The 469,855-nt window shown below is 45.7% G+C and overlaps 2 protein-coding genes across 5 annotated transcripts; one reads left to right on the plus strand and one right to left on the minus strand.

Moving 5' to 3' along the window:
• Positions 1–8,556: 8,556 nt before the first annotated feature.
• Positions 8,557–167,945, minus strand: NTHL1 (nth like DNA glycosylase 1). Its single transcript, XM_085630232.1, has 6 exons — positions 167,771–167,945; positions 149,625–149,884; positions 100,462–100,632; positions 83,363–83,522; positions 11,357–11,462; positions 8,557–9,630 (listed from the first exon to the last, which is right to left on the minus strand). The coding sequence occupies exons 1-6, from the start codon at positions 167,832–167,834 to the stop codon at positions 9,453–9,455; spliced, it is 939 nt and encodes a 312-aa protein (XP_085486358.1). The 5' UTR covers positions 167,835–167,945; the 3' UTR covers positions 8,557–9,452.
• A 469-nt stretch (positions 167,946–168,414) lies between these two features.
• TSC2 (TSC complex subunit 2) lies at positions 168,415–411,514 on the plus strand. Of its 4 annotated transcripts, XM_085629402.1 has the most exons (42): positions 168,415–168,543; positions 194,675–194,875; positions 211,692–211,778; positions 213,132–213,242; positions 224,510–224,654; positions 226,109–226,226; positions 227,751–227,799; positions 243,115–243,240; positions 248,005–248,078; positions 249,553–249,679; positions 270,088–270,231; positions 271,166–271,303; positions 272,825–272,928; positions 273,022–273,103; positions 296,205–296,360; positions 299,641–299,745; positions 301,780–301,902; positions 303,623–303,729; positions 304,366–304,519; positions 305,183–305,305; positions 306,929–307,063; positions 308,044–308,233; positions 310,663–310,756; positions 327,967–328,069; positions 329,894–329,988; positions 332,961–333,089; positions 334,264–334,425; positions 336,020–336,166; positions 336,789–336,892; positions 342,198–342,350; positions 362,197–362,415; positions 378,504–378,572; positions 381,304–381,464; positions 392,207–392,730; positions 393,392–393,470; positions 394,362–394,448; positions 394,783–394,969; positions 395,387–395,526; positions 398,825–398,903; positions 402,504–402,595; positions 408,984–409,082; positions 411,120–411,514. In XM_085629402.1, the coding sequence occupies exons 2-42, from the start codon at positions 194,738–194,740 to the stop codon at positions 411,279–411,281; spliced, it is 5,421 nt and encodes a 1,806-aa protein (XP_085485528.1). In that variant the 5' UTR covers positions 168,415–168,543; positions 194,675–194,737; the 3' UTR covers positions 411,282–411,514. The 4 variants fall into 4 exon arrangements, with proteins under 4 accessions (XP_085485528.1, XP_085485529.1, XP_085485530.1 ...); XM_085629403.1 differs by lacking the exon at positions 378,504–378,572; XM_085629404.1 differs by lacking the exon at positions 332,961–333,089.
• Positions 411,515–469,855: the final 58,341 nt, after the last annotated feature.

Here is a 469,855-nt window from a genome sequence, read left to right on the forward strand (position 1 = left end):
TACAACCTCATGTCCATGTTATACACCGCATGCCTTTGTTTTTTATGCAAGAAGTAGGCCTGTGGAATATTCCCATGCAGATCTCAAGACAGCTGTGAAGGATGGATTCTGATAAAATTGAGATTGGCAGGTGTTGAAGGCATGGATGAAGGTGTTATGTGATTTTACAATTCGTAAGTAACCCAAATAAACTATTTATCACAACCAGCCTGGATCCTACATCACTTCGCTGGCGCCGAGGAATCAAACCCATGAGTGCGAACACAGTGGATGTGCACATTTCAGCGTAACCATAGATGAAAAGGGGCTTAATTTAGTTTACTGATGTCCTAGAGAAGTTTAAGACGAATAATGAAATCATGGGAAGGTCTACTCTGGTGAAAGTATATCTGATCCTGAAGTAAGAGGATGGTTTGGCTAGCCTCATCAAACCAAGTTAAAAATGAAGTTGCATCCCAACATTCGTCCCAAGATTCTTCATTGTGAACTTAGAGACTGCAGGACAGGAAAGAGACCGGAGTCTGGAGATGTTCATTGTTAACTACTGAGTTGAGATGTTTGAGAGGGAGTGTTTCTAGAATCTAAGTGGCATCTGTGCCGGTTTCTTAAGTGGGAACATTTATTTTTTGTAGCTTGTAGAGTAGCAAAAGAGCTAAAGTAACTGTAAAGGAGTTAATAAGCCTCCGGAATGCAGTGTGTGCCCACAATAGTGGTAACAGGAAAACCATCTAGTGCTATCAGACTCTGTTTGGACCGGAGGTCAAAATAGGTGTGAGATCACGGACTGATTTCCAATATTGAATACTAATGAAATGCGTGCACGTCTAGGAAAGAGGCCGGCGTGTTTATAATTCTTGGCACGCTACAAGTCCTGGCTGCCTGTGGGAGCGGTTTAATTTGTGCATTAGGCCGGTTGGCGGCTGCAACAGTGCTCCAGCTCTTAATGACATGTACGGTCCAGTGAAGTTTTTCATTATGTTGATTTTGGAAGATTTATAGGCGCTGGGTTCTAAGACTGAAGGGGTGCATTATACCTATTACTGAAGTACGATCTGGTGCTTCTCAAGTCAAAAAGTAAGTTTAGAAGTGGAATGATTGCCTAGCTTGGAGATGAGATCACTGGTGCAAGAGTTCAACCTAAGCAAAGTCTTTAGACCAATGTCCAGGTGCTGGAAACAGCTAACCAGAAACAACTGTTGTAATGTCTGTGAATAGCACAATTGTACTTCAGGTTTGTAACTTCAGCTTTTTCAGTAAAATTGTGCAATGGGTATTGGTGAATCTCCCATGCAAAGATGTTCTGAGCGAAATCTCTGCAACATCATCACAGACACTATTAGTTATACGGTGCAGTGCAAATGAAAGTGAATGACAACCGAGATTAGGATCTGATTTTTCTCAACAGGTCTAAGGGTTTCAGATGTTATTTGTACAAATTAGTAAACTATGTTGGCAGTTTCTGGGGCAATAAGAACATTCGGAGGTTTTGAGAAAGGGAAGAGGCAAAGTTCAGTGTTGAAGCATACCATGAGCACAGACGGGAGGTTTTAATGAACACAGATTTTATAATCTTTAACCCAACATATGCCATTTAGTTATTAAGTTACACGAATATTCAATTGAGTCGAATGTATGCGTGCAATACAGCATTAATACTTAAGTGGTATTACCACTCCGGTTTATGATGGCTATGGTGGTTATCCCCCGTTGCCCCCCGCCCATCGTTGGTATATTGACCTGACCCCCAGCTAACCAAGCTCCACTTGTGCCAGTCCCTATCATTAAATGGTTCCTCCAGGGTCCCATATTTTAAGGAATTTTTGGAAACACCTCCACCACCACCATTCGGACTCAATACACTGATCCATCCAGGCGTGCCACTTTGCTCTGGTGGGATGGTACGTAACGTATTCCCCATTCTCTCATTATGTAAAGTATTATACGTAAGACACAAAGCCATGCTTGCACCGCTTTAATGTCTTTCACAGTGCAGTCGACACCTGGCTTTCACTTCAAAGCGACTGAGACCCCCCTGTAGGGAGTTGCAGTGAGTGACTGCACCGAGTGTCTTTGGGGCGGGGGAGTCACGTGACCCCCTATATCTGTACTGACTTTAGGCCACCTCTTGGTTGAGCACAGTCAGTGTGCCTCCTGATGGCCTCTTTGTCTCTCCACCAGCATCCATAATAGGACATGGAGATAGTTTTCCTTCATTTGCATGGGGTCATGCGTCCATGTAAATAAGGGAACACCCCTTTAGGACTGTTCAGGGGTTTTCTGTATTCCAGAATGGTCAGCCCAAGTGGCGCAGAAAGCCGGTGCACAAGCCTTTTGCTCCCCCGGGGTACTGCATGTAATACGGCACCACATCTCTTTTCGCAACTATCAAGCCTAGCGAGTTCATGGTGCGTGTATCTGTTTGGTCTCCTATCATTCAGTATTTCAAGTATCACTTGTAGTGTCATGGGAATGGGGTTCCCTAGCTCCCCCACATTTCCTCTCGCAACTTTTTATTTATTTTATATACCTGTAGCACTCCGAGGTCCAAATGGTATCTATAAAGGTTCCCTCTTCAGCACCACAGTTAATATATTCTCCATTGGGTGTGAGTCTCATTTTATGGAGTCTTTACCAGAGACTGTACGCGCTGGAGGGTCTTGAGCTCTATCGGCCTTTAATTGGCTCTTATTGCTACACCCTTTGTGTGCCTGAACGCCTTCCCACTATCCTAGACTTACAATGTCTCAAGGTCTGCAACCCATCTCTCTCGAAGTCTGGGTAAGCATTACGGAGCATTATTAATGGGCTCTATATTCTAGTGGTGACGCCTCAGCGATGCCAATCCCCAGTGTGTAGAGCTCATGCTTGGGTTTGATGCATCTGAAGCACTGCGTCAGCACTCGTTTGTATTTCTCCTTCATTTGGGCATATGTCTTGAGGCGTTAAGGTTCTAGTTAAGGGTTTATGTCCCTATAAAAGCCTATTTTCTGAATCGCTGAAATATTGTGATACCCCCTTCATTTCTTCTGTCCAGAATGGTGTCAGTCTAGCACAACACAGTCCATTGCCTCAGTGGCTGTACATCAGGGCTTCATCACAACAGTTGTTGCTTGTGGGCGATCTTTTAGCGGTCTGCTCCCTATAATTCATTCTGGTGGGTTTTCTCTCAATAAGCAAGTATGGCCAACTTAACAGCTGGGTCACCAGATGCGATGAAGGCCACCAGTTGTTGACCAACTAGTTGCAAGACCCAATATTAATATTGCATGCTGGCGAGAGTGATGACTCTCTAGAAGACTGATATGTTCTACGTGGTATTTCCCCATCCCACAGGACAGTCTAGAACACTCTTTCTGGGCCTCCAGCATATAGAATGTGGTGTTTTATATTGTATAAAGAAGTCATGGCGCTTATTTTAGAGAGGGAGACTGCCCTTTAATGAAAGTTCAAGCCCCCGTCACCACTTCACATCGAGTCTAGCAAATTTGGATGTTAATTCAGGATCAAAGAAATCTGTCCCAGCTATTAGGTCTTTCTCTAGCATCCATCTTCTCTCACTCTTTATACCAGTTGCACCTCACTCACATCCCACTCGTCCATTGTGAGCAGATACGACTTTCCCAGTTTATCTTATAGCCTGATTGAGTCTCCAAGTATGTCGCGGAGTCAGGGTATGCATTGTAAGAGATCTGTAATTTAGAGGAAGACATCATCCACTTAGATCAATATCCTGTCGTCCTCCTCAGCGCTCCATGAAAACCAACTATTCAGGGCTGACCCCTAAACTGGCTTGTAAGAGGCCCCATCACAAAGAACAGAAGGGATAGCAGACCTCCTTCTTTCAGTGCCCTGCCCTAGGGGAAAGTCCTCATCCTTCTGCGACTCTGCTCATGCTGGCAGAGGTCCTATTAGATTTTTCTTGTTTGTGTTAACCAGGACCCTGATATGGGGCACCTGGAGGTGTGATTTATCCCAACCTGGGAGTGCCAGTCTGGCTGGTTTAATCCCAGCTCCTGCTCAGCCTATTTCAAGTCTGGTTACTCCAGAGACTTCTCCAGTCTACCTAGTTTCAGACGTATAGTCCCCTTCAATAGAAAGGTGTCGGATCCACAGGGTAAGGTCAGGTGAGTTTGTGGAGGGTCTTGACTCAGTCAACTAACTGTTTTATTGCATTGCTAAGGGTTTGATGTCCCCGTCTCAGAATGGTTACCCTGCAAGAAGAACATTCTCTTCCATGCACATTCATAGGGTGCCCGACTGCAAACTGCACCAGTGATTAGCATTACGGCAAGTTAACCCATGAAGTGTGCAGGAAGAGAGGGCTGTCCTTGTCTTTCAAACCTCATTGTCAATTGTGGTCAACACTGGAGTGGGGAGGGCCCTAACTTCTCATCTTGGCTGCGGACCCTCCAAGCACAGAGGCTAAATAAAACATCAGAGGAGATTCCAAACTCGCTTTTCAGTGTTCAAATATGCGTTTTTAGTCTCCGATAAAAGGTCAGGTAGTCTCCTGAGAATGACTGACGGAAGGCACTGGTGTAGCAGCTGGCTGCATGTCTTTAACTCCATGGATTGACCTGGGGTAATGGGGAGGTTTAGACTCTCTGAGCTCTTCAGTAGTGGGACAAATAGCAGAAGTTTGGATAGCAATATACATCACAGAAGTTAGCATTAAGATATGTGTGCGCTAAAGCAAATTGACCAGGAAAGTGCCCTGGGACGAAAGAACATTTGTTGTGGGAGCGGGGTGTCGTTGTGATGTGACACAGGAGGTGGGAGGAGGGCAGGGGGTTGATGGGGGTGCTAACAGTTACACTGAGGTACATTAAAGGCTGATTACTAAGTCTTTAACAGAACCCGATTGAGACCAAGTCGATGGACGGGCTGCTGTTTGCATGACATTGTCAGGCAGCTCCCTGCTGCGACCCTAGGAATATTGGTGCCCCTGGCCTTTGCGTGCGAGAAGAACACTGCACATAATCACAAATCAACAGTGTGGTGTGAAATAACTACATCTGCAAAGAAAAAACAAACAAAAAAAAGGTTTCTTAAAAAGACCCCTTAGAGCGAAACACGTTGGTGATGTGATTTGATGCTTTGAATAAAACTCATATTATGAAGGCAGTTTACGGAGTACAGCGTCTTCCTTGGGGTGTGTGTTTATATATATATATTTTATACCAATATATATATTTATTAATTATAAAACCCCTTGATCGTTAAATAGACGTTAGTGGCCGTATGTTGCAGAGGGATATATTCCGTACAGCTACTGGTACTGACTTGGTGGCTGCAGGATGTGCAGATAGTGCATAGTAATACTGCCAGTACTTTATAGTAGAACTGAAACATGCCAGGGTTCTGCTTACAGATGAAAGGTGCACAGTCTGAGCAATATCTCCATGCATGGATCTTGAATATAAGGTTCTGATTACTAAGCACAGCACGTGGAAGCTGTTTAAAAACTGGTTTATGTCTACTTACCGCAGAAACAGACTGCACAACCTGAAACATTTTTTAGGGAGGGAGGGAGGGGATGAGACGAGACTCATAAGGTTAAAGCAAATCTCATACTTTTCTTCATGTGGAAAGTTCCAAATTTGGCATCCCTTCTGGAAAACAAAACCTGTTATTGACGAGCACGGTTTAGCTGGCAGTGCAAAATGATGCAGGATGGCAACAATCTCTTCCAGCAGGGATTAAACCTGGTAATCCCACCTGGCACGATAATTTCTGGCTAGGGTAGTTTGGTTGGTAATAACATAAAATGCAGACAGGAAACAGACCTCTTACAAGAACAGGTTACTTTCAGTAACTGTGTTTCAGGTGGAAACTTTATATAACCACAGATTCCTGAACTTTAGAAAATATTTTATTTTTGTAATAATTAAAATAAAGCCCCCCCCCCTTCAGAATATTTTAATGTATAATTAAAAATGGGGGGGGCACGTTTGTAGGGTGTTTTCCCCCTATAAAAACCTATTTAAGAAATCTATATACACACATTTTATAAATAAACAGTAGGATTTTCTCTTACCTAATAAATACCATTTCGATGTAAAGGCATTGCATGGTAACGGCATGCGTTGTAATGGCGTACAACTCGTGGAATGAGATTCAGTCATTCTGTAGGCTGCTTCTTGGCCAGTGCGTAGCAGATCTTAATGCAGAGGGCTATCCTCCTTGACAAAATCAATTTCTGCATCACTTTGTGTGCTAGAACCCCCCCCCCCCCCCCCCAAAAAAGTTGATGGTCCACACGATGGTCTTATGCTAAAAATATAAAAGCTTGAGACTCTTTTGGAGTCCTGTTTATGGAGTTATGTTAGTATTTTGCAAACTGCTACCCGAAGGTGTCCTGGCGCTGTGTACAAAAACCTCCCAGAGAGACCTACATATGAGGCCACGGATTAAACGCCAAAAAGCCAGGTTTTTAAGGCTTTCCTGAATGCCAGTAGATCAGTACTATTTCTAAAATGGAATGGGAGGGCGTTCCATACCTTGGCTGCCCCTGCCAAAAAACTCCTCTCTCCCCAGCTGGCTTTTTTTTATTTTATTTTAGAGATAGGGACTGTTACCAATTTTGCTCCCAGAGGGCGAAGTGGTCTATTGGGGACATACCACTGAAACTGCTGCTTCAGATGCGCTGGACCGGTCCCATGAAGAGCTTTGTAAACAGTACAAAGTGATTTGAACTGCACCTGTTTCTTAACGGGTAACCAGTGAAGTCTTCTGATCTCACCGGAGACAGAGGCAGATTTAGCCGTCCCTGTGAGCAGTCTGGCGGCCTCTTTCATTGGGGGGAAGGTTGAGCAAAGAACATTGGGAGGAAGGTGTATTGCCCAATATGAGCAGAATTCACAACTTTGGTAAAATGGCACCTGTCTTCAACGCTGGTTTGTATGGGAGGTAAGGATGGTGTAGGGCAGCTGCATCGAAGGAATCTGGAGATTGCTCATGTGACGAGATGAAGTGATCTGAGTGAGGAAGATAGTTTTGAGAGTCAGAAGAAGCACTGTGGTGTCGTGCATTTGTTCGAAGGAAGTGCGTGGCCATGAGGAACGGCCAGACCAAATTAAGATCCCACAGTGTCATCAAAAACAGTTTAGGCGGGAACGTGTGTCAAACCTTCCATAAATGACATCACAACAGGTGACTCAAATAAAGGTGGCCCGGGAAACGCCAAAAGGAACGGAAAATCACTTTTATCAATGACCATTACAAGGCCTTTATGGGCCAAATCACAAACGGTTGTACGACGGTACAACGCTGGTAAATGCATTGCATGCCTTTGCCTCGAACTTTTTTAGCATGCATGTTTTTACTGCGATTATGCATTTACATCGCATGCCAATACCTCGCATTGTTTTTATATTAAAAAGCAATGTATTTGTGGAGGGAAATCCCCCACCGCCCCAACTTACCTTAAATGTGTAGTATTGGCGATGTAAATGCATGATCGCGGTAAAAAAATGCGCTGCAAATGCATGCGATGTATTTACCTCGTTGTAAAGGCTGTTTCCCATCCGAAACAATCAATAAAGCATCTGACAGTTTGGCAAAAAGTGATTTCCAAGTCTCAACAATTCTTACTCTTTCCTTTAAAATATACATAATCACCACTTCCTGCGCGTATTAACTCCTGTAAACATATCTGTTGGGATTATGCAGAAGACACCAAGATTATTCTTGAATTGGAAAACCCATCAAACCTTGAAACAGCTGGTCTGACTGAAGGCCTGTAAGGCAGCAGACAACTTGAAGTTATAAATTCATCGAAACTAAAGCCCTCACAAAACCGAGACCTGAACATGTGAAACATTGAAGGCCCATGAACCAACCGAATCTTGAGGATGTAAGGAGATTGCAATCGCGCGCCCCCTCTCCCCCCGCCCAGGCAGAAGTGATGATCAATTCCAGACTCTCACTCAAAAGTCAGGTCAACCATCACACAAAACAGCTTCCACATCAGGAGAACGCTACAGCGGTGTACCCCCCCCCCCCCCCACCCCACCCCACCTCGGCTACACCTTTATGGCACACACCTCGCCTGCCCCAGGCCTGTCACAAGTAGCCAGAGGGCTCAACATGGACCTTACAAAATGCATAATCCGCAAACTCCAATGAACCCATAATGCTGTCGCCAGACTCGTTCTTAGTCTGAACAGAGGTGAGCATAATAAAGCCCTGGATTGCAAGAGGACTCTCGTTTATGGTCTCAGTTCTTCCTGGGGCAATCCACAGCACTGTCCTACAATCCAGATTCAAACTCTTCGCACACAGGAGGTGTCTTAGATTAAGAATGTGTGCTGCTGCTCACTCCTTTCAGAAGGCTGCATATAGGGGTAGCTCCTTCTCAGCACAAGCCTGCAAGCTATGAAAATTTGGCAATCCCCCAAAATATAATCCCAAATTCAGAAGATATTGTACAATCTGAGGTTCAATAAATATAGAAATAAACTGCTTCTCCAGCAGAGCACATCTCCTACATAGAAACGAAGATTGAATGTCTTTCTTTCTCAAACCCAGTGGGGAATAACACAAAGGCTGAGGTTATCCATAGTAATATTTTAATATGTTTACTATAAATCGACGATTTACATGCAGGGAATGATCCGGCGCAGCTGTTTACTGGAAGACCACCTACATATTGCAGTGGAAATGAGCAAAACAACTTCCCCACACTATAGTCCCAGCATTTGACTTCCTGTGTCACAGAACATGAGGCTAGATACAAACCTGGACACCTTTATTTAACAACCAACCAGGTTGTATAGCGAATAAGCACACAGTCTCAGTGCACACTGTCTCATGTTATTTTGCTGGAAAAGAGGAGTGAGTTTGGCTAAGAATATTTTTCATCATGTTTACCGATGTTTCAATAGCTGGCCAGAAAACATTTTGTGACAAATGCACGCATGGCTCCTATCTACAGGCTGGGGGGGTGTCTCCAAAAACGGAAGGTTTTTTTTTTAACTACACAAACTTGCGCACAAAAAAAATCTGTGGGTCAAAGCCTGAAAATACAGATTTTACAAACAATGCCCACGAAAAACCACTTTCAGCAGGCGAATTTTCATGTACACAGTGACAAGTTTTTTTTTGCCTGTAAAAAAATATTTTGGCAGGAATATGTGGAATATGTGGACACAGGCCAAATTTTGCAGAGGAAACAGTTCATAAATGAATTTTCGAAGTTTGTCACCTTTGCAAAAATGACACGGGCGAAATTCTAATTTTTGCACACCCATAGTATGTACACATTAGACGGTCTGTGTAAAATATCCTGCTTCAGAGCAATGCTATAAAATCCTGGTTCCACTTCTGTAAACCTGTGAGTGCTAGTGCTTCGAGGCAAGGACCTCTTTGCTTACGCACTTCTTGAACCGGATGTCATGTTTTCCTCCAGGAAGGACAGGGCAGTGGTGTTGCTTTGCTCCTGCCACACACCCTCATTTCACCGCTGCAGCCTCTTTGCGTCGGTCTTTTTTCGAGAGGTTGGGGCCTTCCTTCTGTCTGGCGGAAGGACACACACTCCGGTTCAGGCAGGCCTCGCAGCGCGGGTTCACGGGAAGGCAGATCTGCTGTCCAAAGCCCACGAGGAGCCAGTTAATCTCGCTCCAAAGATCCCTGCAGAGAGAGGCGAAGAAACATTTCAAAGATCACAGATGTTGTTCAGCAGAAGAGGACTGGGGGGTAGGGGAGCCGAGGAAGGAACGACCGGATGCTTTCTTAGGAATGCACTATTTTCCCACTTTCACACAGCACTGCCAACATTCTTTCCAAGAACTTTGGAGTTTCCTGTTTATTGCATACAATAACCATGAACCCCTAGTCCTTACTTTGTTATTTTCCTAAACTGTAAGACCTTTTGAATTAAAGGCGAGCACCTTTAATTGTGCCTGCAACCACAGCAGAAACAGGATTTCTTACAATCTGGCAGTGCCTAGTCTCTTCTAGCCCACAAACTCGTGTAAACCCATCCAAATATGACATACACCTCCTATTAATTAACTTACACCTCAAAGTGATGCATGGGATGGGACCTCAGAACGCAAGATGAAACTTAAACTATTCACTGGATTAACCACCTCCAGTGTAGCGTGCTACCCCCCATAGAGCGCCTCAGCGCCTCATCAGGGGTTGTAAGTGCTATAAAAATACAATTACAGCAAAAATACCACTCCGTTGAAAGACAAGAGGCGGTAGAGAAGGCTGGGGGAGCAGGCGCGTAGCTGTCAATGGTGCAGCGGCTCTGGTGCCCAGAGATCTGAGGTACCGCTGAGTCCGGATTGCTGCTACATTTTGCTACCCAACCAACATTTATGGGGGCTTTTCCCTGATTCCACTGAGGGCCCTGGCACCCTTTCTGTCCCACTGGTGCTAATAATACCCGAGTTATTAGTATCTATTTAACGACCTCGGATATATAAGGGGCCCAGTCTGTTCTGCAATTAACCCATGACCCAGCACTTAGCCCGGTGAATTAAGTACTTAAGTACAGAGCTATTTTTTCCCATTACGACATATTTACAAATGTAGGGGCAGATTTACAAGCCCCTTGTGCCACTTTTGCATCACTTTTAACATGGGAAAAGTGACGCAAAAGTGGCGCAAGGGGCTTGTAAATAAGCCCCTTAGTCCCCATGGAAAGCATTTAAGGAGAGTTCTAAAAGGTGCAAAGTTGAACTGAAGACAAACATCCAGCACTGTGCTGGTGTTTTTTAAGGTAATGTGGCTAATCCTAAAAGGACTGCCTGCCTCAGAGAGAGGACGTGGATACCCAGGAGAACCCAGACCCGCTGAGGGAGGAAAGGAGCACCCACCAACCTTGTCACCAATGGTCATCTGGATAGCAGGGGCATTACCGCGTTTACAAAAGTACCTTACTCGGTAGGTAACGGTGGAAAGGTCTTCACGTAAAATACCACACCCATGGGGGAGGGAGACATGGTGTGGTCCATGAGAACTGGAGTATTTACTGGAATAGGGCATTCTTTGCCCCCCCCCCCCCGCCTTTCCGGCAATGCTTTGGCCAATAACACTCACATTGATTGCCACAGAGTTCAAAGTCCTTAATCTACCTTCAAACAATGCCATAGAGATGAATTGGACTAGTTCATACCCACTGTCTTCTAAATTCAGTACTAGCTCCGTCCACACATTGAGTTGGGAGTCTAGAACTGTCTGTTGCTTTGTAATCCGTGCTCTACTTCTAAACTACAACAGCACAGGCGGATCCCGGCGTGTGCTGAAAATCACACATGGGGAAGCAGGACAAACCCAGGACTTGAACCCTTAAAGTCTGTGCCTTAACCACAATGTTACCCTTTGTGGGAGTGCTATGGTTACCAACCTTGGCAACCAGGCCTCTAAGGCGACTCTGGTCTCTTCCGGGGTTTTTGTTTCTTTCTTCACCCAGCGCAGTCTGTTGGAGATCCTGTGCACGTGTGTGTCCACTCCTGCAGGACGAGAGGTGAAAGGCAAGCGAGGGTCACAAAAGTATACAAGTATGTATATCCCATGGTGGATTACCCTCCTACATTCCAGCCCTTTTCCTCTAGAATCACAAGGTGTCTTCCTGCCACCAGAGTACTTGTGCACACCACAGACAGAAAGACTCTTAATGGAAGCCCTACCGCACGCGCATCCCGGTCTGACCACAAGAACATGGCCACACTGTCCCCAGTCCTTTTCACCTGCAGGATGCACAGTTGACGCCTGCCTCTGCTTGCTCTATATTGGCCACCAAAGAAGTTTCACACTGGTGTTTAAACGTGCAGGGCAAATCAGTGTGCACCCAGTCTCGTGCTTGTATCATTCAGACAGTGACAGAGTTTTCTCCAGTTAAAAATCGCACTAATATGGATTTTCAAGACGTTGGTATGGAGCAATTCTCATCCAGCTTGGAATCTTGCATCTAAATGGACCTGACGGGGCTATCTTCTCTTAAGAAAACCGGATTATGTAATTCTGAATAAACTTGCCAGCTGACATCTGACTGGACCGGGCAGTGCTTCCAAGCAACATAATTTCACATCTGGGAGGGCTGACAGGGCTATCTTCTACGCGATGAACCCAACAGCAAAACCCGTCTCTGGATCTCACAGCCAGATCTGCATCTCACATCCAGGTGAGCCTAACTAGGATGCTGCATGTAAAACCCAAGGCATGAGTGATTTTAAGCATCCTCCGAAGAATACTACATGGTAAACCTGACCAGGCAACATTCTTCTGTGTGACTCTAATGGGGGTACATGAGAACAGAGCAATTTTCAGCAATCTCATCGTCTCACATCCAACAGGATCAATAGGACAAATGAAGTCTATTAATCCATTCTCAACTCACTCATCAGCACAGCTCAGGGTGGACGTTGGTGTATATTTTTTTTTACTCTTACACCTGAATGTGAGAAGCATCCTTGACTTTACATCATCTGATAATGAATTGAAAAGCATTTTATTTCTACGTATGCATTCTGTAGGGCACTGAATTGGCATAGGTGGGTCCATGAAACCACACAGTTGTTTTTAAAAATGTAGTTTAATTAATTATATTTTGGAATGGCTTAAACGACATTTCCTGCCTCCTTGTGTTGTCATTGTGATGTCTGATTCAGAAGTTGTACATAAAAGTATATGTTTTACTTTGACAAATGACAGATTTCTTCACAAGAACGCATGCCTCCATTTTCATTAGAGTCTGCAGCAAGTTTGCAATAAAAATACTGTGGGCCCGATTCACAGAACTAACTTAAGACAAAATCCTAAACTTACTACCATTTTGGTATTCACAGAAGACACTTACTCATTTTGGTATTCACAATTTAGTAGTAGTAAAGTTAGGAGTCCTAACTTTAGGACTCCTAAACTGAGAAAAATCCTAATTTTAAGACTTTAGGTATTCACAGAAGGCATTTAGCAGTCCTAAAGTTAGGACTCCTAACTTCTGTGAATACCGAAGTGAGTAAGTGTCTTCTGTGAATACCAAAATGAGTAAGTGCCTTCTGTGAATACGAAAATGGTAGTAAGTTTAGGATTTTGTCTTAAGTTAGTTCTGTGAATCGGGCCCTGTAACTTTGAATGACAATACACCTGCTCCGCACTGCGGACAGCCGGGGAAACCCTATGTCAGAGTCAAGAAGTTGTAGTTACGAAGACGAGCTGATATGAAGTAGATCACTATGGGCACCCTGAAAGGATTCCTCCTAGAAAGACGGGATGAAGCTGTGGAGATTTATGACAAGTTACAGATGATTTATTTCAATACCTGCCTAAGAGAAACACAGAGGGTGAAGGCTTTCTGGCACCAGTACAGAGAAAGAATCAAAGAAAAAGAAGTGCCCCTAACAGATGTCCCTTATAACACATGCATCACACAGACCACTTCCTTTCATGCAGCTCCAAATGAACCTCTGGAACCTGGGAGATACTGGCTGGATGTGTCCCATGAGAAACACAAAGGGAACTTAGCAATTTAAAAGGACAGAAGAAGGGATAAACTGCTTCAGCATTCCTGTGCTTGCTTGGTTTAGCACAGTAAGCTTTGTTAATGCTAGTTGTTATTGTGAGGGTGGTGGGGGGGTCTCTAGATTTTACCATCTCTGCCTCCGGTTTAGCAGAGGGGCACTGCCTTAAAGTCAGGATTTTTAAAGGGGCTGAATAAGTCGTTTGACCAATCCAATTTGAAGGGGTTAGAAAAGTGTTTGTGGTTTTCCTTTACAAAAATCAGGGAAGGCCAGGAGAGAATCCTTACTGTGGGTATAGAAGGTGAAATATTTTTGCCATGTAGCAGGGCTAAAAAGAAAAAACAGTGACAAGACACTATGATGTAGCGGTCGCTCCATTGTGTAGGCGTGTACACCGTGCATGCACCTGCAAAATGATGCAAGCAATTATCAGGATCAGTAAAAAAAAAAAATAATAAGCAGCTAGTAAGGATGAGGAGGAACAAAAATGAGGTCTAGGTGGGGGGAAGCAACAGAGGATGAGGGCAGGGACAGAAGTAACATGGCGGGTGGTGATGAAGATAAAAAGCAACAGGCGAGAGAGAAAAGGAGGGTGTGCGTGGGGCAAAGGCAATAGGTCCCAACGCTGAGACCGATTGGCTTTGCTAGTGCTTATTTAGCTTGGCAACTACAATTTTAACTTCTGGTGGAGAGGTGCGATACTCCTCTTCGGTTCATGGACACATTTGCTAGTTTGTCGTGGGCTAGTTACAGTGACGTCTCACCTAACACCAGGTAAGCTGCATCAAAGTATTTCCATTATACTTACCTATAAGAAGCTTTATGCTGTTATTTTGTACTTACTGTCTTCTGTTTCCTATCTTGAAACCGAGTTGTATTTTGCCTCTCCGATGCTGTGCCAGCCTATATCAAAGAGAGCCCAGTCCTTCTGCCAAGCATACTGCTGGAACAAAGTGTTGTTCTTTCTTTCTAATCCATCACCTCTTTTTGAGAAACTGGTACTTCCTACTTTCCTTAAGTGTGGGCCCACCTATAAGGTGAGAAGGCGGGCTACAAGATCTCCTGACATGACAGACCGAACAAACCAGGAGGACCCGCAGTCATACACAAAGACCCCATCACATGCACCTGCCCCACCTCCATCGACGAGGACACAAAATTCATTGAACAGATGCACTTCCGAATTCAGACCGGCAACCACACCTACATCAAAGGCACCCTAGCGTACTGACCACACGCTACCTTCAGTAACCTCCTCACAGACTTGTTCGCGCACATTGCCATCAGCTCAAACAAATTCATATTACTCGGCAACCTCAACTTCCCTCTTGACGACCAAACAGATCCCAACTTCACTGCCCTACTCGAGAGCCTAGAGATTTTAGGACTGACACAGATTGTCCAGGGCCCCTCCCACAACGCTGGACACACCCATGGCCCCATTTTCACAGCCAGCAACAAGCTCAAGTTCAGCCACCTCACTCTGCTCACCAGGATAGACTACTCCATCGTCCATGTCTTCATCAGTGCACCCCAACCCCCCCTCTGCCAAGATAACCTATAATCTCAGACACAGCTGGAACAAGATAAAGGACACAGACTGGGCCAACACCCTCACCACCAGGGTCAGATTGGAATCCCAATTCGGCCTAGGCACCAACAAAAAAGTGGCCCGCATTCCTAGATGATGCCTGTTCCTGAAACAGCAAATCTCGTTGTGTTCATTTTCAGACAGGATTGATAAATTATGTATTTTAAAGCTCATTGAGCGAGAAACATCGGTGAAAACTAAAAGCACTACATTTTCGCAGGCCACAACTCCTGATCTGGCTATGTTTGCCGTTTTTATACCTGGCATTACCAGTATTCGAATGTCCTTGCCAGTATAAAAATGAAGAAAATCACCTAAAGCTGGTACCTTCTCGTCTGATATGCACTTTAAAGTTTACATAGTAAACATAAGGTGAAAGCAGTTTAAAATGTGGTGTAAAGCTGCTTTAATGACTGATGGATAAAAGTAAACAAAGGAAGAAAAGCCATGTTAAGAAGGAATACAGACTTTTGTATTATTGTATAAATAATCCGCTCTCATTATTATGTTGCAGCCTTTGCAGACTCTGAAAAGATGAGCAAACAGAAGGTTCTTTTTTTATTGTACATTTATTTATGTAGGGTGAACTAGGCCCAAGGGCAGAGATTACATGAGCACTAGTTACATTACAGAAAATCAAATTAGTTTTAATTTTAGGCCTTGGACAATTAAGTCATTTGCCCAGAATCACAGGATGTAAAGCTGAAGCTGGGACTCGAACCTATTTCCATAGTTCATCATTCGGCAGCTCTGACCCAAACATTAAATCCTCTCAATTTTTCTATCTGGGAAAGATGCCTCACAGCAAGCCTATGCAAACATAAACCCCCCACCAAGGCCTGAAAGACACTGGAGCCAAGGTGCTAACAACAGACCCCCTGCTCCATGGGTGCGGAGGTGATGATGGCCCAACGGCCACATCACCTGAACCCAGCTGCACTCTCAAAGCCTCACCTCAGTTTAACTGCACGGCAGGGGTGTGGAACACTGCTTCTGGGTGGAGGGAGGGGGCAAGATAAAGAATTCACTGGCCAGAACAATACTGGCTTAGAGGCACTGCTGAAAGCTTGCATGATGCTGGCACCACATTACATTGACCTGGCAGGCAAGACAGTAAGGCTCTGTGGGCCGGTTTACAAAAAACGGTCACAGGTGACCCTTAGGCACCAGCCCTTCGCCCAATGCCTGACTGCCCGCCTTCCCAATCCGAGGCTGCTCACCACCCACCAACCATACCTCATTGGCAACAACAAAGACTTCAACAACTGGAGCACTACTAGTGCAGGCACCCTAGCCCCCTGAAGAACTTCAGACACTCAAGAACCAATGCACAAGTCAGCTGGTACACCAAAGACCTTAGAAACTCCAAACGACTCTGCAAACAGCTGGAGAAAATGGAGAACCAGTCGGGACACCATCACAAGACACACCTACAAGTCTGCTATCAGAAAATACCACACCCAACTCAGCGAGGCAAGAAAAACAGCCCTCGCTCTTAGACTGGAAAACAGCTTTAAGAACTGCAAAAGGCCTCTGCAACAACCTCTCCAATTTCTACAGCAACTTCGATCCAAAACACAAGCACTCAACCAGCTGCCCACCACCGCCCAATCGGACCATCAGATCACAAAGTGGAAACCACTCGCCTCACAAGACACTGCCAAAATCATGAGAACAATCCACTCCCGGGCCCCCACTGACCTCTGCCCCTCCCCCCACGTATCTTCAACTAGGAGGAACTGTGATCAGCTCCCACTTCACCACCACCATCATCATCAACAACAACTCTACCCAAAGTAGAAGCTTCCCAAACTGGAAACATGCAGAAATCGCAGCTCTCCTGAAAAAACCTACGGCAGTCCGAAAAAAGCTCAGCTTCTACAGGCCCATCTCACTCCTGCTATTTCCATCCAAAGTTGTGGAGGAATCTATCAACAAACTACTTTCCCACCATCTCGAACAACAATACCTATTAGACATCTCGCAGTCCAGATTCCGCAATAATCACAGCACAGAAACTGCTTTAAACGCAGCAGCTGACGACATCCAGACCATCATGGACACAGGACAAACCGTCACACTCCTACTACTCAACCTCTCCACAGTCTTTGACACCGTCTCCCACAGCACCCTCCTCACAAGACTCCACACCTCCAGAATACATGGTCCTGCCCTAAGCTGGCTGGCCTCCTTTCTCTCTAACAGTACTTAGCAAATCAGGCTCCCACCCTACCCCTCCAAACACAAGAACTTCATCTCCGGAATCCGTCAAGGATCATTGCTGAGCCCTGCCCTCTTCAAGGTCTACATGGTGCCTCTCTTCCACGTCATAGGATCCCACGGAATAAACATTGTATCCTACACTGACGACACCCAGCTAATTCTCTCCCTCACAGACAACTACACCACCAGCACCAAATTAAAGACCTGCATGTCTAACATAGCAAACTGGATGAAACAGAACTGCCAAAAGCTCAACACAGATAAAGCTGAAGTCCTGATCTTCAGGAACAAGAGCTCTCCATGGGATCCTCCTGGTGGCCATCAGACCTGGGACCTACGCCAAAAACCTCTGCATCATTGTGTAAAATAGACTTTCGATGGTCATAAAAGTGAACACCATCACCACCTCCAGTTTCTTCATCCTATGCGTGATCCACAAAATATTCCATTGGCTCTCCGCCAACACCAGATGCATGGTCACCCAGGCCCTCATCACCAGCAGACTAGACTACGGCAATGCACTCTTTACCAGCATCACAAATCAACTCATATAAAGACTCCAGATCACCAAGAACGCTGCCACCAGACGACTCCTCAACATCCCCCACAACACGCACATCACGCCCTACCTCAGAGAGCTGGCTACCAATCCAGAAATGCTACCATACTCATACTGCTCAACCATGCATACAAAGCCCGCCACAATGCCGGACCTGCCGACCTGAACTTCCACCAGGCATCTGCTCTCAGCCTCACTTCACCTCGCGCGAATATCCTGCATCCACAGAAGCAAGACAGAAGGTCACTCCTTTCCTAAATTGTGTCAAATCTTGGAACAACCTTCCACTCCACATCCCTCCTTCTCGAATTCTGCAAGAAAATGAAAACCTGGCCATTCAACTAGAGCCCGATCGGCCTACTTATATATGCCAGAGCCTGCATATGCCTCTGTGATAAGAGCGCTCCACAAATTCTCATAACAGATTAGCCTCACTATCCGTTGGGCAGCGTTACAAGTGTCATAACAGACGCTCAGAGCTGAAAACTCACCCTTGGTCTTGGAATGCGGAAATTTCGTTTGAAGTATAAATCAGCATTAAGCTGCAAAATCATATCTAGGTGCAAAATTGCTCTTGCTGCAGCATCAACACAAGTGTGGAAACACTTTTAGGAGCACAATTGCAATGTATGGACCCTTAATTAATGCACAGCAACAAAAGGGCAGGCCTATTAAATACTAGCGGACTCTGAGACTGAAATATTCTTCTGGCCCTCTCCAAAATGTGAATTATACTTTCTTCAAAGGAGGAACGATGTCAACCTAAAAAAGTGAACCAATGGCTGAAGGGGGCCGACCCAGAGCCCTTCTATGCATATGTTCTGGTGTTGTTGACATGAGCTCCGGTAATAGGTTAAACTCTGAAGAACATGCTCTAAAAGGGGACTAAAACAATTTTCTAATGTGCAGTCACAAACGTTTTTTTTTTTTTTTTTTTTTTTTTTTTTTTTGAAACCGTTTATTGCATCCATAAAAAGGTTACAGGTATGGGCCTACAACCGCACGGCCGGCCGCTAAAGCATCACAAATATAGTACATACAGACAGTAAAGGTCTCTCAGCGGTGTACAGTAGAAACACAGGAGTAATCAACGGTGCAGGCCTCACGGCGTCCTGCCACAGAGTACGGTTTCATTTTAAGGACTAACAACATCAACAAAAAACCACAACCGCAAGGCAACCCGAGATTCAAGATGACAACACTTGCTCCATAGTGGGGGATCCAGACTGGCAGGAAAGATCTGAAGAGGGGGATGGGAGGAGATCAAGGACTGGGGGGCCGCGTGCCCGCGGCCGAGCAAGAGGGTCCAGCTAGGGAGACGGAGCAGGCGAGGCAGCCGGCAGCTGTGGTGGCTCACAAATGCCCCCACGGTAGGCGTTCCAGGGGCCCCAGATTTTCACCCACGCCCCAGGCTTGCCCCTCGCCACATACACCACCCTTTCACGGAACATACACCAATCCATGTGCTCTTTCCAGGCCGACACCGCAGGGGGCCTCTGGGATCCCCACAATTGAGCAATATCACGTTTCGCTATCATGTATCCCAGAGTCACCCACCGCGTCTGCGGAACCGAGTAGTCATTCGGTTCCCATACATTCAACAAGCACCTCCTCGCTTCGGGCAGCAGCGCTACACGCGTGACCACATGCAGGACCTCATGCACACCACGCCAGAATCGCTCCACCTTCGGGCACTCCCACAGTATATGCATAAAAGTCGCCAACGCACCACAGCCACGCTTACACAGTCCGTCCATGGCAAAACCCATACGTAGAAGCCTCGGCCCCGTCACGTAGACCCGGTGAAGAATCTTGAGCTGGACGAAACGAAGGCGAGCCGGGATGGCCACCTCTTTCGGAGAGGCCACCGCGGACATCCAATCCTCGTCGTCCAGCTCCAGCCCGTCGGCCACCCAAGCCTCGCGTAGACTAGTTAACAGGCACGATCTATCATTAATCAGCTTCTTGTATATGAGGGAGATCGTGCTGTCCGGGACATGGCCATCCAGCACTCTGTCCTCCAGGGGGGAAGACTCCGGAATGGATGCAACATCCGGGAAGACGGAGCCCAGCGCATGGCGGACCTGCAGGTACCGAAAGTACTCACTGCCCTGCAGCTGGAACTCCGCCTGCAGCGTCTCAAAAGTTTTGAATCCCCCCCTCGTCCAGAGATCCCCCACTGTGCTGATTCCGATCGTGTCCCACTTCTCGAAGCCCTTCGATGTCCACAGGGAGCCCAGTCTCTCAGAGGCATACAGTGGAGACGCCCGGGTCAAACGGTCCTTCCACCCCATAGCTGCATTAGCCGCGTGCCAAACCCGCACCATTACACGCGTCGGTCCCGTCAGACGGGAGTCAGGCGCGCCAGAGTACAGCGCTCGATTGTAATCGCCACCGGGCAGGAGCATCTTGTCCATCTCGAATGCCGGGTTCAGGGCGGGCCCGTAAAGGCCATGATTAATTGCAGCTAGCTGGGAGGCCCAGTAATACCGTTTAATGTCCGGGAGGGCGACCCCTCCATCGTACCACGGGAGCGTCAGTTTAGCCAGAGCAATACGCGGCCTCCCGTCCCAGAACAGGCGCCGCTGAAGGCCCTCCACCTCACGAAAGTAGCGTGCCGGGACCATATCCATAGTGTTCTGGAGGGCGTAGAGGAAGCGCGGCAGGGACATCATTTTAAACAAGGCCGCTCGACCGAGCGGCGAGAGCGGGAGACGCCGCCAGCGCACCACATCCTCCTTCAAACGCTGGAGAGGGGGCAGCAGATTCCGCTCATAGCGGGCCTCCGGGTCAAGAGTGATATATATACCCAAGTACCGGAAACCCTGGGAGGCAATCTGGATCGGGCAGTCCCGCGGCAGGACCGGAGCCTCCCCGGAAAGCACGTAGACGCAGGATTTCGCCCAGTTAATGACTAGGCCTGAGTTGCGACCGAAGGAGCGCAAAACATCAACTAGGACGATCAGGGACTTGCGCGGGGAGGCGAGATACAAAAGGATATCGTCCGCGTAGAGGGACACGCGGTCCTCGTGCTCGGGGGTCCAGCGGAGACCACGGATGGAAGGGTGCCACCGCAGCCACTCCGCCAGGGGCTCCAGGGCCAGGGCGAACAGAAGAGGCGACAGGGGACAACCCTGTCGCGTGCCCCGCCCCAGCGCGAACGGGGTCGACACACGCCCGTTCACCACCACCTGCGCCATCGGGCCCGAATATAGTAATTTGACCCAGCTGATGAAACCCGGGCCAAACCCAAACTTCGCGAGCATCGCCCAGAGATATGGCCATTCGAGCGTATCAAACGCCATGGTGGCGTCCAAGGACGCCAAGATGGCTGGCTCCCGCACAAATGGGACACGCGCGAGCACGCCGTGCAAGCGCCGTAGATTAAGAGCCGTATTGCGGTGTGGGATAAAGCCCGATTGGTCTTGATGGACCAAATCGCCCACCACGCCAACCAACCGGTTAGCCAACACCTTGGCGAGGATTTTGGGCTCCGCGTTCAAAAGCGAAATCGGCCGATAGGATGTGACCCGTTCACGGGGCTTCCCCTCCTTGTGGATTACCACAATTGTGGCCAGACGCTGGTCCGGCGGGAGGGAGCCCTGCGAGTGGGCCGCGAGGAACATCGCTCGCAGGTGGGGTGCCAGCACATCCGGGCGTAACTTATATAGCTCAATGGGAATGCCATTCGGGCCCATGGCCTTGCCGGATGAAATCGAGCGAATAGCCGAGGCAATTTCGTCCGAGGTGGGAGGGACGTCCAGCGAATCTCTGTCTTCCGCCGTAAGGGAGGGGAGTGCAATATCCCGAAGCAGGGCACGGGAGTCCGCCTCCGAACAGGGAGAAGCAGGGGAGTAGACTCCGCAGAAATAATCCGCGAAACAGGAGACAATGGCTTCCGGCTCCGTGGCACACGCACCATCCACACTCTCAATCAAAGGCACCACTCGGCTCGCTCTCTCTCTCTTATCCAACCACGCAATCAATTTACCGGCCTTATCACCCACATCATACAAGCGCCCCTGCTGCTCTCTACCAAGGCCCCTGGCCGCCTCCGTGACGAGGGCCCGGTAGGCCGCCTGCTTTAACTGCAGAACATGTAACCTGGCGTCTGTTACCCCGTTCCCCAGGTCACCCTCTAATTCCGCAATCTCGGCCTCCACCCGGGTCACCTCCTCCCGCTCACGCCGCCGGGCACTGGCAATAAAGGAGAGGGCCTCCCCTCTAAGAACCACTTTGAAAGCCTCCCATAGGGAGATGGCAGATGGGACCGACCCCACATTCTCCTCAAAATAGCGCTGCAAGGATGTGATCAAGTCGGCACGAATGGTGGGGTCGCGCAGATACCAGGCGTTAATCGGGGCCACCCTGCCATCCCCCCTCGGGAAGACATCGAAATGCAACAACAATGGGGAGTGGTCTGAAATACCCCGTGCCAGATGGCGCACCTCTCCCACCCTCCCCGCATGGGCCGCTGGGACAAGGATGTAATCAAGCCGCGAAAGACTACCATGGGCCCCCGAGTGGAAGGTGTATTGTTGCAATACGGGATGCTTTAAGCGCCAACAATCCACCAGGCCCAGTGTGTCTAAAAGGCCAGGCAGCCACGCCTGTGCCCGGGGGAGGTCCCTAGGGGGATGGCGATCCATAGATCCAGAAACAACCGCATTAAAGTCCCCTCCAACCACCAATAGGCCACTCGGAAGTTCCAGAAGGAGGCGCCCCAGGTCCGCAAATGTAGTGGCCTGTAGCCCAGGCGGGACGTACACCGACACAAAACTGAACACTCTACCCTCCATACGTCCCGCCAGAGCAGTGTAACGTCCCCTCTCATCGTGGTGCACCTCATCAATCTCCAACGGGAGCGAGTTCCTAACCATAATACCCACCCCCCGCGAGCCTGAGGTGAAGCCAGAGTGGGCCGCCAAACGGTATCCCCTCCGATTCATTGCATGAAAGGTGTTACCTATAAGGTGCGTCTCTTGCAGAAAGACAACATCTGGGGAAATACGTTTTAAATACTGCAGGACCACACCACGCTTAATCCTATCCCCCAGGCCGTTAACATTCCATGACAACACAGTCAAGTCCCTACCCCCCATCATACGTCGAAACAATCGGTCGTCCCCCACCGAGCAGTCTAAAGACAACAAAACAGTTGCAGGATTGCCTTGCGGTACGAACAAACAACACACCCCCCCCACCCCCCGGTCCCAACAAAACTCCCCCCTCCCTGCACCCCTGCATGAGCCCAGACAGCCCCCCCAAAGTGCAGTGTGCCTGTCGCCCCATAGCTAAATACTAACTAGTCCCCCAGAGGAGGAGGGAAGCCCCCAGCAGACCCCACATGACCTCCATGGGAGGGGAACCTACAGAAGCAGTATGTGGTGAAGGAACAATGTCCCGAGTAAGGCAATACAGTCACCCCTCAATCCTGATCCAGCGGGCCCTCCTCGCCAGCTGCGCTCCCCCCACCCCCCCGGCCCCGATCCCCAGGCAAGGTGTCCAACCAGTCCCCAGCCGCCTCGGGCCGGTCGAAGAAGTGCGTGCGACCATCCACCTCCACCCGCAGCTTAGCCGGGAAGAGCATTGAGTACTTAAGATTTAGGTCCCTTAAACGACGTTTGATGCCAATAAAGCTCTGCCGCTGCTTCTGGACTGCCGGGGTAAAGTCTGGGTAGAAGTTTACGTCCATGTTGTCCAACCTGACCGGTCCCTGTTGCCTGGAGGTCTGGAGGATGGCATCTCGGTCCCGAAAATTAAAGATTCGGGCAATAAGGGGCCGCGGCGGGGCACCGGTCTTAGGGCGGCCCCCAGGGACCCGGTGGGCACGTTCCACCGCAAAAAACTTACTCAGCCCCCGGGGCTGGAGATGGGTCAGGATCAAGTCTTCCACGAAGAGATCCGCCGCCTCCGCCTCACGTCCCTCCGGCACACCAATAATGCGGATATTATTCCTCCGGGCGCGTCCCTCGGAATCCTCCAGTCGCCGGTCCATCAGGGCGCTCGCCTGGCCAAGCCGGCGCACCTCCTTCTGGAGGGCCACCACGTCAGTCGTGAGGCTCGTTGTGGTGTGGGTCAGGGAATCGACTCGGTCGTTCGTCTTTGACAAGTCCGCCCTCACAAGGCCCACATCCACCAGGACCGAGTCAATTTTTTGCGACAAGGTATCAAAACGCTGGTCCACTGAGGCCTTCAGTTCAGCGATGGCGCCCATGACGTCCCGGAGGGTTAGATCCACTGGATGGGCAGGTGTCTCCGTCGGTCCCACCGGGGATGACCGCGTTGTCTCCGGAGAACCCTTTTGGAGCGTGTAGCGGTCCATACTATTGGCCTGGTGCGCCGTGCCACGGCGGGTCGTCTTCACCTTCGCCCGGTCGCCATCTTGTTTGGTGGCCATGCTGGCCCTTCCACCGTCGCGCCAAGATCTCCAAACGGGCCGTCACACCAGATCACGGGTGTCAAGGGGGCGACCACAGAGCCGCGGGTCGACCCACCGCCGGCGGGCCAGCTGGGTACCTGGACAAGGCCACACCACCGCACCCCGCTCCGCAGCCCGACCTCGCCAGAGAGCAAGGAGGGCGCAAAAGCGAAAGTGAAAGTGCGGGGTGCGCGAGTCGCCCAGCCCCGCTCGCCGCTGTTATTCACCTTGTCCCCGGATCGCGCCACTACTCCAATCCGGGGGGCCGGCGAGGAGAAGGCCGCAACCTTCAGTCGATGTTCCCACCGGTGTTCGGGGTCCGATTCGAGCCCAAAAAACGGGTAGTGCCTCAGCTCGGGTTCCCCGACACAGTCCCCTTAACAAGGACAGGATATTTCCAGGATTTATTCAGGAGGTCGCGGAGGTCCTCGGGAGCCTCGCACCTACGCGGCCATCTTGGTTGCGCGCTAGTTCTCCATGACAAACGTTTTTTTTAAAAACAAATTTTTGACACACGTCAGTTTAATTCATGGCTCTGCGCTTCTGGCGTGGAAAAAGTGAAAAGTAACTGACGTCCTCACGCTTGGGTGGCGCCTATATAGGTGACCGCGACGTCACAACAGACACCGCTGACGGCACGCGAAGCCGAACGTAGCCACCTACTGGCACACAGGGGTACTGCTCACGCAAATGTTTCTGGATCCAGTCTGATGCCTGGGAAGTTCAAAGGAGAGGAATCTGCAGCTAGATATGGTCTCTACCAGATGATGCGTAACTGAAGGTAAGTAACTTGTTCCTTATCATTGTTGTGCTGCTTGTTCACACATTACTCACACAGCCATCTCCCATTTCACACTCCTCCTCTCTTCTTTCCCATCTCAGTCACATTCTCCTCATTTACCTCCATATTATCTCACACTTTCTTCTCCTTCACTATTCTCTATCTCGTCTCTCTCCACAGTCTTTCATCAATCCCTTCTCTCTCACTCTCTTCCTCCTTTCGGAGACAGGCCATGTTGGAGACTAACCTGGGAGGCCTGAGCTACCTCCACTGACTATGAGCTGGTGCCAGGTATATCAATCCCTAGAGATCTGCGTTTAGATTTATTGAAATAGCTCTACTCGGCCTGTGCCCTGATCACCGCGGTCTATAAAGGAATGTGATTCTGTCTGAGCAAGGGTTCCGCTCTGCATACAGGGAATTGGCTCTGGTTCAGTGCAAGAAATCAACTGTCTGTATATGAGCTCAACAATATATCTGTGTGAGCTCAGTTCTATCTGTACTTGGACTCCACAGGGGCTCAGCACTCTGTATGGAAGAACTCAGCCGTATCTGTGTTGCAGCTCAGCTCTGCAAGAGGATGGGGTCTGTTTGTGACAGTCTCTATTTCATGTGCAGCAACTCATTTTAACAATGCAGGGACTCCTTTATATCTACTAGATGTTCAACCCTATATCCAGACAAGTAACCAACTTCAGTTTTGGGCCCCCCCACCCTTAATAAAACAGGCACTGAAATGTGCTTCTCAACCCCAAACAGTCCTAACCCTACGATTGGTATGTTGTGCAGCAACACACTAGACATGTGATGCTTTGCGTTGCAGTTGAACCTCTCCTCTCTATGTACCATGTCTTCCAGTCTACTCCACACTCTCTTCTTTCCCTGTCTTCCTCACCACCATCTACACTTTGTTGTGAATGTCGTCTTGACAGCCATTGGTTTTTAGGTCATTTTATTATTATTTTTGGTCTACATTTATCGTGGGGAAATTTAGAAAGAGCAGGGAAGCAAAGGGAAGGAGACAACAGCAAATAACAAATACAAAGTCAAATGTAAGGAGTGGGAAGCGGCAGATGGAGAAAAGTGACAAGGGAGGATGACTGGGTGCAGGAGAGGAGGCAACAACAGCATGTGGAGAGCAGGGACAGAGGGCATGATGAACAGTGCAGAGGGGGCTGCCTATGGACAATGCAATAGTAGTAGAAATGCACTGCAGCACATGGGAAGAAAAGAGTAGGCTCAGGCAAAAAACTAAAACAAAAGGCAAAGAATAAACATGTTACTTTTGAAGTTGTGTCCCTGGCACAAAGCTTGAGCTTTAAAATCCAGTCTTCCTGTGGGCATTAAAAAAGGCAAGGTACCTGGACTGCATCACCGCAGCAGGTGTGTTAAACCACAGGGCGACACTTGCTGGTTGGAAATTGGCATAGAGTAGGAGGAGGTGGGGCAGGCAGCAGCTGACTGCAAAAATGGATCAGCTTGAGGACAGCAAGGCCCAACATCTGCCCCGCAAGTCTGCTTTTTAACGGAGCCATTGAAATGTATGGGTCTCAGATCTAGACTACGGCGCCCTTTATCTACCTTCATCTTGAAGTTTTGCAGGCACCAACTGCCTCTTGCAGAGATAAATGTTAAAGAGGAACAAGAGGTAGACCCCACCCTGCGGGGGGGGGGGGGGTCTACCTCTTGTTGGTGCAGCGATGGGCGCAGTATCAGGTGCTGCCCCCATGCATAATGCTAATCTGCCTCTTTAGTACAGAACGTGTCCATCCACAGAGGGGCAGGCACACAAGGGCCTTCTGTGAGGTGGACTGTGAGAGGTGTGCACCCAGTAGCCCTCGACAAGGCATAGTGAAATATTGCACGCAATGTGTGCCCCTTCTGTGGTATGCATGTCCTGCCTTAGCCTAAATGAGTCTCAGAGCAAGCATGAGGCAGAGGAGCCCAGTGGCGGGCTGCTCTGCACTGCTGCCTGTGCATCAACAGTTAGAGAACCTGTGTGGCATGACATTACTGTCAAGCCATCACCCTGAAGCCAATACTGCCAGAAAGACTCATAAGCAACATCAATGTGTGGGTCTTAGCTGACCTTCCTTCTGGGATAGAACAGGAAGCCAGGGATATTTTACTGAGAGGTTGTGGAATGCTGCCCGCGGGACCATTTTCTTTTAAAGACACTGTCCCCACTATAGGTAGGGCCATTGGAATAACGTATTCCTGAGTCCCCAGCCTTTTTGGGGGCAGGGCTGAAGCCCTTTTAGCCCAATGGGCCTTGCATACCTTACTCCTACTATTATATGTACTCTGCTAAGGCCCACTAGAACTCATGTAAATAATCTGCTAGCGTGACTTATGGTACTGTAAAATTTGATCCTGTTGCCAGGGCTTACATTTGAGCTGTTGGGGGCCACCGCAACTCATATTTGGGGACCAGCACTTATATTTCAGCATCAGACATTTATCGAGAGGAAGAGAGAGGAAACCAAACATTGCAGAAAAATGAGGAAGAGAAAGACGGAAAATCGTCACAAAAGGAGAAAGCAGAAACATGCATCAGCAAGTCAGAAGGGCAGGGAGTGTCTGGTAGTGGATTAAAGATTCATGAGGTGGATTCAAGACTACGCAGCCTTGGTATTTGGGACTCCAACATTTAATTGCACCGGCCGCGCGCTTCTGAGCAGAGCTTTGAGCACCAGCACTCATTCCTTTAAAAATTAGGCACTCTATACTGCACCATTCTTATTAGCCTATTGTACTAAACCCACTAGAGCTGAAAGGTAATTAACCTGCCCTTTATTTCCTGAACTGCCCAAATGATATACTAAATAAATGTGAACCAATAGTACAAAATTGTAATACCAAATGGTAGGTCATTTGAATGTTCGCTTATATGACGGCGTCTTTGTCCATAAGCTTCGTATCCCTCACTTCGCTTCAAACTTAGGCCTAGGTGCGGAAACAAAAAGATAATAAGTGCACAACTCTGGTCCTCACGCACAATACCGAAACTACCCCTGGAGGTAACAGACCAGACACAATATCCCATCCATGACACCACCACCACGGTGTAGCGTAGTACCCAAGTGGTATGACACACAACATCGACATGACTCATGTAGGTAACACAGCAGACACAATATCCCATCCATGACACCACCACGTTGTAGCGTAGTACCCAAGTGATATGACACACAACATCCACACTACTCCTGTAGGTAACATAGCAGACACATTGTCCCATCCATGACACGCCCGCCTGGTACAAGGGTACCCAAGTGCTACATAAACGCAATTACAAAACCTGTAGAGAAGGGGGCTCTACGATGCCCACCATGAAGGAGCGACAGTAGGATGTCCTGCATTCTCTTGAGCCCTGTGCAGTGCCTGCTAGAGGGGTTCCCCGTCGTACTGGGGTGCCAGAAAGGATCACTGCGGCACAGAGCACCCCTTCCAGTTGCCTCTGTAGAAACCCTTGTCAGCACTCCTGCTTACAAGGGGCGACCAGATCCACATGCGTCCTACAGTCTCCGCCTACACAGCATTTCCTGCACTTTCCAAAGCGCAGAAATTAATTACATTCATTTTTTCGCCAGATGTTCGAAAGACAACCTCGGTTTAGAATAAAGTTGACAGATGTGTTTGTTTTAATTGTAGGCAACAGAGCAGCCTTGTTATTAAGCATTAGAGGAGTCCACGCTTCCTGGCTCCGTTAGGCCATCTGTTTTACTTCCAGTGTTTTTGTGTATTTTAATTTCAAAAGCCAAACAGGACAAACGGAGTGAAATGACCCATACATCCGCGAAAGGTATCCGTAAAAGCTAATTTCCATCATTAAAGGAGCTAAAAAGGTTAGCCTGAAGGCATTATCGCGAACCGCTAGGTCAAACCACTATGACGTGTACCACATACACATCATGTTTACTTACGCTCAGGCTAAACGGTGCCTAAGGGCTTTGCCTTACTGAACATACCCTGGCCCAGCAGCTTGTAGGAATTTCTTGATATATTATCTGATATTTTTATGGCACAGACCTATGCCAGGATGCAAAAGGACCTGTACTTAGCCCTCTAGTGTTTTGTTCTGGTTTGCAAAGCTGAGGCTCTTCGAGTGTTGTGCACGAAGTTAATAATACATAAGGCATTTTTCTTGCAAATCTGGCTTATTGCTTGCTGGGAAATCCTGGGCAAAACTATCCGAACTATCTCCCCTGTGTCCCCAATAAAAACTCAGACCCCCAGCAGGGTAAACACATATCAAGGGGCAGCCAGCAAAGCAATCTACAGTGTGGTCTGCAGTGCTGAGAGCCCAGTCCTGACTCAGGCCTTCAAAAAGCTGTGGAAGGCTCCTCGGCCTTGAGCCCGGAGACCAGGTCATTTCCTAGGAAAACGAGTAGCGTTCTTCCTCTTCAGACGCAGGTAATTGTACCAATTAGGTAAAGGCGGCAAGAGAAGTTGCACTGTAGACATTATAAAAGTGATGGTGTGGGAGGAGGATGGTTCTCCTGCCTACCTGGGACTCTGTTGCTTGCTGTAGTGTCTGTCACACAGTGTATCCTGATTAAACACACTGACATGCCTAACACCCCCCAACCACTACACCTCCTCCCACGCCTGACCTTTCCTACCACACTCAACAATATTTCAGGGTAGACCAATCCATCCAGTAAGCTTCTTTTGTCTCCTTTTTACCAGTCATCGCTCCTCGCTTCCGCCTCTCCTGTCCTCTCTCAGTGCTACAAAGCGACCTAGGAGCGGGGTAAAGTGCTATTGAAATGACCAACCTAGCACAACAGTCCTCAAGGCACATGGGGAGGCTGGACCACAATCATCTCAGGGTAACGAGAACAGTCCTCACGCTGTCCGGACAGAAGTGCCTTCCTGCTGCTTTCTTCAACTTGGGGCCTACACCGTGTGTTCTCCCACAATGGACTCAATGTCTGCCAGACCACCGCAGGAGCTTCACCATCTTTGTTATTGCTTCACCAGTAGAATGCTGGATTAAGTGGCACCTCAAAGTGAACCCACCACCCATGCTGGAGTATGGCTACTGCCTCGTCACCAGACAAAGAAACTGAAGGCTTGTGGTCTCTAAGATTCTAGTGAAATGTGCAGGCTTTTTTTTGTTCACCTGCTACCTAGGACAGGAACCTACTCACCCTGTCTGTGTGAATTCAGCAGAGTTTTTCAAAATGGGTGTGCTTCACTATCCCCTGCATGTATGTGGTGAGCGGTAACATGTGGCAGGCATGTTAAAAATGTTGTGTTCATGTGCAGCGTGGATGGTGGTCTCCGTGAGCATCTGGTGAATAAAGTCATCTGGTACTTTCACAGCCTCGTGCCCCGAAGCTCATCTCTGAGATTTCAGTTGTTCGACATTCAGTCCCGCCTAAGCCCTTCTGGAGAGCTAATGGCTGACTGAGTCTGAATATTTATGATTTTGGTAACTCTGCCTGCAGATCAGCCTAGACATAAGCTACTTGTGTGGAGTGTCCAGCATGAAACTTCTCAAATCCGCAGCCCGTGGGCATCTGTGTTCGAACTCTTTTGTCCTAGGTTGCTGGTAAATCAGATACTCTTAACTCAAGAGGTTAAAAATGCCATGAGGAAGGCCAATGGACTGCAGAGACATCAGTCGAATTTTTCTATATGTAAATTAGATAACTTAGCAAAGGAAGCAGACCCTGTTCTGAGCTGTGAATAAGGAACCAAATAATACCTTGATGACGGCATCGATCCAGCCTCAGCCGAGGCGCTCATGGAGGATCTAAAGGGACTAACATGAGTCCCTTGGTGGCTGAAGGGATGTTCTGGCCGTGAGCTGGGAGGACAGTAGCCTCTTTCTTCGATTGTTAATTTTAGATTTATCCTAACTCTTTAGAGGTCACAGACAAGGACATGCATACCTGGGGGGATTAATTCAAAAGTTTAATTTGCTGTTGAGACTGGAGTCTTTGATAACTTTAATTCCCTTGACTCTAATCCTTCCTCATAATGCAAATTCTGATTTGGAGTTAGAATCTGTTTCTAAATATTCAATTAAATAGAACATTTGAACTAAGCAAGATTATCTTATACCGGTTAAAGATAACCTACTTGGATTCAGAGCTGTAACATTTGTTAATTTGCTACTTAGCATTTAAATATAGATAGAAGTTAAGATATGTTTTGTTGTTATTTTTTGACGGATTGTCAGAAACTCTGTGTAAATCCCTGCGAGTTATTCCCAACTAGAGTCAGGGCAGCTGAAATACTAGGACAAAAGTTAAAAGAAACATTTCAAGCGTTAACAGCCCTTACAACGTGGTTTGAAGCAAGAATGCGTCTTTACAACACATTCCTTTACCACGCAAGTTGTTACAATTACTTATCTTAGAGAAAGCGTTCTTGAACGGATGATGGACTTTAAATCCAACACATTCCCTACTGTTGCGCAGACTGGCGTTGGGCTAGTAAATTATACTATTCCAGCGTCCAACGCTTTTCCTAAGGCAAGTTGTTGTAATGACTTGTGTGGTAAAGGAATTTATTTACTTTTAGAGTTTTCTATAGCGCGAACAAGACCCTGAGTGTGGTTTGAACATTCAACCATTACAAGCTGCCAAGAACTATATCTGCAGGAAACAATGGCGCAGTCTACACTCTGGTCACAAGGTCAGACTTAAGAAACCCACGTTTACAAAAAATACAAGACAAAATATTATTTCAAAGCCTAAAAATATCCATAAACAAAAAGGCGGAGAGTGAGAAGCCTCAAGGGTCCTGCGGAACAGTGGACACATTGTAATATTCTTCCTGGCTCTCTTCTCCCCTTGTGTTCTGTAAACAAAGTCCAGGTGAAGGAACTGAAACTCGGCTTTTTAGGTCTCGCCTGAGCCAGCGCTTTAGCGCTGCTCTCGCGAGAGCTTTTGTAAAAGGGGGATCCGGAAGTGCAAACCAGTGCTTTCAGGCCGCCAACTACAGTGCATGTACGCCGGGCGCGCGCACCATTTGGCAGCCTGCGTGATCATTTCGCGGCCGCTTTGATGTTCTCAGTGAGCCTGCGGCCACTGAGCACATCAAAGCGGCCGCAAAATGATTACTTTCACTTTGCGTGCGTTCTTTCGTTGTTCTGCCGTGGCTGTCTGGTGAGCACTTGCGTTTTGTTTCTTCTCATTCCTGCCACCCTTTTAAATTCAACTGCTTTCAATCCAACAGAAAGCTTTTACCACGGCCGCAACGTAATCGCGTTCAGAGGCCTTACATGTCATCACGTGCTGAGGCATCATATTAAGCCGGAGTTAAACACTGCCTACTCCCCGTAATCACATTCTTTAAAACAGTTTGGTGCCTATTTTGCAATGTACTGTGTAAAACTGTTCTGTTTTACTTACATTAAGGACGTAATATTAACACGTGCAACAAGCTTAAATTTCGTCAGGATCTGCCAGGACGCTTAACACTCGCTTGAAAAAAAGATTCTGCAAACATTGTAAACACGTTTGTTTTGCTTCCTTTTCTATTTTAAACATTATAAATAAACAATTTGGAATATAAATATACTAAGTATCGTGCCTTTGAAATAGCCTTCTGAGAGCCCACTTGTTTACAGTTCCTGCAGGCATACGCAGCACACTTCCCCCACTTGAAATAAACTTCAGTTCACCTAACGCCAAACTTTAGCACAAAAGTGATCACGGCCTCCGGCGCTCCTACTAACATAAATTAACAAGTTGTTGTCACGAAGCTTCAGAGGAACCAGACCACCGACGCCCTGTGAACAGCAGGCAGCCACAACACATCTCCCCCACTAATCTTTTCCTCCAGGCCATGATTTGTTCCTCATACGGCTCCTTCCAATATCTCATATGTTTCCAAACAACTTAAAGCACTTTCCATACCATCCTTCTGTCTCCTGTACCTTTTCTCTTCCCTCAAACCCCTATTTCTCCTTAAACTCTCCATTTTTTTTTAAACTTAACACTCTCCAGTTCTCCTTTCTTGTTTCTTTGTTCTTATTCCCGCCACCCCCTCATGTTACAGCTGCTTTAAATACAACACAAAGCATCCACCAAAGCCACAATTATCGCCTGCAGGGAATTTTTGGATTAGACTACATACAGGGCTGTAATGTTATCGCCTGCAAGGAGGGACGGTGTTGTCAAAATTCATGTTGGGATACACGCAGTCGCCTTCACTTTGAGTAACAGCGGTGGACAGTACAAGCAGTGACTGCAGTGTGCACTCCTCCGGCTCTAGGGCTATAAAGTGTTTTTAATTTAGCTACAACCACAGTTATAAACACCAGAACGCTAATCTTCAAACGCAACTGACGTTAAAGGAATAAAATGCAATGGGACACTTGCACTTACATCCTTCTCTGCCCACTGCCGCGGCGCACATACAGAAAATTCCATTAAACAAGACACAAGGCACATTCCCGCCACCCTTTTACATTTAACTGCTTTCAATCTCACAGAAATCTTCTATCAGGGCCGTAATGTTATCGCGTTGAGGGGCATTACATGTAATCACGTGCTGGGGCATTATATTAAGTTAGTGTTAAATAATACCTAGTCCTCTGTAATCCTATTTTGTTACAAATATTGCCAAAGACAATAGCTCTAGCTAAACACTTATAAGGTTCCAAAGGCGAGACCTATTGGCTATGCCAATGCTTGTTCCCAGTAGTGGCTCGAACACCACTGCCTCTAGATGCCCGTGTCAGAGGAATTGTAGCGCCTTCCTGTCTAGGCGCACTTTAAACTGTCTGGAGTCGTTTTTACCTGTTCCACAACCCTATATGTAAATGAAGACCTAATGCCCTATAGAGGCCATAAGTACTACCGTCTCCTGGACCATGCCTCGACTTATGAAAATAACAAGCATTGGTACCCAAGAAGGTTACTGTAGCGGACAGTAACCACTGACAGAACCAGACATAAGGCCTCATAGTCAGGGACGTGAGAAGTTTTTGTCTCTGAAAGTTTGTGAAGCTCGATTAAACTCCACAACGTGGCAAACCTTTATCTTCTCCACAGCTGCATGAAATTGTGACTTTTGCTACCATGTTGGTGTCTGTCGAAGTTCACACAAAACTTCGTCTTTTTTGGCTTGTAGAGTGGAAGCGAGGTTAAAGCGATTAAGTGTGGAAAAACCGTGACGAAAAAATGCATCGCGATGCTGAAAACACAAAAACAAAAGTTCGAATTAAATACAACCTTTCGGTCCAGCAACACGCCTCTCCGTTTCCCCGGCCCGGTGCCGCCACCTAGTGGTTACTGCTGGTATTTAGCGGAATCAACAGGCCAGAAAGAAGCTTCTCTTATGTACATGATGGATTTGCGGAGTAATTTCAACAACCTTCACCTAATGCGCTACAACTATGGGAGCGTTGACAAGGCAAAGGGCCTGCTTTGCACACAGTGGCGGCTGGGCATTTTTGTAAGTGGTGGGGTGTAAAAGTTAGGTATAACTTCTATCGTGTAAGCGAGCGAGCTCCAGGGACCAAAAAAAAATTGAAAAAAGATTGGCAAATGGTGCACCTTATAGCAAAATCTATAAGAGTTTAGTGAGAAAGCAAGATGGTTTATAAAGCAATTGTGAACATGCAGCCTCGAAATATTTAAACACATTATAAACTGCTCTATATCTTACTTCATGAATATGTTCAATAGTTACTGTAGTGAGCAAATTAAAGGGCCTGAAGTTGTTGTACTGTACAAAGTGTGTGCTTGTTCAGTATCTTTGCACTGCATGCAGCATCAGCATTGTAAGAAAATGCTCTAACCAGGCTTGGGGAAGCACCCGCAGTGGCTGCCGCAATGAGCCCTATGGAAATATGCGCAGCCGAGGCATTAGGTGGGATTTAAAGCGTGTGAGTCTCTTCAAAGGGGCGTGGCTTGAACATATAAACTAAATTTCTGCCACCGATGGGTATTTTGTTTTCTCTGAGCTTTCTGTTACTGTATCCAGAGAAATAACACAACAAATGACATACAAACTTGACAGGGCCATTGTCTTGGTCAATGGTTGTTAGTGGTTTAAGATACATGGGTAACAATGATTTTATTGTAAATAATTAAAATTGAAAAAAGTTTCAATTCTGAAAATTGAGAGACTGAATTTAAATATTGAGGCCTGTGGAAGGAGTACTGGTCTTCAGTTATGTGCACTTTATGTTAGACATGTATGCCATTTTTCTCTCCTTATCTCGCCCACCTGCATATTTTAAACCTCATCTCTTTCCTCTTCAGCGCCCTCTTTTCACTCCCTCATGAATGCACTTCCTCCCATCTCCTTAACTTCACCTTCCCCAACCAACCACACACTGCACTCAGTCATATGTAAGCACTTTACTTTCTTTTACTTTCACCTTGTCAATATTTTGACAACTGTGTACCCACTTCCCACATATTTACACTGAATTTTAACTGCAACTGGCATATGTGACCATTGCTCTGTGTCGTCTTAAGCGAGGTCAACCCACTGACGTGCCCTGTGAGAAACTCGCACTGCCGTCTGCCTCAGTGTCAGAGCGCCCAATCGTGTCCATCATAAACACTTGGCGCAACTCAGTTCAAAGTATGCACTACACAAAGGGAATCAGATGCACAAAAAACACAAACACAACATGATGGAAATCGCTAATGTAAAACACGTGAAATAGAAACAGGAACTAAATCATGGACATACATTACCGTAACAATTATAGCGACATTCGTTGCTCTGAAGTGTTTTTGGTGTTAATGTTAAAGGCATGAATATAGGGCCCGACAGAGAACATTTGAATGTGTGTTTTAAGGCCATATGAAAGAGCCAGATCACCAGAATTACGCACCCACAAACATCAAGCATGCTATAGCGTCGGTCTTTAAAATCAAAACATGTCCAAAGCAGAGATAAAAGATTGTAGAACCACTACACCCATCAATCTAAATAAACAACATAAAATCAGAACCTTAATAAGCATCAAGCATGCGTGCCATATTCTAGGCATCCCTACTCATAGCATTTCATGTTTTTTTTTTTTTTTTTTTTGAAAACCTTTATTGACACATCGATTATTCACAGTCATGGGCCTACAACCGCATGGGCCGGCCGCTAATGTAAGACAATAATACAGTAGTCACAAGAGTCGGAGCAAGCTGCACGCATAACGGCTACAGCCGCCCACAACTGAACATAGTACTACAGAAAGGTTTCTTATTAACTATTTTATAAAGAAACAACAAAAAGAAACTTATACCAGGCAAAAGAACTCCATGAATAGGGACTTGCTCTCTCATGGGCGGGGGACAACAGCGACAGCTCAGCCAATTACACAGATGTTCGTGTGATAAAGGGGGCAGGGGGGGGGCCAGGAGAGGAGCGGGCATCAATCCCGCAAAGCGACCAGGAACCTCAAAGTCAAGGGGACATCGTCACGTCTGGTGCGACCACCAAGGGGGGGGCGCAGATATTCCCCCGATAGGAATTCCAGGGACCCCACACCTTACTCCACGCCCTAGGCTTGCCCCTGGCCACGTACACCGTCTTCTCACGGAACATGCACCAATCCATGTTTTCTTTCCATTTCACAACTGTGGGGGGCCGGCCGGACCCCCAGAGCTGCGCAATGTCCCTTTTGGCGATCATGTTGCCCAAAGTCACCCAACGTTCTTGTGCCACATCGCAGTCAGTCGGTTCCCATACATTCAACACACATCGCCGAGCCTCAGGGAGCAGCGCCACACCCGTAACCTCCTCCATCACTGCATGTACACCAGTCCAGAAGCGCATCACCTTCGGGCACTCCCACAGAATATGAAGAAAAGTACCAAGCAAGCCACAACCACGCCGACATAGACCATCATCTGTGTAACCCATGTGAAGCAAGCGGGGACCAGAGACATAGACCCTATGTAGTATCTTCAACTGCACAAATCGAAGGCGAGCCGGTATAGCCACCTCCCTCGGTGAGGCTATGGCCGCGACCCAATCCTCATCATCCAACTCTAGGCCATCAGCGACCCAGACCCCTCGCAAATGCGTGAGGAGGTCCGCTCGAGTGTTAATCAGTTTTTTATAGATCAGGGAGATAGTACTATCTGGCAAGTAACCATCAAGCAAACGATCTACCAACGGGGAGGCTTCGGGGACAGCTGCAGGATCCGGGAAAGCGGAAAGTAGCGCATGGCGCATCTGCGCATAACAAAAGAATTCCCTGTCGCTCAGCTTATATTCCGTCTGAAGAGCTTCAAACGATTTAAAAGTGCCCTTCGTCCAAAGATCCCCCACACGGCTAATTCCGATCAAATCCCACCTCTCAAAGCCTTTCGAACGCCATAGACCTCCCAATGCATCCGACGCATACAGTGGAGTCGCACGAGACAGACGGCCCGTCCATCCCGTAGCAGCGGTGGCGCAATGCCAGGCGCGCACCGCGATTTTCGTAGGACCGGTCAATTTAGCACTTCCCTTCGTAGAGTAAAGCGCCCTATTGAAGTCTCTGCCCGGCAACAGTAGCTTATCCATCTCGTACGCAGGGTTCACCGCCGGGCCGTATGTCCCATGATTCACCGCCACCAACTGGGACGCCCAATAATATCGTCTAATATCAGGGAGGGCTATGCCACCATCATACCACGGTAGGGTCAGTTTAGCGAGAGCAATGCGCGGCCTCCCATCCCAAACTAGCTGCCTCTGTAAGCTCTCTACCTCACTAAAGTATCGGGCGGGCACCACGTCCAGCGTATTCTGCAATGCATACAAAAAGCGTGGAAGAGACATCATTTTGAATAAGGCTGCCCGGCCAAGCGGCGATAGCGGGAGCCTACGCCAGCGAGCTACATCGGCCCGCAGTCGCTGGAGCGGGGGCAACAGATTCAGAGCATAACGGACCGCCGGATCGAGGGACACGTGGATACCCAGATATTTAAATCCAGAGCGTGAAATCTGAATCGGACAGCCACGCGGGAGAAGAGGGGGGTCGCCAACCAGCACATAAACACAGGATTTCACCCAATTAATGACAAGCCCTGAATTGCGACCGAAGGAGTTCAGTACATCAAATAGCACTATCAACGATTTCCGCGGGGATGTGAGATAGAGCAAAATATCATCTGCGTAGAGTGATATGCGATCCTCAAACGTCGGTGTCCACCGAATACCCGTGATGGAGGGCTCCCACCGGAGCCACGACGCCAGGGGCTCCAGCGCAAGAGCAAAGAGAAGCGGGGACAGGGGGCAACCCTGCCGCGTGCCCCTGCCAAGCAAAAAGGGGGCAGAGACTCTGCCATTCACCACCACCTGCGCCAGTGGTTCCACGTATAACTTCACCCACCCAATGAACCCAGGTCCAAAACCAAACCTAGCCAGTGCCGCCCAGAGATACGGCCATTCCAGCGTATCAAACGCCATCGTGGCGTCCAGTGACGCCAAAATGGCAGGCTCCCGAATAGAGTCAACTCTCGCGAGGACTCCATGGAGGCGCCGCAGGTTCAGCGCGGTGTTGCGATGCGGAATAAAACCAGACTGGTCCGGATGTACCAGGTCACCGATGACTTTAATCAGACGATTGGCGAGCACTTTAGCGAGAATCTTAGGTTCAGCGTTTAGGAGTGAGATGGGCCTATAAGATGCACAGCAATCACGCGGTTTGCCCTCTTTATGGAGCACCACAATGGTCGCTAGACGCTGATCACGCGGTAGGGCGCCGGCCTCTCGGGATGCAAGAAACATCTCGCGGAGATGGGGCGCCAACTTATCTGGACGAAGCTTGTAAAGCTCGATCGGAAGGCCGTTAGGGCCGAGAGCCTTTCCTGAACGGACCGAGCGAATCGCCGACGCTATCTCATCGTTTGTAAGCGCCGCGTCTAGCAGTTTTTTATCATTGACCGAAAGGCACGGCAAAGCAATATCTCGCAACAATTGGCAAGAGTCCTCTTCTGGCCTCTCCGATACCGGAGAGTAGACGTCCCGCAAATGGTCCGCAAAGCAGCCCACAATCTCCCTCGGATCCGTAACACTCACACCATCAGCACGCACAATCACTGGGACCACGCGACTCGCTCGTTCTTTCCTCTCCAACCATGCAATCAACCTTCCAGCCTTATCACCAACATCATACAAGCGCCCCTGTTGCTCCCTACTAGCGAGCTTAGCGGCATCCGTAACCAACGCCTTGTAATCCGCTTGCTTCAGGCCAAGGGCATGGAGTTTGTCCCGCGTGACCCCCCGCCCGAGATCCTCTTCCAAGTCAGTTATGTCCGATTCGAGGCGTACCACCTCCTCAGTTTTACGCCTCTTAGCATGGGAGATCAAAGATAGGGCCTGCCCACGGATGACCACCTTGTAAGCCTCCCACAACGTTACGGCCGATGAGACCGAACCCTGATTTTCCTCGAAATAGCTGTCCAGAGACTTAACCAAAAGGGCACGAGTCGTGGGGTCATGCAAATACCAGGGATTAATCGGGGCCACCCTCCCCTCTGCCCCCATGGCCACATCTAAGTGGAGCAGGACCGGAGAATGGTCAGAGATGCCCCGGGCCAGATGTCTGACCTCCCCGATCATTTGGGCTTGGGCGGCCGGCATCAGCACATAGTCCAATCTAGATAAGGAGCCGTGGACGCCAGAGTGAAATGTAAATTGGGCGAGCCCCGGATGCATTGATCTCCAACAATCCACAAGCCCCATCGTGTCGATAAAGCCACCCAGCCAAGAGTGCGCCCCGGGGAGGTCTCTGGGAGGGTGCCGATCCTCTCTACCCGACACCACAGAATTGAAGTCACCACCCGCCAGCAAGAGGCCCTCCGGGAGCCCAAGCAGCAACCCTCCCAAGTCCGCAAAGGTAGTGGTTTGCAACCCCGGGGGAACATAAACTGAAACCAAACACCAAGTCTGTCCTTCCCACCGGCCCACCAACACCACGTAGCGCCCCAGGTCATCATGTATTACCTCATCAATTTCCAGCGGGAGAGAGGATCGAACCAGAATGCCCACCCCTCTGGAGCCGGTTGTAAAACCAGAGTGGGCCACCAAACGGTAGCCCTTTCTATTCATAGCATGGCATGAGTGTCCCACCAAATGCGTCTCCTGCAACAGAACCACATCAGGAGAGTGACGTTTCAAATATTGTAGCACCACCCCTCGCTTCAATCGGTCCCCCAAACCATTTACATTCCATGTTAAAATGCGCAATCCCCTACCCCCCATCCCCACCGCAACGGACACCCCACCCACGATGAGAGCTAAAATCAGCACATTGATTGCCCGGTACAAAACGAACACCACACAAAAACAACACCCCTACCACCACCCCCCCAACACCCGCTACAAACCCCCCCACCCTGCACAAGACCATTAAGCCACCCCAACTCGCAGTGTGCCTGTCGCCCCCCCATGAACCTACTCTACAGTAAGAAAGAAGAAAACCCCTCCCGAGGAGGAAGAGTCTCACCAGATACCCCGCAGCCTCCCAATGATGAAGGAAGGGTAATGCAGTCCTAGAAAGGAAAAACCAGTACATCAAACCCAAGTCGGGGGTGAGCCCAAAATTGTCAAGGAACCACAAGTCATTCGTTCACCCGTGGTCTGCTGATCCACCATCCACATCCGCGGCTCGTTCCTCCCCGCCGTGCCGACGGTGCAAGGTGTCAAGCCAGTCCTCAACCGCCTCGGGCCGGTCGAAAAAATGAGTCCGTTCTTCCAATTCAACGCGTAACTTGGCCGGGAAAAGCATAGAGTACTTCAAGCCCATGTCCCTCAGCCGCCGCTTGACAGTCATGAAGCCCATTCGCTGTTTTTGCACCGATTGTGTAAAGTCAGGATAGAAACTGATATCCGCATTGTCATATTTCGTCGGGCCATGCACACGGGAGGCCTGCAGGATTGCGTCACGGTCCCTGAAGTTGAATATCCTGGCAATGATAGGTCGCAGTGGGGCCCCAGGCCTCGGCCGGCCCCCCGGGACTCTGTGTGCCCGCTCCACCGTGAAGAATTTGCCGAGGCCTTTCGGCGCTAATTTGGTCAGGATCAGATCTTCCACAAAGAGATCGACCGGCCCATCCTCCGACCGCTCCGGCACACCGATAATGCGTACGTTATTCCGCCGGGCCCTGCTTTCAAAATCCTCCAGTCTCTTGGCAGAGAGGTCGCTGAGGGCCCGCAAACTACGGATCTCCGTCTGCAGATCCGAGACATCCGTCTTGAGGCCAGATGACGCAAGATCGAGTGACTTGACCTTCTCACTAGTTTTCGACAGATCAGCCTTAAGTAAGTTGATATCGATCAACACGGTGTCCAGCTTGTGGGCCAGCGAGTCGAATTGCTGGCCGACCAAGGCCTTCATGGCGTCGATGGCACCCATGACGTCTTGTAGTGTCAATTCCGTCGAGGGTGACGGGCCCTCCTTGGCTGTATCTGAAGGTCCACTCGATCCGGGAGATCCCTTCTGCTGGGCATAGCGGTCCATGTTGTTCGCTTGCACGTAGCTACCCCTCCGGGGAGCTCTAGACTTGTGCTTGTCGCCGTCCAGCCGGGTCGTCATCACTCAGCAGGGAGGGCAGATCCAGTACACTTGGTAGACGCAGCACCCACCCTGGGGAGTCCACCTGACTGGTGGGCAGCCCCCGTGTCAATGCCACTCGAACGCTACAGTTCGGTCCAAACTCCGGGCGACTGTGAGCGCCTGCCACCAGACTCGTAGAGGAAAGTCGAAAACGAAAGTGAAACCAGGGGAGGGATGCCAGCCCAAGACCCCAGTGCCGTTGTTGTTCAATTGGAGCTCGGGGACAGTGCCAACCCAAGTCCGGGGTGGCGCCACAGAGTAGGCCTCTTTCTGGAGCAGAGGATAAGTCGAGTTCCCAAAGTCCGATTTAAGTCCCGCAAACGGGAATCACCTCCGCTTCGGTTCACCAGTAATATTCCTTCAGAATAACAGGATTATAGCCAGGATAGACGTGGGAGGCCGCGAGGGTCCCGGGAGCCCTGTGCCTACGCGTCCATCTTGGTTGCGCGCTAGGCTCCTCCTCGCATTTCATGTTTTTGACATTTCCTGGAATTCCACAAATCGGGACAGAATATGCACAAATTTCCACCTTGCACTTGAGTCCCTGAGGATATCGGGATCAACTTCACCAGGGAGCAAAAGCCCTGCACGCCGGGTATTTGCCAGTTAATATGCTCGTCAAATCACATTTCAAGCATGAATCACCGTCTCCGCATAGCGCCATAAGGTATATTTACTGGCATGCTTGGCGCTATGCCACTCGTGCCAATGAAAGCACATCAGGTGGCTTGCTCTGTGTTCGCCAATGAACAGGCTAGATCTGATAGTTTGCTCTGTCACTGGTTACTAAGCGCTCTCTTGGATCTAGCTCGCCGGGGAACAAGTAGGGGCCAGTGACCCACAGCCACGGCTTTGGGTGTCACAGTGGGGGAGGTGAGCGTCACCAGGCGTCTCAGCACTATATACCCACTACAAGCTTAGCATGAACACTTCTCATCAAGGTGACAAACCTCACATCTGCCCTCCCGTCCAGTCCTACCCTGTGACGAATGGGAAAGGGTAGGACCCATGTCTGTGAATGACAGACGTCTGGGCTCGTTCAGGGATGCAGCCGTGACACCAGCAGCGTCACTGGCCTACAGAGGGTATCACCAAAGACTCCCATGGTACCATAGGGCTTTAGAAAGGTAAGCCCTGTGTTATGTGTCACATTGCAGAAAGTTGATTTACTGCCTGGCTTCCGGCCCCTTGCTCAGTGCGAGGCGGGGCAGGCAATCTGGAACAGACATCCCAGACTTCAATTGATCAATTTATTTAGAGATCCGATCAGGTTGCATCTCTAGAGATTGCATCTCTAAATAAATCGCTGAGTTCATATTTGTTTTCCAGAAAAGTTGTAGGAATTTCGGGTGCAGCCCAAACACCCTAACGCAGAAATCGCCCCTGTGCATGTTTCTTCTGGGGAGGACTGGCTGTCTCAGCCTAGAGTTAGAGGCATGCAAAGGGCCTGACGTTCACCCATCGCAAGGTCGCCAAGTGTCTCCAATTTTTACTTTTTCACACTATAAATGTTTGCAGAACTTCTGTTGATCAAGTGGCAATGCCAGGCACATTCGCAACATTTGTTAAGATTGTGCTAGAACAATGAATGACGCAACAAACGTCGCAACTTCACAAACTCTTAACAAGAATGCATTTGGTACCACATGGTAACAATCACTGCCAGGCACTAGAAAAATTCTTTGTAGGGTCTAAGGGAAATTTTAGTGACCTGCCACAGTTCTAATCCCCTAAATCTATATTGTAAACAACAAAACATTGAACTGGGGGTCTAGTCAGATCCTGCTTACTAAGCAGAAAAGTAAAGAAAAACGGGCTAAAAAAAGTCCCAAAGAACAAAAAAAGTGAAAAGAGTAAGAGAAGCAGAAAGAAGAGACAACCAGATGCAATCGGGAGTGAACCTTGGAGTGGAATGATCGGATACCCATCAATTATCGATGTGATCAGTCTTATCATCAGGTTGTCCAATCCAAATTGAGATGCTTCTCTTGATCATAGAGAACATCTGAATGAAAAGATTACACTCATTGGTAGGCCAAGGTTGTCAAGGGATTGGAATGGAAAAACAAACCATAGTTAGATGATAGGATAATTGACAGGAGTGCAGTGCTAACAAGATACAGTGAAGTGGTGTGTTAAAATAGAATTGCGAGAAAACACTACCAATTTATTACGTGTCTCGCATCCTAATTAAAACAACAGTGCAGAAAGGCAGAATTAAACAAATGACTGCCGTATAGAGGTCGACATGTTTCAGCCAATTGAGATACAATCACCTCTGAGGCTTTCTTCAGGACCTGTGTTGTTATTTATCTAGCTACTGCAGTAAAGTGAAGAACACGTATAGTGATAAACATATAGATAAAGACAGACAAGTACGTTTATCTCACTATCATGTAGAGATGGCACATTGTACCATACTGAATGTATCCTCCGTCTCAAAAGGATGCTGCGTGCATCTGCCAAGAAAGCAAAAGGAATTGTCTCAAAATAGGAAAAATAAGAAATAGAAGCACTTGTTTTTGTTCTAAACAGAAAAACAAACATTATATTAGATGTTTAGAGGGCTTACCCGTAATGATCGGGGAGCAGACCTCACCTCGCCCGGATCCTGATTCCCGACTAAGAGGCCCCGCTCTATATGAAAAGAAAAATGAACTACCAATAGCTGGAAAGCAAATTCTGCAAAATCCAAGGAAAAAGTATATGCCAGTGTAATATACTACTAGCTACAAAAAATGGTAGTCTACAACTAGGAATAAACCCACACAATGTGTCATGCCAAACAAAAGGTAACTCCCCGTCAGGAAGTGATAGGTTATAATGTTGAATGGGAAAGGGGATACCTGATATGCACCTAAGCATGAAATATTCATGCGTAACGAAACATCTACACCTCTCAGGCATGGGCATAGTTGCATGGGTTCGCATGATGATGTTAAAGAACTGGTGTGCAGTTTACATATTGAAAGCTTTATCAAGGGGGAATTTCGCCAGGGAAAAAGACATGTAGAGAGGTCTAATAACTTCGTAAAACGAAGATACTCTACTAGAGAACGCCCGATATTCTTCTAAAAATAAGAAGACTTAAGCAGTGGCCCCTGTGCTTACCTCTCCGTCGTTGCCTCGTTGCGGCACCAGAATCAGGAGGGAGGTAACCGGGACTGCAAAGACGGCGTTTTAATGGAGCCTCCAAATCACGTTGGGACAACGCGAGATTGCGTAAGGATAGGCGCGTTACCCTGTATCCGGAAACATCAACCGGACTACAGGGTGACGTCACAATGGCCGTTTATGTAGTTCCTCAAGGTTACGAGGATATCGACTTAGTTGTATCCAGTTTAGTTACGTGGCAAGAAACAACAGCAGAACAGTGTCTATTATTATTTGTTAACAAAGTCGCCTATGCCTGTCAGCTTTCAAACACATAGTTATGCTGGCTGTGGCGACAACTCAGTGAAACGAACTAAACAAGACTACAGAATGACGTCATAATGGCCGCTGGTGTAGTTCGTTTTGGTTTGCTAATAAAGTATGTGCGTGATTGATATCGATACTCCAAAAGAAAAAACCCATATTGGCTGTTGAGGTGTAAATGTGTGTGCCTGCAACTAACAAATAAGTACCTCTCTGTGACCACAGGATCTCTCATTTGTAATCCAGAAACAAGTAATTTCAGATATAGAGACATGTCAGTGATGGGAGTGTAAGGAACTACAAAATGACATCATAGAGTGTGCTGGAATAGTTCAATGGCTATATCTGGACAAGGACTCGAACTATAAATAAGTAGTGAGTATATCAAAAATGAGAGAGTCATAATGTTAGATGTTGAGAACGTGTTGGTAATGATCAGAAGATAATGCAAAGCGCCAAAAGCAATTTAAATGCAAATGGAGAAGCAAGCAGGTACCCAAATATTAAAATATGCTCTAAGAGGGCACCAAGATGTGTTCATAGGGTAGTCCAAGGTATTTCATCATTCAAACCCCTCGCATCGCTCTGTAATTTGAACACCCATTTCTGTTCTTTCACAAACAGGTATTTGGTGATGTCAACAATGTGTGATGGTATTCCAGCACACTCTATGATGTCATTTTGTAGTTCCTTACACTCCCATCACTGACATGTCTCTATATCTGAAATTACTTGTTTCTGGATTACAAATGAGAGATCCTGTGGTCACAGAGAGGTACTTATTTGTTAGTTGCAGGCACACACATTTACACCTCAACAGCCAATATGGGTTTTTTCTTTTGGAGTATCGATATCAATCACGCACATACTTTATTAGCAAACCAAAACGAACTACACCAGCGGCCATTATGACGTCATTCTGTAGTCTTGTTTAGTTCGTTTCACTGAGTTGTCGCCACAGCCAGCATAACTATGTGTTTGAAAGCTGACAGGCATAGGCGACTTTGTTAACAAATAATAATAGACACTGTTCTGCTGTTGTTTCTTGCCACGTAACTAAACTGGATACAACTAAGTCGATATCCTCGTAACCTTGAGGAACTACATAAACGGCCATTGTGACGTCACCCTGTAGTCCGGTTGATGTTTCCGGATACAGGGTAACGCGCCTATCCTTACGCAATCTCGCGTTGTCCCAACGTGATTTGGAGGCTCCATTAAAACGCCGTCTTTGCAGTCCCGGTTACCTCCCTCCTGATTCTGGTGCCGCAACGAGGCAACGACGGAGAGGTAAGCACAGGGGCCACTGCTTAAGTCTTCTTATTTTTAGAAGAATATCGGGCGTTCTCTAGTAGAGTATCTTCGTTTTACGAAGTTATTAGACCTCTCTACATGTCTTTTTCCCTGGCGAAATTCCCCCTTGATAAAGCTTTCAATATGTAAACTGCACACCAGTTCTTTAACATCATCATGCGAACCCATGCAACTATGCCCATGCCTGAGAGGTGTAGATGTTTCGTTACGCATGAATATTTCATGCTTAGGTGCATATCAGGTATCCCCTTTCCCATTCAACATTATAACCTATCACTTCCTGACGGGGAGTTACCTTTTGTTTGGCATGACACATTGTGTGGGTTTATTCCTAGTTGTAGACTACCATTTTTTGTAGCTAGTAGTATATTACACTGGCATATACTTTTTCCTTGGATTTTGCAGAATTTGCTTTCCAGCTATTGGTAGTTCATTTTTCTTTTCATATAGAGCGGGGCCTCTTAGTCGGGAATCAGGATCCGGGCGAGGTGAGGTCTGCTCCCCGATCATTACGGGTAAGCCCTCTAAACATCTAATATAATGTTTGTTTTTCTGTTTAGAACAAAAACAAGTGCTTCTATTTCTTATTTTTCCTATTTTGAGACAATTCCTTTTGCTTTCTTGGCAGATGCACGCAGCATCCTTTTGAGACGGAGGATACATTCAGTATGGTACAATGTGCCATCTCTACATGATAGTGAGATAAACGTACTTGTCTGTCTTTATCTATATGTTTATCACTATACGTGTTCTTCACTTTACTGCAGTAGCTAGATAAATAACAACACAGGTCCTGAAGAAAGCCTCAGAGGTGATTGTATCTCAATTGGCTGAAACATGTCGACCTCTATACGGCAGTCATTTGTTTAATTCTGCCTTTCTGCACTGTTGTTTTAATTAGGATGCGAGACACGTAATAAATTGGTAGTGTTTTCTCGCAATTCTATTTTAACACACCACTTCACTGTATCTTGTTAGCACTGCACTCCTGTCAATTATCCTATCATCTAACTATGGTTTGTTTTTCCATTCCAATCCCTTGACAACCTTGGCCTACCAATGAGTGTAATCTTTTCATTCAGATGTTCTCTATGATCAAGAGAAGCATCTCAATTTGGATTGGACAACCTGATGATAAGACTGATCACATCGATAATTGATGGGTATCCGATCATTCCACTCCAAGGTTCACTCCCGATTGCATCTGGTTGTCTCTTCTTTCTGCTTCTCTTACTCTTTTCACTTTTTTTGTTCTTTGGGACTTTTTTTAGCCCGTTTTTCTTTACTTTTCTGCTTAGTAAGCAGGATCTGACTAGACCCCCAGTTCAATGTTTTGTTGTTTACAATATAGATTTAGGGGATTAGAACTGTGGCAGGTCACTAAAATTTCCCTTAGACCCTACAAAGAATTTTTCTAGTGCCTAGTTATTGAGCAGCTTACCAGCTGCGGGTCCGTGCGTACATACATTTTTCTATACCTTTAGGATAGAACACATTGAACTTACAACTAGTGAGTTCTCTCTTTCTTCGATTTTCCCACTTTATGTGTCTGTCATCCAATTGTCCCCTGCTGTTTCCCTGATCTATGCCAAAATGGCCGAATGTGGCGGCTTAGCATATGATGATGCTACTCTGCAATCCATTCTTGACAATACTCCCAGTATTTTAGATTTACCCACCACCTCCTCTGCAAGTGCTGTTGATGAATGGGGTAAGATCCTGATTCTGAAGAAATCACACTCCCGTTCCTCGGTCCATGGTGCCATTATGGCAGAATATCTAAGGGCCAACTGTGCACCCCCAGGCTTAATAGTCACCAATGCTCCACGTCTGTTCCTTACAGACAAGGGATTTCTAAAAGATTGGTCCCTGATAGCCTGGCGCTGCACGCGTGACTGGCTCATACTGATTATCAGCACTGCCAAAAAGGTCGCTGATTCTATTTTGATTGAAATACAGCTCTTAGAATCTCAAATAAAAACAACCATCACTGCCAGTCTCTTTCGTAAAAATCAGGAAGAATCCAATAAAAACAACAAAGAGTTTAAAGATTCCATCTTACTCTCAAAAATTGAGAAATTTAAGAAAGACCTGGCCAAATTTAAACATGAGACAGTCTACCCATACACCAGTGAGAATTACTCTCCTCCTGAATTCCGGAATAGTGGCAAGAGATTTGGGTCTACATATTCGGGATCCAGCACGGAGGATAGTGACTCAGAGGGCCAAGGCTCATTCAAACAACCACCAAGAGGGAGGGGCAGATTCAATCGGTTCAATAGTTATAGGGGACAGTCCATGCCCCAATTCCAGCAGTGGTGGCCACCAACACCGTGGAATTATCCCCCACATCCTTTTCAACCACCAATGGCACCCTTTCAAGGCTTTCCATCTGACCCGAACTCGCATCCTTTTTTAGGATTAGGCCCCCCCAGGTCCAGAGGCAGAAGAAGAAACCAACGGTCCCAGGTTCACTGGGACCCCCAAACAGGCCCACACATGGGGACCCGCAGTCAGACACAGAGGAACATTCCTCCGACAGACAGCCCCCATCAGACCTGATTGTCAATCTTAGCTCCAAGATACTCACCAAAGATGAAGAATCAGTTTTGAATAGAGGTCTCGGGTTTGTCACCACCTTTGACGGCGATCCTTTTCAGACACAGTGTGAATTGGCACGTTTCTTTCGGAAATTGAGACTGCATTACTTTTTCAAAGATAAAGAACTGACCGAAGATGAAGACACCGATATGAACACTGGCCTCAAGAAACGCTCAGTGTTTAATCCCCCCAGTCATACGGTTCCGCCGGCTGTTCTAACCTTTGAAGAAGCAGTGAAAAGAGATGTCACCTTACTCTCTACGAGTCATAAATCCTCATACACTAACTTACCTTTGGGTGAACAAAGGGCCCTTCGAGATTTGTCCGCAGACACTTTGATCACCATAAAACCAGCGGACAAGGGCGGTGCCATAGTGATTCTAGACACATCCGATTACAGAACTGAATGCTTGAGACAATTGGAAGACCGCCGCTTCTACCTACCACTGGCGGAAGATCCCACTAATAGACTACAGCGCACTATTAGTGATATGGCGGAGGAAGCACTCTGCGAAGGTTGGATTACAGCTAAAGAATCCCAGTTTTTACAAACCAAATTTCCCATCATGCCGTACTTCTATATCTTACCGAAGATACACAAGGCACAAAGACCACCACCTGGCAGACCCATTATTTCGGGCCAAGGAGCTATACTGGAACCTCTTTCCACCTTTGTGGACCATTTCTTGAGACCCATTGTCAGCAAGATGCCCACGTATCTCAAGGACACGAAAGACGTACTACGTCTGTTACCTACCATCGATTTTGATACCAGTACGGATCTCTTAGTCTCTTTTGATGTTGAGGCGCTTTACACCTCCATCCCCCAGGACGAGACTTTGGACACAATATCCACTATCCTATTAGAGACCGATTTGGATTCCATCACCCCTGTACACTTTATTATGGCACTTGCCAAACTTGCCATGAAAGACAACTTCTTTAAATTTGAAGACCAGATCTACCTCCAAGTTTCCGGGACCAGTATGGGCAGTATTTTTGCGCCGAGCCTGGCCAATCTTTATGTCCACTCCTATGAACAGCAACACATCTTTAATTCCACCAATCCGTTTCTTGATTCCATCCGACTATGGAAACGATATATTGATGATGTGCTAGTGGTTTGGAGAGGAGATCGTGCGTCTATTCTTCTCTTTCATCAATGGCTGAACACGAGAAATCAGTTCTTAAAGTTCACAGTTGAGATCAATGAGAGTAGGCTAGCCTTTTTAGACCTGTCCATCTTTGTTACACCCACAGGTCTTGAAAGTGAGCTCTATCGGAAACCAATGTCTCGTAATTCTTTACTAAGGTATGACAGTCAACACCCGAAATCGTTGAGGGACAATTTACCATTTGGACAGTTCCTGCGGGTCCGCAGGAACTGCTCAACTGTGAATACTTTCAAAAAACACGCTGAAGTCCTCACTGAACAATTGATCTCGAGACACTATCCTCCCAGGCTAGTGAAACGCTCTTTCAAGCGGGCCACTAATAATCATCGTGAAGCACTTTTGGAACCTGCAATTGAGAAACCTCCTCTTGAACGCATGACCTTTGTCACTACATTCAGTACATTGGCGAACAAAATACAAAAAAGCGTAAGGAAACACTGGCGGATTCTGTCTTCTTGTGACAGGTCCTTGGCAACCCCTCTGTTCTCTTTTAAGAGGTCTAGTAACATACGGGACCGGTTAGTACACACCCGCCCCAAAACTTTGCCCCAGAGATCAGTAGGTACACTCTGGGAACTCCCGGCAGTGGCTGGCCATTTCCCCTGTGGCAACTGTTCTGTTTGTCCACAAACGAAACATACTACCTCTATCGATATAGGTACGAACAGACCCTGGCTGCTGAAGAGGTTCACCAACTGCAACAGTGACAATTTGATCTACCTCATTACTTGTCCCTGTCAATACAAGTATGTAGGTATGACAACCCGGAAAGTACGGACTCGCATGGTAGAACATAAGAGTTCCTTCAGGTGCAGAAGATCAACGACTAAACTTACTAGACATTTCGTTGATCAAAATCATACAGCAGATGATTTTTCCTGGACAGTGCTCGAAAAACCGTTGATACCATCACACATTGTTGACATCACCAAATACCTGTTTGTGAAAGAACAGAAATGGGTGTTCAAATTACAGAGCGATGCGAGGGGTTTGAATGATGAAATTCCTTGGACTACCCTATGAACACATCTTGGTGCCCTCTTAGAGCATATTTTAATATTTGGGTACCTGCTTGCTTCTCCATTTGCATTTAAATTGCTTTTTGCGCTTTGCATTATCTTCTGATCATTACCAACACGTTCTCAACATCTAACATTATGACTCTCTCATTTTTGATATACTCACTACTTATTTATAGTTCGAGTCCTTGTCCAGATATAGCCATTGAACTATTCCAGCACACTCTATGATGTCATTTTGTAGTTCCTTACACTCCCATCACTGACATGTCTCTATATCTGAAATTACTTGTTTCTGGATTACAAATGAGAGATCCTGTGGTCACAGAGAGGTACTTATTTGTTAGTTGCAGGCACACACATTTACACCTCAACAGCCAATATGGGTTTTTTCTTTTGGAGTATCGATATCAATCACGCACATACTTTATTAGCAAACCAAAACGAACTACACCAGCGGCCATTATGACGTCATTCTGTAGTCTTGTTTAGTTCGTTTCACTGAGTTGTCGCCACAGCCAGCATAACTATGTGTTTGAAAGCTGACAGGCATAGGCGACTTTGTTAACAAATAATAATAGACACTGTTCTGCTGTTGTTTCTTGCCACGTAACTAAACTGGATACAACTAAGTCGATATCCTCGTAACCTTGAGGAACTACATAAACGGCCATTGTGACGTCACCCTGTAGTCCGGTTGATGTTTCCGGATACAGGGTAACGCGCCTATCCTTACGCAATCTCGCGTTGTCCCAACGTGATTTGGAGGCTCCATTAAAACGCCGTCTTTGCAGTCCCGGTTACCTCCCTCCTGATTCTGGTGCCGCAACGAGGCAACGACGGAGAGGTAAGCACAGGGGCCACTGCTTAAGTCTTCTTATTTTTAGAAGAATATCGGGCGTTCTCTAGTAGAGTATCTTCGTTTTACGAAGTTATTAGACCTCTCTACATGTCTTTTTCCCTGGCGAAATTCCCCCTTGATAAAGCTTTCAATATGTAAACTGCACACCAGTTCTTTAACATCATCATGCGAACCCATGCAACTATGCCCATGCCTGAGAGGTGTAGATGTTTCGTTACGCATGAATATTTCATGCTTAGGTGCATATCAGGTATCCCCTTTCCCATTCAACATTATAACCTATCACTTCCTGACGGGGAGTTACCTTTTGTTTGGCATGACACATTGTGTGGGTTTATTCCTAGTTGTAGACTACCATTTTTTGTAGCTAGTAGTATATTACACTGGCATATACTTTTTCCTTGGATTTTGCAGAATTTGCTTTCCAGCTATTGGTAGTTCATTTTTCTTTTCATATAGAGCGGGGCCTCTTAGTCGGGAATCAGGATCCGGGCGAGGTGAGGTCTGCTCCCCGATCATTACGGGTAAGCCCTCTAAACATCTAATATAATGTTTGTTTTTCTGTTTAGAACAAAAACAAGTGCTTCTATTTCTTATTTTTCCTATTTTGAGACAATTCCTTTTGCTTTCTTGGCAGATGCACGCAGCATCCTTTTGAGACGGAGGATACATTCAGTATGGTACAATGTGCCATCTCTACATGATAGTGAGATAAACGTACTTGTCTGTCTTTATCTATATGTTTATCACTATACGTGTTCTTCACTTTACTGCAGTAGCTAGATAAATAACAACACAGGTCCTGAAGAAAGCCTCAGAGGTGATTGTATCTCAATTGGCTGAAACATGTCGACCTCTATACGGCAGTCATTTGTTTAATTCTGCCTTTCTGCACTGTTGTTTTAATTAGGATGCGAGACACGTAATAAATTGGTAGTGTTTTCTCGCAATTCTATTTTAACACACCACTTCACTGTATCTTGTTAGCACTGCACTCCTGTCAATTATCCTATCATCTAACTATGGTTTGTTTTTCCATTCCAATCCCTTGACAACCTTGGCCTACCAATGAGTGTAATCTTTTCATTCAGATGTTCTCTATGATCAAGAGAAGCATCTCAATTTGGATTGGACAACCTGATGATAAGACTGATCACATCGATAATTGATGGGTATCCGATCATTCCACTCCAAGGTTCACTCCCGATTGCATCTGGTTGTCTCTTCTTTCTGCTTCTCTTACTCTTTTCACTTTTTTTGTTCTTTGGGACTTTTTTTAGCCCGTTTTTCTTTACTTTTCTGCTTAGTAAGCAGGATCTGACTAGACCCCCAGTTCAATGTTTTGTTGTTAACAATCACTGCCATACAGGCATGAGGGCATCTTACTTGATGACACCAAGTGCAGCCTGTATGATGCCTGGGTTTGGGACAACCAGGCAGGATGAACACCCAAGGCAATTTCAGGCTGGCGTCTAAGTTAGAGCGGATACCCACATATAATTCAGAACAGAATAACTACCCTGCACATGAAGCTGACCCTGTGCAGTATACGCAGTGCCTGCGCGCAAGTCAGTCCAGCCCACAGGCATGGAAGAAAGACATTCTTTCGTGATTCGATGGGGCTATCTAACCAGCTGACTGGCTGTCATATTGCGTGGTATTTTTATAGTACAGCATTCGTGATTTATCTGGTGAGCAGACTGTTGTCTGTGTTTGTGGATCCCTAAAGAGGCTGCGTAAGATGTTAGTTCAAGCATCCAGGGAATCCGAATACGACAGAACATGTCGCGTGTTTCAGCTGTGGTGTGTGGCAATGTCCCCATGTCCTAGTATGAAGGTCAGGGAGTCTCTCCCAGTGCAGGCTTCAGGCCCTCCTGGTTTTACCTTGGATGCCTCCTTTCGTTATCCTGGTGCTAATGTCGCTCTCTCTCGGTGCTTCTTTCCAAGTGCCTGCAACAGTCTCTCCCCGTCCTGATGTGCATGCAATGTTCTCAATTCTAGATCCAGATTCAGCCTTTCTTCCCTAAGTACGTTCCCAAGAAATTTGGAAGCCAGGAGCAAGTCACACCTACTCGAAGGAAAAATTCTGGTGTAGCTCATGTAGTGTGATCAAATTCTCTTTCTCAATGCACTTAATTGGAAAAGATGAAAAATAGTATTCATTTGGAGTGCAGTGATGATACAGTAATAATTAATAACATTATTATTAATAATAATGCAGAAAGAACCAGCCACAACATAAAAAAACAATTTAAGACCAGAACAGCTTCAAGGCAGCCACACAGCGGCTGCAAGCTCTTCTGTTTGCACCATCACTGCTACGGATTGCATATACAAGTATCCATCCAACAAACCGGGGATGGTCCCTTAACTGTTGATGTTCCATACAGTTACAGTCTGATATACAACATTTATCACAGAAAGAAAAGTATTGAGTGGTTAACACAGCCATGACTCCTACCCAGACACTAGAGTGTTGCACACTCAGTGCAATGCTAGGTTGTGCTGCACATATTTTCAGTGCAAGACTGTGAAATTTAACACTGCACTAGTAACCTGCCTTAGTACCCATGTTTTTGGTTTTTTAATTGCCTCCCTAAAATCATCATCTTGAACCCTTGATTTCCAGTGTTTGTCTTTTTTTGTTGAGGTCTCGCCTGACCCAGCGCATGCGCTGGTCTGGCGAGACTTATTGAGAGGGCTCCAAAAAGTGCTACCAGGCCAGCCAATAGCTACAGTGCATGTGCGCTGGTGCGCGCGCCGCGATTACTTTCACTTTCACGGCCGCACGGCCGCTTGGCATAGCCAATAGGTCTCGCTTTTGGGATCTTATAAGTATTTAGTTATGCAACTGTTGCATGGCTAAACACTTATAAGGTCCCAAAGGCGAGACCTATTGGCTATGCCAATGCTTGTTTTTAAGAAGTCTCCAAGATTAAGTTACAACTAGAAGTGGGCGAGCCGCTGAAAGCTTGAGCCAGGTGCCTGGCTCTGGCTCAGGACAAGGTTGTTTTGGAACCTCGAGCCCAAAACGAGCTGTGCTTTCACAGGGGGCCATGTGGCTTAGTGGCTACAGATGTAAACCATGTAACATGGGGAACTAGGTTTGAATCCCGGTCTCGGCTCAGCATCCTGCGAATCCCAGCAAATCTACCTGTACCCAAAACAAGCGTAACAAAGTCAGCATCTCCTGAGAAGTGCTTGTATGTTCTTGGGTAAGGTTTGAGGTATGAGAAGCTGCCAAAAATAAAATGTAGAATCTGCCTGTCACCTACGTTATAATCTCATCCTTCATGAATTAAGCAAAAAGCATTAATCTTTGATGTCAAAAAGTGATACCAGTCAAGTGGCTGAATTGCACAGAGTGAAACTGTAAAATCTGGTATCAATAATGCCTTCCCTGCCTGACCAAATTGTGTGATTCTAGGCAAATACTGTATTTCAATACGCCTCCTTATTGTTCATTATCACATACCAGACATTCTTCAAATACATGAGTTAAGGAAGTGCACTGTACAAAAACCTTGTGTCTGATTAAATAAACTATAATGCTGCTCTGTGTATAATACAAATCTGGCCACATACAAGGTACACATGACAACTGAGTTGCCTTTTAGATCACTAATAGCTTTGTTATCATGGCGGACACAGGAATATTTATCAGTTTAAGTTTAAAAACTATAACTTTTAATAAATACTTCTCAATGCAGAGATACAATCTGAAGTACTAAGGTGAAATGCGTCATGTATTAAAGAAACACCTTTTTAAATTCTGAAGACAGCACATCACTTTCTAACATGATGTTTTTTTACATAATTTGCATGTGAAATATTTTCAAGGCTCGGCTTATGCATGGGCTCTTAGAGGCAGAGTCGACTCTTAGCACAGGGTCAGCTTTCCCCCTTAATATGTTGACTCGCCTACCTCTAGTTAGGAAGGTGCTTAATGGCTATATAAATACTCTTATTGTAATTTGATCTTCTCAAATACTTTACTAAGATGGCCTCCTATGGAACCTGGTTTTGCATCGTTATATTTGTTTGAAGCAAACTCTCTGCCCCCATGGCCACCCATCCAATATGGCTGTGTAGGAGCCTCAAGCAGTCAAGCTGCTGCAACCCAGACCTACCGTAACCTCTGGTTTTCAAACCAAGACTGCGGGATGTCATGCACTCAGCTGGGTGTCCAAGGGGTGCATGACATCTCTGGGGTTTGCGACCCCTGAGATGTGGGCTTAAAACATCACCCTTACTTGAGAAACAGTCCCCTACATCTCACACAGTGGCTAGGAGGCTAACGAGAGAAGCAGAGAGGAAACTGTTCTGCTTTCTTAAGTTCTCAGAAAAACTATTTCCATAGGCATTTAAGAAAATTCCAGCAGATATGCTTCAATTCTCTCTTCAGGCTAGGAGTGTCTTTAAGTTGATATGTAGAATTGTACTAATTAAGACTGCATGTAGCACAAAGCAAAAAGTGTTGCTTTTAGGGTGGGAAATTATTAACGGTGTTAATTACTTCTGAACTTAGTGGTATTCACTTTATCAACCTATGAAGAAATTCACGTCTGTAGTGATTTAATTGTATGCCCTTTACAAGCAGATCTCTACAGCAGGAGCGTAACCACCTGAACTATCATAGCAGGTGTCAAATCTCTAGTGCACAGGTTAAACACTGAAGCACAGAGCTGTTCTAAACCCAGGGTCTGCAAACACCTACTTCAGGGGTCTGCAAATGTTTAGAAAATGAAATAAAATGGGTATGTCAATAAAGTGTATATACATACAAGAGGGAACTTCAAACCTGGTATTTTATAAACACTGTAAATAGGAAGGCATTGAGATTGGAGGATAAAAATGAAGTTGATAGCCTTAGCTTAAGAGTAGTGCAAGTACGGCTAAGAGAAACGAATGTAGAAGTCTGGGGTCAGAATGGCAGCACTGTTGGGCACTGACAAAAGAAAGCATGCAGTTGGAGGATAAAAAGACAATGTGATATGCTGGAGTCTAGCAAACCTCTGTCTTTTAAACAATACAGCCAATTTTTGAAAAGCTCCAATCGACTCTTTAAAATGTATATTTTTTGTTAGTGTATGAAAAAAACATCCCATCATTTGTGAATGTATTTGATTTATACCTACTTCCGTATTACTATGCGTTATTTTGAGGTACCAAACGTAGAAGTTGCTAAAGTTAGTATCCACGGCTTCTGTATGTAAGCCCTGGGGGAGGGGCGGGGGGTTCTTACGATAATTAGACCCTTGACCTGCAGATTATAAACACACAAATCTTTGCCCCGAGAGCCTTAAGCCAATTAAACATCTTAGCAGCAGACACTTGTACCAGTAAATACAGCCTCAAGATAGTGCAGTCGGGGAGTGTTCCTGTTGCAGCAACGTCACTGCAGGCAACAGCGCATTTCAACGCTATGCAGAGAATGAATGAGTGGGTTAACAGGGCCAGCCATCATTTACAGCGCCATGAAAATGGAAGACTGTAGTAATATACAGCAGTACACCTTTGTGTGGGTATGTGCAAACCTGCAGATGTATGCACTGTGCGAAAAGAGCACTGTTTTAAGGGCGGGTCAATTATAGGGTCTCGCCCACACAGCGTATGCGCTGTGCTTTGAGATGCATTGCTTACCGTTCAGTGGCCTTACAACCCGCCCTCAGCATACCATTGGATGTTTTATTTGTCACTCTCGTTTGCACTCTTTCAATTGCTGAACTCCCTAGGGCTTCCCTTCATTTCTTGTGTACGCTCATCTCTGGAGCACGGATCAAGTACATGTGTTCTTCCTAGTCTTTTTGCAACACACTTTTTTTTATTTAAAAAATGTTTCCGTATTATTCCTAGACGTGCAATGTGCTTTCCTACTTTTAGAACAGGCATACAGCTTCTTATTTATGTTGTTTTCACCCTATCTGACATCCCCCTGTTGACAATTTAGTTACTTAGATCCACAACTGTACTACACTACGCCACCCTCCTCTGCACTACTCCACTCCACGCCCCTCTAAGGCACTCTATTCCATTCCACTCCACGCCATGCTACTCCACACAACTCCACCCTAAGGAACTCTGCTCCGCTCTACTCCACTCCACTCCACTCAGTGCCCCTCTAAGGCACTCTATTCCATTCCACTCCACGCCACGCTACTCCACACAACTCCACCCTAAGGAACTCTGCTCCGCTCTACTCCACTCCACTCCACTCAGTGCCCCTCTAAGGCACTCTATTCCATTCCACTCCACGCCACGCTCCTCCACACAACTCCACCCTAAGGAACTCTGCTCCGCTCTACTCCACTCCACTCCACTCAGTGCCCCTCTAAGGCACTCTATTCCATTCCACTCCACGCCACGCTACTCCACACAACTCCACCCTAAGGAACTCTGCTTTCTACCAATCCGCTCTACTCCACCCCACGCCACTCCATCCTACTCCTTTCTACTGTATACCACTTCACTCTGTCTCTCCTCTCTGTTCTACTCACTGCACCCTACACCATTCCTCTCTATAACAATCTAATGTACATCACTCCAGTTCACTCTACTCTGCTATACCACACCACTCACCCTCACTAACTTTTAGCCATGCTAAAGCAATAGCTCTCACATAGGCGAGACCTATTGGCTTTGCCAATGCTTGTTCATATGGGCGGCGGTTCAGGTCCAGCCAATGATCTGCTGAGGCATGTCAGGGTTCTTCCTTCTGAAGCACAGAGCTGTTCTAAACCTAGGGTCTGCAAACACCTACTTCAGGGGTCTGTAAATGTTTAGAAAATGAAATAAAATGAGTATGTCAATAAAGTGTATATACATACAAGAGGAAACTTTAAACCTGGCATTTTATAAACACTGTAAATAGGAAGGCATTGAGATTGGAGGATAAAAATGAAGTTGATATCCTTAGCTTAAGCGTAGTGCAAGTACTGCTAAGAGACTTGAGGTGCCTCCTCCAGGAGGAAGCCCAAGCAACCTTCACCCTCCATGAGATCTACGCAGAATTGGGCAGCCCCTACTCTGCACAGGAGGATGTCCATACAACATGAATGTGCGGTTTTGTCAGGGGAAGGCCTGCCAGAGAGGTCCCGACTCTCAATGCGGAACAACGTTGAGGAGCTCATAGGCTCAAAGTAGAGGCAAGCCTAAGCTATGGGACGGCTGTTCGACAGTGGCGGTGGCAACCGGGTACATCGGCAAAAGCTACGCCAAGAAGAAGGAAAGTGCGCGATGATATACTCGCATAGAAGGAAGCTCAAAGATCACAAGCGAGGCATGAATTCATACAGACTTGTTGCAAGACCTGGTTGCCTCCTATCTTCTGAGAGCTCATCATTCACAGGAGTGTGATGAATTGCTGATGCCCCTGAAATTTTATTAATTTGTTTTAGATATTTAATAAAGAGCACACCTAGATCTAAGTAGTAACATACATTTTTTTCCCCACCAGGAGCAGCTCAAAGATGAGGTCCTCTGGAGAGCACAGTTACGTTTGGAGTTTGGTTGGAACCCGATTACAGAAAACAAGATGGTGGGCTGCAGGGTGAGAACATCTCCTAGGTCACAGTGCATCCCACGGTTTATTTTACATAACAGATTTACAATCTGAGGCAGGGATTGTCCCAAAACTGCTGCAGACACTGGGCTGCCAGGCAGGGAACGGAGTCCCAGGGCCCCATCTCCTACTGTTGCAGCAGGGGGGAGCCTGCAGTTTTTAAAACACTCCCATCAGCTGCCTTCTCGGGTCACACTTTCTCCTACAATTTGTACTTAATTACACTCGGCTTTGGCTGCGGTTCAAGGGCCTGCGGGGTTCAAGCACGATGCACTGTGGCACAGAGGGCGGGAGAGAGCAGCGCACCCACCGCAGCCCGACCGCAGGAATCTAATCTCCACAGCCGCATACTTTCCACGGGGGAACCAGGAAACCGCTGTCAAACCCCATCCATTCACAATGTCATCGCTCTCTGGAGGAAAGGGCTTTTTCGAATCACGTGCTTCACAACACATCTCTTTCAAACCAACTGATTCGAAAAATAAGCGAATAAAAAGCAAACAGAATAGTAAACAGAAAACATTAAGGTAAAAAGGAAAGTTGGTCAAAAGAGGATAAGGATGGGAGGAACAGAGGACGGATGAGGAAGGTACTGGAGTATTTGGATGAGGGCCCAGTAAGTAAACAAGGGTGGCCAAAGCCAATAGGTCGGTGTTTAAAATGCTAACATGGAAATAAAGCATTCCACATAAAAGCCAGACATATGTAACAAACAAAAGGTAGTCTATACGGAAGGCTCCCTTGCCTTCATTAACGTCTGCTTTAGGTGGTGTCCATGTGAAAGGAAGATTAGGTGGCAAAGCAGCCTTCGCTATATTCACATAGAATCAAATAAATAGCTACAATGGATGGCTCTATTTCACATAGGATTAACAGGATTATAATGAAGGTAAGGCAGCCTTCACTACAGACTGCCTTTCGTTTCAATGAAAAAGGAAGAGGGGGTGGTAAGAGAACAGAGGCTTACAGCCCGCCCCCTCCCGTCCTCGTGACCCCAAACAGAAGCCACCAGGAAGGAAAGATGGGAGGTGGTAACAAGAGTGTGGCAGACAGAACTGAAGAGCGATACACCCCAGAAAGTGAGAGGTAGGAGGGAGGAACGAGGGGGAGGTGGCAGGGAGGGATGGAACAGTTGCTGACACAGGAAAGGAAAGTGGAAGGGGCGTTGAGGGGCAGACTCGGGGGCTATAGATTCACATTAGTCTCTCATGCACTTCAATGCAGGCACCTCTTTGGGAGCAAAAAGATACACCCAACAGCACAGGTGAGAGAGAATGAATCCTCTGAGCTGTGATTAACAAAGTCTCCAGCCAATGGCTGAAAGAGGCTGGTCAGAATAAGGAAGTGACTGAAACAGACAGAAGCAAATGGCACTTTTGGAACCTCAACGATTCACCTGGATTTCGCGGCTGGGCCTGTGTCAGGGTGACTGGTCCACTGAGAATGACATAGCCTACAGAAACACTGCAGGCCTGGTATGTTTCTTTCGAGATTTAGACAGCTAAAGGCAGTTCAAATCCCCAGGGAACACTGCAGGGGATAATTAATAATTCCAACTCATATTCCCTCAGCAAATCCATATTATACAGAGCTCAAACCCTAACGCTTGTTAATCCCTCACTCCTGAAGTCAGCTGGATCCCCAGTTTTGATGACTCCATGAGTGCTGAATGAACACAACCCAGGAGAGGCCCTCGGTATATTAGACACCATAGGTCTGATTGACAACTGGCAGTTAAAACCCATCCCTGCAAACCTGAAATAGGACAATTTCAAACCCTGCATCTTACAGCAAATTGATTCGGAAAATAAAATCAGCTGCTTTACAATGTAAATGCAATTTTCAAATCAACTGAATTGAAAAAAATCTAATTTGAAAAGTTGGGTTTACACCAAATTGAGGAATTAACACATTCAAGCCAGAGTAATGCATCAGCACTAATGGAGCATGCAAAGCGAGGCGGAAAGAGTGGTACAACGGAAGAGAACTAGAATGTAAAACAAAAGAAAGAAAGCTCTACAACATGGGTACTCACAAACATTTTCCCGGGGGCCGCAAAGTTTGGTCTTTGGTGTGACCGAGGGCCCGCACTGATGCCAGCGGGGAAGGGGGCTGAAAGTGGGTGTAGGGGAAGGGAAGCATATATATCTACTGGCTGAACTCTATTGCGCAATGTGAAACCAGAAAACCTGGGATGAATCCCGGCTTCCCTATTAGACCAGATTGTGTGACCCTGGGCAATTGTTTTATTTCAATTTCTCTCCTTTTTCTCCATTGTTGTCAAGGTGAGGGGTGGATAGGGGAGGTGGGAAGCATGAACGTTTAAATTCATGTTTGAAAACCATCACTTTAAAAAAATACTTCTGAATGCACTGCTATAGTTTGATTTACTAAGGTGAAATGCTTTAACAGGTCAATGAAAAACACTTTTTGAATTTTGAGAAGACTATTGTATTTTTACATGTTTGCTGTCTTTAAAAATGAAGGTGTTCCTAAAGTGAAGGGTCTAGTTACTTCCTTTTGTTTAACTGCAATTAACCTTTAAATAAGTGCTTGCTGTATATATATATATTTTTAATGTTAGTGATGAGTCGAGTAAACAGCAGCCCAGTGCTGCTGCTCCTCAGGGGGCCGAATGCGGCGCCTGGGCCGTACTTTGAGTATCTCTGCTCTACAACGTGGTCAAGGCTGGCCACTTCAAAATAAAGAACACTGTACATGAATCACAGCGCGAGCAGTGGATGGACAGCGGAAGGACGGTGACCAAACTAAATCAACCAGTAGTTGGGTCATGCTCCACACAAAAAGAAGAGGGAGTCAAGCAAACAAACGGTGGCTAGTTAGGAGGCAGCAAAGAAGAGTGACAATGAAGCTAATGAATGATAAGCAATGGGCGGGCTCCAAGCCCCTTTAAGTACACAATATCTCTTGCAAGTGAGAGAGCATGCACCTGCGCATGCACTCTCACAGGTGGGACCTAAAAAGAACGAGTTCATGGTGTACGAGATTGCATAGGGTAATAGTGATCTCAGTCCTTGAAAACAACAGCAGAAGAGTAAGCAGAGGGCGCCCTGGTAAAGGTTTCCCTGCGCATCAGAACGTTTTCAGCATTTCAGCTTTTTTTAAATTGACTATTTTTATTTGTTTTAAACTCTGTTTACTTGCACAATATTTCGCTTACCTGCACATTGCACTTTGCCCCCACTGCATGGAACGCCTGGTAAAGGGTTCCATGTGCATCAGAACGTTTTCAGCATCTCTGCTTTTTTTAAATTGACTATTTTTATTAGTTTTAAACTCTATTGCACTTTGCCCCCACTGCGTCTTCCCTGGTCCACCATGGATTGTTCCTTTTGTGTGGAGGGAATTGGATGAAAACCGCAAGTGTCCTACTCCCGGCAGGAAGCACCACTTCGGTTAGCAGTCTAGGTGCCCAACCGGCATCATAAAAACAGATGCCTGTCTCGACGCGCAGCGGAACGCACGCAGCGGACGCGCCTAAGGCAAGCCCGTCTGCACCCGTCCGGGCCCAGGGGCCAGAAACACTGCCCCCCACACCTCAGAAAGATCACCCCCTCTTACATACTCACGGGATAAGCTTCTGAAACTGGCGGACAAACAAAAACTAAATATCTGCCGCATAAAGACTTCCCAAGCGAAGGTTGAAGGACCTTTTACTTGCCTCGACTGTAAATGGGGTAGTCAGGAGGTCCACACCCTGCCCATAGAGGTAGCTATTAACCGCAATATAGCAATTCGACCCTAAACTGTATCTATTTTAACTCTAGATCACTCCCCAAACATGTCACAGAGGTTTGGGATACACTAAACGACTTGAGCCCAGATCTGGCTTTTGTTACCGAAACCTGGCTCGACGATAATAATTTCATTACAAGACCGGAGGCTATCATTATGCAAATACTTTTATTTGCTGCCCAACATGCAGCCCTTTAAAGAATGTTATTACATCATAAACAAAGGAACATTAACAACATAACAAGTAGGTAGTCCCGGTAACGCTCATCCTCTTTTGTCTGCTGCCCTGACACAGCTAAGTACCTTTTTTACTCTAGTCCTTATTATCCATGATTTATTGGCAAAATACCTTAATATTTCACTGTTTTTCAGCTTATATATTTTACAATAGAGCAAGACTTCATATATTTAGGATCTGTTTGATGTTAGATCGTCTAGATTAGGATACTGTTTGATGTTATCATTTATTATCTTTGTTTGATGTTATCTGCCAATTTACGGCGGTTAACCCCCCTTTTCTGACTCCCTTTCACCTTCTGACATACACCCGCATGTGTTCCGTGTATTTTAACTTTAGCACACAGTTAACTTTGCTAATTAGCGCTGTACCCTTGGGAAATACGATTTATTCGTCTTTTACGCTTCCAAGGTCATGGATTATTAGATTTCTAAACCTCTCACCATTTTGAGGGTTGCCGAATTGTCAAACGCGCTCTCCTGTGTCTCGTTGAATCTTAGATCTCGAGACACGGGAGCGCATCCTCGCTCCGTTGCCTAGCGTCCTCCTCGCGCTCACGATCTAGCCAACGCGTCTCCTCACGCGTCTTCCCCGAGCACGGAGTACGTCTCCTCGTCCTACCCCTTCCGGTTTCGCAATTGAAAATAACGAACCCGTTTTGACAGCTTCTGGTGCCATATCTCTATTTCGGAGCCGATCTTCGACGCAAGGTTTGCTTCTGGTGCCATATCTCTATTTCGGAGCCGATCTTCGACGCGAGGTTTGCTTGTGCAATACTGCCATCTAGGGGCCTTTTTTAAAATCAAACATTTTTAATTCCAACTGAACAATCACCTTATTTATCGAATCCCTTTAACCTTGAGGTTTTTTTCCATTTAATTATTTAACTACACTAACGATGGATTCCGATGGAAATCCTTCGCATATTCCTACACAAGAAGGTCTGGATGATAACCTTAAGAGGTTTATAGATAAAGAATTTAAATTATCAATCAAGGAAGCAGTGGATGCTGCTCTCCTTAAAAGGAAAAGGCCTCCCCCTCATGACGAGATCTACTTCTCACTATCAGATGATGAATCGCCCTCCACCTCTGGGTCTCAATATAAGGGAAAAGCTTCCCAGAAAAGAAAGCATATTTCGCAGGCACCTATCAATGCCAACAGAGGCGGTAGCTCTCACGCTACAAGAGATTTTGGTGCCCATAGCGACACAATAGATAGACCTCAATTTCTTGAGGCAGAGAGAATGGGTGCCCATGGCGGCATGATAGAAAGCGGTACCCTCTACGGGACAAAAGATTATTTCAAAGATTATTATGACGAAACAACAGAATATGAGGATTTTGATGAGTTTGTATTTGACCCAAGGGATACCCCTGAAAACCTGGATGAGGACTTAGATAAAGCCTCAACTTCCTCCCTCAGCGTTAAAGACCCACGCGGAGAGGAAATGTTTAATCCTACTACCATTCGCCACCCTCGAAGCACCGAATGGTGGCCTATGGACCACGTAGGTAAATATATTTCGAAATGGGTAAGAAAACCTCTTGACATTAATACACGAAATTTGTTGAGAAATGAATGTCCCAGACCCTCAACAGAGGATAAAATTTGTACCACACCTAATCTCGACCCAGACCTAATCTCCTTCCTTTTTAAATCGGGAAGAGACCCTAGAAAGGGAATTGAGAGATGCTTGAAACAAGCTCAAGATAAGCTTCTGGACACCATGGGTCCAATATCCAAAATCTTGGATATGACCGAACAAGCAAGAGCTAATAATACTCCTATCAATTCTGATCTTTTAAGAGGGTGGGCGCAACGCGCAATATGCCTTATCGGCAATGCCAATGCCAACTTAATTACGGAAAGAAGAAAAGCGGTTCTCCTGAGAATGAACCCTAAATTGGCCGACCTCTCCTATAAAGAAGATTTGGGCGACACCAAAGGTTATTTATTTGGTGACAACTTCGTTAAATCACTGGGTAAATACGTGGCCACATTCAACGCTTTTAGCAGAGCCCAATCTAATATCCGTAGAGTCTTTGGTGGACGTCCACTTTTTGGAAGGGCTGGCAGAAGGGGACTACCTGCCAGCCGCGGATACTACAAGTCCCCTTTCTTTCCCCATGAATCAAGAGACAATCGCCCCTACAGAGGATCACGCTCCAATTTCTATCCCCAAAGAGGAAGGGGTCCAAGAGCCCGCGGAGGAAGATCGAACTTCTCAAACCAGTCCTTCCAAGGTAAGTCAAACCTACTTCATTCCTTGTCAAGTAGCAGGAAGACTGAAATATTTTGTCCAAAATTGGTCCAGAATCACCAAAGACCCATGGGTTCTAGAAACTGTGACGGGGTTCAAAATAGACTTCTTTCTAGATCCTTTCCAACAAAGGTTTCCCAAAGAGATTATACTGGACAAAGAAAACTCGAATTTAATAGAGTCAGAGATCCAACAAATGTTACAAAAAGGAGCAATTTTAAAGATCCCACTTTCAGAAATGTCAAAAAGCTTCCTAAGCACTATTTTCCTTGTGAAAAAGAAGGACAAGGGCTGGCGTCCCGTAATAAACTTAAAATCATTAAACCAGTTCCTAACTTACAGACATTTCAAAATGGAAGGTATCCACCTTCTGAGAGATATCTTACAAGAAAAGGATTGGTTAGTAAAGCTGGATCTGAAGGATGCTTATTTTACCATCCCTATGCACGAGGACTTTCGCAAATTCCTCAGATTCACCTGGAAAGGAAATCTCTTCGAATTCCAATGTCTCCCCTTCGGTCTTTCTTCAGCCCCTTGGTGTTTCACCAAGGTGCTTCGTCCTGTAGTCAGCCACCTCAGAGAGAGAGGAATTCGTCTAATAATCTATCTGGACGATATCCTCATTATGTCTCAAGACAAAATAGAGATTCTGAAACATTTGAAAATGACCATGACTCTCCTCCAAGATCTGGGATTCATTGTAAATTCGGAGAAATCTATTCTGATCCCATCTCAAGAATTAGAATTCCTAGGTTTCAATGTGAATACCATCAAGTCAAACCTGATTCTACCTCACAAGAAAGTGACCAAAATAAAAAAACAAGTCGCTCTAACCCTCTCCAAGGATCATATCTGTTTAAAAGATTTAGCCAGAATATTAGGACTCCTCTCATCTTCTATCCAAGCAATCTCTCCCGGTCCTCTTCACTACAGGGGTCTTCAAAGACTAAAAGCTTTGGGTCTGAGGAAAGGCCTTTGGTACGAGGACTCTCTTCCTCTTTCGGAAGATGCGAAGGAGGACCTTCATTGGTGGCTAAAAAATCTCCAATCTTGGAACGGGAAAGCTATTTTCGGCAATGTTCCAGATTTTACTGTAGAATCGGATGCGAGCAATCACGGTTGGGGTGCTCGCCTAAACAACCTAGAGACTGGAGGGAGATGGTCCATGGAAGAACAATCCCTCCACATAAACTCATTAGAATTGCTTGCGGCTCTGAATGCCCTGATGAGCTTCAAGGAGAAGCTAAAAAATTCAAATACTCTTATCCGCTTAGACAACTTCTCAGCTGTCTCCTATATAAATCGCCTTGGTGGGGCAAGATCCAAGAATCTCTCAGACATTGCCAAACAAATTTGGTATTTCTGTTGGAATCAGAAAATAACTTTGAGAGCGGAATTCATTCCCGGTTCGGAAAATCTGAGGGCAGATTGGAACTCTCGATTCCTTTACGACTCGAGCGATTGGAAATTAAACCCCGAGATTTTCTCTTTGATCCAGAAGCTTTGGGGTCCAATTCATTTAGATCTGTTTGCCAGCAGGCTAACCCACCAAGTACAGAGGTACTTCAGTTGGAGGCCAGACCCTCATGCCTCGGGTATAGATGCCTTCGTCCAAGTTTGGAGTGGGATCAGAGCTTATGCTTTTCCTCCCTTTTCAATGATACAGAGACTCCTGTGGAAGGTCAGACTCGAACCGTGCTCTATCATCCTGATAACTCCCTTTTGGAGGTCTCAGGTTTGGTTTCCAGGTGTAATGGAACTGGCAGTAGATTTCCCTCGTCTAATTCCTTCATCCCCGAACCTTCTTCTAGGCCCAGACGGAGAAGAACATCCTTTAGTTCTCGAAGGGAAGATGAACCTTCTTGTTTGGAGGATATCAGGAATTCAGAAAGATATCCTGACCTTTCGGGAGAAGCTAAAAGTTTACTGGAAGACTCTTGGGCTCCAGGTACCAGGAAAAGATACAAAGGCATCTGGGGAAAATGGTCTAGTTGGTGCCTGGAAAGGGATCTGGATCCCGTTCACTGCCCTCTCCAACATATAGCTAATTACCTTGCTTATCTCTTTGACCTAGGTCTCTCCTTTAGAACCATCAATTGCTATAGATCTGCAATTTCTTCTGGTCATTCTCTTGTTAACAATCTTGCAATTGGTAGTAACTCTCTTATTAAAAGGGTTATGAAGGGCATCCGTTTAAGAAGACCTCCCAAGGCCCGTTATCAATCCCTTTGGGACGTTAACCTTATTTTTAATCTTTTCATCTCATTGCCTTGTAATAGTTCTCTATCCCTTAAAAGATTATCTATGAAACTAGCTACTCTCTTATGCCTGATTTCCTTCAGAAGGGTTTCCGATATTAGAGCACTGGAGGTTTCAAATAGGTTTTATTCCTGTGAGGGCGTTCATTTTGATATCTGGAAAAGAACCAAAACTATGTCAGAATCCATCTTCTACCCTACCTTTCAGGAATGTGAAAAACTATGTGTTGTTAATTGTATGAAATGTTATGATAACAAAATTTCTCCCTTCAGACCTGCTGGTTCCGACCAACTTCTTTTATCATATGTTAAACCTTTTAAACCTGTCTCGTCAGCTACCCTATCAAGGTGGATTCGCTCTATCATGCAGGAGGCTGGAGTGGATCTGTCTAGGTTTGGAGCTCACTCTTCTAGAGGCGCTATGGCTAGCAAAGTATTTTGGGGGGGAGGTTCCCTACCCGAAATACTTAAAGCAGCAGATTGGTCTAACGCAAGTACTTTCTCTAAGTTTTACTTGAGACCAATTGAGCATGTTAGCAGTGTAGCTCTACATGGCTTTGAACATGCATAATGATAGCCTCCGGTCTTGTAATGAAATGACGATTCTCCAATTATTATGCAGAGAGAATCTTGATTTCATTAAAGACATTCGGAGGCTAGCATTATCCCACCCTCCTCTCCCTGAGAGGTTTGGGTTGTTTAATACTTATGCATTTGGTATTTTATATGTTACGTACTTAAAATGTTACGCTTTTTTGGTTTAAATCTATCTAGGGATTTATTCCCTTGTTACTACTCAATTTTGTTTGTTTTCTCTCAGATACCAAGGACTAACCGTTTTTTCTGGAGTCTCAAGTTCACGTCGCTGTGTCATTGCAGTCCAAGAGGATGAGCGTTACCGGGACTACCTACTTGTTATGTTGTTAATGTTCCTTTGTTTATGATGTAATAACATTCTTTAAAGGGCTGCATGTTGGGCAGCAAATAAAAGTATTTGCATAATGCTAGCCTCCGAATGTCTTTAATGAAATCAAGATTCTCTCTGCATAATAATTGGAGAATCGTCATTCTCCGGACATTGTCTCCGCCCTACCACCCGGATATAAAATACTAAAACAGGATAGGAAAGGCAAGAGGGGTGGCGGTATAGCCATTCTTTTTAAAGAACATCTCTCCTGCACTCCTAACATAGTTACCCAAGTAGGTTCCCATGAGATCCTAGCCTTTTCAGTCTCGAAGGGGGACCATATATTACTAGGAGGGGCAGTCACTTACAATACTACCGGTCATCATCCAGGATTAAGCACTAACCTACCCACTCAACTCAACTGTCCCCCTCTGCCTAAAACAGAATCAGTTCCTAGTTATAGTCGATTTTAACCTCCATTATGAAAAAGCCCCTAACCCAGGTGTGAAACACCTGGAAAAACGATATGGGCATAATGTAACTAACTCAAAGGATCTCAGAACCAACCCACGTGGCTGGACACACCTTGGATTTAATGTTCTCCAATAATAACGACTATTAACATTCATGAGATAAACCACTTTCCTGGACAGATCATTTTCTAATCTCCTTCTCCCTAGCCTTACCAAACAAACCATCTAAAGTTGAAACTACATTTCAACCAAGGAAAAGAGCTTGGAATTTAATCACTCGGGAAACATTTACTACGCATTTCACCCATCCCGACCTAGACACACCCCATTCTTCTTCATTTAGCACATCAGCTGGCCACTTACAGCATAAGATCGAGAAGTCGCTTGAAAAATGTGCCCCTGAACTTAATAGCAAACCGGCACCTAAATCCCGATCCAAAAGATGGTACACTCCTGAACTAAAACTAAAAAAAAAGGACATGTCGAACCTTGGAGCACAAATGGAGACTGTCAAAGGACAGCACAGATGGACAAAATTACTTGGTCGAATTGAAAAACTACCACCATGCCATAAAAAATGCTAAAACAAAATACTATACTAGAAGGATCGAGGATAATGGTAGCTCATCTAAGGAACTGTACAAAGTTATTCGCAAACTTTGTAAACCCACCAGCTTATCACCAACCATGGCTCCCACAATAGAGAACTGTGAGCTAATCAACAATTTCTTCACCGAAAAAGTGTCAAAAATCGACACTTCTTTCGATAATCCACAGGATGACGCTCAAACTGACTGGAAAAACCTGGAACCTCACCCCGCTGCACAATTCACCTTGACACCCTGGCCTCTTTTTCAGACGAAGAGGTGGCCAGAGCCATGGCTGAGGTCAAGGCAGGCTCTCCACTTGATCCCTGCCCGCATTTCGTTTTTACTAGATTAGTGTCAGTCTTAATCCCCCACGTCACCAAACTCCTCAACCAATCTCTGGAGCAAGCCTCTTTCCCAGACATATGGGCATGCCCGACTATCTTTTTTCTAGACTACAGGTGGTCCAGAACGCCGCCGCTAAATTAATATGTAGTAAAAAAAATGCAGCTCGGCTTCACACTGCTTGAAGGAACTACATTGGCTACCAGTCCGCCAGAGAGCCAGTGTTAAGCTCCTTTGTTTTGCACCTAAACATTGCATAAAAAAGGGCCACACATCTTGCAAGATAAGTTACAATTCCATGTCCCTTCGCGCAATCTGAGATCGTGTCATCTGGCTCTCGCCTCAGTCGAACACACTTCCAGAGTCAGGATGGGCGATCGGTCCTTTTCCAAATCAGCTGCGGTCCTTTGGAATAACCTACCCCTTGATGTTCGCCTGACAGATGATTACTTTCTGTTCAGGAAAACATTAAAAACCACCCTGTTTCCTAGATGCTGATCCTATTCAACTGACCAACTTGCACTGCACTAAAACCCGCCCCAAGCGCCGTGATGTCCCTCAGGATGATTGGTGCGCTCTATAAATACCAATAAATACAAAATAGACCCGGATGCCATCTATCTTTTCAGACTGACTTGGACCAATAAGCATTGCTTCCCACTAAGGACAGGCAGTGAGCCTACCTTGGCTTTCCCCAAAGTTTCAAAGTTTGTTAAATCACAGTTTTCACCCAATTAAAACTTCCACACCGCATAAGATCATAGCAGCTTGAAAACAGTTACTTGTGGTACCATTACACGCGTCTCAACTTTTAAAACTTTTTAATAAAGCTTCTCAGACCTTAACATTTGAGTCAGACTTCAGCTTTCTAGTTGAATGTATAAGACAAAAAACATTCTTCGAAGTCCCCAGCAGGAAAATCATATTTTTCAGCAGAGTAGCCCTGACAATGATAAGCTCTGCAGAGTGATTTGAGGACTGTCATTATTATGATGAAATTCGTATTGCACGGGGAACTGACATTGTTTCTATATTTCACAGATCCCTGTGAAATATGAGTTTCTATACTACTGCATTTTGTTCAATAAAGGCACACAAGCATGATATATAGATATATAGAACGTCCTCACCCATTTCCATACATAAGGAAGAGCCGCACTCAGGAATTGTGGAACGAATAATAGTTTAATGACTGATGCGTTTCAACCCAACGGACTTTGACAAAGACCGTTGGGTTGAAACCCGTCAGTCATTTAACTATTATTCTTTCCACAATTCCTGAGTGCGGCTCTTCCTTATGTATGGAAATGCGTGAGGATGTTCTATGATGATAGCGGGTCCAGCGCCCGCCTGCACCAACCCCGCTTGGTGGACGAAGTCGGAAGGAAGCCTGGAAATATAGATAGATAGATATAGAGAGCGAGCGAGGGCGAGAATTTTTTTTTAATTGTGACTTACCATGTAACTGCCTGTTTCTAGTGCTTTAGGTTCACATGCTCAGCATACTCCTACCATCTAGTGTTGGGCCAGGTGTTTGCAACTTGTTTGTCTTAGAAAAAGTTTGAGTCACAAGACCTGTTGTGACTCCACCCTTGGCCCACAATGAACCTGCACAGTAATTCCGATTGATTTCCACTGACTGGTATGAAAAGTCTAAGTAAAAGGCCGTGTCAAAGACACGAAGACATAGTGTGCTACGCAAAGCCTCGAGTGACCCTCTTGGAGACACCAATAGTTTCATCACATTTCGAACAGTAATGGGATGTTGTGTCTGAAAAAGAGGGAGCAGCTGTCGGAATGCCCTTACCCTCTGCTCATTGGGGTGTCAACCCTATCCTTTGAAGTACAGGCATCGTTGAATGAGCCTGCAGGCATTTTTTCTGCGCATATGAGCTACTACCTCTAGGCACTTCGTTAACACCCTCAGAGCCATACTGAGTCCATACTGCATAACTTTGAACTGGCATTGTTGGCGACCTATCAGGACACACAGGTACTGGTGATGAGCTGGGTGGATTGCAATGTGGAACTACGGGGTTTTAGGTCCAGCGCTGACATGAAGTTGCCTTGGCAGAGCGGTGGGATGACGTTTTGCAGGCAGACCATATGAAAATGTTTGGAGAGGATGATCCTGTTCAATGGCGGGGATCTTGGATCGGCTGGAGGTGGACCATTGTTTGGAAGGATGAGGAGAGAGGGAGCGCTGTAACCTCCTCCTCCAGGAGCTGGTCTGAGTTTATGACGTGGCAGTGGGAGGGCATGTTGGGTGTGAAAATATGAAATTAGAGGCAGTATCTTTCTTGCATAATGGAGAGAACACTGATCTGAAGAGATGTCTTTACTGACAAAAGAAGTACATCAGATGGGGGGGGGGGGGGGGAAGGGGGCATGTGGGTGAATCCCCAATTGCTGGCAGAGGTACTTCTAGCTGAGCCACCACTGCATGTGACATGGCCATTACCTCTGCAGGCCCCTGTTGGATGGTCTTGGTTTGCTGGTTGTCCTAAAAGGGCTGCTTGTGTTGGCGGTATGATGGTCTTTGGCCTAGGAAAGTCTATTTAACACCACCCCTCCTATATGGTCTGTGAAAGGCAGATCTAGGACTGGGGAACTGCAGGGCGCCCATGAACATTACAATGTCTGTGCCTTTTTTTTTTCTTCAAGCATCTGGTCTACCTGGAGGCGAAACACCTGCACGCCATAAAAAGGAACATTCACGAGTTGATGGAGCACCTCAGGTTGGAACCATAATATTCTGAGCCTGGCATGTCCACAGAGGAGGATGATGGTGTTAATCTCTCCAGCAGCAGTATCTGTCATGTCATGGGTACATCTGATATTAGCATTGCTGATGGTTTTGCACTCTGCGACTAACTCCTGTTGCGGTTCCCTGTGTGGCTCAGGGAGGTGCTTGACCAGCTACTCCATTTCTTCCCAGTGGTACCAGACCTCCTGGGATAGGAGCTAGGAAACCCACAGAAATGGCCATACATCAATGTGTGGCTGCTCCAAGTGCTAGAAACTTTCCTGCTGTGTCTATATACCTGGACTCCTTATCAGGTGGCAAACCATCCCCTGTTGCTTGTGTGGACGCCCTCTTATGACTGGTGTGCACAACTAACGAGTCATGGGCAACCTGCCTATGATATACATATGGGCTCATCAGAGGCCAGTTTAAATGCTTTTCTCGACCCTTGGTGTGACCACCTTTGCCTTTATGGCTCTTTAAAGTTGTTGGTCGACCTAAGCATTCTGTTTAAGCGGACAGTGCACTACCTGCCAATGCTAGTTTTGGAGAGGGTCGAGACTACAAATTCCTCCTGCACGTGTTTATTTTTACTTGATGGTATTTGGTGGTATGCTGCATTTGCACATGGTGGACCGTAGTATCGTCGTGTGGTGAGGCCTTGATTGGGTACAGTCAGGGATTAGTATCCTCTGTGGGGATGGCAGGGGCGGGGGGTCTGGAGATTTATTAGTTAGTCCTCTCATAGGTCTTCTTCCTCCCAGAGCCTGAAGGGCTCAACAGAGGGGTCCTTCGGGGAATAGGGGCTCCTAGAATCAGTGTTCAATGGGTCGAGTGAGGGGAGAATGGGCGTAGTGGTGGTGGTGGAGGTATTGTAGGTAAGGGTGAAAATGCTGATGGACAAGGGGCTCAGTCACTAACCTTTTGAGGGTGGGTGGCCTCAAGGGGGTCGAGGCCTGGTTCATCTTCACAGGCCAAACTTTGTTTTTTGGGATCTACATAAGTCCTGGAGCTGAAGGCTTGGCAATCATTTTGACTGTGTCTGGATGAATACGCAGTTTTTTCTGTTTTCCAACAAGGACCTTGGATAGTTTTTCACATTATCGACCCCTCGGTGGTCTCCGATCTCCAAATCGAGCGGGGTTAGACATTGTTTCGTAGCTTGTAGCAGAGGTGGAGGAGCATTTGGTGACTATTTGTTCTCAGAGTGTGTCGGGTTCTGGAGGTCAAAGCAGTGTGAAAGCATGGCATAACACGATACCCTTTTATGGGGCTTTGGCAGGCAGATACCCAGTCTCCTGACTCAATATTGTCCCAGTCGGAAGAGCTAAATTGGAAGGTTTCTGCTCTTTACGGCTCGGGGCAAAACTGGACTCTGTGGGAGTAGTGCTTGCCTCCATCTTAGGGCTTTTCTGGGGTTTGAGACTGGTCTGGTTGCACATGTGGTACTGTTGAGGTGCTGGAAGTTGACCTAGTCTTGTGGCCAGGACTGGCTTTATTTCATTGCATGCTCTCGGAATTCCTCCTCCTTGGTGTTGGAAGCCTCAGAGAAGATGGTCTCTGGCCTACCTTCCCACAATGACACCCTTCCTTCACTATCACCCTTCCAACAGTGCTGCTCATCCCTCCATATACCCTCTCACATGTATTACATTTGTTTTATAGCCCTACTCATACCAGTGTATGTAGGGTGTCAGAGCACTTACCATCACACACATTATACAGAAACAATAAATCATACATGTGTAAATCAGTATATAGGAAATGCTACATAGGACATTGAGGATTACAATGTGTCGTAGTCACATGTCAGCCATACTTGTAGACAGTATATTTTAAGAGAGTTGGGTCTGGAGAAGCACAAACTCTGGATTTAAATCATAGTGGTTGGGGTTGGCTTTCCTAATAAAAATGTGTTTCTACCCCCAAACAACCCCTTTTTAGCAACATTAGGATAACGAAAGACAGAAAAAAAAAATTCTAACCTATATCATGCAACTCTCTGATGATGTTATTATGGTCACTGTGCTACAAAAGGACTGTTATTTATGAACTGCAAGTAACAAAAGGATCTCTGTGGCAAAGGCAGTAACTCACTGAGATATCCACATAAAATTCAGTCTGCGCTCTGCATGGTACAGGTTGCTTGCAGCAGGCATATTAACCCTCTGCGCTACTTTATGATTAATCAAAACTGACAGTTAACTCTGATCCCTCTGCGGGGGGCTTGGCTTGGCTGCGGAGCGGAATGGCTGCCTGAACGCGCAGCTCCGCCGATCGAGTGAATTAATCCTTCATTTATCGGCATTGCAGGTGCTGGAGCTCGGCCCTTTCGACCCCGATCAAGAGCGTTTGGTAGCTGCCTTCTCCGACGGAGTGCCTGGGCCCGAGACTGGAGCGACGGCGCAGATCTGCCGTGGTGCTGGTCGGCGGTGGTGCGGCCTGCTACGCACGCGGACGCCGGGCACTTGCGTAGGGCCGGATCCGGGGTGACGGCGCGCTGCGGTGTGCGGGCCGCTGCTGGGGGCGCTGTTCCCTTGCCCGCAACCCCCCCGCTGGCGGAGTGGTGATACGGCCCAGGCACAAGTATAGTGTTGGGACTTTGCCTGCTGTGACGTGGGGAAGAGTACCGGCGACTCCAGAACGCTGCGGACACGTGGACTTCCAGAGGACGGAGTGGCTGGACCCCGGATCGGTGCCCTGAGCGGGTTGTTGCCGTGCCTGGCCTGGAGCGACGTGGTCTTGCCACGTGCCTGCGAGGTGCCCGCTCTCCAAGATCCAACGACACGGCGTTTTGCCCGCGACGAGCGGGAGCCCTGCGACGGGGGCCCGGAGGAGGCGGTGGACCGCGGGGCCTACCTGCCCCCCTCCGAGGGGTCTGGTTGGGACACGGGCTGCTTCTGAGGACCCGATCGCTGCGGTGACCCCGCTGGATGGGCAAAGGCTAGATGGAGCTGGCGCGGACTGGCTATCGATTGGACCGATGGTTGCCCGCGCTGGAGCGCTGCTATGAGCGGGTGAGCGAACCGCGTGGGTCTGCCTGCTGAGACTGCGTGGTCTGGACGAGAGGCGACTTGGGCTTGCGGGTGCGCCCCGTAGCTAGACAATCCTGTCTGACCTGGTCCCCTAACTTGCGGAGGCGGTGGCTCTCTGGCCTGCTGTAGGGGCTTGCCCGACGTATACTCTGCTGCGGGTGCGTGGAGCGGGGTGCCTGGTACGGGGCAGAAGCCTGGGGCCTACTGGTGTTTATTCACTGGCCGAGCGGGGAGGCGATCATGGGCAAACCCGATACACGCCAACCGAAAATCACATTCGACAAGACGAAGCAAAAAGCCTCGGACCAAGACTCTAGAGACTCTGAAGCGGCGCATCCGGAGAGGAGTGGCCCACCTGAGGCTGACATCAAATCTATGTTCCAAGAACTGAAGGAGGGCCTGCGGGGCATCGATTGCAAAATGGACGCGCTGGCGGCACGAATGGACGGCATCACAGCACGTATGGACAAGCATGAAAGTAGAGTGGAAGCGCTTGAGACACGTGTGGCCGACACGGAGGAGGGTCAAACCGACATGGTTAAACAAATGCGCGGTATGGACAAAGTTCTGGAGCTAATACAAAGGAAGAATGAGGACTTAGAGGCGCGGTCGAGGCGCAACAACGTTCGCATCACAGGTGTGGCGGAAACAACAGACATTAACAATATGGAGCAGTATATAGAACAGATGCTGAAGGACTTGTTCGGATCTGGCCTGTCCGGGATGTTCCTTGTGGAGAGAGCGCATAGGACACTGGGGCCCAGGCCTAAGCCAGGAGCGCCGGCCAGGCCAGTTATTGCGCGCGTCCTGAATTACAGGGACCGTGACACGGTGTTGCGTATGGCTAGAGACATACCGGACCTGCAGTACAAGGGCAATCACATCGCCATCTACCCGGATTATACTATGCAGGTGCAGGCGGCTCGCAGAGAATTCATGCCTGCAAAAAAACTTTTTCAACAAACAGGAACAAAATACTCCCTGATTTACCCTGCGAAGCTCCGGGTGCAGGGCCCTGGCAAACCGTCTTTTTTCCTAGATGCGAAGGCGGCGCTACAATACGCTAAACAACTTGCAAAGGAGCAGCGTAATCAACCGCCTGCTGAGGGCCAAGATCGTCAGGACAGGCTAAGTGACGTTGAGTAAATGCATACGTTATCTGTTGCTGCTCTGTTGTTGGCTTATGGGATGCACCGATTTGGGGCGCATAACTTGTCCGTTGTAGGCTGTATTCCGCTTCCTGGGCAGTGAGGGTCATATAACTCACTACGTTTCCGGGGGGGAGGGGGTCTTTGAGCCGGTACCCTGAGCCTGCACTCGATCACCCTGGCATAAGTACAGGGTTAGTAGACGGCCAACCTGCGTACCTCAGGGGATGATTCCCATTCACTTGCTATTGTTGTTGGGTTTAGTCGTGGGTTTTATGCCATGGCGGGTAGTTTGGGGGGTTAATGCACAACCTGATTGGGGGGTTGGAGCGGGCGGGGGGTGGGATCACCGGAGTTTGGGGGGTGGTCATGGGGTAGGTTTTATTTGTAGAATAGAGTCAGAGGAAGGGAATGTGATTACTATACCGCATGCTAAATATGCTGTGCTGCACTGTCGAAATCCACGCTGCTTATTGTACTATGATTGCCCACGTACCGTGTGGCCTGCTGTCCTGTTGTGTACTGCTGTGCGCCTCGTCTGTAGGGGGTTGGAGGGTATGTCGTATGCCTTGGATACACTGTCTGATTGTAGCTGTCTCAGGTCCCTGTCAATATGGCGAACATAAACTGCCTTACCTGGAATGTGAGAGGAATGAATGATAGACGCAAGGCTAGGTTGGTGCAGACATACCTGCATAGAAAAGAAATAGATATCTGTCTTTTGCAGGAGACTCATTTAGTGGACAATGCGGCCCAAATGCTGAGACATCACAGATGGGGGGAGATAGTGCATGCCTCTTACTCCACCTACTCAAGAGGAGTCGCGGTGTTGATAAGGAGGGGTCTCCAGTGGACGACACATGAGGTGCTCAGGGATGAGGGAGGCCGGTATGTGTTGCTTGTGGGCACGCTGTGTGGCATGCGGCTGATATTGGTGAATGTGTATGGTCCTAACGACGATAACCCAGATTTCTTCGGGGAGTTATGGCATGTAGTGCGGGCGCGGGGCCCGGCGGCGATCCTGTGGGGGGGGGACTTCAATGTGGTGCTTTCAGGGAATATGGATAGGCAGGGCGCTGCGAGAGAACACCACCCTCGGGCGTCAGAAATGCTGGGCTGTATTATGCAGGAAACGGGAGTAGTGGATACTTGGCGACTATTGCACCCCGCGGATCGAGCGGGCACCTGTATCACGGCTCACAGAGCCGCCTGGTCCAGGCTGGATTACTGGCTGCTCTCCAGAGACCTGCACTCGTCAGTGCGATCGGTGTCGCATATGCCGAGATCATTGTCCGACCATGCCCCGGTGCTCCTCGCAATAGTCACACCATCTCAATATGTCAAACCATTTAGCTGGAGGTTTCCCTCTCGGGCGCTGCGAGACCAGGTCTTCCAGCAGGGACTGCGCGACAAACTAGAGGAATTCTTTGAGCTTAATGAGGGCACCGTAGATTCGCCGGGTACGCTTTGGGAGGCTTGTAAGGTGGTGACGAGGGGGCACTGCATGTCGCTGAAGACGGGCGTTCTGCGCTCGATCCGCGATACCTTGAGCAAACTAGAAACTGACCTGGCTCGTCTAGAGTCTGAACTGTCCCATGCGCCCACGGATAGGGTACGTGCCGAACTGCGTTCACAGCTCACTAAATACCAGGAGGAGGCGGACAGGGAAGTCGCGTACCTGTCCAAGGACAGTCGGGCTAGGCGATATGGCGAGGGAGATCGTGCCGGACGCACACTGGCCTATATGCTTCGTGGGCCGCGTGGGTCGGAGCACATACTGGAACTACGACGTGCGGAGGGGGACGTGGTCCGTGAGCCGCAAGACATACTGGACACAATGTCCGACCATTATAGAGAGCTATACACCACAAAGGTGTCGCCTGACGATAAAGTGCTAGACGACTACCTGGATACCATAGCCTTAGCGTGGTTCAGTAATAGCGCCAGACAATATATGGACTTGCCGTTCACGCAAGACGACATAAGATCGACGATTGCTGGTCTTCCGCTCTGTAAGGCGCCGGGCCCAGACGGGCTGACGGCAGCCTTCTACAAGGAATATGCGGACATACTGGTCCCGAGGCTGCATGGGGTGTTTGAAGAGGCTGTGGACAAGGGAGTCCTCCCTCCGTCACTGCGGGAAGCATTGATCATTACACTGCTTAAACCTGGCAAAGACCCCAGTCACCCGGACTCCTATCGCCCACTATCGCTCATAAACCTGGACGCCAAAATATATGCCAAACTGCTCTCTGACCGCTTAAAATACATGCTGCCACAAATAGCGCTGTCAGATCAATCGGGTTTTGTGATGGGACGTTCCACTTCCCATAACCTTAGAGTGCTATTTGGACTCCTGCATTACCTGGATCCTAGAGTCCCGGCCGCTGCGGCACTGTTAGATGCGACAAAGGCGTTTGACTCGCTGGAGTGGAAGTTTTTACGGACGTTATTCACCCGGATGGGATTTAGTCCGCTCTTTGCCAGGAGGATAGGCGTATTGTATAATGACCCAACGGCTAGGGTGCGGGTGAATGGCCTGACGTCTGCCCCGATCTCTATAACCAGGGGGACCCGGCAGGGATGCCCACTGTCGCCGTTACTGTTTGCGATTGCGACGGAACCGCTGGCGGCCCGCGTGAGACAGCACCATGCTGGGCGCAGCATTGGGTTCACGTCGCGAGGCCTACTAGTTTCTATGTATGCCGACGATATCACAATATATATGATGAACCCGTCGGACAATTTTGATCCATTAATGCGAGAGGTGACACGGTATAGTGGACTTACTGGGATAGACATCAACTGGTCAAAGTCGGCAATGCTCCCCCTAACGGACGGCACGCAGAAGTGTCACACGGAATTCCCGATCGCTTGGGTTACGGACGAGGTTAAATACTTGGGTATACAGATGAGCCGCTCCACTCATGAAATATTATTGGCTAACTTCGGTGTGGCTATGGAATGGTTGGAGAGCAAAGTGCAGAGGTGGAGGACGCTGCCGCTGTCTCTGACGGGCCGCATAGCCATCGCAAAAATGGTCGTGGCGCCTAAATTCCTCTACCTGTTCGCTAATGTCCCCGTACCGTTAACGAAGGCTTTTTTTCGGCGACTCCGCTCGGCGTTGCTTGATCTGGTTTGGGCAGGTAAACAGCCCAGGGTGGCCTGGAACCTTCTTACACTCCCCTTCCAGCAGGGAGGTCTCGCTGCCCCAGACCTAGAATTGTATGCATACAGTGCACAGGCCCAATACCTACACTACTGGCATCATCCGATACCGTACCAGCCCCATGTGGCAATAGAAACAGATGTGGCGGCTCCCTGTCCCCTGCGGACAGCGGTATACCAAAAATATAAGCGGCAGAGGGAAGACATTGACACCGTGGAAATGGTGCGTTGGGCCTGGTCAAACATCGCGAAGCGAGCGGGCGTAGTGGACCTGTATGCTCCAAGTATGCCCCTGGAGGCCAACCCCCTGCTGGGCCCACTTACGGACACGGCGGTTGCACGCCGTGCGCACGCCTGTGGCCTGAAGGTGGCGGGGGACTTATATCCGGATGACACCTTTATCACGCTGCCGGCCTTGACGGCAGCGCCTGAGCCGACGGCCTCGGAGCTCCTCTTGTATTATCAGTTGCGGTCGGCCTGCAAACACAGATACCCCATGTTCCCTGGGGCTCCGCCAACGCTGGCAGCTCTGGAAAATATTCTCTCGAACTCTTCCCCGTGCAAATTGATTACACGCATATACAGGGCCACGCAGCTCACGGCGCCTGTCGCACACATTGATTCCAGAGCCTTATGGGAGGAAGACGCTGGCATAAGTATCACAGAAAAACAGTGGGAATTCTGCTGCACCCAACTAGAACACTTGTCGCCTAATTACCGACTGCGACTAATACACTTCAATTACCTGCACAGGACCTACCGCACACCCATGCAAATGTTTAAGATGGGTCTCCAGGCCGACACGACGTGCTGGAGATGTGGCGAGAGCGAGGCCACGTTCTTCCACATTGTCTGGTTGTGCGGCCCGTTACGCACATACTGGGACAAAGTTTTTAACATTATTGGGCGGATAGTTGGAGCGGCGTTGGTACCAGACCCGCTTGTTGCCCTCCTGGGATTCGTGCTGGGGGTGCCTAGGACCTCGCGTAAGCTTGTTGCCCTCTTGTTATTGCTTGCCAAGCGCCAAATAGCGATCCACTGGAAGAAGAGGGCCCCCCCGAAGGTGTCTGGCTGGATGGGCTCTGCGACATACTGTAGAGAGCAACTGACAGCGTATTGGGACCAACTGCCGCAGAGATCCAGACCAGTAGATGTGTGGCAGCCGCTGGTGGATTGGTTGGCTGGGACGGCAGTTGAGGAGGAGGACTGAGTCACTTGGGTGAATGGCTGCCGAATGGTTCATGATTGCATGGGTCGGATTGGGTAACGCGCGGGTGTTGTTGGCGCCGGCCTGGTCCGAACGCCACTTCTGGCTGCTGATGGGTATGGTGTGGATGAGAGATGTATCGTTTGGAAGACTCGGATGGTGCGGGACCACACGATGGAGGGCAGCTGCGAACTTTCCCCCTCTTGTTGGAGGGTTCCTTCCTGACTCTGATTTCCAGTTGGTATTGTTTTTCTGTTTATGTAAAAAGATGTTATTATACCTCCTACGACTGTACACCGTGGATACGATTGTGCGATTTATTGCACTGAACCCATGCTGCCTGCCCCCGGGTTGTTGGCTGATTAGCAGTGTACGTTTTATTGTGAAAATAAAGGTTTTTGAAACATCAAAAAAAAAAAAAAAAAAAAAAAAACTCTGATCCCTCTGCAGGAGGAACATTATTCACCAGTTATATTGCCATTTCTATTGTTCTCTGAAAACTGCTGGACATACAAGGAACTCTGCAGCAGGTGCTTTTAAACCCATAAGATATTTATAAACACACCCCCCACCCTGCCATGTGTGGCTGCACTGGCCTACACTGCCTTAATGCCGGACGTGGACTGAGGGCCCAGTTTCTTCTTCCTCGGCACCAGGCAGGTCTTTGGGCCTGAAGACATTGGGTATTTCCGACGAGGCAAGACTATCCACCACATTTTGTGGTCCCACTTCCTTTCTTACTGTTGTTGGAAGATCTTGCAGCAAAAAGTAAGCCAGGCATCACAGCAGGTCTCCTCATGGTCTGGTGTGAGACACAAATTGCACACACTGTGCTGGCCGTTCCAGGGCACAACTAGTGCAAAATTTGTAGGATATGTATTGCATACCCTCGCCTTAGGAGCAATCCCCAAAAGTCGGCCGTGACAATAAGACTTGAACACCGCTATAGCCAGGAATCATGGTGCATTGAAGACTAACGTTCGGTTACGGTCGGCTTCGAAGTCTTAGCATTGCGATGAGAAGCTCTTGGCAGCACAGGAATAGTGATTTCATTGCGAATTCGAGGAGTGAGTAGTCGGAATCAAGATACCCATGTGGAAAACATAATTCTTGGAGCAGCGTTCCCAAACATCTGAGCCCGATGGCGGAAGAAAACAATCGGTGTTGGAACCAGTGTGCTGGTACATTGTGGATCAAGAATGGAGACAAAACTGGTCTTGTCACTCAAACGTCTTCGAAGAAAAACAAGCTACAAACATCTGGACCCAATAGTAGATGGCAGGAATATTCAGAGAATTTGATCTACAGCCACGCACACTATGAACACACAGATACATAAATTGTGCCCTACGTACAACTGTTCATGTAGAAAATCATTTGCATGCATGCAATTAAAAAAGGTTTCCAAGTGGGATTCTGGGAACCAGCAACTGTTGCAGGTTCCCAGTGGCGCTCTTTGAACTCTTTGGAAATTACAGGAGTTTTCCCCACATAAGAGAATGGTGGTTATCATACACTTTAGTATCAAGTTGCAAGTTCCCTTGGCAAACTACGCTCACTGAAAGAGTGGCGCTACCCAGATGATCAACCTCCATTTTTGTCTATTTCAGTAATTTTGTCCTTTGTCTTACAAAAGTGGGGTAGGACATGTAATCAGCGGAGAGAGGCTCTATCTCCTGATGAGACCCCCCCCCCCATCTATCAACGTACCAATCCCTGAGACACGGTTCCAGGCGATGTCCATGATGAGATGCGCCATCTTCGGTCCAACTCCTGGCAGCTTCACCAGCTCCTCTACACTGTCGGGGATATCGCAATGGTACTGGTGCTTCAAGATCTCCGTTGTCTGCTTGATATACTTCACTTTGCTCTGCGACATCACAATAGGCAATGGAAAGGTTAGTTACAGCAAAGTCAAGCATCCGAACTTAGCAAAACAGGCACAAAACCACCCAAGGCTCTGTTGATCGAACGCATGGTCAAAGAAGATAATGCAGAACAGTGAACCCAGTCAAGGGATGGCCAACAAGAGCTTTCCATCAGAAGAAACATAGGATGCATCTATTGCCTATTACTAGGTAGAGAGCCTGTAGGTACAGCTGTGTGGGCTGAGCTCTTGTTGTCACTTTGATAATCTATTTCCTTCCCATTATCCATATTGCTGTTGTACGACCCCTACCAGCAGGCTCGGGAGCAGATAGGGGCCTGTAAGGCAGGTTCAACAGGCCCAGGGGCAGCCAGAGGTTATAGAACACGATCTCTGGTTGGTGAATCTACGACGTTATTCTGCCGCCTTTTTCCTAGCTTGGAATCACAACGACCGCGTTGTGATTCCTCATACCATTACTCCGCAAGTCGGAACAAAGACTTGCGGAGGGGGGGGGGGGGACGTCGCTGGATGTTGGAATAGTATAATTTACTATTTCAACTCCAGTCTGTGCGGACACTAGGGAAGGTGTTGGATTTTAAATCCAACACCCCTCCCCCCTGCAAGTCATTCTTCCGACTTGTGGAGTAATGGTATGCAGAATCACGACCGCATTGTGATTCCAAGCGGGGAAAATTTTTCGGGGTAAACGATGTTTACCCTGGTTGGTATGGTCATTTTCCACTGGTGTCCAGCAGCCTTGGATACTACTGTAGTCTAGTTGGTTATTCCATTTGTACATTTTGCCTCTTCAAGGGTAGCTACGCTCAGCACTCAGCTTCAAACTTCTTGGTTTAAGCATTGAGATACAGAATAACAGAGTAATCACACACAATAAACTTACTGCCCAGTCATGAAGACCTTCACTTGCATACAGGAATATAAGGCAGAGACAATGGTCAACAACAAACCAGAAAGAAAGACAAAGGAAGAAAGAGAAAACTATGTGGCACTCCGATTGCAGCTGCTGGCCCTGAAGCCGCGTCCCGGGAAATGTCTGTGCTATTCGCCCATGGGGAAGAAAGTATTTTCTCTCAATGAAGCGAGTTTGCAATTTCCAGCAAATGGTGACCAATGTTGAGAAAGCAGGTATATTAGATGTCGTCTCCTGGATCAATGGAATCGAGGAGGTAGGGGTCTAAACCCTGCCAAGATGGACACACCAGATGTGACTACCAGCCTTGGGTGCATCCAGCTGGGTTACTACCCCCATGTCTCATGATGCACAGGTTTGGTAGAGGGGAAAAACAGAAAATATAACCTTGCCCAGGTCCATCAGACTGAAAGCTTAACTAACAGCAAGGGGGAAGGGCCAAACCCACTGGAAGAATCATGCAGGCAAAACTCAACAATCGAAAGGTCTTAATTAGAATGCCCATTGAAATGTCCTAAAAAAATACCGAAAAGAAAACTAAAAAGGCAACAGCCAGAGGCATTGCAGGAAGATCCAGGCATGCGGCACTAAAACACTTGCTGATGAGGTGATCACAGGCATGTTTTTATGATTGACTTTTTTTTTTACCAACATTTATTCAGCTACATATACACCCACCTACAACCACAGGCCGGTCAGGACGTTTAATAATTGTAGAAGAGCATTGTATAATAAACCAAAAAATCCCAACTTGCAACACCACTCTGCCTCCATCTTACTCTGGGGTGTGAAAAAGAAAGTTCTAAGTGTCATGGAATGTCAGAAGTCAATGATGGGTTTCATCTCGAGGTACTCTCGCCCCCTTTGTAAAGTCAAGGAAATGGAGTATCCTTCTGTTCCATACTATAGGACTGTGTGAGGCAGAGCACTCGGAAGTATTTAGGACATGTGAGCTCTCTAAATTCTTGAGATGGGGCTATGCATGGGCCCCAGACCTTCTGAAAATGGTTTTCCCTTCCCTAGAAGCTATCTGAGAGTTTCTCCATTCTCAATAGCTCCCAGTCTGGTGAACCATGCGCTGTAATTCGGGGCCACATCCCTCCCCCATAATGCAGGCATTGTTTGCTTAGCTGCACACAGTGCTGATGTGAGTACTTTGTTTCGAGCTGAACTAACAGACATGCGCACTTTGTTTTCTCCAACACAGCGGTGCTGACAGCGGGTTGGAGAAAAGCCGCAGGCTCCCTGTGCCAGAGCGAGCGTCAGGCCAGTTCGCTCAGACCAATCCCCATGCTGCGCTCATGCTCGCACAAGAGCAGGTCTGGATTGGGTGGGAAGCACAGCGGACTGGGAACCGAAATCAGGCCTGGCAATTTTGTCGGACCAGCCCCCGGGGGTATTTTGTAAGGAGTGTGCACGTGTAGAGTACTACTACTTTTGTTACTGGGGGGCTAATATGGCAGCACAGCTGCAAAACTGGCCCCCAGGAACAAAATTGGCCTCCACCCTTCCGGTCTCTCAGGGAAACGCCCGATGCTCACTACAGCCAGACATTTGTGCCCCAATAACTGCCAGGAGGGGAGAAGCACTGAGGCGGCGGCAGAGTCAGTCAGCGGCAGGACAGGTAAGGTAAAAAAAAAAAAATTTTTTAAAAACCCACAAATATATATATATGTTATTATTCCCCTAATCCCGCCGTGTAACCCAAATATTAAGTAGTCTTAGTCTGCAGCTTCTTGCCTGCGCTGCTCGCCGCAGAGGTGCGTATCCTGTAAACTATTTCTCCCACTCGCAATCTGAGAGCGTTCCTTCTAGCTCCGCCTCCCGCCTTCCCCGAGCGGAGGATTTTACCTGAAAGACGAGCACGTTTTATAAGGCACTTAGAGGAAAGAGTTGCAGCCGATGCTTCTCCTCCAGTGAATGACTAGCAGTGTTTTTTGGCTCAGTGAGTGTAGATTACCCCTCACTTTCTTCCTGTAGTGAGAGAAGCACAGGTCTCCTCCATGCAGACCGGACTACTTTGCATGTCAGCAAACACACCAAACCTGCAACACGGCCAAGGTTGGAATGCACCATTTGATGTGTTCTCTGTATGGGTGGCGTCTAATAATTTGCTGTATTCCTGCACTGTGCTCATCCCTGGAGTAAAAACTCCTCTTATGCACGTGTTCGCTACCACATCTGTTCATGGTCTGGCTCAGATCTGCAAGCCTTATGCACTATTCAGCAACAGCCACATGACGCCTGCCAAGGTTTCTGCCTCCGAAAGCAAGACCTCGTGCTCTCCGCTTTGGAACACACAAGATCTTCCCAGTGGAAACTAACAAAGGTCATCATTTCCCGCCAAAATCTGCCACAGTCCTTGTTACAGGTTAATGCGCATCTGCACAATCCCACTGTGAGAACTGATTAAACCCACAACGAGTAGTTAAGTATTGGCTTTGTCTTGTGCAACGGAAGCTCCTCTTTTAGCATCAATAATGTTCTTTTCATGTGTTTTTGCAAGCTTCCTAGGGATTGTGGTTCCATTTAAGGGTCGTCATTGTTCATCAGGAGACTAGAATGCGGAGCCGATGCATGTCGCGAGACGTTTTGCTTTGAATGCCCCTCCTCCCGTAGTCTATGAGTTCACACCACTTTCGAATTTGTGCATGTATAGACAACATCAAGGAGTTTTAAAAATGGAAAAACAGCTTTTAAATTAGCTTATTTGTTTATTTGTGTTTGTCGCATGGAGTCAAAACGTAGATGTCATCTACTCATACAGAGGACCCCTTAGTGTTTGAAAAATGTGATTTTGAGACGCTTCCAAATGGTGTTTTTACAACTGACCACAAACATGTTGAAGCCACTTGGAGCATCTTTTGTAGCTCTTTGTATTCTGTTCTCATTCTCTGTCTCTGCCACATCATCTTCTCTGCTCCTTTTTTTAAACTTTAACTACACAGTGCCAATTTCTCACTACCTTTTAGTGTCCTTTGCTTATCATGTGAATGCTTCTCCCACCCTACTTCAATTCAGTCCCTCACTTTCCATGATGAAGTCTATTCAACCAGGCTTTCTCCTTCTGCCCATTCCGCCCTCTCTTATCACCTTTGCTTCAAGTCCAGTGCCCCCTCTCGAGCCTTCCTTTTTATAGTTCTGTAACCCCAATTCCTCCTTCTCATCTTGGCTTCCTTCTCTCCCAATTTCCTTTTCTTTTCTCCCACCGGTATGTAGATTCTGCACTCTCCATCTCCTCTCCAAACTCATGCTTTGCTTCCTCTGGTCACGCTCCAATCTTACGGTCCAACGTTGCGCCTCCCGATCCCACTCCCTAACATAATGACTGAGGTAGAAGGCTCCACTCTTCCCAACATGATGACTAAGGGAGGAGGCTCCGCTCTTCCTAATGTGATGACTAAGGGAGGAGGCTTCATTCTTCCCGATATGATGACTAAGGTAGGAGGCTCCGCTCTCCCTAACATGATGACTAAGGGAGGAGGCTTCATTCTTCCCGACATGATGACTAAGGTAGGAGGCTCCGCTCTCCCTAATGTGATGACTAAGGGAGGAGGCTTCATTCTTCCCGACATGATGACTAAGGTAGGAGGCTCTGCTCTTCCTAACATGACGACTAAGGGAGGAGGCTCCGCTCTTCCTAATGTGATGACTAAGGGAGGAGGCTACGCACCTTCCTAACATGATGACTGAGGTAGGAGGCTCTGCTCTTCCTAACAGGATGACTAAGGGAGGAGGCTCCGCTCTTCCTAACATGATGACTCAGGTAGGCGTCTCCACTCTTCCTAAAATGATGACTGAGGTAGGAGACTCTGCTCTTCCTAACAGGATGACTGAGGTAGGAGGCTCTGCTCTTCCTAACAGGATGACTAAGGTAGGAGTCTCCACTCTTCCTAACATGATGACTGAGGTAGGAGGCCCCATTCTTCCCAACATAATGATGACTAAGGGAGGAGGCTCCATTCTTCCCAACATAAGGACTAAGGGAGGAGGCTCCACTCTTCCTAACAGGATGAGTAAGGGAGGAGGCTCTGCTCTTCCGAAAAGGATGACTAAGGTAGGAGGCTCCATTCTTCACAACATGATGACTAAGGTAGGAGGCTCCGCTCTTCCTAACAGGAGGACTAAGGGAGGAGGCTGTTCTTCCTAACATGATGACTAAGGGAGGAGGCTCCGCTCTTCCTGACATGAGGACTAAGGTAGGAGGCCCCATTCTTCCCAACATAATGACTAAGGGAGGAGGCTCCACTCTTCCTAACAGGATGACTAAGGGAGGAGGCTTCATTCTTTCCGACCTGATGACTAAGGGAGGAGGCTCCGCTCTTCCTAATGTGATGACTAAGGGAGGAGGCTCTGCTCTTCCTAACAGGATGACTAAGGGAGGAGGTTCCACTCTTCCTAACATGATGACTAAGGTAGGAGGCTCTGCTCTTCCTAACAGGATGACTAAGGTAGGAGTCTCCGCTCTTCCTAACATGATGACTGAGGTAGGAGGCTCTGCTCTTCCTAACAGGATGACTAAGGGAGGAGGCTCCACTCTTCCTAACAGGATGACTGAGGTAGGAGGCTCTGCTCTTCCTAACAGGATGACTAAGGTAGGAGTCTCCGCTCTTCCTAACATGATGACTGAGGTAGGAGGCTCTGCTCTTCCTAACATAATGATGACTAAGGGAGGAGGCTCCATTCTTCCCAACATAATGACTAAGGGAGGAGGCTCCACTCTTACTAACATGATGACTAAGGTAGGAGGCTCCACTCTTCCCAACATGATGACTAAGGTAGGAGGCTCCATTCTTCCTAACAGGATGAGTAAGGGAGGAGGCTCCACTCTTCCTAACATGACGACTAAGGTAGGAGGCTCCGCTCTTCACAACATGATGACTAAGGGAGGAGGCTCCACTCTTTCGAACAGGATGACTAAGGGAGGAGGCTCCGCTCTTCCTAACAGGAGGACTAAGGGAAGAGGCTCTGTTCTTCCCAACATAAGGACTAAGGGAGGAGGCTCCACTCTTCCTAACAGGATGAGTAAGGGAGGAGGCTCTGCTCTTCCGAAAAGGATGACTAAGGTAGGAGGCTCCATTCTTCACAACATGATGACTAAGGTAGGAGGCTCCGCTCTTTCTAACAGGAGGACTAAGGGAGGAGGCTGTTCTTCCTAACATGATGACTAAGGGAGGAGGCTCCGCTCTTCCTGACATGAGGACTAAGGTAGGAGGCCCCATTCTTCCTAACATAATGACTAAGGGAGGAGGCTCCACTCTTCCTAACAGGATGACTAAGGGAGGAGGCTTCATTCTTTCCGACCTGATGACTAAGGGAGGAGGCTCCGCTCTTCCTAATGTGATGACTAAGGGAGGAGGCTCTGCTCTTCCTAACAGGATGACTAAGGGAGGAGGTTCCACTCTTCCTAACATGATGACTAAGGTAGGAGGCTCTGCTCTTCCTAACAGGATGACTAAGGTAGGAGTCTCCACTCTTCCTAACAGGATGACTGAGGTAGGAGGCTCTGCTCTTCCTAACAGGATGACTAAGGTAGGAGTCTCCGCTCTTCCTAACATGATGACTGAGGTAGGAGGCTCTGCTCTTCCTAACATAATGATGACTAAGGGAGGAGGCTCCATTCTTCCCAACATAATGACTAAGGGAGGAGGCTCCACTCTTACTAACATGATGACTAAGGGAGGAGGCTCCACTCTTCCCAACATGATGACTAAGGTAGGAGGCTCCATTCTTCCTAACAGGATGAGTAAGGGAGGAGGCTCCACTCTTCCTAACATGACGACTAAGGTAGGAGGCTCCGCTCTTCACAACATGATGACTAAGGGAGGAGGCTCCACTCTTTCGAACAGGATGACTAAGGGAGGAGGCTCCGCTCTTCCTAACAGGAGGACTAAGGGAAGAGGCTCTGTTCTTCCTAACATGATGACTAAGGGAGGAGGCTCCGCTCTTCCTGACATGATGACTGAGGGAGGAGGCCCCATTCTTCCCAACATAATGACTAAGGGAGGAGGCTCCATTCTTCCCAACATGATGACTAAGGGAGGAGGCTCCGCTCTTCCTACCATGATGACTAAGGGAGGAGGCGCCGCTCTTCCTAACAGGAGGACTAAGGTAGGAGGCGTCACTCTTCCTGTCCTGGTCAGCTGCTGAGTACTTTACAGGCAGCTTAAGTAGTCAAACATCAGCAAAGTGACCTTCCCGCTAAGTAACACTTGCATCTCTTTATATCAGCTGCTCAGTCTAAACACGCGACCCGATTAAAGTTCTGTAAGTTTTCATCCACGCACTGAAACTGATGTAATTACAGTGGGTATACAGGGCTTTTTGTTTTTATTTTTTATTGATATTTGGTTTATGTAAAGGGCCAGATTAGGTGCTTTGTGGGTAACATATCCCTTCAGATTGGCTCATACCAGTTTTGCCTAACTACTGCCGCAATTTCCATCATAATGCAGCGGTATATTTGAGTAAGGTGGGGCCAAGATGGATTTGCACATAGTCAAGGCTTCTCCGCCTTGATCCCACCTCCCCGTCAAACAACGTACTGACTTAAGGGTTCTGCTTGGGGCGCAGGAAACCCATTGGGTAACACCAGTTACGTTCTTGGACTGTTGCATCCACCTGAGCCTACCAAACACTCGTGGTCTGCCCGCCAGAAGAACTTATCCACATGAACACTTTGGAAATGAATTCCTTCATACACTTAGAGGTTCAGATTGTCCTCTTACGACAATGGATTTCTGTGAAAACACAAAAAAAACCTGGAAACCTGCATGCTCTGTGTACGACTGTGAAATCTTAATCCCTAAAGCCATCACTCTTTCCTCTCAATCCACAAACCTTTCTCTTTCTCCCCAAACAGGCTCTGAGCCATGAAATAGTAGAAAAACTGCAGAATCGATCTTGGACAAATTCATTGCAAGCCAAGGTCTGGTGTGAGGTTTTCAGACCTTAACTTTTAACATCCGGGTTATTTGTTGGCATGAAGCCCTTCTGTCCCGTGACTTCCGGAACTACCCTGCATGCGATGAACATGTACTGATATTTAATCTCACCATATAAATCCTGGGCTGGAAATTAAAGTGAGGGTTTTTGGGTAAATGGATATGGATTTGCTCCTTCTGTCATTTTCTTTTAATTAGCAAGTGACACTTGTCGCTATCAGTGTAATTGGAAAGCGTCCTCTCTCATCTGGTTTGTTTTGTAAACAGTCTGAAGAGACACCGGGAGGGAAGCTCTGCCAAATTAGCCCAGGCCTGCATCACATTCTAGCCGTAAACTGCAGCAAACGACATTCTCATAAACACAAGATTCCTTTGATAAATGTTGGTTTAGGAAGCTGGTTAAACCAGTGTTCTTCCTCCTCTTCCAGTCTACAAATGTTCTCTCAAAGGCACTATATTGATTTAATTTATTTTGCAATTTCTACTATTATTCATTGAGAATCGTGCTCATTTTTCTAGATTTAAAAATAATTTAATTGCTTTTTTTCCATTAATTTCCGGTGTGAATGGTACCTTCTTGGACTGACTTACACAAAGGTAAACCCGCATTTGCAATGCATTAGGTCTCACATTTGTCAGAGTTAGAGCTATTGGCGTAGTAAATGACAATGTCTTTTATCCATGTGTTTTAGTTTGGAGTGTAGTGGATGTATGAACAGAGACACAGCTGCAGCACTGTCTAGAGGACTGAGAATGAGAAATTACCACTGGGAACAGAGACGCAGCTGCAGCACCGGCTAGAGGACTAAGAAAGGGGATTTACCACCTGGAAGACACACAGCTGCCACATTTGTGACCTTATAAAGAACAAGATGTACAGCCCTATTCACAAAAACGTAGCAACTGAGCTCTGAGTGAGTGAAACGTAATTAATGCTAAAAACGAAAGATTGGGTGAAAGGGAGCTAGCGAGTAAAGTCAAATTTCTAACCTTCTAATTTTGCGACTGCTCAACTCGATCGTCAGTGACGCAGACTCTGTAGATCATAAGTGAAAGCTAAGGTGCGAAGGGGAGAACACGTGGAGAAATGGTCGGTGGGAGGGGAAAGTAGTAACACTGGTCAGCTGCTCGTGTTTGCATCATTTCCAGAACACGAGGCAGGCAATCGGAAAAAATAGTGCACGAAACAAACTGAAATGGACAGAAGTGAAATGAGGCCTGTGGCAGGGCCAGTCACTATGGGAGGGAACAGGCCAAAAGGAGGGACAAATGGGCACAATTTACCATTCAAAAGTAAGGAATTTAGAAAGGAACTCGGAACAACCAATAACAAGCGATGGGCCGGCTTGAAGCCCATGTGCTGACTACACCATGCCTCAGACAGCAGCGCATGCTCGACCAGAAAAAAATGACCGCTGCCCTATTCCCTAACATTTGACAAATATTTTGTTGCTGACTTTGATGTTTTTCTTAGATTATTATTTTCATTGGGCTCTCCCACACCCCTGAGACCCTGGTTACAAGTCAGTCAGAGTGAAATTACTATATTAGTTTTTTGTGCCAATTTTGAATTTTGCTCTGTCGGATTACATGAATCTCTCGTATTTCCGCATACGATTTATTGATATGCAATCTATAAAATTGCATAAAACGTATGTAAAAATGCATGCAATATTTTTGTATGCAGAAACACACCCAGAATTACTCTGCGGTAAAACTGAATGTGGTAAAAAAATTAAAAAAAACTCACATGAGCTATGTGGTTACCATTACAACATGAGGGATTAGTACCAATTTAAACTTCTGCCCAAAACAGGTGCAATTCATAACCAAATTAAAAAACATTTTGAAACGCATATATATACAATCAACCAAAAGTGAAGCTCTGCCGAAATACACTTCGTAAAATATTAAAACTGTATTTACAACCACACGCATTAGGAAACAAAAACACACTGGTTAGTCAAATCAGCCACGGGCTGAACAAAGCAGCCAACACAGACAGCAGACCAAAGACCAAGCACGTATTGCAGACTTCTGCATGAGATACAACTCCTCAATCAGCAAGCCCTGATCCCTCATCCAGGGGCAGCAGGAAAAAGGTTTACAGCGCCAAAGGGGCAGAGAAAACAGAAGGCGCTGGAGGTGGTTGATTCTTTAAAATATGAAAGCTGAACGTGGGCACCAGCAACTAACTCCTCCTTATTGTAGAGGAGCCACGGGAACTCTACAGCAGTGCCTCCCCACAGAAACAGACTATATACCAGTAGGCCATCAACATGGCTTATAATAGCCAACCTTTTGTATGGTTCTCAGGCAGTACCATATAAAAAACTAAAATAAGTGCCAGGGCCCTCCGGAAGCCACTGCAGCTTGCACCACCCATTACACTCCTTCAAGTGTGACAATTCAGACTAAAAGGGCCTCAGAGCTATAAGAATGGCTTGGGTGGCAGTTGATTGTCATTTTTAAAATAATTAATAGACAACAGCTGTGCTCATCTCCAACTAAAAGAAACAGCGCCACCATGTGGAAGACTGTCATAAGAGCTGGTGCTGGCAATTAAGTGCCGGTGCTCAGCACCAGAACCCACTGGCTCAAATTAAGCTCTGTTCTTAGGCAAGTAATGGGTGCACTTCTCATCTTAGTGCCCCAACACATCATTTCCCCACAGATTCTCAGTCGATTATATTAAGGGAAAGTTCTAAGTAATAAGGAGGAGTTCTAATATTTTGGGTGCCACTGACTGCACCCATGGAGGCCTCGTTTCATCAAATATACCCCAATGGGAAACTGCAAAACACTATCTGATGGTGATCTTGCCTTCATCTACAGGTGAACACGATTTTCAGAACTAGCTCTTGAATTCACGATCCCTCGTAATAGCAGGATTAAATATACCAGAGAGACATATCACCCTAGAAGGACATGGCTAACGGGGGCGTATATACATCAACCACTCAACCTCACTGCTGAAGACAATCCCAGTAAACCCAACATCAATTTACAAATTAAGTATGGTCTTTGTTAGCCTAAACAATTTTATACCTGACACACACAGTTTTGAAAAGTGCAATAGCAATGAATTATGGTCCTTGTAGTACAATTTCAACACTCACATCGTGTTTAAAAACAAAAGACATTGGCTATAGTAAAATGTCCTTTGGAAATGTTCGTAGAGGCTATAAAAGAGATGACTGGATATTTACTATGCCCATGGCTCATGACACCGGTTAATAACCTAAGAACACCATCTGAAGGGGCATATTACAAAGTGCACGGCCACACTCGAAGTTCAAGTGAGCATGCTTCCGCACTACTCAAGGCACCTTTAGGAGCCTACAATGATCAGGAGATGTTATTTTATGTGAATTTTTAGAGCGCGGCTATTCACCCGTGAGGGCATTTAGGCGCTGGTCTGTGGACTACGCACTGTAGAAAGTATGTAACATCCAATGCCGCGTGCGCTTTACCATTTATGTACGATGCCGCTTGTCCATGCGTACAGAAGATGAGGATACAGATGAAGAGACAGAAGATAATGAGGACTTACACACACAGGAAGAGGGAGTAAAGCAGCAGCTGGATGCCAAATTCCTTTGTATCAGAGGCAAGCTCCTATTCAATCATTTGTATAAAAGTAAAAAAAAGAAAAAGCTTGCACATCTTTATTTTGTACAATAAAATTCCACATTCACAAAAGATTAGTCAACGCAACACTGACTTTTACGGTAGCGCAGGTGTTCCGTCAACACAAAATCCTTTAGTGCTTTCCACATCCAATACCCTGACAAACAAAAGTAATTGCTATGTTATCAAACAGGAGCTGCTGGGCTCACTTGAATATAAATGTATATAGCAGGTGCTGGGGTGCAACAAAGGAGTGTTGGGGATGTGGGGGGATCAAAAAACGACCAGGAGGAATTAAAAATACATAAAAAAAATAAAGGAGGGGGAAGCGATGGGCAGGGTGGGAGAAGAGGGAGCAATAAATAAATACCAGCATTTGTAAAGCGCACAGCTACCTGCGAAGTGGTGTCCCGGCGCTGGGGGCCCTAGGAAGATTAAGCGAGCTATTGCCCAGAGTCACATGGTGCTGGGCTAACCTGCCGCCGGGGATCGAACCATGAACCCCATGGTCCAAAGTCAGGCACCCTTGCCGCTGCGCCACACCTCTTCCACAGTCATAGAGAGAGTGCGGGCGGGTATGTAAGGAAAACTAGCACACGTGGGAGACAGCAAGTGGGGGCAGGAAGGAGCAACAAACAGAGCTCAAGGGGTGGATATTGGTGGAGAACATCACATGAGAGAAGGAAGGAAAACACATTCACACACAAGGAATGCCTGAAGAAAAAGACAAATGTATTTACGGAATGGGAGCAGTGGAAGGAGATAAGTCACCCAATCAAGAGACTGGTAAAGAGGTTATGGTCCAGGACACAGACAGACACAACAAGAGGAAGGCAAGCCATTGAGTAAGTAGTAGGCAAGTGACAGAGAAAGCGAACCAATGGCAAGCGACAGGGGGGGACTCCAAGCTCACAGTAAGTTTTTGATATGGTCCGAAACCTAAAGCGAACTTTTGCAAAAAAGAAGCTAAAAGCTATCCGTAGATGAGACCTAAAAGGTTATGTTCAGCTGTGCCCACCAGTGCACCCAAGCAAGAGCTGTAAGTGGTGTTACAGGAAACTGCAGAAATACATCAGAGCGCGCTCAAGTGATCCGTAACTTGTTCGGAAAACATTAAAATGTAAAACAGTGATTATTTTGCATGTCCGCTGCATATTTCGTCATTCATCTTTATATAATCAGGAATAAAAGGCGGGCTCTCATTAGGTGGAAAAGGGGAGCAGGAGCCTCTATTCCTCACCCCCAATATGGCGACCAGGTTTCCAATACTCTACCCTTGTGGAGAAAGAGTGGATATAGATCGCTGTTGGATTGCGTAGGGTTATCGGTCCCATGTATGGCGATCATGTTCCCTATAGCCTACACTTGTAGAGAAAGAGTTGATATAGACCGCTGTTGGATTGAGTAGCGTTATCGGTCTCATTTATGGAGACCATGTTTGCTATACCCTAGACTTGTAGAAAAAGAGTGGATATAGATCGCTGTCGGATTGAGTAGGGTTATCGGTCCCATGTATGGCGATCATGTTCCCTATACCCTACACTTGTAGAGAAAGAGTGTATATAGATCGCTGTTGGATTGAGTAGGGTTATCGGTCCCATGTATGGCGATCATGTTTCCTATACCCTACACTTGTCGAGAAAGAGTGGATATAGATCGCTGTTGCATTGAGTAGGGTAATAGTAAATAGTAAATGTATGGCGACCATGTTTCCTATACCCTAGACTTGTAGAGAAAGAGTGGATATAGATCGCTGTTGGACTGAGTAGGGTAATAGGTCCCATGTATGGCGATCATGTTTCCTATACCCTACACTTGTAGAGAAAGAGTGGATATAGATCGCTGTTGGATTGAGTAGGGTTATCGGTCCCATGTATGGCGATCATGTTTCCTATACCCTACACTTGTCGAGAAAGAGTGGATATAGATCGCTGTTGGACTGAGTAGGGTAATAGGTCCCATGTATGGCGACCATACTCCCTATACCCTAGACTTGTAGAGAAAGAGTGGATATAAATCTCTGTTTGATTGAGTAGGGTAATAAGTCCCATGTATGGTGACCATATTTCCTATACCGAACACTGGTACAGAAAGAGGGGCTAGAGATTGATTTTGGATTGGAGTAAGGTTATTGGTCCCATGTATGGCGACCATGTTTCCTATACCCTACACCTGTAGAGAAAGAGTGGCTATAGATCGCTGTTTGATTGGCGTAGGGTTATCGGTCCCAGGTGAAACGGCTCTCATTAAAAGGTACCACAAGGTGGTTAGCATTTGTAAGTTCATCCCCAGTTAGGATTTTACAAACAACTTGGAGACAGGGCTTGGGGTTAGATTGCAAGGATATGCAAGACCCGCGTATGCCTTTCCCCACAAGCCTTAAAACTGTGTTGCGTTTGAGAATATTATTAAGGTTACGGCGTCACCTACATGGTTGTCAACCAACACAAAGTGTGATAATGAGAAAATATATTAGATCCAAATTATATTGAATTAGTGCTTAGAACACTCTCGATTGTGAATGTAATTTTCAATAAGAGCATGTACACGGTAAGCAAGAGGGGAAGGCACGGAAGAGGGGGTGTTGGGTGCTGATAAAATAATTCCATGACAATTTCAAGCTTTATTGAGCTTATATTGTTCGAATTCCTCGATACAAATGCATAAACTAAATTAGATCAAAGGCACTGTCCATTTGCAAAGCCAATAGGTCTGGCTTTGGCAAGTGTGTATTATTATTTCATTATTGTTCTTTTTAAAAAAAAAACAACATATGGAATAAACCTGCCGAAATATCAAAATAAAGAAGTGTCCTAGGAGCCTACCCTGACCAGCCCCAAACACTGAAGAGCACTCCTTTTCTGGTGGCTCTGCCCATGTGAGGAGAGAAAGTGCCATCACTCACAGTGCCAGAAAGCCAGTGACTGAAGGGTACTCACCTACTGCCCCATTTGTAGCATGGAGAAGCTAAATATGAACGTCACTTCAACATACCACTGGATTAGAGGGCTGGCAGAAAGTCCCTGGAGAGATGCACGCATACTTTATTATGGATTTCTATGAAAACAGGAGACTGGTGTTGAAGTTGAAATGAAAACGCTGCAGTGAAGAAGGTGAAGAGATCTGTGAAAGGCAAGTACCACCAACATCTGAGGAGAAGCCCAAACACCAATCAACGAAGACATCCGAAGACTTAAGACTCAAAAACGAAACTCCCACAGTTGAAAAACACAGGACGTCGAAAAACAAGTTGGACGTGTTTTTTTTATTACATATTCTTCGGTTGTAATAGGAGCAGACACTGTTTTTCAAAACCGATTACAGCTTGTTTCCAGCACTACACCTCGTTAACAATAAGTATGAATTTAGCCACAGTTAGTCTTATGATGACGTCAGGAGAGTAGAAGGCAAGTAGCAGAAGGGACATTAGGACCCTGAGGCACCAGACCAGCTAAACAGCTCTGCTTCAGGTTTCAACCTTTCCTTGAACTCCTCCAAACTGGTCTGAGGTGAAGTACGCTGATTTAGTTTAACCCTTCCTTTGCGGAAGCAGCTTTTTAAAATTAGAAATGACAGCGACGCTACTATCATGAGCAGAGTTTAAGTTTCCCATTAGTAGCTGATCAACAGCAGGGATTCTCTTAGCATTGTGGGACATGCAGTCCTGAATTTATAATGGAATACGCAGGCTCCCAAATATCAGAAAGCAGATGAATTGACATGGACTGGATGAGTTACACAGGCATGAAACTTGGAAAGTTGAAAGCTCAACACATGGCAAACACTGCTTTTTTAGGTCGAGCCAGGGCCGCGCATGCGCGGCTCTGCGAGGCATGCGGTACTCTAGACTGTGGCTTGAAGCACCTTCCATCTTTTGCATTTGTTTCTGTTCATGTCCTTCATAAATGCATGCTTTTGGTTGGTCAGTATGCTTAATTAGTCCTGCCTTTTTGTATTTCAAGCCCTCCTAAGAGACTGCCCCTATTACATGTGGTCTTATGCTTTTTTTTATATAGGTTCCGTTGGGCGCACTATTTTTTTTCTTGTTTGCCTCAGCTTGTGTATCAGCACAGCACCCGCTTCAGGGATGCTGTCATTCATGTTTCGGTCGGCATTTCCATCGCGGGTTTAACTATTGTTTTACTTTGGAGGCCATGCACCTTTTAATGTCTTGTTTCCTGCTCTTGACAGCCTTCTCACCCTGTGCCATCTCTCCCTTCACCGCACCCTAGCTGCTTTTATTTTAAGTGATTTTCCCAAAATCACAGGATGTTGAGCAAATGCCGAGACTTGAACTCCCGAGTTGGCAGCTCCGACCGCACGCCTTTTACAGCATGTTTGATTCCGTTTCATTTCTGTTTTTTAAATGTTGCCAAATGGAGTCATTTATAAGATCAAATGCTGTTCCAGTCACATTGTGTGCAGTCTCTCCCCCTCCCCATACTCCTTTCATTTTCACCATTGCGTTGTTTCCTGCTCGCCCTGTGCAGTCTCTTCCGACCCCGCCCCAACCACCCCGTCCGAGATTGCTGCTTGTATTTTAAGTGATTTGCCCCAAATCACAGGACACAGTTTGCTCATCAGCGACTCGGCACCCTGAAAGCTCCAGGGCTGCACAATATGCTGCATTACTAAACCCTTTAAGGTCCCAAAGGCGAGACCTATTGCATTGCAAATGTTTGCTTCACACACTGTTACAAAATGATTAATGCTGGAAGGAAAGAGAGGGAATACCCTGAGTGGCTAATACTGTGGCTCATAGAGAATAAACTGGCTGTCAAGGTGCTAGACCAGGGAAGGAAGTAGCAATGTATGTTTATGTAGGGCGGCATGCGGCGGTTATTGCCATCTCTAAGCACTGCAACTGTCCAGTGTTGCTTAATTAACTAACCCTGCAAGGATGAAAGTTGACCGGGCCGTGATTTGAACTAGTGACCTGCAGACGACAGCAGATATCAGCGAAGAGCGTTCAATGGACTATTCGCTCGTCCTCGAAGCAAAGTGTATGGGCCTCATAGTGCTTTTCTGCCATCACTTTGTATTATTCAGGGAACCTCGGGGAAAAGTATGTGCACACATCACAAGACCCCATTCCCCATCCAGACACCCCCGACACCGTAGCCTTTGCTTTTACCCCTGATGCACAAAGATCACCCTGTTTCTCCAACTCCTGGTGTTTTTTGCACTTCTCCGTGTAGCTCAATACCTCAAACCCTGCCAGTGACGTCAGATGGCTTGCTGACGTTGTACAAAGCTCAAACAGAAATGCCACATCACATTTAAGGGCAAGTATTCTCCAGTGACTGCCTGCAAGAAGCCAGTGTCTTAACTTACACCTGTACCGCCCTCTTTTAGTGCAGGGAGTGCAAGCGCATGCTTAACCCACCTTTTATCAGTGAAATGCGGAGCAGTCTTCCAGGACTGCTGAGCTTACCTTCCAGAATCCAACGGGGTAAATGAGGCGCCCCAGTGTGGCATCATCTGTGCCCAGGATCCTGTCCACAGTCAGGCCGTGTTCCCTCAGCTTGGACATGGCTGCTGCGGTCACCTGGTCCTTGGTCTGGCTGGATAACATCAAGGAGAGGAGGACCTGGTAACGCATCACCTGGGGAGGAAAGAAAGGAGAGCAGTCAGGCAACTCAGCATGTCTACCATGTCCCCCATGCTCCCTGTCACAACAGAGGCTGCCACCCTGCTTCCCGCAGCCTTGGATCTAATATTTCCAATCGGCTAGCAGACCCTTCTTTTGGTAACCACAAACTACACAGATTACAAACCCATATGAGCACCAGGCCGGCAGGGCTGGGTAGAGTCACCCCTCTTATTTGAATTCCCATTCTGCTCTGAAGCAACAGGACACTCTTGAGAAGGGGACCTCTAGGTCCAGCACAATAATCATATCAATGCTGCTGTGATTGCCACCTCTAGGTCCAGCACAATAATCATATCAATGCTGCTGTGACTGCCACCTCCAGGTCCAGCACAATAATCATATCAATGCTGCTGTGACTGCCACCTCCAGGTCCAGCACAATAATCATATCAATGCTGCTGTGATTGCCACCTCCAGGGCCAGCACAATAATCATATCAATGCTGCTGTGATTGCCACCTCCAGGTCCAGCACAATAATCATATCAATGCTGCTGTGGTTGTCTCCTCTTCTAGGACAATAATCATATCAATGCTGCTGTGACTGCCGCCTCTAGGTCCAGCACAATAATCATATCAATGCTGCTGTGACTGCCACCTCCAGGTCCTGCACAATAATCATATCAATGAAGCTGTGATTGCCACCTCCAGGTCCAGCACAATAATCATATCAATGCTGCTGTGATTGCCACCTCTAGGTCCAGCACAATAATCATATCAATGCTGCTGTGATTGCCACCTCCAGGTCCAGCACAATAATCATATCAATGCTGCTGTGATTGTCACCTCCAGGTCCAGCACAATAATCATATCAATGAAGCTGTGATTGCCACCTCCAGGTCCAGCACAATAATCATATCAATGCTGCTGTGATTGCCACCTCCAGGTCCAGCACAATAATCATATCAATGCTGCTGTGATTGCCACCCCCAGGTCCAGCACAATAATCATATCAATGCTGCTGTGGTTGTCTCCTCTTCTAGGACAATAATCATATCAATGCTGCTGTGGTTGACTCCTCTAGGTGTCGGACAGTAATCATATCAATGCTGAAGTGGTTGTCTCCTCTAAGCCCTGGACAATAATATCAATGCTGAAGTAGCTGCCTCCTCTTTTAGGACAATAATCATATGAATGCTGAAGTCGTTGTCTTCTCCAGGTCTAGGACAATAATAATCAATGCTGAAGTCATATGAATGCTGCTGTGGTTGTCTCCTCTTGGTCTAGGCCAATAATCATATGAATGCTGCTATGGTTGCCTCCTCTAGGTCTGGGACAATTATCATATGCATGCTGCTGTGGTTGTCTCCTCTTGGTTTAGGCCAATAATCATAGGAATGCTGCTATGGTTGCCTCCTCTAGGTCTGGGACAATAATCATATGCATGCTGCTGTGGTTGTCTCCTTTTGGTCTAGGCCAATAATCATATCAATGCTGCTGTGGTTGTCTCCTCTTGGTCTAGGCCAATAATCATATCAATGCTGCTGTGGTTGTCTCCTCTTGGTCTATGCCAATAATCATATCAATGCTGCTGTGGTGGTCTCCTTTTGGTCTAGGCCAATAATCATATCAATGCTGCTGTGGTGGTCTCCTTTTGGTCTAGGCCAATAATCATATCAATGCTGCTGTGGTTGTCTCCTCTTGGTCTAGGCCAATAATCATATCAATGCTGCTGAGGTTGTCTCCTCTTGGTCTAGGCCAATAATCATATCAATGCTGCTGTGGTTGTCTCCTCTTGGTCTAGGCCAATAATCATATGAATGCTGCTGTGGTGGTCTCCTCTTGGTCTAGGCCAATAATCATATGAATGCTGCTGTGGTTGTCTCCTTTTGGTCTAGGCCAATAATCATATGAATGCTGCTGTGGTTGTCTCCTCTTGGTCTAGGCCAATAATCATATGAATGCTGCTGTGGTTGTCTCCTCTAGGTCTGGGACAGAAATCATATGAATGCTGCTGTGGTTGTCTCCTCTTGGTCTAGGCCAATAATCATATCAATGCTGCTGTGGTTGTCTCCTCTTGGTCTAGGCCAATAATCATATCAATGCTGCTGTGGTTGTCGCCTCTGAGTCTAGGAGTATTCTACTACAGGCATGGACTTCAGTAGTTGTTGTCAGAGTGCTGAGTTATGTAACAGTGGAAGGATGCAGAAAATGTTTTCTATAGAGATGGCCTTTTATTAAAGGGCAGCTGCAGTGGTCCCGTCCCCTGAGCAATAGGTAATTCTACAGGGGAGATGATCTCATCCGTATGCATTTAATGGGCCACCTTCCATGTGACAGATGGACAAAGCCCTCTGATAGAGGGCACTCTAATGGGACACTGTATGCGGTGTGTGTCTGTTGTCCATGTCAGAGATGGCCAAAGTCCTCTGAAAAGAAACTAAACAATGGGACACTGCATGCGAATGGCCCATATGAGAGACTGCCAATCCCTCTCATAGAAAACACAGCAATAAATCATTACATGCAGTTTATATACTTCATTCCTATACCAACACATTCAAAGATTTTCTTTTAGGATTGTTTATAAAAATCTATGTATTCTGAAGACAAGTATACAGGAAACAAAGGATTCTTTCAGAGGGCAAGTGTGGCTTCCAACAACGGATAAACATGCTTTGCTTATACTTGTGCATCTAGATAAATAAAAATAAATACTGAAGGCTTAGCATTGGTTATCGGTTAGATCGCTTTCAGAAGGGTTCATGCAGAGGGATGCAAGATTTTCGCTAGACTACTTTTTAATTTAAGATGCAGCATTTATCTATTTGAGCCAATTTTATTTCTAGGCCAAAAGAAACATGATTTTCCTCTTCAAAAGAAGGGTTGGTGCCCTAAAAATCTGAAAATGCGGATTGCCTAAGATCCTGCTCCATGCATCATGGCCCCTTTACTCTTGCACCGGTGTCTTCTTACTTCTAGACCAGGATCACTTGCAAAGATAGGCATGCTGGGAACATCACAAACAACGGATTTTTCAAAGGATAAACTTAAAAAAAGATGTCCCATTTAATGCAAACTCCTGTCAATCTTAATAGAAAAATGGGATCTTATTTCGTTAAACATGCTACTAACCTGCACACTGATGCAAAGGAACGTCGTGGCATGTTACCGGTTTAAGTTTGCCCTTTTCACTCAAATTAACTGCAGACGGTATCTTTATTTCAATAAAATTCTGATTCAGGCTAATCTTGCATTTGTTTCATAGCAATCACCCCCACTGCCTTTGTCTGAAGTTTCAAAACCTTTATTATCGAATTAATTAAATTTGCATCATGCAGATCTGCATGTCAATATTATGGAATTTCCAAACTCTATCTATTGGAACCTTGGAACGATGCTGGGGCCTACAATATTAAGGAGGAAACCTGTTCCAGATTCAAATGTTGTTCTTTATCCTGCCAACTAGCGTCTGGAATAGCAACAGTTTTACCAAAGTATGTTGGAAATAGGCAGGGCAATTGGAATTATGTGCAAAAAAGGCTGCAGCCGCACAATCGCGCAATTCTGGAGTCGCTGCATTTGCCACATAATCCATCATCTCCTGCATAATTTGCAGATTTTAACAACAAAAAATAGTTTCTAGCCCAAATGGTTAAAAAGTTACTAATCAAGATGTCGTCACGTAGCGTCACGCCCTTTGCAAAAAGTTGACTGGTCACTTTTCTAATTACGATATTTGGGTGTTGAACCAGTACTAATCAGGCGCAATTTATGCCCAGACAGTTTTAACAAGTGTAAAAATGAGAAAATAGTGAAGCAGTACTATCACACAAAATATGCCGTATTACGCCGCATAATTTGGCCCTACCCAACTGCATAATTCCAGTGGCTCTGGGTATTGGCCCTGTAATCTTTGCCATAGTAAGAGTAAACTGCAATTTCTCACTGCAGTAAGGCTTTAGAGAGCACTCGGTTTCATTCCACTTTGCTACGGAGAGGTTGGTGACACGGTAAGTGAGGTGGAGAATCTTTTTAGGGGTTACAGAAGTAAGTGAGAAAGGTGAAGTGAGGATGTAATATACCCAGGGCCACTGGAATGTACGATTTCCATAAAAAGATAAACATATAAGAAGTATAAAACCTCCAGAACAAACAGCCAAATCTCTTATGGAGTTGCCATATATCCATGTACTCCGAGGATTATGGACACTCACCTTCCTAGTGTGGCATGCGTCATCAGTGGGAAGCACCCGCGAGTGCTACTGTTCGCTGGTTAGAGTCTCCAGGTTATGGGTGCCCTAGTTTGGGTGTGGTTATATCACTTATGCCAACATTTATGTTTTCCCTTTGATAAACTATCAGACCTATGTTAAAATTGTGTGCAGGCGAGCTAAAAATGTATTTACTGCGGCAAGGCAGAGCAATAGACCCTATCGCTCTTTACCATTGAGAAAACTGGTGCTCAGATAATGCCTTATGTTTTCAAGCACTTCCCCAGTACTACAGGGATCTCACATGAACTATTGTGAAACAATTCCTGGTTCATAGCGCATGATCATTGGTGTCAGGAGGGGGGGGTAGACAGGACAAATTTACCCAGGCCCTACTCCTTGAGGCCTATGATGTGCTATTGGCGACGCTGCCTACTCGTGTGGCATGTTTCACAGAGTTTGTCACAGTAATTGTAGTCTGCCCATGCTGCCAAGACACCCCTGCAGCTGACTGGGTGTGGGCAGCAGTCATGCATATGCTGGGAGAACGTGAGTCACAACCAACACCCGAGCATCTCCTGCCTCACCACCAATAGGGCAGTCATAGTGAGGCAGTGACAAACGTGTCCCATAATTTTACTTGACCCTGTCTGTGGTGCATCCTGTCTGAAAAAGCAGCACCTTGGATGCTTAGGAGGACAGCTCTTGGCTCAGCCTGGGCCTGCCACCCTTCTGCTAGTGTTGGTGACTGGCACTTTATTTATTGTTGAGGTACAAATGTTTAAATACAAAATTTAAATTTTGGATTGTTTCACTTTAATATATTAGTTTATAGCACTTCGTGGACTTTATTAGAATTTGAGAACCATACCCTTTCTGCGGTGACAATTTTATTAAGAGGCCAGTCAGTTGTCTTGGTTCTCCTATATAAGGCGTTATTTTTTTATAGATTGCGCAATATTGTCTAAACCAGACATGTGAGATTTTTGCACAGTGTGACTCCTGAACTGAATTAATTCACGGTGCTCTCAAACGTGGAGATTAATCCACTCCACTCTACGACATTCCATGCTCCTCAGTCTATGCCTCTCTACTCCGCTCTATTCCACTCAACTTCCCTCAGTCTATGTCTCTCTACTCCACTCCATTCCACTCAACTTCCCTCAGTCTCTGCATCTCTACTCCGCTCTATTCCATTCCACATCCCTCAGTCTATGCCTCTCTACTCCGCTCTATTCCATTCAACATCCCTCAGTCTATGCCTCTCTACTCCGCTCTATTCCATTCCACATCCCTCAGTCTATGCCTCTCTACTCCGCTCTATTCCATTCCACATCCCTCAGTCTATGCCTCTCTACTCCGCTCTATTCCATTCCACATCCCTCAGTCTATGCCTCTCTGCTTCGCTCTATTCCACTCCACATCCCTCAGTCTATGCCTCTCTGCTTCGCTCTATTCCACTCCACATCCCTCAGTCTATGCCTCTCTGCTTCGCTCTATTCCACTCCACATCCCTCAGTCTATGCCTCTCTGCTTCGCTCTATTCCACTCCACATCCCTCAGTCTATGCCTCTCTGCTTCACTCTATTCCACTCCACATCCCTCAGTCTATGCCTCTCTGCTTCGCTCTATTCCACTCCACATCCCTCAGTCTATGCCTCTCTACTCCGCTCTATTCCACTCCACAATACTAAGACACTCTATGCTACTTAACTCTAGGCCACTCTACAACACTCTACCTTACTCCATGCCTCCCTTCTCTACTCCATGACACTCCACTCCACACTCCTTCACTCCACAACACTCTACTCCACTCTAGTCCAATACTACATTCCATTCTATGCCCGGCACTTCACGACCCTCCACACCATGCATGCATCTCCATGACACACTACTTTACAACACACTACTCCACTCTATTCCACTCCACACCCCTCCACAACACTCTACGACACTATTCCACTCTTTGTTACTCCACTCCATGCCACTTTCCTCTATGCCACTATATTTTATCCATGCTCCACAGCAGACATGCTGTGTACAACATGGCGCAAGAAACTATCCTCCTGACACTCACAAGGAGCCAACCTATGAACATGTTTTGAATGCGCGTGCACCAGGCTCTGTGCAATCCCAGCTGCTGTGCTGCACCTGTTTAAACTGTTGAGGGCGCCAGTGCTTCTTACTGTCCTTTGTTGCACCATTGTTTTGTTCAGACATTTCTGTCCTGGTAACTACTGCCTGAGCTGTTGCCTCACCAGATGACGAACAGCAGCGTCCCAACCTCGTCGCCAGCGCGTCAGGGTGACACCTGCTGACTGCTCCTGGCCCTGTTTCTCCCACCTGCTGACATTTGGCACCAGCATTTAGAACAGAAACATGGTTCTGTAATGAGAGTGTAATGAGAATCAAATAAATATGATTTAGAGATTTAATAACTGGAAATTTAATTTTGTTATGAGCAGCACAGCTTGATGAACAAACATAGTCTCTGTGTGAAATTCCCTCCATCTCGCTGCAGATCTGAGATCCTGTTTCGTAGTTGGATGTGAAACTTGCACTACCCGAGTACCTGAGTGCGGCCTTGTGTTACGTGTAAAAATTAGGCACCAGTGGGTATATTTCCACAGGAATTTAATTTAAAAATGTATACTCGCATCTGAATGCCCTATGGATATGAGCCATTTACAGTATGAAATAGTCCTTTGAAAACATTTGCACAGTAGAACATCTTTAAAAACGAAACATCTGCAGTTATTTAAGCTTCCTTTATATATTATTTTCCTTTTTCGTAACTCCCCTCCCTACACAGCTTGTGACTTGGTATTCATGATTGACCGTAGTGAGAATCACCCAAAAGAAGGCCTCTATTCCATATTTTTCCATGTGTAAAAACATACAGACAGGAAAATAGATGGGTTTCTATCTATATTTTTCTGTAAAAATCAGTTAAAACGGAAAACCGTGAGCCTTGGTTGTAAGTATGTGACCTACACAACTTCCACTGCCCTACTCGTTAGTACATTTTGGGAGATTTTGCTCATTCCTACTTTTGAACACTTATGGACAGCGGAAGTTTGCAGAGATGTTTTTGTAATGTATTGTAAATATTCACCCTCATTGCTATTTGAAACCCGCAGGGATGCCCACGCGGATGGCACACAAACTTATAAGTCCAATCACACTATCTAATAATTGCCTGTGGTCACTACGTCGAATAGTGTGACATGGGAAGAAATTGTAGATGTGTCAAAGTAGGAAAAGGCCTCCATTTAAGGGCCTAGGCATACCGCCATCAGACCAGGGTCCAGACTCCAGACACCTCCGAGGTTAAACCTACTTCATTCACACTGCCAAGGCACAACAGATGGTTCACGCTGGTCTCTGTTCTAAGATGATTGGAGGGGACAACACAGTGACATCATGTGACGCCACTGGGCAGGACGACACAAGGAGATCTGCACACTGGATGCAGGAGGCTTCATTTTATCTGTCGGTTCACCAATGAACCAATGTCCCGCCCCACTGCCCCGGGGAAGAAACAGGAAGTTCAGCCCCTCACATTCGAAATCAACATGTCCAGCTACCTGAATGCCCCTTCAGTGACTGGTCTGTGCAACGGCCTTGATCATCTGCTGAAATAAAAGACATTTTTTTAGGTTGACACAGTTTTTTTTAAATCTGTATCATGAAGATCTTCAGTAGAACAATGATGGAAAGTGATTCACAGATGTGAGGTCTATTGAATGCTGGCAGAAGGGATACTGCCATACTGCATTGACACTACGTGGATCTATTGCCTTATGAGACAAGACAGGCGCTTGAACACTCGTCCGAAGTCCGGATCCGAAGGATAGGATGTGCTTTAGCAAAGTAATGAAAGCTGCTGTCAGCCTGTCTGGTTCTGCTTAGCAATTTGGACGTGAAGCTGAAGGTGTAGTGATATGGAATTCAAGAGAGTTGGTGATTTCCGAATGTTGTAGCAGGGTGGGGCGTAATGTCACATGGCGTGTTGCTGGGAGGCATTTTTTAACTTGAGCTTGTCTGGTGCCTTTGGTGATCTTGAGAAACTAAGGTTTCCGGGGCTTCAGATTGAGGTAGCCCTTTAGCAGTCAGGCTAGAACAATCATGAGGTAGTTCTGCAGGTGATCAGTGCTGATAGCAATTGAAATGCAATTAAAAACAAGCATTGTCATAGCCAATAGGTCTCGCCTTTGGGACCTTATAAGTGTTTAGCCATGCCACGGTTGCATAACTAAATACTTATAAGGTCCCAAAAGCGAGACCTATTGGTTATGCCAAGCGGCCGCTAAAGTGATCGCGATCAAACATCAAAGCGGCCGCAAAATTGAAAGTAATCGCGGTCAAGCTGGGCGCGCGAGCCCGTGCACATGCACTGTAGCTCTAGGCTGGCCTGGTAGCACTTTTTGGAGCCCTCTCAATAAGTCTCGCCAGACCAGCGCATGCGCTGGGTCAGGCGAGACCTAAACACGTAGTCTTTGGCTGCAGAGCAGACCAGACCAGACGCCAGCAAGCCTATAAACTCTTCATGCAGTCAAGGGTTACTTCCTGCCGTGATTCGACCTCACAACAGATTGCTTTCTATACACTGATGCAGGAAGTTCAAAGCCCACACAAAGAAACCAATACTGGCTGTAAACAAAGCAAGGCCACTTGAAGAGAAGGTCAGGTTCACACAATGGAAAGAAAACAAGTGGCAGGCACTTTGTGGCCGCCAGGCGTACAAAGTAACTCTCTCTGGCACTGGCTGCTCCAAAAATAAATACAACTGTACATATTAACGAAATACAATTACACTGACCAAGTCAACACCCTCAAGGCGATTTAACATTTCCAGGGTGACACGACAGCAGCATTCTGTCATCAGTCTGCCATGTTTGGAAAGCACTGGGTAAATGAGTTACTTTCTGTTTTCCCCAAATGCAACGGTAGCAGGCGTTCTAACTACTCACACCCCCATTGTTTGCACAAGGTCCTTGAGCGGTGGTTCCTCCCTTAGGGCGGAGGAGCGCTGCCCCACCCTGCTGCCAGCGCAGCAAACATGAAAAATAAAATGGTTATAAAATTACTTCCGTATAATTTTATTGTTCAGTGCCGCCATCCCGAGCCAGGAATCAGGGCAGAGCCATTGCTGCTGACTGGCTGCAGGGGAGGAGTGGTGCGCACACCAGTTTAAAGTGTGTATGTCACTTTGGCTTGTTTCCTTCCCAGTATAAGAATTGGCTTGGTAGTTTGGTTTGCCCTGTTCCCATCATGCACTGGGACAGGTACAGACTAATTTGCATGTAGCCAGGTTCTGAGCTGGGATGGGGCAGTGAGCTAAAAAACGGTGATGGATTAAAACCATGATCTCTTGACTTGGTAAGAGTATTCTGCATCATTCAGAAACTCTGTCCATCACCACCCCCTTTTTCCCAAATCGATTTTATCCACACTCAGTGTGGGAGGGTATGCTCAGACGTGAGTCCCTTGCTCATTTGCACCATCAGGATTCAGGCAAGCCGGGCCGACGAAGGCTGTGATGCCAGAAACCGGTCCCCAGAAGCTTGTTTCCTTCCCAGTATAAGAATTGGCTTGGTAGTTTGGTTTGCCCTGTTCCCATCATGCACTGGGACAGATACAGACTAATTTGCATGTAGCCAGGTTCTGAGCTGGGATGGTGCAGTGAGCTAAAAAACGGTGATGGATTAAAATCATGATCTCTTGACTTGGTAAGAGTATTCTGCATCATTCAGAAACTCTGTCCATCACCACCCCCTTTTTCCCAAATCGATTTTATCCACACTCAGTGTGGGAGGGTATGCTCAGACGTGAGTCCCTTGCTCATTGCACCATCAGGATTCAGGCAAGCCGGGCCGACGAAGGCTGTGATGCCAGAAACCGGTCCCCGGAAGCTTGTTTCCTTCCCAGTATAAGAATTGGCTTGGTAGTTTGGTTTGCCCTGTTCCCATCATGCACTGGGACAGGTACAGACTAATTTGCATGTAGCCAGGTTCTGAGCTGGGATGGTGCAGTGAGCTAAAAAACGGTGATGGATTAAAACCATGATCTCTTGACTTGGTAAGAGTATTCTGCATCATTCAGAAACTCTGTCCATCACCACCCCCTTTTTCCCAAATCGATTTTATCCACACTCAGTGTGGGAGGGTATGCTCAGACGTGAGTCCCTTGCTCATTGCACCATCAGGATTCAGGCAAGCCGGGCCGACGAAGGCTGTGATGCCAGAAACCGGTCCCCGGAAGCTTGTTTCCTTCCCAGTATAAGAATTGGCTTGGTAGTTTGGTTTGCCCTGTTCCCATCATGCACTGGGACAGGTACAGACTAATTTGCATGTAGCCAGGTTCTGAGCTGGGATGGTGCAGTGAGCTAAAAAACGGTGATGGATTAAAACCATGATCTCTTGACTTGGTAAGAGTATTCTGCATCATTCAGAAACTCTGTCCATCACCACCCCCTTTTTCCCAAATCGATTTTATCCACACTCAGTGTGGGAGGGTATGCTCAGACGTGAGTCCCTTGCTCATTGCACCATCAGGATTCAGGCAAGCCGGGCCGACGAAGGCTGTGATGCCAGAAACCGGTCCCCGGAAGCTTGTTTCCTTCCCAGTATAAGAATTGGCTTGGTAGTTTGGTTTGCCCTGTTCCCATCATGCACTGGGACAGGTACAGACTAATTTGCATGTAGCCAGGTTCTGAGCTGGGATGGTGCAGTGAGCTAAAAAACGGTGATGGATTAAAACCATGATCTCTTGACTTGGTAAGAGTATTCTGCATCATTCAGAAACTCTGTCCATCACCACCCCCTTTTTCCCAAATCGATTTTATCCACACTCAGTGTGGGAGGGTATGCTCAGACGTGAGTCCCTTGCTCATTGCACCATCAGGATTCAGGCAAGCCGGGCCGACGAAGGCTGTGATGCCAGAAACCGGTCCCCGGAAGCTTGTTTCCTTCCCAGTATAAGAATTGGCTTGGTAGTTTGGTTTGCCCTGTTCCCATCATGCACTGGGACAGGTACAGACTAATTTGCATGTAGCCAGGTTCTGAGCTGGGATGGTGCAGTGAGCTAAAAAACGGTGATGGATTAAAACCATGATCTCTTGACTTGGTAAGAGTATTCTGCATCCTTCAGAAACTCTGTCCATCACCACCCCCTTTTTCCCAAATTGACTGTCTTGCCACAGCCAGCCTGACATGCGCACTTTAAACCTCTCCAACCCGGGGCAGTCTTAGGCAGCTGGATGGAGAGCAGGCTAAGGCAGCCAGTGCCTCAGGAGCGCTGAGCCAGCCCGCTCCAACCAATACTGGTGCTTCTCTCATGGTGGCTTACAGCAGGAGAGCACTGTCTGGATTGATTAGGGGAGTTGGCTCTGAGACCCCCCCCCACCCCCCCGCTCGCTGCCTTGGAACCACAGACTGCAGGACCGGAGAGGAATAGTTAAGTACTTTTATTTTGAATTGTTGTTTTTTTTTGGGCCACTGTCGGGCAATGCCTGGAGCATCAACTCCAAAGCTCTTAATCATGGCCCACTATAAACATTGTTTATAATGGGCCACGATTGAGAGCTTTGGTGTTGCGCCTAGAAGCATTCCTGATTTTTAACACTGCCTGAAAGTGGGTTGAAATATTCACCCAATTGTCTCACCACTTTTAAAAATACAACTAGCCGCCACTGAGGTCCTTCAAAGTTCAGAATGCACATTTTCAGTTTAGTTTAATAAAAATCATCACAACTGCAGTGCGCAGTTTACTACAATAACCACAATCCTTTGTGATTTCAGTATGTGCTCTCTCTCTTTAAACTAAATTTTTGTTTCTCAAGATGTTATTGCACTCGTCAGGAACAAATCAATTTAAACATTGCTTTCATGCTTCCAGGGATTCAATTCTATTTTATGCAATTCATTGCCAATTTTGCACTGTAGTTGTGACGAGTTTTTTTAAAATTAAAAATACTGCCCCAGTAATTATAGATATAACTTTGAACTGAGTACTATTCAAAAACAGTGATTTCATCAACTCCTCATATTGACACTGGCGTTACGAGAATGGCAATGAATGTTAGAACTGTGACTTTAAAACTGAGTGGCGTGTGTAGTTGTCCTTCTTTCATGTTTGATGAACATTTACATTCGAAAGGAAATTAACCACTGCTATAATCATGTGAGCAAGGCCTGGGAGAAGTTGAAACACATCATGAATTATAATGGATTTATAATCTGGAAATGTAATTCTTTCCCCAAAGTCGGATGGTGTGGCTCGTGTATTCTCCCTCAGACTGAAGGGTGCGGCTTCTTGTGTATGTTATATGTAGTGGCGCCCGCATTGCGGGACCCGACCCATTGGAAGAGCCTTGCTTTTGCATCAAATTTTGCATGCCCATTCCCAGTATGGGGTTGGCTGCCTTTGCAGGATTTGGTCACACGGCCTAGCAGGAGGCTAGGCCTTGTGGCCAACCCCCCCACTGCGCATGGCCAGCCCTGCAGCTAACTCTCCGCCGTGCCCGGCCGAAGGGCGCTTGCAGCGGAAGGTTGGATTCACGTATCATACTTAAACATTACTTTATGTTAAAACAATCCTAGAAATTCAATGAAAAAATATAGAGGTTCAAAAAATGTCATAGTTAGGTGTGCTAAAAAGATTTTTTTTTTAAACTTTAGAAATTCATGGATAAAAACCAAAGGATAAAGTAATGTTATATAGTTAGGTGAATTTGTCAAGTACAATAACATTTTGAACTAAAAAAACACAGAAATTCAACATTTATAGTTAGCAGCGCTAACTAGAACTTGCACCCCCACCATGGACTGCATCACCCATGACGTTCTATGACATCACTGATGACATCTTCCAACAAGTGTGTTAGTTTGTTTTATAGTTTATATAGCGGCGCGTAACTACCATAGAACTTCTTCATTTAATTTTGTACACCCTGCATCCACTAATGGGTGTAAATGTTTACAAAGTGCATGTGCTACTAAAACATCATTGCTGTGTACAGGTATTGAACACGTTATAAATGTTAGCATTGAAGAGTAACCCTGTGCGCAAGTGGCAGTTGACAACTTGTGTTCAGCATGCTCCACACAAGTTTTTAGGCTCTGTGGAAAACGTTTCTAATTGAGCCAAAGATTCTACATGCAATATACTAAGTATTGTACGCGCCTTGAATTTTTAGATAGAATTGTCTCAGCATAACAATTTCTCCGTAAGATACAAGATTCTGTGCACCAAGTATTAAGCTATGTATATGTGCTTTTTTTGCTTCAAAAGATGGGCTATCTGTAAGGTTTTCACCACAGTATGAAGGGTGCAAGTAGTAGGATACTTAGTACCTTCAGATCTTGTTTGTTTTATTTTAAAGGAAATAGTGCTTTCTTTTACAACTGTTGCCAAGAGCGAACACTGATCTTAGTAGATACTTCTGTAATACTCGGCTATATTTCTCATGAGAGTTTCACTATTTGCAAACAGTGTGGTATAGACTAAACTCTCCATAGACATGGTTTATAGTACCCACTTCTCTACTCATATTAACTTCTCATTGTAGGTTCAGTGAGTCTCAGGTGTTTGATACAGATAAAAATTGTCCACAGTAGGGTATGAGTTTTGGAACACATGTTCGGTATTTTTAGGAACTTGGCTTTCTGTGAACAGCTGTATATAGATTGAACACCATACTCAATTAGGGCTTCCTGTATATTTGTGGTTGATTGTTAATGTGAACTATGCCAGCGGGAAAGTGTATGGTATAGGGGCAATGTTGCACATAATGCATGCTTTCTACCCCTTAGGGAGTTGTATCTGTGATGGCACTAATGATGCCTCATTCACCTGAACGATTTTCTACTTACTTTCAGGCCTCTAATTCCATGGTAATTTATGGAGCAATATGCGGAAAAATTAAGCTTGGATGAGGTTATCAGTGATGTCATCAATGATGTCAGAACATGTCATGAGTGATGTAATATGTGACGTTATAAGCAGTATATGTTGGGGGGGGGGGGGGGGGCGCAAGTTATAGTTAGCACTGGTAACTAACTGGTGAATTTCTGTGGTTTTTTTTTAGCTCAAAACCATAATGTTGTCATTGACAAATTCACCTAACTTTAAAGTTACTTTAATCTTTGTCTTTAATTTTTTATATAAATCAGAATATATTGAAAAAAACAAAAGGTTAAAGTAACTATATATATATATATATATATATATATATATATATATATATAAATATATCCCAAAGTTCAAGTTTCCTTGCATAGAGACGCCAACTCAGGTGGAAATGTAGCCTTCATTTATTGCAGGAAACCAGCACAGCGCGTTTGAACCCCATCAGCAAAGCGCCAAACATGTTTCGGGCTCCATGCCCTTGTTCACTGGCTGCATGCGCTAAGTCCCAGCAGCTGTGTGGACTCGTTGCCTTAATCCTTTCAGCACAGTGGCATTATGGGGCAGGTAGTCCGTGTCTAAATCAAATGATTGCTGCCAGGGCTCATTACATAACAAAAATAAAATCCCAAGTGGGTGCTGCGAGGAAAAACTGCCACAGTGCTAGTCAATGTCAATCCTGGCAATACCGGCATTTCCAGCTCCACACGGTGCACACAATCGTAAAGCACCGAAGGTGCCGCTTACTGCGCGGCGGGGCATCTCTGCGACGAGGCACGCCGCTGTTAAACATCCCAAAGTTCAAGTTTCCTTGCATAGAGACGCCAACTCAGGTGGAAATGTAGCCTTCATTTATTGCAGGTAACCAGCACAGCGCGTTTGAACCCCATCAGCAAAGCGCCAAACATGTTTCGGGCTCCATGCCCTTGTTCACTGGCTGCATGCGCTAAGTCCCAGCAGCTGTGTGGACTCGTTGCCTTAATCCTTTCAGCACAGTGGCATTATGGGGCAGGTAGTCCGTGTCTAAATCAAATGATTGCTGCCAGGGCTCATTACATAACAAAAGTAAAATCCCAAGTGGGTGCTGCGAGGAAAAACTGCCACAGTGCTAGTCAATGTCAATCCTGGCAATACCGGCATTTCCAGCTCCACACGGTGCACACAATCGTAAAGCACCGAAGGTACCGCTTACTGCGCGGCGGGGCATCTCTGCGACGAGGCACGCCGCTGTTAAACATCCCAAAGTTCAAGTTTCCTTGCATAGAGACGCCAACTCAGGTGGAAATGTAGCCTTCATTTATTGCAGGTAACCAGCACAGCGCGTTTGAACCCCATCAGCAAAGCGCCAAACATGTTTCGGGCTCCATGCCCTTGTTCACTGGCTGCATGCGCTAAGTCCCAGCAGCTGTGTGGACTCGTTGCCTTAATCCTTTCAGCACAGTGGCATTATGGGGCAGGTAGTCCGTGTCTAAATCAAATGATTGCTGCCAGGGCTCATTACATAACAAAAATAAAATCCCAAGTGGGTGCTGCGAGGAAAAACTGCCACAGTGCTAGTCAATGTCAATCCTGGCAATACCGGCATTTCCAGCTCCACACGGTGCACACAATCGTAAAGCACCGAAGGTACCGCTTACTGCGCGGCGGGGCATCTCTGCGACGAGGCACGCCGCTGTTAAACATCCCAAAGTTCAAGTTTCCTTGCATAGAGACGCCAACTCAGGTGGAAATGTAGCCTTCATTTATTGCAGGTAACCAGCACAGCGCGTTTGAACCCCATCAGCAAAGCGCCAAACATGTTTCGGGCCCCATGCCCTTGTTCACTGGCTGCATGCGCTAAGTCCCAGCAGCTGTGTGGACTCGTTGCCTTAATCCTTTCAGCACAGTGGCATTATGGGGCAGGTAGTCCCTCAGACGTGATGATGTCCTTTGCAGAACCCAAGAGGAACTGTGCTCATCAATCCCTCGCCATGGTAGTTAGGAAACCACATTAACAGAAAATGCTGGCAATAAAGGGACTGCATGGAACCGAGTTCTTCTATAGAAATTACATAAAGATTTTCCTGAAGGAGTCGGTCACTACCCACATGGTGATATCCCCACAAGGACATTGAGAAATGAGTCACTGGGTAGTGTGCCATAGTCCAGGAGCAACAGGGAACTGGTGTGGAAACCTAGACTGAGCTTTGTATTTAGGTTTTGTTTTTGTATAATGCCCCAAGTTGGCAGGGTATGCCCAGACGTGGGTCCCTTGCTCACTTTGCCGCTGGATTCAAGCTAGCCTGGCTGATGACGGCTGATTAGACAGAAAACGGTCCCAGGATGCTTGTTTCCGGTCCAGGGAAGACATGGCTTGGCAGTTCGGGCTGGACTGTTCCCATGAGGCACAGGGTCAGACTGATTTGAATATGGCCATGTCTGAACTGGGGTGGCAGAGTGAGCTAAAGAATGATGATGGATTAAACCCAGATCAGTTGACTGGGGGTGAGTGCTTGCAATGTTCAACACTCCGTCCATCATCCCCTTTGGCTTTGCTTTGTTTTTGCATAGACAAGGCATCCCTTTAAGGTCATGCTTAATATCTGGCTTTAAGGCACTTCACCAAAGAACACAAACAATAAATTTTCTGACTTTTCTCATATCAATACCCCAGCCATACAATGTGGCATTAGTTCCTAGCGTTATAACGAAAGTTGTTGCCTTCTAAACAGCACACATTTTTGTAAGCCTTTCTCCTCTGGGCAATATACATCTTTATCTGCATCCAATTGAAACCCATATGTTCGGGGTCCGTATATGTTTCAATGGGATGAATGGCTATCCAGAGATGGCTTCTTCTTAGTAAATTCCTGAAGGTTGATGTTTGTGGTTTGCACCCAGGAACTTTATCTACGGGTTGGTGAGGGGGCTTCATCCAATGAGCATTTGAGATGATCTTTTAGTACCCAGAGCAGCGTCTATTAATATGTCTGACCCTGAGACTATCATCTGTGACTATCTACAGACTCTAGATGACCATGGAGAATAGAACTGCCAAATTCTGAACACCACTGAAGTTCAGGGTCACCATGGAGTGGTGAATTTGTTGTGCAGACTCTTTACCTGGGGATTGCAAGCGATACTATGTGGGGTTGACCATGCTCCCAACAATTTATTTTTAAAGGGTCAAAGGCAGTGACATACAGGGTTGAACGTACGTTTGGGAGCCTACCTGATCAAGAGTACATGTTATCCCAACATTAGTTGTTAAGGGTGAAGAACTTAAAACACAAATAAACATAATATGCAGAACAAGTAAAGGTCTGATAAGTTCATCACAATGCTAGTACCATCTAATCCAAAACAGAAAATATATTATTTAATTAATGATTGGCTTCACGTGTTGCAAAACGAATAATGAATTTAAAGTTCCCAAAGATCACTGAGTGAGACTGGTAGAAAAATGAGGTCATGAGAGTCAGAACAATTAGTTAAGTGTGGATGATAGGGGTCAACTGGAGTGTGAGAGCTGTGCTGACCACCTTACCCAAAAATATTATCAAATACAAATGTCCAGCATAGACTGGAAAACAGCATACATCATGTCAAAGACCTTAGATGTAGCTTTATGTGCTTCAGAAGAGTTTAATATTTCATTCCACCTCTCTGAAAATCCATCAATAAATACGCAGAAAGCTTAGAAGAGCTCTGATGAGGTGTCAAAAAAGCTACTGCCTTTGATGTTATAAATAGATTTAGGCCAAAACAACAAAAATACAATCAGCGGAACCTGAGATATGCAATGTTAAAGGTTTAAGTAAGAATAGGGCCAAGAAGCAGAAGACACTAACTGCGGGTACCTGGTAGCATTAGACAGGGACAAAGTCGCAAGTTCAGGCCAACTGCGATGAAGTGCGGGCAGGATATAATGACCAGGTTAGCCCCGCTGAAAAACGTACATTCTCAAAGTCCGATGTGCAGAGTTTAAAACTTCAGGATTTCACAGGAGGAGCTCAAATGCCAAGGGTCTAGGACCTGTGGAGGCACCTCTTGGGAATCAGGTACTCACTCCAGCAGAGCTCAGGCCAATCCAGTTGCAGATCAGCTGGGCAGTTGCAGGAAGGACTCTGGAGCGTGTTGTGACCCTTTGGCTCAGAACAAGTCAGCGAACTGACCCTTGGAGTCACTCGGGCAAGTCTTGTGTTCACAGAGATGGTCCTCTCTACTTCGAGAAGGAAGGCAGTCCTCAGAAGAACAAGGCATGCCTCAAGCAGCATGGCAGTCCTCTGAAGTACAAAGCAGTCCTTCTGAAGTTCCACAGGTTCGAAAGTGTAGTGATGAGTGCCTCGTTAGGTCCAATATTTACACGTAGTTGTATCCTTTAAAGTGGGAAAAACTTCTACTACACTCCCATATCTGGTTCTAAAAACATCCTTCATTCCCCTTTCTTCCCTTGCCCAGGGTCCAAGTGGTCTACGGTGACCAATGGCTTGTAAATGTTGGCTTCTGTCAATATGAAGTGAGGGGAGGTGGGGCAGCGCGAGGTAAGACAATAAAAAAAAAATTATTACCCTCCTTCTGTCGGCTGTTGCCTCTATGATCCTCTTCTTCCATGCCACGCCTTGGTGCTCTCCTGCTATAGGAAATGCATTTCCCATGAGCCCAGACTCCCAGATTCCTCTACGCTCAATCCCAGCGTTTCTCAAGAAGCGCTGGGACTGGCCTGAGCGGGCTTGTTTTCCGCTCCAAAGGGGACTGGAAGCCTGAGCCTGCTGTTCTCTCCACCCTCAAAAAGAACTATTGATGGACAGAATGCAGAACAATGTCATACATTCACCCCAGTACAGAGATCAGGGCCTAAATCCATCGTCCTAGGATGCTTGTTTCCGGTCCAGGGAGGACCTGGCTTGGCAGTTCGGGGTAGACTGTTCCCATGAGGCACACGGTCAAGACTGATTTGCAAATGGCCAGGTCTAAACTGGGGTGGCATGGTGAGCAAAAGAATGATGGATTTAACCCAGATCTCTTGACTGGGGGTGAATATTTTGATTTGTTCTGCATTCCGTCCATCAATTGTGTGTCTTTTGCGTTCTCTCCACCCAGTATTGCAGCTCAAGTAGGGGAGATGTCAGTGCGCCTGTCGGTTTGGCCGTCCTGAGACGGCTGGCCAAACCGACATGCGCACTGAAAGCAGTGCCCAGTGCCCTACTACTCCTGCTGCTGGTGGCCCCGCCCCCAAACTTGGCTGACCGCTCGGACTACTACAGGTAAAACAAAATGATAACAAAGCAGTTTTAATAATTGCTTTATCATCATTTTACGTTTTGATCTGTTTCATCAGTGGGGCAACGGAGGAGCTGCCCCTGAAGGCTGGTGTCAAGTTAATTTGTGAGTGCTGGAGGAAGCCCTTTGAAATGTAGGCGGGGCAGAGAACAGCTCTGCCCCTCCCAGCCTGGCAGGATAGTCCTCTCCCCGGTAAACCCAGGTCCTAATGTTCACCGTCTGGGCCCAATATGCATTTTTGATGGGGGTGCAATTAACAGGCTCTGGAAGATGATACTTGTAGGAGGCCTCAAAAAGATTAGGGCAGGAAAAGTACAACTTTCCAACAGTGGCATTTTCAAATTTGTAATTTAAACTCAAACTTTACCCTTAAAGAGGATTTTAAATAACAATCAAAAGTTAACACTTATTCAATGTAATAAGGCAACCCAATGTCAGCCTATTGGAGAGGTAGGTCGTGTAGTGAAAAACAAATTTAGGAGTTTTTCACTACCAGGACATGTAAAACTGAAAAACACATGTCCTACTTTTTTAGGTCGAGCCTAGCGCAGCGCTACTCTAGGAGATGACCTTTAGAAATTGGTCTGCTCTTTCCATCCACCTTGCGGGAGCAAACAATGGCGTGCAGGGTCCATCTGTTTTTAAATAGCCTGGCCGCACGCGCTTGTCCTTCCACTGCCTGTCTCACCTTCGCTCACTGTTTCTTTATCTTTCCAAATATCATTTAAGTGAGTCGCTCACCAGTTCGAATAAACTTTAAAATAAGTGACAAAATAAAAGATAGGCGCTTATTACGGTTTACGCCACCGTCTTATTTGTTTTGCTTTATCCACTCACTTAACGAGGTTGGCGTGAATGTGTATATTTTTTCTTTCTAAGCTCCATTGTTTTTATGCACAATCAGATTGTGCCAAGGTTGTAAAACGTCAATTTCTTATTGCTGCCCCACGTTTGCCTTTTTAGTTGGCTGCAGCATCATATTACATTGTGCGTGCCAGTAATTCAAACCTGCCTCTTGCGCAGCAAAATCCTCAATTTGTTTTTTTTAGACTTAAGCCTTTTTAAATGTATTTTTAATACTATATTTGGGCGCGACTTGGCAAAAAAATACTGCTCACGTGTGTAGCTCCTGTCCTGGGAATTTAGCCGTCCTATCTGCCTTTCTGCATAACGGACTGGCGCCATGACTTTCTATTTTTCTTGCATATAGTTAGAAAACATGAATCATTTGCCTTAAGTGACTGTCCTTCTGTGTTTTTGCTGCTGGGAGTTTTCATGCCATCATAAGTGTTTTGCATAACATTAAATCAGTTATCGATCTGTTATCGTGCAGGGTGAATTTTGAAGAAAAGTACATTAGATGGCAAACCTAATCCTGCAAGTCGAAGAGACAAGTTTTAGTCTACCCACTTAATCACGTTTCTTATCCTTAAGCCTGCTTCATTTTAGGCCTTGTAAGAGAACTTTATTTCCAAGGATGCGTCATTGTCATAGGGTACAAAACCTGTTGGTAAAGTTTATTACAGGCATTAAATCCCACAAAGAATGTTAGTGGTGGGGGAGGAGCCAAGATGGCGACCGGGACGGCAGCGTAGACTCCCGGCTCCGTGAACCTCCGCATCCCGCATGGATATCCTGCACGAGATCCTCAACCTGTGCTACGCGGTCGTGTTTCTGAAGGAGAGTGGCACCCGACTGTGTGACTCTGAGGTTTCTGGCTGCGGTACCGCCGGAGAAATGTGCATTTGAACTTTGCGGCCTGTGCGGCCCCGGAGCCGGGACCTCGAGTGGACGCCGTGGCCGGGTGGCAGTTCAACAACAGCGGTCTGTTGTGACTGGGTGGAGTCGGTCCACCGGAGCGGTGCCAAACTCGGCCTACATTTCGTCGTGGTCGTTTCTATTGTCAAGCGTAGCGGACCGGGTGCATGCCCGGGGGTGCAATTCTCAGATCCTCCGGTGGCTGCCCCTGCCTTTGATGGTGAGCTGCCCGGCCGCCGCCCGTATCCTGCCCGGATCATTGCGGGCCGCCCCTGGATTTTTACGGGAGCTGATCCGTAGTGGGGACGACTGTTGCCCGTGACCACGCAACGGATAACTTTTTGCCTGCCCCCGGAACCCGGTCACCAGCGACGTGGACATCGAGACGCTTGTCCCAGGGTCCCGGCCCCGGTGAGGGTCGGGCATACTTGGCGGCCATCTTGTTGCGATGAAGCCTACCATCCTGTCCGCTGGGTCGCAGCGGGCTTGTGAGAGTGCGACTTTTGGGAGTGTGGCGGCGCGATCCCAGAGAGCTGTCCTGGGGTACGGCGACCTCCTCGAGGCCCTTGGTGCTCTTCACTCCTCCTTGATTCATGGTGTCGGGGTCTTGGGGAGTAAGCTCAACGGTGTGGCGTCGGCGTTGGGGCAATGGCGACCCGCCTGTCCGCACGTACACAGGGACTACTCACAATGCGCACAGGAGGACACTTTGGCGGCCACCCCTGAGGTTAGTGCACAGCTGGACACTCCGGCCAGTATGCTACAGTGTGTTCGTCCAGTTGAGGGCCTGATCTGTCCCGGAGGCATTGGCCCTGAGTGGGATGTGGTAGCCTCGTCCCGTACGTGCCCTCCTGCGACCCACGGACAACTCCAGCAACTATTGTCTGCTTTGGCTGCTTCTGCCTTCCTGGACCTTGAGTGCAGTGCATATCCTGGGGCAGCACTGGGAAGCCTGTTTCTCCACGCTGCGGACTGTGTTGATGCTCAGAGACTTCCATCCCACCTGTGTGCGTCGCTTCTCGGACGTTTTTGGACAATCCTCTACCTTGGAACATCGGATATGGTGCTGGGTCGAGGGGTAGGCATGGGCAGAATTCCAAAGAGTGGTCAGGGATAAGGCTGATCCTTCAGGGGTGGTCATCTAGTGGACGGGCGGGCTCAGGGGTTGCGTGCTCTCCTGGCATAGCTAACAGCATAATAGGTGCATAATGCTCCCCATCTTTCTTTGAGAAGATCGATTTTGTGCTGTTTATTGTTCACTTTGGGGGAAACTTACCGTGCGGGAGGGAGAAGCCGGGGGTATGTTTTGAAGGCCCTCCTCCAGTTTATTAATACGTTCTCTACCCCCCCGTCTGGTGGGGTTCTTTTCCTACTTCTTTTTCCCTATTCTCCTATATTTCGGGTCTGGTTCCAGGGCGACAGGCACACTGCTGGGGGGGGGGCCGTACTCATCTGCAGAGGTGCAGGGTGGGGGGTTGGGGGAGGGGATTCTTTAGTCTTTTCTCTCTTTTCCATGGCCTCCTTTTTCTTCTCTGATTCTTTTTGTTTTTCTTTTTCTGGGATCAGCGTGATACACTTCCTTTGCTATGACTCGTTGCCGCTCCATGTGTACCACAATTTCCGGGGTGCTCCCCGGGAGTTCTGGCGGGGGACTGCAGGCGCCACTGCTTACGATATTCTTCCCCATCCTGATGTTCTTGTGTTTGCGCCATTGACCTAACAGATTGCTGTAAATCGTTTATGTCTATTACTCTGCATACCTGTAATTGCTGTTTGAAAATTGTCTGGCACCTGATCCTTCTGCCTTGTTTCATTATAAAATGAAAACCTTTTTCTCCTGGTGCCCTACCTACGCTGTTCACAGTATTAGCATTACGATTCTCCTCCCCGAAGTGCTGCCTGTGTTTACATTTGCCTGTTTTTGCTCTGATTGCTTAGCGGCCGGCCCCGGGGGGTTGTAGGCCCATACCTGTTCTTGATTGAACTGTCAATAAAGGTTTTCAAAAAAAAAAAAAAAAAAAAAAAAAAAGAATGTTAGTGGTACAAGGCATTCATTAGCTTCACCTCTCTACTGGTACACAATGCTTGGCTCTTTCATAGTAGCCCCCTGCCTAGCCCACTCTGGTCCTCCTACTGGGCCAGCTGGTATGCTCTCCCTTATTAAAATGAGCAATTCCCCATTCCCAGGCTCGTCACATGGTGGGATGGGTGGTACCTTCATCTTCTTAAGACTTGTTACTTTGCTTTGTGCCTGCGATTTGGCCTACACTTTTTATCTAGAGTGCAGTTGATTTTTATTTTTTTAATGGATGCAATTTGGGCTTGATATACCCTAAAACATATTCTGGAATTATGCTATGATTGAACCACCCAGAATAATGCGCTGCATGACTAAACACTTTTAAGGTCCTAAAAGCGAGACTTATTGGCTATGCCAATGCTTGTTAATACAATGCACTCTGCCCCAGAGCTGTTCAGGGCCTAATTTAGGAGTGGTTTACATGTATTAAGAAGGAAGGTTTAGGCCTGGCTAAAGGTTTATTTTGCCAAGTCGAATTGGCTGTTTAAAACTGCATTACGGGCTGCAATGGCAGGTCACAGACATGTTTTAAAAGCCTACTTTTAGTGGGTGGAACAATGAGTGATTCTGCCCAATAGAAGCAGTTAATTTACAGGCCTGAGTACCTGTGGTACCATATACAAGGGACTTTCAATTAATTTAAATATACCAATCAGGTGTAAGCCAATTTGCGGCTATTAACAGAGCAGACTCAATGATGAATGATCCCACCCTTCCCTCGCTTCCCAAACCCAAAGTGGGAGACACCCATCAAAAATACACAAAGATACTACAGGATGAAAACGTTAACCTCGTTGCAATATTGTGTCAGTCCATTCCACATTTCTACAATGCCGCTGCTATCATCCCATGGGAACTTGGGGGTCGCAGTATGTCAATGCCCGGATTAAGAGGAAACATGCATAGGAGTTTGCAGACGATAGTGTGTGGTTTCCAAGCTGTGCAACATGTACCCCTTTCATTTCTCAAGGCAAACGTGAAGACTTTCATTTCATTGATCAGCTTTATCCTACTAGGACAGTTAGGAAGGGATGGGGGAAGTTGGACTTATCCACTTCGCTGCAATCTCCTTCTTTGATCACTACCGTGTAATGAGCATTGGAGTCAAATCACATTTAGATAACCTATCCATACCCTCAGGCCACAAGTCCAGAACAACCAGCCAGGGACTCAAGGCAGGAAGGAGACCGACACTTAATATGGAGTTGGCCTAACGGCTAGGGCGCTCGACCTCGGACCTAGGGAACTGGGTTCGAGTCTCGGTAATGACGCTGAACTTCCTGTGATTCTGGGCAAATCACTTAATCGCCTCGTGCCTAACAAAAAAAAGAATTCATGTGTGTCCTCATGTAACGTGACTGGTGCTATGTAAAGCGCTCTGATACCTGATTGGATTCGGGTCAAGTTCGCGCTATATAAAACTCTGCAAAAAAAACATTAAAAAAAACAATGGCCGAATATTTCTTTCCAAAAAGACTGTATTACAGATGAGTCCTTCCCAATGTGCAAATTAACCCCCACCATGTCTGTCTGGGAACATCCTACCTAGTCTGCTAGAAGCTTTGTAACAATAAAAATGTATTTTGTACATAGTTTCCCCAATTCTCTATGCAGCTGACAATCGTAGGCATGTTGCGCCATAACATAAGCCTTTGAGGCAGAGTGATGGGTTTCCCTAGTCCTCTCAACCACGTTTTCATACATGTCCACTGTTCATTGGAGACCGTTTGTCGAATTATATTCTGTAAAAAGCTTTTCAAAGGCTGTCAAATCTCTGCTGGTAGCCTCCTTAAGGAGGGGAGAAGTAACCCAGTGTTTGAGCTGCAGGTAATTAAGACTTTTTGTTAGAACTGCGGGTCTCTAGTTGGCTGAGGTAGGTACCTTAGTCCAAATAGGGACCCTTGCTTCTAAGTCAGGGAAAGGAAGGACACCTTCTCAGATAGCCCCTGCTCACCCCCTCGGTAGCTTGGCACGAGCAGCCAGGCTTATCTCCAAGGCAAATGTGTAAAGTATTTGCAACCACGCTCTCAGTAACCCTGTGATAACACCACAAATGGACTCCACACGAGTTTGATAAAAACAATTATATATATTTTTTTTTTTAAAAAGATATACGATGAGACCACAGGATAAAATTCCAACATATGCGTATTTGTAATATTTCACCTTGCCGGTTATTAGGCCAGCCAGCCCTGGTAGGTTCTTGCAGTATTAATGAGCAATTCTCGATGATCCAATGCAGTCCTATTGCAATGCTATGCAGTTCGTAATGCAAGAATCAGGCAGTCCGTAATGCAAAAATAATGCAATTCGTAATGCAACAATCAGGCAGTTCGTAATGCAAAAATAATGCAATTCGTAATGCAACAATCAGGCAATTTGCAATGCCAAAATAATGCACTTCGTAATGCAACAATCAGGCAGTTCGTAATGCAAAAATAATGTACTTCGGCACCAATCATGGTGCTCTGGACGGTCTCTATGCCACTCTTACTGACTCGCAGTCAGCTACTGCCAAAATATGCCCCCAACACTGTTATGATGGAAAACAAAGTGCAGCTCCCCACTCCGGCCCCGGTACTGCCACTCCTCAGCAATTACGGGCCGCGATATGGACTTTAGCGGAAGCTCGCGCTGCAACGATGGGAAAGGCCAAGAGCGTTTCTCTCGTAGCCCGCATCCCGCCCCAGGCGGCGACACACGCACACTCGCTGAGCGTTACCTGGGGGGTGCGATCTCACTCTCCTCTCCTTGTGGCTTGGGCATCCGGTGCGACTTTGTTGATCTTGGGCAGTGGAACTCGGACACCCGACGGTGATGGTTCGAGGACTCTCCTTGGCAAAGGCAGGCTCGGGTCGGCGGCGGTGAGTTCTCACAGCTCCGCTGGGGATGCCGGTCCGGGACGATGGCAATGACGATCGCAGCACTTCTGGTCACGCGGTCGATCGAAGCAAAGAACAAGACTGCTCCGGGACACACAGTCAGGGGGCAATTTCTCACGAAGGTCTCAGGCTGCAACAGGGCACTCGCACACAGCATCGCTGAGACTCACTTGAGCTCCGGGTGCACACGATCACAGGGCAATCCTAATGAAGGTCTCAGGCTGCACGAAGCACACGCACACAGCGTCGCTGAGACTCACTTGGACTCCGGGTGCACACGATCACGGGGCAATCCTCATGAAAGTCTCAGGCTGCACAAAGCACACGCACACAGTGCAGCTGAGACTCACTTGGAAAGTTTTATGTTCCTGAGTTTCCACAACAGGGAGCCAGCGCTCCTCGGGCCCTTGGAGACATGTTACTTTGGGAGACAGCACACAGCAAAGTCCCTTAGCCTCTCCTTAGTTAAATCAGCAAACTGCAGGCCAGCCCCAGAACACACAGCAAGGGTCAGTCCTTCTCTTCAGTCTCTTCAGCTGTTTTTCCTTGCAGAGGTTCCTCTTGACCGCAAAGTAGTTTCAATCCTTTTCAGTCCTTCACTGTGTGGCGGTCTCCCTCTTTCCAATTTGTGAATCTGTCTCTAGACATGGCTGGCTAAACCTGGATTACCACGAAACTAGAATATTGTGATGCCCATGCGCTGTGACACTCCATCTTACACCTCCAACAGGTGTTGTACGATACATAGGCTACTGCTGGTCTGCGCTTTCCTGTAAGCCACAGAAGGTACCACATTGTTCATCCCATCAAGGACTGCTTTTTGAGACTCTCAGTGACCATTCAAACACTAGTTGAAATCATGATGCTTTGTAGAAGTTCTCTACTTGAGGGAGCCAAGTCCAACCTCTCTTTTTTCCAGATTATAACACCATTGTCTAGAGGTTGGAATTTTTACCTCCACATAGGCAGGAGTCACATACAGCTAAACTCAGTATATTAGCTAGCAACCAGGGGAGCACGTTAATTTTAACCGCAGGTACCCTTTCTAACCAGAAGATAAATAGCAGTCACTATTTCAAGAGATTACATTTAATGGGAGGTAGGTTGCTTAATACATTTCCTGTAAACTTGGGGTTATAAAGACACCCAGGCACTGACCCATCTGAAGTGTGATATTCTATACAGTTTATCGTGATAGCACCACACCTAGCATTTCTAATTTACTACGGTTCACTTTGAGCCCTGAGTTCATCACATAACAATGAGATATTCAAGTCCCTTGGTACTGACCTCCCTGGGTTACACAAAGTAAGCAGCATGTCATCCACAAAAAGGTGGATCTGGTGCCTTGGGTCACCAAAGACCTTTCCCATCACTCCCTCCCCCTTTCCAATCACCTGTGCCAGTGGTCCAATGACAAAGCAAGGAGGAGTTTGGATAGAGGGCAACCCTACTTTGTTTCCCTATACAGACTAAATGTTGATGAGTAATTCTCATTTACCGCTACACTTGCGGTCTATTTAGCTAGCTCCTATATATTTCCATACTAGTGGACCTGTCTCTACCCTCTGCAGAATCCTGCCCAGGAAGATCCAATCAACTTGTTCAAAAGCCTTCTCGGTATCTAGCGTCAGCAGGCGCATCAGGACCTTAAGTCTGTTAGACTTTTCCACCATGTGAAAACACGCTATATATTCTCAAAGGTCTGTCTGTGAGTTATGAAGAATGTCGGATCAGGCTCCACCCAGAAGAGGATTGAGTGCTCCAATTTGTTCTCAAGAATCCAAGAATATTGGTGTAGAATGGAGTCCGTGCACAACACTTCCTGACCATGCACTATTCGTACAGTAAGCAAATGTTAGCTTCCCTGAAGGCGTCAATCAATCATTCGTAGCATTTGTAGAGCGCGCTACTTACCCGTAAGGGTCTCAAGGCGCTGGGGGGTGGAGAATGCTGCTACTGCTTGAAAAGCCAGGTCTTGAGGAGTCTCTTGAAGGTCAGCAGGTCTTGGGTCTGCCGTAGGTGGATGGGGAGGGTGTTCCAGGTCTTGGCGGCAAGGTGGGAGAACGATCTGCCGCCGGAGGTCGCTCTTCGGATGCGGGGGACTGTGGCGAGGTCGGCGGAGCAGAGCTCGTGGTGGGGGTGTAGAAGCTGAGTCGTCTGTTGAGGTACGCTGGTCCGGTGTTGTGGAGTGCCTTGTGTGCGTGGGTGAGGAGCTTGAAGGCTATCCTCTTGCTGACAGGGAGCCAGTGCAGGTCTCTCAGGTGGGGTGTGATGTGGCTGCGGCGAGGGATGTCGAGACTCAGGCGTGCAGAGGCATTCTGGATGCGTTGAAGCCGTTTCAGGAGTTTGGCCGAGGCTCCTGCGTAGAGGGCGTTTCCGTAGTCCAACCTGCTGATGACGAGGGCCTGGGTGACCGTTCTTCTCGTTTCGGTGGGGATCCACTTGTAGATCTTGCGGAGCATGCGGAGGGTGTTGAAGCAGGAGGAAGACATGGCATTGACCTGCTTAGTCATGGAGAGGGTGGAGTCGAGGATGACCCCTAGGTTGCATGCGTGGTCCGTGGGTGTTGGAGCTGTTCCCAGTGCGGTCGGCCACCAGGAGTTGTCCCAGGCCGAAGGGGTGGATCCGAGGATGAGGACCTCCATCTTGCCCGAGTTCAGCTTCAGTCGGCTGTTCCTCATCCATTCGGCGATTGCCTTCATTCCTTTGTGGAGGTTGGTTTTGGCGGAGTGGGGGTCCTTGGTGAGGGAGAGGATCAGCTCGGTGTTATCGGCGTAGGAGATGATGTTGAGGTCGTGCAGTCGGGCGACGTGGGCGAGCGATGCCATGTAGATGTTAAACAGCATTGGGCTGAGGGATGAGCCCTGGGGTACGCCGCAGATGATCTCGGTGGCTTCGGAGCGGAAGGGGGGGAGGCGGACACTCTGTGTTCTGGCGGAGAGGAAGGAGGTGGTCCAGTCCAGGGCCTTCTCTTGGATCCCGGCGTCATGGAGGCGTGTTCGTAGTGTGCGGTGGCAGACCGTGTCGAAGGCGGCTGACAGGTCCAGGAGGATGAGGGCCGCGGTTTCTCCGTTGTCTAGCAGGGTCCTGATGTCATCGGTGGCGGCGATGAGGGCAGTTTCAGTGCTGTGGTTGCTGCGGAACCCGGACTGGGATGGGTCCAGGATGCTGTTCTCCTCAAGGTAGCGGGTCAGTTTGTTGACGGTTTTCTCGATGACCTTCGCCGGAAACGGGAGCAGGGAGATGGGCCGGAGGTTCTTGAGGTCCTTGGGGTCCGCTACGGGACGGACGGGAGTCTGACATCCTGTTCGGTTGCACTCCTATTCTTTACAGTGGGAGGATGCATTCCGAACGGAATGCATGCTCTCATTGCAAAGAGCATAGGTGCAGTTCATCCCTGCACTCCGTGGTAGGCACCTCAAGGTGCTTGCCACCGGGTGCAGGGATCAACAGGGGGCCTAGCCATTTGGTGGCATTGCACCCATGGGGGCCCTGCTGTGGGCCCCCAAAGACAGACCAATGCCTTTGTGTCAGAAAGTCTGGCACATAAAGGCAGCGGGAATCAGCCATCGTAATCCCTCAGCCAGAAAGAGCTGCCTGAGGGATTACTGACAGCTTTCCGAATGGCAGACGGGCTATCCGAGCCCGTTGCAAGCCATTAGGAAATCCGATTCGGATTCCCTTCTGACCGACCCCATCAAAATGAGTCGGTCGGGATGGAATTTGACCAGCGAATTACGATGTGGGATGGAGGGCACCGACCGACGGTCAGAGCCATTCCAGCCCTCATCATAATCGGTGCCCTTAGTGTGAGACCAAATATCTACTTTCTTCTTGACACTGTCGCCTGAAAGCTACAGTTTTCACTTCTTTCACCACATTTACTTCATTTTGAGTCTTTTTATCCTCGCGGTCATTTAATATCACTTCTCAGGAGCAATGTTAGATTTCCAGTGATTATGATTTGGCATGGAGACACTGTATACACCTGCTACCACTCAAACAGGTCTAATGACATAGGTTTCTGGAGTTCCTGCATTCCTACGCTGCTACATCTTATTTAATTTATTGAGTTTTCAAGGAAATTATGTTGTCTAAAGTCAAAATAATAAAATACTCTATTAGCGTCTTACATTCTTGCTCACTTAATTTTAATCTGTGCAGGGTCCAACAAGTCAAGTCCAAATCCAAAACACAGCAAATTCTAAATTCATTGATGCATTTCAGATATTTTTAAAGTCACACTGGTTCATTGGTTTTCATTTCTCAGCATGTAACACAGCTTCTGCATGCTCTTATATGGCTTTCCTCCAATGTTTGCCCCATGGGGCTCACGTGAATTGATGCGACGCGATATGAGCTTTTCAATTCCTACACCTGAGCCTCTTTTCCTAGGTGTGTAAATGGAATTTTCGATCTGTTGATAGCTGGTAACTTAAACTACATTACTGTCCCTCAATGTTACTATCATTTCAATAAGTACACTGGAGTACTTCTAAGTATCTCCAGCCGTTAAACTTTAATAACTACCCCTGTGGTTGACCTCTGGCACAGCTTCTGCTCCAGTACTGAAAAAAGGATCGTCCTTTAAGTGTTCTGTCACCAGTAAGTGTCAAAACTCCTGTATCATATACCACATACAATGAATGTCTTATCAGAGCCTACATAAAATGGCTTGTGAAAAAGTTTTTTTTGTAGTGACAGCTGATACACTAGCTTTATATGTCAGTAAAGAGCACCTCAGGTTTAAATACACTTCGATATTATCCCCATAGCAGACATACAAACACAGAGGAAGGGCTATCTTAAGCGACTATGTTTTGTCAAGGGAACAGTGTGTTTTTGTTTAACAGTCAGGAGTACAAGTAAGAATCGGGTACCGCAATGGGCACTATCTTCGTGTCCTCATTTACGAACTTGATGTTGGGGTGGTGGGAGAGTCGAATATTGTGGGCTCACGTAGGTCAAGCCTACAGACCATATTATGAATTAAATATACTGATGATCTGCTTCTCATCTGGAGCAGAGAAGAGTCTTTGCATGGTAACTATTTGAGACATTTAAATAGCAATAGGAAAGTTACTTATGAATAGAGTTGGCATCAACAAACATTTAGATATTCACAATAAGGTACTATATTTCCCTAAAGGAAACCAATGACTACTAAACAGATTGCATGAAAGTAATATCAATTCCCCACACATCAAATGGACTTCCCTCTGAAGAGTTTTTAAGAGAAGGAAGAAACATTTCAGAATTAACTTTGTCGAGGCCAACAAGATATGGTGGAAATGCAAAGAATGCGGACTTTGAGAGGCAACATGCTAACAACAACAAAAAGATGAGTCAGTAGATGCAGAAACAATCTAATATGAGTAAAGGAAGGACAACAAGGTATGTAGCATCATCACTGAGGCAGATTATGAGGTTTAGGCCACAAGCTATAAAGAAGCATGTCCTATAAAAACACTGGAATGTATTTAAACAATAAGCGGACACAGGGAAAGAAATACTGAATCACCAACAAATATCATATAGAAAAATTCCCAGTCTACAGAATAAAGAGGTTACTAGCTTTTTCAAGGTAAGGACAACATACACCGTGGTAAATGAAATGTCCTTAATTGAATCCATTGTTGGACTAATTGTAAAGCCGGTCTTCACGTGACGAATGAAGCAACTTGATTATACAATCTATTACAGGAACATTAAAGGGCATACTAATCACTACATTAACACCAACACAAAGATGGTAGCATACATCTTGGGGTGATTTTATGGATTAAAATGTGTGCTCTATTATGAGGAAAATTATAGACCCCAGTACCATCTATGTGCTACAAACTATAAAGATAAAAGTAATGTGTTAGCAGTACACTTTGATAGTGTACACATAAGTAGTATTTGTGCGTTCACTGACATAGAAAAAAAAATCATATGGAACAATTGGCAAATCGATCGCAAAACAATTGACTAAAATGCTTAAACTCAATTAGTGGAACTGGATTGTTTCCTCTGAGGATAGCCGACATGTTATTAGTAAGATCTTAGTTTGTGTTAGATAATCCCATATCTGATCGGGGTATTGCAAAATTAAATCAAAATAAGGTAGAGATTTGACATTACCACGATTAAAACAGTTTTTAGGAAGTGCAGCCTGTTAAGAAGACATTTCTGTGGCTCAATGTAAAGGGCACGGAGTATTTAGAGCAACAAACAGTTATCCATAAGTGTTAAAATGCATTGGGTTTTATTCACGTTGATTTATTGGGCAACGTCGAGTAAATAATAATTACTAAAAACAAAATAGACCGCTTGGCGCTGAAATTGCATTTTTTTGCTGTTTACTGATACATCAATGCTATCAATAAAACTCTGTCAGATAGCTGTTATTGCTACTAAACGCATAGGACAAAATATTCAGACAAGAAAAAAAGCCGCATCGGTATTTGGTTGTGTACTTTACTGAAATAGAAACAACCGAAATATGCCATGGAGCCCCAGTAGATGGCAGCATAGGCACACAGATTTGTGATAAAGCTGAAGATAGGCTCTTTGGCTGAAGGCATGCTAAATTTATAGGACTGATTTTGACTAAGTTGTCTTCAGCTGGTTGGCGGGAGCGTGATTTTTTTTGTTGAGCAACGCCCATTGAGTTGAAAGGGCTTCAGCCCAAGGCAGGGCAGCGCAGTCTTATTTCCCTCACGACCGAGTTTTTCACAGGTCTTTAAAGACTATTTGCATATTTACATGCCTTTGTCAGCTGGTTACCAAGGCTTAATTTTTTTCTGGTTTCAGTACCCCCTGGGACCCCACTCTGCCTATTCCTTTGCCATAGTGTGAGAACGCATTTCATTAAAAGGAATATAAAGTAGGGTTGCCAAAAGAAAAATGCCAGCCATGTGTTTTTTAAAGAGCCTGCAAAGACCTCTTCTTGACACTAAGTGGGGTTATAAATATAAAAGTATGTATTCATTTGTAATGTGACTTTTCTATCTCTGTTTCCTTTAATTATTGGTCATGGATCATTCAGGCAGCCGTAGAACACCACTAAAAGTGCTTTCTATTTATATTTGCTTTTCGAAGTATACACAGATAAGTGCTGAAAATACGGCTTTAGGTGACTGCTTATTTTTGTGCCGTTGGGGACATCAAAATAATGAGCTGACAACCCTAATCATAAGACTGGAAGTTCGTTGCAGGATCAGCACATTATATATTTCCTCCACCCTTGATCCCTGATTAATGCCATAAAAGCTATAGTTTAACTTATATATTACCCCATGCCGCAGTCAATACATGCCAAGTTACTTCAAGTGTCTGGGAATGCACCCTGCATTCAGACAACACACTCCTCATTCTCACCCTTCACTTTCAAGCTCACCTTGCACTCACAGCGATCACAATGCACTCACACTATTCACCCGCTCATCCGGCACTCAATGTGATCACGCTGCATTCACAATGCACTTGTGCTGCGCACCCTATACCTCACCCTGCAGTCACACCAGCACACTACTCACCCTGCATTCATGTGACATTTCACTCACCTGTCCCCCTCACTGCTCAATCTGCATGCAGTCCCACTCAAACAAGCCCATCAATAACCATGCATTAATTTGTCCCACTCTGCACTTACATCCGCACCCAAATTCATATGGTCACCTCACTCACGTGCAGTCACTCTTCTTACCCTACTCTCACACGGTCGCATCGCTCACCGTGCACTCACATGGGCACTCCTGCCACCCACACAGCACAGAGGGTTTATGTGCCTGCTACAGAGAATGTGTACCATGCAAATCACAAACCTGAGTGTAAGTAAACTATGAGTAGCGCTATAAAAAAATGAAATGTTTGTCAGAAAGGTGCTATAGAGAGATGAGGTGCATTGTTGGTGAATGGTAGTGAGGGAATTCACGGAGAAAGAGGAAATCGGGGAGAGGGTGCCAAAAACGACTGTTGCACCGTGTGGCCTAGCGCTGGCTAGGATTTTTAGCCCCCTGTGGCGGCTCCTCCGCTATGTCGGAGGAGTGCCGCCTTACTGCTTTCGAGCAGTGGAAAGGAAATATAAAATGATACTACTCGGGTGGGCAGGGCTGCTCTGCTCTCGGAGCAGGGCAGGGGAGGAGTGGTTTGCCCACTCCTAAGTGCACAATGACTGTTTAGTCTGCCCTCTCGGGCCGCCCAAACCAGTCATGCACACTCTCCCCTTCTCCATGCTGGCTGCATTAGAGCCTGCATAGAGAAAATGCCCACGACTACAGACCCTGGCTGAGCACCACGCCACGGTGCTCAGACCAATCACAATGCTATGTGATTGGCTTAGGGGAGGGAGCCTGGCAGCCTGAAGTCAGAAGCAGAAGAGCAGGAGCAGGACCAGAGATGCCGGAGGAAAGGTAAGTTTACACCCTCCACCTCACATGACCCTCCCCCGCATGACACCCTGCCTCCATGAGCCAAGCTGGCCACCCGGTTAGCTGCTCCCCGCTGCCTTGGGCCAGGACCACTGCCTTGCTAGAACCAGGCAAGGCCTCGGCCCAGGACCACCGCCTATTCAACCCCCCTTCCTCAACCTTACCACCCACCTCCCACACTTGTTTATGTGACTTAAATGCCTTCCTTCCACAGCATCACTGATTGACACCCTGCCTTGGGTCCTTAGTGGCTCACCCACACGCCTCGATGGGTTGTGCTATCACTGCTTCTGGGTGGTCCATGGAGACCCAGTGTGTGTTGTGTCAGTTCATTCCATGGGTTGCTCCTGTGCCACTCTTGGGCTCAAGTCAGTATGTAGCACAGCTGCAGTATAATCCCTATGTACTATACTCCAGTGCAAAGTACAGAGAATTTAACATGATGCACTGCTCCTAACTCTCCTCCACCAGGAACTTATTAGCTCCAAACTCAAAACGGCTTACTCAAATCAAAAGTGCGCAGACAACCACATTTGCTCTCACACTACTAATACACTACGGCATTGGCGCAGCGGCACCGTTTCAGCAGTCTCTACCCTACACTTATTTATGTTTGTTTGCAGTTTTACATAGCGCACACCTGACCAGAAAGTATTGGAGCGTTTACATGAGCATCAGTGACGTTACACAAGTAATCATAATCATTTTTAGGTCTCGCTGGCGTTGCAGCGCGAAGCGCTGCCGCCAACGAGAACTATTGTTGCCTAGATGCCTCTCAAGGGAGACAGACCGGGGCACGCGCAGCGATCAGGGTCTGTGAACGCGCTTGCGCAGACGCGCACACAGACACACGCGCGCGCGCACACACCCCGACGCTGCCGACCCCCCTCAGCCACGCCACTCCCACCATGACAGTCTCTGTCTCTCCTCACCTGCTGTCACCCTGCAGCGGCGGCTCCTGCAGACGGCCACTGCACACCTCCATCGCCGCAGCCGGTCACTGCTGCACCAGCCGCTCCCCTTCACTCCCAATCCATAGCAGCTGCCTGGCTGGCCCAGCCTCGTAGATGTCCCGCCCCCACTTCCGGGAACGAACGAACTACAGCTCCCGGCGTACCTTCGGTCTACAGCTTCCGGCGCACACTGCGAGAGCTGCCTGTTCTTACTATGTGCTTGTTGGGAGCAGTGGACGTTCGCATTGCACATTTTTTTAAGCCGGAGAGAAAATGCTGTGTCACGTGTTCCGTATTATCGTGTTTGCTGCGAGCCTGTTACCAGCGCCCATAAATATCAAGCTGCTCTAACTAGTTTACAATGCCAGAGGTGACCCTCGTGCTTAACATATGATGCTGTGTCTGTGCTTGGAATGGGGGTGGGTGAGACGCTAGTAAAACCTAGCCACGCCTATAATACACATAAAACATGGTGGCTTCTCTGAACGGAATGTTTGCAGCTCAGGGTACCGATGTACCACCGGGAGGTCTGCCTTCAGCTGAGCTATTGTCCACACCGCCTGGCCCCAGAAGCGCTGGAAATAGTCTACGAGACGAACTGGAAGCGTCTTTCGAGGTAAGGAAAACTATGTTGTCACGTGTGTTTTTTATTAAGCTATACCAGTGTTGCACTACGTTTATGCTTGCCTCCTGAAACTTGACATGGCACAGGCAGGTGCCCAGTCTATGCGACGTATTACGTATAGCAAGCCACCAATGGTATTCAGGGCCACTTAAGTTCTATTTACTTGTTTCTCTCTAATGCCAAAGGTAATGTTGAATCATGCTGTGTTTTCATCTACGATGTTTGCTCGCGCTGTATCACGTCATTTTTGGTCATGCTCTGTCATTTCAAGCTTACAGTGCTGATGATGTATGCTCACACACTGTCGTCATATGTGATATTTGCCTATGGCCTCTCCATTTGGGACGTTAACTCGTGTTGTGTTTTCATATAGAAAGTTTGCTGGCGCTCTCTTGTCATATGTAATTTTTGGTCCTGCTCTGTCGTCATATGTAATGTTTGTTCTCAGGCATGTTTGCGCACTCTCTTTTGTCTTATATAATATTCTCTTGCCCTCTGTCTTTATTGCTCTGTCGTTATTTGTAATGTTTACTCGTGCTGTGTTTTCGTATATAATGTTTGCTCGTGCTCTGTCATATGTAGTCTCGCTCATGCTCTATCGTGATATGTTTACTTATTGTGTTGTCATGTTTGTCTTCACTCTGTTGAGAGAAGTTTGCTCGCACTCTGTCGTCAATTGTTTCTATATCTTAGTTGTCAGCTCACATATTAATCACAATCTTAAATCGGTAACATTTTGAAGCAGACCTTCTCTGAAACCTTCAACTCTTACAACCAGGTGTTAGCACTAAATCGTCGCCTTTCACCCCTAAGTCCAGACAGCCTAGGCCCAGCCCCAGACCACCCCACACATCTGCAGCTTAATGATCCACCTTTGTACATCGATACACAGAATAGAAATAGGAAATGGTTCCTCCCTCCTATCATAGTGGTGCATTTGTTTAAATTCAGTTAATCCCTGGCAATCAGGGTCAAGTTCATCCATTTAGAACTTTCAGGACAGACAAACCTGGTTGCCTTATATGGTAAAGGGGCCATCCAGTTAATGTAACACTAGGTCTGAAACCCAGGTAGACATATCCAAACAAATGAACTTTATGGAATGCGAATTGTTAGCGATGTAGAAATGGATTGGATAAAGATAATTTTAATTTTCTCTACACTGAATGGCTCCTAGATGGCACACAGCCACTAAATGGGCTTTTTGAAATTCAGCACATAATTGTTTTTAGCACGCAAAGGTGGCGTCATGCCCATGAAAGCCATGACATAAGTCCCTAGAAGTGAACAGGTCTTTTATACGTTCTGATCTCTCTGTAGATACATCAGGCACACTTTAACCCCTAGCATGTCTTTCTCATGGGGAGAGGGGTCCGACTGCCAGAGGGCCTCATGGATGTTAGTCAGGTGGGGGTGATACACCTCATGCCAGGAAACAGCAGGCTATGCTGTACTCCAGACCTTGTGAACTGCTGGGCAACCTCCATGCAGTCAGCTGGGCGAGGACATACACTAGAGAAAGGAGGCCCTTTGATTGCCTCCATCAGGTATAAGGTTATGGCCTCTGTGGAGCACATCAGGAACTGCTACCTTATCTGGTGCCTGCAGGGCAATACGTTGAATATGAGTGAGTCTGGTTGGAAAAATATAAATGTTGGTACGGTCTGACATGCTTTGAGCTCAGGACCTTTGGTCGGTCTCATACTTTGCTCCTTGACCCCTGCCTCTGGCTGCTACAACCTCCTCTTAATTACTGCAATATCCTCCTCTTAGCGCCCCTCCCAATTTCGTTGCTGCTTCCAACGCCAGGAAAAGGTGCTCCAGTTTGTCACAGGCATTCTGCACAACATTTCATGGTTATCTTATAGAGAGCAAGCAGGCTGACCCGATCGAATTTCCTCATCCTTTAATGGCCTCACCCCTCCATACCATGTATTGAAAATTTCCTAGTAACATCAGATGACTTTGACTGTCTCCACCACCCGTAGATCATCTCACAGGTTATCGAAATGTCAGTGAAAGATGTTGGAGCGCTGTGTAATATACAACACTTACACATCTTCTTCACGGCACTATTTATCACTACTTTGAAGACGTCACAGGCCGGTCTCTTCCTCTGATATTTACAATCTAACAAGCGGTCAAAAAGACCATTTATTGCAATGCAATAGGTCTCGCATTTGCGAGAGTTTAAGCTATTAGTATTGTAAATGACAATGCCTTTTATTTATGTTTTAAAACCCAAAACATAAATAAAAGGCATTGTCATTTACAATGGGAATAGCTCAAACTCGCGCGAATGCGAGACCTATTGCATTGCAAATGCTTGTTTAGGCATGTAGTGATTTGCCAAGCATCACAGGATACTGAGCTTTCGCCTTCGCCGAGACTTGAACCTGGTTCCCCACTCAAACCTGGTTCCCCAGCTCCAAAGTTGGCAGCTCGGGCAGTAAGGCCACATCCTCATCCCACTTATGACACCAAAACATTTGCCACATCGGCCCCATCTCCCTCACACACTTTGCATTCATCCATACATCACTGTCTAATGCTTATGCATTCTACTTCTCTTCTAGCGCCTTTTCCAATATAAATTCACATCTCAGCGCAGCAAACAAACACAATTAGAACACAAACATTGTAGTAGTGCAAAACATGGAAACACTACCCAAATGGATCCCAGGACAAACGCACACTATTATTCGTGAGAGTTAGTTAGATGCTACACATCCACAAATGCACTTCACTGCCTCCTCCAGGGTGTGAAGCATTATATAAACGAAAAACAAAAATCAATATAAAAGCAAAGTGCAGCACTGTGAGAAAACAGGTTCATTCAAACCAGGAGCACAATGCGTGGGGTCTTGCAAGGGAGGCTTGTTTACTTTAACACAGTGATCGAAGTGGGTAAAAAAAAGTAGGGGAACTGTGGGCAGAGAATCAGAGGGTAGGAATAACCCGGGCATTGGGTCAGTGGGCGGAGTCAGAGGTGTGGCCTGAAAGAGGAATACTTCCAAATTGTTAGTATTTGTTTGGCATTTCACTGACCAGTTAAAGCTTATTACATTATTTAATTCAACCAATGGATACACGTTTATTTAAGGTTTAATATGAGTTATTGACATTAAAATATATTCACAAAGTGGGATTCGTTTCCAATCACAGAATTTCCCAAATACGCTTAAAAGTGGAATCACAAGCCATTTGTATCTGAGCCATGGAGTGTCTGTCATCAGCACTTCTTTTCTCTTTTTCCACAAAAGCAGTTCAAACTGGAATGGCAAAAATATCCTAGTTTGCAAATGTTTTCCACATAATTATGGCTCTGCCATATTTGCCACATAATACATAATCTGCTGCATATTCTGACAATTTTAACCAATATAAACTGTTCGCAGCTCAAACGGATCAAAAGTTACAAAACATGTGACTTGTATTGCTGCAAAGTGGACGGCCCTTTGCAAAGCTTGACTGGACACCTTTCTCACTGCTGCATTTGTATATTAAACTGGTACTAATGAGGCAAAATCTTTGCAGAAACTTAGTATGTGTAAAAATGTCCAAATAATAAAGTATCAGAAAATATACTGCATTACGCTGCACCTTTTTTTGCTGCATAATTTAGTCAACACTGCAGCATAATGTTGTCCTCAATTGCTGCATAACTCTAGTGGCCTCAAAGCAGGCAGCACATGTAAAAGCGCTTGTGCATAAAGCAGAGAGCCTGTGAAGTTTTCAAACTTAGTTTGGAGTGCGTGCACATCCGGCTTTGACGATCATGGTGAGTTACACTACTACTGCTGAAACAAGGCCAATGGAGGTACCAAAGGGTGAGGTGGACTGGCCTCAATGGTCCTGTGATCTCAGTCACATATTCACTGCCGCTCTACGGTGCGCTGCTTCATAGGCCTGTCCGCAAGACTGGAGGTGAACTTCAGTATGGATTGTGGTGGACAGGCCTTCAAGGTTCCCCCACACTTGCCGCCACCGCTAGGGGCTTGGATCCACCTGCTGGTGCTAAGACACCAGAGCTTCTAAGGTACAGCAAGGCCTTCTCAGGTCTAGCATGGGAATGTTCTCTCTTAGGAGAGAGGTCTGGTGGACTGGTTATTAAGGCTGAACCTGGTTCCCAAGTTCCAAATTCGGCAGCTCTGGCCATAGTGCCACCTCTCCCACACTGAACACGTTACTGCCCCACTGAGAGAAACTCGCACTGCCTTCAGTTCAGCTACAACCCAATTGTGCCCCACTATAAAAACCTGGATGAGACTCAATTCAAATTATGCACTAGACAAGAGTAATATGCTGCCTGGAAAAAAAAGTATCATCCTGGAATAAGCAAACACTCATAGGGAATGCAAAATTCTGTAAAGTATGTGAAATGTAAGCAGGTACAACAAACAACATGGTTACCTTAAAGCGTTTCCTTTACACTCACTCAGAAATCAGTGAGTGCTTTTGCCTGAAAAGTTAAGGACTGGTCTACAGGGCCCAGAAGGGACCAGTTTCCATGTCCATTGCTTATCTCCTTACAAAACGTAAGCAGTATGGTTTAAAAAGACCACTTCCGTAAACACAGAGGCGCGGTACACATTTTATTTTCCAATCCACCCATCAACCAGGTATTGCAGTACCTCCAGGAATGGTGCACTTCCCCACCCGGGGAAAACAATGTTGTTCAAAGAGAGACGAGGAAACAAAAGTAGCGCTTCACCGGCAAACTCTGTAAAGTGGCGTTTGGGTGTGAAAAAAATCAATCTGGCCACTTTGCAACAACTGTCTTGCTTTATTTAGTTATTTTTCATATATTGAACCTTTTATTTCTTCCCTCTACCCGAGGCAAATAGTTTAACCAAGGGAAAAACTCCACTGAAAGACACTCAACTAGACAGTATGGGATAAACCAACAATTCTAAGTCATATTATGTTATGTTAATAAAATTTGTAGAGCGCAGCGGTTACCCTGGGGTGTCCTGGCGCTATGTACTGCCTAACCGGAAGAGGTCATTGGGTAAACAACCAGGTCTGCAAACCCTTCCTAAAAAGAAGAAGACTGGAGGCATTTCTCAGGTGGAATGGCAGATCATTCCAAGCTTTAGATGCACATGCAATAAAGCTCCTGCCACCCCAGCTGGCCTTTTTAACAGAGGGCATCAGGACCTTTTTCGCTCCAGTGGACCGAAGGATCCTACTGGGAACGTACCACTTGAACTTGTTCTTCAAGTGTTGTGGGCCTATCCCATTAAGGGCCTTAAAACTGTACATAGGGCCTTAAAACATACCCTATGCTTCACCGGAAGCCAATGTAGCCTGGTTAATTCTTTTTTTAACCGAGACAAATTTGGGAATACCTGACAGCAGCCTAGCAGCCGCATTTTGAGCAATCTGCAACCTGTTGATAAGATGTTTTTGGGCATTCAAAAGGATGCCATTGCAATAATCCAATCTTGACATAACAAGTACCGTGACCACTGTCCTGAAATTTCCTTCTGAAAGGTAGGGTTTAATTTTCCTTAAAATTCGTAGCAACAGGAAACGGGCAGATACCACGGTACTAATATGATCACCAAATGTCAATCTACTGTCAACAGTTACTCCCAAGTTCTTAGCTTTCAGCGATGGGGAGGGGCATTTGCCCAAGTCTGCTGGCCAACAGTCAGGTGTCCAAACATGGGGATTGTTTCCAAAGACAATAATCTCGGTTTTGGAGGAATTTAATTTTAAGCAATTTGAAGCCATCCATCCAGCTATCTCTTTCATACAGTCATGAAAGCGCACTTCCGTTTCTTTTTCCTCACCGTCCTTAAATGATAACACTATTTGAGTGTCATCCGCATATGAGGTTGGCTGAAAACCATAAGATTTTATAAGGGCCGCCAGCGATATCATATAAATATTGAAAAGCGTGGGGCTCAGTGAGGACCCCTGAGGGACCCCACAAGGAAGGCAGAAGGGGTGGGATTTATAATTGTCCACATCGACGGTCTGAGATCTATCGGAGAGAAAGGAATGCAACCTCCGACAAACGGTCCATCAAAACCATGTGGTGGACCGTGTCGAAGGCCGCCGATAGGTCTAACAGGATCAATACAGCCTTCCCTCCACCATCCAATGCCTCCCTTACGTCATCTATGGACTTAATTAAAGCCAACTCTGTATTATGTTCTGCTCTAAAACCATATTGTGTTGGATCGAGTATTTGATTAGTTCGAAGATAAGAGCTAAGCTGAATGTTCATAGCCTTCTCAATAATTTTTGCTGGCATTGGAAGCCGCGAGATAGGCCTATAACTACTAGGGTCTGTAGGGTCCATAGTGGGCTTTTTCAATAGGGGGAGAATAGATGCTCTTTTCCACCCCTTAGGAAAACACCCAGAGACCAAGATGTTATTGATCAAAGGGTGTAAAACAGATCCTATAACCTCCGGAACAGTTTTCAGAATGGAGACCGGGCAAGGGTCTGTAGGAGAGCCTGAGCTAATGGAGTTCAAGAGCTTAATGATTTCTGAACTTTCTAATGGGAGAAACTGATCGAATACAGGCCCAATGTTGGGTTCTGACTGACTCTTACTTTGGAAAAAAGTTCCAACTCCCTTCTGACCAGGGGAAAAAGTGGAAAATATACCCTCCACCTTATGTTGGAAACAAGTAGACAATTTATTGCACAATTCTGGGCTACTTGCAATATTGGGAGTGTGTGGTACAGCAAGTTTTTTGACCATTTTAAATAATTCTTTAGCATTGGATTTTGCTTGAAGGATTTCGTGAGAATAGAAATTCTTTTTTGTTTCCTGCACCAATTCTTTATAAGATTTGAGGCTATGTTTATAAGTTTCTTTATCCGAGTTTTTATAATCCTTCCTCTAAGCCCGCTCAAATTTTTTACAGACCAGCTTCTGGGTTTTAGGTTTGTCGGAGTACCAAGGAGCTGAGGGTTTGGCCCGCTTGGGCGTCCACCTTTTTACAGGGACCAGTTTTTTGCAGGCTTTATCTATCCAGTCTGAATACCCCAACACGGCTTTATATACATCCGACGGGAGTGGAAGGATGGATCTCTTTAGTTCCTCTTCAAGCAAGGCCTCGTCCAAGTCCTTCCATAATCTTTTTTCCAGTATCTTTGTGGGCATAGATATGGATTGAAGGGCTTTTGAGTCCTGCAACTCAAAGATAACAGCACTGTGGTCTGACCAGGTCAAGGGTAAAACCTCGTGCCTAGACAAAATCGGGATTGTTAGAATATATCCCAACCAGGATATGCCCTTTATGATGCGTAGGACCTTCCACCAATTGTTTCAATTCCCCCGCTTCCATTATTTTATCAAGGTTGGAAGTGTCCAGGTCCCTAGAGTCCTTGAGTAAAAAATTAAAGTCCCCTAATACCACAAATGTTTCTGAACACATACTTTCTTCAAGTAGGGTGCCTATTGTTTCCAGAAACCCAGCTCTGGGACCCGGAGGACGATAAAGAAGTAGCCCTTTAAAATTCTTAAAATGATTCATATTAAAATTAAAAGAGAGCGCCTCACAAGAGGTATTGGATGCTGGATAAAAAGTGGGCTTCATAGAGTCCCGATATATGACTGCTAGGCCCCAACCCCTCCTCATGGGTCTATTCAAGGTGTGACAAAGAAATCCTGGGGGAGTAGCTTTTGCCAAATCAGACCGGAGGCTGAATCAGCCCATGATTCTGTAATAAAAGCAATTTTAATGTTATGCGCTTCTAAAAATAACGCGCATTCTATGGCGTGTTTAATCAAAGACCTGGCATTTATAAGTATACACTTGATTGTGGTTTGCTTAACTTTAGAAGTTACTTCACCAAACTTGTTATGATGCCCACTAGCCGACTGATCTCGAATATTAGGTATCTGAAAGCCACAATGTAAACATGCCCCTGCAGGGAGTCTATAACCTGACTCACATACATACCTTGGGCATCTTGAAGGACCTCCTCCAGGTCTGAGCTTCAGAAGTTAATTTTTTGTGTAACTCAGGCAGGCTGTGATCTGACGACCAGGGGTTCCGGGCCCGGACCGAGCGTGTCTGCGCCAGCATGCCTCCTAAATAGGCTCCGTAGAATGACTAGTCCGCTAACCCGATGACCACCAAGATGGCCGCCCGCTCCCCTACAAGACTGTTCAAATCCCGCAAATGACCCTGAGAACAAAGTTAGCAGCAATGTGGTTTGTAGCAGCCACGGTAACAAGCAAACCAGCAGCAATGTAAATTTAAAATAGGTTAAAAAGTATCGCAACCAAGATTAAAATCACGGTAAGAATTCTAACTCGGCAACGACCGGTCGGGCATTAAACACCGCTCCGACTCCAGCCAGGCAATACAAGCGCGTCCGCACCAGCGTGCCTCCTAAATAGGCTCATTGGACGACTAGTCCGCTAACCCGATGACCCCCAAGATGGCCGCCCGCTCCCCTACAAGACTGTGCAAATCCCGCAAATGACCCTGAAAACAAAGATAGCAGCAATGTGGTTTGTAGCAGCCACGGTATCAAGCAAATCAGCAGCAATGTAAATTTAAAATAGGTTAAAACAAAAGTATTGCAACCAAGAATAAAATCACAGTAAGAGTTCTAACTCAGCAACGACCGGTCGGGCAATACCATGACAGCTAACATACGAAACATAAATAAATGCTAACTTAGCTTGACAGGGGGACTTTGCATCTAGATCAGTGTTACCTATAGATTAGGAAATATTGAGAAAGAAACATTACTGACATAATTAATTGTTTATATAAAGCCTCCTGCGCAGGTGAGGGCATTTCTGATATGAATAATAAACTGTTGATTAGATATGTCTTAACCCCTTCCATGCGGCGCAAATTCCGCCGCGGTGCTGACCGTTTCTTGCGCGGGCGGGCTCATGACGGAACGGTTCCGTCATGAGCACAGCTCAACCGACGCTCATGACGGAACCGTTCCGTCATGAGCATGGAAGGGGTTAAATCATGACTCTAATCATAATGTAGAATTCATGTACATATTTGTATTGTTTGCAGTTAAAATGCTGAACAAAGTGACTTAACAAGATAATACGATTAACCTTGAATTATGACGTGCCAAGACAAGAAACATGCTGCGGCCAATCATTTCTGCACGTAAAAATATTGTTTGGCCTTGCCCTTCCTATAGGTTGCAAGTACACTGAATAGCTCAATTTTGCCAGTGGGCGCTATAGTATTTGAGCAGTCCTGCTGGCCACATCTACTGCAGAGTGTGAGCCTGTGAATAAAAGAGTTAAATGTTTGGAGCAGCTTGTGTGGGAGGAGTCAGACAATGAGGCAGATGGGTGGAGCTGGGCACCAGAGGAGGATTAGTCTGGTCAGTTACTTGCCTGCCATGCTTCTGCTGAGCAAGGGTCACCCTAGGTCAAGGGGAAGCATTAATCAGGCCTAGATTGAGAATGAGGGCGATGCCTGCATGCTGCAAGCATCCTGAATTTCACCAGAGGACAAAGCACTATGACCCAAAAACAAGCTGAGAGACACGGAGTAGTGTGAGGTCTTGAAAGCAAATCCTTTGCTGTCCTCGTGAGCACTTGTTTTGGTCCATTGAAAAAGAGCCTAAAGAAGTCCATGTCCCAGACCGAGGCATGCAAAGAGAAACAGTTTTAACATATCACTGTCCCCCAAGCAAGGGTTGGGGTGAAAAACAGCTCCATGTCTACAGAACAAGGAGTGTGAGGAGCAACCTCAGGAGACACCACCATTGCAACTGCTCTCATGGAAAGCGACGGCTTCTAGCTCAGCGGAACAAAAGAAAACAAGCATTGGCATAGCCAATAAGTCTCTTCTTTGGGACCTTAGAAGTATTTAGGAAATGCAGCACATTATATTGAGTACTGTACTATCCAATGTTCTTTTGCGCGCAAAACAACCGGTTGCATAAAGCCGAATCAATCACTGTTCTATTGAAAAGCGTCGGCCGAGTCACATGTGAGTGATCACGATAAAGATTGCAGAATGTGCCACGGTTCAGTTGTTAATTATTAGCCGTGCTAAGTGTGGGGGATCCCATGAAAATGTTACGCAATTCCCGCATTGTGAATTTTCTTTTTAAATAAAGCACCTAAAAAACAAATAGATGAATGCGGGAATTCCTTTCAGGGGATAATGAGCGCCCCCAGTAGCGTAAACAAAAGATGAACTACACCACGCTGGGTCAAGTTTGCGTGATGTAATTTTTAAAATTTTTTTACAAGTAAAGCACATAAATCGCGCTAATAATCAGCACTCTTTGTCCCGTTAGAATGGGAGTTGAAAAAGAGCTCCAATACCTCGGGGCGAGGTTCATGCGCTGTAAAAAAAAAAAAATCTAAATCAAGCACATAAATAACAAATAAATAAATGCAGGAAAGCCTTGCAGGGGATTGAGCATCTGGGGTAGCCTGAACAAACAAATGACACACAATTGATGGACGGAATGCAGAACAAATCAAAACATTCACCCCCAGTCAAGAGTTCTGGGTTAAATCCATCATTCTTTTGCTCACCATGCCACCCCAGTTTAGGCCTGGCCGTATGCAAATCAGTCTTGACCCTGTGCCTCATGGGAACAGTCCGTCCCGAACTGCCAAGCCAGGTCCTCCCTGGACCGGAAACAAGCATCCTAGGACCGGTTTCGGGGTTTCACCCCTCTTCAGCCAGGATAGCTTGATTCCAGTGGCAAGCAGAGCCCAGGACCCACGTCTGGGCATTCCTGGCGCACTTAAGGCGAGAAAGCAAAAGACACACAATTGATGGACGGAATGCAGAACAAATCAAAACATTCACCCCCAATCAAGAGATCTGGGTTAAATCCATCATTCTTTTGCTCACCATGCCACCCCAGTTTAGACCTGGCCATAAGCAAATCAGTCTTGACTCTGTACCTCATGGAAACATTCCAGCCCGATCTGCCATGCCAGGTCCTCCCTGGACCGGAAACAAGCATCCTAGGACAGGTTTCTGGGTTTCACTCCTCTTCAGCCTGGATAGCTTGATTCCAGTGGCACAGTGAGCCCAGGACCCAAGTAAGCACATCAACTACACCACACAAATTGAAAGCCTTTATGGGGGATTATGGGCCGTGGTAGCCCCCAGACTGCAAGCAAAAGCACAAGATGGGGCGTTGTTTACATAGTAACCTGATCCACGAGCACTGCAGCTGAAGGCCTGCGTGCCACTGCTCGCTTCCGAAGGCAAAACGTCATGGGAGTGAACATTTCAAGAGAAGTGGGACATGCCTCCACCTTTAGCCATTTGCGTGCTTTGATTCTTGAAAGACAAACGCAAAAGCCAATCCAATGTGTGGGAGGAGTCAGACCCACACAGAGTAGTAACATGAAGCCTCGCAGAGCAGCGCATGCGCGCTGCTAGGCTCAATCTAAAAAGGATCCTTGTGCTAACCAAGGCAAAATGACTAAGCTAGAAGAATTGAAACATGAGCAATACTACCAGTCTGCCATTAGAATCAATAAAAGAGAACAAGGACAAAACATTCATTTTTCATGTAATTGAAACCCTGGATCCCCTTATAAGCAGGGTTTGTCACCATTAAGTGGCACAATCTATTGTTGAAAATAAAGATAAAGCCGGTTGTTAGTCGGGAAGCTTGTTTTAACTTTATATCTACAAACAGACTGGGGGAATACCCACAAAAGGGGGCTTTCTTCACTAAACACCATGAAGCTGGAGAGTTTGTGCAGCTCCGCTCCATGGAAACGACAAGGACGCCAAAAGGAGGTCACCCTGTTAAGCTCCCATGATTTGGGAATCGTGGCTGAAAGAAATTCACCAAAATCCATATTGTCAAGATATCAATGCAATAGGATAAAATATAAAGGTATATATTTCACTAATTAAAGAGAATTTTAATTTGTGTGGCCTTAGAGATTTTCTTAACTACAATGCTTCAGAATCTTGACATTGTGTTTACTTTGTGCCTTGTTCTTACTCGCTCTTTAGCGAGTTAAGGCTCAGGTTGCCTGACTGGGACCTATTGGTCCCTAGCACTTCCTTACTTTCTAAGAGTGCGTCTACACTAGGTTAATGCCCCCTCCCAACTCTACACTCAAATCCATTATATTACCATGAGGGAAGAAGGTAGTGAGTATATTAAACACATTGTTATAATGAAATACTTCTGTATTCGTCATTACTTATCACGCATCAATGGTATACAAGGTAAAAAAAAAAATTATACAATTGTATTGGTCAAAAAGCATCAGTTAACATTAACAATTCTGTGGCTTCAGCGGTTATTGTATATGAAAAAGTTTACATGATGTGAACTTTAAAGCACAGCGGACAGGAGGCGAGCATATGGTAGGCATAAAAAAAAAATGCATGTAGAACAAGAGGGAATGTTGGCATATTAAATAAAACAGAGTAGCCTCGTCCATGCTTAATAAGGCAGAAAAAGAAAATCCCTCTAAGTGTCTGAGACCTTGAAGCACTCGTCCTGTGTACGTGTGCGCTCCCTCCTGGCTTTACCGATGTGTGAACGCTACATACAAGTGGTCATGGTGTCATGAAGGCTTGAATAAGACCACCCCCCTGTTTTCTTCCAGATATGGGACAGTTTGTAGGTCACTAGGGTGGAACTAGATGGTTGGCAAAAACACTCTGTAATTCCGCCCAGGTTATTTAGAAGACACGGTAAGCTGCAGGGACCAGAAAAATTTGCGTTTGTCTCTATATACTCTGCCATTTATCAACTTTAGAAATAATTCACCTTGTACGATTGATCTATAGATGGCTCAACTTTAAGACTCAAATTCTAGGCACCAGACAGTTTTTAATTATATTCAAAGAAAAGAACATTTTTAGGATTCCATCCATGAATTGGGTTCTCCAATGTATTTTTGCAAAATAACTAATATTTAAACAATCAACAATCTCAGCATTACCTCTGGAGCTGCAGTGCGATCAAAGCACTTCTCCGCACCCATCTCATCCACAGGCGCGTCCTTCCCCTTGCGCATCTCCCGGATGTTTTCCAACTGCTCTCTCCAGTCTTTCGGCTCCCATTTCGGCTTCTTAGGGTCACCAGCGGGTTGGTCCTTGCTGATTTCCTCATTCGGTTGTGACTCATAAGCAACTGTTAGAGATTTCTTCTTCGACCTGCGCTTTGGACAGCATGCCCCTCCGCTCGGCTCCTCCTGGGCACCTACGGTAAAAAGGTGAGGGACTGAGGAACAATAATTTTTAATTGCTCGACAATGCTAGACATGACGATTCTCCGAAAAATCTTAAGACTGTGAGTCAGAGATTTACACCTAGGATTTCTATAGAACTACTCATTTTCGAATTCACAAAAAACACAAGTATGCTCGGAAATCTATGAAAAAAGTGTCAACTTCCAGGTGCAGGGTAACTTTACCTAGCTGTACACCTGCCTATGACCCAAAAGGCTTACAACCTAAAATCTTAGGGGATATTTGAATTTGCATAATTACTGCCCCTGTTTTTTTTTTCTTTCAAATGTATTTAGTTTTATTAATTTTTTTTAAAACATTTTAATCACCTCATTTCACTTATGTGTAAATAAAGGCATGTTCCTCTTCTAAATATTAGCCTTCACTGGACACAGTTTCCTGTGTTTTATTTACTGTATGATTCTTGCTGACCCCTACTGCCTTCTAGAGTAAGCTTTGACCCATATGGCTTTGCTACCCATGGACAGTCAGTTGCTTAAGGGGAGTACCCTGGATATTCACCTGTTGTCCAACAGTTTGAGGCCTGGAACACCAGAGACACACAGAAGCAAACACCATGAGCACTTCTTAGTGACCAAAGATTTCTCCAAGACCCAGAAAATCAACCATTGGTAAAGTCAATAGGCCTCACCTTTGGGACGTATAAGCTTTGCCAAGGGTTCTAACCATACTGTACAGCATCCTCAATTGATTCCAGCATAGTTTTATTTTTTATTTTAAAGCCATACGAAGCCACCTACAGCATTTTGTAGGCACGCACACCAAGCATGCATGCATCTACAAAATAATAGAAGTGTTTTATTTTTTCTGTATGCCGCTCTGAGTTGGATTGATAAACAAAAAGAAATAGGGTGGGGTGAAGCAACACAGTGGAGGTGGAATCAACAAGGGGGCAACAAGGAAGGAGTGGCGCAGGGGTAGCAAGAGGCAATGTGAAGTGGCAATATCAAGAGGGTGCAAGTAAAATGGAGGGCACAGGTAAGAACCACGGAGGAGAGGAGAATGTGGGGGAGCAAATAAACATGAAAGAACACAACACAGAGGTGGGTGGAGAAACAGTCGAAAAACCAACACAAGGGTGGGGTAAGCACACAAGAGCAATGGGGAAACCAAGGGTAGCGAAAATGACTGAGGGAGAGACATACACAAGAGAGATAGCAAGAAAACACATGAACTCTCAGAAACTAAACTAAAAGAAAAAAAATGGAGCAGTGGAAGGTCAAGTAATGGATCCATACTTCAGGGGACGGAAAAACCAAGAGGAAGTGAATCCTATATGCACTAACAAATTAAAAGAAAGCAAATGAGAGTGGCAATGAAACCAACCAATGGTAAGTATTGGGCGGGCTTTAAGCGCACCGTAAGGTAACAAAATGTCTCACACATCGCATATTAGGAAAACTGCTTTATTAATAAGGCACACAGTACTGCCAATCTAAAAAGAATTTACAAAAGTATGGATAGAGCTGCTATTTTTCAAAACACAATATGTTATGTTTAAAGGCAGACAAAGCATTCTGAATGGGAAAGTGTACACATTTTCCATGCTCCTCTTTAAAGGATGAGAAATGGAGGAACACATGTGCACAGACACAAAGGGAAAATAAATGGGAAGGTTTGCAGGTAACAAAAAAGTACATGTTTTATTGAAAAATATAATCTGTTGGCAATGTAGCTCACTAGCTCAATGACCTTGGAGTGCCTTCCGTAGCGCTTACGACTAAAAACTACCAGTACAACAATACAAATAATACACTTCTTCATTTGGTGTCCTTCAGCTTCTGTGAGCCCAGAACAGCTGAGAGAGCAAGGCCAGAGCAAAGTTGGTAAGAGCAGGAGGCTTTTGCTGTGCACTTTCACATCTGAATATGCAGTTTGTGAATGCACCTGCTTAAGATTTTCCTTTCTAAAAGCTGTACTAAAGTGACAAAATACGACCCCGCCCTCTCACCCCCCAAAAAAAGGTAGTTAAAAATGTAGGTATTTAGAGGCAGCTTTATCGGTTTTGTTTGAATTCAATTTGTGCTTGGGAGTCAACTTATAAATAGCTTTTGGGATAGTAAGAGAAGGATTTAAAGTGTATGTTAGCTTTTTCAAGAGTTTAAATCGGGCCTAACCTGCAGTGTTGAACAAGAACTGAAAAGTGTGTATTGGGTCAGTCTGCATCAGACTGTTAGTGGAGAAGCGGCTCCTTTCCCCCTCAGCACACCAGTTGCAGGTTAAGTAATTGGACTGGTCCACAGTCACCTGAACAGGCCTTCCTCATCACCTCCCACCTTGTGCAGCCCTTTAAGAATAAGGTCACCTGATCTACAGATATAGGGTTTAGATTGGTTGTAGGGCTTAGAATGTGGGTTCCTATTGGTTCCCAGGGCTTGGGTGTCTGTTGGCATTAGGGCTTAGGTTCTAATTGGTTCCCATGGCTAGGGTTTCTATTCTCTCTGGGGCCTAGAGCCTAGGCTCCTAGAGTTTCCGCCCCCATGTTCCATTACTAGAATTTCTATTGGTTAGGGTTTAGGACTTGCTCTCCTATTGGTGCCAAAGGATTAGATTACCATTGGCACAGGTCACCTGGTCAATAAGGTTATTCAAACAGAGGGTTTGGGCTTTGAGTTAAAGGGTGTCAGGATAAGGTTGCTGTCTTTTGGGGCTTGGAAAGGGTGTAGGGCCTGGAACCCAGTCCCCTTCTTCAAAACTACAGGTAAGCAGTCAAACATTTACACCATCTATATGTAGCATAAAGACGAACTATCCTAAATACACACCCCTTTTACTGAACCACTTATATTATCCAAATAACCTCTTTAACAACATAAACAACCACCATATGTACACCAAACAACCCATCAAAAACATACTAACTGTAAAACAGCATCCTAAACAACTGACAAACACAATGTCACTTGTCTGGAGTAAACTAAGGGAAGACACAAATGTGTGTTCACAGGGTTCACTGATTGTACCTCCCCCTCAAAAACCAATCACACCATAGACAACACAGCAGCTTCAACACCACTACCTTTCAAAAAAAGCTCACAAACCTCGAAATTTCCCAACCCAACAACCTTCATTCCAGCTCTACCCCCAAACTGCAACCAGACTACCCTCCCAACACACCAAAACCATAACCTTGTTACTATAAAAACCCTGTGGAGAATCTTTCCCCAGCTGGGATTTCTACACAAGGTCCAGGATACCATCTCTCGTTCTGTCCAAACTCTATGATGCCAATAGCCTTAACCACGGATCACCTTTAACGACTATAAAAAGACTACTACGGATTCAGAACGCAGGCTGGCAGACTACTCTTACATATAAAGCCGCAAGACCACATCTCCCCTGCCTTGAAAGCCCTGCATTGGTTACCGTGTGCCAGGAGATCCATGTTCAAGTTTCTTTGTATCACCGACAAAGCGATACATGGAACAGGACCGCTCTTCATCAGGAATACAATCACCAAACACATTCAACAAAGGAACCTCTGCTCTAGAGTGGCACCTCGCCTCAAAATCCTTCTCTGTTCAAGCAGCCAAACTATTGAACTCTTGACTCCCAACATAAGATCCACAGATAACCACCTTATCTTCAGAAAATTACTCAAGAATTTTCTCTTCCCCACATAACCACCATGCGCAAACTGAAATATACAACATATTCCTATGTATATAAGCATGACCAACCAACATAGAAAGAAGCAAAAGCAATCTTCCGCCTCTACATACTTTCAGTGCCCTCAGTGACAAGGTTTTTCTCGACATTATTACTTCAAGAAGATTACCAAGTTAACCTTCTGTCCCAGTACTTCCACAAATCTTTAAATATATTCCTAAGAAGCCTGTGCATGGGGATAGCTAGATGCTTACTTACTAACATGTCCCTGGAACAAGGTTCATTCCAACGAGATTTGAAAACTTCCTACAGGAGACCACGCCTCAAAAAAAAAAATCTTGCCCCATCTGACCAGCAAACTACAGGCTTATATCAAATGGACCATTCTTGAGAAAAATATTTTAAAAAGCAGTATTTGCCCAACTTTCAAAATGTTCTGAAGAAAATGACTTGATGTCAGACTAGCAGTCGGTTTGTGATCAGGCAGAGGCACAGAGTCAGCGGTTATCTCAATTTGAGATGACCTCAAACTCACAGCGGACAAGAACGGAGTTGCCAACTTACTGCTGTTTTTGACACTGTCTACAACCATACTCTACTACAAAGACTCGATCATCTCGGAGTACATTAAAATGCTCTAAAATGGATTGCTTCGTATCTCAGGAGTAGACAAGGGCAGTTTACCCAAAACCTTCCACATGAGCTCCACCAACCCAACACAGTGACATTTCTAAATGTAAATGTGCAGATATTTATATAGCGCAAATCACCAACCGGTCTCTAAGCGCTTGCTTAGGGAACCCGTCCTGGTATTCCCCTGTGAGATAACCCAGCAGGGCATCCACAAGGTGAAAGCCAGGCATCCCGCCGCGAGGGGCCATTGTGGAGATTAAGCAAGCTATTGCCCAGAGTCGCAGAGTGTGAACCCATGAATCGAGTATGCACTGGAGCGAGAATTATCGAGTCCATGGACAATTTATGGACTCAAGACCCAGCCGAGCCGGGAATTGAACCCTGGTCCCGGGCTGATCTCTACTTCCAGGTCTGCAACTCTAACCAGTGAGCCACACTTCTCCACAAGGCCCATCATATCCCCTTCTATTATTCAACATCTACCTAAACAACCCCCCTCCCTTGGCAAACCTGATAAAATCATTTAGCTGCACCAGGTACAACAAGGCAGAAAACACCCAAGTCATTTTAAAATGAATGGCATGCAAGTCCTCTAAAACCCCAAACTTGAGAACTATTTTGGCCCATGAACACATGAAAGATAAGTAACCACCTACAGCTCAACACCGCAAAGACAGATCATGACCTGTGAACAATAGTAAAAACACCAACCTAAGCCCATATGGGCCATGGAACTTGAGAACGCTCTAAGGAACATCAAGAAATTAAGAAATCTTGGGGTAACCATGGATTCAGACCTACACTTGAAACCACATGCCAATGTCGCAAAGAGAGCCTTATACTTAATGATAATGCTGCATTGTACCTTCCCATAACTTGCACAGTAACAAAACTACAAGCTATCCTCACACTTGTAAATGCTAAGCTTGAATATGCCAGGACTATATCCTGGCACACCCAAATTCATCACACACAAAATACAACGAATCCAAAATCCTGCCGCCAGACTGCTTCACCACTTTCACCCAAAAGATCACATGAATCTAGTCTTGTAATCAATACACTGGCTACATTTAGCCAGATGGCAATTGTTCAAGATACTCTTCAGTGTCTAGAGAGCCTCCCAAAAAAAAGGACCACTATACCTCCAAGTTAAATTCAGGCAGTACCATCAAAACAGGATACTGCGCTAAAGACTTGCACCACCAATCATCATACCACCTTACAATAAAAAAAATCCACACTGATGGAGCAAGGTCTTGTAAGGAAGAGACTTGCTCGGAAGCAATCCACTCGTTTAACTCACTAACAAGTTATTAATAAGGTTTAGTGAAAACTAATACGCACCACATGAACACGCGGGTTAGTGAAGCTTGCCTATGTGTGTACTAATGCGGATAACAATGAAGACGGACTAATACCGCTTTTAATGGGAAACTGTTGTGCGCATGCGTCAACTGCATCTATGTAGTATGACTAATTAACGCTTGGAGGGAAATTCTGGCGCATGAGCAGAAGACACTAAAATGGAGTCTTGAAGACTCGGGTGCATGGCAGCTGATTAGCTGAAACAAAAACAAGCTATATTACTAACGCTAATGCGGGAAATTATTATTAATTAGAACATTGGAACGTTGGCAGCTCCATTGAAGACAATGGAGCGCTCCGGGCTAATACTGGCCGGTATAAGCCCGGAGCACCAACATTCCAATGTGTCTTTGTTCACAGCTCTGGCTGTGAACAAAGACTTCAGGGAGCCTGAGGGGATTTCAATCCCCTCACGCTCCCTGAAGGGCTTTGTTTTGGTAGAACATTCTGCCCTCTAGTGGCAGAATGTTCTAATAGCCTTATAGCCCTTCGTAGCAGGGCTATACCGCTGTTAATGGCCCGCTGCTGTTGTTAAAGTCCCTCGCCTTCGGCTCGGGCCTTTAACGCTGCAGCGGGCCATTAACAGCTGGTATAGCCCGCTACGGCGGGCTATAAGGCTATAGTAATGGGGAATAGAGTAGAGGTGGGTGGTATACAGTGCGACCACTTTATTTGTGACATTAATATTCGTCTTTCTGACTTTATTACTAGTGCGCATTTGGGCCTCTCACGCATAACTGAATTAAGCTTAGTAATGTGAAGTCTGCGCATGTCCACTGAAAGTTAACCCTGAATGATCACTGAGATATTGAACGGGAGCCAAGGACATGAGTGTTACACCCTGGGAACGGATGGTGAAGAGTTCAACGATGGGAACTCGTATTCAAAATGTTATTAAATTGTTTCAAAATGAAATGTGAAACCGTATGAGAACTAAATTTATGAATAAAAATTAAGGGGATGGGTTTGTGAACAATAGTTAAACTGATTTTAATGACATGTAAGCATGTATGATGGAGCTTCCCCCCTTGCCTGACCAATCATATTTCGTATTTTTACGATATTGTAACTTTAGTGGGTGGAACATGAAGAAACGAAAGCTATAATTAAGATAGCCTTAGTTAGTTAGTGAAGCAGAGCAGGAGAGACACAGATGTTGTGAGTCGTTGATGCTGAATTGCTGCGAGGGAAGTATGCTGGATGCTGATGCTGGGGAAGATGCTGTGAGATACTGATGAGGAGCCGAATGCAGAACCTGAAGCAGAACTTTCTATCCTAATTTAATCGGGTTCGATCAGAAGATCGCGGAAGAATCTCGAGGAGGAAGAGAGTGTCAGAGAAGGATACGGCGCAATTGTCGGTATTCTAGAGAGGTCAACTATCCTGTCCTGAATCCTGTCCTGAAGTCTTTGTCTCCTGACCTATCCCGGGGGACCCTTACCAGCCCTTTGGCCAGAGGGTTGGTCTTTCACACCATTCTTGGTAAATATAATTTCTCGTTATTTGCAGATGTTCTTTTCTCTCTGTCCTCTCCCTTTCTGAGCATTAATTATTGTACGAGTCTGAGGTAAATGCTTCCTTTGGATTTAATGAATTGAATTTTCTCTACTATAAATGATGGTGACTGCATTGTATTTTGAAATGGTTCACATGCATTTAATTTAGATAAAGATTTAGACCTTCCTGAGTTTGTGATTATTTACTTCATAACTAAATGAATAGTTAGAATTTTGTTAATTATCACCATCAACTAGTTCAACCAAATGCCCATTGACCAGAGGAAAGAACTTCGTGATCAGTGAAGGGGTAGTTTGAGATGAATAGAGGTACCAAATAACTAATCCTGAATATTGTGAATATATTATATATATATTACCTACTGGCGGTCGCCAGTAGGTAGTTATAGTTAGGACCACGTTTCCATAGGAAATCCGCAACATTCTATTTTGAATAACTTTGGCGCCGGTCGACGAATCCTCGCGAATTTTTCAAAATAGGTGGGGCGCTACGCTCCGCTCCTACCCTGAAAGTCTCGGGGGGATTCGTCAAGCGGGGGCTGAGATAAAAGGGGGGTCCCAAAACGCGTTTTTCCCATGCATTTTTCCATAGGACCTTTAGACACAGCTACAGCCCGAACGGCTGAACAGAATTACTTGAAATTTGGCAGAGAGGTAGTCCTCAGGTCAAGGAAGTGCCTTTTGTAGGTTTGGTGTAAATCTGTTCAGTAGATTCTGAGAAAATAGCCTTTAAATCAATATATATATCTGTGGCAGCTTACGGTGCGCTTACGGTGCGCTTACCGTAAGCTTACCGTACGCGTACGGTGGCGTGCGCGAGCGCAATTTTGATTGGCTCTTAGATCTTAGTAAACATTCGAATCGGTCGAAACCAGGAAGCGGCGGCCGCCATTTTATCTCTCGCTCTCTGAGTTGGGCAGCAAAAACGAAGCCAAAAAATGTCTAAAGAGGCAGTTTCTTGAGATCCTAACCACCCAGCATTGATATAGGGGTCCCCAAACAACCCCCAAGCCCCAAAAAAAAAAAAAAAAATTTCGGAAAATCGCCGATTACGCTTACCGTACGCGTACGGTAAAAATTTTTATTAAAAAAAAATTATCCACACTCTCCCCCCCCCGTGTGCAAATGGCGCCCGAAGAGCACCATTTGTGCATGGCTTATTAGATATAAGAAATTAACAAAGAATAAATTTCACAAAGATGCGCATAATATGTCCCCCATGTGCGCACGGTGCGCGAAGCGCATCGTGCGTACATGGCCCATCCCGCATAACGTGGGCACGCGGTGCGCGCAGCGCACCGCGTGACCACCGTGCGTGCACGGCACTAACTGCGTAAAGTGGGCGCGCGAAGCGCACCGCGTGCTCACAGTGCGCGCACGGAACGAACTGCGTTAACTGGGCGCGCACGCCACGAATGGCGTAAAGTAACTTAGCATTTAAAAAAACGTACAAATTCACTGAAAAAACCATAGGTTTCACACACGTTATAGTTCGGAATTAGCATTTAAAAAACCTTGAAAATTCACTGAAAAAACCATAGGTTTCACACATGTTATAGTTAGCTGTACATTTCACTCGTAAAAAACCAATGAAATTCCCCCGTTATAGTTAGTGCAGGCAACTATAACTCACGCGACCGCAATCTTCTGCTGATGACATATGTGTCTTTATGAAAAAAAAATATTTGTAATATATGTATAGCTAAAATTTAATGGAAGAAGACATGGGCAAATAAGTGTCTAAATACAGTATTAGCATCAGCAGAGGATTGCGGTCGCGTGAGTTATAGTTGCCTGCACTAACTATAACGGGGGAATTTCATTGGTTTTTTACGAGTGAAATGTACAGCTAACTATAACATGTGTGAAACCTATGGTTTTTTCAGTGAATATATATATATATACATACAAACATTGACAACCAGCGGTTTACTCAAAGTGAGTCTATGGGCCCAGCTGAGTATATGATAGTAGAGTATCTGCTGTTGGTACACCGCTGAATCAATACTACCTTACAATAAAAAAATCCACAGACGCCCGTGCTCTCCAAGTACAAGAATAAAAGCTTTGGAGTGAGCCAAGATTAGAAGCATCTAGAAGCACACTTCAGCAATTGAAAATAAAATAAATTAAAGTTTCATCTACAGTTTGCAGTCACAGATATGGAACAACCCACCCAGCACACTACTTTCTATACCCAGCTAAGCTACGAAGGGCTGACGTATGGGTATTGTATAGTAATGCTTATTCATATATAACCCTTTGGCCCACACTAATACTAATACCAAAACAAGCAGAGTTTGGCAGACAACTATAGCTTTATCTTCCTACACTCATTTAAGACATATTTGTCACAGATCTTGACAATCGCCCTGTGTTGTACCAGCCAATAAACATTTCATCACCAGCTGAACAGGCATGGAATAGTGCAGAGATCTGTCACACAGTGCTGGCCAATCAAAGGACTCTAATCTAGTCCACCACTGCAGGTTTCTAATAGCTACACACTATGACCACTTCTTTACACCTCACAATGACAGTATCACAGTCTGACCCAGCAGATCTCCCCACCATTTCTCTATCCAAACCGCACTTGATAAGAACCAAAAACTTCAAACAAAATATAAGGTTTGACAATCCAGTGCAATATCCAACTAAGTAGACTGTCACCTGAGAAATACCATAAAGGGACCGGCAGAGCTGTTCAAAGCTGACAAACAATAAACTGCACATCTACCTCTACACTTACACACAATACGAAAACACTTCCCATACAAGATCAACAATTAAGGTAACACCATTCCAACCACACACTCTACATGGTGTAGCTTAATGCCCATGTACGCAAGCGCTTTAGTGTCCCAAATGTTGTGCCTTGGGGATGCAACCTACTCCTTACTGATAATGCTAGGTGCAATGCCCATAAAATATTAATATGATGACCAGAAAGCAGTTCAGTATTTTAACAGATTAAACTACTTGAGTTTGGAAAGGAATTCTACATTTGGATATTAAGCTACTGTTAAACATGCGACCAAAGGCACCAAAAGAAGGGTGGATATACAAAAAGAATAAAGATGTTTCCACCTCAAGAGAGTGGTATCAACCAGGTATGCAGTTCCATATAGATAAAAAGACACAGTTTAAGGTAGGTCGTTTATGTATCCTAAGGAAAGAACAAGAGTCTGCTCGTTTTGGAACTAGGGCCCTCACACACCCCAACGTGTGTCATGCTTCATCATTGGGCTTGCTCCGCGTCGGGCTGGTGTTGCAATGCCCGACAGGCACCCTTCAATTAGTTATGTTTGCACTGCAGCCATTTTAAAGAGAATCACCACAAACCTGTCCCAGGACCTTAGGCAGCAGATCCAAGTCCCTTGCCTGGAAAATGAGTCTAAAAGTGTGACCTAAACAACCCTATTTTGTTCCAGTTGGAGTTATTCTTGACCAAGAAAGGTATTACTCCACATTGTAATCGAAAGGCTGCTGTGATACCATGGATGGCGTCTCCAGGACTGCCAGTCTCCCAGATGTGAGGGGACATTACCTTAAGTTGCTAGAGAGGTTAAGGGTCTGCCAAGCACCGAGAAGCTTGTCTGCCTGCCTGCTAGGACAGAGAAGGACTGTGCATGGCCCTGAAGGAGGAGAATGTCCAGTAGTAGGAGCCCAGGTCTGCCACCAACCATGAGAAGTGAACAATTCAGTTGGAGCGACATCAAGAGCGAGCTGTGTTGCAAGAGGTCATCCAGTATCCCCAAACACTAAAAATGAACTGCATGAAGAAGCGCAATTGTATAACCTCATGCCAACCAGCACTTCTACATTCAAAGTACTGGTGCCTCCCATGTGTGGTGGAACAAGGAGTGACTGATCATCACTAAATCAGGAAGTCTCTCCTGGCCTGGAGTCTGCACCTCTCAAGGATGCCCAACCTGGAGACTGCACCTACCATAGAAGCTCGTTCACAGACCAAAACCCCTCAGAGTGCAGCTCCCACCGATCCCGCCTGCAAGCCAGTGTCTGCAGTTGTTTGCAAGACAGAGGAAGAAGCAGAATAGCTACAGTGGATGAAAAGATGGCAACTGGTGTACAGCAGCGAGCACACCAACATGTGTATGTGTGAGCGAATGCAGTATCTGCAAAAACTCCTCTGATTAAACAATTCCAGTCTGTATACTTTTTTATTACCAAACAAAACAACTAAGTTGACCAGTACATATTTTATTTCTAATTAAATACAAAACGTGACACAAAAGACTAAAGAACCCACCAGAAACCAGCATTGTTAAAGGCAAGAGGTCTTGTCTTTGGGACCTCTTGGCTTTGCAACTGGTTATTAATAATGCTGTACACCAAGGGTACCCACAAACATTTTCCCAGTGGTCAAAAACTATGGTTTCTGGTGCGGCCAAAGGCTGCATTGAAGCCAGCAGGTTAAGGTCAGGGCACAGGTGGTTGTGAGGTGAGTTGAAGGGTGTACATGATTGGAAGGGGAGTCGTGGCGTTATTTTGAATATTTCATTCCATAATGCCCTCTAAATGATGCCCCTAGTCTCTAGAATTGACATGATGTGCTATGCTGTATCTGAGTCGCAGTCCCTCTACTACGCCCTGGGGTAAGCCATCTGCTTGCTATAGCCACATTTAGCAAGTCAAGAGTGCAAATGAAGTAACTTGGGTAAAGAATTTGAATGAAATGTAATCTTATGCCAGACACTCGCCTTATTCCGATGGTCTCATTGGTAAACATTAGGAAATCAGGAATGCTTAGAATAAGGCCACACTAAGGTAGCAAGCGCTATAACTCTATGACAAAGATGCCCCCACCCCCCATCTGACGCAACTTGCACTAGAAGTGTTGCTGATAAAATGAGCACATGGGGGGGGGGGGGAGAAGAGCAGGGGTTCTTCTGATAGTTGTTTGTAATGTGTGTGCACATACTTCCTTTACTGCTCTTGATTATATCATTGTGTAGTTTTAGATACTTGCGAAATGTCCTCTGAATGTGTACCTGTCCTGTTTTCAGCTGATTCTACTAAAATATGTTATAATAATCACATTATAGATGCTATATTGAAGAGGACTAGTCTTTTTCAGCACTTGTATGTTAACACTCAGCACTGATGTAAAAGCGGAGAAGTGCTCGCCAGATATTTGAGCAAATGCTACTTAAATTACAGTAAGGTCCTTCCTTCAGGACCTGAGTAGATGTGTACCAGCAAGGGCACATGCATGAATTGTCATTTCTCAATTGGCATGCAAAATTGTGCCGAAATCATTTTTAGAGTGGGGCGCTGCCATTAATGTTACATTACTGAAGTCATACGGATTGTGAAAATCCATATTTCTCACAAAAACCAATGAGAATGATAACAATTTAGTATGTAGGTAGTGATACATTTCTGAGCCCTGTCATGCAACTACATTACTAAAGAATGGTATGGTAGCACACTGCCAATACAGGCAACACATTTTCCATTAAAATGACTGTTACATTTGAAGAGGTATACAGCTTTACTGATAAAAGTATATAGAGCACAAACGACAATATGTGGAAAGCTGTATCAACAAGTGTATTGATTTGTCTTGATCATATTAAAACCTTTGTTTCCATCATAGTTCAGAATTAATTTTAAAACACGCTCATGTGTGCTTTGCTAATTCTGATATGGTCGGAAATATTTGTACAGTTTATTTATAAGCATTTCAATGTTGTTGTGAGCTAGGGAAAAAAATCCTACAGCCTTTACACACCCCCAGTGAGTATCACATAAATCTTCTCACCTTGTAGTCAGAGAAAGAAAAGTAAACACCAAGATCCATTTAAAAGGAATAAACAGCAATTTGATGGAAGACAGAGCATGACATTGGACCTCTGGCTGTAAACGGCCAGCAAATGTGATAAAATAAAGACAAAATGGAAAGGCCTCTTTATTACTTATACGATGTTTGAACTCCAGCATGTTTATTTTGGGGGTGCTTCAGCGGCACCTACTCCCCTATTTCCAGTGCATGTGACATGGGCATGAAAATGAAGAAGAGGATTATTTAACTTACGCTATTGGTAAAGAGTATGGGCAAAAATAAACAAGCTCGTAGACAGAACATTGTTCATCACAGATTGATGAACTCGTAGTGGCAGAGATAAGTAGAATCAGTCAAGCAGAAAGATAGGAGGCAGGAAACCTTTTCAAAGAAATACAGCACGTTTACTGCTGTGAACTAGCATGCAAGGGAGAGAACTGAAAAAACATGCTCTTGTGGAGTACCTCATAAAAAGGGGGGGGGGGAGTAGAAGTTCCCAGAAAGCGAGTACTCGTGAAACAATACGAGTCAGTCAGAGACTTGGTAAACAGGCTATGCTCCATGGGAGGGACAAAGACATGCCGAGCAGCCTAAAACAAATAAAACCAGAAAATAGAATGCAAACAAATGTGAGTTACAAAACACAATGCCAATGGATAGCAATGCACAGAATGCATTCCTAGGGAAGCCATTAGCATGTCCCCATATGTCTTTGCAACCAGACAGCTGTGATGCCTTGCAGGCTGCGACTTAAAAATTAATCCAAAACAATGAACACTTTTAGAAAAATGAAAATAAGGATAACCAATGATGAGACTCATCAAGTGAGACAGCATGCATCTAAGCAGGGCAAATGTTCTGCACAGCTGTTAGAAATTGGATTTTTGGTAGGCTAGGGCATGTGCCAAATCCAGGCAGAAACCACCACTCTAGTCAGGATAAGGGAGTTACACTCCTAAAATAACCCCTGCTCACCCCCTTGGTAGCTTGGCACGAGCTGTCAGGCTTATCTTACAGACAGTTCTGGCTAACTGCGGCGTCGCAAGCCAGCTACGGTGTCGGGAAGACCCGCAAACAGTACCCTTTAGAAATGCAGGGCGTCTGCGACCTCTCGTTGAGCTTCCGAAAGCACGGCGTCTGCAGGCGTCAGTTCCGGAGGTTGGTGCAGGAGTTGTCGGGGCCCTCGAAGTCACACGCATTGCAGATTGAACTCCTCTCTGTTGAAATCAGGAGCGCTGGCGTCAGCCAGCATCGGGTGCAGCGGTGGGAAGTGCAGTGGTGCGGTGCCCTCAGGTCACGATGCGAGCAGCGGTTCAGTGGCGGCGTCAGATGGCGTCATAGGTGAGACCAGGGTCGCAGTGCGAGGGGAATGCGGTGCTCGTCACGGTCCTGGCAGGTCACGGTGCAAGCAGGTCACGGTGCAAGCAGCGTCGTCGTTGTTGCTGAAGCGCTGTCGTCGGCTGACGGAGTGGAGTCGATGGCGCCGGCATCGGTTGGTCAAGGCTGCGGTGAGGGATGAGGGCGGTGCGTCGTGTAACTTTACGAGTGGTGCACTCGAACCACGGTGCAATCAGCGACATAGATTTTGGCGTGGAGCGTCGTCGTCAGGGATACCAAGGCGTCGTCGTGAAGCGAGGCGGTGCGGAGTGTGGTGCCCAGAGGTCACGGTGCGAGCAGCGGCTCGGTGGCGGCTTCAGCAGGCGTCGTAGGAGAGACCAGGGTCACGTTGCGGCAGTGCCCTCTGCGGTGCCTTCAGGACACAGACCCGGCAGCGGCGTTGGGTTGCTTTTTCTTCTGTTGCAGCACAAAACACACAGTCCCCAGTGCTGAGGGCAGAAGAGCTTGAAGTCTTTACTGTTCCTGAGCCTTCTTGAACAGGGGGCAAGCTCTACCTCAAGCCCTTGGAGAAACTCACAAAAGTAGATTGCAGAAATTTCAGTCCAGTCCTTTCACTGCCCAAGACAGAAGCAGCCACTGCAGGCCAACACAGCAAAGCACAGAGCAATGTGGTAGTTCCTCCTCACAGCTTCTCCAGCTCTTCTTCTTGGCAGTCTTCTTGGTCCAAAAGAGTTCTAAAGTTCAGGAGCCTGGACCCCCAATATTTATATCCCAAAATCCTTTGATCTCTTAAGCAGAGCGTGTCTGTGCCCAACCGGAACCAGTTCTGCCTTCTCTGGTGTGACTTCCTGGCAGGAGGTGGAGACGGCATGGTCAGAGGCAGAACGCCCTTTGAGGTGCAAGGAAATCTCCTCCCCCTTCCCCAATTGCAGCCCAGGTCTATTCAGCCCTTTCCTGACCCACCTAGACTATCTGGAACCACTCCTGCTCCCCAGCCTTCTGTCATCCAAAACACAGACAGGCAATCCACATTCCAGCAGAGGCACACAGGATGACTAAGGAAGAAAATACCTACTTTCTAAAAGTGGTATTTTCAAACACAGAATGTAAAAATCACCTTCACTAAAAAATGCATCTTTAAAGTCTGAGTTCAGGCATATTAAACGTTAGTTTCCTACCTAATTCCCTGGGGCCAGTTATGTTTAGAAGATGTTATAAACAAACTCCCCAGTCTGTCCTATGGGAACAGGTAGCCTTACAATAGCAAAAAACAAAATTGGCCATAATTCGCTATCAAGACATGCCACACACACCAGGGCATGTCCTACCTTTCACACACAGTGCACCCAGCCCACAGGGGTAACTTGGGCCTACCTTAGGGGTGGCTGCATGTAACAAAAGGGAAGGTGAGGGACTGGCAAGTGTGTGCACGGGCCAAGTCGACAGGGCAGTTACAAACTGCACGCAGACTCCGCAATGGCGGATCTGAGTTACCTACTCACGTGGATGGCACAATCAGTGCTGCAGGCCCACTAATAGCATTTGATTCACAGGCCCTGGCACACTAAGTGCACTTTACTAGGGACTAACAAGTAAATCAAATATCCAATCATGGAAACACCAATCCATAACACAATTTACCACAGGAGCACTTGCACTTTACCACTGATCAGCAGTGAGAAAAGTGCGCAGAAACACTACGCCAGCAAAAACAGAGTCAAAACCGGGAGGTCAGAAAGCAAAAACTCTGGGGAAACACGTCAAAAGATGCCAAGTCTAACAACAGCTGAAACTGCAAGGGAAACAAATTCTCTTAAAGGTAGTGTTTGCAAATGTACAGGAAAACATCACTGTTATACGTTCAGTCAAGTCTACCTCATACTGAAGTTACAGGAGATCAAGTCAAGAGTAGACATTGAATTGATATGTTTCAAACGCAGAGCTTCAAAACAAGAAGTGTTTATGGTTGATAGCCTTCATACATGCTTGCCATGCCTCATCGAAGATAAATTCCAGCCATTGCATATATTACGATCCACTAAAACATGGTGGCTCAAGTACAGTCTGCTGCATGTTAGCTCTTTAAAAAGACTGTAACTCTTTTATCTTTGAAAAACCGAGCACTGAGCACTCACACATGCTCCTCAATGTTTTTATGTGTGACATCTCTTGTTGATGGCATCCCTTTTACATATAGGGAGAGTAAAAAGAATAAACATGGAAAACAGATAATAATAAGAAAAACCTTCGGCTAGCCCATCAGCTGTCTAAGAAAGTAACCCTGTCCATAAAAAAGGATACTTTACACAAGCCAACACCAGCTGCACTTCTTTTTCAAATTAGCTAGAATATTTAATGCAGCTCACTGGAGACGTCAGAAGTCCATGGAAGATACAAGGCAAAGAAGTAGATGTGAGCGGGGGCACCACATGGAGGAAGAAACAACAAGATTCTAACAGGGGAGAGGTAAGTAGTTACTCTTGGATTACAATAAAAGACTTAAGAATTGTGGTTATTTTTTAACTGATAATGGTTTTCAATGTATAATAGCACAATGTTAGGTATTAGTTGCTTATCCGATACAGTTTGGTCATTTGTATTGCAGTATTAGTTATACCGGTGAAAAAAGAAAAATACAAGGAAAAAGCAAGGTGAACCACTCGTGTAACAACTGGCCCAGTTAAAACTCTCTTTTTAAGGTTGTTCCTCTTCCATAACCAGCCAAAAGACATACAACTATTGTCGTAGATGTACTTCGCAGAGCATAAGTGAAACCTGCAATGGCTAGTCAGCAAAACAGCATTGGGCCTACAACTGGCTTAGACTAGTACACAACGTATGTGCGGTTAGCACTCTAGCTCTTTATTCATACTCTGTGAGCTATATTCAGGGCTACTGGAATTATGCAATTCTGCAGCCACAGCTGTTTCGCATACTTATGTATTCGTCACATAATCCATCATCCACGGCATTATCTGTAGATTTTAACAAAAACTTTTCTAGCCCAAACGCATCAACAGGTACTAAAAAAAAAGTTGTGACATGTTGTAACCTATTGTAGTTAGCTTGCTGTCTCTAACTGCAAGGTGTCATCAGTTAAAGTCCTGAACATCAGAGATTCCTCATGCAGTAGTTGAAGAAGAGATTTTTGACCTGGAGGCTCTGTACAGCGTTGGCTTGAGGTGAATGCACTAAATGAGTTAAACCAGTTAAGTGTTGAATCACTTCTTGACAAGTGGCACCGAGCTGCAGCATTCACCACGATTGTAACAATGTGTTTAAACACGATAGAAGTCCTTGGGAAATGTCATTTTCAGTTGCTTATTTCTGTATTTCGTCATTAAATTGGGAATTGGGACTAATGAAGTGAAATCTTTGCCGGTATTACCATGTGACAAACTGATTTAAGTTCTACTATCAAAAAATGCACCGCGTTATACCGCATGCTTTACTTTTTCTTGCCGCATAATCTAGCAAACCATGCCGCGTAATTTGGTGCCTTCGTGCCACATAACTTCAGTAGCCCAACCTACATTTAATCCATTTTTATTTACACAGGAGCACACCTTTGCACTTGCTCCGTGTCTCAATGCCGCTCCGCTGGACGAGACGCAGGGTCCCGCCGCTCATGGTTTAAAATCCCTGCACACAGGTACGCGCCAAACCACGTTCACCCCTGCATGTTTATTTTCCGGGTCACCGGAAACGTGCTTCCCCCGTTACTCTCCCCGCCCCTCTCCCAGTGGCGGCTTGAAGTATTGCAAGCTTACATTGTACAACAGGCGAGCAGCCGGGGGGCGTGGCCCAGGGGAGGGCGTGGTCGAAGCGGCAGTAAACACTGAGCACCTGATAGTCACAAGACCTAGCTAACATTCCCTGCCGGCCATATATTATTGGGTAGGCGCCAAAACCTATAACAGCATCTTAGAAAGGAATCTATCCCGGACTCAGCGACTCACACCACAAAGTTGTTTAGCTAAAACAAATTATGTTCGGACTATCTTAAAAATGAATCAAATGCTTTCTGTAGTGTATATATTTTTCTTTAATCTCATCTGCATTTGCATTTTCAATTTTCGGTCTCATTATATGAGTTTTATTGGCTACGTTTCTGCAGTATCTTATTTTCGCCTCATGCTACTGGTTATGTGTTGTCATTTCTACCGCCCGTCGGGTTAAACGTCTCCTTTCCAAGATGGCTGATGTTCTCCTGACGATGATTGGCTACTAGTGTCCGCTTACAACAGTCTCTCTTCTATGTCATTGACAGCAGAGGTTTATGGCAGGCCCCAGTGCAGCGAAGACGAGCTGGTTGCAAATGGACTGGAGAGGTTCTGCGGTAAGCGACGAGAGGGCACGGAACTTGTCGGGATGGGAACTTTGGGGGTTCCCACCACAAGTTGCACATAGCGTCTAACAAAGGGCCTATTTGGATTTCCCACACAATTGCTGTGGATAACTCATTCTAAGTATCCCTCGCGTAGCTGTCCTGGAGGCACGCTGAATCCTGTGTTTCTTGGGTTACTTAAACACATTGCGAGTGCTGCTATTCTGCAAGTTTCACGGATTGTACTTCAGAGCGCAGGTGTAGAGAAGTGAAGTGTAGGTGGGACGCATGTTCCCCAGGCTGAGAAGTATTTGTTTGTTGGATCTGTTTGCCAAGCAGTAGTTTGAATGAATAGCAACTCTCTTAATCAAACTAGTGGGCAGGGGTACATCAATTTAACACATCACGTCATCAGTCCTCTGATGTTCCTGCACAATCGGATGAAAAGTGTGCTGACTCTCACAATGCTGTGTAGAGACTTGCATGAGTTCCCCACACATTACCCTGGAGAGATTCTTCTGAGTCCCCAACATATTGGCCTGTATTTTAACTCACTTAGAGGGTTCCATGCAGTCAAAATTTTTGTCCGGAAAGGAAGAAAACCATTCGCCTAAGCTCATTATGATGTGAGGTCAGCAAATGTTTAAATTTCTTCTGCAGATGTTGAATCACAATGAGCAAAGAATAGCTGATATATATGTTAAAGGGTACTTGTAGAGCGCACAGCTACTCGGGAAGAGTGTCCCGCTGCTAAAGAACTTCAGGGCTGGACTGTTGCTATTGCCGAAAAGGAAGAAAAAAAGCCTTAAGGTTGTTGTTGAAACAGCCAGGTTTTCAGCTGCTTCCTGAAGGTGAATAAGTCAGGCCCATGTCTGAGTGGCACTGGCAGAAGGTTCCAAACACGGGCAGCTTGGACTTGGAAGGAGCGGCCACCAGTGCAAGCGCAGAAGAACTTAGGAACAGCCACCTGCTGTTGAGAAGATGACCTCTGGGTTCTGCCGTGTGTGTGTGTGTGTGTATATATATATATATTGAGTTCCTGCCGACCTCATCCACCTCACGGAGTCGGTGTGAGCTTAGTGGGAACAGGACCCACTTAACATAAATCAAGTATCCTGTGTCCTTCGTATGGCACAGGAAAAAAGATTCTCCCTCCCAGGGATTAATGCCACTGCCTTTTTAGTTACACGGCTGATGCGTTTCGAACTCCATGGTCTTTGTCACAAGTCATAAGCGTTCCTATGCCATCCCAAGGACGCAGGATACTTGGATTAATATATAAATCTAGAAGGAGGCAAAATTGAGATTGGAATTTAGGTTTGTAAAGCAGAAAAGTGGTAATGTTTAGATAAACATTTTATACTCCTCCACGAAAACTAGGAGTCAATTGACAAATTTGTGGCAAGGTTGCAAAAATTAAGAATGAAATGTCATTTTGGTAATGTGGCATAAGAATTGATACGTGGTCAATTAATTGTTCAATGTGGGAATAGAAAGATTCAGGAACCGCTAAGAGCTGCACAAAATTCTACATTGAAGGATGCCATTGGTATTGCTAGAGTGGTGGAGGATTCAGAGTTATGTGTGAAGGAGAGGGTCAAGAGAGGTGGGGTGGGTGATACCGTAAGACAAGGAAGAAATGACATCTGTGGAAAATGAATAAAAGTCAAGCAACACTGTGAAACTTGTGTACAAAGGTTTTGTCTAGCAACAGAGGTGTGAGCAATAAACACATTTCCAAAGTTTGTCACAGGTGTGGGAGTAATTAACATAGTGGCATTCAAAGACCTGCCATGCCATTGGTAAAGATGATAGAAAGTGTGTTCCCGAAGGACATTTTGCGTATATGTGCAAAGAATTTCCCAAGAGTGGCTGTTACTGAGGAAACTCACAGTGAAAGGATATGTGATCATGTCTTAAGTTTGGTTGATGATGAGGGGAGTGCAAGAAGGGGAAAAAAGACCCAAAGCATTGTTTAATGTAATGGAAAAGGGCGCTGAATTGATGGTTGGCAGAGGGTCTATGTATACCATGATACCCAAAGACATGTTTGTGAGAAAGTGGTGTACAGAAAAGATTCTTCTTAAAGACATTTTTCCAGGAGGTTATCAGGGGGAAGAGATTGACATCGTAGGCTATTTCGACCCCACAAATCAGTTTTTAGAAAGGTACACTGAAGGAAAGGTTTATGTTGCGGAGAGTGGACCATCACTCTTGGGCTGGATGCCTCAGTATCATTTGCATATTATGGGGAACCCTAGGTCTCCAAAATAAGTGATTGTGTGAGAAAGGAGTGTTTAAAGAGAATCTAGAAGCATTGAAGGGTTACATGCACAAGATTGTGGTCAAGCCAGGTGCCGTACCTGTTAAACATAAGTTGAGAAAGGTTCAGCTCGTACTTGGGGGATTAGGTCAGGAAGATGTTTGATGAAATAATAAAGGATGGAGGTATTGAACTTGTGGAAGCTTCCAATTGAGTATCAGAAGTGCCAGAGCTCCGCAGGCAGACGCCGGGAGACACGTTCTTTTTAAAAGCTTGTTAAATCTGTTTTTAACTGTGTTTATTCAACTTTAAGCTTGTTGCTTCACCTACCTGAACTTAATCTTAAACAGCGTCCTTCGTGACGGCTGCAACGACCCCTAGCTCGCCTCCCCGGCGACGCACAGGCCACGCCCACTTTCAAGGCCACGCCCTCCCCCGCCCATATCATGTGTTGCCACCGGAAGCGCAGCGGACGAGCGCAGCGGGAGCGCCGTTTGCGCGCCGAAGGCGGCAGACCGGGGCACGGGGCCAGACCCCCTAGTCCTCACCTCCCAGATAACCGATACGATAAAGAGGAGCTCCTCAACCTTCGCAACAAATACTTTAAGGTATGTGAGCACAGTATTGATCTCAGTATACGCAGTCCTACAAATCCCTGTGAACACTGTGGCTTCATCCTCAATAAGCATCCTAAAGCAAGCACGCCCAACGACAACGCCCGACCAGAGCACACTAGGAAAATCAGTGGCGCTCTGCTTAACTGTCGTTCTCTCAAAAAACATAAACTAGAAGTATTCGACCTTATAATAGACAACAAATGGGACATACTATGCCTCACTGAAACTTGGCTGGACGAGGACTCAGACCCTGAAGTCAGGGAGGCCCTTCCCCCTGGCTATGCAATTTGCAGGCAGGATAGACCTAAGGGAAGGGGAGGTGGCATTGCCATAATCTATAGAGTGAATATGACATGCTCCCTCGAACCAGCTAATATAAAAGATAGCGAAACTGGAGCTTTCTCCATCGGTATCGACAAAAATACGGTCATCAAAGGCCTATTAATCTATAGACCCCCGGGAGGTAGCAGAAACTTCGCGGAAAGTCTCATCCAGAACGCTACCCCATTGGCTATGAGATACAGGAAGTTCCTTGTATTAGGGGATCTTAATCTCCACTTCGAAGACCTCAACAATTCAGCTGCTCAAGAATTGCGTCAAGAGCTGCAAACCATACAATTAGAAACAGCCTCCCTCCTCCCGACCCATCGACAGGGGCACCAACTTGACCCCATCTTTAGTAATTTGGAGGATCTGAAACAGGACCCTCCCATTCCTTTGCTGTGGACCGACCACTTCCTAGTCCCCTTTCACTTCCTAGTCAAGACTCACCATAAACAAACCCACCATAGCGCCAATAAACAACAAAGGAAATGGGCCCGTTTCTCCATGGACTCTTTTGAATATCACTTCCTACTGAATGGTTCCCCCACAGACTTAGGAGTAGATGTTGACAAGGCTTGCATGGCCCTGGACGGACACATCACTAAAGCCCTAAACATCACTGCCCCTTGGGCCAATAAGGGCCCGGAGCGGCAAACTAAAACTGCACCTTGGTTCAGCACAGCTCTTAGAGAAACCAAGGCAGCCTGCAAGAGGCTCGAACGTGCCTGGAGAAAGAACTATTCACCAGAGGCAAGAGATGTGTACAAAGCTAGCATAAAAAAATACCACTTCCAAATTAGGAAAACCAAAGCGACCTTCTACGCTGACCGTATAGATAGTGCTAACTGCTCATCCAAGGAGCTCTTTAGGATCTATAAAGAGATCACTACACCTCCCCCCTCTTTAGAGCAGGCCGATACCTCAGTACAATCTTGTAACGTCATTGCGGAATTTTTTCACAAAAAAGTACGCGACATTTACACCAGTTTCCCTGATGATGCCAGAACTGGCTCCAACCTTCTACCTCCTCAGGAAGAAGTGACTTGGGAGGCAAAGATCGAAAACTGCCTTACAGTATACCAGGTTCCGACGGAGGACCTTTTGATAGCCACTGCTAAAGGAATCAAATCAGGCTCCCCTCACGATCCTGCCCCTGCCAAATTCCTGGCCAGTGCCATGAGTCTTCTGGCACCGTATGTAGGCCATATATTGTCTACCTCTTTTAACACTGGCAAGGTCCCACACGGGTGGAAACAAGCAGTCGTACTGCCTCTTAAGAAAAAACCCCATATCAGTGCGTCCCAGCTTAGCAACCTGCGCCCCATTTCGCTCCTACCCTTCTTCTCAAAACTGGCGGAAAAGCTGGTCAACAAACAACTCTCAGCACACATAGAGTCCAGAGGCCTCCTGCATACCAACCAATCGGGCTTCCGGGCCCGCCACTCCACAGAATCAGCCCTCCTTTTTTCGACTGAGGCACTGAGGAAGCACGTGGACGCCGGGCATGTGGCGGCACTAGTGCTCCTGGACCTCAGCGCAGCCTTCGACACTGTAGCACATCATACGCTGCTACAGTGTCTGAAGAAAGGAGGGGTGACAGGCATGGCCTGGTTATGGCTGGAATCTTTTCTTACTAACCGTAGCTTCTCGGTGGAGCAAGGAGGAGCACGCTCCGACACCTTTGACCTCGGTCAAGGAGTGCCTCAGGGATCAAGCCTCAGTCCAACCCTTTTCAATTTATATGTCACCCCCGTGGCTACTACTGCGGAACGCTATGGGGTGGAAGTAGTGACATACGCAGACGACACTCAGCTGGTGGTCGCTCTGACCCAACCTGCTGAACAAGCCGCCGCGAACTTCTCATCATGCCTCCAAGAGCTGGCTGGATGGATGGCGAAGAACTGCCTCCGTCTGAACGGAGACAAGACTGAGGTGCTGATTGTAGGAAAACCCCCCTCAGTCTGGTCATCTGCCTGGTGGCCACAGACCCTGGGGCCTCTCCCTACCCCCAGTGATCAGGTCAAGAACCTTGGAGTATGGGTGGACTCAAAGCTTAATTACGACTACCACACCAGACGGGTCGCTGGTACGTGCTTTTCGATTCTACGGAAACTCCGTAAGACCCTGGACCTGCTCCCAGAATCCTCAAGGAAGACCCTGGTCCACGCTCTTGTCACGTCGAGACTGGACTACGGCAATGCCTTGTATCTAGGCGCCAACGCCACTAGTCGGCGTCGACTGCAGACAATCCAGAATGCTGCCGCTCGCCTGGTCCTCCGGCTGTCCAGAAGAGCCGCCTCTAAAAAATCTCTACAAATACTACATTGGCTTCCGATCAATGAAAGGATCGACTTCAAGGTCCTATGCATTGGTCACAGGATCGTACATGGCAAGGGCCCGGCCTTCCTTCGGAACCTTCTCTGCCCCTATACGCCTACCCGACAACTCCGCTCATTAGGAGCAGGCCTCCTCGCTGTCCCCAGACACAAGAGAGCCAGAATGGGGGGTAGATCCTTTCGTACTTTGGCGGCACATAAATGGAACTCCCTCCCCCTGAGCTTAAGAGTGGAAACATCGGAGCTCATCTTCCGCAGGAAACTTAAAACATTCCTCTTTCCTAAAGAATAGCCCCGTCTTGTCTGACTGACGGAGCAACTAGCTCTTCTGACAGCGCGGGGACACACTGACAGTGTAACCAGGCGCTATACAAAATCAGAAATAATAATAATAATGTTACATAAAAGGCTGATGGTCGAGTGAGATTTTGTGTCGATCTTAGAAGTGTCAACCAAAACATTCACTGACCACTTTCCCTTACCTAATATCAATGACCTGTTATTGCTGAAGGGTGGTAAGTTCTTTTCAAAATTAGATTTGAAGACTGTTTTTCATCAAATTCATTTGCATACAATTTCCAATAATCTTAGAGAATTTGTTGCCATTGAGGTCACTTTCCAGTTCACAAGAATGCTGTTTTGGTTGTCTTCGGCAGCTAGTGTGTTCTAGTGGATGGTGTCTTTGGTGTTTATGGGCTTATTGAATGTCATTTACATCCAAGATGATATACTTGTCTGTGGAGCGACTGTGAAGCTACACAGTCAATTATTGAAACAAGCCTTGGAGAGATTGGTGAAGGTAGGTCTTACTTTACATAAAGAGAAATGTGTTTTTTTGACATAGGAGAGTGACTATTTGGGGCACATGATAACAGGTGAAGGAGTGAAACCTAAAAAAGATCTACTTGATGCAATTAAGTCATCTTCACCACAAGGCAAAGATCAATTATGATCATTCCTGGGGCAGATTACTCCAAACATTTGTAATAAATGTTGCTGTAAAGACATAAAAATTGGAAATACTATTAAGAAACGGATGTACATTTCAGTTCAGTTCAGTTCAAGACAAAGTTTATTTGGAATCCACAGTCCTTAAACATATAAATCAGCATAAATGCAATTCCTACAATCATAATTTTTTTTTACATAGACTCATCTTAAAATTCATGGTTTAAAATCCTGTACCATATTTCAGACCTAGTAATTCACTTCACATACCATGAGTCAAGCCTTTCATTACTAACTCTGGTCGGGTTTCTATATATTTTATATATACTCTTTCTCCCCCCCTTCCCCCCCCCCCCCCCCCCCCCCCCCCGGCACAGGCAATTAATAGATCAGTTTACAATACTGGATTAGCATCCTTAAACCTTCCTTTGAGTCATATGTCTTCTCTCAACTGTGAACAGGAGGGCATAATGATACTAGACACCTTTCAAGTTTTTTTATTTTGCTCCTTGCATAAACCTCCCCAGGGCACAGACTGTATCAAAATTCTTCATTTCAGTTAAACGTTCTGCTGCCTGTATCCTATTAGTTATACTATTCTTTTTTTTAAATTGGACATAAAATCTCCTTCTGTAACTCTAAAACCATATAACAATCCAATAAAATATGTTAAATATCACGTTGTCCCCAGGATACAGTTGCACTTCCCATTATTACCAATCATTACTCTTTTTGTCTCATTATTCTGATAGCAAGAGTTGACACCGATTCTCAGCCTTAATACTTCTCTTCTCAAGTGTCGACAGGGCGACCTATCAATATAGGGGAAATGAGCAGCATTTTGCCACGACAAGGCCATAAAGCGTACTGTTTTTTTGTGTGAGGTACACCTGGTCCTGGGCACGAGATAATTCTTTTTCCAGGCACCTAAGTTCCCTCCTCTCATCTTCAATTTGTAATGTCGAGGGGCTAATTTTGAGACTCAACACTCTACCTGCTTTAATAATACAGTCTCTAACCCCTTTGGCCCATGAATAATACAGTCTCTAACCCCTTTGGCCCATGATAAATCACTCTTCAAGATCTCATTTCTGCACCATTTTGAGACTTTATTATCATCTTCTGATCCCTAACACTGCCAAAATCTTACTAGGTCCGTACAGACTGTTATGCTCCATGAAATAATGCCTGTTTCGAGCCTCACTTCCTGCACCATTGAGGTCTTAGGCAGCGAAAATAGGTTTTTCAGGGCTTTTCCTTCCTCGACATACCAGCCACATCAACCACTCAGATATAATAATTCAGCCCCATAAAGGAATTGAGGTGGGACCATGGCTATATAAGCCTTTAACACTGGTCTATCTGACTTTTCCCCATAAACTCCATTGAATTTCTTTAGGCCACTGACCGAAGCTGATGTACGTACTTTTAATGCTTCGAGGTGGGTGGCCAAATTCAGATGTTTCTGAAACCACATGCCCAGATACCTGTATTCTTCCACTATTTCTAATTTTGTGGAGCTCAAAAACCAGTTAAGCCTTGATTTCCTTCTTTCCATCTTTAGTATCTTTGTTTTATCCATGTTCACTACTAGTTTTTTAAGCACACAGTATTCATTAAATCTATTAAACTTTCTTTGTAACCCAATTTCAGTTTGGTCTATTATTACCAAATCGTCCGCTTATAAAAGGCATGCAATGTGTCTCCCATCGACCTTTGGGCTGGGCCCCCCCTTTCTTTACTTAGAACCAAGGGTAGGTCCGCAATAAATAGTGAAAAAAAGGAGAGGGGCCAATACACACCCCAGACGCAATCCATTGCCAATTTCGATCTTCTGAGATGGACATCCCTCTGTGTCCAAGATTGTCTGTGCCCAATTGGGAGTATGTAATACTTGTAATAAACTAAGTAAATCTCTAGGGATGTCGAAGCCATTCAGCGTCTCCCACAGTCCACCAAATCAAATGTTGCTCGGAAGTCCACAAAGTAGCAAAACAAACTTCCTCTCTGCTCAATAGACTTCAGCGCGATGGACCATTTAAGTGGGGTGATGAACAGAATTGTTTTGAATTGGTTGAGAAAGAAATGTTCTGCTGGGATTTGAGTCCCATTTGACATTAAATTGCAATCTATTTTGTCTGTTGTTGCCAGTGCAGTGGAAGTTGGGGGAAGTATTGTCCCAATTAAGCCATACTGTTGAGAAGACTATAGCATTTACTTTGCATACTTTAACCGAAACAGAGTATAACTATCTGGTTATAGAGCATGAAGCATTGTCTGCAGCTTGGAGCGCTGAATATTTCAGAACTTAGTAGTGTGGTGTGGGTTTTAAATTGCGTGATGAACAATAACCCTTGGTAAAGGTTCTTACAACGGGTGCAGCGGGTAAAGGCTCAGCCACATTAGCGAGGTTGGCAGCACATTTGCAAGAGTTTTAATATGTTGAATATATTTCTGGCTGGCACAATGTCCAGGTGGATGGTCTCTCTCGCTTGCCATTGGATTGGTGTGTTGTGGATAAGAAGGCTGTAGTGGCCAGAGAGAATGAAGGAGCTGTAGCTTGGTTAGAGGAGGTTGTTAAGGGTCGCCTTGAGGTTTTCACCAAGGATGAGTGGGTATAGGAAATTGAAACTGAAGGTCTATTGAAAGAGGTGTTGCAAATGGTGGTTGAAGGTGGACGCAGGGAGAGTGCAATGGCTCCTTCTATCAAGTCTTTTGTCAAGGTCTTGGATGAACTATCTTTAAGTGGAACGCATGTATTAATGAGGGGTGATGGGTATGTTTCCCATGAAAATTTGAGGAAGAGGATTATACAATTTGTCCATGAGGGGTATTTGGGTCAATCTATTACGAGAAGGAGAGATAAAGAAAAATGTGGTGGTCAGGTATTGATGCACAGACTGCTCAATGGGGAGACAGGTGTTCCTGGTGCAAATAGAGTGAGAAGAGACTCAAAGTTGGTCTGCAGTCTGGTGTGAGTCATATTCAAGACCGAGGAGAAGTGTAGCATTGCGTCTGTATGGACTTTATGGTTCATTGGTGGTAATGAGTAAAAAGATAAGGTTTGCCATGATTTTGGTGGATGTTTTTTCGAAGTGGGTAGATGTCAAATGTATGTGTGTGATTTCTACAGAAAGAACTATTTCTTGTGCTTGCGGTAATCTTTAGGGTGGAGAGTTGAAAGGGACTAGTGCCACTAATCCAAGGGAGTCTGAGGGTGCTTCTGGCTCTCACTGGGGTCCCTCTGTCTGCAGGAACCACCGTTTAACCTAGGACGAGCTTCATTCATGCAGTTCCAGTAGTGTTGCCACAATTGCAGAGCTCCTCTCTTGGTTTGTTTAAGTCCTGTTGTCACAGACTCGGGTCTTTTCTTTGTCCTCTTTGATGCAAGTTGGATCAGAACTGAGATTCTTGTGTCAAGGGTAGCCCTAAAATCCTAGATTTTATGGCATTAGGGGTGTGGGTGCAAGTGGCCAGTCGGCTACTAGCCCCAGCGGTTAATCAGCCCCTTAGTGACCACATCTGAGGGTATAGGTCACCTTTTCTACCCAGAACCTACTAGTCTACCACTTTTAAAACAAGCATTTGCAATGCAATGGGTCTTGCATTAAGGTTTGAGATATTGTCATTGCTAATAATAATGCAACACCAATAAAAAAGCCAATAGCGTGCCACAAAAGGAAAAGCACACGCACGAGCGTGTGCGATTCCTAGGTACCTTTTCAAACCCCCCCCCCCTCAAGAGGTCTGTCGCTGCGGATACAGGAGTAACAGAGGAGAAAGACATTTTAAGTAAATGAAAAAGTATATAGCGCAAACTCGACCCAAAGGTATCTGAGTGCTACAGAGCGGTCCGGCAGTAAAAGGCAGCCACCAGTTAAACCTAATAAATTGTAAAACAACCCCCTTTTTAGTAATACATGGTTAAAAAAAACGAAAATGGAAGAAGGAAGCAACGGATGAAAGGGTGGGGGAGCAAACACTGTGGGAGAGAGGAAAAATGGGGAGTGGGCACAGGAGTAACAGAAAAGAAACTTTTTACAAAAAAAAATGGGTTTTTTTGCAAAATATTTCAAAACTCCTACCGTCCGCCGCCTGGCTCAGTATCCCTTGTACCTACCTAGCATCAACATCAGACGAGCGGTCTTCCTCCGGCAACCCCCGAGGTTCCCTGCATTCCAAGCCTTGTTAACTGCCCTCTGCACTGCACAGTCCAGCTTGGAAGGAAGAAGGGAGCAACGGACGAAGTGTGGGGGAGTGAGGAGCAATCGGGGGTGGCCAGTGGAGAAGGGAATTTTAATCACATAAAAAGTATAGCACAAACTTGACCCAAAGATATCAGAGTGCAACGGTGCAGACGAGCAGTAACCAGCAGCCACAGTTGTGCCATCTCGGGACCTGCTATAACAACGAGGCAATTACATGATTTCATGTAATCCTCTTGCAGCAAAATGGCAGCCATGGCCGATGCTGATGACACTTAAGGTAAACCGTCAGTATCTGAGCTTCACAGGCAGATCACGGCTCGCTGTAAAATCCACAGGACAGCTGCATTCTGCCCTACCTGGAGGGGCGCACAGACCCTGTCATGGAACCAAACCCTCACTGCGAGGGCGACATCCTTTGCGGTACAGTATGTTTGCTGTATTGTCTTGTGATTGTATTTATATAGCGCATACTACCCCTGACGAGGTGTTGTGCCCTCCAGGGATGGCCTTCTCTAAAAACATTAAAGAAATGTTCAGAGAGGCAGCACGGCCAGGGGCGCTAAGGCACTTGTCAATCCCTTTAGGAGCAAGCTGCCGTACTGCCCAAAAAAAAAAATGGAAGGGGCGCGGCCGCTATAGTTATGCCCGCTAAAGTTAAAGTTACGCCGTGTTTCAAAGTGAAAGCAGTCATGGCGAGTAAAACACGTCTGCCCGCAGTAGGAGAAACCCCTTAAAGAAAATTGTGGGTGTTTATGCGCTTGATGCAAAAGGCACCCTCTTCTAGGCGCTAACAAGGTGCAGCCACTCTGCACTAACCATCATGATACGGGGGGAGTGATTCTGATCTCCGGGCTGGAGGGAGGGCCTGAGCGGGGAGACGCAGAGTGCTGGTATCACTACCCGCCGCTTCCACGGACACTCGGCTTGAGGCAAAAACATGATTTCATGAAATCCTTTTGCAGCAAAATGGCAGCCGTGGCCGAGACCTATTGCATTGCAAATGCTTGTTTTAGACTACCAGTTCCCTTCCCGTCTAGTCCCACTGCCGACCACTATGCCCCGTGTGAATGGACAAGTTATTCACATCCATTTTGAGGTGGTACCTCAAGAACTGGATTCTCCCCTTTGCACCTGATGTAGAGGGGAAGGAAAATGTGCAACTGATCAGTCTTTTATTTCTCTGACTGCACAGTAAGAGGACTTTATTAAAGAGATTTATGTGACAATCCTGCGGGGGTACAGAAAACGAGTGGAAAAGCTGTTGTCTAACACACAACATTTAGATTTTGGAAAATGTACTATACCTATACTTCAAATTATATCTGCAATTATGAAGCAGAAATGAAGCTATTTTTTGTAATCCTGAAGTGTGATGGAAACAAAGATTCTAATAGGATCAATCTGAATCAAAACACTTTACTTGGTGATGCACGAATTATAAATAGACACAAAAAACAGATTTTCATACATTACCATTTTTGCACTATATCTTTTTACCATTAAAACTGCACGTCTATGCAAATTTATTTGCCATTTTAAAGGAAAATGTAAACAGTGCGCTACTTCACCAGTTCTCCCCAGCCATTTGTACACTTGTTCTTTGTTATGGCCTAGGATTTTTCGCAATCCCTCTGACTTCATTGAAATAACATTAATGGCACCACCACCCTGAAAATTGCTCCAGCACTACTGCCTCGTGTGAAGGCTCCTCAAGCCCCGCCCATTTTAGGCCCCCCCCCCCCCCCACCTTTTTGAAAGCACTCGTCTTTTACATTAAGTATATAGAAATTCAGGCGATATTGGGAAATTTTGGGTGAAATGCAATATTCTTATAAGATATGAGAAATATTTTACTCAAAATATTTAAGGCGCAACCAATTTACACGTATCCAAAAGTAATCTAGGGGACGGCATTTGGAGGGGGCAACGTTCTTGACCGGAGTGAGTGGGACACATGGAGAATGCACTGTCGGCACAGCTGATGAGGTCACCGGAGTTTGCTCGCATTGCAATTTCTTTTTTTCTCCAAAATGCTTACTCCGCGTGCTTCATTGCTGTCTGACCCCTGCACACAGCACAAGCTGACCTTACCTATCTGATGGTGACCCGGCATGGACTCACGCTGGCTGTGTGTGTTAGTCTTTCGAGCTTGGTTAACCTTCAAAGCGGCCAATCCTCAGGGGGGAAACGGTGCTGAACAGGAGGCCTGAGGTGAAAAACTACACGTCTCACTTAGTGGAGCTTAAAAGCAGATGGAGGAACCGACATGGAAATAAAAAAACTCTGTTCTTGGAACCCTTCCCTTCCGTAAGTGGATGCAATAATTCTCAGCCCTGTGTGTCTGCGCCCCGGTCTCACAGACGGCCATGAAGAGGCGGCGCACAAAGTCTTAAAATAGTGGTGGTTGGTTTCGGCCTCAGCCTCACTGGGGTGAACAGCTCTGCTGTCCCCTCCACTACCCCTGTGACATCCGCTCCTCGTGCATTTCACACGTTGCTGGGTAAGGCAACCTACATCACTTTCTGTTTGCACCTTCGCAACCCAGAACCGGACGAGCTCAGACCCCACCACCACCCAGCCACGGAATACTCACTGTGTCGTCCTGACTGTTTTCACCCATGTAACCTAAATTGTGTTTAAAAAAAATAAATAATACAAATCGAATGTTTTATGAGATCAATTTGTTTTGACGATGTTTCGCTCCACTCCATTATGCATTCCACAAAAATATGGGCTCATACGATTTCTCATCCTGCATTAGATTCATATTTTACATATAGTCCTTTTCCCCAATCTACATACGGTGCTATCAGACTCCACTAAAAGAAGTGGCAGGGAAAGCATTCGCTTTCACTTTCGCTTGAAAAACAAGCCCGCGAGTGGTGCGCGCGCACGCCACTGCGAGCCATGTGGTTTCAATTATCGTGCCCGTGTCTGGGCACGATAATTGAAACCACATGACGTCCGGTGCGCGTAATAGACACCAATAGGCCATGGGCGGAGCAACGCGACCGCCTTTGGCCTATTGCGTGCCGTCTTAGTGAAAAACACACACGCAAAGCCCAATCGCGTGGCACAAAAGGAAAAGCACATACGTATGCGATTCTTAGGCCCATCTCTGAAACCCCGTTTTTCACCTACTAAATGTCTCTCGCTGCGCGAGCAGGGCTGCGCACTGCAACGCTAGGCGCAAGACCTAAAAAGGCGGAAGTGTTCCTCAACTGAACAGAACAGTTAGCCCACCCTAGAGGTGTGGCTAGCCTTTTTTAGGTGTGTACACCTCTTGACTACCTAATTTTCCCACTTGCCCAGGTGTAAATGTGCCTGGGGGAAGGGCTGTTTCCTCCTTTGGAATGCAGCCTGGTTGCATTTCACTGGTGGTGTAGTCTTTGAAGCTGATCACCTTAATGTGCCACTTCACTTGCCACCCTCTCAGGAAAGGAGGTGTGACCTTCCTGTCCAGGCCATTATTTCTGACTCCTGGGTTAGTTTACACATCCTGGTTGGGGGTCAGATTGCTGGTTTGTTGACAGCAAGCCAGGCTGGCAGCCAGAGCACAGGGAAAGCTGGAGAAACCAGGTGGGCAACCTCTAAGGTTCCCACCTAGATGCATGAAACATCGTCCTCGACACGAGATTCATGTCAAGGGTGAGAAGGCATGTTGTTTCATACCAAACATTACATATTTAGGCCATACTGTAATGGAGCTGCCAACCTTGGGTTTGCCCGGGTGCCAGCCCGTGTTACCCTATGAACCGGGTATCACTTATAGTGTCCTTTAATAGTAAAGTCCACTATATGGACTTAAAAGCTTGCACTTACACTTCCACAACTTTAATATAATGCACCCTGCCTCCTTGAATAGTGCATTGACTTACCCTCACATGGTGAGGGCAAAGTCGAGCTCATGCAAGTTTCCAATTCCTTCTGCAGTGGCAGGCCTGCTGTCGGTAGTTTACTTGGGTCACTGATGGTGGCACAGACAGTGATTCAGGCCCTGGTAACCCCTTTAACACCTATGCACTGGTACCATATAATAAGGACTTATAAGGGAGTTAAAGTCCTTGCTAGTGGGGTTACCAATTCACATACATCAGTTCTGGGGAAAGACCACTGGCAATGGGGCCTGTTGGCAGGCTTCAGTGCACTGTCTGAGTCAAAAACCAGCATCTAGTAGTCCAAATGGGGCAAAAAGTGGGGAGCATCTGCTGATAGACCTGTTTTCGTACACGCAGCCTTGTTCAACCCTCAAGCAAATGGTATTGTAGAAAGGGCAAATCGTATGGTGAAAGGGACTATTCAGATGGCAATTCAGATTGGCAGTAGTGTGCATAAAGAGGTCAATGACATAGTACTTACACCCACCGGACAGAGGACCAACTTAGCAATGGGCACCAAACTCAGAAGTTCATACCAACAAATTATCTCTCACAAAATCCAAAAATACTCATGTGTGCAAGACCATAATGGCACCTTCTGTCCAGAGGAACCACCCCGTTGCACAGGGTCAATAAAGCAGAAAAAACTTGTATCATGGTTGCACCACTTCAACTTAGTAAAATAGTCCACATTGAATCCGTCGATTGATTCTTCTTCTTTATTATTTATTTGTAATCTTATTTTAGAAAACACAGCTAACGCGTTTCGTTCTCACTAGAGAACTTCTTCAGGGCGATTTCGATATCCACGATAGAGCAGAATTAATGTTTATAGTAAAGCAATCCTGATCCAATAATATATGCGCGTCCAGTGCTTCTATCCCCACTTATAATTTGAGAGAGTGTTGTGATAATTCAAAAAGTCACTACTAGTGTCTTCCATGCGAAAGCGATATGATAGTCACTATGGATTAATTCGTCCTTAACTACATCAGGAACGTAACAATGGTACCTATGATAGCGTCATTCTGCCTGCCGGTATCCCATCGTAATAGCACCCGCTAGTATTAAGTTTCTTATCTCTCAAATAGATCTGATGAGACTCTATCACCCTATCGTAAACCTCGTAATTTTTCTTTATCACCTCCTTAACCACATCGATGCGAGTGACGGAGCGGTTCCGTCATGCGCGTCGGTTGCGCTGTGCGTATGACTGAACCGCTCTGTCATGGCCCCGCCCGCGCAATAGAACCTTCAGCACAGCGCGGTAATCCGCGCCGCGCTGAAGTGGTTCGAACATTCAATTTCTCTCTCTAAATCAATTATATCCTGTTTTAAACTGGCAACTTTTTTTATTTGAATGTCAGATCAAAATGCGCATCATGGTATTCGATGCTTGTTGTAAATTATCTTCCCAATCCTTGAGTCCCTCCTCATCGAGGTCCTCAAAAGTTAGGAAGATAAGTATTCTCAAACCACGAGGGATCTTCTGATTGTCAAGGTATTTTTGCGTAAAGTGATACCGTCCCACCAGTGAGACATTTCTTGTTTTTTCAGCCTCTCAAGTTTTTGAAATTTAGCACGTAAGCCCTCCCCTGATTGCTCCTTAGTTACATTAAGGCCACTCAGTTGTGTATTGGAGAAGAGACCCATAGCCATCTCCTCCCTATTGTCATTAAATTTCGACATCTTGAATCTAATATGGTCATACAAATATGTAAATTCCTAGTAATACAAAACTATAACTTGGTCCGAGTTGTGCCACCAGGATCCCAAAATAATCGTACTTTCACCCACCGGACAGAGGACCAACTTAGCAATGGGCACCAAACTCAGAAGTTCATACCAACAAATCATCTCTCACCAAATCCAAAAATACTCATGTGTGCAAGACCATAATGGCACCTTCTGTCCAGAGGAACCACCCTGTTGCACAGGGTCAATAAAGCAGAAAAAACTTATATCATGGTTGCACAACTTCAACTTAGTAAAATAGTCCACATTGAATCAGTCGATTGATTGAATATTCTTCTTTATTATTTATTTGTAATCTTATTTTAGAAAACAAGCTTACGTGCTAAATTTAAAAAACTTGAGAGGCTGAAAAAACAAGAAATGTCTCGCTGGTGGGACGGCATCACTTTGCAAAAATACCTTGACAATCAGAAGATCCCTCGTGGTTTGAGAATACTTATCTTCCCAACTTTTGAGGACCTCGATGAGGAGGGACTCAAGGATTGGGAAGATAATTTACAACAAGCATCGAATACCGTGATGCGCATTTTGATCAGACATTCAAATAAAAAAGTTGCCAGTTTAAAACAGGATATAATTGATTTAGAGAGAGAAATTGAATGTTCGAACCTTCAGGAGGTGATAAAGAAAAATTACGAGGTTTACGATAGGGTGATAGAGTCCCATCAGATCTATTTGAGAGATAAGAAACGTAATACTAGCGGGTGCTATTACGATGGGATACCAGCAGGCAGAATGATGCTATGATAGGTACCATTGTTACGTTCCTGATGTAGTTAAGGACAAATGAATCCATAGTGACTATCATTTCGCTTTCGCATGGAAGACACTAGTAGTGACTTTTTGAATGATCACAACACTTTCTCAAATTATAAGTGGGGATAGAAGCACTGGACGCGCATATATTATTGGATCAGGATTGCTTTACTATAAACATTAATTCTGCTCTATCGTGGATATCGAAATCGCCCTGAAGAAGTTCTCTTGTGAGAACGAAACGCGTTGGCTGTGTTTTCTAAAATAAGATTACAAATAAATAATAAAGAAGAATATTCAATCGACGGATTCAATGTGGACTATTTTACTAAGTTGAAGTGGTGCAACCATGATATAAGTTTTTAGGTCAATTACATAATATGGGCACATTGTACCACCGTAAATAGTGTGACACAAATTTCTCTGTTTGAGGTAATGAGAGGTCGGAAACCTACAACTGAATTGGTAACAATTTGGTTGAAGGAGTGTAACATGGAGTGTAATTCTCTGGGTCGCCAGGATGCTGTGCCGCGCACAATTGAATGTGGAGTATGCATGATACAAGAGTAATGTATACTGCTAAAAAAAAACCTACAGAAAAAAGAAAGCATCATTAAATAATGCAAGATTAGGTAAAACCTGTGAAATGTAAACCAAGACTAAATTGTTTAAATGAATTACCTTAACTGTTTGGACACTGTTCAGAAATCAACGTTTTTGCCTGTAAAGTTAAAGTAACAATAACTTTACAGGCAAAATGTAAAGTAATATAGAGCGGAATAGGGACCAATTTCAATATAAGTTTTGAATTACTGTAGGGTCAGTACCACAGAGACTCTACCCACCTAAAGCCCTACGTTTGGTGGAATTCAGTCCAAATATAAATTATGCCATACGGGAAGGTATCGGAGATGGTAGACACTGCTGACCAGCCAACGAGGATTCTGTGATCAAATAGCCACCACCACAGTTATTTTAATTACGATAGTGACAAAATAGTTAATGGGATATTCTGTGTAAACAGGATTGTAATAAACATTTTTCCTCTTTTACATCTACTGATGGCCACTATGTTTTCAGTGACATTTTACATAATGGGAGTTACTTCTCCTGGGACAGGGTTTATTTTTCGCAGCTCTATTCAGGTCAAATTGTTAGATTTATACCATTACCTCAATGACACTCAATGGTATGCCCAATTAATTATCTCTAATGGACACATCGGTTTCTGATAGACAAGTATCTCAAGCTACAGAACAATAATGCCTTCGAATATCAGGGGTCGTGTTAAAGTAATATGTGAATTAACGTGTCCCTAATTAGTACTGCTTCTAAATACTATTAATATGACTATATAATATAAAAATAATCTTTAAAATGCATGATTTTGAACTAGGTTAGGCAAACCTTCCACTGTTCCATAGTAAAAACCACGATCACTCGTTCTAAACTCATTGCTCCAAGCTACCTCAAGTTGAACCCCTTTCGACCTTTAAAATGGTAGTAGGTTTGAAATCTCTCCATATTATAAAAAAAAAAAAATTACAATTATCTTGCAATACTTTTTGTATAGTGTTTATCAAATCATCGGGTACTCAAAAGTGAGGTTTCCGAACCCGTTGAAAGTCATTATCAAGCGTTTTCTGCTCTTTCACTCAAGTGGAGATTTCATTTGAGCTACCAGTGTCTCCTTTTCTTTTTGTGTGTTACTCTTCCTATAAAGTAAATCGCATATTAATTGACTTAATTTTGAACTCGTTTGTTTAATATATGAAACCGAAATTCAGTAGACTGCTCAATTATTTAGTTTAAATATAGTTACTGACTGCTGCTTTGTTGCTACGGTCTGTTCTGCCAGCATCAGCTTCCTTGACTCAGCCTGGGCACAGCTGCTTCTTTTGTTGTTGAAGCTTAGTTATGACTTTCGAGTCAGATGACCGCCTGCAGCGTCAGTCAGCAAAAACCAGAAGAATCTCGTGACTGAGTCTCTTATGAAGTAATGTCATAATGTGAAAGTGAGCGGCATTTGATTAAATTAAATCGTAGTATGTATGTAAACAAGCATTTGCAATGCAATAGGTCTTGCATTTACGCGAGACCTATTGCATTGCAAATGGTAGGCATCACGGACAAAGAGAGAGGGCGTGGGGGAAAGAAGGCACGGACAACGGGGGGAGGGCAGGGGAGAAGGCACAGACAACGGGAGGGCGGGGGGAGAAGGCACGGGCAACGGGAGGGCGGGGGGAGGAGGCACGGGCAACGGGAGGGCGGGGGGAGAAGGCACGGGCAACGGGAGGGTGGGGGGGAGAAGGCACGGGCAACGGGAGGGCGGGGGGGAGAAGGCACTGACAACGGCAGGGCGGGGGGAGAAGGCACGGACCACGGGAGGGCGGGGGAAAAGGCACGGACCACGGGAGGGCGGGGGAAAAGGCACGGACCACGGGAGGGCGGGGGAAAAGGCACGGACAACGGGAGGGCGGGGGAAGCGGGCACGGACAACGGGAGGGCAGGGGGAGAAGGCACGGACAGCGGGAGGGCGGGGAGAGAAGGCAAGGACAGCGGGAGGGCGGGGAGAGAAGGCACGGACAACGGGAGGGCGGGGGAGAAGACACAGACAACGGGAGGGCGGGGGAAGAGAAGGCACGGACAACGGGAGGGAGGGCAGGAGGTGGAAAAGAAGACACGACATCAGGAGGGAGGGGGGCGGGGGAGTAAAGAGGGCACGAAAGCGGGTCATGCCTGCAGTGGGAGAACCTCATTAAAGAAAATAGTGCTCACAGTCTAAATAACACATACCATGTAACAACCAAAGTAAAGGGGCCAGTCGCATGGGAGGTGACAAATGAAGAAGAGGCGGTACTAAGGAGGGACTAACAAGCCTATTAACAAATCAGAAGCCAGCATTTAGGACAGACTACAGCCAATGGCAAATATGTGCAGAGAGTGGGCGGAGCTTCTATTCACCTACTCCTCTACAATAAGTCTTGCAGGGCAGCGCATGCGCGTTGGCTCTAGCCTCGACCTAAAAAGTGAGTTTTTCAACATGAACTTGGAAATAATACTGTTTCTGCTCTGATGACAATGCTATTAGTGAACTATATGTACCTAAATGTGGGCTCGATTCTTATTATACATGGGGCAAATATTTAGTCTAGTAAATAAAGAGGTCTTTTTACAGCAGAAATAGTGAACTTGCATATTTGAAGGTGCTCTCTTATGTGATAATAAAGAAAAAGGTGGCTCCATAAGACAAAATATTTGCATAGGATCACACAACTTGAGACCAGTTCACGGGTCCAGTACATTTGTTAGGTCGAGTAGATTATTCAAGTTACTAGACCTGCAGGTCTAGTAACAGTTGTATGATTTTTCTAGCCCTGCTGTTTGTTATTATTTTACCACTATTTAATACAACAGTTTGTTACTGTAAACACAGTACACTAGCACTGTCCCTTTATATTTATTTGTGCCCACTTGATGACTTTGATTTTAACTTTATATTATATACATATATGTGTAATTGAAAAGGTTTTTATTAACATGCAATAAACAATTTATTATTATTACTACAGTGTCGATAACAGTTAGTATGTGCTTCTGTGTAGATACATAAAATTGTCACTGGCTGCAATGCCAGAGTTGTCGGATATCTTCCAGGTGTTGTATCCATTCATTATTATTTTTGGTGTTCAGTAATGAAGAGTCTGCTTTGTTTCTGCACAATAGCTTACTCCAAACCTTCACCTGGGTCCTTTTGTCGTATATCATGCAAACCAAAACAGTTCCCTGAACATTTAAATATTATATTCCACAGTAGTACAGACTAGATGGGTCTCTCTCACTCTGCTTGATGTCCTTTTGAACTTTCTACTCTGGAGTAAACAATTAGTAGTCAATCTTCACTGACAACACATCGCACCAATAATTGCTGACACTACATTTTTAGGTCTCGCCTGACGTAAGACTGCGCAGACATGCGCAGTCTCGCTGGCGAGATTTAATGATTTGAAGAGACTTCTCTAGTGGGCTTTAAGCCGGGCCCTTCTTTTCCATTGGCTGGCGTCACCGTTTATGCTAAACGGTGGACAGCCATTGGAAAAGAGCGTCTCGTGACGTGCACTTTTCTCTTTTAGAGCCGTCCCAGTTGGACTGGCTCGCTTGCTTTACGTTTGTAGTAAAGCCTTTTCTTATGTTTTTGGGGCCATGTGTTTCAAACATATGGCCCCATAAAGACAGGAGATCACCTCCTGTAGCTTCATAAAGCTCCGACGTCGCCGCGCTGGGATTGGCCCAGCCTCGCAGGTTGCCTAGCAGGCAGCGGAGGGGGGGGGGGGCCTCGTCTCTTGTCTCCTTTGTGGAACGGGGCCCCTTTGAAGCGCTCCGAGGCACGCCCTGTAGTACAGAGAACTTCACAGGAATCGGAAACATGATGGCGCATGTCTGAAGCCGGGCTACTGTACAATGGCGAGAAGAAAGCCTGGGAGACCCCAGCACCGCAGGCCCACGCTCGTATCAAAGCCCAGCAGACACCGGCTGTAAAGGCAGCGCGGCATGGGGAGCGGCAGTATCCCGGACACTGCTCGTCATCCTGGTCAGCTGTGTCTCCAGGAGGCGGGGAGGTGCACATTCCTGTGTAATCTCACCCCTGAGCTCGTATACTTTTCACGTTCCTCATGTCTGTCCCACCTATCAACCGTGGCCCTTGGCCTCACTTCCCACATGATCTCCCACACTGAATCTTACTTGGCCTCTCCTAATGCCCTTTGACAGCTTTCCACTCTGCCTCTCTGATGTTGCCCACGGCACACTTAAAACCTGGCCGAGCTCTACCCTCCCCGCCCGTGGTCTCAAACACTGTAGAATCATACCCAACCAGCTAAGGTCTCTTCGGTTAGTATCCCTAACTTCAAGGGTGTCGCGTGCCCCTTCTTTCAGGAATTACTACTCCGCTCTCTGGTATCTCTGCTAGTCTCACCCAAACCTCTAATCCCAGAGTCCCCTCTCGCTACACCCCTCTTCATACATCTCATGTCCCCTCTATAGACTCACATTTTTGAAAGGGTATTTTGCTTCATGGGTTTACAGTCTTCCTCTCCCGCTTCTCCTCGCACTCCTCCATGCCTACAAGTGTCTCTTTGTCCCCCTGACCCTCGCTTTGGTCCCAGGTAACCTATCAACACTCGCCCATCTGAGCCGGTGTTCTTTCCTTTCCCCGGTCGGTTCCCTACGTCCTACGGACAATATGTCGGAAAGAGACGGCAACCCAGAGGAACCATACGAAGCCAATGCGCGAACTTATCCGAAGCAAGCCGAGCGTTTCCGATATATTTGGCACCCCATTCAGTTCAGGATGTCAGTCATTTTTAGTGTGTTTCACGAAAGACATCCGATTTAAAGTTTAACGCATTTGCCTGCAAGAAACAACATAAAATAAATATTGTATATATTTTTAATAAACGTCTCGTTGAGGTAAGATGGACTGGGCAGCCCGGGCAAACGTTAGGCTCTCCCCTGTTCAACATGAAAAGTCTTGTCTTTGAAACTCCCCCATTGTATGTATGTCATGCAGCGTGCAGGCTAAAGAGGAGCCTCTCCCAGTCCCTGTTGGCTGTGCCCCTGCCCTGTCTGTACATCCGCTCTGAAGCGCCATCTTATCATGCAGCGTGCAGCTTTAGGGTGGGTCCATCCACACTGAGGAGGCCCCGCCCAGCCCCTTGAGTGCTGGCGCTGTGCTAAGTGTGCTTAAAAAAGATTGCCATATACTTTCAGAAACCACGCGAAACTGTTTGAGGGGTGTTGGCGAGCGCGCTGCACGCAGCCTTTCTTACCACGGAATGAAACGCAGGCACCGAACCGCATTTTTACCGTGGCGGATGCAGAGGCCACACACAAGCTTTGTTAAGGTTAGAAAGCGGACAGATAATTTTCTGCAGGTCAGTGACTTGTGAGTTGCAAAGATTCGTCAGTGATTCGGTGCAGAAAATTACAGCAGATTTTCTGTTCCTTGTCACAGGGAGGAAGGTTATCGCATGACTCTTTTCTTCTATAATTATTCTTTTCAGCTGTGGTAGTTCAATGGAAACGACTGGTGGTAAACCAGGACTGCAACTCCCAGGATGCATTTGGTTGTTAAATGAAAGCCAGTATCTGCAGAACAGCGTCCTTCGTGACTTGAAGCCAACTGGTTGCACTACTAGTGAGGAATGCAAATCTTTCTTATCAGCCACAGAAAGAATGGTGCTGATGCTATCTGGTAACTGTTAAAAACTAATAATTAGAAAACAAGTATTCCAAGCGCACCTTTTATAGCCGAAGCAGCATTGCACCAATAGAATGCTCAACAAGTGTCGACAAACGGAATGGAAACATGCCTTCGTGCATGGCTTGTGAAAAGCCAGGAACCGCGTCGATGTAAATAATGCATCCATTTCAGAGGCTTCCATGTAACCGGCACCGTGATAAAAATATTTAAATGAGTTTGAGCAGCCATAAATCCCAAAACGCCCTGCTATTCCTATACCAAGATGCCACTATATGGTTTGAAATAGTCCATTATAAATGCAGAACGTTATGAATTAAATCTCCATTTTGGTACAATATTGGACTCTGTAACATGAGCCGATGCCTCTCTCTACAGTTGTCTGGCAGTGAAGGGGACAGGAGGAGAAAAAGGCACAGAATCACGGGGGCAATGAAGGGGACAGGAGAAAACAAATGGCACAGAATCACGGGGGCAGCGAAGGGGACAGAAGGAGAAAACATGCATTGAAAATGCAATAGGTTTCGCCTTTGATTAAGTTAAAGCCATTTGCTTTGCTAATGGTATTGTATAGCAAAGCAAATGGCTTTAACTTAATAAAAGGCGAGGCCTATTGCATTTTCAATGCTTGTTGAATAAGTCGCCAGCCCATGAAGAACCCACAATTGATGAAAAATTAGGGAATCCGCAGGGAAGAGAAGTTACACCAGGTAGATCACTGGTGCAGCAGCTTAGTTGACAGAGAAAATAGAAGACTTCAGTGACAAAATTGAGAGTAATTATATGCTCATTTGATTGTTTGAGGCAGTGTTTTCCTATTGGTCTGGGCGGCATTCACTAAACGTTGCAAAAACTGCTTAAAAAACCTAGTTACTGCTTTACGCTATGAGAGCTAGCAGTTAAATTTTTCTTTTGAGAACCTGGTGGGAATACAAATGAAGAGACAGAAGCCTCTTCCCCTCTATGTATTTATGATCATACAAGACAAAAAGCTTCCTAAGATATAATGGACATTGTTTGCATGTTTGACTTCGTTCCTAAGGGTATCATTAAAGAACGATCTGTCAAGATGTTGCTTGATTCAGTAATGTAGTGACTAACAAAGTCTGTACTAGAAAAAGAAATGTGATGTTGTGCCTAACCACTAATATAACACAGCTAGTTACTTGCAAGTTTGAGTGGTCAGTCCTGGTTCCAAATTGAAAGCAAACTCTCATAAAGCGGGATCTTCACTGCAAAGAAACAGACTTCATTGCAAGACTTTCCTGTTCTCTTCTTGAATACTTCCTTTCACAGCCAGAAAGAGCATTGGAAGGTACAAGTGAATGGTTCGGATAAAGGTCATAACCCTGTATTTATGAAAGAATGGTGACAACCGCTCTACCTTAATCTACAGTCTACAATCTACAGTCTTAATCTACAGTCTGAATAATTAACTTCTATGTGGAACAGATCTGAGGAGAGTTCACTTTAATTTATCGAGTCATCTGTTAATCTTTTCTATCAAAAATCATTTGAACGTTTCTCTTTGACAAGAGGAGTAATCCCAATTGTCTATGGAACAATACTATTATTTAATGATTGTTGATGCCCAGTTAGTAACAACAGTTTACTTGCAGTAATCCATAGGCCACTCACCCAAAGATTAAAATATTCCAAGGACTCCTTTTCAGATTCATGCTCGTCAAGTTTTAACTTCATGTTTTGGCGTCCAAATGATGAAGAGAAGACTAGCATGCTGTTGAGATAGTTTGACTGTCAGTCACACAAGGCACGTTGCAGCCATCCACGTCCCCCATACCCTGTCATGCTTTAAGGGGCATCCTCTGGCTTTTTAAACCACCCTCTCAAGGGTGCAGCAGTGGTAAATACCAATTCGCCAATTCTTGTAACCTGGGAGGTCTTGAAGGGTGGGGGGGGGATTACATGCCAACCCTTTTTTTTTTTTTTGTAGAAGTGTCTCCTTTGAACATTAAGTATCCTAGACTAATAAATGTATGTTGAGCCAATATACCTCCATTTCTTTCATGAGGGTGGGTTTGAGTGATAACTCAACAGGACAGCATAACACTGAGGTCTGACTTGTTTTAGCCTTCTAGGTTGGGCAGTCCTCCTGTGGCACCTAACAAAGTTAAATGCTTAGGATTTATTCTGGTCAAAATCCACCTCAGATCAACTCAGTAGTCATTACTTGTTTTTTAAATTAAGGAAAAGTTTTGCTCTTTGCCCAACAGTCTTTAAGGAAAGGCTATCCGCAAACTTAAAATTGTAAAAATAAAAATGCAGCGGTAAGAACAATTTTTAGTTAAAGCAAACAGGATTCAATTTCTGAATGTTGGACATGTCTCCACTGGCTTCCGATGAGTAAGAGAATAAAATTCAAAGTCTTAAGTTAATGCCATAAGGCATTCTATGGAAAGGACCAAGCCTTTCTTCAGGGCTTTTTCCCAAAGAAAGAGGAGGGAGAAGATTAAGATTTTGCAATCTCCTTCGGCTACATGTTCCCAGGGTAAAATACACAAGAACTGGAGGTAGGGCTTTTTCTGTGGCTGTTCCTTGATTGAACAGTTCATTACCTCTCACTAATCAAACTCAAAGTAATCTGATGTCTTTCAGGAAGAACTTGATTATTTGTATTTAGCTAGTGTTTACACCTTTAGCCACTACTCGATTTCCCTATACATGTTCTGTTAGTGCCAAGAAACCATAGGATGTTAGTTGCACTTTAGAGATACTATACTGTCTTTCTCCCAGAAATGCGTTTATATGAACTTGCTTTGATCTTATTTGCATTTGTAGGAGCTTCTTTCACATGCTGATCCCTGACCTGTCTTTGTGAAAGCACGCCATCGTATCTCAATCATGGCAAAGATGCCGGGCAAGGACACAGGCCTGCGGGAAAAGTTCAAACACTTTTTAGGTCTAGGACCATCAAGTTCAAAATGCAGGATATCAGAAGGCAAGCGGGCAGAGTTCATAATCACGGCAGAAATACTGAAGGTAAGGTCCTGATCATTAGTGGTTCAAAAATGTCATTGAATGTTTAAGTATGCTGTGGGTAGCATTGGGTGCTATTACGATGGAAACTAAAGTTGTATGTATTAGAGCTTGTGAGTTTCCTTATTCTTTAAGCATAGGCTTTGGGAGCTAGACACTCCTTATCTAGTGAGACTTGAGCCAGTCGTCCTTGTTTGCTGGTCTGGCTGGACCATTGATGCTTCAATGATTTAAAGAAAGCATCTGTGACCTTTATCTGGTTAGGATTGAGAAGGAAGTCCAAGGCTGCTGGCCTTTCTGGATTAGGATTATTTGAGGGGTTGGAGAAGTGGTCTGGAACCTTTTATTTGTTGAAGAGTGAGCTAGTCTATGTTGGAAGCAATCCTGGTTGGAATTTTTGAGGGGTATAAGATGAAATTTGTACCCCCTTTAAAATATTAAGCTAGACTTTCTTGACAGATGACCTGTTTGGGATTGGAATACTTATTTGGGAAAGCCATTGGATCGTAAACATTTATCTGGTGAACATGGAGTTAGACCTCCTCTGTTAGACCTTTGCTCTAGTCATGGTTCTGACATAGAAGGGTGGATCTCAAAACTTTTATGGTTAAAGGTGAGCTAAATTCCTACATTTCCTTACCTTGGGATATTTTAGGGAAAAGGGACCTGAAACGTTAAGCCATTAAAGAAAGAGCAAGACCCCATTTACTGTGAAACCTCCGGGCCGAGGTATGCTTTGGAGATAGAAGCTGGATAATCAGCCCTTAGACCTGTGAAGGAGGTAGACCTAGATCAAATCGTCTTTTATTTAATAATTCTTTTTATTTCAATCAACTCTGTTACACCTTCCATGTGAAGGATGCTTCAGGGCAGGTGAAGCGACCTCAACCCCTTAGTTGCTGATAATTTAGCTGGACTCCGTTGCCCTTGGGGAATGGCAGGACTGTGTTTGCTTCAGGGCCAGATGATGGATTTTTGCCAATTCTGAGAAGCTTACATGATGACCACTTCTCTTTATTACCACTGAAAGCAATGATGGAATCATGACCTCACAAACCTAGTGAGGTCACAAAGTAAATGCATTAAGACTGAGCCAGTGTAACTCAGGCAGATTCCATGCTTCATGTTTCCGAGTGCAAGTAGAAGCCTTTACTCCTTTCTGCACTAGCATACACGTTATGGTATGTTTCACCTTTACATTTTACTGATAAGTCTTTCCCGATGTTACGTTGTTTATCTGTACATTGAAAATGCTACTGTGTCTTTCACCTTTCTGAAAATGTTTATCTTTATCGAAGTTTCATTTCTGGTTTTAGCATTGCGTTTTCATTGTTTTTTTATGTGTTTTCATAAAGACTTGTATGTTTGTTTATACTGTCTTGGGTTTTGTTTACCTTTTGATTGTGTCTCCAGTTTCTTCCTGTGCCGTTTCATGTCGCCGCAGACTGAAGCTGGGCTTTTCTCCATGTGCTGTACATTCTTATAATATTTTGTTTCTCTATCCTTGCACATTGAGTGTGCTGCAGTTTACCGCCTCAGTTTGTTGCTACACTTAAGCTACTTTCCCAGTTTAGTGTATATTAATGGTTCAATTTGTAACCTCTACATATGACTTGCGTTAATAAACTTTCTCCTGCTTTCAGATTTCCAAACAGTTCTCTAAATTACTCACTACCAGACCACTGTATCCTTTACGCTTATTGTGTATGCTTTTGTGTTTTGATAAATGTCAATTATCAAACTATTTAACCCTTTAAGTCGTTTACTCACCCCTTTGAAGTTACTAGTGATTGTTCCCAATGGGCCCCTCCATGCACCCTTTATGAAAAAGTGATGATCTTAATATTGACATTGAGTGAAATTGAGGCAGTGTTGTGTATGGCTCTTGAGAAAGCCTTACTACCCTTCTCTGTGAAGTTTTACCGGATGGAGAGCATACTTCCAAGGAAAAGAATGGCTTGCTGAAGCATGGCAGTGTCCTCAAAGAAATATCATTTGTGTTTTAAAGAGATTCTCTCCCTTAGGGCTGATTTCTCTGCTTTAGGGCACAGCGTCTCTTTTTGCTGGATACTTTAATGGTCCTATAGATAAAAAACAAAATAGTCAGGCTAACTCGTCATTCAAATCTAACGTACAGTAGGTCTTCGCGTAAAAAGGATGTAGGCCTTCCTCTGATCTCCAGACTTCTCCAACAGTGGGTCACAACCCTGCCAGACGGAAAAACCTGGGAAAAAGTCCATCTGCATTCCTGTGATTCATTCCATCCTTAAGCTTTACTAATATTGCCTTTCAATCCAGTAGACCAGCTCACCAAATTCGGGCCTGATTAAGAATATTGGTGCTATTTATCACACCTGATAAATTGTAATCCCATGGGGCACGTTATTTATTGGGTGAGCTAAATACCACTAATTACGAGTTTCTGGGGAGTAGCATGCGTATTTTGGTGTGTAACTCTTCAAAATCCGCAGTGTATAGTAAATACTGTGTATACATTTCACCTATTTAATTTAGACCGGTTTGACCATCCATTTAACGAAGGTTGAGATACTTAACGCAGCCAATAAATATTGGATATGTTAAATATCGTCCAACTCGTAATTCTGATCTGTTCTTAAACAGTTTACTCACGGGTTGTAATACACCAACCTTCATTGCCATCAATCGCTTGAGTGGTTTATGATCTGCTTGCACCACAGACTTAGTACCAAACGGATACACTCGCAACCTTCTGAAGCACTACGGCAAATCAGTTCTCCATTTCCACCTAGTTTTTTTTTTTCTGGATAGTAACTTATGTTTAATAAAGGCTATTGGATGTTCTCCCCCTTGTCGTCAAGCTGAGCCAGTATCGCTCCAACTCAGCCAGAAGCTTCCATCTTGGCAATGAAAGAGTGACTGTAGTCAGAGGACTTGAGTACAGTGTGTTGCGTAGGGCTGCCTAAATATTCTAAAAGGCCTGAACCTCTGCAGTTCATGTAACTTTTTTTACGCCTCTTTGATGTCAGGGCTGTCAAGGATGCAACTATAGACCCATAGTTATCTTTAGTTACTCAAAAGTTTGCTGACACTTCCCAGTCCAGATCATCTTCCATCTTGGGCTGCTTTTTGGATGTCGAATTGGTTACTATGGTCCTATAAACGGCCACAAATTTCATATAGTAGTCAGTGGGTCATGAAAAGTCTCTTACTTCTGTCTGGCTAGTGGGTACTTTCTACTCTAGCATAGACTGGATTTTCACATCCAATGGGTAAGTATTTCTCTACTCTATCTGATCCTCAAAGTAGACTACAGTGGATGTCCCGCCTGACACTTGGTTGCCTTGATGCACCTTTTGCGCCCTGTATCCTGACCAAAATCTAGGTGCCCAGGATGGGCCTTCTATGAATTGCTTAACACTGCTATGCTCTATTGGAAGCACAAGGCTCTTGCTAGTATCCAGCTCCAAATTCACTGACTCACTGTATAATTTGCCATCATTTCTTCGAGCATAGTCTTTCCACCACTCTTTTTTTTAATTATTATTATTATTATTTTTTTTTTTTTTACTGACCTGCTCCTAGGCTTCCTTCCAAAGTCCCGCAGGCATATTACAATCAACTTGTGCTGTGCGGAATTACTCCAGGGTAGGTACGTCCTCCAGCAGCTCACCCCTCCAGCTGTGGCAATAACCCAAACTAGTTTGCTTCATGTTTCTCACTCTCTTCTCCGTCTGCTGCAAGGGGTGTGGATGCCATGACCAGCGCCTTCTCAGACTCTACCTGGATCTGCTGACAACCTGTCCTGGTCTGTGCAAATTGGTTACTGGTCTGAGTCTTATTCTGAGACTGATATGTAACCTGTGCTCTGGTCAACACAGCTCATGTGGTCCAAGCGAAATAGGCTTCTGATCCTGGTTCTAAGCCAGGGCAGTTAAAGCATTACCCAGGAGACATCTAGCAAAATTCTTCTCTCACCCCTTCATCAACCATGGGCAACTAGCCATTGATTTAAACTTCAGTGTGGGCAATCGGATACTCCATTCCACTTCAATGGTTACTATGCTACTACGCCTGTACCTTTTGACACTTCTCTCACCTATAGTTCTATGAGCTCCTATATCTCTGAGCAGGAACTTTCCTCCCATTGATATTCGCCTCCTGCACAAACCCCATCATGTTTGAGTGAATGTGCTTCAGAGCAACTGACGGCCTCTACCAAATGTCCATACCAACTAGATTAAGTGCAGCATGGCCGTTTTAGGTCCCTTCACCCATAATCAATACACTAGCTATGTTGAGTGCAGTTGGAGCAAGGTATTTTGCCTGGCGGTGTCTCTTGTAATGCATTTCCTTGTGATGCAGATTATCACTTTTGGTTTGAAGAACCTTACTGCTTTCCCTTTATTACTTCTCTGGAACCTAATTTGTAGGAAAGGAGCTCTTTTTGTATGGTCACCCTCCAGTTTTTGGACTGATGCTGCTGACTTTTCTAAAGTGGACTGGGCCTTGCTATCCAGTCCCCCCCGCAGGCATGTGCTCCGACCCACAAAATATGTGTACAATTAGCAAATAATTTATTGGCTTTGTTCACTTCAATCAATCAATAAAAACTTTATTTCTGTTTTGTTAAAACAAACCATAAAAGTACACACAAGTACGACACAATAAGACTAAATATTGGGAATAAGTTCATCATTAGGATACATCAGTGCTGAGTTAGCAGGAATTTTAGGCGGTGCATACTTATAAATCCAGGCATTTTCTATATTTAACAGCCGACTTTAAAAACTCGAATACAAAAAGAATACTATCACTACATAGTAGTTGTAAATACATCATAGCAGGTCTGATCTGATAAAATTCAAGTTTCTTTAAAAGCGGGACCAGATAGCGTTTGCGGGGAAATTCGTAAAATTTACATAAAAACATAAAATGCAGCATCTCCTGCGAAGACTTTCCGTCGCAGCCGCAGGATGCTGCTTCTTTATTAAAAAACGAAATGTATGGTCTGACAAGCAAATGATGAAATAAATTCATCCGAAATCTAGTTAATAAAAATTTCTCATGAGAAGACAGAGATCCCAATAGGTAAGGCTCTGTGTGTGGAGTTGTTTTTAACATAAGAAAAATCCTGACGCTTGATTTCTGTGCCTCCTTAGCTTCCCTCATCATTTTCCTGTCCATCATGAAGGCAGTTTTTATTGCCTCCACATCCCCCTTAATAATACATTTGGTAGTTTCGAATAGCTCACCCCGCCCTGAGCTTAAACCTTTCCTGATATATTTCAGCCAGGGTACAGCAGATGAGTTATCCATAGACGAGCAATCTTTTAAGATCATGTGCGTTAGGGGGATATCTGGGTTTAACCATAGTTTTAACCAGCAAATCAGTGGTCGCAGGGAAAATATCATTGATATACTGTACCCCCAACTCCTCATGAACAGCTAAATTAGATGTACCTTGTGGGAGACACAGTAAGCGTTTCAGGAAAGTATTCTCCACAATCTGTAACCGCTCACCCGAGCTATACCCCCAAATTTCACTTCCAAAAGATGCCATAGCCACTGATTTGGCATTATACAATTGCAACATTGCACCATTAGGCTTTTTCCCCAGTTTCGAGGCAAAATTGGAGATAGCTGCATTCACCCTAGTAAAGTCTCCTTTCTTTTTCAGAATGTACGGCCCCCAATTCAGTTTGTTGTCAAAAAGGACACCGAGATAGGAGAACGTGCTAGAAATGGGAATCTTTTCATTGCCCACATTAAATTGAAAATTCTTTTTTGGGGTTTGGCCTACCTGCATAATGAATGATTTGGAATTATTTATTGTGAGATCCCTGTCTGACATAAAAGATTTAAAAGCAGAGTGCTTGGAGACCTCTTTCAGTCCTAGATATAAAGACCGCATCGTCCGCATATAGTAGGACCGGGATATCCCGGCGCCCCACTCTGGGACAATCGGCCCCTACTTCCTGCAAAAAACTATCTAAGTGATTAATATAAAAATTAAACAAAAAGGGGGCCAGTATACATCCTTGTCGGACTCCCCTTTTGATTTTAAAGTCCTTCGTCACGCTCAGATCCTGAGAAAATCTAACATTTGCTCTGGTGGATCTATGTAGATCTTCTAAATAATCCACAATGCCTCCATCAACCCCCTTTGCCCTCATGGACTGCCAGAGCTTCTTCCTGTTCACACAGTCAAAAGCTGAGGACAAGTCCATGAAGGCTAGTTGGACAGTCCCCTTATAAACCACTGTATATTTACTTAAAATCAAATATAAGTTCAGACATTGAGTGGTCGTGGACCGGCCTCTACAAAACCCATACTGGGAGTCGGACATGATATTATTGTCCTCTACCCAAGAGGTGAGCCTTTGCAGGAGGACCCTACCCATTACTTTCACCATGGAGTCTAGGAGTGAAATAGGTCTGTAGCAGTGTGGACTGCTTTTATCCCCTTTTTTAAAGACCGGTATTATAGTTGAAGTCCCCCAAGACTGAGGGCAACCTAGTTGAACTGCGGCGTTAAAAAAACGATTCCAAAATTTGTGCCCAGAAAGAGGGGTCAGTCTTGAATAGATCGGGAGGGATCCCATCAGGACCAGGAGCTTTACCAGCTGTTAAGCCTACAATACCTTCCATTATTTCACCCCTCCCAAACCTGAGCTTCTTAATATTAAAACCAAATACAAATCTATCACCCTCTTCATAGGGGCAGGCATACATCTGCTCAAAATGGGCCTCCCATTCCTCCTTCGTTATATAACATTCAAGACCTGCTCCTGTCTCCTGGGCAAGAATTCTTTTTTTTTTAATATACCCCAGAACTTTGAGCTGTCCTTGAGTGTTTCAGGGTCCAATAGCTCATTCCAGGCCTCATCCCTTAAAACTTCCTTACGTGTAGCTAATGCTATTTTATAATCCCTACGACAAGTTGTTACGTCAGCTTGCACTCTGGGTCTAGAAGCAAGAGCAACCCTCAAACTTCTTGCTGTTTTTGAACACTGCTGATCAAAACATTTTGGGCCCACTTTTATCTGTTTCTTGGCTGGTACTGTCAACAAGTCAGTAACCTTATCTATAACCGTCTAGAAAGCCACTAGAACCTTCGTATGTTGATGCCCCCCCTGTGTGCAGATTTGTTCACTTACCCATAATTCCCTAGTATATAGTACAAGAGCTACTCGGGCCTATGAGTTAACTGTTAATAGTGGATTTCAGCACTTCATTGTGCCACCGCTACAGTGACATTGGGTGAAAACATGACTTTAGGCCTACCACTGCATCCTAGTCGGGCAGTGTTAAAACTGCCAGTTCAACATGGCAAAATAAACCCCTTTGCCAGGTGAAAACCTTCCTTTTTAATATTAATTAGCCACCACTAGGGAAGGCCTTGGTAGCCTAGCAGGCAGGGTGCTAGATATTAAGAGGCATGTTCCTTTTGTGTTTAACATGCCCTGAAAGTGAAAACACAAGATTGCCATTTTCAATGTAGCACGGCTGGTAGTCTCATTGACAAACATGGAGTTTCAATAGCCACCTTGCTAAGCGCCAACTCCCATTTGGAACCACCAAAGATATGACTCCAAGTTAGCAAATTAATTATTATATGAGACCCAACTCATTGATGAGGTCATATTTAAGGTAAGGTTTAATAGAAAATTGGCCTAGAACGACACCACTTTGTTGCCCAAACCTCCTGTAGTCCTTCCTGTCTATCTGCAGCAGTTGTCACCTGAGACAACAGGCTCCACCTCTGCTAAGAAGTGTGAATCGCTGCCAAGAACAGTACAGAATTGCTGGTGGAATGAGGTCCGACCTCCCACAGCAAGTAAACCGCTGGTTGGTCGCCACAGATTTTCCAGCTTCAAAGAGGCTACTGCCTCAGTGAAGCAAATGGCGATCACATCTTCACCTGCTCGCTGGTTGTTGTAGTCAGGCAGCTTGGCATCTCCTCCAGAGGGGGAAAACCTGTTACAGAGCTAGTCTTCCAGGAGGAGTGGCTCGTTGTGCTGCATACACTTTAAGGGTGTGCCCAGAGCTCTACGTAAGGGAAGCAGGTTGGAGCCATCTATGATTCAGACAAAGAAGGGTACTATGGGATTGTTTGTGGCTAAACCCCCAGGAAGTGATGTAAAGTGGGGTGGGTTGCCTTGTAGATACTATTGCCCCATTGGCAAGTGGTTGCCTCATTCTAGTCAATTTGGAGTACCATGCGCCATCCCAGGTAGTACAGAGGTAGTTTGGCCTGGTGAAGACCTTTGAAAGAACTGTGAAAGGTGTTTAACTCTCACTTCATGATGCTCTTAAACATTGCCTGTCCAGTTTATAACCTGAGTTAACCGTAGACTTGCTGGTGTTAACCTGATGCCAGCTGCAGGTATAAATGTGGTGACTGTGGGCGGTGCTAGAGAGCCTGGCAGCAAGATGTCTGCCACATATCGAGGCTCTGCCGGCCGACAGACTATTCAGCAGCAATCTGCAGTGTCTAGGCACCCATAGACTTCACAAATGCTTGATGTTGCGCCCACACACGGTAGGACACGGCTGAGGCCATTCTTTTCCTTTTTTGAGCCCCTGGAACACCAGACTGCCTCCCGATGTGCCAAGGCCAGTGCGGCGCATGGAAGCTGCTTTGAGGCCTGTCATCACCAGCTGCTGTGGCTCATTGAACACTGTGCAGGGCGGTGCTCCCGGTCCCTCTGAGCGACCGAAGGGATGAATAGGGGCCTCGAAGGTCTGCTGCAGCTCCAAATTTAGCTGCGGATCGACCTGCACCTAGCCACCATGACACAGATTGGCGGTGGAGGAGGAGAATTGCCTGGCAGTGCGGCCTATGCCGGCTGCGCCTGACTGAGCAGACACCAGAGGCTGTTCCCCAACCGGAGTGCTGAAGCTGCCAAACAACTCCTGGGGAGGCGTCCTATTACTGCTTGCCGCCTTGGGCCCTGACATAAATTGGAGGCAGGCGGCACCTCCCCCCCCCCCCCCCCCCCCCCCCCTCCTGGTACTAGGCCGGCATGTCACCCCCCCCCTCCTCCCCCCCCCCCCCCCTGTTTTGTCAGGGGCGAGGTGGGGCCTTGGGGACATCGACCTTCCGCTTCCTCCCTACTGTTGACTAACTGACTTATGCGCTATATTTGCCCATACAGGATCTGTACTAAGCCCCATAGGACCTTGCTGCTGCCTTCCTCTCAAGGTTGCCCTTGCGTCTGTGTCTGCTCGTGCCCCCCTCTCCCCCAGATCCCAAGTGCGTGGGACGTTTGGGTGAGGCAGGACCCAGTACACCCTCTTATAGCATAATCACACAACATGAGGAAATTGGAGGCCCAATGAAGGAAAGTGTCAAACATGCCATGCAGATCACCACACTGGCACTGAACCTCCCTCCGCGCCCATCCCGAAAATCAACATGCAAGATTTGGACATAAAGGAGATGTCAAGAACAACTGTTGACACCAAAATTGACCTCATGTAAGAAAAGGTTTTCCCCAAATAACTTTTTAGGCCCAAGAGGGGGGAAGAAAAACAAATCTAAAGGGAAGCTACCTCTTTACCGACCTATATTGCTTTTATTTTATGGTGAACACTCTCAAAAAATCTTAATAAGCACACAAACAGTGATAACCCATAAGTACAATGTCTACACACAGTTATTTCTTTTTTTCATCTTTGTTTATTTTATTTGATGGGCAAAGAATTTTTTGTATCAAAAGTGATTATAAGTATTTCATTTCAGTGTTGTCATTTGTAATGATTCACATATATGATGAAGACAAATATGTACAATTGTCAAAGATATAAAACATATCAAAAAACATTAATACAAATCACAATGCTAAGACAAATAATTTAGCCCCTCGATAGGCCAATTAAATCTCTACATTCATATCTTGCATACTAATCTTGCATACTAGCAGTCATACCACAAACAAATCAATATAGAGAAAGAAACCAATAAGAGTGCACAACTGGAAGAGTCAATTATCTTAGAGTGTTCAGATATTCTCTCAGAGTTTGACTGTAAAGTTTATAGTAACAGACTTGATTTCTTCTAATTATTTGATCTGAGTTGGTCCAGATATACTTTGTTGTCCAGTTGTGGAGAAGCTGGTCTATGTACGTTTCGGTGAGAGATAATTTAAAGTCACCTTCATCAGGACCACTGAAGAAACATTTTCTGTGCACAAACGAGGGGACAGTGTTTAAAAATAAATCATGTTATCAAGCTGTTACGCTCCTATCAGTTTCCTCAAAGGATAGTATTGGAATGGAATTGGGTCTCCTGTTGGACATATCCTAGAAAGTTTTTGAATTGTCAAGGTCAAACGGCGTTCACTAGCCTTTATGAGGTATCTCCAAGTCGGGTTACTCCATCATGGAGGTATACCTTCATGAAAAATTAGAAGAGAGGAAAATAATTTGTAGGTCACTTGGGGGGTAATGGCGTGTACCACAGTCAAATCCAAAGTTTTTTTTAATTTTAAGTGAATCTTAAATTTGCAAAGCAACGCCGTCTTCCCCCTTAGTCGTCCGACTCGAAGCTGGTCCAAGTGACCTGGAGATTAAGACTACAAATTATTTTCCTCTCTTCTAATTTTTCATGAAGGTATACCTCCATGATGGAGTAACCCGACTTGGAGATACCTCATAAAGGCTAGTGAACGCCGTTTGACCTTGACAATTCAAAAACTTTCTAGGATATGTCCAACAGGAGACCCAATTCCATTCCAATACTATCCTTTGAGGAAACTGATAGGAGCGTAACAGCTTGATAACATGATTTATTTTTAAACACTGTCCCCTCGTTTGTGCACAGAAAATTTTGTTTCTTCAGTGGTCCTGATGAAGGTGACTTTAAATTATCTCTCACCGAAACGTACGTAGACCAGCTTCTCCACAACTGGACAACCAAGTATATCTGGACCAACTCAGATCAAATAATAAGAAGAAATCAAGTCTGTTACTATAAACTTTACAGTCAAACTCTGAGAGAATATCTGAACACTCTAAGATAATTGACTCTTCCAGTTGTGCACTCTTATTGGTTTCTTTTTCTATATTGATTTGTTTGTGGTATGACTGCTAGTATGCAAGATTAGTATGCAAGATATGAATGTAGAGATTTAATTGGCCTATCGAGGGGCTAAATTATTTGTCTTAGCATTGTGATGTGTATTAATGTTTTTTGATATGTTTTATATCTTTGTCCAATTGTACATATTTGTCTTCATCATATATGTGAATCATTACAAATGACAACACTGAAATGAAATACTTATAATCACTTTTGATACAAAAAATTCTTTGCCTATCAAATAAAATAAACAAAGATGAAAAAAAGAAATAACTGTGTGTAGACATTGTACTTATGGGTTATCACTGTTTGTTTGTGTGCTTATTAAGATTTTTTGAGAGTGTTCACCATAAAATAAAGAAATATAGGTCGGTAAAGAGGTAGCTTCCCTTTAGACACCAAAATTGACCTCCTGACTAGCCACATCAACCGCATCAAAGAGTGGATAAACACGAGGGTTGCCTAGATCACCTATAAAGTCGCACGTCTGACATGGAGGACATGCCACACACTTGGCATGACACTCTGCTTCCTTTCTGCGACCTGCTCACTAATAGCGCAACCCATACCTTTCCTCTGGACACGGGATGACCACCGTATCCTGCTTGACCTGGAACGTTCGCAGGCTCAGTGATTGACGGAAAGCTCGCCTAGTACATGCCTAAATTAGTAGACTCCATATTGACATTTGCTCCCTACAGGAACTCCATTTAACTCAGGCGAGCGCCTCACGCTTGGGTTGATCGCAGAGACTCACACGTCCTGGTGTTTCAATTAAGCTCATTGCACCACCATGCTCCTCCTTAAGGGACTGCTTTGGCATATGCGACACACCCTGTGCCATAGAGATGTGAGATGTGCAATTGTCACCGGCTCACTGCACACACATCCGGTCATTATGGTCTCAGTCTACGGCCCCAACACGGACAGTCCGGAGTTTTTTGCAGAAATTTGGTGCTTACTCACCAACATGGGCCCTGGTGCCTTTTTTTGGGGAAGGACTTCAGTGTCATCCTTGACCAGCAGATTGCTCCAGCATCTCCAGGTGACCCCACCCCAGCGCAGCTGCTCATCTCCAGACGCTCATGCACAAAATTTACCTCCTAGATGTCTGGCACCTCAAACATGCTAACCGCCCTGAGGGCACTTTTATCACCTCTACTCATGGCACTTGGTTCCGAATAGACTACTGGCTGCTCACATGCAATGCTCTTACCTGGACCATGAACGTTGCTCACCTACCCCGTACCCTTCCTGATGGCGCCCCCAATGTTGTTGGTGATTCTTTCACCGCTGACCTCTTCCCTGGCTTTCCCTTGGAGATTCGCTCCTTTCGCCCTCTGCGATTCTGTTTTTCAAGATGAAATCCGGGCAGCGATCCTTGATTTTTATGCCCGTAATGATGGCTTGGCCATCTCCCGGCCCTACTATGGGAGGCCTTTATGGTGGTAATTTGCAGTGCCTGTATAGTGAAACAATCGGGGATACGCATACAACCGTCCACACTTGAAAGGGAGATCCGTGCTCTTGAACTTGAGTTTTTCACTACGCTTAATATGCAGACCTTTGCTGCCCTCAGGAAGTAACTATCGGCATATGATGTGGAACCTGATTGGGAGCCCCGTTACCTCCACAGGGAAGCAGTCACAAGGCGTTACGGCGCGGATGACAGCTCTGCCAGGACGTTGGCTAATTTACTCAGTAAGCAATGTGTTAATGCCTATGTCGTATCGCTTGTTGACGATCAGCAAGTCATACACAACCTGATGACGAGAAACCACCTTTACAAAGCGGTCATTAGACCACGGTCGTTACAACAACTGCGTTGTTAGAACGCAATGCCATTACTACGCAAGTCATTGCATCGACTTGCAGTAGATTGCGCTCTAACATAAGGAATAGTATAATTTACTATTCCAACACCTTCCCTACTGTTGCATAGGCTGGAGTTGGATTAGTGAATTATACTATTCCTAATGTTAGAGCGCCATGTCCTGCAAGTCGATGTAACAACCGCGTTGCTAAGGAACGCGATGTGATTGCATGCGTTGTAGCATGCTACATTCCCTGATGGACTAGTCCATACCATGACTTTGTTCTACTTCCAGCTCTACTGGGACTTGTTCGCCCCAGATGCATCTTCTCTCGCTGCCTAGGTTGACACGATCCAGTTGCTAGGGCTCAACCATGCACACAGTCTGAATCTTGAAGCCCCCTTTATGGTAGACAAAATAATTCAGGTGATACAAAGCCTCCCTAGAGACAAGGTGTCGGGATTAGATGTGCTCACCACATCCTTCTATAAGAAATATGCTTCCCTTCTTGCCCCCATCTTCTGTTAACGTAAGAGGACTCTATCCTCAGACCAGTTACCGCAGTCTGTAAGGGAAGCGGTCATTGTTGCGATATTGAAACCCGGGTAGCACGCCAATCGATGTGATTCATACCGACCTCTGTCTATGAAAAACGTAGGCAAAAAGATATTTGCTAAACTAATTGCCAATTGTCTCCTCCCTTTATTACCTGACATTGTCCAACCAGACCCGTCTGGATTTGTGCCGGGCCGTTCGATTTCCCACAACCTCCGAAAGCTGTTTGCCCTCATGCACAGCATAGACCCCCAATTGACCGCTACTAGACGTCACTAAGGCGTTTGATTCCCTGGAATGGCTATATCTGTTTTGCCTACTCTAGCGACTTGGTGTCAGTCCTCGATTTCTGCACCAGAGTAGTCCACTTTTATGCTTCCCCCCCACCCCAATAGCGCGCCTCCTCGTTGTCGGCATGACCTCTGCCCTTTTTCATTTACTAGAGGAACCAGACAGGGATGCCCTTTTTCCCTGGTCCTATTTGCAATTGCAATGGAGCCCCTAGCTTCCTGGCTATGCCAGCATCATGCCCACCGGGGTCTCAACTTTACAGCTTGAGGTTTTTTAATATCCATGTCATGGACAGCACGCTCTACATATGAAAACCACAAATAAACGTCCCTATTATATGTGAGGTTGTTTTTGCAGATATTCTGGCATTACTATCAATTGGTCAAAATCCACCCTATTTCCCCTTTCCTGAAACGCTCCTCTATTTGAGTCCGAGTACCCACTGCAGCGGGCCACTGAGCCAATCCGGTATCTTGGAATATGGTTCAGCAGAGATATTGAGGAGCTATGGGAGGCGAATTACGGCAGGGCTATTGCCTGGCTGGAGGAGCACATTCCCTCTCCATATGAGAGAAGATCACCATTGCGAAAATGTTTGTCCTACCCAAGTTATTTTCCTTATTTATTAAAATATCATTCCCTCTCACTGCGCCCTTCCTGAAATGACTCCACTCTAATTTAATCTCTGTGAGCGGGCAGGTTAACAGCCGAGGTTTGCATGGGAGATGCTTACACTACCTCTTCAACAGGGTGGTCTGAACGCACCTGACGTGCACCTACATAGGTCCTGCGCACAAGCCCACTACATGCACTTTTGGCTGTAATCCCACATTGTAATAGCCTCACACGGCAGAGGAATGGGGCCTGGTGGCCCCATGCCCCCTAACCACTTCATTATACCAGCCTTATGAGCCCCTGCATGCGGAGATCGACACGGTCGCCTGTGTTTGGTGGGCACGGGATGGCTTCAGTCGGCACGCCCTGCTTTCCTGCCTTTATGCTCCTACTATACCACTCACTAGAAGCCCCATGCTTACCCCGCTGATTGATGAGGTGACTAGATAGTGGGCCCACTGACAAACCTTCTCACTTTTGGAGAGGTGTACCCAGATGGTCAGTTTTTGAGCCCCTCCTGGCGCTGAAGCATCTTCTTTACCATCATCTCTGCGCCACAGGCCGAACCCTACATGATGCGTTCCCTGTGACACCACCCACACTGCATTCTTTGGACCACCTGTTAAAAAACCTGCTTATACACTATAATGTTACAGATGGCGCCGGTGTGCGTCTCTTCAGCCTGGGCAGTCTGGGGACTCGACACAGCTTCCCCATCTCCGAGGTTCAATGGACTTATTGTTGTGGTCAATCCGCTGCCTTGTCCCCCAATGACAGACTTCAAATGATCGATTTTAAAATCCTACGTAGACTATATCACACAGCTGTTCAATTGCACCGCATGGACCTGGTTGAGAACGCGCGCTGCTTGCGGTGGGCTGCCCCGGTGGCTACGTTCCTCCACCTTGAATGGGACTGCTCAAATGTAACTAGCTACTAGACTAATGTTTACAGAAAACTGGCCTAGATTACTGGCCGTTTACCACTGCGGGACCCACTTGTATCCCTCCTGGGCTACCTAAAAGATGTCCCTCTCAGAATTCGATGCCTCACTGCACTACTACTGCCTTTGGCTAAAGGGCGAGTGGTTATTCACTGGGGCAGAAGGCCAGCTCCCAAAGACAGGCTGGCTATAGGATGCTGCATACTGCCAGGAGCAGCTCTCCAACTACTGGGAGCTTCTGCCGATATGATCCTGCCTGAAAGACATCTGGGGACTTTGACGCGTTATCTGTGTCTGAGAGAAGCAAATTTAACTTTTTCCACTGCAGTGACCTCACCAGCCACAGAGACTACTCCTCTGCCTAGCAAAGGGCCCTGTACGGACGATTGATTGACCTCACCGTCTTCACTCTTGGGTCTGCGTGCCGTACAATCTTTGCTCTCTGAAGTACTGTTCATTGCGTTTTCTCGCCCATATCTCCAATACAAGATAATGTGATTTGATGTGTAAAGCATGGAACTGTCTTCCCCTTCTCCCCATCCTTGTTCTATCCCTGTGAGCTTTACACTGTTGTTTTTTTGTGAGCAGGAAGTGATCCAGTGTGTTTTGCTGTCTTAGGGTTGTCTATCCTAATCCTAGCATAGATGATCTTTCCATCCTCTCCAGGAGCATGCTGTGTGCGCTAGATGGGACATTGTCATGAAATTGATGGCCAGGGTGCGCCATGCAGGGACGAACCAAATAAAAAAGCATGCAGTAAAGAATGGGGGAAGCTTTGTAGGGGCTCCATTCCAGATGGTTTCGACATGACACATCTTGCATGAAAGGTATGCAGTTGTGCCCCCACTATAGAAAGAAACACTTTTGTTATATGTTCCTGCTCATGTTGCCTGCAGCAGTCTGTCACTTCTTATCCTAGCACACTTTTTCTCACCATACCAGGCGATCCACCTTCTAAAATCTTGGCACAAGCTTTACAGGTGCTAAATTGCAGCTTTTATTGAAGAAAGCACCTTATTTTGTTTGAATCCTAGAAACTGCAGCCGTACACCCAGAAGGCAAATCAGTGACCTCTGTCAATGCATTTGAGCCATTCTTGAACAAGTGAGGTTTTCTCATTTGTATCTTTCTAAGGCTCTGTGCTAGGTGGTCTGGTCAGTTACGTGAACTTTTATTGACTGTCCTGCTATAGGTGCTGCTGGGAAGACTGGAGCGAATTGTTTTCTCTTTGGGCTCCCTCTTTTACCAGGTATCTTGGTTTCAAATCTTCTCGATTATGGTATAGGTGGGTTTATTTTTTAGAAACTTTGTGATTTTCTTTTGCGCTTTATTTGCAGTGAGATTTACACTACTTATGTTTTTAGTGTGTGCCAGTGAAAGAAAAATACAGCTTAATGTTCCATCAACCAAACTGATTTGTATCATTCATTGTTGGTGGGGGAGGGGGGGGGGGGTGGAGGAATTCCCATGAATTCATGCCTCAAACAAATCCTGTTGTGGAACCTCTAAAAAAAATTCTGTTTTATTTTCACGCAGGAGCTGAGTATGGACTCTGTGTTGCATAACCGAATCCGAACAATAAACTACGTCTGTGAACTGGCAAAAACAAAAAAATTTGAAGAGGTTTGCTGTTTGAATTAATTGGATCCGTGCATGTTCAAAAAAGGTTTTTGATAAGTCCTTTAACATCAGTTGCACTGATAACATTCAAAATATTTGGCAGTTTTCACAGGTTCTATAACTATTTTTTCTTGTTTGTTCTGACTCTTACCTCACATGGGAGTTCAGGGTATATTTGTCTAATTTAAAAAATATATAAAACTAGCTGTCATGATTTATTTCACTTGTTATTATTTCAAGATACATTAAAAAAAACAATATAATTCGTAGAATTCTTGTGAGGGAACTTCAGAGTTATTAGAAGAACAAATCCATAGATACTTCTGTTTTAAATTCTTGCAATGTGTGGATGAGCCAAACCATCTCACCTGAGATGAAGCAATTCATCAGACATGCTTGTTGTATGCTTGTGACTGTGAAGGGAAGTATTTAACACCCCGTCTATGCCGGAGTGAATCTTAAAGGAGACGTTCCACCCAACAGAGTAACATGTGCCTCAGTTAAACTTGAATATGCCAAAGAATTGCAAGGAGGGATAAAGGTGGTGGCTACCAAATGTTGACTTACAACAATGAAAATTGAAAAAAAACGAGGCAAATAATTGGGAAAAAAATTTCTGGATGACGCTGGGTTTGGTACTGTCCAATGCCCAAAGCCATGTTTTTGGAACATCTCCAATAAGGAATCTGTTGCTTCAAATCGGTTCTCAGCCTGTGGTTACTTGTGGTTGACAGAACTTTCTCTCATTGTTCCTTTGATTTGGAAATTAGTACATTTCGAAGGGTCGGTATCTTCACGCCCCCTGAGGCGGGTCTAGTTGGCTATGAAAATTCCAGAAATTAATGTTAAAGCCATCTCTCAAAATTCAGAAGCATCTGTATCATAAACCAAAGGTTCACAGAACTACAGACAACCCTGTTGACTCTCATGCAGAGGTTTTCATATGCATGTGTATGGTCCTTTCAGCACATGTAGATTTTCTTGTTCATCTGCAACACTTCTGGTGTATTGATAGTTGAGTGAATGAACTAATGTGTGCTGAAGAAAGGTAATGCATGGGTCATGCTGCCTGCATTGAGCTCGTTCACATGACGTTGTGATTGTAGACCTTTCAAAATCTGATTATGCGCTTGAAATCTCTCTGCAAGTAGCAATGGATATTAATACCAGAAAAAGTGAACTTATGGTGCTGTGAAATTAAATTCTGTAAGTCCTGGATTATAAAGAACTTGCCGTTGGGAGTGCCCGTTCCCTTTGTGAGGGGTCAATCAATTTTAAAAATGCTTTTCTGCTTGATGGTTGTCGCTACTCATGGTGTTGTCTTGCTTTGTGTTCACTTTTGGGACCTCTTTTCAGCATGCCGTGGAGTCCATCTGGCAAGCGATCTCTGATCTTTTGCTGCCAGAGCACCCGGCGGAGGCCAGACATGCAGTGCTGCACCTCCTGAAGGCAATCGTTCAGGGCCAGGTAAGCAGTTACTTTGAGTAATAATTGTTGTTGCAGTGGTGGAGACCTGCTGTTGGATCCAGCTGCGGGTAGCTAAAAACCCAAGGTGCCTACATGCTAATGAATCAGTAAGAATACTACGATACCCTGAATTTTTATTTTATTTAAATGGCAAATTTTATGGCTAGATGAAAATTCTGACTATTCAGTTGCAGATTACTGAACTTCAACATAAATTGTAAAGCTTACTTTCAGAATATGTACACACCACGTTTGTAAACGACTGTTTGGGACTAGAATTAAAGCTGTTTTCTAAAGGGTGCGATTCATATTCATAAAAATCCAATTTCAAAAAGCTGCAACTACAGCTGAGAGTATTCTGCTTTTTTGAAGGAGTTGTTGTTTTGACACCCCGGAGTGGATCAAGTGGCTGGGGTTTGGGGTTTTTGGGTCTCTTTACAGTGATGCTTGGCAGACACTTTCTACCCTTTGAGTTTGGTTTTCAGAGCTCACTTTACCACTTGTGAAACACCGCTGTGCTTCCTCGAGGACAAACAAGAAGCATACCTGCAGAATTTGACACCCTTCATCTTATGTGGCGCACACTGTGAATGAAAGTAGCTTCTAAGCCAGAGGACTTCTAACTCTTTGATGCAGGACCCCTGTGTCAAAAGTTTTTAGGCTTAAGGACCCCCTCCTGACAAACATTTCTAGAACTTGGTACTCCTCTTCATTGACAACTATCGACCACCATAAACGCCCCCAATTCATACTGCAAATCATTTTTACAGTGGGTAAATAATATTAAACCGTGTTTAGCAAACCAAAGGTCCGTGAGCGTGGGGGCGTAGTCAAAGGTGTGGCTAAAAACAAAGGGCCTCATTTATGAGGAATTGGCGTAGGACAGCGCCGCAAGTCTTCTTGCTGCTCTGCCCTTTGCCAATGTGAAAGGGCAGGAATGCACCATATTTATGAAATATCGTGCTTTCCTGTCCTTTCCCCCTGCGTTGGTGCACAGATTGCTGTCTAACGCCAATGCAGGCAGGATTGTTTTTGTGCCGGAAGGGGCACCTTCCTGCACAAAAAGCAATCCAGGGAGGGGGTTTCCTCTTTCTGTGTGTGCTGCACAATGCAGCACACATGGAAAGAGGAAATAACGTGGGGAAATGAAAATATTTCTCCTCATTTCCCCTACTATGGGGAGGAGTAGTTTTTGCAGCTGCCCCAGGTTTACATGGTTTTGTAAATCTGTTGCAGTGTCAAAATCCATAGGTGCAGCGTGTGAACACCCATCGCAATGCCCATGAAGCGCCTACTTCACATAGAGTAAGGCAACGCAGCGGCTTGCACTGCTTTGTCTTGCACCATATCTATGAGGCTATGCAAAGCCACGCAGCGTGACTTTGCGCTGCCTCATAGATCTGATTGAGACGCTTGTGCCGCCGGAGCTTCAAAAAAAGTGACGCTGCGCAAGCCTCTCATAAATCAGCCCCAAAGTATTTTGTTAGTTCTGTAGGTCTTTCACCATCAGATAGCTACATGTAGAAAAATGGGTAGCTTAAATGATTATTTTTTTTAAGTTGTTACTCAGAGGGAAATGCACTGTAGTACATTATGAAACCTCTATTAGTTAATGCACTTTAGAGGTCTACGTATAACCACAGAGCCACAGAATAAAAAAAAAAATGTTTTGCATAAATATCCCTTCAACACCTCCTCAGGGGTACTAAGCGCGGTGTAAATAATACAATTATGATTACAAGCATGCAGTTCACAGCCCAGTTGTAAAACTCTTAGTACTATCACTCAAAAAATTAACTGAAGCTGAAGCATTTTAAAGATCCGAATGAAACGTCCCAGGCCGTGAGCACATGTTCTGGATTCCAGGCAGAAACAAGGCTTGGAAATGCTCGACCCCCTTCCCAAGACTCCACGGCCCCCTTGGGGGTCGCGACCCACAGTTTTAATACCTCTGTTCTAAGCACACATTCTCCTTCATGTGAGAGTCTGGTTCTTTTGTAAGTACCAGCTTGAGAATGCTGCAATCGATGGCCTCTATAGCTGTTCACTGTTCCCAACTCTGCCTTCTACTGTGCACCAAACCTTCTGTAGAGGCTTGAAGGTTATCGGACTCGAGGCTTTTTTCCATCTAGTTGCCACTGGCTGAGATGGGCAGCAAAGATGTCAATCTGACCTATTGTCTGTAAAATAGACTCCTGCATTTTTAGATTTGGACTGGACACACCAGCTCTCTTCACTCCAACCCAACCATCAGACATTACCAGAAGCAAATGTTTTTAGCCACCAGAGATGTGTGTGATAAAGAGGCAGCCGAGTGATGTATTGTTACCATGTGCTTCTTGTGAATCCCATTGCTCAGTGACCTACAGGGATACCTAGGTAGCCTTACATTCATCCTCCTTTTTTCTGAGGAGATGGTCCTACAAAGTGTTCCAAAATGTTATGTACTGTCCTCCCATTTTCACTCGATCTGTGTCCCATGCACAGCCTATCGTAGGTTCTGTTTCGACCTGCCTCTCGATTTTCTTGATCTCTCATTTCTTTGTTCGGAGTGTCTAGTGCTTTTTAGTTTTAAGGTGTTTGGCATTTGTTTCACTTAACCAGCAACACAGCTTGTTGATCTTTTAGCTATAAGACCGGTCCTTCCTGGTGCTTGGGTTTTGTTAAAGTTAGGAATGTTTTGTTCCCACCATTCTATTGATACACACAGGCAAATGACCTTTGAATATAGGAATTGAACCAGAGCACCTTTGGGGGCACTGTCCATCTAGTTACAATCAAGAATATGGAGGCGGACAGCTTGGAGATCTTTTATGTCTGAACATGACCTATTTTGTTGTAGCTTGTTGGAGTGTTTGAAAAACTTTGCGCCAAAGACAGTGATAGTTGTATTGTATTAGCACATGTAGCAGGTGTCCTCAATGCAGAGTTTGGATTTGTTATGTTATAGATATTTTTAGAGTGCAGCGGTTACCCGAGGGTGTCCTGGCGCTAGTCACTTCTCCTTTAAGTAAAAACCGAAGAAAGGAGTTTTACTTATCAAACATTTTGGTATATTATACCATCAAAATAAAAACAATTTATCACACGAGTAAAAGCTTTTACTACAGCCACAAATTTGTTTGTACACACACTGTCCTAGATGTCTATGATGTCCAAAGCACGAGGATTTGTGTAGTAAAAATTGAATACCGATTGTGGCAACTGATGACAAAAATTACTGTCTATTCATTTATACTCTTGTGTGATAATTTTTGGAATGTATTTGGACGAATTGTTTTTATTTTGAGTGTATTGCAAATTTTCTTGTTCCTTTGTTTGATAACATTGTTTTTAATGTGTAATATCCTGAGAAACAAATTGTTTTAATACATTTCAACTAATATCTCATTAATTTCAAGTGTTAGTGCCAATACGTAGCAAATTCAAAGTTGGGGCAGTTGTGATTATTGGATCGGAATGAATGTGTTCTGGAGTGTGAGTGAGAGCTAAGGTGTGGACAATAAATATTCCCAGAGGACGCCTCTGTACCAAAATTTGTGTCTGAACACTAGTCCTTCTGGGTAACCAAGGGTTCCTCTCTTTCTTTTTTATATATTACTTATCAAAAGCCAGGTTTTTAGCTCCTTCTTGAATGCCAAAAGATCAGTGGCATTTCTCAGATGAAACGGAAGGTCATTCCAGGCTTTTGCCGCACAGAAAGCAAAACTCCTACCACCCCACATATATATTTTTTTGTGGATGGCACTGTGACCACCTTGGCTCCCAGCGAGGAAAGAGTTCTTTTTGGTGTATACCATTGAAACTGGCGTTTTAAATGGTCGGTTCCTATGCCTTGAAGAGCTTTAAAAACTGCAGAGGGATTTGAAAGGCACTTGATTCCTCACCGGGAGCCAGTGCATTTTTTTAAATTTCTTTAGAGGTTGAGGAGAACTTGGATGTACCAGTGAGTAATCTAGCGGCTGCATTTTGCAGCAGCTGGAGTTTATTCATGAATCTTTCTTGAATGTTTAAATGGAGACTGTTACAATAATCCAGCCTTGACATGACCGGTGCTGTGACTACTGTTTGCCAGCTAACGGGTGGTAAAAACAGCAATATTTTCTTTACTGTTCTAAGAACATACACTGTCGATGCCACTGTATTTACTTGGTCACCAAAGGTAAGTCTCTCATTCACTATTACTCCTAAGTTTTTAACTTTTTTTGAAGACGTAGGGAGAGTGCCCATAGAATCCACCCACCAATTTGGGGTCCAAAAGTTGGTATCATTCCCAAACAGCATGACTTCAGTTTTACCTGAATTAAGTTTTAGGCAATTTTCAGACATCCATCTCCCGTCTGATTCCATACAGTCTTGGAAGCGTTTGTCGAATCCCACCTCCTGACCTGGTAGCAGAGACACCACGATTTGAGTGTCATCTGCGTATGAGGTGAGACCAAAAGCACTTATAAGAGGTGCCAATGATGAGACATACACATTAAAAAGTGTAGGGCTCAGTGAGGACCCTTGCGGGACGCCACAGGGCAGTGCAAAAGGTTTGTACTGGTATTAACCTCGAGATACAATTTGTACTCTGTCTGTTAAGAAGGGTTTTACAAGACCCCATGCTTTAGCCTGGATCCCACATGCCTTTAGACGATCCATCAGGATGTCATGATGGACCGTATCAAAGGCCGCGGACAAATCCAGCAGGATCAGAGCTGCCTTGCCACCGCGATCCACGGCTCCCCTAATCTCTGTGGCCTTGATGAGAGCTGACTCAGTACTATGTCTCTCTCTAAAGCCAAATTGGGTGGAATCCAAGGCATTAAGCTGTCGATTCATGTTTTTTTTTTTTTCCCAATCCGTTTTCCTGGAAGTGGAAGACGTGAAATTGGGCGAAAGTTATTTGGATCCTTAGGGTCCAGGCTAGGCTTCTTTAGAAGGGGCAGAATTGAGGCAACCTTCCAGAGTTTAGGGAACTGCTCGGTTTCAAACTTGACATTTCTGCTTGTGCACAACTGCAGAGACAGATAATTCAGTTCAAGCATTGGATACTCGTGAAGGCTGCTACGCACTTCTGCTTTACATGTGATACTGAATACTTCTCATGAAGCCCTAAATGGTTAAAAGCATTTTACGCTCTAGAGCCGGACTAATTTCACAAACATATGCTCGGAAGACTTGGTTTCGCCGCCCTCAGCTAACTACCTCACCTCAGGAGGCCAGCCTAGTGGGGGCACTCCAAGGCATCATTATGCTCTGATTCTGAGCTTGTACTACATACTCCATTTCCTTTTTAGGTCTCGGCTAGAAAGCGCTTGTGCTGTCTCTTCGAGACATGTTGTGTATACTTTGTGGGCTTCGGCCTGCCCATCAGCTTCCCATTTTGTGGCTGCATCATTCCTGTCATATTTTGTCTCCCCATTTGTCCATTGCATGCATTTGTCATGACTCTTCCTATGTTTAGCCCTCCCTAAGAGCAGGGACTTATTACACTATCCCTCCACTGCTTTCGTTTTAGAATCTGCTTAAGGACCTACTTTATTCTTTGTTAAAGATCAACTAATATGAGCGCGCATGTTTTCACTTGCTCCAAGCTCCTCTGTAAACATGCCTGTAAATCTTATGTCATAACCTATGCTGTGCATTCAAAGACAGAGGTCAAATGTCCCCAACCCCCTCCTGCCTCACTGCTTGAATATGGCATAGGTGATTGCTTTTTTTAATTTACATTTTGCTTACTAGGACTACTTGCATCAGGTTACGGGAGCTGCTGCTGTCGCTGCCACGCTTCATGCAAAGACGAAATCAAATGTCAGACACTGTGTTCACAGGACGCCTGTTCCGTGGTTCAAGCCCATTCCGCTTCGCTGCTCGTTTTCTTTTCTTCTCCTTCCACCTCCCCATGTACATGTTGCTACTTCCCATCCCACAACACTCCCTCCCTGTTGCTTCTAATCCCGATCCTGTGCCCTTCGTCCCTTTTACTTGTTCTATATTGCTACAAAAGCTAGTTCTTTCTCTCCGTAGCTGACACTCGTTCACTGAGTTGCCCTCTTTGGCATCCATTTTGTGTTTTTCTCAGCATCTGTTATAGACTAGTCGGAGTGTACATTTTCATTTGCTGCTGTCCTGTGCATACACTCTGGGAGTTGGGGAGTGGTCGGAGATGGAGCATGATGCTTCTGAGTGAGAAGGAAGCGCCAGCCTTCTCCTCCCGGTGACAATTTATTGAGCATCTCCACCTTGAGGCTGGCTCATTTATCATTTTGCTTCTTGTGACCCTGGTCAGCAGGCGTGTTATTTGTGTAAGACCGATGGCGTCCAGGTGGGTTTTCCTGTGCTGTTTTTATAATAAAGCCAAGGAATGCATTTTCCAAGCTCTGCGCTCAGCCAAACACATGAGTGGATCAGCTTTAGCTGTTTTTCTCTGCTAATTTAGGTAACCCGTATAATCATGCCCTGCAAACACAGAAAATTGGGACTGGTCACTATGTTCTTTTCCTGGACAGTTCTGTGCCATAAGATTTGGAGATGATTATATTTTTTCAACGTTCCCTTTTTCCCCAGTCACCACACACTTTTTATTGCAATATTGGATTTGCCTTTAATAAAAGAATGCGGGTCATGACTTGAACTACGCTGTCCTTTCTGAGGCCAGGGTGTGATGACTTAGAAGAGCACTACAGGCTACTTGTAGAGATTTTTATCAGAGTTTACGGGAATATAGCCATTTGCTTAATTGACTGTGATGCGTTGCTTTATTGGTTACAATCTTCCATTTCTCGCAGAATAGCCGTGCAGAGTAGTGAGCGATGCACGTAATCAATACATGCAAAAACATAGAATGGAGTTAAAATGACCTCATGCGTAGCACACCCACGTTATTGCTATGTTGACAGCAGTATATTTATAACACATTTAATATATAAATATAACATGCATTTGTAAGAAAGTGCCCTCTTTTTTGCATGGTTACCCCCACTTTTTGCCAAACTGTTGATGTACTTCGACTTAGTGTGCCCTGGGTTCCTGCCAACCTATGTTCTTTCCCTAAACTGCATTGATACAAAAACCCAATTGGCACTCTTTGGCCCTGTAAGTCCCTTGTGGATGGTTCCATAGGTAGCAGGGGCACTGTGGCAAGGGAAGCCTCTAAAGGCTGCAGCACTTATTGTGCCACCCTTAGAGGTCCTGTACCTTTACACACACAGACTGCCATTGCAGGCTGCCTGTTTTGGTGCAAAACAAAGTGAAGAGTCAACATGCCACACATCCCTGTGTGCCGTGCCTACAACCCACTGTCCTGACATAGGTAAGCCACCCCTCTAGCTGGGTGCACTGTACCAGTGGTGAGGATACAGGTGCATGAGCCCTGTACCCCTACAGTGTCTAAACCAATTCTTAGACATTGTAAGTGCAGTAATGCCATTAAGAGTATATGATACTGGAAGTTTGTCATTACGAACTCCCCAGCACCATAATGTCTTTATTGAAAACTGGGAAGTGTGGTATCAAACTTCTCAGCACATTAAACCCACACTGATGCCAGTGTGGGATTCAATGAAAAATTTACTTGGAAAGCATCTTAGAGATGCCCCCTGAAAAACGACCCAAGTCTAGTGTCCTGGCTGAGTGGCTGCTCACCAGCTGCACCACCAGACAGTTTTCTGGACCACTGCTCTCGGAGTCTGAAACAATGCACAACCTGGGATGAGGTGCCAAGCCTCCTCCACCAGGATGGGCATGGTCCACGAAAGGGAAGTTTCAAAGGCTTGCCGTCGTTGTGAGCTACCCTAACCATTTGCTGCTTCCAGCAACTGGCCTCCACTGGTTCTGACCCCCACTTGGAGCGGAAGAATCAGCGGTAAAACCAAGTGAGGAAGGGAGGTGTGCCCACCTTTGCCAACCCCACACCTCAGGTGGGGGAGGCGAAGTGAAGCATGACTCTGTCCCCGCCAACTAGCAGAATGGGGGACCCAGCCAACCAGAGAGCAGCATATGCCCCCCTTCTACTGTAGGGTGGCAAAGGGGGTGTACCTACCTCGAGGAAGGAACCTATGGGTCCCGACCTGTACATACCTGTAATGCCCCTCAATTTAGTATTTACAGGTAACCCTGAACCTTGCCTCCTCATACAAGAACCGGCCAGAAGAAGAGAAGGACCGAAGAAGACGTGCTGAACTAAGAGGAGGAGGACTCCCACTGACTTGGCCCCAGCCCTACCGACCTGTCCCCACCTCGAACCTGCTCCAGTGTAATCCTGATTTGTCCTGCTGCCAGCAGCCCCCAAAAACCCAAAGGACCTGCCCTGCCTTCACAAACCAAGACTTTGCCCCAATGAGCACCGGGTTTTCTCACCCACAAACTCTGGCTCCGGCCAAATCCACGAGTCTGCTCCACTCTGCACCCGATGCCCACGGCCCTAGTTTGAGTGGCCCAATACCACGAGGAGGTCTCTCTGGCGATCCTGACCTGAGATCTGGTGATCACTGACCTGCCTCGAATCTCATATCAACACCTGCAGCCCCTATCTGGAGGATCCCCTGGACTGCGACCGGAGCTGGTAAGAAAACCCAACGCCTAAAGAGACCCCTGCACCCGACGTCCCACAGCCTTGTGTGGCCCAACCAACAGTGTCCCTGCATCCCCAGACATCCCAACTTACCTCTCCAACATGTGGTCACCTCCAGCAGATCTTTGTCCCCGAGTCTGCAGTTTTTGTTGCAACCGTAGAATCCCTATTGAAATAATAAACAGGGCACCAGACGCCAAAACAGCACCCTGCACCCCGCCGCCCCTGTGCCGTTGCGGATGCACTTTATGTGCTAAACCGGATCCCCCTTTGCCCTGAGCCTAACCCCAGTAGCTTTGCTCCCACAACCTTGTGGCCTGCTCATGAGCAGCCACCAACTGGAGGGCCCCTATCCCCCCCTTTGGGTAACGTTGGGCCTCAGCACTCTGCACCCGGCCGCCCTAGTGCCGCTGAGGGTGCGTGAAGTGCATTCTTGACACTGGGGGAACCTTGGTGCTAACCCCAGAATACCAAATCCAACAACACAGTACTTACCTGTAAACCGATGACTTCATTTCCTCCCATAGGATTGCACTGACCGCTTTTTCTTTGAAAAATCTCACATGTGGAGTTGGTGTGTATGAAAACCTCTTTCATCACACTGATTAGCAAAAGTAACTTAAAAAGTAATCTAAGAAGTAAAGTGCACAGGAATCTGTAAAAGAAATGAAAAGTAATTTTGAACTGTTGACTTACCTGTAATTCAACCAACTGCATTTGAACCTGCATTCAACTGCAATTCACTGCATAAAAACTTGTAAAGTATTATTTCACTTACCTATTTCACTCTTTATATTTCACTATACTAATTCACCACTAATCCTTATGGGTTCCGGAGTAGCGTGCTACTCGCCAAGAAAGTGCTTCGACGCCTCATTAGGGGTGACAAGCGCTATATAAATTCAAACCTTTTTCCCTCTTCTATCCCTCCGCTATCCTTCTGAATCCAAATAACTGACTAACCTATCCACCACGCAAATTACTTTCATATTTCACGATACTAACTCAACACTAATCCTTTATGGGTTCCGGAGTAGTGTACTAATCGCCAAAAAAGTGCTTTGACGCCTCGTCAGAGGTAGTAAGCTCTATATAAATGCAATTACAATATCTGAACCAGGCTTGTCTTGGTTCTAGAAATAAAATAACTAAGTAATATTTTTTTATACAAAGAAACTGGGTCTGAGTTCAGTCTTTGAGTGTGTGGCATCATTTTTTGCCTGACTGTGTACAACAAATGCTTAACACTACCCTCTGATAAAGCCTTACAGCTCGCCCACACTACCACAACTCGAGAGTAAGGTGCTATCTACTTTTACCTTTGCCTACTTTTAGGGTTCCACTGGACTCTGTGCACACTGTCCCTTACTTTGGTATAGTATATACAGAGTGAGCTTCCTACAACATTGAGAGAGGAATAGAACCTTATCAGATATAGTAAGTCCTGCAATTGTTAACTTGACTGACTCCGTTTGAGGCTGACAGATGCCCTAAACAGATGCAGAAAGGGAGCAGTTTTAACTTACCACCTTAGACGGTGGTAAATGGTTGTCACAGGACCTTTAGAGGAATGTGCTGCTTTTGGGTGGAAATGTAGCGGCATTGTTTGCCATCAACTTTTTGAGATCAAAAAAACAGGTCCATTTTTCATCACTGATGACATTATTTAGATTGTTTTAATGAACTGAATGGCGAATCTAGATATTCATTTTATATGTAATATAGGTAAAATCTATTTTCTTAATGGTGAAACTCTTCCGTATTATTAGCTGAATGTTTCTATAATAGATACATAGGTGTAGGTTGCACATAATTACACTCCATGACCGTCCCACTCCACATAAATCAAGTTCACTCGGTACCACATAATTACTAGTCACATAATTCCACTCCACACCATTTCACAACAATTCCAATTCAAACCACGTAATTATACTCCACACCACATATATCTACTCCACACCATGACTAAAAGACATTGTCTTTGACAACGTCAATATCTCTGATTGCTGGGACCAATTGGCTTTTCCAGTGCTTGTTTCCTTAAGCCAACAAGGACCTCCTTTTCCATTGCTTTCCTCACATTGTGTACCAGTCGTTAATGGTATTATGTTTGTATAAAGCCTTTATGCTCATTACTTGGAACTTGAAACGTTAATTTTTGGTATGGCAAGAATGGAAATCTCTATTGTAGTGTACAGAGTCTTCTTTTTATACTATTAAGCATCTGAGTTTGGGGTTTGGGGGGGTTTATTTGTTTTGCTCTGGTGCTTTTGGGTGCTCCTATAACTGCTAGCTCTATTGCCAGTGTTAATTAAAAAGCTTGTACAAGGCACTTTTAGGCAGTCTATCTGCAACATACAAATCAGTAATATCATCTTTGAAAAACAGATAATACTCTGTGATTTATTTGGTTTCTTAGCTTCATATGGATACTTGCAATATGTGTTCATAAACAGACAAAGATTTAGAAAACATCCATTTGTTTTGCTTTGTTGGATATTACTGCTTTTTCAGGCCAAACGTGTAAGCGTTCAGGTGCACAGAGCGAAAGGGAAATAGTTTTCCGTTTGCTTCGTCTTCGTAGCCTCTACAGTGATGGTGTGCGTAACCTCTGCTTCCAATGAGCTTTGTGCATGTGCAAGATGTTATGACCTGACTCAGCAGGTGTTGATTATCTCTCTCTTCCTCCCTATCGCCTCCCCAGGGCGAGAGGTTGGGCTTCCTCAGGGCACATTTCTTCAAGGTCATTAAGAACTATCCTTCGAATGAAGATCTTCAGGAGCGGCTGGAGGTTTTTAAAGCTCTGACGTTTGACGGGAAGGACATTACTTACATGGAGGAGGAGCTGGGTGCGTATCTTGTCTCGATGGAGCCTGCACTGTAGTTTGGTTTTAACAGATTTGACAGTTGACCATTATCTTCAAAATATGTTGACTAGAAGTTCAATGGCCTTAAGAACAGGATACATAAAAAAATATACAATTTGTACAGTCAAAGTATACACAAAACCTATCACAGTATAAAATATCACATTCAGAAAAATAAGGAAATATTTGTAGCGTACAACCTCCTATTATTCATTATGCCGGTCTTTGATACAGTCAAGAATATAGATGTTAAAAAATAAAAAAAAGTAGCAAATTTCAGGCAATTCTCACATTTTCCTCTTGATAATAAGATGCTTTGGCATAGCAACAGCCAGGAGCCCCCAAAGAGTGTTTACAGTTCAAAATGGCTACCTTGAAGTTCCTGACTCCTACTGAAGGCAGTAAATGTGGTCAGGCAAAATCAGAAGAAATGCAATTAATTTGCAAGTTACTTAGGAAGAGGGATACTTATCACTGTTCGGTTTAACCATAATGCTTTGAGCTTCAGCATGTTGCTGGCCAGATCTTGTAAAGTCACGGCATTCAGTCTGCTAACATGGGCTCACATCTAAGGAGCTTAATGTCCTATAAGCACAGCTAAAACCACTGTCCTGCATTCAGAATGCGAAATGTTTTAGGCTAGCTGTAGTTTGCTGGGTGGATGCTTGTAGATTGGGAGCAGCTTGGGAGAACAATTGAGAGATGTACAATAGTGAAACTTGTGAAGTGCACACTAGCTGTGCAGTTACATTTTTGTGGTGTGAACAAGCAGAGTATTAAATATTCTTCTTAAATTACCACTGACGTGATCTATGGTTTTAATAAAAAGTCACCAAGAACTCTTCATTGAGTAAATTGCTGAAACTCAACAGTAGAAATATTCAGTGCTTTGATATAAGAGAAAGTACTGCTTTGAATGCAGATGCTTTTTATGTTTTAAAGAAAAAAGAGCATGGATCTCAAAATAATGTGTGTTATCAGGGTCAACCATTCTGCCTAAACTTTGAGGTGAATTATAGGTTAGACTCATAGAAGCACTGTGCCATATGGTGTTGCAAAGCTCCTAGAATTGGAAAAGCCAGTAGCTTTCTAACAAGTGTAGTGATTTCGAAAGCACTTGAATGACCTTGCTTTACTTCTTTAGTAGTTTCTAATTTGTGACATTGCTGCTAATATATTTGTGAACTGTTTTTAGAGTTTGTAGCATCCTCTCCCACCAGGCTAGAGTGTGATGCCCAGACTCTGATCAGAGTACTGATGCTGTGGCCAACACTGGCTTTTTAGAAGTTGTTGGTTGGTAGTCTTCACTACCGAGAACATTGTGGCAGAATTCCTTTGCTTACGATTATGATGTTTGTCCGCTCTATATTTGATGAGAGTACAGTCATTGTAAACTCTGCTAAAGTAGCCTTGTCTTTTGTTTCATTTTCCTACAGCGGAGTTTGTTATCCAGTGGATGGAAGTTGGTTTATCTGCAGAGTTCCTTCGTGTTTTAGTGAATCTGGTCAAGTTCAACAGTTGTTACTTGGATGAGTACATTGCTCCGATGGTTCAGTAAGTACAATTGTAACTTTTTTTGTGCTTCATTGGTTTTGAGTTTGGGAAAACCATTAATTGTGATCGCTACAGGCCTGTGGGCAGTTGTAGATCACTTTCTCTGCAGCAACATCAAATATGAAAAGCGTGCTGTATAAATGCCCATATTTGACAGTAAAGCTTGCCTGAGTTGAGTTGTTGCTGTATAGTTTCCCCTATTTTGTCCTAATCTGGTCTTCTGTTACTATTGTCCTGTCTATTTCAGTTTAAGAATACCTTGGTTTTAAGTTATTGTCCGTTAATTTCATTGAAATGATTCAAGTATCAATGAGAAGTTGCAGCAGTGGAAAGAGGGAAGGGTATCTGCCCCTCAATGTATTGTCAATGAACAACTTTATATTCCGTTTTGTTTGCAGGTTCCACCTCACTTTCATCTTGATTGGAATTTATGGCTGCACACACCTGTACATTTCCATATTTCACCCATATCCTAATTGTATACTAGTCCCTTGTATACTAGTCTGCAGGGCAGTCGGCAAAAACATGACACTAGTTTGTTGCAAGTTGTATTTGCGTACAACTGAATAAGCGTGTTGGAATTCCAAGAATTTCCTCATTAGATGTTACTCTCGCGAGTAAGTGAAGGACAAACAGTCCAGGCTTACTCCTGGAGGGTAATAAAGGTTTAGAGACTCGGATACATGCAACATGTCAATTGCATGAATTCACTTGAAATTCTAGGCAGTGTTATGACTTAAGACTTTTATTCAACTTAATGTTCAAGGACATAGTGAAATAAGTATAGAATTGCAGTGTTACTTTTCAACATAGTTGAATATGCAAGGGCAATCTGTCTTAAAATTTGCAGCTACTCAATTGTGCACTGTAGGGGTGCACAAGTAGCACCAAAGTTATTGGTAGCCTAAGTGGGACTGAGGTAGGATGTCTAGTCTGCATGACATCATCCAGTAATAAATGATCCACATTCAGTGCTCAGTCTGACCTGAAAATGGGTGCAATGCAACAAGTTAATGAATTTCTGACTTGGGTTTGTGACAGTCATATCAGGAGAGACAGTCACTTTGTTGGGCAGCACACAGCCAGGTGAGGTCTGTGTAGAGCCCTCAGTCGCAAGCATTTCTGGTTCAGTAGTGATATAAAAATCAGGTGGCAGTAGCAACTAAAAGGGGGGGCAATGTCTTGAGTGGAACGGGGCAATCTTTGCAGTCATGTGGGCTGTACAAAGTGCTTGCCAATTAATACGCTGGTTTGTTGTTCTTGGACAAGTTCCTGGAAGCACCCCATTCCATTAAAGTGTTTCAGTAATTAATCTTTCTACATCAGATAACCATGCGTTTTCAGTGTCGTATTACGGTATTGAACATGTGGCTGTAGTTGACACAATTTGAATTTACATAAAAGGATACTACTGCAAAACTAATTTAAGATTCCCATCCTAAAGAACTGCATCCCATGCAGTTCTAGCTGTTGTGTGTGTGGTCATCCATATAAACAATTGCCTCTATTCTTCCTCTTTTTCAGAATGATCTGTCTTTTGTGCAACCGCACCACCCGTGCCGTGGACATAGAGGTCAGTCATGTTTTATTTCTGGAGCTGGGTTAATTTATTGATGTTCTACACACATTTGAGTCATGTAGCGAGAGTGGGTGTGTAGGTTGTTTTGTTATCAACGTTTTAAGACTTCCAGCATAAATTGTTAAAAGTTACTTGTATACCTATTTTAGACTGGCAGACTCCATGTGTGCTATAGATTTTCCTGTACAATGTTGTGGTTTGCCATGTGACTTGGGGTCATTGCGATATTTGGAAAGCTTTATACAGTTCAGCCTTTTGTTTTGCAGCCTTTTCCTGTTCTTTAACTTCTGGGCTTCTAACCTGAGGTTCCCCCTTCCTCACTTAGTAGTCTCCATTTCAGACATCCTGGTCCCAGGTGATTTTGATATTTGAGCCATCTGCTCTTCACATTCTGACTCTGCTTGCCTTTATACAGTTGATCGGTATTGGTTACTTTTCAGTTTGTTACTGGCCAACCAGGGTAAAGGGCGCACTCTAGATCTGATTTCCGTTCATGGAGTCAATGTTGAAAATCTGGACCGTGATCCACTGCCTTGGACTCTTCATCAGCTAACTCAATGTTTTAGTAACGTAGGTATGCCAAATAAAAAAGCAGTGCCTAAATCGGGGATTTAATCACTCACACGGTATAAAATCACCCTACGGCTCTGGTAAGAGTACTTGATGCTACTGCAAATGACTTCCTTGCTGATCTTTTGGATATCCGTACTCTTAGCAAAAGAGTGGATAGATTGCTCAATAAAGCTTTTTATGAGATCGCTCCTTTTAAAGACACTTATTGTTTAACCTTCTACGCCATCCAAACATTGCTTTTCAGGTGAACTAAAGTTTTTACAAAGGTTGTGGAAGAAGCTTGAATGTACATTGAGTCTGGACTATAGTTCAAATTCAAAGTTATTATTTATCTGCTATGTATTTCTATAAAAATATGGTTAAACTGGCAAAATAGAAATATCTAACAGAGAAAGTCCAATCTACCGCAAACTGAACCAGTGAAATATTTAATATGGTTAACTATTCCCTTAAACCTAGCAGCACGTATTATGAAATTTCTAACCCTCATGAGATACGTGATGAAATAGCTAATCACTGTTTTGGAGGGGAAAAAAATGACAATTTTTTGTCTTTTAGAGCTGACATCCAGTCATTTAATCTAAGCAGTCAATTAAATATGGCCCATACACTTACTAAATCTGCCTTACAATTGCTGGGCAGCTTGATTTGTTAAACCCAGCTTGTTTCAAAGAACAATCTGGGCGTAAACCTGGATTCCCACTTAAACCATGCTTGGCTCGGATTCTACAGTTTGATTTGACAAGGTTGCCACGGTTCTTAGTAAGCACTGCAATGCATCTTACTATGGCAGAAGTCATCATGGAAGCCTGCGGTTATTTCCCCTATTCAGAAGAAACTATCTACTGATTGGTCCATCCCAGGAACTACATGAGAAGCATGTAAATGGCATTCTCTTTTTTTTTTGTCTGGAGTCAAACTCCATTTTTGATCCAGGTCAATCATATTTCAAATCTGCCTACAGCATATTCAGTCCTTATAGCGGAGGTCTTTGAGCTGTGCTGGAACCTACACCAGGATATGCACTGCCCCAGTCCCTTTGGATCAGTGTGTGGCCTTTGACACCATCTTACATAAGAATGTAACGTCAAGACTTCCTGAGATTGGTGTCTGAGGACTGGCCTTAAATTAGCTCTCTTCTTATCCATTTCACAGGATGCAGGTGATTAAAATTGCCACTTTCTGAGGGCAAAGCAGTTTCTTTTTTGAGCCCGCATTGTTTAACATTCATGTTGCTCCCCTTATTTGTTCCTTTGCCCACTTGTTATGATGTGTATCAATGCTAAACAGATTATGAGGTTTGACAGCCCTGCAGACCGTAAACCAGCATTTAATAATGTTTATCAGCGGTGGCCAGATAGATGAATTGTAATGCCGTAAAGTTCATTACAAACAAGACTGCAGTGCTAATACTGGGCCACTCAAACCATCAGGTCTGAGAATTAGTTGGCTTTGGACCAGAGTACCTTCAGTAGGAGACCTCAGTTTCTGCCTTGACATGGCATACCTTGACCACCCAAGTTAATAAGACATGCTGAAGATGGCTGCTCACCTTATGTGCTCCTGAAGATCACCTCCTTTTGTTTGCCTGGCATATTGAACAAGTTTGCCGGACCTAAGTAGAGTGCGGGAACGATTGAGACCCTGCAGTGTCCAAATTGTGGATTTGTCTTCTACATGACCAGCATTGGCAGACCCTTCTTTATTCTCTGGCGCGCAACCAATGAGTCATGCAGTGCATATGCTGAGCGCACAGTAGCGTGCCAACTCTGCGGCACTCCTCAATTTTCAGTGTCGTACCGCATCACCTCTTAGGCAGAGCCATTCTGTAAGGTTTCAAATCATTGATCCCAGAGACTTTTATCAGACGTAAAGTACTCTACCAGGCACATGATGGAATGAAAGTAACGACTTTCAACCAGTAAGGGTAGTCTTTGGGGGGAGATAGCAGTGCGGATCAGAAGGAGGTGGCAAAAAGCCCCTGCCTGACCACAGGGAAGGTGTTTCTGCATTTCCTCTGTTGATATAGATCCAATCTGGCCAAATAGGCTTAGTCCGTAATGACCGTGAATGCTATGGAAGAAAAACTGGAGGACATATCTGGAAGGATCATAGCCTTGAGCAGAGGCAGAGCAAAACAGAGGCTTAAGGAGCTAGAGCACAGCTCAAAAACCTTTCTATTGGAGATTAAAGGCCTGACTTCTTTTGGAGCAAAATCATCAGAAAGCTTTTTCCTGTTGGATACAAGGCTGGAGCATCTGGGTAACCTACACAAGAGCTCTCTCCTGATTTTTTTTTGTTTTTTTTGTTTTTTTTTGTTTTTTGTTTTTTAATTTTTTAAATTTTATTTGATTTTTAAATTAATCTTTTTAATAGGCGTCCCTGCGAGTATAACTGAGAATAACCTATTAGGAGTAGTACGTGTGATGCTGCAGGGGATCCTAGCCAGAGATGCAGACTCAATACAGGCTGACATCGCTGATGGCACAGTGATGGTAGTCTTGCATACATTGGAGTGGAGGAAGAGATATTTAAGGGAGTAATTACAATAAGAAAAAATTGTATCTGGGGGGGGGATCCGTGTCCTGTGTTTTTTTTTTTTTTTTTTTTTTCCCCCCCCGACCTACCTCCAGACACTTAGCAAGGAATAAGGCCCTTGTGGACATCAAGGAGCTGTATGCAAAAGGGCTGGCTGCATCAGTGACTCTCCAGTGCATTTGCTAAAGAAAGGCAATGCATGTCTTTTCAAGTGGACTCTGCAAAGTCTTTCTTGGATAGTCTCACTGCAAACTCTGGGCTTTGGTTCTTTTGATCGTCTGATGAATGAGTCCATGATGGCTGGATGCAAGCCATATACAAATGCACGGGGTGCTCCTGCAAGCGAGGTTGGTATGTTTGTGGTTTTCTTTAAGTATAGGAGGCTATGTCACAGTGCATTCTTCTTTTCCCTATAAACTTTCCTTCCAGACCTGCAGTACTTTAATTGTTGTGTTATTCTAGCACATAGTTAATGGACTAGGAGGTGGTTTATTATTATACATTCTTTTTAGACCAGTGATGATGGATGCTATTATGCAGTCATTTGTTTTGTATACATGGTCGCATGTTGTGAGATTTCAATAAAAATGATGTAAACATAAAAATTATGAAGAAAATCTCTTTCCTCTTGTGGGAGTGCCACAAACCGGCATTCCAAGCACTCATTAACTTTCATTTTTACTACTACACCAGCCTTTATTTGAGAATCCCCCAAAACTGCTTTCTAAGCTTCAGCTGGTGCAATACTTAGCCATATGTACTATCTTCTGTATAGTCTGTTCCTATGCACAAGCGTCGCCCTTAAAAATGTCAGTTGCATTAGCTACCAGTAGAAAGTCTTATTTAGCTCCCTCTGCCTTCATGCTGTAACCAACTCCTAACCTGTGTATTCACAGAATAAATTCCAGAGATCTAGCCTTACAAACTTCTTCGCTAAGCTTCTAATTTCAATGCCGTTGTTCCCTTTTGCAAAAGAGCTCACTTTAGGGACATTCCTTTGGTCTGTTGACTACGATACTTTGGAATTCTCTACCCATTTCCCTTAAAGGGGTAGAAAACCACTTTCAATTTAGGAAACTACTCAATCTTGCTGTTTGAGTAAGGCCCTTTTTATTTCATTATATAGACATGTTCTCAAATTCATTCATTGTCCACTGCATTTGTAGCACCAGGATACCCTTTTAGGATGGCATCCACAGGGTTTATAAACATACAACATAACGCCTGCCTGCTTCTGAGCCCTATTTAGAAAGTCAGCAAAACATCTCTCCATCACAGGTTTGTCTTTAAAGTCCTACTACTTATGTTGAAATCCTGGAACATATTTCAAGTGGATACAGTTTCCTTTTTGTTATTGTCTTAATCAAAAACATTTTGAACCAAGCCAGTTACGTTTTATTCGTCTGAAAAATGTAAATCCTGCCTAAAGAAAATCTAAAGCGGGGAATGATGCCAGTGGGAACTTTGATACTACTACTACTACTTTAAGTATTGTAAATCACTACTATCAACGAATATACCGCTGCCAGGTAAGTAGTTCCTTTTTGCTTTGTGAGCAGCTATCTTTAAATACAGCCAACCCTGTAATGGGCTTATTTTTCACAGAAGACTTAGGATTTGGGGAATTTCACATCGTCACTTATTATGCGTCTGCCATCAAATTCCATCTTCTTTCCTGGGGTCAGAGTCATGTCTTTTTGCTTTTTTAACAAAGCAAACCTCTCATGTTACTTTATTGCCATTGTACCAGCTTTTTAATAAGTGGTGGAAAACTGAAGCAAGTGTATACAGTTTGTGTGCTCAATATTCTAGATTTTCTGCACTGCATATTGATGTCCGATAGAAAGAAAGACATAAAAATATGGTGTGAGCTGAGCATGGCCTTCTAGACAAGAAAATAAGTCTAGATTTATTTGACTCCCATTCTGACAAAATGTACATTGGAGATGGGTTCCACCGCAGGAGTAAATGGGAACCCCCAGACACTCTGCAGGGTCCCTCAGAAAAACACCAGTATCACCTTTCCCCATCTGACAACAAGTTCATATTCAAAAGTCTTGGTAGTGACCTGTTCGATGTAGAGGCGTCGTTTGCCATTGAGAGCTTTGCCATTGAGCCATCACACAACGCTGCAAACTCCACAGCATGCAGAACAATATAGAGCATAGAGAAAGAAGAACAAGTTTTCCACTGAGAACGTCCAGCCCTTAGCAGCTGATGATTTTATTCCTGCACTGCAGCAGCCATGGCCTCTGTTATCTCCAGCAGCGCGACCACCTGTAGTGAAACCTCTTCCTAAAGTAAGTTCAAGGGGGTAGTATGATTAAATAAGTTTAGATCTTGCTTTAGCGACTCATTCTCTCAGTACTGACATCCCACCAGATTGGAGTGGAAAGGAAGGCCCAGTCAGACCATGTTCGTCTCAATCGTCGGTGCGGTTAATACTCTGGCAGTTATCAAAGTAGCTTTCACATCTAGGGACCTGAACATATCTACAGTAAAAGACCTTATTCCTGAAATCTCTTGCAAGACCTCTCAGGCTCTAGTCCTGATTTTCTGGAGTACACAGTAAAGCAATTTGTACACTATATTCCATAAATACTAAAAAGAAAAGGCACTGCAAACTTATTAAAATTACTATGTTGGGATTCTTTGTGTTTTTTAGTTTTTATAATTATATGAAAGGTTTTAGCATAGACACTGTTTGCGATTAACACAAATTTGGTGCATGTCTAGTTGATCCCCTATATATTTACAAGAGCCATCATTGTGGAATCATCAAGCACCGCCTTGAACCTAAAATATTAAAAGTAACTCCTTAAAAAGGAAAAGAAGGACAGGATATCAAGGGCAAGGGAGAAGAAAGAGGACTTAGAACCAAGATGGTTGCAGGCTAAAGATGCAGAAGTAGAGGGGGAAAAATCCTAGATTGACCACCTTTTGCTAAAAAAACAGTTCCCTACATAACATTTCCTTTGCAGTGTCATGTTAGTGTCACCCTGGGAGAGGGATTCAAGGGCGGCAGCCCTTGAACTTCAGCTGTCTGCATGACTGCAGATTAACAATTCACAGAAGGGATAAGAGTCTGATTCAAGTCCATCGAGTCCTTCATTCGTGTGAAAAGATGGCTCTTCTAGTTATGCCAGACTTTCAGTTTAGCAGGAGACCACACTGTTGCTGCAGTGCCCATATCCAGTTTTTGTCTATCCCCTCCAGTAGTTGCCATCTTTGTGTTGAGGCGCCAAAGTCTGAGGGATAGTTTTACCCTTCCTATGCAGTGAGTCTTTCATTACTGCTGCTTTTCGACGTATAGGTCCGAGTCACAAAGAATGACCAAAATGTTCCCATCATCTGAAGACACGGCACCCTTGAAGAGCTAGACTTAGTCTGTGCGCTTTGCAAATAGTTCATGCTTCAGATCTGCTTAATAGGTAAAAACGTTCCTTAAAATAGGAGCACAGCACTTCAAGTAACACCACATCTTTGCCAACTGGGGGAAAGTCCAGGACACGTATTGCAGCTGCGTGCTGTTGATTTTTCCCAAACCTTTGTTATCTTGTCAAGGATGAGAATTGCATCTGTCACCATATCTGTCAACTCATTGCTTTCCTGCATCTGATCCTCCCTCTCTTTGATTTATTCACCATGTCGGTCATCCTGGTAGCATCTTCCTCGTTGCTTTGGTGGTTCTTTTTTGTCTCCAGCTCAGCCGCGGCCCACCCCTGTGAGCGAAGGTGCCGCGCCCCCTCACTTTTTTCTGGAGAGAAAGTCTTTCAGGCTGAGCAAATGCCAGTCTGATAGACACTCTTCTTGTTCAGGTCAGGCACAAAGAAGCTAGACATGTGCATGCTCCTGGCTGCCTGAGCTGAACTTTGCCAGGCTGAGATTTCCCAGCCCTGTGGGTATGACGTCAGCCTGGCAAAAGTGCCTCGAGGCCCTTCCTCTCTTGACGAGGGGGAGCATCACCAATTGCCTCAGACCGGGCTGCTTCGGTTTTAACCCCTTAAGTGCCCAGGCCCAAGTGTCAGTCACCTCGTCACAGAGTGGAAGTCAGCAACTCTCATTGAACCCATCCCACTCAGTGACGAATGAAGGACTGCTGCCTTTACCCATTGGCTGACCTAAGGTCAGCCAGTGAGGTCCGCCAATAAGGGAAGGCAGCAGTTCCAATCCTCCTGGGACCTCCAATACTTTACTTACCCAGAGCTGCTGGACAGGTAAGTTTGTTTTTGAATGTTTGGTTCATGTATGAATTTGTTGTTGGTAAGTGTATGAGTGTATATATTTGCGTGTGTGGCCAGTCTGCCTCCTCCCTGTCAAAATTAACCGGCCACTACTGTTCCAACTTTTTAAATATGGAGTTCTGCGTCCCCCATCATCTTTCTGCACTCTGGCTAAATCATTTACTCCTGAAGTCTCATTTATCACAGTGTGCTTTTGGTCTTTGCTCTATGGGTCAAAAGAAGTTCTGTTGTGTCTTCCTGTGAACCTTCCTGCCGTTATAACCTGTATGCATGCACTTTATCATGAATCTGGTCGGCCTCTGAGCATACACTTTGTAAAATGTCACGCATCTGAATGTCTCCCCTAAGCTGCACCCTCTCCCCCTGCAGGTTGCTTGAGGGGCCACCGTTCACGCCTGCTGTGGTATACATGGTGCACTTGTTAATCTGTGAGGACCAAGCACCAGATTGTGTGCACATCAGGCCTTGGAGCCCTGCCTTTCACCTCAGGTGCTGGGCAGTCTGACTGCCCCCCCCCCCCCCCCCCCAGTCTTGATGTTGCATAATGTGCAGGAGCATCTCTCACGTCCCTTTCACTGCTGCCCAGTGCAAACTTCACTGTCCTGCGCACCCAAATCCAGTATCGCCCTCCTTCACAGTCACTCCCCCACAGCCTCCCCAGCATTTCTGACCGTAGTCACAGGGGATACTTGACTTTGCCAACTGAGCCCAAGTGGAAAATGACCACCATGCTCTCAGCCAAGCCCTGATCATGCTAACAACCAGTTGCTATAATGGAAGCTCTCCCAGCCGACTCAATTCGCAGAAGATTCCACAATGCCTGATGTACATATTTTACTCTACCTGAGCACCCGAACAGATGCCTGGATTCTTTGAGCACTAAAGTGTACCAAACAGTGGCAACGTCTGGCAGTTATCAAATTGAACAGTTCTGTTCTGTGCATTAGACCATGCTCACTGGGATGCTATTAAGTTCTTTGTAGACCTTCCCATACCAGAAATTGCAGAGAATACACCATATATATCCTCTAGGTAATAACAGAGTCTTCTCGTGAAAAGTGTGGCCTGTGATGCAGTTGAAGATCTGCATTTATTTAGATATTTATTCTCTAGTTCTATGCAGACAAATTTAGAAAATTAAGACTGAGGATGAAACACAAGTCATTTGGCATCAGGGACAGTGCTCTGTAATGTAACTCTAATTGTAATGAAGGATAGTTGTGATGGGTAGTAATCGCAGCCAGATGTGCATTCGAGGCTAGAGTTCGCAAACTATTAAAGGCAGGGTAGAACTGTTTCTGCCAGGCAAGTTCTCATTCAACCAGTTTTTCCAAATACAAATTATTTTCCACCTGAAGGGACCGAGTTGAACCCCCTTTTGTTAGATGCAGCAACACAACTATTATCAGCTGCAGCAAAAACCCTCATAAGGGCTAAAAGAAACTAGCTAATGTCACCAGTAGTTGGTAATGGCCCATTTGATATGCAACATTGATTCCATGTTGCTCTGCACCCCAGTGTGAGAAATCTTTCTAACCACCTTCTAGGAAAGCAGAGTATACCAAAATAAAAATGAGTACTAGGCATTGTACAGTGTATGGTACAGACTCTGTGTTCCACACCTAACATTCCACTTAGGAAAGCCAGAGTGTTCTCTTTGACCAGTAGGTCCGGGGATGCGCACCTTGATACAGAAGTAGGTGGTTGAGAAAGTTCCAGTCATCAGATAAGAGGATTTACTCCTGTAATTATTTAGTAGGAAAGACAGACACAAAGAAGGAAAGTCTTCCCATTCCCATACCAGGCAGTAATGAAATGATTCAAAAAACGAAAGTTAGCAACTCTTGGGTTGCATTGGTTTCCCCCTGTTACGTTGGGGGCGTTGTTTGTCCACCATAGTGTTCACCAGACATTTACTTTCAAATACCGGTCATCTAAAATAGGTGCTATGCTGCAAGATCTGCAGTTGCCATCACCAGTACAAATTCCTCCCTTTTGACTTGAAATTCAACACACTTGTGTTTTTCTAGAGGGCAGCAGTAGCAGCCTTTCTAAGACCTGAGTGGACATTCATCTAGCTGTGCTCAAGTGGCTGGTTGGTCAAATACCACTCATGTAGGTAGATAGTGCAAGATTTGGAAATAACTTTCCATGTTAACCTAATCTTTAATTGTTTGCCATTAGAAGAAGTTCAATTTCTTCTATAGTCCATGAGCCCAAATCTAAAGAGAATTTGGGATGTTTGTGCTCCAATTCCTTTTCTCCCCAAGGGGATCATCAAGCTGAAACAAAACAGATCAAGAATTCTCCTCGTTGCTCTCCACTGGGCAACACAGATGGTTTAATCACCCTTTTTTTCTACTGTCTTAAGATCTATGCAAAATACTTGCATGCATGCTGGATCACTTCTGTAGGATCCTGCTTGACAGTGTGTGATTATTGTATTTAACAGTTTGATCTGAGCACCTGCAATATGGGCACTTGATTGATTGAACATCTGGGGAAGAGGAACCACATTCTTCACAAGAGCATTCAATCAATCCAGCATTTATATAGCGCACTACTCACCCGGAGGGTCTCAAGGCGCTTGGGGAGGGGGGGGTCCGCTATTGCTCGAACAGCCAGGTCTTGAGCTGCTTCCTGAAGGCGAGGTGGTCTTGGGTCAGGCGGAGGTGGGTCGGGAGGGAGTTACAGGTCTTGGTGGCCAGGTAGGAGGAGGACCTTCCTCCAGTGGTGGGTCTTCGGATGCGGGGGACGGTGGCGAGGGCGTGGTTGGTCGATCGAAGCTGGCGTGTGGGAGTGTAGAAGTTGAGGCGGCTGTTGAGGTATCTTGGGCCTTGGTTGTGTAGGGCTTTGTGTGCGTGGGTGAGGAGACGGAAGGTGATTCTTTTGTTGACCGGGAGCCAGTGCAGGTCTCTCAGGTGTCCGGAGATGTGGCTGTGTCGGGGGATGTCGAGGATGAGTCTTGCTGAGGCGTTCTGGATCCGCTGGAGTCTCCTCTGGAGTCTGGCGGTGGTTCCGGCGTAGAGGGAGTTGCCGTAGTCCAATCGGCTGGTGACGAGGGCCTGGGTAACTGTCTTTCTGGTCTTGGTGGGGATCCACCGGAAGATCTTGCGTAGCATGCGCAGGATGTTGAAGCATGACGAGGAGACGGCGTTGACCTGTCTGGTCATGGATAGGGAAGAGTCCAGGATGAAGCCCAGGTTGCGTGCGTGGTCTGTGGGTTTGGGTGCGCTGCCCAGGGCGGTGGGCCACCAGGAGTCGTCCCAGGCGGAGGGTGAAGAGCCCAGGATGAGGACTTCCGTCTTGTCTGAGTTCAGTTTCAGGCGGCTGTTCATCATCCACTCGGCTACGTCTGTCATCCCTTCGTGTAGGTTGGCTCTGGCGGTGGCGGGGTCGTTGGTGAGGGAGAGGATCAGCTGGGTGTCGTCGGCGTAGGAGGTGATGTTGAGGTTGTGTTGGCGTGCGATGGCCACGAGGGGGCTCATGTAGACGTTGAAGAGGGTGGGGCTGAGCGAGGAGCCTTGGGGAACGCCGCAGATGACTTCTGTGGCTTCTGATCTGAACGGGGGGAGGCGGACTCTCTGTGTCCTTCCGGCGAGGAAGGAGATGATCCATTCTAGTGCCTTTCCTTGGATTCCCGCGTTGCTGAGGCGCTGCACTAGGGCGCGGTGGCAGACGGTGTCGAATGCCGCGGAGAGGTCCAGGAGGATGAGGGCCGCAGTTTCCCCGTTGTCGAGCAGGGTTCGGATGTCATCGGTGGCTGCGATGAGGGCGGTCTCTGTGCTGTGGTTGGCCCGGAAGCCGGACTGCGAGAGGTCGAGGGATCCGTTCGTCTCGAGGAAGGCGGCCAGCTGCTTGTTGACGGTCTTCTCGATGACTTTGGCCGGGAACGGGAGGAGCGAGATGGGGCGGTAGTTTTTGAGTTCGGTGGGGTCCGCTGATGGTTTCTTCAGTAGAGCGCTGAGTTCGGCGTGCTTCCAGCTCTCTGGGAAGGTAGCGGTGTCGAAGGAGGTGTTGATGAAGTCCCGCAGGTGGGGTGCGATGACAGCGTCGGCCTTGTTGAAGACGTGGTGAGGGCAGGGGTCGGTTGGGGATCCGGAGTGGATGGAGTTCATCGTGCGGATAGTGTCTTCGGAGGTGATCGGAGTCCAGGCGCGGAGGGTGGTGGTGGGGGTCGTTGGTGTGGTCATGGGGTGCGTCGGTTGTGTGCTGAAGCTGTTGTGTATGTCTGCGATCTTGTTGTGGAAGTAGGTGGTGAGGGAGTTGCAGAGGTCTTGTGATGGGGTGATGTCGTTGTTTCCGGCGTTGGGATTGGAGAGCTCTTTGACGATGTTGAAGAGTTCCTTGCTGTTGTGTGCGTTGTTGTCCAGTCGTACCTTGAATGCGGTTTTCTTGGTGGTATGGATCAGTTGGTGGTGTTTACGGGTGGCGAGCTTGAGGGTGGTCATGTTGTCTGGTGTGGGGTCTCTGCGCCAGGCTCGCTCGAGGGCACGGCAGTTCTTCTTGGAGCTCTTGAGTTCGTTGGTGAACCAAGGTGCTTTCTTGCTGCCTGGTCTGCTGGGCGGGGTCCTCAGTGGGGCGAGGTAGTCTGCGCAGTTGCTGATCCATTTCGCGAGGTTGTTGGCGGCCTGGCTGGGGTTCGCAGAGCTGGCGGGGGGGTCTTGGCTCAGGGTTGCGGCGAGCTGGTCGGCTGTGATCTTGTTCCAGTTTCTACGTGCAACCTGTTGCTGGTGGTGGTGGATCGTGTTCTTTTTGAAGCTGAAGTGGACGCAGCTGTGGTCCGTCCAGTGGAGTCCGGTGGCGTGGCTGAAGGTGATGTGCTTGCTGGATGAGAAGATGGGGTCAAGTGTGTGTCCGGCGTAGTGGGTGGGGGAGGTCACCAGCTGCTTGAGGTCGAGGTTGTCCAGCAGGGTGATGGTGTTGCGGTCGTTGTTCTCCAGGTGAAAGTTGAGGTCCCCGAGAAGGATGTAGTCAGCGGAGGGGAGGGCGTGCGGGCTGATGAAGTCGGCGATGTCTTCGCTGAATTGTGTGCGCGGTCCCGGGGGTCTGTAGATGAGGGTGCCTCTAAGGGTGGTCTTGGGGTCGGTGTGGATCTGGAAGTGCAGGTGTTCGGCGGCAGTGAGGGTGTCGTCGGTGTTGGTCGTGATGCGGATGGTGTTCCTGTGGACGATGGCGATGCCTCCTCCAGTCTGGTTGACGCGGTCCCTCCGGGTGATCTTGTATCCGTCCGGGATGGCGATGGCGATGTCTGGCGCTGATGAGGCGTTCATCCAGGTTTCCGTGAGGAAGGCGACGTCTGGTGATGCTGTGTCGATCAGGTTCCAGAGTTGGACGGCGTGTCTGTGGATGGAGCGGGTGTTGAGCAGGATGCACTTCAGGTGGTTGCGGCTGGTGCTTGGTTTGGCGGGTGCGGGTGCAGTGCAGGACCGGATGCAGGAGAACTTGCAGGAGTGGCAGCTGAAGGGTCCGTGAGTGCCTCTCGGCGTGTCTTGGTGGCATCCGGGGATCCGGCCGGCGTTGAGTGCGTTGAGGTCGGATGCGTCGTAGGTCCGGCGCGCCGGGTGGGCTCTGCGGGTGCCAGGGGGTCTGGCGCTGGGCGCGGTCGGGCACAGACGGGCTTACCTTTGGCGCGCCCGCTGCGCGAGCGCCCGGTCGCCATTTATGGCCAAGTGGGAGGGAGGGAGGAGCAGCTGGGAGGCGGGAGCGGGGAGGGTACAGAAGAAAAGGGGGCGTGGCCGCGAGCACGGCGGCGGGAAGCGGGGAGCGGGGCGGGGGGCATCGGGCACAAGGTAGACCAATACAACACGGATGGGACAAGGACAAAATAGCAGATGGCACAAGGGGAGAAAAAGAATGGTTAACTACAGGGTGGAGACAAAAAGGAAAAGTGAGAGAAAGCACGAGGGGAGAGACAAGCAATACAGCAATACAAGCAATACAGTCAATGCACGAGGGGAGAGACAAGCAATACGGCAATACAAGCAATGCAGTCAATGCACGCGTGCCCGCTAGAGCAGCGGGGGGCGGGGTCGTGGCGGCAGGCTCAGCGAGGCTGAGTGCAGCAGCGGGATGGAGGGGCACACGCTACAGCTGGTGGCCGTGCGGTGCGGGGGTGTCCTGAGCGCAGGTCACACTCACCTGCGCCGCACGGTCGCCATTTATGGCCAAGTGGGAGGGAGGGAGGAGCAGCTGGGAGGCGGGAGCGGGGAGGGTACAGAAGAAAAGGGGGCGTGGCCGCGAGCACGGCGGCGGGAAGCGTGGAGCGGGGCGGGGCGGGGGGCACCGGGCACAAGGTAGACCAATACAACACGGATGGGACAAGGACAAAATAGCAGATGGCACAAGGGGAGAAAAAGAACGGTTAACTACAGGGTGGAGACAAAAAGGAAAAGTGAGAGAAAGCACGAGGGGAGAGACAAGCAATACAGCAATACAGTCAATGCACGAGGGGAGAGACAAGCAATACAAGCAATGCAGTCAATCCACGCGGGCCCGCTAGAGCAGCGGGGGGCGGGGTCGTGGCGGCAGGCTCAGCGAGGCTGAGTGCAGCAGCGGGATGGAGTGGCACACGCTACAGCTGGTGGCCGTGCGGTGCGGGGGTGTCCTGAGAGCAGAGAACATGACTTCAAGTGAAAGAGAATTTGTTTTTTGTGTTTGGAAAAGCTTGTTAACTGAGAACTTGCCAGGAGCAAACAGTGCTACTCTACCAGGTTTTGTTGTTTGCTAATTCCAACCTCTGGCTCTGATTAGTGTCATTTAACATGCAAAAGGTGATTGGGGGAATTTGTCTAACCACTGGCAATCGCTCGGGGTAGCATTCCAACCCATCGTTCTGTGCCCACCATGCGACCTCAGTTTGGACGTAGCCATATGCAAATCAGTCTTGACCCTGCTCCAGTAGGAACGGTTCACCCCGAACTGCCAGGCCAGACCTTCCCTGAACCGGACTACAAGGAAACCAAGATTGGATGTATGGAATTCAACAACCATTATACGATGTATCTGCACTAGGGAAGGGATAGTATCTGATTTTATTCATCGTGCTTTCAAAGCCAAAAGACCTCCTCTTGTAGGCCCAATGTTCATTCCACCAGAGTAAAGGCAATCAATCAAGTCCTTGTGAGAAATCTCCCTATCAGCAGACAGCCCGACTAGATACCAGACCAAACTTTTGCCAATCTTTACTGCATTCATTTTGCCTTCTGAAGTAACACCTTTGTGGTTCAACCTTCTCTGCGACAAGTAGAATTCCTTTTGCCTCTTTCCCTGTTCTTTTGATATTCTTGCTTCTGGATTTAGGTGCAGAGGGTTAATTGCTCTTCTTTTCTAAATACATGAATATCTAAGAAAACGCCATTCGGGAGAAGGAAAAATTGCAAACGAAAATCCTCATTCTCTATTATGGGTATTCTTGTTAAATTGATGAGCAAGACACTATAATCCTCATTTAAACAGCAGTATAGTCAGGCTGTTTTTTGGACCTTACTTCTATAGTGCATTATTGGACATTGGAGCTTCTAGCATCCTTATGATGGTGGCCTCAAATTTTCATATGGGTTTATTATGCCAGTTTTTCCCCTTGTTTTATTTCCTTGCAGTTTTAAAGTTTGCTTTCAACCAATGTACTTTTTGGTTGTCCATATTTTCTTATAATATACTTCCTTTAAATAAATGACAGAAAATGTTGCCAAAGAAGTTTTCTTTGAGATTTACAAAGCAAAGTTTCCTCCTTTTCAGATGTTTCTAGATCTAGCACATGCAAGATGCCTGGTCATTTTAATCTTTCTAAGCGGTTTAGTTGCAGCACAGGCTTTCTAGGGCTAGTTGCAGTTCATTTATCATTTATTCTTTTGAGCTGAAAAGTTAGCTAAGATAAAGTTGTCCCGTTCGCTGTGGGTATGCTGTCCATTCAAATGTCTACATAGTTGACTGTGCTGTCCTTCTGTTCCAGGTTTCATTGCAGGTTCTGGATGCTGTCGTTTGCTACAACTGCCTACCAGCAGAGAGTGTGCTTACGTTCATCATTACACTGTGCCGCACCATTAATGTGAAGGAGCTCTGTGAGCCATGCTGGAAGGTGAGATGGCGTCTTCAAAAGTTAGAGAATGCTTAAAAAGAATTGCATAGCTATTCGTCTTGTCTCATCTTGTCTTGTTTATTGAGCATTTTGGTAAAGTGATCTCTACCAGCGGGGAGCCACCTTTGAGTATGTGGAAAGTATGATGTTCTGGTCATAGGCAGAGTATGGTGACAGAAGATAGAGGGCAGTTTTTTCCAGGGTTGTTGGGGACTTCCCGAAAGCATGTTAATCCAGTTAGGTCTTTTGTTAAACAGAATTTCATCATTAACTGATTTTATTGATGTCTGGTGGGAGATGGCAGGGTGACTTGGATTATTTTAGCCGGGCGATCAGCCCGGTTTATAGGAAGAGACCAGCAATTGGCCCACATTCCTAGTCACAATGTGCATCTGACAAAGCACTTCAAAAGAGATCATAAGAAGATCAATTAAATTCACCTAGGAGTGGGGAGGCTCGCCATATGTTGGTGAATATTAGTGTGCATCTGAACTAACTGGAGTGGTTTGAAAAGTTTCTTCGATTGGTTGTGATATAGAGTTAGCATTTTCTCTGGTTTGTTTGGTTCCTGTTGCATTTGTTGGCCTAGCCACCCAAATGGGGTACTGTTTTTATCGGGAGGGTTGTGGGAAAATTGTGGGATAGGAAATTTGCCTCTCCTATTCCGGAACTTTACCTCACAGAACATAAGGAAAATAAATGGTTGTAGCCAAAGTTTGTATGGCATTCTGGGTAAGAACTCCCCTGGTTATCTAGTTTTCAGAAATGTCTGAGTTTAGTAGGTTACCCTGGGTAGTGGCCGAGCCTGGGCCCAAATACTGCAACTATTCACATTTCCAGAGTGGGCCAATTTTGATGGTGAAAATTTGATGTCTCCATGTTGCATTTTGGGGCCTTTCCTTTCGCAGGCTTCATGCCCACTTACAAAAGTGGGGTACCGTTTTGGGGGGAAAAGTGAGGAAACACAAAATAGTCAAACATTTGTAATTAGCAATTGAACTAGTTTCCTTTTTTAACTTCCAGGTGTAAGACAGTGTGGAAGAAAGTACACATTTTATAAAAATGTCCTGTCCCAAATTTACAGTTGTACTAATAATGACTTTTTCAAACCCTTGATCTCTGGCACATTTAAATTTTTTTTAAGGTTTCCTTCATATCCTTTTTTGATTCATTAAATATTGCTATATTAATTGCGGAGTGGTTTGTACACAGTGAAAAATCATTATAAGGTACATGTCAGTTGCTCGTCCAAGGTATCACTTTTTTTGGACAACCAACAAATCCTATATATTCCTGCGACCAGGAGAGTCTGATGGACGTATTGGTATAAAGTTTTTGTAAATCGGTCACTGGGGCTAAAACGTAAAAAGAAAATATTTCTCAGCTACTTATATTTTCTCCTATTTTTGTTTTGTATTTGTTTTTTTTGGGTTTTACACTATTTTTGAATTAGACAATTTATTTTCGAAAACTGAGTGATTTACACACTAATGACCCTTTTCTGTATTTGGTGTAGTTTTTAGAAACGTATAGCTTTTAGCACAGCAAACCTTTCATTAATGCGATTTGTCTCTTTAGCAGCATTTTGTCTCTTTAGTCGCGGATATATTTTTTTAGAGCATATTTTAACATCCTGCTTTCTTTGCTTCTTTATTGAAGCAGCAGCAGTTCCATTTTGCTCATTTGATGCCTATCTTAAATGTGTAATTTCTCACTAAACTAAGGAGAGGATTTATTCTTTACTGTTTCTCCTGCAGGGACAAAGTGGAATAGATGTTCTCACACTTCGATTCACATTTTGCAGAAGGATGTATGTCATTCTGTATATTAATGCTGGCTTTAACAGTTGGCCCTAATACCTCTGGTAAAAGATGTTCTCCTGTTTCGAGCAGCAATCTTTCTGCTGAGCTGTTTTAGATCCTTACTTAATCAGTATATTCTATTCTGTGAAATAGTATTCTGTCCATTCGGAAAGAAAGAGTCCGGCAAGAATGAACTGCTTCGTGTGTGATGATTAGGTCTATGTGTCCTGCAAAATCTTCATTTGAATCACTCATGATATCTGAGAGGCCTTCAGATAGATGCTGAACAAATTTCAGGAGCCACTCATGCTTCACCCCCATCCTGGTACTGATTTCAGTGGAAGATGACCTTAGCGACCAAGTTATACTTGCATTAGTGAGTTTCTGTTCAGTTTTTTTAGTGTAAATTAAAGGTAAGGCTTTAAGATCTTGGCCAGTTTATTCCGGTTTAAGCAGAAGGAATAGGTACAAATGCAATAATGCAGCAAGATGTTCCTCGATCAGTTGTGGATTAGGCCTTGTTTGAAACCCCCTTGAAGAGTGTGATAATGTGTGGTTCAAATAATTTAGAGAACAGTGGTCCTTGATAGAGGATATGGTAAGAGAGCAATGAATATGGACTAGAATCAATACTATATTGCTACTGTCTAGCCGGACAGTCCGATTTAATAATTATAAATTTTTAGGATCAAGGAAGACAAAAATAAAGTGGGACACAGTCCTGCATCCAAAACATCAACGTGAACACAAACAAAAGTGAACAAAAATAATAACGAAAACCAAAAACAATCGGGCAAGAGAACAGGCTTGTTTGCAACTGTGAAGGTTTAAACAAGCGCGATAAAGAACAGCCGTTACACATTACATGGAAATAAATTTGTGTGCATGGTGTCAAGCGAGTCGATGACGTTTCGATCCCTTTTAAAAGAATAATGAGATCATCATCCGGACAGAATAGAATAGATATCTTCACCCGTCAGTAGAACAATTGTTACACTCCATGTTAATAAATGTTTCCTTTTAATTTTTCCATGCTTTAATTCATCTTCTTACTCTGTCAGTAACATTCAATTGTAGCTACAGAATAATCGGTGGTTAGATATTAGGTATCGACCCTGATTGTGCGCACCCACACCCAATATGGCTGCTATAATTGTCTGCTCTATTCCTGACCGTCTTGTCCCTCCTCTTGCGCTATTTAAACCATCAGGCGCGTACATCTTCCCCGTCTGCCCATTGAGCACCGCGCAGACTGCACCCTATTGATTCCGAATCCCCTGCCTCTGAGCACCGCTCGCGTTTCCAGATTGAAGGAGAGCCGCCCTCCGCGACCCCTTGTCCGGTACACATGTACCTACACCACACGTGGTAGTAATCCATTGATCTTTTCCACTTTTAGAAATCCGAGCAGTTTCTAATTAATGCCCTTGAAGCCACCGCGCACATTCGCCTGCTTCATTAGAGGGAAGATCTTGTCCATCAGTGCCCTCTCTGGCCCCAACCCTACCCCATACTTACACGCATTACTTTTCCCGCAGGCTCCCCCATCCCGATTCACCAGAGGCTTGCCACGGTCCCCGCGCCGTCCTTGCCAAATGACCCAGGAGCATCTTCTGCCTTCCTTGGAAATCTACCATCGCAACATACTTCTTGGCCACACACGAAGGTAAACAGCTACCCCACCCAGCGCTTTTGCACAGTACTGGAGCCCCGGCTAGTACCACCAGACCGGCTCATCTCCCTTTCTCATTTTTCACCTTCCAGGCCACTGCGCTCTCAGTCTCCTTATTCACCCCGCGCAAGTATTATAATCCTACCATGACCCCATTGTGAAGTGTCTTACTCTTTCTGCTCCCTGGCTACACTTTCCAGTATTTTTACCGCGTCAGGGCGCACCAGCCACCTAGGCTATTTTCACGTGCTTTTCAGTAATCCATTGCCACCTACCTAGTTCACCTCCCGGACTTGTTATGCTTAATTGACTAGCACTTGACACTGCGCCGTCTGCACTTTGCAATTGAGGGAAGCTTCCCAATTTAGTACTGCACTGACAATTCTTCTCTTTTTGTCTCCTTTCTTCCCCATTTCTCCTCGATTTCATGTATTGTAAAGGTTGTATGTCTTTCAGGCATCTATTCTATTCTGTCCTGATGATGATCCCATTATTCTTTTAAAATGGATCGAAACATCGTCTACTCGCTTGACACGTGCACACTAATTTATTTCTATGTAATGTGTAACAGCCGTGTTCTTTATCGCACACTTTATTTTTGTCTTGCTTGATCCTAAAAATTGAGAATTATTCAATCTGGCTGGCTGGACAGTAGCAATATAGTATTGATTCTAGTCTATATTCATTGCTCTCTTACCATATCCTCTATCAAGGAACACTGTTCTCTAAATTGTTGCTACCCAAGGTCCTTGTATACCATATTGGGTTGCCTTGTTTTGTTTAAATATAAATGTGTGGTTGAAGGCATTCTTGAATATAACTTTTTAATTCCCAGTTGTACGCTTGATTTTTTTTCATTCTCTGAAAAGCCAATGGTAAGGTCTTGGACAACTCCACTCCTGTTTTTAAAAGGGTCTACAACAGCATCTGTCTGCCCCCATGTCCGGTCTGCAGCATAACTTTGTGTGTGCTCGCAACATGCATATGTTTGTTCATAGTTCAGTAGAAATCACTGTTTTCAATAATTATCTTCTGTAATTGATATTTATTTAGTGGTAATTCTAATAATTGATAAGTTTAACACATTTTCTGTGAAAAGTAATATGAACACTTTGTATTCTATCAGTAGTAGTTTGACCCCTTAAAGGAGTATTTCCGTATTTTACCATTTGTCACATGCAGTATCGGAATGTTATGATCCTTTATGCTTTTAGAACTCTGGAACATGTTTTTCAATAGATGTTTTCATTGCTAAACCAGTGAAATCCAATTTGTATTTTATCTTTGCAGCTGATGCGCAATCTCCTAGGCACACACCTCGGGCACACTGCCATATACACCATGTGTCACATCATGGAGGACAGGTAAGGACAGGCCACTTTCCACACCATGTCATATGGAGGATAAGAAGTGGCACACTACGATGCAAATGTATAAAGGGTACTGCTAATGTGTGCCGCATAAAAGATTGGCATTCCGCTGTACATTTATAGGCCTCATGTAAGGGCAACTAGAGGCACACAGAAGTTCACATCCCACAGCATGGACCTGAAGAAGTATTTCACTATATTCATTAAATAGCATAGACTACTTGTGGCACACAACTATGCACACCATTCAGCATTCAATCTTCTACACATGTGTGACGTGCAGAACTGCTGCACCCATGCCATCATAAAGCCCATGCACTGTTTGGGGTTCTGAATATGCTCACCACACTGTGAACACCACATACCCGAGGACAGTGGGACAAAGCAAGAGATGCAAATGTGCCACATGTTGGACAAGCAATACTTGTATGAATGCTGTACATGGAGGAGAGTTTGAGGCAAATCACCACCTCAAGTTGTGGGCAGAATTAATCATTTACCTTTACTTCACTTGCTGAAGTGCTCCCTCAGCAGTTTTGGGAGTGTCGCACTGAACAGCAAGGCAAAATAGTGAACTCAACTAAGTTTCATCTCAATGATCTCCACAATTTTTTTAAGAATGCATGTGCCTTTGAATCATGCTGAATTATTTGTTTACACTTTACATTGAAGTGTAGCATGTTTTACTTGTATTTGGGCAGTGTGTAGTGAGCCCCCTTGTTTGTCTCCGAATGTCTTGTCGCTTTGTTTTAACTTCTGCGTGACCAGGAGACTGTTCAAGAGTCTTTGCACTGGCTGTAGCCCAGGGTCTAGTTAGGATGCTGCTTGACGTCTGAGATTTAAATCCAGTTAGTGGGATTATTTAGAATGAAGGTTATGTGTAAAGTGACAGTGAGCGCAAGACTTGACCAACATTCCCTGGTAAGTGGTTTGAGTTTTCCACCACCTGACCATGCAAGTCCGTCTCAAGCTCTTGCTAGGCTTCTATATCCATGTGCCTAGAAAACACATGGAGAGAAGTAGTTATTGAAGGTGTGATAATCTTTTACTTTAGAAATCAGATTCCATCCTGCCGTATGTAACCCTTCTCTGATGCGCAGTATCACCTGTTTTATCTATAGACTGATAAAGAACAACCATGGAAGGGAGAGTAATGATGCGAGGCATTGGCCCTTGGGTGGTTTGATATCCCTTCTTGTAACGTTACTTAGATGAAAAGCCATATGGGGGGGTCGCACTGCCAGGCGTAGTCGCACAAGTGTTATGATATACCGTCTGTTTTGTCGTGTTTTTAATCCAATGAACACTTTCGGGGAGAGACATGCTGTGAGGCGTAGTCTATTGACTGATGTGTTACATCTTCTATTGTATCTTTAGGCTAATGAAGTACAGCTTGGGGATTAGCTGTGGTGCAGGGCGTATTCCCTTGGTTGTTGTGGTGATCTTGTCTTTTATTTGCTTTTTCTAGAATGTACATGAAGGACGCAGCTTTGCTCCGGGGAGCAGTGTTCTTTGTTGGAATGGCTCTTTGGGGTGCTCATAGGCTGTTTTCCCTGAAAAACTCTCCAACTTCTGTTCTTCCATCATTTTACAAGGTAGGGCTGAGACAATGAAATGTGTGTACATTTGTGTAAACCAGTGCTGGCAATCTAGAGGATGTGAACATTTATTCAAAGTTATGCACTAGTTGTGTGGATATTGGCATGTGGCTAATATAGGTCTGATACTGTTGTAGGACTGCCAGATTTATCAGCCACATTTCCTGATGTTGGACATGGTGATATGTGCACCACAAAAGCATACACAAAGATGGCTTAAGCTTTGTTTTACTCACAGCTTTGTTTAGTTGCAAATGTATTCTTTTGCCGTTTTAGCATAATGTTTTAAACATTTGGTCAGCCTACTGTGGGTCCTTGAAACCCAACACTGTAGTTTCTTTCCAATCTGTATTGAATTTGGATTAGGCTTTCCATAGTAGGTAGCAAATGACAAATGTGGATACGATTTTATTGATGGCTTTATGTGTTATTCTTGTGTAATGCATGTACTCATTCTTCTCTTTGTGTCTGCCGAAATAAAGGTTTTTGTAAGGGAACGTGATAGGATAAGATTATATAACAGAGAATCTGTATTGCATGAAAATGGCATAATGCTGTAGTTCTTTTATTCTGCCTGGTGTTTCAGTTTGAATTTACCTAGAGTAAAAAACCTTGCCTTACCGTAACTTGTAATTTTATGTTAATAACTCCATTTCTGCTTGTAGGAAATCTTTTCTGCATGGTCTCCCCACATTCTTTGCCTTTTCCAGGACGATATATTTTTGCTGGCTTTAGAACTTTGTGCACTTTGCCTCTGCTAACCAGTAGCAAAATGAATGTGCACTGCCTTTGTACATGGTCGAATTGGTGTACCCCCAATTGGTATATTTAATTATCCTATAAGGGGGCGTGGCCAAGCCGAGCTACAGATGGCTGCTTAATCTGTCGGCTCTGCCGACTGAGCACAAAATCCGTCATTTATCCGGTTCAAATTGCCTACTTTAGTACTCTCATACCAATGTTGGTGATCGGCACGGGCTGAGGAGCTGATAGATACCTCCTGTGGCCAGAAAGGAGGTGCGGAACACCCACGGCGAGCCCTGCGCCATCGAGCCTGGTTGAGGAGGCGGTGCACGGCCTGAGCGCCGGGCGTATTACTGGCAGACTGCACTCGCCAGGGCTGCTGCCGCTGGTGACTGGATGGTGGTGTCAGTGAGTTGTGTTGCGCGGGAAGCCCTGGGCCGCGGCCTCTTCATCTGCGGGCAGCGTTGGATGGTGGGCGCGCCGCTGACGCCCCAGAGCCCAGATGGGCCAAAAGACTGTGCGTGTACCCTACTGGCCGGTGGGAGCGGAGCTGCGGATTGGGATCCGCGCTGGCCCCCGCGGATTGATTGAGGTGAGGAATGAGCCCCGTGTCACCGATGCCCCGGAGCCCTAGGCGGCAAGTAACCTGTGTGTGAACCTGAGTGGCTGATGGCTGCCGAGGTGCGGCTTCAGCATCGGTATCAGTCTGTACTGTGGAGTCATTGCGGTGAGGAGGGAGCCTTGCACCGGCCGTGAGGGAGGTGTGTTTCAGGCTGCATATCGCCTTGTTGGGGAGACGTCCCAAGGCTCTGTTCATTAAGACAGCACGGGGCCAGACCTGCCTGCAGCACAAAGGAGCTGTGGAGGCCGCCAAACAGCTGCGCAATTGCCATAAAAGGTGATGACTGAGGGCAGTTGAAGTTTGAGTCTGCTCCTGGACCTACACCATACTTACTAAGGGGCTCTCTAGCTAGGTCACTGTCATCAACCCCTGCGGATGCCTGTAAATGCCACAAGTGAGCGCTGAATCCCGCTGAGAAGCTCCTGTGGGATGGAACCCCCCTCCTTTTTCCTTTACCATCGACCTTGATACACAACTGAGGCGTATTATTGGAGAACTCCTGGCACGCACTTGAATACCCTAGTGCTGGAGAGTCCGGGTCAGGTGCTACCAGTGATCTGCACTCCTGCTGTTCAGGGGCTGTGTTGCGCAGTGAAGCTGAGGTTGGTGCTTCCACGGCTACTTCCACACAATAACCATTGCCAACTGTGAAGACGCTCCACAGTGGGATTTGCCTGCATTATGGCGGGGGGTCGCAGGTCGAATACAGCCCTCCAGGCCAAATAACTAAATATGCATGGTAGGGAGGCCCCGGCGGGAGCCCCGAGTCAAACCAAAATACATCCGATAAATCTGAGTCCAGTGGGAAGCACAGAGCCTACGTTGCAGGACATTCTTGAAGCCATCACCAATGTTCGTAGGTCCTTGGAGTTGCGTATCGACACGGTATCCACAGAAGTGTCCCTAATCATAGAAGAAATGTGTTCAATAAACTCGCGCTTAAAAGATGTTGAAATCAAGGCGACCTCCCTGGTGGAAGACAAGTCAACGCTACAGAGGACGGTGGAGGATCTGCAAATGCACGCTGCGAAATTAGAAGCGCGCTTGGATGACTATGAAGGGTGCTCGAGGCGCAACAACGTCCGCATAATTGGGGTGCCTGAACACGCAGAGGGGCCATCGGCGGATCTCTTCGTGGAGGACTTGATCACTACTTACCTCAAGCCACGGGGACTTTCCAACTTCTTCTCCGTGGAGCGAGCGCACCGGGTGCCGGGCAGCCGACCGAGGCCCGGGGCCCCGCCGTGACCACTTCTTGCCAGGATTTTCAATTTCCGTGATTGGGATGCTATCCTGCAGTGTGCCCGCTCCGCCAGTGGAATTCCAGAACAGCCGCATCACTTTCTTCCCGGACTTCACCCTCAAGGTGCAGCGACAACGACGAAGCTTCATGGAAGTGAAAAAAGCGCTCCGCGACAAGGACTTGAAGTATGCTATGATGTTCCCGGCCAGATTGAGGGTGGAATCGGAGGGGAAATCCTGGTTCTTCACCACCCCGGAGGAGGCCTGGGATTGGCTGTAGGGCTGGCGTACAGCGGGCCGCCGCAACAATCCCGCCCGGGGCGGGAGAATGGACGGAGACGCCCAAGCTTCTGGTGGTGGCTCGCCCATACAGGACTTGAACGAGGCGGCGGGTGGTGCCGACTAACTGGTCTGTGTGCCTTTCCTTTTGGAGATGAAATGGTTCACACGAATGGCGGGCGGTGGAAATAGTGATGTCTTAGCCACCTGCATCAGCTGTTGCTGTCTCAAGTTAGACTGTCATTGGCGACTTGGTTGAACTGCTCTCCCCAAAGCTGGCCCGCTTTTCTGTTAATTGAATGGGTGTCTTTGGGTGTGTGTTAGGCCCTGGTTGATGCTCTTAGCACGCATAATGCTTGATTATTCATGTTGATGTTGGTAAAACAAAATGTGTTTATAATTTGTGCTCGGGATGGCAGCACGAACCCATAAGTTTTTGGAAGGGTGTGCAATAGACACTGCTAGTTTGGGGGGCGGGAGGTTTTGTTTCCGACGAGCAGGGAGGGGGGTGGGGGTTTGGGAGATGTACGTTGGGTTTGTATGGTGGGATTGGGTGGGGATTGTAAGGGTTGTGATTTTGGTATTGTTTTTGTTCAGGCATGTTATGTTCGTTTGGGCACTGATGCATATTGCTGCTGTTGCGATGTTTGTATTGCTTTGACTACAGTGTTTGGGATTGTAATGGAATCCTTTTTCACCTGCCCTTTGATTGGCCCCTCTCCGGATCGATTCACACACTTAACTGAGTAATGGGTACTATGAGTAGGCAGAAACTTACCCTGCTCTCCTGGAACGTGAATGGGCTGGGGGACAGAATTAAGAGAGGCGTGGTTTATCCAATTTCTCAAAAGACACCCGCCAGATATTGTGTTCCTGTTAGAGACCCGCTTGTTGGGCAACGGCTGTAAGGCCCTGTCTTGTGGGGCTTTCAGTTGATAGTTCACTCCGCCTTTGGTTCTGGTTCCCGGGGGTGGGCATCCTGGTCCGTAAATCCTTCCCCATGACTATTAATACAGTCCGAACGGACCCACTGGGTAGATTTGCGGCCCTGTCTGGGATCTGCGAACGAGCCACCCTTAACCTGATCTCAGTATACATTCCACCTTGGCTCCACACGCAGGCCTGTGTTGATCTTGGAGACATCCTCCTGGGCATGCCGGACGGGCGTTTATTGGTCAGAGGAGACTTCTACTCCATTGTCTCAGATTCTCTAGACTGCTGGCCCCAGAAAGACCTGCCACTATCCTGCAAACGCATCCATAGTTTTTTGGGTGCTATGGGATTTGTGGTCGTCTGGAGATGCTTACATCCGGTAGAGCTTCAATACACTCCTCTTTCGGGTCCCAATGACACCATGTCACCCATAGATTATGTACTCACACACCATCTTCACACTGTCAAAGATATTCGACACTTGGCCAGGAAAATCTCAGATCACTCTCGTTCTGTGTAAACTAGAAGTGGGGGAGCCCTTGGTTGGCCTTGTAGCACCGCTAAACTCATGGTATCTTATGATCCCCACCATCAGGGATAAGGTTCTGACTGAATACGAATCGTACTTCCAGGAAAACCTGGGATCGGTCAGCTCATCGGTTTCACTCTGGGAAGCCTACAAGACTGTCGTACGGGGGGTGATTCTGGGACAAATCGCTGGGCACCGTAAAGAGAAGGCTGCAGGGATATCTCGTTTAGAGGAGGAAATCCTGGAACTAGAACGCGCGGCCAGCGCACGGGACTCGGAGGTTGTGCGACGACGGCTCCGAATTAAAACCAAGGAGCTTCGTGACCTGGCCACCGATGCAGCTAATGCACAATATCGGGCTACCCTTAGCCGGATTTATGATGTGGGCGACAAAGCAGGCAAACTGTTGGCCTGGCTAGACCACAGAGAAGGGGCTCGGCGCGTTGTGGCTGAAATAACCACTGATACACACTTCCGTCTAACGTCTCCACAAGACCTTGCTGACACTTTCGGTAGCTATTACTGATCCCTCTACACCTCCTGCACGTGCTACTCTGAGGAGGAGGCCTTTTCCCTCCTTAGAGATATTCAGATGCCAGTTCTTACCCGGGAGGAGACTTCAGACCTCGACCGGGATATTACAGTCACGGAAGTTGAGAAGGCCATTCATGATCTACGAGGGGGAAAGGCGTCGGGCCCTAATGGGATCCCTATAGAATTATTTAAGCTAATGGCGGGCACGACCGCCCCTTTTATCACTGCCATGTTCCGGGAAAGCAAGGAGTTAGGAATTCTTCCCGAGGATCACAGATTAGCTTGCATCATTGTTATCCATAAAGCGGGCAAGCCTGCCGAATTGTGCTACTCATACAGGCCCATTTCGCTCCTTAACTGCGAGGCCAAGATCCTTGCGAAAGTCCTTGCTGCTCGTCTGCTGCAGGTCCTTCCCAACCTGATTCACTCGGATCAGTCTGGGTTCATGCCGGCGAGAAATACATCTCTTAATCTCTGCCAATTGCAGGACGGATACGATCAGAGAGGATGCCGTGGTGGTGTCTTTGGACGCCGCCTCGGCCTTTGACACCATTGAATGGCCCTATATGTTTGCTGTGCTTCGCAAGCTGGGGTTTGGCCTGGAATTTATTAACTGGGTGCGCCTCTTATATCGTCAACCGTTGGCGCAAGTAGTGGTTAACAACTGGAAATCCCCTGTCATTACTCTCATTCGGGGCACCAGGCAAGGTTGCCCCCTGTCCCCGCTCCTCTTCGCCTTGGCCTCGGAACCTCTGGCGACATGGATCCGTCAGGACCCAGCCATCAGAGGCCTTAAATGGACACATGGGTGGGAGGACCGCATTTCACTGTATGCTGATGATATGCTGCTTTATCTTGCCTCTTCGACGGCATCTCTGAACGTGGTGATGGATATCTTTAATATTTTTGGCAGGTTCGCCGGCTACGTGATCAACTGGTCCACATCGCTGTTCTATGTTCTTAGTGGGCGGCAACCTCGTCTTCCCAGGGGCTGCCAACTGACAGAGGCTGTGAATGGCTTTAAATATTTGAGAATTTGGGTGTCTGAGGACCTGTCGCGCTTTCATGATACCAACCTCTGGCCACCACTCGCACGTCTTAAATCCGACGTCTTGCACTGGAAATCGCTCCCCCGACCCTCCTGGGATGTGCAGCCCTATTCAAGATGATGTCCCTCCCTCGTCTATTGTACGCACTACAAAACACGCCTCTCCCGGTCGAGGCGTCTTACTTCAAAGAACTAGAGAGCATGGTGCGGAATCTATTGTGGGAGGGTAACCCCCCCCCCCCCCTCCCTCAACCCCCCGCATTGCCACACACAAACTCACATTGGGATGGTTTGAGGGGGCATCGGACTCCAGACATAAAACGATACGATTGGCCTTCACAGCTAGGAGCTGTTAATCGATGCACGTATCGATGGCATGATGACCCGGCGTTTCGGATAGATCGCTGGCTTCTCCTTGGGAGTGGGTTTGAGGGCGCATTGTGCACAAAATCTACGAAAATCCCCTTGTCTGGCCCGACCAAACATGCTGTGCAAGTCTGGAAAGGCACCACTAAAAGCCTGGGCTGGGAGGGCAGGCTCACTCAAGCTTTGGCACTGTGACCAGTTGGGTCGCCTGTCGCGCTCCTTGGACTTTGACAAATGGGATATTATTGGTATATCCAGAATTGGGGATCTCTGGAAATCCGGGACGGTTATACCCTTTTCCCAATTATGTCGGGATTTCGAAATGGCCAACTCTGAACAGTTCCATTATTTTCAAATTGGGCACGCTCTGCATGCAGTTCTCCCTAAAGGTACGCTCCTCCCCGTCTCCTCCCCTCTGGAGGATAGGATCTTAGATGGTGATTTGCCAGAAAAAGCCATATCTCATATATAAGAAGCTTCTTAATAATATGGCTGATCCTTTAACCCGTGTGAGAGGTAAATGGGACCATGATGTTGCTGGCTTGGAGGATGAAGAATGGCGGGCAAGTTGCCATCTCCTCTAGACTCCGACTGGTCCAGCTAAGAATCCTCCATAGGTCATATCTGTCCGGTTTCTCGATGGTCCGTATGGGCTATGCCCAAGACAGTGGCTGTGCGAGAAACTGTGGGCAAGAGGGCACCTTCATCCATACACTCTGGGAATGTGTGACTATTTCAAAATTCTGGAAAGGGGTGGTACTCATGAAGTCGGAAGTGTTGGGGCAGCAGGTACAGTGCAGCATCAAACTGATTTTGTTGAATATATGGGACCCCACCGACCTCACGGCCAAGGAGAGGATCTGGGTCACTTTGGGTTATATGGTGGCCAAACGAAATATTGGCAGATTGTGGAATGCTTCGAACCCACCGTTTGTTGCTGACTGGGCCAAAGACATGGACTGGTGTATGGTGACAGAAATTCCTATCTATGTCTCCAGGGGATGCCCTCAAAAGTGGTCACAGATATGGGGGCCATGGAACACCTTCGGGGGGAGATATGTGAGCCGTGATGATGTTGGGGACATTGTGGGTTAACGTGGCACTCCTGAAGACTAACTTATTGTACGGGGTAACAGAGATTTTTGTCTTTTCCTGCATTGTGAGTCATTGATTATCTATGCAATGCATGTATACATGCCATGGTTTTTTCAATAAAAAGTTTATATATAAAAAAAAAAAGATTATCCTATAAATCCCTAATATGTGGTACAGGGTGTTTCCAGGGCCTGGAAGGCAAATGTCACTTGTGGCCTGCAGCACCTATTGTGCCACCTGTTTTAGTGGTAGTGCAAACATAGCTTCGGGCCTACCCTGTGTAACCTGGGTGTAGCAGTGTAAAAACTGCATTTTTACCTATCAAAATAAACCTTATTGACCGGTCAAGCCTCCTTTTTACATACTAAGTAACCCCTATCTAGGCCTTGTAACCAACAGATCTGAAAGAGACACGTTAGTGATAGATTCCTTACCTTAGAATATCCCCAGGCGTCAGACTGGATCTGGAAAGTTTTCGTCAGCAGTACCCCTGCACAGTCGGAAGGTGGCGTCGTCCGGCTCTGCATCCGTCGCTGGCGTCGTATGCGCCGAGATGTCACGGAGACTACTTAGGTGCCACCCATGCGCGCTGACGTCAGTTCTTTCTTTTTCCGCGCAGCAGCGCAGGTCCGAGAGAGAGCGGTACCCATAGTTAAAAGTTTTAACTTGGTTTCTGACAACTTGTTTTGTCGTGTACTTGACATGCCCGGGTTTAAGTCCTGTAGGGCCTGCCGTCGAAACATGTCTGTATCGGACCCTCACGACGTGTGTCTCTTCTGCTCGGGGCACGCCCATGACCCCGAGGCGTTTCCCATTTGTCAGGCCATGGTGCCGAAAGCTTTGCGCGAGCGTTCCCGAAAGAAGTTGTTGGAGGTCCGGCAATCGGTTCCTTGCCGATCAAGGTCCCGATCCCGTGGGAGGTCGAGGGACCGGTCGCGAAGCCATCGGCATCGCTCGTCTGAATCTGGGACAGGTAAGTCTCGGCGCCATAAAAAGTCGAAAAAGCAACGTCGCTCTTACTCTACCCCTCACCGGTCACGGGATGCGATGGAGGGGGCGGGCGGTAACTCCCCCCCGTTGCTGTCGTTGCCTGGGGCCTACCCTCCCTTTCCGGGGCCGCACGAGCCTTCGGACGAGGTGCAGGCCTTTATGTCGGCCTTGTGCAATTTGTTTGCCCTGCCGGAGTGCCTTCGGGCCCCGTGGATCTGTGGGAAGGGTTTGCTCCTGTGCCGCCGCCTCTGTCCTCGGCTATGCCGGAGCCATACCATGTGGCGCCGCCGGCTCGGCCCTGGTTCCAGCCTCCGCGCCGACCCGGGACTGGTATCTTACCCTCCTATTCCATTTCTTGGAGGGGAGTTTATCCAGTTTCCCATGGCACCTCGTCCTTACCGGCCCCTTCAGCAACTGGTGGACGAAGGGGAATACTGGGAGGGGTCTGAGGACCCTCTTGTAGCTCAATGTGAGGATGAGCCTGAGTGGGAAGGCGATGTGGAGGGTCCAGTGGATCTGGATTTCTCTCCACACCCTGGTACTCTGTCCCCTTCTTCCGTGGCCACGGAGGAGGTTGTGACTTTTTCGGTGGTTTTGCGTCGAGCAGCTGAGGCTCTTAACCTCAAGCTCCCTTCTGTACCTATCGGGACCAATCTCCTGACTGAGGTCCTTCAGCCACAGTCCTCCTCTGCGGAGCTGATACTGCCCTTCAATGAAGCGCTTACTGATATCCTGTTGAGCACCTGGATTAAACCTAACACAGGAGTCCCTGTAGACAAGGGTGTGGCGCGCCGTCATCGCCCGGCGATCCCAGCTTTCTCATACAACACCCGACGCCTGAGAGTCTGGTTGTGCAGGCTTCTGCCTCGCCGAGTGAGTTCCCTTCTGCTTCTCCGGACAAGGAATCTAGGAAACTGGAGCAATTTGGGAAAAATATTTTCACATCTCTGGGTTGCGGGCGGTGAATACTGCGTGCCTGCTAGGCCGCTATTCCCATTCTTTGTGGGACACTGTGGCACAGGCGGTTCTCTCCCAAGCCATTACAGAAGGGAGAGATGCTGCAAAATGTACTATTTGTTGTGGACTTGACACAGCCGATTCTCTCGGTAGGGCACTTTCCACAACTGTGGCGCTCCGTCGTTATGCTTGGCTCCGAACTACTGGCTTTTCTGGAGATGTCCAGAACACCCTGTTGGACATGCCCTTTGATGGTACACGCCTCTTTGGTGAGAAGGCGGATAGCACCCTAGAACGCTTTAAGGACTCTCGGGCTACGGCCCAGTTCTTGGGTCTCGCCACCACGCGTACTCGCTCGGGGGTCTTCTTTTCGGTCCTTTCGAGGTCAAGGCGCCCAGGCGCGTTCTTTTCAAACCCGCAAGGTTGCGCAGCCACAGTCTCAGCGCAGCCGTGGGACCTGCCATCGTGGGTCCAGAGGACAGCGGACGGGTCAGCCCACCACCTCCGCTGCCGCCGCCTCTAAACCTTCCTAGTCCTGTGTTTCAGGCCTACCTGATGCCATTGGGTGGCAGGATTCGCCATCACCTTCCCCACTGGCGCTCTGTGAGAAGTTGGCCTGATGTATGATGTCACTAGTTATAGTGTACACCTTATATCAGTCCAAATACCCTTATGGTGATTGGTTGTAAAGTCAACCTTATAGACCAGCTATCCTAGTGGTAGCATGGACAAGAGCAGTCTTAGGCTAAACTCTGAATGGCATGTGAAGCCAGCTGTGATACCATATATAATCCCTTGAATACCAAATGAAAGGACACCACAACAGATATATATATATAAAATAAAGTGTATTTATTCTAAGCAAACCCTCAGCACTCTTATGAGTTTAGAGGTAAGTACAACACAGTCTTATTAATGCATACAGTAAGTCACACAGGTAAGTAATACAGTTAGGCCCTAGGGGCCACGCAAACCATATACTAAATAAGTGGTATAAGAACCACTGTCACGGAAATAGAATAGGCCTAGGCCTAGGGAATCGCTGGGGCTACACTACACTAGCGTTAGTTAGGAAGTGGGAGGCCCACGGGATTCGTGTGCAGAGTGGAAACACTCACGCGTAATGCGTAAAAGTCAATAGCAATGTTACAGTTTAGAAATAGATAGATTTAGGACACTTCCGGAGTAGCTAGGAAGTTGAGACTTGAAAACTAGACACTAGGATAGTCACTATCCTGATGAGCACCGGAGTACCCAAGTTACCTAGCCCACAGGCTGCGGGTGCATAGGGGTGAAGATGCGTCGTTTTCGTCGTCGACTCCTATGGATGCCTGAAGAAAGATGCTGACAGGCAGTCAGGGGAGAGTGTCCGGTGGATCCCAAGGCTGGGATCAAGAAGAGAAGAAACCTGCAAGCAGAGGGGACAGAGTCAAGGTCACTAGCCAGTGACCACGTGGAACCAGGAAGGAACCAGGCGATGTCGTGAAGAGTTGCAGGTGAAGGTGAAGCTTGTCGCTGCAGCCAGGAGGACCAGGAAGCGTCGAGGACGACCAGGACCAGGAGGCGAGCTGTCCCACGAAGGCTCTTGCTGTCGGCGGCGTCGAAGTTGGACTAGGACTCACCAAGCCTTGGCAAGCGGAACCCACGAAGAACAAAGGACTTGCTTCTGGTGCAGACCAGGAAGGTCTGGGGTGCTTCTTCTTTGCAGAGAAGCGGGAGCCAGTCTGGAGGAGCCAAACCAGCACAGAAGATTTCAGGGAGCGTCGTCACAAAGGCCACTAGCCAGCGGGCAAGCAACCGGACAGACGCGGCAAGCAGGAAAATGCTGAAGGGCCCCACGCAGGACTCGTGGAGTGTGGGGGGCTGGTCTTCGGTGCAGATGGTGCTTGGGGTTGGGGCTTCTCAATCCCCGGTGCACAACTTCGAGGGTACCTCAGAAGCTGCGCTGTAAGTTACTAGCCACTTTTCCCAGGTAGCCGGTCCCACGTCGCTCGTCGCCTCCACGGATCTCAGCTCTGCTGCAGATGTGGATGAGGGTCGGAGAAGTCTGGAAATCAAGGCTCTGGTCGGGCTCTGCAGTCGGTTCCTCGTCGAACGTTTCACAAAGCAAAGGGTAGTCTCTTGATGGTGCCTGTTTGCACAGGGTAGCCACTCCTTGGCTACAAGGGAGATTCTTCAGTCTTCTTCTTTCGTCGAATGTCCAGAGTTTCTGTTCAGTTTTGCAGGTTCAGGATAATCTAAAGTCTTGAGGCCCAACTCCCACTCTTATACTAATCTGGGGGGCTGGGATACCTGCTAGGTCACGCCTTATGGGTGGGACCTGGGAGGGGGTGGTTACACCCACTTCCCTTTGTCCAGTTTCGCGCCAGAGCTGGGGCTGGAGTGCCCCAGCGCCGGTTTGAACTGGACTATGCAAGGAACACCTTGTGTGCCCCAGGCATGTCTCATTCCTTTCAGCCCACCCTGCCCCAATACACTAAAGGCTGTCTGGGGAGGTGCTAGCACCTCCCCAAGCAGGAAACCTATTGTCCAGGCCTCCCTGGCTGGGATCACTCCCAGCAGCAGGAGGTCAGACTTGTGTCTGTGGCAGCAGCATCCATTTTGTGATGCTGAGGCTTTGGTTAGAGTTAAACAGCAAAGTAGGATTTTAACATGTCTCTCCCTCTAGAAGGGAGGAATAATATCCTCATCACCAGAAATGGTATGGGGGTATTATTCCAAAGTGTTAGACACCTTACACGACATGTTTTGATAAAGCCAAACCATAGTTACCATAACCGTTTAAGATTATAAGGCACTTTAAGAGTATATGGTAGGCTATATCATAGAACAGCTATAAGGACATGGTTCCGAAAGCTGCAGACAGGCTCAGCTCATGCTAGAGCACCATCTCACATGTTACCAAGCACTCTGCCTCCAGGATTGTTAAGGCCTGCCATAGGAGTGACTGATAGGTACACATGTGTCTATATATAAGGGTAGATATAGGCATACTATATCTAAGCAAGGGGTGATTACACGACCTTGCCCCAGCTGAGTGATCAGCCAGTTGTGTCTGATTGGAAGGCCAGACCAGGGGTGGCATAATACATGCTGCAGCCCCTGGGAGGCCTAGGGTACACCTATGCCCTGGGTACCTAGGGTACACTGTACAGGGTCCAATAAGGTGATCCTTACCAATTGGTTATGTACCTAGGGTACATGGAGTCCATTTTAAAGAGAGAGCAGACAGCCTGAGACCCTGAATGGCAGGATCTCAGGCCAACTAAGTCAAAAAACCAGCTAGACACTAGGCAAAAAGTTGGGGGTAACCATAGTCAGATATCCACCTTCCTACACGCTCCATAACCTCGGACATGTGGGTTCTGCAAATAGTCCGCAGGGGCTATTCCCTCCCCTTCGAATCTACCGCTCCGGCCATGACCAGCTCTGTACCACCGCATGTCGGGGGAACACTTGGCACTTCTCCAGCAGGAAGTTACGGCCCTCTTGGCCAAGGGGGCCATCGAGCGCGTTCTGACACCAGAAGTAGGTCGTGGTTGTTACTCCCATTACTTCTTAGTTCCGAAGAAGGACAAAGGTCTACGCCCTATCTTAGACCTCCGGAAGGTCAATCGCTTCCTCTGGAAGGAGAAGTTCAAGATGCTCACCCTAGCTCAGGTCTTGTCTGCTCTAGACCCGCAAGACTGGCTGGTAGCGTTGGACTTGCAGGATGCTAATTTTCATATTCCCATCCTGCCAGTCCACCGGCGTTACCTACGGTTCACCGTGGGCCACAAGCACTTTCAGTTCACCGTGCTCCCTTTCGGCCTTACTAGCGCCCCTCAGGTGTTCACAAAAAGTGATGGCGGTGGTCGCAGCTCATCTGCGCAGATCAGGGGTTTCAGTCTTCCCCTATCTCGACGACTGGCTGTTGAAAACGGGCTCGCCCCAGGCAGTCGTCTCCCATCTCCAGACTACGGCCGACCTCCTGCACTTGCTGGGGTTCTCCATCAACGTGCCGAAGTCTCACCTGATTCCCTCTCAGAAGCTCTTCTTCATCGGAGAAGTTCTGGATACGGCGCAGCTTCGGGTTTATCCTCCCGAACAGCGAGTCTGGGACATTCGGGCTATGATTCAGATCTTTTGGCCCTGGTCCTGGGTTTTGATCAGGAAGACACTGAGGCTGCTGGGCCTCATGGCCTCCTGCATCCTGCTTATCGATCATGCCAGATGGCATATGCGGGCTCTGCAGTGGGACCTGAAGTTCCAGTGGACGCAGCAATGTCCAGATCTCAGAGGGCACTGCACAGGACTTGCAGTGGTGGGTCACAAACCAGCATTGGGTCAGCGGCAGATCCCTCTCCCTTCCCCCAACCAGAGCACACAGTAGTGAGGGACGCATCCCTCCTGGAATGGGGCGGCCATATGGGAGAGGTGGAGATCAGAGGCCTCTAGTCTCCGGCGGAGTCCAAGCTCCATATCCACCTTTTGAAGTTCAGGGCAATCCTACTTGCACTCAAAGCGTTCCTTCCCTCTGTCATGGGGAGAGTAGTGCAGGTGTTCACAGACAACACCACCGCGATGTGGTACTGCAACAAACCGGGCGGGGTGGGGTCTTGGACCCTATGTCCGGAGGCTCGACGTGGCTGGAACCTCAAGGTATTTCCTTGGTGGTTCAACACCTGGCAGGTTCACTGAACGCCAGGGCGGACAAACTCAGCCGACGGTGCATGTTGGATCACGAATGGTGTCTTCACTCGGAGGTGGTGCAAGGTCTCTTTCAGCAGTGGGGAGAACCTTGGGTAGATCTATTCGCCACCAAAGAGAACGCGCAATGTCAGCAGTTCTGCGTGTTGGAGTTTCCAAGGCGGCACTCGCTAGGAAACGCTTTTTGTTGCGAGTGGAGTTGAGGTCTGTTGTACGCCTTTCCACCTATACCACTTCTGCCCAGAGTGCTGAAGATCAGGCGCGACCGGGCCCAAGTCATTCTTGAGGCACCGGACTGGGCTCGAAGAGTTTGGTATCCTGAGCTACTAAGTATGAGTGTGGATCCCCCAATCTGACTGCTACTTCAGTAGGATCTCCTGTCGCAGCAACAGGGGACGGTCCTCCACCCGAACCTGTCCAGCCTCCACCTCCTTGCGTGGAAATTGAGCGGCGACAGCTGATTCCATTTGACTTGCCTCCCGAAGTCTGTAATGTGATTCTGGCAGCCAGGCGTCCCTCCACTAAAACGGTATACGCCTGTCGGCGGAAAATATTTGTGGCAAGGTGCACAGCAAAATCTGTTGATCCTCTTGCTTCCCCTCTTTCTGAGGTCCTATTGTTCCTCCTTTCTTTGACCCAGCAGGGCTCTGCTTTGGGCACTATCAAGGGCTACCTCTCTGCTCTTTCAGCCTTTCTTAGGTTCCCTGATCAGCCCTCTCTTTTCAAGTCCACGGTTGTCAATAGATTTCTCAAAGACAATACCTTTTCCCTCCTATTCCTGTTGTGATGCCTCAATAGGACTTGAACCTGGTTCTCACATATCTGATGTGCGCTCCATTTGAGCTTCTTCATAACTGTCCTTTGAGGTTTTTGACTTTGAAAACGGTCTTCCTGGTGGCCATCACCTCAACTCCGCGAGTGAGTGAGCTCCTGGCTCTTTCCTGCAAACCTCCTTTCCTGGCGATTCATCTGGAAAGGTTGTGCTTCGACCGCGACCTTCCTTTCTACCAAAAGTAGTCTCTGCCTTTCATCTCGGGCAAACTGTAACTCCTCTCACTTTCTTTCCTCCTCCGCACCCTTGAAGAGAAGAGGAGAGGCTACACCGTCTGGACCCAAAACATGCGCTCTCATTCTATCTTAACCGCACACAGCAGTACCGGGTGGATGACCAGCTCTTTGTTGGCTACGTGGGTGCCAAGAAAGGCCGGGCTGTGCACAAGCGAACTATCTCCCGATGGGTTGTCTTGTGCATTAAGGCCTGTTACTCTCTGGCTTAAAAGGAACCTCTGGTTGGGCTGCGCGCCCGTTCTACCCGGGTGACAGCAGCTACCACAGCATTGAGATGTGGGGTCCCCCTGTAAGACATCTGTCAGGCGGCCACTTGGGCCTCGTTGCATACTTTCCCTAAGCACTATTGTCTTGACAGTCAAGTCTGGAGAGACGGCTTCTTTGGCCGTTCAGTTCTCCGTGACTTTTTAGTGTAACATCACTTCGCAGACCCACCACCGGGGTTGGTATTGCTTGGTATGTATTCTAAGGTAAGGAATCTCACTAACGTGTCTCTTTCAGATGCACAAGTTACTTACTTGTGTAACGATATATCTCTAAAAGACATTAGTCAGTGATAGGTTCATTACCGCCCGCCCATCCTCCCCGTTCTGCGAACTGTTCTCTTGGGTTCAGGACATCCCTTTCAGGGCCCTAGTTCTATTGCACCAGTAGTCTGTCTCTGGCATAGCCCTGCGCTTCTGGCGCAGAAAAGTTGTGTACAGAACGAACGTCCGCGCGCATGGGTGGCGCCTAAGTAGTCTCCGTGACGTCATCTTGGCGCATACGATGCCAGCGACGGATGCGGAGCCGCACGACGCCACCTTCCGACGCGCGGGGGGTACTGCTGACAAACTTTCCGGATCCAGTCTGATGCCTGGGAATATTCTAAAGTAAGGAATCTATCACTAACTGATGTCTCTTACAGATATATCGTTACACAAGTAAGTAACTTGTGAGTCGGGGTGCTTGGCATTTAAAAGCCGTTCATGTAGAAATGTAATGTTAACATGACCCTACAGCACCATGGACGTCAATTGGCAAAAAAGCCAAGAGTAGCAGAGGTGACATCATGTGACCTTTTGACCCCATGACAGCACATGAAATGACATAATTTATGATTCTGACAAACTGGTCCTAATAGTCGCCTCACCCCCAATCAACAACCAAGCTGATCTGTTTTAACTACAGTATATTTTGCGGTTTGGTTCCAGCCATTTCACTCCTTGATTGATTGGTAGCAACGTAATTGGACATTACTGGATCAGGTACCACTCTTTGCTATGCTCTGCTTTCAACACACAAGTTCTGATTTCACTACCTCATAAATAGGTTGTGATCCAGCTCTCGCCTGAGATATTGATTGCTGGCTTCTTTTCTTCTCCACCATTTCCCCATCCTCTTATCTTCTTCACTTGCCCGTCTTGTGCACTCCTATACCTTCAACCAGATTTTGGGCGACTGTAGGTCCTACAGGCACTGGTTCTCTGCCTCAGAGTACACAGCTACCACCTCTACCTTTGGGAAGCGCAGACTCCTCCACCATTGTGAACTGGGGTTTCCTATCGAACGGATGCCCGGAGTTCTGACTCTTCCTGTGTTGGGGGCTTCTTCCGGGAACAGGTCCTCAATGAGGGCCCCAGAAAGAATATGATAGGTTGACCCTAAGAGGTGAAAAGTAGAGCTTTATTCCGGGTTACCTTTTATCTTAGACCCATATTATGTAATCCGTTTTGAGGATACTATACAATTCTCTAACCATCTTTTCCAAGCTTCAATTCAGTGCAGCCTTTCATTGAATTCTGACCTAGTCCTAAAGGACTCCTGAGGTGAAAATATGGGTCTCCTCCTGGCTTACGGTTTGTACTCACTGCAGATGTGTTTGCTCAGCTTTATTATAGGGTTTGATATAAAGTCCTACTGTCTTATCTTGGTCTCCAACCTATTTTCTGTTTGCTGACTTGAGGCTGTTGAGCGTCTATGCCTGAGAATACATTAAAACTGCTAACCATTTACTAATGTCTCAGCACTGTGAAACAGCCCTGCATTGTGTGGTGCTGTCCAGAATGCTTCATTTGAGGCCTTTCTCGTGGGGCAGTCACTAGTTTCTTGCAGTAGTCTATTAAGGCATTGGCATTTGCCACTGTTTGGGGGGGCACAAAGCTAGCACATTCTAAATTGGGATTTACTTGAATTTACTAAATTTAGTTTGTGGACTGGATTAGAAACACAAACCCAGTGCCACAGTAAATAACATTCTGTGATACTAGGTGTAATAAAAGGCGCCACTCTCAAATTTAGGTGAACGTTATAAAAGTTGTAACCTTCAGATGTAGGGCCCAAAATTCCTTCACCAAACAACCAGCATCACACAAAATATCTATGCTGTTCCTCTTTAACAACCCTGTGCATGGTCACCAGTGTCTAGTTAGAGGGCATCACCCAAAGTTAACTAGGGTTCATAGACCAGTTGAGAAACCAATTGGTGCCGATACTTTTCAAGGGGGCTTGTGGAAATAGGCCAGCCCTAAATATTGTGGCCAAAGGGTGCCTGTATCTCAATCTACTGGTCTCAAACATTTATCAGTGCTGGTGGCACCCAGTGACACCAGCCCCAATTTGGGACTAGTCCTTTAGGGCCTGATAGTGACTGCAATTTTTTTAAATTTTTTGTATAGATTATCATTGGATAACATCAAATCCACAGTTGAAGCATGTACAAACATTACAATTACCAGTAAAAACAATTACTTTGTTTAAATAAGAAGGGCCTGCTGAGCCTGCAGCACAACTTTAACAAACTCTGGCAAAATCTGGGATTGTAAGGACAGGAAAGATAGTTTAAATGATTCTGGAAATGGACAACATCTTTCACATCTTCCACCCCATGAAGACAGACTGCCGCCTGCCCTCTGGGGGGCTAACGAAAGAGGCATGGAGGCACCTTATTGGCACATGTTGGGCCAGAGATGGTCCAGGTTCACCCTTTTTGATTTCTGATTGAACAGCTTCCCTGTGGCCCAAAGCCACACCCACCACAGGGCTCAAGAAGGATACCTCTGAATTGACACCAATCTAATAATATCTTAGTGTTTGTGTGGACATCCTTTGACAGGCATATATGGCCTTTGCAGGCTCATGCAGCGGCCCGCCCCCTCATCCTCCCCTTCCTTTGAGGAAGGCTCGGATCTTTCCATGCTTTTGGAATGTCTTACTTAGCTGCCACACGAACCAGTCCCAGCAGGGCTGGTTTGTATCTGTTATCTGCTATATCAGTTGTGACATATGATAGTTAGATTGGCGTCCCTGGGGAGTCTCCAACACAGCACCTCTCCCGAACAACCCCTACCACAAGATAACAAATCATCCACTTATCCAAATAGTGTGCATAAGGTCGTCCTCCTAGGCAGAACATTTGTAATAACTCTGAAGACACCACTCCCATCTTCCGAAGACTTTCACGTGTAAAGTAGACTCTGTTGGCCCTTCAGCGTTGTAGCCCGTGTTGTATGATGCAAACACGGCCTCCCAAGGGGATGCTTGTGCCTCCCTCCAGTCACCTTCTGTCAGGGGGACCAGATCTTACTCCATTCCTCCAACAGTTGATAGAATTAGTTGATTGAGTTAACCACTAGAGACAAATAGATTTTCGATATTTTATGATCCCTGTTACTTCTTCTTTCGAGACTTCTTGTTGCTAATAGGTTTGAACTGATGCGCATGATTTCCCTTCCTCTGCAGGTTTACTGCTTACTTGTAAAACCCACAAGCTCTAATTATGAAAATAAATCATTGTCTCAATCAAATCAACTTTATTCGCATTTGCAAGGAAATGCATAAAAGTACAGATGTTTAAAACACAGCAGATAAAATGTATACAACAATAGTATAACCATATTAAAACCAGCATTACAATGTGATAAAACGGGCCTCTGATTTAAACTGTTTTTTAAAAAACAATGCACCTGCTCATAACATTAAAGCATAGTACCTACAGTAAATTAAGATCAGTATCAAAGGATACAAGGTCAGCTAAAACATCCCCTCTTGCAGATGTCTTCTTTGTGGTGTTTAAAACGGAATGCAAAAAACACGCTGTTGTGAAGCATATACATGGGGTTTCTACTGAGTTAATTACAGAAAGAGGAACGATACATTTTTTTCCTTTCTATCTTATAAAAGGAACAAAAGAATAAAATATGAGAAATTGATTGAGTAGACCTCTCATCGCAAGGACAGTGTTATATAGTATTAAATGAATAGATCTGAGATGGGTAGCCAACCAGTAAGGGAAAAATATTCATTCTCATCCTAATCAATAAAAAGCAATGTAGATTATTAGTAACAAAAAGCGATAGGAGGCATGACCCATTGCTGCGATAAAAAGATCTTTTAATCTTGCTTTGGGGAACACAGAGCAATGAGATGAAGATTCAAATATGAATGGTAGGCCCAGATCTTTAAAGCTCCCTTTTACATAGGCTAACCAAGGGATACTGGCCACTCGATCAAGCATAAGTAAATCCTCAAGTACCTGTTGATTACATTTAAATGAATCCCATTTCCAAATAGTTAGCCATAGTAAAAGCGGAGCCAGTTTAATAAGGTCAGATCTAAATGGAAGGCCTAACTTTTTATCTACAATGATGTTCAGGCAGGAGGGTGGGAGTGACAACAATCTTTTTAGGAATTTATCCTCAACAGCCTGGATGACATTCATTTGAGCTGTACCCTAAATTACAGCACCATATGAAGCTAATAGATACTGATTTTGCTCGATAGATGTCCAACATTACTTGCGTGGTTTCTTTCCTGAATTGGATGCAAATCTCCACAGAGCAGCTAAACTTTTTTTTCATGATGGTCATCCTGTTTAAAACTATTGTCGACCAATTCAATTCAGCATCAAAATCATTGACTCTTCTAAAGCCACATGAAACGTTGTCATATAAAATCAATAATGCATTATTTCCAGTACTTTCATTTGTAAAATAACAGTCTGCTTCTGCCTTGCTTATGCCATGGGCAGCAGGCCTCTTTCTGCAATTTCGCATATTAGGTCGTTAGGTTGGGCGACAGTTATGCCTCCGGCTTTGCCAGCAAAAAAAAGTTTCCTACCGGGTACCCTCTGGAGCAGATAATGCAAGTAAATCCCGAGTCCTGGCAAGCCGAGGAGAATTTTAGTAAAGTCTTTCCTCTTATGCTGTGTTCTAATCCACAGGTGCCTCTATGCGTTGGAAAATATTTAACACCTAGTTGGCGAAGCTGGTAGTTTTCTAAGCAGGATAATCGGTGTGAATTCATAATTGAGACAATACTTTTTTTTACAGGCAATGACCTGCCCAAACGCTGTGGTATCCTATGAAATCGTGCTGTCTGTGACGCGTCTCATCAAAAAGTATGGCAAGGAGCTGCAGGCAGTGACCTGGGACGTTCTTTTGGACATCATGGAGAGCTTGCTGCAGCAGATCCAGGTGCACAGACTGATCGTTTATTAAAAGGCAATGGTGCGGTTTAAAAGGTTCAGATCCACTAGACCCTAATGGAGATTCAGGAATCGGTGGCTTACAGTTTGTCTGAAGGGGCACGCAAGGGCTTCACTTGAAATCCAAACCCTTTACCAGCCAAGGAAGCTGAAAGAGAGCTTCATTCTGCCTTTGTTATTGTCCTTTTCAAGATTCAAATCTGCAAATAGTTTCTGAAAAATACCTTTAGACATGCAATAATTGGGGGTTTTACATTCCTAATTGTATTGGTCTTTCCTGCGTTATGTACATTCACAAAGTCCCAAGACCTGGAGATGAATATGACCATGACGATGCAAATATGAAATCCTCCCCCCAAATGAGAACGAGATGGAAGCCACAGTTGTGTAGTTGTTTTCCAAGTAACTAACCTCTCGCTAATACGTTCCTGAGTAGTTCTGCATTTCTTACTGCAGTGCATTTTGGCCATTTCAATGTGAACGTTGCTGCTTCCTATGTGTTGTGATAGAGACATGTAGTACATACATGTATTTAGAGCCTGAGAGCGAAAAGGGCTTTCTGGCATCGTTTGCTGTTGAGCATTTATTGTTCTGGCGCTGGGCAGCTTGATCCAACTGCTTAGTCCAGATCTGTCATGGTGAAAGTTGTTGACGTGCTGCATTTATGATATTGGATGACTTTCGGAAAGTATGCAGATCATTCGACTCTAAAACTTACTTTTTAGCAACAGATTTCCAAATCCGAATGCAATTCTAAAGTAGTTATTTGGAGTATGAGGGGCTGTTGGGAAATTGTCTAGTGTTAAACATCCGCCTGGTTTTTGAGTGACTCCCAACAGAGTAATGGTCAAGAGTGAGACATGTTTATGCGCTGTCAATGTGGGTCATTTACAGCCTTTCTACTTGCTTTCTGCTGCATTTAGGTACTGAGTAGCCAGGAGCTGAAGTACATCGTCCACGACCTGCTGAGCGCCGTTGAAGAGTTATGCGAACAGAAAGACTTCCATGGCTCCAAAGACAGATACTTCGAACTGCTGGAGAAATGTGCAGATCAGAGACCAGTAAGCAACTGGAGTTTTCCAAGTCTCTAAAGGCAGGATGGTTGTGAGAAAACCGATGCAAAGATTAAAACTGAGTTAAATGGCTCAACAGTCTCAGAGAAACCTGCTGCGCAACTGTCGGACTGTGGCATATGGCATGCAGCCTCTCAGGTGGTCAATGATGTGCCAAGCACTCTCCTGCTTTGTGCGGTGCGCTTCCCTTCTGAAGGCATCCTTGGCGTTATCAAGCCTAGTTCTTTAAATTTGCGGTTTTCCCTAAAAAACAGTTGTGCTCAGCTTAGCGCTATCATAAATGGAAACTAGCTTGCCCTCATTAAATACTTGACATATTATGAAATAGTTACCAATGCTGCGCTAGTTGCATCGGTGCGTATAATGTTCATTTATCGATTTGGGACTAAGCCAATTCATTTATGTTGGAATTCAAAAAATATAGTTGCCTCTGAACACCTTTTAGTGGTTTGCTGATCCATGGTGACTGCAATACTTGTCACCCTTAATGCGTTACAAGAGTTCTTCACTAGACCTTAGTTTATCTCTTCTCAGAACAGATCTTGTGGTTTTAGACTCAATCCTTAGCTTACCCTCTTTAATGAATCTGTAGGAAAATTAAGAATGCTGTAATTAAGACCGATATTGATGAATATAAAATAAAGAAGTCCATATGACAGATTTATTTCAAAATTAGGTTAAGGGCAATATTGAATGTTGTAATGATAAAATCTCATCACCCTCCCTCCAACTCTAAACCTAAACCTAATCCCATTATTAGCCAGTACCCTAATTTCGAACTTTTACCATATTTTTTCATTATTTTGCATTGTTATTTAAAAATATCTATAAAGTACATTGTTCCAAGGCTATTTTATCATTATTACTTAAAAGAAATTCTCCATTATCACATGTATTTCGGGTTCCTCCTTATGGTATTTCTTTCATAGGTTTCTTTAATTTCAGTAATCCTATCCTTTCCAGCATTTGATTTACTGCTTCTTTCTCTGAGACGTGCTCTGATGCAGCTAGGTTCTAGCTACATTAATCAAATAAAAGCTCTGCATTTCCCTATATCTGTTTCGTAATGAAATAGTGCATTTTAAATTGATTTTGTATGTGTGAAGGTGTATTTTGATATATATGTTTTTTAATTCCAAGTCTGCAGGTAACTTTTAGAATCACAGTGAGCCTTTGTTCAAGCTCTTAAGTCTCATAACTTTCTCTCACTCTTTACCGAAGTACAGAAATTGCAGTCATAGACACAGGATTGTGGTAATTTTTTGTCAGGCTGGCATTTTAGCCTCTTTTCCTAGTTATAAAAGGCCACTGTAGTTGTCCCTGTTGCTGATTTGAGGAGTTTGACCTTCTACCTTGGCTGGTCTCAGCTCAAATCTTCTTACCCTATTTTCCTGCTGAAACCCTCCCGCACATCCAACACTATAGGACCACTGATGGTGTTTGTATTTTAAAGGTAGAATTAAAATCCTAAGTTTTGATTCATCTTGTTACTTTTTCTCTGATTTGAAGGAATCTTCTGTTGTTAACCTCATCACATACAGAGCTCAGTCCATTCACCCTGCAAAAGACAACTGGATTCAGAACTTACAGAAGCTGATGGAGCGGTTTTTCAGGTGGGGGGCAGGATTCAATAGCGCTTTTTCTCGTACTTGGATTTTCTTTCTCAATGTTTCATCCTTTCTGATGGAGCTCTTTTTACCTTTCAGAAATGAGACTCGAAGTGCCATCCGGACTAAAGTGTTAGATGTGTTGTCCTTTGTGCTGAGCATCAACCGGCAGTTTTATGAGGTTAGTTTTGTGAATTATAAAAGATCCTAATTAGAAGATTCATTGAAGATCTTTGCGCTGTGGCCATTGACGCCTTGCAATATTTCACTGCCCCAAACCCACCCTTAGTTCTTTAGTGATAGTACTTGTAATTGTACATTACTCACACAGTTCACTGGATTTCTAAGCTGGGTTTGCTTATGCTGTGTTTTTATCAAAAAACATTTTTTTTTCTGTCAATAAGTGGTCAGAATACATTTAGCCATCAAAACTCAAAACACATTAGAATCTTCAAATGTACATGCTGTGAAACGAAAGATTGCAATTATATGTACCCCACCTCTCGTCTTTAAAGGGCTTGGGTTGGGAGGGAGGTTAGGGAAGGGAGTTTTAAGCTCACTTTCCATCAGGCCCTTCTCTTCAGTAAGTCCCTTAATACTTGGTACCTATGCGGCCCACTTTTGGCATTTTATTTCCTGGAAATATAAGTTATCTAAGATGCAAGTCTAACACTGAGCCTTCTTTCTGAGTTTTATCACACGATTGCCCTACCATGAAGACAATAGTTGTATTCCACACATGTTTATTCCCACTTTTCCACTACACATGAAGCCGTAGGAGTCCGATCCCATTTAAAGGTTTGTTCCAGGGATAGATGGGTGCAAAAATAATGGGTTTCAGCTCCTCCACTTCACTTGGTCACTGACTGACTGAATCAAATAGCATGAGGCATTTAAAATAAAAGGAGTGAAAGAAATATTGAAATTTGAAAAGCCAGACCTAGTCTTCGGTGAGACCTTCAAATAAAGGCTCCATTTAAGTCCGCTCTAATCTTTGACACAATCCACAGGAAAAATATGATACTTGATTCATTTTAAATATGTAGCCAATGTAGGAAGCTGGCGAATTATGTGGTGCACCTAAGGGGTACGCTAGTCAAATAGTCCAGACGACCCTTAATAGTTTACAGGGACTTAAAAAAATAAATCCAAAATGCTCTTTGTGGTTGTGTGGTCGAGCAGTTTAGGGCTATCAAAGTGGAGTGTTAAGCATTTGTTGCACACAGTCCATAAATGAGGCACAGACTCCATAAGGAAACACCAGACCAATTTAGAAAAATAACATACATTTTTATATTACACACCTAGATCTTCAAGATCAGGTAAGTACTTTTCAAGTTAGCATTTTTCATAAACTCAGAAAATACAGCTGTCCGATTTGAGGCACGAGTCTTAAACACGGTAATGTTATCCTATGGGAGAAACATACACTGCATAGGGATACTTTCAATCGAGTTACAGGGTTGTTCTTCTGGACTTAAGGTAAGCAGGGACAAATGGTCCTTGGGAACACCAGCAGTTTGGCTTTACCTGCCCTGGAGTGTCCAGGTGCAGAGTTGCTGGTCGAAAGGGTAGCCTTGAACGCTACTTCTGAAGTCCATGGGAATACCTGTAGCAAGAAAAGGGCTGCAAATGGGGACTGGGGAACCAGTCTGGCAGAACCCAAAGGGGGGCCTCGACTCTTGAAGATCCCTGAAGCAAAGCTGCACAGTCAGTAGACTCTGACTATGGGGCTCGAGTGCAGAAGGGTTTTGTCCGGCGGATCATTTGTGTTTGAGGCTCTCACTTCTTAGGTCGACCAGGAGATGCGGACAAAATAGGACAACTGGGCCACTCTCGATGATGGCCTCTCGGTAGGTCTGTCTTGGCGGCGTTTGTGTCCGGGCTGGACGCTGTACAAGCCTTGGCTGCTGCAAGGGCGCCGGTACCCTGGGTATTGGTGCTGGAGGGTCTGGCATCTCGAAACTCGCTAGAGACCGAGATGACCTCAGGGAGTTTTAGGTACCTTCTTCTGGACTGCTGCTGTTTCACTGGATCCGGTGGGCAGCAGATTGGTGAACTGAACTTTGCGGTTGGTGGCTGCGGGGAAGTGGCTCCTTCACTTCAAGGGAGATGCTGGCTGGTTGGCAAAGTGCTCTCAGCCCTCCAAGTCTCTGGAAGGAAGCACAGCTGCAGAATGAGTCGAATGTTTACAGTTGTCTGGACAGGAGCAGGCAGTCAGGTTATGGCACCGGGTCCACAGTTCTCACGTCTTCCTTGTATTTCTTCTTCTTTCAGACAGACAAATCTGAGTTCCTGGAAATCATCTAAAGACTACATTTTGGGACGTTAAGGGTAGTGTAGGCTAGTAGCCAATGGGCTGCTTACCTCTGGGATCACTACACCTCCTATATGACCACTTCATGTGGAGAGTGGGCATAAGCCTGTCCCAGAGTTCCTAATTCTACCACTAACAAGAGGGTGGAACCCTTCTTTCGTGAAGCACATCAGATAGCCCACCTTAGGGGTGTGACTATCCTGGTGGTGCAACAAGACTACTGCATGGCTTATTTCCTGCCTGTCCTGGTGCCAAATGGGCCTCGGGGCAGGGAATGGCATCTCCCAGGTCTGGGGGAAGCCGGGGTTGCATCCGTGGAAGGTTGAAGACCACTTGCCTCATGTAATTCCTCAAACAAATTATCATCATGGTAGGATTAAGTGAACTAATCTCACAATCCATAGTCATTGCCAGAGTCCGTTCCAAAAAGGGAATGCAGAGTGTGTTGCCTCCCTTGTGGAGGTGGTAACTTCAGTGGGGGAAGTGGCGCCCTGGATGGAAAAGGGCACAGCGTCGGTTGAGGTCGCGAGGGAGCAGAATCCCTCTTCGATTTCTTATGCTTCTTTTTTGATTTACCTGAGGATTTAGACTGTGATGAAGAACAGCCTCTCGAGCAGCTCTGGCGACTCCTTGAATGGCACCTAATTTTTGAGGTTGACTGTGACTTGGAGCAGCCCCGACTAGGAGTTTTTGAGCTTGGCGACTAAGCTTTGCCTCGTTTCCTTTATGGCCTTTGGATTAATCGACGCACTGTAGGTCTTGGGGTAGTTGCCCAACCGCACACTTATACTTTGTTTGCAACCGTCCCATAATGATTTGAAACTTGTTGTTTCAAGACTTGTGCCCTTGCACAGTGAAGAATTTGAGGTAAATGTCACTGAGAGACATTTGGTGGCACAGAAAGAAAGGAACTGACGTCCGCACGCAAGATTGGTACCTATATGGGCCCTGCATGTCATTTCTGGAGCAGAAAGGCTTCATTGCTGAGCCGCCGAGATACTGCTGAAAAGTTTCAGAATTCAGTCCAATGCCTGGGGGATATTCAAAAGGTGAGGAACCTGGGGCTAGAAGTCTCTATCAGAATAGTCTTTGTTTAAGGGGGGGAGACCCATTCTGTCACAAGGTGGCCCAAATTGAACAAATTCAATCACTTCAGCCTCTCCTGTTTCTCTTTAGAGCTGAGATTACACGTAAAGCAGGTGCACTGTATTGTAGTGATGTGTTTTTGCGCTATGTTTAAAAGGGATAGGAAGTGAGGCGATTAGATGAGGTTGCTGTTGTGTACAAGACTGCAGTTCCTTTCTTTTTTTGTAATTTTTGTTTGGGTTTTTTCCAAGGTTAAAGCCAGCTCAAACAATCTGTTTCCACTCACTGTACCAGTGGAATCATGAAGACAAAGGTTGGTTCAATCTCAACAGCAGTGCATCGTTACAAATTGTGGGCAAGCAGCAGGCAGCTGCTGGCCCCCCAGTCAATCAGCAAATTGCTAGACACCATCGACCCTTCTTCAGGCGACCCTAACTTCCTCTCTCATCACTCTTCACCCATGAGCTTAGGGGTGCAAGCCTCGACGAGTTGATCTAATCCCAAAACGTTTTCGACCACTCCCCCCTGACTTCCCCTGGGGGGAAACGTTTCACAAATGTGTATGTTCTTCCACCAGCATGGCCCTCCACTCTGTTTTTCTCCAGCTGTTTGCTTGGATGCTACTTCCACGACCTTTAGGATGAATTGGCCCAAGTCATCCCTGATGTTCCTGATGACCTTCGCTCTGTTCTCACTTAGGTGATGCAGGATGGTTGTGATTTGGCCAATTTCACACTTTGCTGTGGGTTGGACACCACCGTTAGCATGTTTTGGGCCATATGCACCAGTGTTGCCATTCTCTGCCATGTATGGCTGCGATCGCCTGGGTTCTTCGGTGATGTCCAGTCCTCCCTGATGGACATGCTCTTCAACAGGGCTCGCCTGTTCAGGAGCAAGACTGATTCCACTCTAGAGCGTTTTAAGGATAGCAGGGCTATAGCATGTTCTCTCGCCCTTTACACCTCACACTGCCAAACGCAACACTTCCACCAGTCCTATTTGTGCCTTTGGGTGAGGTGCCAATGTTCCGCCAGCCTGTCCAACCTCTGCAAGGAGCTCTGCAATGACTGACAGAGGACCATCTCCCCATTTTGCACAGGAAGCGCAAACCCTTATGGCTAAAGGGGTTGGTTATTGAGAGGGTACCTGCGCCAGAAGTAGGTTGTGGTGGTTGTTCCACTACTTTCTGGTGCCCAAGAAAGATGAAGGCCTATCTTAGACCTTCGTCCCCTCAATGCCTTGCTCCAGAAAGAAATTCAAAAGGCTCACCTTAGCCCAGGTCTTGTCTGCCCTCGAATGGATAGTGGCTTTGGACCTGCAGGACATCTATTTCCATATACCTGTCCTACTGGCCACCTGCCGCTACCTGTGGTTTGTGGTGGGGCAGGAGCATTTTCAGTTTGAGTTGCTCCTCTTTGGTCTCAACAATGCCTCTCAGGTCTTTACAAACGTGGTGGTGGTGGTGGTAGCGGTAGCTCAACTTTGGATGTTGTGGGTGCCAGTCTTCCCCCTACCTCAGCGACTGGTTGTTGAAGGCAGGTTTGCCCCAAGCAGCCGTTGCCTCTTCCAGACCATGGTGAACCTCCTGTCAGCTTCTGGGGTCACTGTCAATGTGCCGAAGCCACAACTGACTATTCAAGCGCCCCCATTCATCTGAGCCATTCTTTTGGACGCAGTCTGCTTTTGTGTCTTTCTCCCGGGAAAGAGTCCAAGACATTAAGGCTATGACCCCAGTCATTCGCTCACTGTCATGGATTTCCATGAAGTTGACTCTGAGGCTACTGGGGCTGATGGTCTCCTATATCTTGCAGGTTAAACTTGCCAGGTGGCATATTTGGGCTCTGCAGTGGGATTAGAAGTCCCTGTGGGCCAAACATCGAGGGGACCTCTCCGACCACATTTCGAAGTAGGCTGAAAAAGATCTGCAGTACTGATTGCTGTACCACAAACGGCAGAGCCCTCTATCATCCCCATCCGGAGCTGACAGTAGTGACTGAATTATCACTTCCGGAGACGGTTGACCACTTGGGAGAGAAGAACTTAAGAGGCCTCTGGTCTCTGGCACAGTCCTGGCTCCATATCAACCTCCTGAAGCTCAGGGCCATCCACTTGGCATTGAAAGCCTTCCTGTACTCCATTAAAAGGAGGCTGGTGCAGCTGGTCATGGATAATCCACTGCCATGTGTACTGCAGCAGAGAGGGGTATGGTCACAGACCCTGTGCGTGCGTGGAGGCCTTGCGCCTCTGCAAATGGCTGGACCACCAGGGAATTTTTCTGATGGAGAACCATCTGACAGTGTCTTTGAATGCTAGGGCGGAGTAGCGGCTACACCCAGAGGTGGCACAGTGTCTCTTCTGCGAATGGGGAGAACCTCTGCTAGATCTGTTCTCCACTGTCGAATGCACAATGTCCGCACTTCTGCGCATTGGCGTTTCCAAGGCATCTCTCGCTCAGAGACTCATTCCTTCTTGAGTGGAACTCAGGACTCCTGTATGCCTTTCCACCAATACCTCTCCTGCCTCATGTTCTTCATTAGATCAGGACCAAATGAGCCCAAGTCATGCTAGTGACTCTGGATTGGGCACAGAGTATGGTATCAGAAATCCTGGACTTGAGCCTCTGTCTTCTGATCAGGCTTCCCCTCAATAGGAGGAAAGCTGTCATAGCAAAAGGGCAGGGTTCTTCACCCAGGCCTTCGCAATCTCAACCTTCATGCTAGGCGCTTGAGCAGCGGTAGCTGACAACCTTCGACCTTCCTCCGGAGGTGGTTGATGTCATTTTGGCAGCCAGGCGTTCCTTGATAAAAACTGTATATGCCAGTCATTGGGACAAATTTGTGATTTGGTGTGGCACACACCAGATTGACCTCACTAGGCCAAGTTATCTGATGCTCTATTTGTTTACTTGTCTCTTTTCGCAAAATGCTAATATTACAGATAACCGACCCCTTCTCCAATATGATTAGACCACCTTCTGATCTTCCCAAGGAAGATGTGGCTGGAACCATAAAAAGATACGTACACATCTAGATGGTACTCAACAGTCACCCATGCTGCCCAAAGTAGAATGAGGGAATATTATCAAAGATCAATTTAATCATTTCCTCCTTATTCATTTTAGAGCTAAATTCAGCAATTTTCCAGGTCCTGCTAGGCCCTGCTACAGTTCTGCAAGAGCAGATAAGTTAATGTCGCAACCTTTTTGTAGAATAGAAGATTTGCCACAGTCCATAGTCAAGCCCTGTGAAGACATTATCACGGGAGAAAGAAGCCAAACGTTCTTTCATGACAGATGCCTCCTGTCCAGGTGAGGTACATGTGTTTTGGTTGACTCTCGCATCAAGCATTCTGCCTACCTTCTTGGATCAAAATTTCAAACGCAGACAGTCTACAGCCAATCCTTTTTAATAATGAAGGATACAGATGCTCAGTTGTACCCATCATTTCCTCCAAAAAATGGTCAAGACTGTCTTCTGTTAAGGGCGATTGTGCTTTGGACACTTTACCCTTCTTTGGTCAGCAATGTTTATCACTCTGGGCAGGTGACTGTACAGCAATCATGCGCTGTAAATTGTTGTGGTGGACATTATGCACATCAAAGATTGAACTATCCGGGCCCACAACATTATGTGCGTTGGTGAGTTCGTTTGGAGAATGCCTTTGTACCAATTTGTTGTCCTTATTACTAACCATTTGAGCAACATTTATTTGTAATTAAGTCTGTGCAGTGGCATCATTTGTAGCACTGAGAGATCTTTCCAAGAAACTTTGAATTGTTTTAGAATGTTGTTGCGTCTTACCAGTTGGTCCTGGCTGAGGCCTTCTGTTTACCCATAGTGTTGAAAGACACTGGTTTAAAACACCTAAGAGTTTGAGAACCAAGAGATGGGGCCCAGCCCGGCATCTGAAGGGCCTCAGAGGCCTGTCCTTGGCCTGGGCTTTGCCTGGACAATTCCTGAGCATGTCCCACCTAAGGGAGATGCAGCAAACTTTTGGCAGAGCGGTGATGTATGGGGCAGTAGGTATGCTAGGGATTCTGTTTCGCAGAGTCCCCCGCCAGCCTGTGACTTTCACCATGCCCCCATTCATCCCCCATGTTCATCCCCTGAGTAATCTCGAAAATTAACCTGAACTACACTAAAATCTCCAGTCCATTTCTATTTTCACTTCCTTCACACCGTTTAGAAGCATTATGATGGCAAGAGGTTGGGTGCATGTATGCTTCCAAATATAGTTTGTATATTCTCCATTACAGCCATTGCTTTGACATGTATCAATCCTGGTGTCTTGCGAGACGTTGGATTCCCTGTATGGAACGTGCCTAAAACTTGAATCCATCAGGTTGGTGAGGAGTGAGTTCAAATGTTGCAAAGGTCCCACTGGACTGTATCAGTGCCTTACAAAAGGTAGCGCAGTAGACCCAGCTTCCCAAATGATGACAAACTACATTAAAAGTTCAAAGTATCCAGATTAGGTTTAATGTGAGCGTCGCTAGCTGTAGAATGCAAAAACCTGAAGGTACCTTCCACCGCCATGCCCAGCGCATCCCCCTACCCCCGGGCACAAATCTTTATGTACATGTGAAGGACAACCCCTTTTCATACTCCCCAACCTCCTGATAGATCTATTTCTAGACTATGTAGAGCATAAACTGCATCCTTATTAGGAATTTTAATGAACTTACAAAACATGCAGGAGTTTATTCTAAGAGTTCCAGAATTGTATCAGTGTTGTCCTTCAGTGTCTGAGACAGTTTTGCTGTTGTCTTTCAGCCATGGTTGTTTTCCAGCCGACTGTGTTCTTGTCAGATTTATGGCTTCAGGCCATGAAGGATAAGAGTATATAGAATCTGACTGGTTTCTGACCAGGCGCACCTGACAATTGACCTGCTAACCAGTGCAGTATCTGGAAAATGAAGATTACATTTAGTTAAGCTGGTGTTCAGATAAAGGTACATCACATGAATTTGATGATACAGCAGTTAACACTCCGAACAGACATACAACCTACGGTGAACACAGGAAATGACATTCAACCTTGAGATGCCAGTGGGCTTGTCTGTAGGGCACATTTATGTGTTGCCTTCACATGCAGCAGTCCATTTTAAATCTACATCCACAACATATCGCCCCTCTTCATCTATAATGACCTTGTCTATCGAGTACAGAACACTGTGTTAAGTCCCACCCTCACTCCAAACCAAACCTTGGCATTTCAATTTCATGTTTGTGTTTTTTACTTGCTAAATTGGTCAAAATGCCCTTTTGCTTCATGGCTAGCTTGAACATTATACCTTCCAAGGAACCACAGCTCTTGGTGCTTAACAATATATGTTGGAACACTGGAATGTTGAGAGATCCTTTTAAGAAAATGAAGTGGCTCATAGCATGTAATTGTTGGTAACATTCTTCTGCTCCAAGTTTCCAATGCTTGCCTTTGTTTCTCCTCCTTTCTGGTAAAATATTCTACCATCCTTTGGTGAAATGTTCGAATAGCACCATAGCTCTTCTTCCTCGGCCCGGTTATTGGCTCTAACGGTTAAAGGCCTTTCTTCTTTGTTCTAGACCTTTTGTCTGTAGCTTTTCACTTCCATTATAGCCCTCTGTATTAGGCTATAATGGTATTACCCACTGCTCTTCAATGTAGAAGTTCCAGCCGTGGAACATTGGATTTTATGCTTCTGTGGTGCCATCAATTGTAACCCTCTTGTAGCCAATGGCTACATTCACTGATTTCAGCTGCAAGTAGTCCTATAATGCAGAACACATACTTGCAATGCACAAGTGCACATAAATAACCAGAGCACATTCCCACCTGCGAATACAACATATAGGCTGATTTAGTACTCATTAAAATCAACCAAAACGTGCTAGAAGTATACAAATGCTGCATTTAACTACACTGCTCAACTAGCCCAAGGAGACCCACTTCCCATTCTGTGTAAATTCGTACATGACCGTGCTAGCAGTGTAAACACTTCCCAAAAAGATTTTTATCTTTCTGTACTGTTTCATGAAATACTGTTGATACTTATAGACACGCCACTGACAAAACATGAATACTGTAAAAAAACAAAAAAGCTTCAAATCAGTTATTAGATGCAATTCACTATTTCTTGGGAGCAAAAAAGTGAATCCAAAATCCGTAATCCAGCATTATGCTGTGTATCAAGAACACTGAAAGAGTTATCCCAATCAATTACTTTCAGGTTTGGATCCAAGCTGCAATTTTAAACATTATGCACCAGTCCAGTATTGAAAAAGCAGGTTACAAAATCATGTACTGCATGACCACAAAAGATAACCAGTGAAAATGGACTCTAACATCCATGTCACAGGCTTCTAGGAATGACAGGACGGGATAGTTAAACAGTTAAAGTTAATCTGTTGTAGCAGACATGCAATTTTCTGCAGACCTTCTATTGTCTCAAAAATCATACCAGTGACTGGTGTATGTTGGAATACACTAGGTGGTGTGCTTTTACGCAGCATGTACGTTTTTGTGGTGCACATGTCTTCCAGTGTGCAGTAACTTGCAGCTAGTGGATCCATGTGACCACTAAGAAGCTTGTGGAGGCACACGCCCGTCCCGAGATTTGCTATTGGGGACATAGTCATGGAGTGGCAGCCTTCGGTGTTCCGATAAGTTGGTATCCGTATATAACCTAATGATCAGGATCCCTTGGACGATAACCTCACCAGAGCGGTCACAGCTTTGTATGCACAGATGGCCTTCTGGAAAAAGCTGGCCATCTCAGTAGCTGGTAGGGTCTCCTTGGTTAAGATGGTGGTGCTTCCCCGACTTTTATATTTTGAAAATCTGCTGATATATCTGCAGCACTCCTTCTTTAAGCCTTTAGAACGTATGATACGGGACTTATATGGAACACCTCTCTGTGCAGAGTGGCACTTACCTAGCTGTATCTCCCGACTGGGCAGGGAGGGATGTCGGTGCAGAACCTGGAACATTATTACCTTACGTCCCAGTTGCAGTGGGTGGCCCGGTGACCAGAATGTAGGCATCTATCGGACACTGGAGCGGGGGGGAATCGGGGGGGGTCCCATGACAATACACACTGTTCTAGCTGTCTTTCATCCCTGCCACAGGCACAATAAATCCTTTCCACTGCTACCACAGGTAGCTTACAGATGTTACCGCAGGGCATGATTTCTTACCAGACTTGTGAAGCCGTATTGGCAGGTGCTGCCTCTGGTGGGGCTGCCCAGGTTTACAGGTTATACCACCCTACTGACTTGGTGGAATGGCATGCGGCGGGAATACACACACTTGGGTATTTATATAATGATGATGGACTGATACCTTTCAACACTCTGGCGCAAGAGGAAGGTATACATCCGGGACACTTTCTTCTACACACTTCCTGCATCAGGGTATTACACGGCCAATGGGGCGTCATTTCTCAGGAACCTCAAACAAACATGATAATTCAATACATTCACCTAATGGGGAACGGTAGTCACCTAATGCAATGGTTTGCGGATGCCCTGCGGCAGCATACCGCAATAGGCCTGGCCCCACTGCAGGAGAAATGGTAACGAGATATTGATCATTCATTCACAGAGGAAGAATGGAATAGGGTATTGGCGTCCTACACAAGTTCTGCGGAATGCGAGGTTCCAATTGATACAATATTATATAGTGCATCGCGTATATCTCACCCTGGAAAAAATGAATCGATATTTCCATAGACTAGGCTCTCACTGTCCTCGGTGCACTCTTGAATGCGGACATTTTACATATGCTCTGGTCCTGCTATAAGCTTCAACAATTTTGTGATACGGTGATTGAGCATCTGGAGGGGTGCACTGATAGGCAACTTCCGCGCTTCTGGGAGTCATGTTTATTGGGATTGTTTCCCCGGAGGAAAACACATAGGCCCCTGAAGAGGTTTATTGATCTTGGCTATGCAGTGGCTAAAAAACTCATCACATGGCGTTGGAAGGCAGGAGAGCCTCCTGCCTTTTTAGGTCTCGCCTGAGCCAGCGCATGCGCTGCTCTGGCGAGACATTTAGTAACTGGGCTTTAAAAAGTCCGACCACACGCTTTTGTTGTGGCCTCAAGCTTGCGGTTACGCGCGCGCTTACGTGCACAGCCGCCATCTGGCTTTTCGTCATGGCTCATTAAGCCTTACAGCGCTCAAATCACTTTCATATTCATGCTCCTCCACCCCCTGCTCTCTGCTCTCACTACCTCCTCCTTTCTCCCCCTCCCCCCTCAGTCAGTCACCGGGCGCCATCCAGCTTTCCTCTCTCGTCATGTGCACGCACGCACGTACACCGCACTATCTGTCCGACTTGAACTGTGAGTAATTATATCTGCTTTGATTTTAGCTTGAATAAGATCTTTGAACTTGGTTTTGCATCCGTTCTTATTTCCTGTTGTTCTTTAATATGAGCAAAGGGCAGCATTACACTATCTCTAACGGGAGTGCTGGGTCTCTGCAAAAATTCTTAACTGAGCCATGGGGGCGTTCTATAAAGAGATTTGCAACATAGAGGCAACTATCCAATCTTTCTCCTCGCTGGTCGACCCCCATAGTGAGCCCCCATCTCTTTGAACCCTGGTGATAACAATCAAGGTCCTCTTAGTGACTCTTGGTGTGCAAATGTAAACCGCTGCTACGTAGTTATTACTGAGTCCATCACTCCAATATCTCCCCCCCCCCCCCCTCCACTAGCAGGTTCCTGGTCCTCCTCCTAAAAAGTAATCAAAAGCAGGGGCGGCACAACCTCTAATTACTCAACAGCCAACATTTTCTGGTAGTCTCAGCCATAAGTATCTGCCTAAGCCGGAACTCTAGATTCTTCAGGGTGTAGTTATCATTCAGTGCTAGGGCAAAATTTAAACTCTCGAGCAGCGCATTGCATCTCATTTAACTACCATTTCCACAAGACTAAAATCGGTAGAAATCCGCTTAGAGGCATGTGTGGGCTCCCTGTGATCTTCGACAAAGGCGCAGTCTCCTAAACCCTGCAAGTTACCCACGTTTTTACTGACTGAACTGAAGAGTTTGATAGCAAAGTGGTTAGATATGCTTACTTGTGAAAACCTCCATGTCGTGATGCCGTCTTCCTGTCCACTGAATACAGCTCTGGCAGCGGCGGAAGTCTCCCGGAGCTTTCGTAATACTGCTCCGTCCAACACTTCTGTTTATTTATCTGCGGTGTAATTGAGCAAACCATGGTTGGCTTTCATGACCAGTCCAGTGCTGTCCCTCCCTGGGATGCTTCCTCCCAGCATCACACTGTTCATCTGTTCTTTGTCTTCTGCATTAAATGTGGCCAACGTTGTGGATTGCTGTACAAACTGCGAGCTTAATCGAGGCCTTAAAATAACGGTTTCAAAAGTAACGAGTATTGGCGAAGCCGATAGGTCGCGCCATCAAGAACAATTGGGATAGTTTGTGCTTTTTGACGATGCTGAGCAGCAAAAAAACATAAGCATTGGCAAAGCTTTGGGTTAAATATTTTAGCAATGACATTTGTGTTCCATATACTGAGCTTGTTCACTAAGACGTCTTTGGTGAACCCAAAAACATTCAGCAAAACGATACTAAATCATTGTTACTGGTCCTGTGCATTTTCAAACCTAGTGAATTTTCTGTTTTTGTTTTTCTGCGTTTGAGCTCCTAACAGGCAAATACCATTGTCTGCAAACACTATTTGATTTGATCATTGTTAATACCACGGTGTGCATGATCATGTCCGACCTTCCATTAGAAAGAACCGTCACACCCATATTTACATAGTCTTTAAATCTTGTTAATTTTTTACCATGGCTGCTGGCTTTGAGATGCACAATTTTACAAGAAATTATTAGTTGGATAGCCTCACTGTCCCCAGTAAACTTACTGTGAAATAAAATGCAGTGTTGACCATTGTCGTGAAAAAAGTGAAGAGATTTCGAATGAATCCTTTGCCACAAGTTTCTAAAAAAAAAATCGTGCCCTTTAAAGCCCATCTAAACAGAATGTTGTAATTCATCATCATTTGACTTTATTTGGGTTCTAAAACCCCCCATAAAAGTACACGTAGCAGCATAAGTTTAAAGACAACAATTAAATTCAACAAACAACATTAAAAGTATACCCCATTTAATGAATTGTGTGAATGATGCTCCCAAAATTAACTAGCAAAGACACTGGGTCATGGCAGCATCACTCAGCACCACCACAGCATCTCTCAGCGGCACCGCAGCATCTCTCAGCGGCACCGCAGCATCACTCAGCGCCGCCACCGCAGCATCACTCAGCGCCATCACTCAGCGCCGCCACCGCAGCATCACTCAGCGCCGCCACCGCAGCATCACTCAGCGCCGCCACCGCAGCGTCACTCGGCGCCGCCACCGCAGCGTCACTCGGCGCCGCCACCGCAGCGTCACTCGGCGCCGCCACCGCAGCGTCACTCGGCGCCGCCACCGCAGCGTCACTCGACGCCGCCACGGCAGCGTCACTCGGGGCCGCCACGGCAGCGTCACTCGGGGCCGCCACGGCAGCGTCACTCGGGGCCGCCACGGCAGCGTCACTCGGGGCCGCCACGGCAGCGTCACTCGGGGCCGCCACGGCAGCGTCACTCGGGGCCGCCACGGCAGCGTCACTCGGGGCCGCCACGGCAGCGTCACTCGGGGCCGCCACGGCAGCGTCACTCGGGGCCGCCACGGCAGCGTCACTCGGGGCCGCCACGGCAGCGTCACTCGGGGCCGCCACGGCAGCGTCACTCGGGGCCGCCACGGCAGCGTCACTCGGGGCCGCCACGGCAGCGTCACTCGGGGCCGCCACGGCAGCGTCACTCGGGGCCGCCACGGCAGCGTCACTCGGGGCCGCCACGGCAGCGTCACTCGGGGCCGCCACGGCAGCGTCACTCGGGGCCGCCACGGCAGCGTCACTCGGGGCCGCCACGGCAGCGTCACTCGGGGCCGCCACGGCAGCGTCACTCGGGGCCGCCACAGCAGCGTCACTCAGGGCCACCACAGCAGCGTCACTCAGCATCGCCTTTGCACTAGTACACCACTACATCATCATCATCATCAATCAAAGCCAACATAGAAATTCGCAAAACTCTCAGCACACGTCTGTAGAGTAATGTTAAATACCAATGCAAGTATACACAAATTATAAACACAGTTCCAGAAATCTTCTTTCTTTTATTCTTTTCTTTCTTTTATTCTTTTCTTTCTGATCAGCCAACACGTGTTTCGTCGCACACACTGGGAAATCGTCCCGCGACTTTCTCAAGGCTTCAATGTCATTGGTAGTAATTTTCCATGTGGTGATGATTCCATCCCACACGCTTTAGACTGCAAGTAAGTCTAGTATCCTTGCTTCGAAATGAGCAAATCCATAACTTTCAGTATGAGCGCCGCGCTCCGTGTCGTAGTACAGCCACGACTAAATCAGTCCGATCCTCGAGTACGAAACTGTGTTTATAATTTGTGTATACTTGCATTTGTATTCAACAATACTCTACAGACGTGTGCTGAGTTTTTTGCGAACCTCCTGCCTTTTTAGCATGGGCACACTCTATGTTGAATTGGGCAGCAGTTGAATGTGCGTCCCTCAGGAGAGAGTACACTCTGGGACTGCGGAAGTTTCAGGTGTCGGAAAGCTGGGGCACAATCCTCCCGACACTGCGCCCGCTGTTGGAAAGCTGGGGCACAATCCTCACGACACTGCGGCTTAAGATACAACTTGATCCTGATAGCTCATCCACGCGGCAAGATAGGCCAGGGGTGGGTCAGGGCTGGACAATAGATTAGGTCAGGATGGGAAGGCTAATGCAAAACTTGTGACATTTCATTGAAATTGGATAACATCTTGTCCAGGGATAAATAATGTACATGACACTTTACATATGCCCACTGTATGTATATGTGGGATGCCTTTGAACACTGATGTAACCTGTGGAAGTTTAAGTTGTTGGTTAAATAAATAAATAAAAAATATATATATATAAAATATATATATACAAATTGCACTCTGGATAATGCAATGGCAGAGTGGCAAAGGGTGCAAAGAACAGAGGGTACTATAGAGGTATATGCAAGAGGGGAAGACTAAGGCGATTGTTTATTCTCACTTTATGCGTTAACATTTCTATGTTTTTGGATGTACTAATCTATGGACCGTGCTGCTTTACTTGACTATAGTTGATTGCAGAATCATTAAACGGGCGATGTGCATGGCAAAAAGTATAAAGCTGTATTACATATTACTGTTCTGGATAATATAAAATGTCAATAAAAAGACCAAACTAAAAAAAAAAGCTTATTGAGGCACCAGGATGGTGATCCTGAGCATACTTCTGACTTGATGGTCACTGGTTTATCAAAGGGTGAAAGACGAATGAAGGACAAGTTGACAGGTCTGCAAGGGTTAGCCTAGTGAATTAAAATGAAGATGGCTTCCATTGAAGAGCTGATGTATGGCATTGAGCAATGAGTGACAAGAAAATAGCTTTAGATCTGCCTCCCGGATTAATAGGTTTCCATGGTGAAGTTGCCGTTGCATTAGATGGCACAGATTCAAGAGTATGCACATTTTAATAACTGTTACTCATCAAAATGGTGGGGGACTTAGGTGGAGGTTCTAGAAAATGTGGCAAGGGCCTCAAGTCAGGGACTTGCGGACACTGCCTTCAGCTAGGGAGAGATTTGTCTCGCAATGCAGAAATTCTTTCTTTTCTCTAAGACATGTCTTGGCGTCTAATGCAGAATTATAGATAATCACACTGACAGCCATCCTGGAAAGTAATTTAAAAAAGCTGGACCTCTAATATATGAATCTTTTCCACCGGTATCCCTCCACTTTCTTTTTTTTTAAAGTTAGTTTTCTGATTCCCCGTCATTAAGGATAACAGGTCAGACGATCTCTGCTCAAGTTCCAGTTCCCTACATGACCAATCCTGCAATCGAGTTACACAGACTCTAAAGGGCCATGTGTTTTTACAAAGCTGTTCACAAGACTTCTTCATGTGATGCAATCCTTGCTTCAAGGTTAAATCGATTTCTTCCTCTGATTCTAATTCTGCCGCCAGGTTAAAACTATTTTAAAGGCTCTCACATTTGAGAGGGTTTCCATCAAGAGGCAGATGATAATGGTGCTCCTTAAAATAGATGTTCGAGGCATATGAGCTGCAGATTACCCACTTTTGCATAGATCGCCATCTGGTGTTGGGTCCGGATGTTTGCACTTGTTTTTGTCCTGGAAAGTCTTTGGAAGTCACAAGGTATGTGACTCCTCCTTAGGATCATAGTGCGCATGGGCATCGGCTCCATCCTCAGATAGTTTTTTTCCGCCATCAGGTTCGGATGTGTTTCTCGCGCTCCAGTTCGGAACCGTTACCGATTCCAGTTTCGACGCACAATCCTTCACCTTTTCGACAGTATTGTCTCGAACGCGACCCCTAATCGGTGCGCATCTCTACCAATCTTCCATTCCGGTCGTCGAAGCAGGCCTTCGGGCCGACCCGAGCTGAGACATCTGACTCATGGAAAGGACGCCATTTAAAAAGTGTCCTCGATGTGGGTCGAAGTTTCTCCACACCGACCTGCATGAGGTGTGTAACCTCTGCCTCTCTCCCGAGCACCAGGCCAGAGACTGCCCCGCTTGTGCCTCCTTCCGCGCGAAGAATACCATCCGGGATCGACTAGCTCGAAGGACCATGGCTCGATCGTCCAGCTCGATCCCCGACGACATCTTCCACGAGGGTGTCGATGTGCCAGAGGAGCAGGTTGAAGAAGAGCTCATCAGTGCCTCCGAAGCTGATGACTCCGACGTCGAAGTGACTCCAGCTCAACGGGTCGTAAGTACAGACGTCGACCCCCGACCCACTCCCTACAACAACAAAGGCTTCGGTCACACCTTCGCCTTCGGGCTTGGGGGCACACCGACCCACTGCTTCCCATGCCCCACCCTCGGGCCCGGCAAAGAAGTCTACTAAGCCTTCTGGTGACTCGGGCTCGAGTCTGCCTGCTACCGGTGCCCAGACCCAATCATCGGCACCGCAAAAGAAGCCACACCCATCCTCGGGGCCGATTGCTCCTTCCAGCCGACGAAAAAGCCGCACCCCAAAATTTCGGACTCCCGCTCTTCGGAGCCGAAAATGGCATCGACACCGAAAAAATATACAGAGACTGACAAATCGCATGGCTCCTAGCCCAAAACAGCTCCGCAGCCAGCGCAGAAAAAGCCCTCGATGACGACATCGACACCGAACACCCAAACTTCTTTGGAGGAGCTTTTTCAACCAGACCCTCAACAAAAAGCTTTAACTAAAGACCCTAAAACCGGTCAATTAACTCTCAGTTCCAGAAAGAGACCACTGGACATGCCTGCACCAGCTCCACAACCTAAAAAGAGGGATATAGCCAAACCACCTCTTAGGGTACCTTCTCCACTTCCACCAACACCTCCTCCACCACCACCACCACCACCCCGACCTAGGTCTCCTACGCCATCCCCTACACCAGTAGATGACGACGAGACATATCATGACACCGGGGACGGTGACAACAACATGCCACTAGATGACCCCAGTCCTCCAGGCTCCTCTGACCCCTGGAATGACTATAATACGCCTGATGTCCCTAATGCCCCACAAGAGGACATCTACCCCTCTAGGCCTTCCCCACCAAAAGATACCATGGGGTTTAATCAGCTAATACACCGGGCTGCCCAGTACCACGGGGTCGACCTCCATACAGATCCAGTCGAAGATGATTTTTTTTAATGGACACTTTCGACACCACTCAAAGGGCCACATCCACTTTGGCCATGCTCAAAGGGGTGATTAAACACGCTACAAAAGTATTTAAAGACCCTGTCAGGACTAGAATCATCAATCCTAGAATTGAGAAGAAATACAAAGCTGCCCCTACAGACCCAGCGTACATTAGGGGCCCTGTTCCATTAGACTCCATGGTAGTCTCAAATGCGAGGAAACTGGCTAATTCGCAGTCAACAGGTGATGCAGCTCCACCCGACAAAGAGTCTAAACTCCTGGACACCTCTGGCAAAAGAACAGTGTCCCAGGCAGCTAATATTTGGCGCATCGCAAATACTCAAGCCCTGTTAGCCAGATTCAATAGGGCTCACTACGATGAGTTAGAGTCCCTGCTCCAACACCTCCCGGACAAATATAAACCTAAGGCCAACGACCTAATACAAGAGGGTAAAGTTATCACCAACACCTCTATCCGGTGTGCTCTGGATGTAGCAGGTACCGCGTCCAGAGCAGTGAACACAAGCGTCCTTGTTCGCAGGCACGCGTGGCTACGCATTTCCGGGTTTAAACCTGTGGTGCAAAGCGCTATACTCAATCAACCATTTGACCAACAACACCTCTTTGGCCCTAATGTTGATGCGTCCCTTGAGGATGAAAAAGGACACAGATACAGCCAAATCAATGGGAGCGGTGCAATCGCAAGCTCCCAGACGTTCTTTTCATCGCTCATAATACAGGGGAAACTCCAGGGGATACTAGTCTGATACCCCATCCACCTCATACAAGTCTCCCACCCAATCCACCTTCACTAGAGGTTACCACAGAGGAGGATACCGAGGTAACAATAACAAAGGCAGAGGCAAGACTAACAACACCCGCTCTGCCTCCACCCCTGCCCAATGACTTCCCTCCGCTTCCCCCAGACCATTCCACTCCTGTCAGGGGAAGATTACAGCAGTTCCTTCCTGTCTGGACCAACATCACCACAGACAGGTGGGTGCGACAAATAGTGCAATCAGGTTACTGTCTCGAACTTACCTCTACCCCCCCCAAACATTCCACCCAAACAGCGCCCAATGTCAGCAGACCATTTGTCACTCCTCAAACAGGAGGTGATTTCCTTATTACAAAAAAACGCAATAGAACTAGTACCTCTGCATCAACAAAACAAGGGAGTTTACTCCCTGTATTTTCTCATACCAAAGAAGGATGGCTCTCTCAGACCTATTCTAGACCTCTGGCTACTAAACAGCTACATACAATCAGACCACTTCCACATGGTCACACTTCAGCAAATCCTCCCTCTACTTTCGCAGGGCGACTTCCTCGCCATTTTAGATCTCAAACACGCCTATTTCCATATTCCCATACACGCTGCTCACAGAAAATCTCAGATTTGTAGTGGACGGGCAGCACTATCAATTCAAAGTACTCCCTTTCGGAGTCACAACAGCACCAAGGGTATTCACCAAGTGCCTAGCAGTAGTCGCAGCCCATCTAAGAAGACAACACATTCATGTCTTCCCATACCTCGACGAGTGGCTTATAAAAACCAGCTCGAACAACCAGTGTGTTCGTCACTCACTCGACTATCCAATTACTCCATGACCTGGGGTTCACAGTAAACCACACCAAGTCTCATCTGCAACCCTCTCACATACAACAATACCTCGGCGCCACAATAAACGCCTCAAAAGCGTTAGCCTAGCCCAGTCCAGCAAGGATAGCAAGCATTCTCGCTCTCCTACCCAAATTTCAGCCGCATCACTCTCTCCCAGCTCGAGTGTTCATGCCGCTCATAGGGATGATGGCCTCTTGCATTTTCATAGTGCCTCACGCAAGACTCCAGATGCGTCCCATACAAGAGTGCTTAGCACGACAATGGAACCAGGCTCGAGGTCAGCTAACAGATCTGGTGTTGGTAGACGGTCGCACTCACCGCTCTCTGCAGTGGTGGAACACCAAAAACCTTTCCAAGGGGCGACCGTTCCTAGAGCCAGTTCCTCAGATTGTCATGACAACGGACGCATCGCTCTCCGGCTGGGAAGCTCACCTATTACATCACACCATGCATGGCAAGTGGACTCCTCAACAAAAGTTATTCCACATCAATTACCTGGAATTACTGGCCATATTCCTATCCTTAAAAGCATTCCAAAAACCAATCTCGGGCAAGGCTGTCTTAGTCCGCACGGACAACATGACGGTCATGTACTACATCCAAAAACAAGGCGGGACACACTCCCTGCAGCTCTCCCAGCTAGCACAAAACATATGGAGGTGGGCTATACCTCAGAATATATTTTCCTAGCCCAACACGTCCCTGGAGTCCAAACACCATAGCAGAACTGTTAAGTTGTCAAACACAACAGATTCATGAGTGGGAATTCCATCCACAAGTTCTCCAACCAGACTTTCAGATATGGGGGCAACCACAGATAGAGCTTTTCGCCACCCACAAACGCCAAATGCCCAAGCTTCGCCGCCAGATACCCACACCCATTATCCAAAGGCAATGTGATATGGATGAACTGGTCAGGCAAATTTGCCTACGCCTTTCTGCCTCTCCCACTCATACCACTGGGGATGTGCAAACTACAGCAACACTCACGGACTCTAATTCTAGTTGCTCCAACTTGGGTCAGACAACCGTGGTACACCACATTGTTGGAACTCTCAGTAGTCCCGCACCAAAGATTACACCTCTCTCCACACCTCTTAACCCAGAACCGTGGAGAGATCAGACACCCAGACCCAGCTCAGCTGAACCTTGCAATTTGGCTCCTGAAATCTTAGAATTATGTTACCTTAACCTTCCCCCTGACTGTATGAACGTCATTAAGGAGGCTAGACGCCCTACCACTAGAGCCTGCTATGCAGTCAAGTGGAAACGATTTGTGATATATTGCCATAACAATGCCATCATACCCCTAGATTTGTCTATCCAACACATCATAAGCTATCTACTACACCTACAAAGGTGCAACTTAGCCTACACGTCTATTCGGCTACACCTTGCGGCTATAGCAGCATACCTACAAAATAGACAACATTTATCGCTATTTAGAGTGCCCGCCATCAAAGCCTTTATGGAAGGCCTCAAAAGGATCATTCCTCCCAGAGTTCCACCCTCACCTGTGTGGAATTTAAATATCGTGCTCACACGACTGATGGGGCCTCCGTTTGAACCTCTACATCAATGTGAGCTACAATTCTTAACATGGAAAATTGCTTTTCTAGTGGCCAGTTCTTCTCTAAGAAGAGTTAGCGAAATACAAGCTCTAACTATTCAGGAACCATTCTTACAAATGCATCATAATAAGGTGGTTCTCCGCACTAATCCTAAATTCCTCCCTAAAGTCATTTCCCCCTTCCACCTTAATCAATCTGTGGAGTTGCCCGTTTTCTTCTCGCAACCACACACAGTCGCAGAAAGAGCTCTTCATACTTTAGACGTTAAAAGAGCATTGCTCTATTACATTGAAAGAACACAACCTTTTCGGAAAACCAAGCAACTTTTCGTTTCTTTCTCACCACCACACAAAGGCAATCCCATATCTAAGTCCGGGATAGCCAGATGGATTGTTAAATGCATACAAATTTGCTACCACAAAGCAAATCACACTTTAACTGTTCCTCCTAGAGCCCACTCTACAAGAAAGATAAGGGCTTCTATGGCATTTTTAGGCAACATTCCATTAGATGATATCTGCAAAGCAGCTACATGGTCTACACCACATACGTTCACTAAACACTACTATGTAGATGTGCAAACAAAACAACAAGCCAGTGTGGGCCAAGCTGTACTCAAAACCCTATTTCAGACTACTGCAATAGATAATGGTGGCCGCCGCTAAACGTGGAACTGCTATACAATCTATGCAAAAGTGTGTAATCTGCAGCTCAGATGCCTTGAACGGAATATGCTACTTAACAGTATGCATCTGTTCTTGGCATGTAGAGCTGCAGATCTACACAAGGCCCACCCGCCTCCCCGGCTTCCTTTATCTTTTCCAGTATTATCTTATTTAGATACACTATACAAGGGCATCTTCCTGTTTCTTACAAAGCTCCATCATTTCCCTGCTGCCGAAAAACAATCTGAGGATGGAGCAGATACCCATCCGCACTATGATCCTAAGGAGGAGTCACAAACCTTGTGACTTCCAAAGACTTTCCAGGACAAAAACAAGTGCAAACATCCAGACCCAACACCAGAAGGCGATCTATGCAAAAGTGTGTAGATCTGCAGCTCTACATGCCAAGAACAGATGCATACTGGTAAGTAGAATATTCCATCCACCATATTGTATAGATGTTGCTGAATCATATTCTGCGGAAATAGAACACATTATTTGATTAATAATCTCTACCAAAGAAAGTGCCCTACAAGCATTTAACTTTAATTGCTGTAACTTAATGGCTTGAATAATGTATTGTGAAGAAAACACACATTTCCTAAGGAGCTACACAGAGACTACATGTGGAGTCCAACATCGGACTCTATTCCAGAGATACTGGAAGGATAATATGTTGGTTTCTATAGACATACAGGGCTAGTCATGTTGACTAAATAATTCTTTACAATTGCGATGTGAGTTTTCAGGTTTTTTGTTTGTGTTTGATCAAGTGTTCATTGGCATCCAAATTCTGACTGAATTGTTTGACATTTCCTTTTGTACTGTGGTACTTGTTTTAAATGGTATTCAAATGCATTTTTCAGTCCCTCTGAGCTGTCAAGTGGGTTTTACAGACTAGACTCGTATCCTGCGACATAGCTGTCTCCAAGTTGTTTTGACTACAAAAGCTATGCATGGGGGCAGAGTAGTCTCGATCAGTTTGACCAGTTTCCAAGCTCGTACTTTTAACCTACTAAGGTCCTTACCATGTTGTGCTTATTAGACACCTACACTTTGACTATGGGAGACTGCCCGCTAGTTGTAGCAACTTCATCCTCTCGTCCTTGGATAGCACAATATTTCCATGGGCTTGAACAGATTTCAGCCTCTAACCTCCTTACATCAATACTCCGCCAGTCGTGAAGTTGCTTGTTGAGCTTGGACACAATTCATAGGGTTTAATTGAAACCCTGGTTCTGTTCTTCACTTCATAGTTGATTTCTTTCTCTTTTGTTTTAGGACGAGCTCATTGAACTGGTCGTCATACCACAGATGGCGCATATTCCAGAAGATAAAGATCACCAGGTCCGAAAGCTGGCGACGCAACTCATAGTGGACCTCGCAGAGGGTTGCAACACGCATCACTTTGACAGCCTGATGGATATCTTGGAGAAAGTAAGATTGGCGTCAAAAGCCTTCATAACTCAGCTCTTCTTGTACTACTGTGTTTTAACGCCATTGATCCTGTACCCATCAACTACCAGAGTTAGACAATTGATGCTGAAAGTTTGTTTTGTGGTTTTCTTGTATTAAAGTAAATTCAGGAATAAAACCCAGCAGCTTTTTCTTACTTAACGAGGTTTCTTGGAGTGAGCTCCTTATCAAAAACGAAACGCTGGCAAAGATATCCACTGCCAGAGTGGTACAGTTTATGTCGATCGAGTATTGGAGTTGTGAATCACCAATCTATTGGTAGATTAAGCTGATGGCTGTACCTTCAGATCACAATGAATGCCTTGCCCATAAACAAATCAAAATATTGAAAGTCCTTCATAATTTCTTCACGTTTTGTGGCAGCAGCACAAGTTGTTTCAATTGTCCTATGTATTTATGTGGCTCACTGATTGGGATTCTGTCTAACAGAAAAGTGTATATATTATCTTGGTGAGGCAACTCTCCATTAATATTTGTATTTAAATATTATATTTGTGATTGTAGGAGGCCGACTCGTTATATAGTGGCCCAAAAAGAGGTGCAATGAGTAAAGAGTCCAGGCAAACCACAAAGGAATTACAGAGGCACAAATGACACCCCGAATGCTCTATTTTGCAGTAGTGTGGACGGCCAGTTGGGCGTATCGGAGGGTAGTGCTAAGCATTTATTACATACACAAAGGCAGTAAATTAGACACACCCTCGGAGCAATCCGCCACCAATTCATAAAAATATCACCTACTTTTATATAAATTTAGATACCAAGATCATCGGATAAGTACTTTCCGAGTTATGAATTTTTACAGTTTTCAGAAATGGACAGTGCATTTTCTGGACCGGTACTGTTATCCTATGGCGGAAAGCCACGGATTGCATTCCGATTTATTATTATTGGGTTTTATATAGCGCGAACGTGACCCTTGCGGGTATCCTAGCGCTTTACAAGGGCAGATATTTGAACAAAAAAACATTGAAAGTCATAATTATGTCCTATACAAACCAACAGTCTTTTTACGAGTTACATACATTGTTCATGTGAATTTAGACATGAGAAGAGATTTTACTTCTTTTTTGTAAGGGGCAGTAAAGGGATTCAGTCTGGTTTCTGGCGGCAATGCATTCCAAATCCTAGGAGCGATTCCAGAGAAGGCACGGTTGCATGTTTTCTTCTCGGCAAATCGTTGTGGGGTACTTGACAACGACTTTAAGGACTGTTCTTCAGGGCTTAAGAGGAGTATGTGGCACATTAACAGGTCACCTCGGGAGGCTCTGGGGTGTCTGGGTGCTGAGGTGTCATGGCATCGGATGTTCTATTTACTTCAATGGGAAAACGATCTGGTTGCAAAGAGGATGAAAGCAGGGACTTGAGGGACCAGTCTGGGGGAACCCAGAGGGGGGGCTCGGCCCTTGAGATCCTCTGGAGTACAAGGGCACCTTTGGTCCACATCTCCTCTGGCTGTGGGGCTCGGGTGCAGTGGTATCTTTTGGGGTCAGATTCTGGTGCAGGAGTTTCTCCCGGTTGGCGGGGGCCTGCAGAAACAGACTGCAGACGGAGACTGGATGTCAAGTCTGGACAAACCCAAGTCTGGCCTTAGCTCTTTTGGTACTGGGGACCCCGCTGTCACCGTCACCGCCCTTGTTTTAGGGAAAGAGCACTGGCACTTGGTTAGCAGGGACGCAGTGCACATCAGTCTAAAAACATCAGTACCAGTAGCCAAAAGTGAGGGTGACCATGACAAAATGGGGCACTTTCCTACATTGCAAACCTCCTGTCAATTTCAAAAGTAATCTCTGGTGTGTCCAGCAATAGCAGAAGTAACTGTCAAATGCCATGCCAGTTGTTCCCCAAAAGTCTGGAACAAGTTTAAAAATATATGAGAAATTAACTTCCAGTATTGTCAATAGTAGCCCAGTCATTTCCCAAGGGTTTTCCAACATGTTGTACGTGGGGGGCCTTTGTAGAATGTCCTGAGTACTCCGTTTATATTTAAGATATGAGGGGATTTGAGAGTTTCCAGTAATGTAGCTGTCTATGCTATCTTGCATATCACATTAGTTATGATCAGGTTTTTACATTTATACAGGCTTGCTTTTAAAGTCCCTCATATGTTGTCAGAAGAGGACGCTCTTGAGTTCCCATCTAAATTCCCACATAATTGGGCAAGTCAGACTGAGGCGGGGGAAGGAGATCCAGTGACTGGGGCCTTGAGCAAAAAGGCTTGCCTGGGTACCTCTAGTTTGTACATCATGGGTTGTCTATAGTTATGAGGTCTTGCCTCTTTAATAAGCATTTTATGCAGGAAGTCAAGAGGTTGTGAGTTAGTGATGTTTTTCGTAAGGCCAAACTAGCTGCAAGCTTGAAGAATTAAGTAAAGAAGGCCAGTCTGTGTTTGGGTGGTGTGGTTATAATTTCTCTGAGGCATGCTGCAGCAGGGAATGGTGCTTTTAGGGGTTCTGTTAAGGTTTTAAGGAAGGTGTCTCCACCCATCTAGATCTGAGGCGCAGAGTATTGCTTGAAACATCAATCCTGACAGTCTTTCTCTGAAGCTGTGTGGGTTTCTGAAGTAAATTTGGAATTGTCAAAGCCAAGGAATTTGATTCACTGAGCGAGTTTCTAATGACGAGCCATATAGATCTATATATTTATCCAGATTTTACCTTAAGAGCTTATTTGGGAGAGGAGAATTCAATTTTAATTGCTCTAAACTTTGTGGCTACTCCAGTGTATATGGGACAGATGCTTCAGTGATGGTTGACATTATGGTAGTGACTTGCAAGTATGATTCAGCACCCTACACAAATTAGTCTGTGGAACTCATTGGCATTTCAGTAGGGTCTCCTTTGAATCCCTGTTAAGTCAAGTACCATTGTTCGAAGGTCAGATCTGAATATACTTAATGTGACTGTCTGTGTTGCTGAATGAAGAAGTCTTGCTTAGACATTTCTGTCCAGCTTGTCAACTCCTGGTCTGTTTGAGATCAGAGTTCCCGTGCTTTGTGCTTTTCTTTGATTCCTGTGCTGATTCATGGCTTTCTTGATGGCTAATGGAGAATGTTTGTATAGTTTGTTGTCTCTAAATAATTTGACACACCTCCTGAATTAGGAGGAGATGGCAGAAGCCCTTTGTTAAATGTGATTCATTATCGCCTCTTAGCATTGTTCATTCACCTGTACACTTTGAGTAAGTTAACTATACCCTTTAGTTTATTTGAAACATTTGCATTCTTCTGCCTCTTGTAAAGGTGGTCGCACGTTCCCTTACACTGCCTGCTGATGCTGGCGAAAATCAGCTTGCCTCCTTGGAGGATGTGAAGACTGGAGTTTTGGGTCTCATAGTGATACTGCAGGTATGTGGGAACAAACTGAATTCACGCAAGACAAATGTTTACTGTAAACACTGTTGGCCATTAATATGCACGTATACGCGTGAGAGCAATCCATAAACTCCCTGGCCATGGAAGAAAACTAGCAGCGGTCCCTCCAGATGAACTAGATGTGGATGCTCATTGTAAAATATATGCAATAGAAACAATTGATGGACGGAATGCTGAACGATGCAAACATTCACCCCCAGTCACGAGGATCTGGGTTAAATCGATCATTCTTTTGCTCACCACACCACCCCAGTTTGTACCCAGCCATATGCAAATCAGTCTTGACCCTTTTCCTTGTGGGAACAGTCCTGCCCGAACTGCCAAGCCAGGTCCTCCCTGGACCAGAAACAAGCATCCTGGGACCGGTTTCAGGGCATCGCCCTTCTTCAGCCGGGCTAGCTTGAATCCAGTGGTGTAGTGAGCACGGGACCCATGTCTGGGCAAAATAACCTGGCTAGAGTTCAGAGGGTGATTGAGCATTAAAGGTTATTTAAAATGTTGGTTTTATCGTGTCACGTTTGCTGTGCATACAAAGACAGACGTCGGATAACAGTCTAGTCTTCTGATAAATTGCTGCTTATTCTTTTAGCACGGAGACTGTTCACTCTTCTTTCTCTAACTGCAAATTGTGCGGATTCTGTGAAGTAAACTGTAACAATCTTGCTAGTGTGTAAGAAAGGCTGTAGGATGTTGTTTTCCTCTAACGTAAACAAATGTAAATACCTATCAATGAACTGGGCAGATGTTTCAAAATAAACAGTTAGGAAAGCACAAATGAAGCACTTTTTTCAAATTCTAAAGTGTGATGGAAAGAAAGATTTTAATAGTATCAAAATAAATCGATGCCCTTCGCTTGGTGATGCGCAAATGACAAATAATCCCGACAGCCAATTTCCAGTCATAATAGTATGGGTGCTATATAATTTTGTCAATAACAGTAAGCTACCCCACCACGCTTTAGTAATACATTTCTGATGGTGTGCTCCAACACCTGCTACATCCTACACCACTTGCCACTGTCCTTTTGAAAGGGCGTAGCTCATTTGCGACACTTGTGCTTTGTGTGATGCCTGGAATTTACTGAATACCAATGAATTCAGTGATGTAACATTGATGGCAGCACCCCCACTCTGAAAACTGTTTTAGCGCTACTGAATATAGCTGTATCAGTTCCATTTGTAGTCGTGTTAGTTATAGATCACTGCTAATATGCGCACATTCCTGTCATTTGGCGGTACGGTGCAGTGCTGGTGCCGATGAGTGGGTCGTGCAGTTTCTATGCTACTAGACCTGTTCAGTCTCAAGTCCTAATTACAAAAACATATTCACTGATGTGCACCTGGTACGTCCATGTCCTAGTGCTTTCCAAACTAATCAGTATTTTAATGTGAGATTTCCCTAACCCCATCATTCACTCCTTCAAAAATTGTGGCAGGTTGCTCTATTTATTATTTAAAAGTCAAAGACTGTGAAATGGGTGAGCGAGCAAACACTATTGCACAGATGCCATAGTGCGTTCTTCAGTGAAAGCCAGTTGGTGTTCTGCTTCCTATGCAGACTCCTGTGTAACAAAAAAACAAAAAAAAAAAGACCAAACCGAGCCAAACTCTGCTGTTCTTCATGGATGTTTAGATGACGTGTAATGCATTTTCTCTGAATGTGTGCCTTGAGAGGAGGTGTGCAGGGTCTGAGGTCAATCTTTGCTTCCTTTGTTTTGTCCACCTCCCCTTACCAGTCAGGGTGAAGATTCAAGAGGTGCAGTTCTTTGGTTTCCTGGCTAGGACGTTTCTTCTTAATGTTTACCATATGATGTATTGTCCTCAGTCATCTGAAACTGCAGCACCCAGTGTGTGCGTCTTGTACAGACGAGTGAACACTAGACATTGTTTTATCAGAGTCTGTTTGAGTGACTAGGTATTATTTCAAGTTTAGATTCCTCAGACATAGTGTGATTGACTCTCATTTTTATCTGGTCATACATGCTTTCTACCCGTGACCTGTCTGCAGACGAAGCTGTACTGTTTACCTTCCAGTCATGCATCCCGGGTGTATGAGATGCTGATCAACCACATCAAGCGGCATTACAACCTCCTGTACTGCTCGAACATAGCTGGCAGCATCAGACTGCAGGTAAGAAAGTATGGAATTACGAAGTCAGCAGAAACTGACCGTACCGAACAGGTAACATTGGGTGTTGTAGTAAGGATAGTCTCCTGACAGCATGTAGGGCCTATGAAGTGGTGACCGGAAAGTATAATAATAATTTAACATTATCAATAGGGGTGAAAAATTAGACCGTAATTGACTGAGTTAAATAGCCAGCGCTACATATACGAATGAGGATGGAACATCACGTTTTCAGATTCCCTGTAACTCTGTTCCCATTGTTGTCCTTGATGGTTTCCAATGTGGTGGTGGTCTGTTCCCCCATGTATTTGGGATATTTGATTTTGGCATTGTTGTGCCTGTGGCCTGATGTGCATTTCACTGCTGGATATTATGAAGAGGAAGATGTTTGCCAAGATGAACCTGTAAGCGACATACAGAAACGTTTTCAGTTGGACACTATGAATCCACCAACAAACTTTATTTGGGTAGCACATAATTTGACTAGACCAGTTTTGTTTTGTGGATGAATGTATATGGTCTTATGTTGTGTGATAGGAAAGGGTGGCCCAATTCCACCCTATTGATGTTTTGTGTATTATGACTCCGATATACCAGAGTGCTGAACCACAGTTGTTGCCTGGTCCTTGGAGATATCTATCCAGGTGGAGGACCCGTGTCTTTAGTTCTTGACATGTGCTCTTGCATTTTAGCGTAGAGCTTTAGCCACATTTGACCTACTTTAAAGTTTGCGGAGGACTTGCTTATGGAGTTGCCCAGGAATCGTGGGCATGTGGCTGAGAAATTGTTGATGAGCAGAGATGTTGAGCAATTTTGAGATTAGTTGGTAGGCTGTAATATCCTCACCTTTTAACCGCAAAGTCCAGCTTTGGGAACTTAGGAAAGCTATTGATGGACGTGTTGCAGTTAAAACATAAATGTTTGACATTACGGACATATAAATGAGCATCCCACATATGTGGTCAACGTAATGAAAGCAGATTGATCAATTCAGAGGTATTGCTAGGAGCGTTATAATTTGGTATAGAACAATTTGAGTGGTATGAGAAACCTGAGATTTATGAAACGGAAGATGAAGTTATCAATGGATGTGTTCTTTCTTACCAGAATGTCATAATACCCATGAATCTCCTTTACGTTTAGTTTCTCAACTTGTCTACTTCCGTCATTGTGCATGAATTATGCAGTTAATGTTTTGAAAATCTCCTTCTCCCACCCAGTTTCCTTCCAATTGTCCAGATATGAAAAAGTTTTGTCCTTCTAGGTCACCCCCATTATCTTCCTTTGATTTTACCTACTTTAATTGTTTTTATTGTTGCTTCAAGCAGTAATCTCTTAAGTTGTGAAACGTATTGTACCCACATATTTACACACCGCTTGGCGATCCTTGAGACTATGCCCAAGTTTTTGCTGAATTCTTAAAAACTATAGTAAACTGATGATTGTAACCCTTAACTGTAAATAGACATGCACAGGGCAGGATGAAATTGACTATGGAAAAGAAGTAAAAGCTGGATATTTTTTAGTTTTATGAAGTTTGTAATGGGACAAGTTTCTTATTTGGAGAGACTGTCAATGGGAGCTTACATTAAAGTGTAACCTCTTATCTATATCTGAGTTCCATACCGGCAGTACAAGTTTAGTCCTCATCTGTTTTCTGTTTCACTGAGTTTTTCTCCCATATGATGGCTTGTAATCACATGCTTGGTGGTTCCCCTGGCAGGTTTTTGAATTTCTGCTACTTCTGAGAGCTGATTCGCTCCAACGCCTTGGCCTCCCCAACAAGGAAGGAGCCGTGCGTTTCAGCCCTTATTGCCTCTGTGATTATGTGTAAGTTACTGACTGTGTTCTAATCACTAATTTTTGTTAATTGATAAAAGTAGGTGGCATCTGAAGAGCTTCTAAAATCTGAGAGACAAATCATCATATTAAATACAGAAGGAGAAAGAAGGTGGTGTTAGTTTATCGATTATCAGGGCATTTGTATCCACTGGCTGTGCGGACAGTAGTAAAGAAGGGATATGTTCTTAGCAAAGAAGTCCACGTCTGTTTACAAAAGCTTCTTCCTGGCCCCAGCTTGGAAATTGGCAAATTTAAAAATGTTCTGATCAGGAACTTGGGAGCGGAAAGTTTCATTCATTGAGCACCTCAGCATTGTCTGGCTTAATTGGGACTGCTAGGCGCTTGCTGCTACCGTTGTATAGTCTTCTACTGTTGTGGTCCCAGTATACTGGCTCCTGAATGCCAAATGAGCTGTTGCATTAGTAGGCTCCACAACTCCCTCCTTCTGCTGCACTTGGTGAGGGCTAGTTGCCGGAGTCGATTGAAAGTGCTCTTGTAATATTCCTCTTTTGAATGCCTTTTCTTTTGGCATGTAGGGTGGACATCTCTGCTGTGTTCGGACAGATCTGTATGCTTACATTTGAAGGTTTTAAAGATACAATTCTGTTTCCTCTGAATTTGCAGTGATTCTGAGACCAAAGCTTCAGAGCGGAAAGCTGCAGTGTCCTTGTCACCCCCTGCTGGCAGCCCCAGCAACTCCCCACCCCAGAGCGCCTTCAGGATGGCATACCTGCCCTACTCCATAGTGTTCGGTGTTCTACTTCAGTGTCTCAGACAGGTCGGTATTGGTTATTACCCTGTAGCTAAAGAATTGATGCTCCGTAACATATAATAGGTGTTTGACACATGCTGCCCCTAGCTTCTCCAGTCATTGCTCGGCTTTGTCAGTTGTCACTCACAGGTTGTATGAGTTCCTGCTCATCTCTTCATCGAGCAGTGTGCTGGAAATGGTTCAGAACCATCTGAAACATCCCTAACAAACACAGCCAGACCAACTCACTGTAAAAGTGGAACCTTTAACTGAGAAGGGGAAGCAAGTGAAAAAGTGTCAAAGCAGAAAGTGTCACCTTTTAGAGAAAGTAAAGATAGTCCACAATGTTTTTAGGGCTTTTACTTTTGTTTGGGGACTCAAACACCCGCTTGTATGTGTTTGGGTTAGGGCACATTTGGCTAAAGAACTCATATCTCCAACCAGAAAGTTCTTGTTCTCAAGTCTTCAAATTGGTCTTATTGACATTACACTGTTAACCTGCAACCAATGCAAGCAAGTTTATCTCTTTTCATTTGTTTATTTAACAATTTCTCTAGTGTTGATGCCCCGAAGTAGAAGTATGTCTGGGCAAGGTGTAATAGCCTTGTTCTTGAACGTTTGAGCTTATTTGTGAATATAACAGTCTTCTTTCATTTTCTTCTCTGTGCCCATCTCTCTGCGCTGGTGTAGGAAACTGATTGGAAAGTACTAAGGCTGGTGCTGACCAAGTTACCGGAGTCTCTTCGGTATAAAGTACTCATTCTGACATCTCCTTGTGACCTCGACCATCTTTGCATAGCCCTCTGTGCCATGGTAAGTGCACCTCTTTCTTGATGACATATCAAATTACAACGTTGAAAGTGAAAAGTGCAAACTTCCTGCAGCCCTTTATCTAGACGACCGTGATGCTCCACATACCTGCCCAGCAATGCATCGCCATCTTCACATTGGCTGAGAATGTCACCGGATGCCTTCTACCTGTACATCACTGGTATCGCTTCAACAGGCTAAGATGCCCACACATTCTGTGCTGATGCATCTTGCTACCACTCCCAGGGAAGGTGACCTGCTCTGCATTTCTGTCCTCTGACAATCCTGCCCTCTGGCATTATGCTGTGTATCACAACACAGGAAGACATGCTCACTTTTATTATCAGGACCTTTGTAAGGAACCTAGGCGTTATTTCTGCCCAGTGCATCACATATCAAACTCTTTAGGGCATTCGATCGTGTCCTCTCTGGTACAAACAGTCACTCCCTTGGCTAGAATCTCAGTCTGCAGTAGTGTGTGCCAGATATCACCTCCTTTGACAGGTACTCCTGTACCCTCTGTGCCCATGCCTAGCTGATGAATAGCTTGCAGCAAGGATGCTCAAGCATTCTCTGCTAGTCCCAATGCTCTTGCTCAGCAGCAAAGACTATGTCCATGTACCTGTATAATATCCCCCTAGCAGGCAGGCATTGTATTGGCTTCTCAAGTGATCTCCTGTTTATCTCTCTGGTTAAAATACCCTTATTGATACACCTACTTCTGCATCACAGATCTCCCCTACAGAGGAAACTCCTGATACACCTGTGCTGGTGTCGTTGCTTGATAGTAAATGTAACTTTTGCTGTGATATTGGAATGGCTGTATTTAGGCTTCCATCTAGCTTGTCTAGTTTATATTACATGTATGTTTAATTCACTTAAACATGATTTGCTGGGCTTTGCCAATTTTATTATTAAAATATTTGTTATGTGGTAGAAGTTGATAAATATATGCTGGTGGGATTTCTGGCACAGTGCATTGAATGCAAGCACCAAATAGTTCCCTCCAAAGATAGAAGCCTGATGCCGTCCTTCACTTGTAGCTTTTGACACAAGGACTCTTAAGACCCAAATAGCATTGTGTAAGATATCTGGCATGGAATGTTTTCTGAAGTCTGCCAATATGTATTTAGGATGTGAAATGGGTATTTCTTTTATTTATGTTTTACCCTTTATCTTGGAAGACTGGAATGTAGTTGCAGGAGCTTTACATATATGATCCTGACATCGCCTTTGCACCTATATTTGTAATATGGCAAAGCGGTCCCTCATTTCCATCGTGCCTTGGCCCCTAGTAAATGAGGGAATGGCTTCTTGAGATCACGCTTGCTCTGTGTGTGTGCTGTTGTGATCTGTGTTACAGAGGTGGGCGGTGGGGCACAAACATCTGCAGCCCCTTCTGTAATACCAAAATGCCTTGGTGGGTGTGAAAAGCGGGTGCACACAGTTGCATCCCTGGGTCACTTTTGAAAATATGCCCCATATCTCAGTTCTTAAGATGGCTACTTGAAGACATGAGTATGTAAATCGAAGGACTTTGAAGTGGTGCAAGTCATCTATGGAAACCTTACAGACTGCTACATTAACAGTTCTTTTTTTTTTTATTTTTATTTTATTTTTTTTTAGCTGACGGACAGGAAGTTCCAGGATCGTCTTTTTAATCCCCCGGAGGGAGTGAGTCGCACAGATCTCCAGCTGGCGGTGGTTCCTGTACTGACTGCTTTATCGTCTTACCACAGCTACCTGGATATCGCAAGACAGGTAATCTGATAAACAAGAATAGAGCAACAGTTGAGTGAAAGGCTCTTGAAAGTAAACGCTGACTTGTGCTTACCAGAGTGCTGTTTGAAAATTTACATTTTGCTATTTGCTGTTGGCAAGCAGTTTTTCAAGCTTAATTGGAAACATCCACCTGATAATCTTTATTAAGGTGGGCAGGTCATCTATCAATGGCTAAAAAAGTAATATATTTAATTCCTTTCTCAATTAGTTATTTTGTTTACGTTTGTTATCTTGACCAGACATCTCCCCTATCTGTGCATTGTATGCATTTTTCCTTCTGGTGTACAGTGTCTCCTGACTCATTAAATGCCCGATACCAACAGCACAAAGGACTAAAACACATGTTAACCCACCACAAAACAGTAAATGCTCTTGTACCACCCCATCATCTGGTTTCGCTCTTCCGTTTGTCTTCTTCATGCCGTCAATGTTGGATATTCTGAAGCCTAGATAACATTTATATTCTGGAGTTGTCTTCTGTACTAACACCCCATGAGTACTTGTGTGTTTTTTTCACTTTAATTGTGTGCACTCAAGAATCTCGGTCATTGGATCTCGTTCACCAGCGTCCAAATCATCTTCGGTCACTAATCCCTCAGCGGGGAGACTGGTAATTCACTTTTGACTTTTCAGCCAATGTTACAATGCATATAAGGGGTTCACTTCTCTCTACCTTACTTCAGATGATTTCTGAAGTTGGACTGAAAATCGAATGCCATAGAGTCGACTGTTTTGTGAGTAGATAAATGTAGCGTATCTTACACAGGCTTTTGCAGATTAGAGTATTTGTCTGTTGTAATCTTAGGGTTCGTTAACAGGTGGCACATCGTATCGTAGATTTTAGAATACGGAATTTCTGTTGAGGGGAAAAAAGAATCTGCTGTTTCAAGGCAAAATGTGGATGCCTTTATTGTTGGTGGTTCTTACCCCACTAACAATTGTGTTGTGTCTTTCTTCAGCGGGAGATGGTATACTGCCTGGAATGCTCTCTCCTTTCCCGTTGTGCGAAGCAGTGCGTGGTTGCGCTCTCCATGTGCATCGTCGAGATGCCGGACATTCTGATCAAGAGTATACACGTCCTGATTGTGAAGGTGACGCACATCTCTGCTACAGTCACCATGGCCATCCCTATGCTAGAGTTTCTCTCCAGTAAGAATAATTGTTGCTCTCTCGAACTTTTTTTCAATGCCATTATTTTACTTGTAGGTCAGCATTTATGACAGGGAAGGATCTTATAAAACAAGAATGCAAAGTTTAAAAAAGAGTCTAAGCTGCTTGGTACCACAGTATGAGGTCTAGAGTATAGTAGTGTGGGTTCCTGGCAGAACTTAATTTGTAAAAATAAATAAGTTCAGGGTTCCAGAATTTTTATTAGGAGGGTGGCAACACATCCCACTGTGGGGGTGGCAAATTTCCACAGCTCACACCACCCACTACACTTCGATCATCACAAACTGGTTTTGATGCTAGATCAATCTGCAAGAATTGATGGTTGGTGAACTTTTCATGATACTTGTTGGTCTGAAACTCAATTATTCTTTCCCATTATTTGTGTACAGTCAAGCTGGTTGATAAATGAAGAATTGAATTACACCAATGACAACCATTGTAATTGTGGAAACTGTTGAAAAAACACAATTTTCACATAATAAATGGACTAAAAATCCATACGTTCTGAAGGGGTAATAATGAACTAGTCTCATGCGTCTGTGGTGTGCCAGGCAATCCTTACTCTCCATGGGGGTTATTACAGTTTCCATGTACATGTCTTGTGCTCCATTGTCGAACCAGCACAAACACAGTCTGGGAGTTTCTAAACTTGCTAAGCCGTAGCAAAGATTCCATGCATGCTCCTCCGGTTGCAGTCCCACATAGGATGTCGCTCAAGCACATCATTGCCTTTTGGAGTGGCATTGTTTCTCTTCTGCATCACAAGGCCCAGAGCGTTTGATTGAGTGCCTCTGTTTGACTGATAGCAGGTTTACCGTGTCTAATTAACACAACAGTGGACCTCCGAGTATCTTGCTGCCTCTTAAACTGGTGATTCCTCAGCGTGCATGTCTTTTAGGGTCCCAAATCCATCTGATCTCCCCGTCTCTTCAGTGGAAGTCAGAGTGTGCCCTTTTTTTCTGCCACTGAGGATCTGCTCGACTCAACAGCAGTTGTCCTTTTTAAAACAGTGGTATCCTACACAGATTGCCTGCTTGTTCTGCAGAGTGTTGCTAGGTCATGACATCTCCCTTGTGGCATGCTAAGACCTCATCTGGTAAGTGGCCCATCATTAACCCACACCTCTACTATACAATGCTCTAGCAAGAGATTTAGATTTCGTACATCCCATTCTGCAGGACTTTTCCTAGTTAAAATTGGTGATCCTCTTCGGAGTAAAGAAGGCCTAAGTGGCACAGTATGTGACAAGCTGACCAGAGCCCCAGCAAAAGGGAGTCAGAACAAAGCAAAATCACTAGTTTAATTATCGGACATCAAGACTTCCTCCCGCGGGAGGACAGCAAGAGTCTTGGCAGTCACCATCCCAAATTAAGAACTGTTTTTTGGGGTGTTGCTGCACTTAGATCCTGATCACTCAGTTCACAGAGGGGTCTGTAGATTGACCCTGTGCCAGGCTGTAATAGTAGAACCAGATTTTCTTCAAAGTGCAGATCATACCCACCTTCTTTAGCATTGGCTCTTTCATAGATTCACGTGCTAGAAAAATTTGCCGTCAGACTGGGAATCTCCAGTTTTTTGCAGCAGCAGTACATACTCGACCAATAACACACCATAATAAACAGGCATCTTTTGCTACCCATTCACATCTATTTATGATCCAGTTTCCACCCAATCAAAATGCTCTGCCTCCAGCTGATCTCCCACTGAACCTTCTAACTGTCAAATTTTCTACCGCACGTTCAGAGTGCAGGAACTCTACCTGACAGCTCATCACAGAAATGATTATTTAATTATGGCTGTGGCTATATTGAAGAAATCTCTATTAAAGAAATGCTCTTCACATGGTAAAAAGATGGTGTGGAAGATCCACATGAGGTGTCTTTGCTGCTTACACCCTGAGCATAAGTCAGCTGACGGTGAGATATGTCAAACTTTCACAGTTAAAACATTGAAAGGCAGAGAAAGGCGACTAGATGGATAAAAAGATAAGTAAGGAAAAGGCAGTTTGCAGCTATGCAAATGTACAAGGTGCAAAAGAAGGACTGAGAGGTGAGCTTGTCGGCTAAAGAATGGGAAGGTGTCTTCGTGTCTTGTAAGTTTGAAAGATAACCACAGCTTTGAATGTGTAGATACATGAAAAATTGTGACACTCTGGGGAAAAATTGTGTTAACAAAATCCACATTTATTATTTTTTTTTTTAAGTGTTTTGTGTTAATGTACAGTACCAGAGGTTTATGAATAATACAGCAAAGCTTCAGGCAAGTCCTGGCCCAAGTTAGAAGGGCCCCTTGTCAATGGAAAGGCCATGCCCCTTGTAAAGTCTGATGGCCTCAGCAATTGTTAATTTAAGGCTCTTGTTTTAGCAATGCAATCTAGGTTTGCTAGTACTGTCCATTTCCTGTTTCAGCTCTCGTCAGGCTGCCTCACCTGTATGCAAACTTTGCGGCAGAGCAGTATGCCAGCGTGTTTGCCATATGTCTACCATACACAAACCCGTCAAAGTAAGTTAATTTACAATATAAATTGTGTGGTGTCTTTTCTCACTCAGCTTTCTGCAGTGCCTAATACGTTTCATGTTCAACTTTTTCTACAAATAACTTTCTTTGAATGCAACCTATTTAAAAGGTGTACTTGTACTCTTTCAATCTGAACAGGGTAGTAATATTTCATCCATAGTAAACACAACCATTAAGTGTACATTTCCAGAACAACGTTTCAGAAATGTTGACAGCGTGACTGTTAAGGAAATAGAAAATGGAGTCTTTAAGAAGTATTTTGCCTACACATCTTCAACGCTGATCTTGTGCAGTGCAAGTCTTGTGCGAGCGGCCATTCATCTGGTGTATCGAATACTGGTAAACGGCTCCCATAGGTACACAATAGCCTAATGTATGCCGAATCTTTATTTTGCGCACATAGTATAAATGTACATGCAACAAATCTAAATAAAAGTGAGCCGCATGGCCATGTATGCAGCCTTCATACACCTAAGGAGTGGAAACCCTTGCTTTTAAGGTATGTCAACTCATTTGTACTTTCTCCTTTTTGTTTAGGGTCTTGGTAAATTATTTAGAGGGATTCTTTGTTTTTTTGTCTATAATGTGACACCCACTGGTGTCTGGATTAAATATTGATGTTTCACTTTTTTCCCCTTCTTCATTCGGTTCTGTTTTTTTGGATGTGGCTTTTGGTTTGTTTGCTTTTATTCTGAATGCTACACTTTACTCTGCTGTGTTGTCAAGTAAGTTGCTTAAGGCAGCTAGTTCAAACGATTTCTTTCTAGACTCCAGCCATGTTTCCCAAGGTCTTGGGAGCTTTTCTCTAGATTAGCTGTGCCCAGTTTTTTCCACATGTGATCCACCCATAGCAGATTTTCAGGCTACCCGTTGTCGAAGTTTGAATTGCCAAAGCATAGGGCCTATGAGGCAAAATATGCCTCCCCAGGCGCTTCCTGCCTGTGTGTTTTATCAGAATTGCTTAACCCTAGTTTGCCCTATTAATAAAGAAAAGTGATCCCTTCATGCAAGCAGTAAGCAGCCCCTGGTGAGTCTTTCCTCTGGGGTTTGTTGGAAATCTACTTGATAAATAGATGTCCTGAGAAGCATCCCTGTGAGGACAGCTGTTCGCAGACCTTTCGCACCAGCCAGCATACACTCAAAAACGTATGTCTTGACCAAAAGATGACAGACCCCCACAAACTTCTGCCTCAAGTCTGCAGCTCCTTTCTTTCTTCCTCTTCTTTAGTGTGTCACATGTCAAGAAAATCCTTGCACGGGCTCATTTCTTGATTTGTTAAAAAAGAGAAAAATAGCAAGTACCCAAACAGTTTCTTAGGAACCCGCCACCAGTGCTGCCGAATGGGTTAAGTCTTTCTTCATCACTTTAGACTTCTGTCTCTAGCTCATTCGTGCAGATTTTTTTCATCGAAGCGTACTCCCTTTGTCACTGTTTTCCTATCTTTCTCCACCTCATTTATTCTCCCTTTCCCTTTCTCATTCTTGTTCTGGTCAGTCATTTAAAGTCTCCAAGAATGACTGCCGGTGCCCACCACATGAATTCAGAAGCACAAATCTAGCACTACACACACTTAAGAAGATCAGTTGCACTAGGTTTAAAACAAAAGTGAACTTTGTTATGGCAAAACTTTTAGTTTGGAAGAGATACCAAACAGTGACATAGATTTGATTTAGACTGCTGTGTTTTTATATTTGATATTAATACTGTCAAACTCTGTGCCACTCACTTCAAATAGCATTTTAAGAGTGAAGCCCTGCAAAGATGCAATCTTGTGTCGCGCTGGTAGCATGCAGATGGTTGCAGCAGACCCACAATTGTTAATTAGGATTGGAAATGGTGACCTGCCGGTTACCCAGTAAACTCTGCAATAGCTGCATGATTCAACTTGGCTATCTCAGCAGGATCTGAACTTGTGGCCTGGAGGCATTGTGGTGCAAGAGGCATACTAACATTGCTAAGAAGCTCTGCGACTGTGGTAAAAAGTTGCATGTAAGATCACAAGGACACCTGCAGTCACCGAAGAGTGAATGCAGCTGCCAAGAGGCTCAGTGAGCGGGGGATGCTGTTGACAGTGTAGCGTGGGACTGTGAGGGCCAGAAAAGATAGAGCATAAAACTGGCACAACTAGATCTCACAAAGCACCTCTTCTCAGAAATGCTTCTAAATGAAACTTTGATCATTCGCTGGTGAATAGGGCTGCAAAATGCACCTTTAGCTCCATTATTGTATATATTTTTTTTCTCTGGGTAGAAACATCCACACCCGCCTTGAGAGGGTCAGACTCTCTTGCTTCACTCATGTGGCCCAGTGGCTAACAAAAAGAAATAGTACCCTGTATCTCACTTAAGTTTGACACCCTTAGTCTAAGTGGTTCCCATTTAGAATAATTGTGTACATTAATAAGTTTATCAAGTAGATGTCTTAAAACTGACATGGCACAGTGCTGGCGGCTAATGGCAGCCAGTGACTATCTTTACATGGTATCCAAGCTGTCTGGATGCAAGTGGTCCAGATGTCCACAGTCTTGAGCCATCACAGAGTAGTTCCAATACTTCCTAAGGGGGGTTGCTGAGTGGAATGCTTACTGGATCATCCTTCCACTAGGTACACTGTAGGGAACTGTTCAGTTCTGTTGGTCAGGATGCTGAACTTGATTCGGAGCTATGTAGTGGCGTGTCATAGCAGAGATTGTGCAAGGCGGAGTATCAAAATTGCTTTCATGTACAATACCTTTTTACAACTTCCTTCAGCTCTTTAGAGTGGAATAATGATCAGTGTCGATCAAGTAGTGTGAGCGGGGCCCCAGGTAAGGTGTTAAGGTCTTTTTCTCTCCACTTTCAAACCAGCATTTGCAAAGCCAATAGGTCTTGCCTATGTGAGATTTATTGGCTTTGCTAATGTTTTTTTTAGCAATGTTGCAAATGGCTGAAAGTAATGTAAGAAAAAGAAGCTGTATGACACAGCGTGGTCTGCATTATAGCACTATTGAAAACGAAATTGTTATGCGGCACTGAAGCTAGCGCTGCTGTATAATATGGCTAGAAAAACATTAACAAAGCCAATAGATCTCGCGGCGGCTCCTCTATTATGGCAGAGGAGCGTCGCCCTACTGCCTCAGCCAGCAGATAAAAACATGTAAAATAAAATGCTAGTAAAGCATGAATGGAGGAGGAGTGGTGGGCACTGCAAGTGCGCATGATGGTTTGGCTGGCTGTCGTAGGACGGCCAAACCGTAATGCTCACTTGGATATCTCCAGGCTTTTGCATACAGAACAGAAGGCACAGGCTCCCAGTCCCTCTAGGAGCATAAATCCAGCCCACTCCACCCAATCCCAGCGCTGCTCTCATGCTGGATAATGGACATCACCTGATGGTGATTGTGGACGAATACTCACTATTTCCATTAATTGAGGCTCTCTCACCTACCGCTCAAGAACAAGTCATTGAGAGACTGGATAGCATCTTTGTGACATTGGGTGTTCCAGTCATACTAAAATCTGACAATGGCCCGCCTTTTAATAGTTGGGAGTTCAAAGACTTTAAAAAACATTTTAGTATAAAGCATCAATAGAGCTCTCCTCTGCACAAAGCAGCAAATGGAAAGGCAGAAAATGTGAGTTACAAACCACAAAGCCAATAACAAGCCACGGGTGGAATGCATTCCCAGGTCAACTTTCTGAAAGTCCCAAAGATGTTTTTCGCATAGCCACATAGCTCGGCTCTCTAGTAGGCAGCGACCTAGAAATGGAAGTAAAGTGATTTCGTAGAGGTAGCAAAAGAACAAATCTTCATTCCTGTTGAGAGTATTAAATGTGGCAAACAAATAGTTACATTTTAAGCAATTATTATTTGCTCTAATTACTCTAATCTTTGGCAATAATAAAAATATAAAGATGCTATGGTAAGATCAGGCAGGAACAAAAGATTGTCCCTTAACTTCTGACTATTACTGATCAGAATATATCACAAGTACACTGCAGGTGGATGTTTAGGCCGACGCCTCCATATCTCCTAGCACCCCTCCCACCCCTCAATCATTTCCGTTGTGGGTAATCATAATGAGAGAGCAGGCCAGCAAGTTGCTTACGCCATGGTGTGAGTGGGTGTCTCAGAAGACCTCACCTCTTAATGTGATGCCAGAGAATGATGTTGAAAGGCTCTGCAAGGCAAAAAAATAATTTAAGGGACAATATTTTGCGCATGGTAAATCCTAGGGAAAGGAGAACGAGATTGTACAATAACTTTTTTTAAATTTAATTTTGTACTTTTTATTGTAAATATAGGCTGGCACAAGTGAGTCAGACAGTACATATAAACACTATATCCAGACATCTGTGGTTTTGTAGCAATTGGCATAGTGATATCGTATATACCGTAACAGTAGACCACTTCCCATCCATTAAGTTCCCACCTCCCCGTCATTTTCATCTTCAGACTCCCCCCTCCGCCCGCATCTCAGGAGGTTCGCAGATGTATCCCCTGAATCTATTCCAGGCCCCCAGACTCTGCTCCACTTCTTAGGACATCCTCGATTGACGAAACCTGCTTTTTCGGCCACCATAGCAGTATCTAGATCCCCACACCATGCAATGAGTGTTGACGATTCTCCCGCAGCCCACTTTTGTGCGATGTTGCGCTTCGCTATCATTATCCCCAGTGTGGCCCACTCCTGTGCTGGGCGCGTTGGATCGTTTGGCTCCCACACGTTTAGAAAGCCTCTCCTGGGTTCCAGCGTTGACACCTCCGCCGCCTGCGATATGGTCCTCATTACCTTTACCCAGTATTCCCTGATCTTTGCACACTCCCTCACCGTATGAAAGAATGTGCCCTCCTCCCCACATCGTCTCAGGCAGTGCCGGTGCGGTGCTGACCCTATTTTGTGGAAGAGTGTGTCTCGTATAATAGGTTCTATGTAGGATTTTAAGCTGTACTAAATTTAAGTCTTGAGGGTATTCCCACCTCCCGCGGGGAGGCCAGTGCCTCCCGCCAATCGGAATCCTCGAAGTCGCCCGTTTCCGGGGACCACTTTTCCCTGAGCGCCACGTGTGGGCCGGGTAAATTGTTTACTAATTTTAGGTAAGGTAAAGGAAGTCGCCCGCTTCGGCATGTAGTCTGTCAGCAGCCTATCCTCCAGGGGGGTGGCCTCCGGAAACTCAGTGCCGGACGGGAAGACCACCTGCAACGCATGTTTTATTTACAGGTACCGAAAGAGTTCTGCGGGTGCTAATTCATACTGCGTTTGAAGGCGGATACAATAACTTTTAACAATTTTCTAGGGATGCCAAAGGAGACAAAATTGGAGATCCATAGAGCCCATTGTCTCGAACAAGGAATTTTAATGCATCATCTTAAATATGCATTAATTTAATATTTAATCTTTCAAGTAGCCATAATCGCCTGCAATGGAGGCCATTGTATCTGGGTGGGACAGAAAACATACATATCACAATCTTGAAAGAGGAAAGCACAATTCTTGTGCCTTATAGCCACACTGGGATCAGTGGACAGAAGGTATGGGAAGATGCACTCATGCAAGTCCAAAATTGCTTGCAATGAAAACAAACATTGGCCAGAGCGATTCAGTCTCCACTTTTGGCCGTGCAAGCACAGACCTGTTGCTTTGCAAGCGTACAATGATGCAAAGGGACATGCGTCATGTTTAGCTACCTCATTGTCACTGTGCATTTATGCTTCGCTACGCATGCACGTAAGGACGAGACTGCCCTTTTTGTCTTTTATTTACTGCTACACTAGGATGCACAACGATAACTAAAAGACACTAAATTAGCTGAAGCAAATGTGTTTGTAGAAAGGAGTGCCCTGACAGCAAATAACAGCAGCCCTCCTCCTCCCCAAATATATATGAAATATATGTAATAGCTGAGAAACTCTAGAGGGGGGTGTAAAGTGAGCAACATGGATAGCGAGGGAATGAGGAGCATGAAGAGCAACAGCAGAGCTATTGGGAGCTGTGAGAAAGTGGCTCTGTATATACTGTTCCCAAATAGGTACAGTGTGCACAGAGTCCACAGTCCCAGAGGTTTGGCAGAGGCTAAAGTTAGATATAACCTTACTCTCTAAAGCGGTAGCTTGGTCGAGCAGTAAGGCAGTATCAGAGGACAGTGTAAAGCATTTGTTGTACACACCTAGTCAGCAAATGGTCTCACACACTCAAGAACTGAACTCTAGGCCAATGGTTTGTATATAAAAATATATGGTTGTTTTATTTTAGAACCAACAAGAGGTATCAAAATATACTTTCTCAGAATGAGATGCTTTAGTTAAATACTTTGCAAGAGGCAATTGACTTGAAATGCAATAGTTAGTTTGTTGCAGTAGGCAACACAATTTCAAACACAACAATACATTGAGCTCAATGGGAATTCTAAGTTATATGCAATTGATTACTTTCAGGATTACTTTTCTAACTCCAGGACTGGATCCTAGATTCAGTCCTGGAACAGTTCTTGGAAACAAGTGAGTAAATACGTTTTAGTTACTGTTGTGATTTTTAAGCAATATTTTGCTATTTTAAAAGTTGACACTTAGAAACTTTTGCTAATCAAATTACCAATGTTATCCTATGGAAGGAAATTCACTTAGCAGGTAAGTGGGGTTATGGTTACTTTTTCTAGGTCAGTGTTGGATCCTAGATCCAGCACTAGTGTACCACCTGTAAGAAGTTGAGAAACTGCATTTAAGTTATACAGGCGATTTTTAAGGAATATTTCTAAGTTTGCAAAATCGACACTTAGAAGAAATTTCATAGAAAAACAGTCAATGGTTCCCTATGGAAGAAAATTCAAGTTACATGTAAAGCATATTCTCGTTACTTCTGTAATCTAGTGCTGGGCTCCTAGGCTCAGTACTGGAACATCTATCTAAAACAGGTAAGTAATTACGTTTTCACAGTTGGTACAATTTTTAAAGAATATTTGTAGTTTGCAAAACTCGACACTTAGAAGAAATTTTACAGAAAAACAGTCAATGATGTCCTATGGGAGAAAATGGAGTTAGAGGTAAGTACGGTTGTGAGTACTTTTCAGGGTCAGTGCTGGGCACCAAGATCCAGCACTGGGATCTCTCCTAATAGCAGGTGAGTTTTTTCGTTTTCGTTACTCGGTTGATTTTAGGTGAATATTTTAAAGTTTAGAAACTACACACTTAAGAAATTTCAGAGCAAACCAGTCAATGTTACCCTATGGAAGAAAAGTGAGTTATCTGCTTTTGGGTAAGTACTCAACTGGCAGAGTTAAGGTTCTGGGCACAGACTCCGGTGTCTCCCAGGGTCAGGTAAGTACAGTTGTTACACCCTCAGCGGCACAGGGGCAGCCAGGTGCAGAGTGAGTTAGGCCCAATGTTATCCTATGGGAGGCAGGGGGGCCTTGGTTGGAGGCTGCTGACTAGCAGGCCACGCGGCTGTGGGAGCTGGGCTCCTGGTCACTTGCTCAGGGCAAATGGGGAAGTCGGTAGGAGTAGAAGTTACACTGCCAGGGCCACTCGGGCGGCTGGGTGCAGGGTGCTTTTGAGCCTTCCGGCGCTCAATGGATTTCAATGGGAAAGCTCCAGGTTGAACAAAGGCTGCAAGCTCGGGGACGAAGATTCTTCAGGTGCCACCACCACTTCGAGAGGTAAGTTGGGTAGTTGGAGGATAGGTAGGTACCCAGGAGTTGGGCACAGGGGGCCGCAGGGCGCAGGGCGCCGGGTGCAGGGGTGCCTTTTGATGTCGGGAAATCTTACCCTCTGTTGATCGCGGTTGGGGGGGTAACTGGTTCTGAGGCTGAAGGCGTCGTCAGGAGCGTCTTGGTGAGTTCTTGGGTGCCGGAGTCGGGGTCACAGTCACCGGGGGGACGTCCTCGGGGTCTTTGTTCACTCCAGCACAGGCCAGGCTTGGCAGGTGCAGAGTGTGCAGGGTTCGTGGTTCCGGGGTTAGCAATTTGCTTTGAGCAGAGCCACTGCTCGTGGGAGTCCCAGTCTTGGTAGAGTCTCAAGGTGGTCAGGTCCTCCGGGGTTTTTGAGGTTGCTGACCACTGAAGGCGCCGGAGTTCCACAGGAGCAGGTTCAAGGATCAACAGGCCGGTAGGGCTGGGGCCAAGTCAGTTGATGTTGTCCTTGTCCTTTTGTTAGCAGCTGCGCGGCGGGTCTTCTGCTTTCGTGATCTTCTTGCTTGTTGTTGAATCGGGATCTGAGGAAGGAAGGTTCAGGGTGGCCCTAAATACTAAATTTAGGGGCGTTACAGGTAGGTAAGGGGCAGGGACCACTGTGTCCCTGCCCTGGGGTGGGTACACCCCCTATCTTGCGACTCACCTGTGGGAGGGGGGCAGTGGCCTAGTCCTGATTGAGCAGGGCTCCCCATCTTCAAGATGGCGAGAGCCCGGGGACGTTCTTCACCTCGCCTCCCCGACCTGAGGGGTGGGGTTGGCAGAGGCTGGCACACCCCCTGTCCTTCCTTGGGGTTTTCAGCCAGTCTTCCCGTCAGAGAGGGGATTGAGAACCGGTAGGGGCCAGTTGCTGGGTACAGCAAGTGGCCTGGAGAAGGTCACAAAGGCGGAATGCCTTTGAAGCTTCCCCTGCCCATCCTGAGGGAGAAGACTTCGCACCTCACCCAGGATGTGCATTGTTGCAGGCCCAGGAGAGCAGATGGCTCTCTACCCAGGGGTCCAGCAACTTGTCTGCTGTGTGGCAGCCTAGGCAGCCCCTCAGACAAGAATTGGATTGTAGGTTAGGTTCAGGGGGCATCTCTAAGATGCCCTCTGTCGTGCATCTTGCAGTAAATTCCACACTGGCATTAGTGTGGGTTTACTGTGCTGAGCAGTTTGATACCAAACTTCTCAGTCTTCAGTGTAGCCATCGTGTTGACTACCTCCCAGCACCATATACTCTTAATGGCAGCACTGCACTTGCAGTTCCCAGGAATGGACCTGGGTACTGTAGGGGCACAGGGCTCATGCACCTGTGCCCACACCTCTGGCATAGGGCACCCAGCTAGAGGGGTGACTGAGGTATGCCAGGGCAGTGTGTGTTGTGGGCATGGCACACAGGGATGTGTGCCATGTCGACTTTGTTTTGTTCTGCACCCAGACACTCAGCCTGCAAAGGCAGTGTGTGTGTGTGTGTCAGGGTACAGGGCCTCTAAGGGTGGCACAATAAGTGGTGCTGCCCTTAGTGGCCTTCTCTGGTCACAAGGCCCTGGGCACCTAGGGTACCATTTACCAGGGGCTGACAGGTGACCAGAGATACCAATTGGGTTTTGGCTGTTAGGCAGTTTTTAGGGAAGGAACACAGGCCCTGGGCACCTGATTGGCTGGAGCCCAGGGCACAACAAGGAAAAGTGCATCAGTTATCAGGCAAAAAAAGGGGGGGGGGGGTTACTGCAACAGAAATCCACTTTCTTACAGGAGCAACACGGAAAGCAGTGAAGAGGGGGAATTTCAGTGTGGAAGCAGCACACGATGGAGAGAGCAAGAATCACACATTCATACTGAGTGCTGAAAGATTTGTTCCCAGAATATAAACATTGGGAGATAATAGAAGACCAATCAAAAGAATGCTTCGTTTGAAGGAAAAACAAGAATGGAAGTAAAGCAATCCTATTAGAAGCAAGCAAATGAGATTAGCAATAAAGTAAACCAGTGGTAAGTAAACGGATCACCCAAAGTCTTTCAGCTACTGATATTGTAGGTCTTCAAGAGCAAACACCTAAAAATGAAGAGCCGACTGGCCTAAAAACGTTTACTTAACAAATCGGAAAGAAAAATGTCCACGGCTGCTGCTCTCCACAGAGTGCATGCAAGGTTAGAATGTTTTTTTAGAATTGTATTTAGAAACCTGTAAGTGTTATCCACTGCAAGAACCTAGGCCTTAATGTCTTTTTAAAAAAAAGCTGGAAATGCTTCAGAAATCAAAAATGTAATTGTCTTGTGACTTCACAGAAATATTACTTCCTCCATTAGTTATGATAATCTAGAGTGTGGGTTGTTGTAATACAGCAGTCTCCTAAAAATAGAGATACCAAAGCATACCACCCACTTCAAGTATATAGATTTATCCCTAAACCAAGGCTGCCGTTTCTATAAAATTATTTTATCCACTCATATCTTTCCTCTCATTTCCCCCTGCACTGTTTTCTAGCAATCCCAGAATCATTCTTGCTTTTTATATGAATGTGTCTTTTTTGGGGGTTGTAGGTTGTTTCTAACGTTGCCTGGACCAACAATACTGTTGCAATTCATTTGAAATGATCAAGCACTTGACTCTCGGAGCAGCAAGATTTAGCAGTCAAAGCTTACTACAGGAGTTGGAGGCTGTAGAAACTCTGAATGTAGGGTGACAGCAAATAATAGTTAAGAATGGTAATGTTCAGTCACTTATTACCTTTAGAAGAAAACGACTTTACCAACAGGTGAACAAACAAATGCATTTCTGTGATTTGCAATGAAAACCAGAAATGCCTACCACCCTCTGTCAGAGAAGCTCCCTCAAACCTCTTAACTCATGGGGGTTGTTGAGGTCAGCTCTGTACTTCTCAGAAGGATTCAGGTTACAAGCTTAATCAATGGAGCAGAAATGTCAGACTAACATACAATGTATCAGATTTGTTAACTGATAGGTCTGGTCTTCCAAATTAGTGGCAGAGACGTTTTCTGAGGAATGTAAACATACCTTACTTTCCCAAGATCCATTACCCAAACCAAGCAGGATCCCAAATTTAAGGTAAAGGCTTGTTCGAGGCATATGAGCTGCCGATCATATGCTTTAGCATAGATTGCCATCTGGTGTTGGGCCCGGATGTTTGCACTTTGTTTTTCTTCGAAGAAGTCTTTGTAGTCACGAGGTAGGGGACTTCTCATTTCGGTGATCGTGTGCATGGGCATCGACTCCATCCTTAGATAGTTTTTTTCCACCATCGGGTTCAGATGGATATTGCTGCGGTTCGGTATCGTTTTCGAACCCCTTCGACGCGCAATCCTCTACCCCCGACGGGATTGCCTTTCAATCGCAGTTTCCCATTCGACATGCATCGTGTAAATTGTGAAAACCCTTGATTGGAAACTTCGAGGCGGGCCGTCTGGCCTACCCGTGCCGACCACGGCAGCAGTCCATGGAACTGACTTCATTCAAGCTATGTCCCAGGTGTCGTGCTAAGTTTCCATGCACAGACCATCACGAGGTTTGCAACTTCTGCTTATCCCCGGAACACAACGAGAAGGACTGTGGAGAGTTTCGATCATTCTGATCGAAGACCATTCGTGATCGTGTGGCTCGACGCCACGAGATGCAACGCTGCAGCGGCTCCGTACCGGACATCTTCGGAGAAGATCTAGACCAAAGTCCAGCCGCAGATGCCAAGGAAGAACAGGTCTATGTGTTCGAAGCTGACTCCAACATGGAGGAAGACCTGAACGTCACTCCGGGTCAACGTACTGTGAGTACAAATCCCCATGTGCCCACGCAAACAAAGTCTAAGGCTCCGGTATCACCCTCGCCCTTGGGCTCGGGTCGACACCAAGAAAAAGTTTCAGATGCCCCACCCTCCAGCCCTGCTATGAAACATAAAGACGAGCCTTCCGGCTCCGGCTCGAACTGGCCCAATTCCGGTGCCAAACCATCACCTTCGGCACTGAAACATAAAACAAAATATGTGCCAGACCTTACGCCTTCGGCACCAAAGACACCTTTGGCACTGAAATCCTCCAAGCCAAAAGCTTCGGATCCGAAATCGTCCAAAAAATCCTCGGACCCGAAATCCTCGACACCTTAAAAACTCGGAGCCGACACACTCCGCGCTGAAAAGTTCAGAGACGAAACATGCCACTCCGAAACCTTTACACCCTAAACAGGCTAAAACTAAGCACTCTGATTCAAAATATTTGACGTACAAAGACTCAGCCCAATTCTTCCACGCCTAAATCTACTCCTAAAGAGAAAGATACTCCTTCCAAGGAACCTCCATCTGAAGACGCAGTTTTGGATCCAAAACAAAAGAGACTTAGTATTGACCCTCAAACTGGACACCATCTCCTATTCCTCTGAAGAAAAAGGACATGGGTACTAACCCTTCTCCCCCTTATATACCTCCCTCTCCTACTCCTAATCCCAATTTACTGATTACATCATCAAATTCACCACCACCTCCACTTTCACCTGACCCACAGGATGAAGGGGATGGGGATGAGGATGAGGATGAAGATCAGGCTATACCACAAGACATACCACAGGACACTGATCCCTGGGAAGATTATAATAAGGATCCAGATCAAAATAACAACCCTGACCTGTATTCCTCTAGACGCTCCCCACCTGATGACAACTTTGGTTTTGCTCAACTTATCAACAGGACTGCTCAATATCACGGGGTGGAGCTGCCTACAGACCCTCTAGAAGAGGATTTCCTAGTGGAGACATTTACACATTCACAAAAGACTACCAATACTTTGCCAATGCTCAAGGGCTTGTTGAAACACACAGACTAGGTATTCAAAGAGTCAGTTAGAGCCAGAATACTCACACCTAGAGTGGGTAACCAATACAAACCCGTTCCTACAGACCCCGCATATACAAAAGGCCAGTTGCCCTTAGACTCTCTTGTTGTATCTAACGCCCGCTAGAGAGCTAACTCAAACTACAGGCGATGCCCCCCCCCCCTCCTGATAAGGAGTCGAAACTCATTGATGCCTCAGGCAAACGAGTGGCTTCACAGGCTGCTAACCATTGGCGTATTACAAATGCTCAGGCCCTATTGGCACGCTACGATAGGGCTCACTATGATGAGTTGGAAAAACTCATGCAACACTTGCCTAATGAGTAGAAGACCAAAGGTAACCATCTCATTCAGGAAGGTAAGCTTTTCACCAACACTTCCATAAAATGTACACTAGATGCAGCAGACACAGCATCTCGTGCCCTCAACACCAGCGTACTAATGCGCAGACGCGCTTGACTTCTAATCTGTGGATTCAAGCAGGAGGTCCAATCCTCCATACTTAATCAGCCCTTTGATAAGGAACATCTTTTTGGGCCAACAGTCGATACTTCACTAGAAAAAATTAAGAAAGACACAAACTGCCAAGGCCAGGGGGGCCTTACAATTGCCTTCTAACAGGGTTTCCTTTTGCCGCTCCTTTTACAGGCGTGCCTCAAAAACAGTGTCTTCAGAGAATCCCTCCTCCTCTTATAAAAATAACAACCAGTCTACCTCCTCCAGAGGTTATTTTCGAGGAGGCTACAGAGGAAATAATAAGGCAAGAGACCGAGTTAATTCCACCTACACTTCCCCTGCCAATAAGCAGTGACTTCCCTCCTCTACCCCCCAATCATCCCACACCTGTCGGGGGATGACTCACAGTTCCTACCTGTCTGTAATTCAATCACTTCAGAGAAGTGGGTAATACAAATTATCCAGTATGGTTATTGCCTGACCCTTCTAAGAGAACGTGCAATGTCACCAGAACATCTCAACCTATTAAAACAAGAGGTCCTCTCTCTGTTACAAAAACATGCGATCGAACCAGTCCACTTATATCAACAAGGGACAGGAGTGTACTCCCTATACTTTTTGATCGCAAAAAAGGACGGCTCTCTCAGGCCCATACTGGAACTCAGACAGCTAAACCTCTATATTCAATCAGACCACTTCCACATGGTCACCCTAAAACAGGTGCTCCCATTACTTCAGCAGGGTGACTTTCTTTCCACTCTGGATTTAAAGGACGCCTACTTCCATATTCCCATTCACCCGGCGCACAGGAAATATCTCCGATTCGTGGTGGACGGACAACGTTACCAGTTCAAAGTTCTTCCGTTCGAGATAACTACAGCACCCAGAGTCTTCACCAAGTGTCTGGCAGTAGTCGCAGCTCATTTAAGAAGACAACACATTCACGTCTTCCCTTACTTGGACGACTGACTAATAAAAGCCAAGTCACAACACCGTTGCATACACCACACTCACAAAATAGTTCAGTTGCTTCATGACTTAGTATTCACTGTGAACCTCACCAAGTCTCGTCTCCAACACGCAAATGTATCTAGGAGCCACAATAGACACTTGCAAGGCTCTAGCATTCCCCAACCCAGTCAGGATACGCAACATGCAAATCCTGATATCACAGTTTCAGCCTCAACACTCCTTACCAGCTCGAATGTTCACGCAGTTGATCGGAATGATGGCTTCTAATCGTTCCTTACGCAAGACTTCAAATGCGTCCCCTACAGGAATGCTTAGCACATCAGTGGAACCAGGCTCAAGGTCCGTTAACGGATCTGGTGTTGGTAGACGGCCGCACCCTTCGCTCTCTGCAGTGGTGGAATACACAAAACCTTTCCAAAGGGCCGCCATTCGTCGACCCGGTTCCACAGATAGTGCTAACAGCAGACGCATGGCTCACTGGTTGGGGAGCTCATCTTCAAAAACATACCATTCAGGGCATGTGGACTCTACAAAAAAACTCCACATAAACCATCTGGAGCTGCTAGCAATTTTTCTGGCATTGAAAGCTTTTCAATTACATCTTGTAGGCAAAGCTGTCCTAACCGTACACACCATATGACAGCAATGAACTACATACAAAAGCATGGGGGACACACTCTCTACAGCTTTCACACCTAGCTCAAAGCCTATTGAGATGGGCCATACCTCAAAAGATGTATCTCCTTGCAGAACATCTCCCAGGAGTAAACCATCAGATTGCCGATCTGCTCAGTCGTCAAAGACAACAGATCCACGAATGGGAACTACATTCTCAAGTACTCCTCCCATTCTTCCACATGTAGGGCTACCCAGAAATAGATCTGTTTGCCACACACCTCAACGCAAAATGCCCAAACTTCGCGTCCAGGTACCCACACCCATTGTCCAAATGCAATGCGCTATGGATGAATTGGTCAGGGAAATTTGCTTACACTTTTCCACCTCTCCCGCTAATTCCATTAGTGGTTCGGGAGCTCAAGCAGCATTCCCTCATGATGATCAAGTTGCTCCCACATGGGCTCAACAACCATGGTGCACAGCCCTGTTGGAACTATCAGTTGTTCCTCATCAAAAGTTACCCCTCTCCCCCAAGCTTATCACTCAGAACCATGGAGAGATAAGAAATCCAGTTCCCAGTCAACTCAACCTTGCGATCTGGCACGTGAAATCTTAGAGTTTGGCTACCTTAATCTCCTGCCAGACTGCATGAACGTCATTAAAGAGGCTAGACACCCTACCACAAGTGCATGCTTTACAGCAAAATGGAAACTATTTGCAATTTACTGTACTAAAAATCAAATCAATCCGCTAGATGCTTCAACTCAAAACATCATTTGCTATCTGTTACACCTACAACGTGCTAACTTAGCATATACATCTATATGATTACATCTTGCCGCAATTGCGGCTTACCTGCAAAACAGACAACGCTTTGTCTTTGTTTTGTGTACCTGCTATCAAAGCCTTTATGGAAGGACTCAAAAGAATCATACCTCCTAGACTTCCACCTTCTCCTGTGTGACGTCTTAATATAGTCCTTACAAGACTCATGGGCTCACCATTTGAGGCTTTGCACAAATACGAACTACAGTTTCTGACTTCCTTATAGTCATCACATCTCTTAGAGTTGGTGAGTTCAAGGCACTAACCATACAAGAACTATTTTTACAAATTCACCAAAATAAAGTGGTTCTTAGGACTAACCCAATTTTTTTTCCCCAAAGTCGTTTCTGCTTTTCATCTCAACCAGTCTGTATAGTTACCCGTGTTTGTTCCTCAACCAGACTCAGTAGCAGAACGTGCTCTTCACAAACTGGATGTAAAAAGAGCCATACTATATTCCACTGAAAGAACTAAAATCTTTTAGGAAAACCAAACAACTCTTTGTTGCTTTTTCACCACCACACAAAGGCAATCCCATATCAAAAGCAGGTATTGCACGGTGGATAGTTAAGTGCATCCAAATATGCTAGATCAAAGCTAAACGCACCTTAACAATTCCCCCTAGAGCACATTCTACACGTAAACTACGGGCTTCTATGGCATTCTTAGGGAACATACCCTTGGATGACATCTGTAAAGCTGCAACATGGTCTCACCACACACATTCACCAAGAACTATTGTGTAGATGTGTTGGCAAAACAACAAGCTTGTGTGGGCCAGGCAGTTTTAAGAACACTATTTCAGACCACAGCAACAGATACAGGTTAGCCACCGCTTTGGAGATAACTACTGTATAGTCTATGCTAAAGCATATGATCTACAGCTCGCATGCCTGGAACGGAAAATGCTACTTACCCAGTATGCATCTGTTCTTGGCATGTAGAGCTGTAGATTCATATGCACCCACCCGCCTCCCCGGGTACCTTTACCTGTTGCAGTATTATCTTACTCAGATACACTATACATGGACATCACTTTCTACTCTTACTAACCATCATCACCCTTACGGCAAAACAATCTAAGGATGGAGTCGATGCCCATGCGCACTATCACCGAAAGGAGGAGTCACCTACCTTGTGACCACAAAGACTTCTTCGAAGAAAAACAAAGTGCAAACATCCGGGCCCAACACCAGATGGCGATCTATGCTAAAGCATATGAATCTACAGCTCTACATGCCAAGAACAGATGCATACTGAGTAAGTAGTATTCTCCTTCTTGTAGCTGCTTCCTGAGAATCTTGTGGTGGCCAGGAAATCTAAAACTAGGCTGTCAAACAACAAAGCTATAATATATGTACAGTTATACGCAGCAATGTAAAGGTGTCTTATGTTCCTGCATCTGGCAGATATTCCTATGTGACCGTCCTCTGTATCCGTAGCACTGGACTACACACAGTCGAATGAGAAGCTTCAGAAGCTCCTTCGGCCCAATCTCTGCTTCAGAGGTGTTGGTCTTCATGTAACTGAACCGCTGCAATATCTAACCTGAAAGTAGGTTGGGCTAATGGTTGAGCACATGATTGGGGTCAAGCAGTGATGTCCTATGCCTTTTTGTTTGTTTTCATCCCAAGTTAGCTCGCTAACAAAGTACTAGAGTTAAAATGAGCACCCCTTTTCTTTCAAAGGACTCAGTTTAAATTATGAAACACATGGTGAGACGTGTTCAATATGAGATGGTACAGATGTCAAACTGATTGGAAATCAAGGTATCCAATCCTAATCACTTAAGTGGCTACTGTTTTTTTAGCATGATGATAATTTACTGTTTGTCTTCTCTAGGTTTAACCAGTACATTGTTTGCCTGGCACACCACGTGATAGCCATGTGGTTTATCCGATGCCGCCTATGTTTCCGGAAAGACTTTGTGCCATATATTACCAAGGTATACTTTATTGTAATCAATCAATTATAGTAAATCCTTCCGTGAAGTACTATGTTCCAATACCCATACCTTAAAATACTTAGTCTTTGATTCTGGTCTTTATGGTTGGTGCTAGTTGTTTTTTCAAGGTTTTTCAGATTTCCTCTTGTAATGTATTAAAGCAGTGGCAGAGTTTTAATTGTCACTCTTGATTTGCTGTTTCCTCTTAACTCCAAAATTGACCCGTAGCTGGTAGTTAAAATGAATCTTGAATGACTTTCTCTCTTTTTCCACTACCTTGCTGTGGCTTTGAATGTTTGTCCATGTTGATGTTTGGTTTCCTGGCAGCTTGATGGAATTTCAGATAATTGTGTATTTAACTAGGACTCATTTGTGTCACCCTATTTCTTGAATTTTCTTCAAAAGTGGTGTGTCATAGACGTTACACCTTCTTGCAAACTCCCCCCTTTATGACAAGAGCCTTATGAATAAACATGTTGATGCCTGAAAGACAGTGGATACTATTGCCACTGTGAGACAAAGCTAGGTGGAGAAGCCAAGTTCCCATGGCAACTGATCTCCTTGTGTGCATTGCAGAAGAATAGCTCTGCCTCTTCACTACATCTGTGGAATGCCCCCATCTTCTACTGAAGTGGCGAGGTTCTATCTTAAGTCTCTTCTTCTGCAGATCTGGTCTGGCAGTTTTAATACAACTTCACTGCTGAGAAAAGTGAAAAACTGCATTTCCTATTTCTCTCTTGTGCTATGCTGCTGAAGCCATTCGTCAAAGCAGATGTTTTTGGATACCTTTAGCATCTAGTCCAACAGAGACTTCACTGTCTCCCATTAGCACTTTTTACAAATGTATGTTCCAGGATAGTTCACGCTGAAACCTTGCAATACATTTGGCACCGTTTGTCCACTTAAAATTGGTGCTCAAGCACTGTGGATCAGTCCGAATCTGCTAAAGATTTCAGGAATCCAGTTTCCAGGAAAGAGCAGCTCATTCTGCAGGTGAGGGCATACCAAGGCTTCATCCCAAAGATTTGGACAGGTCGACCCAACCATCTTGAATCTTCACTGATAGAGGGGAGCAAGCACACACAGCAGGCCATGTTTGTCAAATTTAGATTTTTTTTTTTTTTTTGAGTAACTTTGAAATTGCACCCATGGTTCTCTCTGCAGACACTGGAGCATCAAATTTTACCTCACCGAATAATAGATTTCTTTTAATTACATTTTGTCAATTGGAATTCAAATATAACAAAGTTTAAATGTATTGATAAAGTCTGTTAGATTTTAATGAGTATAATTAATATCCCTATTTAAATACAGACTTTCAGACTGACCGTATAGCTAGGTGAAAAAAAGTGGGTAAGTGTTAAAATAGGAAAGACTAATAGAACAGAGTAGTGGAAATGCATGTTCAACCTTTACTCCAACTATATTTATTTTGTTGTGGATATTTAACATGTACCACAGTTGGTTATGAATGAGCCGATAGTTTTCCCTTTACTTGACAAGGGACTTATTGAATATTTGGTAGAGCAGGAAGAGATTGTTCCACTGCTAATTTGCTTGTGATCCAGCGACTACGTCTTTTATACATATGCAATTGGATGACATCAGAATATCTGAAATGAATTTTTGTCTGACACATCAACACTTTTCCCAATTTCGAGTGTTGAATATTAGTGGTCACAGAAGGCAGAATAGGCTAGATAAGCTGTCCTTTGGGGTCATAGACCATAATGCAAGCATGACTGCTGGTGGTGTTTGAAACTCACGATTTCTTCTAGTGAGTTGAGCTGTATATTTCATGTGCTTCACAATTTTTTTTTTTAGGGTTTGCGTTCAAATATGCTCCTCTCGTTTGACGACACTCCGGAGAAGGGAAGTTTCAGGGCACGCAGCACAAGCCTGAATGAGAGACCAAAAAGGTAACATTTCTCCCGGTGTCAGTGATTTGATTGCTAGAAGAAATACATCAATGTGCATTTTGCAGATCATAGTCCATGCTGAAGCCAACCAAGCTCTACTGGCTAGTTGTTTAAAGGGCTGTTTTCATAACCTTTATATTTTGAGTGTAAAAAGATGTCATTGTTTCTCATACTGGGAGAATAACTTTATACCAGGCTTCAGGGGGTAGCACACTGGCAACCTACAGAATATGAGATCCGCGGAACAGGAGATCAGGAATCTAAGAAATTGAAAGCAAGCCTTCTAGCGGGTTAGCTCTGAATGTGTTCTCCACAAGCGTCTGTGTGGAGGCGATTATCCTGTCACTTAGCAGCATGGTTGTCTTGACTCTTTGAAAATACTGAAAAGTGATCTACTACGAGTAAGAAAATTGATTCTTGCCAAATCATTTAATCGTTATCATACCATACTGCTATAAGAGCACCTTCCTATATTTGTATCCAAGAAGCGTGCATATAAACTACTTAATGGACAGCATCACCATTCCAGACCAGGGGTCTAATCTGACTTTTTTTAGATGATGTAAAAAGTACTCCAGAAAAGGGCACAACAGCTTGATTACCAATTGATAACGTAGTAATTCCATGTTTTTAGATTTGGGTTTACAGAGTTGTTGGTGCGGTTTTGTTCTCAGATTGCAATCTAGAAATTGTGAGGGACCAGGTAAGTCGATTATACCAGTGTACCCTGGGAGTCAGGCGGAGGAAACCTCAATCGATGGACGCAAGTGGAAAGAGGTTTGCAGCACAGCACTTGTCACTGCTAGGAATCTGAACCTTAAAGGCAGTCCAGCCCAGTGTTTAAAGTACATTTCATAGTGGCTCTTTAGATCTATCCAAAGGATTTTCTAAAGCGAAACTATTAAAGTGACTTTTCCCTTTGACTTGAAATTCCGCAAAGAGAATTTATTTATCGACAGGAACAGCTGATCAGGATCTCATTCGCCCTCCGAATGCAGACTAGGACGCACTTCCTACCAGCGCTTATGTGTAGTTCTGTAGTGAATCACTGCTTTCATCTCATTTATGAACTTTGCATTTTATGTTCTGCTTCTACCATACTTGGCGTCTTTCTATGGATTTTTAAGTTTGCATTTTTTCATATGGCTGGAATACTGCACAATGCTTAGAAATAACTACTTTATTTAAATGGCGGAGAAATGTAAAGTGCGGTTGTGTTTTCTGCTGGTCTGCTGGAGTTGTCCTTCCAGTTGTGGTAGCATTACTATATAAAGCTGAAAGTTAAACTAAATATTCCTTCTTTCTTGAAGTACATTTGTAGAAGAAAAATACACAGCCCAGGGAGACTTTTTTGGGTGAATATTGTTTCACTCTTATTTACATTATGTAGTGCTTTCAACCTCACCCGCTGTTGAGAAGTGAGACTGTCTGACTCCTTTACTTAAACTCAACTAACATGTTCTTGTGAGTAGACAGATAAAAGGGGCACAACATAAATGTAAAATGCGAAGTGGGTCGCACACCGCTCGTCATACTAGCAAATAGCCCCATAGGATTCTGGAGAATGTAGTGACAGCGGCGGGTACACCTATGCCACGAGTAAAAAGTTTAAAATGCCATCCCTGGACACGTGTTTCGAGGTAATTGCCTCTCGTCAGCAGGGAGCAGGTACGTATGCGGGGTGCTGTAGACTGCCAAAAATTATCAGGTATAGTACCTCTCACGGCGCGCGGGTGCGGGATCCGGGCTCGTCAACCCATAGCTCAGGGAGCTTTAAATACAAAATGCGAAGTGGGTCGCACACCGCTCGTCATACTAGCAAATAGCCCCATAGGATTATGGAGAATGTAGTGACAGCGGCGGGTACACCTATGCCACGAGTAAAACGTTACGCACCTGCGCGCTAAGAGAGGTACTAGACCTGATTATGTTTTTAGCAGCTTACACAGCAACCCCACTCTCATTTTCCTACTCCCTGCTGACGAGAGGCAACTACCTCGAAACACGTGTCCAGGGATGGCACACGCCACGCATACTTGCACGCACTCTTGAGCATAGGGGGAACACGACTGGTAGGTGTAGCAGTGTGCGACCAATCTGATGTAACACAACATAAATGTACTCAATTGCTGTTCCTCTCGGTGTCCCTTCTTCACCTTTGACATTAGTCTTTACATGCGATGAATACTGTAGTATTTGGCTTTTACCTAATTATGAATTAGTTCACAATATTCCATTTAAGAATATCATATAAAATAAATTTAAAATGACCAAACTCTTGGATAGGACGTTGAAAGCTGTGCTTTCTGTTAAGGTTTGGGTGTGATTGTGGCCTCTCCTCAGTGTACACTCTTAAGCACAATGCATGTATGATCTCTACTGGCTACTTATAACTCAACTCCCCTGGCCAGTGGCATTTGTCAAAACGTCAACCGGAGACGTTGAGGAAGATATTCTCCATCTGTCTCTTCTCCCCCCCCCCCCCCCCCCCCACACACACACACACACACCCCCCACCTCTGCCCACAGGCCTGATGATATGGGTGTCCAACTGAGAAGACACCAGTAGTAATGTAGCCCAACTTTAACTGTGGACAACTGCTGCTTTAGCAGAAACTGCTTGCGAGTCTTGGTGGTATTCCAGGCATGCCATTCTCATTTATACATTACATCATTTTGTTGCAAATTGTACTAATGTACGTCCTATAAAATGTTTAGTTCTTGTATTTGGTTTGCTCATGTTATGAGAAATACTTTGCTTTCAAGTTTATTTCTTCTCTTTTTTTTCTCCCTCCTGGCATTTGTACTTTTGTTTCCCTCCTCTCTGGAACCCCCCTCAACACTGACCCGATGATCTTGCAACGTCTACCCTTACACTGCTTGACTCTCTGTGCTCCTTGCCGTCTCCCCTCCTCCCCTCCCATGGCTTGTGTGTTGCTCTGGGGAGAGTGGCTCTAACACTTCTTTGATAGTTTGCGAATATCCAAAACTGTAAAACAGGGCGTGACTAACACGTCCCCAGTTAAGGAAATGAAGGAACTCTCCTCTGCCGATGCCTTCCGGTGCCGCAGCATCAGTGTGTCCGAACATGCTTTCCGCAGGTAGTGACACTTAAATCAGGACGGGAGGGTGGCAGGGTATGGAGTGTATATTCACATGCTTTCACCTGTACCATATGGCCGGGGAGAAATGAGGGCAGCCAATGAGCTGGTAGATGGTGTAACTGGGTGGGATGATACTGCATGCTGCCTGTGCTTGCATGCGATCAGTAGATCTAGTGTGATGTCAGTAACAATACTATTTTCATAATACTGGTTGAAAATGCGTGGACAGATTCCCTTTGAAATACTCATTTGGATGTTGACTCCTAAATCTATATAGTTCATTAATAGCCTTTCATTGTGATTTTTTATGAATTGGTAAATTTATTTTTCATTACTGTTACTAAAAACAAACAGGCCAAAATCTGAATCAAAGGTTGCATTCTTCTATAGTTTGTTTCATTTTAAAAGTTGGGCTGTTTGCGCGAAGTTAGCCACAACTTCCTGCTCCCTTTTCTAGATCCATTTGAGAATGGATGGATACGGTCTCCTTGGAGCCGCGAGCTCCATTTTAAAAGGAATGTCCACTCAGATCCGAGTTTCTTGGGTTCTCGTACACTGGTCCTGATAGTTTTCTGTCTTATTCAGTAATGTAAAATGCACTTTGATAGTTTGTGGCTTTCTTGGGTATTGCACTTTGTGCAGGAGCCCTCCTGACTCTTGCTTATCAACTGTGTTGATGTAGCCCGCAGAGGAGATCACATTGCACCTTTAGAATGCAACCTTTCTTTCACTACATTAAATGATTCAGGTTGCCAGGTGCATGATGGGCCTGTTTCCTCGGTGTATGAAGAAACATCTGTTGCGACTTGATAATCTGCCATCTGTCTTCACCACAACAATCTAGAGAGGAAAATACAAGTGCCACAAGTTCACTTGACGGAAACTGTCCGCACTGAATGGCTTGTCTCAGACAGGCATCGCGTTCAAAGAGCTTATATGTGATCTGCAATCACAGTTAAAGTTTGGAACCCCTGGTCTGCTCCTGTAGTGTAATGGCAGGCGTTGACCCTATCTCTTGCCTAAATTCCAGAAGCAAATGAAGATGTATACTCTTCTTTGAGCTATGTGGTTTACCATCAGTGACATTCAGATGGCAGATTTTCAAGTCACTTTTACAAGTTGTTTCATGTATTAAGTTGTTCTTGCCCTGCACTGTCCTTTATTTCATTAGGATGCAGACCTCCATCACCAGTTCTAGTTTGGGCTCTGCAGATGAAAGCTCCATGTCCCAGGCCGACGATAGCTTGAAGAACCTGCACCTGGAGCTCACAGAGACTTGCCTGGACATGATGGCCAGATATGTGTTCTCCAACTTCACTGCTGTTCCAAAGAGGTACCGAATGCTTAGCATGCAGTGTGAATTGAACTTTGTTCCATCTAGTTGACTTGTTGGGAGCAGTACCATATTGTGTTTGCTCCAAAATCTGTGAAGCCCACTGTGCTGATGAAGTTCTTGATTTTTGGAAATTCTGGTCCTATAACACCACAAAGTAACTTTGCATAAGATACTTCTCATTACCAATTTGAAGGAAGGAGTGGATCAAGTTCATGTTATTCTGGTACCATAGATTGATGTCAGCTGCATTAGAATCCGTTTAAAGTATGTCAACTGAAAGTGCTGAAGAGGGGTGAAACCCCAAAACCGATCCTAGGATGCTTGTTTCCGGTCCAGGGAGTACCTGGCTTGGCAGTTTGGGCTGGACTGTTCCTATGAGGCACAGGGTCAAGACTGATTTGCATATGGCCAGGTCTAATCTGGGGTGGCATGGTGGGCAAAAGAATGATGGATTTAACCCAGAGCTCTTGACTGGGGGTGAATTTTTGATTTGTTCTGCATTCCGTCCATCAATTGTGTGTCTTCTGCTTTCTCGCCCTAAGTGCGCCAGGTATGCCCAGACATGGGTCCTGGGCTCACTGTGCCACTAGAATCAAACTATCCTGGCTGAAGAGGGGTGAAACCCCGAAACCGGTCCTAGGATGCTTGTTTCCGGTCCAGGGAGGACCTGGCTTGGCAGTTCAGGCTGGACTGTTCCCATGAGGCTCAGGGTCAAGACTGATTTGCATATGGCCAGGTCTAAACTGGGATGGCATGGTGAGCAAAAGAATGATGGATTTAACCCAGATCTCTTGACTTGGGGTGAATGTTTTTGATTTGTTCTGCATTCCGTCCATCAATTGTGTGTCTTTTACGTTCTCGCCATGAGGAAGGATGGCAGGTGGTCATGCCTTACTCTGGCCAAACAGACTGTTGCGCTAACCTCAGATTTCCAAACAAAACTGTAAGGTTGTTGGTCGGTTAAGGGTAGACTGACACATAGAGGGTAATTGAAATTTTTTGTATACATGTTAAATATTCTCATGGAAGGGGGTGTTTTTTGCCCGTTGCTCACATTTTCAGTGAGACACGTGGAATAAATTGGAACCATATAAACGGTGTTTTACTTGGATATTTCCTAAACCTGAAACTTGCATCTGGCTGTGTAGGCGAAACCTAATATTCATCTTTTGATCTTATGTACTTTATTCTGGTTGTTTATTTTATGAATCCTTGCAATAGAGCAACCTGCTTAGTAAAGGACTATGCAGCTTTATGTGATCCTTCTCCGGTCCTTGCACGTATTACCTGCATGTTCAAAGCAGATCTAGAACATCAGTCTGTCTATAATGAGATAGTCAGATTGTGGAGAGCACCTTGTATCTGTTGAAAGGTGTAACCCAGGATATCCGATGCTTGCGCGGCATATGTTTCATGCTCTAGAAGGAATGCATGGCTCGTCAAAGGTCTTGGAGCACATGCTTTCCAATAGCCGTTGCGTTCTTGCCACCTTGTCTGGTAGGGTTACCTGGTAACTGGCAGTGTTATGCCCAAAGTGTTTTATTCTGTTCACTTCTCATGTTACTTATTAAATATTTTGTGTTCTGCTCAGGTCACCAGTTGGAGAGTTTCTGTTGGATGGAGGAAGGACGAAGACCTGGCTTGTTGGTAACAAGCTTGTTACCGTCACTACCAGCGTTGGCAGAGGCACAAGGACACTTTTAGGCTTGGATACAAAAGAACTCCCCACCCACGATTGGTAAAAATCGCTTTCTCCTGTTTGTCCTATTGTATCAGTTATGCAGGACAAGCCCAATACACCTCACCTCTGGCTAAGCAATTTAGTAGTGCTTGACTGTCATTGTTCCCCACCCATGCAACAAAATCATCTTGTATCCTAGACCATTCTAGCTAGCCCACTTCGACCATAAACTAAATCAGTGCACCCACCGTAACATAACTGACTGCACATCTCCTGTAAATCTGACTAGGAGTTGCCACATAGTCTTGTGAACCTATTACCTCCTGCTCACCTCATCCTATGCTGGATACTCTTTGGTGTATGGTGAACATTGTTAACTTGGCACTTGTCTAATGTACTAGGGAACTGCACATCCTGCAAGTTCCTGTGTAAAGTAAAACTTATTTATTTTAAATGTAATTACAGTATCAAATTACTAACATTTAAAATGTTAACCATTCCTTTGAAAACATTCTTTGCCACATGTGCATGTATTTTTCTTTTGGTTGCCATGAACTGCTTAACCTGGTACAGGGGTCCATTATGGTGACCTTTGGTTTTAGAAGTTATCCATTTTCATCCCTAGAAGTAAACGTAATTGTTAGTCCCAAATCATCGCTTTTCTTTCTCTCGTTTTAAGGCTTGATGGTCCATTTCAAGTGCGTGAGGCTCCAGCAAAACTCCAATCTGGAGCAGCAAAACCGGATTCAAAAGGAACCCGTCACAGGGTCAGATCCATGTCAGGTGAGCATTAGAGGCCACGTACTGCTAACTCACTATTGTAACCTATTTTTGTGGCAGGGCATGGTGCATTTTAGGTGCTTGGTCGAAAGACAGAATCGATAATGGTGTTGAGAGGCAGCACTTTAAAGATTGACCTGAGATTTTCTCCACAGCTCAGTATTTCAAAGATGTACACAGTTTGAGTGTTCCCAGTCATCAAACTGCGAAGCCTTGGTATTACACAGTGGTGATAGTCACTGAGTAGTTATGGTTTAAGCGGTGTTTCCATTAAATAGACATTTTTTTAATTGCCTATAACTTGACTATGACTGAGAGTGGATGGATTTGCACAAAACATAGCAATCTACTTTGCTAAGTTCCGGCATGCCAAGTTTTGTGAAAATCCATCCTCTGGTAACATAACTTAAGGATATTAATGTGATTTCACTTAGTGATTTCACATTTTAGTGCCCATACAAATTTATTTTCACATCTACAGCCCAAACGACAATGCATTTGCACCAAACGTGACGGGAGAGCAGAACTTTACTCAGAAGGCTATTCTGATTTGTTTTGGTGTTAATCCATTCAATAGTTTATTAGATAGAAATGTTCTAAAAATAAAGTTCCAGGGAGGGCTTTAAGAGTTATCATTTTTGTATCTCTGCCCTTTGGGATGCACGAAGAATGTGAGTTTGGCAATTTAACAAAAGGAGGGATATGATTGAACGAGGGAGCCATTCGAATCAATGCGTCTCAGAGGTTTGGCTGCTGCAAGATAACCTTTCCGCTTGTGACCTCCATTTCAGCGCAGGGGGCATGGTCTCTGTCCTGAAAAAGTTCATTTAAGGAGGCAGAGTATGGTCACCCTGAGCCCCCTGCACAGTGGGGAGACCCCCCAAGGAGCAGCCAGTTTTGCTTAAATTAAAAAAAAAATTATAATACTCTTAGTCATTGGATTCTAGAGTCATTGCTGACTTGTGTGTCCCGTAAAAAGAAATTAAAGACCTGGTCTACGGCCAAGCACTAAGGGCTCAACTCTTGGGCATTGGCCCTGCGCCCCCTGTTTTCCTAGGAATTTTTCCTCTATTTGAGGAATGTGCATGAAAATGTAAAATTAGTCTGTAGTCTATTCTTAGTCAGTCCTGGAGAGATTGGTCGGAGGCAGATAAGCGGTCGATAGTTAAATGGATAGGGTCCCAAAACACATTTTTCTCATTTAGTATTTAGCCACGGCTAAATAATTAAAAGAAAAGACAGATCAACAGCAAACATGGCAAGAACCTAAATGACTCTGTAATCCATGTGCTATTTATGATTTGGTCTAAATCTGTTCAGTGTTTTTGAAGAAATGCACCAGAGAGCAAGGTTAAAAATCTCGAAATTGGACTTTGAAACCTACGGAGGTTCAGAAATCTGAAACTATCAACTAAATTTGAAAGCGGATTTCCTGTTCGGAGTAAATCTTATTGCTTTGGCTGCCATTTTGTAACTTAAGCAAATGTGATGTGTAATGAGGTGCCCCTTTTTGTCATGGTCATCCCCACTTTTTGCCACTGATACAGATGTTTTTCCACCGAGGGGTACTGGGGTCCCTTCTAACCAGACCTCCGTGCCAATGCTCTTTCCCAGAAACAAGGTAAAATGGTCCAATTGGCACCCTTGTAAGTCCCTAGTAAGTGGTATCCCTGGTACCTAGGGCATGGGTAAAGATGAGGGTCCCCAAGGGCTGCAGCATGTATTATGCCACCCTAAAGGACCCCCATGCAAATCACCAGCAGCCTGCCATTGCAGACTTCGTGTCATGGTGAAAACCATGAGTGAAAACACGACTTGGCACACTCGGTTTGCCTTGCCGAAGTCACTGCATATAATGCATTTAAGTCACCCCTACAGCAGGCCTTGTAGCCCTAAGGTAGAGTGCATTATATTATAAGTAAGGGCATATCTGCATGAGCAGATATGCACCTGTGCGGTCTAGTTCAATTTCTAGATGGTACAAGTGAACCGGGAAGCCATCTTAAATATATGTACTAGGCACTGGCTATTACGAGTTCCCAACCTACATGATGGCTTTACTAAAACCTATGGTGTTTAGTATCAAACACCTTGTCTTAATAAGCCTATACTGTTGGCAGTACAAGATTTATTATGACATGCACCCAGAGGGCACCTTAGAGGTGCCCTCTAAAAACCCTACATTGTCTAGTGTGCTGGCTGATTGGTGTCGTGCAGTGTGCCACCACAGTAAAGTTTCTGACCCCCTGCAGGTGAGAGCCCAAAGTCTGAGCCCAGAAACAATGCCTGCTCCAGAGGAAGGTTTTCACACCTCCTCCAACTGGACGACTAGTGATTTAGCAGATCAAGGCCATTTGGCACCAGATCAGGCGGAAACTTAGCTATGCTAGTAGGCGTGTTGCGCCAGGCGAGTCACACCGCTGAGGCGTGCTACATTATGTGCTCTTCGAAAGAAGGGTTCCACCATTTTGCTTTTGGTGAAATTAGGAACTTTGGTACAGGGTTATGCCCACTCCCCACAGGAAGTGCAGTGACCTCAAGGTTAAGAAGGCCGTTGGCTACTACCCTTCACTCACCTCAACGCCCCTAAATTCAGTCTTTACATGGCCCACCTGACACCAGGAACTCTGATTCACTGGACAAAAGACTAAGAAGGACAGAGATAAAGAACACAAGAACTGTGGACTAGCTGTGGACTTGGCGCCAAACCCTGCCTGCTCTGGTCTCCGCAATCTCAAAGACCCGGCTCCTCATGCAGTTGTACATCCTCCAAAAGCCCTGGAGGGCTGGCGGTACTTTGCAAACCAGCCAGCATCTCCTTAGGAGTAGAAAAGCCACTTGCCTGCAGGCACCAACTGCATCGGCCCTTGGACACCTTTCTGCTGACCCTCCAGTCCACTGAGACAACAGCATCCGAGGAGGAGGTCTCTGTGCTCCAGAAGGTCAGAGCAGTCTCCCTACCCTCTCTTAACATGCCTCGTTAAGAGACACCTGCTAAGGTCTAGCGCCGAGACGCCTACGGGTATTCGTTCGCGCTTAACAAATGTCAAAAATAAATAAATAAATAAATAAATAAGTTAGGAGACCCCAGGATCCACAGGAGTCACCCTGCACCAATACCCGTGGTACTGTAGCCCTTGCAGCAGCCGGGGCTTGTTTAGTGTCCAGCCTGGACACCAACACAACCCTACCAACGGGGGACATTGGCACCAGAGAAGCCATTGTCGAGAATGGCTCTGCTGTCCTGTTTCATCCCCAACTCCGGTCAACCTTAAAAGTGAGAGCCTCCAATGCAAGCACCCCGCTGTACAGAACACCTCTTCACCCGAGCCCCACAGCCCGAGTCCTAAACTACCAACGGTACACCTTTGCGCCAGAGAACCGAGCCTTCCTTTGCGTTCTGCCAGACTGGCCCCCCAGCCCCCAATTGCAGCCATTTTTTGTTACAGGGTTTCCCATTGACTACAGCGGTAGCCTTCGAGGCTACCCTTGCGATCAGCACCTCTGCACCGGGACACACCAGGGCAGGTAAACCAAAACTACTGTTTTTTCTAGGGACCTTGGCCCCTACTTAATTTAAGTCCAGAAGAACAACCCTTTGACTCGATTGCAAGTACTTGTATCCAGTGTATGTTTCTCCCATAGGATAACACTACCGCTACCTCAAATCTGACAGCTGTATGTTCTGTGTTTCTAGAAATTGCTAACTCAAAGCTCTTACCCAATGTCGTAGAACTTGGTGTTTAAATTAATATAAAAATCTGTTATTCTTCTAAATTTGTGTTGGATTTCCTTATTGAGTTTGTGTCTCATTTATTGACTATGTGTGCAACAAATGCGTAACACTCCCCTCTGATAAGCCTAAGGCTGCTCGACCACAGTACCACCAATAGAGCACCTTGGGATTGTTAAAGTATGCCCCTGTACACTAGTAAGGAAAACTTAGTCTCTGCGCACCTTATTTGGTACACAATTTAGAGGGCCAACTTCCTACATAATGTGATCTGCAGACTCTAATAAGATGAAAAAATTATTTGCTGACTTGGGAACATGACGTGAACACCCGAAACATGGAGTATCATCGCTCGTCTTTGATGTGCGCAAAATCTTCCCTCCCACTACTGAAACTATTCTAATTTTTAGCACAGTGACCATAGTCTCAAACGTGGAGTTATACAAAACATTATGCCTATTTTTCATTGGAATAAGCGTCTGTGAGAATAGGTATTCAGCATAGTTAAATGCCATATACTGTGTCTGTAGTGTACTGGATGTGACCGATAAGTCTTCCAGTGGACTCTGTTGTTTCTGTGAAGTAGGCACTTGATTCAGCCTACGTCAGCATTCCACCTTATTAGTTTTATAAAATTTAAACGTAAAGCATATATACATAGAGATATAGATACATTTGGCCAAATTGATTACTTTGGTGTACCAGAAACGTATTTTTTGTTGTGACAAAATATTGCTGTTCAGTGTTGTCTAGTTATTAGTTTTGGTTTTCTTAGGGCCTTGAAGTCAATCTTATGGTATTTTATTGGTTTTTAGTTAATAATAATCTGTGAAAATGTCCTGCTGAGCAGGGCAAACAACTGTGCCCTGTACATTCGGGGGTAAAGGTGTGGTTTAGTCAAAGGACATTGCTGAAAGCCATGCCCAACCAGCTCCTGGATATCTGTAATTGACTTAGGAAGAGTAGCTCTTGGTGTGACTAAAATCTTATCTCTTAATGATTGTCTATTGATCACTGCGAACAACCGGCCTTTGTGAGCATGGAGAGTTGTGTTTAAATGCCTCGCCCTTTGATCAGAGGCTGCTGGGCTCTGCTGAATGTGTAGCAATTACTGAGCAGGAGTACTGTAAATTGAAAGGAACTTGGTGCAGCATATTACAAAACCCAACTAACACACACCATTGTACTGACGAAGTCTAAAAATCACTGAGTAGTTTTGGTGAGCAAGGCAAACAAAAATCAACCCCATTCCTCATGCACTAGGATGATTTTCCCAGATCACATCACTAATTATGTCAGTAGCGACATCATATAGAGTGTCTTAATATTACATTTCTGATCTTGGTGATTATCCATAAAGTCCCTTAAAAAAAAATGTTTTTCCCAGGGAATAAAATATCCGTATGAAGTACATGAATTGAAGGGCTAGATCAGCTGAGTGTTTTAGGATTGGGGTGATTTATTTATTTTTTTACCCTTTTTTTCTACCTTAATTTGTGAAGTGCTGTAGAGAAGTGAACGTCTACTATAGTACTCCTAAAGACCAATTGCCACAATAATATGTCTGTCTTGCAGGTGGCCATGCACTGCGTTCCACTACGTCAAAAGCTACTGATGCCAGTTCTGCTCCTAGAAAGAGGAGGCCCCGGAAGGAAAAGACCTACCTTGCCGATTTTGTGCCTCTGCTCACTCAAGGATGGGCTGAAGTCCTGGTGCGAAGGCCTACAGGTAAACCCTTCTCCAGTAGTTGCTTCTGTTCTTGGTCTGGTAGGTTTAGACTACCTACATTTTATTTCAGTGATTTATGTAGCAACTTTAAATGTTCCACTGCCTATATTTATAAGCAGACTATTGTAGTTTCAACATTGTGTTACTGGTGTTCTTTGCAAGCTTTCTGCCTTAACTGATTTTGTTTCTAAATTGATTTAATTGAATAACATTTCTGTACAGTATTGTTTGAAAATTGCCCTCTCTGAAGGGTCACCCCACACTTTGTGACTTCCTCTTTTTCTGACATTTTTGTTGGCTTTAGGACTTGCTGTACTTTTACCACTGCCTACAAGTACTAAAGTGCATGCACTCTCACCTTTAAACATAAACGTGGTATAATTGGTTTATACCTGTTTGGCATATTTGAATTACTAGTAGGTCCCTTGTAAAGTGGTACACCATATACCCATGGCCTGTAAATTAAATGCTACCAGAGGGCCTGCAGCACAGATTCTGCCACCCATTGAAGTATCCTTTCAAGCCTGTCTCCGGCGTGCCACTGCACGACCTATGTGTGCTGTTTACTGCCACTTCGACTTGCCATTTAAAACTACTTGCCAAGCTACAGACTCCTTTTATTACATATAAGTCACCCCTAAGGTAGGCCTTAGGGAACCCTAAGAGCAGGGTGCTGTGTAAATGAAAGTTAGAACATTTACTGTGATGCTTTGCATGTCCTTGTAGTGACAAACAGTCTGTTTCTTTTTTCAATACTGTGAGGCCTACTCCTCTCACAGGTTAGCATTGGGAATTCCTTAATACACCTTTAAGCTGTAGTTCTTGATCAGAGAAGAGTGGCTTTTTCATGTTTCATATTTTTAGAATGATAATGACAAATCCTCCTTACTGATGAAGTTGTGTTAAATATTACTGGTTTAGAAATGCCACTTTTAGAAACCGGTCCCATGAGGCTTGTTTCTGGTCCAGGGAGAACCTGGCCTGGTAGTTCGGCTGGACTGTTCCCATTGGGAACCGGGTCAAGACTGATTTGCATATGGCTGGATCTGAATTGAATTGGAATGGCGTGGCATGCAAAAAAATGATGGATTTAACCCAGATCTGTTACTGGGGGTGAATGTTTGATTAATGCAGTATTCAGTTCATCATATGTTCTTTTTACTTTTAGAAAGTGAACATTTCTCAGTGTGCTCTGCAGCCTGTTTCTAGTACACAGCTGGGTTGGGTGACAGCTACAGGGAGGAATGGGACGGGCTGACTTCAATAGGTAGTGTCCTGTCCCCACACAAAGCAGTGATTTACCATCCACAGATTGCCTGGCAGACAGGACTGGGTTGAAAGGGATCCTTGTGCACTTCAGAGAGCTGCTTTGAAGTCACCCCTACATCAAAGGCACTTTTGGGTAGAAGTACTGGGTCTCTGATCCCCTTAAATTGGGCACTTCTGGATCTTGTACTGACCCTCTATCAGTAGGACCCGTATGCTGCTTAAAGGACTCAACTAGACTGCTTATCTGGAAAGACTGCTTTTATGCTTGCGGGCTTGCCTCCTGCGTTCTGAAGTCTCCAGGACACAACAGACTTCTTACACTTCTGCTGGTTCTGCTGGACTCTGACTTCTGTGAATCTTACCTTTGCATGAGGTGCCCTCTCCAAGTTCTGGGCCTCAAAAGTGGGTTCTGCAGTTGCTATGCTGCAAAACCAACTCATCGTCACTTTGTGCCGATCAGAACTGATGGATTGCCGTTCGACGCAGAGGCTGTTCGACAGTGGTTCCACAGCCTGTGTGGCCCGGCGACAATGCTCTGTGCAGCTAGACAATGACACATTGTCTTCACCTCAGCGAAGCTTGTCAATGAAGCGATCCGACTAAGTGGAAAAGATTGATGCATCATGCCCCTCAGCGTCTACAGTTTGCTCCCCTCAAAGTACTTTCTCGGTAGGCCCTGTGTGAGTCCTGTAGCCGGCCTTTCCTCCATTGTAGTCGGCATGAACTTTGGATTTGCACCGGTCCCTCGTGACTTCGTAACCTTTTGACTGTGGCCTCTAAGCACTGTTTTCACATTAAATCTTTAAAATTATTATCTCAACTTCTACTGATGAGATTTATGTTTTGGTCTTATTTTGCTCAGATAAATATTCTCTATTTTGCTAAACGTATTTGGAGTCTTTTTGTTGTGTATTTATTGTTTTAGGGGGTGTGTGTGTGTGTGTGTTGCACAAATACTTTAAACATTGTCTCTTGAGACTAGCCTGACTGCTCTGTGCCAAGCTACCATAGGGTGAGCACAGGTTATCTTTTAGTGTGTCTCTTGTTTACCCTGACTAGAATTGTGGTTCCTGCCTGGCCTGGGTGCCTACCTCTGTCAACCAGGAATGCCATTTATAACTAGTATATTTTTTCATTTTATTAACTTTGATGCAATACAGTAAATCAGTCAAAATAGTATGTAAACCCATATTGGAACCTGTAAGAATTAAGTATAATCTCTGATAGATATGTAAATGTATGTTCGAGGCATATGAGCTGCAGATCATACACTTAGCATTAGATCGCCATCTGGTGTTGGGCTCGGATGCTTGCACCTTGTTGTCTTTGAAGAAGTCTTTGTAGTCACGAGATAGGTGACTCCTCCCTTGGACGATAGTGTGCATGGGCATCGACTCATCCTCAGATTCTTTTTTTCCGCCATTGGGTTCGGATGCAATTTTGCGCACTGGTTCGAAACTTTGTTTTCAAACTTTTTTTTCGACGCGCAAACTTTCTTTAACTCTTCGAATTGACTTCGAGCATCGAAATCTTCGACGCGCCTTTCATCGGTTTGATTCCAGTCGTCGACGCAGGCCGCTGGGCCTATCAATGCCGTTAAGGCCTACGGCTCATGGAATGGACGCCGTTCAAAAAATGCCCCCAGTGTGGAGCGAAGTTCCCACACAGTGACCATCATAAGGTCTGTTACCTGTGCCCTTCGCCTGAACACAACGAGTCCCGCTGCCAAGTCTGCGCCTCTTTTCGATCGAAAAAGATCATTCGAGATCGTCGGGCTCGACGTCACATCATGGCGCAGAGATCAACTCCGGAACCAGTGGACATCTTCGACGAAGGCCCAGATATCCCAGAAGAAGATTCTGAAGACCTACAAATCGTGTCAGAGGCAGAAGACTCAGACGACCCCATCACTCCTGGTCAACGAGTGAGTACTACTGCCCCTACCCCAACCCCACCAAAACAGAAGGCACTGGTCAAGACTTCGCCTGTTGGCCCCACTCGAGACTGAAAACACACTTCAGAATCCCCGCCTCCGGGCCCAGCTACGAAGAAAAAAGACAAGCCTTCCGGTAGCTCTGGACCGAGCAAACCGCATGTAATAGTCCCACCGGCGCCTTCGATACCGAAGCCAAAAGAACATTAGGCTCCAAAATCCACGCCGAAAGACAAACCGGCCCCGAACACCTCGAGGCCGATAGATAAACCAGCTTCGAATACTTCTAAATCTAAAGATCATACTTCAGCTCCAAAACCCAAGCCTTCGGAACCGAAAAATAAGCCAAAGGATTCTACCACGCCTCCTAAGGCCAAGGATCACAAAACCCAGCCCCGCTCGGAAGCGAAAAAACCGGCTCCGAATGCGGTTATCGAGGAAGAGGAACTGTTTCATCCGATCCTGTCGATCCCAAACAGAAAAAGATCTACATTAATCCCAAAACAGGACATGGTACAGCTGTGTCATGCAAAAAGAGGAAGTCAGACACAGCACATACCCCTCCAGTGCTTGTCAAGAAGGACTGTGCCACTTCACCTATGCCTCCTTCTCCTGTCCTTCCTTTACACCACCTCTATCTGAAACTTCTCCACCACGTACGCCACCACAAGATGCTGATAATGATGAGGGGGAGACCCTAATGATCCTTTCACGGATCCTGACGACACACCACAAGACGATTGGGATTACAATGACCCAATAGATCCACCAGACAGCCCAAGCCCCCAACCATACGCAACAAAACAATCTCCCCCAGACGATAATATTGGTTTTGGACAACTCATTAATAGGGCTGCTGTTTTTCACGGTGTGCACATGCACTCAGACATGACAGAAGAGAACTTCCTTTTAGATACATTTGAACAGTCCCAAAAAACTGTACAAATACTACCAATGATTAAAGGGGTAATTAAACATGCCCCAGAAATATTCAAAGATTCTGTACAAGCTCGGATTCTTAATCCTAAAATCAATAAAAAATATAGACCTGCCCCTGACGACCCTGCGTACATTAAACGACAGCTGCCTTTTGGATTCACTAGTGGTTTCCACAGCTAGGAAGCGTGCCAATTCACAAACTTCCGGGGATTCACCACCCCCGGATAAAGAATCCAAGTTACTAGATGCATCTGGCAAAAGGGTGGCTGTGCAGGCGGCCAATCACTGGCGCATAGCCAACACTCGAGCACTGCTGGCTAGGGCCCATTGTGACCAGCTGGAAACCCTATTACAGCATTTGCCTGACCAATATAAAACTCAAGCAAATGACCTAATTCAAGAGGGCAAATTAATAACTAATACCTCCATTAAAATGCGTCCTTGATGCAGCAGACACTGCCTCCAGGTCTATTAATACTAGTGTTCTGCTCAGACGGCATGCCTGGTTACTCATTTCAGGCTTCAAGCAAGAGATCCAGACAGCCATTCTAAATCAGCCGTTCAATCAAGAACAACTTTTTGGACCGGCTGTGGACACTAGCCTTGAAAAAATGAAGAAAGACATAGAGACTGCAAAGTCCATGGGAGCACTGCAGTCTCCACACACACACACACGTGGCTCCTTTTTGCACTCCTTTTATAGAGGAGCCTCCAAAAACGTTGGTGCAGATACCTCATCTTCCTTCAAAAACACCTCTCAAACATCCCCCAACAGAGGATATTTTAGAGGAGGATACCGGGGGAATAATAACAGAGAGAGGCCGAGGTAACAACAGCACTCGCACCTCCCCTGCTAATAAAAACTGACTCCACTCCCCCCAGACCATTCCAATTCGGTCGGGGGAAGATTATCACAGTTTCTACCTGTCTGGAACTCCATCACAACAGACAAGTGGGTAAGACAGATTATCCAGTATGGTTACTGCTTGGACTTACAGATACCACCCCCCCCCCCAAACATACCACCCAAGCAGCGTTCAAATGTCCACAGAACTTCTTGCACTTTTAAAACAAGAAGTTCTCTCACTGCTTCAAAAGCAAGCCATAGAACCAGTCCTCTTACCACATCAGGGAACAGGGGTTTACTCGCTGTATTTCCTAATCCCCAAACAGGACGGGACTCTAAGGCCAATACTCGACCTCAGACCCCTCAATCTGTATATACACTCGGATCATTTTCACATGATCACTCTACAACAAGTTCTTCCACTGCTGCAACAAAGAGACTTCCTTGCCACACTAGATCTCAAGGATGCCTACTTCCACATTCCCATACATCCTGTTCACAGAAAGTATCTACGGTTCGTAGTGGTCGGACAATACTATCAGATCAAAGTCCTTCCATTCGGAGTCACCACGGCACCCAGAGTATTCACCAAATGCCTTGCAGTGGTAGCAGCACACCTAAGGAGACAACAAATCCATGTCTTCCCATATCTGGACGACTGGCTAATAAAAGCCAAGTCATTCAACCAGTGTGTTAACCACACTCATTAAACCATCCAAACATTGCACAACTTAGGGTTCACAGTTAACTACACCAAGTCCCATCTCCAGCCCTCTCATGTACACCAATATCTAGGGGCCACGATAAATACTGCCACAGCTCTAGCATATCCCAGTCCAGCCAGGATAGCCAGTATACAAGCTCTCCTCACCAAATTTCAAGTCCAACACTCTCTCCCAGCGGGAGTGTTCATGATGGCATCCTGCATATTTATTGTACCTTATGCAAGACTTCAAATGCGTCCCTTACAAGAATGTCTAGCACATCCGTGGAATCAGGCTCAAGGAGAACTTACAGATCTGGTGTTGGTGGACAGCCACACACATCGCTCTCTGCAGTGGTGGAACACAACAAACTTATCCAAAGGGCGGCCGTTCCTCAAACCTGTTCCACAGATAGTACTGACGCATCACTCACAGGATGGGGAGCCCATCTCCTCAATCACACAACCCAAGGCAAATGGACCACTCAACAAAAAGTGCTCCATATCAGTCATCTGGAACTACTAGCAATATTCCTAGCACTAAAATCATTCCAACTACATGTACAGAACAAGGCTGTCCTCATCCGGACGGACAACATGACAGCCATGTATTACATACAGAAACAAGGAGGCACACATTCTCTGCAGCTGTCCCAGCTCGCACAGAACATTTGGAGTTGGGCCATCCCACATAACATATACCTGCTTGCAGAACACCTTCCAGGAGTTCACAATCGGATTGCAGATCTGTTGAGTCGACAGACCCAACAGATTCACGAATGGGAGCTACATCCACAAGTTCTTCTAACATTCTTCCAAAAGTGGGGCCAACCAGACATAGATCTATTTGCCACACACGAAAACGCAAAATGCCCAACCTTCGCCGCCAGGTTTCCACACCCGCTGTCCAAGGGCAATGCGATATGGATGAACTGGTCAGGCAGATTTGCGTACGCTTTTCCACCACACCCGCTCATTCCACTAGTGGTACGCAAGCTCCGACAACAGTCTCTCAAAATGATCCTAATAGCTCCCACATCGGCACGTCAACCGTGGTTCACAACACTATTGGAACTCTCACTAGTCCGACACCAAAAACGACGCCTCTCCCCATCACTACTAATGCAGAACCATGGAGAGATGAGGCACCCCGATCCAACTCAGCTGAATCTGGCAATCTGGCTCCTGAAGTCCCAGCATTCGGTTACCTTAACCTTCCACCGGACTGCATGAACATCATTAAAGAAGCCAGGCGCCCTACCACTAGAGCTTGCTATGCGGCAATATGGAAAAGATTTGACATTTACTGTACTAACAATAGTATTCATCCACTGGATGCCTCCATCCAGAACATCATTTGCTACTAACTACATTTGCAAAGATGTAATTTAGCATACTCATCCATACGTCAACATCTAGCAGCACTTGCTGCTTACTTACAAAACAGACAACACTTAACACTTTTTTGGGTCCCAGCAAATAAAGCCTTCATGGAGGGCCTTAAAAGAATCATTCCTCCCAGATTACCACCCTCTCCAGTGTGGAATCTCAACATTGTACTTACTAGACTCATGGGACCCCCATTTGAACCTCTGCTTAAATGTGAACTTCAGATCCTCACATGGAAAGTAGCTTTCCTTATTGCAATCACCTCTCTCAGAAGAGTAAGTGAGATCCAGGCTTTAATCATACAGGAACCTTTCTTACAAATACATCGTAACCAAAATTCCTTCCTAAAGTCATCTCTGCATTCCATCTTAACCAATCAGTGGAGTTACCCGTATTTTTTCAAAATCCAGACTCCGTAGCAGAGAGAGCTCTTCACATGCTAGAAGACAAAAGAGCTATACTTCATTACATTGACAGGACTAAATCCTTTCGGAAGACGAAACAATTGTTTGTAGCTTTCTCCCCACCTCATAAAGGTAATCCCATCTCCAAAGCTGGGATTGCAAGGTGGATTGTTAAATGTATCCAAATATGCTACCAAAAGGCTCCACGCACATTAACATATCCCCCCTAGAGCTCATTCAACACGCAAACTAAGGGCTTCCATGGCATTCTTAGGGAACATTCCCCTAGAAGACATTTGTAAGGCAGCCACATGGTCTGCAACACACACCTTCTTTAAACCCTAATGTGTTGACGTGCAGGCCAAACAACAAGCTTCTGTAGGCCAAGCTGTTCTTAAAACACCCTTTCAAACTACTGCAACTGATACAGGTGACCACCGCTAGGGGAGACACTGCTGTACAGTCTGCTAAGTGTGTGATCTGCAGCTCAAATGCCTCGAACGGAAAATGCTATTTACCAGTATGCATCTGTTCTTGGCATGTAGAGCTGCAAATCCACACACACCCACCCACCTCCCCGGGACCTGTATCTGTTCCAGTACTGTCCTATTTAGATATATACACATGGACGTCCTTTTTCTTTTCTACTAACTCCATCATTTCCCAAAATGGCGAAAAACAATCTGAGGATGGAGTAGATGCCCATGTGCACTATCGTCCAAGGGAGGAGTGTCTTATCTCGTGACTACAAAGACTTCTTCCAAGACAACAACAAGATGGCTATCTAATGCTAAGTGTGTGGATCTGCAGCTCTACATGCCAAGAACAGATGCATACTGGTAAGTAGCATTTTCCTTTTCACTCATTAACCACTCTTATCTAAGTATCAGTATTGGGTGGTATCCAGAGGCTTCAGACCGCCATCGGGTGACCTAGATTTTCTCACCGAGAACCATACCACAGAGTCTTATTGTACAGGCCATCGAGCAGTTAGGTGGAGCCAGACTAATAGCCAGACTATTTTCAGAACACTCCTCATGGGGAATCCAACAGAATTTATGCTATTGGCAAGTTTTCTTCAACAAGTCTAGCACTGTGATAAGTAAATGCTGTTTGTCTGTTGGGCCGTTACAAACTGCTTTTCCACTCCTCCCTGCTCAATATTCCCCCTCACCAGAGTGAATTTCAGACGAGCACCTCTCCATTCTACTGGAGTGGCTGTTTTTAGGTCTCTCCTAGCGTTGGAGTGCGCATGCGCTCCTCGCTCTGCGAGGCATATAGTAATTGATAACATTTTCAGAAGGGGACTTGAAGCCATGCCCATCATTTTGATTGGCTGGCATCACCGTTTATGCTAAACGCTGGGTCGTGATTGTGAATGAGGCTTCTTTGTTACTGCCCTGTCTCCTTCTCGGACGGCCCATCCGGACTTGATAGTTTACTTGCGGCGTTACACGGTCTCCTTTTTTTAGCCAATAGGCAAAAGGTTTTATTTTCTCTTTTCTGCTTTGGCAACGGCGACAGCTTGTTTTATAAAGCGCGGACGCGTAACTTTATTATTGCACGCACCGCCAAAATGCAGCGCTTTATATAAGCACTAGTTCTCTAGCTATATATTTTGCTGAGCGAGCAGCTTTCACTTTAGCGGCCGCGCTTGTTTTCTAGAGTATGTAAACAAACTTAGTGGTCGGAGGGAGGTTACTTTTCTAGAAAGGACAGACCACCGTTACTATATAATACGCATTAATTCAGAATGTACCGCTGTGTGCATACACATCAGTCTGAAGCAGACTCCTAGCGCGGTGGGAGGGCCTGCTCTTAAACACACAAGGCCTTCAGCCACAGCCCTGAGCGCACAACAAAGCCCCTGCCTCCTTTAATCCAGTGTCGAGGACTGGGGCAGGATGTGAGGTGGTTTTTTGAACGCCTCGAGCAGACGATGCTTGACAATTTCTGCTCCTTAAAAAATGTCATAAAACATACTATGCGTGAGAAAGATAATACTGTTCTTAATCAAGCAACTATGGGAGCATCCATTAAGAATGTCACAACTATCCCTTCTGTTGACCCTTTGGTAACTATTAGTGATAGGTCAGGGACTGACCCACCCATCGCCCCGGGTAACACTTGCCATTCCAAGGTTCGGACAAGTTCTACTAGAAGCAAACATGGGGATATTGACAATATGGAGAAATCTACCAGGGTAAGCAGGGGTGAGAAGGCAGTATCTGGTAGCTCGACTCATACTGATCCAGTGAAACCCCCAAATGTTCACATCCACCTTCCCCCAGCTTCTCTTCCCCATGTAGCAGTTTTAACTGGTGTCCCGGAATTAAGAGAAGGCAAGTTTGAATCTTACCCTGAACTTAAAAATAAAGTGACCTTCTGGCTCAATAAAAACAGACCAATTAATTCTGATCTGGATGGGAAGATTTTATTTGCCAGAAGGGTCTGTTGGGTCGGAACAAGACCAAAGGATATTGAGGGTGATTGTATTCTCGTAAACTTTCGGGACAGACGTTTAGTGCGTCTTATATGTGATGATTCATTTTCTGGGGGCTATCCGGGGATAGGGGTACGCAATTTGGGTTATTTTTATAACTCGACTATTAATAACGCCGAAAGACCTCCCTATCATCGGGGTGAGCCGAGGTTACAGTTTGAGTCTACTACTCCCTACAATGACTATCACAATCCCAATTATAACCCAGGTTATTTTGATTGACCGGAACTCCAGTTCCCAAGGGAAGTTATGACAGAAGTAATTGTTCCTAAGGATAAAAGGGTAGAAGTCGAGTTCCCTTTACTTGGGACGCCGAATTTAGTCAGGCACTCCCCTCTGCAAATGTCTTTAGAACAATTAAATCATCATGCCGATAGCACCAATTCAATCTACCAAGTCAACCCGCGAGGTATAGGGGTGGGATCAATGCTTTCGTGGAATATTGCTGGGCTTAAGTCAAAGATGGATTCACCAGAGTGGGTTCAATTTGTTGGTAATTTTGATGTCTGCCTCCTCCAGGAGACCTGGTCCTGTGAGCCCCAGTTTCTCCCGGGTTTTCTGAATTTCCACGTTCCTGCATCCAAGGGACCCAAAGGGCGACCTATGGGTGGTTTAACAACATGGGCACGCCAAGAATTATTCTTGGCGGCCAAGGAAATCCATACCGGGTCCCCTGACATTCAACTGGTCAGGTTATCCTTGGGTTTAGTGGGTGACGTGGACATTTATAATTTGTACCTGAGAGGGACCAATGGGACAAAGTCCCGGACCTTGGTTGCATTGGATTCTCTTATTGCTCAGCATTCATGTCAGAGGGGAGTGCTTGTTGTGGGGGATCTGAATGTAACCTTTGAACCGCTTTTGAATTCAGACTCTTGTTGGGGACTTGACCCTGAGGAAGAACAGCTATGGGGAATCCCGGGCCTTGACTTGGACCCAATAAAACGCTGGTCTGAAACTGCAGTGCAGGTCAACGCTCTGTGCTATGAACGAGGTTTGAGGGCTTTGAATGGAAGAACTCCAGGGGACATGAAAGGGGCCAACACTTTCGATAATGGCCGTCACAGGAGCAGAATTGATTATGTTCTTTGCAGTATGAGGTTATGGCAGCATGTAAAAGATATGGTAGTTGAACCTAGACTTGAAAGTGATCATAACCCCCTATGTGTAACGCATTGCTGGTGGAATATTGGCAACGCTGGAGTAGAGGAGATGATTCTTAAGCCACCTGAAATATTCCCCTCCAATGACATGCGTAGGCTTAAGTGGAATATGCTAAAGACTAACGAAATAGTTGTCAATAAAATTGACAACTTGTTGTCCAAATTTGTAGTGGAGTTTCAAAACTGTGGGATTATTGACTCAGGTATTTCATCGATCACCGGTCTTCATGAAGTATTTTTTGAGGAACTACGCCAGTTTTTCCTTAAACCTGTTAGGAAAAGTAATCGACTCCCCCCTAAACGCCTACGGTGGTATGATAAGGACTGTAAGAGTGCCAGAACTAATCTTACTACAGCTCTTTCTAGTGGTGATATTGATTGTGTGAGGGAAGCCCGACAATTGTATAAAAGATGTATAGCTCAGGCTAAAAAGAATTGGGACGAGGTTTATTGGTCTGATTTAAAGGATGCTAGCGATGCGAGGGACACACGGCTATTTTGGAATTTCATCAAGTGGGGCAGGGGAGGGTTACCTGACCGACCCCCAAACCATGTCTCTCAAGAAGACTGGGTAAATTATTTTAGACCCCAATATGCATGTGAGTCCCAGATAAACCCTGCAGGGGAGATACCTCCTGTTTTCTTCGCTAGTGGTCCTTTCAATACCAAAGATACCCTATTGGCCCTGGGATCTACAGCAGTTGGGCGTGCTCCTGGATTGGATGGGATTCCTTCTGATCTTTTCCTCCACAATAAAAAGATCTGGAGTGAATACATCACCTTATTGGCAAATGCTATTGCTGTAGGTGCCCCTGTTCCTAAATCCTGGGGGGGGGGGCTGTTATAATTCCTGTGTTCAAGAAGGGCGACAGAACCCTCCCTGGGAACTATCGACCAATTAGCCTGATCGATACTATGCAGAAGGTCATTGGGAGAATGATACTAAATCAGTTGTTAACATGGGTTGAAGATAACCAGATTCTTTCTCCCTTTCAAGCTGGCTTTCGCAAGTCAACCAGTACACTGGATCAGGTCTTTCGATTTGTGCAACTCCACTGGAAAGTAGTTACCCTGGGGAAAGGCAGTCTCTATGTAGCCTTTGTGGATCTAAGAGCTGCCTTTGACCTTGTCCCTCGCCATCGGTTGTGGGTAGTGCTTGCAAAACTAGGACTTTCAGTGGAAATTCTGACCCTGATAAAGAGACTTCACGAGTCGAATTATGCTAAAATCCAGTGGGGAAGAGCAGGCGAAGTTACCCCAGAATTCCCGGTTGAACGAGGTGTGCGGCAAGGCTGCACCATGGCCCCTACTCTTTTCTCCCTGTATATTAATGGGATAGCTCAATCTATGCTCAGTACTACTACTGATGCTCCAAAGCTTGCCGGAGTTACTACTCCGATACTAATGTTTGCGGATGATACGCTTATCGTATCTAAAACTCCAAGTGGCTTGCAGAAAGCTCTACTAGTTTTTGAGGATTTCTGCCTTGGCCACGGACTGGAGGTAAACGTGGCCAAGACAAAATTTATGGCCTTTAATCCGCATCCAAGCTTTAGAGGGAGAAAGTTCCTTTTGGACGGGCAACCAATAGAAATGGTCACCAATTTTGTGTACCTGGGCATACATATAACAAGCAACAATAAATGGGACAAGCACATTGAGGTAGCTGCCCTGAAACTTAGGCAAATTTCGGGAACTATAATCAGAGAACATAAAAAATCTTTCACTAAGCCCGTAAAACCTGTACTTCAAGTTTACGAGGCGAAGGGCTTGGGTTCAGCTTTGTATGGGGCAGAATTATGGGGGTTCAATCGACTGGTCCCTTTAACCTTAGCCGAAAATTCATTTTTTCGTGGCATAACAAACCTCCCCCAGAGCTCCCCTATGGTTCCTCTAAGGTATGAGTTGGGTAGGAGGGCAATTGTGGATATTGCTAGACTTCGCCCGGTTTTATATTGGCGAAGGCTCTGGACCACTCCTGAGCTCTCCCTGTATGCCCAGGGGCTCATGGATGTTGTTGTGTCAGATGTTTTTCATAAGATCGACTGGCTAAGTCAGCTCCGCCAGACCTTGATACTTATGGGCATGGAGGGGTTATGGAGCGATCCAGCAACTGCTCCATTCCCAACAAAGAAAACCTTAAAAGTTATTTATTGGGAATGTGTCGACCGTCTGGTGTGGAGTCGAGCTAACCCTAATGAGATGGCTGGCCGTTATCTAGAGGTCAAGTCTACGCCTGCTCTCGAACCATACTGGGACTTGATTACGAATCCAAGAGATAGGAAACTCTATTTCCAGCTCAGAGTAGGATCTCTACCGCTTAAGTCCCTCACAGGCAGGTGGTCAAGCCCCCGTGAGGAAACCTGCCCTGCCTGTGGGTTACAGGCAGAGTCTACTGCCCATTTTCTGTTTGTTTGCCCTGTGTTAGCTTCTCCTAGACGTGTGTGGTTGTCACCACTTTGTAGAAATTTGGGCACCAGGAGTAGTGTTGTAGCTTTAAGAATCTTATGTAGCAACACTTCCCCAGCTATCTCTATACCGATAGCCAAATTCCTGGGTTGGGCATGGTCCTTAAGGATGAAAGTTTAAGCCAAACCCCTGAATTATATTATCCAACCTGCTGTTACCTAGTGTAATTTTTAATTAATTGTTTTTTTAAACTATCACAGTAGTAGGGGGCTTTTTATTTGTGTATTGTTATACTTGTTGCCATTTTGCCTAGTTTAATGTCTTTTTTAAAAAAAAGAATTTGTATCCTATTTATTCAAAATATTTTAATGTATTTTATATGTAATGTTTGGATTTATGTTGTCTTTTATGATTTTTTATCAAATCGAATAAAGACTGATGATGATGATGATGGTTTTTGTTAACTCCTTCAAACAATCCGGGAAGCAATTGTAGTCACGTTTTCCCGCTTAACTCCCCTGTAAGCCCCGGACAACGATTCACAGAGCAAAAAAACAAAAGGAAAGAAAAATAAAAAACAAACAACCAACTGTAAGGCACTGCTGCCCCTCCCTGAAGCCTGTTTGTAGAACTTGTTGACGCAGTATCGTATCAGAGGAGCGCCCCCCTCACCCCCGTAAACTAGTGTAAACACCCTCAAGACACCCACACAATGCAGTCGGGGGCGCAGCTGCTGCCGGCAGGCACCTTTGTCTGTCTGTGCGGGTGTCTGATTCTCATGGGGTGCTGTGCCTCTGAGCTCCCCCGACGGTGAGTCGAGGCAGGGGGTGGCTGGTGTCCTTGGCCAGCGCTGGGGGCCAGTCCAAAGGGGGCTGGTGTAAGAGGCCAGTGCTGGGGTCCTGAAGGGGCTGGTGTAAGAGGCCAGTGCTGGGGTCCGGAAGGGGCTGGTGTAAGAGGTCAGTGCTGGGGTCCAGGTACCGAAAGTCATGGCTCCCTTTAATGTCGGGCAATCCATCATTTTATTGCTTCCGTGCCTTCCTAGTAAGAGGAGGTGAGGCTCCATTGGTTGGACACCAAAAGGGCTTTAAACTTGTACATTGAGTGTAAGACCATTGAGTGAATTATCAGCTTTTTATGGGGTTCTCTAGAGCGAAGTAAGGAAAGACTGTGCAGAAGAGGACCCTGTTGAGGTAGATAGTCCTCTGTATTACGATCTGCTAAGCACTGGCCAAGAAGCAGTACTTGGAAGGTCTGAGAGCCCATTCCACCAGAGTTACGGCTGCTATCACTGTGTAGGCAGACCAAGTGCCTGTCCTTGACATTTGCCAGGCTGCGACATGGGCCTCTGTGTATACATTATACTAAGTACTACTGCTTTGACAGCCAGGTCTGGCAGGGAAGAGCATTTTACCTCCTCTGTCCTGCAACATGTGTTGTTCTAAGTTTGATAAACAGACCCTCCACCTGTACTGCTTTGGTATACATTCTAAGGTGAGGAACCATGGTTAGGAGTACCCATCAGACCAACGCTTTACTTACCTTACCAAGAGTATCCAGCAGAAAGAGCAATACAAAAGATAAGTAACTTGTTCTTGTGGCTTCCCTGAGTGGCACATCCATCCCTGCCAAAGCATTATCTGTACTAGATTTAGGCTCAGAGTGGTTCAGTCTCGCCCTAATGTCTTTAAAGATGCAATTCTCTATTAATCCTACCTGTTAAATACATCTGTGCAATCTTTGAGCTTCGCTTCATATGAACAGCACATCCTGCTTGTATGTTGTCTTGCTGTTTTTGCAGTATCTAGTCTTGGTTTTATACATTTCTTGCTTGAAAGGTCCAACCTTTTTTGGGTCGACAAATGGTTCATCAACTAGACCAGTTGTTTTTTTTGGTTTATTTTGTATCATCATTGATGGTCGCCCCGGGTCTAATCGTTATTATCTATTTAGCTCATGCGATCCCACACTTCCACATCTGTACGGTCCAACTCACTTTGCTCTACCACATCAAGCATTGTTCCAAGTATCTTCCAAAGGTGAAAACCCCTACCAAGGCTCTGAAACAGCTGCCTCTCGCCCGCAGCTTTTCAGCTTCATAGCCTCACCACTCTAGTTTTCAACTGCTGCTCAAGGGGCAGGCTGAGCATTCACCTGGCTAAAACAAATGGGTGCTGTCTTGGGAATCCTCAATGGTGTCTAGCGTATTTCTTATCCCCTTCCACCCCATGACCATTCACCTCTTTTCTTCATGCCTTGAGTAGGAAATATAGTTAGAGCTCATAGTGGATGCAGCACAGTAGCATGAATTTAAAAAAATGTTGCATGTAGCAATGCTTAGAAAATGGTAGACTTGTGTATAAGTCGGTAATGGGCTGAGAGTGTGATAATGCTGTGAGTGTGGGATAATGTTGGTGAAGGAGATGATTCTCTGGGAAGGATTAATGCAGGAATGAGTGAGAACTGTGCACTTGTTTAGTGTTAACTTTCCATGTACACTCACTTTATTGGATATTCAGGTTCTCACTCGCTGATTATATGCCACCTCTCGAGATGACAATTGTGCTCAACAAACTACTTAACATAACAAGTAATGTTTAAGTCACCTTCACAATAGAGCAGTTTAGTGGATGCATTATATAAGACAGCAGTTAAAGGTATGCTGTTAAAGATAGGGAGACACAGAGTCGCGGCCGGCATAACTCACGGGTGGGGAAGGTCGCGCGGGGAGAGGGGCGAGTTTTAATGTCATTTTTAAAAATGTTTTATTAACTTGGCTTAGCCAGCCCTGTCCGGTCCCGCGTCTTATGCGTCTCACTGCTTCTCTGCTCCTGCCAGGAACCAGGGAGCCTCCCACCCATCCCCTCAGCCAATCACAACACTACAATGGCAGTGTTGCTATTGGCTGGGACGCCGATCACAAAGGCATCTATGTGGAGGCCATTTTCTCCATGTAGGCTGCATGCAGCCTACATGGAGAAAATCCAGAGTGCGTATGACTGGTTTGGTCGGCCCTGGGGCCGACCAAACAGTCAGCGCACTCAGGGTGGGTAAGCCACTCCTCCACTGCCCTACAGGAGGACGGCCCGCTCACCCACCCACCCGCCCGCACCCACCAAACCCTTCTGCTTTCTCGCAGTGCAAGAAGCAGAACCATAAAATAGTATTTAAAATACAATTTTATGTTTCTGCTTTTAGCACTGCTAGAAAGCAGTGGGGCAACGCTCCTCTGCCCACATGGACACTGGAAGAGCATCCTGCAGATTTTTAAAACTCAAAGCCGGGATATCAGAGTATACTACAGCCTTCTTCCTGACCTTATCAAACCCTTTAACAGTACCTGCGGCATCTGCTGACTCACATCTTCTTAAAGCTGTAAACACCTTGATCTGGACTCCCAAGGCCAATGTTCCTAAGCTGTGGACCACTGAATGCTTCTCGACCATCTCAAACTCATGTCATCAAAAGTTCTTTGGCATGCAGAGTCTGTCTTTGACATCTTCCCGGCTGCAAAGTGGGTGTCTGTGCAAATGTTTGGAAAGCACTACTGCCTTGACAGCCAATTCGGACTAGTAGGTCAATTCACCCAGTTTTGGTCTGAGTCCATTCCATGGTCTATTCACCTTTGGAAGGTACCGCTTTGTGTTCTAAAGGTGAAGAATCTGCAGTTAGAAGTATCCATCAGAAGAACACGTTACTTACCTTCAGTAACGTTCTTTCTGGTTGACACTTGAACTGTAGAATCCTCCCACCTGATATTTAGTTGAGTGGCCTGTTTTTAAATCCTCTAAAGGTCCTAAGTAAGAGATCTGCACACTAGTACCAATAATTGATAAATGCTCTGCGTTTGAGGGCCTAGAAAGAGTGAAGCAGCACAGGGGGTGGATTCATAATATTCTTCTTCGCTCTGTCATTTCTGAGGTGGTGCGGACCGGGTGGGGAGCTGCACGGTACCACCTCGCTGTGTACAGGACCATTGCTTAAAGCTTTCTGGATCTGGTCTGGCGCCTGGACTATATTCTAAAGATGAGGATCTAAAGTTAGAGTATCCACCAGAAAGAGTGTTACCAGTGGTAAGTAACTTGTTCAACACTCCTATTAAACCTGCATAAGTGTAATGCTTTAGCACACATTCAGGGTGCTTCAGCTCTTTAGGAGCCACATAGACCGTCTGGATCCACGGAGTGACTCAACTTGTATTATCTGGCTTTGTTTCTCCTTCCACTCTCTCGACATCCACTACCACTCCTCTCCATCCTTTCGTGGTGAAGGGTGGTGGGCTTGATCTGAAGAAATTTCTGTCTCTCTGAAATCTTCTGTTCGGCTGCATATATACTTTCTTCTCCCTCATGGGCCGTACAGAGTGCAACAACTTTTCTATTAGTCAGTTCTTCAATCATTCTCGCTATGTCTTGGTACGTGGTGCAGTGATAGCACAGCATTTGAAAGCTGAAGGGACTACCCCAGCTATATTTAATGTTCTTCTACCTCAGCCACTGTGAGGCTTATACGTTCCTCTTTTGGAGTGCATGTGTATTGAAAGATCTTGAAGTAATGTCACCGTAATCCCCCTTGGAGCCTATGGTATCTCTGCCATGCAGCTTCGATATGATCTTTGGTTTCTCTGTATTGTAGATGGAAACGAGTGTGTTGTTGGCGTCTGTGTGTGCTTTGTCAAGGTGTCTAGCCCTCCCTTTTCTGCAAAGGAGGAGTTGATTATATCCTTGACTAGAGTTCCTCCTCCCTCCTGAGGTCACCTCTCATTCCTCAGACACTGAAAAAGCACTAGTTACACTGTTCCCTATTCTCAAGGTCTTCCAATTTATGGGTAGGTTCCTGCTATGCCTGCTCCAGTTCTGAAACTCATTCATCCATATGGAAATCACCGGTTTCTCCCACTTGCCGAGCTTTTTACTTGGACTTTGAGGTTCAGGTTGCCGACGGATTCAGGGAAGGTTAACTTTCCAGTGCACGTGCCCACTGCCTCTTAAGAGGACCATGGTTGTCTGGTGTTCTGTTAATTGTCCCCATGTTACTTCTCTTCCTCCTAGTATGTTATTTATCTGCATTGTGGTTGCAGAAGAATGATGGTTGGTCCAATGACTGAAAAGGATTCTCTAATTCCACCTCAAGGAAGTTCAGCTCATTCCCCTCAAGGACGTTTAGCCCATGAGGACTCCTTCTGGAGATCTTATCCGCCTCCCTGGGTAACCGCATAAAGTTCAAAACCATGTCCTGATTTCAGATTTCACTGATTGTTTCTCTGCATTTCTCCCCCAATCAAGCAATCCAACTATTTAGATTTGGTAGCCCCCCCCCCTCCACCCACCCCTCCCTCCCCCCTCCACCCACCCCTCCCTCCCCCCTCCCCTCTGGTGTCCAGCCTGCAGGCTCTTCTCCTTGTGAGGTCTTCTGGCAACTCTAGGCTCCTGCTTTGCAACCTAACTGAAAACTGGGCCTTTCGCTGCAGCTGTGCCTACTTCTTCCTTTCTCTTAGTGGGGCCAGACCTTCTCTCCACCATGCCCGACTTGTTTTCTCCCCATTAATGATCTTTGTAGGGAGGGTGACATAGTAGAGACAGATGTCTTCTGAAGTCTCAGATTCTACCCGCTCTGTCACGCACCTCTTCCTCTCTTTGATGGTCCCCTGCGCCATATTCCACTCTAGTGCCTCATTTGGAGACCCTCGCTGACTGTGGGGTGGCTGATCACTCACCCCAGTCAAATCCTGGATCTCCTGGTGCTGACCTCCCTGTGTTGTTCCCTTGTTGTAAAAAGGTAGTCCATCTAGGTTGAGTGTGCACAAAACTGCTCCAGCACTTGCCGTCGTTGAGTGCCAACTGCTGTGCAGATAAGTGAGGAAATAGGACTTGTGGAGTGGTGCACTGCTCGTTATCGTGACAAGTGGTAGGCAATTAGTCAATGAGTCTTGTGATGTTAAAAAGTCTTGAGTAATTCTTTTTTTTCGAAAAAGAGGTTGCCAGCCGACGCGTTTTGTTCATAAAATGAACTTCTTCAGGGCATGAGATCACATTCCTTGTGGAGGAGAGCAGTAAAATGAGGTAGTAGTCCACGCTTTAGGGGCCGCTTTGGTACGGGCCTGTGTGCGCTTTATCCGGAAGTAGGGCTGGATGTCGTTGTGTCCCTGTCCCATAATAGCCTTTTAGTTTGTACTTTTATCTGGACCTCCCTTTGTTCAAGACTTTTGCTTATAGTTTATATTGTTCTTTAAACATTTCATTTGAATTCGGAGAAGTAACTAATAAGATCTTTATGCTTTCACTTTTCAGGCAATACCAGTTGGCTGATGAGCTTGGAGAACCCATTGAGCCCCTTTTCCTCTGATATTGACAATATGCCTCTCCAAGAGCTATCCAATGCGCTTATGGCTGCTGAGCGATTCAAAGAGCATCGCGAGACTGCACTGTACAAGTCACTCTCTGTGCCGTTATCAAGCAGTTTGGCCGGTGGACTGTCTAAGCACACTTTGCTGCAGCGATCCAACACAGGTAAGGTGTGACGTATGCATCCTGATCAGAAGTGCTACTGGTGTTATTAACATGATGGTGTTATTCATGCAGCGGTGGGTACCACTTGTTTTCTAGCAGGCATGAGCTACGGTTCTGGAAATTAAAGGATGTGTTTAGCCTTGTATCAAGTCCATCTCAATCTCAAGCAACCCCCCCCCCTTTGCTTTTCAAAAACTGAAAGTCCTTCTTGAGACGCAGCACATTTTTTGTATTCTTAGAGCAGCCGGAAATTCCTGTTCTAGAAAATATCGTGTATCTTGGATTGTTCCTTTTTTGTCGCCAGCATGTAGTAGTTCAACTTCTTCAAAACGGAGACACAAGTGTAGCTTATTTCATTAGCTCTTCACAAATGGAGAAGATGCAATTCTGGACAAAATATTTCCACAAACACGTGAGTTTAAATGGAAAGGTCAGGGAAAGGGAAACCAAGTAAGCAAAGATTACATTTCTCATTATTGCTGCTTGAGTAGCTGTGCTGTTCATTTTGGGTGTCATTTGCATATAATGGTTCTCTTTTGTCTAAAAATCTCAACCCAGGGTTGATTAATTCAAGCTTAATTCCCCCATCTTTCTATCTTCTCTGCAGTTTTATTTCTTCAAATTATAATGATGGATGGCAACATTTCTGACCCCCACCTTTATCATCTGTGAGGGTCTGCCAGGCTCCATTCTGGCCCCAGCTCTTTCATCTCTGCTTGGAACCCATGTGGAAATTTGTGAAGGAACAGATATCTGTTCATCAACATGCCAATAACACTCAGATTTATTTGAAATCTGCATCCTCACTGTCTGAATGATCTTCCTGAACTTTCAGACTTAGGATGTTTGAAAATGTCCAAACTCTGTCCCAAAGAGACAGGGTTCATCTTGTTCTAACATACATGTATAAAGATCTTCAATCCTAATCTGTTGAAGCAACTAAACATTCCAGGATGCTCTCCCCCTTTTACCCCCTATTTCGTCTCTTGTGATCGCTAATGCAAACAAAATCGCCGAAGTATCTATCTTTTACCGACATACCCTGAAGAAAATGCTTCTACCACCTGCCCATCTAAAAACAGTGCCTAATGTTCTAAATCTATACTGTCTGGACTTAGACAACGCTGTTCTTGCAGGCACTTCAGTCTGTCCTTTTTTACCTCTAAAATTTTACAAGCCACTGCCAGACTTACAAGGGTTTTTATGGAGCGCATATCAGCTTCTCTCTTCATCAAGGTAATTCAGCCATCACTTCAATCCTAGTCGAGCTAAACTGACTTTCCACCTTACCTGGCTATTCTCCTTAAGCTATCCAGTGTAATGAGAGAACTTGGGAGCAAATGTACCCTTCTGAAAAATTACCCAGTACAGAACCTCTCATACATTGCATCAGTGTTTGTGTGGACCTGCCTCTCTCATCTGTAACTCTCATCCTTCTGACAAATGGCCAGTCATGTAAAGACTCATCTCATCAGACTGTATTTGTCTCAGTTAACTACCTCAAATGGGTCAATTGTGTACACTTTCTCTCTCCTTTGTTGTTCACCAATGTGGCTCCTCACCTGCCCACACCCACTAACATCTGCTTCCGCCTGTCCCCTCTTCTCTCCTGTACTCTGTTCACTCCCCATTCCATCTTCTTGTTCGATGTAAGACGTTTGTCGCTGTTGCTGTTACTATGTAAAGCTCTTCACCTATCTGAGCTAATGTGCCATATTAAACTGCTCAGTTAAGAACTTATGTCTCCCTCCATCTTCATTTGTGCTCCAGTGCCCTCTCTGTGGATTGGAGTAAGAATACATATCTATAAAGCGTACTGTAAAATATGTTAACATTAGGCAGAAGGGGCTGGTACTAGAGAAAATAGGAAAACAAAGATGTGGGAATGAATGTTGTATATGTCACCAAAGCACACACTCTGTTCATGAGTTTTTCTAGCTCTCCAGTGCACGTTTTTGGCCACGAAGTCTTGGGTGCTTTTCTTCAGAAGAGATGACCACTGCACGCTCAATTGAAGACCTTCAATTGGTGTAGTCCTGTTGCTCTTGAGAACATCAGATTGTAGTGCCCAGACCACTGCAGGCAAACCCAGATCTATTCAGATCATGAGCCAAAACCATCTAATACCTTTAACATACACCCGGGCCATTGTTTGCTGAATTCACACCCTCACTGAAATCCAGCACAAATTGGAGTGTGCACGGTTAAACACATAGATATTAAGGCAGTTGTTGTCTGTGCCTAGTTTTCAACAGCTCTTCAGGTTTAATTAGTAGCACAGAGATAATTATTTTTGAAACAACATGAAACTCTACATTAGTAATCAAGTCACTGTTTTAGAAGACCCAAACTTTCAGCCAATGAGGTGAGGGTCCACCCACCTCCCCCTCTCCATGGAATCAGATTTACACTGCGCTTACTGTGGAAGGGAGTCCCTCCTGAGTTCTGCTCAGAGATCTTAATTTCTTGGTTTTCCATATTTTTTTCTGGTTTACCTCTCCTTAGAGATTTTCTTCCAACTCTGCCTCAGAATATTCCCCCCCCCCCCTCCTCCCCAAGAAAGAGGAAAAAGTAGGAGCGTCTGTGGAATATATTGGTTGAATCACCTAAAAAAGCTACTTTTAGTGCTTGTAGTTCATGTAGGAAGAAAGAGGCTGTTTCGCGTTGAACCCTTTCCTGATTCTTTCTACTGCCTCTACCCTCTGCACAAACCAGTGGCGTGCAAGATGTGCAGAAAATGTCCAGCAAAAACACAATTACAGAGAAGGAAGCTACTCATTTGACTTCAAAGAAAAGAGCGATGTGACCAGCTATCTTCTGATTGAGAACTCAGCACACAGCTCTCGCATGAAGATAAGAAAACTTCAAAGTACCTCATTGAGGGCGAGAGAGAACCTAAAAGAAAAATCTGAGAAGAAAACGTCTACTTCAGAAGAACATCCTGTTAAGGCGTCTAAGAAACCTGCCAGAAAACATTTGGACCACAAGGTTATCTTCCGGCAAAGAAAGCAATCACATCAACACTATCAACCTATCGACGAGGGCACCATAGACCACGCCTGAGAAGATTCCTATATTGCTCTGCTTTGTCAACCACAGGCCAACATCTACCTTTGATAGTACCCTCAGTGAGCAAGCCAAGGACAGCACCATTGTAGACTACACCATCGTCTGTGGCATCACTGTCTACAGTAAAGTATACAAACGGATCTATGGAATGCTTGAATCCATTTCAGGCACAGCAAATGACTGCACTGCATCGCAGTCCATTGTTATTTTGCACACCATGCCAGCTCAGTTTGGCCCAGCCATATGCAAATCAGTTTTGACCCTGCTCCAGTGATTGCGGCCCAGAGAGAACTGCCTGGCCCGTTCCTCTCTGAACCTGAATGCAAGCAACCTAGGACCGGTTCTGCCCTGGTTAGGGCTCATCAGCCAGGTATAGCTTGATTCCAGAGACAGTGTTCACATGACCCACGTTTGGGCATCACCGTCCCACTTAGGGCTATCCAGTGTAATGAGAGGATGGAATGCTTGAAATAATCTCAGCCCCTGGTAAATTACTTTGGACCGCATCCCAGTCCATAGTTATTTTTCACACTATGACACCTCAATTTGGACCCCGCCATATGCAATTCAGTAGCACTGATTACAGTACCTCCATCTAAGACCTCACTGTAGACTGCACCAAAGAGGAAAATTGTTCCTTTGCCTCCATTGCCCGAAAGAGAGCTTTCCATCCTGCGGACACTTCCCCAAACCAGATTCCATCACCATTCTAAGCAAGTTCCCTAGATACTGAATGGCAGTCGCAGAATGAGCAGCCGAAGGAATAGCCACAAGTTCATCCCTAAATAATGAGAAGTGTAAGGATGATGATGAAGGTGACTGGTATGATCATGACTATCATGAAGGACAAAGATACTTCCAGGATGATGGTGGGGGATCTCCGTGGTGTTTCTGCCATCTGCCTTATGATAGATAGGCATTGATGAATTCTATGAGGGCCCTGAATACCAACAATGGTTAGAACCTGTGACTTGATTGTCAACTTGAATTGAATGATGCAAGACAATTTTAATAGATTCCCGCCAGTGCCACCTTCTATAGAGGTGCGCACCTCGGCCTCCACCTCCTCAGATTCACCCTCAACCACCTCCACAGTCTGTGATGCATCCTCTGCTACGTCTGCCACTAACTCACATACCAAGTTGGGGTATAGACTCATCCAAGTCTACAGATCTCAAAGGAGAGTTTCAAGAACATCTGAGAACTGAGACAGATGAATAGAATTATTGTGACCTTCGGCACCCCCCACCGACCCTCCACAGGCTGATTCAGCTTATGATGACATCGACCGGTTCCGTTCTCCATTGGGGATTGTGATAAAATAGTTTCACCTATCAGTTTCAGTCATCGAGACCGTCTAGTTCTTTAAGACTTTAAAAGAAGCTACACAAAAATCAGTAAACTTGATCCTCATCATTGATGCAAAGGCACAGCTGTATGATCTTAAAGCAGATGCCTGTAACACACCACTGTGAGGGTAGCCCGAACAGCTTACATCGGTAAGCAGTGTAACCGATCACCAGGGTTGTGTCTCTGAAACAAAGATAGTATTGAGATTTATTTTGATTGAAATCATTGAAGAGAATAGAAGCCTGTTTGTGACATTAGGCTTGTCTGGGTTAGTTTTCAGGTACTCATTCTATCCCTCACAATAGAAGCTTGTTCTGCTTGCAGATGGTTACAGATGTCTCCGTATGTAAGGTGCAAAGTTGATTAACTTTAGCATGTCCATTTCAGAGAAATTCGAAGCTGTAACTCTGCAACCCATTTTTTGGGATGAAGTGTTACACATTGTTGGCAGCAGCACAGAACTAACAGATTCTGTAAGACTCCAACAGGAGATGCATTGTAACACATTTAGGCTTGTATGAGACTGGGCCTTTGAAGCAGGATCTCACTTTTGATCAGTGCAGTGATCACCCTGTCACGGTAACTCAGACTGTGCATTGCCCGTACATGATGGTATCAAAGAAGGTGGACAAATTCACCAGCCTTTGTCTGTAACCTGAAGAAAATCTGGTGCACTTGGCAGTGCAACCTGCCTAAATGTAAACCCTTAGTCAAGATGAGGCAATATTAAAGCAATTGTTGGACTCAAGGTAACATTCCAGCTGGAGTGCACAAACCCCTTCAAAGAACAAATCAACTCTAGAGGCCTAACTGGTCAAAATCCAACCCCGATTTTTTTTCAGATGTCTCAGAAGTGCCTTGCAGTCAAGGGAATCTTACTATTGGTATGCAAGTTGTTGAACTGTCCAGTCACTTTCAAATTTGAAAATCTATGTCAGCCTTTTAGTTAAGTTGTATTCTGCCTTGATTCGTTCTACTGCCAGGATACCCGAGGCCAGGACATGTTTGTTGTGGATGAGTTGGCACAATCCGTCCCAACTCTTTGTGGACTGTTGTCCCTGAGGTCATTTGACCAATCTGTTATTTTCACATTCCACCATTTATTCCTTTCTAAATTTAATGCCACATGGTCTTTGTGCTTCTGCTAACTATAGGTCACCCAGGTAGTTTAAAACTGGTAGGCATCTGACAATGTAAGGGAGTTGCGTCACAGACTGACACCGCATCTGGCAGAAACTCCAGCTTTGCACACAAGTTGTCCATCGCACAGGAGGTGCTACCCTGTGAACAGGTTGACAAACCTCTATGTATTTTCACAGCCCTTATTTCAGCTTCTTTTACATCCCAGAATATGATCTCGATTAGTGGAAGCTAATGAGTCCCTCAAATCTTTTGTTCTGATACTACACATGTGGAGAAGTGTGGCTCAATGGTTAGAGCGGCAGACCCTGATGCAGAGGTCTGGCCCGGGACCAGGGTTCAATTCCCTGCCTCGGCGGGTCTTTGCCTCAAAAAAATTCCACAGACCTGACGATTCTCGCCTTGGTGCCTATTCCTATCATGGAGTCCCACTCTGCAACTCTGGGCAATAGCTTGCTTAATCTCCACAACGGCCCCCACAACGCTAAGGATGCCTGGCCTCCACCTTGGGGGTGCCCAGGAGTGGACACCTCACAGGGAAAGCCAGGATGTGTTCCACAGCGGTATTCGTACAAGCGCCTTGAGACCCTTGCGGGTGAGAAGTGCGCTATACAAGTATCAATTTACAATTTACATTTACTTGCACACTGCTGCTTGACTGGTACTAAATCGCTTTATTAAATTACGGCTTGTCCTGTTTCGCGTGGGAATTGTACCCGTTGGCCCACTTTTTAGTAACTGTCAACTTTCTTGAAGTTTACTCGCTGTACAAAGTTTACTCGCTGTACTAAAAGAACATGCTCACAACGATTTTCGATCTGTACTCTTCAGAAAGCAGTGAAGGCCTAACTAGGGATTGGAAATGGCAGGAATCACACTGACCGAAGTAGACGTGCCTTACCTCTGTTGCTGACACTGTTTATTTGAAATGCATTGGATCCATTGAGTAAATAGGTGTTGTCTGTGGCCAGGGCTAATGGGGGTTGATCTGCTTATTTCACATTTTTATTTATGAAATCTGTATGTTCAAGGCATACGAGCTGTAGATCGTATACTTGTGCATAGATCGCCATCTGGTGTTGGGCTCGGATGTTTGCACTTTGTTTTTGTCTTGGAAGACGTCTTTTGTAGTCACAAGGTAGGTGACTCCTCCTTAGGACGATAGTGCGCATGGTCATCGACTCCATCTCCAGATATGTTTTTTCCGCCATCGGGTTCGGATGTGACTTGCTGTGCCCGGGGTCGATATCGGTTTCGAATCTGTTTGACGCGCAATCCCTCTCCACTCGACTGTATTGTCTCGATCGCATTTCCTTTTCGACGCAATCGTTAAAAACGAAATCCTCGACGCAGGCTGTTGGGCCTATCCGCGCCCACCACGCCTGCAGTCAATAGAAAGGACTCCTTTCAAAAAATGCCCTGGGTGTGGTGCTAAGTTCCCATACACAGACTTGCACAAGGTCTGTAACCTCTGCCTCTCCCCGGAGCACGAAGACGAGAACTGCGAGGCCTGTTCATCTTTCAGGTCGAAGAAAACCATCCGTGATCGTCACGAAATGTCTTGCGGAAGCAGCTCGATCCCGGACATCTTCGGAGCAGATCCCAATGTCCCGTCAGAGCAACAAGGTGATGAAGACATCTCCGTCTCCGAAGCAGACGATCTGACTTCGAAGACGAAACAGTCATCCCGGCTCAGTGGTCCGCGAGTACCAAAACCCCTCTCCCCATCAAAACCAAACCTAAGGCTACGGTAACAACCTCGCCCTCTGGCTTGGATCAACACCGGCAACATGTCTCAGATGCCCCACCCTCGGACCCGGCTATGAGACCTAAACATAAGCCTTCCGACTCTGGCTCGAGCCAACCCCATTTCGGTACCGAAAAGTCTCCTTTGGCGCTGAAGCACAAAACCACAGATGTACTGAAGACAGCCTCGACACCCAAGCCCTCGGCATCTAAACATAACAAAGACAAATATTTGGAACCGAAAATCTTCGGAGCCGATAACTGCTTCGGACCCGAAAAAATCGTCGGAGCTGAAAAAGTCTGAGTCACAAACTTCTAGAACAAAACCTTAGGATGCCAAGACCCCACAGAAAGCCTCAGACTCGGTCCAAAGAACATTTTGACCCCAAATCTTCGGCACCGATAAGAGACATTTTACCCATGCAACTTGTACCTGATTTTTTTGGATCCCAAACAAAAAACTCTTTCTATTGATCCAGAGACTGGCAAAGTTGTCGCCAAGCCTCCAAAAAAGATGAAAATGGACACTTGAGAGGAACCTGCAATACCCTTAAAGAAAGGTGATGAGTACTAACACCTCTTTCTCCTCCAGCTGATCCAAATCTTCTCATTTCTCCACCACACTTCCCACATATTTTCACCTTCAACATCAGATACTGAGGATGATCATACCGATGGGGGTGTGAATATAGATCCACATGAGGATGATGATGCATATACCATCCCACACAATGTAGACCCTTGGGATGACTACAACACAGATCCCGACTCACATAATGACCCGGACCTCTATCCATCTAGGCCATCACCACCAGATGACAATATTGGGTTTGCCCAACTTATTAATAGGGCTGCCCAATACCCCGGGGTACAGTTGCATTCTGATCCCTTGGAGGATGATTTTTTACTCAAAACTTTTGCACCCTTGCAAAAGTCCACTCACACCTTGCCAATGTTAAAAGGCATGCTCAGACATGGCCCCGAAGTTTTTAAGGACCCGGTCAGAGCCAGGATTCTAAACACCAGGATAGATAAAGTATAAGGCAGCTCCCAATGACCCAATTTACTTTAAAGGTCAGGTCCCTTTGGATTCTCTTGTGGTGTCTAACGCACGAAAGAGGGCAAACTCGCAGAGTACAGGCGACACACCCCTGATTTTTTTGTTTAAATATCTTTATTGGTATTTTACTTATTTATCATGACTGACCATTTGAATCTATACAAAGGAAAAGAAGCTATTGGTTACATTCTGCTGTGAACATTATAAATACAAATCCCGGCTACCAGACAATAGTAGCAGACACAACAATTTAGATGTAGCACATTTGTGATAGTCCTGAGCATTGACATGCAGATCATATTGGAGCATACGCAGGAGTGCCTCTGTGTGCTATCGCCCATTATCAAGCTACATTACAGAACATCGGGTAATGCTATCGTTTTCTGCTGCATTTTCCAGAAACACATCATAGTGATACAGTGTTAACAGGAGCTTACGTGCGTGCGCCAGGTTCATCCAGTGCGGAACCGGCTGGATCTCACCGGCAAGTCACTTTTTATTAGGAGACAGACCTTAAATGATTGTAAATAAAACACACATATTGGTCACTGATGATTTCCAACAAAGCATATTTTTCCCAAAAGTGCCAAATCGTAACTGAAACTTAAAACATTTAAAGGAACAGTTGCCGCCCACTAACCTTGGTTAACACTAACCACACAGGACCGTAAATTAATACGCATTGTCAATGCACTTCCACGCATCCGTACACTCAGTCAATAGTAAACCCCATGTTCATAGCAGGGCCGAGCCATCACTGACAAGTTGTGTCCATATGCCTGGGGACTGAGGGGGGGCATATGGGGAGTTATCCGTGGCAGAGTAGGGGATACAACATAAATCAATATCATATGCTCAGAGGCGTGCAGCTCCCAATTGCTGAGTAGTGGGGGGTTTAGGTTAGGCAATCAGGGAATGGCCAACAGAGAGACACCTGGCTCTGTCGGATCAACAGCTTGGAAGGCAACTAGCAGCTCATCCCAGTCTTGTGCCATAGGGAATTTACGAAGCCCAGCTATCTCCTCTGTGCAATGCTGCTATCCGCCTGAGCCCACACTGTGAGTGAACGCCTCCAGCTAATTACCTCCGGAGGAAGTGCATCCTTCCACCTTTTGGTTATGAGACGCTTTGCAGTAATGAGACCAAGGTCTCGAAATTTCGAACTAACTCTATTTTTCTTAGATCTGACATACAGTCCCAAGAGGCACACCTCCCATGATAGTGGCACATCTGTGCCTGTGCATGAGGCCAGGGTTGTCACCACCATATTTCAATAATGCTGAAGTGATGCACAGGTCCATAGCATATCTTCCCCCCCCCCCCTCTCCCCCCCTGATAAGGAGTCCAAGCTAATAGACGCATCTGGTAACTGGTAAACTTATTGCATCACAGGCTGCAAATCCTTGGCGAATTGCCAGTGCCCAAGCTTTATTTGCCAGGGACGACAGGGCTCACTATGATGAGCTTGAAAAGCTCATGGAACACCTTCCTGACCAGTACAAACAAAAGGTCACCAACCTTATACAAGAGGGGAAATTGATCACAAACACCTCAATTTAATGTGCGCTTAACGCGGCTGATGCAGCATCTCGCGCCATTAACACTAGCGTTTTGTTGCGCAGGCACACTTGGCTCCGAGTCTCCGGATTCAAACAAAAGGTACAATCTGCTATTCTAAATCAGCCCTTTGATAAACCGCATCTTTTCTGGCCCTCAGTGGACACATCTTTAGAAAAGAAGAAAAAAGGTACGGAAACTAAGTCCATGGGGGTCTTACAATTCCCTTCCCCTAGGCTCTTTTCGACGCTCCTTCTACAGAGTTGACTCCAAAACCATTGGCTCAGAACACCCCTCTTCGTCCTATAAGAGCGCCACTCAGACGTCCTCCAAAGGATAATTTTGCAGAGGCTACAGAGGCAACAATGGTAAGGGACGAGGTCGTGGCAACAATAACAGCACCTCCCCTATAACCAAACAGTAACTTCCCTGCACTTCCCCCCGATAATCCCACTCCTGTCGGGGGACGTCTCACAGTTCATACCTGTCTGGAATTCAATCACAACAGACAAGTGGGTAAGACAAATTATCCAGTATGGTTACTGCCCGGAACTCGCCTCTACCCCCCCAAAACATTCCTCCCAAACAACATCCAATGTCCTCGGAACATCTAACACTTCTCAAACAAGAGGTTCTCTCCCTATTACAAAAACATGCAGTAGAACCAGTCCCCTTGCCTCACCAAGGCACAGGGGTTTACTCCCTCTATTTCCTAATTCCAAAGAAGGATGGATCTCTCAGGCCCAAATTGGAAGTCAGACCGCTAAATCTCTACATTCAGTCGGATCACTTCCACATGGTCACTCTCCAACAGGTACTCCCACTACTTCAACTGGGCGACTTTCTCTCCACTCTCGATTTAAAGGACACCTACTTTCATATTCCCATTCACCCCACTCGCAGGGAATACCTCCGGTTCATGGTAGTTGGTCAACAACACCAATTCAAGGTAGTTGAGGCCCACTTTAGAAGACAGCACATTCATGTCTTCCCTTATCTGGACGACTGGCTCATAAAAGCCAACTCACACAGCAGCTGTGTGCAACATACACACAGAACAAGTACTGACAGAGCTTCTGTCCGGAATGAATTGCACCCAACATGTGCATGAGGCCACCCATATAAAGGGGGACACATTAGATCAAGTCTGGACAGCCAATTTGACGATCTATACCGACCCCCCCCCCCCCCCCCTGATTTCCCCGTGTACTTCATTGGATCATCACTCCAAGTCCAGAAACTGGGGAAGCCCTAATATTGATCACCTTTGCTCTCGTTTAACTGCTACGGTCCCGTCTGTATCGGAATCGGTTCAAACACAGGCAGCGAACTTCCAGTTATGGCTTGAGTCCACATGCGGCTGCGTTGCCCCTCTTAAGTCCACTAAGATTCTTAGACCCCACGATGCACAGCGGTGGTTCTCTGATGATCTCAAGACTAAGAAGTTGGCGTTGAGACAAGCAGAACGTAGATGGAGACTTCACTATCACGCAGAAGACAAGATTACTTACACTAACTTAAATGAAAGAATACAAAAACTCTATTCTTCAAACCAAAACAGATTATTCTTCTACAAAAGGTTCTAAATTCAGCTAACAAGTCTAAAGATATTTTTTCAATAGTAAATGAGCTCTCTAAACCAGATAGAATCATGTTGAAACAGATTCCTTCACAATTCCTCTGAGATTCTCTCAACTCATATTTTATGGAGAAAATCACTGCCATTAAGGCTAGTATTTTGACCTCTGCTACCGCCACAGACGTTCCCAATATTTGTAGATCGTGGTCTCAGCTGACTTTGATTCCCACTATTTCTCAAGAGGCCTTCCTAGGTTTACTTAAAAAAAAGTTGGCTCTGGTTCTCCAACTGACTGTTGTCCTCCTCACGTCCTTCAGGAAGTTTTTTTCTAAATGCCCAGATCCCCCACTCTCTTCTTAACAAGTCACTTATGTCAGGCATTGTTCCTGACCTTTTTAAAAGTGCGGAAATTATCCCTATCTTAAAAAAAGCTAGGCGCGGATCCATCTACTCTTGGTAACTATTGTCCGATCTCCTTATTACCTTACCTAGGTAAGGTTCTAGAGGCACATGTCTCAACTCAACTAAGTACTTTTGTCGAACAGTCCCATGTCTTGGACTTCCACCAGGCTGGGTTTCGACCCTCCCATTCTACAGAGTCAGTCATCTTGACAGTTATGGATGATCTTAGAGGGGAGGCGGATAAAGGCCTTACCCAGGCCCTGGTTCTCCTGGATTTGTCAGCCGCTTTTGACACGGTCGATCATAACCTCTTGATTGACCGTGTCTGTAATGCCTGGATCCAGGGCTTGGCTTTGAAATGGCTCTCCTCCTACCTTAGCAACTGGTTCCAATCGGTAAGCCTTGCCAACTTCTCTTCTAAGAAACTGGAATTGACCTGTGGGGTTCCCCAGGGCTCCTCCCTCTCCCCGCTTCTTTTTAACCTGTACCTCCTTCCTCTAATCTCTTCCTTGCGGGAAAGGAAAGTTGGGACATATAATTACGTGGATGATCTTCAACTGGTCTTTGACATTAATCTCTCTCCATCTTCTGTGTCTCATTTTCAAGACACTGACCTTCATAGGTGAGTGGATGAACGAAAATCAACTGAAGCTCAACCCTGATAAAACCGAGCTGATCCTCACTGGAGGTCTTGCTAATCCATGGAACTCCAACTTTTGGCCCTCTACCCTGGACAACCCTCCCCTTCCTGTTAGCTCAGCCAAAAGTTTGAGTATAGTGGTAAGCAATGACCTATCGTTGAAGGCTCAGATCAGCTCGGTGGTTTCTGCTGGGGTCTTTCAACTACGTAGAATTAAGAAGATCAGCAGATTTCTGTCTCGGGAAGCTCTGACCTTAGTGATCTTGGCCTTGGTCATCTCCCGACTGGACTATGCGAATTCACTCTATGTAGGCATCCCGGCTTACCAACTCAGATGCCTCCAGCTAGTCCAGAATCAGGCTGCTAGACTGATCTTTCACCAACCTAAATGGCATTGCGTGAGACCATTGCTGAAAAGCCTCCATTGGCTCCCTGTGGCTATGCGTAGCTTATCTAAGTTGGGATGCACGATTTTCAAAGCTCTTTACGTCAATAGTCCAGCTTTCATCTCGTCCAAGATTCTGCGCTATGCCCCCACTCGTAATCTACGATCTTCCTATCTGAATCTGCTAGTCACTCCCATTTTTAAACGCAAGAAACGCGGTGGCTCCCGATTTGCAGTCTTGGCTCCCCAGTTTTGGAACTCGCTGCCCGTGGAGCTGAGGTCGGCAACCTCTTATGCACCTTTCAGAAAACAGCTGAAGATCTGGTTGTTTTCCCAGGCTTATGACAAATAGGCTTACCCCTCTGTTGCTGCCTTACTTCCACTCAAGCGCCAAGAAACCGTTTGGTGAACGTGCGCTTGATAAGTACTTTATAACATAACCTAACAATCCAACGGCTTCACGACTTGGGATTCATGGTAAACCTTACCAAATCCCATCTCCAACCATCCAACAGGCAACAGTATCTAGGGGCTACAATACACTTCAAAAGCTCTAGCATAACGCACCATACAAGCTCTAATAGCAAAATTTCAGCCTCAACACTCGCTACCAGCGCAAGTGTTCAAGCAGCTATTCGGGATGATGGCCTCTTGCATTCTCATCGTTCTGTATGCACGACTCCATATGCGTCTCTTACAGGAGTGTTTGGCACGTCAGTGGAATCAGGCTCAAGGTCTACTAACAGATTTGGTGTTGGTAGACAACCGCATCCATCGCTCTCTGCAGTGGTGGAACACACAAAACCTTTCCAAAGGGCAGCCGTTCCTCGACCCGGTTCCACAGGTAGTGCTAACAGCGGATGCATCGCTCACCGGCTGGGGAGCTCATCTTCAAACCCATACCATTCAGGGCATATGGACCCCTCAACAAAAACCGTTCCACATAAATTACCTGGAATTGTTGGCGATCTTCCTAGCGTTGAAATCTTTTCAACTCCACCTCGTAAACAAAGCTGTCCTGGTCCATACAGACAACATGACAGCAATGTATTAAATACAAAAACAGGGGACACACACACTCTACAGCTTTCACACCTAGCTCAAAGCATATGGAGATGGTCCATCCCCCAAAATACATAACTCCTTGCAGAACACCTTCCTGGAGTACACAATCCAATTGCAGATCTGCTCAGTCGCAAAACATAGCAGATCCACGAATGGAAACTTCATCCTCAAGTTCTGCTTCCATTCTTTCAAATGTGGGGCCACCCAGAAATAGACCTGTTCGCCACACACTAAAACGCAAAATGCCCAAGCTTCCCCTCCAGGTATCCACACCCATTGTCCAAAGGCAAAGCGCTATGGATGAACTGGTCAGGCAAATTTGTTTATGCTTTCCCACCTCTCCCACTCCTTCCGCTAGTGGTTCGGAAAGTCAAACCGCATTTCCTCACAATGATCCTGATTGCTCCAAAATGGGCCCAACAGCCATGGTTCACAACCCTCTTGGAACTAACACCTGAAGTCTTAGACTTTGGCTACCTTAATCTCCCGCCAGACTGCATGAACATCATTAAAGAGGCTAGACGTCCTACCACTAGGACTTGCGATGCTGCAAAGTGGAAAATATTTGTAATTTACTGTACAAATAACAATCAACCCACTAGATGCTTCTACTCAAGACATCATCTGTTACCTTTTGTATCTACAACAATGTAACCTAGCGTATACATCCATTAGACTACATCTCGCGGCAATAGTAGCCTACCTCCAAAACAGACAACACTTGTCTTTGTTTGAGTACCAGCTATCAAGGCATTTATGGAAGGACTTAAAAGAATAATTCCATCTAGAGTTCCACCCTCTCCAGTATTGAACCTAAATGTGGTACTTACCAGGCTCATGGGTCCCCCATTTGAACCTATGCATAAATGCGAATTACAATTTCTCACCTGGAAAGTGGCTTTCCTGGTTGCGATCACATCTCTCAGAAGAGTCAGTGAACTCAAAGCATTAACCATAGAAAAACCATTTCTCCAAATCGATCATAACAAAGTGGTTCTTAGGACTAACCCAAAAAGTCTACCTAAAGTCGTCCCTGCTTTCCACCTTAACCAGTCTGTAGAACTCTGTGTTTTCCCTCTTCCAGACTCAGTAGCCGAACGGGCTTCTCACACGCTAGACGTAAAATGAGCAATACTTTACTACATTGAAAGAACAACATCCTTTAGAAAGACTAAATAACTTTTTGTGGCTTCCTCCCCACCTCATAAAGGCAATCCTATCTCAAAAACAGGGATTGCAAGCTGGGTTGTTAAATGCATCCAAATATGCTATGCTAATGCCAAACGCACCTTAACCATTCCCCATAGGGCTCACTCCACACATAAACTAGTGGCATCTATGGCATTCTTAGGGAACGTTCCCCTAGATGACATCTGCAAAGCAGCAACTTGGTCTACACCACACACGTTCACAAAACACTATTGTGTAGACGTGCAAGCCAAACAACAAGCTAGTGTGGGCCAGGCTGTATTACGAACACTTTTTTAAACCACTGCAACACATACAGGTTGCCACCACTAAGGAGGTAACTTCTGTATAGTCTATGCACAAGTATACGATCTACAGCTCATATGCCCCGAACGGAAAATGCTACTTACCAGTATGCATCTGTTCTTGGCATGTAGAGCTGTAGATTCGTATACGCCCACCCACCTCCCCGGATACCTCCATCTGTTCCAGTAGTATCTTACTCAGAAACATTACACATGAACATCCTTTTCTATTTCTTACTAACTCCATCATAACCCTCCATGGCAAAACAATCTGGAGATTCAGTCGATACCCATGCGCACTATCGTCTTAAGGAGGAGTGATCTACCTCGTGACTACAAAAGACTTCCAAGACAAAAACAAAGTGCAAACATCCAAGCCCAACACCAGATGGCGATCTATGCACAAGTATACGAATCTACAGCTCTACATGCCAAGAACTGATGCATACTGGTAAGTAGCATTTTCCTTTATAGACTTGTGGAAGAAAGGTGAGCAGAGGCGACACCACAGCTTGCAGCTCGCCATTTTATTCTTTTGTTTTGCTGATGATACCTGTGTCTCTTTGGTTTGATGAGCAGCTCCCATTGGTTTCCTTTTGCAGTGGCCTCTTTTTCTTCCATCCACCCGTCCAGTGGTCAAGGGAAGTTGCGCAGGAGTGTTTCCTGGGCAGGTACCTATGGCATTTGAAGGGAAACTAAAGCAAAAAAATCTTCACTTGTTGGGGAGTTCGAAAGCACACCTGTGATTCATAATATACCAACTCCCCCGACCATGTTGTGCTTTGTTTCTCGTTTGTAGTGCCTCCGCTTACCATCAAGGTGCCCCTGACCAGCATGATAATTTCTGAGCCAGAACGCGCACTTGCACTGCCAGTTCATGTCCCTGCACTCCTTACCCTTTGTCTGTGCTTGGGCATTAAGTTTCAGAGAAAAATTGATGAACAACCTTAAATAATTATTTGTTTAGTCTGACTTAATTTACGATTAATAACTGTTCAGTGTGGTGGATTGAGCAAGATCACAATTGCATCGTTTTAGTTTTGGCACTTACCTTACTGGGTGATTTCACTACAAGTTCATGATTTGTTCTTCTCAGGATAAATAAGATGCAACATGGTTGGATGGCTTCCTTCCAGCATGGACACGTTTTTACTGCTGGTTATTGTAGGTTGATCGTATTTTGTAACCTGTTTCTTGGCCCTTGAGTTGTCTGTTTGTGCTGTACAATAAGATTCAAACACCACAATCCTCTTCTGATTAAGCAAACTGAAAGCTGTTCACAAAGTAAGGACACTGTTCTCCACTTTGCTAACTTCTTTAGCAATGTGTGAAAGATTTGGATATAGATTTCCAAGGCTGGGGAGTTGTGTTCTTTTTGAGGAACAAGCAAGATTTAGCTCAGTGAGGGCATTTAAGTGTTCTGTGAAGCCTACATTTATGCAGACCACGAAGTATGGTCTTGTGTTGTCATGCAGAAAGTGATTATTTATGGTTACGGTTAGTTTACTTTGAAGTTTAATGAGATTCTTGATGGAAATTTGTGGTTACTTGGTTAATCAGAGTTATATCTCTGAGATGACATCAGAATCCATAACTGAGCTTTATTTCAGATGTATCAGGTAAACTGGTGTCTGGTCTGTAGTTCCCATCAAGCAAAGCTCAAGATCCGTTCTGGATATTGTCTGCCGTGACTAAGGATGGGATTGGCCTGAGGTCCTGGTGGCTTGTATATAATGGGACAGTGTTTGGGAGCCTTAAACTGTCACCGAGAGATTCTGCTAGACACATTGATTGTAGCTGTTTGTCCATCACACATATAATGTGTCCATGTGCTAAAGGAAGCAGTCACACTGTGATAAACCTAAGTATGGATTATAATGGGTGGATTGTAATTTTCATCTTTGGTACTAGAACCGTTTGAGTGAAGTATGCTTCCAGTTGCATACTTTAGTGTAGAAAGTAGCGTTAACTAGTTTCTTTTGATTGATCTACACATTGTTGAAGGATGGTTCTGCAAATTCCTGTTCAGCTCAAGAAAGAAACATAGCTCCATGATCCAGTTAGACCTGGCCAAAGATAAGGGACCTCCTTGAATAAGATGAGAATATCTCTGCAGATGGCACCTCACTCTTCCCTTCTCTGGCAGTTGTTCAAGGGCGTTCTGGCTCAGACTCCGAGCTAATCAAACCAGCACGTTTACTGAGATTTGTGTGCAACGCTTAACTTTTAATTGCTTCATTGAGTGACTCTGGCCCTGCATTCTGAAATCAGTCCAGAAAACTGCTTTTTATGATTTTCTGTTATGTTTCTGCGGCTGTTTTCAATTGGTTTGTGCTTACGGTTTGTCTTTAACATGTCTTATGTCCTCTACAGAGAGATGGAGCTCTGCTGCAGCCTTTTCCTTCAGAGTGATATGGGGAGAGTTTGGTATCTTGCCAAAGTTCACAGTCTGTAGTCAGATTGAAAGGGGTGAACTTAAGAAGTGATTTTCTGTTAACTTTACCTTCTTCCCTTTCTGCTTTTCTTTTCTTGTGTTCTTTAGATTAAGATGACCCCCCTTGAATAACCTCCCACACCCTTGCAGCCATTGCAGTGTGATTTTCTTTTATATGTAGCTGGGAGTGGGGTACAGGGTACTGTTCTGCATCTGTACTTATTCTAGTATTTCATGTCCTTTTCTTGTGCACCTGCGGTCTGCCCATTGGGGCCTTTGCAATTTCTCCTAAGCTTTGTAAGACATGTACCATGTCCAGTATTTGTCTTTGTGTATTTGACGCACTCTGGAAGAAGGTATGACAAATTGTCTCTGTAGCGACTGTCTTTTCCCAGTAACTAATATTTAAAAGGGCTTGGCAATCTTGTGTGGAAAACATGTCTCCCCTTTCTTTCTTGTTCATTAGCTAGCACTATGTTAACAAAGGTGTTAACATTGTGTTAATTATAGATTTCGTAAAAGTAAGTCGCACTCTCCTAACATTTACTTTTCCGTAAACCACTGAAAAGTCGTTCCCCTTCGATAGCTGGATTTAGTTTATGTCGACAGGTGCGCGTGTCTAATTTATAGCGGAGTTATTCCTCTCTGCCTTACCCTGGTCTTCAGCTAGAAAATATCCCTGTTCTCTGGTTTTAGGGTCCAAAGGTAAATGAGGTTGGACTTGCTGCATGAGTGCCCGGAGTGACAATGATCTCAAAAGTAGTCGACGCCTATAAGCAGTTCACCCTTGCATCTGATCCACTCTCTGAAGATGTGACTCTGGCAAATTCCATTGAAACTGGTCTGTTTGCCTGTTGCAGTTGTGTTCACTCTTGTAGGGAACAGGCTGACACTGTATTTCATGGGGCCATCCAGCCGGCGGTTTAAAACGCACTGTTCTGCAGCACTGTTTTCCTTTGTCTTGTTAGAATCTGATGTGGTCCTGGAAGAGGGATACCAGGCTGATTCGGATCTGAAAGAAGATACTTTGCCAGCAGAGCCCAGGGAATTATGTGATTTTGAGCCAGCCGTTCCTGCACTGTCTGTGAACAAAGCGAAGCCTCTTCTGCACTCTGAACTTTTCAGTCGGGTAAGGTACCCTGATTCAGGTTCCTCGATTAGCTCTGTTAATGACTGTGATGTAGATGCTTCAAGCAGATTACTTGTATAGAAATGTATCCAGGTGCACTGCTGGACCTGGAATTGTTTTTAGCACTGCTGAGCGGGCGGGTGCTAGGTATCCCCTGAGGTCCATGAGAATGCTTACTGGACTGCAGTACCAATTATTTATTATGTGAACATGAGAATAACGAGTGAACTGAAAAGAAGCAAAGCAAACCTATATAATTTAAAGGTAATAAACAATACAAAAATAATAGTTTCAAAAATTTAAAAAGGAGAAGAAAGGTGAAAAGTTCATAAAAGGCAAAATTAAAAGACAAGAAGGAAATAAGGTGGAAGGGCTAAGAGTATAAAGGTGGGGGGGAACATGAGACATTAAGAATAGAAAGAAATTAAACAACAGAGAAAAATAGAAACAAAAAACATAAAATGGTACAAAAGACAAAGTGTAAGTGGTTCAAGTGGTAAAAGGAGTGGAGAAACGAAGCAAGAAAAGTATAAAAACTCAGGGAACTCTAACCCACCTCATCAAAGTAGTCCTTGTTGGAAGAACAGATTCTGAAGTTAGAGAAGTTGAAGGCATCTTTTCTCCTTTCTCTGTAAGTCTTGCCTGTTCAGACAGTCCGTGCTAGACAAAGTACCAGCCTTGAACTTGCCTCTGCCTCTCCTTCAGTGCGTAACAGTTAGTGGTGTTAACTGAAGGAGCCTCTGATGTGCCACACATATCCTTTGATTCATTGCTGCTTTCCATTCTGTTTCTTTTGGAGCAGATGCCTTAAGCTCTGTTTCGATGCGAGCAGAGCAGGCAGTGACGTTCGCAACAGGAGCCCCCCATGTGCCACAGTCTGATTCTTCATTGCTGCTTTCTACATTGTCATACATGGAGCTGATATCCTAAGCTCTGTTTTGAATCAATTATACATTGGTCAGGGCACCTGTCATAGCTTTGCAGGAGCTGTTGAATATGTTCTTGTCTGAAGAGATCACAGGAACACAACCTCTCCTGCATAGACTCCTATTTTTGATCTATGGTACAGACTCAAATACATTTCTTTTAGTCTATCTGAGAAACAGATACCTCCAACATTATGAGAATGCAAGTGAGCCTGATACTTCTCCAGTGGTATTGTCTACATTTCAATCTTTCTTAAGATGTATGAATTTGTATGGTACGCATGTCACCTGGCAGGGAATTCTGGAGTATGGGTGCTTCCCGGACTGGGGCCTAGTGGAATAGCCAGGTTTTCACTTTTTTGCAGAATTCTAAGACTGAGCTAGCAGCTGTGATGTGCAGGCAGGCGGGGGGGGGGGGGGGGGGGGGGGGGATTAGCCACGTATGAGAAGACTCCGCAGCAGGCTTTGACTCTATGGCTGCAGGGAACGTGGGCAAGAAGGAGTTTGGAGAGTGGTCTGGCAGGTGTGTTGAAGCTGATGCCGCTGTTCAGGTACGCGGGCCTGTGCAGTGCTTTGTATGTGTGTTTTGAGGAGTTTCAAAAGGGCATATCTATAAATGAGGAGCCAGTGGGGGTCCATGAGGTGGGTGGAAATCTGAGTGCAGTGTAGGAGTTTGAGCATGTTCTGGATAATCTGGTGTCTCCTGGTGAGCTGTGTGGGGATGCCAACATATATAGTGCGTTTCTGTAGTCCAACTTGGTGGTGATCAGTGTTTGGATAATGGTCCAGCGGGTTCGGTTTTGAGCACATGCCATTTGAAGACTTTTCAGAGGATTTTGAGAGTGCGATAGCAGGAAGAGGTGACTAAAATGATCTTACTGGTCATAGAGATTTGACTGTCGCTAATGATTCCTAGGGAACAGATTTGTTTCCCTGGAATGGAAGTGGGTCCTCATTCTTAGGGCACATCAGGCGGAGGGTCCGAGGTCTTTTCAATAGAGAACCACTTCTCTATTGGGAAAGTTGAGCTTAAGCAATTGTCCTCCTCCGTTCTGTGACTTTGAACATGCAGTTGATGATTTTGTTCTGTGTGTTGGTGGTATCATCTGAGAGGGAGAGTATGAGCTGGGTGTCATTGGAGTAAAATGTCCGTGAGCTTGGATGGTGTTAGCGAGTGGGACCATGTAGACCTTGAATAGCGTGGGGCTGTGCGAGGAGCCGTGAGGGATCCCTTAGTTCAGGTTGGAGGTGTAGTGGGCCAGGCTGACTGATTGCATGCGGCCTGTAAGGAAGGAGTAATCCGGAGGAGTGCAGGTTGGTGAATTTCAGTATCACGGAGGCATTGGATAAGGACTGGGTTGGAGATGGAGTTGTATGTGGTGGAGTGGTCAAGAAGGATGTGTGCTGCAGTGCCGCCTTTTTCATAACGCAGATGTTGGCAGGTATGAGGGCGGGCTCAGTGCTGTGATTAGGCCTGAAGCAGATTAGAAAGGTGTCCAGGAACGTGGAGTTAGTGACAGTTGTTGAGAATCGTGGTGAAACTAGAGCAGATAGGGTTGAATCCTTTAAATATTAAAGTGTGGGCAGGGGTCGTACTGTGGTCCAGAGTGCATGGTAGTGATTTACAGTTGTTGCTGAAGTAGTGGGAGATCTGGGACAGAGTTCCTGTGCGGAGATGTCTGTTGTGGACCTGACTGTGGTGGAGGTGAATCCCTTCACTATGGAGAAGTTCGCTTTGGAATTATTGGAGCTCTTTTCAATTCGTTCAGTCAAGGTGAGTGTTTGTAGACCTAAGTCGCTGGTGGTAGAATCGAAGGGCATACTTGTAGGTGTCTTGGGTGTTTTGACAGTTAAGTGCCTACTGTTTGCCGTGGTGTTTGGTGAGTCTTATCTACTTACCAACTTGCTTGTCTGGTCCGTGCAGTTGGAGAGGTTTTGAGCGGGCTATGGTGTCTGCACAGAAGGTGATCTAGGGGTTTAAGTTGGTGATAGCTTGTGAGAAAGGGCCTTGTTGTGGCGGGGTTTGGAGTTCAGAGGTCCAGGTGTCTTCGAGGATTTCTTCCAATTGCATTGGGTGGTTTTGGTGGGAGCGGTTCTATGTTGATGAGGTAGGTGTAGGTTGAAGCGGATGAGGAAGTGGTCATCATTTTGTCCTCTGTGATGTAAGAGAAGTTGGTGAAGACGGGGTCATGAAGATGTCTGGCGACACGAGTGGGGCCTTTCAATCATTGGGGGAGTCAGTCTTCCAGTAGATTGTTGGTGTTCGGGTTGCTGTGGTCATCTAGGTGGAAGTTGAGGTTGTCAAGGAAGATGAAGAAGCTGGAGTTAAGCACCAGTGGCTCAATGTAGTCTGCAATGGTGTTTACCGAAGTTTTATCTAGGGCCAGGTGCTCAGTAGAGCAGGCCTGTTCCCAGGGTGTTGTGCTAGATAAGTTGAGCTTGAAATCCAGGACTTTGAGGTGGTCATGGGAGCTTGCAGATATAATGGATCATTGGAAGTTTTCTTTGTAGATAATGGCTACTCCGCCGCCAGGTTTGCAGGTTCAGTCCTGTCTTGTGATCTTGTAGCGGGTAGGGATAGTCATTGCAATGTTGGGGGCACATGTCTGGCTGAGCTATGTCTTGGTCAAGAAGAGATGGCCCAGGAAGAGGTTGTGTAGCAGGTCCCAGGATTCGATGGCGTGTCTGATGAGGAAGCAGGTGTTGAGGAGGTTAGTTAAGGTGCCATGAGTGGAGATTTTGCGCAGAGAGTGATGAAGGGCTGTGTATGTAGTGGGGTGCTGGGATTGTGCAAGAGAAGTAGTAGGTGGTGTAAAGGAACGCACCTTCGGTGCAGATGGCTGTGGTCAGGAACAGCAGCTGGACTGGCATATGCTGTTTGGGGCAAGAATGTCCGTGGCAGAGTAGCAGCTGGGCTGAAGTGGGTGGGAGGCAGAGCAGGGATCCTGGCGCTGGGGGCAGACTGGTTTGCTGAGTTTCTGCTCTGCGGCTGCCACTAAAGAGATTGAGGGGGTGGGGGGGAGATGAGCAGGGAGAGGCCGGAGTGTGTAGCTGGGAAACCCATGAGAAAAAGTTAGGAAAGCTGCAGATGGGGGCTACAGAGAGCGGAGAAAGAGGGGGAAAAAAGGAGGAAAGATGAAAAATGAGAAGGAAATGATAAAGGAGCTGAAAGTCCAAACACCTCTTAAAAGAGGTAGGCGGGAGCAATGGGTGCAAGGATGATAAAGCGAGTTACAAGAGGCAAAGTGGAGAAAAGGCCAGCAAAGCAAGAGTGAGGGATGAGAGAGGAAGCAATCAAGGAAAGTAGAAGTGATGGTGCGAGAGAATAGAAGAGAAGAGCAAGGAGAAAGTGGAGAGCTTAGCCAAGAGTGTGAGGCCTCAGATCTGTGGTGCAGCAGCAGGGTCAGCAAGGGTCAGGTCTCTTCTGATGACCTGGCACATGTATGGTTGACAGGAAGGGCCTGACAGTGCCTACTTAGTCTTTGGGATCTTTTAAATGCTCTGTATTTCTCTTTGCTCAGAGAACCATAGATAGAGTGGATACACAGGTGTGCAGACCACAAGTGGAAACAAAGACGGTCATTGATAGTTTGGAGCGATCAGCAAAGAACTGAGGTTATGATGCCATTGTCTTAAGAGCCTGTGAAAGTAACGTCCCCTCCATGCTGGCTCAGCATCACAGCCCTGCACGAGATGGCTCATCTGACCTAGAAAAGGTTCATGCTACAGACCTTAGACCACAGCTGAGCCAGTGGCGTACTCCCTTTGCCCCTGATGGGGAGGAAGTTTACTTAATTAAGGCAGTTTACCGCGCAGAGCTTTCAACGCATCTTACCATTAGGTAGCATACAGTAATGCCTCATGGTGGATAGCAGGGATAGTAGGCAAAGTTCTTTGTGACAACAGACATTGTAAATTTGACGATTTGAGAGTCTCAAAACATCTTCTTAGAACAGCCATGGACACAGCAGATGCCATGGCCAGTTGTCTGGTGTCCTGGGTAATGCTCTGTAAGCATCGTTCTAGACTCATGACATTTCCTTTTTGGGGAAGTTGTTTGTGAGGAAGACCTATGAATCTTAGCTTATCTATTTAAAGAGTTTTATAAAGCGATGGCAAGACCCAGGGGTATTAGACCACTTAACCTACATGGCAGTGTTAGCAGAAATAGATTATAAAATGAAAGTTTGTAGAGTCGGATCAGATCATTTCTTAGAGAGAAACTACAAATAATATACAATTCGAGGAAGAGACTCTTTCAGTACTTTGTGTTGAAACCCAAAGGATTAAGGAGCCAATTGATAAGATCTTGTAATTGTCTTTTGAAGCTCATGAAGGAGGGGTTTGTTTGGATATGTAATGAGAGGGGATTCCGGATTTTGGGAGCATTGCCCGAGAATGAGTATGCTAAGGCTTTTTGTTTGTTTTTTTGGGTTGGATGAGAAGTAGGGTGTTGGTGCTTCTTAGATTTTTGACTGGCCTGCCTTTGTGAGTTTGGGTGCAAGGTAGGTTGATTTACCGGCGTGGAGAACTTTGTGGGTGAGATGGGCAGTTTTGAAGCAGGGACGGGCTTCGATCGGGAGCCACTCAAGATAATTCAGGGAGGGGGAGATGTGTTTTTGTCTTTTGTCTCCAGTAATCGACCTTGTTACTGCATTTAGACTGGCTTTTAAGGGAGCAAAGTGTGACTTTGCGGTGCCGGTGAGGGTGGCGTTTCTGTAGTCCAGTCTTGAGAGAACCACATTGGTTAAAGGAAAAACAGTAGATGTTATCTGTGGTCCCACAGCAACAGTATTCGAGGTCTGTCAGGTTAAAGACAGCGGTAGCCACCCATCTTCCACAGTTCACCGCTGCCTCTAAAACACTTTAATGCTTGTCTGTCTATTGGTCCGGCATCCCATATCGGACTGTCTAGGTTACTAGATAATTGGAGATTAGCTTGGACCATTGGTGCCAGAAGATCCAGCACTTATGGGACTCCCTGCAGTTCTCCAAAAATCTCTTCCCATCTGCTGCTTCCTTGCAGGGTTGCACTAAGACAGGAAAATGGCCCAGGTACCAAAAATAAAGGTGGCCCCATTAGCGAATCAGGTAGCTATAAATTGGCCCATGTTTGCAAATTGGGGCAGTTTTGAACTTGTAAAGACACCCTGCATAGGTGTTTTGCAAGGTATGGAAGGCTGCATGCACTTGTCCTTGCCGAAGGCTATCTCTGTAATAACGTTAATGAAATCAACAGTAAAAACTGGACCCCTTACCATAAAACAGGCCCCCCAACGGCTTAGAAGCTGCCCACACGTTGACCTATCAGACCACCCCTAATGGTGCTCCCAGATTGCTCTACAGGCTAGTCTAATTCTGCCCCTTGCCACTCTACCACCAGTCTTGCGTCTGCAACAGGAAGTAGCCTTTTTATTGGTGGAGGTAGTGAATTCAATGCTCGGACTGGTGGAATTGAGGAAGAATAGAAAATATTAGCAATGGGAATTTTCTATTCCCCAAGAGGTGTAGTCTGCACACCAAAATAGATCCTAGATTCCTGAATACGTATCAGCAAAAAGTAACATTCAAGATGAGGACCTTCACACACATCTCCTGGGTTTTAGGGCCAGTGGAGCAAGTGGTGTTCATTCATATTCTAGATACCTGCTTCAGTATTCCTCATAGGTGATGGCATGGAGAATCCTATTTTCCATTCTGTTATGGAACATTTCAAGCTTCCTGCTCTACCTTGGGACTGACATTCGCACCAATGGGGTTTTAACCTAGTCCTGGCCATGCTCGCTGCACACCTGATGGGGCAGTGGCTGTGTATTTTTTCTTTACCCTGACTGGCTGAAGGCAAAGAATTCCTCAGAAAAAGGATATTTTCAGCAAAACGTGCAGATTATTCTACAAGCAGGTCCAATTTTCCTTGTATAAAAGTCTTCTTTAATTCAGCATAGCATCTACAGTTCAGAAAGACTGTATCCGTTCTACAGCAGATGGCGAACACCCTTAAGGAAGATACTAATCGCTGTCATTGTTCAGCAGTTTTACTGGATGACCTCTTATCCTCCTGCTAGGTCTCATGGCACTCTGCCTGTTCTTTGAACTTCAGGCCTGGGTGGGAAAGAGATCACTTCAACAGAATGGACTTGAGGGCAAACTTTAGTATACAGTGACGAAGTAGAAGCAGTTAAGCAAAGGACCTGGAGAAGTGTTTTTTGCAAAATAGATCTTCCAAAAGGAATATCATTTTGATCTATATGGCTTCAAAAGCTCCTGCTCAGACACCTCATTATGCAAATGGAGTGCTCTACTGGTGGAGCTATATACCCACAATACCTGGTCTTTAGATCAGCTTTCTGGAACCCATTTAACTAGCTCCCATGGCCACACTTCCATCATGAATTTGAATCTTTCAATTGTGTCGGACTCTACAACTTCCTTGTGTTACATTAACAAGCATAGGTTTGACCAAAATCAGCCCTCTTTTTGGGACTCAGTGACACTGCATTTATATTCAAATATTTTTACAGCATGAAATCTCTTCTGGATTTATGTGCTGTGCATAATTCCACATCTAGTGGCTGGGTCAGCATTTGTACTTGTCAATCCCACTGCCCCTCCACATAACCCTCCATGGTTGTTTACCTCGGTGAAGTTCTAAGACTACATTGTCCGTCTAAAGCCGCAGTGGCCCCATGCAGGATTTACATTTTGGATTCTTTTTTTCGCCTTTAGATTTTGAGGTGTATCCATAGAGCACCTGAAGAACACAAGAATATTAGGCCAAAAGTCAGCGGCGACTTCGAGAGCATGTTTTGGATGTTGGCTGTTGAGCATCACTGAAATGGGTGGTGTTTTTTTGTGGTTTTTATTTGTTTTGTTTTTTGTCGAAGTGCTTTGACTGGGTCGAATGTGTACATTGAAGGGTGTTACATTTAAGACCTCTCAATGCCATTTCATATTATAAACACATTATTTAAGCAGTGCCCTAAACTTAACTGATAGTTCACCGTAAATGATGAACACCCGGCATATGTGCTATGACTCCAGAGAGCCATAAGAGGATTGAGTAATGGACCTCAGGTTTTACATTTTCCACCGAGGAAGATATTGTAAGCAGCAGATGTGAAGGTCATTGGAACGTCGCTTGTAGGTTTCTGCTGACAATGACTAGTTGCCCCATTTTCAGTCTGACTTAAAATGTCTACCCCAACGTCAGTCGTCAAACACAATGCTCCAACTGTTTGGCACAAAGGCCGCATGGCCTAGCTTCCCTTTAGAATCTTCGCTTGAGAAAGCCCACTTAGTGGCATTCAGCAGTTTTTAGGAGATGAATCACTGGAGCCAAGTCACTTTCTTTGTGAAGCCAAACACCAAGGAATTAGGTGGCAACTCTTTGATATGAACACATAAAACCAAACCTTCAAGTAGGGTAAGGACCACGCTCACATCAGTTTTGGTGGAAGGTTGTCACGGCTAACCCATAAGGACTGAAACCGTGTTAGGAAGCCATATAAATGGCATACACTATGGTGAGCAAAAACCTCCTAGCATAACGTCATAACTAGCTCACCATGCGCTTCCTGACTTGGATGCTAAAAGGCCCTAATTACTCCATGCATGTTCTCCTATGAGAGCTGCTTAATATGGCAGGTGCAAGATTCAAAATCTTAGCGTTGACCTCCTTAAAGCAAAAGATTCTACAATTTGCAGCCTCTTGGTATGGATTAGGTTATGCATTTGTCTTAAGGATGATTTCTTTAAAAATCTCTTTATTGTGCGGTGGAGTGAATTTCAGCGGAGTGGACATGGGAGCGGGTGGCGGTTTTTTGAGCTAAACATAACCTCTGACCCCCTTCACGGATACACACCTCAACGAAGCCCTGATATGCAGTCAGTAGTGCTGATACAATGTCTGCAACTCTTCTTGCACCATGAGATATTTCTGGATGTGTAAACTGCAAGGAGATTGGCACATCTTACCATAGTATAAGTAACTAGTTAACTTACTCGTTAATCAAGTGCTGCAGCTGACCGCAGTTTTTGAACTGTACTTTTGTACCAACTATGGGTAATGTATGTATAAGGGAACTGGTGTATGTGCCAGTATTTCAGAACTCCAAACCAGTGAGGCGTATTCGTATCTTATAGGCATGCGTTGGGCAAACTTTCTTTTTATAAGGGAGAGAGTGGAGAAAATTGCATCTTGGATGACAAAGGGGCACATTTGATTGCATCCTACAGAATAAACTCTTTCAAAACTATAATGTAAGATTTTACAAGGCGGTGAGGGTGTACCGGCTATCCAGTATATTTTTGACATAATTTTATAGTCTTTAGAGATGGTGTTTATAGATCTGATTGCGAATTTTGCAGAATCCAGCACTTTCAACAAAGAAAGTTTCTTTATCAAAACACATTTACTTATGAAAGTAACAGATGAGAAATAAAATATTAAAGTCTGCAGCAATGCTAAAATGTACTTCTTGTTCACATGCACTTCATCACACTTTGAACTAACTCTCAGCCGTCTTGGTCACGCTGTTTCACCCAGGAGTCGAGGCTTCGTATGTGATATGGAGTGATACAAATTGTCTGCCTTTTTGAATGTACACTATTAAGATTATACAGTCACTTTTAGGAAATTGTGAGCCAAAATCAATGTTTGAATGACACATTTGCAAATGCTGTGGAACAAATCTAAAGGGTAAGACTGGATTATCCAAGTTTAATGAACAAAACAACTATACATTTACAGTTTCAGATATGCAAAACAGTAAAAGCATTCATCCTAAATAATTGAATCCTTAATATTGTCCAGAATAGTCAATGCGACTTTGTTATCGTGGGGGATGTATAGAAAGGGATCGATGTGATTGTGATCCTTCTCTTGTCATTTATTAAATTTCATTTAGGGCTCCTCACAAGCAGCTTTCTTAGTCAATTGCAGTAGCCAGAACTCTCCTGTAAGCATGAGATGACCTCAGTCGCTTGATTCCTGCCATGGGAATGCTAGACTCCTGCCAGTATTCACAGCAAGGCAGTAGGGGTGCTCAGCCGCAGTCCTATCTGATGACCTCACCTCACCTTACCTTACATAGTCACTGTTAAGCAGCCCTGAAAGGCCACCGACTGCCATTCTGATCAATGTCTTGAATCCGTATGGCCTACTAAAGAAAACAGGCATTGACAAGCCAAAGGGTTTGAGTTACATCTTGACTCCCAAATACATTGAAAACTGCTGCAGTAAAATAAGATTGCTTTCTTTTTGCAGTATGTTTGAGGAACAGTTTACTGAATGATTATTCAGTGTACTTTTGATTTATAAAATGTCTGTCATGCCTTGTAATGCAAGCTCTCCATAGGAGGCGGAATGGTGCATCAAATAACATGAGTCAAAAGAGAGATTCTCTTCCAGGCGGAGCCAAAGACCATTCTATGTGTATTTTAAAGGCTTTGTGACTGTTAACCTTGCAGACAGCTGTACTGTCAAGTAATACTTAAAAGAGGTCTGTGTTTTGCAAACCGAAATGCAGAGCATTACCAGAATAGTACCTCAGTTCAAGAGCATATTAGGTACAACTCGCGGCATAGACTTAGTATAGTAGCCAAACTTAAAAGATGTGTGAAATAGACATAGAAAGCAGAGATTCAATAGACCTTTGCCGATAGCAACGGATTAGAAACCGTGAAGGTCCCAGCTCCTCTTGTGAAATGTTTACCTGCTGATTGTGTTTATTTAAACATATTTTTAAGTAGGTGTGGCTTGTGCTTATTTGCTGCAAACACCCCCATCTCATTTTTGCTCATGGTGTTTTTGTTTAGTCTTCTTCTGTCTCAAGCCAGGAAGACAAGTCCCTTCAGCCTGAGGCAGTGGCCGCTGTTGGCATTCCCATTGAAAGAGCCATTGCTGCATCATCTGAAACTGCTCTGGGAGAGCTCTGTTTCCAACCTTCTCAGACTCTAAGTAAATCCAGTTCCTCCCCTGAACTTCAGACTTTGCATGAGCTCGTCAAAGATGCAACGGACAGGCTCCAGCAAGGAATGACTGACCAATCTGCGGCTGAAAGCCTCAGCACAGATGCTCAGTCTGCCCCTCCGGTTCTTCATTTGGAAGAAGGGATCGCTAGCTCTCCTGCCTCATTGGAAACTGACAACATGGCTGTCCACGGCGACAGTGGGAATGCCGCGTTGCATCCCCAGTCTGTGCAGTCTCCAAATGGCTACCGTCCCAGAGGTCACACCATCTCAGATTCTGAGCCTTCCCGCAGGGGTAAGAAAATCGAAAAAGATGCATTCAAGAGCAGAAGTAAAAGTAAAGCTGAAAAGGTGCCTGGAATAGACCCAAGGTAAGCACAGGATTTGTGACTCCAACATTAGAATGTAGTTTGTATTTTCTCTGGGGGCTCAGTGATTGACATATCCTTATTAGTTATATCCATATATTTATTTTCTTATTTCATGCATATAGATTCTGTTAATCTCTTGAGTCCTGATAGTCTGATGCCCATTAATAAACTATGCACTGGTGGCATTTTTGTGTGTGCTAAAGGAACCCCCCTCCCCCGTCGTTTTTGTTTCTACAAAGCAAAACTAAAGTGGCAACCGCCATGCATCGTAGTCCGCTGGCATTTTAGTTTTGCCATAAGCACTTCATTCGTACTGGCATATTACCGGCAACCTCGTGCAGGGAAGGAAGAGGACATTGCTTTTGCTGACCTGGTGCATCATGTACCACAGTCTATATTACTCCATTAATGTTTAAAGAATATTTTTCTTGATGCATAATGTGTAATAGATATACCTGTGTCCTCTGCATTGCAAGATGAGCAATGGGTTTGTTTCGGCTAGAAGGTGTGGGGCGGGGTGTGCTTGGGGATGTGTACTTGTGGGAAGACAGTTATCTAGTGCACAGTTGATTACTTCTCTTTATAGTAATTATAAACCATAGAGGTTTACTTACTTGCCTCACAAGGAGCAGCAAATTAGACATTTTAATGTTTTTTGCAGCTTTGTGTTTTTGCAGCTCTTCCACTCGCCTTTGTTCGGAGATGAATCAAACCGGCCTTTGTTGGTGCCGAACAACCAGGTAGGGCAGGATGCATCCTGGCTCTTACTTGCTTTTAAATAAAGCTGCTTTACTGTAGGGTCTGAATTTTCTTGCTGCAGTTAATGTGTTGGTTGTATGACTTTGGAATAAACTCACTGACACTTTGCCAGTATATATAACATTCAACCTATTATCACTTCCCTCCCACTTCACAAGCATTGAACAGGAATGAAACAAGAGCATAAACTGAAAGAGGTGGGCCTGTACAGCATCTGCAATGTATTTTATAGCAGTGCATGTGCAACTCCACCACTGCAGTGCTTATTACAGGATTGCGTTTGCTCTGCATCACCATATTGCAGTGTACGACACTGAGAAGAGGTACAGCAATGCCACTTCAATCACAGTACAACATAGAGTGCACAAGTCTCAAGCTTTCCAACATCTGTCTGGTGAGTAGGGGTAGGCCGCAAGACAGCTCGAAGAGTTCTACAAAACTTCTAAAATATGTTAACATCTGCACATGTTTCTATGACAATGGAGACCTGGGATTCTCTATTACCTTTTCTACCCACTTCATTGGGTTGCCAATAAGCATGGACCAGCATAACACTCATGCAAACTAGTCCTTGACGGTGTGGAGGAAGTACTGATGGTATACCCGGCCTCTCCTGCCGGTCAGCAAACAACTGATACATTCAGCAACTGTTTGTGTTGAAAGTGGTCCTTTTGTATAATCTTGCATGTCTAGAATCTGTTGAAAGGCTTATCTACAGCTGCCATAACTTCATTAGCAGAATTCACCATTCAACCATTAGTCTTGTGTCTGCTTCCTATACATAATTCGGAAAGCTTCCTTTTTAGTTCTTTATTCCTGAAAGCAAATATTTCTTCTTTCTCCCGTTAAGCTCAGTGTTTCTTGCTTTACAGACATTTGAAAGGTCTGTGAAATTGTTGGACCAGATTCCATCGTACGACACCCACAAGATCGGAGTCTTGTATGTTGGGGAAGGACAGGTAAGAACTGGGCAAGAGCAGGTTGAACATTGTCATACACCGAAAGATTCTATATAGCATGTTGGGTACGAAGACTTTTACCTATAGATGTCACTGTTGAAATTTAAACCTTCCTGCCCAGTAAATTGAATTTTCAATGACTTGTATGTCATTATGGAGACCGTCCATTTGCTTCTCCAGCCTTGAAAAGTAGTATGGCCAGAGCAGTACTTGCTGAATGTTTGCCACTTGACGGCAATTTTAAATTAACCACTGATTAACCTTTTGTTTAAATTACTGATCAAAGATGTCATTTCTAATATATAATCTGACGTCTTCCTCCTTGATGTTGAAGGCCACCAATGAAAGGGCTATCCTCTCGAATGAACATGGCTCCTACAGGTACACTGAGTTCCTCACCGGCCTTGGGAAGCTCATCGAGCTCCGTGACACACAACCGGATAAGATTTTCCTTGGTGGGCTAGATGAGTTTGGTGACGACGGGCAGTTCACCTACTGCTGGCATGATGACATTATGCAAGGTAGGCTCTTGGGCTTTTGATACCAAAAACATTTCCATGACCTGCTCACTGCACTGGAACATAATAAATCGTATATGTATTTCATCCATTTGTATTCATGATTGCCAGAGAGTCAAAATAGCAAATAGTGGGTGTGAGCTTCACTGTATGTTCCAGAGCTAGTCATTGACAAATCATCAAGTACTATATAAAAAAAATATTCTCTTTCTGGTTACTTTGCCATTAGTTATTTGTAATGTGGAGGACCTATGCTAAATAATGCATTACTGCTTACTGCTGTGACTCCAGACTGAACAGAGAACTGTGGGAATTTGTCTTGAAGAGTAGCAGTTACAGTGTATAGAGAAGGGGCTGTTGGTTGTCACATTCACCCATTGGCTGCCTTAATGATTTGTTTTCCTTTTGCTATTTTTGCAGTTATTTTTCACATTGCCACCTTGATGCCAAATAAGGAAGTGGATCCGCACCGCAGCAACAAGAAGAGGCACATAGGAAACAACTTTGTAAACATGATCTACAATGACTCTGGAGAATTTTTCAAACTTGGAACTATCAAGGTATGATTAACTGTATTTCAGCAAACAAACATTCAAGGGTGTTAGTCCACATTACCAATGTGTACTCCATCTTCTGAAACATTAGGGTACTAAACTCTAAGGCCACAGGAAGGTGAAAGTCCCAATAACTTACAATGATCATCTCAAGGCAGGAAGCTATGAACCTTTAAGACATGGACCTGTGAACAAAGCGGATAAAGTAACCTGACTTCACTCACAGAAGGGCATCTCCAAAAGATGTAATAATACAAGCGTGAAGAACTGCCTAAGACCTCTATCTGTAATGTCTGGGGATTCTATGCATCTTCACTGGAAGGCTGCCATATGGACCTGAGGGGGTGTAAATAAAGGGACCTCACTTGCATACGTAGAAAGCCGCCTGGTTTATGGTTCAGTGCACAAAGGGAAACGCATGACCTTTTAGTTTTACAGAAACATTTCAGGACAATATTGATGTTAAGAAATCATTATCTTAACACGAAAAGATATTCATTCTCGTGAAGAAAATGGCAAGATTGCTAAGTGGAAGACATGGTTATTTGTGGTTAGGAAATTTAGTATAGAGACATAAAAGAGCACAACACAGGAGCAAAAGATAAACCATTTTGAAATCAACTGTGTGGATGATGCAGGACTGGGAAGTGTAATCTCCATCAGTGCTGCAACAGACCGCAAACCCAAGGGAAAATGTGAATCCTGGAATCATTCATCAACTAAATAACATTTGCAGTAAAACGGCTCAAAGTCGAACAGACATCTGGATCAAATTTACATTTCGAAAGAGCAGTTAACTTATTTACTGCTTTGTGAGTGCCTTTGCTATTTCATCCTTGCCTTAGGCAGGTAACTGACCTATATTGATAAAAGAACAACCTCATTCTTCTGCTTTAAATAAAAATAAAAAAAGTACAGCTAAAGATCCCATGTCAGTGATTCAATCTTCTCGACACAAAAACAAAAGATGTTTTTAACAAAGTCTTGTTACAATCTGCAGGACTGGCTCGAAGAAACGCCTCTCAAGTCCCATCGCGGGCATGATTTGCAAGGCTTCTCTTGATAACTGAATGCATTTATTTGTTACAGAGCCAAAAAAAAGACACTCCACCCTGGGACGAAGAATATTTTTCAGATCCCTCTGTAAGCACCCTGCGTTTGCCATAATTGGCTAAAAAAACAACTCTGAAGGAATCTTGTTTGAACAGCCATTCACTCATGCCTGGGAAGATTTTGTTTGAGCTGAAATCCCAAGAGAATTCTGAACAACTTCAGGTGTACAGACAGTATGCTTTTGGCACTGCTATTCTTCTTTTACAACAGTCAGTCAAGATGTACCATGAGCAGGTGTCAGGCCAACACCAGTTTGAATAGCTGCAGGCTATTAGATTTCATGCAACACAAATCCACTTATACAGTTAGTGAGAGATGCACAAAAAAGACATCCAAATTAAGAAAGCAAAGACCAGAATGATGATTTGAGATCTGCAAAATGGTAATCATAATGACTAGGAAACCTACAAAAAATGAGAAAATGTTAAGACGTTTGATAACACCCTGGTAGGATGGAAGCCACAAATGTCTGTTTGCAAAAGGACAGGGAACGCTGCACTGGTCCCTACAAGTTTCATTGACCTTTATGAAGCAGAGTTGTCTCTTTACCTCAAAATAATGTGAGGTAAAGCTGCTAGTAGACTACTGGTTGGTTCACAATGTACTAGCACTAAACGAGTATCGCGCGTAGTCGTTTCTGAAGCATAGCATTTACAAATGCCATAATCTGCCAGAAAGAGACCAGCGGGCATTCTGTGCAGAAAACCATGCTCTGTGTAACCAAGCTCCTGCCCACAGGAAGATTCCACCATGTACGTGAAGGGTGGACCAAATTCATCACGAAGAAAGAACTTCCCAACTTACGAGTCAAGTTAAAGAAAAAAGATTTGGTGGGGGTTTGCCAGAAGTACTCTTCTTGGAATGAAGAATAGCACAATTCTGTAAATGAGTCTGTCATAAGAGAAACAAGAGAGAAGAAACCTGTAGAGACCTACATCTTGCACATTAATTAATTGTCTCTTAATCCTGCTTCTCGTCTCACCTCAATATTTATTCCCTGGTATTCAGTTTCATTTCCCATATTTGACTTACACTATAAACCTTGTAAACATTTTCTAGAAGGAATGGTTGGCTGAATGGATAAATGAAACGTGTTCTTTACACATGAACAATGTATATAATAGCGGTTTATAACGTACTTTTAATGTTAAAGAGTATTCATTTTGATTGGAATACTGTGTAAACAAACCCATTGGTTCTTCTACATCAGATCACAGTATTTATTCATACCAGTACAACATTCTATTGTGTATAAACAAGTGTAAATCTTTTTTTATTTTTTGCTGCACCATTTTTACACAATTCCAATGAGTGCTCATTTGTTATGGTTTTTAAAATTCTTCACATTTTTTGTCGAACCTTATTCTTGTAGTCCTGATGCTAATCTTAAACCTGATGTTAGACGTTTGGAACACTCATCAGGCTAACCTACAGGCCAGAGACCGCCCATACCTTAATTTCCATATTATTTGGTGTAGAAATGTTTGCAGTCTACCTGCCCAGTAGCCTCTTGATCGTCACTTATATAAACACACCACTTCACTTTTTTCTCACTTTTTCACTGTGTGATCACCAATGAACACTGCACATTTTTTGATGTATCAAAATGTTTCTTAATATTGTTTATCGATAGTGCAATGCTGTGCTGGTATGAATACATTCCTCAGTATTATGTAGAAGCACTAGTGGATTTGTTTATATTAAGTGTTCCTTTAACTACCCGCTATTCCCATAAAAATGATTACGGTTTAACAAGGCAAATGAGTCCCTTGTGAACCTCTGGTATTATATATGTAGATTACCCGAGGATAATTCTAGGCATGAAGGGCCCTCTTGTTTCTTTAAATACTCCTACATGAATCCGACCGTCCCTTCTCTCTACTGAAGGTATGGCCCAAAGGGGCTTCTAAGCCAGTACATAATGAGGATTGCCCTTCTTCCGCCAGATCTGCTTGTACTGGATGGTGAGGTCTCCTTCACTTTGGGAAGTTGTAGTGCTTCCTTCACGCTGCCGGAGATGTTTGAGTTCACTTTCTTTCTGTAGGACTCCAGGTCTTTGAATTTCAGCAAAAAAACCAATCTAGAGGGAAAAGTGTTTTTTTCTGCATTTGTTTGACTTACTAGGATGTAAGCAGTCAACTTCTATGTCTGTATGTTTGAATTGCCTCTAAGCCTGTTTTCTCCCTTTCAGGGCCAGTTCAACTTTGTAGATGTGGTCATCCAGCCACTGGACTTTGAGACTAATCTGGTACAACTGCAGTGCCGTAAAGGTGAGTAACTCTTGGTGTCACTCGCATTGTTTGATATGGCCTTGACCTCATGCACTGTACCTGTGTATTGTGACTTTAAACAAAAAGGCGAGTAATATATGCCTTTTTGGAATACATCCCCATCACAGAAGCAGTGTAGTGTCTGCAAGTAGCAGCTCCTTGTTGTAGTCTGTACACATAGTTCTGGTTGCAACCAGTCAAAGCTTCTGTGTTCAGAATGACTCTAGTACCTCTACGGCCAAGCCTCAGTGTTATGCGAGCATCTACTACCTCCTTGTCCTAGTGTGTGATCATAGGTATTATAGCTGCCAGTCAAAGCTGCAATGTTCAACACATCCCTAACACCTTTCTGCCCAGGCATCAGTGTTGTGTGTGTATCCTGCACCTCTTTGCTCCAGTGTGTGTTTGCACCTAGCACCTCCTTGTCCTGGAGCCTGTCGTTCAAAGCTGCTGTGTGCAGCTTCAGTTGGGATCGTGCCTATACAATGCGTTTCTTTAAAGGCTGTACGCTGCATACCTGTTGACATGTAAAAAAAAAAACTGTGAAATTGTAATGAACATCACACTAGCACAAGAGTGTGACACCTAAAAAGATACAAGACCCCCTTCTCCCCCCAACTTCCCACTAGCTGCAATCCTCAGGTTCTGTGGATTGTCCAACATAAACAAGCACTGATCAATGTAGGCAAGACAAGTGAACAGGGAAGCCATCTTAAGTATATGTACTGGGCACTGGTCATTACGAGTTTCCCAGCTACATGAATAGTTTCATTAAAACCTATGGTGTTTGGTATCAAACATCGTGTCTTAATAACCCTGTACTGTTGCCAGTACAAGATTTATTATGACATGCACCCAGAGGGCACTTTAGAGGTGCCCCCTGAGAAACCTACCAGAGCCTAGTGTGCTGGCTGACTGGTATCGTCCAGCCTGTCGCCCTAGACCAGTTTCTCACCCCCTGCGGGTGAGAGCCCACACTCTGAGGCCAGAAACAATGCTTGCTCCAGCGGAAGGTGTTTTAGCATATCAAGGCTCGAACGCCCCTGCCGCCTTTGATATGCGACCCCGGCTTCCGTTAGACCTCGGAGATGCCACTCTTGAGGCCCATATACCACCAGGGCCTGTGGGAAATTAGCCATGCAAGCAGGTGTGTTGCACCACTAGGCTATGTACACCCCTAAGGTGGGCTACCTGATGTGCCCCACGAAAGGGGCTGGGGGGGTTACACCATCTTGGTTTTGGTGGAATTAGGACCTCTGGAACGGGGTTATGCCCACTCTCCACAGGAAGTGTTCACATAGGGGGGTGTTGTGACCCCAGGGGTAAGTAGCCCATTAGCTACTACCCTTCACTCCCCTTAACACCCCTAAAGTTAGTATTTAGGAGGCCTCCTGTCACCAGGAACTAAGATTTGTTGCCTGAAAGGACGACACAGAAGAGCCGAAGACACGAGAACTGTAGACCTAGCTGTGGACTTTGGCGCCAAACACTGCTGCCTGCTTCTGTCCTGACTTCCACAGAACCTGACTCATCCTGCAGCTGTGCCTCCTCCAGTGCCTTGGAGGGCTGTCAGTACTTCGCCAACCAGCCAGCATCTCCCTGGAAGTGTGGGAACCACTTGCCTGCAGGCACCGACCTTAGTGTTCGGTTTAACGTTCTGCTGACCACCGGGTACACAGAGGCAGCAGCAGCCCTGGAGAAGGTTCTTAAAGCTCCCTGAGGTCAGCCCAGTCTCTCCAGCATGTTTCAATTCACTAGACCCTCCAGGAGCCCTCCAGCATCAATGCTGGTGTACCAGAGCTCTTGCAGCAGCCCAGGCTTGTTAAGTGTTCAGCCCAGACACCAACAACGCCAAGGCAGACCTACCGATGTCTGCATCAGAGAGGCAATCGTTGAGAGTGGCCCTGTTGACCTGTTTTGTCCCCTTCTCCAGGTCGACATAAATAGTGGGAGACTCAAACACAAGCGACCTGCCGGACAAAACACCTCTGCACCCGAGTCCAACAGCCCGAGTCCGAGCCTACCAATGGGGCACCCTTGCTCCAGAGACCCTCAACAGCTGAGCCTCATTTTGGGTTCTGCCGGACTGGCCCCACAGTCCCTACTTGCAGCCTTTTTCTGGTTACATGTTTCTCCATAGACTTAAGCCATAGCATTCAAGGCTACCCTTGAGACCAGCACCTCTGCACCCATACACACCAGGGCAGGTAAAACGGAACTGCTGGTGGTTCTAAAGGCCTTGACCCCAACTTACCTTAAGTCCAGAATAACAACCCTGTAACTTGATCGTAAGTATACCTATGCAATGTTTGTTTCTCCCATAGGATAACATTACCGTGTTTGAGGCTCATGCCTCAAATCGGACAGCTGTGTTTTCTGCTTCTGAAAATCACTGACTCAAACTACTTACCTTTTAAAGACTGATTAAGACAGGAGAGTAAAATCTTTCCTGTGACATTTTATTGTTCATCTTTTGGTTTTACAAAATTCACTGTAGATCTTTTCTGTGATTAGAGCATTCTGTGTTCACAATAGATAGGATTAATTGTAATGCTGTGCCACATATTTATTCAGGGAGCTTTCACAGAACACAATGTGCTCGAACAAATATGTTTTTGTCGTAGAAGTCCCCTATTTTAATTTCCAGTGAGACCACGAAAAGGGCACTGGTCACTGCTATGGTCTTTATTCTAAATTTTGCCCAATAGCAAATATGTCAGGTCAGCATCTAACCTGTTTTAATAAAAGCGATCTACAATTCTCTTGTTGTGTGCCTTGCGAAGGTATAACATAAAAAAAATACTTTATATGGTCGACCCCAATACTGATGTGGTCTTTGGTCATATGTTTTAGACTCGCGACTCGCGACTTCAGCGCGGGGACACACTGACAGTGTAACCAGGCGCTATACAAAATCAGAAATAAGGGCTTCTAGATGCACACACAGTCTGGCATAAACAGCATAACGGATTAATTGAATGCGTACCTGTCACAGGCTATAACTGGCATAGAAATGGTCAAGTCCGTGTTATTAAAGTACCAAGTTGTAGGCGAGGAAACTAAGTGGATTGTGTAATTTTGTCCTGATAAACATGAAGTCTTAGTTGCCGACATGTGAAATGTAGGCTAAGCGGTCATGAGGGGGCAGGTGATAGACTTACTATTTATTTTTGAGATGTTTTTAGAAGAAGCAGCGACTTTGGAAAGGGAACATGAGGGTGAATTCTTAGAAAATATTAGAAAGTGACAGCAGCTGGAGGGTTGCTAAACAACGCTTCTTATCACGAAGACATAATAATCCATGCAAACACAAAGATAATGGGTTATAAACATATAAACTCAAAGCTAGGCAGTCCCTTTCATGGCAAGAAAAAAATATTTCAAGGGAGATGAGCTTCTCTAGAGAGGATAGTAATTCATATAAAATCATGAATGATCCGTCCAGGCTTCATATTCAACTTTGAGCAACCAGAGATTGATAATGGGGTCGAAACACTTTATTTTGCTGTGCTTCCCTTCAGCCTCACATCAGCCCCTCAAGCGCTTTCGAAGATTGATGGTGGTGGTCGCAGTTCATATGTTTTATTTCTTTTTGCCCAGATATGGAAGGACTTGTAGACACCAGCATTGCTCGAATCGTGTCGGACAAAAATCTGCCTTTTCTGGCGCGACAGATGGCACTGCATTCAAATGTAAGGATGAGTTCTCGCTGTTACATTGTGTTTGTGAGACTGTGTTCTGGCCAAAGGGCTATTCTTCTACGAATTGATCAGCTCAAATCACTGTTATTTGGCATATTACTTTCATGTCTGTGCAGATGTTAACTTTGGTAATGGTTCTTCCTTTCTTTTAAAATGGGCAGCTGTTGACTGACTTTCTCTTCAGTGCTTAACTGATGTAAGCTTCCAAAAATAAAATATGCATCTGAAAGAGACATGTTAGTGATCCATTCCTTACCTTAGAATATCCCCAGGCGTCAGACTGGTTCCGGAAAGTTTTGCTAGCAGTACCCCTGCGCGTCAGTAGGTGGCGTCCTGCGGCTCCGCGTCCGTCGCTGGCATTGTAAGCGCCGAGATGACCTCACGGAGACTACTTAGGCGCCACCCATGCGCGCTGACGTCAGTTCTTTCTTTTTCCACGCCAGCAAGCGCAGATCCGGTTAGAGCACGTACCTTACTCACTTTTTGACTACACTTTAGAGACTTTTGTCTCCCTTTTTCTCCTTGGTGCACGTAGGGATGCCTGAATTTTAGTCTTGTGGGGCCTGCCGTCGCAATATGTCGGTGGCGGACCCACCACGATGTTTGCCTCTACTGCCTGGAGACCGGCCACAACTCCCGGTCCTGCCGGGACTGTCTGGCCATGGCCCGAAGACCTTGAGGGAGCGGTGCCGGAAGCTGTTGAAGGTCCGGCACTCGTCCCAATGCCGTTCCAGGGACCGTTCCCGGGAACGCTCGCAGTCGTCGCTCCAAGTCTTCGCCCCCGGATTATGGTAAGCGACGACATAAAAAGAAGTCTAAGAAGTGTGTTCGCTCTCCGACGTCCCCCCCGTCGGTCCTCGGATGCGGACGAGGGGGACAGGGCTTCTCGGCCCTGCGGCTCCTTTGGAGCCTGGGAGTCCCGCGGCCTACCCGCCTTACCCGGGTCCGTTGGCAACTCCCGAACAGGTGCAAACATTTCTTGCCACCATGGACTGCCTTTTTAGGCATCTGGCTCCCGCCGGCGTGCCTTCGGGCCTCGTGGTCCCGTGTCCAGATCCTGTTGGCCCGTCTGCGCCGCCGGCAGATCCAGCTTCGGCGCCACAGGAACCAGCGCCGTTGGCTCTGGCCCCGGCGCCACGAGGTCTGCCCTCTGCTCCGCCTCAGGCACCGCAGTGGGTACCGTTTGTCCCACCCTTGCCCCGGTTCCAGGACCATTTCGTTCCTACCTGGGATCTGCATTGGGCTCTGCCGCCGCAGTCTGTTCCCCATGCAACAGAGGTGGAGGATGACTGGGAGGGGTCCGAAAAACCTCTTGCTCGTAAGTGTAACTCCGAGCAAGACTGGGTGGACGACTTGGAGGACGCCGGCGACCTCGATGTCTCTTCTGACCCGGGGTTTGCCTCTCCCCCTGCCTACCATGGAGGAGGGCGCCTCCTACACGATGGTGCTCCGTCGGGCAGCTTAGGTCCTCAAACTCTATCTTCCTACGGTGGCCCTCAAGACTAATCTCCTCACTGAGGTGCTCCAGACGGCGTCCATTTTGTCGGAGCCCCTGATTCTCTTTAACGACGGCCTCACTGACGTCTTGTTGGGCACTTGGTCGAGGCCGGCCACAGGGGCCCCTGTGGATAAGAATGTCGCCAGGCGTCACCGCCCGGTGCCTGGTGACCCCGCGTTTCTGACCCCTCATCCTACGCCTAAGAGCCTGGTCATCCAAGCCTCGACGTCGCAGAGTGCCTTTCCCACGGCTCCGCCGGATAAGGACTTTAAGAAGCTGGAAAAGTTCGGAAAGCGGATGTTCTCTTCAGCAAGCTTGGGTCTGCGGTCGGTGAACACCGCCTGCTTATTGGGCCGCTATTCCCACGCGGTGTGGGATACGGTTGCTCAGGTGTTGCCTCAGTGTCCTGAGGAGGTCCAAGCTGTGCTGTCCCCAGCAGTTGCTGAGTGTAAGGATGCGGCTAAGTTCGCCATTGGGTGTGGTTTGGACACCGCTGACTCACTGGGCAGGGCGATTTCTAGGACTGTGGCGCTGCGTCGCCACGCCTGGCTGAGATCCACTGGGTTCTTGCCTGATGTCCAGAGCTCGCTCATAGACATGCCCTTTGATGGCACTCGCCTGTTCGGCGATAAGGCCGACAGTGCACTGAAGCGTTTTAAAGACTCACGGGCCACGGCCAAGTCCTTGGGTCTTTCCGCAAAAAGCCCGGCCACTCCTGGGTTTTGTTCCTTTCGTGGCCACGGCAGAGGCGCCCAGGCACGTTCCTTCAGCAAGCCTGTGCAGTACTAGCCTCAGCACGGCCGTGGACGCGGCTTCCGCAGGGGTGGGTCTGGGAATCAACGTGGGGGGGTCAGTCCACCTCCGCCCCTACTGCTTCTGCCTCCAAACCTTCCTAATCCGAGCTTTGTGGAGCACCCCACGCCGGCGGGTGGCAGGATCAGCCACCACCTCCCCCACTGGCACGATATCACATCGGACAAATGGGTGTTGCAGATCATCCGCAGAGGTTACTCTCTCTTCCCTTTCAGTCCTCCCCTCCAGCCATGCCACCTCGGTGCCACTGCATGTCGGGGGATCACTTGGTTCTTCTCCAGCAGGAAGTCCCAGCCCTCTTGGCCAAGGGGGCCATCGAGTGCGTTCCTGGGCCGGAAGTAGGGAGTGGTTGTTATTCCCACTACTTTCTGCTCCCCAGGAAGGACAAAGGGGGCCTGCGTCCCATCTTGGACCTCTGGAACGTCCATCGCTTCTTCCGGAAGGTGAAGTTCAAAATGCTGACTCTGGCTCAGTTCCTGGCTGCCCTCGACCCTGGAGACTGGATGGTAGCGTTGGATTTGCAGGACGCATATTTTCACATCCCCGTCCTGCCGGCCCACCGGCGTTACCTGCGGTTCACGGTAGGCCGGGAGCATTTTCAGTTTACCGTGCTCTCCTTCGGCCTTACCAGTGCCCCTCGGGTGTTCGCGAAGGTGATGGCGGTGGTCGCAGCTCATCTGCGCAGGTCGGGGGTGTCAGTCTTCCCTTACCTCGATGACTGGTTGTTGAAGGCGGGCTCGCCCCAGGCAGTTGTCAACCACCTTCAGACTATGGCCGATCTCCTGCATTTGCTGGGGTTCTCCATCAACGTGCCGAAGTCGCACCTGAGTCCCTCTCAGAAGCTCCCCTTCATTGGAGTGGTTCTGGATTCGACGCTGTTTCGGGTTTTTCCTCCCGAGCAGCGAGTCCGGGATATTCAGGCTATGATTCCGATCTTTCAGCCTCTGTCCCGGGTTTCAGTCAGGATGACCCTCCGGCTCCTGGGCCTGATGGCCTCGTGCATCCTGCTAGTGCAACATGCCAGTTGGCATATGCGGGCTCTGCAGTGGGACCTGAAGTTCCAGTGGGCGCAGCATCAGGGCAACCGGTCTGATCATGTCCAGATCTCAGAGGGCACTGCACGACAATTGCAGTGGTGGGGTCACGAATCGCGATTGGGTCAGTGGCAGATCCCTTTCCCTTCCCCAACCGGAGCACACAGTGGTGACTGATGCGTTCCTCCTGGGATGGGGAGGCCATTTGGGAGAGGCGGAGATCAGAGGACTCTGGTCTTGTCAGATTCCCAGCTCCATATCAACCTGTTGGAGCTTCAGGCGATCCGGCTTGCACTGAAAGCATTCCTTCCCTCTGTCCGGGGAAGTGTGGTGCAGGTGTTCACGGACAACACCACCGCCATGTGGTATTGCAACAAGCAGGGCCGGGTGGGGTTCTGGACCCTATGTCAGGAGGCTCTCTGCGCCTCTGGACATGGCTGGAACATCAAGGCATTACCTTGGTTCTCTGAACGCCAGGGCGGACGAACTCAGCCGCCGGTGCTTGATGGATCACGAATAGCGTCTGAACTCTGACGTGGCGCAAGGTCTCTTTCTGCAGTGGGGAGATCCTTGGTTAGATCTATTCGCCACCGAAGAGAACGCGTACTGTCATCAGTTCTGCGCGTTGGAATTTTCCTGGCTTTACTTCAAGAGTGGAGTTGCGGTCTGTTGTACGCCTTTCCGCCTATACCACTTCTGCCCAGAGTGCTGAAGATTCCGTGCGACCGGGCCCAAGTCATCCTTGTGGCTCCGGATTGAGCACGAAGATACTGGTATCCCGATCTACTCAGCATGGCGATCGATCCCCCGATCCAACTGCCTCTTCGGGAGGATCTTCTGTCGCAGCAGCAGGGGACGGTCCTCCACCCGAACCTGTCCAGCCTCCACCTCCATGCGTGGAGATTGAGCGGTGACAGTCGACAGCTTTCGATCTTCCTCCCGAAGTCTGTGATGTCATTCTGGCAGCCAGGCATTCCTCCACTAAAACTGTATACGCCTGCAGGTGGAACAAGTTTGTGGCATGGTGCACAGCAAAGGCTGTGGATCCCCTTTCTGCCCCTCTTTCCAAAGTCCTTCTGTTCCTTCTTTCTTTGGCCCAGCAGGGCTCTGCTCTGGGCACTATCAAAGGTTATCTTTTGGCCATATCCGCCTTTCTTCGGCTTCCAGATCAGCCTTCTCTTTTTAAGTCCCCGATTGTTAACCGTTTCCTCAAAGGCATTACGCACACGTTTCCTCCCATGCCGTTCATAATGCCTCAGTGGGACTGTCTTGTCTTGACATATCTGATGTGTGCTCCCTTCGAGCCCCTTCATATCTGTCCTTTGCGTCTTCTCACTCTCAAGACGGCTTTCCTGGTTGCTATCACCTCTGCCAGAAGAGTGAGTGAGCTCCAGGCTCTTTCTTCCTAACCTCCTTTCCTTTCTGTTCATCCGGACAAGGTGGTTTTGAGGACCTGTCCTTCTTTCTTGCCAAAGGTTGTTACGCCATTCCACATCGGGCAGACCATCACTTTGCCCACCTTCTTTCTGCCACCGCATCCTTCAAGGGAGGAGGAGAGGCTCCGCCGTCTGCACCCAAAACGTGCGCTTGCATTCGATCTGAAGCGCACACAGCAGTTCCGGGTGGATGACCAGCTCTTTGTTGGCTACGTGGGCGCCAAAAAAGGTCGGGCTGTGCACAAACGGACCATCTCTCAGTGGGTTGTTCTCTGCATCAAGGCCTGTTACTCGTTGGCTAAGAAGGAGCCTCCTGTGGGGCTGCGTGCCCATTCTACCAGGGCGACAGCAGCCACTACTGCCTTGGGACGCGGCGTCCCCTTGCACGACATTTATCAGGCAGCTACGTGGGCCTCGCTGCACACGTTTACCAAGCATTATTGCCTTGACAGTCCGGTCCGGAGAGACTGCTTCTTTGGCCGTTCTGTTATCCGTGACTTTCTGGTGTAATCTATTCGAAGACCCACCACCGGGGTTGGTATTGCTGGGGTATCCATTCTAAGATAAGGAATCTATCACTAACGTGTCTCTTTCAGATGCACAAGTTACTACTTATGTAGCGATATATCTGTAAGACATTAGTTAGTGATAGATTCCTTACCGCCCCACCCATCCTGCCCGTTCTGCAAACTGATTTCTAGGGTTAAGGTCATCCCTTTCAGGGCCCTAGTTTCTTGGCACCAGTGGTCAGTTTCTTGAATGGCTCTGCGTTCCTGGCGCTGAAAGTCGTGCACAGAACTGACGTAGGCGCGCATGGGTGGCGCCTAAGTAGTCTCCGTGATGTCATCTCGGGGCTTACGACGCCAGCGATGGACGCGGAGCCACAGGACGCCACCAACTGACGCGCAGGGGTACTGCTAGCAAAACTTTCCGGATCCAGTCTGACGCCTGAGGATATTGTAAGGTAAGGAATCTATCACTAACTAATGTCTCGTAACTTGTGCATTACATTTCTTTTCTCTTCTCTGTTCCCATTCTGTACCTAAAATGTATTTAAAAGTGTTTGATACCCTGTTTTCTATCCCTGTCACTTCTGGACAATATTAAAATACCACTGGGGATAGGGAAATTCAGACAAGTCATTTAGTTGGGTTAAAGGGTTTTGTATTGCAAAGCCATTTATTCTGCCATAGTTAACCATTGCTGTAGAGACATTGCCTTCTGAAGTTATTTCCTTAGCTCAATGCTCCCTTCCCAAAGTGGTATTTCGCGCTCTCTGCTGATGGATCTGTCCTAGGTTGTACTTGCAGACTGTCTGTAGTATTGTCAGCGGAGATCTTTATGGAGAACGTACTCTCATTGCAAATTATTTTACATAAGCACAATGTACTCTCGATGCCCACAGCATCAACCTAAAGCACCTGTGTTGTCTCCACATTTTATGAGTTACAGATCATAGTGTGGATTTGATTCTCCCATCTAGTTACAAGGACAGAATTTTACTGTTTTGTAGTTCAATATTATGATTCCATATTCTATCTTGAGCTAATTTTTTCTTGCACGTCTCTGCTTTACTCCTCTCTCCTTGACTTTATTAGATGGCATCCCAAGTTCACCACAGCAGATCTAACCCTTCTGAAATCTACCCATCAAAATGGATCGCCAGGCTACGACATATCAAGAAGTTACGACCCCGGGTAAGTTGTTGGGCTCACACTGTGTTTTTTCACCTCAACAGTCCTAGCTCGGTGATCAAGTGTTCATGTGCACAAACAGTGACCAGATTTCAATATTTGCTGATGAGGATGGAAGGGAGAATAAAATGGTGGGGTGATTTGGAGTGAAGTATGTTCGAATAGGTGGTGTTAAAATTATTAGGTGCCTGCCTCTCACCTCACTGGGAACGTTGAGAAGTCTTTCAATAAAACTTGCATTTTACAGTGACTTCACTTTAACAACGGTCTGTTATGTTCGACCATCTGCTTTTGTGTTTTTTGGGCTCATGATATGTCACAGCAGTTGCACATGTGAATCACTGAAGTTTACAGTTTGTAGGAAGCTACCATCTATATATCTTAATCCCTACTGGGGTGAGAGTTCCTCTTCCTACCCATCACCACCTTCTGTACCATGAGTGTTAGTGGATTCTCACTGGTTGACAGTGACAAGTGCCTTTCACAACCACTGGACTCTGGATGGGGCATTTTTCTTCATTCACAAGAGCCTGGTCATATTCATGAAAATCATGATCAGGGAGTGAAGGAAAAAGACACGGCCTCCCAAGTATTATACCAGCAGAGCACGAACAAAGAAGACTTCTTGTGATGGGAGTATAATGCCTGCGAAACAAGGTCTGGGTATGAAACCATGCACCACCAAATGTAACTCCTCAGTGCATAGCACCCCTCGTGTGAAGGCTGACATTGAGCCCCAAACAGGGTAGAAAGAAGCAACCACGTACTGGTCCAGCAGAACCAAGCCCTTCTGCAAAACTAACAAACTTAGTAGCTTTCATTAAATTCTACAAAGGTCACTCCATTTCCAAGTTGGGTATTACTAGATGAAGTGTATTCAAACTATGCAGGAGCTAAACAGGAGTTCACTTGTACACACTAGGGTACACTCTTCACACAAAGGGGCAGACTTGGCTCTCCTTGGAAATATCCCATTCACAGAGATCTGCAAACCAACTACGTGGTTGGCACCATACACCCTTACAAAGCACTACTATGTGGACATTCTAAGCCTTCTACAGGCTGATTGGTCTTAAAAGCATTGTTCCAAACATCTGCATCATCTTTTAACCACCACGGGGGGTTCTTTTACAGCCGATGCACAGTGAGAATGTTACACTGTTAGGATCTGTAGAGTGTAGCGCTGCAGATTCACATAAGCCCACCCTCCTCCCTGTAAGCTAGCAATGATGGCACATGTTCTAGTGCCACACACTTCTTTCACAACTTACAATGCACATAGCATTCTGAAGTGCTCTTACTCTACACTCCACTTTCACAAATCTAGAGCTGAATGGAAAACAGTTTAGGGTGGATCAGTGCCCATACATGTTGTAGACTAAGGGGAGGTGTCAGAGCACATCCTGGGGCTTGAAACCTATTCAAAGAAGTTGCAATGTCCAAACCCAATACTCGATGGCAGGAATATACAGAGCATTTCAATCTGCGGCACTACATACTACAATCCGTTGCTGATGGGGTAACATTTTCCGGTCTGTGGTATTTATCAATGATAGAGGTGCAGAATATAGCCCTTAATAAAAGCAATTATCATTCTAAATATATTGGTTTTATTATGTTTAATATTACTATGCCTTTTCAGACACAGCTTTGCTAGCAGGAGATGTTTTATCAGACTAGCCTTTTTCCTTCAATTTGTGACTTTTTACAATGAGGTAATGGAGGTTATTTAAGTAGAACAAACGATTTACCTTGGAATATGATTTTTCAGAGCTGCTGCTTGAAGCGATTGAAGGAGAATAGTCTTTGTAACTCTGTAAACCTTTGCACATGTTACTTATCTTTTTTCATTTGATTGTTTTGTCTCTCTGCATCCTCATTTTGTTTGTAGTTTTTGCATTTCAGTATCAGATAAATTAAGACTACTCACCAAATGTCACGTTGTACTACATTGACTTGACAAGTCCATTTATTGCAAATTACTATATCTAGACCTGGGTGCTGTACTTCAAACTGACTCTATTCTATTGTTTTCCATAGATTCGTGAAGAGATGCTAGAGCAAGAGCAGAACTCTACCTTCCCATATGTGCCAATCAACAGACCACCTCCGCCCCCTCAGCAAGGCTCCCCGGCCAACTACGAAACTGGGCAGAGGACACGCCTGATCTCTGCTGTGGATGACTTCACGGAGTATTCCTAAAGCCAGCCATCACCATGCCACCTGAGCCCAACCATCCAAGAAGCAGGGATGGCAAGGGTGACATTTTGGTCTTAGATAGGACTCAAACTCCTCATGATCATGAAGTGAGATAGTGACCGCCCTGAAAGCTGCTTCATCAATGAATTTTTAGGAGTGACTAAAATACCCTCATACCTGAAGTTTGCACTTTTTGTATAAATGTAAATTAACTTAATAAAGCTTTTCCCTTTGCAGTTTGTTTAGTATCTATACATTCGAAGAGTTAGCATGTCTGCAAAAAAAGACTTGGTGTTAAAAAAAAGTTGCCATTATCCCCAACGCCACTTCCATGTTTACTGTTCCACAATCCAAACAAGCTTCACTGATCAGTAGTTCAGTATGCTGCAGACCAGTGATGTCCGGATCTGAGCACCAAGCATCTCTTGGTTATCTTCTTAAACCTGGATTTAATAGATGTTAGTTTGCCACAGTCAAACGATTAAGAGGACAGTCAGTGTGTATAGAAATAGACCATGCATTCATTAAGCAAACAATGCTGACTCCCTAAAGAAATAACTTGTTTATGAGATTTGCACTGGTCTTGCAGCTGGTGCATTTATGTATTACGTCCCACCAAGTATGTCACCACACTCTACAGGTTGGAAATCGCTTCGGCCTTAGGGACTGCAATTGTTGCTGGATTGTACATGCTACTGGCTAGCATCAGAGGAAATGTGAGCTGTCCTGTTCAAGGTATCCCAAGCCTCTGTGATCAAAAAGGTGATATACCCGAATGCCGGTAAGCCGAGAAAGATGCCCAAAGAGTAGTTTGAATGACTATACTCTTTTGAATATTTTATTTATTACCATCAATTGAAAGTGTGACAGCGCAGTCGGGTAATAATGAGAAATGTGTACAAAACAGCTACATCACCTCAAATGTAGTCTGTAATCGTACACATTCTGACCCCAGATTCCTCACCTTTTCTATATTCCCAGGCACCAGACTGGATCCAGAAGATCTTTGTACGTCTCTGTCGCTTGCTCTGATCAAGAAGTGACAACAGGAACCACATAGAGGAGCCATCCAGGAATGCTGACCTTACTTCCTTTCTTTCTTCACCTTTCTACATGGATACGGAGCAAGCGCCTACTTTTTCTTGTCAGTTGACAAGTGTTTCCCTTCAACTTTCTTTCTTGCAAGGAACAGAACATGACCCCCCTCCTAAAACTACTTGCAGGGACTGTTGCAAAACAAATGTCTGACACATTCCCATGAGATGTCTTTGGTGTTGTGTCGAGCGAGGGGTGTGTCCTGATACACCCGATGGAAAAACCTGATACAAAGTTGTACGGCGCAGAGCACCACAGGAAGTCACGTAAAATCCACTCAGTCAAGGGCAGGGACTCGTTCCTATTCTATGGGCTGGTCCTGCAAAGTCATCAGCATTTCATGTTTTATTTCTCCTGGTGCCATACCAAGGAGATAATTCCTCACCGTATTCTGATGCACCTGGAATTCCTGGGTCTGTGGGTGACCCCACAACATATTGAGCCATTTAAGGAGGCCATGCACTGCATCTTCGGCACCCTGCCCACTGCTTCTGGTGCACCTTTGGACCCCATGGATCCTCACGACACCAGTAAGGTTACAGCCAGTAGATCTTCCCTCTTCACCTTCTGTGCCCCCTGAACCTGCTTCAGGTTCAGCTCCGACTCCAGAGCAGTCTCCACACCCATCACTACAATCCATGCCAGTTCCTTCTATGCCCGCACCAGCACCGGAGGAAGACATATTGCATTGTTCTGTCTCGCCCAGAAGCGAATCAGTTTGCCCTTGGCTAAAACAACATTCAGGCTCAGTCACTACTCGCACAGCTCACATACACTCGGACTCTGATAATACAGTGCCTTTGCCGAAGAGCCGCCCCTTATTGCTCCAATCGGATCCAGATCGGACTGTGACCTGAGCCAACCAGCTTTTAGTGATGGTGGGGACAAAATCTCCCCACAATATGATAGTGGCAGTTTTTACCTGCATTTACAAGAGGCCAGTGTGTTGGCCACTTCCTCTGACATAGAGTGGGTTCCCACCCCAGCCCTTCCTTGGAGGAGTCTGCTTTATTTGCCATGGTTATTAGACGTAGTATTAAAAAAGTGGGAAACCCAATATACCCTTGGAGGCTTGGGTGATCAGTAAATAGAGGGTGAGAGTGCCTACAAGGGATTTTCTAAAGCACACATAGTTTAAGCATTTAATATACAAATAATGATGACAAGCTTTATGCAGTTGCTTGCATAAAATTATTTTACAAAATCAATTAAACTCATTTATACTTGAACTAATCTGTTAGAAAGAGATCTTACACGGGTGTAAATGTTTTTAAAGAATTGAGTTTATCAAGAAAAATCTTTCAAAGGGTACAAAAAAACTAATACAAATTTATAAATGAAACTACACACAGCAACTGAGGTTTCCAGATATTTCAATGTAACAAACACCTCTTAGTCACTTGTGTGGACACCTCTTTACAAATATATAACAGGAAAATGTGACTGGTTTCACAGACAACAGATCCTTGAAAACAACAGTTCAACGTAAAAGTCGGTGCAATAGTCGACGTTTCGGTCTATATTGCAGACATCCGCTAGACCATCTTCAGGACATAAAATTCAAGTGTTGGATGACCCCTATATAAATGGAACAATCCACAAATTACAAAGATAATCTCAAAGAGAAAAAAATACACCCGTGCAGAGTGGAAAAAGTGACTAATCAAGTTCCAGATTCATCCAAGTGAACACAAAGAAAGAGAAAAGTATGTGCTCAACAGAATTACTAGTCGTTTTACTGAAGTAACCCAAAAGTGAGAGTTCCAAACAGGAGGAATATCTAAATGTAACTTACTTAACAGTTTGTAAGGACTGATTCAAGTCGTAGTCCAGTACATCGGAGCCAACTCAAAGTAATCGTCAAGCTCACATTAAATCCGAATTGGCTGGTAAGCAGACTCTTGCAATAATTTAAACACTTCGTGAGTATCTGTAAACCTGCAAATGCTCTTAAATATTCTGATTTTTGACCCTCCAAGCTGTGCGTTTTAAATGGGGCCGAATGTGGCTTTCATGTTCAGGCAAGACCATGTTCATTCAAATACCCAGTGCTATTTGGAGTAACCTCAATGATCTGAGGTACTGTAATTAATCGTTTTTGCAACCCTCGAGTGCATACAATTTGGAAAGGAATTTTTGGTCCATTTTGTGGTGAGCACTATCTCAATTGGTCATTTTTTTTAAATTAATTATTTTTTTCCTTAACCTCATGTACCTCATCTGACACCTCGCACCTAATACAGTCAGTTACTTTACAGACTTGTTTTTTGAAAGTTGGCTTGGTAATGTGGTTTTAACGGCAACTAGACTTGTACTAAGCTAAGTAATTCTAGAAATGTGACGTCACTGACATGAGATCCCATCTTCTCTTTTAGGGGATTTCCGTGTATAGTCCTAATCATGTGAATAGTCCCGCCCATGTGCGTGTACCCCAGAGCACTTCATTAGATATATCTTCTTAAGTTGTCATCTTCTGCATTTCTTCAGGAAGGCCTGCATAGACACTTAAGAGATAATAAAAGACAATAAGGCAGCCTAACCAACTAGGCTACACTGGCCATTACTTCATCTTGAAGTGAAAAAAGATAGCCAGTTTAACTTTCAAATTTAGCAATTTTACTGAGTTTCACACATAGAAAACTCCACTTCACAAAACTCCTTTTTTCATGATAGAGATGAAAAGGATTGGACGGAGAAGCCTCCATAGGCTGCCATTATGTGTCTGCAAATGGATACCATGCCTTTAAGAGTCTCCAGAGACCCCCGGTATCCCATGATACACAGCCAGAGGCAGTTACTTTCAGTTCTTTTTTCCGGCTCCTGCTAGCTGGACCCTGGAACATTGAGCTCTACCTTTTTTGGTATTTCATTCAAAATGTAATTCTGTATTTGGATTTTTGCAGCTTCACTCTACGTCTTTGACCTTTATCTACCTTCTGCTGTACTTTTTGGCAGAATTTCTACAGTTTTCTTGTCAAAATGCCTTCCCTGTTTGACAAGTGTCCTGACTGTGGTAGGAAGAAGGCCAAGTCGGATGCACACAGAGCCTGTATTCTGTGTTTGCCTGTCTCTCATGTCCCTGACACCTGCTCTATTTGCAAGACCTTTTCTAGGCGCACCCTGCGTGACAGGGAGACGGTTCGGCTCCAAGGGCTGGAGCAGAGAAGACAGAAGGCAGCATCTACAGCCTTTGGGCAAGGAGAGGATATGTCCTCTACCAAAACCCATGCTTTGACCTCTGGGGGGCTCCCCAGTCGAAAAATAGCAGAAAAACAACGCCGGTCCCGATCGTCATCGAAGACTACGTCGAAAAGGTATGATTACTATATGCTCTCCATCGACTCAGGGCTCTGGGTCGAAGCGATGTCGACTATCAACGTCGAGGAAAAGAACAGCGAGGTCTCGGACGAGATCACAGTCACGGGGGTCCCCACATTCAACGTCGACTCAACGAAGATCACTGTCGAGACATCAGTGCTGTCGAGACAGCATCATTGTCGTCGTCGATCGGAGTCACACAGTCAAGAGCAGTCGCCGTTGATGCGTCACCGCCGATCGCTGTCTACGAGAAGGTTGACGTCGAGGAGAAGGTTGACGTCGAGGAGAAGGTTGACGTCGAGGAGAAGGTTGAAGTCAAAGAGAAGGTCGACTTCGAGGGTTCAACACCGACATTCGACATCGAGGTACCGTTCTGGGACTCGCTCCGTAGTAAGCCTGTCGACGTCGACAGGGAGTTCTCGTTCCAGACTACGTCAACGCTCGCCGTCGAGCAGTAGATCGATGTTGAGGGGGAGGTCTGACGTTGAGTCCAGGGCGCCTTCTTCGCAGCCAGCTCTAAAACTGAGGAGGTTGGTCTCTTCTTCAGGTTCGGACTACTCGCGTACCTATTCACCATCAAGGACGCCTCCTGCTCCTCGTCAACCGGTGGCCCTGCCAGTGACACTGCCAAGTCCTCCTCCTCCTCCTCCCCCTCCACCACCGCTTCCTCCTCTGTGTCAGCCTGGGCACACGGCTCCTCCGCCCACGCGTCCTGCAGAGCCTTGAAGACCAAGATCACGGTCTCGTTCCATAGACGCAACAGATTTTCCTCACGATTTCGCCATCGGTACGAGAGATCTCGCTTGCGGCATACCAGGAATATGTCTTCCACAAGTACGGGGAGGTACTCGCCTACTCTTAACTGATTCACCTCTTCAGAGAGTGTCTCCTGCTGATATCTCCACCTTTCAGGAGGTTCTGGTCAGAGGAGCGTCAAGGCTTAACATTCCCCTGTCTACTCCTGTGCCGCCGACATCAGTGATATTTGAAACTCTTCAGCAGAGACAAACATCTCGTCCATTGCTTCCGTTGGTGCCTGGTCTGGTGGAACCGGCTATGGAGCTGTTCTTGACACCGTCTTCCTTAAAATCTGCGCCTTCCAGGTTATAGAAGAAATATCTCCCACCTGATTCGCATCCTGCCTTCCTCCATAGTGGTGGCGGCAAGGAAACCGCATGCTACGGCTCCGACTTCCACTGTACCACCGGATAAGGAAAGCCGTAAGCTGGATTCGGTGGGGAGAAAAGTTTGCGGCTACATCCATGAAGGCAGCCAGCTCTACTGCCTTGCTGTGCCAGTATGACAGATCCCTGTGGGAGTCACTTCAACAATTTGTGGACATCCTACCAGGGACAAGCGGGAAGATTTTCAGGAGATAGTGAACGAGGTCCTGATGGTTTCGAATCAAGTCATCAGCGCTGCAGTGGATACTTCACTCCTGTCAGCCCACAAGTATTGCCACGGAATTGCCCTACGGAGACATGCTTGGCTTCGTCTTACTACGCTAAAGCCGGAGACGCAACAGCGCATTTCAAATCTATCGCTCTCTGGCACGACTCTCTTTAGCTCCCATGCGGATGACGAGATGGCCTGCATGGAAACTGAAAAGGAGACTTTGAAGGCTCTAGGTCTAGAGAAACCTAAAGAACCGTGAAACTTTCCAACGGCGTTATTCCTCCCAGAGGTTCCAACGATCTCAGGGTCGTCAGTCCAACCAACAGCAGTTTCAGGGGTCTTTTCAGACGTTTCAGAAATGCCAGTCACGAGGACGGTCCAACCATCAGTCTGGACAAGGGAACAAGGCTCCTGCTGGTTCCAAGCCTTGAAGGGTTTCTTCCCCCTTGTCCGTTACCCACTCCGGTGGGTGGAAGCATTCAAAATTATCTAGCAGAGTGGCAGAAAATAACTCAATACAATTGGGTGCTGAATATTGTTCACAGTGGATACGTGCTACGTTTTACAATCCCTCCTCCGTCGATTCCTCCAACTCGCTCATGCTACGCGAGTTGCAGAGAGAGGCCAACACCCTCTTACAGAAAAGGGCGATAGAACGGGATCCTCTGGCACAGAGAGGGACAGGACTGTATTCACGGTTCTTTCTAGTCCGCAAGAAAGACAAGAACGCACTGATTGGCACATTCTTCCACATCCTATGGGAATGCCCCCGCATACAAGAATACTGGGTCAATGTCACCAGGAAAATGGCCAGGGCTTGCGATAAGACAATACACCCGACACCCACGCTGTGCCTGCTGAACATCTGGGTAGCGATAGACCTCACGCAAATTGAGCAAGATTGGGCCTCAGGGGGTTGGGGTGTAGCCAAGAGGAACATTGCACAGCGATGGGGGGGTAGGCACATCACCAAAAATGGTGGATTGGGCCAAGGATATGGATCATGACATGCTAGCGGAGAAAACGGTGTTCAAAGAGAGGGGGTGCCCATGGAAATGGGATCACAAATGGGAAAAATGGAATAAGTATAGAGGTAACATCTGTATCTCTCCGACGATTGAACTTGGGAATGAGAGACAACGGATACTGGGCGGGGCAGCACAGGATCAGCATAACACTGAGTAAAGGGTCCTGAGAGGCCTCTAGATAGGAGGACTCCTGGTTAAATGGATGGTACAACAAACAGGCGCCACAGGGGGCGATCGTAATACATGGAATCGCAGTGGTGTTGGCCTGCTGTGTGGTGAAGGGGGCGGAGGAATGGAGGTAATAGTAAAGGTAGACGTCTTCGTATTGTCATTGTATTTGTTATTCTCGCTGTCTTGGTTATCAATAAAAAGTGTTTAAAAAAAAAAAAAAAGAAAGACAAGAACGAGTTCAGACCCATCCTCTACTTGCGACAGGCCAACAAATGGGTTAGCAGAGAAAAGTTTTGGATGTTGTCCTTGCATCAAATCTACCCTCAACTTCATCAGGGAGACTGGCTATGCGCAATAGATCTGCAAGACTCATATTTTCATGTGCCCATAGCGAGGAAACATCGCAAGTTCCTTCGATTCACCGTGGGCAACAACCACTATCAATACTCCGTGCTTCCTTTCGGCCTGAAGTCAGTACCCCGGACATTTTCCAAATGCATGGCCGTGGTCGCTGCACATCTAAGGAAGAACCAGGTGTTTGTCTACCCGTATCTGGACGACTGGCTGATCAAGGCAGCTATGTCTCAGGAAGCACAACTGCATTTCAATCGGACTTCCAATCTCCTACTTCATTTGGGCCTCCACATCAACCTCACGAAGTCCGTCTCGACTCCTGTCCAATGTCTACAGTACTTGGGAGCCTCCATCGATACACGCACAGCAAACGTGTGACACTTAATGATCCTTCGGAAGGCTCAGGCTCTCATGACCATGCCCTCACCGATGGTAAGGATGGTGTCTTCTCTCCTGGGCTCCATGGCCTCCTGTATCTTCCTCACTCCGAACGCACGCCTCCATATGAGACCCCTGCAAGAATGTCTGGAGGATCAGTGGGACCAGAAACTGGGGGATTGGAAGGACAGGTTCAGCTGATGTACTTTAACTGAGTGTGCCCTGGGCTCCTGCCAATCAGGTACCCAGGGCTATGTTCCTTCCCTAAAACTGTGTTGAAGCTTAAACCCAATTGGCATCTCTGGCCACATGTCAGCCCCTGGTAAATGGTACACTAGGTACCCAGCACCATGATGGCTACACTGAAGACTGAGAAGTTTGATATCAAACTTCTCAGCACATTAAACCCGCACTGATGCCAGTGTGGGATTTTATATACAATGCCCGACAGAGGGCATCTTAGAGATGCCCCCCTGAACCTAACCTACAATCCACGTCTTGTCTGAGGGGCTGCCTAGGCTGCCACACAGCAGATATGTTGCTGGACCCCTGGGTAGAGAGCCATCCGCTCTCCTGGGCCTGCAACAATGCACATCCTGGGCGAGGTGCTATGTCTCTTCCCCCCGGATGGGCAGGGGAAGCTTCAAAGGCATACCGCCTTTGTGAGCTTCTCCAGGCCACTTGCTGTACTCAACCGGTTCTGACCCCCACTTTGGTGGGAAGACTGGCCGGAAACCCCAAGGAAGGAAAGGGTGTGTGCCAGCCTCTGCCAACCCCACCCCTCAGGTGGGGGAGGCGAGGTAAAGCACATCTCCGGGCTCTCGCCATCTTGAAGATGGGAAGCCCTTCCCAATCAGGACTAGGCTACTGCCCCACCCCCCCCACAGGATAGTGGCAGGATAGGGGGTGTACCCACCCCAGGGAGGGGACCCATTGGTCCCTGCCCTTAACCTACCTGTAACGCCCCTGTCGACCCTCAAACCTGCTCCTGCTAAACCCCGGCATCTCCAGTGGTCAGCAACCTCAAAAACCCCGGAGGACCTGACTGCCTTGTGACTCCAACTACCTGGGACTCCCACGAGCAGTGGTACTGCTCAAAGCAAGTAACTGACCCCTGGCATCAGCCAGGAACTGCGAACCCTGGACACTCTGCACCCGCCAAGCCTGGCCTGTGCTGGAGTGAACAAAGACCACAAGGACGTCCCCCTGGCGACTGTGACCCCGAATCCAGCACCCACGGACCCACCTCGACGCTCCTGACGACACCTGCAGCCTCAGACCAGGGACCCCTCCAACCGTGACCAGCAGAGGGTAAGATTTCCCAACACCAAAAGGCACCCCTGCACCCGGCGCCCTGCGGCCCCCTGTGCCCAACTCCTGGGTGCCTACCTATCCTCCAACTATCCAACTTACCTCTCGAAGTGGTGGTCGCACCTGAAGAATCTTTGTCCCCGAGCTTGCAGCCTTTGTTCTTTCTTGAGCTTCTCCATTGAAATCCATTGAGCGCCCGACGGCTCAAAAGCACCCTGCACCCAGCCGCCCGAGTGCCCCTGGCAGTGCAACCTCTACTCTAATATACTTCCCCATTTGCCCTGAGTAAGTGACCAGGAGCCCAGCTCCCACAGCCGCGTGGCCTGCTAGCCAGCAGCCACCAACCAAAGGCCCCCTACCTCCCATAGGATAACATTGGGCCTAACTCACTCTGCACCCGGCTGCCCCTGTGCCGCTGAAGGTGTAACCACTGTACCTACCTGACCCTGGGAGACCCCTGAGTCTATGCCCAGAACCTTAACTCTGCCAGTCGAGTACTTACCCAAAAGCCGATAACTCACTTTTCTTCCATAGGGTAACATTGACTGGTTTCACTTGGAAATTCTTCTAAGTGTCTAGTTTTGAAACTTTAAAATCCTCTAAAATCAGCCGAATTACGAAAACGAATTTACTCACCTGCTATCAGGAGAGATCCCAGTGCTGGATCTTGGTGCCCAGCACTGACCCTGAAAAGTAATTACAACCGTACTTACTTATAACTTGATTTTCCTTCCATAGGATAACATTGCCTGGTTTTGACCAGAAATTCTTCCAAGTGTCGATTTTGCAAACTTACAAATATTCGTTAAAAATCGCCTGTATAACAAAAACGCATTCTTTCAACTGTTTACAGGAGATGCCCTGGTGCTGGATCCAGGATCCAACACTGAGTTAGAAAAAGTAACAATAACCCCACTTACCTGCGAAGTGAATTTCCTCCCATAGGATAACATTGGTGATTCTATGCGAATAAGTTTCAACGTGTCAACTTTTAAAATACAATAATATTCCTTCAAAATCACAACTGTAACAAATGTTTTTACTCAACTGTTTACAGGAGATGTCCCAGGACTGAATCTAGGATCCAGTCCTGTAGTAAGAAAAGTAATCCAGAAAGTAATCCATTGCATTTAACTAGAAATTCCCATTGAGCTCAATGTTATATTGTGTTTGAAATTGTGTTGCCTATTGCAACAACTGTAACTATTGCATTCAAAAGTCTATTGCCTATTGAAAAGTATTTATCTAAAGCATCTCATTCTGAGAAAGTATATTTCGATACCTATTGTTGGTTCTAAAATAAAACAACTATAGATTTTTATACAAAACCATTGGCTTAGAATTTAGTTCTTGAGTGTGTGAGACCATTTGCTGACTGAGTGTGTACAACAAATGTTTTACACTGTCCTCTGATACTGCCTTACTGCTCGACCAAGCTACCACTTTAGAGAGTAAGGTTATATCTAACTTCAGCCTCTGCCAAACCTCTGGGGACTGTGGACTCTGTGCACACTGTACCTATTTGGGAACAGTATATACAGAGCCACTTTCTTACATATAGTCCATCCGATGGTGATGTTCTCCACGCAATCTCCTCCGGGGGATTTCCTTTCACAAGGAGATACCGACGCAAACCATAGTGACGGATGCTTCTCTCCACGGCTGGGGTGCACATTCCGACTACCTTCAGATACAGGGCACGTGGTCCGGGAAAGAGGCCAAGTACCGCATCAACTTCCTGGAACTTCGAGCAGTCCATTTGGCGCTAAAAGCTTTTCAACTGTCATTTCACACCAGTTCCCTGCTTGTCCAGACGGACAATACGACCATGATGTTCTACCTCAACAAGCAGGGGGGCTTGAGATCTCGAGCGTTATCTCGGGAAGCCCAGGCCATCTGGAACTGGCTGTTGGCCAGGAACCTGGCCATCACAGCAACTCACCTCCCAGGTGTTCAAAATGCTCAGGCAGACGCGCTCAGCAGACTCATTCAAGAAAATCACGTATGGGTCTTAAACGACGAAGTGGTGCGAGACCTCTTCGGAAGATGGGGTACTCCAGAGGTCGATCTGTTTGCTACCGCGGAAAACAGCAAATGCTGCGCCTTCTCCTCCAGGTTTTACCAACCACGGACTCTGGGGAATGCATTGTGGATCAACTGGACAGGCAGCTTTCGCTATGCTTTTCCGCCAATTCCCCTGATCCCGACAGTACTGATCAAGCTCTTACACTCACGGACCAAGATGATCCTCATTGCTCCGGAGTGGCCCCGTCAGTAGCCAAGCAATGCTTTACAATTGCTGGCCTACACAATTGGCGAGTAAATCGGGAGGGGCATGCTCGTCGTTTTTAGGAGAAGAATAAGAACCACAGGAATCCTAGATGGGCGGTCCTCCTAGGTGATGTCTTTTTAGAAAATTTGAATTCCTTCAGCCTTCGTGAATGTATGATCTTTAGATATTTTAGATGCTAAACTAAACTAAATTACCTACAATGTTCCAGGCAGTTCATTGTCCCGATTTATGTGCTGGGAATACAGGCTTCAAGCTCTTGTTTGTGCACTGTACACAGGCCTTGCATTGTTCTCAGAAATTCTGCGCTAGACAACGAGTGAAGTGATCCTTGAAAAACCAGTCATGCTGGAGACAGCAGGCTGTACTGTAGGCAGACCCAAACAGTAATACCCATCAGCGTGGAGCAAATCATAGTCACAGTGAGGTGCAAAACAAACATTCTGCATCATTGGTAGGTAAAGCTTTATTCGATATTAAATATCATAAAAGCACAACATGCAATGATTAAAAAGAGGATCAAGTGTACATAAAAACATCAGTAGTCACAAACATCTTAAAAAGTTATAAAAACAGTTAAAAACAACATATAAAAAGCAGAGAATAAAGTGCTTGATTATTTAGAGTTCGTTAGGATACATGGCAGCCGTCGATCTCATAAATGGGTCAGTGCAGTTGGGATGGAATGTTTTTCTTGCGCAATAGCCACGCACAGCCCAAATACTTGGCAATGCCGCAGACAATAGTAAGGGACGAAGTATCCGTCTGCAAAATGCGTAGCGCAGTACAGTAGTCACGACATCCCAACATTCTGCAGATCGGACGGAGCCATTTAGCTCTTGGCCTTCGATAGTGATGGCAAGCAAATAGGAAATGAGGGATAGACTCACTAGGTGCTGTGCAGCTCGGACATCCAGCAGATGGGAGTGGGGATCCTTTCCAACCAGCAGTCACACAATTAAGGGGGAGGGACCCTAATCTGAATCGTACATACAGGGATCTGTCCAGAGGGGACTGAATGAAGTCGAGATATGCCTCAAGTTTACAAGCGGGCTTATGTTCTAAGAAAGCCACACTCAACTTCCCCAATTTGGGATTGTTCAGATCTCTTGTATTTACCCAACTCCAATAAGCTTCCTTAAGATCCTGTTTCTGAGGGGGTACCTGAGATACCCAGGAATCTTCGTAGCCAATGGATTTCAGTGTTTGCTTTATGTGGTTGAACCATTTTAACCTCCGCCCAGTGTCTGCTGATAGAAGATCATCTAGGCCTGCCGCATATTTAGCAAGTTCAGGGGTCCTCCGCAATCTGGCCCAGAATAGTAAAGGGCGTAGGCGTGCAATGTCCTGGATGGAGTGTCTCCCCAGGTCATGCAACAAAGGTTTTAACGGGGATGATACTGGGACGGAGATAAGGTTCCTCATAAATTTGTTCTCAGAGACTACCAAATCGTGAATGTTTTCGTAACCCCAGATTTCAGCCCCATACATGGAGCTAGACAATGCCTGGGCCTCATATACCACGAGAGCCGGTGCCACAGGTCGACTAGTAGAGAGGTGTTGTTCTCTTATAATGGCACCGGAAACCCTCTTGTGGCACAGAAGCATCTTGGTCAAGTGAGCACTCCACTTCATTTCTTTTGCAATGCGTATCCCTAGATAATCAAAAGAGTCTACAATGTCTAGGGGAGTGCCATCAAGGGTAAAAGTATAACTAAAACGTCTCGGGGAGTTTATAACCATTAATTTAGTTTTTTCGGTATTGATAGTGAGCCCATAGGATTTGCAAAAGAGAGCAAATCTATCTAGATTTCTTTGTAGGCCAGCCGGAGATTTTGAAATCAGGAGAGTGTCGTCGGCGAACAGGAGGGTGGGGATCTTTTCACCAGCCAGGGCTGGCGCATCGGCAGGGACCTCTCTAAGGAAGTCCACCACCCCATTGATGTATAGAGAAAACAGGGTGGGAGCCAGCACACAGCCCTGGCGTACCCCCCTGTTCACCGCGACACTCCCTGTGAGCTGGCCTTGGGCCCCCCATCTGATATTGGCATGGTTATTTTCATGTAAAAGCTTTAAAAAGGCAAGGATCTCATGGGGAACGCCTAATTGAAATAAAACCTGCCACAGACGTTGGCGGGGAATTAGGTCGAATGCCGACTTTAAATCGATAAAAGCTAAATATAGGGTTCCCTTGCCTAGGACTACCGTTTTCCAATAAATCATAAAAAATCTAAAAACTTGATCCATGGTGCCTACCTTTTGTCTAAAACCTGCTTGAAAATGTGATAAAACATCCCCATTCTCAATCCAGCATCTCAGTCTCATTAGGAGAACCCTGCCAACTACCTTCTGTATTACATCAATTAGGCTGATAGGTCTATAGTTAGCAGGGTCCTCCTTGTTGCCCTTTTTAAAAATTGGCACAACCACCGCGGCTTTCCAGGACGCGGGTACTATACAGCCCTTAGCTATGGCATTCATGACGACAACAATGAATGAGGCCCAGGGGATTGGGTCATGTAGGAGGAGGTCACCTGGTATGCCATCAGGCCCAGCCGCCTTACCTGGGGCAATGCTTTTGATGGCCAAGATGGTTTCGTGAATCCCAAAGTTAGTCTCCGCTGGGAACTCGACATTGATTGGCGAATCCTCCGCCACCGGTGTATCAGAGGCAGTCACCCCCTCATATATAGCAGAGAAATGGTCGAACCATTGCAGCTCCGCTATGTGGTTAGGGATACTTGTTGATTTGGCCCTTTTGGCTCTATTCAGAATATCCCAGAAGGTTGTAGAATTCCGGTTTAAAGCTGCCTCCTTGAGTTCCTGCCAATGACTTTCTTCCCAATCCCGTTTGGCATCTTTCAATGTTCTTGCATAGTCTTGTCTTGCCTTACTGATTAAGTTTCTGTCCTGTTTCCTTAAGGCATGGGACAGAGTAATTCGGGCCCTTCTGCAACCTTTGGAGTACCAAGGGTTCCCGCTCCTTGAGGAGTCCTCCTTGGGGCGGACTTTCTCCCCCACAATAAAGAAGTCCCCTATTTTGCTAATGGTGTCATAATAGACAGAGGCTATTAGGTGGGGATCGTCCATTTTAGTGCTAGCTTCATGGAGTTCAGTAAGTTTCCTGGCTAGGAGCTCCTTGATCAAAACAAGCTTCTCCCCATGTTGGGAGATCCCATGCCATTTAAGGCGTCGACAGCACCCTGCCAATGACACCTCCTTGGTTGCCATTAATGGGGATTCGTTGGCCACATTGGATGTTATCATCCAAGGGTCTTTGGCTTGTAGACATAGTGGATTGTGGTCGCTATCTATTGTATTTTTGACGACCATGTCTATGATGAGCCCCCATGAGTGAATATCGACAAGAATGTAATCGATGCGCGATGGCGAGGATAATCTGTTAAAGGTAAAGGCGCCACCCTTGTCAGATATAGATCTGCCATTCACTGCACGTAGATTAAACTCTTGTGTGAGTGCATTCAGTTGAATGGCCCTTTGTGACCATTTCTTAATCGGAGCAAGTTCCAAAGGCGGGATTCCCCAAGTGAGATCTGAGTCGCTAAGCCCGAGTAAATCTTCCGAGGCTAGGGGCTCGAAAGTGCAGTTAAAATCTCCACAGATAATAATAGTGGAGTTCCGGTCGATATGTGTAAGTTCGTGTTCCAGAGCAACCACTGTCTGGGAGATCTGTCCACCCAAAGAACCTCTAGCATAGATGTTGAAGAGATCTATGGTGGGGCCTCCGTGCGTGCCTTTTATTGTCAGATGTAGCAAATCCGGAGAAACATTGTTGTGGCACTGAACCTGCCAATTGTGCTTAATGTTTATCCACACAAGGAGACCCCCGGAAGGGCGACCCTTCACTGAGCTTATGGCCGGTAAGAAATGTGTGGAATACCCTGATTTATATAGCGGGGTTGTACTCCATGTCTCTTGGAACGCACATATGTCGAATGTGCCAATAAAATCGTGCCATTCCGGGATCGAGAGCTTTTTGGTGAGCCCCGCAACGTTCCATGACACAAGATTAAAAAGGGGCATAGGCTTTGCAGGTGAGATGGTAGACTGTGTGACCGGGGGCATCTCACAGGACGGGGAGGGCAGAGAAGAGGGGGACAAACTTTCAGGGGCTATGGTGATGTCGTTGCGATTTTGGGCCAGTCAGTCAACCCTATTCAGGATGGAATCGTTACTGAAATTCCTCTGTCTACCAGCTGGGAAAGCATTGCTTGGGATCCAAGGCGGAATGCGCCTTATCTGGATACTAGAATGGTCCGGGGCCGAGGTGCGATACTCGAGGAGTACCAAATTCTCGGCCAGGGTACTGTTAGAAAGAGTAAGCTCAATGCAATCGAAATGGCTAGTATGATGAGACAGTCTCCTGGCCTTGGTGATGTCTTCTCGAATGATAGACCTACAACCCCTGACATGCCTAACCCAGTGTATAGCTTTATTTGTAAGGGAGTCCACATTCTCGTGAGATTGGTTGTTGGTGAGTCTTGGTACCCCAGTCATATATACTACAGTTGGGTTGGACAGTGGACTAGCGAGAGTAGTATTGGGTGCGATATCGTCTCCCAGGCATGGGACAAACCTCTGGCTACTGGGCCTCCCTTGTCCAGTTCCTACAGCTAAAGGTGGAATAGGGGTGGTAGCTTTGTCAGTTCTCAGATTATTTACAGCATCCCTATTTGATGGTATACTCCAGCTAGGAGGGGGCAGAGTGATCTGGCTAGTGGAGTTAATTGTGGCATGGGATTGATCTTTAGCCTTGCGAGTAACTGACAAAGGGCCTGTTTGGACGGTGGTTTGAGGTGCAAGTGGTGTTGGCTCCGCAGGGCTACTAGACGTTGCAGGCTGCATAGGAATTAATAAGACCCTCTTGCTCAATTCCATGACTATCTTCTTCAGGGATACTATCTCTGACAATAACTGGTCGATTTTTTGTTCCATCGAGACCCCATGCAAAACAAAGGTCTGAGCTTCATTAAGGGGCGAGGGACCAGCCGCTTGACAAGCAGCTGTATCCTCCTCTAGATCTTCCAGGATGGCGAACCTATTAGTGCAAGTGAGGTCAAGCTGAGTGGCAGAAGAGAGAGGTTCGGTGTCTGATGTAAGACCTTGTGTAGCCTGTTTGTCTTCCTGATAGGACTCATGATTATGGACTATAAATGTACGGGAAGCTGATGCGTTGGAAGGAGCTTCCCTAGCTTTAGTAAACATGCTAGGGATCTTGCGAATGGAGAGACTAGATGGCAAATCATTGGTCGAGTCCCCAATGCTAAGGGGAGCAGAGCTAGAATCCTCTAGTATGACTTGGCAATCGTCCACGATAGCTTCAAGCCTATCTAGTATACAGTTGCCAGCAGCATGGTTGGTTTTTTTTGCTTTCTTCCCCTTTTTGGAAGCATTACCCCCACCTCCTTCCATGGATTTCCTTTTGGCCATGGTAAGAACACAAGGGAAATGGAGGATAACAACAATGCCACAGACCTGGGAACAGTGTATATGATCAGGAAGCAGTATACAACGTCAGTACTTAGATCAAGTTCTCACAGATGGCAGTGTTGTATAATATATTATGGGCCCAGGTTGGTTCTGGGGATGGGAGAAACTCAGCAATACAGTACCTTGGTGTGCCAGCTCACAAGTTAGAGGTGTGGCCCAGCCCGGCCGCTTCCGGCCCCGGACGGCCACAGACGGCCCGCCCTCTGCCCGGGCTCAGCCCGGCGACGCCCGCGCGCGTCCCGCGACGCGGGGGAAGCACCGTTCCTTATGAGCGCCTCCTGGCGCGTAATCGGCGTCAGCTGTTCCCCTGGCGCATGGAGTGCTGGGAAGTGAAGTCCGTCCCCGCACAGCGGCCGCAGCTGGTAATGGCGGCAGCGGGGGACGGAGAGCAGCAGGACAGCGGGGCAGGAAAAACACAGGCACGGAGGTGAGTGGGTGCCCAAAAGGTCAAGCGCAACCACAAGGACCGCAAGCAGGAGCCCACTCTGCCGAGGAAGCACCGTTCCTTATGAGCGCCTCCTGGCGCGTAATCGGCGTCAGCTGTTCCCCTGGCGCATGGAGTGCTGGGAAGTGAAGTCCGTCCCCGCACAGCGGCCGCAGCTGGTAATGGCGGCAGCGGGGGACGGAGAGCAGCAGGACAGCGGGGCAGGAAAAACACAGGCACGGAGGTGAGTGGGTGCCCAAAAGGTCAAGCGCAACCACAAGGACCGCAAGCAGGAGCCCACTCTGCCGAGGAAGCACCGTTCCTTATGAGCGCCTCCTGGCGCGTAATCGGCGTCAGCTGTTCCCCTGGCGCATGGAGTGCTGGGAAGTGAAGTCCGTCCCCGCACAGCGGCCGCAGCTGGTAATGGCGGCAGCGGGGGACGGAGAGCAGCAGGACAGCGGGGCAGGAAAAACACAGGCACGGAGGTGAGTGGGTGCCCAAAAGGTCAAGCGCAACCACAAGGACCGCAAGCAGGAGCATCATTTCCTTCACAGATGCTTCTGCACACGTCAGCTCTTTATCATCCCTGAAGGAAGACACCAGAAGGTGTGGATAGGCACAATTTCCCCAGAGTGCCCAGTCGGAGCCCCAAAAAACAGCACCAAAAAATTCCAATATTTATTGGTGTGAACAAACTGTACAGTCAGAGCGAGACCGAAATCAAACTTTTCCTATCATTGCCTACATGCTCGTTTATAATGCCAGGTTTTTATTATCCCACAATCAGGACACTAGAGGAAGGTGCGACTATGCAAATTTAATACAGAGAGCCTTCTCGGAACTCGAAAGGTCAAAACGCAGCACCTAGTCATCATTTTTCTTATCTTCTCTCACATCCTGCTCCCAGAATTACAGACCAAATTAGGGGAGTAAAACTTTGAAATAATACTGTAAAGATTCCGAAAGCTATAAATAAAATTATTTATGACTTTTACTGTAGAAAAAGGACATGCTCAGTTTTAACACTTACACATCTCTTGCAGTCAACCACAAGGCCACCCATGATACACATTTATAGCTATGGCTGAAATGTATTACCATGATTTTTTAAATGTCTAAACATCATTAGCCCTTAAAACATCAAACCTGGGCATGGACCTGTTTGAAGAATGGCTTCCGAGTCTCACATTTCTGTTGGCCATCCAAGGGCAAGTACATGGCTTTGTGGTTTTCAGATTCCAAGGCTTGCTCATTGTTTATCAACTTACAAGAAAGCAGACTCCCATCAGCATGTTTCATCTGACCTACTAACTGACTTGTTCTACACTTCCTCCTGCCTAGCATCTCCTCCATGAGCACTCTTAGGCTACAGTAGGTGGTGTATGGGGCTTTACAAAATTATTCTGGACTAATAAAAGGAGGGGTCACTTGCAAAAGGCATAAATTAAGCTTTGAATGGTGCTGTGTGAGGTCAGTCACGTGGAACTGTGTGTTGGACATTGACATGTGTGGCATTGGTAGTCCTAGTTGTATTAGTAGCATTTGAGAAAAAACCCAGTAATACATAAGTGGGTTGTTGTAAGCAAGACAGGGGAAACATCTGCTGAGTGTGAGTTAAAAATGTCATATGTGTGTAACTTTCAGGGCACAAGTTTGAATACAGATCCCTCTATACTTCTGTGGTCTATGGTACCATTTCTATGAGTGAAAGAAACCCTGTTAACCTTCCGAGGTTAATAGATCTGAGAACTATTAAATCGAGTAAAAGTAACACACGGTACAAGGCTGTGAAACAGCAAAATGTTGGTAGCAAGCGCTACATGGTAAAATAATGGCTGAGACTGAATAGTTCAAATTGTCATGCTAGAAAACAACAAACCGGAAGTTAAATAAATAATGATTGGGGAGAGGATGTACCCTTACGGCAAGAGAGGTCGACCTCGAAGCTGGGAAACAGAGTTCTAGTCTTGGCAACAACGCTCTTGTAAATTCTGGATAAATCACTTAATCTCCCTCTGCCTAACACAAATTTGTGTCCATCTGTAACGCAGCTGGTGCTCATGTAAAGCGCTCTGATACCCGTTGTCTCTGGTCTAGTTCGCGCTATATAAAACTTTAAAAAAAAATAAAAAAAAATTACAAATAAAAAAATCTCTGTCTCCCATGCCGGCCTGACCTTCTAACGAAGTTCGGCGGACAGATGGTGCACCCCAATTTCTCGTCATTGAATTTGGCGGCACGGCTCCTGAGTTAGTATAGTACGGACATTTGAATCTCCCTCGGGACTGTATGGAGATATTGAAGGAGGCCAAACGACCTTCTACACTCACGTCATATGCATATAAATGGAAGAGATTTTGCATCTGGTGTACATCTAAGAATGTGGATCCTATCTCCTGCAAGGAAGATGTCATCCTTCCTTACTTGCTACACTTGGCTCAATCTGGCCTTCAGTGTCATTCGATTAAAGTTTCACCTGGCAGCTTTAACTGCTTATAGGAAATGTCCTTCAGAAACTTCCTTTTTTACAGTCCCAGTCATCAGATTTTCTTGAAGGATTGAAGAAAGTGTTTCCTCCCATTAGGCGTCCTTCGCCTCCTTGGGAGCTCAATGTGGTTCTTTCTCGACTGATGAGGGAACCGTTTGAACCCATTCATAAGGCTTCTCTTCAGCATCTGTCTTGGAAGACGGCTTTCCTTATGGCCATAACTTGTGCCCGCAGGGTTAGCGAACTTCAGGTATTATGTTGTAAAGAGCCTTATCCAGTCTTTAATTTCTCTAAGGTAGTTATGAGGGCTCAGCCTAAGTTCCTACCTAAAGTAATTTCAGAGTTTCATGTGAACCAAACTATTACATTGCCTACATTCTTTCAGAATCCCTCTTCTCCTGCTGAGAGGTCGCTTCATCCCCTTGACGTCAGGAGGGTCTTGAAGTTCTATTTGGACAAAACTAAGGATATCCGTCGATCAGACCAGTTATTTGTAAACTAAGGCTCAGTCCGAACTGGTCTAGCTACCTCTAAACAATCCATTTCTAAGTGGATTGTTTCCTGTATTCAGCTGTGTTATCAGAAAGCCAACAGGACTCTTGATAGTAAGCCTAGGGCTCACTCTACCAGAGGTAAAGCAGCTACTGCGGCTTTACTTCATAACATACCTATTTCAGAAATCTGTAATGCTACCACTTGGAAGTCAGTCCATACATTTACTAAGCACTACTGCCTAGACCCTGATGTTAGGGCAGATGCTCAGGTTGGGCAGGCTTCACTTTGGAATCTATTTGCACATTAGTGCGGTTTGCTCTGTTTCTTCCACCGCTGGGGAGTTGTTTTGGTATGGGCTTGCTAGTCTATTCACATGATTATGACTATACACAGAAATCCCCTACAAGAGAAGGAGTAGTTTCTTACCTGTAACTCCAGTTCTCCTGTAGGGGTATTTCCGTGATAATCATAAGCAACCCGCCCGCCTCCCCTGTGGCAGACACAGACGTACCCAAGACTCAGCAGACTCTGCTTCTTTACACCTTCAAAAAGAACTGAAAGTAACTGCCTCTGGCTGTGCATTATGGGATACCGGGGGTCTCTGGAGACTCTTAAAGGCACAGTATCCATTTGCAGACAAATAATGGCAGCCTATGGAGGCTTCTCTGTCCAATCCTTTTCATCTCTATCATGAAAAAAGGAGTTTTGTGAAGGGGAGTTTTCTATGTGTGAAACTCAGTAAAATTGCTAAATTTGAAAGTCTGAAAGTTAAACTGGCTATCTTTTTTCACTTCAAGATGAAGTAATGGCCAGTGTAGCCTAGTTTGTTAGGCTGCATTATTGTCTTTTATTATCTCTTAAGTGTCTATGCAGGCCTTCCTGAAGAAAGGCAGAAGATGACAATTTAAGAAGATATATCTAATGAAGTGCTCCGGGGTCTACGCACATGGGCGGGACCATTCACATGATTATGACTATCACGGAAATACCCCTACAAGAGAACTGGAGTTAAGAAACTACTCCATCTGGCTCAGTGAAATATAAGTCAAGTACGATTCCTATAGGCATGTCCTGTGCCTTATCGAGAATTACTTGCGAGTTCTTTCTGCATCTGTATTTCAGCTTTCATTTTCAATACAGTGGGTTCCATTTGATAGCCCCTTCTTAATTTCGAATTAAAGTTTTGATGGACTTGACTACGACTTGAATCAGTGCTTACGAACTGTTAAGTAAGTTATATTTAGATATTCCTCCTGTTTATAGCTCTCACTTTTTCCGGTTACTTCAGTAAAACAACTAGTAATTCTGTTGAGCACATACTTTTCTCTTTCTGTCTTTGTGTTCACTTGGATAAATCTGGAACTTGATTAGTCACTTTTTCCACTCTGCACGGGTGTATTTCTTTCTCTTTGAGCTAATCTTTGCAATTTGTGGATTGTTCCATTTATTTAGGGGTCATCCAACACTTGAATTTTATGTCCTGAAGATGGTCTAGCGGATGCCTACAATATAGACCGAAACGTCGACTATTGCACCGACTTATACATTGAACTGTTGTTTTCAAGGCTCTATTGTCTGTGAAACCAGTCACATTTTCCTGTTATATATTTGTAAAGAGGTGTCCACACTAGTGACTAAGACGTTTGTAACATTGAAAGATCTGGAAACCTCAGTTGCTGTGTGTAGTTTCATTTATAAATTTGTATTCGTTTTTTTGTACCCTGTGAAAGATTTTTCATGATCAACTCAATTCTTTAAAAACATTTACACCTTTGTAAGATCTCTTTCTGACAGAGTAGTTCAAGTATAAATGAGTTTAATTGCTTTTGTAAAATAATTTCATGCAAGTAACTGCATAAAGCTTGTCATCATTATTTGTATATTAAATGGTTATTAGACGGGCAGCCAAAATTGTAGATGTGAGGTGCCTTCCTTTGAGGTAAAAACCAACTAACTCATTGAAGATTTAACAACCCAGACAATCCTCATCCGAACCCCTTCTTCCGTTAAATAAGGCTCCGACCGATACACTCGTGGTACTTGGACAAAAACTGTAAACAGACAGGTGGCATGTTGTCTCAGACCCGCTCCAAGTAACCCTCCTTCCTAACTCAGCACCCTACTCCTGGGATCCTGGAAGTACAGGCCACCAGTGGCTGGGTCAAACTGTCAATTCTATTGGTAATACACCACCAGAGTTTTAAAACAATTGAGGCATTTTGGAAGAGAATGTTGTCTTCCACTAGCTTTACCCTCTGGTTAGTCTGCGGCAGCTATTTGCTGGGAAGAGGCACTCCCGTACATTATGGTACCCGATTGCTTAGATCTTACTGCAGTACCAGAAGAATTTTGTGCCAGTTGGGCACAGATCACTCAAGATGGCCAGTATGCGGCCAAGTTATCTAGTCGGGCCTGCTTTAACAGCACACACGGATCAGATTCACAGGCTTCTCGTGTGACATCCAGATGTCTCTCCTGGATATGTCTTTTCACTGGTCTTGCCTCTTTGGAAACAAGACTTACTCCACCCTCGAGTGCTTGAAAGAGATTAGGATCACTGAACGCTCCCTCAGTCTTTCCAAACCCAGAAGAGTCTCCCCAACAATTTCACCCTTTTTGAGGCATCACTGTGTTTTGCCTTCTACCCCAAAAGGCAGCCCAGTCCTTTTGAAGGTAAGATAAGGGGATTCAGCAGACAGTGTCCAGGCCTGCAGCAACAGCACACTTCCCAGTCCCCTGCCACCCTCTGAAGTAGACTTCAAGCCACTTTTGTCTGGCCTTAGCTGCACACAATCACCCTGTGGAAGGCAGAATGAGAAATTTTATTTAGTTAAGAGATTTCTATAGCACTAGCTAGACCCAAAGGTATCAGCCACCCACATCAGTGCAGCTTTCGGAGGACCATTTGTCCATTTTGCTTCAGGAAATTCAGGCTCCTTTCGAGAAAGGAGCAATAGAGCGGGTCCAAGCCTTGGAGATCAGAACTGGGTATTTATTTTAGTTCTTCAACCTCTTGACTTTTTTTTTCCCTGCGGAAGGACAAATTAGACACTCCCGTTGGCCCAGGTTCTTTCTTCACTGGATCCAGGGCAATGGATATACTGTTGGACCGACAGGATGCCTATTTCCATAATCCTGTCGTGCAGGCCCACAGGTTCTACCTGTGGTTCAAAGTGGACCATGAGCATTTTCAGTTTGCAGTGCTCCCTTTCAGCCTCACCAGTGTCCCTTGGTTATTCATGAAGGTGATGACATTGAGGGTACCAGTCTCCCCTATCTTGATGACTGGCCATTAAAGGTGGGCTCACACAGTAAGTCTTGGGCCACCTCCAGATAATGGTGTACCTCCTCACATTGCTGGGGTTCACACAAGTCACACCTGACTCCTTTGCAGAGGCTCCCTTTCATCTGAGCCATTGTGGATGCAGAACATTCGGACTATGATCGGTTTCAGCCTCAGTTCGGTGTCTCAGTGAGGATGGCTTCTCGGACTCTTCGCCTCCTGCATCTTGCTAATAAACCATTCCAGATTTAACTTCAATATCATTAATAAAAATATATATATTTTTTTTTAAATTACATGTCAGATGGCACTTGCAGGTTCTGCTGTGGGATCAGAAGTCTTAGTGGGCATTGTACTAAGGGAACCTCTCAGATTTCATCCAGCTTTCTTTGGAGACTGCAGAGGAACTGCAGTAGTGGCTGCTTGACCGCAATTGTACCAGTGACAAAACCCTGTTTCTACACTATCCAGAGCTGGTGGTGGTGACAGATGCAACAATGCTGGGGTGGGGTGGTCACTCGGAGAGGGGGAGATCCGAGGACTCAAGTCTCCGGCAGAGACTCACCCCCACATCAACCTACTGGCATTGCAGGCCACTTGCTTGCCATTGAAAGCTTTACTGCCTTCCATGAATGGAGAGCTAGTTCAGGTCCTCATGGACAACACCTCCACCATGTGGTATTGCAACTAGCATGATTGGGTGGGGACCTGGGCACTGTAAGGTGGCCCTGAACTCCTGGAACTGGCTAAATCATCAAGGCATTTCCATGATTGTGTACTACCTTGTATAATCTTTAAATGCCAGGGCTGATGAACTCACCCACTGATGCCTAGTGGATCATGAATGGCAGCTACAGCCGTAGGTGTCACAGGGTGTCTTTCAGTAAGGGGATGAACCGTGGCTCGATCAGTTCACCACCAATGAAAATACGCAATGCCAGCACTTTTGCTTGTTGGAGTTCCTAAGAAGGCACTCTCTGCCTGCTACCTGTCTTGCTCCAAATTCTGAAGATCAAGCATGATCAGGACCCAGTTATCCGCTCCAGATTGGGTAAGGAGAGTGTGGTACCAGGAACTACAGGGCATGAGCATCGGTCCTCTGATAAGGCTGCTGCTTCTGGAAGATCTTCTGTTGCAGCAGCATGTCAGGTTCTTGGACCCGGGACAACGAAATCTATACCTGCAAGCGTGGAGCATGAGCAGTGGTAGTTGACCCTCTCAGTGTTGATTTGGACGCTGGTACAGATTTGTGGCCTGGTGTGGCACCCGCAACATTGGATCCATTGCAGGCTAAACCTTTGAATGTTTCGTGGTTTGTTTGGTCTTTGGCTCAGCAAGGACTTGCAGTGGACACAAGTGAAGCTTATCTGTTGGCCTTTTTTGCCTTTTTCCATTTTCCAGGCCTACCATCCTTGTTCAGGTCACCAGTTGTGATGCAATTCCTCAAATAGTGTTCATTTTTCTGCCTAAATGCTTTGTTATGCTGAGTGGGACCTTAATTTGGTCCTTATTATACTTAGATGCACCTCTTTTGAGCAGTAGCACAGCCACCCTCTACTGACCACCAAGATAGCCTTTCGCATTGCGACCACCTCAGATCACCACGTGAGTGAGCTTCAATCTCTGTTAGTCCAGCTGCTCTACACCACTTTTTTCGGGAGGGGTGGTTAAATTTGTGCTGATGACTAGAGTGGCCTTTCTACAAAAAATGGTGATTCCCTTTCACACCGGACAGTTCATCACTCTTCCAACCTTCTTTGCTCCACCTCACTCCTCGAAAGCAGAGTAAGGACTCCATCATTTGGACCCTAAAAGGGCGCTCTTCTTTTCATTGATTTTATAAAAGACTGTCGCATGGCTGAGCTGCACAATGAGATTCTCTGTGGCAAAGAAAGGCAAGGTAGTGCAGAAAACTACTTTACCCTGGTGAATAGTCGTTTACATTAAGAGTTGCTACACGGTGGCCAAGAAACTGAATTCAAAACGTTGAGCACCCATTACACCACAGCCAAGGCTGCTAGCACTGCTATGACCCTCAGGGGGCCTGTCCTGGATATTTGTCAGGTGGCAACATGGGCATCAGTACACATATTCATAAAGCACTACTGCCATGAAAGCCAGGTTTGACGGAAATAGTATTTTGGCTGTTTGATGCTCCAGGACTTTTTAGTCTGAGTCATTCCACGGACCCACCACCTGCAGAGGTACTGTTTTGGTACCTATTCTATTAGTACGGAGCTTCCGGTTAGAAGTTTCCATAAGAAGAACAAGTTATTTACCTTTTGTAATGCCTTTTCGGGTGGATACTCTATCCTACCACAAATTCCTAACTGACCTCCCGCCTCCCAATTCGGGGGAATGGACCCTTTTCCATCTAAAAACGTCCTAAATTGGCAATCTGCAAACTGGTACAAACTATTGGTTTTTGGGCTCTGTGTCTGAGGACATCAATGGTGTCCAGGAAGAAACTGACGTCGGCACGCTTCGGTGGTGCCTGTGTGAAGCTCCAGCCTTCACTTCTGGGGCAGAGCAGAGTCAAATCGGAGGCGAACACCACCAAATACCGGCACACAAGGGCTATGCTGAGGAAACGTTTCTCGATCTAGTCTGGTGTCTGGGGTATTCTAAAGGTGAGGCCATTGACTTCCAGTTCCCTATACAATCATCCTGTCCTCTTGGTGTAAAATATTTGGTGCCTAAGCTCTCGCATCTTTTCATATTGTTGTCGTTGCAAACCATGTTCGCCAGTGCAAAGTCATCCCCAGGATTCCTGAATAATCATGCAAAACTACTGAGGGTACAGTTGGGGGAAAGCTCTACCCAAACACAAAATTTATCTCAGTATGCACCTGTGAGAAAGTGGCTCTGTATATACTGTTCCCAAATAGGTACAGTGTGCACAGAGTCCACAGTCCCCAGATGTTTGGCAGAGGCTAAAGTTATATATAACCTTACTCTCTAAAGTGGTAGCTTGGTCGAGCAGTAAGGCAGTATCAGAGGACAGTGCAAAGCATTTGTTGTTCACACTCAGTCAGCAAATGGTCTCACACACTCAAGAACTGAACTCTAGGCCAATGGTTTGTATATAAAAATATGGTTGTTTTATTTTAGAACCAACAAGAGGTATCAAAATATACTTTCTCAGAATGAGATGCTTCAGTTAAATACTTTGCAAGAGGCAATGTATTTGAAATGCAATAGTTACAGTTTGTTGCAATAGGCAACACAATTTCAAACACAATAATACATTGAGCTCAATGGGAATTTTAAGTTATATACAATTGATTACTTTCAGGATTACTTTTCTAACTCCAGGACTGGATCCTAGATTCAGTCCTGGGACAGTTCTTGGAAACAAGTGAGTAAATACGTTTTAGTTACTGTTGTGATTTTTAAGCAATATTTTGCTATTTTAAAAGTTGACACTTAGAAACTTTTTCTGATCAAATTACCAATGTTATCCTATGGAAGGAAATTCACTTAGCAGGTAAGTGGGGTTATGGTTACTTTTTCTAGGTCAGTATTGGATCCTGGATCCAGCACTAGTGTACCACCTGTAAGCAGTTGAGAAACTGCGTTTAAGTTATACAGGCGATTTTTAAGGAATATTTATAAGGTTGCAAAATCAACACTTAAAAGAAATTTCACAGAAAACCAGTCAATGGTTTCCTATGGAAGAAAATTCGAGTTACAGGTAAAGTATGTTCTCGTTACTTTTGTAATCCAGTGCTGGGCTCCTAGGTTCAGCACTGGGACGTCTATCTAAAAAAGGCAAGTAGTTACGTTTTTATCGTTGGCACGATTTTTAAAGAATATTTGTAAGTTTCGAAAATCGACACTTAGAAACTTTTTCAGCAAAAAGCAGGCAATGATATCCTATGGAAGGAAATTCAAGTTACTGGTAAGTACGGTTAAAATTACTTTTCAGGGTCAGTACTGAACTACCAGATGCAGCACTGAGGTCTCTCCTGATAACAGGTGAGTAAATCTGAATTTGTTGTTCGGCTGATTTTAGATGAATATTTTAAAGTTCCAAAACTCCACACTTAGAAGAATTTCCAAGTGAAACCAGTCGATGTTAGCCTATGGAAGAAAAGTGAGTTATCGGCTTTTAGGTAAGTACTCGACTGGCAGAGTTAAGGTTCTGGGCATAGACTCGGGGGACTCCCAGGGTCAGGTAGGTACAGTTGGTACACCCTCAGCGGCATAGGGGCAGCCGGGTGCAGAGGTAGTTAGGCCCAATGTTGTCCAATGAGAGGCAGGGGGCCTTCGGTTGGTGGCTGCTGGCGAGTAGGCCACGCGGCTGTGGGAGCTGGGCTCCTGGTCACTTGCTCAGGGCAAATGGGGAAGTAGATTAGGACATAGGTTGCACTGCAAGGGGCACTCAGGCGGCTGGGTGCGGGGTGCTTTTGAGCTGTCGGGCGCTCAATGTTATTCAATGGAGATCTTGGAAAGTGAACAAAGGCTGCAGGCTCGGGGACGGAGGATCTTCAGGAGCGACCGACACTTTGAGGGGTAAGTTGGGATCTTGTAGGATAGGTAGGCACCCAGGAGTTGGGCACAGGGGGCCGTGGGGTGCCGGGGTGTCTTTTGATGTCGGAAAATCTTACCCCCTGCTGGTCGCGGTTGGAGGGGTCCCTGGTTCTGAGGCTGCAGGTGTCGTCTGGGTCATCGAGGAGGGTCCTTGGGCACTGGATTCCAGGTCAGAATCGCCGGGGGGACGTCCTCAGGGTCTTTGTCCACTCGGGCACAGGCCGGGCTCGGCGGGTGCAGAGTGTGTTGGATTTGCAGTTCCGGGCTGGCACCAGGGGTATTGCTGTTTGAGCAGAACCACTGCTCGTGGGAGTCCCAGTCTTGGTAGAGTCTCAAGGTGGTCAGGTCCTCCAGGGTTTTTGAGGTTGCTGACCACCGAAGGCGCCGGAGTTCCACTGGAGCAGGTTCAAGGATCAACAGGCCGGTAGGGCTGGGACCAAGTCAGTTGGTGTCGTCCTCTTGATAGCAGCTGCGCGGCGGGTCTTCTAGTTTCTTGATCTTCTTGCTTGTTTTCGAATAGGGATCTGAGGAAGGAAGGTTCAGGGTACCCCTAAATACTAAATTTAGGGGCGTTACAGGTAGGGTGAGGGCAGGGGCCAATGGGTCCCTGTCCTGGGGTGAGTACACCCCCCTATCCTGCTCCTCTCCAGTGGGAGAGGGGCAGGAGCCTAGCTGTGATTGGGCAGGACTACCCATCCTCAAAATGGCCGGAGCCCGGAGTTGTGCTTCACCCCGCCTCTCCCACCAGAGGGGTGGAGTTGACACAGGCTGGCACACCCCCTTTCCTCACGTAGGGTTTCCTGCTGATCTTCCCGCCAGAGTGGGGTTCAGAACCGGTGGGGGCCAGTTGCTGAGTACAGCAAGTGGCCTGGAGATACTCACAAAGGCGGCATGCCTTTGAAGCTTCCCCCTGCCCATCCTGGGGGAGGAAACCTAGCACCTCGCCCAGGATGTGCATTGTTGTAGGCCCAGAGAGTGGGGGCTCTCAACCCAGGGGTCCAGCAACAAGTCTGCTATGTGGCAGCCTAGGCAGCCTCTCAGACAAGACGTGGATTGTAGGTTAGGTTTCAGGGGCATCTCTAAGATGCCCTCTGTAGTGCCTTTTACATTAAATCCCACACTGGCATCAGTGTGGGCTTAATGTGCTGAGAAGTTTGATATCAAACTTGTCAGTCTTCAGTGTAGCCATTATGGTGCTGTGGAGTTCGTAATGACAACCTCCCAGCACCATATACTCTTAATGGCATCACTGCACTTACAGTGCCCAGGAATGGCCTTGGGTACTGTAGGGGCACAGGGCTCATGCACCTGTGTCCTCACCACTGGCATAGGGCACCCAACTAGAGGGGTGGCTGATGTATGCCAGGGCAGTGGGTTTGTGGGCATGGCACACAGGGATGTGTGCCATGTCGACTCTTTGTTTAGTTCTGCACCAGGACACTCAGCCTGCAAAGGCAGTGTGTGTGTCAGGGTACAGGGCCCTTAACGGTGGCATAATAAGTGCTGCAGCCCTTAGAGGACTTCTCTGGTCACAATGCCCTGGGTACCTAGGGTACCATTTACCAGGGGCTGACATGTGGCCAGAGATGCCAATTGGGTTTAGGCTTTAGTACAGTTTTTAGGGAAGGAACACAGGCCCTGGGTACCTGATTGGCAGGGACCCAGGGTACACCAAGGAAAAGTGCATCAGGTATCAGGCAAAAAGTGGGGGGGGTTACTGCAACAGAAACCCACTTCCTTACAGCACCCCTGTCGAATAATGTTTCAGCTGAAGGCACGCCCATAAAAGATGTTAAATTCCCATACCTTCCTGCCCACACCTCCAACAATGAAAAACTTCTCTTTAATCTTTCCTCTTGATTCTTCCCTGTGATGGCCTACGAGTGAGCTCCACTCCTGTGACTCCCAATGTGATAATCTTGTTGCAGTACTGCAGATGAGGGAGTGAAGAATGAAGTGTCTACGGCTGGATCTGTGAGCTCTGAGAAATCCACTGCCGGAAGTTGACTTGAGCCTATCTAGCCTCTTTCCAGAGGGGAGGTACTATAGCCTTCCTTGGATTTCAGTAGCTTTTACTAACCTCTATATAGACAAGTGGACTAGGTCCCTGAACTCTTGCCTGCCCAGCAAGGGCACCTAATCTCCTTAACATTGTGAACTCAAGAGTTGTGCATCTTCAAACATGAAAAGTGAGGGAACTAATTAAAAGGAACCAAAATTATGTACTGAAATGATGTATCGTAATAACATTAAAGTACAAGGTATGTGGTTGGTACCCTGAAAAGTTCCGATAACCTAGCAACAGTTTGAGGTCCTTATGTTGTGACCCTGAAGCCCTCTTGTAGGAAGGTGGAATCTGACTATATGGTTGCCCCTAACTTTTTTCCTGGTATTTGAATGGTTTTTGACTAGTCTGGCTGGGATCCTGCTATCCAGGAACCTAGCCTATCTGCTCCCTCTCTAAGCTGAAGTGAGTACCCTAGGTACATACCCATTGGATACTGAGGACACCCTTTCAGCCCCTAGTAGATGGTACCCTAGGTACCCAGGGCATGGGTCCCTCAGAGGCCTACCAGGGGCTGCAGCACTTATTGTGCCACCCCTGGGACAGCCATACAAACTGACACCACCAGATCACTACTGTAGTCTGGGTAAGGTGGTGTTTGCACCCCTTACAGGGATATAGGTATCCTGTATCCCACTTAATACAACACATATATATCCTCATAGGTAACCCCTAAGGCAGGCCTTGCTAATCCTACAAGGCAGGGTGCGGAGATATGTGTGAGGGGGAACTCCTACCCGAGTAGGGCCCCTCTGCAACCTTCGTAAAACTATTGCTGGGTTGTTTGTAGTGCAGCCATACCATATACTCTTAACCGCATTATAAGTAATCGCGATAGCGGGATAACTTGAGTGGCTGCACAGAACCATGTCGTGTTTGGTGTCAAACATGTAGGAATCATACCCCCAATCCAACCATGGGAGTGAGGGCATGATTCCCCCCTGCTAGAGGGGCGATATGGTAAAAACGGCAGATTTTAGACACCAATTTAAAAGTGCACACGTAGTACAAAATGGATGCTACCCGCCACCCACACGACTCTGGCTGCCTGTTGCTGGGCAGAACTCCAGCCACGGCAGCTGGACAATAGGGATCTTGTTGCAGGGAGGTGCTCCCACCTCCCCAGGCAGACTATGTGGATTGGAACTGGGTGGGTGCACCATAGGATGTCTTTCAGACTTGCACATAGGCTTCTCCAGTGCCTACTTCTGCATACACCGCCTCAAACCGGTTCAGGGGCATCCTGTCCCCTGCCCAGGCGGGAAAACACACAAAGGGGAGAAGGTGTAGCCACCCTTTCCCGCCTGAACTCTCATTGGTGGGCTCTGATTTAGACACTCCCCTAATCCTTGTATAAAGGTGAATGCAGGGTACCCAGAGCCTCAGATTAATCTTGGAATTCACAGACTTGAACCTTCGACTTGCTGCCGCACAGCTGAATGAAGAAATCTCCCTTGGGGTAAAGGAGTTACCCCCCTGCTTGGCAGGCACCTGAAACACTGCAAGTGACCCGGTTGGAACTCTGCTGCTCCTACAGACATCGAAGACTTCTACCTTGAGGTGGGGTTCCAAGCATCCCGGAGGCCAGTGAGTGTGCACAGCAAAGCTCAGCACTGTGGACCCCGTGGGTGCCGAGATCCCCAATACCCCAGGACACCGGCCACCTCTTGCATAGCACACGACCCCGACCAGTGGGGAAGTTGTGCTTTGGCCCATTATTGAGCCAACCTCTCAGCATCATCTGTGCCAAAGATCGACGCCCTAGCCCGCTCCGACGACCCGTGGGCCCATGTTTACGCACGCCAAATTGCTTCCTCCCGCGGTCCCTTGTCTCTCGACTGGTGGGCCCTAGCGGAGGTCAATCTTCACTTTAAAGGGCTCCCCTGGTTGCTCCAGGCCTGCTCTACAGTCTTCTCGCTGGAGACCTTGCTCAGACCTCGTGGGTCTGCACCGTAGCTGTTTTGTGATCCTTACGTGGGTTGCGGTTGCCAAGGCTTAGTGGATCCAATCCGGACACTAACACTGCAGCGGCCTTCATCCTTCTTGGGACAGTCGCCCTCCAGAAGCTGGCCTTCCTTGAAGCCTCCTGGACCCCGTGGCTGACGATCCAAGCTACCCATCTTCCCCCTGGAAGCACCCGACATTGAAGGGCTCTTTCTCCTGAGCCCCCTGGTCACTGTGCCGTGACCCAGACTCTGTCCCCTCTGCTTTCAGGTCCCTACCTTCAAGATCTACATCTTCAATCTGCACGACATCGACGACGCTTCACGCCAGCAGCAGTTCTTCACCTTTTCCCATTGAAAATGAGATCGCGACCCGACATCGAAAACAACCTGTGCACCCGGCTTCCCTGGGGCAGGTAACCGTGGTACCTCGGTACTGTCGTGGGTGTGGGCCCTCCAAGAGCTTAACTCTAAGCTGCTGAACTTGAACTTCTGCTAGAAGTGTTTTAATTCTTGCAATTTCCAACCGCGACATCCTCCATAGGGTTTAATAGAGATCCCGACAGTAGTTTATACCACTGCACGCGTCTCCCGTGGGCCCCCTTCCTCACTTCCTTGGGTGGTTTCTTAAGGGGCCAGCGACCCTAAGTGCCCTAGGCACTGTCTGTAGAATTGTCGTGGTTCTTATACCACTTTAATATATGGTTTGGTTCCCCCCTGGGGCCCTATGATTCCAGTGCTATTTATTGTAACCATCAATGCTTGTTTGAATTGTATCTTTACCTTCAGTTTCATAAAGAGACTAGTGGGATTATTCTTAGAATAAATACATATATTTTATATATATACCTGTGTGGACTACTCTTTCATTTAGTTATTCAAGAGGTTATCTATGGTAAAACAATAAGCTTAACACTCCTTTAAGACTTAGCCTGAAGGCTTCTCTCCACAGCTACCACTAGGATAGCTTTCTTTAAAGGTTGTCTTTTAACCTATCACCATAAGAGTCGAATTGGACTGGTGCAAGGTGTCCCCTATAACTAGTGGACAGCATATGCCAGGCCAACTTCTCACACCTCTCCTCTCCCCCACCACCCCTATAAAAACCATTTTCTGATAGACTTCTAGCCGCAGATTCCTTACCTATGAATTTCTTCAGGCGTCAGACTTGATCTGGGAGTTTTTCCTGAGCAGTACCCCTGCGCAACAGTAGGTGGCGTCGGTCGGCTCCACGGAGCGTCATCGAAAGTGATGTCTGTGTCCCCCATATAGGCGCCACCTTGGCACGTTGACCTCCAGTTCTTTTCTATTTTTCACGTCAGCCAGCTCTGATCCGAGATAAGAGCTACCCCTCTGTCAATTTTTTGCAGAATTTTTGTGACAGTTTGTCAACTTCTTTTGAGTTTTTTTTCCTCCTGGTGTGTCAAGAATGTTATTCAGGAAAACTGGTTTCAAATTTTGTGGTGCCTGTCACCCCGTCATGTTGGTGACGGACCCACACCTTGTTTGTTTGTAGCGTCTGGAGCGTGACTATGATTTGTGCACCGATTGCCGGGCCATGGTCCGAAGACTTTGAAGGAGCGGTCCCTGAGGCTGCTAGCAGCCCGTCATGCGACTCTGCGGAATTCATGTCCCCGTCAAGAGGAAGGTCCTAGGACCGTTTCAGGAGTCCAAAGTCCTGTTCGTCCCATTCGAAATAGTCGGGGCATTCAGGTAAGAGGCACAAGAAGTCAAAATGCGCGTTGACGTCTTTTGTCCTACGGCCGACAGGATGAAGGAACTTTGGCATTCGAGGTCTGGTTCCTCGAAGTCTGGGTTGATTCTGCACTTCCCCAGCTTTCTGTGAGCCAGAGCGATCCCCACTCAAATTAAAGTTTTATGAGTCCATGTGTCTCATAGTTGAGCGGCCCAACCCGAATGGCGCGCCTTCAGGCCATGCGGGGTCTGAGGGGGGCCCCATCTGGTTCTATGCCGGTAGTTCCAATCCTGGCTCTGATGGGCCCCCATAGATCCGTTCATGGATCCGGACCGGTGCTGGTCATGCCATTCAAACCTTTACTGGCGCTGATGCTCCTGGCGCCAGTCTCATTGTGATCCCTGAATCCGACAGGGAGCCAGCGCCATGTCGACCGATACCGACAGGACTCCCATGTCCTAGGTCGGAGCCTGAGCCCTATTCCAAAGGGCTAGGCCTCGTAGAAGAAGGGGAGCGGTCGCTGGACCCTTTAGAATAACAGCCTTATGATCAGAATATGGACTGCTGTGAGTAACTAGGTGATGCCAGCGGTCTAGATACATTTCCAGATATCTGCATACTTTCTCCCCCCTACCGTGGTTACGAATGAGGTACTACATATGCAATGGTGCGAAGGGCAGCTGAGCTTCAGTTGCCCTTGGTCGCCATCAAGATCAACATCTTGATAGAGGTTCTGCAACCAGAAGTCTCCTCCTCTGCACCCTTACTACCGTTCAACGAAGGACTCATTGACTACCTTCTGGAGACCTGGTCCAAACCCAGCACAGGGCGCCTGTGAATAAGATGGTTTCCCACTGCCAACGCCAAATTTCCTCACCCAACAACCTACCCCGGCGAGCTTGGTGGTCCATCGGACAGGTGGGTTTTGCAGACTGTCCAAAGGGGCTACTCTCTTCCCTTTGAGATTACCCCTCCCTCCATTGCGCCATCTTACGACCGGCTGACAGAGGATCACTTGCCCCCACTCTGTGAGTATGTCATGACTCTCTTGGCCAAAGGAACCATAGAGAGGGTTCTGGTGCCTGAAGTAGACTGTGGTTGCTATTCCCACTACTTTCTGCTCCCCAAAAAGGACAAGGGTCTTTGTCCTATCCTAGATCTCCGAGCCCTCAACAACTACTTCCTCAAAAAGGAGAAGTTCAAGATGCTCACATTGGCTCAGGTTTTGTCTGTTGTGGACCCAGAAGACTAGATGGTTGCATTGGATTTGCAGGATGCCTATTTTCACATCCCCGTCCTGTAAGCCCACTGACACTACCTGCAGTTTACGGTAGGCCTGGAGCAATTTCAGTTCACCATGCTCTCTTTTAACCCATACCAGCACGCCTTGGGTGTTCACCAAGGTAATGGCGGTGGTCGCAGCTCATCTGCGCAGGCCAGGGGTACTAGTCTTCCCTTATCTGGATGAATGTCGGCTGAAGACAGGCTTGCCCCAGACTATCGTCTCCCACCTCAAGACTACGGTGAACTTCCTGGATTCGCTGGGTTTAACTTTCAACATGCCGAAGTCACAGCTGACTCCCTCTCAGATGCTCCCTTTCATCGGAGCTATTCTGGACACAGTGCAGATTCGGGCTTATCCTCCTGTGCGGCAAGTCCAGAATACTCAAGCTATGATACCAATGTTTTAGCCTCTATCCTGGGCTGACTAACCGCAATTGGGTCAGAGGCAGACCCCTTTCCCTTCCCCAACCAGATCTCATTGTTATGTCAGATGCGCCACTCCTGGGATGTGGCGGTCATCTGGGAGAGGTGGAGATCTGAGGACGATCGTATGTTGGAGGCATGGAGAGAGGGGTAGTCTTGAGGGGGAGTAATTAACCCCTTCGGACTATTTGCAACAACCGGCTGTCCGAAGTGATGTTCCTCCAGTGGTGGACGCGATGGGGTATCCTGCCACTAACTGGACGCCCATGACCTGGGATGATCAAACTAGGAAGGTTTGGAGGCAGCGGAGGGTGAAGAGATTGTGGTCTGACCTGACGTCTGGCTGCCCGACCCACGGGGTCAGGGCGAACCATGCCCACTGCCACGCAGAGGTTGCTGAACTTGCGCTGTAAAGCTGGGTTGCTCGGTGCAGGGCAGTGGCGGCGGGCGATTGTTCTATTCACAGGAGCCCCTGTGCTGGGTTTGGACCAGGTCCCCAGAAGAACATAAGTTAAGGCCTCGGTAAATGGCAGCAAGGGTTCTGTGGTGGAGACACCAGGCTGCAGGACCTCTGTCAAGACATTGGTCTTGACTGCCACAGTCTGAACCTGCAGGTCCAAGACCTCGGCATCCCTACTCATCACCATGGCAAAGGAAGCTCCCACCTCCGTAGCCATGTTAGGAGGCGAAAGCATGCCAGGCTCTGGAGAGGTATCCAAGCCACTGGTATCACCAGGTTCCTCATACCAGTCTATTTCTTTTGTGTCATGTGGGACTGCTAAGGGGTCTTGAATCCCCTCCCAATCTTCCTCCAATCCTAGCCCCTCAGGATTAGGCTGAGGATTAGAGCCCAAAGGCTTCGTACACGCTGCTCTCGGCGCCGGGGGATGCCCTACCGGCTCCATGTCAGAAATGAGAAAAGGGCTGGTGCCACCGGTGGGCAACGTCCAGGGCCAGAGCCGCAGGCACAGAAACACGGGGGAACTCCTTCTGGTGAACCTGCTGGACCCAAAGACGCACGGGCAGGGTCAGGCCACCCAAATATGGTGCACATGGCATCACAAAATTATTTTAACTGGGTAGAGTATTCTCCCTTCCCCAGAAAATCGCAGAGCAGACCCAGCGGGACCTCAAACACTGAGACTCCTCTGTCTCGTCAGGTGACGGACGGAGCGAATTTGTTGCATGCTTCAACTTCTTGTGTTTTTTATGGTGCTTCTTACCTGACCCCTTTGTAGATTTTGAATGGAAGGTTGAAAACTTTGATCCCCTGGACCTTGCTCTCAACCGGGAACGAGACCTCGGAGGCACCGGACACCAGGTCGCAAGCAGCTTTAGGGACCGCTCCTTCAAATGTTTTGGCACCATCTCCCGGCAGTCTGAGCATGTGTCAGGTCGTGGTTACGCTCCAGGCACACAAGGTGGGGGTCCGTAACCAATGTGGCTCAGTAACAGGAGCCCCCAGTTGTTTTAACCCGAGGTCTTTTTGGACATCCTACACTCCACAAAAGTATTCAACAAAATGTTGAAAAATGACAGGGGGTAGCTCTCTTCGAGGGATCTGCGCTGACTGGCACGGAAAGAAAAGAACTGACGTAAGCGCGTCGAGGTGTCGCCTACATAGACTACGCGGATGTTACGTGGAGTCGACCAACACCACCTACCGCCGCGCAGGGGTTCTGATAAGAAAAATCTTCCGTATCCAACCCGACAACTGGAAGTTCACAGATAGATTTCTCTATCAGATAAACGTGTGCAGGGAAGCCCACGTTTATCTGGCAGCTGTCCAGGACTGAGATACCACATGCTAACTTAGTGGTTGCAGCTTTAGCTCTGGTGTAATGAGCAACTGAGCCTTCAGGAGGCTGATTCTTTGCCAGGGCGTAGCAGATCTTGATGTAATCCACGACCCATCAAGAGATGATCCGTAGTTGCACTGCCCGACTTGTCTTCGCACCAACATCCCCCAGAAAGAGTTGGTCGTCTACCTGGAACTGTTGTGTGCAGTCAAGGTAGAACGACAGCGCTCTTTTTAGATCCAGACAATGGAGTCGCTCCTGTTCCTTAGAGGGATGTGGAGGAGTGTAGAAGGTGGGCAAGGCGACAGATTGGACCACATGAAATGGTGTTACCACTTTCGGAAGGAAAGAAGGCCTCGTGCAAAGCACTAGTTTTTCTGGATAAACTGAGAAGAATGGAGGCTTGGAAGATAAATCCCGCAGCTCATGCACCCCTTGGGCTGATGTAACTGCCACAAGAAAGGCTGTTTAGATGGTGAGCAGCCTGAGGGGACGATTGTATAGAGGCTCAAAGAGTGCATATAAAGAATGTGAGAACTATTTCTGAGGCATAATGAAAGGGGAAGGGGCAAACAAATGTACAAGACCCTTTAAAAACATATTTACAATAGAGGACTTGAACAGGGACGGTTGATATGGCAGCCGGAAGAAGATAGCCCTTTAGAGTGCCCAGAGCAAAGCACTGCTGGGCAAGGGAAAGAATAAATAAGAGCACCTCAGAAAGAGGGGCAGAAACAGGTTCAATTTGTTTGGATGAGCACCATGCCACATTTTTTCCTCCCAACAGCAGGCATATACTGTCTTGGTGGAGGTACGCCTGTTTGCAAGAATAACGTTAGACTTTGCGAGGAAGGTCAAAAGCTGTCAACTGACACCGCTAAATCTCCATGCAAGAAAGCAGATATTGGACAGGTTCGGGTGGAGGACCCTACCCTGATGCTGTGACAGAACATCCTCCTGAAAGTGCAGCCTGAATGGGTTATCCTCTGTATTAAAATCTGTTATGCTCTGGCAAAGAAACAGTCTCCTGAAGGTCTCAGAGCTGATTCCACCAGAGCTAAGGCAGCTAACACAGCTCTCCAGCGTGGTGTTCTGGTCCTTGACATCTGCCAGGCGTCCATGTGGGCATCCCTGCACACGTTTGCCAAGCATTAATGCCTGGACAATCGGGTCTGTAGGGAGGGCCTCTATGGCCGTTTGTTCCTACAGGACTTTCTAGTTTAAAACTTTTCCGCAGTCCCTCTTCCGGGGATGGTATTGCTTGGGTATCTGTTCACAGGTAAGGAATCTGCGGCTAGATGTCTCTATCAAATGGACAAGTTACTTTCGGTAACTCCTTATCTGGTAGAGACATGATCTAGCCGAAAATTCTTTACCAACTCACCCACCCTCCCCGGACTGTGGATCAGTTATTCATGTCAGGGCCGTTACCCTTCAGGGCCCTAGTTGTTAAACACACCACTGTCCGTCAACTTCTTTACTCTGCGCTTATGGCGTGGAAAGTCATGAAAAGTACTCATGTCAGCACGCCGAGGTTGTGCATATATAGACGACGCAGACGTCACGACCACGAACTCGACGGCATACGACGTCACACGGAATAGACGGATGCCACCTACCGGCACGCAGCAGTACTGCTACGAAAAATCGTCCAGATCCAGCCCGATGCATGGAAGTTCACAAGTAAGGAACCTGGGGCTAGATCATGTCTCTACCAGATAAGGCGTTACCGAAGGTAAGTAACTTGTCTACCAAACATTACTGGCTGGACAGTCCGCTCCGCAGGGATGGGCATTTTGCCCATTCGGTCCTTCAGGACTTCCTAGTTTAAATTTGTCCGCAGACCCACCACCGGGGATGGTATTGCTTGGGTATCTATTCAAAGGTAAAGAATATGCCGCTATTAAACTTTGAGATTAATACGTTACTTACCTTCAGTAATCCCTTATCCGGTAGATACTATATCTAGCCACAGATTCCTTACTGACCCACCCATCCTCTACACTCCACGGACAGATCTTTAGGGTCAGAGCTAATCACTTTTAGGGCCCAATTTTGAACACGCCAGTGTCAGTGCACATTATGACTCCACGCGAAATTCAAGGAATCTGTGGCTAGATAAAGTCTACCAGATAAGGCGTCTTTTCTTGGGGACATTCTCATAACCTCTCGTTTATCTTTCTCTTCCCCTTAATGGTCTCATCTCCCTCCTCCCCCCCCCCGACAGATGGGTACAATATAAAAGTCTAGCTTTCCAGGGAGATCGTGATTTTTTTTTTCTTTTCTTACATCTGCAAGTTTCTCATTTTCTGCCTACCTTCTCGTCACTCATTCCAGCCTTTCTCATTTAGATGTTAAGGCACCTTCAGCGATGACTGTATTCTTGTCTCCTGGTCCCGGACCCCATTTCCTTCCTATATCGATGGTCTGGGTGTGTCATTTTCGTGATTTAATCTTCCAAGGCATTGAGGAACTTCTCTCCACCTTGAGAGTTTTCCAATTCCTTGTTTCTTTTGCCGAGTTGGGGCGTATGGCCAGAAACTATCTAGGTTTTATCTACTGAGATGAAGATATCATAGTTCTGGTAATTTGGTGCATGAACGGACCATTAAGTTTCTTTGCCAGTGTGGTAACCTGACTTTCCTGCGGTTGGTGTACAAAACTTGTAATTATATGCCTGTGAGTATTTTGTTTTCTCAATCCCATAATACGGATCCTGTTTTCTCTCTGAATTGCCATTGGCATAGAGAGCTCATTTCAGTGTTCCCTGGAGGAAGGACATCAGACATTGTATTGAAATTGCATTTATATAGCACTTACTACCCTGACGAGGTGTCGAAGTGTTTTTCGGCGAGTAGCACGGTACTCCAGAACCCATAAAGGATTAGTGGTGAATTAGTATAGTGAAATATGAAAGTAATTTGAGTGGTGGATATGTTAGTTAGTTATGTGGATTCAGAGGGATAGTGGAGGGATAGAAGAGTAGCATGTCAGCCTGTTTTTTTCCTTCCGCCACTCGCATAACATGCACAATATTGCTTCTGCCAAATCCACCGGCATCCTCTGACTACAGTCGAGATAATCTAACTGGATCTCTACTGGTGTCGGTCTGTCCCATCTGAGTGTAAATGGAATATGGTCATCTCTTACTGCCTTCGCCCTAAAGCTGCTTCTGAGGTGCTGTCCTTCATTGACCAAATTTTACTTTTGATTGATGTGAGTTTGTGCATCATGGTTTCCAGTGTCCTTTTTGCCATGGTGTGGTCTGTTTATGGTGTGACTCTGTTTTCTTGGAAGCTCCCTTAACTGCCCCAAAAACAGCAATTGTCTTTGACTTTGGGTGTGTCTTAGGAAAATTGGAGACCAGAACCAAGTGCAACCCCCCAGATGCCCAAACATAGATGGCTACCAGTTCGAAGGAAACTCTAAAAAGGTGTAAAGTCATGCAAATTTGTTCTGGCAACCAGCTCTTGTCTATTGTAGGAGAGTGGCAAGGTCCAGTCACTCCCTAACATGCTGTAAGTCTTGGACCAATGTTTCACTTAATCCCCCCCTCTTTATTCTATGCATCGCTACTTCAGGGAAAACTCTGCCTCTGGTCTCCCCACCCTGCATCTCTCCTTCATAACTACCTCAGCACTCTTATGTACATTGTTGACCGTACTCCTCTGTGATTTACTGTCGATTTGTACGGCTGTTTACACTTTTTGATATCTCGGATACAGCTGCTATTCTGTTTATATATCCCACTACATATTATGTACTATATATTTTTATTTTGCTCTCTATGTACCTTGTGTTACTGATATTGTTCCTACTCTGTAAAGCGCCAAGCTGCCTTGAACGATGGTGCTAAGATTCCATGTGTTCACCTCCTCGGTCGATAGGGAAGCTACCGTCCCTACCCTGGCACCTCCCTATCATGTCTACCTCATACCTTTCTGTGTTCATGCATTCCTATTGTCTTTTGGAAACTTCTTTTATACAATTGTTGCTGTGTAGTTTTTTTATTGATGCTTTATGTAACCCCGGTACATGCTGCTATTTTATTCCATATCCCGTTGTACTTCGTTTGTGTTTTTAGCATTGCTATTAATACATATATATGTACTCTCTATGTAACTCATGTTATTACTGTTGTGCTTACTCTGTAAATCGCTCTGATACCTTTGGGTCATGTTCGCGTTATGTTAAGCTCACAAATACATGCATAAGGTCTGACCAGGAAACCCGGATGACCTCCTTTAAGTGAGAGCATTGATCCTTTGTCCACAAACATTTTCTTTGTCGTGCACTGTTAGTATATTAAAAGCCATATTTTACCCCATAAAGAATCCCAACTCTCTTCATATCATCTAGGGGTACAGATCCACTTGTACTTCTCGTCTTGTGGGCATCTTCCTACTTCCAGCCTAAATTCAGGAGTCATTCGCAGTGCCTCAGGGGACAACGCATTGCCCTTTCAGTAGAGCAGACAAGGGTTGCAAGGTCCAGATGGCCAATGGTGGTGGTGAACTGTGAGGAGCTGCTGAGTTATTCCTGAGTGGAGTCTTATGGGCCTCATTATCTATACACAAGCCATCTCTGGTAAGGAAGGAGAGTCGTTTGTCCCAGAGGGCAAGAGAAAGTACTGGCACACCTCTACGGACAGGCATTTTCCTGTGCCGGATGGCTGCTTGCTCCATGATTTCTGCAGTGACTCCTCTCCCGAAATGGCCTGGGCCTCAGAGTGGCGCAGCGGAAAAGGCAATCAGTAGGCCTAATGTCTCCTCTCCTTGCGTGGTCTGGGCTCCAGGCTCAGGAGGATTGGGTGATCCATTAGTGGAGCCTCAGTCTGCCGTCTGATCTGCTCCTCTCTCTAAGCCCTTCATCGCTGCAGCTCAGGCCATCAGACGGCCTCTGTGGCTATGTGCACCTGCTTCACGTTGTTTTACTCAACCGCTCTTGTTGTTCTCCTGCTCTTTGGCAAAAACAGCAGTCTCCTTGCCTACTCTCCGGGCTCCATTTTAGTTCCAGTTAGTTACATATCACATCTTTCCCCTGCTTCTGATTATCAATATCTCACCTCTTTCCCCTGCTTCCGATTATCTATATATAACTTTCCCTGCTTCCGATTATCCATACATAACTCTTTCCCCTGCTTCTGATTATCCATATCTCACCTCTTTCCCTGCTTCCGATTATCCATATATAACTTTCCCCTGCTTCCGATTATCCATACATAACTCTTCCTCTGATTCTGATTATCCCCATATCACATCTTTCTTCTGCTTCCAATTACTCACATATCAGTTTCCTAATTCCTCCTTGACTAGGTTTGAGCTCTATAGACAGCAGACATTGCAGAATGTACCTCGCACTCCTCCACAAAACTTTGCTCATAACCCTGCCTTGAAAACCTAGGTTCTTTCTGAGCCTTTGGAGTGAGTACAAGACTGAAGATGCACTTGGCGCCCACTGGTCCTCAAGGTTGAAATGTGCTGATCCTGGACCTATGGCACATCTAGAGTTGTGGTAGACACCTTAAGACAATGGTTGTTACTCTGTGGAGTCTGAATCGTGTTTTCTCTCTTGTGTGCATGTGTTTTTATGCTTTGTAAAACTTTGTAATATATGTCAAAGTGATTTTTTAAGCATGTGATATGTACTAAGGAATTCTTGTATAATTCATTGATTTTTATGTGATTTTAATTAAAGAAACATTTGTAAACGCTTTAGTTCATGTGTTAGAATTTAATTTAAATGTCAGTCAGTCAGTCAAAAGTCTTTATTCGGTTTAAGTGCAAACCATAAAAGCATACTACAATAAATAGACTTAAAAATACAAATTTCATTTTAAGTGATCACTACAGCTAAAAAACACATTGACACAAATTAATTAAGCAGAGCAACGTGTCCAGTTTAAAACATTAAAAAGGGTACAGTTCATTTCCTCAAGGGGCGAATTACAGCAGATAAAAAATTCGCAATATTAAAAGCTTCCCAAACATCATTTAACATCTGAAGGTAAAGAAGAGCAGGTCTCACCTGAACAAAGCCTTTGTTTCTTAATATAGGGAGTAAAAAGCGTTTCCTTATATCAATAAAGTGCTCACAAAAGAAGAAAAAATGTGTCATATCCTGTGGGGAGAAATTGTCACAGGAGCAAGGGTCACGGTCCACAGCCCTTTTCCAACCTTTCTTATCTCCAAACAGGAGATGTAATTGATTTAATCTGAATCTAGTCAGAAGGAAACGGTGATTTACATTTGTGACAAATCCTAAATATGGTTCCATGGATGGTGTTGTTTTACAAAGCTGGTGGGCCCTAACGGTGCCCTTAACCAGCTCGTTCCCTTCCCTATCCATGGTAGATATGTGCATAAATGTTTCTTTACACCATTTAATGTCACCTTTTACCAGGGCCTCTGGAGACTGATATAATTCGGGTCTACCTAGCTTAATAGCCAGGTTCTGAATATATTTCAGCCAGGGTATACGCGACCCATAATCTAGCAATGTACAATCTTTCATAATTGTACGATTCAGCTGTAGATCCGGGTTAAGCCAAATGCTAATCCATTTCAATAATGGGGCCAGGGCAATACGGTCTTCTAGAAAACCAATTCCGAGTTCCTGATGGACATTATAGTTAGCAGTTGAGATCGGGACTGAAAGGAGGTTTTTTAAGAACCTATCCTCAACAATCTGAATGCTTTTGACATTTTTAATGCCCCATATCTCAGCTCCATATAATGCCAAGGAGAGACACTTAGCTTTATAAACTTGAATAAGGGCCCTCATTGGTCTGGCACCTAGCTTTCTGGCAAAACCTAGAACACCCACAGTTGCTCTGGAAAAAACAATCTTTTTTGCTATTATTTGGGTTACCCAGGAACCTTGGTCGTCAAAAAGAACGCCCAAATAAGGAAATGAAGATACCCTGGATAATTGGTGACCCCCACATTTAAAGGTTTTAGACTTAGCGGATTTAGGACCGATGACCATGACATGCGATTTAGCAAAATTGACAGATAAATCCAAGGCCTTCATGAAACCAGCAAATGAATCAAGCAGTGACTGAAGGCCCACTCCCGTTCTTGCGACTAGGGCGGCGTCACCAGCATATAAAAGTGCAGGGATTAAATATTTCCCTGCACGAGGGATATCATTACATGAGGCGATTAGGGTATTGTCTAATTCGTTTATGTAAAGTGTAAAAAGAAGAGGTGCCAAAATGCACCCTTGTCTAACCCCATTTGATATGGGTATATCTTTTGTACAATTGCCCCTTTGATCATAGCAAACTGTTGCCGATAACTCTCTATGAAGATCCGCTAAGAAGTAGACGATGTCTTTGTCTACTCCATGGGATAGGAGCAGGGACCATAGTTTTGACCTATTTACACGGTCAAAGGCCGATGACAGATCCATAAAGGCTACCAATAAGGTTCCCTTCTTGGCCACCGTGTATTTGCCAATTAATAGTTGTAAGTTTAGACATTGATCTATGGTACCCATCCCTTTTCTAAATCCGTACTGGACCTTGGAGAGTGTTCCTGTTTCCTCTAGCCAACCGGTCAGTTGGGCAAGGACAACCCTCCCCAGTACTTTCACGGATGAATCTATTAGGGAGATTGGACGGTAACAGCTCGGATCACCTCTATCACCCTTTTTAAAAATGGAGATGATGACAGATTTCGCCCAAGTCGACGGTAGGCCCAGTTGACATGCGTTTACGAAGACATTAAATAGAATTTTAGACCAGGTTTTTATATCTGATTTAAAAAGGTCTGCCGGGACTCCATCAGGTCCCGGCGCCTTGTTACTTGTCATTTGCATGATGGCATTTGTGACCTCTAGTTCTGTGAAGGACAGGGTATAATTCTCCAAGTTAAGTGAAGACATCACCCTCGGGCCATCTCCATCATACACCTGTTTAAAATGGCTAAACCATTTATCTTCTTGAATACCGCAGTCAAGCTTGTTATTACTTTTGCCATTAAAAAAAGGCTTGTTTACGATAGACCAAAATTTGGCACTATTTTTGATAACATCGATGGATAAAAGTTCATTCCATGCCTCTTCCCTAATTTCATTTTTACGCTTATTCTGTGCCGTTTTATAGGCTTTCCTGAATACAGCGATTTCTGCTCTGTCTGGTGGAACAGCTTTGAGAGCTCTCATTAGCTTCCGTTGGGCTGATGAGCAGCTGTGATCAAACCATTTCTCCCTGTTCGTAGGTTTGGCCTTACATGCTTTTTTAAGATCACTATTTACCTGAGAACAAATTTTACCAAAAGCTGTCAGGACCGCTTCACCAAAAATCCCATCTTGCAAACACATATGCATTTCATCCCCAACCGTTCCCCACAAATTCTCATTAAAATCCTTTGGTACCACTTGACACCATTTCAGGCGACGTGTTTGGTCAGTTGGCCTTATGTCCAGAGTTCTGACAGTGGGATTGTCAGATTCTCTTTTCCTAAGATCATCAGTCAGAATTATCTGGACAGAATTGTGGTCACTGTAAATAGACCAATTTACCTTGTATCGTCTAACATTATCTACTAGGTTAGTGCTGACAAAAATGTAATCAATGGTGGAGCCCAGGCCATTTCCTTTATAGGTTGGGATATCATTTAGATGATTAACGGGGTGAACCAAGACATTGCCAGCAAGAAGCTCATCTAGATACATGCCCTGTGGTGTATGTTCGAAATGCGTATTTCCTTGATTTGATGGACCTAAACTGTCCCATACAACACAATTGTTAAAACAACAATGAACATTAAAATCACCAAGCACTATAACCGAATAAGGATTCTTGTTAGTTTCATTATACATTTGCAAAAAATCATATAGACTGACTAAATGTTTATTTGGCGTGCTCTTAGTAAACGAATTATAAAAATTTACAATAAGCCAGTTCCCATTAGAGTTGGATTGAATTTCCACTGCTAGGCAATAAGGCGAGCCTGACTCCACTTTACTATATTTACCCTCAAGTGTCAGTGAAATGAGAGTGAGAAGTCCGCCTTTTGCCCTCCCCCTGCAAGAGACCACTGCAGGTGACCAAAAAGCAGAAAACCCATCCAACAAGAAGGTACTTTCAGTGTCCCAAGTTTCTTGTAGCCCAATAATTTCGTGGCCTGATAAACAGTCCCTCCATATGGGATCATGTACTTTGCTGTTAAGGCCGGCTATATTCCAACTAAGGACACTTGTGCCTAAAGGCTGCAATGGAACAGCAGCTATACTAGCCACATTTTCAACATTAACATTCCTCACTACAGTCCTAGCATTTGGGGTGCCCTCTACCCTCGTGCTTAACTCAATTCCACTTAATCCCTGGTCCTCCTCCAGCATTGAAATTGAACCTTCCCTAGTAGATCTAGGAGTAACACAATCATGGTGGAGTCAATCATTAGAGTCTAAATCACTCAGAACTTGAAAACGGTTAGAAGTGACGACACCATGAAAAAACTGTCCTTCAGGGTAACGTACTCTGCCCTCCAACGGATCACTAATGGGTAGATTTGTCTGTTGCCTATAAAAATAACCCAGTGATCGGAGGGTAATACCCTGATTGGTATGAGGGAGCAAGGTAGCATTTAATAGGATGTTATTAACTAGGGAAGGATTACTAAAATTTATTATAACACAATCCCCCTTTGTGTTCTTACGAGAATGCCATATCCATGAAACTCTTCTAGTTGTTAATATCTGATGGGCTAAATGCACTGGAAATCCACAATGTTTATTTAACCACGAAACTGTTTTATTTTTAAGAGATTCGTGGGATTCTGAATTAATTTTTTGGGCACCATCCTTCAGGGGGGGTACATTTGTTAACACTACAACAAATGGAGCGCAATCAGGGGGTAAGTCTGGTTTCGCTCCTCCTGTATGCATACTTCCGGGTACCTGGTTGCTCCTTGAACAGCTATCTAGAGGTAAAGTATTATTCACGTTGATCGTGGGTACAACAGCCAGGGGTTCAGCACAGTTTGGAATTACCTTTGAGGACTTATGGGGGTTAACAGTTCCACATGAACCCCCAGCTACACTACAAGATTTCCCGGAAGAGTTGTTACTAGGGGCCATGAGATTACGTAGACCTTCAATCTCTGCCGATAGTTCGCCAATCTTGGTTACTAGGGGTTCAACTATTTTTAAAATTTTTGCCTCCAAAAAGCCTACCAAAGAATCTAATTGGTCAGGATCTATCTTAGTTGTTAGGTTATTAGGAGAGGCTACCTCCGAGGTAACCCCGTTTAAAGATGCAGAACCTGTTTTTTTGTGGATGCTTCGTGCACCTCCCTGTTTCAGTTGAGTGCGTTTACGGGATCTCAGCACTCTCTGAATAGTCGGGTCCGGGGAATCTTCTGGTGGGACCTCATTTACATCAATTACTGGGTCCCTATTTGCTTCTGGCAATTCTTGTTCAACAAGAACTCGATCGCCCAGGGTTACCAAATCGTGGTTATCATTGGAACTGTTCACACCATGAAATGGAGGGGAAGATATGGTGGGTGTATCATCTAATAAAGGGCAGATGGTTGTTAAGTTGGACCCTGACCTAAAGATTTGCGCCTATCGCTATTGATTTTTGTAACTACTTTAACTAAGTAGTTATCTAATGTTGAGGCAGTGGAGGATTTACTACTCAATGTAGATTTAGCCATGGTAGGCACACCCCTGGGAGTTCCTAAAATTTAAATTAAACAGTAGTACAATACAATATAATATCACCAACACATACAGTGATACCAATTAGCCAAAATGAATAGATTAAAACCAGTACAACAAAATCTATAATCCAAGGGTTGAGCAGGTCACCCAAAACCAGGTGCTCGCGGGTATGAGTCTTACAGCTTAATGACGTGGCCCGTCCCGGCCTTCCTCGGTCCTCTGAGGGCCACAGAGGGCCCGCCCTTTGCCCGGGCTTAGCCCGGCGCCGCCCGCGCCGGGCTAATTAAAGAAACATTTGTAAACGCTTTAGTTCATGTGTTAGAATTTAATTTAAATGGCTCCTCATTGTTGAGAGATTTTAACCTATAAGTTGGAGGCTTTAAACTTGTTATCTGTTTTGTAATCACGTACATGGTAAATGTTATCTAGATTAGTTCCAAAGGGAACTTGTATTTTACTTGTTACTCTGCGGAGACTGCTCCTCTTAGGTGGGTTCTGAACTCCCTGGCACTCCTCTGCATGAACCAATCCCTTTCCTTCGGATGCAGTATTAACTGTTGAGTCCTCACCTTAAGATTATCCCCCAGGCACCAGACTGGATCTGAAACAATTTCTCAGCAATACTCCTGCATGCAGACTGCAGATATTGTTATAGTGAGGAATCTGCGATTAGATAGAGTAGCCAACAGAAAGAGCATTAAACGTATTGTAGACAACCACCATTTACTAGTAGGCTTCTACAGGGCAACAGTAGTGATCTTTGGAGTGACTATGGGAGATGGGTGGTTCGCTGAAGAAGTGCACTTTGATGGGGCAGTAGAAATTGTCAATCAGCTGCCCAGTGAGAACTGTGAGGGAAAGTGTACACTGTTAGCTGTGCAACCATAACCAGTATGGCAAGGATAGAGCATGAGGCATGTGAAAGTTTACCTGGTATCTCCACTAGTGTCCGCTTTCTCCCTTCGCCAAAGTAGTCCCTGCCATTTGCCCATCAGTAGAGATTGCCCACGCTGACTTTACAGGTATCAACCCTTCGACCCTGTACTCACCTTGGTTCACCCATGAAATCTGTCTACGGTACAGGGTAAGTGCTCAGGCTTGAGTAAAGATGAGCGCATGGAAAACATAGACCTGGAAGCTGACTGTAATCACCTTCTCCACCATAATGACTGGTGGGCATCATGTCTTCTGCACTAGTAGTGTAAGACATTGAAAACACCCAAACCCACAATGGGTCGGTACCAGACTTGGCCATTAAAAACCAACCGCTGTCCCATTGTATTTACCAGCAGAGGACTTTTTCTTCCTAACACTATTCAAATGACAATGTACTCCTGCCCTGAGTTCCCAACTGTACTGATGTCTTGATCCTGAATGCTGATTTTTGTTGTCCTCAACAAATGCGGGCCATGTATGTGCGCCATGACATAGGCCTGACTCGTGGAATGTGGTCTCGTTGGACCAGGAGGTGTGCCCAAAGCGCTACCCTTTTAGTGGTGTATGGCTACCGCCTTCGTAAAAGAGTTAAGTAGCCCAAGCTTGGTGGTGGCAGCATACAGTGTATTAATCAGTAGGGGTCAACAGGTTCTTTTTACCCTCTGTCACTGGTGTGAGGCCCTACAGGCTCACTCACCTTTTTAAAGTTCTGCTGCTATGTTCTTAACTCACCCTTGACCTACATCAGGTAGATGTAGAGTGCTGTACAGCGCAGGAGTAGTGGATCTACTCTGGATGCATGTATGCCTGGGAAGGGTTCAGTGCAAGGATAGAGAAGTGCGGTGAGGACATGCATGGTAAGTGTATGTACTGCCTGTATGAATGCCTGAAAAAGATTATTTGCAGGAGAGATGTGCTGGATATACATGGGTTTGAGAGAAGTGCAGTACATGAAGGGTTGTGCAGCACGTACATGGTGTGTGTTTCAAATAGCACGCCACGGTACAATACAGAGAAGCTACAGTACTGAACAGTGTGCACAGATCCAATGTGTGTGTGCTGAATGTATGTGTCTGTAGTGGCACAATAGATGGAGGTAACAGTGCTGGACAGTGTATGTACACTGAGTGCAAGAGTGCATGCAATGGTACATTACATGGAGGACCTTGGGTTCCATTTTGGGATCCCCAGGACTCCCTGATGAATACATGGGGAGTAGAGGAATCCCCCCCCCACCCCCTTTACTCTTCAAAAGGGTGCTCTCTGATTCAGTGATCAATCACAAGGAGGGGGCCCAGGCACATCTCAGGAAGGAGATGGGGATGATATAGGAACCCTAAGAGGTTGGGCTGAGAGTCCAGGTTTAACCTTTTGATGCACATATTACTGTGGCTGACATCCAGGTGTCTGCTCTAGTCACTCCCATGGCTTGTGTTGTGGTTGTATCGGCTTTGGAGTCACTCTTGATGTGACAGACTGCTTTTCAAGAGAAAGAGGGAGCAGGGGAGTGGAATTTCAAAAGAAGCAGAATCCCCAACATAAAACTTGAAAGAACTCAGACCCTAATTCACATTTGGTGTCTGGAAATGGACTGTAAGAAAAGGAGGTTGAGACCCCAAACATTTGTCATCTGCAGTCACACGGGCTGTGGGAGAAGGGGAAGCTCTGCAAGTCTTCTGCCCGTGACCAGTTGTGGGGGGTCGGAAGGCCTGCTAGTCTCCCTACTGAGTGAGGTGAAGCCAAGACCACCTGCCCTGTGAGGTGAGGAGAGCATTGAAGGGAGTCCAATCCAGTGGAGGAGCCCTACAGAGAGGATACTCTGTACTAGGTGTGAGGATGCTGCTGTGAACCGATGGAGACATTTGCATGTGTGCAGGATTGATTCAGCAGCACCTGCATGATAGGAGAGGGCTGCAGTGGACTGAGCTGTGCATCGAGTGCTGTGCAAGGAGCGCCAAGCTTGTGCTGCCTTGTTACAGTGACCTGGTATGCCTGGTGGGGCACTGCTGAATAATTGTGTGACCAGCGCACCAGGACTCAGCAATGCCTTAGCGGTGACCCTGTATACCAGAAGGGGCCACCGTAGTGTGGCCGATTGCACAGGAGGAGTCTGCATTGTGTCAAGAGGTACTGCTACAATCTCATATGCCAGGAGGGGCTGCTGGTACTAAGTTGCCAATGAGTTTGAGCTGGTACCCGGGACAAGAGTGAAGCTGTGATCAGCAGGTCAAGCCCTGTGCATCGAGATCTGCCCCTGGTCATCCCCTGAGAACCTTTGGCAAGACAGACGAAGGCTTTGCACCCTCGCTGGGCTCCAGCTAGGATCGAGAAAGCCCAAACCCCTTTACTCCATGTGAGAAAGACTGACATACTGTGTCTATTCAGAATGGGAGCATCTGCGATCACTGAGGAATGCAGACAGCAACGCACTCAAGAGATCGTGTGCCTGTGGGGTGTTGCTGTGTGTACCAAGAGCAGCCTGACTTCACCGAAAATGATCAGAACTTGCGAGAGTCTGATGTCTGGTTACCTGCTGCCGCACTGAACACTTCTCTGCTGCAGGAGCATCTTAAGACTTGAAACTGGCCCGTTGGGCCCCAGGGGACTCACTGCTGAAGGTGCTGCAGCACCATAGACACTTTTGATTAGTTCCTAAAAGTCAAAGGGGAACTGTTGAGTACGGCCTACTAGTGAGCATTCCCTGGATGCGGCCTCCATTGAACAGGGAATAACCCTGGCTACAGTACAAGGAAGAGTGATTTGCCTCAAAAACATTAAAGCCCCGACCTCAAGGGGACTGTGTTGTTGCTTACAAATGTAATTATTCCTTTCCATGTGGAGAGTTAGCAATAGAATACTTATTTTGCATATAAAAGTAAGTATTTGTATTTGTTTTAGTGACAATACTGCATGCAATTTGAGTTCTGAATTGTGTTCGCTAATCTGTCCCTACACTCTCTCCCCTCAGAGGGAGCCTTTTACTGCTTGTCCACAGCTACCCCTGACAGTCCAGTGCAGAAGGGACCCTTGGCCCAGGTTCTTGGGATCCATTGTAGATCAAGCCCCGGGCTATCAGGAGTAAAAGGCCTCAACCACCACGGTTGGGCCCAGCCAGTAGCCCCTGCGTGCCCCTGCTAAAGATGATCACAATTTACACGTAGCACCTGAATCGAACCCATTCTTACCAATTTCTTAGGCTAAACTATGAGGGTACCCTGCCCACTACTGGCTGGTCCAGAAACTGGTTCAAAAGTATTTAATTCAGAACTATGCCTGTTGGTGCTGTATACACATACATGTGCCCTTCACAGTCCACCACAGGTGTGCACCCTTTTCATGATCTGGCTTGACAGCACAGCTGTCTCCAGACAATTATGTGAGCATCCCATGTTGGAAGCCAGGAGTACCTGTTTTAATCGAGCAGAAGTATCATACTTCCATAAAAAGAGTGCTTGCCCAGCACGCAGCTGTGATCCTTTTATTTATCCAGCTGCCTGAACTTTCAGGGGCACACACTTGCCATTGTAAAGCTATTAAAGTGTCTTAGATGGCTAGATAATTTACAACGTTTTCTCTGGCAAAAACACAAGATGGGAGGAAGGCAGTTATTAACCTAAATAGGTTTTAAGTGTGGCTTGATAGTGCATTCATAAGCCCACCTATTGATATTGCCACTGCTTGTACATTTGTTTCCTGCTACAAAATATTCTTTTTCCAAACACGATCATTGATCGCAAGATTGTCTTGATTATTTTTTGAAGTTTTGATACTCTTCCCCCCCCCTTTTTCTTTCCTTTGTAATATTCTGAATTTAAAGCCATGCACATCTTGTCACTGACATCCTGAAGTACATGACCGGCCTACCCTTGTCCTTTTTTGGGGATCAGTCATTTGGTGCGCTCTTGCCTGAAGCTTTACCTTTGGTATTAGAGCCCTTCAGAACTCCTTGACCTGAAGGCAGGGGCCTTCTTCTTCCGGGGCACTGACCACCCACAAAAGACTCATAAAATAGGTGCAAGTAACCCCTGGAAAAGTGAATGCACCAGTTATCCAGGACCAGGGAAGGTGTCCAAATGACCAAACCCCCTGTGCTGCAGGCTCGGTTGCACCTTCGAGCTGATCCAAGCTCCTCGTCTGGGCATGAATATCGAAAGGTGCGATTAAGCCAGCTTCAGCTTTTGGGTGCCGGGCTACATGCCAGTAGCACTGAGAAGTCAAGCAGGGCTTCCTCGCTAGGCGTAAACTAGGAGATCAGCTCTGAGGCTGCTCAGCTGAAAAGAGCCCAGCTCTTCTTGTGGGCTGTCTGTTGCAGTCCCAGACTGACCAAGTAGGTCAATTATCTGACTGCTCCAACCTTATTCTTGTGCACTGTTCCTGCACTGTTCAAGAGGAAAGTGACCATCTGGGTGGAGAGTTGAGAGCTGAGCTGCAAAAAAAAAAAAGCAAAAGCGGCATCTCCAGTGTTCAGGTTACATAAGATGAATCCATTAATGGCCCACATAGGTAGAGCCAAAACAAAGTGAAGTTACTCCCCAATGCGGGGTCTGTCTCGGGTACCTAAAGAAATCTGCCTTGGTAGAAGGATGCTCTGATTCCAGAGAAACTGTGTGCTCAAGCTCTTGATATTGCTACTGCATTCGTAAATCATTAAGTCACCCAGAGGGCATCCTGGCACTCTTGATAAAAGAAAACTACTCCAAGAGGGACTTTAATAGGCCATTGAAAAAAGATAAGTCTTTAGAGCTTTATGAAATAGTCAAATCAGAGGGGGAGAGAATTCCAGGCAGGCCTTTGTAGCCAGATGGGACAAGGAGTGACTACTGGCACAGTTGTACTGTAGCCTGGAGAGCGTGTATTGTTTAAACCTGATGTGTAAACCTAGAACTAGATCAGTGGAAAGAGCGATGGACTAGGTAGGTAGAGAGCTTTAAACTTGATGCAGCAGAGAATTGGAAGCCGGTGCAGAGCAGCTACTTGGGTAGAGATAAGCAAGTGGTGGGGAACCTAGAAGATGATGTGAACCACAACATTCTGGACTCTGGACAGTCTGGTAATATTTGAGGCTGGAAGACCCAAGGAAAGTGAGCTGCAACAATCCACTTGTAAAAGAACAACTAGGACAACAGCTTGTCGGGTGGATTAGGACAGGAATGGGGTAAATTTGCAAAGCAGCCAGATATGATAAAAACAAGTGGAGTGCTAATCTGGAAGCGGGAATAATTTAAGTAGACACAGTTTCCGGACTTAGGATACAGGTGTAGGGACAAAGACCAAGTCCTATGGCAACCAGTCAGTGGACCACACACTAGGGTCCATACCAACAATGAGGACCTCAATTTTGTTGTGTTAATTTTTAAACAAAGCCTGTTGCATCCAAGAAACCATGGTTGAGAGGCAAGAAATGGCCTCTGAGGATTAAGGACGAAGCAGAATCCGGGTTTCGTTAGCACAGTTCTTAAAGGAAAATTGGATGAGATTTGCCAGAGGGGTAACAAACATTAAGGTTGGACTAAGGGAGGAGCCATGTGGGACACCATAGGTGACTGATATAAGTTTGCATCTACAAGGAAATGAACAGTGTGTGTACAGTCGACAAAATACAAGGCCGTCAGTGACAGGACAGTGTCCTTGATTCAGCAATGCAATAATGAGCACCTGCTTCCGGTCAGGAGGCACTGTGAAGCTAGAAACCTAAATGTTACAGAGCTTTTTTAGGACAGGCCAACTGTGTTGGAAGTTTGATTGAATATTGCAGCGGGACAGGAGTTGAGTGATTAGCCAGGTGGATTGACAGGATTCTGGCATAAATTGATGCTTTACCAACCTATTTCAATGCCACATATAATAAAGTTCCCCCTTTTGTACACTTTAAAAAATTGCAATTTCACCTAATACGGAAACAATGCGTTCTGCCTTGTTAATCCAGAGACTTGCAATCCCCTTAATATATGAGCTACTTTATCCCAAATTTAGGAAGAGAGGGAGGGATGGACGGATGGGTGGGAGGGACGGATGGGTGGGATGATGGGCATGGAGATTGTGGTCTATTCTTAGAGCATTCACCCCCCTCATATACTGTTCTTGACGAGCCTACATGGCCCTCCACCACCAAGGGCCAGCATACATCAACCACCGCCTGATCTTCCACCAACCCTCCAGACACCTGCACTCCGCCTCCCTCGCTCACACACCTCGCATCCGCCGAAGCCACAGTGGAGGACACTCCTTCTCCTACCTCTTTGTCAAGTCCTGTAACAGCCCCCTCCCCCCCTGCACCTCCAAACATCATCCTCTCTACCTGAATTCAGTAAAGGGCTCCAGACCTGGCTCTTTAACTGATCCCAGCAAGAACCCAGTGCATGGATACCCTCACGGGCGATTAGTCGCGCTACAACTAATCCGAGTTGATTGATTGACAATTCTGATGGAAAATTCTACATCCATAGACCAGTGCTTTGTTGTTCAATCACATTTACATTTTTTTTGTCATGTGCCACATGATGAATTTCACTTTTACGGAGGACATTTGTATTCTGAGAAAGAAAGACCATCAAACATTCTGCAGTCAATCATGTTTTTTTTTTTATTTGACCTTGTCACATAAGAATCGTTCCCACGCTTTGGAAGTAAGCTGCGTTTCGTAGGGTTCATCTCCTTTGAAGGAGGAAAGCGCTTTTTTTCAGTTACATTTGTTCTGGAATACCGCTTCGTACAAAAAAGGAATACATAGAATAACTTTAACCAGCTGGTAGGATTACGTATTCTGCGTCGTCCTGTAATGTTGCCTCTTTTTATCTTTTTTTCTTTATTCATGTTCTAGGCAATAAATACAACCTGACAGTTTTACCTGGCGACTCCCACGCAGTTCATTCATTCATCTGAGCAAGCACCTACCAGTCTGACCGAAGTATGCAGCCATTGTGGAGGGAGCGGCCACCCCAACGGCATTTGTCACCATGCAGGTGTCGCCAGGTATGAACGGTGCATGCCCTGTAGCCTCTTAACAATGGTGGGGTTAACTTTTTTGTCTCTGATTGGAGAAGAAAGGTTTTTTGTGAAAGTCAATTGGCTTTAAATGGTGATGGTCCCTTGGTGATATTTCCATGATGTGAGCATGCCTACTATTGCTCTGCCTACACCAAGACTCTGGGAGTTTCCCAAAAGTACTGCTGCTACCAAACATTTCTTGTTTGGGCTTATCTAAGAGTTAGAGCAAACACTGGCCTACAGAGAGCTATGTTGGGTTTGGTTCAAGGTAAATCCTTTTTCAGGCCAGAGAGAACACCTGCCCATTTGTGCCCTCTGGTGTATTCCTGTGTATATATTATCACAACTACCACACAAAACAAACGTAGCGCTGTGGAGGCTCAATGTTAGTGCCTCTATGTTCCTTGACAAAACCTTACTCCTGTTATTATCAAAATGGCCCTGGTGTCAAAAACAGAACCTTTTGAATATTCTTAAAAATGTATGGGATGATCTTACACCCCACCCCTTCACCATCGGTCATCCCGCACTTGCCAAAGGATCCTTTATTGGCGGGTGGGCCCTCAGTTGTGGTACTTGAAGATGAAGGGGGTGACGGATCCAGACAAAGGACAAACATGAAAATCTTGCTCACCTACCCCAAAAAAATACCCTCTTTAATAATGGGGTGGTGATGAGGTGATTAAAACTTACATTGGGATGCAATTGGAGAATGTTGTTCCTGTATCCAGCAGGTCAACATGTTTCAGCCCTATCCATGGTATTGTTTCAGCTGGCTTTTTCAGAAGAACAAATGCCAAATAGGTTTGAGATACAGGGGGAGACCTTTGACAACTCTGTGCCTCAAGACTTTCCCTCTGGTTTGCTGACCACAGCCTAGCTTCACAACACTAGAACAGACTGTTATTCCAGAAGCCCGAAAACACCTCTTGTAAACCAAACTATTTCCTTTCGCCGGTCAATACTTGCTTAGTGATGAATGGTTAGTTGTACTGATGATGCATGTTGGGTGTGTCAGAAATTATAGTTTTGCTGATCGTTTTCTGCGAAGGTGACAAAAATGAACTGCATGAAGTTGCAAAGTTTCCCACCTCTGCAAAACTGTGCTTAAATTCCACCATAAATGATCTAGTGGATACATTTTTGTACAAAAAGCTTCTTTCGCAAGAAATTGCAAAAAATTGCTTTTTTTGTAAATTTGAAAACTAAATTACAAACTTAGCTGACAAAGTCCTTTACTAGTTTGTACACCTCTCCTCCACACATGTCTCTTTAGACCACAAGTAGAAATTCTACCACACATCTGACTGTACAGCTACAATCTAGTCTTTGTTGGGGAACTGCAGTTAAGCTTAAGGCCCATTTGCCTGCATATAATGTGTCATCTTTGCCAGGGTTTTTGGTCAGCTTCCAGTAAAATAGCGCTTGATGTGCCTATCATAGTGTCAAAATGCCATACAATTGGCCTCAGAACCAGTTAGGGGAATGTCAAATTGATGCTGTCCCCATCACTAGATACATATTACTAATCAATATGAATCATAAAGGAAATCTAATCTTAAACAGTAAAACAGAGAAGAAGGTTATGGCTGAAAGCCATGTTGCAGGGTTTATTTATGTGATCTTTGCTAGAAAAGGGTTGGGAGTCGAGTGTGTGAGAATTTAAGGATGCATTCTATGATTCGATTTGGTGCACGAGGTGCTAGCTGAGGAAATAGGCACCCAAGTGCAATAATGGATCTAATACTGAGGATTGGGCTACATATGGCCTGCTAGAAAATGTAGTTGCTGGAATGGAGACATAATCAAAGACAATAGAAGATCAAAGAAGTGTTGAAAGGCAGGTTACACTGGAAAGGTTATCATCTGTATGTATGTCTATGGTATTTCTATAGCGCAAACCTACCTAAAAGGCAGAGGAGCACTGTACATGGTCAAAGACAAGCATAAAGTCAACAAGAAATAGGACAGGAAGCTGGTTTGTGTACTGTCAATGCACTGTGACGCAGTGTACTTTAAAGAGGTGAGTCTCAAACTTTTCCCTAAACTGTGTTGGGGGTGTCCTGATGGAAACAGGAATGTTGTTCCAGATCTTGGGGGCATAGATGGAAATGGTTAGCTTCCTTGGATTTTTTTTTTTTAAACTTCTTAGCCTACTGTCTGATGGTGCCCGAGCTGTGGGTTGTGCCAAGAACCACTAGGTGTGATTTCAGTAAAAACCTATTGTGCTATTATAAAAGCAATCTATAGAAGCGAGAGATGTTTGAAGCTTTGAGCCCGATTCACAGAACTAACTTAAGACAAAATCCTAAACTTGCTACCATTTTGGTGTTCACAGAAGGCACTTACTCATATTGGTATTCACAGAAGGCATTTACTCATCAATGAGTAAGTGCCTTCTGTGAATACCAAAATCAGTAATTGCCTTCTGTGAATACCAAAATGGTAGTAAGTTTAGGATTTTGTCTTAAGTTAGTTCTGTGAATCGGGCCCTTTGTTCGGTCAACAACGTTCAGATTTTTTTTGCCTTTCACAAAAAGAATTCAGATTAAACAAATGTCAACAATGAAGTTAAGATTCCTTTTAGATACAATTGATAATTCATAGGGTACGACATCATCCCTGTGAAATGGGGATTTTGAAACCAATACTTTATGGGCAATAAAAGTAGCAAAACATGAAGTAGAACATTGGAA

This window comes from Triturus cristatus, chromosome 10 (assembly GCF_964204655.1).
Source record: "Triturus cristatus chromosome 10, aTriCri1.1, whole genome shotgun sequence".
Classification (NCBI taxonomy): domain Eukaryota; kingdom Metazoa; phylum Chordata; class Amphibia; order Caudata; family Salamandridae; genus Triturus; species Triturus cristatus.

Coding starts and splice junctions, on each gene's coding strand:
- NTHL1 (XM_085630232.1), bottom strand. CDS start 167,834: ATGAGCGGCGGGACCCTGCGTCTCGTCCAGCGGAGCGGCATTGAGACA. Junction 100,633..149,624: donor ATCGCACTGCAGCTCCAGAG/GTAATGCTGAGA, acceptor TTTCCTCCCCAG/GTGATGCGTTACCAGGTCCT. Junction 9,631..11,356: donor TTAGAGGCCTGGTTGCCAAG/GTTGGTAACCAT, acceptor CTCTCTCTGCAG/GGATCTTTGGAGCGAGATTA.
- TSC2 (XM_085629402.1), top strand. CDS start 194,738: ATGGCAAAGATGCCGGGCAAGGACACAGGCCTGCGGGAAAAGTTCAAA. Junction 304,520..305,182: donor TACTTCAGTGTCTCAGACAG/GTCGGTATTGGT, acceptor GCGCTGGTGTAG/GAAACTGATTGGAAAGTACT. Junction 409,083..411,119: donor TCAAGAAGTTACGACCCCGG/GTAAGTTGTTGG, acceptor TGTTTTCCATAG/ATTCGTGAAGAGATGCTAGA.